Genomic DNA, 576,716 nt, shown 5'->3' with positions numbered 1-576,716 from the left:
CCACAAACCGTGAGATCATGGCCTGAGCTGAAACCAAGAGTTGGTGGCTTAACCAGCTGAGCCACCTGGGGGTCTCTGACTGATATTATCAATGAACAGGTTTGCTCACTGTGATTTGTACCCTTCTGTTATGCATTTGTCCTGTCTTGAGGATAATGCTATTCGGAATATGGCAGGCTTAGAAATTTGTCTCCATTCTCATGTTGACTGTGTTTCTGCTTTTCATGCCCTCAGCCAACCTTCTGGAGCCATTACTTTTGTATCTCTCTCAAAGTTCTCTTTCCTTGTCTTTGTAATAAGCCTCCCAGCAGACTGCTCTTGGCTTCTCAGACCGAGAAGGAGACGGACAGACAAGGCTGATGCTGGAGGAGCAGCTGCTGATTCTCCTTGGTGCCAAGGCTTGGCAGCAGGTTCCTGGGGAAGCGGTAGGCACCTGGTTCGCACAGGACCGGCACAGCTGGTCCAGCCTTTGACTGGCAGAGCGTGGCTTCCTTCGTCACCAAAGTGACTGGCCTGTGATCTCGCCACAGCCTGCTGAAGCCGAGAGGGACGCAGTGAAAGCGGTACACCTCAGCGGAGCAGGTGCAAGTCACATCTCACTAATGAACAGTGGGCACTTTGCACACAGGGAGGCTTTGATCTGAGAGCTAAAAGGCCCTTCTGTTGGACAGGATGTTGGCCGAGGCAGGAAGCCGTGAGAGGCCCCGGTAAGGATCCTTTATGCAAAGAAGTCCTGCAGCGGCCGTCATCAGCTCATGCTTGCAGACTTAAACACTCCCAATCTCAGAGACCTCTTCGGGAGAAAGCAGTGAGTTTGTGGAGGCTTTTAGTTGATTCTATATTAGGACCATCCCCAAGATGAATAAAACATTTCTTCTACATTAAGCTTAAGGCTGTCTTCCACCCATGGGTTTCTGTTCCCCCTCATGGGTTTATACGGAACAGTTTGACTTGAGGAGGAGGGTGGCCATGTGAGAATATTCCATATATTTGGAGATCAGTCTCCTGTCTTCCGGGAAACATTAATAGGGCATCTTTTAATACATTAAAAATAAAGTTATAAGTAATAAGATGAATGGCTATCTTCGTGTACGTGTGCATTCCTCCTGCAGAGCGACCTCAAAGGCTCTATGCAAATCTCTCTTCCCCTACAAAATCAGAATTGCAGTGTGGTTTTTGTTTTTTTTTTGTTTGTTTGTTTTTATGTTGCAAAAGACCTTCGAGATCATCCTTTCTAAGCCTTCATTTCACATCTTGGGCAATGGAGGCTGACAGAAGTAAAGTCACACAGTAGTTCAGAGCTGAGATGTGGCACCCCGAGCCGGTCGGGGGCTTGTCCCTCTGTGTCACATTGCCTGATGATGTCTGCGGTAGCGTGTGGGGGAGATGAGTCTGTGCTTGGTGAGGTGTCAACTGTCCATCCCCCCGTAAGTCCATAGGACTTGTACCTTCTTACCTTCCTTTCCCCACAGCCTGCCCTCAGAGGGTGACCTGATGGGAGAATTTTGTGAGTTTCAGCCAAGGTATTTCCACTCTTGTATCTGCATTCTTTCTTCTCAGTTTTCACTGGGGGAGTACAGAGAGCTGTGCGAAGGTTGGAGGCTTCTTAAAGCACAGGAGGGAGGGGCAGTTAGGAAGCGGGTAAGGAGGGAATGCTCGTATGAAGTCTCCTTGGGGCTAGGACTGGGGTATCTCCGAGTCTGTAAGGATGTGTTTGGTACAGCCAGTGTCAGGAGCATATTCTCTCCATGTGAACACTATGGAACTACTGATGTTAGGAGAGAGGAACCTTCAAGAAAGAAAAAAGCACAAGCAAATTATTGCTTAAAAGCTTAGATATGCCAGGAATCAGGTGGGGTTCACAGCAATAAAAATATGAGATGGTCACTGTCCCTAGACTAATGTAACAGGACAGTGTGGGTAGAGAGTAGAGACTGCCCCTGAACTCACTGCATATCAGGCCCCAGGAGGAGACTACCTACCTGGGCATGTGCATTTGAGAGAAGGGACAGAAGCATGAGAAGAGGGGTGGGAGCACTTCGTAGGAAGGGGTGTTGGAAAATCCATGAAGGGACAGTAAGGAGACATGAGTTCAAAGCCTAATGTGGAAGCGCATTGGGCCATGCCAGCAAGGCTCATGGGTTCCTGGCAAGGTTTTCTTTTATAGTCATTTTTGGTTAGGCTCAGACCAAGTGGGAATATCATGTTTCAAAGAGACAAACATCACTGTTTTCAAACTCTTGTTTTCACTCTTGGACCAGAAGCTCGTTTGGAGGTAGACACTGGACAGCAGGTTAACGGACTCTAGTGGTTACCGTGTTGTGGGGAGATGCCCCTAATAGGCTTCTTCGCCTTTGAGGACTGGCTCAGGAGGGCTCAGAAAGGGTCAAAGCTGGGGCAGTCAGACCTCTGAGAATTCAACTGAACAAGGCTAGGAAAAGCAGAGACGGATACCGCAGATCTTGGCAATGCTGTATTTCCCTTGTCATCCTCCTCTAAGCTTACCAACGTTTACCTGTCCCGTGTACCATACTATCCAGACCTGGCTGTTCCGGAGCTAATCAATTAACTTTGTGGGAATGTGTGGCTAACGAATCCACGTCACCATCAGAAAGTGGATTGGCGTGGACGCGAGAACAGGCAAGACAGGTCAATTTACTCAAATGGATAGGGAAGTTGAATATCAGGTGTGTGTTGTGTGGGGGGCAGGGAAGGGAGAGAGAATTAACCAACTTGAAACACTGTCCTATAGGAAATGGAGTTCTAAGGTTGAGGATCTCTTACACACCCTTTGTTCTGTGTCTGTCCCTTGAAGCTCCTACCGTTCTCTCCACCACTGTCAGAAAATCCTTGTCCTCCCAGTGGCCTGCTGTCTACATGGTCTCCCCCATTGCCAAGGATTTTCAATAGTATTCTTTAAAAAAAAAAATTTTTTTTAATGTTTGTTTATTTTTGAGAGGGAGGGAGAAAGGGAGCTCCAGCAGGAAAGGGGCAGAGAAACAGGGAGACACAGAATCCTAAGCAGACTCTAGGCTCTGAGCTGTCAGCCCAGGGCCCAAAGTGGGGCTTGAACCCACAGACTGCAAGATCATGACCTGAGCTGAAATCGGACACTTCGTTGACTGAGCCACCCAGGTACCCCAAGGGTATTCTACTCCTCAACCTTATGTTCCCTAATCAATCACATTTGAATCAGCAGATGATGTATATTTTTTCCTTCTCTCTCTCTCTCTCTCTTTTGGTTGGAACTTGTCTTTTTGAATTCAGTTGGCGTTTGCTTCCATGTTTTGAAAAAGTTTTGGAGACTGTAATCCTTCCCTTTGCTATTTTTAACGCTTTAAAGTGTATACAGTTGAGTCAACAGTGACTGTTCAGTTCTGCTGCTTGCTATTTTTGGTTTGAACTTTGCACTTCATACTAAACCTTCGCCGTGGATTTGGGCCTTGTAAGTATGAAATGTCGGTGCTTTACCTATTGGTGGACCCCACGCATTGTTTTCCTAGAGTCTAAGGTGATGAACGTGGATTCTTTTTCTTCGGGCTTTTCTCAGGGGGGTTTAGAGGGATGTGAGCTGGTGTTTAGATTTACTCACACATTTCACTGTGCTTCCTCTTAAAATTTCCATTTCAGATTTCTCCTACCATTTAACATTTACTTTCCCCACTATTTTTTTGGTCTCTTTCATAATTCTTGTATTTATTCTTGCTTTGGTATGGTTGGAAAGTATGCACTGGGATTTCAACTTTTATCCTTGTTTTGCTATTTGTATTTTTACTTTGTTGCAATCCCAAATTGCATAAATGCCTATTGCTACCCTTAGGATATACATTTAGAAAGCATTTAGATTTACTTATTTGCTCATTTCTTCTTTTACTTTTTTTTTTTTTTTTTCATCAGAGAACCCACGGGTTCAAATGAACAAGCAGATGGAGGTCCCCAAAAGGCTTTGTCATCCATTTGTGACTCTCTGGTTAGTGTCTCACTTGTTTTTCTTTTGGCGTGGGTCTCCCTGATAGAGAGTTTGGGGGCAATTGGCGAAGAACCTCAGAATCCATCACATGGTGCAAGTAAAATCCCAGGAAGAACATGTCTCCATTTTGCGGTGAGGCGTAGACTGGTGGAGACAGGCAAGGAGGGAAGGGTCCCTTTTGCCTCCCCACTAGCTCTGGCCTCACGTACTACATACAATTGTCCTCAGCTTTGTGGATCCTGGAACTTCCTCGGAAGCCAGGAAGCATTTATTGTCTGTCCCTCTCCTGTTAATTGGAATGTGGTCTGTATTCGAGTCTCCACTCAGCTTCAAGTCCTTGTAAAGGTAAAGTTGGTCTCCATACTCCCCAGCATCTAGCACGGCACAGAGTCCGGAATGTAACTTCGCTGACCAAATAGGGAAATGCATATTTTTCCCCAGTGCTCTATATGGTAAGCATTCAGTACCTGTTTACTAACAGCTAGTAATAACATATTTAAAAATCGCTGGCCACCAATAGCTCCACACTGTTTTGATCCATGTGAAACCTATCCATTTGTCTCTTGCTTATATCTAATTTGTGATTTTGTCTTTTGGAAGCGAATATTTAAAAAATTTGGAGTCATTGAGGTTTAATTTTGTTGTTTTTTAAACCGAGCTTATGAGAACTGGGTGGTAAGGATAGTTAATGCATTGAGTATGTGTTTACTAACAAACCTGGCTGGGATGAATATTAGCTCTGAGATGGTGAAGGAGAAGGATGGGGAATTGTGTTTATTTGATCTGTGCAGACAATCAGCTTCCCTTGAAATTTTCTCCTATGTGGTCCTTTACATTGATCAGAAAACAAAGTGGCTCATGGCTACATTTCTATTTTACTTTGTTCTGTGTAGAGGCAGGAAAGGTACTGCTTTCCCGTCTCAATGGCAGATCATTCAGACTAGCCTGGTGTTACCCTTGGTAATACAATGATTACTTGAATATAAAATCATAATAGGATGAATTCTTGAGCTGAAGCCCCTAAGAACTAATTATTTGCTCAAAGCTAGAAGGGGTAAAATTCAGTGCTTCGAGCATTTCTGTTAGATAATATTCCTGCATATAAAATGCTGGTGTAGCTATTCTTTAAAAAAATTTTTTTTAATGTTTGTTTATTTTTGAGAGACAGACAGAGGGGGACACAGAATCTGAAGCAGGCTCCAGGCTCTGAGCTGTCAGCACAGAGCCCGATGTGGGGCTTGAACCCACCAACCGTGAGATCGTGACCAAAGTTGGATGTTTAACTGATTGAGCCACCCAGGTGCCCCTGTTCTTATCTTTTAGTATATGTGCCTCTCCTTCCTTTCTCTGTAACCCTTCCCCAATTAAGTACTATTTTGAGCAAAGCGTGAAACATGTCATCTTGGGTCACTTGAAAATTAAATTTCAAATTACATTAGTAGGAATATCTGCAGAAATTTGGTTTTGGGAATGACAGGGAATGAACAAGTACAATGAGTGTCTGGCACATGGTAGCTGCCTAATAGCCATCAGCTTAATAAATGGGATACCAAACACACAGAAACAAAGACAATGATGCAGAAGCGTACATGTGGATGGAGTTTGTGTCCCCCTATGGCACTAAGGAATAAAGGTGACAAAATGCCACGTGTTGAAAGGCCTGGCAAGTCGAGGCAGTCTGTCCTCCTGAAACTCAGAGCCCGGAACTTTTGAGAACGTAACCGAGCTAACTGGAAGCGATATGAAGTCTAAGAGGTGGCCGTGTGCAAATGACGCGCTGGTTGCAAGATCTTATTCGTGTCTTTTGGTCAAGCTTTTATTTTTCTTTATGTTAAATGCTTTATACTCTTTTTTTTTAAAATTTTTTTTCAACATTTATTTATTTTGGGGACAGAGACAGAGCATGAACGGGGGAGGGGCAGAGAGAGAGGGAGACACAGAATCGGAAACAGGCTCCAGGCTCCGAGCCATCAGCCCAGAGCCCGACGCGGGGCTCGAACTCACGGACCGCGAGATCGTGACCCGGCTGAAGTCGGATGCTTAACCGACTGCGCCACCCAGGCGCCCCAAAATGCTTTATACTCTTGAGTTTTGGGAAAGTAATATTTTTCAGGACAAAGAGCACTGGAACTAAAACTTAACCGAAGAGCCTCTTAATTTTCCAATTTTTTCCTTGTGCTCACACATTGCACGGAGGCTTTCCAACCCCCCCCCCCCACCTTTTTCATGGTTTAGTCATTTAGAAGTCAAGTGAAAAACAAACTTTTTTTTCTTCCCCTGGGGAAGGAGTGAACCCCTCATTCCAATGTTGTGTTTCTTTGTTTGACTTAGTGGAAGACGCTCTCACTTTCCTGCCATCCACCGGGTGTGCTCGTTCAGAATTAATCCACGACGTTACTAAATAACAAGCATCCTCATTATAATTGTAGAGGACTAGAGAGAAAAACTGGGTCTTGACCTTGTGCCCCAAGGACCAATAAAGTCGCAGTCACTTAGAGATCTGGAGTCAAAGGCTCCCCATTTAAAATGCCCGCATCTAATTCTTTAGAGTTCCGCTTGGTATCATTAGTGGAGTCTTCCTGCCCTGTCTCGAGAGACAGAGACCAGCTCTTAAGCAGCATTTGTTCTAATTGCCTTGTTTGTATTAACATCCCCAGAACTTTAATTTAACTTGTTTGGGAAGGTTTCTTTTTCTTTGTTCTGCCTCTGGCTCCCCCAAATGATTTGACCTTCTGTTGCCCATCCCTCCTTTCTGGACTTGGCCTTTCTCTGTGACTTGGCTCTGAGGAGTTTTCAGCTCTGGCTGCAGAACACCATAAAAAATGGATGGAAATATTTAGAATGGGTTTTCCATTCACCCATCTCGCTTCCCTCTTTCAAGCATGACTATTTTTCCTGTCTATGCCCTGAGCCTTCTCTCTGTGCCTTTGCTCAGGAGGCTAACTACCTCCAAGGTCTCCCAGCCCTCCCAGCCCCGACCGTTTACATTTCTAAGCATTCTTCAGTAGTTCACCTTCCATGAAATCCTTCTGAATTCTCGCAGCTGGAGACACCATCCCTCCTCGGAAATCGAATGGCTATCTACGCCATGCCGCCTCAGGGTGGTCACTGTGCACTTTGGCGTGTTACCCTCATTGAGTTTTGGGATTTAGATCCCAGTATTCCTGGGCTTTAAGCTTTTTTGGAGGCTGTGCTTGGCTTCCTTCATGGTTTCCAGCCAAGAGCCCTCTTTAGAGAAGTTTCTCAAAGAGGTTTATTAAAGGAAGACATCATTACACCTTGGAGTAAAGTGATCTCTTTGGTAGACTAAATTTTTTTTCTAATTTTTCAGTTGGATCTTGAAGTTACATTGGCACAGCCAACTTCTAATGCAGGATAATCTCCAGGTCTTCCCAAGATAGGATCTGTAAACTACCCAGATCCCAAGTAGAAAGACACACAGGTGTATTTGTAGGTGCATGTTTGTGCTCGGGGAGAAATCGGAGTTGACGTTTTGGTAAAACTGGTTCAAAAGTAACAAGCTCCTAGCGTGTGTGGCCTATTATTTTATGCAAAGTATTTTGTATCTTGGAAGGATTGTCTTGGTGTTCTCTGAAACTTGAGACCTAGATCACCCCTCTATGTTTGGCTTCAGTTCAAATTTCCTAGAGTTACAGCTCAGTCCCTCAGGTGCTGACTCAACCACCACTGTTCACTCAAGTTAAATTTTCTGGCACCTGCATATATATTGTAGCTTTTTTTCTCTTTGGTCTCTGAAGAACACATTTTCACATCAGAGAAGGACTTTGTCCAATTGCTTTGCCCTCAGTGCTTACTAATTCCAAAGTAATTTTATAGTTGACGGAAATAGTTCTACAGCCTTGGAGTTAAATTTAATTGTAGTTTCACAAATTTCCAATGAAATTTTGCTTTCCTCTTTGGGAAAGAAGGGATCTTTATGTCACAATCCCGTCTAACATATTACTAAAGCGGCAGTAGTAAATTTAGATGTGAAGAAATTCTATTCAGAAAAGCTGCCCACTGCACATAACAAAGTTATTTGTGAAGAGAAAATCCAGAGACCGAAGGCACAGACCCTGCCCTCAAGGCATCAAGAGATATTTAAGAAAATTGATGCTGTACCGTGTCTTAAAGGAATATAATGCTGGTATTCTAAAGAAAATACAAAACAGAGTATTTAGTAGTCTCACAAGAATATTGTCACAGTTAGTGAGACAATGTGCTTAAAAAACAGATACCCTGATAAAAGTGCAGATTTCTGTTGAATGGAGATATCAGTGGTGTTGCAGTATAGGGCTGTGTGCAATACAGGAGTTTTTGGAGACGGGGCATTTGGAGCACTGGCTGGCACATGTTAACTAGTCTTACGTGCCAGTTATTTTCATTGACTACTTTTCATCTCTAGGAGCTATTGCAAAGCTCTTTACAAATGGTTGCTGCATTGCCACCATTTCTCCAGTAAGAAGACGACCCTGGTGATAGTCATTCCAAGTACATAAAATATGTGACCGTGAAGAATTATGCCCCCAGAGCCAAAGTGTCATCACAGATTCTTAACACTTCATTATATGTTCACTATGGCTCAACCAAAGGAAGAAAACTGTAGTATCACACATGAATTCTTCACACTATGAATGTTTGATGAGCTTTCAAGGACACACGTGAATTCAGCGGCTCTTGGATGCCACACAGTGCTGAACCAGGCCAGTTGACCCCCAGATCCCTGTATACGTTGCCATATAACTTTGAATATTTGAATAACAGGAGCCTAGTATTCTGGATGACCAAGATCGGACCCTAAGGAGTGAAAAAACAAACTGAGCATGTTATTTATTGCGATGTCAACAAAGTAAAACAAATTGGTTGCTTAACCGTTCGTTGTTGCTATTGTCATATGGGTGATCATGTAGCTGCAGCCACTCTCCCTTTTTAATCACATGACGTGGCCAGAGTGTTACAGCGGGGCTAGTCTAGCTGTGTGACTTTGAACCAGTGATTACTAACACTGGGCATCAGTTCCACCCTCTGGAATTACAGGCAGGGGCTCTAGGGGTAGAATTACATTAGGGAGAGCATAGGAAAATGGTTTGCCACCCATTTGAAAGTGTCTTTTAAAAGGAATAGTTGAACATGTGTGTCTAACAAAGCCACAGAGCATTGCTCAATGTTGATTTGTCAAAAGATTACAATTTAGCCCTTGAAATAAACCTTTCCCAAAATAACAGCGTTTGGGAAACTTTGAGCTCTGTTTTAGCCTTTTTCATAGGAACTAAGAGGTCTTTCACATTCTGAAGGCGGAATACTGAGTAATAGGAGAAACAAGAAGTCCTCAGTCTCCATCTCTCTGCCTGGAGACCCACTGGACTATTATTAGCATGGGATACAAAATAGATTTGGTAAACATTGGAAAAGTCTTGCCAAGCAGCGTCTCAAAGACATATGGTCTTTTGTAAGTGCCGTGATCATTATAAACAAGCAAGATGTTCTAATTAAGAAGTCTTTGTAAGGCAACTTGCTCTGTAACTTAGCACTGAGGTTCTGAAAAAGTCAAAACTATGGGGGTTGGGTAACCCCTATTCCTTCCTCCATCCCTGACTCTTAACACTGAAATAGAGAGCTGCCATCTCGACTTTGACCACCAGAGGGAGGGCAACTACGTGGAATTACTCAGCCAAGGTGCTGGATTCTCCAATCCACACTTACCTTGGCTTTCATCACAAATCAATCTATCATAGAAACTGATTTTCTTTGACCTCTTGAGGGAGGGGAAATGTAGAGGAATGTGTTTCATCAGGCGTATCAGCTTCATCTTTTATGTTCATTGGGGTTGTGGTGTGGATATTATTTTCTTGTTTTTTACAAATCTCATTAAGCACAACAGGGAGACGGTTGAATGATGGAATGAAGAAATAGGTGGGCATATTTTGAATCTTACCCGCCTTGTGCGGTATGCTGGGCTCTTCTGGAAGATTATCTCTTTGGAGTTAAAGAATTGAAATCTTTACAACAGTTTCATGAGATAGAGGTTGGACTGGAAAAACTTTGGTAACTCTCCCGACCCTAAAATTCTATGATTCTGTGGCTCGTCAGCTAGAGTATTAACGTCTCAAGGGTAAAGAAGTAGGACTTGGATACAACACCTACTGCTATGACTGATCCCTTAACAAAAGCTCTCTGAAGAGTCCCTGATTGGAATGAAGGATAAGACTGGCTTGTGTATATGATTATTTACCATCAGAGAGCACCATAGAGAATGACTTTTTAAATTTTGATTCTCAAGGCATATAACTGGATCTCCTCAATAATATTTTTAGTCTGTTGAAATTCGGGGCTGGGGTGCTTAAACAAAATGCTCTGAAATAGCACTCATTTTCTCCTCACTGTAATCACCTTTCCCAACATACATACAAATATGTACCCATCCTAGGTGGGTGTGCATACACCTGCACACACACACATCCTGAGGCAAAAACTTTACCGAAAGACATTACCCTATATGCCAAGCAATTGTGGAAAAAAGTCTTTCTCATCCCCGTAAAGCAATAACAAGGAATACAATCAATTAAAAAGAAGTATTTATGATTCACCAGTGTGAGAGGTGTTTAGAGGTCTTTTATAACCTCGTGTAATTAGAATCATAAGTGGAAGCAGAAAATGCTTAGAGAGGACAGTGAAATTAAAAACCATCCTTTTTTGTTGTAGCCTTTTTTTTCCTAATGCGGGGTGTGGGGGGGGGGGGGTGGGGAGGACTGATGCTAGGCAATCACACAGGTGGTGGTTGGTAAGCCAGGACCAGAACTTTGGTCTCTTGGCTCGGAGTCCATTCTGTTATGACTTGTAGGAGAAATGTCAGGGCAAGCTGTCCCTAGCATTTATAAATTGATCTCTACCTGATCCTGAAGCCAAACTGTGTAAAAACTTAGAGTCTGGAAAGGAAGCTCAGTTGGAAAATGTTCCTAAATAAAAAGTGGACTGGGACACAAAAAGCAGTCCTTTTATAAAGAGTATAATTCTTTTTTTTATATTAAATATGATTTATTGTCAAATTGGTTTCCATAGAACACTCAGTGCTCATCCCAACAGGTGCCCTCCTCGATGCCCATCACCCACTTTCCCCTCTCCGCCCCACCCCAATCAACCCTCAGTTCTCAGTATTTAAGAGTCTTAAAGAGCATAATTCTAATAGGAAACAAAAATGCCTAAAAATAAACTATGGAATGAGACTTTGTTATTACTGATTTAGACCCATTAGTAAGTTCTGGATATTAAGTAAAAGTTATGGATAGTTATGGATATTAAATAAAGTTATGGATATTAAATAAAAACAGGGTTTATATCCTGCTTTTGATGGAGTCACAGAACTATGACTTGAGGACATAAAGGTAGGGTTGAGGCTGCTTTGTGTTGAATTTGGTACCGTCCCTTTAACATAAAAAAATGTGAAAATATCCAAACCTACCATAATTATCTTAATACTAATAATAGAGTTGCTGTTTCTGTTTGGTGAGACTACAAATTCAATTAATTCCAATGCTGGTTCCAATAAGCTCTTTATGAGTCTAAAGGGATTATTAACACGGTGAAGTTTGAAAGATTGAATCACAATAACCATTTCTTGCAAGATTTTTGAAGCTTTGAGCAGGTTTGCTTTCATGAAAATAATCATCTATTAACCTAGTGCTGTAGAAGGAGCAAGCTAGAAAGAGAAGGAACAAAGGAGGGAGGGATAAAAGGTAGGGAAGGGAATAGCACATGCCTCGTTCTTACCTATTCTCCGCGTGAAAAGTCAATGCCAATGTCAGTTTCTTTGTTGTTGTTTCAGGCTGACTCCAAAGAGACTGGTTCTGTTTAGGATCCATTTTGTAAGACCAGGATATGTGACAACTGAAAAAGCCAGTGGCCTTTTTGGGGTGCCCGTGTGCAACTGTAGCTCCACGGACTCAGCCAGTCTGTGTACCTACGCGTTAAGATTAGGCAAATGTGGTGCATTGGGGCATGTGGTCACGGTGGTGCGGGTGGTGGCAGTGAAGGGTTATTTCATAATCGGGCACGAAAGAAAATCGTGATGCTAATTATTTAAGAAGGTCCTCAAAAAAGTAGTAGCAAAGTCTCTTGGGTTTATGAATTAATTTCAGTAGAATTATTAGAGGTGTCCTGGGCAGAATACTCCCACTTAGGAATCAATACAGTTTTCAAGCCATGGATGCTGTGAGATGAATCTTAGTTGTAACCTGAGTCTTTACACTGTGTGTGTGTGTGTGTGTGTGTGTGTGTGTTTATGCCTGAGTTATTTACTGCTTCTATTTTACAGAAAGCTATAGGGATCCGCATTTGTCCAATGTCCTATTACTTGTGTAAGGGCTGTGCTATCCTTGCTATAAAAATGCCTTCTGCAACTCCTATTCCATTCCCTCTCTTAGCCATGCGGATGTATATAGGACATCGCTGTAGACTGGGACAGAGTTTCTCTTGTATGAGTCTGAGCTGTTTCTTCAGCCTCTTGGATCCAAGGACAGGTCACATGCATGCCTTCACTCTGGCTGATTGATCATGTAGTGACATAGTAACTGGCCACCTCTCTCTTGTCTGGATGTGGTAACTTCCCAGGCTTTACCATGAATACTGCAGGTTAGCCACATGCCAATTAGCTTAGTCTCAGAGCCAGGTGCTGCCCATGACCTCTTCTGGCTGGGCGACCCTTTGTCTGCTCTGCTGGCATCCCAGGACTAGTCTGTTCTGATTTGTGGGTGCCTGTGGGCTGCTCACTCAGCACATTGGAGACGACTGGTCATTCCCCCCCCCCCCCCCCCCCCAACCGGGACAGGAAGACAGAGCCTGCAGGCAGAGAGCTATTAGAATGGCCGTTTCTTGAATACAATCAAGCCCTTTATGGTCTCTTCCTGTTTCTGCTTCTTCAAGACTCCTTTGCATCTATCAGGGATTAAAGTGGTGCCTTAGGCATTTCAAAATCTGGAGGAAAGGCTGGGGGCCTTTGCAAATCCCTTGCTCCACCCGCCACTCTGCCCAGTACTGGTGGGTCACACAGACCTCACTGGCATTGCTGTCCATCCTCTATCAAGTCTGACTTCCTTCCTGGAGTCCAGTAGCCACTGGGTTGGGTGGGTTGGCTCCGGGAGCAGCGAAGCAGTTTTTCACATTGTACTTATTTTGAGTCATAGGGAGGGGAATGGGGTTTAAAAATACCCATTGTCCTTAGTAACAGAGAAACATTACATTCTGATAAGTGTGACTACAGAAGAAAGGAGAAAATGGAAGTTGGGCAGGGGGAGGGGAAGAGGGGGTTGGAAAACTGATTTCTGGGGTCTTGAGCAGTGCAGTTAGATCAGCAAGGGCTTCCAGGCGGAGGGGTTTCTCCTGGTTTCTCTTAGATTTTATCACTGCATTTGTTTTTGGGCTCTTGGAATCAGAATACCAAGAGGGGTGATGTCCCACAGTGCCAGGTGAGTGCCCCTCTTTTCATCAAGAGACCGATATGGGAGCATTTTCATCGTCTCAGTCTATTGTGAGTTCAAGGTCCTAGCAGGAGAAGAGCGGGGAATTGGAAATCAGAGGAAAAGCAACTATAAGCACCCCCAGAGGGTGCTATCCCACAGAAGGCTACCCATGGAGAGTGCCATCAAGAGGTGATCTTTCCCAGATCCTGAACTTCAGAGGTCCTGGAGTTGAAAAGACTCCAGGATCACTGTTGGGAGAAATGTGGGCATTGAAGATGTCTGGTGGCCCAGAAGAGCCTATGATGCTGTGCAACCAATAAAACAAGAGGTGGAGAATTAGAGCAAACACTGCAGAGATGATCCCTGAAACCCCCTCTCAACGGCAGGGATGCTGACAATGACCAACCACACAGCACCTTTCCACCTGGTCTTGAGCTGGGGCTGCTCCCAGTGAGCCAGGAAAATAAATAACCTTGACTTTAGGATAGAAGAGAAGTTGTCCACTTGGTCTCAGCCTGGCTTTAGTGATTCCTGTGGCCAGGGGCATGGGATAGGATCTGGGAGGCAGAAGAGTGCCGAGGAGGAATGCTGAGATGATGTTTCTGGTGATGGAGAAGCTGGTATCCTGCTCTCATTGAGACTGGCTGGCCCAGGAGGATCCTAATTATTGCACAAATGCTGCCTCCATAATCACAGTGACAGGAGCAGCGTGGGCCGGAAGGAGAGGGAGATAGAACTGGTTGATGCTGGAGATGATATTGGAATCGTTTTGTTTTGGCCGGGCTGCAAACAGGAGGCTGTTGCCAGCTGCCTGCTAAGGTGAAACCGGCTGCAACCAAGACAAGGGGCCAGCCCCTTTCTGCCTCATCTCTAGAAGATGCACCAGCCCTGGCCTGCAGGCCCTGCTTTGGACCCTTTGGCTGCCTACTATGCCTTTAGGAACCTTCTCTTTACAGGAGTCCCAAGGAGGAATTCAGAATATGGTAGAATGTTCACAGAGAGTCAGGCTGAGAAATGAACCTAGATTAAAAAACAATGAAGCAAGAGCCTTCTGTGGAGTTATCCCCAAATCAAAGAAAAGGACTATGATATTTATTATTTAGGGATATTTGTTAGATTATCTCTTTGATTTGAGTAATCAAAGAAAAATAAAGCTATTTACCACTTGCTGTGCCATTATGCTCCATGTGAGAGATTCCCAACTTTGGATAAATTCCCAGGTGTAGGGGTGAATCGTCTCTTGGTTGGTTACAAACAGTGTACCATTGAGGCTGACTTTCCACTAATGCATGAGAATCAGATGGGGATTTCAGTTTGCTTGCAGGGAAATCCAGAAATAAACTAGCGGTATGAGAACCAGGAGACATGGGCATGAGGGAGGCACTTATAGAGAAGGATGTATGTCCTACTTTGATTTGCCCATTTGTTGCCTGGATCTTAGAAAAATACCAAGACTGGTCATTTACAGGGACTTCTGATGAGGTGCTGGTATCCTCTGCAAGTCTCTTGTAGTGTTTTCTGGATTCTTGATACCAAGGAAACTTCTGGAAGAAGAAAAGGCATAAGGGATTTGTTGGCTGATTTTATTCCCCTTGGGAGACAGGTGACTGGTTACAAGATGGTACTAACTCCTGGAAAGCCAACTTGACATGTTGGCACTTGGAGTGGCTTACTGGAGGGGAAACCTTGGGGAGTCCCAGAATTTAATAGCATTTTATCTACTTTGTTACTCCCTTTTATTCAGCACAGCATTAGTTTCATTGGCCTATGGCTCCAGAGCGTTATACAATTATAGCATTCCCTGTTATGTTGTACCTTTGGGTTGCTTTGTATAAGATTGGTCACTCTTCCCTTAGTCTTTTCAGGATTCCTCTGTAGTGAATGGCTCCTTTTCAGTTGCTTCATAAGATGTCAGGACAATGTTCAGAATGGTGAAGTGGGAAGGCTGAGGTCCTCACATCCTCGTTCTTTATATAAAGAGCCACTGCAAAAGAAACCTGGCTGTTGGGACACAAACTTTTGTTTCCTGGGCTCTTCTCTTGATTTTCTCCAAATCACACTTGGTTTATGAGACTGAATGTGATTCTAATAACCATTTTCCCTGAAAAGTGTTTCTTATGTGTTGTCATGAGAGATCATGATTTCTCCACAAACTCTTAGCTGATCCTTTGAGAGAAAATGGGACTTGAGTCTTGTATCCCCCATTCCAAGAGAGTTGTAGTGGGTCCTGGTCTTTGACCTCCCAGTATCCTCAAGAGAAAATTAAGGATTTTGACAAGGAGGTGGAATTGGGATTTGGAAAAGGGTAGAACTACCATTTTGAGCTACTCTAACATTCCCTCTGTGTCCCAACTTTCAAGGTCCCAGAGTCATCAGAATGGTGCTATGATAGACCCACTGGAACACGTGAAGCTGTGAGGTAGTTGGTTTTCCCTTAGATGATAATCCAAACAGAAAATCTCAGACAAGAATACAATAGGTGTTGGTATTCTAATTAATATAGTTTTGGGAACATAATGAGAATCATGTGTTTGGAGGCAAAGATTAATTAGTGGAGTAAATGACATCATATATGGCTAGCAAAATGAATCAGTTACTATATATTCACACATGGGATAATTTCTGGCACTTGAGGAGGTTGGGCAGACACTATACTGCCTGGACAATCTGCTATTGCCACAAACCCCTGGAAAGTATGCTATCTTTCTTCCTCTGGGTCTTAGAATCTCCCAGTCTCACCTTTGCACTGTATGGTTTCAGTATGGGGTAGTGGGGATGGGGTTGAGGGTAGAGGTGGATATCTCCCTGTTTTCCAGTTTCATTTCCTGGCTGGCTCAGTTCTCTGTAACTTCAAAACTGTTTCCCATCTAGGCTTAATAAATTACATGAAGAGTTATGTGATTCATGGTAAAGAATGAAATTAGACCCTTAACACCAATATAAAAAAAATTAACTCAAAATGAATCAAAGACCAAAATGTAATATCTAAAACTATACAACTCTTAGAAGAAAAGACAGAACAAATGCTGATAATACTGCATTTGGCAGTGATTTCTTGGAGATGACACTGAAGGCTTAGGGAACAAAAAACAGATAAATTGGTCCTTTTGGGAATTAAGACAAATTTATGCATCAAAATAGTGTCAACAATAAAGAAGGCAATCCATAGAATGGGAGAAAATATTTGCAAATCCTATAACTAATTAAGGGATTAATGTCCAGAATATATAGAGAATTCCTAAAACTTAACAAAAACAAACAACCCAATCCAAAAATGGGCAGAGAACTTGAACAGACATTTCTCCAAGAAATTATACAAATGGTCAATAAGCACATGAAAAGATTCTCCTCTTCACTAATCATTAGGGAAATGCAAACTAAAACTACAATGAGATGATGAGATACTTCCCCTCAGCCATTAGGTTGGCTACTAACAACGACAACAAAACAGAAAATAAGCAGTGGCTGGGATGTAGAGAAATTGGAACCGTTGAGCAGTGTTGGTGGGAATGTACAATGGTGCAGCTGCTGTGGAAAATAGGATGATGGCTTCTCAAAAAATTAAAAATAGGATTATCATATAATCCAGCAATTCCATTTCTGGGTATATACCCCCCACCAAAATTGAAAGGGCATTGAAGAGATATTTGTACACCCGTGTTAATAGCAGTAGTCTTCATAATAACGAAAACATGGAAGCAGCCCAGAGGCCATCAGCAGACAGAAGGATTGATAAGCAAGATGTAGTATATACAGTGGGGTGTTGTTCAGCCTTAAAAACGAAGGGAATTCTGACATATACTACACCATAGGTAAACCTTGAGGATATTATGTTAAGTGAAATAAGCCAGTCACTAGAAGACAAATGTATGATTCCACTCATATAAGGTATTTAGAGTAGTCAAAATTAGAAAATTAGTTGCCAGGGGAGGAGGTGGGAGGGATAAAAGGGAAGTTATTTAACGGGTATAGAGTTTCAGTTTTACAAGATGAAAAGAGTTATAGAGATGGATGGTGGTGACAGTTGCACAACATTGAGTGTATTTAATACCACCAGAATGTACACTTAAAAAAGGTTAAGATGGTAAACTTTATGCCTATTTAATAAAAAAAATTGGAAAGAAATTCAGTGATTATCTTCTGTACTCTGGTTTTGTACACACATTTTGTGTGCATAGATTTTAATCAGAGTTGATCGAATAGTTGATTTAATATGGTGTTATTTTGCTATTTATAAAATCTAAGTGCTGAATAATAGGTGAAGTTATGTAAATTAGTGTGCGTATATAAGTGGATTAATACATAGGCAGTAATTATTTTTATGAAAGGGAAAACTCTCAATACGTAGTAAGTGCAAGATGAGAACACAAAACTGCCGTGGTAACTCATATCTGTAAAAACATGAGAAAATAAGAAACAAAACGTAATCAGTGGTTATCTGTTGGTGGTGAGTTTGCATGTAATTTTTCTACAAAGAAAAGATGGTCATAAAATGATAATTTATGTTTAGATAATACTGGGTATGTGTCTCCTTTACACCTGATTAAAAGGTTGACTGATTATAGCTGGACAGAATTTGGGAATCCTTACCAGAAGTATACCACTATTATGGAATAGTTCATTAAAAACAATTTTTTTTTTAGAGAGCACGTGCACAAGTGAGGGAGGGGCAGAGAGAGAGAGGGAGGGACAGAATCCCAAGCAGGTTCCATGCTCAGCACAGAGCCCGATGTGGGGCTCCATCTCATGACTGTGAGATCATGACCTGAGCCGAAATCAAGAGTCAAGATGTTTAACTGACTGAGCCACCCAGGCATTGCTGGAATAGTTTCTAAAGATAAAAAATATCTGTCTTAAAATATTTTGACTTCCAGTGCCTTTTGCAGGCACATAATCCACCGTGAATTGGAGTCCTGCCGACTGGGGACATACAGCTGAACTAATGAAGTTTATGAGCCTTCCTTCAGTTCCTCTTGTTAATATTTTCTTACTGAGATGTAAACACCACAGCTGATGAGGTGGCAACATTAATTAGCATTGGGGACTACGCTGGGGGGTAAGGAAGAGTCACCGGAATTATCACAGGCTGTGACTGCGTGTGGAAAGTAGGTGGAAAGGAAGGTAATACTCATTCTTAGAAGATAGATAATATGGCCCAGGTTATATGTGTAGAGGAGAAGAAAAAAAATCTTAAAGAGCTGACCACAGAATTTATTTTATGGGAAGGTTCCATTGCTTGGCTTTGTATCTGGGTTGACCATTTTAGTTGGGCAAAGCATACCGTCATGGCCGAGATGGTGTGAGTGTGAGAAGTCTTCACTGAATGATTGAATGAAAACTGAATAGGGCATTTGGAGTATAGGGGCAAGGGGGGGAGAGAGGAAGAGGCAGTTAAGTGTGTGTGTGTGTGTGTGGTGGGTGGGGGGAGGTTAGCAATGGAAAGAGTCTTAATAGAAGGCAGGGAAAATTCTGTGCTGCTGGTAGAGTGATGGTGGAGATAGCTATAGAACTTTTACAAAGAACAGAAGTCTCTCTCCTGTTATCTGGGCTGCATTGTAAATAACCATCCCACCTCCTCAGCCAACATCACCTTGAATTTTCAGTAGAGTTGGCTATATCCTCTGGCCATGTATCAGTAGTCTTTTTGGAAAATCAAGATGGGTCTGTTCTCCATGAATGAGTTGCCATAAAGAAGAGAGAAGGGGATGATCACAAGAAGAGAAAAAAGGTACATTATTGGAATTTCAGTAGAGAACTGGGACTAAAGTTGTCAAGGTAAAATATAAATATACGTCTCCCAAGAATCCCCCTAAATATAGAGGCACTCCAGGCTGCACAGAGCTGAATCAGAGGCAGGGGCACCCCAGTTGATGCCTGTGTGATGTGTACGTGTTTTCGGAGGCAGATATTTAATAGTTAACACTTGCAGACTGATGGATTGAATTTTTGGCTAACCAAATGCCCAGCCCAGGGAAAGCTCAGTCCAAAGTTTGAATTTTTATCAGCTTACAGGTTTAGTCTTTCCCTGCTTGTTTAGAGTAATACAATTTGTACTTGAAATTTGCAGCTGTCAATGATCTGTTCTCCTGCCAACATTAAAAAAAAAAAAAAGGGCACGGGAAGAAAATAACCATAAAGACATTTAATCAGTTACAAGAATGGGGCTTATCTTTCCCTACTCGGTCACGTTTTCCAAAAAGTCTTCCGAGGGTTTAAATGGATTAATATTTGTCATGTCAAAAGCCCATAATTGCAAAGTCAGCCTGTTAGGATGCCCATGGTCTAACAGCCCAGGATAGAGCAATCAATCTATCACTAAAATCTTGTTTATTGACCAAATAAAAGAGCAGGATTGGAAATTATGTCCATGCTGTTAGTGATGATTTGGGGTGGGGGGACTCTTAGTTTCCCTTAGTAATTAAAGCATTGGATCCGGGATATTTCTACTTGGGTGAGCCAAATCCATGAGTATTATAATGGAGCACAGGCCATCAGTTAATCAGGGTATTGAAAAGGGAGGGTGGGAGAGCTCATTTTGGACAGTTGAGTTGCTTGTGAGTTCAGAGGGCTTTCTTTTTTTTTAGATACCTTTTTCCTTTTCCACTCTGCTTTTTGTTAGATGATCTCATTTTATGGGGACCAACAAGGAAAAATGAGTACAAAGAGATCATCTGTGCTTAAAAATTCACATATGGAAGGATAATTTCAGGTGAAAGTATTAGACTAAATATGGCAACTAAAGATGCAGTAGAATGTAGCAAACTTGACTTTTTATACTTCATTTCTTGCAAGCTCTGGGATGTTTGGCAAGTCACTTAACTTTTCAACTCATTATCCGATGTACTGGGTGGGGATAATAATGCACGTCCTACGTGAAGACAAAGGATTGAAAGAAGTGATCACCTGCCCTCCCTTAGATATCTAGCACTTTATAGCCCCTTGCTCTACTGTATTTTTCTTCACAGCATTTGTCACTACCTGATCTTTACTATATGTATGCTTGTCTTTTTATCTTCTCTTTATCCAAATAGAAAGTAATCTTCATGAAAGCAGAGTTCTCTCTGTGTTATTGCCAGTGCTAAGGCAGTGACTGGCACATAACGTATGATCAATAAATATTTGTTGGAAAGATGAATCTGAGTTCAAAGACCTAAGATTATCAAAAGGAGTCTGATGAAGCATGCTGGTTAAGCTCTCTTGTCAAGATGCTATGGTTCAGATATCTACTCTACCACTCTCTGGCTGTGTGGGTACCAGTCTCAGAGAAACAAACTGTTCGTGCAGACATCATGGGGACAGATAGAATTGTTCCAGAGTTGTCCAATACCAGTGTAAAAATGAAATCCTAGTGACACAACAGGAAGAAGGGAACTCAGTACCGAAGTTCTCAAAATGAACGCTGCCTCCTTAAAGATGTCCATGTTGCCACCTCTTTTAACTTGGGTAAGTGAATTAGCTGCCTAGGGCTTCCCTTTTATCTTTTGATGATAGTTCCTGACTCTGAGTTGTTATGTGATGGAAAAAATAATTCATGTAAAGTAATCACAGGGTCTGAGCTCATGGTCCGTTGTTGCTGGGAATTTCTGGATTCATAGAGTGTGGGCTCAGCTTTTCCAAGCCAGAGTGAAAAAATGAGATGATGTCACAATAAAGGCTTATGATGACAGAGGTCTGTTATTGCTGTCTCCTAAGCATGCTACCTCCTGGTAATCCTAGTTTTGAACCATAGTTATGTTTGCTGTGCTTGTCCTTTTGAGGAGGGAAGAGTTCGGGCTATATGGAGATTCTTTTACAGGATGATCTCTTGCCACTCTATCTTATCTCATGGTTCAAGTGACAGGACAGTGGTGAGCCATACTGAAGTGGTTGATGAATTACTTTGGTACCCATGGGCTATGAGGAGCCTGGACCAGATCACCAACTGGATAACAATGAAGGTGATGGTGGTGGTGCTGGGGCCATGGGCTAGCAAGGCAAGTCAGTGGTTCTGAACTTGTGTGGGACTTAGCAGGGTGGAGCTCTGCCTCTGCTCAAACCCAAACCTGTCCTCCTGCCTAGATCCACGAAACTGTGATAGCAGGAGATCAGGGATGAGGAATATAAAAGGAAAGGAGCTAATATTTACTTAGAACCCCCTTATTTGTTAGGCACGTTAACAGTTTTAAAAGTTAACTGATCTGGTCTGTAATAGCCCTTGGAATAAGCATTTGTTTATTTAATAGTTAAAGACTTGAGGCTGAGGGAGATTAAATAACTCATTCGACGTCAACAGCAAGGAAGAGATGGCCCAGAAGTTTGAATTTAGACCTTTCTGGCTCTACAGACTGTCTTCCAATACCATAGTCCAGCCTCCAGAGGAAGTCCTCTAGGGCCCAGGTGGGCTCAGCACTTGGACCTGGGAAACCCATGCAGAGGACTAGCATCAATTGGGGAACACGGAGCCCACTGCCTTCTTACCTGTTTCCAACTAGCTGAGCATCCAGACTGGATATAGCCCAAGGTGGAAATACATAGACTGATGGAGAAGCAGACTTTGGGCACCAGACTGGCCTTCCCTGCCCTATCCCGGCTGCTTGCTCTCCAAGACTATCCTGACGTTGGAGTTCTTCCTGTATACGCCCATAACCCATTTGTGGATATACCTGTTTTGTGCCGGACACATTGCTTTCTGCTTATCTTCTCAGTTCTTCAGAAGTCTATCATAGGCAGTGTGCAGGCCTTTTGTCCTTGTAACCCTGAAGATTGTTGGAGTACACTAATGATAGATTTTTTTCTTCATGTAAGTCAGCTTTGTTTTTAAAATTTTTGTTAATGATAGATATTTGAGGTGTTTCCACTGGAAGACTTCCCAAGAACAGGGCTGGTTTCTGATCTGCACAGGGAGTACTCAGAAGCCAACCACCTTTTCTAGTTGCTATGTGTTCTGTCTATAGATGTTTTCTTTGGTTTTTAAGTAGGCTCCGTGCCCAGTGAGGAGCCCAATGTGGGGCTCGAACTCACAACCCTGAGATCAAGACTGAGCTGAGAACAGCTTAACTCATGGAGTCACCCAGGAGCCCCTGTAAATGTTTTGACCAGATATTTCTCATCAGAAGCTGACCACCCTGAGAAGTCTGGATTTGAGACCAGGTGTCCTTTATTTTTAAAGTGTAGAATTCAAGCCTATTCATATAAATCTATTTCAGAGAAGTGCTGATATGGACATCTTTAAGAGAATCATGCCCGTTTTGGGGGCTTTGGTGCCAAGTTCCCCTCTCCCCCAGTGTTGCTGGGATTTCATTTTTACTCTAGTATTAGACAACTCTGGAGCACCCATTTCTGTTTCTGTAATGTTTGCATTGACACTTTGTGTTTATCTGAGACTGGTAGGCAGCACCTGAGAAATTAAGGACTATAGAACGGGAGAAAGGCACTATTTTGACAAGGTCAGGAAAGAAGAATTTTGAACATCCAGACTTCTGTCCTTGCTGGATCTTATTTTAATCACTTGGAAATTTTCTTCCAGTGTCTAAAGAGCTACATATGTGAAAAATCAACTGAATCTGCTTACTCTCAACAGGATAAAGCACTAATTTCAGTTCTCTACTGGCCTGGAGAGAAATGTTTTGTGCATACAGTTCCACGTGCATCAAGAACCAAATGCCCCAGCACAAAGTCTTGACATCTCCTTGTGAGAGCAGAGAGGGGAGGGACTTTGTTGCTGAGATCAAAAGTGTTCTTTTATTTTTCTAATTTTTTTTAACATTAATTTATTATCGAGAGACAGACACAGAGTGTGAGCAGGGGAGGGGTAGAGAGAGGGGGAGACATAGAAACTGAAGGAGGCTCCAGGCTCTGAGCTGTCAGCACAGAGCCCGATGCAGGTCTCGAACTCACAAACTGCGAGATCATGACCTGAGCCGAAGTCGGTTGCTTAACCAACTGAGCCATCCAGGTGCCCCCAAAATGTTCTTTTTTTGTTTTGAAGTTCCAACCATAACTTCATTGACTGCAAAGAAAATCCTCATGCTTGTGTTATTTATACCATCTATGGCTCCACATTTTCTTTGAAAAGTCTGTGAAAACTGACTTTCTCTGTACTAACCTGGAAAAGCAAAGAACCCTTTCTCTGGGCCGGTGCTGCTGGAGGAGTTTGGGGCTTTCCTGAAAGTTATTGTTTATGCCTCTCATGCAATTTAAAAAAAAATGCGAAAGTCTCTTTTGCTTTGTGGTTCTTTGAGATAGGAGGTAAAACTGTGTCCAAAAAATGATAGCCAGAGAAGTAGAAAGTCAACCAGAATTGGGAGGGGTGGGTATGACCAAGTAAGGCGAGTGGGTCTTCTAATTCTCCCGGCTTTGTGAACGATTCCCTTCTCTCCACCACGTGTTAGTGTTCTTGTATGTCCCTGTCATTAAGTCTGTCAAAACTTTGCTTAGGAAAAGCCAAGAAACCTCTTTGGGAACCTGATCTACTTACTAGCTCAAAGTGACAAGTGACAGGTTAGTCCTAAAGTCCTCCTCATTTGGATAGCAGCCCACTCTGCTATTCTGAAATCACTCTGCAGGGACAGGTAACAGGGACAGCTAGCAGGTTTTGTTTTTTTTTTTTTTTTTTTTTTTTTAGTTTTTAAATGTTTATTTTTGAGAGAGAGAGCACGTGCGCAAGTAGGGGGAGGGGCAGAGAGAGAGGGAGACAGAGAATCCAAAGCAGGCTCCAGGCTCTGAGCTGTCCACACTTAGCCCAACGCAGGGCTTGAACCCATGGACTGCGAGATCATGACCTGAGCCAAAGTCGGACGCTTAACCGACTGAGCCACCCAGGCGCCCCACGTTTTCTAAGCACTGACTGTGTGTTGGGGGTTGTGCCAGACACACCGTGAACTTCCCTGTTTCCTCCCCCAGTGCCCTCAGGCATCTGGTATCACTATCGTTCCCATGCTACAGATGGGGCATTTGAGACTGAGGCCGGTCAGATGAGTCCCGTGGCCCTCGTGCAATCATTTTGCGCAGGAGCTGGATTTTGACTCCACAGACTGTGCCTCCATCCAGCTTACTATCAACAGTATTTGAACTGTTTTCTGTGGATAACATTTGATGACTTTAATGAGTGTTCTTTGATGACACTGTCAGTGAAATATCGGAAGTGAGCAGAGGGTTGGAGGTGGTTTTTTGGTTCAGCCTGGAAATGACTTGTAACCTGTTTGCTTGGGCCTCTGCCTCCTGTTCCATTTCATTGTGTTTCTGTCTTGAAGCCAATGGGTTCTTCTCGCAAATGTGATAAGAAATCTGGGAAGGAAGCAGCCTTGGAGAGGAAAGGGAGCCACGATAGGCTGACAGTACGGAAATAAACAAAACAAAACAAAAACAGAGGCATCCCTAAGGACTGATCCTGGGTGTTTTGTTCCCGAGGGAAACTTTGATGCTAAGCATCAAGAACTCAACCCTCCTCATCATTTCACATATCGGGCATATAATTTGTGTGGGGATTACAACTTGAATCTCCTTAGGTACCTCTGGTTTCTGACACAGCAGCAGCTTTTGAATCACGGTATTTTTTTTCCCCCTGCCGCTTAATCTCCAGAGCAGCCAATTTACAGACGGGAGGAGTTTGTACTTTATCTGTTCCAACCACACTCCCACTTTATGCCTTTGTATCAGGAAGCAGTTTCGACTCTATTGCTCGGTGCATGTTTGCCGATGTGTGTGCACTTTTGTGTGTGTGTGCATCTGGATGTTCCTGGAGATGCTGGAAGCCACAGTGAACAAGTGTAGGAAGGTGAGGACCTGTATTGTATAACAAACTGAAGACACCAAGGAGGCTGCATTTGTTGTGAGTTAAAAGGTTTATACAAAGATTTTCTTAGTAATGTCTAAGATTTTAATAGGGTAATTAATCTTTCTAAGTGTTAGTGCCAGATTATGGGATCAGCTATTATCCCTGGCTGCAGAGTAATCCTGTGTGGGTTGCAATGAACAGGCCTAAGTGAGGAGAATACTCAGGTTGCCAAACAAAGATATGGCTGCAGCGAGCCTGTTTAGATTTTTAAATGCATTTTCTGGTATGGTTAAAAGAACCCCTGTTTCCATGGGACTATCATTGCCTTTTCGTAGCCATTGAGTTGAGGGGAAAGGCAGAGAAATAAATATACGTGCCTTGTGCTTTTTATTCCTTAATGACCAACTATTATTATTTTTAAATAATGACGGGCATATTCATGGGAGACCTTGTTTTAAGCTGGAAAGTACAATTAACAGGAAGACCTGTAGGAATAAGGGCAAAGGTTCTCATCTAATTCCAGCAGTTCTACCTCTTTCTCTTTCTCTTTTTTTTTAATTTTTAATATTTTTTAATATTTGTTTATTTTGGAGAGAGACAGAGTATCAGCTGGGGAGGGGCAGAGAGAGCAGGAGACACAGAATCCTAAGCAGGCTCCAGGCTCTGAGCTGTCAGTAAAGAGCCTGATGCGAGGCTTGAACTCACAGATGGTGAGATCATGACCTGAGCCAAAGTTGGATGCTTAACCAACTGAACCACCCAAGCACCCCACCTCTTTTTCTTAGTTTTGTGAGCACAGTCAAGCCAGAAAGCCAGCAAAAATCAAAGGAGAAACATAGCATCTAATGAGACTTGGCTATTGTCTGTATGCATGACTGATTACTTAATATAGCCTATGAAAATACTGATTGAAAATAGATGGCTTATTTCATTGTAGTTTCCTATGGAAACTACATATATAAGGGGGGAAAAAGTTCAGGACATACTGTAACATGTAAAAACCCTGCCGGCACAATCCTGTTGCAGTCTAGCCAATGGCCTCTGCCCTGGACTTGTTTATACTTCCCCTTGGCTTTGACCAGGTTTCTGCTCTGGCTGTCTAGATGGAACAGTTTTTCAGAACTGTGTGTCTGTTGGTTTGGCAACTGATGGTAGCTGCTGATTGTTTTCCCCAAACTGCTATATTTTGTTGACGTGAATTCTTGCAGTTCTCAACTGCTAGTATCACCTCTCTGATAGAAAGTATTTGTCTCTTGAGCTGTAACTCCTTCCCCGTCCATGTGAGTCACGCCTCTTGCACCGGTTCCACTGTTGCGGCTGCTTACCCTAGGAAGGGCCACTAGGTTCTTTCTTCCTTGAACAGTGCCCGTACTTTGTGGTTCAATTCTACTTGCTTCTGAGCTCCAACCAGGGCATGTTGGTGGGTGGTAGGGGGGAGACGTTCTGTAACATGTTAGCTTTTTATACAGAAGTGATATGAGAATGTTGACTTCAATAAGATGCCCTCAGTATTTTTCCTGTGGGGCAGAGCAGTGGGTTTTCTGGAGCATTTTAAGGGGTGAGGAAGAACTTGGGCTGGGTGTTCTGGAGATCTTAAAGTCATATCAGTGCTTTAGTTCTGTCTCAGATGGCTGTATAGTTGTGCGTCTCTCCATTGACGGGCCAGATATCCAGTACCTGAGCTGATGGGAGGAAGGCTAGTAGAGAGGGGAGGAGTGCTCAGAAAATAAGATGGCAATCAGGGCACCTGTGAATATCAGAATGCATGCCCCCCTTAAAATGGTTCATGCAGCAGCCTGGGCTGGGGCACATGCCAGTGTGCCCCCATATATTAGGTGATGCTCGAAAGTAACATCCCCAGACCACTGCTACTGTTGAGGGGGATGTTATCCAAGGATGGCCAAGATATTCTTCAGTGAAGATCAAATAAGAAATTGTGTTTCCCAGCCACAGGGGCGTAAAATGCTCCTCTGGTTGACATCCCAGAATACAGATCACAGTGCAGGAGGGGTGCATCAGGGTAGCAGGTGCAAACAAGTGAGTGAGAGCTGCAGCATCAAGCAGTCAGTCCCGCTAACAAGTAGGCAACAGTCAACATTTTGCACACCTTGCGCAGCATGTTGATGGGACAAAAACATCCTGAAGAAATCAACTGATGAAGAGTGAGGATTTAAAATGACTGCAGGGGCGCCTGGGTGGCTTAGTTGGTTGAGTGTCCAACTCTCGATTTCGGTTCTGGTCGTAATCTCAGGGTTGTGGGATTGAACTCTGCATTGGGCTCTATGCCAACAGTGCAGAGTCTGCTTGGGATTCTCTGTCTCCCTCTTTCTCTGTGCCCCTTCCCTGCTCATGCATATGCACTCTCTCTCTCTCTCTCTCTCTCTCTCTCTCTCATATAAAATCTAAAATAAAATAAAAAGTAAAATTCTGCTTAGCTTTGGTGGCTAGAAAGCCTGAGCTTTTGGGACACTCTCAGGGACAAGCAAGCTTGAAGGTGTTCCAGAGCTAGGTGGAGACCAGTGGGAGAGGATTAGCAACATCTGGAAGAATTCAGATTGGAGAAAAGCAGGGACTATTTGCTAGATGAGAAGGAACCGGACATTGAATTTACAATTCCCATGATCGCTTTACGTTAGTGTGTGCGTGTGGGCCTTATTTCAGAGTGTGGATTTCAACAGTGTTTTGTTGTCTTACTAAAACTCTTAGTGCTGTTGAGTCCCTGGTCTGACTACTCCAGGGAAGATTCTGGGTTCCGTGTTGGCCCAAATGGAGAAGTATAAGCTCAGGCAGAAAACTGCCCTGACAAACATAACTTCTGAGCAGTGAGTGTGCTCAATTCTCTCCTGAGTGGGCATTTTGATAAAGTAAGTCCTCATCTATCCTGCACTTGAAGTTTTGTCCAAGACATGCTGTTGATGTGGGTGGGTAACTGTCTTTCCATTCCACCCTTTCCCATTGTCTAGATGAAGATAATAGGAGCAGAAGAAAGAAGGTGAGATTGTGACCCAGTCATTTCTCTTCTTGCTAATGATATGGTCAAGTATCCATATGTTGGAATTAAAAAAAAAAAAAATTTTTTTTCAGTTCTTTAGTGGGTTCTTGGAAATTGACACAAGTCACTAAAAATAGGGAAAAGTCAACAGAGAATCAGCCCCAAAACGGGAAGAATGACTACAATCTCACATTATTTATCATAATTTTTCATGTTTCAAAGCATTTCCAGTTACAGAATCACTTTATAGATGTGAATATATGTATCAACTCAGTTTATGAGGGTTCTGGGGAATTTCTTCACATCAGTTATAATAATACAATTTTTCATGGAAGTTTTTTCCTCCTAAGATTTTAAATTTATTATTTGTTATTATTTTTAATGTTATTTTTAAGAGAGAGTGTGAGCAAGGGAGAGGGTCAGAGGGAGAAAGATAATCTTAAGCATGCTCCACACTCAGTGCAGAGTCCAACATGGGGCTCGATCCCACAGATCACGACCTTGGGATCACGACCTGAGCTGAAATCAAGAGTCAATGCTCAACTGACTGAGCCACCCTGGTGCCCCTTAAATTTATTTTTTAAAGCTAATCCTATTTCCATGGTAAAAAAAAAAAATCAGAATGTGCAGCAATAAAGCATATTGCCTTAAAAAAATCAGAAAATACAAGAGTGCATAGTAAAAAGTAAGATTGATTTTTAAACTTTAACTTTTTTGAGCATAGAATTGTGCTGCTCTCACCTTCTTACATAGAAATCCCAAATCTAGGCTTTTAATTTGGAAGCTTCTTCTTGTTTTTAAGATAGAGTATTGGTCAAATGGGTCTACTCCTTTAGAGCCTTAAAAACTTTTTTAAATCTCGGAAAATGGTACATCAGGAAAAGTTTGGGGAGAGTTGTACATATAATTTTTTTTTTAATTTTTTTTTTCAACTTTTATTTTATTTTTGGGACAGAGAGAGACAGAGCATGAACGGGGGAGGGGCAGAGAGAGAGGGAGACACAGAATCGGAAACAGGCTCCAGGCTCTGAGCCATCAGCCCAGAGCCTGACGCGGGACTCGAACTCACGGACCGCGAGATCGTGACCTGGCTGAAGTCGGACGCTTAACCGACTGCGCCACCCAGGCGCCCATGTACATATAATTTTTAACAGCTGATCTACTTTCTTTCTCAGGACTATTCATTCTTGCTTCCATTTGCTACTCTGGTTCCTAGTGGATGCCACAGAGCTTCACACGTATGCATAGGATATGTACGCTCAAGTGTTGATGAAGTGGCTGAGGTCCCATTTGCAACAGTTAGAAATAATCCCCTGGGGGTTTTGTGTCACTAAGTAGGCACCTCAATTTCCATTTTCCAGTCCAGCTCTGGTATTGAAGTGCGTGCTTCCTTCAGGGTGTAAGTCTTCCTTCCCGTCTCCCTAACTTCCTCTTGCTTTCCCCTTCTCTTCTTCCCCATTTCTCCATCCTTCCTTCCCTCCTCTTAGATTTTCTCCATTTTTCCTTTCTTGCATCCTTTTTCTTGCTTGCTATTTTGTGTTGATTTTTTTTTTTTTTAAAGTAAACAAGAGGTCTGATTCTTGGAACAAGAAACACCATTTTAGAGCCAAGCAGGCTAATATCATTAAACACACACAATTAGCCAAGGTGCTGAGGAGGAATAATTTATAAATTGTGAAATTACCAGGGAGTAATTTTATGAAGAGAGATTTTATTTATAGCAATTTTATTATGCTATTGGCATATGTCAACATACATTTACATGCATAGACGTGACTATTTTTATTCTCAAATGCTTACTCATATCGCAGGGAAGGGCCTTTGGAGATCATTCAGTTCATCTCACTTTACAGATGAGGAAGCTAAAGCCCCGCGAGCTGAGCCTACTTGCTCAGGGTCAGAGCCATGTGTCCTGGCCATGTGCAAAACCCAATCTTCAGACTTCTAAGCTTTTCCTGTTACGTCCCAGAGTTATGTATTTGTTTTGCCTGTCATTGTCCCAACCTTATTTTGGAAAAAATTCTATAGGAAAACTTAATGGTAAATACTATCATGACTCTGATGATATTCTTATCAATGTCCCAGGATTCTCTTCATCACTTGTTAACATTTTGCCACACTGGTTTCTCTCCCTGGGTCTTTCTGTCTCCATCTTCCTTTACATGCGTATGTATATATATCTTTTTTGCACTTTCTTTTTCCCCTTATCTAAGTTATTCAAAAGGAAGTTGCAGACATCACTCCTTTTTTTTTTTCTTTATTTTTGAGACAGAGAGAGACAGAGCATGAACAGGGGAGGAGCAGGGAGAGAGGGAGACCCAGAATCCGAAGCAGGCTCCAGGCCCCGAGTGGTCAGCACAGAGCCCGATGCGGGGCTTGAACTCACGGACCGTGAGATCACGACCTGAGCCGAAGTCAGACGCTTAACCGACCAAGCCACCCAGGCGCCCCCAGACATCACTCTTAAATAGCTCAGGATGTGTCTTCTAAGAACCAAGGCATTCTCTTACATAAGCACAATGAATTATTCCAGCGTAACGTTGATACAGTATTATTAGATAAGATTGTTGAAATTCAGATTTATTGTTGATATTCAGATATTCTCCCTGCAATATTTGGTTTTTATTATTTTATTATTTTTTAAGTTTATTTATTTTGAAAGAGGCAGAGACAGAGCGTGAGCAGGGGAGGGGCAGTGAGAGAGGGAAAGAGAGAATCCTAAGGAGGCTCCACCCAGTCAGGGCACAGCCCAACATGGGGCTCGAACTCACAAAACTGAGATAATGATCTCAAGGTTGGATGCTTAACCAACTGAGCCACCCAAACACCCCCCATTTTTTTTTAAGTTTATTTACTTTGAGAGTGAGAGAGCATGTGTGTGCAACTGGGGGAGGGGGAGAGAGAGAGAGAGAGAGAGAGAGAGAGAGAGAGAGTCCCAAGCAGGCACCATGCTGCAAACACAGAGCCTGATGCAGAGCTAGAACTCATGAACTGAGTCACCCAGTTTTTCTTTTCTAATCTATGACCAGAGTAAGAAGTGCACTTTGTCTTTAGTTGTCATGTCCTTTTGGTTTCTTTCCATCTGGAATGGTTCCTCCATCGGGTGTTTTAGGTTCTTTTATAATACTGACAGTTTTGAAGAATCAAGTTCAATTGGTTGGTTGAATTTTGATTTGTCTGATTGTTTTCCCATGCTTAACTTCAAGGTAAGCAGTTTTAAGGCAAAAAGACTTCATAGGTAATATTATGACTTCCCATTACATTGCATCAACAGGCACATGTTACATTGCCCTATTATTGTGGAGGCTAACATTGACATTTCTTTTTAATACACTAACATGGACAAAGACATTTAAAGGCCATGAAAAACACCATGAGAAGAAAATCCTCACACCCTGAGAATCCTATATGTTTGTGATAGAAAAAGTCACACAGTCAAAATAGACTTAGAAGCCAAGTTTGGATCATTCACAGCAGTACGTGTTGGTTCTGGGGCCTTTTGATCTGGTGATTGTGTTCATACAACTTTCTCTGCATTAGGAGCAGTTTTATAATAGTGAAATTCTATTTCAGCAGATTAACTCTGGCATTAGCAAAATAGTTGGTTAGAAGTTACTGTTATCCAGAGTGGGAAGCAGAAGGGAACCTGGGGGCTGGGTTCTATAGGAGAGGGATCATGGAGCATCAGGCAGCATTGGAAGAGAGAAGGCACCAGAAGTACTGACATTGGCTCAAATGATTCACAGGCTTAATGCCCATCTTTTATTTTATTCCTCTTATCAAAAAACATGTCAATATGTTGAGTCACTTCTCATTCCATTATTGAGAGGTGAAATCGTTTTTCTTGAACATGTGAATGATAGATTTTGGTTACTTCTCCCATGCCCAGTTTGGAGCCTTTAAGGAATAACAGGGAATTTCCCTGTTTTCCTTTCCTGGACTCCTTCACCTTATCTTCTCTATGTTTTGCTCCTTCATTTATTCTCCTGACCTCACTGCTCGTCAATTCTTTTGTCTCTAGCCCATTGGTCAGTTCAGTGCAAATCTAGTCTCTTCTGTCCTTGAACCTCATATTACTGTGATGAGTTTTCCCTCTGGCAATTCTTAGGAGATACCTTCTTCATTAACTTGATCTTCTCTTCTCATATACATCTGCCTTATATGCTCCTTATCCTAACTCTACATATAGGAACTGGAAAATTGCCTTTGTTTCTAAAAGTGTAGCATCTGGCCTTAAGCTTTTCTCATTGTCAATTTTGGGTTTATCAAAAAACATCAGATGGATGTTTAATCTGTTTATGATCATGTTTAAGGTCAGTTTAATTTTAGTTTCTCTCCTCTTTCTGTATAAGTTTTTCTCTTCACTTCATACTATGCATTTCAAAATATTGAACAACTCCTGTCATTTTATAACTGGGGGTACGGTAAGGCTCAAATCAGAATGGCTTTGCTTAACCCTGCTAAATGTAGGATGTTATTAGTTCTGAGAGCATGGTTTCATAAAAGAAATGCAAAGTGTTAAGTGTGTGTTGAGGGCATTCATGTGGATTCTGTGTTCAGGACTTACAGGGTACATTCGGAAGTGAAGAGGTCGACTGCTTTATATCCGGCAACTTATCTTCCCCTTCTATGCTCCAACCTCAACTACATTGATCAGATTTTCATGCCAAAGTCTCTTCTGTTAGCTGTGATTTATCCATTAATTCATAACTGAAAATCTTGAGGGTTAACCTTTTGCGGATTAGTTACAATGCTTTTAAGTATGGCTAGAAACAACCAATAGCAGAGCATGATTGGGAAGGTGTTTTTTTGGGGGGTGGTGGTGAACCAAAGGAGGGCTTTTCTTGGATCTGACAGATCATGCTTGATTTCACTGATGCTCTTTTTCCCCTCTATGATTCTGAAAATGTAATCATTTTCATTATTTTTCTGGATTACTTGAATGGCTATTACAAAAATATGCTCAGGTTCTGTTGGTTTTGAAGAAAACAGAATGTCTCAGTTTCAAAAATAAAACCTATTGATATTTTTTCCCTTGTAAAAATTATTCAATCTATAATTTCACATGTAGTGTGTCATGACCATATTAGTTTTAATGTATTTTCTTAGACTTTATTTTTTTTAGTGAAGAGTTTTGCTGACTTGTATTATGTAGTTGTTATGTAGAATATACACACTTTCTCTTTTTAAGCCAAAAACTATAAGAATTTCTGTTACAACAAATTCATAGTGATCATTTTAATGGCTACACGGTATCCTATTATGATGAGCCATAATTTATTTCATTTCCTTGTTGCTGCTTATATAGTATATATCCTTAAGTGTGAATAGATACACAATAAGATCTTTGTAGCTAAAGATTTTCTTGCATTTCAACATATTTCCTTGGGATGTTGTGAATATTGATACATATCTTTGCAAAAGAGTAGTGTGTTATATTTCCATTATCAATATATGTAATCACATAATATATGTAGATGTGAAGATCTAGGTGATACTTTCACTACCAATGTTGTATTTTTTAAAAAGACTGGTGGGGTACCTGGGTAGCTTATTCAGTTAAGCGTCCAACTCTTGATTTCAGCTCAGGTCATGATCTCACAGTTCATGGGATCGAGCCCCACACTGGGCTCTGCACTGACAATATGGACCCTCCTTGCGATTCTCTCTCTCCCACTCTCTCTGCCCCTCCTCTGTTGCACATGCGCGCGCGCACACACACATACACTCTCAAAATAAATAAACTTAAAAAATTTTTAAAAGACTTAATTTTATAGGCCAAGCTTAAAAATATTTTCTTGTATTTACTGCCATACTAGGAAGGTACAACCTTTTCCACGTTTTGTGATCCAGATGTATTTCCTCTTTCATGAATCATCTGTTTATGTCCTTTGCTCATTTATCTTTTGGAGTTTTGATGGCTCAAATATCAGATTTTATGTGCTTTTTAATAGAACAAAGATAAAAGTCTCTTGGCTCTTTAATCTGTTACAGTATTTTTTTTTTCTTGGTTATTTGCCTTTCACTTAACCCAGTTTTATCTCTGTCTTCTCTATCAAGGAGAAACACATTTAAACTGTAAAGAGTGAAAGTAACATGAGTAACAGGGAACTGAAGCTCAAGACAGTGAGAAGCCATTTGCTTCTTCAAATGAGTGAAGTTATTCATTCTTTTGATGAATTACTTCTTAAGGTAATGAAAGAATTTTGGAGATGCAATCATGGACACAGTATTACTCCTTGTTGAGGAAGATGGTATTTCTAAAATTGAGCAAAAATTCAGATCTAAGTTCACTATGCTAGTATTTCGATGACACCCTAGCAAAATTCTAAATGAACTGTCTTGAGAATTCTTCACAAAAGAAAATGGTGACCAGTTAGAATGAGTCCATAAACAATAATTCATGTCAAAGTAACTATTTTTGCATGGGTTGTTAGATGGAAAGATAGAATTCTGTGAACATTGACTATTCTATTTCTGCAGGGCATTCTGTGGAAATTTTTATAATGTTCTCGAGGGCGAGATAGAGAAGTGTGGTCTGGATGATAATCCTGGATTAACAACTGGTTAATTAGGTGGATTAACAACTGGTTAACGAGCTCACGCAATAGGATACTGATTGATGGGAGCTTCAAGTTGTGTTCAACAGGGCTCCAGTATAAGCTGTAGCTTAACAAACATTTTTCTAATTACTAGGGTGGAGAGATCAAAGCCTTCTTACCAAAGGTGCATAGATCCCAAACTGAGAACCTTAATGAATACGCTAGAGGAAGGAATCTTTCTGAAAAATCTCCGTTGATGGAAATCATGGTAGTAGACATACATGTGAAGTATAATGAGCTCAGTTTAAAACAATGAATGGAGCAAATATGAGATGAGGAGTCTTCCTGAAAGAGAACGAATTGAGCATCTCCACTGTCTGAAACTTCCGAATGAGAAAAAAGCATGATATCCTTATTTGCCCTCTCCAGAGAAAACAGAACCAATGGGACACAGCACACAAACATGTACACACATGCATTAATGCAGGGTGGGGGGTGCTGGCAAGTCTGAAACCAGGCTGGCTAGGAATTCTGGCAGGAGTCAGTGTTGCGGTCTTGAGTCTGAGGGCGGTCTGAAGTCAGAATTACTGTCTTTTAAGGCAGTCAGCTGTGATTGGATGAGACTCATTCACATTATGGGGGGTAATCTGCTTTACTCAGAGTCTACCCTTCACAGCAGTGTCTAGATTGGTGTTTGACCAAACAACTGGGTACCATAGCCTAGACAAATTGACAGAAAATTACCCATCACAAAGCTACTCATGGAATACCGAGCTGAAGTGATAGACTTGTCATATCCAGATCAGTAATGGTCAACATTTACTCTGCACGGCTTGGAGCATGTTTAATAATTTGGGTTTAGTTCTGGGTAACAGTTTTATGAAGCTTATTTCCACTGGAACAAATCACGTGGAGAGTTCGTTGAGATGGTAAAAAGCTATAAAGACCATTTTAAGAATATCTGGGGGAGCTCTGATGTTCTTTAGGAAAAATAAGACCCAGAAATCACTGTTGGTCAGCACTCTTGCTTGGAAATGACTCACACCAACCTACACAGCAGGGAAAATGGACTGACTTATGTAACTGAAAAGCCAGGAGGTGTCCTGGCCTAAAGTTCAACTGACGTCCAGATTGCAGACCACATCATCAGATCTCTTTCCTCCCTCTTGGCTCTGGTTTATTTGGCTTCATTCTGAGGCAAAAATCTCTCCATGAGGTGGAGCCTGAAACTTTGAGTGTGCATCGTTCTAAGAGTAACAATCCATAGCAAAAAAAAGAGCTTCCCTTTCTCAAATGTTCTGTAAAAATTGTGCAGTTATGTCTCATTGATATAGCCTTTGTCAAACGTCTGCTCAGAAACTAAGCAGGAATGGGGGCAAGAATTTGTATGTGTTTATTGGCAGGTCTGGGTCACATACGCATTCCAGGAGTGTGTACCTCCAATCCCTACAAACAACCACATGAATTAAGAGCGTGAGGAAGGTATGGCACAAAAAGAAAATTAGATGCTGTTACCAGAAGAAGGGGGAGATGGGTACTGGCTAGCAAAAAAGGGATGTTCTTCATTAGAAAGGTCTTGATGACTATTTTTCAAACATTCATAGGCTGTGATGTCTGAGAAGGGAAAAGCTGCCGTCAGTAGGCAGAAATGAAGAGGAAACAGATTTTTATCTGTACATAAGGTGTCCTGTCCTTCTAGAGTGCCAGTACTGTGTCTATTGTAAAGTAACCTGTGCCCTGTCCCTAGAAGAATTTATGGAGAAATTTATATATCTTCTAGAGACAATTCCTGTTTTGTTTAAAATAGTTTCTTAGCTATACCAGACAGTTCCTTCTGTCCTATGATTCTATTATTCTGTTCTCTGCATACATATGTGTGCCAGTGTATGCACATGATCTTGTCATTATTGGATCCACCAAGAGGGAAATTTAACCCAATTGCCCGATAAGGGCATTATTTCATGTCAGTTGTTTTTGAGTTGTTACTTCTGTGCCTGTGAATGGATTCCACGTTTCTATTTCTTGTTAAGATAGCATCACCCAAGACATAAGTGGCTACCCATGTAGCATAGAGGATATGACGCTGATTAGGAGCAAGGGAATCGAAAGACATAGGAACGGGGGTCCCTTTATCCTTGTATACAGGTCACTTCTGCAAACAGAATATCCAATTTCCACTTTATATTTCAGTTCTAGCACCAAACGCTGAGAGAATGTAGCCTGTAAGAAAGAAATAACACTAAAGGGAAGCCCTCAAAGATAATTCCATCATCCATAACACCAGGCGCTTCCTGGCATTATGACTAATAAAACTCAGCTAAAAACATGTTCTAAATATTTTTATGTGCAAAAAATAGAAAATTGTAATAAAATAATGGCTGTTATTTCAAACCATGACTATAAAATGCCCCTGGGACAGAAATGCCTAATTACGAAATAAAACAACTTTTGTATCCCTCAGGCAATGTTTCCAAACTAGTGCTCTCTCTAAAGTAGTCTCTATAATTAGTGCAATTCCCCCAGAAGAAATGAAAAGTGTAGGGGAATTCTTTTAGGGCTGTAGCTCAGGGCCATGTCTTGGATCCGGACCAAAAGGACTATTAAAATGTTACTGTGAAGTAAGATTATCAGCATCGTGGGTCCGAGGAGCGCTTATATGCAGAATTACTTGATGCTGTCTTTGAGTCAATACATTCGTATATCTGCTTTTCAGCAGGTTGTTGAGAGTGATGAATTCTAGGAGGATTTGGATGACCCTTAATGAAAGTTGATTCCCAGCAATGGCTAAGCTGTGCCATTTCTTTAAGCCTTAGCTTTCCCACCTCTGACACAGGGGTAAAATGACATCACCTACCTAGAAACCTGAAGGCTTGAAACAAACCTGATGGGTAAAGAGTAGAGGAAAAACATGGAGATTTCTCTTAGGCTTCCCCTTAAAGTGCTACAGTACTTGATGGGGAAACTATTCCAGAATTTTAAAGATCAGTATTAAGTGCTTTGCATTTTGCTACCTAGAATTTATTCCTACCATTTCTAAAGACATTTATTTAGAATTGTGCATGATTTGTTAGGAAATGCACCATTCTTTCTATTTTAAAGGCAAGCAGTGCAGTATAGCATTTTAAAAATGAGTTGGATGCCCTCTAGCTTTCAGAGATCATCGCTATTTTCTCAAGTTTGTGTGGGTTTCATTTTGTTAATGTTGGGTCTGTAGCTGTGGCCTCCTCATCTTGATTTGTTCACAGAGAGGGGAATTGAATGCAATCTACGTCAGTCAATGTCCTCGCCAGACATTGGTACCTTGGAAAAAATTTAATAAGGGGACTATTTACAATAGTGTGTTCACATTGTAGGGAAACCACCAGGTACGATCCCGAATGACTGAGGAAAGGAAGTGTTCTCAGAAGTCTGAAAGAGGAAGGTATATGGAGAAGGCTGCTTGATAGGAACTGTGGCCCTTAGTCTGGGGAGAGTCCTCCTGTGATGACAGTACAGAGAAGATTCTGGGTGACTGACCACCTGATTCTACCTTTTCCTCTTACTTCCTGTCTGTTGGGTTCTCTTCACTGGAGAATCCAATAAGCTTCCTGATGGAGTCTACACTGATTTTGGTCTATCTCCACTTTCCGGTCTACTCTAATGGGTTCTCCCCCGAGAACCTAGCTGGCAGACAGCTTGCTGCTGATGGAGGGGTGCACACAGGTTGGCCTCCAGGATACAGAGTGGAGGAGTGCACGGTCCATGTGGTTGGGCTAATGGAAGAGTCCCAACGCAGTCTACAGGAGCATCCGTTTTCAAGAGCTGAAATGAGTTCATAGGCTGCTACCATATTTAACTAGCTTTGAAACAGAATCTCAGAGGCGGATGTGGGAAGGTTTCATTGTCGTCTTGCAGAATAAGATACATCCAGGCCTCTGATCAAGGGTCTGTAGCCTGAGAGCTGGTGGAGCCAAGACTTGCTGCACAAGCCCTCTGCGTGACCCAGCCTTGAGTGTCCTGCTTGTGTGTGTCTGGTGGTTCGTCTCATCTTTGGCAACACGAAAGCAATTTGTCTGGATTTAGAAATATTACATATTGGAAGGCTTTGAAAAACACTTGTCTTAGGACCATTAGACAGGTTTTAAAAGGCTGGAAATGATAAGGGAACATTGGAAGACTGAGGCCACTGAAGGTGACAGTTCAGACGAAGAGAAGATTTTAAAGATCATCTGTGGCAAAAAGCAGGGTCCAGGGAGGTTTTCCTTGTCTTTTTGTTTTTTCTCAGTAAATGCAATGAAAACAAAAAACTTTTAAGTAGTTAACACTGAGTCCAGAAAACTAAACACCTTATTGTTTTCTCTCTCTCAGATTAGGCAATTAGTTTCTGTTTTGTTTGTTTTTTTTCTGCTAGGGTTTTCTCTACTTCCTGAATATTGGCTTCACTTAGAAAGGCTAAATGGTTTCTTAATCATTTTATAATTATTATTTGATTATACTATCTTAAAAATTAATATATCAATATATTATCAAACATAGTTTTGTAAGAAACCTGATCTTACAGGTTTCTTCAAATAAAATAATGTATTTTAAATGATCTCCTTTAAACACAAAGATATGCCCATTTTTATTTCTTCTCAAGTTTCCATCCCTTCTCTTTCATTTACCCTAAAGCTCAAAGCTAGGAAAAATGGTTTCGATTGACTCCATGGTTTCCAAGTTGTCATAATTTATGCTTGGACCACAGATCTATTTTGAAAATAAAGTATTCTGAGTCTTGAGTGGAGACTGGATTCTTAGTAGCCAAAGGAACCACTAGTCTCTCAACACAGCTATGGGTAGGGCATGGGGAGAGCCCCTCGGGGAGATGGTCATCTTTCGAAATCAGCATCTTGCACGGTGAACAAAGTAAATGGGTACTGTTTGGATGGCAGACCAGATCTGCAGGCAGACACTAGACACGTGTTTGTGTGATGCACTGTTTGAGGCAGGAGCACCGTAGAACTGCTCCTGGTTCTAGGATGCTTTCCAGTAAGACAAAATAGGATTTGGTCTACCCCGGTGGGCGTTCAGTCAGGCTGTGATGGTGATGGAAACTTTGTGGCTGCCCTGTTGTTCGTTCGCAGAGATCAGTACCGGGATTACTGTCCAGCTTTTGAGCTGTGGAACTGCTTCTGATTTTGTCATGGCCAAGAAGTTACAAGAATCAGAAAGAAATCTAATTGGAAGTTAGTGGTAGCCGAATAAAGACTGACAAACCCTTAAGGAGAATTGAGATAAATCTTTCTCCTCATCTGTTTATTTCTAAGAGCCTCAGAGGAAAAAAGTTTATCGATAGAGTGTAATTGGTCTTACAAAAGCTATCAGTACAGTAAAAACCAAATGGTAGAAGAGAAGTGAATTCATTTCACTAAGTAAGCGTCTCCTCTTGCTTAACTACCCCAAAACACACACACACACACACACACACACACACACACACACACACCACTAAGAAAATGTGAAGTCAAATTTGTGTGGAATTTACATTTCTAATGAGACAAGTTGAGTTTTTTAAAAAGCTCTTTCTGTGTAATGCAGTGATGTAGGAATCATTGGAAAGCAATTTTTTCCTGGTCTCTTCTACTTTTTTGATGGGGGTTGAGGAGTAGAAGGAAAAAAATCAGGACGACTTTGTGGATTTTTGTGGGCTTTCACTGGATTAAACCCATCTTTAATGTTATTTATTTTGAGAGAGTGAGAGGGAGAGAGAGCGCGTAAGCATGAGCAGAGGAGGGACAGAGAGAAAGAGTCTGTCGCAAGCTCTAGGCTCTCAGCACAGAGTCTGATGCGGGGCTCGAACCCACAAACCTTGAGATCATGATCTGAGCTGATTTTGGATACTCAACCGACTGAGCTACCCAGGATCCCTTCATTAGATTAAAAAAAAAAAATAATTCACACCTGAAGGCAAACTCTAGCTCTATGAAATTGATGCATTTTTAAAGTTAAAAACAAGAGTTATTAAGTGTGCCCCTATCTAATTTTGAGACAGTGAGGATCTGAGTGAGCAGGGAATGAACAGGTGGGATGGATGCAAGAGACAGAAGACTGGCTGCATATTCTGATGGAGACCAGTCACCAATGGGTCCAGGATTTTTGTATTTGTGGTTTCCCTGCAAGAATCATATTAGCATTAATGGAGTAAGGATGTTTGAGGGGAAACTGACTTTTAAAGGGTAGAGGTGAAGTGTGTGGGGGGGTGAGGATATATAGTAGAATTACATTTGTGGATACAACTTTTCCAACATCTAGCTTTCCATAGTGACAATGCAGTCGTCATTTGAAATGGAGAAGGTGACTCCCTCCTTGCGCCATTAGGAAGGTTAAGCAAGACAACATGTGTAAAAAGCTTAGGGATGACTATTATCATTATTGTCATCACGAAAACGTTAAGCAGGTCTTTGAACAATTCCTATATGCCACGTACTGTAGTAAGATTTTTTTCCCCCATATATTAACTAATTCCATTCTCTGGTGGCTCTATGAGGCAGCTAGTGATATTATCTCATTTTCCAGAGGAGGACACTGAAGTGTAGCAAGAGGGAAAGCAACTTGCTTGGGGTTTCTGTAAGTGACAGATCGCAGACTCTGCGTGCATCGCTAGGGCTGCAGGATTCAGCTGCTCATCACTCTCTTCTGTAGACTCCGGGGGCAGAACTTGAACCGATCACTCTACAAGACTGGAGAACAGTGGCAGATTTGCAGTCACTGAGTAGCCCTAGTCAACAGCCCACATTCATGCCTCAGTCTGTCAGTCTCCAGAAATTGAGGAAGCTCAAAGGCCTGAGAAGGTCCATGGGAGTAAAGGAAAAGACTTTAACGTTTTGTTATGTAAATTATAAAGCCACACGGTCAGTTTAAAAAAAATCCATGAACAAAGGGATTCATAGGTAACCATGATTTTACCTTTCTTGATCCTAGTTTATTTCACAAATATATTTTGAGCAGTCCCTTTGCCTAGCATCATGGGGCATTCAATGGGGAAGAACATTCCTCCTCTTAGCAAGCTTACTGTGCCGTGGGAGACACAGGTAAGCCCAAGGAACATATAAGCAGTGTCAACCAACTTAGTCATAGGGCCACATGTCATGCTTTTTGGGAGAAGCAACACAAATACATAATGGAAAACAAAATGAGGTTAGTGCTGGTGAAAAGGAGCAGGAGGATTGGAAATGTGGGAGAAAACAGGCTGTGCCTGTGGACTGCAAGTAGTTCAGTGACGGAAGGACACGGTCTGCTGGGGGTGAGCATTATGGTGAGATAAAGCTGGAGAGAGACGAGCCATCGTCAGCTATCCCGGGGTCTTCTAGGTCAGGGTGTGGTGGAAATTAAGGGCAGTGGAAATTATCAGTGTGATTTAAGCTGAGATGTGCAATGGTTCAGCAGCATGCTTCCAACAGATCTGGAGCCTGAGATCTGCTAGGCTAGTACTCATCTTTATTTATTTTGAGAGAGTGAGTGTGGGTGAGTGAGCATGAGCAGGGAAGGGGCAGAGAGAAAAGAATCACAAGCAGGCTCCACGCTGTCAGCATAAAGCCCGATGTGAGGCTTGATCTCATGAAGCGTGGGATCAGACACTTAACTAAGTCACCCAGGCACCCCTGTGGGCTGGTATTGATCTTGAAGGGCCTTTGAGGAGTCTATTTGTATTTATGCCAAATTTATATTGAGAACCCACTGCATCTATGAAGAGCCTGTAAATTGTATGAAGGAAAGATAAACTTGCCCCTGAACTTTAGCATGCAGCATGGCCGTCTTTTATTTTGGTGTAGACTTGTGGGCAGTTATGTACAGTCAGATTGTTTCCTTGCAAGACCCCCAGTTATTTGGGGAGGAAGCTGAGCTAGATTTCTGGTCTCACCTGTGCTCCATGAACCTGGGACAAATCAGTTAACCACCTGAGGTCTTTTTAAATTTTATCTGTAACATGAGAAAATTGAGGACATCGTCATCAAAGTTTTCTCTAAGCATTACAATTCCCGTTGTGATTTGAAACTTCAGACGTTCCAGAGGTGTGAAAAGTGAAACATTTTTACAATGTACTATTCTTTTTGTTATGAATTTCTCTCCCTGGGAGCATAAGATATGCTGGGCTAGTGCCAATCTTTCGAAGGGCCTTTGTGGAGTATATTTTTATTTATACCAAATTGATATTCAGCTGTCCCGGGTGAATTCAGGGGTGGTCCTTATTGAAGAAAGGGGCTGAAATGACCATGGGATTTGATTCAACATCCCTCAAGCTAAAGGGATTTGGAGACCACCTTATCCATTCCCGGTAGGTACAGATGAGGACACTGAGGCACTCTCATTATGCGATGTGTCCAAATTCCAGAAGTGCGTCAGTAGCAGAGTGAAGTCCAGGGTCCCAGGGACTTCAGACCCCAACCCAGTCCTCTTTCTTCTCTATTGGGGGGTCACTTCCCTCACCTCTGCCTGGGTGACATTGGGTGACATCTTAGGCAATAAACTGGAAAGAATGTTGGATTTTTGGCAGATTTCGGATGTTCTGAAGGAGAAGTGGCTGTCACTGCCACTTAGGACTGGTGTATGTTTTCCTGGCTTCAAATAGCCTATATATAAAATATATAATTTTATATAATTTGCTCCATTATTCAGTTATGATCCCCCGCCTTTTTTTTTTTGCTAATGGTTTCCTCTCTAGTTTCTTTAACAGGAAGATTCTTTTTTTCCTCCTTTCTCCACCCCTGTTCTCTTACATCAGCAAGTAAATGATCTTCCTCTTAGTTCAGGAAGCTGGCAGCTTCCAATCTGCAGCCCTTAGATAGCCAGCTAATTAAGGGGAAAGCAGGTGTGGACGGGTCTATTCAGCCTGTAAATAAGTGCCAAAAATTAAAGTTATTGGTCTGTGAGTGCTAGCAGGTGGAAGCTGTTTTATACCTTTAATAGAGGAGGGGAGAAGGGGGTGTTGGAAGGCCTTAAGGGCAGGAAAGAAAAAAAATGACTTTTTTTATGACTAAAAGCTCTTCAAAAGAGAATGTGTCTATTTCTGAATCATTGTCTTGTTTGGGATTAATCCTAAAAACATATAATTGCCTGCCCTAAGGGTCTAATGTTCCCTGAGCAGGGCTTCATGAACTGTATGGCCTGGGCAGAAATAATTCATGGTCTCAAGCTGATACTTAGCGGCGTAACTCATGACTGACTGCAGACATGCGTGCCTGTGCTCTTTTGTGATTTCTCCTCTCTCTTACATATGCTCAAACGCCCAGAGCTCCCCCTCTGCAAAACCCCTCTCTCCAATGCTGAGGAAAAAAATATCTATTGTTGCACAATTTAATGCATTACTTAACGAAGCAATTTGGAAATAAAATTTGTGAAGAAATGAGTGCCTGGGAGCATATAGCTTCCTTTGTCATTTTCTTTCTCTCTCTCTCTCCTTCCTTCCTTCCTTCTTTCCTTCCTTCCTTCCTTCCTTCCTTCCTTTCCTGATTTTTACCCCCTTTCTTCTTCCCTCATTTGTGTTTAATAATTTATTTTAGCATTTATTAACTGGAGGACATTTTTCAGTAGGGTGTTTTGGCAGAAGACCACAAAAGCATCAGATACTATGTATTCAAAATACATTAGCACACGGCTGAAATGCTAACCCGTACAAGAGAATAATTACAGTGTATCTTCATTGGAATTGTACACATGGCTTTGTGATCACGCTCATTAATTTAGATCCAAATGAAGCAAAATTATTCTGCATGGCTGCTGAGTTAATTTATGCGATATAAGTAAAGAAAAGTTAAATAAAGTGTGATGGAAAATGAGATTGCAGCCAGGCAATTAGGTCCAGAAGGAGAGGCTCCACAGTCCCCCCAGGCTCGCTGGCCCCTCTTGTCTGCAAAGATGATCCATGTTGTGGCAAAACTTTGTTCATTTAAAGACTGTATCTTGGAATGTCTTGATGGAAGTTGGGAAGCATCTTCTTTACAGTTAATTTTTTTGGTTGGGGGCGGGGAGAATAATTCACCGGTATGAGAGGTGAGTTGCTTGAAACTCTTCAAATATCCAGGTAAAAGAACACAAATATTTCTATTAATGTGGCCTGAGCTCCCGGCAGAGTGGAAACAATGCTGTGCTCTAATGGGTGGTATTTTTTTGTTTTTTTTTGTTTTTTACAGACTTGAACATCTTCCTGTGGATTGTGTATTAAATATCATTTCAAGTAGGCAAGAAATAAGCTTTTACATTTGTTTTACATCAAGGAGGGAAAAAAAAAACAAAACACGTCTTCATGGTTTCTACTCATGCAGCAACGTAAGATAAGTCTTAGAAAAAACTGCCCGTTGCTTTCTACCTCGTTTCAGCTCATTCCAAGTTATTTGAAAGAGGCTAACTAGTTTCATTTTAGTGATCAGGGTTATACTAGTTTGTCTTACAAGGAGGAGGAATGATATATTTCTTCATATAGAAAGGAGATGGATTTTGGATCTAAATATGATTTGAAAGCATCCACAGAAGATTTAAAAATTTGCCTATTAAAAATGTAACAGGGGGGCGCCTGGGTGGCGCAGTCGGTTAAGCGTCCGACTTCAGCCAGGTCACGATCTCGCGGTCCGTGAGTTCGAGCCCCGCGTCAGGCTCTGGGCTGATGGCTCAGAGCCTGGAGCCTGTTTCCGATTCTGTGTCTCCCTCTCTCTCTCTGCCCCTCCCCCATTCATGCTCTGTCTCTCTCTGTCCCAAAAATAAATAAACGTTGAAAAAAAAAAATTAAAAAAAAAATGTAACAGGGTCTCTGTCCTGATTGCTCAAATCTCATAGACCAGAAGAAGGAAGAAAAAAAACAAGACATGTGCAAATAGCTAGTCAAGTCTACCACTAGCCAGGAGGTGCTTCCCTGTATGATGAAGATTCAAAGAAAAAGCTAAGTGAGAGTGGGACAAGGGCAGGTTTCCTGTAGACAGTGGCCTTTAATATTGACCTGGGAGGAAGGTGATAGAGCTTGGAGATTTGGGGCAGAGGAGGAAGGGTAGAGAGATGAGGGAGCCAGGAGCTGGGCAAGGAGGGTAGGGTCCTGTGTGACAGTCATGAAAGAGAATTCTAGAAAGGTAGATTGGGATCACATTGTGGGGATTGAGGTTGGATTGAGGCATTTGTATTTTCATGTGGAGGCAAGAAAGGGGCAGTGACATTTAGTAAGCAGCTGTGCTGTCCGTGGTACAAGGAATAGATGGGAACAGGGACCTGTTGGAGGCTGGCAGGTCATTAGATTGTGGTCACTAGCCAGGCAGGTGACAGTCATCAAACTAGAAAGATGTCAGCGGGAACGATGATAACGAGACTGCCCCAGGGGTTGGGCGTTGGGGAGAGGAAAGGAGAAGGCAGAGATAGACGTTGGCACCTTTGACGGAAATCCAAAGGACTTGGCAGACTGGTGGGAAGGCAAATTCAGTTTTACACCTATGTGTTTTGAGAGGCTTCCGGAACATTTGGTGAAAGAGGTATAGCAGTATAGCAGTCAGTTGGAAATTCAGGTTAGAGCTACTCTGAGAACATGGGCCTGGAGAGACCCTTCAGAAGGTCAAACATACAATGGAAGCTATGCAGGTGGCTGACGTTGCTCAGGGAGAAGAACTGCTTAGAAGAAAAATGAACAAATCTGGGGCAGATTTCCTTGCTTAGGCAAAGGAGCAGGAATGGAGGATAGAGTGGAGTAATTGGAAACAAGGGGACCACAGGCAATGGTGGAATCCAGTGATGTGTGAGGAGGAAGGAGTTTTATGGAGTTCAAGACCAACAGAGTTGAACACAGCAGGGTGGATGAACAGAGAAAGATTAAGGCCATTGAGTCTGTGTTTGGAAGGCTGGTGATTACTTGGGTGCAGTGATGGAGACAGAAAACAGGCTCTAGCTGCAAAGGTCAGGTACACAGTAGGTTCAGGGTGTTCCCCTTTCAAGGTGAACAAAGAATGTTGAGACCAATCTAGAAAAGGGAACCTTTTGGAAAGATTGGATATGGATCCTTGAGCCTTCTCCAATAGACGTTCCCAGCCCATTTTCTCTGAAGCTCCTGCTTTTTTTGAGCATGAACCTTCTTCCACCACTGATTCTCTGTCATTTGCTAGGATTCCCTGGAGCAAGGAGGTCATTTCTCAGCAGGAACCTCTCCTCTCCTATACCAACTATGAACATCTCCATTCTGTGAAAAGACTTCATTTTCACATTGATATCTTGCCTTCTTGTCATGGTCCTTTGTCATAGAAAGTGTCTGCTACCATTGGTAATGTGGGAGGTCATGATTCTGGACTATAGCAACTCCTACATCTGTAGGCTGCAGAGAGGTGGGAGTGAGTTTAGCTGTTGCACAAAGATCATGAGCCAGTTGGCTAAGGAGCGGATTTCAAACCTCCCCCTTCCCTCTTTGGTATCTCTTGTGTGAGTGCCCATCTGTCCACCCCCCTAAGCTACTTTGCACCCCATCGGATCCATTCTCTCATTAGAACCAGGTTGTGAAGACTGTAAGAGTAATATTTTGGTCAGAGGAGTGGGAAGGAAAGGGGACAGAAGATAATTCAGTGGAATAGAGCAGTTGCACTTTCCAAATTCATTTTACTGACTTTTTATTTTCATCACGAAGAGAGCAAATTTCCATTTCCCCATTTGCCTTTCATTTTACCTAGATATTGATGATATTTATTTTTTTAAAAACATTTTTAATGTTTATTTTTGATGCGGGGGAGGGGCAGAGAGAGGCTTGAGAGAGAGGCAGAGAGAGGGGCTTGAATGCACAGGACGGTGAGATCATGACCTGAGCTGAAGTCGGATGCTCGACTGACTGAGCCACCCAGGTGCCCCTATTGATGATATTTCTAATACTGCTTCACTTACAGTAAAGAGTACAGCATCAAGGATTCAGGGACATACATGGTTAAATCTTTGTTCCCAAGATTCCAAAGATAAGTGGCAAGTCTTTCTGGCACTATTTTTTTTTTTTTAATTTTAACCCTTTGAGTATTCCTCATCTCTATTCTGTGCCACATGATTTATGCAAGCGTTGTCTTGGCTTAAGGCACTTGGAAATAAAGTTCTCTTTTGCATATCAAGGAGTGTACAAACTTGCAAACATTCTCTGAGATGTTGTGAGATCACTTGGGGCGGGGGGGGGGGGGTGGTGGCGAGAAATGCTGGCTCAACAGAAATGTGGTAGCTGTCACTGATTTGTGGGGACATCAAAAAGCAATGAAAGGAGACCAAGGACGAAAAACAGCAGTCATTTCAAACTATAAGTAATCCCAAGAACAAAGTTTTGCTCATTTATAGTTTCCACAGTTTTAGAGAGTTAATGCCTGGAGTGTTTCCTTGGCCCTTTCTGTTTGTGTACAATTATCTTGAGACTGATTTGCTAGCAAATAGTATTGTTCAAAAATGAGAGTAATTCACGAGAATATATTTATTCAGTGACTCATTAAAGCCACATTCACATTTTTACTAAGCCATACAGTTTTGATTTTCTATGTGAACGTTTGGCATAACATTATAGATTGTTACATTGGCTCCAGAGTATTTATATTTAATTCTTATGAAGTTTTTACCTCTATTTCCTTAAAATTGTCGGCATAATTTTAACTTTTGTTACCTTAATATAATACCTTCCTCTACCTCTCTCCCCTTCTTTCTATTAGCTCTAGTTCCCAATGCCCTCCTTAGGAAGGCAGAGAACCTGATTAAAAAAAAAATTTTTTTTAATTATATTTGTGAGAGAGAGGGAGAGAGATCGTGTGAGTGGGGAAGGGGCAGAGTGGGGTACAGAGGATCTGAAGGAAGGCTCTGTGTTGACAGCAGAGAGCCTAATGTGGGCTTGAACCCACAGACCGTGACATCATGACCTGGGCTGAAGCCAGACTCTTGAACCGACTGGGCCATCCAGACACCCATCTGGTTTTACCTAATACTCAGGACTCTTGTCCTGGAAAGCATGCTCTGTGTCCACTCATGAGTCTCTGTGCGGACTCATCATTCTCTCCCAAGACCTCTGCACCACCTTCTCTCCGTCTTTTTACTTTACTCTTTTGCCTGGACTTGGATTCGCTTTACTCTGGCTTTAGGTTCCAGCTCTGTATGGTCCGTAGTTTCTCTGTGTTGTGGGTTGAATTGTGCCCTCCCCAAAGATACGGTTCAAGCCCTAATCCCCAGTACTTGTGAATGTGACCTTATTTGAAAATAGGGTCTTTGTTGAGATGAAATCATACTGGATTAAGGTGGGCCCTAGTCCAGTGGCTGATGTCCCTACAAGAAGAGGAAATTGGACACAGAGATTGGATTCTGCACAAAGACAGAGGCACAGACTGGAGTGACACATCTAGAAGGCAAGGAACACCAGAGATGGCCAACGACCACTAGAAGCTGGGGCAGAGACACATATAGATGCTACCTTAGAGCATCCAGGAGGAATCAACCTGGTCAACACCTTGGTCTTGCACTTCCAGCCTCCAGAATGGTTTACCTCTTCTTTATCCTCTTAACCTTTAGCGTCTAGAGAAGAAGGGATAAACTCATCTCCCATGCCGGTTTTCTCCACTTGCACACTTCAGACCAGTTCTGTGTCCTCCCTTTACTCTCCAGGAGGCTGTGCCAGCTGGATCAGCTTTGCATTGGCATTGGTCTTGTGGGAGGAACTGGCAGGAGAATGAAGGGCAGAAGGACAGAGCCTTCTCACCCTCTAATTTGGTGGGGTGGTCCTGGCAGCAGACAGATTCTCCATGCCTAAGGCTCCTTCAGGGCTCCACTTCTCACTGGGGCCCTGTGGTGCCATTTCTTCCTTTTGCCCATTTAATAGGTGTGGAAATGGCTTCTCCCTGGTTCCTGTACTCCTGTCCATAACACTGCAAGTGGTACCTTTATTAAAATATATTTTTTAAAAGTATATTTATGTTGAGAGAGAGTGCAAGCAGGGGAGGGGCGAGAGAGAGGGAGAGTGAGAGTCCCAAGCAGGCTCCGCGCTGTCAGTGCAGAGCCTGATGCAGGGTTCAAGCCCACGAACCATGAGATCATGACCTAAGCTGAAATCAATAGTCGGATGCTTAACCGACTGAGCCATGCGTGTGCCCTAAAATATCTTTTGATGAGCCATCTGACCTGTATCACTTTCCTAAAAACCTACTGGGATCTTGGGCCAACCCTTTCCCCGGTTAGATGCACACTGTCTGCTCAACACTATTCTTTCTACTTTTCAAAATTCTAGTCAAAATTCACCTCTCTAACGCTTTTCTAGATTATACCCTTGCTGTTTCCAGAAAATTGTAAATGGATATGCGTTCTTTTGAGACATTTGTTCACTTACATGTTTTCACTCAGAATATACCCATCCCAGGAATTCGATTGTAAATGGTTCAAGGTTAAGGGCAGTATATACAGTCTAATTTAGATGTTCTTGCTCTATAACCTGGCCAGACTCTGCAAGATCTTGTCAATGCTGCATGGGGTAGGAGAAAGTGACTAAGAAACAGCCAAGTCCAAATGCCTACAAAGCCAGATACTGTTATATGGTAGTTGTGGAATACGTCACATTTAGTATTTATTGTGTGGGATGCTTGAATTCCTAGAGAGAAAAGTATAGACATTTATAGTCTCAAAATTATTTTAAAGTTTAAAAAAGAAAGGAAAAAGTTTCTTTACTCTTGCATCAAATATGACACTTTTTTTTGTATTTTCCCCCCAGCTTTATTGAAATAACATTGACATTTAACGTTGTTTAAGATGTACACAGGGATGATTTGATACTTGAATATGGTGGGAAATGTTGACCTCAGTAAGCTTAGTTAATATATTCTTTACTGTAACGTAGTTTCAACTTTGTTCTAGTTGAAGCTTCACTCTCAGCAGCTTTCAAGTATACACTACTGTATTATTAACTATAATCACCATGCTGTAAATTAGATCCCTAGAACTTATTCATCTTATTTAACTGAAAGTTTGTACCCTTGACCAACATTCCCCATTTCCCCCATTCCTGAATCTCTGGCAACCACCGTTCTAATTTCTGTTTCTGTGAGTTTAATGTTTTTAGATTTCACATATAATGAGATCAAGTAGCATTTGGCTTTCTTGGAATTATTTCATGCCGCGTAATGCCCTCAAAGTCCATCCAAGCTATTGCAAATGGTTCTTTTTTTTTTTATGGCTGAGTAGTATCCCATTGTATATAGAAGCACACCTTCTTTACCCATTCATCCATTGAAGGGCACTTAGGTTGTTCCATGTTTCAGCCATTGTGAATAATGCTGCAGTGAACATGGGGGTGCAGGTAGCTCTTTGTGATTTTGGTTTTTATCTTCTTTGATTGCAGGGTCACATGGTAGTTCTGTTTTTAATTTTTTGAGGAAACTCCATTCTGTTTTCCATAGTGTCTATACCATTTTACATTCCCACCAACACTGCACAAGGGTTCCCCTTTCTCTACATCCTTGCTGACGTTTCTGATCACTTGTCTCTGATAATTAGCCCTTCTAACAGGTATAAGCTATATCTCCTTATGATTTTGGTTTATGCTTCCCCAATGATTAGTGACAACAGGTACGTTTTTATGTACTTATTGGCCATTTGTATGTCTTCTTTGGAGCAATGTCTATTCAACTTCTCTGCCCATTTTTATTTTTATTTTTTTATTTTTGAGAGAGAGAGACAAAGAGAGAAATAGTGCAAGCAGGGGAGGGGCAGGGAGAGAGGGAGACACAGAATCTGAAGCAGGCTTCAGGCTCTGAGCTGTCAGCACGGAGCCCAACACAGGGCTCGAACTTATGAACCGTGAGATCACGACCTGAGCTGAAGCTAGACGCTTAATCTACTGAGCCACCCAGCTGCCCCTCTCTGCCGATTTTTAAATCAGATTGTTTATTTTCTGCTATTGAGTTGTAGGGGTTTCTTTTATATTCAATATTAACCCCTTATCAGATATATGCCTTGCAAATATTTTCTGCCATTTCCAAGATTACTTTTTCATTTTGTTGATTTGTTTGATGTGGAAAAAGCTTTTGAGTGTGAGGTAGTCCTAGTTATTGATTTTTTTGTTGTTGATATCATATACAAAAAGTCATTGTCAAAAAACTGTCAGAGTGTTTATGTTTTCTTCTAGGACTTTTATGGCTTCAGGTAGTTCATTCAAGTCCTTAATCCATTTCAAATTAATTTTTGTAAGTGGTGTGCACCATTGACTGAAGAGTCTGTCCTTTCCCCATTGAGTGTTCTTGGAAAGCCTGTCAAACAAATGGTCAACATATTCGTTGTCTGTGTATGCATGGATTTATTTCTGAGATCTCAATTCTGTAACCATTGGTCTATGAGTCTGTTTTTAGGACAGTACCATATTGTTTTACCATTGCTTTGGAGTGTAGTTGAAATCAGGAAGTGTGATGCTAGCAGTTTTGTTGTTAAGATTGCTTTGGCTATTTTCAGTCTTTTGTGGTTCCACATGAATTTTAGCATTTCTTTTTCTATTCCTGTGAAACGTGCATTGGAATTTTGACAGATTGCATTGAATCTGTAGATAACTTTGAGTAGTATGGATATTTAAACAATACTAACTTTTTTCATGTGTAAATATGGGATATCTTTCCATGTGTTTTTGTCGTTTTCAATTTCTTTTTTCAATATCTTAGAGTTTCTGGCATATAGATCTTAAACTTCATTGGTTAAATCTATTGCTAAGTATTTTATTGTTTTTGATGCTACTGTAAATGGAATTGTTTCTTTTCTATTTTTTTTTTCAGATCATCATTAGTGTGTGATTTTTTAAAACGTTTTATATCCTGCAACTTTACTGAATTTATTTATTAGTTCTAATAGCTATTTGGTGGAATCTTTACGATTTTTTACATATGAGATGTCACTAGCAAACAGGGATCATTTTCATTCTTCCTTTCTAATTTGAATGCCTTTTACCTCTTGCCTGATTTCTCTGACTAGGACTTCCAGTACTGTATTGAACAGGAGTGGTTACAGTGGCCATCCTTGTTTTGTTCCTACCGTTCGAGGGAAAGCTTTCAACTTTTCACCACTGAGTGCGATGCTAACTGTGTTTGGGTTATACACAGACTGTATTATGTTGAGGTGCACTATTTGTTGAGTATAACCATGAAAAGATGTTGAATTTTTATCAAATGCCTTTTCTGGGTCTTTTGCAATGATAATTTACGGTTTTGGTCTCTGTTCTATTGATGTGATATATCACATTTACTCATTTTGCATATTTTGAAATATCCTTGCATCCCATGGATAAATGCTATGTAATCATGTATGATCATGATGTGTGCTGTTGAATTTGGTTTGCTAACACTTTGTTGAGAATTTTGCATCTATATTGATGAGAAGTATTGGCCTACAGTTTTCTTTTCTTGTAATATCCTTATCTGGCTTTGGTGTCAGGGTATGCTGACGTTGTAAAACAAGATTGAGAGAGTTACCATCTATTCAATTATTTTTGGAAGAGTTTGAGAAACATTGTCATTAATTTTTCTTTAAATGTTTGATAGAATTTGCCTGTGAAGACTTCTCCTGGGCTTTTGTGTTTTGTAGCTTTTGATTATGGATTTAATTTCCTTACTTGTTATTGGTCTGTTCAGATTTTCCATTTCTTCATGATTCAGGCTTGGTAGGTCTTGTTTCTAGGAATTTATTTCTTCAAAGTTGTCCAATTTGTTGGCATATGATTATAGTCTTTTATGATCCTTTTTATTTCTGTAGTATCATTTGTAATGTCTTCTTTTTCATTTGTAATTTTATTTGAGCCTTCTCTATTTCTTGGCAGTGTAGCTAAAGGTTGTCAATTTTGTTTATCTTTTAAAAAAACAGTCTTAGTTTTGTTGATGTTTTATATTGTTTTTCTGTTCTCTATTTCATTTATTTCTACTCTGGTCTTTGTTATTTCCTTCCTTAATCTAATTTTTGGCTTTGTTCTTATTTTTCTAGTTCCTTGAGGTATAAAGTGAGGCTGTTTACTTGAGATCTTTCTTTTCTTCTTAATGTAGGCATTCATCGCTATCAACTGCTCTTAGCCCCACTTTTGCTGCGTCCCATAAGTTTTGGTATGTTATGTTTCCACTTTTGTTGATTCAAGGTATTGTTTCATTTGAATTTTGGTATCGTCTTTGGCCCATTGCTTGTTCAGGGATATGTTGTTTAATATCCATTTAGTTTTGAATTTTCCAGTTTTACTCCAGCTACTGATTTTTCTTTCACACTACTATAGTCAGAAAAGACACTTGGTATAATTTACATCTTTTAAAATTGCTGATAGTTGTTTTGTGACTTAACATCCTGGAGAATGTTCCATGTGTACTTGAGAAGAATCTGTATTCTGCTATTGGATGGTATGTTCTGTATATGTCTGTTAGGTCCATTTAGTTTAAAGTTTAGTTCATATCCAATATTTCCTTATTGATTTTCTGTCTGGATAATCAGTCCATTGTTGGAGGTGGTGTATTGAAGTCCCCTACTATTATTGTTTTTATTACTCCCTTCAAATCTGTTAGTATTGGCTTGATACATTTCAGTGTGCCAATGTTGGGTACCTATTATTCTCTTGACGAATTGGTCCCTTTATCGTTATATAATGATTGTCTTTGTCTCCTGTAAAAGTTATTGACTTAAAGTCTATTTTGGCTGATATAAGTATAGCTACCCTGATCTCTTTTGATTTCCATTTGTATGGAGTATCTTTTTCCATTTTTTCACTTTGAGCCTGTGTGTGTCCTTGAGCCTTTAGCGAGTCTCTTACAGGCAACGTATAGTTGTGTCTTGTTTTTTAAACCCATTCAACTGTTTTTGATTGGAGCATTTAATCCAGTTACATTTAAAGAAATTTTTCATAGATAAGGACTTGCTGTTGCCATCTTGCCAACTATTTTCAGGCTATTATGTAGCTCCCTTATTCCTTTCTTTCTCTCTTGCTGTCTTTTGTGAATTAATGATTACTATTGTGGTACACTTTGATTCCCCACAGTACTACAATATTCTGAATCTGACTGTATACTTTCCATTACTACTGTGTTTATTTTTTATAGGTTTTCATGTTACTCCTTCATGTCCTTTTGTTCAGCTTGAAGAATTTGTTTCAGCTTTTCTTGTAAGGCAGGTCTAGTGGTGATGAACTTCCTCAGCTTTTATTAGCAAAAGTCTTGATTTAACTTTTATTTCTGAAGGAGAACTTTGCTGAATAAAGTATCCTTGGTTGGCAATATCTTTCTTCTAGCACTTCTAGCATATATCATTCCATTCTCTCCTGACCTGAATGGTCTCTGCTGAGAAATCTGCTGATTGCCTTTTAAATCTGCTTATTGCTTTTAAAATTCCCTCTTTGTCTTTGATTTTAAACTGTTTAATTATAACATGTCTTGGAGAAGATTGTTTTGGGTGGACATTTTGGGCGATCTATTACTTTCATGAACTTGGATGTCCAGATATCTCCCCAGGTTTGAGAAGTTCTCAGCCATTGTTTCTTTAAATAAGTTTTCTACCTCCTTCCCCCTCTCTTTTCCTTCTACGAGTCCAGTGATGTGTAATTGAATCTCACAAGTCACATTGACTTTTAGTTTTTTGGTGTTCATTCCTCTGACCGGATAATTTCCAAAGATATGTCTTCGAGCTCACTGATTACTTTCTTCTGCTTAATCTGTTCTGTTGTTGAAGCTCTCTACTGAATTTTTCAGTTTAGTCCTTGTACTCTTCAACTGCAATATTTGTGTTTGGTTCTTTTTTATGCTTCCTAAGTCTTTGCTGAACTTCTCATTTTGTTCTCGTAGTGTTTTCACGATATCGTTAAATTGTTTGTGTCCCCTTGTTCTCTGGGCATCTGTAGGACAATTATTTTGAATTCTTTGTCAGACAACTCCATATCTCCTTTTCCTTGGGTCCAGTTGCTGGAGGTTTACTGTATTCCAATGGTGGAATTCTGTTTCCCTGATTCTTTATGACCCCTGTAGCTTTGCATGGGTGTCTGCATTTGAAGATGCAGTACCTCTTCCAGACTTTATGGACTGACTTCAGTAAGGGTAGGAGCATACTGGAGTATGCTGTGACCTCATGTCTAATGATGCAGGGCACCAAGTGGTGGCAGTAGGGCCAGGAGGCATAGTGGCTCACTGGCTCGGGCCATCTAAGCATTGACAGCTGCGTGGTCAGTTCTGTAAGGGATTCCATAGAGTCTGCAAGGGCTGTTGGGATTCTCAGAATTACATCGAGGCCCGGTAGTTAGAGACCAGAACAAGCAGTGGTAGTGACTGGAACTGGTGGTATACATATGTTTGGGTGTGTGAGCTAGCTGCAGGCTTCTGTGTAGTGGTCAGGCCTATTGCAAACACATATGTAGTGGTGTGGGGGGCTAAGGCAGGCAGCGAGGACCAGGGCCAACTGTAGGTGTGCTGGCAGCTGCATGGGTTTTGGCTGTCTGATATGCTGTGGCTCCTGGGTCTTGTCTCAGGTGCACAGAAGTGCAGGCCAGTGATGGGGGTTGGGCCAGAGGCATACAGGTGCACAGATGGGGTTGCTGGCTGCAGATGAATGCAGTGGTTCAGGCCAGTGACAGAAGACAGAGTACAATCTGGGTCCACAAGCAGCCAGTGGGAGCTCCATATCAGCATGCTCTCCTGTGGCTGCACAATCTCCCCCTGTGCTTGTTTGTGGCAGTGGAGACTGGTGATAAGTGTGTAAATGCACAGCTGGAGGGGTTAGCCTGGAGTGTGTGCATGGCAGTAGGGATCAGCCATGGGTGTCTAGGCTGGTGTCTTATACTGGAGCAGCTGCAGAGGCCCAGGCTGGCTGCTGTTGTGGTTCCTGGGCCTTGTGGGGGCATGTAGGGGGAAGAGGGGTGCATGGAGAGACTCGGAGCTAGCTTCAGTGAGTGCAGATACCTGCAGGGGGAAAGCCAGTGAAATCTGCAACACATCTGTCAAACTGCTGGTTATTGGTTTTGTTCATGGCTAACGTGGCTAGGTTTATCTGTAAAACAGGGCACTGGGAATTGAAATTTCTCCCACCAAATTGGTGCCATTGGTAACCCTGCTCATCTCCCTGTTTCTAGATATCTCTATACATCTCAGCTTTGGCAGTCTCTGGGTTGGGTGAAATGGAAGGAGGTCTTCTTGACTTGGGGGAAATGGATTTCTCATCCCACTCTTCCTTCCACTGTGAGGGGCACTCTTTCTAGCTAGGGAGTTCACTCTTGACACTGAGTAAGGCCAACTTGGGAGATGGAATGATGCAGGGAAAATGAAACTTCCATTCTTCCTTTTTGTGCTCCCATTATCAAGTTTTATTTGTTTATTTTTTCAACATGTTGCTGAAGTTTCTTTAAGTGGGCTCCAGACCTCTCCAAGAGATGTTTTCATTTGTGGATAGCTGTGTAATGTTGACTTTTGTGGTGGGGTGGAGGCTGGGGATTCCTATTTTGCCATCCTGGTGACATCGCTCACCATAACCCTTTTAACTAATTGTTGGGAGTCAGAATCATGAAAGCCTACAATTCAAGTAAAGAGAGCTAATGGATCATATAACTAGAGTTTTCTGGCAGGCAAGTGATTTGCCAGTAGTCACTGTTAATAGTAAAGAGGAGACCATCTGGAATGGTAGAATGGGTTGCAATTCATCTCTATAGCTTATTATTGAGAACATTTCTTTCAGTCTCTGGCCTTCATTTTCCTCACTGGTAAAGGGAGGAAAACCACCTACTTTTCAGGAGTGTCATAAGGGAAAGGAATTGTCTTTGTTAGCTCAGGCTGCTATAACAAAATAGTATAGATTGAAAGGCTTAAATAACAAACTTTTTTTTTTTTTTTCACAGTTCTAGAAGTTGGGAACTCCAAGATCAGGGTGCAGCATGGTTAGGTTCTGGTAAGGGTCCTCTTTCTGGCTTGCAGATGATTGCCTTCTTGCCGTGTCTTCACAAGAGGGATGGAGACACACACACACACACACAGATATCTCTGATCTCTACTTATGAGGGCACTAAGCCCATCATGAGGGCTCCACCCTCATGAACTCATCTAAACCTAATTACTTCCCAAAGACCCTATTACCTAATACCATCACATTTGAGGTTAGGGTTTGAACATTTTTGGGGGGCACACATATTTGGTCTATAACAGGAACGATAATGTCCCTAAGGGAACTGGTGGATGAAAGAGGTGAAAAGTAGATATTTCCTCCTCATTTCATCTTTCTGCCTGTGCAATTGGCCAGTGAAATTTCCCAGCTGTGTTGGGGCAGTACATTAGATCAGATTCTCTGTGAGGTGGTTGCTGGTATCTGATAAGTGACTGCATGTTTATGATACCCGGTCTACAGTCTGGTATATGCCAAGTGTCCCCTTTCACTATGGCAGGAGAAAGCTCAAAAAATGGCAGTGATTGTATGGCAGAGCTTTTATGAATGTTTAGAGAGGCACTTTTCATGTTGCTTGTTGTACCTCTTGCCTGCTGAGTCACTGTTGAGCAATGGGAAATCAGCTTGGTGTAATGGAGAGAGGGCTACTTCATGTCACTGCTTAAATCTGACAAATCTGAACCCGTATTTAGGCTTCATCATATGTGGTTTGTAGTGTTTAGAAAATTACCTTTATGAAGTTCAGTTTCCCTATATCTCAAATGGGACTGAAAGTTTACTTTTAAGATCAAATGAGATACACACAAACACACAACAATGTAAGGAATTGTGGAGGCACATAGCTGACTATGCCAGAAAGGCAGTGTTCCTGGCATATGACACCTGGCGATACAACCCTAAGCTACTAACAGTGTGACTGTGGACAAGTGACTCATCTCCTATGGGGCACTAAAGAAGCATCTTGATTCATTTGAATTCAGTGTGTGTTCACAGAATATCTGGCTTGTTTAAGGCAACATAGCTGAAATCAAAGCTCTACCTTATGTCAAGGCTTTATCCTACCAGGTGGTCTTCTGAGTTAATTAGCTATTTTAAATACTGTGCAAATGCTTTTACTGAACTCTTAAAAAAAAGAAGAAAAACCCAAATATCCCACTTAGATTGGGACTGGGCAAGAATAGTTTACTTAAGCATATCCAGATATTTCCTAACTTATCTCTTTATCTTTCTTAGCAAAGGGAGAACAGAGCTCTAACTCTGCTCTCTAGTTAGACCTCCTTAGTTACCGAAAAGTCTTAGAAATGTTTCTAGTCTCAGGAAACCATGGCCCAAGAAGCTTCACTCATAATCATTGTCTCAGATAGCTGGAATGGGAAAGCTTAATCTTCACTTCTACGACCACAGATCATGCTGTAGCCAAAGAAGTGTGGCAGGCAGACTCTAGGGTGACCCCCTAATGACCTTTGCCTGCTAATGTTCGCATCCTTGTGTAATCAACTCCCCCTGAGGGTGGGTAGAAGCCATGACTTGCTTATAACCAGTAGAATATGGAAAAGGTAATAGATGCCACTCCTGGTCTTGCTCGTAATCTTGCTCTAGAGACTCTCTCTCTCTCTCTAGCTAGATTTGAAGAAGTAGTCGACCATATTGGGAGGGCCATGTAACAGGAAGCTTCTAGGAACTTCTAGAAGGGTGGCTTTCAGTTGATAACCAGTGTGAAAACAGGACACTAGGTCCTATTTTAAGAAAATGAATTCCACCAACAGCTTGAGTGAGGTTAGGAGTAGGTTATTCCCCAGTCCAGCTTCTAGATGATACCACAAACACACTCGACACCTTGGTTACAACCTTCTGGAACCCAGAGCAGAGGACTCCATTAAATTGTGCTTGGACTACTAACCCACAGAAACTATGAGATAATAAATATGTATTGTTTTAAGCCTCTAAGTTTGCAGTAATTTGTTACCCAGGAATAGATAACTTATACAAGAAAGTAGATATTCTGATTTATGCAATTTGCTATATAGCCATTTATAATTGGGAAAATACATTTGTGTTCTAATTTTTTTCAGCATTTTCAAGTTACTTTTTAAGCAAAGGCAGTAGTAATATCTTCTTAGCAAATTTTACACAGCACGCCTAAAGTACTGTGCTCTTAAACCTTCTCTAAACCTTGAAGTGTGCAAAAATAGTTGTGAGGTTTGAAAAACAAATTTTCTTCCCCATGGGGTGTAGTCTTCCATGAGTATTACACTCCTTGCATAGGATGTCTTCCGTTCAGCATCATATCGTACATTCAGCCATTTTGAGCTTAGTTTAATATTTTTTCCCCCAGATATCATTATTGATGCTTTTTAGTTTTCTAACTGACAGATTGGCAAAAAATAGATGATTTGGCGATAGTCTGGGCTCAGGAGTCCTCGTGAGTTAGGCGTTGCCCTTGTACAGCCTCAAAGAGCTTCCACAGGCAGAAACTTGCCTTTCTTTTCTGTGAGTCTCCATTTTCTCCCAGGCCAAGCCCCGGAGGTAGGAAGCTGGGTCCCAAGCACTAAAGTTTAATGAGCCAGTCATGCAACAACAAGGAGAATTAGGTCCTCAGAGGCTGAGATGATTTCTACTTCATAGCACACAGCCACTTAATAAAAACACATAAAACTTGGCTTTCTTTTTCTTCAAGAGAATGTGAAGAATTTATCAGAAAAGGGAATGTGAGCTCAAACTCATGGAGTTTGTCTTTTTTTTTTTCAGATAGTGTAACAGTGAGTGTAACCATTGGTCCATAGCCGTGGTATATATGATCATTAAGCTATGCTGGTGATTAATCTTTAAAAAATTTTTCTTAATGTTTATTTTTTGAGACCGAGAGAGGCAGAGCACGAGTGGGGAAGGGGCAGAGAAAGAGAGGGAGACACGGAATCCAAAGCAGCCTCTAGGCTCTGAGCTGTCAGTACAGAACCTGACATGGGATTCGAACTCATGAGCTGTGAGATCATGACCTGAGCTGAAGTCGGATGCTTAAGCAACTGAGCCATGCAGTCACTCCTCAAATATTATTAATCTTAAAATACAGGATATTGTTCTTGAGATTGCCACAGGAAATCTCCCCTGCCTGTAGGAAATCTTCAAGAAATAGGTGTAAAGCAATGATTCTCAGCCTGGGCTGTACGTTGGGATCTTCTGGGAGCTTAAAAAATCCCATTGCCCAGGTCACACTACAGAATCACACTAGAATCTCCGAGACTGGGTTGGAGTCATCAGTATTTAAAAAAAAAAATTAAAAAAATTTTTAAATGTTATTTTTGAGAGAGAGACAGCGTGAGCCAGGGAGGGGCAGAGAGAGAGACACACACACACATACAAAGGATCCAAAAGGCTCCAGGCTCTGAGCTGTCAGCACAGAACCCGATGTGGGGCTCAAACCCATGAACTGTGAGATCATGACCTGAGCTGAAGTCAGATGCTCATCTGATTGAGCCATCCAGGCGCCCCTTAAAAATTTTTTTTTAAAGTTTATTTGTTTTGGGAGAGAGAGAGCAAGCAAGTAAGCAGGGGGCAGAGAGAGGGAGAGAGAATCCTAGGCGGGCTCTGCTCTGCCCTCTGATGTGGGGCTCAATCTCACAAATGGTGAGATTATGACCTGAGATGAACCCAGGAGTTGGACACTTACCTGACTGAGCCACCCAGGCACTCCAAGTCATCAGTAGTTTTTAATCATCCTCAGGAAGTTTCCAAGGTGAAGCCGGTGTTGAGAACTACAGGGACTTAATTTCTATTTTATGGTAACACTTTCCCTGTAGTCACATGTTTGATAACTTGAACTAAAATGTAATTCAGGTAAAAATCAGGAAATAAGCAAAAACAAACTAAAAAAACCAAAGAACAACAACATTTTTTTTTCTTTCCAAAGGTGTATTTACTTTTTCATCAGACACCTGCTCTGCACTTATTTTAATTTTCACACCCTGCTAAGGGCTAGTACTCAGAAACAATGACCTGGCCCTGAACCTACAACACTTTTCATCTGGTGCCTGATATAAATAAATCAGTGATTACAACTTCATTGTAGAAATACTATTAAGTAATGTATAGAGTGTTAGATAAGCGTGGAGGAGTGGAACATAATTCAGATGGGGCTAGGATATAGAAAAGTTTATTGAATGAGTTGATACTTGACTCTCAAATGAGATTGACTCAGTTGGAGACGCAGGGGAAGAACATTCTAGGTTGAGGTAACAGCATGTAGGAAAACACAGGAGCAAGGAAAAACATGGCCCTCGTTGTAGGGAGAATACTGTCATCCCCCGAACCCCAAAGATGCCCACATCCTAATCCCTGAAGCCTGTGGTTACGTCATGTCACATGGCAAGGGGAAATTAAAGTTGCATGTGGTATTAAGTTTAATCAGCCGACTTTAAGAGAAGGAGATTACTTGGACTATACAAATGGATCCAATGTAATCACAAGGGTCCTTTAAAGTAGAGGAGGAAATCTGAAGGGAGGTCAGAGCCAGAGAGTGAGATGACTATGCCACATGGCTGTCTTTGAAGATTGAGAGAGGGGCCAGGAGCCAAGGAATGCAGGTGGCCTCTGCAAGCTCAAAAAGGCAAAGGAACTGGTGTTCCCCTAGAGCCACCAGAAGGAATACAGCTGTGCCAATACCTTGATTTCAGACTTCTGACTTCTAGAACTGTGGGATAATAAATTTGTGTTTTTTCCAAGCTACTAAGCTTATGGTAATTTGTTTTAGCAGCAATAGGAAGCTAATACAGTCTCTCGCAGGGAACTGTGAGTGGAGATTTGCTTTGGATAAAGTGTTAGCCATTGCTTAACTTTTGTCAGGGGGTGAAATGAAGCAGGATCATACTGTAGAAAAGTCACACTTGTAGCGGTATTGATAATGGTTTGAAATAGGGTCAACTGCAGAAGGGAGCAGCAGGGTGTGAATCGAGAGATTAGAGCACGAAGTAAAACAGTAATTTGAGCCAGCCAGACCAGTATGAACAATAGTAATTGTTGCTTTTTATTGAGTGTATGCTTATGTATAACCCTGAACTTTTAGCTTAAATTCTAATTTTTTAAGTCTTAAAAAAATCTCTCAAAGTAAGTGTTAATACCCACATTTTATTAGAGACAAGACAGAGTCCCAAGAATTAAAACAGTTGCTTAGGATTATGTAGCTAATCAGTGATGAGTTAAGTTTAGAACCAGGTCTGTTGACCGGGAAGCCCATGGATGTTCCATGGTGTTACTGTGTCTGAAAAGAAAGACCTATAACCGTTAACCTGGGGATGAGGGAGAAGATTTTCAAAAGGGCAAGAACTCAGAGCTGTTGGAAACAATATTCAGTACCAGAAAAGCATTTGAGGGTTTTGGAATAATAACTGGAGCTCAAGAAATGCACCTCATTTATGAAGAAAAAAAAAGATGAAACATTGACTTTGTTTCTTTTGTCTAAAGTACTCTAATGCTAGGAGCACCTGGGTGGCTCAGTCAGTTAAGCATCTGACTCTTGATCTCAGCTCAGGTCTTGATCTTGGGGTCATGAGTTCAAGCCCCATGTTGGGCTTCATGCTGAGTGTGAAGCCTACTTAAAATACTCAAACACTTTACAACTGTGCCAACAACTTTTAACCAGGGTGTAAAATATTTGCCGCCGTTGAGAATCCCCAGTGTTCAGCTCTGTCTGATGGGTGAGGATTGAGCTACTATAAATCGGTGCAGAATAGGTACATCTGGACCATTAATAGGTAGAGGACAACACCAAGCCAAAATCAAGAGAGATGGCTTGTTTTTGGGGAACATGTAAGGATTTTCCTGCAGAATGATAAAAGAAGTCACTATCAGGGAAGTTCATAGTTCTACTCAAACACCTACGTAAGTGTGAAGGATGGCCAAGTCTCTAGTGGATGCATCTTCTCCTTTAGTGCCATCGAACAATGATAGCTCCAGTACATTTGTTAATGACATCCAAGGAAAATCCAAATTCTTAGGTTGTGTTACTAATTCATCAGACATGTTGCCTGAAATAGTGACTTTGATGGGGCTAAAATACTTATCTTTATACTCTAAAGATCTTATCATTAAATTATATTTGTCTCAATGGAATTTTTATGTATGCTATTACTATGCTTTTGACTTGAGGGTGACTTAGCTCACAAGGCTATAATGGTGTGTTTTCCATGGACTCATGCAAAAAATTAAAAAAAAAGAACACGTGAAAGGAAAGAAAAGAGCAGATAGAACTTCTCCACTGTGGTCTCAAAAATGAACACACACTAATGTTAACATGGGATGAGAGACCCGAGATCCCCAGAAAGATAGAGAGGGAAATCGATGGGCAGACTCAGGAAATGTGCAGCAAACAAAATGGTGAAGACTGGAAAGCAGAGGAGCCGTCAATAGGTCAGGGGTGCGGAGATGCTGAGTTAAGGCGATACAACAGACCACTGAGATGGAGAAATTCTGCTGCTCGATTACGTGTATTGATAAGAGGGAGGCCACTCAAATACCTCCTCCTGGGTGGTCGTAAAATACATCTGTCCAACGTGGGGCTCCCGTCAGTTCCCAAACTGTTCATCTTTCAGACACAAGTCTTACAGTCAAGCTTAGCTTCTGCCAAGTCCTCGGCATACATGCTTCCGATTGTGGGGTGTGCATTAAGAGTTCATTAAGCGCTGAGGTTAATTGAATACTCCAGTTGCGGACATTCAGGGCCATTGCATACGTTTGTGCCAGTTTCTGGAGGTCTTTTAGTCCGGGGTCCCCAAATGCTGACTCAGATACTATCTATGTCAGAATCATTTTGAAAGAATATATAATAAAACAGAGCTTTGGAGTTCCTTCCCCTGGAGATTCTGATTCAACGTGTCTATATTTTTATGAGTGCCTTACAGGGATGTAATACAAAGGTCTGGGAAACTTTTCTGTAAAGGGGGAGATAGTAAGTATTTTAATTTTGCAGGCTATGTGGTTTCTGTTATAACCATTCAACTTTGCCATTGTAGCCTAAAATCAACCACAGGCCACATGTAGACAAATGAGCATGGTTATATGCCAATAAAGCTTTATTTACAAAAACAAGCATCAGGTTCCTCAAAAAATTAACCATAGAATTACCATATGATATAGAAATTCCTGGATATGTATCCAAAAGAATAAAAAAACAGGGACTCAGATGCTTATATATACACCCACGTTCATAATAACGTCATTCACAATAGCCAAAAGTGGAAGCAACACAAATGTCAGTAAATAAAAAAGCAAAATGTAGTGCATATATATACATATATATATATATATGTATAAAACGGAACATTATTCAGCTTTAAAAATAAATGAAATTCTGACACATGCTACAATTTGGATGAACTTTGAGGACATTTTGGAAGTAAAATGAGCCAGACACAAAAGGACAGACACAGCATCATTCCACTTCTATGAGGTACCTAGAGTAGTCAAATTCATAGAGACAGACAGTGGAACCATGATTACCAGGGGCTGGGAGGGAGGGAGAGGCAATGGGAAATTAGTGTTTAATGGGTACAGAGTTTCAGTTTGGGAAGATGAAAAAGTTCTGGAGATGGACAGTGGTGATGGTTGTCCAACAGTGTGAATGCCCATAATGCCGCTGGATTGTGCACCGATGAAGGTTAAATGGTGAGTTTTATGTGTATTTTACTGCAATAAAAATAAATTTAAACAAGGAGCAGAAAAACAAAAAACAAAAAATAGAACAGATGGCACAAGGCATGAATTTGACTCAGGGTTATAGTTGAGCAACCGTTGGTCTAGTGCACCGCTAGGGTCCAGAATTACCAGCCATGGTTCATTTCCTCCTGGTGTTAGTATGCAACGAAACCCACCTTCACTTTTCTTTGAGATTATTTTCAGAAATGGGAAGTCTCAGGCATTCAACAATATACAGTCTTTGCCAACTTCTGTGGAAAACCAGGGTCTCCAAGTGTCCTATTCAGATCAAATTAGGTGTTGTATTATAGTGAACTACTATAGTCCTCCCAAATTCACCTGCCTAGGTAGGGTTTTCCATGAGGAAATACTCCAAATGCATTGCTTACGTTCACATGCTTACTGCTCTTTATGTCTATGTCTCTCTCCTGCTTGATTCTTGTGTCTGTTAAGTTGCTTTCTTCTCATAAGAAAGAGGAAGTGAGGGCAGAGAGACCAGAAGTGTTCTTTCCCAACTATTTCTTGTTGGGCAGTGGAATGGAAGTCCTTGATCATTTATGGAGACACGAGGTGTTTGGTGATAAGTGTTCTCCTTCCAGATGCTATTGATTTACTTATCTCCTCCCAATGGCAGTTTAAAGATCAAGCTTTAGCAAAAACACCTATTCAATTACAAACTTGGGAACTAGTGGATTTATACAAATTAACAAGTCTTTATTACTTATAAAGAAATCACCTATTATTTTTACATATAAAACTGGAATATTTAACATGAGGCAGTCATGGGTGTTTTATCCGTAAAAGTGTCTTCAGTCACACAAAATTTTGTACTTGAAAGACTGAAATAACAGGGTTTACAAAAGTAGTTCCCTTTTTTGGAATGGTCCTTTGTCCTCTCAGTTTTCTGGCCAGACCTCTCAGAGAAGTCACAAGATTGCATGTTTTAATGAGCTTCAAAAATAATGCCTGTATTATATAGGGCGTAGATTAATACTTAAGGGTGAATATTGATCAGTTCTTATTTTTATGTCTTTGCACTGATAGAGTGTAGCCCCTTCTTTTTTGTATTTGTCACTGTTGCTTACTTACCTTGGAAAAATGTAGAACAATGATGGAAGTGAAGGACTGATGGATGAGGGAGTGTGCCTGTGCGTGCGGGTGTGCACGCACATGCCCTGAATATGCAGTTGCAAAGCAGCTTAGCTTGAGAACAGTCAAAATGTACATATCTTTCCATGTATTGCACAAAATAAGTGTATATATCTAGACGTACCATGTTGCTAAGTTCTACTTCGGTTTTACTGAGGGATCCTGGAAAGGGACACTTTCAGTCTTCCCAGAGCTTGTTTTAGAACTCGTTTTGCTGGGGAGCGTGTCTGTCGTGGTGTTGAGGCTATTTGAGTGAGTCTTGGTCGACACGGATTCGTGTGCTTAAGGACGGGTGCTGCTGTGCTTTCATTCGTTCGCACATTTACACAATAGCAAAAACCAGTACTTCCCTTGTGTGTGTAGACGGTATGTTAGAGATGCCAGGGACAAGGGGGTGGAGAAGGTGTTATTGCAGGAGTAAGGGATTGACTTGGATTAGTGGTAGTGGAAAGAAAAAGGAGTGACTGGAGTAAGAGGTGGGTGGATGAGACAGCCAAGGTTAGAATAGCAGTGGTAACATTGCAGTGGTAAGGAGCTTGTCCTGTGCCCTGTCCGTGCTAATTGTTTAACAGGCTTAAACTCACTCAGTCCTTAACACCACCATGCAGGCTCTATTATAATGCCCATTTGACAGGAAGGATGAATAACCATGATTACAGAGCTACCAACTCTCAGCACTGGAATTCAAACCCAGTTTAATCTCAGGGTCTATGTTCTTAACCACATGCACCTTAGCAACGTGCTACCACTGACCTTAGCATCCTTTGGAATGGACAGAACAATGCCACTACTGGTGTTTGGGGAGTTAATGGCTTAAGAAAGTGACACCAGAAGGGGATCTACCGTGGAAGTAGAGTGTCAATTGAGTCCTAACTCATGGAAGCTCGTACTGATAGATGTATCTGTGGGAATATTACATATCTTTGAGCCTCATTTTTCTCAAGTGTGAATGGGTGATAATTAGAGAGTTTATAGCAGTACGTTGAAAAAATGAATGAGATAATGCATGAAAAGTGCCTTGCTCAGTAACTGGTGAAGAATAGGATCTCAATAAAAATTACTTTATTTTGCTAATGATTAAGATGAAATGTGCTAGGCTTGCTCCATATTCCAGAGTTTAATTTATTTGATTCTGGATGAGAAAATGATTGGTAATTATTGTCCATATTTTTCTACAGAATACTTATTTGTTTGAATAAAGGCCATGGAAGTGGTGAACTAAAATCAAAACAAACAAATGTGAAAGGAAAGAAAGAAAAATGAAATATTTATTGGGTAATCAAACTACCGTACATTTTTTTTTTTTGGTGATAGCGATAGGACATAAACAGCATAGTTTAAATTGCATTTCAAATTATAGTAATAATTTTCAGTGTTGTAGAGAACAGATTCCCTTCCTGAAGATGTTTGAGTGCTTTGCTGAAATAACTTAATTCCCAGGGCTGAGTTCAGATTATGGACCTCCCATTTCCCAGCTATTGGCTGTGGAGCCCTGGCAAGTCCTTAGCCTCCTGCGCCCCTTTTGCTTCATCAAACAAAACAATATTCAGCTCAAATGAATGAAGAACATAAAGTGTGTAGCATAGTGCCAGCTTTTAGTTCACATTCAATAGCAACTACCCACTACCCTCTTCTTGCCCATTGGTTCAAAAATAATCCAAAACCCACTAGCAAAAAGTTCTGTATTCTTGCCACAAAGCAAAAGAATGTCCTAGAAGACTCAATGTCTGGGTCTCTTGTTGGTCATATTGGTCTTAGAAAAAAACCCTCAAAATATAGCTCAATTGCTTCTTTTCAAGACTGAGGTTTCTAACACCTTGGTTAGGAATTGTGTTTGCAGGTGCTTTTTTTTTTTTTTTTTTAAGGAACCTGTTTCACAAATGAGAAATGTGCCTTGTAGCTGGTTGCTCTGCTGTACCAGGTGATGTGGGAAAGCATTGCTCTCTTGCCCAAAGCGCACTTCTAGGGCCATCTTGGTGACTCAGAGATCTGACAGGCTGCCAGGGAAGCTGAGGCTGGAGAAGCTACACTCGGCTTCTCCCAACCCCGGAAACTGGTCGACCCAGCCCAAGCATATTGTTGGTGTCTTATTAAAAGGGTTGATTTGGGGAATGTTGTGTTTGCCACGCAGTGTCATGCCTTGAAGCCTTGGTTTCCAGCCTTTATTTATAAGCCTAATTGTTGCTATGGAAATTCAATATTTAAAGAGGTAATTATTGCTGATCTTGTTGCATGTGTCCATTTCTGATGTCCAGCTGTTAGCTCTTTAGCTCCAGTCTAGCAGATTAATTACTGCTATTGATTACTTTGAGCTTCTCTCTTCACACCTGCAGTCTGTGTAATTAGCTGGTGGCCTCCTCTGAAAATTAGGAGCAGTTTCATCCTGGCACCTTGCCATTTCCCAGCCATGTGCACTGCACTGATGAACAAAAGCAAATCTATTTTAAATAGAGATATCTGGGTAATGAACTCTTTGTGTTTTTGAACTATCCGTGGATAATTCAAATTACCCTCTGTTAGCAAATATTGTACCTCATTTGATGACTATCTGAAAAGAAAAAATTCCTAAACACTGGTTTTTATTCCCATTTCCACCTTGCAGAAATTTGCTCCCGTGTGTGCGTGTGCGTGTGTGTATGTGTATATGTTTAAATCAAAACAACTTTCTAATTCTGCTGAGGGTATTGGGGTACTAGAATAGGCTTCCTAATGGAGCCCAGTGGAAACCGTTGGGTTTGCACTGTTTCAGGCATCCACGTATTAATGTTCATCCCTTTTGGTAGATTCAGACTCCGTGTCTGAGAGACACATCACCATCCATGAGAGCCGTTGATAGACCTTGGGAATAAAAACAAGTGTCCCATTTGAAAAATGAGTGAGGAAGTGCTATGAGAGAGGAATACAGGAATCTTCAAAATTTTCTTCCCAACTTTATTTCAGTTAGTAGGTTCCTGCCCGCCCCCCCCAACCCCCGCCACCCTGTGTATTGGAACCAAAATCCAGAATTGCCAAACACTGAAATCTAGAGTTCTGCCTCCAATGTCCTGTTATGATACTTTCTCATCTGTTGCGTATTACTGCCTAAACACTCAGGAAACACAAGTTGGTAGTGACATTGGGAGTGGACTTCCCAAGTAATGATAGGCAATGATTACTAACATGGCCAGCTGTTCCCTTCCATGCCGACAGGGCCCCACTAATGTTCCCTTTCGCTGTTTAACTTGTGTTGAGTTATTATACTAAGGGTTATTGCTTATTGTAGGAAAAAATAGAGCACTTTCCTCCTGCCCATGGCATGTATCTGCCAGCTTTCATTTCAAGCTTAAAGTGGATAAGTATGTCCCAAAGCCCGCCCGGCACATGGAAGGAAAAAAGTTCAGAAAGTTATCACTCGTCGGAACAATGAGAGCACCGTCTCATTTATGTCGAGCACAGACGTGTTTGGTTGGATCACAGCGACATGGGGACGCTTCATCAGCTCTGAGATAGCCTCTACGGAAGCAAAGCAACACAAATTCCTGCCATCCAGGGAATCAGGTGGGAGATGGGCACGGAGTGGGAATGAGTGAAAAGAGTAGGGGCATTCACTCATCAACTCAACGAAGCTTTGGGGCATCTAATGGGGAGGCTGAACGCCGGCCCTCAGACCAGAAGGTCCCCAGCTGGAATCTCATCATTTCCACTGTTACCAGATTAAAATTTAAATTGTGCGCTGCCATTTGGAGGCCTTCTGGGCAAGGTCTTGCAGAGTCACCAGTTATTAGGAAAGCCTCCCATTATCACAACCCTAAAAGCTATTTGAACAGCAGCCTAATGTGGTTGTGATTTCCAAGGATCATTTGCTGTTATTGCGGCTCTGCTCAGATGTGAGTGGGAGAAACTAACCAAAGTTTCCTTCTCATAGTACCAGAGAGGAACATCAGAGGCACCAGAGAAATATTTTGCTGGCCATAAATATAAATTCACCCCAAGTAAACAATCTTTTGTTTCCCTCATCTGGGCAAGGTCATCTCTAATTCTGGCAAAGAGCAACACTCTCTCCATTACGGAGTATAAACTTCACAAACGTACACTGGTAATAATTTCAACTCAACTAGAAATGTGAAAACATAGTTTTAAGAGGGTGCTACAGTAAAATGCAAAGTGTGGTTGTGTACAACATTCCATACTTACGGATTACAGAATGACTTTAGAGTGACAGGAATTTATGAATATGTACATATACACGTGTATGCATATATATTTTAATTTTTTGCATTGCAAAATTCAACATGCTTAACCTCATAAATATCTGAGGCTGTGCACAGAATATGTATCGTGAAACTAGACACGTCACAGGTCTTTCCGGAGTATGAAGCTGCTTTAGCCATTGGTTTTTCAGCACCAGCAGAAGAGAAATGAAAATCTATCTTGTTAAGTTCTTAACCCTGATTTACAAAACCAGTTACATTTTTTAAACCGTGATGAAGACTAGGTATTTGCTACTGTTGTTGTCTTCAAAGTTGCTGGGAGTATTTAACATCTACTCTGTTATACCGTCTGAGGGTATGCTGACAAGCTAAGTGAAACGAAAGATGAGAATTTGTCTAATGAATAATAAAAATAGTGTAGCTGACATGTATCAAGTGCTTATTATGTGCTGGGTATCATGCTAAGTGATTTGAATTTATCATCTGTTTTAATGCTCACAGCAAACCTATATTGTGGATCTGAATTTTATAGATGAGAGCATTAAAGCTGAGAGGTTGTATATAACTTATTTGACCACAACCATGGTCAAATCTAGTAAGTGACTTCATCTGTCTACCAAACTAGACTTTTAACTATTTCTGGTTATTTTATCCCAGCTATGCAGTCTTGGTGATATTTTTTTTTTGCTCCAATTATGTGGATTCTTTAGTATTAGATTAACTAAATATAATATCCACTCGTAAACCTTGTGTTTTGGGGCCTACTTAATATTACTTACTCCTTAGTCTAACCTTTTGTTTTTCTTAATTTATAGTAACTATTGCAAAAATTTGTGCGAGGAATTCCAAGATCTTGTCCATGAGGAAAGAACCCGCCTTAAGGAAATGTAAGAATAGAACAGAACCGGGCATGTGTGCAACTGTGGCCTGACCCGGGTAAGGACTCTCAGTTACTGTCCTGAGTTCTCCTGTGGAGAAGCCTTTTTGCTGGAAGAGTCACAGATTATTATTGATTCTGTTACCGGAAATGCAGGGAAAATCTCCCTCCCCCACAATTTAGCAGTTTCTTTCTTGCTGTGTACAATTATTCTTGTTTCACTTAGATGCCTGAGACATTTATTTTCTGAGGAAACAATCAGAATAATATCTCTCTGTCTCTATTTATGTATAACACACATGCATGGAATATATTCTGATTTTCCATAATTGTATTTGGTTATATGTGTGTGTGTATTGCTGTTACATGCACACAGGTGTGCACACACAATTGGTGTTCCATGCCACATTTCCAAGATATTTTCTGGAAAGGACCTTTAAGAGAATGAAGGGCAGAGCCTTCTCCATATCAGTGGGTGTGTAAATATCTTCAGATTCTATAAAAGCATCTTTATTTTCTCAATCATAGATGATCATTTGAAGGGGAGTTGTTTATGCTCTGTAGCACACATCAGGTAACCTTGAAGAAGTTCTCCTGAAAAAACAGAGTCCAGTTTTCCTGATTCTGTATTTTCCCTTCTCAATCTGATAACATCCCAGTCCTAGTGTCAGTTCTCGCCCTAATGAGCTGAAACTACATTAGTGAAATCTTAGATAAATTGACTCAAACCTTGGTTTGATGATCCTACTTAAGACATTCAATTAATTCTGTTTTGGTACAAGCTAATTTATGACTTTGTATTTATTCAAAAAATGTTGAAGATACAAAGCAGTGGGAGACAAAATAATGAATTATTCTTCCTTCCTTCATGTGCTGACTATAGTAAGGGAGGAAGAGAAGAAAGAAATGCTTTTGATGTTTGGTAGGTGGGTATTTTCTTGTCATATCAGATAGTCTTTAGCTGATATAAACACATTTGTATTCCTCTAGGAGATACTAATTAGTGCAGTAAATGTTGGTTTATTAATTATTGTTAAAATTTTCCTTACCCAGTAAATAGTTTTTATTTTTTCTTTTTGCCCTCCCTTCCTGTTTCTCCCATTCCCCCCGCCTCCAGCCCCTGCCACGCTTCCTCTATTCTCTCCTTCCTTTCCGAGATAATACTTGGTTTATTGTGGTCATAAAACTTTCTTTCTGGTGAATAGTGAGTGGCAGCTTGATAAAGCTGTGATATAGAAACATATTATAATCCACCTTTCTGTTGCAAAGCTTAATAATTGATCTGTACAATTTGAGAGAAAAGAGAAAAATCTGAGACTTTTAAAGTAATTTACAGCCCCCATGTCACACTCGGTGTGTTTTTAATGAGCTTCTCTAGATCTACAGGTAGTGCAGGTTTTCTCTGCTGATGTTCAGGGCAACTCATCAAGACATCCTGCAGGGCAGTGTCTTCAGGGAAGGTCAGCCAGAGAACAGAATTGCGTTAGGTGATGCTGGGTACGTAATTGACTTCCTCTGTCTCTGGAAAGTGATAGAAGGCAGGGCTGAGAAGAAGCTGCCTCTTTTCAATTCCCTCTCCCTCCCTTGATTAAAATTGCTTTTCTTACACCTCCTTCTATTTCACTTTCCTTTTTACATTCTCACAGGCTAAAACTTTAATTGCCACCCATGTTGGTTTTGTTGCTGAATTAAAAAATGAAATATTTCTTATAATCAGACTCAGATTTCCAGACTGCTCTGTCTTATATAAGCCTTTATTTTTCATGTAGTCTTCTAAAGGCAGGCAACAATGGTGTTCCCCTCCCCAGCGTGACAGCCAGTGTTATTGTGTGAGACAGGTTAATCGTGTTATGCTACGAAAGAAAGTCATATTCCTTGGTATTCTTTGCTGTGATTTTTTTTTTTTCTGTCTGAACTCCTATACGTTGGAGGACTAGATATAGCCACCAATCTTGATAGACATTCAACCCTCCTGGTCATCGATGACTATAGACAAAATATGTAATTGCCAAAGTCACAGATTTTCCAATATTTCTTCTTATGCCAATTAGGAAAATAGGTACTTAAAACAGGCATACATCAGCCAATTAAAAATAAAGTCTATCAAAAAAAAATAAAAATAAACTCTATCTTCATGGTCTGAAGTAAAGTAATTGTACAGAGTACATTTCTTCTGCTATATTTTAAAATGTAATTCTAGGTACCTACTGTATTAGACAGTATTTTGTGATACACTTCATTCTATCCAGAGAAATTCAGAAAGTAGACTTGTATAGAATCAGTCATAAAATGGGGCATCTGGGTGGCTCAGTCAGTTAAGCATCCAACTCTTGATCTCAGCTCAGGTCATGATCTCATGGTTTGTGAGTTCGAGCCCCACATCAGGCTCCATGCTGACAGTGTGGAGCCTGTTTGGGATTCTCTGTCTCCCCCTCTCTCTCTGCCCCTACCCCCCCCCCATAAATAAGTTAAAAAAGAGTCAGTCATAAACTCAATTGCCAATAGGTGGCATACGTATTTTGACAATGTTGGTGAGAAGTAGAGGCTAACAAAGACGGTAAATACATAAAGATACTCAAGGAATTGTGTGTGTGTGTGTGTGTGTGTGTGTGTGTGTGTGTGTGAGAGAGAGAGAGAGAGAGAGAGAGAGAGATAGGGAGGGACGGAGGGAGGGAGGGAGAGGGGGGTTTAGAAGGCTTCCAAGGCTGTTTTGTGGGGCTGAATTTATAGACAGGCTGTGCAGTGTTCTTGCTGGGCTGGATTTATCTTGCATTTTCTTATTAGGATTTCTGGAAAGAGAGCTGCTCTCAGCTGTTCAGAGGACAGAACCAGAACATTCTCTCAAAGCTGTCAGTTCTGTCTGCCGTGAAAAGGGGACGCGGGAGAATAGGAGCCTCAGGGCTCAGGGTGAATTTGTCCTGTGTCACGCTGGAGCCTGCCATGGAAATGTCTTGTAGTATATCCTGGTTTTAGAGTCTGAAGAAATGGCTAGTGAATGAGAGGTGCCTCTGACAAGCCCTTGGAAGTCAACCGTATGTCCGAGGTTGTGGCGGAACTCCCTGGTTATCTGAACATTTAACCGGTTTGATCTTGGAAAGATCACTTTATGAAGAAAATGGTGACAGAGGAAAAGAGGATAATGTGTTTTTTGCAGCGGTCTCCCGAGCGATGTGCACATTCCTCTGTTTCCCCAGGCTGAATTGCTCTCTTGTTGTTGGAGGTGGCTGGGGGATGGGTTGAGAGACATCAGGCATCCAGGCGCCGTATCCTTGCGAACGTGGGGCATCTTGATCATTTCTCTCTGCAGTGACTCTTCCAAATTTTACTCTTTCATAATCACACTGAATTAGGTACTAACATTTAAGTGCCTTCTTGGGGCTTGGCAAAATTAAAAAATGAATTAGCCACCGAGGAACCAAGAAATTAAATATCTATTACTAGACATGGCACACTTTCATGGACTTCTGTGTGGGATAAGTCCTTATATCTTTGACTAGCATGAGTCAGCACAGTTACATTTAATGGGGGCCAGGCTGTGCTAGCCTTGTGCTGCTCGCCTGGGGCTTAAAACTGCTCCCTTCAGTGTGACTGTCTCAGCCCCGTCCCTCCTACTCTGTGCCTTCCAGACAATGTCTTGCATGTTGCGATGATGATCAAGGCTGACTTTTTCTACTTTCTAGATTCGCCCTATATGTTGTTTAATTCTCTTTATCACTTGCAGTAGGGAACCAGTATTCATTTTGTCATTTACAATATAGACATAGAAATACATCATTTAAATCCTGATGCTAAGTTAAACTTCTCTTACAGGTAGCATCTTTTGGCCATGGCAACTTCTGCAAATTTTCATGGTTATGTTTTTATGCAGAGTTAAAAGAAAAAGACAAAACTTTGAGCTAATGGCTATTCCAGTGATTTCTAGGAAGGAAATAATGAGTGTAGTTATCCAAATGATAGGTTTAAGAAAAGGTTTAAAGTAAAACCACCAGCTATTAACTGAGTTCTGAAGTGACATATTTGAAGGCTGAGACTTCAAAATAACCTGTCTCCAAATTTAATAATATATTGACTATCCTAAGACATGGTTAAAGTATGAATTTTTGGGTTAAACAAACTTGGCTCTGAAAAGTCATGTAGCATGCATAGTATCGTTTTGTGTAGGAGGAAATAATACATGCTTCTAAATCACTTGGAATAGAACTTTTTCTTTGGAAAGCTTTTTGGAATTTTTCGATGCTTTGCAGTTATTAGGCAAAATACTTCTTGTATTGACTTCTATGGAATGTATAATGAATGTATTATGTAGTATATATTAAAAATTCAGGCATTTTTTCTATCTAAATAGTTGGGTATTTGCAAAAGACAGTGATTTTTCTTTTCCATGAGGGTATACTCAGGGGAGTTCTCCTTATCTCCCACCCTCTATCCCTCCTCTCCTCTCTTTTATTTCTCTCCCCTTCACCCCTCTCTCTTCCCTTCACAAATGTTGACTGAGTGCCTTTTCTTAGCCAGGCAGGGTACTATACTATGGAGATACAGAACTGAGTAAGATGTATATACATCAAGCACTATCTGCTTAGTCTCTTAAACCTAGAACCTAAAAATTCATTCTTTTTTTTTTTTTTTTAATTTTTTCAACATTTATTTATTTTTGGGACAGAGAGAGACAGAGCATGAACGGGGGAGGGGCAGAGAGAGAGGGAGACACAGAATCGGAAACAGGCTCCAGGCTCTGAGCCATCAGCCCAGAGCCTGACGCAGGGCTCGAACTCCCGGACCGCGAGATCGTGACCTGGCTGAAGTCGGACGCTTAACCGACTGCGCCACCCAGGCGCCCCTAAAAATTCATTCTTAATTCCTTTTCTTCTTTAGCCCTATGGCCATCAGAAGGCTGTAATTCTAACTGCAGGATGTGCAACCTGGATCCGTTCTATCGAATCAACTGCCATAACCATCTGCTCTAACCTAAGTCACCCTTACCTTTCCCCTCACCTATTACAAGTGCCACCCTACTGGTCTTCCAGTATCACCTGTTGCCTTCCTTGTCGCTCATCTTCCAGTAACTAAGGTGGTCTTCGAGAATATAAATCAGATCATATAGTTTCCCATTTTCTTCCATCCTCCAGTCGCTTCCATTGCTTTGTACTGTGCTGTGAGTTCCTAGTTCCTTCCTTTAGCCTTACAGAATGGTGGCACTGCACACCCTCTTACATACCATTTCCCAGGGACACTCCTGCTCTTTCCAGTCCTCTGGCAAATCAAGTGTGTGTCCACCTGAAAGTCTTTGCCCTTGATATTCCTTCTACCCAGAATGATCTTTCCTCTCATCTTTATGGCTGGCTTCAGCACTTCCATCTTGTCTTTAGCTCAGATGCCACCTTCCTAGAAATTCCATCGCCTCCCGCATCCTTCCTTCCCTCCCCTTCTCACATTGTATTGGTTTGTTTTTCCCGTGGAACCATTAATCAAAATATTTTCTTTTTTTTTTTAAACTTAAAGTTTATTTATTGCGAGAGAGAGTGCAAGCCAGTGGGGGAGGGGCAGAGAGCGAGAGAGACAGAGACAGGGAGAGAGAGAGAATCTCAAGCAGGCTCCACACTGTGAGTACAGAGCCTGATGTGGAGCTCGATCCCATGAACTGCATGATTATGACCCGAGCTGAAATCAAGAGTCAGACGCTTAACTGACTGAACCACCCAGACGACCCTTAATTTCTTTGTTTATACATTTACTATCTGTCTCTCTCACCAGAATGCAATCTCTGTGAAAGTAGGTAGTTGCTCTGTTCTGTGCCTTATTACATTGTCAATGCTGAGAACCATGTATAGCATATTCAAAGCACCTGATACATTTTAATTTTTGTATTAATAAGGTCTGTGCCCATGTAGACCTTTCACTTTAGCAGCTAGTTTCCAGTTTCTTTCGTAAATCTGATAAAGGTGGGTGGCTTCTATTTAAGGGACTTGTTTCAGCAATTTTACACATTTCAAGTCTAATAAAACAAGCACATATTAATCTGCTAGGGCTGCCATAACAAAATACCACAGATTGGGTGGCTCACACAGCAGAAAATTTTTCTCAAAGATCTGGAGGCTGGAGGCCAAGCTCAGGATGCTTTCAGGATTGGCCTCAGCAATGATTTCTTGGATAGGACACCAAAAGCATGGGCAAAAAAAGAAAAAAAATAGACGAATGGGACTACATCAAACTAAAAAGCTTCTATACAGCAAAGGAAACAGTCAACCAAATGAAGAGGCAATTTATGGGATTGAAGAAAATATCTCCAAACCATATATCTGATAATGGGTTGATATCCAAGATATATAAAGAACTCCTTATAACCCAATAGCAAACAAAACAACAAAAACTACCAAAAACAACCCAATTAAACATGGGCAAAGGAACTGAATAGGCATTTTTCCAAATATGACCTACAAAAACTAACACATATTTCATATCTATACCAAGAGATGCTTGATTATCAGGGAAATGCAAATCAAAACTACAGTGAAATATCACTTCACACCTGTTAGGATGGCTTTTATCAAAAAAGTGTCAAAAGGTGATGAATGTTGGTGAGGATGTGGAGAAGAGGGAATCTTTGTACAGTATTGGTGGGAATGTTAATTGTTGTAGCCACAATGAAAAACAGTACGGAGGTTCCTCAAAAAATTAAAACTAGAATGACCACATATGGTCCAGCAATTTCACTTCTGGGTGTATATCCCAAAAAATTGAAATCAAGATCTCAAAGAGATATCTTTGCTCTCATGTTCCTTGCAACATTATTCCCAATAGCCAAGATATGGACACAACCTAAATGTCCATGAATGGATGAAGACGATGTTGTATGTATACAATGGAATATTACCCAGCCACGAGAAAAAAAGAAATCCTGCTGTCTGCCACAACTTGCATGAATCTTGAGGGCATTATATGAAGTGAAATATGCCAGATGCAGAAGGATAAATAATACATGATACAACTTATATGGTGAATCTAAAATAATCAAGTTTATGGGGCGCCTGCCTGGGTGGCTCAGTCGTTAAGCGTCCGACTTCGGCTCAGGTCATGATCTCACGGTTCGTGGGTTCGAGCCCCGCGTCGGGCTCTGTGCTGACAGCTCAGAGCCTGGAGCCTGTTTCAGATTCTGTGTCTTCCTCTCTCTCTGCCCCTTCCCCACTTGCACTCTGTCTCTCTCTGTCTCAAAAATAAATAAACATTAAAAAAAATTTAAAATCAAGTTTACAAAAGTAGAGAGTAGAATGGTGGTTGCCAGGGCTGTGGTGGGAAGAGGAAATGGGGCGGTATTAGTAGTGAAAGAGTAGAAGGTTTCAGTATTTAAGATAAATAATCCCTAGAGATCTCCTGTGCAGCATAATACTTACAGTTAACGTTATTGTGTTGCATACTTAAATAGTTGCTAAGAAGGTAGATCTTCTGTTAAATGTACTTATCACACACCCAGGGTAAGAGGGTGGGAGGAAACTTGGAGGTGATGGATGGGTGTATGGCATAGATTGTGGTGATGGTTTCATGGGTATATACTTACGTCCCAACTCATCAGGTTGTATGCCTTAATTATGTACAGCTTTTTGTATGTCAAAAAAAAAAAAAGGTGCCATCAAGATCAGTTTCTGGTGAAGCCTGTCTTCCTGGCTGGTGGATGGCCACCTTCTCACTGTGTCCTCACATAGCCCCTTCTCTGTGCATACTGAGAGAGATCTCTGATCTCCTTATTTTATCGGGACACCAGTTCCTACTGGATTAGGTCTCCTCCCTTAAGACCTTATTTAACCTTAATTACCACCATATCTCCAAATACAGTCACACTGGGGATGAAGACTTCAACATAGTGAGTTTGGGGGACACACAATTGAATCCATAGCAAAGTGCGAGGAGAAAAGCACTTTTATTTGTTTAAACTATAACAGATCTGTGCAATCTTACATAGGAACAATCTGACATTTGACATCTGTTATTTAGCCAAGGTATTGCTTGACTTGCAATGGATATTCAATGCATGTTATGACACAAATTATCTATTTTAATGAGGTATTTTATGAAGCTGCTTTTGTTGATTTGCACAATGGGGCACAGACATGCTGATAATTTAAATGGGGATTAGACTCTTTGTTTTTAGAATAATAACTTGGCTCAGTAATACACAATGCTAACCACCTGTAGCTCTTTTCCTCAGGAGGCTGCTTCTTTAACATTTCTAGAAGCTTTGTGCTTTCCCTGAGCCTGATGCTATGATGCTCACAAACTTAGCAGGAGACCAGGTTAACTCCAAGATGCCCAGGTAGAAAAATTAAAGAAGATGAAAAATGTGAAAAATTTCCTTTTTTTTCCCTTTCTCACCATGTTTTCCTCTTTCTACTCTCCTCATCCTTTCTTCTTAGGAGAGAATCTTCAGTGAGAGATGTTCCCCTTAATTCATGTTGTGTCCTATTTCTGTAGCATGAATATTTAGGAGGTACTTAAGCATGGTTTCTAAGCAGTGACAGAAATGGAAATTATTTACCCCAGGAACCCGGCATGTATTCTTGTTAACTAATTTGCATGCTGTTAAATAAATAACATATTGGTGGGACCAGAAGATTTGGAACCTCTCCACTACCCACACTCCATTTTTATTCTCTATTTTTAGGACGAGTATTGTGTTTGTTTACCTAAGTTATGAAGCTTCCTTTATGTTATATAAATAGGAAAATTAGCTGGGCAGAATCATGTATAAATTTATTGCCTTGGTTTGTGTCTTTTCAGGAATCTGAGGAGAAATAAATGGGCCTATGTGGGTAGCAAGTCTTCAGTCGCTGAACAATTTGATGGAAAAATTATATAAATATGGCTATGATTATATGTACACTGGATAAAACCCAATAAAGATTTGGGATAAGCCTCATTGATCTAAAGTTAGAGTGCTTAAACATTGAGAAACTACTTGAGCAATTGATTGTAGATTGGGATTTTTGAAAACCTTCACATGGACTGTGATAAACTGGCTGCTTTCCTGTAAATATGACAATGTGGGACAAACACAAAAACATGGTGACATGTTGATTGTCAAATCTAGCTTAAGAGCCCATATAAATATGATGGAGACCAAGGACATTATCAGATGTGTATTCAAATGGAATATATCTAAATCTGGTTTTGAAAGTGGTTTGGCTGGGGTGGGTGTGTTGTTCCCTAGGTTTGAGATTTTTTAGAAACTTGAGGATGGGAAAACTGCATGTCCTATGAGATTAAATCCTTTTATTCTGCTGAATAAATGAACTCCCCCCCCCCACCCCAAAACTGGGCAATATTGTGTATTCCAGCTGCAGGCTAAATGATTGCTTCATTTCAAGCCTCCTGACTGCCATGGAACCATCTGGTATGTGCTTGTGTGTAGGAGTAGGGGAGATTCCAGCTAAGACTAAGGTCTTCGGCTGGTCCAAGTTGTTTCTTATTTACCACTTCTTGTCACACCTGGGTACAGAGGCAGAATTAAAACTAAGTCTGACTTTCTTCCCATCTCCTTTAAACTTTTTTCTACTTTTTGGCTTACATAAAGGTAAAACTGTTAGAAAGAAAAATTGTTAAAACCGGTGGGGGGGGGGGGGAGAAATGCAGTGATAGATGAGAAACTATAAATCCTAAAGTTGGAAAGATTTTATTTTTCATACTTAGAGATCCCCCCGCCCCCATTATTGTTTTGGGTCAACGGGAGAAAGGTTTGTATATGTTTTTCCCTCATGTGCTACTTTAAGCAGTGTTCGTATGTTCTGTGAAATGGTTATGCTAAATGTCTGTGAGATCTTGAGTCTGGGTGTGGACATATAGTGAGTCTATAGGACCCAAAAGAGAACAACAGTGGGAGGATAGGAAAGGCAATGGATTTTAAAAAAATGAAGAGCTAGTATGAGATGGGCAAGTAGGGGATTAAATGAGAAATTGGGTGGTTGGAACAGATTGTGTGTATATTTTCCTCTCTGAGACCCCTAAGATTTCTTCTTATACACTGCATGGGGGAAAAATAATCTTTTTAGCTTCTTAACTATGTACTTTCATCACTGCTGTACTTTCTTTTAAGTTTGGCTCAGAAGGGAAGGGGTAATATAGTACCGAGGCTCAACATGGTGACCAAAACAACTGGCTTTGGATATGGTACTGGCCAAGAAAGACAAGGACTAGATCATTATTAATGCGTACTTTTAGTCCTAAACTACACATAGTACTGCAGTTAAAAAGATTAGTATGATGCCTGGCGCATCATCTTTCCTCTTTTCATAAATCATGCTACAGACAGAAGCAGCGTCTTTGAGAACTGAAGGCTGTCTGGGCATGTGCCTGTGGGGCATATACAGACCAGCATGGTCCAGAGGCTTCCTCAGTCTGGCTGGTCTTTGCTGGAGTGCTGGTAGTGTCTGATTCAATTAGTAATCAGAGATGTAGTCATTGCTCTTTTGTGACTTTGAGAGCCTTGATTGTGAATTATATTTACAGATTGCAGTTTCTTCTAAATAGCGTCCTTTGTATTCAAGGACCTAAAGAGTCTTGCAGTCTGTGATAAAATTGAGTTTTCTCCATATAATAACACATGAGACATCATTGTATTTGTCAAGATTTTGGTCAATAGAGCCAAGCAAATCCATGTATATGAGTAATGAATTTAGCCATGTTTTGTTTGTGAGAATAATTTTGTTAGGCACCCTCCTCCTCCCCTGCCCCGATCGAAATACTTAACAGCTAACATAAATATGGAAATGACCTGGCTTTTTTTTAATTTTTTTTTTTTTTTAACGTTTATTTATTTTTGAGACAGAGAGAGGCAGACCATGAACGGGGGAGGGTCAGAGAGAGGGAGACACAGAATCCGAAACAGGCTCCAGGCTCTGAGCTGTCAGCACAGAGCCCGACGCGGGGCTCGAACTCACGGACCGCGAGATCATGACCTGAGCCGAAGTCGGCCGCTTAACCGACTGAGCCACCCAGGGGCCCCGACCTGACTTTTAAAGTCTGAAGCTGTTAGTCTCTAAACGTTGAGCCTTTCTTACTGATGGCAATGTGTTCCTTCTGATGGGGCAAGGCCTCGGGCCTAAAGGAACCTACAGTCTTTGGGAAGTCAAGCTCTATATGAATTTGAGAAATAACTAATTTTTAAGGTATTTTGTGACAAAATACCAAGTGTATGCTTTGCTGTAAAGGCATATGTCCTGACCACAGAGATTAGAATGAACTTAATCTGAGGTGGAGCTAAGTGTTTTTTCAGGTTTGAGGGCCAAGTTCTGCCTACCAACTGGCTTATGCATCATTGTTTATGAACTAGACCAGTATGAAAGGTCATTAGAAGCAAATGGATGGAAACTGTACTGAAAGTTAAGAATTAGTAAAGGCATCATGAGCAGGGTGGACATGTGAGGCTTCCTCTGGAGGACCAGGTAACAAATACTTCAATAACTCCACCCTTGTGGCATCATTGGTATGTGGTCTCACTGGGTGATTGATTTACTAACAGGTCAGCAGTTGGAGAAAAGCTGAGAAGTTAACCCTTTGTGACCTTCATTGATTTTGTTCTACCCTGTAAGAAAACTCTGCCCATCAGAAAACCAGTTAAGGCAGGTTTTGCCCAATGCTCTGCCCTCGGAAAATATAGTATATAATTCCCATGCAAAAAAATGCATCCAAAAGAGAAACACCAGCTTGCTGACACCCTCATAATGGAGTTTGGCCAAGGCAATTGTTGATCTCTTACAGCTTTTTGAAGAGTTAGCTCAGCAGTTAAGCTCTGAATAGGTCCACCCTTCTGTTATTTAGCCAGCAATCTGCTCCCTTCCAATGAATGGAATAAAAGCTGAGAGGCAGAATTTCATCTCTGTTCAAATTAGAAACCTGTCTCCTTATAAACTGGGTCCCTTCCTTCTCCATTACAGTCTTCTACCAAGGAGAGAAAAAAGATCTTGGATATGTAGCATAACGATAATTCCATCAACAATAAACCCCACTTGGTGATTTTTTTCCCCCTTTGAGTACTAAGAGAGCCTAAATGTGAGTGCTAGATGCAAATCCATTATTCTTAGTGCTGGTACCTATAATTAACACTGCCCAATGGAATTTAAAAAATATTTATAAAAGAGGCAACATGGTTAACAATTACCATTATCCGTAGCTACACTCCTCCTCCTCCATGTTTTCATGAAGAGAGCGGTGTTGTTACTTCAACAGGCACAGTGTTGTGGTGACTTTTGTGATACAAATGAAGCAAGACTAAAATTCTAATTGTGAAATTTAAAAGGAAAGTAATTGCTTGGTGTTGGTTAATTCCATCTTTGTGTGATGACAGCAGCTGCGTTTCCCTGCCTTGTGTGTTTTAACAGATGGCATTATTTCTTATGGAGTGTTACAGTAGCGACCGAGGTGACACTGAAGGAAAATTCTGTGACAGTATGTTAAGTAAGATATTACTGACAGCCCTGCTGAGCAGCGATGCAGAACTCCACATCGTTGTAGATCTCTTCTCACCCCTAGAGCCCCCACCAAATGGTTTCCATTTGTGGCATGTGGAACTAGAACAGAAAGATGAATGGAAAATTATGTTCTTTTTCAAATTTGCTTGTTTGCATACCATTAATAGGCCTGGGATGAAGACTCAAATCTGGCACAAAGGTGCATTTATCAACCCAGTATCACACTGTTCTACCTTTCTACCAAAGGAAAGCAAATGGAGGGGCACTGGTAGGCCTGAATTCTAGACCAGGATTTGCCCCAAGTCACTTTTCTTTGGGTTGGTTTCCTTTGTGTAAACGGCTGGAGGTGAACTATGACAAATAGTCTCTTGGGCCCTTTCGACTCCAACTCTCTGACTCTGAAAGTCCTCAGCTTTCTGCTTTAATGGCACAGAAGACTAAGTGAGTAGAGTGCATAATGGAAAGCAGATGGCTCTGTATGCTACAGATACGGATGCTCAGTAGAGAGAGAAGACCAGTGGGTCATAAGTTAGGAGACCTGGCCATGGTTCATCCATGGAGCAAGTTCACATAGTGAGGTGTCAGCTTTTTCACCTCCTTCATAAGGCCATAGTCAAGGTCCAATGGGGATTATGCCACTGAAAAATAATTAATCCAGCAAACATTGCACAACTGCCCTGTGGTGGACACTATGCCAAGTGCTGGGGATTTAATGGTGGGCAAATCCAGGTCTCTTTTGGAGGAAGACATCTACTGGGTGGACAAGTACATAAATGGATAATTGTAGGAGAATGTAATAGGGGCTTTGAAAGGCATAAATACAAAGCGATGCACTCACCAGCTGAATGCAGACCATGATCTCAGCTACACTATATGGGGAAGAACCACCTAGCTGAGCCTAGTTTAAAATATTAACCTGTAGGAACTGTGAACAAATAATGTGGTTTTTGTTTAAGTTACAAGCTTTGTGGTAGTTTTAATGCAACAATAGACAGCTGAAATGATAACATATGGAGGCAATAGAACTAGAACATGTGGTTCCAGAAGAAATGTTCTTAACAGTTCTCCTGAGGTTTGACCATCCAAAGTATGTAACAGTGGAAATAATAATGGAACGCTAATGTCATTTCTATGGTTTATCCAGCACATTCTCATTTGATTCTTATGACAGATCTCTGAGGCAGACCTTACCTTGGTTTCAGAGATGGAGAAACTGAGTCTCAAAGGTCACATTGAAGTAAATTGTAATCAAATTCAGGTTTGCCTCTATATTGTTCCTCCCCTGGAATCAATCGAATAGGATTTCAAATAGCTTCCCATTTGTAATTTAACAGTTGTTGAACATGCAGGGACAGAGGACAAATTTTCTTCTAATACTTCACTAAAGCATATCCATTGGTCTGTGCTACTGTTGCAATCGGACTAGTTGCTTGAACATGACTAAGTGACAAGGGTAAAATTGAGTCCTTGAACCAAGCCAAGTACATGCAAAACTACTTCCGAATCTAGATTGATTGGAAATTTGTGTTCCAAATAATTGGCTCAATGATTTTCAGCAGCGGTTATCATAGAATTAGTTCTTTAAAAAAGAAACCTATCATAATCAATAGTATCATCTTCTGACTTTGTAAAGTAATTATAAGTTCCTCACTAAGGCTTCTTAGTTACTTTTCATGATAGAGAAAAATATATCTTTCTTGGATCCCAACCAATAATGTGGCATGTGTAAATCTTTTTTTTTTTTTTTTAAGTATTATCAATTTCAGATCAAAATATCTTCTATATCCAAAACCTTGGAGTGAACAATTTCTAAGTACAGGGCTTGTGGTGTGACCTAGATAATGTGATGACAGCCCTTTGGAACAACGTCAAGACCACTCCACACGTGTGCCCTTCATGAGCAGACATCTCAATGTGACAGCTTGAATTACAGCTTGAATTTCTGTATTAATACATACACCCAAACATTTCCCAGCCCACTTGAAAATGAGGATCAATATAAGGTCCTTTATGGTCTGTTATACAATTTGACTAATCTGGAAAGATGGCCTAGGGAAGTAAACTCAGATCAAACCTCAACTTGAAGAGGGTACACAGCAATAGTACTTGTGAGGTAAAGACAACTCGAGGCATCACGTGTGGTTGAGTTGAGGGATAGCACTGATGACAGTTACCAATGCCAGCCACACAATCGAGCCTTCCCTATGTGTAACATGCAATGGTGTCAGCTTGTGATTATCAACCTTCTGAAAGGCATAGCCATAAAGGAAGCTGTGTTAATTCTTTACCTTAGTAAAGGTACCTATTGCTATAGAGGTTGGTTTTGAAAATTGACATTTTAAAGAAAGATAATTGAGTGGATTTTAATGACCGCTTAGAATGTCTGTACCTAAATGTATTTATCTGGTTTCTTGTTTGGACATTTAGCATGTTTCATAGTTTTTGTTTTCCCCTGTTAAAAGAATCTCGTGCTTGAATTTGTAAATAGGTCTTTATACACCTTCACGATGATTTCCTTAGTGGAAATTTCTAGAATTAGAATGGTTTGATAAAAGTGTTAGGCATGTGAAATTAATGATCATGCAGAATATCTGTTTTTGAAGTGTCTGATCATCCAGGACAGTTTTACCTATTACGCTGGTTCAATTTACCTTAAAATGAAAATAATCTAGATTAACCTCAGTATTTAAAGGAGTATGGTATAGCCAGGCACTGATACAAGAGACAGCCAGCATCCCAGAACTGATGCTAGAAATGAAAATAAGATCTCTTGGATGGCTTTTCTTGATTTTAGGGAGATCAGAATTAAGCATCCATCATACAGCACTTCCTAATGGAAACAAACCTGAATCATAGTTGGAACAAGGCTCTGATAGTATTAAAGCAATAAATATTTAGTTGTAGTGTTCATTTCAGTGCCAAATATTGCACCTAGTGGTAGTATCTGATTGGATCTGAACCAAAAGGATGGATGAATGAACAGTGGCCACAAACACTGATTTATAAATGTTTTAGTTTCTTTAAACTAGCCTTTTGGACTTCTCCAAAGCTTTCCTTGACGGTAGTTCTTGATTTTGAATGTTCAGTAGTTTTCTGGTTTTTATCTCTACGCTTAGAGTCTCTCATGGTCTTCTCTTCCATCTACTCATGATAAATGTTTGTTGTAGACTTTTTGCCTCTTTTCTTTGTCTGCAGTAACTAATGCTTTCCTTTGTTTTGCTTGGGCCCGGTGGATACTTGCAACATGTTGATGACATACCAATGTTACTTTTTGTTTTTCTCTTTCTAAATATCAGAAATGAACCTAAGATGAAATTCAGTTGCTAAAACAACTAAGTAGAAAATTTAATAAAGGGTTTATATTTGGGAGTATTATCATATGCTTCCTAATTTTGTTTCTCCTCTGTCTTCTCTGAAGTGAAGAGGAGGAGGATTGAAGAAAGTGAATATAATAGGGGGATTGCTCAAAGAAGACATGTTTTTAAGTAACTCCAAATATGTGATCTTAAGTTGAATCAATTACCACATTACTCTTAAGCAATTTCTCTCATCTTATTGGATGGGTTGCATCTAAAGAAATAACTTTCTTACTTTAAAACTGACATATGCTTATTATTTTAAAAACTCAAGCTATTAGAAAATATAAACACAATATAAAAAACACATGGAATTCCTTCACCAAAGTATAGCTACTGTTCATTTAGTGGTGAAAACTCTTTTAGATATCTACGAATGCATACATACACAATGTGACTGCCTACCCATTTAATGTGATCGGGATCACTCTATACTGTACTTTATGTATGTATGGATACACACACACACACACACACACTTATGTATAACACTTATTCTGATTTTGAACATTTATTCATGGCAGGAAGGATTTTATATTTTTAATGGCTGCAGAGTATTGCCTTATCTATCTCATAATTTGCTTAAATAACATTTTAAAGAAAAAGAACTCTTATTTTTTCTTGTTTCTTTCTCCATTTCTTTCCTCCCACCCTCACCTCATCCCTCACTCGCTTCTTCCTTTTACCTTCCTGCCTTGGTGTCTGGCAAAAATGATCTCTAGAAAGGGCTTATGTATTGAAATTCTCATCAACAAATCATAAGTGCTTGATTTTTCCATTCCCTGATTTTCAATACAGATTTTGGGATTTTTCAACTTTACCAGCCTAGTAGCCTGATATATTTGCTTTGATTTGTGTCCCTTTGATTATAAATAAGAAAGAACATCTTTTCATGATTGCTGGCCATTTTTAAGTTTTTCCTTTTGGCAACTGCCAGAATATTCTTGTGTATTAGATTTTTTAATCCTAAAAAATTTCTTTGAGGTCTTTGCATATTGAGGATAATAATCTTTTGTCATATGATTTATGAATGTTACTTCCCAGTTTATTTAAAAAATATAGGTTCAATATACTTTATTTTCCTTTTATAATTGTATTTTTAGTTTTATGTGGTCATTTTATCACTGTTTTTGTTTTGTACTTCTGACTTTTTATGATACGCTAAAAGATTTCCCCTATGATATGACCATTTCAAACCAAAAGAAAAAAAAACAAACAACAACAAAAAAATAAACCCCTCCTTCTAAATTGCAGTTAGTGTGATTAAGGTGGTCACATGGTTTCCTGATGTTCTCATTTTTTTTTCATCTTTTTCTCCCTTTTCTCCCTTTGTTTTGTTTTAGACAGTTTCTATTACTCTGTCTTCATGTTCCCTCATGTTTTCTTTTGTGGTTGTCCATTTGCTCTGTATTCCATCCAATGTATTTTTTATGTCAGACATTGTATTGTTTCATCTGCATAAATTTGTTTCATTTGTATGTTTTCCACATCTCTCAAACACTAATGCTGTTTTCTACCTTTTTGAACACATGGAGTGTATCTATAATTGCAGCTTTATTATATTTTCTACTTGTCTGTACCATTTCTGGATCTTTGTTTTATTGATTTCCTTTTTTTCTCATCATTATGTGTTGCATTTTCCTGCTTCTTTGCATGCCTTATGTGGCTACCTGCACTTTTCCATTTGACTCTAAATTTGGGGGTTCCCACAACCTGACCCTTCATTTGATAATTCCCTAGAACAAGTCTCAGAACCTAGGAAAGTGGTATTGTTGCTATTATAAAGGCTACAACTCAAACTGGTAAATGGAAGAGACACATAGGGCAAGATGGGGAGAGTGGGGGGTACAGAGCTTCCATGCTCTCTCTTCATGGAATCGGGGTATGTAACCCTCCACAGCATATCAACGTGTTAAGAAGAAAGCTCCCTTGAGCCTTGGTGCCCAAGAATCTTTGACTGTTTCATTACCTAGGAATGATTGAAATCAATCACATAGCCAATGATTTAATCAACCTTCAGTTCCTCTCCCCTTCTGAGAGATCTGACAACTTGAAATTTCAACCCTCTTATCATGTGGTTGGGTTTTTCTGATGACCAGCCCCCATTTTGAAGCCATCTAGCGCCCCCCCCCACCCCAAACCATAAGTTACCTCATTAGCATAACACCATCACTCAGGCAATTCCAAGGGTTCTTGAAGCTCGGTGTCAAGAGTCCAGGGCAAAGACCAGATATATACGTTTTATTGTACCATAGGACCAAATCAAACATTTGTCAAGGGCATTAGTCTTTCTGCTGAGGCAGTACAGTCTGAGCACTCAACTTGATGTTCCATGCATTACAAAGTTTTTCTACACTGGCCTTTGGGACCATAAATATCCCTGGCCTTGTGGGAGCAATGAGAATTGTTTCCTCTGATTTTTTTTCTCGTGGTTTCTCCCTCAGGCTTAGATAATTTCCTCTTGTATACCTTGATGAATACTCATGTGAAAACTCAGCCCTTATAGATCTGTAGGGCTTGCCCTCTGTGTGTCTTCTCTTCTCTGGTATTTTGTCTTGCAAATTCTAACTTCCTTGATGCCCCTGTATTGTTAACTCTGCCTCCTTCACTTTGACTGTCAAAATCTTTTTGGGTCCTCCCTCTCAGTGTTGTCTCCTGGGAACTCTTTTTGGCAGTAAGTTGGGACAATGATGGGTCAAACTGTGTTTCCCTTCTCTTTGGAATCATTGTCCTTCACTGTCTATTCTCCAATGTCTGAAAACTGTTTCATGTATGTTGCCTGGTTTTTAGTTGTTTAAGATGAGAGAGTAAATGTGGTTCCTATTACTACATCAAGGCTTGAAGTGGAAGTCTATGGGCCTTTACAATCTGAATTCTTTCCAAGAAATTTATCTTTCTTAATACTGCAACATGGGTGCTTACCATTTTTGTCTTCATCTCTTTTCACTTTGATGATCTCAGTACTACCATTTCTGCCTTTATCCTCCATAGGTCTTTCTTGTTCTTTTATAATTTCCTATCTCTGATCTTTTTTGGGGGACCTTGTCTGAATTCACTCTTTTATGCCTCAGTTATTTCCATTTTGATATTTATCTTTATCAATTGTGTTCTCTGTTTTAACCATATCTTACTACATGACTAAGATTTATGTGTAGTTCTTTTTTATGTTTTGTTCTTGTTTAATATTTTTAATATTTTTGCATCTGATAAAATTTGTTATCCAGTATACCTTGTTTCTTTGGAAATAATATCCTCAAATGCCTTGTTACTTTTGCCTATGAGCTCATTTTGCTTTTAGGGTATTTGCTACTCTGTCAAAGGAAACATATGAAGGGAGACCAGAACACAATCTGTATCATCCCCAGTAAACTCAAGGGTAGGATATAGATGAGCCCAAGAGCAGAGAACCCCAGGTACCTGGAAACTATGGGCAGTAACTCTTCACACCATGAAATACGTCCTCAGAATTTTACCTTTTGCACCCCACCCCACCCCCCACAGAAGCAGCAGTACTAAGAGGACTGCTTAAACTTTAGTATTCATGAGAAACATGGGGAGGACATTTTAAAAACTTAGATTACTGGCCCTTACTCCCAGAATTTCTGAGTTAATAGTCCAGGGCTTGGGCACAAGTATGCTGATGCAGGTGGTCCTGGTGTAGCACTGTCAGAACTCCTGGCATAGGAGAATGAAGAGCAGGATATCAAGGTTCCCTATCTATCTCCTGACAAAACTAGCAGCTTCCTGCCTCAAGTTCAGTCTACTTGCTTCCCCACCCCACCCTGGCCAATGCAACACCATTTCGAAATTCCTTCCACCTGGACTTTCATTTCTCTCCATTCTCTCTCTCCTCTCTCGACCCTCCCTCTCCCTATACTTCAGGGTTGACTTAGGGGGAAGGAAGTCTGCAGCCAATGTAGTTAAGCTTATTGGAAGAATTAGGACAACATATTAAATTTCTATCTGACCATTTTATTGAAATCCTAATTTTCTATTTTTTTTCAGTTTAATCTTTGGATTCTTTCAGGTATACAAATATATCATTTAAAAACAGGGTTAGTTTTGCCCTCCTTCTTTCCTATAATTATGTCTTCAAAAATGTTTAGTTGTATATGTATATAAGAATGCTAAATAATGGAGTTAATAGCATAAATTACTAATTATTCTTGACTTTTATATGAATGATTCTAAAGATTCACTATTAATCCTGAATTAGGTATTTACTTGAGTTTAAATTTTTATCATTATGGGAGTATCTTTCTATTAAGTACTTTCTTGGCATCTGCTGAAATAATGATATTGTATTTCTCCACCGACCTTATAATGTGAGTTTCCCTGATACATTTTCTAACAATGAGCCATTGTTGTATTCCTGACATGATCACCACTTAGTAATGATTCATTAGTTATTCTTTTAGTATACTGCTAGAGTCAACTTGCTAATATTTTTTTTAGATTTATTTTGCTCTTCGAGGTGGGACTTTGTCCAGTGCTTGATCTATACCTACATATAATTTGAGTACATAATAGTTTGTTGCTGGATAACATGAACATTCTTCCTCCCCAACCACTTTGTGTCAGGCATTTTGTTAAGCAAATATGCTCTAGTTTCTGGCTTGGAGGAACACACTGTTTAGTGGGGGAGAGACCCAAGGAATCAGACATTTACCAAATGGTGTGCAAGTGTAGTAGCAGAGGCATATTCCAGATAGTCTGGGAGTACAATGGAGAATGTTTGTGGCGTTCATATGACCATAACATTTGGTTGGTCAAAAAATATTTGAATTGAACTCACCTTGTTTAGGGAAGGGTTTTTAGTAGAAGCTTCACAGGGCCATTGACTTTTTCTGTTACTGATAAATAAAGGGACAGAAGCCAAGTTCTTTCCTCTGAGAAGAGTGACCTACTTAGAGAACTAGAAGGTAGACTCGATTTTATTGTATCTTTCTTTTTCATGGTCAACACTTGCAATTTCAAATGGAATCTTCTTTTTGCCTTCATGCCTTTGTTATGAGTCATGGTTTCCGAATTTTTTCCAAACCCTTTATCCAGATCAACTAAACATGGGTATACCATGAGTTCAAGAAAACATTTTAGAAAATCATTTAATTGGTAAGTAGTTTGAATCCCAGAAAAAATGAGCATTGATACTTACCCTTTAGTTATTGGAAATTATCTAGGTTTAAAGGAAAAGATTCACATGTTCTTAATATCTTATGTTTATTTTTATATTTTCAGCCATACTTTACACTTTACCTATTCCTATTATTCTTTTTCCACTGGTCACATTACATAGAAGAAGAAAGGGGAGAAAGGAACAGACATGTATCAATTATCTATACTGTGCTCTACATTGCTGGATAGTTCACAGCAACTCTTGAGGGACATATTCTTATCCTCATTTTCTCAGCTGCACGGAGGCTTTAGGTAACTTATGGGGCCATATCTTAGTTATGGTGGAGCTAGAGTTCTAATGCAGATATGTAGGAGTCCAAAGACTACCACCTTTCTACCATTCTACAGAAAATGATTTGGCTTCAGAATGAAATGTTTCTATGTATCTATGACATACTCATGACTTTATGCAGATCTAACAATTATCAACAAGTCACACATGAAAGAATCCCTTGGGTAGTTTGATAAAAATGCACAACAGGGCTTTACTTCTGAAGACTCTTGATTCAGTTAGTCATTTGTGGTGTCTTGGAATCTTCTAAGAAGTTTCTCAGATGTTTCTGATGTCCAGCCACCTTTGGAAGTGAGAAATTTATGCCATTGTCTGTCTTCCAGTGGGAGAAATTATGTTGAGGATCCGAACTCATTAGTGCCTCTCAGCAGGATTGTGGTCTTGGGCATTATCTATGGAGTTCATCCATGTCAAAAGCACTGAAATAAAGAAGGTGAATGTCCCTTAGGAAAGAAGGTACTGACTTCCCACAGCATCTGAAGGTCTTTATGGATTAACTCTAATATAAAGATGTTATTTCTTAACTGACACTTACCATCTCTTTCTAGAACAGCTCTTTTCAACCCTGGCTAGAAATATTTTTGCTTGTTTCAAGTTTTTACTTAAATTCTAGTTAGTTAACATATAGTGTAATATTGTTTTCGGGAGAATTTAGTGATTCATCACTTACTTATAACACCTGGTCCTCATCACAAGTGCCCGCCTTTTTTTTTTTTTTTTTTTAAATTTTTTTCAACGTTTTTTATTTATTTTTGGGACAGAGAGAGACAGAGCATGAACGGGGGAGGGGCAGAGAGAGAGGGAGACACAGAATCGGAAACAGGCTCCAGGCTCCGAGCCATCAGCCCAGAGCCCGACGCGGGGCTCGAACTCACGGACCGCGAGATCGTGACCTGGCTGAAGTCGGACGCTTAACCGACTGCGCCACCCAGGCGCCCCACAAGTGCCCCCCTTAATACCCATCACCTATTTAGAGCCCTGGCTGGATATTAGAATGGCAATGCATCAGCTGCAGACCAGACCAATTAAATTGGAATCTCTGGGGGTGGGGTCTGAACAGCAATATTTTTAAAGTACTGCAAATGATCCTAATGTACAGTCAGGGTTGAGAATACTCTTTTCTCAAGTAAGGTGAAGTGAGGTCAAGTATTAGACATTTTTTTCTTCTGGAAACTGTGAAAAATCCTAATTATAATGTTGAATATTTGCTTTTTCAAAAATTGTGCGTAATTTAGGTGTATAACATGAGAACTAATCAGCATGTTCGTTCATATATATATATATATATATATATATATATATATATATATATGATGAAATGATTACTACAATCAAGTTAACATATCTTTTTACATATCTTTTTTTTTTGATGACAGCACCAGAAATCTACTGTCTTAGAAAATTTCTACCATTCAACACAGTATTAACTCTAGTCATCATGATATGTATTCGTTCTCCAGACTTTGTCATCCTACATAACCGCCACTTTGTATCCTTTGACCAACATGTATCTGCCCATTTCCCCCACCTCTCCATCCCTTGTAACTAATATTCTAGGTTCTTCTATATATTTGATGTTTTTTTGTTTTGTTTTGTTTTTTAGATTCCCCATAGAAATGAGATAATGCAATTGTTTCTTTTTGTGTCTGGCTTATTTCACTTAACAAAATATTCTCCTGGTTCTTCCATGTTATTGCAAAAGCAGTATGTCCTTTTTTGAGGTTGAATAACACACACACTGTATTTTCTTTATTCATCTTTCAGTGGATAATTACCTTGTTTCCATATCTATTGTGAATAATGCTTCATTAAACATGGAAGCACATATATTTTATTTGTTTGCATTACTGACATTTTAAATATGAAAGGGAGGCAAGGATAAAAAGTAGCCAGTAAAGTAAGCTGTCTGACACGGGCTCGTGATCTTCCCATCAAATTTAGTCATCTGAACTTAACACAAGAACACTCCCATAATTTTATACATTCTAAGATGTGTCTTAGGGTTTTAGGTAACCTGGAAGTAATTGTGAATGGCTTTATAAGGAAAATAAAGTTTATGGCTGCTGAGGTTTAAATTAGTCAACTCAGGTTTCTCCTACTTGTGTGTTCTATAAATTGTTCATGCCAGCAGTAGGTCACACACTCTTCTGGGTTCTTATGGTACAACTGTAAACACAGCACAGCTCTTCATGGTTTTGCAGTGGGGCAGGGAGAGTGACAAGGGAGATAAATGATCCGATCCAATAAGATAACTAGAGGATGCCATGAGAACACATAAACATTTCAGAAATCTCCAAAAGTATATTATCTTGTATCACCTGGACAAAGGCAAAAGAAGACAAGGGACAAATGGGTGAGTGTTTAACTCTCGGTGTGTGTGTATGTGTGTAAATTTTTGAATGATGTCTTAGAAATTAATTTTTCTTCGGTGTGGGAATCTTTGTAGTGAATTTTATATACTATTTTTAATTACCTATAATATGGTTTCGTGTTGTATTGTTGTGTACAGAGGTAAGGCAAACAATTTGGTAAAATTTGCACTTCCTGCCTCTACCCCTCAGTCACCCATGATCATTCTGAGGGGTTGACAGGTTGGAAGACTGGGACGAGAATTCTTATTCCCTGAGTTTCAGATTTGGGGCAAAGGTCATTGTATTACACTGACTCTTACCATGAAATGTTTGAAATACCCTTTGTTATGTCAATAGAATTTATTATTTTTGAGATGTTTTATTTCACACCTGTTAACTGCACATCAAAGCGAAATTGGATGGCTTGTATTTTCAATGATATTTGAAGATAGCTATGCTAATTGTGGTATTTTCCAGGCGTTGCAAATATTCTTCCTTTCATTTCCAAGTATTGCAAGCACCCTTTTGTCACACAAAACTCCCATTAATAACCAGTGAAATGCCATTTTTTTAACCTTTTTTTTTCTTGAAAGTTTGAGTTCTGCCATTGACTTAATTTTTTTTTTAATGCCCTGAGGATTTCCCTTCATTAAAAATAAAAAGGCCACTGAACAAGTATGCCATTGTTTCTATGAATAGAAGTGGCAAAAGAACAAAGTCAATGTTAAGATGATCATTCTTGTCAATATCCTTTCAGTTATATTTTGTAGACTAAATTGAGGGTGAAGGACAAGGAAAGGCTGGAAGGCATAATAAGCACAGACATACTCTTTTTTGGCTTAAGATAATTCAAGCCCAACTAGGCCAAAATTTTCACCTTAAAAAGAAATTTTTCTGAGAACAACCTCCTTAGGCAAAGATAACCCACCAATTGGTACCAAAAAGCTTTTTACATTACATGAGAGTGGAGGTATAGCTGAAGAAAAATGAAAGAAAGTCTTTTCTCTGAAATGGTCTTGGAATATTTACTCCTTGGAAGCCTGTTTGAGTGCCGGCTTTTTTTTATCTTTTTATTGATAGCAATATCATTAAAAATTAAACTCAGAACTTCTATGGAGGATATTTTTGTTGAGTTATGAGAGATAAAACCTCTCCTATTCTTCTGACAGTCCTAGATAGATGCTTATAAAATAAAGTATTTTGAATACATGCAAAATGTTTAATTGGTTTTATGTTAGCGCTGATTTTATGATAAAAGAATACTGCTTCTCAATTCCTATTTAAAGAGGAAACAACTATTTGAAGTTTTTTCCCTTCTATCTATTGAAAATGAATTTCAAAAAATTATTCCTATTCTACAGGAAGTAATTATCGATTGTAGCGAGTTATACAAGGAACGCTAAGGTATGACACTTCTAGTATTACCTGAGACCTCCTTCTATCCATCCTCATTTAAGGGCATGACACTTTCTCAGCATGGACCGCTCAGAGCAAGGTAGCTATGGTTTCAACCTCTCTTCCACATTCAGTCCATGTGAAGGGGAAAGGAAATGCTGTATAAATGAGTCAAACCTCAGGGTTTGCTCTGAGAGAGTGAAAGTTTACATTTGTCAGAGCAAAATGAAGAAGCACAGTAGAAGGCGAACACTGGGTGCTGAGAGTTAAGCGCCATGGCCCCCAGTCTAATGGGTAATAGAGTCATTAATTCTGCTGATTAACTTGGCCTTGGGGTTCATGGAAATGACATCCACCTCCTTTTTTTCTAAGCTCAAACTGTGGAACGAGGGAACATAAAAAAACAAGCTAATTAGAGAGAAATCAGTAGAAAAGCAGAGAGAAAAGAAAGACAGTTTGAGCATTAATGAGACTTGTTTGGGGAGAGAATGTGACAGGCTCTTCAAAAGCATTATTGTCAAATGTGTCACCATTTCATAGATGGCGAGAGCTACCTTTGAGCTTCATGCTGATAGTTAATGATTTGAAACTATAAAAAGATTGAAGAGGTAAAAGGGAAAATGTCAGACCCAACTGGATTTTAATGAGCTAGCTTTCTTTCTTTCTTTTCTTTTTTTTTTTCCCAAGGAAAACAGCCTGAAAAGTAGAAAAAGTTTGTGTTCTTTCTATCCCTCAGTCTTCTGGATTCCCATTTCTTTCTTGGATACAGTTGGCAAAAGAACAGTGGGAGAGGGATATCAAAGGTCTACACTCAAAGATCTGGGATGTGTTACTTTTCTGAGATGGTTGGCAGGGAGGGCAGTGCAGGGGTTTGAATGACAACAATAAGGAGAGATTGATGGAGGAGATGGCAATAGTGCCTGTTTGTTTTTTGGGGACGTGCTGAGCAGAAGCCATCTTCACACTGTGAAATGTAACAAAGAAATCCGAAGTGATTACGCGGGTTCATTTGTCAGTATCACTGCTCCAGCTATTGCTGTGTGCAACAATGAGATGAAAAGCCATTTATTGCTGATGGTTGGTTATTAGTCGCATTATAGGAAACATTAGAGCAGAGTAGGATACATAGACCAGGGAGACAATAGCTTTCTGGGCTCTGAACTCAGCAGGGTAGCCTTGTCATTAAATTTGGTAGTGCCAATTTAATTTTTTAAAAAAAAAATAAACTGGAAAGAAACTTTGAAAATGAATTCCGTAACCCCATTTTTACCTTAACAGTAACTGTCAGGATTTCACTCCCTGGGCTCTCAGTTATGTATTAGTAGGCTGAGCACATAGAAAAAGCTCACATATTTTCAAAGGAATTGAATGCTAGTGGGAAAATCAGAACCAAATTTCAATTCTTTTTAGGTGATTTTCTTGGGGTCCTTTACACATTAAATTTTGATTATGGTATAGTCCTAGGAACAAATTACTAATCAGGTACCGGGGTCAAACCAGTTGCCTTACTAATGAGTTGCTGATGAATTCCTTTCTGAAATAAGACCTCTAGATTGCTGATTTGAAAGTGGTAGCCCAGCTCATTGCAAAGCAAAGAGGCTGCATGTAGACTAGGGAACTGAAGTCTTTTTTGTTCTTTCAGAGTTCGTCATCCAGCACCCACTGATGCAAATATCTCTGAATTCACTCTGTACATGTATCTGTACTTGATATGTCCACATATGTATTTTTTGATCTACTTACCTTTAGAAAGATTGTAAACGGAACAGAGATGGAAGCAAACAGCTGAAGATCTTGAGGACATAGGGTATTAAAAATGGATTCTACTTTAACAAAAAGTGCTTTCTATTCTAGAGTTTCACAACTCATTAAAGTATAGACTTCTGCGGAAGATGGCAGAGTAGGAGGACCTCTTAGGAGGAGGAATGAGCTTACCTCATTCCATGGATATGGCTAGATAATAGCCACATCCATGTAAATAACCCAAGAAATGACCCAAAGACTAGCAGAACAGACTCCCCATAGCTAAGTGCAGAGAAGAGGCCTTATTGAAGAGGGTAGGAAAGGCAGAGATTTGGTCAAGAGCCAAACTTGGACTGTATGTAGGAGGGAGGGATGCCATAGTCACAGAGAGGGGAGAGAAACAGACCTTTGCACCAGGCACCCCAGCACAGGGGACCCACAAGGGGAAGATAAATCCCTGTAACATTTGGATTTGAAAAGCAGAGGGACCTAATAATCAGGGCTTAACACCTAAACTTAAAAAAAAAATCAGTGGGTTCAGCTCTGGGAGAGACGAGGGCAAGGGAGTCCCCATCCCTAAAGAGAGCACAACAAACAGCCCACAGAGATCGACCATAGAAGAAGTTTGAAAAACGCCTGGGGTATGCAGGAGGGTGAGTTATTTACTGATCTCAGAGTGTGTGCTAGAGGGGAGGGATCTTTGGGAGACTTCTCCAAGAACAAAAGAGCTGGAAGCTGCCATTTGCCTCCCCTGCTCTCCAGCCTCCATGCATGGAATCCTTTGGGAGCTAGCACGGTGACAACACTCTCCACTTAGCTTGCTGAGAGTATGCTCTGCTCCTGCACTCTGCTGCAGATATGTCCCTGCCTCCTGGCCTAGGCAGGAGTTTCCCTGGGTGGCTGCCTGTCCCCTCCTGTATCGGACCTGCGTGGCCCTTGCTGGCACCATGTGGCCCACCCCCACATCCTTCTGCAGACGTGCTCCTCCAATATGTGCATGGCCAGAGTCCAGAGCAGTGTCACAAGCCCGGCAGTGTGTCAGCTGCCCTAAGCAGAGCCAGTATCACTCCAAAGTGACTCCTGCCCCGGGGAGAGTGGAAGATAACCACACACACGAGTCTGACTGAAGTCTCCTAAGTGGGCTGGGGGCGGACATTGGGTCTGACTGCAGGCCATGCCCACCAACAAAAATTTCTCAAGGGACAATACAGGGAAAACACTTGCAGTTCAGTGTTCCTGCATTTCTGGAAAACTTGTGATGCAGCTCAAACCCAAGGCAGCCCCAGATTGGTCCACTAACAATGCAGGGACCACACCCTGCTCACAACAGGCGGAGAGAGCCATCGCATATGATTGGACTAAAAGGCAGATGCAGCTTAGCTACAATAGGGCATATGCAACATACAAAGGAGACATCTGTGAGGGGCCAGATCCTGGTCAACAGGGGACATTGCACTGCAGGGCACTGTAGGACGTCTTCTTTATAAAGCCACTACTTGTAAGAGCAGGAGTAGTTGAATTTCTTAACACATAGAAACAGACTCTGTGAGCTTGACAAAATGAGGAGACAGAGGAATATGCCCCAAAAGAATAGGACAAAATCACAGCAACAGAGCTCAAGAGGTGGAGGTAAGTAGTATGCTTGATAGAGAATTTAAAGTAACAGCCATAAAGATATTAACTGGACTTTAGAAAAGAATGGAGACCCTCAGTGAGACCTTCAACAAAGAGATAAGCATAAGCAATCAGAGATGAAGACCTCAATAACTGAAATTAAAAATACAGTAGATGGAATAAACAGACTAGAGGCAGGAGAAGAATGGATCAATGACCTGGAGGACAGAGTAATGGAGAGCAATCGAGCTGAACAGGAGAGAAAAAAAAAAATAGACAAAGGGATCTCAGAGACACCATCAAGCACAATATTTACACTATAGGCATCCAAGAATGAAAAGAGAAAAGGAGGCAGAAAAGTTATTTGAAGAAATAATAGCTGAAAACTTCCCTAATCTGGGGATGCAAACAAATCCAGATCCAGGAGGCACAGAGAGCAACCAACGAAATCAACCCAAGGAGGTCCACACCAAGCTACCTAGTTATTACAATGGCAAAAAAGTAATGAGAAAGAATTTAAAAAGAAGCAAGGGAAAATAAAATTGTTATATTTAAGGGAAACACCATAAGGCTATCGGCTGATTTTTCACCAACACCTTTGCAGGTGGAAGGGAGTGGCATGATATATTCAAAAGGCTGAAAGGAAAAAACCTGCAAACAAGAATACTTTATTCACTAAGACTATCACTTAGAATAGAAAGGGAGAGTGTCCCAGGCAAACGAAAACACCACTATCCCAGCCTTACGAGAAATGTTAAAGGGGACTCTTTGAGTGGAAAGGAAAGACCATAAGTAGGAAGCACAAAAGCAGAGAAACTAGATATATGTATAAAAATCAGTCAAGGGATTCACAAAATAATGTAAAGTATGGCATCGTATACTTAAAACATGGCAGGAGGGGAGAGGAGTAAAGAATGGATTCAAACTTCAGTGACCTTCAACTTAATATAGACTGCTATATGCATAAGATATTATATATAAAACTAATGGTAACCACAAGTTAAAAATCTGGTGATAGATATGCAAAAAATAGAAAGGAATCCAAGAACATCACTAAAGAAAGCCAGGAAACAGAAGAGTGTAAAAGAATAAAGGAACAGAGAAGAACTACACAACTATAAAACAAGTAACAAAATGGCAATAAATACATACCTATCAATAATTACTTTGAATGTAAATGGATTAAGCATGCATCAAAAGATTTAGGATGACAGAATGGATAAAGCAAGACCCATCTATATGTTGTCTGCAAGAGTATCATTTTAGACCTAAAGACACATGTAGGCTGAAAGTGAGGGGATAGAGAAGTACTTACCATGCAAATGATGTCAAAGGAAAGCTGGGGTAGCAATACTTATATAGGACAAAATAGACTTTAAAACGAAGACTGTAACAAGAGACAAAGAAGGATACTATATGATAATGAAGGGGGCAATTCAATAAGAAGATACAGCGTTGTGAATACTTATACACCCAACATATACCCAAATACATAAAATAGTTAATAACCAACCTAAAAAAAAAAAACCAGGATCGATAGTAATACAATAATAGTAAGAGATTTTAACACCTTATTTACATCAATGGATAGAGTATCCAAAGAGAAAATCAAAAAGGAAACATTGGCTTTGAATGACACATTGGACCAGATGAATCTAACATATATTGAACATTCCATCCTAAAACAGAGTACACATTATTTTTGAGTGCACATGGAACATTTCTCCAGAATAGATCACATTTTAGGCTAAAAGACAAGTCTCAACAAATTCAAAATGATTGAAATCACACCATGTATCTTTTCCAAACACAAGAAAATATCTGGAAAGAGCACATATAACATCCTATAAACAAGAGTAGGTCAACCAAGAAATCAAAGAGGAAGTAAAAAAATACACGGAGAGGGATGAAAATGAAAATGCAATGGTCCAAAATCTTTGGGATGCAGCAAAATCTGTTCTAAGAGGGAAGTTTTTAAAAGTACTTTAAAAAGTGAGAAAAATCTCGAACAACCTAACCTTACACCTAAAAGAGTCAGGAAAAGAAGACAAAACCCCAAGTGAGTAGAAGAAAGGATATAATAAAGATTAGAGCAGAAATAAATGAAATAGAAAAAAAAGATCAATGAAACCAACAGTTGACTTTTGAAAAGGTCAACAAAATTGATAAATCTTTAGCCAGATTCATAAAAACAAAACAAGACTCACAATCAGGAATTAAAGAGGAGAAATAACAACTGAGACCACAGAAATACAAAGGATTATAACAATATAATGAAAAATTATATAGTGATGCTGGGTGGCTCAGTCGTTTGAGCATCTGAGTTGGGCTCAGGTCATGACCTCACAGTTTGTGAGTTCGAGCCCAGCATCAGGCTCTGTGCTGACAGCTCAGAGCCTGGAGCCTGCTTCAGATTCCATGTCTCCTCTCTCCTGTTCCTCCCCTGCTCACACTCTGTCTGTCTCTCAAAAATAAAGATTAAAATTTTTTTTTAATTTTTAAAAGAAATATTATATACCAAGAAATTAGACAACCTCGAAAAATGGATAAATTCCTAAAAACCTATAACCTTACAATACAAACAGGAAGAAATAGAAAATTTGAACCAACTGCATACCAGCAATGATGTTGAATTAGTGATAAAAATCTCCTGACAAGAAAAATTCCAGCACAAGATGGCTTCATAGATGAATTCTACCAAACACTTAAAGAAGAGTTAATACCTATTCTTCTCAATGTATTCCAAAAAAATGGAAGAGGGAGAAAAACTTTCAAATTCATTCTATGAAGCTGGTATTACCCTGATACCAAAACCAGGTAAAGACACTACTAATAAAGAGAATTATAGGCCAATATCTCTTATGAAAATAGTTGTAAAAATCCTTAAAATATTACCAAACTTAATCCACCAGGACATTAAAAAATTATTCACCCAGATCAAGTGGCATCTATTCCTGGGATACAAGGTGGTTCAATATTCACAAATCAGTGTAATACATCACATCAATAAGGAAAAGGACAAAGACACAGTCCTCTCAAGAGATGAAGAAAAAGCATTCAGCAAAGTACACACCAATTCATGATAAAAAGCATCAACAAAATAGACTTAGAGGGAGCATACTCAATGCAATAAAGGCCATATATGAAACACCCACAGCTAGCATCGTACTCAATGGGGAAGAACTGAGAGCTTTTCTCCTAAGATCAGGAATAAAGACAAGGATGTCCACTCTCACCACTTTTATTCAGAATAGTATTGCAAGTCCAAATCAGTAAAGAAACAGAAAACTTTCACTACTTGCAGATGACATAATGTTATATATAGAAAACGCTGAAGACTCCACCAAAAACCTACTAGAACTGATAAATGAATTCAGTACGTTCACAGGATACAAAATCAATATACAGGAAACTATTGTATTTCTATACATTTTTACAATAATGAAGTAGCAGAAAGAGAAATTAAGAAAACAATCCCATGTACAATTGTACCAAAAAATAATAAAATATCTAGGAACAAACTTAGCCGAAGATGTGAAAGACCTATACTCTGAAAAGTATAAAACCTTAATGAAAGAAATTAAAGATAACGCAAACATATAGAAAGATATTCAATGTTCATGGATTGGAAGAACCGATATTGTTAAAATGTCTATACTATTCAAAGCAATATACAGATTTAGTGCAATTCCTATCAAAGTACCAATAGCATCTTTCACAGAACTAGAACAAATAATCCTAAAATTTGCATGGAACCATGGAAGAGCCTGAATAGCCAGAACGATCTTGAAGAAGAAGAAAACTGGAGGTATCACAATCCCAGATATCAAGATATATTACAAAGTTGTAGTAATCAAAACACTATGATACTGGTACAAAAATAGACACATAGATCAATGGAACAGAATAGAGAGCCCCCAAATTAACCCACAGTTATATGTTCAATTAATCTTTGACAAAGGAGGCAAGAGTATACAATGTGAAAAAGATAGTGTCTTCAACAAATGGTGTTGGAAAAACTGGACCGTTACATGCATAAGAATGAAACCGGACCACTTTTTCACACCATTTACAAAAAAAAAAAAAAAAAAAAAAAAAAAAACTCAAAATGGATGAAAGACTTAAATGTGAGACCTGAAACCATAAAAATCCTAGAAGAGAGCACAGGCAGTAATCTCTCTGGCATCGATCTGAGCAACATTTTTCTAGACATGTCTCTTGAGCAAGGGAATCAAAAGCAAAAATACACTATTGGGAATACATCAAAATAAAAACTTCTGAGGTGCTTGGTTGGCTTATTCAGGAGAACATGTGACTGTTGATCTCAGTTGTGAGTTCAGGCCCCACATCGGGGGCTTAAAAAAGAACTTCTGCACAGCAAAGGAAACCATCAACAAAAATAAGAGACAACCTGCTGAATGGGGGAAGATAATTGCAAATGACATATCTCATAAAGGGCTAGTATCCAAGATCTATGAAGAACTTCTACAACTCAACAGCAAAAAAAAAAAAAAAAACCCAAATAGTTCAACTAAGAAACGGGCAGATGACGTGAACAGACATTTCTCCAAAGAAGACGTACAGATGGCCAACAGACACATGAAAAGATGTTCAACATTACTCATGATCAGGAAAATGCAAATCAAAACCACAATGAGGGATTACCTCACACGTGTCAGAATGGCTAAAATCAAAAACACAGGAAGCAAGTGTTGGCAAGGATGTGGAGAAAAGGGAACCCTTGTACACTGTTGGTGGGATTGCAAACTGGTGCAGCCCCTATGGAAAACAGAATAGAGGCTCCTCAAAAAATTTAGAAATAGAAGTACGCTACGATCCAGTAATTGTAGTGTACTGGGTAGTTTACCCAAGAATACAAAAACGTTAATTCAAAGGATATATGCACCCCTATGTTTATCACAGCATTATTTACAGTAGCCAAATTGTGAAAGCAGCCCATATGGCCGTTGATAGATGAATGGATAAAGATGTGGTATATAAAAAACAATGGAATATTACCCAGCCATAAAGAAGAATGAAATCTTACCATTTGCAAGAACACGAATGGATCCTAGAGGATTGTAATGCTAAGTGAAATCAGTAAGAGAAAGACAAATACCTCATCACTTCACTCTAGTATGGAATTTAGGAAGCAAAACAAATGAAAAAAGAGAAAAAAGACCAAAAACCACACTCCTCTTATATAGAACAAACCGATGGTTCCCAGAGGGAGGTGGGTTAAGGAATGGGTGAAACAGATGAAGGGGGGGAGTAAGAGTGAGTTTATCATGAGTACTGAGTAATATATAGAATTAGTGACTCACTATATTATACACCTAAATACAATACAGCAACATATAGTAACTATACAGGAATTAAAATTAAAAAAATTCCGAGACCAATCCCATATATAGAGATTACTAAGAGAATTCTGCTCTTGAGTAAATGGAAGCCTGGAGGTTTAAATACACCTAAGCACGGTTGTAGTCATTATCTGACTTAAGACTAGAAGCCAAACTGTGTATTTCAGAACCTCTCTGATTTCTGTTCAAGGCACAAGGTATGCACTCATTAGTTTTAAGTGGTTTTCTTCCATACTATTGTGGATCGTTTAAATAAATTCTCTGCAATGGCAAGCAAGATGGAGACCCCTTAGGCCTCTCCTTTGGTGCTGGGCATGGACAAAGTTCTACATGAAGCATGGACGATATCGTTATAAAGTTTATTGGAGAAAGTAGATGTTAGTTCCAGCTGGAAAGCGTGTTGTTTCTTCAGGATTGCCACTTCCCTGAGGGCCCGGTTAGGAATTTCCTTTATAAGAAGCCTTTCCTGATCCCTAAGAGGTGTGTTACGTATCTCTCCTCTGGGCCTTTCTGTCTTTGCACTTACCGCATTTTATTAAAATTAGTCATTCACATGGCTGCTCTTTTCTATTTGAGGATTAAATGTTAAGAAAAGAGATATGTACAAAACTCTGAAATGGTTCATCTTATTTGTCGGTAGAGCTTTAAAAAAAGAATGTCTTAGAGAAATCTAAATAAAATAGAAAATAGAAATAAGTTTCTCTATCTTATTTATTTATTTATTTATTTATTTATTTATTTATTTATTTTTGGTTAGTCTTTTAAGCTGCTTCTTCTCTCTTCTGGTCTTATCCGGAGAATCTTAGAGACCCTGTACATGTTTTCTGCATCCTTTCCCCTGCCAGCCATTGATGTTTAGAAGACATCTAAGTGACTAAACGGAATGTATTTGTAAGGACAAAATTTAATCCTTTGTTAGTATCTTGTCTTTCACCACCATGTTATCAGGTATCTTGAGAATATTTGTTGGGAAGAGAAAATGCTTGATCTCCGAAGCAGTCAGGATTGGTTCCTACATCGAAGGAAAGATGGAGGCCAACACATTGCTTTTTTTTTTTTTTTTTTTTTTTGAGTTCTATCATGGCATTTTAAATATCTTTAAACAATTTTTTTAATGTTTATTATTGAGAGAGAGACACACACAGAGTGTGAGCGGGGGAGGGGCAGAGAGAGGGGGAGACACAGAATCTGAAGCAGGTTCCAGGCTCTGAGCAGTCAGCACAGAGCCTGACGCCCCTAAATAAACATCTTTTTAAATGTTTATTTATTTTTGAGAAGAGAGAGTGCACACATGAGTGTGCGAGCAGGGGAGGGGCAGAGAGAGAGGGAGACACAGAATCCGAAGCAGGCTCCAGGCTCTGAGCTGTCAGCACAGAGCCCAGTGTGGGGCCCCAACTCAGGAACCCGGAGATCATGACCTGAGCCAAAGTTGGCCGCTTAACCGACTGAGCCACCCAAGCGCCCCAATCATGGGGTTTTAAATAAGTTCCCGTTTTTGTTGGTAACTGGGGCGGCGTAAACTACAACTCTCTTCTTGTATAGTTCCATTAAGTCTTCTACGGCAAACCTGATGAACTAGGCAGGACAGGGTCTTTAATTCCTGTTGTACAGATGAGGAAACTGAGGTCCAGAGAGTGTCTTGTCCGAGGGCAGGTGAGCAGGTCAGTTAGCTGCTGAGCAGTGAGACGTACTCAACGCTTCCTCTTCCTGCTCCAGGACTGGTTGTTATTCCGATCTGGACACAGAAATGAGCCTCCCAATTTGCCACAAGCTCCCTAAATGTTATGGTACTGTTATTATTGCTACATTTTACACCAGGAACTCCTCATAAAAGGGTACTACTTAAAAGAATTGTGAATCTTTTTTTAATGGCTATTCCTAAAGGTAGATAAACTCACTCTTCTAGAGCTGAATGGATGTTACATGGAAGAAATAAAGGCTCCCGCATAATAGCAATGACACTTGATCTAGGAGGAGCTCAATATGGCTGGATATAAAGCTGTGTATGACCTCAATTCAAAGAATAAAAGAAAAAACTTTTCTAAAAGTAGGAATAAAAGGAGAATCCCATCGTGACCATCCTAAACAGAGTGTCTTAATGACACAAGGGCTAAGCAAACTGCCAGTTGTATGAGTGAGTAGGAGTATGTACGTGTTTTTCGGTGGGCATATAAGGTTTGCCAAATTTTTGCCAGTGGTACTAACTACAGGAGTTCCTGAGCAATCACAGTGAGGGGTCCGGGGTTCTACAGCTGGAATCAGTGCACGTGTGACTTTCTGGTTGCTGGCCAGCATTATTTTGCGAAACTGTTGGCAGTAACCACTTTCAAATAGAAACATGATTGCGCTTTATTTTAATATTTCTCCTTTCTATTTTTTCCCCCTACTGTAAATCAACCCAGCTCTGAGCATAAAGCCTTGCCAAGGTTTCAGGTAACAGATTAAGCCCACCGGGCTGAGCCTGTTTTCAGTGCTTGGAAACACACTGAGTAAGTTTACTGCAGTTGGTATAGCATGTGTGACCGAGTTAGAAAATATTAGCTGCAGGGGCGCCTGGGTGGCGCAGTCGGTTAAGCGTCCGACTTCAGCTCAGGTCACGATCTCACAGTCCGTGAGTTCGAGCCCCGCATCGGGCTCTGGGCTGATGGCTCAGAGCCTGGAGCCTGCTTCCGATTCTGTGTCTCCCTCTCTCTCTGCCCCTCCCCCGTTCATGCTCTGTCTCTCTCTTTGTCTCAAAAATAAATAAACGTTAAAAAAAAAAAATTAAAAAAAAAAAAAGAAAATATTAGCTGCAGAAGACAGGTTTCTTAGGCTTTCATGACATTTGGAGATGAACTGTTTTGCTATCCTCAAGACCATGGGAGATAGCGGGCATGTATGTCTACCATGTGACCAAATTAAGAACAACCCCTTCTTCGGGTTTTCTCTTTTACCCTGTAGGTTCTGGGAGGATTCTGTGATAAATGAAGTCCTTGGGAATCAAACAGTTAACTCTTCAGAATAATAATTCAAGTAGCTTCCACGTAGGTAAAGCTTCCTCTGTGACATTCTTCTAAAGACTTTACATATCTTGATTCATTTAATCTTCAACTCTATAAGGAAGGTAGTACTTTTCTCACAGGATTTTACAAATGGGGAAACTGAGGTACAAAGAAGTTAAGTAATTTGTCCGGGGACACATAGATAGTAAGCGGAGCAGGCAGGATTGGAGCACTGAATTTAACATCCGAGTCCATATTCTAAACCACTTTGCTGTAGGTGTTGTATTTTAGAAGCCTGAGGCTACCTCATTTCCTACCAAGCCAAGGTCAGCTACCCACCCCCTCTCTCAGTGCTTTATTTGTATACACATCTGTCTCCCCACCTGAACCTTGAGCTGATTAAGGGTAAGGAAGTGGTTTTGTTGTTGTTGTTTTTAATCTCTATATCTCTCCTTGCCATTCAAAACCGGGCTTTTCTATAGTAAGTGCTTCACAAGATACACAAAGCAGACATTTCAAGGATTTGAAAAGAACACCAAAATATTTGATAATGCTGCAGAAGACCAAAATAATTAAGAGATTTCTTTCAAAGACTTAAAATGCAGTAAATTCAGCATAAAGAGAATTACCCAGTGTGTCAATTTCTAACGCATTTTCCCACAGGAAATGTCTCATGTCAAGTTTCTTGCCTGGTCCTAGACCTAATTGAAATCTCTCTTCTCTGTAACACAAATACAAGTGCATTGTTTATATGCAGAAGAAGTATCCTTAGCAGTTTTCCTTGGTGTTCCACAATGCGATCCTTGTTTGAAATAATACCTGTCTCTAGCCAGTTCCTTAGGTGCTTGGCTTTGCCCTATGAGTACATCTTCACTCAGTTATTTGGAACACTTAGTATACGTCCAAACGACTTGTGACGACAGACAGTATATTTTACACGACAGCTAGTTCTTGCTCCTAGTTCTGGTGCTTTAAGCATCAATCGACACTATTTTCCTGCTGATTGTAGCTGGATGGTCCTATAGAGAGGTCATCAGGCTGGCCTTTTGCTCTTAAGCCATTCGAGATGCCAAACTTTTGTTAAAGCCTGTTTCTCTCCTCTTTGTCTAAAGTTTTATGGTTGTGAAATACTCATCCAAAAGCAAAGGTTAAACGTGGAAAGTTTCCCTAAAGTCTGTAGAAGCGAAGCAAAGAATGGGGAGATAAGAGTCAGTGATTTTATCCCACTTTTTCCAGTGATTACCTGTGGACTAGCCGGGTGACCCTGAAGAGGTCAACATGAGAGAAGTTTCCCTAATAAGAGAGTGAAATTAGTCTCATTTCGATTGTCTTTTAATCTAGGCTCCAGGTGATAAGAAGTCCTTCCTCCAGGCATCTGTATCCCCACCATTTCCACCAAAGAGCTAGAAAGGGGTGAAACTAGATCAGAAAATGTTAAGCTTTGATCTCCTTTTATTAGTGAAGAATGACAGCCTAACCGTTGAATGTGTTGCTGAAACTTTCAGGAAGGAGTTTCACATGTGCAAATTTACATTTTGGATTTTGGATTCTAGAACACTTGTAGTTGACCTAAGAATCAGAAGTTATTAGAAGTTTCCTTCCTCCACAGGCTACTTTTAATCTTTTTTTTTTTTTTCTTTTTAAGTTTCTTTTTTAGAGAGAGAGAGAGAGAGAGAGAGAGAGAGAGAGAAGCAGCAGAGGGGCCAAGAGAGAGGGGAACAGAATCCCAAGCAGACTCTGTGCTGTCAGCACAGAGCCCAGTGTGGGGCTTGATCTCACGTAACTTCGAAATCATGACCTGAGCCAGAATCAAGAGTAGGATGCTTAACCAACTGGGCCACCCAGGTGCCCCCACAGGTGGGCTTTTTGAATGATTTCAGGAATCCCTGCTTATGGTTACTAGGGATCCTTCTGTTTGTTTGGAGCTGTATGAAAGCCAGCCGTACTCCATCTGCAGACTGACATTATCTTTACACGTTGTTCTTCACTTGCTACTCAGAGTGTGACTGCCTCATCAGCATCACTGCGGAGCACGTTAGAAAGACCTACCAAATCAGGAGCTGAAGTTTAACAAGACCCTCAGATGACTTGGGTGCATATTAATGTTTGAGATGGTGCAGCTCAAAATCCCTGAGGTTGTTGTAAGAAGTTCCTTTCAAAGTCTATGTTCTGTTTGATGTAGTGCTCCCTGCATTAAAATTTATTGGTATGACCACCGCCCCCCCACACACAGTCAAAAAACTGTGTGCTACTTTTGAGTCCCCAAAGTGAATGACAGCCTATTTTGACCAGAAGCCATTGAGTACCATGAACAGTCAATTCACACACTTTTTTTTTTTTTTTGGCCTATTATATACTATATTCTTACAATAAGCCACAGAAAAAGAGAAAAAGTGCTATTAAGATCATAAAGAAGAGGGGTGCTGGGTAGCTCAGTCAGTTAAGTGTCTGACTTTGGCTTAGGTCACGATCTCTCAGATTGTGGGTTTGAGCCCCACATCGGGTTGAGAACAAAGAGTCTGCTTCAGATCTTCTGTCTCCCTCTCTCTCTGCCCCTTTGTTGCTCATGACTTCTCTCTCTCTCTCTCGAAAATAAACATTAAAAAAAGACCATAAGGAAGAGAAAATACATTTACGGTATTGTAGTGTATAGGAAAAAAAATCTACACATAAGCGGACCAACAGAGTTCAAACCCGCACTGCTCAAGGGCCAAATGTACTAGAAACTCAGATCCTTGAATTTAATTCCACCGCTAAAACATGGGATGCATGATAGAGGGTATAGCATTATTTTCAACACATATTAGGTTGCTAATTTCTCAATTTGGCACAGGCTCACAGCAAACTTTGGGCTCTGATATGTTAGGAATTAATTGACTCAGGTTGCACGCAGAGACATATCCAGGCAGGTGGAGTTTGGAGGCCAGCTATGTGCATGAAGCCAATGACGTGATCTAGTGTTTTGCAGTGAAGGTTAAAGCTGAAGAACCATTTAAAATTTATGTGGCAATTAAGAGCCATTATCACTCCTCCCCCCACCCCATGTCATAAACCATTGGATTGTTTATCAACTAACCTTGTGGGACATTATTACATCCCCCCCTCTCCTGAACTGTGGGGTGTGTTCTGAGTCCTTTGCTAAATGAAAGAACAGAAGACCTACTCTTTAGCAGATGGGGTCTTTTCTTTCGTGTCCTCCTGTCTCTAGTTCCAGATTTATCTTTCTTTTGCCTTTTTATCTTCACGATGTCAGATACTCAGTCTCTGTTGGTGCTCCTGAGCCCTGAACCTAGCTGTCCAGTGTCTGGTGGTGTTTTTTCTCTCCCGCCCCTCATCTTCCTCCACTCCCAAAACCTGCCCCCCCCCCCATTTTTTCTCTCAAATTGTGTCATGTTAAATGATTCATAAGGCTTGAGGATCTCTTCTCTGGAGTATCTACATTTTAGCAACAGTAGCAACAAAATTCTATCTTTCTCCAAGTAATGGTCTCTGCTGGGATCCTTCAGGCATCAGTGGGGGCAAGTGGGGCAATGGACTTGTGTCCTTGGACCACACTTAGAACACTAAGGGCATTAAGCAGAGTCAGGAGGTGACCTTGATGGGGAAGTCCGCTTCCCAGGAAGCTGGTGAATGAGGCTGAGAAGCAGTTCAGAGCCCCATGGGAATGGACTCGGCCACTCCTCTGACCACAGCTGACCTTGGCTTAAGGGTCTGGCATTAGGCGAATGTTCATTATTTCCATTAATGACCTAGAAATGGTTGGGGTATGCTTGTCTCTGTTTTTTCCTCTTCATCCACAGCAGGAAAGGGGCTCTTGGATCTGGCAAAGCCCTTTCTCATGTGGACAGTACACTGACATATGCCACTCCCTTACGGGGACCTTAGGGTTCAGGGAGACAGGCTGCACCTGCCTCTGTTCTGTGTGGCCATGTTGCCTCCAATAAGTTCTTAACCTTGGGTAGGTTGATTGGGATCTTAATCTAGTCATACAATGGAGCTGTGTTTGTGGCTTCTGTCTGCCGTCCTGTGGTCCATCTGATGTGCTGAAACCTTCAGTCTCGGAAGACTGAACTCTTTAGCCGTGTGTGTGACAAGTTTCCCAAATGCCCCCATAGTTAAAAGACGGCCGATGTTTATGGAACGAAGTTGAGTAATATCCAAATTACTTGACATGGGCACCATATGGTGAGTACTACCTTCCCCTTTTGACAACGAAAGAAACAGATTGAAAACCTTCCCTGGAACGAACGGGCGTGGTCAGGTTGTTTTCCTTGGCTAGGCTGTTTCACCCCTAAGTCCATGCCCTAAACCTCAATGCCACTTAAAGAAGAGCATGATCTAATACACACTCTCTCTGTTGGTGTAGAACATTTCCTCCCAATTATACTAGTTACAATAACACATGACAACAAAAATTCTGAGTGCATATTATTTCAGCTCTCTCCAGAAGCTCACTTCCTTCGGGTCTTCCTCTGCCAATTTCTGGACACTTGTACAGGTCTGAAAGGGATCAAAAATGTGGCCTATGCCAAACCCTCTCCTTGCTCGTTTTTATTTTCACTTTTATAAACAGTTACACCCTTCATCCAAAGGCTAATAAAGTGAATGTAGTTTATTTTAAACGGTTCATTTGGCTTGAGAACTACTAGAATATTTTCACTGGATACATTTCTTAATTAACAAATTTGGAGAAAATAAAAACTACATTCTCCAGTCAACAAATATTTGAGTTTCTTTCTTTTTTTTTTTTTTTTTGTAAGACCCTGTGTTGGAAGCTGTGAGGCATGTGATATCTGGTCCAAAGTTCTGTGACCAGGTGTGATGGTTAATTTTATGTGTCAACTTGACTGGGCCACAGGTGTGTCTGAGGGGTGTTTCTGCATGAGATTAACACTTGAACTGGGAGGTGGAAGGAAGTCAGTTGCACTCCCTAATGTGCTTGGACATTACCCAGTCAGTTGAAGGTCTGCTGCCTGCTTTGAGCTAGGACATCAGTCCTTTCCCATCTTGGGATTTGAATTGAAAACTGAAACATTGGCTCTTCATGGGTCTCAAGCCTTATGGCTTTTGGACTGGAACCTATGCTATCAGTTTTTGGGGTCTCCAGCTTGCCAACTGTGGATCTTGGTACTTCTCAGCCTCCATAATCACATGAGCCAATTCTGTGCAATAAATTTCTTTATATCTCCCTCTGGAGAACACTTGCTAATACATCAGATGATACCAAACACACCTTTCAAACCTCCTAGTTTTATTGGAAAATAATGGACAAACATCACTGTATAAATTAAGGTGTACAGCGTGATTTGATTTACATATATTGTGCAATAATTACCGAGTAGCTCTAGTTAACGTCAATCATCTTATATAGATACAACAAAAAGAAAAAAATTTTTCTTGTGATGAGAACTCAGGACTTACTCCCTTAACAACTTTGCTATGTACCACGTGGCATTGTTAACTATGGTCAACATGGTGAACATTACCTCCTTCATGCTTGTTTATCTCATAACCGGAAGTTGGTACATGTTGACCACCTTCCTCCAATCCCCCCTCCTCCTGCTCACCTCCTCTGGTAACCACAAGTCTGATCTCTTTTTTGGATGTGTTTTGTTTTGTTTTTCAAATGCATGTCTTTCTATGGGAAACATCTGGCCTTGGATGTTGTTATCCAAGATAGATTAGATGAATTCCAAATAGGTTCTGTTTAAGGAATACTACAGATCTGAGTCATTTAATAAGGCAGTCTGAGGAAAAGTACAATATCAATAATAATTGGACACACTTCAACCAGTACATTGGACAAGAACCTCTTCATAGCGATCTTTTTGTTAGAATTGTGACACGTCTAAAAACAGAAGACAGTATTTCCATTGTTTTCTGGGCCTCAAAGAGAAGGACGATGTGAAATGGCAAGGGCCAGGCCCCAGGGGGACAGTCCCTGTTGACTAACTCGTTACAGGGCCAAAACTTCTCTGGGTTTGGAAGGATGATTTCATGTGCTTCTGAATGTGACCATGGCAGAGTTTCTCCATAAGAAACACAGAGAAGGAAATGGCGTGTTTCCTTATGGGCCGGGAGGTTGATTTTTCTTAATGAACACAGGCCCTTCCCTCTCTGAATCTTCAATCCCATTCTCCTTTTTAAATTGAGTGGAATTCACACAACATAATATTCAACCCTTTTACTGTGGACACTCAGTGGCAGCGCTTTCACAATGTGCAACCACTTCTGTCTGGTTCCACAGATCTTCATCGCCCCGAAGGGAAACCTCGAGCCCCTTTAGGAGATCCCTCCAGTTCTTTCCTCCCTCCCACTGCCTAGGAATTCCATGGATCTACCTATTCTAATATGGGTTTTAAAATAACACTCTTTTTATAAGAAAAGCTAACAGAGTAGAATACAAGTCACATAATTGAAGGAGTAAATTCAGCTTCGGGGTAGTTTAGGTATTTGTTGTGCATACTTGCAGAATTCTTGGATAAAGGACTATACGTGAATCCTGCACTTTTCACACCACGGCAAGATGTGAGTTTGCCAGAATTTCTCAGTAATGCTGAACCGGGCAGGCCTCAGAGCAATTCTGGCGGGTCCTCGCAAGATGCACACCTTGGTCGCCAGTCAAGTCGGCGCACTGCACACAAGGTTCAGCATGGAACCCACTGTTCTAGAGCTATGTGGCTTTTGGTTAGTACAGACCATGAAAGCTCGTAGTCGGTTCTATGTGAGGACTGCTTTCTATTTCTGACAAAGTCTTCTTTTTTCTCCCTAGCTATCAGATACCCTGAGTTTTTATTCCACTATCAGTCTCTCATTTCTCAGGTTTAAACATTATGCTCAAAATAATCAGACATTTGCAGAAAGTCATAGGCCTTTGAATATATGTGGATGCTTGGATATGATGAATTCATTGCTCTATTTCCCAAGCTGAGGTGGTTGGGGTTAGCTGCAGGTGCCTTTTATCTGCCGGAGGAGTTATGGTATATTTGTGGGAAGGAGCAACTTTCAAAGGAGCAAAGCAAATTTCCCAGAAGTTCTTGGGAAATGGGAAGTGCCCCACCCTAGAAAACTATTCCTTGAAGATTAGGGAGGGAAGCAAGAGTTCTTCACAGGCCTGTGGGTTGGCCACTGAAGAGGCGGGCTTTGTAGCTCTTAACTGTTCTCTTCACAGGTTTATATGCGTGAAAACCCATCCAGCTCACTGTGTGGGGGAGGGGACTCCTGCCCTGTCTGAACTGTGCGTGTTTTACACTCTGCATCTCCAGTGTCTGCTTTTCACAAAGAGAATTGTTGTCAGGGGATTCTTCTCCAAATTACCAGCTTCTTTCTTTCTTTTCCCATATCTAGAACTGTAGGCAATTGGATTCGAAAACTACAATATGTATTTGTAGTCAGTTTCTGATCAACTGAACCCTCCCTGTAACTTCTATTTGGCTCTTTTAGTTTCATTCTCGACAAAGACTAAGGCAAATGGTCCTTCTTCGTTGCCAGCCTTTTAGACATAGGAAGATGGAAATCATTTCCTTTAAGACCTCTTACCAGTGTAGCCTAATCCATAAGGATGAAAACAGGATGTCTTTGCTCACTGCTGTTCTATTAAGGCCACTCAGGGGTTGGCTCACTCCTAGTGGGTAGTCAACTGTAACTTTATAAATCTTCTTTCATGTATATTGATGATGATATCCCTGGCTTTTCCATGGTGTTTTACAATTTACAAAGTATTTTCATATATTTCACTGGATATCCACAGTAATCCTGAGGCAAGAAGTGTGGATGTTATTATATCCATCTTACCAAGAGGGAAACAAAGAAACCAGACTTGGTCAGCATCACCAACACATCCAGAGCTAGGACACAGACTTTCTGACCGCCCCCCCCCTTTTTATATTATAAATCTATATTGGGAAACTATAGTCCAAATGAGAATCCCATCCCCCCCCCCTCCAACTTGTGCATTTAATTTTCTAGAACTAACTGAAATCTTATTGGGTTTTAATGACAATCATTTTGCAACGAGATAACATTGAGAAAACCAGGTCTATATTTTCCAGAATCCATCTTAAAATTTACTCGAGGAAGAACAACATTTGTCTATCTCCAGGCTTCTTTCTTATGCTATTTTCCAAGATTCTAAGAATGCAATAAAGTGCCCTACTTCTAGAAGTCCTTTCCTTTCCTTTTTTTTTCTTTTTAAAATTACTGATGTACTCATTTTAATTTCCCTCCTTCTTCTGTGTTTGATTTCTGCCCATCCAGATTTGGTCCACTTTCCTGAGTGTAAAGGTACAATCTGTGCTAAAAGGCACCGCCATGATGCATCTCTTTCCAAATGACTTGTGTATCTTCAGAGCTTCACTCTTCTCCTTTCCCCTTCATTCCCGCCCTCAACACATTTCCATCATCACATCCATGGCTTTTCACACACATATGTAGTTTCTTCCCATTCAGAGTCTAGTTCTAACACCTACCTTCATTCAAATGTGCTGATGTACAAGGTGAGTTATGATAAAAGAATCACATTTTACATAGGAAAAAGACACAGTTTTAAGGGTTTTAGGGTCATTATAGGATCATACGTTTCTGTTATTAGATGAAACACTAGATGTAGTCTCATTTTAAAAATGCTTGATGTAGGGGCACCTGGGTGGCTCAGTCGGTGAGGCACCCATCTATTGATTTCAGCACAGGTCGTGATCCCTGGGTTATGGGATCAAGCCCTGCATTGGGCTCTGAGCTAAGCATGGAGCCTCCTTAAGGTTCTCTCTCTTTTTCCCTCTGCCCCTCTCCCCTGCTCGTGCTCTCTTGTTCACTCTCTCTCTCTCTCTCTTTTTTTTTTTTTGCAATAAAAAAAACTACTTGATGTAATTTGGACAAAAATGAAACATGAAGGTAATCTAACATGTTTGTAAAATTTTTTAGTGTTTATTTTTGAGAGAGAGGGAGAGAGAGTGAGCATGAGCATGCGACATGGGCAGAGAGGGTCCAAAGTGGGCTCTGCACTGTCAGCAGAAAGCCCAATGCGGGGCTTGAACCCATGAACTGTGAGACTGTGACCTGAGTCCAAGTTGGCCGCTTGAGCAACTGAGCCGCCCAGGCGCTCCAGTAATCTAATGTCTTCCAAAGGTCATTTGTGGGAAAAACACTCGCTGGGGTTAGAGGCTGAAGTTGGATCTCGGAGAATAAAAAGATACAGTTTCAGGCATCTGGATTTAAACCCTGGATTCTAGATTTGGGGCAAACTGAAGGCTTTCAGGTTTGTTTTGGCTCTGGAAAGGCTCAGTTTTGCAAAGTCTATGCTATTATTATTACCTTCCCCTCACTACTATACCCATTACAATGACCGGGGAGGAGAATTTTGTTATATTCCTACCTTGGCAGCCAAATATCTTAGGGAAAAATGTAAATTCCTGCAAAAACAATGAATGCATTTGAGTTAGGGTACTTTGCGCACATCCCTACCAAAAATTGAGGCACTAAACTTTACGTGGATAAATGTCTACATACTAACAGTCAAGACTTGTGGTTACGTGAAACACCTCGACTAAGTTCTTATGTGCAATATTGCATTCCTTTCCTGTGTGATTAGCCTGCTAGTTTCTTACTTAATGTTTTGTTTCATGTGGCTGGTAAGTGGTGGAAAGGTCCTAAAACCAAACTGCATACCAGTTGAAAATTATTTTTTTTTTTATTGTAAATATATTCTATGACACATCTACTTTACAAAGTAGGTGTGGTTTGATTGACCAACTTAAATGCTTCACATATTGCCCAGAGTGATCAGAGCAAATGTTGGGACAGGGTTTCCATCTGTGTCCTTTTTTTAGAGTTCAGGCGACTGCATGCTAACACTGTAACAGATTTAATTCTCCAAAGTACTGGTGCCATGCATCTTTACCCAGAGCTTACAACAAAATTGACATCTCTGTGAGGAAAGGAAGTCAAAACGTAACAAACTGAAGACAGATGATAATGATAGAGCAGAAGACTAGTGAAGAAAACAAGGCTATATTTTGACTTCCTCTAAAAAACTGTTCTTCTAAAACAAATTTGGAGAATATGCATTTGATACAATCCTTGAAGGTTTGGTGGCTGTCCCTGCCTCCCATGTCCCAGGTGAAGAGTGCAGGCTCTCGGAAGAGGGGGAGGGAGGATGATGGTGCAGACAGCCTTGATAACAGGGTGCATAGCATGCACTCCGACTTTTGCTTGAAGAACATATGTAACATGTACTTTTTATCTCAGGATTTTTTTTTTCTTGCAGAAAAAAGTCAAAATGCCACAGCGATGTAAAGATAGAAAAAAAAAAATTACAGGCTCAATAAAACCCCTACTTCTGGGGAAGCTGGTGTCCATTTATCTTGGTTCAGACATCTTGACTGCTTCTCCATAATTCCAGGCATGATTCAAGTTTCCTCCAGCCTTCTCTCTCCCTCACCCCTGCTTCTCCTGCTCCTGATGCCCTTCTCTGTGACGCAGCGGAGCAGTGTCCGTCTGGACTAATTCTGTGTGCAATCTGAGCAGGCATGCTTCCCGTCCTCCGCTCCCTGGTCCCTCTGTCCCCCTCTTGCCCCGGATTTGTGCCCAAGGAGTTCACAGGCTGTTTTTTCTGCAAGCTGTCTGCTGCCTCACCCTTTGTCACGGGGACTGCCGCCTGGCTCCTTCCAAACGATGCTTGGAAGTCAGTTCGCCGGAGTGTGCAGTAAGTGGAATTGCCACTGCTTCCTGCTGTTGGCGTGATAGATAGCACCATAAAATGGATGTGATGTGGTTATTAGGCTGCGATTCGGTTCATACTGAGCTGTATTGATTGGTGTTGGTTCAGTGCTTGCTACACATTTTATCAATTGACCTTCCAGATTATATCCTGCCTTTGCTGCTTTTACCTCTAATTCTACTTTATCTCCAGTTTTGTGGCTCCTAATTTTCTTTTGCTTGGTTTCTCCTAGTATTTCTTTAGTTTTCTATTACCCAGAAAGGCTTCTCTAATGAAACCATATTTTCCCCCCAACTCGCCCACACTTTATTTACTTGTTTATTTATTTAGCTGGGTTGGCCTTCGTCATTCTGGCATATGACTTTGTGTCCTTTGAGTGTCCAACTTCTGAACTATTTCTGACTGAACACGGAAGAACTTTTCCAGTACTTTCCAGTCCTGGGCTCTCAGAGCTCAGCAGGGGAGGATTTGCTTGCATGGATCTGTGGCTGAGAACAACAGGGCACACACTGAAGGAAGGAAGGGTCAGGGATGCTAGTTTTAGTCTTTCTCCATAACGGGCACTTGGGTTCTTCTGGAAATAATGTGGTCTTTCCACTTTTGAAGTCCTTTCCTTCCTTCCTTCCTTCCTTCCTTCCTTCCTTCCTTCCTTCCTTCCTTCCTTCCTTCCTTTTGCCTAGTGAATGTTCTGGCATGTTCTTTCCCCCCATATGTTTATATAAAAAACATTGGATAATTAAAGATGGATGTGGAAAGTTGGAACTTTAGCCACAGAGGAGGGGGGAGAGGAGAAGGGGGTAGAGGATGGGACTTGGAAAAGGAAGGAAAATGTCAAGAGGAAAAGGACAAAGCTGTGTGAAGGGGTGAAGAGCAGAGACACAGGTGCTTCCTGGGTAGAAAGCTGATGGGTTTGTTTTATGAATGGTGATGTAGAGACCCAGAGAAGGTAACAGGGTGAAGAGGGGTGAAGAGGGGAAGGGCTGGTAATGTTGGAAAAGTTAGATTGACATATATTTATATAGATTGTAAACCCATCAGGAGGCGTGAGTGTTTCACGTACTGCCAAGCACCTTGTCGAGTACCCTCTCGTTAATAATTATTGTAACAAATCACAGAAAAATCTGTGTACCTTGAGCAGAGATGTTGTGACACTGCATTAGCTTTGATCAGCAATTTCCCAAGGGGCTGATTCTTTTTTTTTTTTTTAATGTTTATTTTGAGAGAGTGCGAGTGAGCACATGCACAAGTGGTAGAGGGGCAGAGAGAGAGGAAGAGAGAGAGTGGATCCCAAGCAGGATCCATGCTGTCAGCACAGAGCCCGGCCTGGGGCTCAGTCTCATGAACTCCTAGATCATGACCTGAGCAGAAATTAGGAGTCGGCTGCTTAACCGACTGAGCCACCAGGCGCACCCCCAGCCACCACCAAGGGTTTGATTCTTATGTGTATTGCTTTTATTTCTAGGAGAAACAGGGGCTAAATAAAATTTATGACCATGTTTCCTCTGACGTGAAGTGGACGTTGTGTGACGTGACCATTTTGTGTGAAAGTACCTGATAGTATTAATGGCTGTTTTTGTTTTACTAAGAGTCACTTTGGTTGTGCGAAGTAATTATCATCTGAATGCTTTTTTACTGGCACAGATATGTCTTTCGAAGTCCCATATCTGCTTCTTTGGAATTAATTGTCAAGTGAAAATTGCCGGGTGCTAACCTCAACCGAATGGGTGAGGAGTGTATGTCATGCTGCTGATGTGTGTTTTCTTCCCAAGGAAGCTCCTCTTTTTCAGACTGAAAGTCATCTAGGAACAAGGCAATGTGTCCTGGGTCTCTGTCACAATCCTATACCTGCACGGAGCTTTATTTTATTTTTCAACGACAAGTTCAAATCCATGTGTAAAACCATATATAACTTCATATTCTTTCATAATTCCCTGTGAAGTGGTTAAAAGAGAATCCCTCCCTATCTTATCAAGAAACTTTTAACTTCCTGTCTCTCTGAGGATCCTATATCAAGAGACCCAAATGGGGAGCTTGGACACCATTGGATGGCACAGGCATTTTCTAGGGTTTTTGGAGATTTAAGGGAATCATTGGGTTCTGCAGGCCCAGAACATCTTCTCAGTGCTCTCCTGCTTGGGACAGTGCAACTTGAGATCTGCTGCAAGGGGCTTTCTTGACCTGTGCCCTTGAGCAGCCACTCATTTGGGACTTTCCTTTCATTCCATGGACATGGAGGTAATGATTCATTCTCTCTACCACCTCCTTCCAGCTAATGCCTCGTGAAAGGAATGGGGTGGCACCAACTTTCTTCCTGTTTTCTTATGACTGTACTCAGTTATTGTCTACTTTTGTCAGTTTGAAGAACTTTTCGTGCTTTTAAAGTCATTCCCCTTTAGCATTGGCCATAATGACAATAATAGCCTCTTTTGCCCTTGAAACTACAGGCAAACGATCCTTCCTAATGTGGGGGTACAGATGCCAGATTGCTTTTTCCCCAGATAGTTGATATAAGAACATATCAGTCCAATGTGTGCAACATGATGATTTGATATATGCATGTATTGCAAATTTCATATTGTTGAACTTGACAGCTTGTCATCAGAAATGGTTTGTAGAGAGCTGAGACTTTAGTAAAAGATAGTTTAGGGCCTCCAGGCTGTGCCCCCTCATACAAAAGCCCCCTGGAAAGGACACAATCATAGAACAGCTGTGCCTTGAGAAGGTACCTGTGGATTTACCAAAACACTCAACAGTGAACTTCAAACTTAAAAGAATGGCTTGTTTTCACTCAGTCTGGGAGGAGAGGGTTTGGGGGGTGTAGGCCCTGGAGGAGGGCTAGAGGATATTCATTAATCAGGACCACTAGGTTTTTCCTTTCTTAAACTACCACTCCATGTTCAACAACACAAGTCAATTCTGGTAAATGGCACATGAGTGGTAACTCAGCAGTTACCTGCTTTGTTCGGATTTATCCAAGGATGTACAGGCAAGCCAAAGGTCCTTCCAAGGGCCACTCTCCACTCATTCTAATGACAAGAAAGTCAATCTTTCTGGGAATTCTGGAAGTAGACCACCACATGGGTTCTTCCTTGCCTTCATAACCCAAGTTCTTAGGTGAATGTGTGAGCAGAAGACTAGGAAATGTTGTAAAGACCGAGGGGTGCTATATTCTCAAATTGTGGCTTATTTCACTGACATTTTCCTCTTGGGCACTGCAGTGATTAAAATTAGATTAGTTCAGAGTTATTTTGTGGTAATGAGGGAATACCAATGGTAGCCTGACTGCTGCTTGCTTTAAAGTTGGTCCCACATCCCAAGATATTAGAATCCTTGGAAGAATAATAGTCAAAAGGCAAATAGATATTGTCTTTTGGTAGTATTACTATAATATTGCTATTATTCTTCTACTTCAAAAGTTTCTTTATTTTTGTTTTACTTTTTGGAATTTTTTTTTCATGTGTGTTTATTTTTGAGAGAGAGAGAGACAGACAGAGTGTGAGTGGGGGAGGGGCACAGAGAGGGAGGCACAGAATCCGAAGCCAGGCTCCAGGCTCCCAGCTGTCGGCACAGAGCCCGACACAGGGCTCAGACTCATGAACTGTGAGATCATGACCTGAACCGAAGTCAGATGCTCAACCGACTGAGCCACCCACAAACCCCGAAAATATCTTTATTTTTAAATAGGTGACAACATGATCACTAGTTAATGCATTTTCATTGCTGAGATAAATATTCCTTATAATGTGACAGGAGGACTGTTCTGTTACTCCAAATATGGTATCACAACGCTGAAATGATGAGCTGGAATCCATACTAAGGAAGCTGATACCCACAATTCCATAAAGAAAGGACACAGCTCACAGGCCTCTGAATTTTGTTCAAACCTACATTCTGAGACTCAGGCAAGAACCATCTTTAGTAGATATGAGGTGGATTCAATAGTTGGAGTCAGCATCTTTCCTCGAAGTCACTGTATTTTGACATTATATGCGATGTCCTGTTGGTACCTGAAAATGCCGTTTACAAGCTAATTTCACTCCAGGCCATGGCTCAAACAGTGATAAAGAGCATCTCAGTTGTTAAAATGCTACAGTATTTTCCAAGGAGTTGTGGTGGAGTTTCTTAGGCTTCTCTGTAAGAAAAATATGACAATGCTTCTCACTGCTTTTGAGTTAAACTTTTCAAGTCATTATAACATGAAGTATTGTGATAGTCAATTTTATGTGTAACTTGGCTGGGCCATAGTGGCCAGATTTTTGGCAAACATTATTCTGGATGTTTTTGTGAAGGTGTTTTTTGGATGAGGTCAACATTTAAGCTGGTGGCCTTTGAGTGAGGCAGATTACCCTCCATAATGTGGGTGGGCCACATGCAATCCGTTGAAGGCGTTAATAGAAGTTAGACTGAGGGGTGTCTGGCTGACTTAGTAGAACCTGCAATTCTTTTTTTTTTTTTTTAATTTTTTTAACGTTTATTTATTTTTGAGACAGAGAGAGACACAGCATGAACGGGGGAGGGGCAGAGACAGAGGGGACACAGAATCAGAAGCAGGCTCCAGGCTCTGAGCCATCAGCCCAGGACCTCGAGATCGTGACCCGAGCCGAAGTTGGACGCTTAACCAACTGAGCCACCCAGGCGCCCCCAGAACCTGCAATTCTTGATGTCAGGGTTGTGAGTGTAAGCCCCATGTTGGGCATGGAGTCTATTTAGGAAAAAGAAAAAAAAAAAAAAGAAAAAACGAAAAAAAAATACAACAGAAGTAAGACTAAACAACTCCAACCCAGGAGAGATTCTGCCAGCAGATTGCCTTTGGATTCAGACTGCAACTCTTCCTTGGGTCCCCCACCTGCCAACTGACTCTGAAGATTTTAGATGTGCACTTCCATGATGGTGTAAGTTAGTTTCTTAAAATCAATCAAAATCTCTTTCTCTCTCATTCTCTCCTTCTCCCCACCCTCTCCCGTTTGTTCTGTTTCTGTGCAGAACCCTAATACAGATATTCTTAGAGCTGAGAAGGAACTTGAAGCTATGTAATCTGATGCTTTTCTTTTTAATCAGAAGGAAAAATGACACCCACAGAAACAAATCGACTTGCCCAAATTACCCAGCTAAGTAATTCCACTTCCCACACATCATATTTATTGCTTATATAAACAAAACAGAAGCAGGTTGTGATGGGATATATGCTTATAGGTGATGAAATTTCTGAATATAAAGACTTCAGTTTTCAGCAGGTAGATCTGAGGGACAACTCAACAGAGCTTACCATCCAGTACTATTTGCGTGTCCCTTATTAAATTTAATCCTAGTGTTCAGTAGCTAATGGGTGAGGGGCATTAAGGAGGGCACTTTTTGGGATGAGCCCTGAGTGTCATATGCAGGAGATGAATCACTGGGTTGTACTCCTGAAGCCAAGACTACACTGTGTGTTAACCAACTTGAATTTAATTAAAAAAAAAAAAAAAAGAATCAATATCCTTGAAGAAGAGTAAAATATTAGAAAATGTTAACCCACACAAAACTCTGAACCTGGTTCAGAAATGCCTTCAATAAAGTTTGAAAAACAATTACTCCAAATACGTATCTAAGGGAACTGGCTCCATTTCAATTTATTCAGGGCTTTGAAGCAACCAAAAAAAAAAGTATGCTTTAAGATTCCATTTCAATTATCTTTAATAAGATCAACTTGTCTGATACAGATGCAATATTGGAGGCAGAGCAAAAAATATTTTCCGTTCCAAATAATTCTTTCTAAAACAATTATGGTGTATTTTCTTGAAACCACTTCAGGGTGGTGAGGATTATTTATCATTTTAACTTCCTTCTGTCTTGGGAAGAACACAGACATCACATCTCTTGGCTCCTAAAAGATTTCTGTAATGAGTATGTGACGGTGGGACCTTCCCAGTAACACCACGACAACAAGACAGTATTTCCGTTTCACTCTCAGGCATGGATTACTGGGAGTAACATGAGTTTGTTTGCACATGGTCAAAGTATCTCTTGTTTCCTTTTCTTTTGAAATGACTTTAGATGTACTAAAACATTGCAAAAACAGTACAAAGAATTCCCTTAAACTCTTCATCCAGATCCTCTCAAGTGTTACGTTGGCTTTATTTTTCTCCCTGTATGGATTTGTGTGCACGCACACACCCCTATATTTGTCTGAAATGATTCGAAGTTGCAGGCATAAAGTTCATTTTACTCCCAAATGTTTCTTTTTTTTTTTTTTTTTTAAATTTTTTTTTTCAACGTTTATTTATTTTTGGGACAGAGAGAGACAGAGCATGAACGGGGGTGGGGCAGAGAGAGAGGGAGACACAGAATCGGAAACAGGCTCCAGGCTCTGAGCCATCAGCCCAGAGCCCGACGCGGGGCTCGAACTCACGGACCGCGAGATCGTGACCTGGCTGAAGTCGGACGCTTAACCGACTGCGCCACCCAGGCACCCCTACTCCCAAATATTTCTTAAAGCAAGAACATTCTCTTAGAGAACAATGGCACAATTGTCAAAATCGAGAAATTAACCTTGAGATAGTACTTTACTCAAATTTCACCACTAATGTCCTTTATAGTGAGAGAAAAAAAAAAAAAACTTACCTGGTTTAGGATCCAAATGATTGAATTTTTAATTTTAACATTTGTAACCAGTCAAAGGTTAAAGTTTTACATGGAAATTAATAATCTCTCTTCCCCCGCTCCGTCTCTACTGCCCCCCCTAATGAATCAGAATCAACACGTATTTACTTTTCAATATTGTCTATACTCTTTTGTTTGCACACATATAGAGTGTCTTTCTTTCTTTCCGATTCTGTGAAAATTAGGAAGTTTACCACATCAGATGCATCTTGGCTTTTTTCACTTAATTGTAGATTAGGAACATCCTTTGAGAGAAACAGATTTGTGTAATTCTTTTGTTTTTAAAGCTCTTTTTAATTAAGGTAATATATGCATATTGTTATACACAAATGGAAAGACTTAAAAGTTTTTTTTTTTTTTTTGTCTATTTATTTATTTTGTGTGTGTGAGAGAGAGAGCCGGCACAAGCAGGGGGGTGCACAGAGAAGGAGAGACAGAATCCAAGCAGGCTCTGTGCCATGAGTGCAGAGCCAGATGCGGGGCTCGAACTAACGAACTGCGACATCATGCCCTGAGCCAAGATCAAGAGTCAGACGCTTAACTGACTGAGCCACGCAGACACCCCCAAATGGAAAGACTTATAATAAAGAGCACCAGTACTGTCTTGAAACTATTTCCTGTCTCATAGAAAAGCACTGCAGTTACTTTCTGTATCTCATGGACTATTCCATTCCACACTGGAAATAACATTTCCCCCCCCCCCCCACTACCATTTCTTGGTTCATCATTTTTAATGGTGCAATATCAAATTCCTTTTATGGCATGTGTGATTTATCTCTCTTACACCTCTGTCCCTCACTGTATTTCCTATCCTTTCTAATATAATTACATTTCAACTTTTTAAAAAAAATGTTTATTTTTGAGAGAGAATGAGAATGTGAGTGGGGGAGGGGCAGAGAGAGAGAGAGAGAGAGAGAGAGAGAGAGAGAGAGAGAGACACGCAGAATCCGAAGCAGCTCCAGGCTCTGAGCTGTCAGCATAGAGCCCAATGCGGGGCTCAAACCCACCGACTGCGAGATCATGACCTGAGCGGAAGTCCAACGCTTAACCGACTGAGCCACTAAAGGGCCCCAGCATTTCAACTTTCTGATTGAAAATATTTTCAGAATGTACATTTTGTGATTATGAAATAGCGTATTTCATGAAATATTCGCTGACAAGTCATATACTATTCTGTGGCTAAGGGTTTTTTCTTCTAGAAGTTTTTGTTTTTGCACCTTAAAATTGTCTCAGACTTTCAGTTTGCTGAACTTCTATGACGCTAATTGTTTCTTCTCATACACCCAACAAACTTTTCTCATATCTCCACCAGCTGTGCAATGCCTTTATCAGGTGAACCATTAGAGAGTGTTTTTCCTCTTTGGGAGCCCTGAATTCACTTTTCTAGCCCAGGCAGAATTCCTTCCAGACTTGCCATACAGTTATTATCTTGGCACTTTGTTTGTTTGTTTTCCTCCGGGAGATTATCTTCTCGTTTTTCCCATATTGAGTTTCTTTCTCGTACCTAGATCCCTTTCTCTCTATGGATTTATTCCTTCATGTGTCCGTGCACCGCTTTAAAAAAGTTTTTCTACTGAAGTATGGTTGACACACAATGTTACATTAGTTTCAGGTGTACAACACAGTGATTCAACAGCTCGTGTTATGCTGTGTTCACCACGAGGGTATCTACCCTGTGTCAGCATGCAAGGCTGTTACAGTGTCCCTGACTACATTCCCTGTGCTGTGCCTTTTATTCCTGTGGCTTATTCATTCCATAACTGGAAGCCTGTGTCTCCTACTCCCCTTTATCCATTTTGCCCATCCCCACCCCCGCCCCTCTGTATTTATGGGTCCCTTTCAGCTTTTTGTCTCTTTTGCTTGCAACGCCACTTTCAATAGCTTCCTTTATAAAGGTACTTTGGATACATCTTTTTTAGACCTTGCCCATCAGTTTCTAATCTGCTCTCACGGTCAGTTGGCTAGGAATCGACTTTTGGTTAAGAATTAAGTTTCCCACATGTGCTGACAGCTCAGAGCCTGGAGCCTGCTTCGGATTCTGTGTCTCCCTCTCTCTCTGCCCCTCCCCTGCTTGCACTCTGTCTCTCTCTCCCTCAAAATAAATAAACATTAAAAAAAAAAAAAAGAATTAGTTTCCCACAAACTTTTGAAGTCATCATTCTCTTGCCTTTGACTTCTGGTGGTGTTTTTGAAAAATCCAATGCTGTTCTTGTTCCCAATTGTTTGCAAATGATCTATATCTATTCTCTCGGGAAACTGTCAGGTTCTTTGTTACATCTCTGGTGTTCTGAAATTTCATGACTATGTTTCTTACTGTGGTTTGTTACCATTTTTCTGAGCTTTCCGTGGGCATGACTATGTATCTTACTGTGGTTTATTATCATTTTTCTGAGCTTTCTGAGCATGTTTTCTTGTCTGGGAAAGTTTACTTTTTTATTTTTATTTTTTATGAATCCCTCCTTTTGTATCTCTGTTTGGTACTCCTATTACTCAGATACTAAACTTCCTGGATTGTTGGTTTTTTTTTTAATCTTTTATACCCATTCAGCCTTTTTTCTCTCTTCCATTTTATAGTTTGAGATTTTTCCTCAATTATATTTTCAATTCTATTGAATTTTGCATTTCAGCAGTTATTTTTATTTTCCAAGAACCATTTTTGTGTCCTTCCCTTCCCACTTCACTGTCTTCCTTCTTCTCTTCTCTCCCTTCTTCTTGTTGTCTTCTAGAATTCTGTTTCCTAGATGTGGTATCTATCTTTCCGAGGATTATAATTTTAATCCATTTGTAGCTTAACTTGCTGCCTGTTTTTTGGTGAATTGCTTCTATTTCCTTAAAGCTCCTTTTATGAATTTGGTTTACTGCCTTCCAGGTTGGAGTTCGCAGCTTCTGGCCATCCTTGGCTGCCTGTTCCCACGGAAGAGTTATTTGGTAGATCTGTATTGCTGTGCAGAAGTTACTGGCTTGTGGACTTTACTGCAGGGTGGTCCGGCTTTTGTTGTCTTTGTTGAGAGCGCAGCAGCTGTCCATTTCCGCAGGTCTTTGATCTTGCTCACTCAAGTGTTTGATCTTTGATGTTAGGGTTAGGATGTTCCAGAATGCCGTTATTAGTTACCCATTTCTGCATACAAATGATCCCCAAATGTAGTGGCTTGAAACAGCATTTATTATCGTACATTTTCTTCATGTAAAGGGTCTGGGCGTGACTTGCTGGTCTCTGTTTCAAGGGGGTGGGGGCGTGGTGGGTGCAGGTAGAACTCTGGTCATTTGGAGACTCGACTGTGGAAGGATCTGATTCCAGGCCCAGTTATAGGGTTGTTGGCAGGATGCAGTCCCTTGCGGCCTGTTGGACGGAGTACCTCCGTTCCTTTCTGTATGTTAGCTGCCTTGTTTTTTGCTACTTGAGTGTCTCCAGCTCCTCTCCAATGATGAGTTACTTCATGAAAGTAGTAACCAGGCCAAGAAGCCAAGAGGGAGAATGTCAGGAGATGAGACAGTCTTCAATTACCTAATCTTTCCGTCACTTTTTCCATATTTTATTTGTTAGAAGTGAGTCACTAGGTCCAGCCCACGTACAGGGGAAGGCTATTACCTACGGGTGTGAATGCCAGCAGACAGGGATTATGTGCAAGCATCTTGGAAGACTGTCAACCACAATGCGCGAGGGGTTAGGATCCAGTCTGTAGGCATTCTGGCAACGGGACGAGGAAGACATGGTAAGGCTTATGTCACCTTTCAGTAAACAGATTTCATCTTTTTTTTTCCCTCCATCTAGCACCTTATCCTTGCTTTCAGCCATGCCTGATGTCTTCAAGGTGGAACATTTCTGTTTCAGTTTCATTAGGAAAGAGACCCTTATTCTCCTATGACAATAGGAAATGGGTAGTTACCTTGAAGGGGAAGGCAGAAGAGAGAAACTGAGACTTTAATGGCTTCTGATGCATATTTTAAGTCCGTTTCCCTTTCCCACCTCCAAACTTGGCCTTCATGTTGTGTAATACCTTATTTTCCAATTCCTGAACCTTTTAAAGGTTCTTCAGGGATGAACCAATATGCTTTTCATTGGTAGTACCCTCTGGGGGCCCACTGGTTTGTGTTTCCTTTGCTCTGATTTGAGTTAACATCACTCATGTATTCTCTTTCCACCCTCACAAAATTAGTTCACATTTCTGGTTTTCTGTTGTCCCCTTCCAGTTCTTCTTATCCAGGTGGGTTTGAAAAATCTTACTTTTGTCATTTCAGTGAAGTTTGGGGGAAAGTGGTGGTAAATGCAGTCCATACACTCAACTAACCATAATTCTCTCCACAAGTCAGTGTTAAGGAGAGCTTGCTTGCTTTCTTTCTTTCTTTCTTTCTTTCTTTCTTTCTTTCTTTCTTTCTTCCTTCCTTCCTTCCTTCCCTCCCTCCCTCCTCTCTCTCTCTCTCTCTCTCTATCCTTTCCTTCCTTTCTCCCTTCCTTCCTTTGTCATAAAATGATATACATATCTTAAGGAAAGTCTCAGGCAACAAGATGCTCCTACCATGCCAATAACTGGTTGCTGTCCAAATGTGGGGTGATTCCTACCCATCTTTGTGCTAATAGTATGATTCAATTCTCCTTATTCCCTCAAGTTTATGGACTTCTCTCATACCCCCAATATTCTCTTCATCTGGTCTGCTCCCTTCCAAAGTTCCCATTCGTAACTTTCTTCTCTATCTCAAATCAATCGTCTGAATCATTTAAGTAGTTATTAGAAAGAGAAAAACTTGTTGGCTCATTAGAAGAATTCATTTTAAGGTGTCAGTGGGAGGAGTGAAGAACTTCGAATTGTAGCCTTGCCGTGTGCTAGTAATCTGATGCTGAAAAAGCCTTTCACCTCTTTATAATCTTTACTTTCCTCATCTTTGAAATGGGAACAAAAAAATAACATCTGCATGGTCAAAGTAGGTAAGCTTCTTAGCATTTTACCTGGAAGATAGGGAGCAAATAAACACTAATGGCAGTTATTACTGTTGCTGTCATTATTATCATTACTATTAAGTATGGATGAGGTACCTTCCTAGGGATATTTTGTGTTAAGATATATGTTAAGACGAATAAAATTTGCTGGAGAGATAAACTCCTACAGTGGGTATTCTGTATCCCCTAACAGAAAATTCAGTGTCAGAATGCTGGCTTCTGAGCATCTGGTCAGCGGTATTTTGAAGTTGTGGTGGTAGGTGCATTCATACCTTGGATTATTATGTCCTCTTGACTTTGACTTTGGATGATATTTCATGTTCTTGAGGTCTCCTTGGCCTGACAGTGATATAGCCACACTTTATGATTATTGATTGCATGCTTATGGCCCTTTCTGTTTTTTAACTGTCAGCCCTTGTGTTTCATATCTGTGATATATTTAATAATGTGGCTTTTGTTGTTTTTTTTTTTAATTTTTTTTTCAACGTTTTTATTTATTTTTGGGACAGAGAGAGACAGAGCATGAACGGGGGAGGGGCAAAGAGAGAGGGAGACACAGAATCGGAAACAGGCTCCAGGCTCCGAGCCATCAGCCCAGAGCCCGACGCGGGGCTCGAACTCACGGACGGCGAGATCGTGACCTGGCTGAAGTCGGACGCTTAACCGACTGCACCACCCAGGTGCCCCTAATAATGTGGCTTTTGTAAAGAGAATGTAGTTGGGTCATTTTTTTATAATTCAATATGGCAATCTCTGTCTTTACTTGGAATGTTTAGTCCATTTATATATAATGCAAATATTGTTGAGTTTAAGTCTATCATTTTGTTATTTCTACCATCTGTTCTTTGGTACTTTGTTTCTCCTTCCTGCCTTCTTTCCGGTTTTGGTGGCAGGAGAAATTTTTTCTTTTGTTTTTAAGATTTATTCATTTCTCAGAGACAGAGTGTGAGCGGGGGAGGGGCAGAGAGAGCGTGGAAGACACAGAATCTGAAGCAGGCTCCAGGCTCTGAGGTGTTAGCATGGAGCCTGATGTGGGGCTTGAACTCATGGACCGCGAGATCATGACCTGAGCTGAAGTCAGATGCTTAACTGACTGAGCCCCCCAGGTGCCCTGCAGGAGAAATTTTTTTATGATGACTTTGTATATAACATAACTAGATTCGTGGTGCTCTTAGTATTTTAATTCTTTACCAAATTTTTTAAATTTTCTCAGTGATATATTTGCCTTTAACATTATTCAATGAAGCCCTTTTTTCCAAGCACTATCATTTCTTAAGAAGAAGAAAGCTATTGTTGGTTTTCTTTTAACCAAATCTTTCACAGTTGTTGACTAGGAAGAAATTTTCCTATTCTTTCTGGTGCCCATTTAAAACCAATTACTTTATTCTGAGATTCCAGCTTCAAACCATTCACTTATTTATGCTGAAGCTTCCTTCCTTCCCTCCTTCCCTCCCTCCCTTCTTTCTGTCTGCCTGTCTCACCTTCCTCCTTTTGTCCTTCCCAACTTTGTCTCTCTCTCCTTCCTTCCTCCCTCACTCCCTTCTCTCCCCTTCCTTCTTTCCTTCTCTCTCTCCCTTCCTCCCTTATTTCCTCCTTAACCTCTATCTTCCTTCCCTCCTCCCTCCCTTCCATCCTCCCACCCTCCTCCTTCCCTCCCTTCTCTCTTTCCCACTCTCCCTCCCTCTCCCTGTCTCTCTCTCATTTCTTCCTTCCTTCCTTTCTCTAGAAGGAAGTAGTGTGGAGAAGTCATGTCTTAGTTAATGAGCATCCATTGAAATCCACCAAATTGAAAAAACCCCACTATGTCAGCAAAGTATTTTTTTTAAATGTGTATTTATTCATTTTTGAGAGACAGACAGACAAACAAGCAGGGGAGGAGCAGAGAGAGAGGGAGACAGAATCCCAAGCCGGCTCTGTGCTGTCAGCGCAGAGCCCTGTGCGGGGCTTGAAATCACAAAGTGTGAGATCCATGACCTGAGCTGAAACCAGGAACTGGGTGCTTAACAGACTGAGCCACCTGGGTGCCCCTCAACAAAGCATTTTAGAATATTTTTGTGGGCCAGATGGAGAAACATGAGATGGAGAGTAATAAAATGAGATGATTTTTACAACTCAGCAACTGAATACATACTTTTGCGTAGAGATTGATGTCTGGAGGGGGGGTCTTTTGTTGAATGCCCCTGGGCTTATATCCAGGCGTGTTCTGTTCACCATATTTTTAAGTCAGGGGATTAAACAAATTTTTCTAACCTATGGGAAACCTATTTGCATTGTAGGAGCAATCCATATGCTGGTTTAAAGAAATAATTTTTTTTTGATAAGTATCTTGGGTAGCCTTAGGCCTTATACTCAAAAAAATGCAAGTACATTTTCCCCTAACCACCCTTATCTCCAGGTAGATAGGTATATCTACACTCCTGGCTTTTAAGATTCAAGATTCAAAATTAACTCAATAGTTGGAAAAAGTAACTGAAATTGACAAAATAAAATATAAGTGGGTAAATATGATATGTAATATTATAGCTAATTAGAAATTGTGTAAAAATTTTTTAGGTATATATGGAATGTCTATATAAAATATGTAGATACACTTACATACATATTTACACACAGAGCAATGCATATCAGAACTACCTAGGAGTTCCAAATACAAACATAGTATTCAAGAATTAAAAAACAATCCTAACTAAACATTAGACTGCAGGTATAAAAGAATACATAAAGTTCAGATCATGTAAGAATATCTGGTGATACCTGGAGTGTTGTAACTGTTCTAGAAATTTTATTTTAGTGCAGATAGAAAGTAAATAGACTGGGATAGTTGAGCTTGTGAAAACTATGTCATATAGAGAAAAATTGAAGAAAATAAGAATGCTGATTCTGAGCAGTAAATTCACAGGGACATGAAAACACTGGAGGCCATATGTACGATCTCTGTACAAGAGAAATGATTTATTTCTGTTACTCTGGATGAGAAGTGCTTCTCATATTTTCCACTAAAGTGTCCTTAATGACACTTGTCAAATTTCTTGGAGAACTCACATTTCATTTAAAAATATTATCCAAATATTACATTCTACTTCATAATACAAGTTGTGTTGACATAATGCAAAATAATGGTTTTTCTTTCTTCCCTTCATATCTTCAGGGAAGAGCATTTATTCTGGGCCATCCTGTGTTCTCTGGAGCACACAAGTATGCTTGGGTATTCATGCTGCAGGTTGAGATGAGAGCAATGGGCAGAAATTCCTAGGACTGTATTTTTCACTCAAGGAAACCTCTAAAGGGACTCCTGAGTGTCTCAGTCAGTTGAGCACCTGACTCTTGATTTCAGCTCAAGTCACGATCCCAGGATCATGGGATCAGTCTCAACATGGAGCCTGCTTGAGATTCTCTCTCTCTCCCTCCCTCCCTCCCTCTCTCTAGAAAAACAAAAACAACTCTAAAACAAAAAGCCAAAATATATAGTTCTCTCTCTCTATTGCATTTGTTGTCTTGAAAATTTGAAAATAAGAAACCAGAGTTTTTATAGCTATCCACCCCCCACCCTTTTCTGAACCAGTTGTAGAAATGATACCTGTAGTAGTTTTAGGCTGGACTAGACAATTAATTTTTAGATGTAAGTTTGGGCATTACATTTTGTATCCAGGGAAAGGAAAAAGAAACCAGAAACTTAAAAGATATTCAGATCAATTAAATGTTAAACATTAAAATTTTGGATCAAAGGAATGAAAACAATGGTGGAGACTTCCAGGCAGCCTAGGAAAACGGCTGTTACTAAATTTGAATGTCTCCGAAAAACTGTACAGATCAACAAGAGAAACAAATACAATGCACATAACCCATAATATCAACCTAACCAGGAGAAAAATAACACTGCCAACTTTAAATTACTTTTAAGTAGAGAAATATACAGACATCCCCCTTGTCTGTGGTTTTGCTTTCTTAGGTTTCAATTGTCTCTGGTCAGTGGCAGTTGGGATGCAGATGATCTTCCCTGTGAGATGTGGTCAGAAGGTCAATATTGATGGTCAGCTATGTCACAACACCTTACATCATTCGCTGCACTGCGTCTCATCACATTGGCATTTCGTCATCTCACATCGTCATAAGAAGGGTGAGTACAGTACAATAAGATGTTCTGAGAGGAAGAGATGGACAATGTTCATATAACTTTGATTACAGAATATGGTTATAATTTTTCTTTTTATTATTGTTAATCTCTGGCTGTGTCTAATTTATAAATTAAACTTTATCATAGGTATGTATATATATTTAAAAAAACAAACAAACCAGTACATACAGAGTTTGGTACTCTTGTTTTCCGGCACATCCACTGAGGTCTTAGAACACATTGCCCACAGATAAGGGGAGGTCCACTGTGCACCAACTGTCAGCAGAATGATCGATTTAAGCCCCTCCCACAAGCCTTTTTGGACAGTGAGCAGTTCCCCAATTCTTCCCCCTCCCACTCCAGCTAGGTACATAAAAGAGAAGAGGAGACAGACGGACCAAGTTTAAACCTGAAAAATGTAAAACCTTCTATAAAACCTCTTGGGTGAAATGAAAAATACAAACAGAAATTATGGAATCTGTAAGAAGTAATGATCATTAGAATATTATATATTAAAATTTATGGGATGCATTTAAAGCAGTTAGGGGAAGCAGTTAGCTTCATAGAGCTAAACACTTTTATCAGTAAAAGTGAAGTAGTGAAAATAAATGAATGAAATTCCCAGCTGAAAAAGTTAGGAAAAAACCAACAAAGTAAATAAAATAAAAAGTAAAAAAAAAAAAGGAACTAACAAAGATAAAAGCCAAAATTAATGACGTGTAGAAAAACAGTAGATCTAAGCTCTAAATAATTTATCAACATTATGTTTTTCAAAAAAAAATTTAACAGTTCACTCAATCAAGGGGAAATGTGAGAAGGACTACATATATATACAGATAAAGTGGTGGTAAGGGGGAAAATAAACATTGAAATAGAAAATTTTAAAAAGTACTGACACTGTTTTTCATACTTTTATAATAAAATAGATGGATAATTAACACAATTTACCAAAATTAGACTCAGAAGACAGTTTAGAAAGACAAATTTCTTACAAGAAATAAAGTTATCAAGAGATGACCTCACATAAAATAACAATACTAAGATAGTTTTGAGTAGAATTTCACCAAACTCACATAGTCTCAATGCTATATTTGTTCCAGTCATAAAAATTGATGAAAAACTTCAAAATTCTTCTTGTAAAGCATTGGTATCTAAATCTAATACAGTACACACACACGTATAAAAACATTTATAAGCCAAAATCACTAATGAATAATGGAAAAACTGAATGTTAGCAAACATAATCTAATACTACATTAAGACGATAATACTATTTAAGAAAATAATGGCATGCCTATGTCACTTAGTATTAGGAAACTCATTAACATCATATACCACATTAATAGATCATTAATAGAAAAAAAATAACTTGTCCTCCATTATGTAATAACTATCTGAAATTTGCTATTTATTTTTCCTTGCTCCAATATAGATTTACTGTATTCATATGTATATATTGTTCACTTTTGCTTTTTAAGAAAGTTTATATGGGGCACCATACTCTGTATGTTTCTCTGCAACTTGCTTTCTAATTCAGTGTTGTTTTTATGATAATCGTCTGTGTTCTATTGTATAGGTCTCTTTCTTTCATTTACGCTGTTGAATAATAATGTTAATGTCTCACAATTTATGCATTTTCTCCTGATTGGTATTTGAATAATTTCTATTTTGTTGCTATTAATATATTTCTACATTTTTTTATATACATGTAAGTAATTTTTATAAGGTATATACAAGGAGTGAATTGTCAGGTGTTAGGGTAAATGCATCTTACTTTGTACTAGATATTGTCCAAATCCTCTCTAAAGTGAGAATAACAATTTTCTTTGCCACCACAAGTGTTTAAAGGAGCAACTTGTTCATATCTTTTCCAGCACTTGGTTTTTGTCAGACTTTTAATATTTTGAATGTAATCTGTGTACAGTGGGCAGGTGCCTGGTCTGGTCTGAAGAATCTCTCATTCAGTGCCCAGGTGGAAATGGCTGGACAACTGGGTTTAGTTGGGACTGTTGATCAGTGTGTCTACATGTGGCTTCTAAAGCCTGGTGGTTTCAGGCCATTTATACTTACGTGGGTCCCTAGAATGAGTGGTCCAAAAGACAGGAAGTAGAAGCTACCATTTTCTTAAGGTTTTGGGAGAGTCGCTTCTGTTGTTTCTGTTAGTCAAAGCACAGAGACTACCCAGATTGAAAGAGAAGGGACATGGGCCTCACTTTTTTATGGGAAGAGAATTAAGGAATCTGCTGCCATCTTTAATCTGCCATAATGAGTTTGGGTGCTGGGCAGCCAAAATCCAAATGTCCTCTAAAAGAAGGTCAATTTTCTCTTCCACTCAAAAATAGAAACACCATGTTGTATTTCCTTTCAAATGCTCTGTCTTGTGTAAACCTTATCTTGTAGGGCCAACCTATCAAGAATCAAACCTTTATACAGGGTCTGATACAGGAATGGGTTGAAGGAGTGGCTGCAACAAAGTTTGGAGTAAGAGGAGTTTATTTATTTAAAATCATTAGAAATTGAGCAAATACTCTGGGTCTTACCACATTTGATTACGTGACTCATTCCTGTCCTGGCCTTGCCACTATGTGACAGTAGAAATCTTACGTAAGTTATCTCTGGGTCACAGGCTTCTTTTTTTTTTTTTAATTTTTTTTTTTATTTATATATGAAATTTATTGTCAAATTGGTTTCCATACAACACCCAGTGCTCATCCCAAAAGGTGCCCTCCTCAGTACCCATCACCCACCCTCTCCTCCCTCCCACCCCCCATCAACCCTTAGTTTGTTCTCAGTTCTCAACAGTCTCTTATGCTTTGGCTCTCTCCCACTCTAACCTCTTTTTTTTTTTTTTTCTTCCCCTCCCCCATGGGTTCCTGTTAAGTTTCTCAGGATCCACATAAGAGTGAAACCATATGGTATCTGTCTTTCTCTGTATGGCTTATTTCACTTAGCATCACACTCTCCAGTTCCATCCACGTTGCTACAAAAGGCCATATTTCATTTTTTCTCATTGCCACGTAGTACTCCATTGTGTATATAAACCACAATTTCTTTATCCATTCATCAGTTGATGGACATTTAGGCTCTTTCCATAATTTGGCTATTGTTGAGAGTGCTGCTATGAACATTGGGGTACAAGTGCCCCTATGCATCAGTACTCCTGGGGTCACAGGCTTCTGATCTGAAAATGTGCTTCTTATTATGTATCCTATCTGCCAGCTGATGTCATGCTGTTGTGAAAATCAATGTGATAAAAGATGTAAAAGCACTCTGAAAATTAAAAGGATACTAGTTTAATTCATTAAATCCTATCAGTAATTTTTACACCATGTATGAAGAGTTTAACTCTGCAGAGGTGAACTACAGTTGACCCTTGAACAACACAGGTTCTGAACTGTGCGGTCCACACATGTGCAGATTTTCAGAGTCTGGTACTGTAAATATATTTTCTGTGTGATTTTCTTAATTTTTTTTCCTCTAACTTTATTGTAGGAATACTATATATAATACATATAATGCATGTATATAACATACAAAATATGTGTTCACAGAACTGTGTTATCAGTAAGGTTTCTGGTCAATAGTAGGCTACTAGAAGTTAAGTTCCTGGGGAATCAAAAGTCCTATGTAGATTTCTGACTGCAGGTGGTGGTGGTGGTGGTGGGGAATCAATGCTCCTAAACTTCCATCATTCGGGGGTCAACTGTGCAGTTTCTTAAACTTTTTTGGCAAATCATACTGCAAGTTTTGCTATGAGATTGTTACCTCCTCAAGGGAAGTATTTGGAAATTGAATGAAGCGAATTATTTTCATTATAGTTGCATGTATTCCTGGTGGCATTTCCCATACACAAAAATAAAATGATCTGTGGACTAAAAAAAAATGTTCTTTTAGTAAGATCATGCTAGCAATCAAATTCCTGTCTTCAGTTTTTAGTAGAATTGACCAAAAAAAAAAAAAAAAGTATAAAAGGGGGTAAAAATTTCTACCTCAACATGAAAACTAGAAAGAGTTGAATGCATATTTCAGTAATTTAGAGAATTCTCATTCTTCCTGTGAGATCACTGGGCTTCTGCAGGCATGTCAGATGAGGGACAATGTAATCAAAGTCCTGCAGTGTGAAGGTGTGAAGACAGACCTGTCACAGGCACACAGAAAGCCAACTTGCTAAACCTTTCTCAAAACATGGGTACACCGGTGAATGGTGCCATGGGCACCAGGTCATGAGCTGGCTTTTTCTTTAATGAACCAAGGCAGAAAGCTGCAAAAGAGAAATTGCTGTTAAAAAAAAAAAAAAAAAAAAAAAAAAAAAAAAGGTGGGTGGGGGATGGTCTGCCCTAAAAAAAATAAAAAAATAAATAAATCACAGGAATGCCTCTTGCTGAAATAGATCTACCACAAGAAACTGGAGACTTTAGAACATTTTATGTTTTCAAACAGGAGTGATATCTACTTAAATTTAGAACACAGACATAAAGGAGGGAAAATGTGAGATTAGGATATCATATTTAAAACTGTAAAGCGTGATTGCTATTTCAAAAGTGGAAATGCAAGTGGCAAATAGATTATACACTGCATAACACATTGAATTAAGGAAGTAGGATGAAAAGTCTGAGATATTTACCTGATAGTCAAAGGAGAAGGATAAATATATGAAAATGAGTTGGGCCAACACGAGATGAAGATTTTTAATTTGGGTATAACAGCAATCCCCAAGAGCTGCTGAACTGGAAAATAATAGAAGGTAACTTTGTCAAAGTGAAGAAAGCTTTGTATCTGGCAATTGATGGGCCCATTGATAGATAACTATACACACACACACACACACATACACACACAAAAGGCTAAGACCTCATCTGTCTAATATTTTTTAAACATAAAGGAAAAAAATTCTTACAAATTTTCAGATGATTCCAATGAATGGTGAATGGGCCCAAATGTACATGTCTCTAGGGCCGGGAACAAGAGTATAAATAAAGGCGCTCATACCCCACATCCAAATACTAGTAAAATAATTAGAATTAGGGAATTAGTAAAATAATTATGTCAGAAATATTCTTGAAAGAGAAGATACTTCATATAAATAAGTAATACATCATGAGCAAAAATCCACCGTCTGTGCTATGGAAGTCATTGTTGGCTGGGAGTAAATGTATGCTGAACTTCTTATCTTTCTAGTAGGTTGGCAAAAGACAGTTTCCTTCTTGATCACTCAAGAACAGAGTTTTAGATATGATTTTACCATCCTAAATTAACCACTAGGAAAATTAAGAGAGATTGGGTGATCAGGGGGAAAAAAAGAACACCACAAAATTAAGAAATAATATACCAAGACAGCTGACATCAGAAGAAAAGAAAAACTTTTAAAAATTAAAAATAAGTATAAACCATGATGTCACCAGTAATACTAAATGCCCCAGGAATGGCAGTATGCATTTGTTAAATGAAGATGCTGAGATTTTAAACCAGTAATAGTAAATGCCCCAGGAATGGCAGTATGCATTTGTTAAATGAAGATGCTGGATTTTAAACTGAGCCTGTTTATAAGAAGTACCTAAAACCAAATAATCTGGTATGTTGCAAATAGAAACAAATGGAGAAAGATATATCGGGAAAAAACAAAAATAAATTAGGCATAACTCTACTTATATGCACTAAAATTGATATTAGTTGTATTTATTTATTTATTTTTTTTTAATTTTTTTTTTTCAACGTTTATTTATTTTTGGGACAGAGAGAGACAGAGCATGAACGGGGGAGGGGCAGAGAGAGAGGGAGACACAGAATCGGAAACAGGCTCCAGGCTCTGAGCCATCAGCCCAGAGCCTGACGCGGGGCTCGAACTCACGGACCGCGAGATCGTGACCTGGCTGAAGTCGGACGCTTAACCGACTGCGCCACCCAGGCGCCCCGATATTAGTTGTATTTAAAGGATGTGAGAATGACTTGGCATTTTTAAACTATTAATATATGCAGTTAGTTGATTGAAAAGGGGAAAGAAAAAGCTTAATGAGCATTTCAATAGGTTCTGAAAGGACTAACACCAGTATGCATTCCTTATTTTTATTTTTGAGAGAGAGAGAAGAGGGGGAGGGATGGAGGGTGGGGCAGAATGCGGGGGGGGGGGGGGGAGGGAGGGGCAGAGAGAGAGGGAGACACAGAATCCCAAGCAGGCTCCAGGCTCTGAGCTGTCAGCATGGAGCCCCACGCGGGGCTCAAACTCAGCAGCTGCGAGATCATGACCTGAACCAAAGTTGGGTGCTTGACCGACTGAGCCACCTTGGCGCCCCTTACATTCCTTATTTTAAAAAAAATCTTAGCAAACTAGGTACCTTGCCCATTAAAAGGACATCCATTTTAAACTAGAAGTCCAGGTGATACATAGTAACGATAATCTTCCAGAGTCCAGTAACCGAGGCAGAGATGCCTGCTCTTATCATTATTATTTTACAGTGTCCTGGAAGTTCTCATTAATGCACTGCGGCAGAAAACCATGAGGATCAGAATATTCAGGGGGAAGGAAAATACAGAATTTTCTCACAATTAAAGGCAGTAGAGCTAGGAGTTTCCAGAAAACAAAAAGTACTGGGGCGCCTGGGTGGCGCAGTCGGTTAAGCGTCCGACTTCAGCCAGGTCACGATCGCGCGGTCCGTGAGCTCGAGCCCCGCGTCAGGCTCTGGGCTGATGGCTCAGAGCCTGGAGCCTGTTTCCGATTCTGTGTCTCCCTCTCTCTCTGCCCCTCCCCCGTTCATGCTCTGTCTCTCTCTGTCCCCCAAAAAATAAATAAACGTTGAAAAAAAAATTAAAAAAAAAAAAAAAAGTACTAATCAAGTTAAAAGATAGCTCAGATATGGGGCCTGATTAAAAACACAGGTTAGTAACCTTCTTATAAACTTCCTAAAAATCATATTCCCAAGAATAGCAAACATATAAAAACAGCTACAAAAGGTAGCTACAACCAAAGTTTACCAAATGACAGATAATTTTAATAAATGGAGTAAAATGTGAAGGCTTATAAAGAAGCAGTTTTCCCCACATTCATTTATCAAGTGAATACTATTCCAACAAAAATCTAAGCATGATTTTAAAAAAAGTTTCTAAAGCTTATTTTGAATAATAAATTAACAAGAATATTTTAAAAGCTTCTGGGCAAAGGGATAATAATTTTCCCCTTTCAGATATTAATGTTTATATATAGATCGAAAACACGAGCTTCTATAACATCGTAATGTAATAAGCTTCAAATTTACTGAAAATCAGAAGAATTTTGGGTTCTTTTACCAGACCTCAGAATGAAGATGCTTTTTCCATAGTTATTGCAGCTATAAATATTGAGCATTGAAAGTCACCTTTAGGAATGAGTCTGTGTATAGTAAAGGAAAGCACAAACCAGGTTCTGAGCACCAGGAATGTTCCCTACATTTTGCATATGAAAGCATCAAGAGTAGGATGAAATTTAAATGAAAAAAAGGGAAAGGTACTTGCACAGTATAGCAAATGATTGATATCATTATATATATCATCGTATTATTAATATACAAAGATCATATACAAATCAATAAAAACAACTTCCCTTTATTTACTTTTTCCCTTTTTTTCTCCCTTTTTGTTCCAGGAGTAGAATTTAGTGATTCCTCACTTATGTATAACACCCTGTGATCATCCCAAGTGTCCTCCTTAATGCCCATCACGCATTTAGCCCATCCCCTTCCCACCCCCCCAGCAACCCTCAGTTTGTTAAGAGTCTCCTATGGTTTCTCTCCCTTTTATTTTTTCTTTCCTCTGTGTTCATCTGTTTGGTTTCTTAAATTACGCGTATTGGTAAAATCATATGGTATTGGTCTTTCTCTGACTTACTTCACTTAGCATAATACGCTGCAGCTCTATCCAGGTTGTTGCAAATGGCAAGATTTTCATTCTTTTTGATCACCGAGTAGTATTACAGTGTGTGTGTGTGTGTGTGTGTGTGTGTGTGTGTGTGTATCAGTTTTTCTTTATCCATTCAGTCCGTGGATAAAAAACAACTCCCTTTTATTTATGTTTTACTTTTTAAGGACTTTATTTTTTAAATGTTTATTTATTTATTTTGAGAGAGAGAGAGAGGAAGTGTGCACGTGTGTGGGAAGGGCAGAGAGAGGGAGAAAGAATCCTAAGCAGGCTCTACGTGGACAGCACATGAACTGTGAGATCATGACCTGAGCTGAAATCAAGATTAGGTAGGACACTTAACCAACTGAGCCACCCAGATGACCCAATAACTTTCTTTTAAAAATAAAATAATCATTTCATCATTTTATATTCATAAGAATAACACATGGTTAAAGAGATCAGTTTTACAAACAGGTCAAATCAAAACAAATATAAATGTTTATAATTTCTTTTTAGAATGTTGAAAATATTAATGTCCAGTGTTGGCAAAATTATGAAGAAATAGACACTTTTTTTGTAAATCGCTTGTGGTAACACATAGGACTGTATTATATATAGATATAGATACATAGATTGAATATCTATATGTATCTCCTTACTATATTTATACTTTTTTTATTTACTTAGTAAATACTTTCTAGGAATTTATTGAAAGGAAAAATAAGAAATGAACACAAAATATTTTTCTTTTAAAAAAGTCTTTATTGACTATTTTAAAATTATAAGAATAAATTCTTGTAACACATAAAATGACATAACACAAAAATGTAGAAGCAAATTGTCTTCCCTTGTCTGCCTTCTGCTTAAGCCTGTCATTTCTCTCTGGAAATCAATTTTAGTGGTCTGGTATATATTTTTCCATACATTTTTGTTGTTCAAATGGATATATAGCATAGAAAGGGATTTTGGTTGATTGATCATTTGTGCTTAAATGGTATTTTATTACACATGTAAGTTATTCTGCAGTGTCCTTTCACTTGTCAATATGTTGTAGAGATTTCTAGAAATCAGTAAAAACAGATCCAACTTGCTTTTCCAATTTCCTTATGTAGACAAAAGCCAACAAATGTTATAATGATAACCTAATGATATCATATCTTATATATGATATCATATACATATATAACATATATTCATATGTATAGCCTTTAAATAAAAGAGTTCATATCTTCTTGTTTTCTCTGTTCATTGTGGAATTATTTAAAATACCAAACAAGTATAAAATAGCCATATAATAATAGCAGAATTACTCTATAAATTTCAGGGAATTTCTGTGATGGATTGCTAGGCAGTCATGAAGAAACTGTGCCTTTTGTTCTGTGTTTTCTTAAATTCTGTATTTGTCTATTTGGCATCCATTCATCACTAGACCAAATAACTATATTTTCTTACTTTCGGTATTTTTGATGCTCTGGCATCTTTGGCCTTTCTGATGGGGGAGATTCTGCCTATCCCCAGGGCAATCTAAGAGCCAATGCTTAGAGATGAAATAAAGAGCTCTGTCGGGAACACACCTTCCATGTACTAACCAACCAGCCCCAAGCTCGTGTCCCCCAGTCACATCCTTCTCAAACTCTCACACACTATGCCAAGATCTCCCTCACCCTAAATCAATGCAGGCTTAGGTACCACTAAGCCGCAGGCAGCTACAGACCATTTCTGTGCCGAAGCTCATGGGAGTTATTTGAATAATTTAGTTCTAAGCTGTTTGCCCCACTCTGTGTACTTTTCCTATAGAAACCCCAACAAAGGTTCTGGCCAAGGCTTTCCCTTCACTCCTGTTTTCTGCTGCCTGACCACCCCTTCACTCTGCATGGCACACAGTGGCCCCCTCTCTGGAAATGAGACAAAACCGTATAAAAATCAACACTCCAGTGTCTAACATGTATTTATGTGTTTGCATACTTAGTAAAAGGATGTTAGAAGGAATTTCACCAAAAATATTAACAGGGATTGTTATGAATGTTATGGTACTGAAGAATATCAGTGTTTTCTTTACATTTTTCTATATTATCCAAAGTTTCAGAAAAGTTTTATAATGAATGAAAATCTGGCCATCTGTGTCTCTGTCTCTACCTACCTGCTATTTTATATTCACAAAACTGAATTAAAACTAGCTTTCTGAATTCCAGAACCTAATTCATATGACAAATTTCCAAACATAAGACTTTTAGAATGGCTTATATACCATGCCATTTGCCATTCTCTTCTTCCTTTTAAATCTGGTTTTATTTTATTTTTTGGTACCATGACTCTGATTTCCCCTTGAATAAAAGGGCAAAGAATGACACATCTCTCCTGGCCCCCACGATATAGAAAAGATACCATTGTGAAAATGATTGGTGTCTGATGGAGTCAGCTAGTTTCCAAAAGAAAAACTCAGTAACAGGATACAATGGAAAGCTCTAATCTAAGAGATTATGACTCAGTCCTTGCCCTCCCTGCAAAACGAAGTCTTTGTAAACTATGACCCATGAATGTTCATGTATGCAGGAAACATTTTCATTTGACTTCTGATTTAGTTTTAAATGAAGCTTAGTGATCTTCGGTTTGTGATGGGGCAGAGCACAGGGCTGAATGGATGCCTGCTGTGGTAAGGGGTTTCTCATTTTAATTTGGACCCATTGAAATAGAAACTAATTGGCTCTCAAACTGGCCAATATCCCATACCCAAAGTGAACACAATCAAACATTTAATGCTACATCGATAACTGAAATGAAAAATTAAAAAAAAAAAAATGTAATGGGCTAACAAATTGTGCCAGATGAAAGAATCTGGGGTAGAGTGGACAGGGGATGTCCTTGTGGTCTCCTGAATTCTAGAAACTGATTCCTTTAAAACCAGAGACCAGGACATTTCTTGTAGCGTTTAAAATGTTAACATAATGCTAGACAATGAGTAATAGCATTCAAGAAATATTAAAGACATGTCAATATCAGTCTAGATGTGAGATGATATTTTACTGAGTTTCCAAAAGACATTTATGCTTCTTAATAAATTTGCTTTTCCATACAGGAACACGGGCATGTGTGTGTGTTTATTTCAATATTTGGTAGTAGAACTAAAGAATAGAGGTAGGAGGAAAAGTTTGGTGATGAATAAAACTTTTACAAGAATTTCTTTCATTTTATTTGAAAAAAAATTTATCCTATGGAAAAAATAAAATCTACCTCAAGTAATCTGTAAACTCTGCTTATAGTGGAATATTTTCTTACATGCCTCAAGTTCTGTATTTCCTTAAAAGTATGATCTGTGATAAGTGTTCTGCATTTGTGAAAAAACTGGAAATAATTTGAATTACAGTATTTATAGGAGTACAAGCCAATTACACAGGAGGGTTAAAGAAAAATCTGTTTCAAAGTTTTTATACAAATATGATCTGTATTAGTAGCACCAAAGAAAAGAAAAATGAGCATGTATTGAAAATATTCATGTAATATCCATAACATTATCCTTATTCAAAATCATACCATCTAAATCACTCAAGTTTTCTATCTAGATATTTTTAAGTGCATCCTTCCAGATGTTTATCCCCTAAAGGGAAAAATATGTGTGTATAAATCTTTACAAATAAATGCAGTCAGCTTTTTTCTTTGGATACAAGTTTTATCTTTCCATTCCTTAAATTCTTTCAAAATACTGAATATTGTCAAGAACTATGAAAGGTCTAAGATTTTACTCTCCTCCCAAGCTAATATGTTAGCCTGCCATAATTTTGTGGATGCTGGCAGAAGACACAAGACCTCTGGGTCAGAGATAAATGACTGTTTATTACTCATTGCAGTCAGTCACCAAACTGGTCAGTTTCCTTTTGCTCCCATGTTCCATGGGGATGAAGCGGATGGACCCAGATGGAGGTCCCCTGAACAGTGAGCTGTGTTCCAGGGGAGGAATCTTGACTCGGGGAATCTGAATCTTTTATAATGGGCAGTAGGCATGTATGCCTTTGCTTTGGAAGGCGATATTATCATACAGGCTAGTAAGCAAACATGCCCTTTGCTCTGGAGGGAGATACAGTCTCTAAATTCCAAGGATATTTGTGCTATAACTCTCTTTTTAAAGGATAGCCTAGAACAAAGGACAGTATTTGCCTCTGCTTGTAAGGTGTGCAGAAAAGCAAGACACACAGAGACCTGTCTTATAACAAGTACGTGACGATTTCCCTTAGGAATGGGTTTCCAAATGAAAGAGGCAGGTTATTTGTTCTAGGAATCCTATGCTAGTCAGCACTAGGGATTGTGTGTTACATACCACAGGTGCCTCCTACTCTCTACCTCCATGAATCACCAAAATTAGAGACCTTGCTGTGCTCAACATGTAGGAATTGTGAAGGGATGTGGTAGGCAGAATTCTAAGATGATTGTCAATGACCCTCACCTTTGTATAGTCTTCTCCCATTGAGTGTAGGTAGGACCTTTGGGTATGATGTGATGTTATATTGCAGAGGGGAGATTATTGGGGTGGTCATGAGATAATCAGATGATTCTTTTAAAAGCAAGAGTAAAAGTAAGAGTTTTCTCTGATCACAGAGGAAGAAGCCAGAGAAAAGTGCTTCCACTGGCCTGGAAGAAAGCAAACATCATGTTGTGAACTGCCTTCAGGGTCTATATGACCTGGAACAGTGGCTAGTTGCTGAGAGCAGCTCCTGACCAACAGCCAGCAAGCAACAGACACCTCCATCTCATAGCAGGAAGACATGAATTCTGCACTAGTCACATAAGATTGGAGGAAGATCCTTAGCTCCACGTGAGAATGTAGCTTGGGCAACGCTGTGATTTCAGTCTGGTGAAAACTAATCAGAGGACGCGGTTGAACTCTGCCTGGACTTTTGAGCTCCAAAACCATGGACTTAATGCATGGGAACTCTTTGAAGCCACTATGAGTGTGTTAATTTATTATTCAGCAGTAAACATCTAATACAAGAGGTGCCTGGGTGGCTCAGTCGGCTTAAGCATCTGACTCTTGATGTTGGCTCAAGTCATAATCCCATGGTCATGGGATCATGCCCTGCATTGGGATCCTCACTGAGCTTGGAGCCTACTCAAGATTCTCTCTCCCTCTCTCTCTCGCCCTCTACCTCACTCGTGTGTGCACTCTCTCTCTCTCTCAAAAAACAAAAACAACACCCCAAACCCCGAGAAACAAAACCTAATACAAGAGAGAAACAATGTAGAGAATCCTATTTGCCTGCTGCTTCATTGAATATTTCCTATAAACTAAGATAGCTGCTCTAATCAACTATTATATTACAGTCCTTTTTGTAAATCTGCTCTTAAGTTCTAAATTGCAGATTCTTAACCAATTTAAAATGAAACTACCATTTATTGGGCTTCTACTATGTTCTAAGCTCTTACATTATGCCTTTCATACATGATCTCATTTAAGAAAATGCAATTTTGAGGGTTAAGTCCCTTAATCAGAATAAGACAAACATGAGCTGTGATGTTGGGATTCCAACCTGGTGACGTCTGACTTCAAATCTTACTTTCATGTGCTGCATGCTATTACCTCTCAACACTGAAAAAAACATAGTATGTATTACTCCTAATTACCAATATCCAGTACTGCTCAACTTCAAAGTACAAGGGGAGTTGAATGTCCTGCACTCTTGAAGTTAAGTGTGCTCACGGAACTCGCGTTGGACAGTGAAATGTGAATGTAAGCGACAGACATCACTTCTGGGCCAAAGCGCTTAATTTGCCTGGGCTGGACTCTGCAACTCTCTCTTTTCCTGCCAGAACAGTCCTGGAAGTCAAGAGTTAAGACGGAGGAGTGGCTCACATAAGCAGAGTTTGTCATACTGGACATGTCATGTGAGCAAGAAATAAACATTTGTTGTTTTGAGCCACTGAGAGTTTGAAGCTGTATTGTTACCACAGTATAACCTAGATTTTTTCTCGCTAGTATGATCATCTGAATCAAGGCTATAACCAACAGCGCTTACAATTCTTATTGGTAAATTTAGATTATTTTAGGCACGAATACCCATCTTATGCACTATGCTTTATACTGGTCTGCTTGCTGGTCTTCAAATGTTTGTTGCTTTCCCAGACCGCAGGACCTTTGAACCTGTTGTTCTCTCTGCTTGAAATTGGAAAGAGTTCATGGTGGGTGGTTAAGAATGGGCTGTGGATTCAGGTTAGTCTAGTTTGGCATCTGGAAACCTCTACTTCCTCTCTATCCTGCCATAGGCGAGTGACTTAATGTCTTTTTCTCCCATCTCCTTTTCTATAAAATAAGATGATGATAATGCATCTGTTATGGGGCAGCAGTGAACATTAAATGAAAAATAAAGGTGAAACATTAGGATAGCATTGTTATTATTACTATTATTATTAAAAATTCCATTCACATATTGTCTCTTCCAGGAAGCCTTCCTGATTCTTCCAGGTTTGATTAGGTAGCCCTTTATGGTGCCACTGTAACAGATTGTCGAGACTGTTGCGAAACTATGCCAGATACTTGCCTGTCTCCTTTTCTCTAATGTCAGCACCTGAAAAATACCAATTAAAAATAAAACAATGTGTTCCTAGCACCTAGTAGTCAATAAGTGTTTTCTGAATGACTAAGGGACTTGAGTCAATATCTATGGGCCAAAGCTAGTAATTACTAAGAAAATAATTATAAGCCTCAAGTAAAATTAATCTGATAAGCACATGAATTCAGTGGTTTTTTTTTTTAACTAACTTGACTGATTGAAACTTCATTTTCCTAGGGTTATGTTACACTGGATATAATTTACAAGAATTGATCTCTGTTTTGGGGCGCCTAGGTGGCTCATCTGATTAAGTGTCTGACTCTTGATTTCCTCTCAGGTGTGCTGGGAGTAGAGCCTGTTTGGGATTCTCTGTCTCCCTCTGCCCCTGTCCCTCACTTGCTTGTGAGCTCGCTCTCTCTCTCAAAAAAAAAAAAAAAAAAAAAAAAAAAAACCCAAAACAAATTGAGCTCATTTTTTATTTTCTCAAATTCCTGAAGGAGTGAGGGTTATGTTTTAAATATAAATAGTTTGAAATATAGATGGTCATTCTGGCATTTGCAAACCTGACTTGTGTTTAGGGAGGTACCCCACCCATCACACTTGCTAATAAATGTCAAACAGTTGGCATTACTATTAGTGAAACCCCAAATTACTGTAAAGCAGAAATAAGGCTTAAATGCATCATCTTTATTCTCTAAAATCATATTTTTGCTAATGTCCAATTTGTTCTCACGGATCAATGTAGACATTTAGTAAAACTGACCCCTTTAGCTTAATGAGAAAGAAAATCTCCCATTTTTGGGCTTGATAAGGTTGTAATTTCTCAAAACATCTGAAATTTTTTTGATAGTTGTGTCTGGCTCTAAAGCCTGTGACTTCCCTTCTGGTGTGAGCATATTTTAGTCAACATTGCCTCCCCCGCGAAGCTAACTTTTCCAACAATAATCTTCCAAGCTACAGGTTTTTTAGTATGGAAATGGATTTCACCCTGGATATTAAACCTCTATCATGCTAAATTTGGGAGAATTTTTCATTAATGGTTTTAAGGGTGGAACTGTCTTGCCTACTGTCGGATCCCTGCATATAATACACCCCGCTCTCCAAGAGGAAGAGATTTTTTTTTTTGATCAGGGACTGCTACTGGGCAGAGTATGAGGCTCATTTTTTCATGCTTGAGCAAGATGAAGGTTCTTAGCGAAGATAATTAGGTTTTACTCTTCAGTATGGAAAGACATAGAAGTGAGTAAATAGGAGGACAGACAGGAGGAATAAGAAGAGGTTCATGTCATTATATATATAACTTGTACAGAACAAGAGATGATGATATAGCTCCCTAGAAACTTAAACTTAGGAAACAAAATGGGTGTTCCCTACCAGCACCTTTAGTCCAGTGCCTAATGGGAACTGCCTAATGGTAAACTAGTCAGGGTGCTTTGCGTTTCAAAGTAACATAATGTCTGAGCATTAAAGACAAAGGTGGGGGTGACTTGGTGGCTCAGTTGGTCAAACATCCCACTTCGGCTCAGGTCATAATCTCACAGTCCATGACTTCAAGCCCCGCCTCAGGCTCTGTGCTGACAGCTCAGAGCCTGGAATTGGCTTCAGATTTTGTGTCTCCCTCTCTTTCTAACCCCCCCGACCCGCCCCCCCCAATATAAACAAACATTGAAAAAAAGCCAAAGGTGGACGGAGGGTCAATCTTCATGATTGTCCCCTCGAATCTGAATGCCCTTTGAGTTTCCCTTTAGTCCCAGGAACAGGAGCTCAGCCAAGACTGAGACCAGGAGATGCCACCGTGCCCAGGTGCATTTGTGAGAAGGAGGCACACGTGGTCACATTCTCATTTTACCTGTAGGCAGGAAGGAATCCTCAGTGCTGCCTCTTTGGCTGCCCTTTCTTGGCGGGGGGGGGGGGGGGGGGGGGGGGGGGGAGGAAGAGATCTGGACATGAAAAATACCTCTGGTAGCTGCTTTTCTTTTCCTTCTGTTACATCTTTGCCTGTGATTCCTGGTGCAGAATCAGCTACAACTGGCAGTGCATGAGCTTGGTTCCATGCCTCAAGATGTCATAAAGCTAATGGACCTAATTAATTTTGCCCCTTTTCAAAGTATCCCCTTGGCTAACTGGTTAAGGAGGCTTCTAGTCCTATGGCAGAAAGCGATCCTTTGCTAATTGGACAAGATGGAGGCCAATGAGTGTGTTTCAGGAGGAAGAACTGGAAGGGACTGAGCTCCACGTTGGTACAGCTGGAGAAAAGGGCACTTGAGCTGGGCACTGGAGCTGCTCTCCTGGACCCTCGAATCCCTCGCACAAGGGTGGACAGTGAAGGTTTCATGCCTACCGCGGTGTGGAGAAACGATGGCTCAGGTCGGTGTTCTGTTGGGGAAATGTAGGGTTGAAAACACGAGGATCGACCTTCCGGCTTTCTCTGAATTTCTCTTTTCTCTTACCTGACATTCATGATATGCGTGCCAAAAGTCGACAAAAGAATGCATGAGGGGCATTGGCAGTTGCCAATAAGACTTCAGCTCCTGCTATAGCCTTTATGGCACAATCACATTTAAAAAATCCAATTAAAACAATAAATAAAAAGCTAATCCTAAATTTTATATTTTAGGTTGTATTGTTTTCCTTTCCAAAGCATCTGAATTGCTAGAAAATCTGTGAGCAAATCATTGGATCTGTCGACAAAACAAAACAGTAGTCACTACTCCCCACCCCCTACCCCCTTTTGTGTTAAATATGCAGAGGACCCAGTATGGTATGTCTCTGGTTTGTACGTTCTATCACCATTGATATGCCACTTATCAGTGCAAGGAAAAGCAATTTTCCATTTCTAAGCTTTTTTGTTAAAAAAAAAAGTTAAGAAAGTTAAGTTCCACAAAATGTTCCCTTAATGTTTGTGTCTAAGAGCTGCTGTTAAAACATAGTTTGCATGAACAAAGCAGATATATTGAAAAATATATTAACATGCCATGTCTATTTAGCATTTATAATTTAAAAATTTTTTCTGTAAATAATTCTAGGATTGATCAAATGGTGAGGTGGGACTAGTCATTGTTTGGTCTTTGTTTTTACTCATAAGCCTGTGTCTTCATTTTCTTAACCTAATTACCATTCTTTAATTTCTCTGATTTCCCTTCTGCAGTATTTTTAGTTTACTTTTTTCTTTTGGCTTTCTTGTCTATATTCTTTCCTTTCTCCCCTTTTTTTCTTCTTTTTCATTTTCTAATTTCTTTTTTCCCCTGTTTTTTTTTTTTCTTGCTGCCTCTCTCCTTTGTTAGATCTTAAAAGAATAAAGAAATAAATTATGTCCACCAGAGGGCAGTCTGATCACACACACACCCACACACACCCACACCCACACCCACACCACACACACACACACACACACACACACACACACACACACACACACTTCCTCCTTTTTCTCTGTTTTTTTTTCCAACTCCCTTCCTGGAAGAATATGATGCTTCACACAGTAGGTGGTAAAAAAAAAACAAAACAAAACACCCTTTCATTTATAAACTCCTTTCATTATTGCTTGTTTGTGGGTATGTATGTAGTCTCAGGGATTTGATCTGTGAAAATTGGAACTGTCTACCTTAGGTGTGTATAAGAAGCATATAGACCCATACTCTGACAGCCTGAAGGAAACTACAAAATTACTTCGGCTTGTCTCAGAAGATACCAAAATACTAGGTGAAAATGAAAACTTGGGCTATGAGATTTTGGATGTCAGGGACGTGGAAAGTCAGACTCATTTCTAGAATGAAATATATGTGACTGTAGCATCCAAGATTTGTTACGCTCTATTAAAATTTGCATCAGCTCTATTTTTCTATATCTAAGCTGGAAACATATAGGACTTAATATAATGTTGAACAGCCAATTTGTGATCCTCTTTATACAGAGAGCACAGAGTTGAATCCTGATTAATGCAACAACCTTTGAAAGCATGGATCCCTAAGACACTGCAGACTGGCTTAATATGAAGTGATTTATAGCATTTTCCAGGGCTGGTTCTGTTCTTGCTGCCATCAGTTTACTCAGTTTACTCCTCTATAAATGAAAATACTTTTGACTATAGTCCTAGAAGCTCTCTGTACGTTCCCTATGTAAGTGGAGGAGAGTCATTCTCAGAAAAGAAAGTGCTTGAACTTTTCTTCTTTCCCACCTTCCTTACCTGCACATAGGTTGTTACCTTAGAGTGCCACTCTGGCCCCTTCAAAAGGTTTGGGTGAAGAAAAGGAATTTTCTACATAGAAACTTAGTGATTTTTGATCTGAGGTATCCGAGGTGTGGGAGAAAGTCTGTTTTAATTTTATTGTCTAAGGTAACGAGAGAGAAAATGAGGTACTCCGTGAAGACTCTAAAAACAAGGAGTAATCCACCGAAGTGCTGAAATTCTTGGGACAGAAAGGAGAAGAAAGATTCATGGTTAGGCTTTCCGTTTCCAAAATCTTGAGCCATGCCTTATGTGGACAAGGACACAGACCTACGTGTCTGGGTCAGCAGATTTAAGTATTTATTGTCTCTGTGGTGTTAGAAGCAGCCTGAAACTTTTATGAAAACTTTGAACGGGGACTTCAATTTTTACTAATGTTTCTGCTTCTCATTGTCTGGCTTCATATGGGCTAGTTGGGTCTAAAGGAGAAAAAAATGTGATTGGAGAAAACCTTATTGCCTCCAAACAAACATTTCTAGAAATAGTATCAGACCTAAACCAACTAGTTAGAACCATGTCCTTACATGCACTGTTTTGCCAATACTGGTTCAAGATACCTGCTACAGACACCATGTCACCATGGAGCCAGGCTTTGGCCAACCGTCTGTTATGTAATCAGTATGAACGAGGAAATGGATCGGAAACTCTCAACAAATTTGATGTTGTAGTAGGGATTCAGAATTCATTAGTTGCAGAATACTATTGACTCAGTCGCACTGGACATTCCAATTCAGGTCAAATAAAGTGGATGGAGAAAGTGTGGATTTCAAGGGATTTTTCAGTTGAATTCAAATGTAATGATCTCCCAGCACTCTTTTCGAGGATTTCAGTTTCTGCCATAGAAATAATTTCTTAAAGCCTTGATCTTTCTGTAGTTCAGAATGTGACCTTTTTAACGCGTAACTTATCCTAGGGGTATCAGCGGTATTTTGGAATGTGCAGTGCAGTTCTGTAGTTTTGCTTCCATGAACACTGAAGAGAGGCAAGCAAAAGATCTTTTCACTTTGGTGCTAATCCAGAAGAAGAAACAAAAGTTTCCCAAGAGCATGAACTCAGAATTTAAAAAGTTCATTTCTAACCTGAATACCAGGCAGTAACATGCTGACTCAGCAGAAAATAGAAAATTAGAAAATAGAAGTAGAAATAGAATAGAAACTTAGAAAAGAATACAAGGAATAGAAGAATAGAAAACTCCATGTCATTAAACCTTTTTAAAAAATTATTTATTTATATTTTTTGAGAGAGAGAGAGAGAGAGTGAGCAAGCTAGCAGGGTAGGGACAGAGAAAGAGGGATACACAGAAGCTGAAGTAGACACCAGGCTCTGACCTGTCAGCGCAGAGCCCAATGCAGGGCTCGAACCCATGAACCACAAGATTATAGCCTGAGCTGAAGTTGGATGCTTAACTCACTGAGCCACCCAGGTGCCCATCATGAACTGTTAAAGTAAAAGGGAGCCAGATTTTTTTTTTTTTTTCAACGTTTCTTTATTTTTGGAACAGAGAGAGACAGAGCATGAACGGGGGAGGGGCAGAGAGAGAGGGAGACACAGAATCAGAAACAGGCTCCAGTCTCCGAGCCATCAGCCCAGAGCCTGACGCGGGGCTCGAACTCACGGACCGCAAGATCGTGACCTGGCTGAAGTCGGACGCTTAACCAACTGCGCCACCCAGGCGCCCCAGGGAGCCAGATTTTTAAGTGGCTTTCCATATATTACAGATACGTAACTGAAGTCTGCATATGTTAAAATTAGTTGTTCCATAGTCAAAAGGCTAATGTATAATACTTAGCTTCGTATGGTTTTTTAGATAAAACAAGGGCTAGAATACACAACTAAACTGTAACATACATACTTCACTACTTCAAGGACTTACCAGGTCACTGTTTCATGAAGTGTAGTCTACAGTGGATTGTCCTTTATCACATATAAAGACAAAGTTTCTCAGGTACAGAGGCAGACATCACAGGCATGCTCTAAGCAAAGAGGTGCCCTTTTTACTCTACGATACACTTTTTATAAAAATTCTTGCACGAAAGAATTTCACCAAAACTATTTCAGTTTAGGTGATTCAATAAAATAATGTTAATGCACATAAAATTTCACGCTAACGTTCTAAGAATCAACTTAGGTGATCACGTATAAAACCGTCTTTGTTTGAGAAGGCAAGGGTTGATTATTTCTTTTGGGCTCTACAGCTACTCTGGGGTGGTGTCTACGGGAACGTTGTCCTCCGAATATGGTGCTCTTCCCCCACTAGCAGTGGCAGCATCACCCGGGAACTTGCTAGAAAGACAAATTGTCCAGTCCACCCCGGACCTACCGAGTCAGAAACTTGAAGGAGGGGAGGTGGGAGCCCACAATGCGTGTTTCCCCAGTGCTCCAGGTGATGGTGAAGTTCACTGAAGTTTGCTCACCACTGCTCTGGGGGAACACGGCATTGGTTTATGAGAACAGGGGTCTGCTGCCTTTAATAAATTAAACACTTCTCCTGAACGTATCTGGGTAGAATGATTTTGTGGAGGTTCAGACCCTTCTCTCTTTATAAGAGACGAGTATGAGAAGTATGAAGACGTTTTTCTTTTCAGGTTTAATTCCTTCCTTTCATTCCTTTCTTTGCTCCGATCGCTTGTTTACAGCTTCTTTGTCAGAGCACAGACACGCTGGGCTGTGTAGCTACCAGCACACGTTTGTTAGTGTCTTTCCTGGCCGCATCCCCGTGGCTTGTCTAGCAGAAACCGTGGTTCTCTGACCGGTCCTGCTACACACAGCTCTGAGCAAGTCACGACTGTATTGTTCCGAGAAGCCCCGCAAAGCCTTCGCCCAGAGTCCGGTGTCATCAAACTCCACGACTGGAATGTTCAACATTTCTTCTAATTAATGATGGGAAGTGTACAAAGCCTTCCTTGGGCTTCTGGAAGACGGCAATAATGAAGCACGGAAGAAAGAGTCAAGGGACTGGGGCTAATTAAAATGCAGCAGGTTATAGAAGTAAAGGTAACTGCGTTTCGCTCTGCCGCGTCTCCGGTAATCAGCAGTCCCCAGGTCCCCCGTGCTAATTGACAGGAGATGCGGCGCTCCTGAGTGTGCACACAGCACACGGTAATGGAGTCGGCCCAAGCAGCTCTTCCTGCCTGGCATGTCTCATTATCGACCTTGAACTGGCAAAGGTCAGAGGACGGTGCTGCTTTCATCAACATGACAGGTGTCTGAGGAGCTTCTCTCTGTAGCCTCATAATTTGGCAGTTGTCTTATCCTGTACATGAATTAGTGTCCTGATGCTCGAGGTAGGCTGGATGAAAAGAAGGTCGGCTCTGGGTAGGATTGTGGCTCCCGGCGTCTGTGTTAGCCCCATCGCTAACCGAGTCTGGGAGGAGTGTGGCACAGGGGTGGTGCTTTTTCTTCCCCAGAGGAAGAATGAGTCTGTACACAGTCATTACATCCAAACAGCATTTTCCTAGAAAACTGTTCTGTCTGGAAAAATATTTCACCGAGGTATTAACATTCACGAGTCAACTTCTTTCTACCAAGTAGACATTGACATCTGACACTTTTCTGGTGTGGGCTTAATGATAATGATAATGGATGTTCTTGGAGAAAACTTAAAATCAATTAGTAGTATCTCCTGAGTATCCCTCACATGCTGAAAATGATTACAGACACGATGGGGACAGGGTGCAAAAGAGACAGAAGGTGGTACCCCGCAGCACCTATGTGACACCCACCAAGATATGCCCAGTGTAAATACTTTTAAAAAACCCATATTCAAAGGCACATGGCTTTACGTAAGCATCTGTTCATGTAAAGGGAACGGTGAAACCAGCATTCTCAATTTTCAGAGCTCTGAGAACACTTAGAAGCAACACAAAAATGGAATACCGTATTGTGGGTGAGCCGTAGGCCAGAGTGAATCGGAAGGGTACGTGAATGAGAAAAGATCCCTTAATTAGAGAAAGAACTGTGCACTGCCAAAGTTTTTCTTTTGACCCCAAAACAATAAATTTTATTTATTTTTTATTATTTAACTTAAAAATTTATTATTGAAATATAACTGACGTAGTGTTATACTAGCTTAATGTATATAGAATAGGGACTCAACAATTATGCGTATTACACAATGCTCACCGTAAGTGTAGTTTGTCACCACAAAGTTATTACAATGTTATTGACTGTATTCCCTATGCTGTACGTTTCATCCCTGTGACTTACTTATTGCCCAACTGGAAGTTTTACCTGTTCATCCCCTTCATCTATTTTGCCCATTTCCCTGCCCCCTCCCCTCTGGTAATCACCAACTTGTTCCCTGTATTGGAGTCTGTGTCTGTTTTGTTTGTTTTGGTTTTAGATTCCACAGATAAGTGAAATCATATGGTAGTTGTCTTTCTGTCTTATCTCACTTAGCACAATGGCTTCTAGGTCTGTCCATGTTGTTGCAAATGGCAGGATCTCATTCTTTCTTATGGCTGGGTAATATTCCACTGTACTTACATACGACATCTTCTTTTAATTTATCCATATTTATCCATGGACACTTGGGTTGCTCCCATATCTTGGCTGTTGTAAATAATGCTGCAATAAGCAAAGGGGTGCAACATCTCTTTTTGAGTTAGTGTTTTCACTGCACTGCTGGGTTGTGATCCAGTTTTTCCAGAAGAGGAAAAAGAGAGATGGGGGAAGAATAAGGAGGATAATTTCTATCAGAGACAAAATCCTGATACTGAAGAAAAAATAAAATATTTTTAATTTTCCATTGTCATCAAATATTCTTTCTTCCCTTGTCACTTGCAAAATTCCCACGCAATCTAAAATCCCACTATGTAATTAACCACTTTGTGGTAGTACTTTTTAGCCTAACCCAAGGAGCTAAGTTGAGTGTTCCTTTTCTGCCAGTTCTCTACCTTGTATTTTAAATCTCACCTATATTGTAGTGAGTTGTAATTATTTGTTCCAATGTTTATACCATGTGATCAAGCTTGGTGTAACGTAACATATCATGGTAAAGTTGGAGATAGAGTGTAGATTTTGGAAAAAGGTGATGTGACACAGAAATTAGATCTCTATTTTGCACTGTTATCCTTGAGTAATTTATTTAGTGTCCCTCAGCTTCAGTTTCCTCACCTGAAAAATGGGAATAATATCTAACTCATAGTGAGATTGTGAGGATTACCGAAAACAGTGTATCCAGATTGTGAGTAGATGCCAGTTCTGCTCTTATCTTCTATCTTCTCCCACCTAGAATATTTAAAACCCAGGAGGACAGAAATGAGGTCATACTCCTCTCTATAGCCTGATTATTCAATACTGCATTTGGCATAAATAGCATTCAATGAAAGTTCATTGAATTAATCAGGTTGCCTAAAACCTTCATGTGGATTGATTGCATTATTCAAATTGACTCCGATATATAATTTATGGACTTGGAAGAACTTATTCTCGGCATTATCTGTTGTTTCTCTTAATGTTTCTCTTTACCTTATGTATGCTTGAGGGAGTTTTATGACATTTCAGCTGTGGTTAGCTGAAATTATCCTGAAAATACGTTTTTATTTTTTATTTTTTTTTAATTTTTAACATTTGTTTATTTTTGAGAGAGAGAGAGAGAGAGAGAGAGAGAGAGTGAGTAGGGGCAGAAAGAGAGAGGGACACCCGGAATCCGAACCAGGCTCCAGGCTCCGAGCTTTCAGCACAGAGCCTGATGCGAGGCTCAAACTCACAAACTGGGAGATCATGACCTGAGCCGAAGTTGGTTGCTCAATCAACTGAATCACCCAGGTGACCCTGAAAATACATGTTTTTAAAAAAATATGGATAAATCAAATTCATACTAATGTATCTAAGACCAAAGCAGAATACTTGCTCCAAGGTTTTCTATTCTTAAGTTTAAAGATAGCTATTATGATTACTAAAATATATACGTGTTTCTGTGAGATATTATGGAAATATGGGTATTCTATCAGGATACCCATTATGCAGGAACCATATACTTGCTCTATTGCTGTTTGCATGCTTGGGACATTTCTTTTTTTTTTCTTTTTTTAATAGTTTTTTTGTTGTTTTTAAGTTTCTTTTTATTCATTTTGAGAGAAAGATAGAAAGCAAGGAGGGGAGGAACAGAGAGAGAGGGAGACAGAATCCCAAGCAGGTTCCACAACGTCAGCACAGAGCCCGATGTGGGGCTCAAACTCGTGAACCATGAATCATGACTGGAGTCGAAGCCAAGAGTTGGACACTTAACTGACCGAGCCACCCAGGCACCCCATGGGACATTTCTAAAACATTTTTTCTGAAATAATATTCAAAGCTTATGTAATATTTATAATTTTTTATTGTAAAATATACATGCCATAGCCTGAATGTTTGTGCCCCACCCCCAACCTCCAATTCATATGTTCAAACCTAATCCTCAGGGTGATGGAATTTGGAGATGGGGGTCTTTGAGAGGTGACTAGGTCATGAAAGTGGAGTTCTCATGAATGGGATTACTGCCCTTAGAAACCTCACAGAGCTCCCTCGCCCCTCCCTCCATGTGAGAACACAGCCAGGAGACCTGTTGTGCCTTGATTTTGGACTTCCCAATCTCCAGAATTGTGAACATAAATTTCTGTTGTTTATAAGCCATTTAGTCCATGGCATTCTACTATAGCAGCCAGAACTGAGAAAATAAATAACCATCTTAGCCATTTTTAAGCGTACAGTTAAGTGGCATTAACTATATTCACATTGCTTTGCAACCATCATGCCTATCCATCGCCAGAAATTTTTCCATCTTGCACAACTGAAATTCTGTACCATGAAACAATAATCTCCATCCTCCTTCCCCTCAGCATCTGATAACCTTTAATCTGCTTTCTGTCTCTATGAATTTTATTACTCTAGATATTTCATAGAGGTAGAATCATGCAGTCTTTTTTGTGACTGGCTTATTTCACTTAGCATAATGTCCTCAAGTTTCCTCCATATTAAAATACATGTCCGAACTTCTTCCCTTTCTAAGGCTGAATATTGCTCTATTGTGTGTATATATCACATTTTGTTTATCCATTTATTCATTGATGGACACTTGGGATACATGGACCTTTTGGCTATTTTGGTTAATGCTGCTATGAGATGAATTTACAAATATTCTGGAGTCTGTGCTGTCACATTTTTGAGGTATATATCTAGAAGTGGAATTGCTAGATCATAGAGTAGTTCTATTTTGACTTTGTCGAGGCACCTGCATACTATTTTCCTTGAAGGTTAGCCATTTTACATTTCTACCAGCAGTGCACAAGCGTTCCAAGCAATGTTTCTACATCCTTGCCAGTACTTGTTATTTTCTGTTTTTTTTTTTTTTTATAGTAGTCATCCTCAGGAATATGGCGGAGATTGCATTAATATTCCTGTGATTATCTTTAGTGATCTTTATCCTTTGAAGGGAGATTTGATGATTGCAACAAGTGGTCGATCACTTGTAGCCAACTCTCTGGATAATATCATGCCAGGATATGACTATGAAGTAATGAGACCTTAAAAAGTACAACTCATAGCTTCTTTAGCAAGAGTCCAAAGTCCTTCAGATCATGCTTCCTTCTTGCCCACCTACTTGTCTCCATTGCTGCTCTTATTCCTGATGAATTCCTGCTCAAAGCCATTAGGAAGGGCTGAAAGAGAGGCAGACATCCATGTCTGGGGGCATTGGGGTGTGGCGCCCTGGCATGAGTGTCAGAGCCTGAGTGTGGTGAGGAGTGCACCATGTAAGGAGTGTGACTGAAGTGGCAGCCCAGTGTAGGACAGTGTCATCTAAGCAGAGTGGGGAAGGTGTCTGCTTGGTGGCAGCCAAGAACAGCTAAGGAGGGTCCTTGTCTGTGTGAGCTGGTGGTGGTGGTAGTGATGGGAGATTGGCCACATTTAAAGGGAACTGATCCAATAATTGAATACGTTGAAAATAATGGGAGTCCACTGCTCACTGTCACAGAAAGGAGTTACCAATTTGGAAAGAGAGAAAATGAAAAAGAACCCATAAGGTGGGATATTAATGGGTGGTATGAGTGTGAACTCACAGTCTTCAATGTATACAACTAATGATGAAAATAAATACAGATGTGAATGTGTGTGTGAGGCTCCATCCACTGAGAGGGCCTGGGGATAGTGACACCCTAGCAAGGAACACACCCAGCATCCAGATCACGACTTGTAAATTCCTTTCTCCACTCTGAGGAACCAGAACTCTCTAAAGAAATGACCGATTTCAGGATTCAGGCAGGGAAAGTTTAAGATGAGACTGGAATATTTTGTTGTACCATAAAGTAGTGTTTAAAGAATGGTAGAGACATATCAGGAATTAATGGAAACCAGCTTGAAAGGACACAGCTGCTAGTCAAAGCTAGGATAGTTGGAGCAACAAAATTAAAAAAGATTGCGATAGATTATAACCAGTTGAATAAAATGAAAATCTCAAAGTGTCTACCTATTCTTATAAATAAATTAGACAATAATAAATGGGAAGAAGAAAAAGTCTTTATTTTTGCAGTAGAATGCCAATTAATAAGTGGAAAAAAAGAGGAGGGTATTACAAAATCGCCACTTGGCAACAATCATAGCGATAATCGAATCAACCAAGAATGTCAATGGCTGCTAAAACTAATGGCTGGAAACCTGACGAAAAACCACTCAAAGTATTCACAGATTCAAAGTACCTCCCCACACATACTTTATACTTACAGGGGAGAAATAGAAATTTTGCCACGGAGAAGCCTGGCAGATAAAATCTGAATCAAGTGATCAAAATTAACATCACCAGCAATAAAACGTAGCAGCATGATGTACCACATGTGAGGGTGCAACCAGAAGAATCCAGCATCACTTCCTTGCTGTTCTTGCCCTGAATCTAATTATGAAGAAACTTCTGATAAACTTAAAGACATTCCACAAATTAACTGGCCTATACTTTACAAATGTCAAGGATTTAAAAGTCAAGGAAAAACGGAGAGATTATTCTGAACTGAAGGTGTTTAAAGAGACACGGCAGCTAAATGCATTTGGTTAATCTGGGTGGATCCTTTTTCTAGAAAGGGCTTTATTGGGACTCTAGGCTGCTTGGTTGGAGTCTGTGGATTAGGTGTTAGTTACATGACAATGTTGACTTCTATTTGACGGTTGTATTGTGGTTGCATAGGAGAATATCCTTATTTGGATTAGGGGTGATGGAGCATTCTGTCATCAACTTACTTTTAAATAGTTCTGGAAAAGAAGTTTTTTGTAATATTTTTGCAAAAAATCTTTAAAAAAATTAAAAAATAAATATATACAAGTGGAAAAATACATGGTGGTAGCTTCATTGGAAATTGACTTCTTATGGTAACTAGTTTGAAGGAAATTATATTTAGGATGCAACTATTCAGATGTCCCTAAAAATTATTTGAATTCAAATGTCACTCTTCTTTGTTTTATGATTGTTGAGAAAAATGGAGTTAAATCATGGATCCAATAAACCAAGGGCCCACTAAATGAAAATACAACCAAGGCCATCGGTAGTGGGTTATGTTGATTTCGGGCACCCTCTGATTATAACGCATTGAGAACGGCATTCACCTCTGTCATATTCCCCCAACCCCATAACCCCAAGTGTAATCACGAGAAAACATTAGAAAACATAAATTGAGGGCCCTTCTGCAAAGTGCCTGACCAGCATGCTCTTTGGAAGTGTCAAGGTCATGAAAGATGAGGAAGAACTGGGAAACTGTTACAGACTGCAGAGGACCCCGGAGACAACACTGCACGTGATGTGGAATTCTGGAACATAAAATGGACATGAGGGTTAAGAACAGGTGAAATCCAAATTGAGTCTGTAGTCCAGTTAACAGTATTGTATGGATGTTAAATACTTAGTTTAGAAAAATTTGCCACAGTTATGTGAAGCGTGAGCATCAGGGAAGCTGGGTCAAGTGTGTATGGGTATTCTCAGAATTCCTTCTGTAACTCTTCTTTAAGTTTAAAATTATTCCCAGAGAAAAAGGAAAAGTATGTATACACAAACTAGAAACAAAGTTATGGAAAATATTTAACCTTTGTCCTCTTAGAAATGCAAATGAGACACCAATGGAATATGTTTGTATTATTAGCCCAAAATACAAGTGGTCCTACTATTTTGACCCACAATGACAAGAAAGGTATACAGACCCAGTATATAACCAGAAACAACACAAACTTGGGCTTTTCTTATCTCTTAAAACCTAGAAATATTATAAATGTTTCTTTTGAGTTGACCTCAGCTGGTCTTTCTTTTAGGGTTGACACCATCTACTTTGAATGTACAGAATTGTCTCTCTTCCGTTGTTTTCTCTCCTTCATCCTTTGGATGCTGGCTTCATTCTGCTGCTACGTTTTGCATTCAGATGGGCAGTCCCAGTTACCCTGGGTTCTCACATTGTTTACACTCCTAAGGCAAATAAACCATTTAAATATATCTCTTGCTGATTAATTTTTTGTCCCTCACAACATAACTGTGAGGCATGTGTAGAAGACCTTCTTCCAAGAGTGAAAACAGGAGAGAGAACTGAATTGGAGATGATAGGAATATCCCACCCTGCTCTGAATCTGCATTGTCTCGTTAGGTAGAGGTTGGCCCAACAAGTGAGGACAACTTACGTGAGTAGCAGTGCGGAATTATAGCTGGAATTATTTTCTAACATAAAAACAACAACAACAACAAGGAAAGCAAGCAAAACCAAAGAAACCAAATTAACAAAACCAAACAGAATAACAAAAATCCAGCTCTGGAAATCTAATACCCAAGAATTCTGGAAGGAAGGCAGGAAGGATGTGGCCAGCAGGGCCAACCAAGGTGTGCTCAGTGAAGCTGGCTTGTACATATTGCTAGAGGCAGGGTAAAATCACTCTGCATTTTTGGAAAGCAACTTCAAAATGTGTACCAAAAGCCATTACCACGTTTGAACCTTTTACTTCAATCATTCCACACCTGTGAGAATAGTCTAATTAAATACTAATTCAAAATGTGGAAAAATAAATCTATTGCTCTGTGATTTATAACCACAAATAAAAGGGAGCTAACGTAAAGGTTCAATAAAATGAGAATGATCACATCAACCCAAAGGCATATCATGAAGGTATAAGTCTGATGACAAAAAGATGATAATTCTGACGACAAAAACTAAGAAACCTGGACAAGTGACCTTTTAGACTGTAACTGCCATGTCCCAGCATGGTGGCTACTGGCTCTATGTGGCCTTTGAACGCTGGAAATTGGGTTTGTCCAAATTGAGATGTGCTTCAAACTAGACTTTGAAGTTTTGGTGTGGAAAAAAAAAAACGTGGAATACTTCATTAACAATTTTCTCTTCTTTTTTTAAGTTTATTTATTTCAGTAATCTCTACATCCAACATGGGACTTGAACTCAAGACCCTGAGATCAGGAGTCACATGCTCTTCCAACTGAGCCATCCAGGCACCCCAACAATTTTATACTGATTACATGTTAAATGATAATATTTTAGGTACACTGGGTTCAATAAAATATGTCCATAAAGGGAATTTTACTCATTTCTTTGAAAATTTGGGCTTGTGTGTATGGTTTGCATTATATTGCTGTTGGGTAGTGCTAGTCTAGAGCCCCCCTTTAGGATAGGGTTTAATTCTTGGTTATCTAAGCTGTACATCTAGAGCACATGGTTCACAATGTGTGCCCAAATAAATTTTTGTTAACCATTTGATAATGATTATATTTGTTTTCACAAAGACATGCAATTGTGTGTATATTAAGCCTACAATTTGTTGGAGGTGGTCATTGGGAAGAGGTGACCACCAGTTAATCTGCAAGCCGGACCTGTGTGGTCTCCCTATCCCTGTCCTTGGGATGTATGTCCTGTCAACCCTTCCCACACAGAAGCCCTTTAAAAATACAGCCTTGAGATAGTATGGTGGTGTGGAGACCTTCTAGATGATGCGTGTGACTGAACCTAGTTAAGGCCTCTATGTTAATTTCCAAGGTTCTGGTGGGCAGGCGGGTATCTTGTCTGTAGCTGCCCAAGACGAGCCTTGTAAATAAGTTCCCTTGCTTATGAAAACCACCACCTACAGGTCTGGAGGGGTCTGCCTCTTTCTGCAGTCTCCTTGCCCTCCGTGCAGGGGCCAGTTTGTGAACCAACACAACTGTAAAATGTTCATATGAAAAAAGACAGATGATACACAAAATTGAAGAAGTTGGTTGCCTCGGGATGTTGTGATTATGGGCAGCTTGTTCTGTTTTTGAAACTACGTAGAATATTCTTCCCGTAATTTAAAGGACTTTTTGACCTTTTTTTTTTTTTTTTAAAAGGCAAGAATTGTATTTTTGTTTGCTTGCTTATTATTTGTTGTTTGCCTCTTATTTGTTGTAGGGAGAGAAAGACACACATGTGAATAAAACCTTCAAAGATACCTGGTTGTGGCAGGCTCCATGGTCTTTCCAATGGGCGGGAGGGTGTATCTCTCGTGAGCCTTGGGGGTGATTCTTGAGAATTGTTGCCACGCTCTACGGCTAACAACAGCCTGTTCTTGGTGCTGGGCAGAAATCTCCTTGGCCCAGAGCAAGTAAGGAAGATTTTATTATCCCCAGCTTCTGCAAGGAGCTGCAGTCATTTCTCAAGGTCAGGTCAGGGAGCATCGTGAGGGTGAGTCGTAACAGTGCTCTGAGGGGTTTCCATCCTGGCAACGGTTTATAACCATGTAAAGCTGATAATGAAAGAATTCCAAAATAAATAAACAGTGGGTACCTAAGTGCCCTTAGAGATCAGTAAATCTGAGCATGTGAGCTGCTGGTGTGATGAGGAGATAAAACTTTTTCCTTCTAATGTCCTAATGCATTAGCATGGATAGCAGCACCATTTTGGGGTTTTAGGAGGGGAGGGGGAAAGAAAAGTGGCTCTCACAGGAAGGCTGAGCGATGGTCCTAACCATTAAAAAATCCTAGCCTATGACAAACTTCATTGATTCAACAGGTGTTTGTTGAGCCCCTACTATGTGTTGGGTATGGTTTTGGAGGCTGAAGATAGCACAAACAGTGGTTATAAAGTCCCATGCCTTTAAGGCATTCACATTCTTGTGGGATAAATCAAGGCAATTTACAAATGCAGAATACATAGCATGTTCAATGGCTGTTAGTACCAAGGAGAAAATGAAGTTGGGAAGGAGGCAGAGATGTTGGTGGGCGAGGCAATGGTGATTTAGATGGGGTGGAGGCAGGGCTTCTGGGGAGGTGACAATTGAGGAAAGAAAGAAAGGCCTGAAAGGGGTGAGGGAATGAAACATGCAGATTTTTGGTAGAAAAGCATTTCAAGAAAGGGAACAATTGCAGGGGCCCCGAAGCAGAGGCTGCTTGACATATTTGAGGAATGACATAGAAGTCAGAGTAGCCTCTCAGCAGAGAGGAGTAGAGGGGAAATGGTAGAAGGCAAAGTCAGACTTGCATTGTGGGTCAGTCTTCCAGGTCACTATGAAGATTTTGGCTTTTGCTCTGAGAGAGATGGGAAGGCATGTAGGGTTTTGAGCACAGCAACGAGATTTTGACTTACACTTTAATAGGGCCTGACTTCAGAAAGTTGAGCAGGGAGAGCAGCTTAGAGGCTTAAGCTAGAAACTATAGTGGCTTCTGTGAGGTTGTCATTCTGGCAAATATAAGTGGTCATCTTCTAGCTGGACCTTGAAGACAGATCTGATGGGTTCTGTTGATTTACTGGATGTGGGTTATGAAGGAAATAGAAGAATTGAGAATGATGCAAACATATTTGGCCCAAGAGGCTAGGAGTATTGATTTTGCCAGGTGTTGAGATGGGGAACACTATTGGACAGCAGTGTTATGGGGGGGGGATGAGGTGCTCAGTTTGGGATATGTTCCTTTAGAAATGCCTTTGAGAAATCCCAAGTAATGGAAATATCAAGGAGGAAGTTATATACATGTTAATCTGGAGATCAGGGGAGAATTCTAGAATATAAATGTGTAGATGTAAACCTGGGGCCATCCATGTGTGGATGATATAGAAAGCCCTAAGACTGATGACATCAAAGGAATGAATGTAGGTAGAGGAATGAAGCCCCAGGAATGGTTCCTGGGACACTAGAACCTTTACAGATGGGAAGGTCATGAAGCTCCTTAGCTAAGAGAACTGTGGAGGGGTAGCCACTGAGGGAGGAGATGAGCCCAGAGAGAGTGTGATATCCTGGAGGCAAAGAAGAAACTATCTCAAGGGGACAGAAGAGATTGGCTGTGTCTAGAATTGTGGATACGTCAAGTATGACAAAGCCTAAATATCAACAAAGCCTAAATATCAATATCAAGTATGACAACTCTAAATATCAACTCTATTTGCAACATGTAAGTCATTGCTAATCTTACAGTTTACAAATTTTCATATGCGGTAGGGCCAAAAACGTAAACGTGGGAGAGAGAAATTGAAGACAACGAGAATACACAATTCCTTTGTGGGATTTTGCTATAAAAAGGAGAGAAAGTCAGTGATAACTGAAAGGGAAGGGGGGAGCTTCTGGCTTCCATTTAGGAGGGAAAAAGCTGGAAAGAGACCATTCCCACCCTTGCCACAAAAAGAACAAAAAGTCAGGAAATCAGCAAATTTGCAACTTTTCTGGAACCATCAGAAAGCTGGGGTCTCAGCTTTCAAATAATATATTTGAACAGCAAACAAATAATATACAATAAGGAAAGACTGGTGCCTTCAAAGAGAGATGGAACACAGCAGTTGCTTATATGGGGCAGGTGCTGGACTTCATACAATTGTGTAAAAGGGCTTCAGCTACAATGCTTATTAAATACTAAAGGCCAGCGTTGGCTAGCATGAGAATATGGAAAACTCCAAGAGCCATAGACAAAAGGGTTCATCCTCTTCTCCAGGTGAACCTACCAGGTACTGATGAGGAAGACTGGAGGGCAAGCCTTTCTCAGTGCAGGTCCTGGGGAGCTGAATGGCAGCATCACAGAAAGGTGTAATCCCCTTCCTTGGTCCTTCTTTCCTATCTCCTCTACACAGCAAAAGTCTCAAGCTTCTAGGAGAAGGGTACCGAACCCTGTCACCTTCAGGCTACAAGTAAAAACCCATTGTAATTGGGAGAAGGAAACAACAATACAAAGTATTTTATCCCTTAGTGGGTGTAGGAAAATGCCCTGGGTCTCAACCATTAGAAATGTCCTGCTGGGGGAGAGGCAGGAACGCTAAGGCGTCTCCACCTCCAAGGCCCAGTGACACAGCATCTGCCAAAGACTGAAACTGAACCAGAACGATGGAGACTGTTCCCTCTGCCCCCACTACCTGGCCAGCAAGAACTGAGTCACAAGGAATTGTGGTCTACTGCTGGAAAGGAACATAAGCATGTGGAGAGATCCTTTGTGAGGGCAAAGTGCAAAGGAAAGATCTAAAGTCTAGATAAAACAAACACTGAGGAAAAGTCTCTGATGAATGAGCCCTGATCCTAAGCATGAAGTAACAGCAAAGTGGAAATCTTTCATGCACTAAAGGTAGTAACTACAGCAACAACAAATTCCCACACCGGCTCAATTCTTGACCAGATTGACTCACAAACCAGGTTAAAGACCTAGCAAAGGAAAGCATGGGCCCATTTCCAGGCTTAAATATTATTTACCTTAGTCTACCTGTTTGGCTTGATCTACCCACAATGTTTAACCTTCAAACAAAACAATACAACACACAAAAAACAAAGTGCACACACACACACACACAAAATCAAGAGTTGAAGAAATCAACAAAGCCAGACTCAATTATGCCCAGTTATTGAAACTATCCAACAGATGGTGGGAATGCAAATTGGTGCAGCCACTCTGGAAAACAGTGTGGAGGTTCCTCAGAAAATTAAAAATAGACCTACCCTATGACCCAGCAATAGCACTGCTAGAAATTTACCCAAGGGATACAGGAGTACTGATGCATAGGGGCACTTGTACCCCAATGTTTATAGCAGCACCCTCAATAATAGCCAAATTATGGAAAGAGCCTAAATGTCCATCAGCTGATGCATGGATAAAGAAATTGTGGTTTATATACACAATGGAGTACTACGTGGCAATGAGAAAGAATGAAATATGGCCCTCTGTAGCAACATGGATGGAACTGGACAGTGTTATGCTAAGTGAAATAAGCCATACAGAGAAAGACAGATACCATATGTTTTCACTCTTAGGTGGATCCTGAGAAACTTAACAGAAACCCATGGGGGAGGGGAAGGAAAAAAGAAGAGGTTAGAGTGGGAGGGAGCCAAAGCATAAGAGACTCTTAAAAGCTGAGAACAAACTGAGGGCTGATGGGGGGTGGGAGGGAGGGGAGGGTGGGTGATGGGTATTGAGGAGGGCACCTTTTGGGACGAGCACTGGGTGTTGTATGGAAACCAATTTGACAATAAACTTCATATATTGAAAAAAAAAACTATCCAGCAGAGAATTTAAAATACTTATGATAAATATTGTAAAGACAAAAGTGGAAAAGGCGAACAACATATACAAACACATGGAGGATTGTAACAGAGAGAAGCCATAAAAAAATCAAATGGACAGCCTAGCAAATTTTCTAAAAATATGATAACAGAGATGAAGAATGTCTTTGATGGTGGATTTGACAGAACTAAAGCAAAGAATCAGCAAACTTGAAGGTAGATCAATAGAAATTACCCAACTGAAACACAAAAGGAAAACAGCAAAACCAAAAAGAGGCTTTAAGGGCTTTGGGACAATGTCAGAAGATTGAATATGCACTGAGTCAGAGTCCAGGAGAGAAACAAGAAAGTACACAGGGCAGGAGAAACATTTAAAGATATAATGGCCCAGAGTTTCCAAGATTAATGAGGGACATAAAAACTACAGATCCAGGGGCCTCCGAAAACATCGAACTAAATAAATACTCTCTCCTCAAAACATTCCTAAATAAATGCCGTCCACACTGCTGAAAATCAAGGATATTGAGAAAGCACTCCAAGGGGAAAGGTGCATTTTATATGGAAGAGGGGAGGTAAGAATTACTGTAATTCTTTAAAAAACTATGGAGTCTAAATGGCAAGTGAGTCACATCTTTAACATGCTCAAAGAAAAACACAACCCAGAATATTAAATCCTGGGAAACTATATTTCAAAAATTAAGAAAAACAAACCTTTATTTTTCAGACGAACAGAAAACAAGAATATTCATTGCAGCCAACTGCAGGAAATGTTCGGGGAAGGGCTTCAGCCAGATGAATCTATCATACAGAAACCTGGCTTTACACAAGGAACTGAACAGCACAGGAAATGGCACATCTGAAGGCAAATGTACATTTCTTTTATTTTCTTATTTTTAATTGCTGTCCAGGCACAAAAAGGAGTATCGGTGTGTTGTCTGTCTACATCACACACGAAACTAAAATGTATGCCGAGGGTAGCAGAAAAGACGAGGGGAAGAATTTGCGAGGATGATGTTCTAAGTTCCTTATGCTGCGTGCGGAACAGTGTAATAGTCAAAGTTTTAAATTAAAGATATGTATTGTAAACCCCAGGGCAACCAACAAAAAAAGTATGAATCATAAGCAATAGTGGAGATAAACAGAATAATAAAAATGCCTAATCTAAAAGAGGATGGAAACAAACCATTTCCCCATCGTTCCTTCATGCCTTTTTTCGTGTGTGTGATCTCGTCCGAACAGCAGAGAGGGTGTATTTTTTTTTAATTTTCTTTTCTACATTTATTTATTTTTAAGAGAGAGAGCACAAGTTGGGGAGGGGCAGAAAGAGAGGGAGACACAGAATCCGAAGCAGGCTCCAGGTTCTGAGCTGTCAGCACGAACCGTGAGATCATGACCTGAGCCGAAGATGGACGCTTAACTGACCGAGCCACCCAGGTGCCCCAAGAGAGTGTATTTTAATAAGCATGCCATTTTTGTGCATTCTCTACTTGTAAACTTGACTCACTGCATCCCACGTTTACCCTTCGTGACTGTCCAACCCCATCTCAAGCTATTGTATTCTCATTGCCTATGTGTCAGCTGTGTTGTCCTTCTGTTGTTTCTAGTTAGTGCCCAGCTCCTTCCTGAATCAGAGACTTCATAGTTGATGTTCCCTCTACCAAGAATACTCTCTACTAACCTTTTAATCTGCCACCTTCTCCTCACCCTTCAAGTTTAAATTAACATGTTAATTGCCTCAGCGAAATTTTCCTTGACCCTAGAGACTTAAACTGTGAAATAGTTTCTCAGGACCCACAGTTATCCTTCCACATATTCATTAAAATTGTAATTGTTTATTTTTTTAGGGTCTCTTGACAATGGCAGCTACCTTTATATTTATGTCCATTTCAATTATTCCTTTTTGTTCTGTAATCTTAAAAAAAGGAAGGACCTTGTCTCCCTTGTTCATCACTTACATCCCAGTGCCTTGCACAGTGCCTGACACAGAGGAGACGAGTTAATTGAATAAATGAATTAAATACAAAGACATGAAGTGAAGAAGCTTTCTGTTTAAGATGTGGGGGGAAAACAGTATACCAGTTGAAAAGCATTAGTATCAGTATGGAGTGAAAGAAACATAGAGTAGGCTCTTAAATATTTGCTGGACAGGAATTTAGAATACAGTCCATCATGTTCAAAGGAGGAAACTGAGCCAGGATTGCTTGTGACTGAATTCTGCCGTGACACAGAACTGGGGAGGGTCAGCCCAAAACAGACCCCATGTCAATGCAGCCTGGTTTTCTAGAAGCTCAAGCAGTTTCTGACGTCCATTTCAAAGGTAAGTGCTATGAGAATCCTTTTCCACTAACGGCTCCCTGACTCAGAAATCTGTCCATCACTTTTGCATCATTTTGTATTTGCTACCAGGCTGGATTTTTAATTACGTTATTATCTACTTAGTGAATGTGTGCTTCCTTTCATTACTTCTAATTTGCACTGCTCAGGGAGCAGAGGTTTAAAGAAGTGGTCTACAAGTGTGGAAGGAGCACAGGTCTTGGATCTTGGGTTTGAATGCTGACTCTCAAAACTTCATTCTCCTGTCTGAAATGTAGGGGTGGGAATACCCACCTCCTAACATAATTGCTGTAAGGTAAAATGAATGAATGTATGTTAAAGTCCTGACACGTAGAGAAGTGATCAGTTCCTATTAATTTCATTCCCAGCCTAGTCTTTCAAGATTTGGGGGAACTGATCACTTTGCTAACGTGTCTCTTATGATTCTAGATTTTGATCATGAATTTTTCAACTCAATCTTTCCGAATGGCAAACAGCAGAGGCCCAATCTCTTCCATCTGTGTCTCCATAGTGGCATCTTCCTTCATATTTCTAACCATCCTAATTGTTCCTTTTGGGATCTTGTCTACTTCAGATATACCCTTTATAGTATCTTACTCACTATAGCAGCCACAGACCACCAAAGTTTAATGGAAGATAGGTTAGAATTTCTCAAAGTCTCTGTTGATGATTGATTGTTATAAATTCTAAGAGGGAAAATTTCATAAAGTTGATACACTATGGATTTACATGTTCATTTTCTAGGTATTGATTGATCACCTGCTTTGCACATAAATTAGAGTTGTCTAATTTAGTAAATAAAAATACAGGATGCCCAGGTAACTGGGCGTCTTTTATTTGGACACCCTGACATACATTAGCAAAGATCTCTGTATAAGAAAAGAAATTAAGGCATGGTTTCTGCTCCAAGAGAAGTTTTGTTCTTGTTTTTATTTTTACGAGTTCAGACTATAGTAATGAACTTGGCAATGGGTAGCCAGGCAGCCTATTGAAAGGAAGGGTAACAAGGGGCACCTGGGTGGCTGAGATGGTTAAGCGTCCGACTTTGGCTCAGGTCATGATTTCCTGGTCTGTTCTGTGAGTTTGAGCCCCACATCAGGTTCTGTCTGACAGCTCAGAGCCTAGAGCCTGCTTCAGATTCTGTGTCTCCCTCTTTCTCTGCCCTTCCCTTATTCATGCTCTGTGTCTCTCTTTCCCTCAAAAATAAACAGACATTAAAAAAAATTTTTTTTAAAGAAAGGGTAATGAAAGAATGGTATATACATTTCTACAGCTGCCATAACAGGGTACTACAAAATAGGTGGCTTGTTGTAACAGGATTCTGTTCTCTCATAGTTCTGGAGGCTGGAAATCTGAGATCGGGGTGTCTGTCAAGTGTTTATTCTCTCTGGAAGACACTCTGGTACAATCTGTTCCATGCTTTTCTTTCATAGCTTCCGGTGATGGCCAAGATTGCTCAGCATTCCTTGGCTTGTAAATGCATGACTCCAATTTCTACCTTTATCTTCTATGGCGTATTCCTCTATGTCTCTTCTCCCCTTATACGGATACCAGTTGGATTAAAGCTCCCTCTCATGAACTCATCTTAACTTGAGTACATCTGCAAAGACCCTATTTTGATATAAGGTCACATTCAAAGCTACGGGCTTAGGATTTCAATGTACTTTTTGGAGGACACTCTTCAACCCATTAGCAGTGGTAGGGGTATTGCCGGCCATAGAGTTCAGAGAAAGGGCAGGTTTTTTTTGTGGGATGGAATAGTGGAAAAGGTCCCTATCAGTGTCAGGAATTAACACAGCTTGACTCTGAATAGTGGGTAGACCTCGTTGGAAGGGAGGAAAAGGGCTGGAAGAAGATGATGAACGAGAGAATAGTGAAGAAATCGGCCTTCCAGGAATGGAAGGTACTTGCTGTAGTTTACCAAGGACGGCCACAGCAGGCTGTGAACTCTGAGAAGGCCAACAACAGTTACATTTGTTCAGCTTGGGAAAGCAGCAGCGTCATGATGAGGCAGGTTTCACTGGTGTTCAAGTTTCCTTTTATCTCTAAAATTCAGATCGTTTAGTGTGAATTTGGTTTTGGCACCAACCCCAGGGATACTAGAGGACAAAGCCTGGGGAGCTACTACAGGCAAAAGCTCCATATCCCTGAAGAAGGCGCTAAGCTGATATTGGAACCTGACTTGGGGTTATGTTTAAAACCAAACATCTGTGTAAAACAAGGTGGAAATGAGAAGCAGTTGGTACAGTTGGAATGTTTATTTACTCAACAGGGAAGATTACCTTCCAACTCTTTAGGATGTGGAAGCATCCCCACAACAAAGTTTGTCAGAAAGAAGTTACTAGCTTTGTTTACCACGTGAGAAGCCCGTATAGAATGCGTGCTAAACCGGGTCTATGATTTTGTGAGTGTGTACCATGTACCATGACACGCCACATTACGTACCGTATTTGTGTACCGACTAAAGGTTTTAGACCTGGTTTCCAGATTCTTCAAGTAAACAAATGAGGCTCAACTTAAATAGCAATGCAGAGAAGACATCAAGGATGAAAGGAAAAGCCACAGGAAATACAGGCAGTGAGCTCTTCTGCCTGCTTTTGTCCCTTTGATGGGGCCTCCTCTGGATAGGTGTATATATCCTCACATTTCTTCCTCTGTAATTAGTCAATTAAATCTTAAGTTTATGTGAAGCTTATTTTATGTCAGTTTACCTTAGAATTTAGTAAATTATCAGACTGCTACAAGACTAGGGTTTTCTTTAGGTTGATGTTCGAAAAAAAAAAATCATTTGAAAAGAAAAGGAAAATCTAACAAGTGGGATGAACGCTTGCCTGTTTGTTTTCAAGCTACCTCTTGCCCCTGGTGGTTGCCAGAGAAGAGAGTGCAAATACAAGGAAGGACAGTGGAGGGAACCTCTCACCTTGTTATGTAACTGACAGTTCTGTGACATTTGCTGCCGTCAGGGATTTGGATTGATAAAGCTAATATCCACAGACCTATTTATTTCCTCCTCATTACCTTGTCAGTTGTTCAGATAAACTACCGCAAGGTTGGGGTCTTCAAGACTCGCAAGGTCCGCTTCAGTCAAAGAGAAAATAAGGACTTGCCCACTTTCCATTCAATGTATCATTATTTAGAAGGTGATTGTTTATGAGGCAGTGAAGATAAATATTTTAATCAATTATTATATCCTTGACAACTATGTATAGCTTAGGTCAAGAATTAAACGTGATTGGCCAGGAACCTAGTTCTAGTTGCATCCCTCATCTTTAATAGGCAACTAGTATCGGAAAAGATTCAGCTTCCTTGGTTCTTTCCAGGCATTGAAAAGTCCGGTTCAATGGAACCCTCTGGAACGCTATGATTCCCGCTGCGCTTTGACCATTGGCAGAGTCCAGTCAGACATTCCTTCTGTCAGATACCTTTCCTTAAACCACCCTCACTTTGCAAAGAATGTCTTTCCTGCTTACTACTTATCAAGTAAAAGGTGGCATTTGTTTTTCTAACTTTCCAGGAGTTCTCCAGATTCCTTTCTTAATTCTAACTTTACTAGCTTGTGTTAAAATTCTACACCCCCAGGTTATTTATGATAGATATGCGCATAGCTGGGATCCTTATCTGCACAAAAAGGAATAGCAGATCAGGATTAAAAAAAAATCCTCCTCTCCCCCGAGGGAGTAAAAAACTCTTTTTTTTTTTATTCTAGAACATCTTAAAAACATAGAAAGGAAAAGAGAAACAATCCAGAGTATCACCACTTAAAGGCAAATGTTATCGGTAATTTAGTTTATAGCCTTCCAATCTTGCTGTTTCCTGCATATTTTATTTTGTAAACTAGTTGCATTTCTTCTATTCTCTTTAAAATTGTATTCATGTGAGTGTGTGTGTGTGTGTACGTGTGTGTGTGTATCCTTTACTTAATGGTATAATCAGAAGTGGTATAAACAGCATAGTTATGAATGCAGGAATATGAAGGCAGACTGTATTGGTTCAAATCCTGACTTCCCTATTTTTTGTAAACTTGGAGAAGTGATTCAGCTCCTTTAAGTCTTAGTTCCTTTATTCATAAAGTGGATATAATAATCGTATGTACTTTAGGGACCTAGTGGGAGAATAAAATAACATGTATATTAAGCATTCATATACTATATGTACCTGGTATCCAGCAAGTGCTCAAAATATATTAACTATTTCTACCATCATTATGATGTAATCAGGAACATAATTTTACTTGAATGAATAAAATGTTATCCTTGGTATATACTATACCAAATATAGTTGGTTGTTCTCCTATGTTTAGACATTTAGGTTGCTTATAGATTTTACCTTTATAAGTAATCTTGGGATAAACATCTTTGTGTGAAAATATTTTTCTGTGGCTCAGCATATTTTCTGAATTATCTCAATTCCAAAATTAGAACGACTGGGTCAAGGGAGATGAAATATCAATTTCTTTCAAAAGGGGTTTGGCTTTTATGTTTCCATCAGCATGGTATGAATATGGCCGTTCCACCATACTTTGGCCAGCAGATGGTATGTTTCTGTGTGTGTTTGCGTGTGTGTGTGTGTGTGTGTGTGTGTGTGTGTGTGTGTACATACATAATATTATTTGATAGACAAATTGGTATCTCTTTCTTTGTCGCTAAAGAATTGTAACAGTTGGTATGACTATTTTTTAAGGAACTTGGACTCCTCTGTAATTTATTTGAGCGCTGTGGAGTGAGTGAGTGTCTTCATTGATTTGTTCCAACATCAGTGGGGCTGGATGATCTTTAGGCTTATACAAAGTGGAAGCTATTTAGACACAATAAACATTTTTATAACTCTCCTGGCAACCTCAGGGATATTTTCACTCTCTTACTCTCTGCTTTATCATATTCTCTAGATTGTATATCCTGTATTGGCATATATTCGATGAGTCAGGCAGTATGTTTGGTAAGTACGGATCATCCATTTATTCAAATATGATCCGCCAAGGAACCACATCTCCCAGTATTTATACCCTGTCGTAGTCTCTCCGTGTGTAACTTACAGAATATGGCTAAAGTAGTGCTACATTGCATGCCTTCTGAGGCTCAGTCATAAGGAGAGTGGCAGCTTATACCTTGGTCTTTTGGAAGATATGTACACTGTGGCAAGAAGCCACCTATCACTCTGAAACTGCCATGTTGTGAGGAACTAAGCTAGCAGTGTAGGTAGGCGATATGGGCAGAGACATCCCTTTCCTATTTCTTCCAACTCTAGCCGGGGCACCAGAAATATGAGTGTGGAAGCCATGCTGGACGTTAAAGCACAGCCATATTTTCAGGTGACTTCAGCCCCAGCCACTCACTGACCGTGAAGTCCAGACCATGATCATATGGAAAACTAGAAGTGCTAATGACCCCGGTGAACCCAGTCAACTCAGAGAACCATGACAGGTAATAATAAATCATCACTTTTAGGCCACTTTTAGGCCACTAAGCTTTAGGATGGTCGGTTGTGTAGTAATAGAAAACCAGCACAATGAAGTAACACAGAGGAGACACAGGCTCTTTGGTTTGAAATATCCCTTCTCTGTAAATGAGCGGCAAGTAAACATTGGAGCTGTCACTGATAGCTTTTGTCAAAATGGAAATACGGTCATAGAAGTTAGCATTCCAAATTAGTTGATAATGAGAGTGGAGAAGGGAGAGGCAGTTAAGAAATGAGGTGCGGGTAAGGTTTCACAGGGGTGTTGGTGGTAAGGAGAACTGAAAGATGCCCAGCAGAATGGTCATTGAGAATCAGTGGAGTTCAGTAGGCAAGAGCTGAGGTGTCCTGGGAATTTGTGGAGTCTAAGAGATAAGATGTTTTGAATGCACAAATTGGGGGCACCTGGGTGGCTCAGTCGGTTAAGTGTCCAAGTCTTGACTTCGGCTCAGGTCATGATCTCACGGTTCGGGAGATAGAACCCCATGCTGAGAATGTGGAGCCTGTTTGGGATTCTCTCTCTCCCTCTCTGTCTCTGCTCCTCCTCCACTCATGCATGTGCATGAGTTCTCGCTCTCAAAATAAATAAATAAAATTACACATTTTTTAAAAAGAGCAAATTTATGACTTTTTTGCCTTAAATGTCTGTCCTGCTATAGATTGATAGATCTTCGTTTCTGTCTCATACAGTGTCAGAAGCATCAGTCTCAAAGAGTAGTGTCAACATATTTCACGTATATTGATTTTCTATCAGATAATTTAGTATCCCAATGTCTATATATTTCAATGCCAATGGTGCGTTTAAAAAGTATTATCTTTGTGAGTTTTATGATGGGTACTAACTCCAACTTTATTTTTTAATTTGCTTTATTTTGACTTTGTAAATGCATATATGTAATTGGTAGTTAAGATTATATGCTAGGGCTGCATAGAATGTGGCAGAATCTTTGGAGGTGTAGATGAAATACAATATCGTATTAGTTTCAAGTGTACAACATAGTGATTCAACATTTATATATATTGCAAAATGATCACCAGGATAAATCTAGCTACCATCTGTCACCATACAAAGTTGTTACATATTATTAACTATATTTCCAATGCTGTACATTGTATGTCCAACTCTTATTTGTTTTATAACTGGAAATTTGTACCTTTTAATACCCTTCCTCTATTTACTCATCCCCCCTGCACCTCCCCTCTGGTAACTACTAGATCATCCTTTGTATCTGTGGGTCTATTTTTTGTTTGTTTGTTTTTTAGATTCCACATATAAGTGAAATCATATGGTATTTGTCTTTCTCTGACTTAATTCCACATGCTTTGAGGTCCATCCATGTTGTCAAAAATGGCAAGATTTTATTCTTTTATGGGTGAGCACTATTTCATGGTGTGTGTATATACACACACCCGTGTGTATATATATTTATGTATACATATGCCACATCTCTATCCATTCATCTATTGATAGACACTTTGGTTGCTTCTGCGTCTTGGTTATTGTAAGTAATGCTGTAATGAACATATTTTTTTTCAAGTTATTGTTTTTATTTTTTTGGATAAATACCCAGAAGTATAATTTCTGAATTGTATGGTGGTTCTATTTTTAATTTTTTGAGGAACCTCCATGTGGTTTTCCATAGTGGCCACACCATTTTGCATTCCCACCAACAATGACAGAGGTCTTCATTTTCTCCACATCCTCACCAACACTTGTGATTTCTTGTGTCTGGTGGCCATCTGTATGCCTTCTTTGGAGATATATCTATTTAGGTCCTCTGTGCATTTTTTAATTGGATTGTTTGGGGTTTTATTTTATTTTTTTTTTTTTGATATGGAGTTGAATGAATTATTTATATATTTTATAAAGAATATATTTTATATAATGGATATTAATCCCTTATCAGGTATATCTTTGCAAATATCTTCTCCCATTTAATAGATTGCTTTTTAATCTTATTGATGATTTCCTTTGCTGTGCAAAATCTTTTAAGTTTAATATTGCCCCATTTGTTCATTTTTCCTTTTGTTGTCTTTGAGGAGATGACTCCGCTCCCATCCAAATGTTGCTCAGATTGATGTCCAACAGCTTACTGCCTGTGTTTTTTTTTTTCCCTAGAAGTGTCATGGTTCCTGATATTACATATAAGTCTTTAATACATTTTGAGTTTACTTTTGCATATGATGTAAGAAAGTGGTCCAGTTTCATTCTTTCACATGCATCTGTACAGTTTTCCTGGCACCTTTTCTGGAACAGACTATTTTTTTCCCATTATATATTCTTACCTCCTTTGTCAAATATCGATTGACCATATAAGTGTGGGTTTATTTCAGAACTCTCTATTATGGGGGCACCTGGGTGGCGCAGTCGGTTAAGCGTCCGACTTCAGCCAGGTCACGATCTCGCGGTCCGTGAGTTCGAGCCCCGCGTCGGGCTCTGGGCTGATGGCTCAGAGCCTGGAGCCTGCTTCTGATTCTGTGTCTCCCTCTCTCTCTGCCCCTCCCCCGTTCATGCTCTGTCTCTCTCTGTCCCAAAAATAAATAAACGTTGAATAAAAAAAAGAAATCTCTATTATGTTCCACTGATCTGTTTCTGTTTTCGTGAAAGTACCATACTGTTTGGATTATTATAGCTCTGTAGTTTAGTTTGAAATCTGTGACACCTCCAGCTTTGTTCTTTCTCAAGATTGCCTTGGCATGGAAGAATTTAATTGACTTAAAAATACACAAAATGAAAATATGAAGAGCTTTTATTTAAGTTAGTATTTCAGTCACCCTTTATCTTTCTTGGTGACCCCCAAACTACACTGAGTTTATGAATATCTTTGAGAAAGGTTGATCGGCAAGTTATGAAGAGTAGATTCTCTTGGAGTGCTGTGAATAACACCACCAGGCAGGTTCTGAATGATTGAGAGGCTAGGTCCACCTCTCTTGAGTTTTCCTTTGAGGGGTGAAATCCCAATATAAAAACAAGTGTTGAGAATCTTTTGCTTTTATTGGATACATCACCACTTTCTTTTTACTTCCAATTTGTAATCAAAGTCATCTGTTGCCCCAGTGCAGTCTGCTTATTTTTTTTTAAAGAGTTTTGTTAAGATTTTTACTGCATGGACTTAATTATGTAATTATATAACAGATCTGGTAACTGCTTCAAAGGAACCATTCTAATCTATGAGGTACCTAAGACAGTCTTTAAGGAACATCTAATTACATAATTATAATGCCTAATAGACCAGAATAACAGGTAGCAGAAATATCTTTGGAGCCATAAGAAAAACCTTTATTGCCTTTATGGCATATATTATTAGTTATGAAAATAGCCCCACTATTATTATGTAACAGCACATAATGGCAAAGGAGATATTAATGCCAGATATAATAAATATTCTATGCATTTTTTTACAAGAAATGACTTTCTTTAATTTTCAAAAAAATATGTAGGAAGCAATTGGAAATATCTTTATCCTGTGAGGCAGAAAAAACTATGATATTTTAGACACAGAATGCCTATGACATTTGAAAGAAAAATTTAAAAAAGAGATTGTAACCATATAGAGTTAATCATAAAAGCATGCACATTAATTTTGAAACTACAAACACACTTTTAAGATTTCAGAGGTAGACAATTCAAAGTGTTATATTCATGTATTCAAATCTGGCATTTTATATTTCCTAAGGAGTAATAAAAAAAACTCAGGAATAAAACTAAACCATGCCAGTGCCTTGAAATACCATGATTGCTTTAGCTATATGTTGGAGGGGTCAAGGTTCTGCTGAAATCCGGGCAATGCTTCAGAAGAGAAAGTGAATTTTAATCAAGGTCTGTGTTTTCCAACATTTTGCTGTTGGCAACATTATTCTTTAATATCTATTGAAGAACATATAAGCAAACACTAACATCTGACTGTATTTCATAGAACTCATAAAAACCCGATTTGGTTGTTTTATGAGCAAAGGCCATTTTTGGTGTGTTTTAAAGGATGCATTTTACAAAAGAAGCCCAGAATCTGTAAAGTATTGCATAGTTGGATAGTAACTACCCACTAAAAATTTTCATGCCAAAGTTTGTATCTGGTGACAAAACAAACAAAAAGAGGATATGATTGGCCATGGGCCTTGATACATATTAAATTTACTTTCCCTGTGCTTTCTATTGCTTTTGTTCGGTTTCTGTGAAAACTTATATATGTATGCAAAATTCTAAAAGTATCTGCCATAGGCACAAGCTTACATTCTCGGAGACCGCTGGTATGTAGAGAAATAGTTGGCTCCTGTAAATGAACCTTTCAAATGTGTCATAGGGTTCACACTTTTGCAAAAAGGTTTCTCGAAGCAATTTTATGATAAAATTATGCAAGTTTTCGTCATGACAAATATTTAAACAACGCATTTTTTAAATGCACTTAGGGACAGTCATAAAAGTATGGTCAAAGTGTTTACATGCCTTTGTATTTTATTTTATTTTGAAAAGTCAAGTTTTGCTTGATATGTATAAACTCCTCTCCTTACATATCTTTTCCTTCCCAGAAAAATTTGAGTAGCATTCAAAACCCACAGTGCTGGATTGAGTTTTGCACGTGGGAATATTCATGTTAACATCTCAACCAAATGTGGTTTCTTGTTATTGGAGGCCTGAAACTATTTCCTCGACTAATAATATAACTCATTATTCAAGATAAACAACATATATGCATTGTATTTCATATGTGCTGCACACCATGGGGTAATAATACTCCTCCCTGTCATCGGTGTCCTCAAGTAAAACATAAACACCACCACAACCTCAATAACATATTATGTATACTGTTCAGAATCACTCCTTTATTAAATGAAAGGTAAGAGAATTCTGGATACAACCATGATGGAATAACAGGGACCATATTTACTCTCTAAACTTAACCAACTAGGAAATCAAACAAAATATATAAAGCCACTGTTCTCAGATATTACATAATAGCAGATGATTGCAATCCCCAATTATAAGGTGAGCTATATGATTGTCCCAGTTTACCACACAGAAGTTGGGTCCCCTTCGCTGTGCAGGGCTAGAGGAAATCAATTAAAACCGAGGAAGTCCACTGAGTTTTAGAGACATTGATTCGAGTTTAGAGAGGCCAAAATATTGGAGTAAAGGGAACTTCACAAAGACAGAGCTTTGAAGATCTGCAGAGATGTCCACTTGAGTCCTTGGCAGAATAGTAGTCTCTTCATGCATGAGAATAAACTATCTAAAACTGGAAAAAGAACTGCTGGAAATAAGTAGGCTGAACAATTCCTGAAGCTATCTATGGGCTGAGAATAGTTTCTGTTTGTGTTAGAGTGAAGATATTTAATAATAAATGAGGCCTTGGGTAAAATACTTAAAAAGAAATTATCTTAGTAGTGAAGGTAAATTATCACTAGAATAAAGGATGCTCTTCTCTGACCTAAGAGAGCTTAAAAGAAATCCTATACAGAAGCAAAATGAGCCCAGGTAACTTAAGTATGTCCCAGATGAAAAGGTTGACACTGTAAGGAATACAACACAATGCTCCATCCAAGAACACAAAATTCACAATTCCCTGCATCCAAAAGAAAACTGGAAGACATATAGAAATTAGGAAAATATCCATAACCCAGAAAAACTCAGTTAATATACTCACACCCAGAAGTAATAGAAATGATCAAATTAGCATATAAGCATTTTAAAAATGGCTATTAGAAATATATTCCATATTCAAGAGGTTGAGGAAGGCATGAACATAAGATATAGAAGATATAAAATGGCTCGAATAAAACTTCTAAAAGTTAAAAATAAAACCCTTGAAAGGAAAAATTCACTGGTTTGGATTAACACCAGCTTATATCTTGTAGGAGAAAAGTCAGGGACCTGGAAAATGGCAATAAAATTTTTCCAAAAAAGTAGAGAGTGGAGTGGGAGGAAAACAAAATTGAAAAAGAAAAATAACAAAAAAACACCACTAACCTTTGGGAAACTCTCAGGCAGTCTCATATATGTGTAATTGGTGTCTAAAGGTTAAAAAAATAAGAAAGGGGGGACAGAAAAATATTTGAAGAAATAATGGCCAAATTTTTTCCATATTTGATAAAAATTAGAAACCCACAGACGGAAGAAATTCATTTCATTCAAAGTAGAGGAAACAAAGAAAACACACTAAGAAGCATCATAATGAAATTGTTAAAAACTAATGCTAAAAAGGAAAATCTTAAAAGTAGCCAGAAAAAAGCCCAAAGAGGAACAAAAATAAGAAAGACAGATGACTTATCACAGGAGGCTACAAAAGGCCAAAGACAATGGAATGACATTTTTAAAGTGCTAAGATGAAAAAAAAAAAAAAATGAAAGGATCTGACAATCTAACAGTGCTGAACTCAGTATCTGGTGATTGGGTGGATAGACTGTGGTAGATTTTATGACAAATGATCCTTCCCTCTACCTGCTGAAATTAGAGCTGGCCATGTGAATGAATGTCTTGGCAAAAGAAATGTGGTCAACATGACATGTGTCACTTTAGAACAGAAACTATAAGAATAGCATCCCTTCTTTTTTTCTTGAGCCAGGCAATATTCTAGACAGAAGTGGATCCATTGGCTTGGGATCTGGAATAATGACAACATGAAGCAGAGCCACACCTGACCCACAAATAACATGAGATACAGCTGTTGTTGTAAGACATTGTGATTTTGGAATTGTTAACACAGACTAACCTTGACCATGCTAACTGATACGGGCAGCAAGATTAACTTGGGAAACAAGTATATTCACAACATGAGACTCTAAAATAGAATACTCAGCTATCTTACAAAGCCTTCGAATAACACAGAACCAACTATGCAAATATTTCTAATGTAGGAGAAAGGCGATTGAAACCTAAAGAAACTGAAGCAGACAATAAGGAGCTCTCTTCTAGCGTAAATTTAAAAAATGAATGATTGAATGAGTGAATGAATGAATGAGAGAAAGAAAGAAAGATCCAAGACAAGTATAAGAGGATGGAACCATCATGTGAAGCTTCAGAGAAATTGAAACATCATATGAAACTTGAAAATAGCTGAGGACAACAAAATTTTGTTAGCAAGAAAAGCAAGGAAATGATAGGTTTTTTGTTTTATTTTTTTTGCTTGAAGTTGATGGTGTGATAGTTAAGGCATGCATAGGAGAAAGCAGTTCTTCAAAGAACAGACTGAAAAGGCCACCAAAGGCTTATGTGGAGGAGAAAGGAAGCCTGGGTTAGGTAAAGAGGGTACAAGAATACATACGTAAGCTGTGCCAAGTGGGTACAAGTCCATGGCTTAGAAACACTCCCTGCCAGGGCTCTCAAAGACTACGTTACTGGGATGGGATTGCTGAACCTGTCTTCTGTTCCTTGCTGGTATATAGAAATGTGATCATTTTTTTTGTGGATTGATCCCACGATATTGCTAAATTCTTATTAATTCACATATGTTAAGATGCTTTTGAGTTTTGGATCTAAGCCACACATTGTTAAAAAACGTGACATTTTGCTGCTTTTTGCAATTCATGTATATAGAAAATATATGCATTATATGTATATATTTACACATGTATATGTTTCTATATCATTTGTGTCTTTAACATTTTATTAAGAATATTATCTACTGTATTTTTTTGTTTTGGTAGATACAATTTATAAGATTCTGGATGTTTCTTCTGTTTTCAGTCTGCTAAAACTTTGTTTTTGATCACAAACAGGACTTGGAGTATTAGGTTTGCTTTTCTTATATCTCTTGTGATGTCATTTTTTTTTTCTTTTTCAACTGGTAAAAATGAATAGATATTAAAATTTTAATAAATCTTAACATTCTTTGTATAAATCCCGTTGAGCCATGATGTTGTGGTGGCTGTTGGTAACACATTATTAAGTTCAGTGTATTTAGGATTTATCATCTATATTCAAAAGTGAAATTAGCTTGTAATTTTCCTTTACTCTGATTCATTTTTTTTTGGCATCAGGGTAAGCTTAACTTCATAAAATGAATTAAGATGGGTTTATTTTTAAATTTCTTATTCCTTGGAACAGTTTACATAAAATTAGATTTTTAGGTTTCTTTGATTGATTGAAGCAACATAATAATTATCCATACCTTCAGTATTTATTTTTTATTTTTTGGTATAGGTGGGTTTTTACCTTTTAAATCAATGTATTTAATGATTATGGATTTATTTAATTTACTTTTTAAAAATAGACTTTATTAACTAGAGCAATTTCTTGTCCACAGAAAAACTGAGCAGAAGGCACAGAGATTTCCCCTTATGCTCCCTGACCCCACATACCTGCAGCCTCCTTCACCATCAAAATTCTGGATCAAAGTGGTATTTTTGTTGCAATCGGGGAACCTACATTGACACATCATTATCATCCCAAGTCCATAGCTTATGTTAAGGTTCATTCTTGGTATTGTATATTCTATGGCTTTCAACAAATGTACGCTGATAGGTATCTGCCATTATAGTATCATATAAACTAGTTTTATTGCCTTAGGGTTTTAGGAATCATAGTGTATATTTTGGCCCAAAACTCGCATGGTTCAAATTGCCAGAGGCTATTTTATCTTACTTGGATTCCATGATGCGACAGAACAGTTTCTTTTCAACTGCTTTTCTTACTTATTTAAATTTTCATTAACCTGCAGTGCAATATTGGCTTCAGGAGTAGAATTCAGTGATTCATCACTTATATTCAACACTCAGTGCTCATCCCAGCAAGTGCCCTCCTTCATACCCATCACCCATCTAGGCCATCCCCTACCCACCTCCCTCATTCAGCAAATGGTGTTGGGAACACTGGATGGTGACATGTGGAAGAATGAAACTGAACCACTTTCTTATGTCATCTGTTTTTGTTAGCAGGAGAATTTTTCTCCAGGCAAATTTTGGAGTAATGGTAGAGCCTTCTGAAGATTTAACATTATTCAAGTTGGAATCAAGGGTTATTTCAGGTCACCAATTTGTGTGAGCCCAAATTTATGATGAACATAGTTTTAAGATTGAAGTCTCCTGATTACTGAGATGAACAAACACCCCATTGAAGAAGTCAAAGTTTTACATCCTGCTAAACAGTCTCAATTATAGCATCACAGTTCCCAAGTTCAGCTTTGCATTTATAAGGATATTTGTATTTATCCCTCAAGAGATTCTAGTTTTGTTGTCTGTTTGTCATGGGGAAATATTTAGTCTGTCATAATCCTGGAAACAGAATGCTTCTGGACCTTTAAAAACATTAAAGATCAAAAGAAATATTTAATATTAGGATTGCTTGATTTATAAAAATAATAAGAGAAAAGTGCTGTGGTTTGTCATAGATTAGCCTGTGATTGATCTACAGAGTATTACAAAGCAGCTATTAAAAGATTGGTAGGAAATATGTAAGCAAAAATCACTAGGGTTTGGAACTGAATTATCAAGTATTAAAAGATGAATATCATTTTTGGTCAAGGCCACTCATGTAATAGGGCACCAGACAATAAGCATTGTGTCTGCAATAGGCAATGAAGGCTATTCAACAGATTTAGGTGAATGAAGGAGTAATGGTGATAGGATGGATATTCCATTTCTTGATTGGAGGGAGACTTTTGAAGTCTGATGCCGTTCTGCTGGAAGAGCTGAGCCACAGCGCAGCAGATGCTGTTGCTCTCTGCCCCCTCAGCAATCAGCATTGTGATTCAGCTTTCTGCCTGAGGACTTCTCTGTCCCCAGAAGTGTGATTGGCCCACTGACAGTACAGGAAGTTAGCGCTCAGTCACTGAGAGACCAAAGTCATTGGTGACTCCATGCCTCAGTTTACTCATCCCTCCGCCAAGCCCCTTTTATTGGCTCCCTTCCTTCCCTGTCTCATTCACTACTCTCCTCCATCAGCACTTTCTGAAGAGAACCTTCCGGAATAAACTATATTTCCTGAAACCCTAGTCTTAGGGTCTGCTTCTTGCAGAAACCCAAGCTAAACCATGGAGGATTAATGGACTACATTCTAAGATGGGTAAATCATTTCGTAAGCTAATTAGCAATAAGGGATGTATCTAATGATACCTTGGGAAGGTATTTTTGCTCTATCTTTCTCAGTTTCTATCACTACTTGAATAAAGATGTAGAAAAATTGTTAATGAATTTGCAGACGTCATAATGTTGGTGTAGGGTGAGCTGTAGGGAGTACATTAGATGACAGAATCAGGGTCCACACAATTTTTTAACAGGCTGGGAAATGGATAAAATCTAACAAACTTTTACATTAATGGATTAAGATGTTGTAATGGTGTCTTCTCAAATGTATGCTATTATTATGTGATGAGGCCTTGGGGCAATTGGTTAACTCTAAAGTTAAAGTTAGTTAATGTTGTACATGGCTGCTGAAAAAGCAGATGTGATTTAGGGTTAGATTAATGAAGTAATGCCTAGGCCAAAGGAGGTGATAATGATGTTGAACTTTGTAATAAACAGTACTGTTCTTAACATCTTGGTTTTGGTAGGATAGAAATAATTTCTTGAATGCTAGAGAAGGGAGTCTAAAGGACATGGAACTATCTTGTGGAAAAAGATACAGTGAATATGGTTAATGCCAAGAAAAGGAGAATGACAGAACGTGATTACTGTCTTCCACTGTTTAAAAATCTGGCCTCTGGGAGAGGAATTAGGCATGCCTGAATGACCTTTAGAGTCATTCATGTCTGTATACCCAGTGTGTAATCCAATGCCTTGCATATAGAAGGAGCTCAATAAATGTTTGTTGAATGAATGAGAAATTAATGATGCTGCATATTCACCTCATTTAACTGTGCAGTGGAGAGAGGACACACACTCTTTTTCCTGTGTCTGTCCATTTCTTTGTGTCTCATATTGGAAGCCATTCTTTGGACAGTGAAGTCAGGATGGATGAGCAAATTTTTTTGTGCTATGCAGCATCTCCTGTAGAATTGTGATTCTGTAGATCTATAAAAGGAGGTTGGTTGATGCCTCTCGGCAAAGATAGTCTCCATTTTCCTAATCTCTTTCATATAAACTGTCCTTGATTTTGTTATCTGTAGCAGGTGGCATATGTTTGCTTCAGTCTTCTGTCCTGGACATAGTATTTTCCCCTCTGCATTCTGTTTGACTTATATCAGGATTTAGTGCATTTAAATCTTAATATATCGATCAAATTTATGATGTAAGGGCACATAAGCCCATTGACTTCTGTTATTCCTCATCCCAAGATTTCCCCTATGTCCCAATCATTTTTTTTAAATTTTTCATTTATTATTTATGAGAGAGAGAGAGAGAGAGAGAGAGAGAGGAGAGAGAGAGAGAGAGAGAGAGAGAGAGAGAGAGAGAGGAGAGAGAGAGAAAACAAGCAGGGGAAGGGCATAGAGAGAGGGAGACCCAGAATACAAAGCAGGCTCCAGGCTCTGAGCTGTCAGCACAGAGCCCGATGTGGGGCTTGAACCCATGAACCATGAGATCATGACCTTAACAGAAGTGGGACACTCAACGGACTGAGGCACCCAGGCACCCCTCATCATGTTCATTTTTAACAGTGTATTTCAGGTTGTGAATCATATTAAACTGGACAGTATGCATTTCCTCGTTTATGCACTTTGGAGCCCTTCTCTTATCTAGCTCAGCGGGACAAATGGTTCTTTTAGTTCTCTTTTTACAGAGGCGACTGCCTAAAATGCACAGGCTCTTATTCACCATGGAGTTGGGAGGAGGCTGGCCCCGTGCTGAGCATTCTTCGCATCCTGGTTCGGTAGCCCTTCTTCTCAAGTGTTCCTGGTGACACCCCACGTTCATCATAGTGGCATGGCTGCTGGCCTCCGCAGCTCCCAATGCTGTGTGCCAGGGTCTGTGCCCACGGTCTTGTAAAGTCTGTGTACTTGTCTGTCCATCCTGCCCGACAGCCAAAGCCTCGGCCTCAGCACTTAATACGGTGCCTCGTCCATAGTAAGCACTCACGATTATGTGATAAATGTTTGCTCAGAATAATACTTTTCCATGGAAGGGGCCGTTATTCTGTTTCTAATCCTCTTTCCCAGTTTTGTTTCGGTCTCAGCAAAGTTGAACTGAAAGTTGAATTGACAGTCGTAACTGTCAATAATCATGCCAGTTTTGCACATGATTTTGCACGTCTCCGTGTCTGATCCACTCCTAATATTACCCAGGCAGATTTTTGGAAAAGCTGCGTGGGAATATGTCCTCATTTTGGTGTGATTTGTTTTCAGAGGCGTAAGGCTGCCCAAGTCAGCTGGCTTCTATGGGCCCTGGTCTCCTCACCTTTACAAAGAAAAAAAAAAAAAAAAAAAAAGGAGGGAGACCTGGATAATCCCTAAGGTGTGTTCGAGAGAAAACACTCATGGATTCTCTGATTGGGAAAGTTTTCCGTAGAAGCTTTGTGTTTCTCTGCCCTCCCCTCCCCAACCCCTTGCAAAGGCACCCTGATCATTTTTCCTTTTCTTTGGCCCTGATTGTCTCTTCTTGTTTATAGCTGCCACTAATTTGCTCGTTTGCTTGCTGGAAAATAGCTAATTAAAACCCACTTCAGCTAACAAGCTGACTGGGACCATGCAAATGTCACTCTCTGCTGTCTGCTATTTCCGTTTATACTTTACATTATTAGTGTTGTTTTTCCTCCCTCTGTTATAATGAATGCGAGGATAGATTTAGCGCCCCCTTCACAGGTGTGCGCTGGTAGAAACACCACCAGCTCGGGAAAGCTGTTTTACGGCACTTCAGCACTTTGAGTGTTATTACCCCTGACAGTTAATGGTTTCAGACTGCATTGCTTGTTAGCGCTAGATTTTTTGAACAGCTTCATCTATCTTTTTGTTTTTACAGTGACTGGCCACATTAAGTATATGTGTCTGAGCTATTAGTCCCGTCTGTTCATTGCATGCGTTTCATTTGGTGTAGGGTTCTTTTTTTTCCCTCTAAAATTAGTATGTATTGTCATCCATATACTTCAACACATCGACTTTTGTTATAATTATGCTGTCATCATGGTGCTTCCACAATTTGCTAATTTATTGTAGCTAAATTAGACCTAATATTAGCAATTTTGCAGCTGTTCCTTTAGAATATATATGGCCATATATTCGTACGTTATTTAGTAATTATATTCTGCAGCAAAAAGTGGACCATGTTTTCAGAGACGGAGAAGAAAGAGGGGAAAAAAGAAAGGGGATTGAATGAAAACAAACTCACCTGAGAGTGGAAGACAGAGCAAGAAAATGAACCGAAAACTGTATTGCCGGACAGATTTCAGGGGTAGATCCAGAGTAAACAAACAGCAGTGAATGCTTATGCGGCATTGTGCAATTCCAAGAGGCTGTGTGTGTTAGGTCTGAGGCTTGCAAAGAAGCTCGCATCCTCCAGGAAGGGGTTTTCTCAGCTACATTCTTCTGTTGCTGTGAATGTGCTCCCTTCAGGAAGAGCTGAGCAAAGACAACCGTGAGGAAATGATGGTAGGGGTTTTTGTGTGAATTGTAAAGAGCAGGAGAAGTGCATGGACCATGTGGGAGCTTCCATGAGAACATGGTATCCAGCATACTTAGGGGGCAAGGCTTATGTGATTGGTTTAAAAACACGCCTGAATGGGAGACTCTGAGGATGAGGGAATGAGAGGGGTTTGGATCTTTATATTGTTTGGAATAATAAACAGCCTGCAATGCAGGATCCTGCTTTCTTTATATCTGGAGGTAGTATTGGAAAGGATATGAAAAATGGATCACGTGTGTGTGTATTTGTGTGTGTGTGTGTGTGTGTGTGTGTGTGTGTGTGTGTATGTGGTTTGTATTTTAATAAGGCTTTGAGGATGTAACTTGATACAGGCATCTAAAATTATACAATACCAGTTTGGGTATAATATATGACACAAAATAAATGATCAACAAGACAGATTCTCCTAGGACACAAACTGCCTGATGTGAATAGTTAAGTATTTTGTAAATCCACCTGGGTACTCTTTGATATATTGAGTTAGTAATCCATTTAATGGGACCCTTGTGGTCTAGAAGAATTCATGAATTGTCCTAGGGTACACAGATCTGTTTTTAGGAGGTAACTTACTAGCAGAATCAGTACTCGTTGTTATGAATACTAGGCTCTGTGTTTTAATGGCTTCAAAACGTTGTGTTCAATGATTTAAAACAAAATCAAACAAAACTTACAATGGCATTGAGGTCTTGATCTTGAGAATATATCATGTAGGCAAGTCTTTTCCCCTGGGAATAATATGCTACCTCATATATTAGAGAGATTTGGGCAGAATATCACTCTTAGATATCCATATTTTCATTCCAATCAGGTCATAAGAGATAGATTTTCCTTGCTGACTGTGACCCACTCTGATTGCCCTTCTTCTTCTTCTTCCTCAGTAGAGTCGAATATCTCATTTCTCTTCTCTTTTACAATTGATCAAAACCTGCTCTTCAGCTATTAGAAAGCAAAGCAAATTGAAATGGCTAAAACATTTTGCTGTGTTACTCCTTACTGGGGTTTTATATTTTTCCAAGGAGCACTCCATTAAACTTAAAAACATGATGTTCCAGGAGTGGAATTTGAGAGAGACTCTCTAGGTAGGGAAGCAAGACATGTGAGGGTTTTGGAACTCATGAAACCAAAGCATGTACAGTTACAGATGCATGAACCTGGCCTTTTTCCTTCGAAAGGATAATGATCTTACTGGAACTTGCAAGGCCATCAGTAAACCTAATCCCAGCCTCAATGATGGTGGGACAATCTCAATTGGGATTTAAGGCAATGTTGATTTAATAAGTAAGTGTTGAAATTCAAAGAGAAAGCAAACATTCAAAAACACCAATAGCAAATAAAACAACAACAACACAACAAAACAACTCATGAGATTCTCTCTATGCCTTTGTGTTGTCCTCCTCAGCTCATATTGAATTGAAGCCACTGTGATGTGTCCTTTGCATGAATCATTTTTTAGTATAGAGCTCAAGTGGAATTGAAATGATGGAGGAGATGGCCAGTCATTCTTCTGATAAACCTTAATGGACTCCAAGCCCTTAGCCTAGCAGGAATTTACTGTCTTAACCCAGCCTTGCCTACTGGCATAGCTGATGTCAAGCACTGACACTCCCACCTGAATCAAGAATGTAAAATGGATTATACTCAAGTCTCCCCATTCCCCTAATACAGTCCACCTCTTTTAGGTTCATAGAAACAGGAGAGTGTTCCCACTTGACCTTCTTTGACCTAATCTTTGTGGCTCCAGGGCAAGCTACTCACCCAGATAACAGGGCAAGAGAAAGTGGCTGATAAAAGCAGACAGTAGACTTTGAGATTTGCTAAATCTTCTGAAAAATTTGGACTCTACTTTCTGGGACAGAGCCTGCTCTCTTGATCAATCAGACAATAGGGGGAAAAAAAAAGTCATCCATGAATTTCATTTAAACCCAGTTCTGGGGAGAGAGGGAAGATGGCGGCGTAGGAGGACGCTGGGCTCACCGCGCGTCCTGCTGATCACTTAGATTCCACCTACACCTGCCTAAATAACCCAGAAAACCACCAGAGGATTAGCAGAACAGAGTCGCCGGAGCCAAGCACAGACGAGAGGCCCACGGAAGAGGGTAGGAAGGGCGGCGAGGCGGTGCGCGCCCCACGGACTGGCGGGAGGGAGCCGGGGTGGAGGGGCGGCTCGCCGGCCAAGCAGAGCCCCCGAGTCTGGCTTGCAAAAAGCGGAGGGGCCTGACGGACTGTGTTCCGACAGCAAGCGCGACTTAGCGTCTGGGAGGTCATAAGTTAACAGCTCTGCTCAGAAAGCGGGAAGGCTGGAGGACAAAGGGAAGGAGAGCTGCTGAGCCCCCGGACGACAGAGCTCAGTTTGGTGGGGAACAAAGGCGCTCGCCAGCGCCATCTCCCCCGCCCATCCCCCAGCCAAAATCCCAAAGAGAACCAGTTCCTGCCAGGGAACTTGCTCGCTCCGAGCAAACACCCAACTCTGCGCTTCTGCGGAGCCAAACCTCCGGCAGCGGATCTGACTCCCTCCTGCTGCCACAGGGCCCCTCCTGAAGTGGATCACCTAAGGAGAAGCAAGCTAAGCCTGCCCCTCCTGCCCCTGTGCACATTGCCTACCCACCCCAGCTAAGATGCCAGATCCCCAGCATCACAAGCCTGGCAGTGTGCAAGTAGCCCAGACAGGCCACCCCACCCCACAGTGAATCCCGCCCCTAGGAGAGGGGAACAGAAGGCACGCACCAGTCTGACTGTGGCCCCAGCGGTGGGCTCGGGGCAGACATCAGGTCTGACTGCAGCTCCGCCCACCAACTCCAGTTATACACCACAGCACAGGGGAAGTGCCCTGCAGGTCCTCACCACGCCAGGGACTATCCAAAATGACCAAGCGGAAGAATTCCCCTCAGAAGAATCTCCAGGAAATAACAACAGCTAATGAGCTGATCAAAAAGGATTTAAATAATATAACAGAAAGTGAATTTAGAATAATAGTCATAAAATTAATCGCTGGGCTTGAAAACAGTATAGCTGACAGCAGAGAATCTCTTGCTACAGAGATCAAGGGACTAAGGAACAGTCACGAGGAGCTGAAAAACGCTTTAAACAAAATGCATAACAAAATGGAAACCACCACGGCTCGGATTGAAGAGGCAGAGGAGAGAATAGGTGAACTAGAAGATAAAGTTATGGAAAAAGAGGAAGCTGAGAAAAAGAGAGATAAAAAAATCCAGGAGTATGAGGGGAAAATTAGAGAACTAAGTGATACACTAAAAAGAAATAATCTACACATAATTGGTATCCCAGAGGAGGAAGAGAGAGGGAAAGGTGCTGAAGGGGTACTTGAAGAAATAATAGCTGAGAACTTCCCTGAACTGGTGAAGGAAAAAGGCATTGAAATCCAAGAGGCACAGAGAACTCCCTTCAGACGTAACTTGAATCGATCTTCTGCACGACATATCATAGTGAAACTGGCAAAATACAAGGATAAAGAGAAAATTCTGAAAGCAGCAAGGGGTAAACGTGCCCTCACATATAAAGGGAGACCTATAAGACTCGTGACTGATCTCTCTTTTGAAACTTGGCAGGCCAGAAAGAATTGGCACGAGATTTTCAGTGTGCTAGACAGAAAAAATATGCAGCCGAGAATCCTTTATCCAGCAAGTCTGTCATTTAGAATCGAAGGAGAGATAAAGGTCTTCCCAAACAAACAAAAACTGAAGGAATTTGTCACCACTAAACCAGCCCTCCAAGAGATCCTAAGGGGGACCCTGTGAGACAAAGTACCAGAGACATCACTACAAGCATAAAACATACAGACATCACAATGACTCTAAACCCATATCTTTCTATAATAACACTGAATGTAAATGGATTAAATGCGCCAACCAAAAGACATAGGGTATCAGAATGGATAAAAAAACAAGACCCATCTATTTGCTGTCTACAAGAGACTCATTTTAGACCTGAGGACACCTTTAGATTGAGAGTGAGGGGATGGAGATCTATTTATCATGCTACTGGAAGCCAAAAGAAAGCTGGAGTAGCCATCCTTATATCAGACAAACTAGACTTTAAATTAAAGGCTGTAACAAGAGATGAAGAAGGACATTATATAATAGTGACAGGGTCTATCCATCAGGAAGAGCTAACAATTATAAATGTCTATGCGCCGAATACCGGAGCGCCCAAATATATAAAACAATTACTCATAAACATAAGCAACCTTATTGAGAAGAATGTGGTAATTGCAGGGGACTTTAACACCCCACTTACAGAAATGGATAGATCATCTAGACACACGGTCAATAAAGAAACAAGGGCCCTGAATGAGACATTGGATCAGATGGACTTGACAGATATATTTAGAACTCTGCATCCCAAAGCAACAGAATATACTTTCTTCTCGAGTGCACATGGAACATTCTCCAAGATAGATCATATACTGGGTCACAAAACAGCCCTTCATAAGTTTACAAGAATTGAAATCATACCATGCATACTTTCAGACCACAATGCTATGAAGCTTGAAATCAACCACAGAAAAAAGTCTGGAAAACCTCCAAAAGCATGGAGGTTCAAGAACACCCTACTAACGAATGAGTGGGTCAACCAGGCAATTAGAGAAGAAATTAAAAAATATATGGAAACAAACGAAAATGAAAATACAACAATCCAAACGCTTTGGGACGCAGCAAAGGCAGTCCTGAGAGGAAAATACATTGCAATCCAGGCCTATCTCAAGAAACAAGAAAAATCCCAAATACAAAATCTAACAGCACACCTAAAGGAAATAGAAGCAGAACAGCAAAGGCAGCCTAAACCCAGCAGAAGAAGAGAAATAATAAAGATCAGAGCAGAAATAAACAATATAGAATCTAAAAAAACTGTAGAGCAGATCAACGAAACCAAGAGTTGGTTTTTTGAAAAAATAAACAAAATTGACAAACCTCTAGCCAGGCTTCTCAAAAAGAAAAGGGAGATGACCCAAATAGATAAAATCATGAATGAAAATGGAATTATTACAACCAATCCCTCAGAGATACAAACAATTATCAGGGAATACTATGAAAAATTATATGCCAACAAATTGGACAACCTGGAAGAAATGGACAAATTCCTGAACACCCACACTCTTCCAAAACTCAATCAGGAGGAAATAGAAAGCTTGAACAGACCCATAACCAGCGAAGAAATTGAATCGGTTATCAAAAATCTCCCAACAAATAAGAGTCCAGGACCAGATGGCTTCCCAGGGGAGTTCTACCAGACGTTTAAAGCAGAGATAATACCTATCCTTCTCAAGCTATTCCAAGAAATAGAAAGGGAAGGAAAACTTCCAGACTCATTCTATGAAGCCAGTATTACTTTGATTCCTAAACCAGACAGAGACCCAGTAAAAAAAGAGAACTACAGGCCAATATCCCTGATGAATATGGATGCAAAAATTCTCAATAAGATACTAGCAAATCGAATTCAACGGCATATAAAAAGAATTATTCACCATGATCAAGTGGGATTCATTCCTGGGATGCAGGGCTGGTTCAACATTCGCAAATCAATCAACGTGATACATCACATTAACAAAAAAAAAGAGAAAAACCATATGATCCTGTCAATCGATGCAGAAAAGGCCTTTGACAAAATCCAGCACCCTTTCTTAATAAAAACCCTTGAGAAAGTCGGGATAGAAGGAACATACTTAAAGATCATAAAAGCCATTTATGAAAAGCCCACAGCTAACATCATCCTCAACGGGGAAAAACTGAGAGCTTTTTCCCTGAGATCAGGAACACGACAGGGATGCCCACTCTCACCGCTGTTGTTTAACATAGTGCTGGAAGTTCTAGCATCAGCAATCAGACAACAAAAGGAAATCAAAGGCGTCAAAATTGGCAAAGATGAAGTCAAGCTTTCGCTTTTTGCAGATGACATGATATTATACATGGAAAATCCGATAGACTCCACCAAAAGTCTGCTAGAACTGATACATGAATTCAGCAAAGTTGCAGGATACAAAATCAATGTACAGAAATCAGTTGCATTCTTATACACTAACAATGAAGCAACAGAAAGACAAATAAAGAAACTGATCCCATTCACAATTGCACCAAGAAGCATAAAATACCTAGGAATAAATCTAACCAAAGATGCAAAGGATCTGTATGCTGAAAACTATAGAAAGCTTATGAAGGTAATTGAAGAAGATTTAAAGAAATGGAAAGACATTCCCTGCTCATGGATTGGAGGAATAAATATTATCAAAATGTCAATACTACCCAAAGCTATCTACACATTCAATGCAATCCCAATCAAAATTGCACCAGCATTCTTCTCGAAACTAGAACAAGCAATCCTAAAATTCATATGGAACCACAAAAGGCCCCGAATAGCCAAAGTAATTTTGAAGAAGAAGACCAAAGCAGGAGGCATCACAATCCCAGACTTTAGCCTCTACTACAAAGCTGTCATCATCAAGACAGCATGGTATTGGCACAAAAACAGACACATAGACCAATGGAATAGAATAGAAACCCCAGAACTAGACCCACAAACGTATGGCCAACTCATCTTTGACAAAGCAGGAAAGAACATCCAATGGAAAAAAGACAGTCTCTTTAACAAATGGTGCTGGGAGAACTGGACAGCAACATGCAGAAGGTTGAAACTGGACCACTTTCTCACACCATTCACAAAAATAAACTCAAAATGGATAAAGGACCTGAATGTGAGACAGGAAACCATCAAAACCTTAGAGGAGAAAGCAGGAAAAGACCTCTCTGACCTCAGCCGTAGCAATCTCTTACTCGACACATCCCCAAAGGCAAGAGAATTAAAAGCAAAAGTGAATTCCTGGGACCTTATGAAGATAAAAAGCTTCTGCACAGCAAAGGAAACAACCAACAAAACTAAAAGGCAACCAACGGAATGGGAAAAGATATTTGCAAATGACATATCGGACAAAGGGCTAGTATCCAAAGTCTATAAAGAGCTCACCAAACTCCACACCCGAAAAGCAAATAACCCAGTGACGAAATGGGCAGAAAACATGAATAGACACTTCTCTAAAGAAGACATCCGGATGGCCAACAGGCACATGAAAAGATGTTCAGCGTCGCTCCTTATCAGGGAAATACAAATCAAAACCACACTCAGATATCACCTCACGCCAGTCAGAGTGGCCAAAATGAACAAATCAGGAGACTATAGATGCTGGAGAGGATGTGGAGAAACGGGAACCCTCTTGCACTGTTGGTGGGAATGCAAATTGGTGCAGCCGCTCTGGAAAGCAGTGTGGAGGTTCCTCAGAAAATTAAAAATAGACCTACCCTATGACCCAGCAATAGCACTGCTAGGAATTTATCCAAGGGACACAGGAGTACTGATGCATAGGGGCACTTGTACCCCAATGTTCATAGCAGCACTCTCAACAATAGCCAAATTATGGAAAGAGCCTAAATGTCCATCAACTGATGAATGGATAAAGAAATTGTGGTTTATATACACAATGGAGTACTACGTGGCAATGAGAAAAAATGAAATATGGCCTTTTGTAGCAACGTGGATGGAACTGGAGAGTGTGATGCTAAGTGAAATAAGCCATATAGAGAAAGACAGATACCATATGGTTTCACTCTTATGTGGATCCTGAGAAACTTAAGAGAAACCCATGGGGGAGGGGAACAAAAAAAAAAAAAAAAGAGGTTAGAGTGGGAGAGAGCCAAAGCATAAGAGACTGTTGAGAACTGAGAACAAACTAAGGGTTGATGGGGGGTGGGAGGGAGGAGAGGGTGGGTGACGGGTACTGAGGAGGGCACCTTTTGGGATGAGCACTGGGTGTTGTATGGAAACCAATTTGACAATAAATTTCATATATAAATAAAAAAAAATAAAGTAAGTTTTATTATACCCTAAAAAAAAAAAAAATAAACCCAGTTCTGTTTAAACTCTTCTTCTTCCTTGTCTCATGTTGTGTGACATGTTGTATTGTGTGGTGGCCAGAAAGATTTTCAACCATTCTTTCAGAAGAGATGGCTTTAGTTTTTGGCTTAGTTTCTTACTCCGTCACCTTTGCCAGTTTTATACACTGGGCATTGCCATTTTTCCCTTTATGTTTACTGGTAATTGTTGCATTTAAATTCTATGAAACTATGGATAGGATTAATCCACCTCAGATTTATTAAGCAACTATGAAGTGCCTGGCATTTGTATCTTACAGGCAATTATGAGATATCAAAAGGCTCATTTGACAGAAAATCAGTGTTTGAAATACTCAGTATTTTATGAGCTTCATTCACAACCTTTAATTTTCTGCCTTCACATCATTACACTCATCAGTAACTTTAATCATTACAACCTCTGTTTCTCAGTAGGGAGTGGAAGTGGAGAATGGGCCAGCCTACTCCACCCCACGGTGATTCAAGATCTCTTTGCCCCAGCAGAATGTGGGCATAGCTTAAAATTTTTGTCATTCCTACTCTGACTTTTCAACCTCATGCCAGAGATTTTGATTTGTCTCCCTGTGGCATGTGGCAGGTATGTCCTTTTCTTTCATTTTGAAAGTTATGGCACTCTAAAACAGATATGAATTAATATCAGCCGGGATTAGTAAGTTTGAGATTTTAAAAACAAGCAAATAAATAAAACAAAAGCATGTAACATCTTACCATGTGTGGTTTCCAGAATGGAGAAAGCAGTGTCTTGCTTGAATGGGTCACCCAATGGACGAATGTTAAACTAGGGGGAAGAGTAAGAAATAAAACCTATTGGAGTTCTGGTGAGCTGCTACATTAGGGCCTCCGTGAAGCCAGGAAGAGCGTGGTTGCTTAGTGGCTGGGGAGAAGCATCAAAATGTTGGGAAAACATTTTCCGAAAGCTTGTAGGGCCTAGTGGTAGAGGCCTCATGTTTTCACTATAAGTCACCACTCTCTTTAGCGAGGTATTTTGGGAGGACCTAGCTCTTGAATTTCCACATTTACTCGGTTGGTCCTATTGTCTCAAGAATTCTCTCTTTGTGTGTGTGTGTGTTACATGTTTAAAACTGTGCATATACACATGTAGAGTAGCTCAAAATTAACTAAGAATTTCTTCCTGGAGATCAAAGTGCAGAAGTTGGAAATACAAGCCCACTAACACTCAGGAACTTGGGACCAGTCAAAGGCTTAAAGATAAACCACTCAGGAACCTCTGGGGCCTTCAGAGTTTTAGATGTTTTCCAAATGTCTCAGGTTACAAGGTGAAATTACCTATACCCTCATTTACCTGAAGATGTTACTAGAAACGGTGCTTCTTAAACTTTTCTCCCGAAGTAATCTGAAGGTATTCTCAGTGGCAGAGAAAAGCGAGCACAGTGTGGGAGGTGGCATTGGTAGTGGTTGTCAAATACCAGCTGCTGTAGAAGAGAAAAAATATTTTTAGAGTCCAATATTTTAACAATTAATGTGAATTTTCCAGTCTATTTAACAACGCATTCATAGTTCTGATTTTAAGTGTTTTCACCAAAAAATATTTGGAGACGGGGAAGCCCCATATTTGGATGACTTTAATGATTAAGAAATGGGCTCTGTGAAAAAAAGCAGCTGCGTAGCCATCCTTCTATCCAATTTTGGGAAGAACCACCTTAATTTATCGTTGGCTTCTGGAAGAAAGTCATGGAGAAAAATAAGGAAGGAACAAAGGAATTTTCTTAAAGATCACTGTTGTGATCATCATGGGAAGAGAGAAAAAGAGAGCTTTGACTTTGGCTTCAGAACGTACTCTAATAGAGACAGTTTTTGACTGGTCTGTAAGATTTGATTACAAGAGTGTTTTCTGTTTCAAAATTTTCTATTGCCTGGCAAAATACATCAGTTAGACTCCCTCTTCTAATAGGAGCTCTTAGAAGGAAAGAAGCTATGGAGAGCTTAAGTCTACTCCTTTGACTTAGCAACTTTGAGAAGATGAACCAGTGAGGGGTGGACCCTATTTTTGATAGAAAAGAGCAAGAGGAGGGAGACTGTGAAATCTGAACACAGCTGTGAGGTGTGCACAGCACCTCCTTCATGCCCTTACAATGAACTTGTACCCTTTAGCAATTCTTGGACGGAGCTTTGATAGGTTATCATCTGCAGAGGCCACCTGGACTGTGAAATCCCGTTGTCTTAGAGCCTTGGCATGGGGTTGGGAGGACAAAGATGGTTGGTGTCATGTTCTTCTTTGCCACTCAACAATTTTGCCTCATTTCCCTTTATAGAAATGTCTATTGCTAAGAAGGCTCAGTTTCATTGGTTCATGGGCAAGGGTTGGGATGGTTACCTATTTTGAATTCTAAATAGCCTGCAACCAACTGAAACAAGCAAATAAGATCTAACATTTATTGGGTCTCCTGTGTTTAAAGCTATGTGCTATCCGCTTTCAGAGCCCCCCACAAAATAATACTATACAGGTATTTTTTGAGGTATGACCTTCTACAGGACGTACGATGAACTGAAGCCAATTTACTAATCAGACTGACCATGTTCATTTACTCAAGAACATCAGGAACTTGGAGATTTTTTTTTCTTTTTTTTTTTAATTTTTTTTTCAACGTTTATTTATTTTTGGGACAGAGAGAGACAGAGCATGAACGGGGGAGGGTCAGAGAGAGGGAGACACAAAATCCGAAACAGGCTCCAGGCTCTGAGCCATCAGCCCAGAGCCTGACGCGGGGCTCGAACTCACGGACCGCGAGATCGTGACCTGGCTGAAGTCGGACGCTTAACCGACTGCGCCACCCAGGCGCCCCAGGAACTTGGAGATTTTTGATAAAGACACTCTTCATCTAAATTCAATGTTACAATCGAGTCATAGTTGACTGCCTACTTTTAATATCATTTTGGTGGTTGAAAGGCATTGTGAATATATTTTCTCACCATGCGTGGAGATAATGCAAATTTCCTTCGAGTGCGGGTTGTAAAGACTAGTTCTACAGAATAAGTACTTTGGAAGCAAAGGTGACATCATAGTCAAAATATCTCTTTCAAAAGGAAAGAGTGAAAGCATTTTTTCACAATTGATAGCAGGTGATGACCTTATGTGCACATGAGTTCACCTGCAGGTTTTTAGCTTTCTGTGAGCTTGCTACTTCAAGATTTCTTTCTTCTTTGTCTGAGGGCCCCGTGCAGAACCTAAGAAGCCTGTTTTAAGCCTGTGGGGATACAAGTTGTTAGATAAAGCTTCCAGATCCTTCACCTTTACCTGGGATGATCCTAATGTATATTTCACACAGTTCTTAGAGGATCAGTAATTCCATCATGATGCTCACTTTATTGGCTTTTCTTTTTTCTCTGTCTTACTTTGTCCACTTCGTCACTTGTGATAACTCCCATCAGTTATAAAATAAACTACAGCATCAGAGTTTTTGTCTATGCATTTATGCTTCATGTAAGCCCAGGCTAATATGCTATTTATTTTTCAGGATTAAAAAAAACCTTTATAAGTAAAACTGTTTCTATTATGGTTTATGATTTTTTTTTCTCCTGCTGACTACATCAGATTTTGTTATCAGGATAATGCTGGTTTCATATAGTGATTTGGTTGGCTAGTACAGAAGTTACATGTTCTTTTAGGTGATATAAAACTGGCCAGGGGCACCTCAGCTGAGCATCTGACTCTTGATTGCAGCTCAGGTCGTGGGATTGAGCCCTGCATTGGGCTCCACACTGAGCCTGATTAAGATTCCCTCTCTCTCTCTCTCTCCTTTTGCCTCTCTCTCCGCTCACTCACTGTCTCAATACAAATAAACAAAAAACAAAACAAAAAACTGGCTTACCAAATCATTTTTCCCTGCTATTGTTTTCATGGGGAGGAAACTGGGTAGAGATTTTGATCACTGATGCAATTCATTTAAAGGACATGTTTTATTTATTTTCCATTTCTTCTTGAATCACATTTTATAACCTATATATTTACTAGGAGATTATCTACTTCATCTAAATTCTCACACTAGCTCTATGAATTTATTTATTTATTTATTGTAATGTTTATTTGATGTTTATTTTAGAGAAAGAGAGAGAGAGAGAGACAGAGTGTGACTGGGGGAGGGACAGAGGGAGAGAGAGGGAGATACAGAATCCGAAACAGGCTCCAGGCTCTGAGCTATCAGCACAGAGCCTGATGTGGGGCTCAAACCCACGAACCACAAGATCGTGACCTGGGCCGAAGTCAGACGCTTAACTGACTGAGCCACCCAGGCACCACTCTATGAATTTATTTACAACATTTTCTAAAATATCTATGGTTTGAACAATTATATTTTTAATATCTTCACTTGTGCTTTTTTGTTTCTTTTCTCTTTTTCTGGTCGGTCTAGACAAATCTTGGAAGGAGATTAGATGCTAATGAGAAGAGAGGAATGGGCAATTATTGAAAAGAACTGGTGGGGCAGTTAGAGCTAAGAATAGTTTTTTGTACCAGTTTAGGTGAAGGAAACAGCAGTAATTTTTATATGCTAGCGGGAATTATCCAGTAGTGAACAAAAACAATGTAACACGAATGTGGGAAAACTGCTGGAGTTCTGGCATCGTTGAGTAGGTGAGACGGCACCAGGGACTGGATTGGTTTTAGAGAGGAAAACACCGATAAGCAGGAAAGGGGGGTGTGGACTGCAGATCTAGTAGGTTGAAAGGTGAGGTGGTTTCCTGTGATTGTTTTAATTACCTGAGGATGGTTTGGTCGTCTGCTGAGAGCAAAGATAAGGGAAGAGGTGTGGGAGGTGTAACAAAGAGAAGGAAGGGAAGAGTTAGTTAGGAAAACAGGAGACAGTGCTCTTGGGAAATGTGTGAATTCTGCCTGAAGGACCCACTTAAGGTTTGTAAGACCCGACAGCATGGCAGTTTGGTTAGCTTCAGCCAAGTTAGGCACATAATAAGAGAACAGTTGGATTTCATCAGCATTGTGGTTTGCCAAGCTAATAGTTTAAAATGAGAGAGCCGTTATGGTGTTGAGGGTGTGTGCAAAAAAGTTGCTTTGTAATGGCAGGCTATGGAATTTCGTCTAGTAAGCAGGGAAGAGAGGACACTGGTAGAGTCAATGGATTGAATGTCCCAATGCGGGTTTTTTTTTTTTTTTTTAAATTTTTTTTTTCAACATTTATTTATTTTTGGGACAGAGAGAGACAGAGCATGAACGGGGGAGGGGCAGAGAGAGAGGGAGACACAGAATGGGAAACAGGCTCCAGGCTCTGAGCCATCAGCCCAGAGCCTGACGCAGGGCTCGAACTCACGGACCGCGAGATCGTGACCTGGCTGAAGTCGGACGCTTAACCGACTGCGCCACCCAGGCGCCCCCCCAATGCGGTTTTAAAATTGTTGGAATGGGGTACGTTACAGATAAGTTAGGAGTTTATGGTTCGATAGTGTTATGCTAGAATAAAGACTTAAGGGTATTTGCGTTTACTGCTAAGGCCAAGATGAGGGTACAGTGATAGTGTGTGGCTTGGATAGGGTGGAGGACAGGGTCACTGGTGTGGAGGAAGACAAGGAATGGAGAGGCCAGACTCCAAAAGGGTGATGACTAGAAGTGGACTTACAGAGTTGGAATGAGCTGGGAGCCACAGCAATGATGGGGAGTCAGCTTGGAGTCAACAAGGAGTAGGAATGGGTGGTGTAGTCCTGATGAATGTAAGACTCAAAACTGGAATTTAGGAAACAGAGGAATCCTGTGAGTGGTGATGAAGAAAGGCTAAGCCAAATGGTTCAGCAGATCTGAGAGACAATATGGCACCCTTGAGAGGCTCACAAGCGATGAAGTATCTCGAAGATTCCTTCTGATATGATGTGAATTGATTAAAAGACAGAGTCTCTATTTCCTTTTGTGCAAGGATGTATGTACACCATCTGTTAGTTCATGCATGTTTGTTTGGCTGTGAAAATTTCAGGTTGGTGACTAAGAGTATGGATTCTGCAGTGTGTCTGCTGCCCAGCTGTACTGCTGACTAGTTGTGTAAACTTGGGTAATTTACTTACACTCACTGTGCCTTAGTTTCTTCATCTGAAAGTGGGTTCAATAATGGGATATGTCCTTTATGGGGTGGCCATAGGGACTAAAATGAGTTAATATGTGCAAAGCTTTCAGATCGGCACCTGACACATAGCAACCGCTGTATTAACAGGGGCAGGGAAAATGCAAGGTGAGCCTGGAATATTCTGTGGTCCCAGAGAGTGTGGGAGCATGGAGAAGATTTGGAGGGCATGTTGAAAAGACATAGGGGCTGACTTGTAGCAGTCCCAGTGGGGAAATCCAGAACCAGTTTGACCAATAATATAAGTAAGATAGTAATGGCTTATAACCCAAGGAACTAACTATCCATTAATCCATACTGATATAAATAAATGATTAATTAATAAGCAGACAAATGGCATACAGGGTAGTATTTTCCTTCCAGTAAAATTCTAATTAATAACTATATAAGAGGGGGGTGTCTGGGTGGCTCAGTTGTTTAAGCATCCTAGTCTTGGTTTTGTCTCAGGTCATGATCTCACCTTCGTAAGCCCTGAACTGGGCTCCATGCCCAGTTGCCCATCTTGCTTAAGATTCAAGCTTTCCCTCTCCCTTTCCCTTTCACTCTGTCCCTCCCTCTATCATGCTCTCTCTGTCAAGAAAAATGTATAAGAAATGACAAAAATAGAAAGTTAATGTTGGGTAAATACCACCATAATTAAAGCAATTGTTGCAGATAAGAATCATTGATGGACACTAAAACTAGTGGGGAAAGTACAGTGAGGAAAAAAAAGAGATTTGAACAGTTTCTCAGTATCTACTTATATATATTAACTACAAAGAGAAAAATGGTCATTTTCCAGTTGGCCAATGGCAAAGGCCACCAAGTGATTAAAGTTAACATCACCAATAATGCCATGCTGACATGTACCTTCTGATAGAGTACACTAAAAAGGGCACAGAATCACAGCTGTGGCATCCTTGACAAAACCACATAATGTCAATATAATAATCATGGGGAAACAGACAAACACCAATTGAGAGCTCTACAAAATATCTGGTCAGTATTCTTCAAAAGCATTAAGGTCACAAGAAAAAAACAGAGTCTTCAAAAGCTGATGAACTATCACAGACTGGAGAAGAAGGAGGCATGACAGTTAAAGGCAACATGGTATCTTGGGTTGGATTTTGCACTGGGAAAGGATCTTTTGGGAAAAAATGGAGAATTCTAATGAGGTCTATAGATTACTTAAATATTGTGTCAATATCAATTTCCTGGTTTTAATAATTGTGCTGTGGTTATGTCAGACGTTAACATTAGGGGGAACTGAATGAAAGGTACACAGATGGACTATTTTCGCTACCTTTAAAAAGTCCAATATTTTTTCAGCATTAAAAGTTAAATGAATTAAAAAAAGAGATCTTCTGTCTCTGCCATCGAAAGGTCTAGAAATAATGAACAACCCAGTTACCACGAACTCATCTAATGTCAAGACTGTGGCTTTTCCAGATTATTTACGATGAAAAGTTGCTGATTCTTCTTGATGAAATCACTGATTTCATGTCTCTGTCAGAAAATATGTAAGATGACGGGGCACATGGGTGGCTCAGTCACTTCAGCGTCTGGCTCTTGATTTCTGCTAAGGTCATAATGTCACAGTTCATGGGATTGAGCCCTGCGTCAGACTCTGTGCTGATAGCACAGAGCCTGCTTGGAATCCTCTCTCTCTCTCCCTCTCTCTCTGCCCCTTCCCTGCTCATGTGCTCACTCTTTCTCAAAAATAAATAAACTTATAAAAAAAAAAAAGATGTAAGATGAACCTGAGACATCACGGCAGGAAGGAAGGATATCAAAGACTAGCTGGGTTTAGTCAAACAGACTTTGGAGTCGACTTGAAAAGTCTCCCACTGCCCACTCCCAAAGATGGGACCATTTGAACTTGAGTAAGGATAACTGCAAAGGGTTTAATATAGGTCATGTTTAAATCCATAAGTGTATAATGATACCAAGAGGGAACCTAATTGGTCACCTTTGGAGGAGCCAGGGAGCTTACTCAAACTTTGAAAACCAAAACAAGTATTTTCCTGCCTTTCCTATACAATTGAGTGTCCGAGTGATTGATAGCTGATAAAGGGAAAGTTTCTTTTTCTTTGAATTTTATTATGTTTTATTTATTTTTGAGAGAGAGAGAGTAGAAAGGAGAGAGGAGAGAGAGAGAGAGTACGCTCAAGGTGGGGGAGGGGCAGAGAGAGAGGGAGACACAGAATCTGAAGCCGGCTCCAGGCTCTGAGCTGTCAGCACCGAACCCCATGTGGGGCTTGAACCCATGAACCATGAGATCATGACCTGAGCTGAAGCTGGACGCTTAACTGACTGAGCCACCCAGGCACCCCAAATTTCTTTTTATAGAAGTATTTTAGTTAGTAAGTGAAGTGATAGAATTAGAATATTGTGATATTGTGATTTTTTTTCTTTCTCTTTTTTTTTAGAGAGAGAGAGTGCAGGTTGGGGAGAGGGGTAGAGGGAGAGAGAGAGAATCTTAATCAGGCTCCATGCCAAGTGTGGAGCCTGACATGGGCTTGATCCTACAACCCTGGGATCATGACCTGAGCTGAAATCGAGTCAGATGCTCAACCTGCTGAGCCACCAGATGCCCCAATATTGTGATTTCTAACAAGAAATATGTATTTGGTTTTCTCCCCATTTCTGGCACAGAGCTAAAACCCCTGGAATTTCCTAAGTGTTGAGAGTGAGAGTGATAAAGGTGTCTTTTGTTATGTTAAAGAGGTTACTTTTGGAAACCACCTAAGGATGGGGGCTGGATGCCAGAGGCACCAATCATAGAGGGTTGAAACTTTCAGTCCCATCCCTCTAACTTCCCAGAACAGGAGGGGAGAGAGGGGTTGGAGGTTGGGTTAAGTGCCAATGGTCAATGATTTGATCAATTATGCCTATGTAATGAGGCCTCCATGAAACCCCAAAAGGATGGGGTTCAAGGGCTTCCAGGCTGGTGAACATGCATAGGTGCAGGGAAAGCAGAGGCCCTGGGTAGAGCATGGAAACTCTCTGCTCCGATCACATGGCCTGCCCTATGCATCTCTTCCATCTGTGTCCTTTATCATATTATCACATCCTTTTATACATATTATATCCTATCCTTTTATACTTTATAGACTGGTAACTCTAAGTAAACTGTTTTCCTGAGTTCCATGGCCACTCTAGCAAGATGATCAAACACGAAGAGGGGCTCATGGGAACCTCTAACTTACAGCTAGATGGTCAGAAGTACAGGTGACAACCTGGACTTTGAGATTGGCATCCCGAGGTAGAGGGGTCTGTTGGAACCCCCAACTTATAGCCGGTAGGGCAGAGCACAGTTAATTACCTGGTCTTGTGACTGAGGGCTAAAGTGGGTGGGGGGAGGGGCAGTCCCTGTGGGATTGAGCCCTTGACCTGAGGAATCTGCTGCTATTTTCAGGTAGGTAGTGTCAGAGTTGAGTTGAATTGTAGGACACCCAGCTGGTATGCTGAGAATTGCTTGTTGGTGGGGATCCTCCTACACACACACACACACACACACACACACAAGAATTGGTGATCAGAACTTAAATATCATAAGAGAGGCAGCCAATCATTATGTTTCTCTGGATGGCGGTACACAGCACCACCTATGAAATAGTCTTGTTACAGTTTTTTTTTTTTTTTTTAATTTTTTTTTTTTCAACGTTTATTTATTTTTGGGACAGAGAGAGACAGAGCATGAACGGGGGAGGGGCAGAGAGAGAGGGAGACACAGAATCGGAAACAGGCTCCAGGCTCCGAGCCATCAGCCCAGAGCCTGACGCGGGGCTCGAACTCACGGACTGCGAGATCGTGACCTGGCTGAAGTCGGACGCTTAACCGACTGCGCCACCCAGGTGCCCCTTGTTACAGTTTTTGATCCTGAATCGGATTAAACCACCTCTAGATCCAATTATCATTTAATTTATTTTATGTTAACTTGTTTTATTTTTTATTTTTTGAAATCCACACCCAAATTAGTTACCATATAATGCAACAATGATTTCAAGAGTAGATTCCTTAGTGCCCCTTACCCATTTAGCCCATCCCCCCCACAACCCCTCCAGTAACCCTAAGTTCTCCATATTTATGAATCTCTTTTGTCCCTCTCCCTGTTTTTACATTATTTTTGTTTCCCTCCCCTTATGTTCATCTATTTTGTCTCTTAAAGTCCTCATATGAGTGAAGTCATACGATTTTTGTCTTTCTCTGACTGGCTAATTTCACTTAGCATAATACCCTCCAGTTCCATCCATGTAGTTGCAAATGGCAAGATTTCATTCTTTTTGATTGCCGAGTGATACTCCATTGTACATATACACCACATCTTCTTTATCCATTCATCCATCAATGGACATTTGGGCTCTTTCCATACTTTGGCTATTGTTGATAGTGCTGCTACAAACATGGGGGTGCATGTGTCCCTTTGAAACAGCACACCTGTATCCTAGTAGTGCAATTGCTGGGTGGCAGGGTAGTTCGATTTTAAGTTTTTTGAGGAACCTCTATACTGTTTTCCAGAGTGGCTGCACCAGCTTGCATTCCCACCAACAATGCAAAAGAGACCCTCTTTCTCCGCATCCTCACCAACATCTGTTGTTGCCTGAGTTGTTAATGTTCTCCATTCTGACAGGTGTGAGGTGGTATCTCATTGTGGTTTTGATTTGTATTTCCCTGATGATGAGTGATGTTGGGCATTTTTTCATGTGTCGGCCATCTGGATGTCTTCTTTGGAGAAGTGTTTATTCATGTCTTTTGCCCATTTCTTCACTGGATTATTTGTTTTTTGGGTGTTGAGTTTGATAAGTTCTTTATAGATTTTGGATACTAACCCTTTATCTGATATATCTTTTGCAAATATCTTTTCCCATTCCATCGGTGGCTTTTAGTTTTGCTGTTTCCTTCGCTGCACAGAAGCTTTTTATTTTGATGAGATTCCAGTAGTTCATTTTTGCTTTTGTTTACCTTGCCTCTGGAGATGTGTCGAGTAAGAAGTTGCTGAGGCCGAGGTCAAAGAGGTTTTGCCTGCTTTCTCCTCAAGGATTTTGATGGCTTCCTATCTTACATTTAGGTCTTTCATCCATTTTGAGTTTATTTTTGTGTATGATGTAAGAAAGTGGTCCAGGTTCATTTTTCTGCATGTCACTGTCCAGTTTTCCCAGCACCACTTGCTGAAGAGACTGTCTTTATTCCATTGGATATTCTTTCCTGCTTTGTCAAAGATTAGTTGGCCATATGTTTATGGGTCTATTTCTGGGTTCTTGATTCTGTTCCATTGATCTGAGTGTCTCTTCTTGTTCCAGTACCATACTGCCTTGATGATGGCAGCTTTGGAGTAAAGCTTGAAGCCTGGGATTGTGATGCCTCCTGCTTTGGTTTTCTTTTTCAAGATCACTTTGGCTATTAAGGGTCTTTTCTGGTTCCATACCAATTTTAGGATTATTTGTTCTAGCTCTGTGAGGAATGCTGGTGTTATTTTGATAGGGATTGCATTGAATATGTAGATTGCTTTGGGTAGTATCGACATTTTGACAATATTTGTTCTTCCTATCCAGCAGCATGGAGTCTTTTTCCATTTTTTTTTTGTGTCTTCTTCAATTTCTTTCATAAGCTTTCTGTAGTTTTCAGTGTATAGATATTTCACCTCTTTGGTTAGATTTATTCCTAGGTATTTTATGTTTTTTTTGTGCAACTGTAAATGGGATCAATTCCTTGATTTCTCTTTCTGTCACTTCATTGTTGGTGTATGGGAATGCAACTGATTTCTGTGCGTTGATTTTATATCCTGCAGTTTTACTGAATTCATCAATTCTAGCAGTTTTTTGGTGGAATCTTTTGGGTTTTCCATATAGAGTATCATGTCATCTGTGAAGAGTGAAAGTTTAACCTCCTTCTGGCTGATTTGGATGCCTTTTATTTCTCTGTGTTGTCTGATTGCAGAGGCTATGACTTCCAACACTATGTTGAATAACAGTGGCGAGAGTGGACATCCCTGTCTTGTTCCTGACCTTAGGGGGAAAGCTCTCAGTTTTTCCTCATTGAGGATGATGTTAGTGTTGGGTTGTTCAAATATGGCTTTTATGATCTCGAGGTATGCTCCTTCTATCCCTACTATATTGAGGGTTTTTATCAAGAAAGGATGCTCTATTTTGTCAAATGCTTTCTCTGCATCTACTGAGAGGATCATGTTTTTTGTCCTTTCTTTTACTGATGTGATGAATCATGTTAATTGTTTTGTGGATATTGAACCAGCCTTGCATCCCAGGTATAAATCCCACTTGGTCATGGTGAATAATTTTTTTACTGTATTGTTGGATCCAGTTGGCTAATATCTTGTTGAGGATTTTTGCATCCATGTTCATCAGGGACATTGGTATATAGTTCTCCTTTTTAGTGGGGTCTCTGTCTGGTTTTGGAATCATTCCAACTATCATTTTATTTATTTATTTATTTATTTATTTATTTATTTATTTAAAAAAATTTTTTTTTTCAACGTTTATTTATTTTTTTTGGGACAGAGAGAGACAGAGCATGAACGGGGGAGGGGCAGAGAGAGAGGGAGACACAGAATCGGAAACAGGCTCCAGGCTCTGAGCCATCAGCCCAGAGCCTGACGCGGGGCTCAAACTCCCGGACCGCGAGATCGTGACCTGGCCGAAGTCGGACGCTTAACCGACTGCGCCACCCAGGCACCCCAATCCAACTATCATTTTAAAAGAAAGACACATGTTGAAATGATACCAGTGGGATGTGAAATCAAAACTGTGAGACATGCCACCACCAAAGCTACTGAATTTCTTCAACAAAAAATTGTAAGGGGAAAAACATTTAGAGGGAAACTCTACATGAAAAAAGGCATAGGAGGCATATCAACTTACTATAATATAGGGACTTCATTTGGATCCCAATTCAGACATGCTGTTGAAAAGAAAAACCATGGGGTACCTTGGTGGCTCAGTCAGTTGAACGTCTGACTTTGGCTCAGGTCATGATCTCCTGGTTCGTGGGTTTGAGCCCCACATCAGGCTCTGTGCTGACAGCTCAGAGCCTGGAGCCTGCTTCGTATTCTGTGTCTCCCTCTCTCTGCCCCTCCCCTGCACTCTCTCTCTCTCTCTCAAAAATGAATAAACATTAAAAAAAATTTAAGAAAAAATAAAAAGAAAAACTGAAAAAACGGAAAAGAAAAAAAAGAATAACTATGAGGGTTGGGAAAACATGAATACTAACTGGTTGTTTGATGACATTAAGGAATTCTTATTAATTTTTACATGTGATAATATGTGATTAAGAAAAACAATCCCATTCCTCGTGCTTAGGGATGCACACTGAAATATTTCAAGGTGGAATAATATATCATTTGAGGTTTACTTTAAAGAAAAGGTTTGAGGTTTATGTGGGAGTAAATCCATCAGTTGATAATTGCTGAAGCCTGGTGATGTGTACAAGGGATTCATCATATTTTTCTCTCTAGTTTTGTACATGTGTGAAACTTTTAAAGTAAAAAATTTAAATAATATCAATCAGATTTTTCTTGAGAGAGATTTGGTGAACCTGTGACATGACAACAGCCATATACTCCATATGCCAATAATTCTCGTGTTCTTCCCCAAATTCTGGCATATAGAACACAAGCCAGAAGCTGGAGGTGGAGAGTCTATTTGCTCTGCACATTCAACAAAGTCACAAATTCGTTTTCAAATATTTTGCAATAAGAGAAAGCAAGATGTGTTTTTCTAGCACTTTACCCCCGCAAACCACATTTTTTTTCCAAACTATATTGGTTTGTTTTCCACTGAACTCATCAAAATGTTTATGAGAAAATCTGTTAAAAAAAATTTCTTAGTTTTTTTTTTTTTAACAAAACCTTTTCCTCTCCCTTATGAGTTAGAAGTGAAATTAGAAACTGAATATGAAGACTCTTTGACTTTGGATTTCTTAATAATACTAGAGAAATAAGGTTATGGGTCCAGCCTATCTTCTCTTAGTTGCAAGATAAAACAGCAATTTTTCAAACATCTAAAAACATATGTGCTATTTTCTATATACTTACAGCAAAGTTCAGTGGAGTCATTAGATCTGTTAATATATGAGTGTGAATTTTTAGGTCTATGTTTTGTTTTGTTTTGTTTTGTTTTTTTAAATCAGGGTCATGTCTTCACCTGGCTAAAATTCAAATAGCACGGGTGAACTTTTCATCAAAAGCAGCATACTCTTGTATATTATTATTTGCGTTCTTCAGGACAAACACTGGTTTTAGTTTAGTCCTCTCAGACATAGGAGAGGATCCTCTTAGGCATGATCTTGTAGTGTTTATCCTGAAATATGCTGATACATATTCATTTTTATTTTATTAAGTTTTGATATTATCTGTTATAAATAGATGGAGACTTAATCTCCTTATTCCACCCTGATTTGTTTCCTCTTTCCTCCAGAGTTCACTACTCGGCATTTCTAGGCTGGTCACCACTCCAATTTCAAAGGACATACTTATGTTTCTATGTATTCTTCCATCAACTATAGGCAGTGCCCCTTGACTCTTTGTTTTGTATCCTGATGTCTATTAGTATATTTGGCTGCCTTTCCACCTTCTATCCTTCCTACCACCTCTAAGATTTATCTAGCTGTCACTTTGCTGGAACATAATCAAGCTTTTTGCCATTCACATTTTGTTCTGTGGGTCGACTATAGAGGAATGTCGATTCCATGGAGTGCTCTGATTTCTACTTCCCTATTCAGACCTACAGAGTTTTGGACTTCAGTATCTTTTTACCTCCATTTACCCCTCATGGCCACAATCCCTTACATAGCTAGTTTAGATCCCCAAGCCGAACATTCTAGCAACTCCCCTTCGTCATTTTCTCCTCTCTTACCATTATCCTCCCCACACGGCAAAGCCTCATTTCTGGTTATATCTCCCTCTTCGCCTGCTCTGTATCTGAGGGAAAATGTGCAACTAAGTTGACCGGTCTTACTTTATTTCCATGACCACTGAACTCCAAGATCTCTTTTCTGTTGCCCATGATTTGTATTATATTCCTATGGTTTATTCATATGTTTATCCCCTTAGCCACTATTTTCTTTCTTGCCCTTACTCCAATATCTCCTCCCCCATGCTCACTCTCAGGAGATGACCTTGTTTTCAATCTCACTGAGAAATTATAAGCAGTGGTAAGACACCTATCAAAGGCTCTGACCCCCACATCTACCATCTTACCTCTGTCTGTCCTGTGACTAGGAAGGAACTACCTGTGCTCATATCCAAAGCCAGCCTCTCCGGGGCACTTGGGTGGCTTCGTCGGTGAAGCATCTGACTTCGGCTCAGGTCATGACCTCACGGTTTGTGAGTTCGAACCCCGTGTCGGGCTCTGTGCTGACAGCTCACAGCCTGGAGCCTGCTTGGGATTCTGTGTCTCCCTCTCTCTCTGTCCCTCCCCTGTCCGTGCTCTGTCTCTCAATAATAAATAAATGTTTAAAAAAATAAAAAAAAAAATAAAGCCAGCCTCTCCACTTGTGTCCTGCTCACAACCAGTCTTTTCCTATTTTAGGACATCCTGCCAATAATTCATTGTCACCTCTGTGTCCTGCATCATAGGTCTTTTCTTCTGGATCCTTTCATCAGTGTACATATATACTGTCATCTCCTACAGAGATCACACCTAACACACTCCCTTTTTCAATTTACCTTTCAACTAACTCTCTATTTATCTCAGGACAGAACTTGTGGAAATAGTTACACGTGAAGATATAATAAAAACCATTGAGTTTTGCACTTCACATATTTTATTTGAGTGTTATTTATTTTGAGAGAGACAGAGACAGTGTGAGTGGGGAAGGGGCAGAGAGAGAGAAGGAGAGAGAGAGAATCTCAAGCAGGCTCCATGCTGCCAGCACAGAGCCTGGCGTGGGGCTCGATTTCATGAAACTGTGAGACCAAACTCATGAAACCTGAGCCAAAACTAAGAGTCAGATGCTTAACCCAGCCACCCAGGCGCCCTGGTTTTTATAGTTTGAAGGGGTGAACTATATGGCATTTGAACTATATGTCAATAAAGATGTTACAAGAAAGTTATGTATTCTACTTGTCTACTTTCTTTCCTCCCATTTTCTCCATGTTCTCTTGAGCCTTCCCCGCCTTTCAGTCCTACTGCACTGCAGAATAGCTCTTGTGAAGATCACAACTGACCTCTGTTTGCTAAATGCAGTGGTCTTTTGTTAGTTCTTCTAACTTCACTCATTTAGTTTTAAACACAGTTGACCATTTCTTCTTGGAAGCATTTTATTTTTCCACCTGTCTTCCTAATCTAGCTCATCTCTGTAATGTGGAATGTTCCAAGGCTCAATGTTTTCCAGCTACACAGGTTTCCCAAATGATCTCCTTCAGCTCATGATTTTAAATTGCAGCTATAGGTTGTTGGGATCCAAATTCATATGTGTAACCTGATTTCTTCCCCGAGGTTTAAATTCATATATCCAACTATTAAATCCATTTAGGTATCTAACAGGTAGCTCACCGTGTCCGTACTTGGGCGTTTAATAACCATCTCAAATTTACATGTTCAGAATGAAATATTTTCCCTTGCCCCTACCTGCTCTTCCTTTTTTTTTTTTGGTCAAAGGAAACAGCAACTTCCATTGTCTCAGGTTGAAAATCTTGAAGCGATAACTCACTTTTCTCTCTCTCACACTTCACAGTTAATCAACAAACAAATCCTGTCCCACAAGCTGACCGTGTGTCAACAGCTTGCCAGACTCAGCTGGTCTCTCATTCTTTTCCATTCTGTCTGTTTTTGATACAATGGCTCAAGTAATCCCTCTTCAAAACATTAAGTCAGATCATTTCCCTTCTATTACAAATAGTGTTGTAGGGTTATCTTTTCTTTGTTATAGGCTCAGCGTTGATTCGATGAGAATTTCTCAATTCCTAACATAAAAAAATGACTCTCCATTTTGTTAAACAGTTTGTCCAATTAATTTTTCTCAGATTCTTCTGAACTCTTATTCTGTCTTTAATTTATTTTAAATCTAGAAATCCCTCCATTCCTGTCTCAATTGACTGCTTTTTAAGATCTGAACGGGCATTATCTGGAACTGTATTGGCTACCCTCTTGGTAGTACACTGTGTGATCCCATCATTGCCTACCTTGTTTTTCTCACAAATTTTTAGAAATATATCCAAAGCAACTTTTCAAGAGGAAGTGAAAAACATCTTTATTCCATTTAACTGGTGAGTGTTTTTCTGGATATAGACTCCTAGGTTGAAAATAATTTTCCCTCTTTGTAAGACTTACTGTACTGACTTCTAGTACCCACTTTTGCTGATGGAGATATGATGATGCCATATGATTCTGAATTTTAAAAAATTAAGTTTATTTATTTATTTTGAGAGAGAGAGAGAGAGATGGCATGTGTGTGAGCAGGAAGAGGAGCAGAGAGAGAGAGAAGAGAGAGAGAATCCCAAGCAGGCTCTGTGTGCTGTCAGTACAAAGCCCAGTTTGGGGCTCGAACTCGTGAACCGTGAGATCATGACCTAAGCTGAAATCAAGAGTCAGACGCTTAACTGATTGAGCCACCCAGGTGCCGATTCTGAATTTTTATGTACCTAATTATCCCTGTCTCCTTGGAATTTTTAAGAATCTCTTCTTTGGTGCTGTGAGATTTCATAACGACATGTCCCATTTCCAAAGTTCATTTATTGTGTAGACCAAACCTTCTGATTTATACCGTATTCCTTTGTGAGGAACTTCCTTTAATATTTCTTCTATAACAGATCTGCTGGTGATTTGTCTGTCTGAGAAAGTCTTTGTTCCTCTTTTATGATTGAAATGTACGTTTTCTGAGTACAGAACATGTTTTTCTTTTACATCTTAAAGATGTCACTCCATTCTTTCTTGCATGCATGGTTTATGATGAGAAATTGGCTATGATTCTGATCCTTGTTCCTCTATAGATAATGTGGTTTTTTTCTATGACCATCCTTCATCATTTTCTCTTTTTCTTTGGTTTTCAGCATTTTCAATATGATATGTCTAAGTGTGTTTTATTTTTGGTATTTATTCAGCTTGTTTTTCTCTGAGCTGATTTGTAGTTTGGGGGTTGTCATTAAATTTGCAATATTCTCAGCCATTATTTCTTAAAATATTTCTTCAGCTGTTCTCTCTCTCTCATCTCCTTTTGGGATTCCAACTATGCATGTGTTAGATTATTTGATACTGTCCCACAGCTCTTGGATGCTCTGTTCTGCTTTTTGTTTTTGTTTTATTTTTTTATGTATTTTCAACTTTTTTGAACTCCTCTATGTGTTTCTCTGCATTTTTCAAATTCATGGGTTCTTTCCTAGTTGTGTTGCTTCCACTAATGGGACTTGTGAAGATATTCTTCACCATTGGTATTGTGTTTTTGATTTCTAGAATTTCTACTGTATTCTTTCTCTTCAGTTTCCATCTCTTCAGTGCAGTCACAATCTAGTCTCACACATTGTCTGCCTTTTTTCATTAGGCCCTTTCCATATTAACTTACATGTTCTTTTATGTTTCCTATGAGATATTTTTAACATCTGTGTCATATCTATGTCTGACACTGATGACTGTTTTTCTTGCTTTTTGTGCCTTTGTGATATTTTGTTAAAAGCTGGCTTTATACGTTGTATTGAGTCAAATGGTTTTTTCTATTCTTATTGAAGAGTACGAGTATGGGCCCACCTTTACTTCTGCTGGGACTTTGGTTTGGGAGTTTGTGTTGATCTAGTAAGGAGGTGAGCGGGGATTGAGGTTTGTTGTTGTTCTGGTTACCCTCAGTGAACAGCAGACTTTAAATTCCTCAGCCATACCTTGTTTAGCATGTAGGCTAGTTTGCTACATGGTTTACTTCATGTTTATTCTTTGCTTAGCTTTGTGTTTTACCTTTGTTCTGCTCCCCAGAGAGAATTTGTCCTACGCAGTTCTAAAGATGTATTCCACGATTATTTTCACTCAGAGCCTGTCAGTGTGTTGATGGGGGCTGGTTAGGGGTGAGTTCTGTAAGGTTCTGATGAAATCTCAGTCTTACACAGGCACCATGGCCCTGCACACCACAGGTATTCTTGCCGCTCTTGTAGACATAACATTGAGCCTAGCGTTTATCCTTGCCCCTTCCCCAGGAGTAGAGTACGGCCTTCTCCCTTTCTTTTTCCCTCCCATACTTTCAGTGGATGTGATCATTGCCCCGAGGCTGTGATTTTGGTACTGTTCTTTCTGTGGATTAAGGCTTAAAAGGTTATTCAGTTTATTTAAACTGAAACAAAACAGAGTTTACCTATTTCTCTTAAACCCTACCTTCTGCCTCTTAATCACCAGTCTGTTCTCTGTGTTTATGAACTTGGCTTTTCATTTATATGTTTAGATTCCACATGAAAGCGATCATATTTGTCTGTCTCTGGCTTATATCATGTGCTATCTCTCCCTCTCGCTCTCCCTCTCTCTCTCTTCCTCTCGAGAGGTCAATCCATGTTGTCACAAATGGCAAGATTTCATTTTTTATGGCTGAATAATATTCCGTACCTGGCTATTGTAAATAATGCTGTAGTGAACATGAGGGTGTGTGTATCTTTTTGAATTAGTGTTTTCATTTCTTTGGATAAATAACCAGAAGTGGAATTGCTGGATCATACAGTAGTCCTACTTTTTTTATTTTCTGAGGAAACTTTATACTGTTTTCCATAGTGCTTGCCTCAATTTACATTCCCACCAACAGTGCACAAGGGTTCCTTTTTCTTCACATGCTTGCCAACTCTTGTCATTTCTTGTCTTTTTGAGCTTGGTCATTCTGACAGGTGTGAGTGATACCTCATTGTGGTTTTGATTTGCTGGTCTCGGATGATTAGTGATGTTGAACATCTTTTCATGTTCGCCATCTACATGTCTTCTTTGGAAAAATGTCTGCTCAGATCTGCCCATTTCTCTAATCATATATATATATTTTTTTTGCCATTGTGTTGTATAATTTCTTTCTAGATTTTATATATTAGCTTCTTATCAGACTTACAACACGCAATTATTTTCTCCCATTCAGTAGGTTGCTTTTCATTTTGTTGTCAGTTTCCTTTGCTGTCTGGAGCTTCTTAGTTTGATGTAGTACCACTTGTTTATTTTTGCTTTTAGTGTCAAGATTCCAAAAATCTTTACCAATTCCTATGTCAAGGAACTTACCACCTGTTTTCTTCTAGCAATTTTACAATTTCAGGTCTTACATTTAAGCCTTTGATCCATTCTGAGTTAGTTTCTTTGTCCGGCGTAAGATAGTTGTCCAACTTCATTCTTTTGCATGTGGCTGTCCAGTTTTCCCAGCTCCATTTATTGAAGAGACTGTCCTTTCCCAGTTGTATACTCTTGGCTTCACTGTTATAAATATAAGAATAGATTTATTTTTGGACTGCCTATTCTGCTCCATTGACCTATGTGTCTGTTTTTATGCCAATACTATGCTGTTTTAATTACTATAGCCTCTGTAATGTAGTTTAAAATTAGGAAGTGTGATTCCTCCAGCTGTGTTCTTTCTTAAGATTGCTTTGGCCATTGGGGTCATTTGTGATTGTATACAAATCTTTCAATTGTTTGTTCTATTTCTCTAAAAAATGCCACTGGGATTTTGAGAGGGATTACAGTGAATCTGTATAGTGCTTTGGGTTGTACAGACATTTTAACAATGTTTGTTTTTCTAATCCATCAACACAAACTAGGCTTTCCATTTATTTGTGTCTTCAATTTCTTTCATTAATGCCTTGTAGTTTTTCCTATGCAATTCCTTCACCTCCTTGGTTAAATTTATTCCTAGGCATTTTATTCTGTTCATTGAGCTATATACGGGATTGCTTTCTTAATTTCCCTTTCTGATAGTATAGTTCCCCTTTATTAGTGTAAAGAAAGACAACATATTTTAGTATATTGATTTTGTATCCTGCAATTTTACTAAATTCATTCATCAGTTAAGTTTTTGATGGAGTCATTAAAGTGTTCTATATATGTGATTTACCTTTTCTTTATGTTATATGCTTTTACTTCCTCTTTCCCCATTTCCCTTCTCATTTTGGATTAACTGAGTACTTTCAGTTTCATTTGTTTTTACTACCAGCTTATTACTTCTGTCCATTTTGGGGAGGGATCACTCTATCATTTATGATGTACATCTTTAACTTACATAGTGTTCCTTGAAATAATACTGCTTCAGAGCATAAGACTGTTCTAATTGCATACCTCCCCTCCATTGATTGTGTTATTTTTGTCATACATTTTACTTCTCTCTATATTATTAACTTCACAATGCATTGTTACTCTTTATACTTTTGGTGAGCAAGTATCTATTAAAAACATTAACAGTAAGAAAGAAGTCTCCTATTTACTTTCCATTTTTACCACATATGGCTTGGCTCTCTTTGGTTATTTGGGTAGGTCTACATTTCCATCTGGTATTGAATTCCTACTTCTTGAACAAGGTCCCTGAATGTTTCTTTTTTTTTTTTTAATTTGTTTGTTTATTTATATATTTAGGGCGGAGAGTGAAGGGGAGGGGCAGAGAGAGAGGAGAGAGAGAATCCCAAGCAGACTCCAAACTGTCAGTACAGAGCCTGATGTGGGGCTCGATCTCATGAACTATGAGGTCATGACCTGAGCTGAAATCAAGAGTTGGATGCTTAACTGACTGAGCCACCCAGGTGCCCTGACATCTCTGAATGTTTCATTGTACATATCAGCTATAAATAAATTCACTCTATTTTAGTTGTCTCAAAAGTCTCTGTCTCTGTTTTAAGAGCTTGAAGGATACTCTCAGTCATTATAGATCTACATCTAGATCAGTATTATCTATCTCTATATACAGTGCATGTGTGGATTCTGAATTTAAAAAATTTTCTTCCTAATTTAATTCTGGAAAATTCTTGGCCACCACCGTGTCAAATATTTCTTTTGCCTGCTCTCTGTTTTTGCCTTCTGAAGATCCAATTACACGAATAGTAGCTCTTGGATGCCCTGTTTTATTTTTTTCACACCTCTGTGCCTCAATTTGGGTAATTTCTATTGACCTTTCTCCAAGTTCACTCATTTTTGTTGCCTCAATTACATCCAGCCTGTTGATTAGCCTATCCAAAAGATTCTTCATCTTCTAACTACTTTTTTTATGTCTAGTATTTTTATGTTGATTTTAAATTTCACATCTGTTTATGAACATTTCCCACTCCCTCCATATCTTTTAATGTATTAATCAGAATTATTTAAAAAAATTTAATTTTTGAGAGCGAGAGAGACAGAGCGTGAGCGGGGCAGGGGCCAAGATAAAGGGAGACACAGAACCTGAAGCAGGCTCCAGGCCCTGAGCTGTCAGCACAGAGCCCGATGTGGGGCTCGGACCCACGACCCATGATGATATGACCTGAGCTGAGGTCGGATGCCCAACTGACAGAGCCACCCAGGCACCCCCAGAATTATTTTAAAATCCCTGTCCAATACTGGTAACATTGTTAGAATGAATAATCTATTGCCTGGAACTCAACATCAGAGAAAGCCATTTCATTGTTGGCTAGGTCTGTGCATGAGTCTCTACCTCAGAACACCAGTGAGTTGAACTGGAACATATGGCTTATGCTAGACAAGGCCTAAGGGCCTCTTCTATTCCCCTAACTAAAAGCTGAATAATACCACCAGTTATAATTCTCATCCAAAAATAAAGAGAGGAGAGTAGTTCAATTTTGGTTCTAGCAACACAGATGGAGGATGAAAACGAGTACAAAAGTGCGGTGTGGTCCATGCCTTTTGAACCATAGTAGCACTCTTCATGGGAAGTACGCGTACCTTGGTATTCCTAGAGCAGGAAGGGAAGAACCCAGAGAGGTTCCCCTTGGTAGGCACCTACACTTCAGATAAAAGTAACCCATTTTTGTATGTAATTTAAAAATTCGTGCTATGTTACCTTCTCAAATATCTGGATGAGGCTTACTCCATTCAGACTGGAACTAACAGTTCTTAAGTTCTGTTTAGTATAGGGGCTTTTCACCTACAAAAAGAAACAAAGTGAAAAATCACCTTCTAGAAGTATTTAGGTAATATAACAAAATAATGGTGAACTAAAGGCAAAATCGTAAGAAAGAGGGAAAGTCCAAAGGTATCTGCATAGGTAAACGATAATATTTGAAACATTTCACACGGACCACTCCTTTCAAATAAAGGTCAGTATTCAGAATTTGTTCTCAGAGTGTGAGTGACAACACTCATCGAGGTTGAGCTTGGCCACCTCTTTCTACTTAGAGACTTTAAGCTCTGTTTGTTTCTAAGTATGATACCAGGAAGTATGCACTGACAAAAAGCGATACTTTGCACAGTTTAGAAAAATCATGCACGATTATGGATAGACTGCGTCCCTGGGGAAAGAAAGGAGTGAGACCTGAGACAGAGCCTGGTAGCCAGGAGCTCAAGTGGAATCTTAACAATAAACTGCTGTGAATGCAAAGTACCCATAATGAAAGTGAGATTAGCTGTTTTTTGACCCAACTTTGAGCATCTCCTATCACATATCACGTATGTACACTGTGATTTAATTTTATCTTAAAGTACTAATAAACACATAAAACTAGCCATTAAGTATAAAACAGTGAAGTAATTTGCAAATTTTCCTACGGCATAATAAATTAAGCATGGAGAACACTAGGCATGCAATTTGCAGTCATTTATAATGCAGTGTTTTATGTTAATAATTCAAAATCACATACTATTTGGAGACACTTCTAATTAATGTATTTATGAAATTGTCAACTGTGACTGTTTTGGTTCCATTTAGCTAAACATTTCAACAGAATTTGCTTGTTGTTATTTAGTGTTTGTCTGATGGCACCAGCAACATCAAATGTAGGAGTAAATGGAAGGTATTTGTGCAGGGCGTTTTGTTTTTCTTCACATCGTTAAAACTCCTTCCTGATCACACCTCCAAAAAACTCAAGTCAATGAATGCCTTCTCCTCTAGTGCCCAATCCAAATGCTTGAGACACTTTGTTCGAAAGTTTTAAATGAAAGGGAGAGGAGTGCCTGAATCAATAATTAATTGAAGAGGAAAGTTCATACCTTGTTAAAGAGTCTTTTAAATATTAAATACATTTCATATCTCAAATTCATAGACACTGACATTTCTTTAGAGTTGATAACCATGCCTGTTAGGGGCCATTTCTTTATATTATCATCTTTATTTGGATGTTTTTGAACATGAGGAGAAGACTAAATATTCATAAGTTGGCTTTGTTCAAGTTTTATGATAATTGGAATTCATCCAAGCAAAGTTTAATCCTCCTGAGGGTATTTCGGTAAAACTAAGGAACAAAACAATCTCAAGACCAAGAGTAGTTAAAGTAGGAATTCAAAACTGACTGTAGTAGTATCTCATACATTAATAATAAAGGAAACATTACTGGCCTTCTTTCTTGTTCTACATTCAGATGAGTCAAATAAATTCTCTGGTCTTAGGGCATCTTGAAATGTTGTCCAAGTAGAGGTAGACATACACTTTTTTCCTCACCAGGACATTTTCCATCCTTCACTTGGATCACTGATGTGGCCTGAATCGGTCAGAATAATTCATACCCTCTGTGAGCCACATTCACACTGCAATTATTGTCACTCACTTGGCAGCAATGGAGTCAGTGGTTGGGCAACACCAAGCTTAATCCCTATAACCTAAAATTGTCCCATTTCGGAAAGGAGATAGAGAGAAAACTGCAGAATGGCCCGGTAGGCTTGGAAACATTGCCAGTTGGCTCTTGTGGTATGTTCATTTTTGAAATCCTATCAAAGTTATCATTTTCATCCCCCAAAACCTACTTACAATGATTATACAATGGAAATAGAACAGTGAGTAATGTGACACTGAGGGGAGAAAAGACTATAATATACTGACGGTTGTGAAAATATTCAAAATATTTGATAACCTTTACAAGTATGTTGTGGTTTTTGAAGGGAAAACAAATTATGTTATAAATACACATGGGCCGGATTTTTAACCACAAAATGTTCTTTTAAAATTGTGAATTTAAGAAGTTCATTCTGTTTTCAAGGAAGGGCATCATGAAATAAATATCAAAATATAACAGGAACAATGAAATAATTTTACATCTGCAAAAATTTAACAATAAAGCACTCATCTGGAAAAACATGAGAGATAGTAGATATGTTTTTGTGCCTTAAAATTAGACACCACCGAAGTTATTGTGCAATGTTTTAGAAATCTGAGACAAACACAAAAATACCTTTAAGATCAAGCTATTTTTAAGTTATTTTATAAAAGGGAAAAAGAAAGAAAAATGTAAAGGCTAAGGATTTTCAGATTTGTATATATTTTAGCAGTTAAAACATTGCCTGGTAACTTTGGTAGGGCCTGAAACAAGAATGAATTACTAGGGACAACAAATTCATTTAGTGACGGAAACTTGTCTCCATCATTGGCAACTGGAGCAGGTGCTCTAGGATCTTTTGTGTAACAGTGGGCAGACCTCATTACAGATTCTGATTCCCCTCTGTTTTCTGTTTTGTATAGTTAAGCCTGTCTGCCTGGGGATGTCAAACCACTCTTTTTCAAAACCCTTAACTTGCATGAAGGAAGCCAGGCACCAAATGGTATGGACTGTGTGGTTCCCATTTCTGTGAAGTTCAGTATCAGGCAAAAGTAACTTATGGTGACAGAAGTCAAAAGAATAACTACCTTGAGAGGGGGCTGAGTTGTGACAGGGACCTTTGTGCTGACTGGCTTATTAAGGAATGTGTACAATGTGTTATACGTTTCTTTCCAAACATGTAAATCCAAATATCGTTACAGAGAATAGTTAAGACCAAAGAATGAAGATGGGCCAATTTTTCAAATTTTTAAAGACAGTTCTGGAATAGCAAGGGCTGCTGCTGACTTAATAGAAGCTCAGGATGAAATTTACCCAATTGTGGAAAGCTGAGACGCAAGTATTCTGGGTGAATAGCAGAAGCAAGACAAGGGAATCAAGTATATATTCCGACTTTTTTCTTAGGTTTTTGTGAAAACTTTACTGACTCTGAAAAGCTTAGATTTGATGCTAGCGGACCACTGGTAATTTTTTGAAAAATGCTGAACATTCGGGGCACCTGGGTGGCTCCGTCGGTTAAGCGTCCGACTTCGGCTCAGGTCGTGATCATGCGGTTTGTGAGTTCGAGGCCAACGTCGGGTTCTGTGCTGACAGCTCAGAGCCTAGAGCGTGCTTCAGATTCTGTCTCCCTTACTCGCTGCCCCTCCCCCACTTGTGCTCTGTCTCTGTCTATCAAAAATAAATAAAATGTAAAAAATAAAAACAAAATTTAAAAAAATGCTGAATATTCAGTAAAGTATGCAGATCTCCACAACTTTTCACTTAGGCATGCATCCATTTGACTATTACCCAGATTAAGGGGTTAGATGTTTCTCTCTTGCAAGAGTTTCCTTATGCCTTTTGCCTAGGAATGATTCTGCTGTCCCTGAGTATTCTAAGTGTTCTTCTAGATTGGTATTGCCTGTTCTTAAAGTTAATATAAGTGGAATCATACAGAGTTCACTCTTTTGTGTGTCTGACTTTGTTTTCAGGCTCATGTCTCATTCACAGATTTTTCTGTGCTGATGTTGCAGAAACCAGGGTTCTCTGCCTCATGTTCTTCAGATCGTAGCTCTCCGGCAGTGTGGGGTAGAATCTTTTGCCTCCTGTATTGAGCGAGAACAATCTCCAGTTGTCCTTCACAGACTTTCATACAATTCCCTGTCTTAAGTTCTTTCTCTGCCGGGGCAACAGATGGCTCCAACTTCTTAGCCTTTCTGGAGCTCCGCTGATTGAATTGGTCTGCTTCTTATAACTAATGAGTGATCTATTTTGGTCCAGCCATTATCTCCATGCAAAGAACTTTATATTAACTTTATATTAAGCATGAGAGAGAAGAAAGATTTCTGGACTAAGAATTAGACAATCAAGGTACTAGTTTTGGCTCTGTTGTTAACTACAAAGTAACCTAGGGAAAATTATGTAGCTACTCTGGTTTGTAATTTGTAGTTCATAAAATAAAGGAATTGATGTGTGGACAAAGTATGAAAACATATAAAAAGAGTTGATATTATAGGATAGTGCTAAGAGTAAGAGTAACTGGTATCTTATTCAAGGTCACATTGCTACTAAATGGCAAAGAACCCAAGTTTGTCTGAGTGTCTATAAGATGGTAGCGGAGAGGCATTTGGGTGGCTCAGTGGGTTAGGCATCCGACTTCAGCTCAGGTCATGATCTCACAGCTCATGGGTTTGAGCCCTGCATCGGGCTTTGTGCTGACAGCTCGGAGCCTGGAGCCTGCTCTGGATTCTCGGTCTCCCTCTCTCTCTGCCCCTCCCTCCCTCACGCTCTGTTTCTCACTCTAAAAAAAACAAACAAACATTAAAACAATTTAAAAGATGATAGTGGAATTCAGGATATTTAATTTTTTTCTCTTCTTAATAATTAGAATTTATTTTTTGCGTTTATATGACACTTTTTAAATTTTTTTTTTGTTGTGGTAACATACACATCCACCTAAAACTATATTAGCCATTTTAAGGGCACAGTTCGATGATACTAAGTACATTCACATTGATATGCAGTCATCACTACCATGCATCTCCACAACGCCTTTCATCTTGTAAAACTGAGACTCTGTTCCCAGTGAACAATAGTCTCGCGACTCAGCCTCTGGCAACTAGCCTTTCACTTTTCCTTGAAAAAGTTTTTCAGTCGCCCCTTTTTCCCCACACCCCACCCCAGCCTGTGATAACAACTATTCTCTCCATTACTAATGTGTTTGGCTTTTTTTTTTCCTTTTCTGATTCCACGTATCAGTGAGATCATGCAATATTTGTCTTGTGTTTCTGGCTTATTGCACTTAACACAATGTCCTCCGGCTTCATCCATGTTGTCACAAACAATTTTCTTCCTTTTTAAGGCTGAATATCATATCTTCATTATCCATTCACACATCAGTGGACATTTAGGTTGTTTCCATATCTTGGTTATTTTGAATAATGCTGCAGTGAACATGGGGGTGCAGATATCTCTTCAAGGTGGTGATTTTATTTCCTTTGGATGTATACCTGAAGTGGGATGGCTGGATCACATGGTAATTCTATTTTCAAGTTTTTGAGGATCTTCCATATTTTTTTCTGTAGTGGCTACACCTATTCCCACCAACACTGCACAAGGAAGTGCTCCCTTTTCTCCACATCCTTATCAATATTTGATACCTTCTGACTTTTTAATAATGGCTTTCCTCACAGGTGGGAGGTGATATCTCATTGAGATTTTGATTTGTATTTGCCTGATGCTTACTGATGTTGAGCGTATTTTTATATACCTGGTGCCCATTTGTATGTCTCCTTTGGAGAAATGTCTGTTCAGTTCCTTTTCCTATTTTTAACTGGGTTTTCATTTATTTTTTTCTATTGAGTTGCAAGAGTTCTTTATATGTGTTGGATATTAACTCCTTATCAAATACATGATTTGCAGGTGTTTCCTCCCACTTCATAGACGGCCTTTTCATTTGGTTGATTGTTTCCTTTACTTTGCAGAAATTTTTTGATTTGATGTATTCCCACTTGTTCACTTTTGTTTTTATTGCCTGTGCCTTTGGTGTTGGATTAAAAGAAATTATTGCCAAAACCAATGGAGAGGGATTCTTTCCTTATGTTTTCTTCTGAGATTTTAATGGTTTAAAGGCTTCCATGTAAGGCTTTACTGAATTTTGAGCTGATTTTTGTGGAAAAAGATAGCGACCCAGCTTCAGTCTTTTCCATGTGGATATCCAGTTTCCCGACATTATTTGTTGCTGAAAATGAAAGAGACTGTCCTTTACCCAGTGTATTCTTGGTACTTTTGCTGAAAATTAGTTGACCATATATGTGTGGTTTTATTTCCGGTTTCTCTATTCTGATCTATTGATCTATCTATCTATCTATCTATCTATCTATCTATCTATCTATCTATAGTTTGATCTATCTATCTATTGATCTATGTGTCTGTTTTTATGCCAACCCCATACTATTTTCATTACTATATCTTAGCAGTATAGTTTCAAATCAGGAAGTATCGTGCCTCCAGCTATGTACTTTTTGCTCAAAATTGCTTTAACTATTTGTGGTCTTTGTAGTTCATACAAATTTAGGATTCTTTTATTCTATTTCTGTGAAAAATTTCACTGGAATTTTCATAGAGATTACATGGAATTTGTAGATTACTTGCGTAGCATGGACATTTTAATATTAACTCTTCTGATTTATGAACACAAGATATCTTTCCATTCACAGGTATACCTCAGATCAGTTCAGTTCAGTGTCAGACTACTTTGATAAAGCAAATATCACAATCAAGGAAGTCAAAGGGATTGTTTTGTTTTCCAAGTGCATCTAAAAGTTATGTTCCTACTATACTGTAGTATACAGTATTTACTATAGTATATACTATTAAGTATATGATAGCATTGTCTAAAAAACAATGTATGTACCTTAATTAAATAACATTAAATGCTAACCATCACCTGAGTTTACAGTGAGTCATAATCTTTTTGCTGGTGGAGGGCCTTGTCTTAATGCTGATGGGTGCTGACTGATCAGGATGGGGTTGCTGGAGGTGGGGGTGGCTGTGGCAATTTCTTAAGAGAACAATGAAGTTTGTGCACTGATTGACTCTTTCACTAATTGATTTTTCTGTAGTATGTGATGCTGTTTGATGGCATTTTACCCACAGTAGAATTTCTTTCAAAAATTGGAGTCAATCTTCTCAATCCCTACCACATTATCAACTGAGTTTATGTAATATTCTAAATCCTTTGTTGTCATTTCAAAAGTCTTCACTGCATCGTCACCAGGAGTAGGTTCCATCTCAAGAAACCATTTTCTTTGCTCGTCCAGAAGAAGCGACTCCTCATCTGTTCAAGTTTGATCATGAGATGGTAGCCATTCAGACCTATCTTCAGGCTCCACTTCTAACTCTAGTTCTGTTGCTGTTTCCACCACATCTTCAGTTACTTTCTCCCCAGAAATCCTGAACCCCTCAAAGTCATCCAAGAGAGCTGGAATCCACTTCTTCCAAACTCTTGTGAATGTTGGTATTTTGACCTCTTCCCATGAAGCACTAATATTCTTAATGGCATCTAGAAGGATCAATCCTTTCTAGAAGGATTTCATTCGGCTTTGCCCAGATTCATCAGAGGAATCACCCAGGCTTTGATGTTCTATATATAGAGCATAGGCAGAGTAGATTTAACATCATTCCTAAGGGCTCTAGGATTTTCAGAATGGTAAATGAACATCAGCTTCAACGGAAAGCCACCAGCTGCATTAGCCCCTAACAAGTAAGCCAACCTGTGCTTTGAAGCTTTAAAGCCAGGCCTTGATTTCTCCTTTGTAGCTTTGAAAGTCCTAGATGACATCTTCCAACACGAGGATGTTACACCTACATTGACAATCTATCGTTTAGTGTAGCCACCTTCATCAACTGCCTTAGCTAGATCTTCTGGGTAATTTGCGACAGCTTCCACATCAGCTCTGGCTGCTTCACCTTGCACTTTGATGTCATGGAGATGGCTTCTTTCTTAAACCTCATGAACCAACCTCTGCTGGCTTCAAATGTTCCTTCTGCAGCTTCCTTACCTCTCTCAGCTTTCATAGATGTGAAGAGAGTCAGGGCCTTGTTCTGAATTAGGCTTTGGCTTAAGGGAATATTGGGCTGATGTGATCTTCTATACAGACCACTCAGATTTTCTCCATATCTATAATGAGGCTGTTTCCCTTTCTTATCATTCGTGTGTTCACTAGAGCAGCACTTTTCATTTCCTTTAAGAACTTTTGCTCTGCAATCATAACTTGGCTGTTTGGTGCAAGAAGCCCAGCTTTCAGTCTGTCTTGGCTTTCACCATGCCTTCCTCATTGAGCTTAATCATTTCTGGCTTTTGATGTACAGTGACAGATGTGCAACTATTCCTACCACTTGAACATTAGAGGCCATTGTAGAGTTACTCATTGGCTTCATTTCAATATTTTTGTGTTTCAGGGAATAGGGAGGCTCCAAGGGAGAGGGAGAGATGGGGGAATGGTCAGTTGGTGGGACACTTAGAACATACACATTTATTAAGTTACCAGTTTCAGCACAGTTTGTGCTGCCCTAAAGCAATTACCATGGTAACATCAAAATCACAGATCACCATGATAAATGTAATAATAATGAAAAAGTTTGAAATTCTGTGAGAATTATCAAAATGTGATGCAGAGACATGAAGCGAGGAAACCCTGTTAGAAAAATGGTGCTAATAGACCTGCTCGATGCACGGTTGCGACAAACCTTTAACTTATGAAAAATGAAGTAGCTGCAAAGCACAATAACATGAAGTGCAAAAGAATGAGGCATGCCTCTATCTGCATCTTTTTTCATTGCCTTCATCAATCTTTATTAGTTTTCAGTGTATACGTCTTCTACTTCCTTGGTTAAGTTTATATCTAAGTATTTTATTGTCTTTAATGCTATTCTAAATGGGATTGGCTTTTTATTTCTTTCTCAGACATTTCATTGGTAGTGTACAGAAACATAACTGAATTTTATATATTGATTTTGTACTTGGCAATAGTTTTGAATTTGTTTGCCAGTTCTAGCAGTTTTTTTAGGGTATTCTCTGCATAAGATCATTTCATATGCAAACGAAGCAGTTTTACCTCTTCCTTTCCCATGTGGATGCCTTTTGTTTTTTCTTGCCTGATTACTCTGGCTAGCACTTCTAGGACTGTGTTGAAAAGAAGTGGTAAGAATGGGCATCCTTGTCTTGTTCCCAATCTTAGAGGAGAATCTTTCATGCTTTCATGACTGAGTATGACTTTAGCTATGGGCTGGTCAAATATAGCCTTTATTATGTTGAGGCACATTCTTCTATACCCTGAGAGTGGAAGTTCTCCACTGATTCTTTATTTTGCTTCTGTGCCAGTTTTATTATTTCTATTATAAAAACGTTATCTTACAGTCTCTGTTTTTCTGGGTTGGATGTGGAAATGTCTCATAACAATATGACGTATCAGTTCTTCCCTTCTGTGTTCTCAAGGAATTGCTCAAATGGTAAATTTAAATGCAAGTATGTGTGTGCCTTCCTAATATACAATTATTGCTTCTTCTTCTTCCTTTCAGATTTTTGACACTCGTACTTATCCTTTTAATTTCAGACATAAGTCCCAGGCCATCAAATATTAACAACAAATCCCAAATTTCAGTGCTGTGAAGAGCCATTTAAATCCCTCATTTTGTAAGATTAGGAAGCTAAGGTCCAGGAAGATAACATCTTTTTGCTTATATGTGACATTATTGAGGTTCTTTTGATAGTACTTAAAATTTAAGTTCACTTTGTTACCCTTACAATTTCATCAGTCGGTAGATACCTAAGACCAAGCTTTTGTCTTTCATTTGCATAAGTGAGACTTTTATCTGAAAATACCTGGGCCCCACCTGCATTTTGCTAGTTCTTACTTTGCACATAATAATCATTTGAATAATGGAAAAACACATGTCACATCTATTCACTTCCATAATATTCAGTTTTACATGGACTATTGATCTGTCTTACAGCTCTTGAAAGTCTTCTTAAAAATTTTTTTAATGTTTATTTTTGAGAGAGATAGAGAGAGTGAGTGAGTCAGAGCATGATTGGGGGAGGAGCAGAGAGAGAGGGAGATATAGAATCTGAAGCAGGCTCCAGGCTCTTAGCTGTCAGCACAGAGCCCAACGCGGGGCTTGAACTCATGAGCCATGAGCTCATGACTTGAGCCAAAGTCAGATGCCCAACTAACTGAGCCACCCAGATGTCCCTAAAGTCTTCTTGATTATATCAGAGTAAAAGTGGCCTAATCGTGGCCCAAAAAGTTCTATGCTAGCCCCATTCTCTGATTTTACCTACTGCTATCTAGTCCTCCTTGCTATTCCCCAGACATACCAAACCTCAGGAAATTTGCACTTTGGAATTGCTTTTGCCTAGAATATTCTTGCAGATACCCCAGTAGCTACTTGGCTTGCTTATCACATCCTCACTTCAGGCCTCAAATTCACCCTATATAACCTGGAAAACATATACAAAGCTCCCCTTGCCCCCTCTTGAAGATATTCCTTTCCTCCATAATTCTGCTTATGTCGGGAACTATATCAAATCCTTCAAGAATTGTTCTGGCCCATGCCACTGTAACCACTGGCGAACGTATCCCAACTAAGAAGTTTCCATGTCAGTGCCTCCCTGTCCCCATCTTCCTACCACTGAATTCATCCTTCCAAAATGCTATCTATTCTTCCCCCACAGGGTATTTTAATTTTCTCACTGCATCATCATACCACGAGATCGTGACCTGGGCCAAAGTCAAGAGTTGGATGCTTAATGGATGGAGTCTCCCAGGCTCCCTCTTTTACTTTATTTTTAAATGAAGAATCCTTGTTTTCATTTTTTGGGGGGCCTTCTGGGCCTTTCTTAAGCTGAGCAGGAAATGAGTGGTGATGCAGACCTGGAGAAAGCCGAAGAGCCTCAGTTGGTCTCTGTGAGAAAAGGTGAGAGACAGATGATAGGAGGTAGAAAGCCAATGACATCCAGATGGCTAAGGAATGAGGAGTACTGAAGGTTTGCTAGATAGAAGACAGCCACGAGAAGGACTGGAGCTTTAGGGAAAGGGACGGATGTCTAAATAAGAGGTTCGGGTTTCTTTGAAAATGTATGTGATGTAAAGCCTTACTTTGCCTCCTTGGAAGAAACCTTTGGTAAACATCTGTGATCTATTGAGAAATCCTCTTAGCCCAGACAAGCTGGATGGATAACTGGTTAATTAATTGAAGAAAATATATATGGTCATTGTGGGGATAGAAAACATGTTTCATGTAAGGGCTTTATTTTAAATTGAAAGGAAGTACTTGCTTTGAGGTAGGGCCAAGGGTTTTTAATGAGTTCAAGTCAACTGATGAGATAACCTAAATTATCTTACTTGTGTAAACTCTGCCTATTATTAGTCAATTTTGATTTTAATTTTCTGTAAAGTAGAGTGAGTTCTTAGAAGTGGCTGTGAAGCAATTTAAATGCAGCGTAATTGTATGTTTTTACATAAATGCTAATCTTTAATAATTACCTCTTTTCTAACTCAACAGCACTATTTTAAACAATATCCATGTATTACAAAGCATTCCACCTTGTTTTCTTCTTCAGCACAACCAACAGCTCTTTTACTTTTCATACGTCTCATTTCACTGGCTTGTGTCATAAAAAATTAAACATGTAACCACTGTAACATGTAAAAGTGATATGAGCAGGTTTGGGAACAGACACTCGTGACTCTGAGCAAGCAGAGACCTTGACTGGTGGCAGTGGAAACATGTCAGTGCACGGGACAGTGGCAGTGCACGCCGTTTGCACACATCTAACATGCCATAGTTGCCATATGGTTTGATGCAGAAAATGATGAACGTGTGGGCCAGTTCAATGTTTCTTGGAGTCTGACTTGTGTTTCCTTTAGAAAGAATTGATTTCAAGTCCATCCGGCGTAACTGGAGCTACACACATCTCCACCTCTTATAGCACAGAGGATTGAATAAGGCTTCGGAGACCTGTCATCTCTATGCTTTTATCCTCGTCACCCAGGCTTCAAACGTCTCACAACTAGGTTTTGCAAAAGCAGAAATTAACATTATATTCCCTATTGCCACCTGTAGTCTCCATCAGGAGGGATATGATGGTGATAGAAGAAATGTTTCCCCTCAGGCTTCTAACTTCTGGCATAATTGTCTATTCCATGTTGCACTTTGATCTTTGTACAAGTTTTTGTCTGTTTTTTTTATAAATGATTTTTGAAATGGCTACTTAGGCAGACTTCAGTTTGGATTTATGCAACTTTCGCCCTTTGATTTGGGGCAGCTTGATTGAACTTTGTTATGCCCACCTTCCAAATGGACAGTAATATAACCTAGATGGCAGAATTACAAAAATTAAATGGCATAATATATGTAAAAGTTCTAGCACAGTGCCTGACATGTGATAGACCTTCGATCAATGCCAGCTATTTAAAATTTTTTTAATTTTTTTATTTATTTTTAATTATCTTTTTAAAAATGGCAGCTATTATTGGGAATCGTCGTCCTCAGTCTTCAGTCCAACCCACTGATGACGTGAACAGTTTTCTATGTATGTTACGTATTAATGTCTGCTTGGCAGCTCAGTATTTGAAAATTACATTGGCAATGTGCCTAGCTGTCACATGGGGCAAGACAAGATCAAAGATGCGAGAATCCCCTTCCCACCTCTGACTTACTCAGGGGTTTGAGAAATCACCAATGACCTGCTTTAAAGATACCAATGAAATGATGCCTTACATTTATGTCCTTGTATGATTTATATTTTTGTTTTGGTTTTTTACTTTTTATAGTTTAAGTGCCTCCTCCTTTCAATGGATTCTGTTTGAAAAGATGGTTGATTTTAAAGGAAAGCACTTGGGTTATTTCAAGGGTCTGCCGTACATCAAACACATCTCCAAGGCCAGTGTAGAGTGTGCTTCCTCATCCGCATTAAATAAAGCTTCAAACAGGCTGTGTTACTGGGCTCACTCAGCTCGCTCTCCACAGCCAGTTTCAATTTCACTAAAAGGAAAGAATTGGTAATTAATTATCTAGGCCGTGTAATGAGTTTCCATTACTTGGAATTCAATAAAGCTCTTTCATTGTGACCAGGCTGATCAATAGCACAGAAGGGCTAATAGAAACCATAGATACAGCTGGGATAATAGAATGGCTATAGGAAATTAGGCCTGGTCCCTGGAGCGCTCTTTCTTCTCTCTGGGGAATGGAAGCCGCTCAGGAGATCCTTTTTTTAGAACACTCTGTGAGGCATTGTGAAACGAGGAGGCTATTGTGTTACTGCACAAGCTAATGGAAATTACCTTTACAGAATCCATACGCACTTGGAGCTGGAATGACTTTGGAAATTACTTAGTTGTGTTACTCATGGATCACCATGCCTTCTAGATGGCCATTTGTGTGTGTGTGTGTGTGTGTGTGTGTGTGTGTGTGCATGCGTGCACACACGCGTACACACCAGGTAATATCATCTTTATATTCAGTACCAACCTCCCCATCCCCTAATGACCACTGCTGATTAGACAAAGGATATAACTTAGAAAAAGGCAGCCAATCCTTGGAGTAGCAAGAGGCTTATGCGGTTGCCTCCAGTAAAAAGATGTGAAGGACTAGAAGGCATGGGGGGGGGGGGCCCAGTAATTGATTTTCTGTGGAATTTAATATGGAACTAGGAAAGAAGGTAATAGTTTAACTGGGGGGTTAAAACTGGTAGACTGTATGGGGTGTGGACCTTGAGGGAGGGTTAGGATGATGAGTAAATTGGTTTCTAAGAACACCATGTGCCTGAGAGAAGAAAACCACACAGTCCAGCATTCCAAGAGAGGCCAGGGGGCGGAGCTGGTGTCCGAGAGGTTGCCTGTTTTAGTGGCAATCTGCTGTGTTGTTCTACGAGAATTCTATTCTTAAGATAACTTGAATAAACCTCTGTTCTTTGTAGCTAAAGGACCCTAAGTAGAACCCAAGCCTAGTTCCTGTATTTTCTGAAAGACTAACTGCAGGTAGTTGGAGTGCCTTGGGTGCATTAATAAAATGTTGATGGCGATTCTGCCAGGGTGAGAAGCTGGACATAACAGATTGTATTTTTCAAAGACAACTGCAAAAAATCTCTCCTCTCCTCTATGCTGTTCTGCAATGTGACCTTGCCTGTCGTCCACCAAGAGATAGAGCCTGCTTTCCTTCTCTACCAAATCTGGGCAGGCTGTATGGCTGCTTTGACCAACAGGGTATATAGCACAAGTGATGGTGTGCCAGTTCTGGGTATAGATCTTGACTGGCAGCTTCTACTTCTCCCTCTTGGAAGCCAGCATCATGCAGAAGTGTGAATTCCTTGAGCCTCTCGTGCTGTGAGAAGCCCAAGGCACATGGAGAGTCCCTGGATGATGAGATGCTTCAGAGAGAGAGAGAGAGAGAGAGAGAGAGAGAGAGAGGAAAGAAGAGAAGAGAAAAGAGAAGAGAAGAGAAGAGAGAAGACAAATGCACAGCCAAGGAGCACTGAGATGTTAGTCACATTAGTAATAAGCCACCCCCACCCAGAAGCGAACCTTCTGATTTTGGTCACCCCAGCTGATGACACATGGATTAGAGACCAAAACTCTCAGCCAAGCCCTTTCCAAACCCCTGACCTCCAAAATCATGAGCAAAATGGAATAGTTATTTTAAACCACTAAACTTTAGGTTAGCTTGCTATGTAGCAGTGGAAAATCGAAACACGGGGTCACTTGGCTTTCAAATGAGCTTTCTGTCCATGGTGCCACAATTTTATTGGAATGGACCAATATTTTTAGCAACATAGCCAAACACGTTTTTAAGTTAATATTTTATTTGGTAAATAAAAAAGCATATGAGTGTCACCTTAAAGTCACAGGAAACACTTCAGGCAAAGACTCAAATTGTGGGACAGGTACAATTTCATTAATCTTCATGACAACAACAGGAGGGAAGGTATCATTAGTTCATATGAGATTGAAGAAGATTGGCAGTTTTGAAACACAGTCTCCAGATTTCACCATGTGTCACTGATGCCAAATTTAAGATTTTCTCATTGATTCCTTATCTAGCTTCAATGCTGTGAGAGTGCTCTTAGCTGCCCATTCTATAAAACTGGTAATTCATCAGATTCCAATTGTGTCACCATCTTGTAGTAAATATCGTGTTGGTCATAAGGAACCAGCTTCCCATTTTTCGATATCCACACCAACACTTGTTATTGTCCATCCATTGGGTCATGCCCATCTCAGTGGATGCAAAGTCATACCTCTTTGTGGTTTTGATTTTGCTATTCCCTACTACCTAATGATGTTGGTCACCTTGACATGTGTTTACTGCATATTTGGGTATCTCCCATAGAGAAATGTCTATTCAAATCTTTTCCCCATTTTCAATTGGCTCATTTATCTTTTTATAGTTGCCTTGCAAGAAGTTCTTTATATAACGCACATACTAGACTCTTACTATTTGCAAAACTTTCCTCTGTGAGACATTGATTCTTACACTTTTTGGTATCACATGCAGAATTAAGAGTCTGATGAAGCCATGGAATCTCATCCAGCAAAGTGGACCCTCATGGAATTTTACATACATTTTCAGGGATTTCAGAAAGCATCCTAAGGCCACTGCATGAAAACCCTAGGGATCTGTGTCTCTCCTCCTCTTCCCAGGTTTCACTCTTCTCTAGGTTCATGCAGTTAATAGGACATGCATTGCAGTGAAATGAAAACAAAGACCTTTTTTGGCAAAAGGGGTGAGGATCATTCCATTTGGTGACAGAGTATCCTTGCTGGGAAATTGCTTTGATAAATCCTCTTTAGGGTGGGTGATTTTCTGTAGGGCAAGTATGGTGGTCTTCAGACAAGAGACAGAAACTGTTTATGAGGCAAGGAGAGATTTTTTTTTTCTCTTTCTGGATAGAGGAGGGAGATGGGAGAGAGAGAACTTCAGCCGACTGAGAAGCTGAGGGAGTGAGGGAGGGAGAGAGAGAGAGAGAGAAGAGAACAGAACAGAACTCCTAGGGCATATCCTGATGAATTAGAAGCAAATGGATGTTTTCCTAGGGCTAATCAACAGCTCTTGCTTAACTACCTTTGTCATGTCTGCTTCTCAACTAGAGAGAAAACGATGAAGTAGAACAGTGACAGTTATTTTAACAGACAACTGGAAGCCAGAGGCTGGGGAACATTTAGACCTTTCTATTTTTTTTTAAGTCTGTTGCTGGAGAGAAAAAAAAATATCATGAATCTCAATACTAATTATTTGGACTTGTAAAGTTACTATTTACGTCAAACTCAGTGTCTCATGACAAATTTCCTCTCCTCTAACATCATTATCTTTGCTTTTCAAAATTAATCAGAAAAATTGTGTTGATTAATTCAGAATCTGTCAGGAACTTGGAGGCATTGTAGAGGCAGCATTTAAAGGGGTCTAGATGTAAACCTCATACTAATTCCCTATTCATCGTGCCTGATAAAAGGGCATTTAGGTTTTGCTTGAAGGCTCCTGATGATGGGGAAGTCACCACCTCATAATAAGCAATTCAGTTGATCTGATCTTTGGGCAATGGTACTTCTTAAAAATTTCCTTCTTCACTTAACTGGAATGAGCCACTATCCACTATCTGTTGCTAGTTATGCCATTTGGAACCCAAAATACGAAAACTATAGATTCTCTTTATCCAGCATCATCCCTAAGCTACGCACTTCTGTGGTAGGTGCTTTATATTATGATCCATTCCCAATTAATCATTGCAACTCAGGAAGGCAGGTGCACCTTTTCCATTTAACAGGTGGGAATTAAGAATTGAATTCATGGCTACAGAAAAATAACCAAGAGGCTGGGATTTTAATCTTGGTCTATATCATCCCCGAACCTAAGTGATTTCCGCCATGTAACACAAAGAATGACTAGTTCTTTGTTACCTGAAAGGTTTAAATAATAGAGGACAATGTGGTTTTCCATTGTGTCTATTCCTCCTTCAGCAAGAAAACAGCCTCGGTCTTCTAACCAAAAACGTATATGGAATATTGTCTTCTTGCAACAGAGCTCTGTGTCAGATACTCTAAACAGCGTTATTTTGAGTGGGAGCCTAATTTCTTGATAAAATAACTCACAACCCAGTAGCCACGACTGAAGGTCATCCTGTAAAGGTCCGTACTAGAAGAAAGAAGCACAATGGAAGATTGAGGATAAATAACCAAGTCCTTTAAATGCTTTGCCTTTGCAATTATTTTGTTCGGTTATACTTGTTTCCCCCCTTTCTTTATCTGAAATCAAGTTCAGTCTTCACTTTCTTGATGTTTCTCCGCTAGGGGAAAAAATGTTACACATCCAGTTGTTAGTGTGACAGATGGTCACATCTTTTTTATTTGTTCTGGTGGTCAACTAGATTTAAGTTCAGACAGGCAAGCTGGGGAATTTCCATCTGTAATTGGGTTAGACTTGTATCAAGACAGATGCTCCTAAAGGAGAAGAACTGAAGTACTCTCCATTCCTGGTGACTTGAATCTGTGGAAACAATATAACCAAGAGGTCTCACTTTTAACCACGGATTTTTAAGCCTTAAAAATTAGTCTTTTCATCTTGATAGTTACAGAGCAGGCTGTCCAGGAAATAGTAAGTGCTGCATAACTGTAAATGGATGCCTTGAAGATTTCTACAATGACCAGGTGTAGGATTTTTAAATGGAACTTTCTCTGGATTCCACATCCTGTGATGTATAAGATGTATAATGGGGCCTTCAAACTAGGAGAGGGGCGTTGCAGAACATGATGGGACCCCTATGGAAACAAGAAAGTACCCTGAAAAAAACATATGCTTTTGAACCCATTATGGGCATATTCTTAGACTTTTGACTACAGATTAATTCCTCACTATTTAAATAGTATTTTCCCAAATCCTTTAAGGATCTAGCATCATTCTGTTTATTTTTCTACCTTGTTATTTTATGGGTGCAGGAAGGGTTTCAAACCAGTGGGTTTTTTCCTAGGTTTGTTTATTTATTTTGAGAGAGATGAGAGGAGAGGAGGGGAGGGAAGGGGAGGAGATAAGAGGAGAGGAGAAGGGCAGAAAGAGGGCAAGAGAGAGAGAATTTCAAGCAGACTATGCACTGGAGCCCAGTGGAGGGCTTGAACCCACAAACCATATCATGATCTGAGCTGAAATCAAGAGTTGGATGTTTAACTGACTGAGCCACCCAGGCACCTCCAAACCGGTGTTTTTAATATATAGGTCTTGTACTGGTGAGCAAGGAATTAAGGACTGGGAACTCTCTAAGCACATGGCCCAGACGATGGAGGCAGGTTGCCTCTGACTTTGCCAGGGCTCCCAGGCTCGCTGTGCAGGTGCTGTGAAAGGGACCCGCAGACTGTGTTGGGAAGGTACGGGGACACAGGATCCTTCACTGGGCAGGTAAGAGGGAAAGGGAAAAAGGAAAGGAAGAGTGAGGCATGTGACAAAATCAGCTAAAATATTCATTTAGATATATATTTACAATTATTTAAAAATATTTGGGCCTTCTGGAAGAGAACATTGTAATGCCTCCTTGGGTTGGACCAAGCTGCCTTTGGGATGTTGTTGATGAATGACAGTTTTTTCATTAGTTGTCATTAATTCATTTATTCTGCCAATGTTTTCTGAGTGCCAGACGCTGCCCTAAGTCTAAGGTTCTAGCGATGAAAAAGATTGACACATTTCCTTGCGGAATTCTAGCAAATAACAAAACAGTGTGATCTTGTATTTCACAAGGTAACAAGTAACCAAATTTCAGATGAGAGAGATATTTTTTGTTTAAGAAACCTTGCCTTTGAAAGGCTACCTCACGCAATGCCATAATATCATGGAATTTTAGTGTTGGAAGGGTCATTCATTTATGTAACAAATATTTATGAATTGCTGTTATTTCTAAGCAATGCTAGTATCTCAGCTAATATTGTTACAGTGGTCAAGAATTACTAGTCTGGTGTTTGCTGTTTCTCCTCAAGAAGGAGACTCTCTGTACCTGTGTTGTGCTTCTGTGTGTGTTGATTCTGGAAGTTTTATCTCTGACGGATGCATCTGTCCTGTAATTTCTACATTCTGGAGAAAGCTTTAATGTCAGCTACAGGTCTTTACACTAGTTTGTTGGGTCTGGCAAGCTGGGGGTGGGGTGGAAGCATTGCTAATGAGACGGAGGAAAACGGAGGAAGTCTTAAAGGTTATTTATCCCTTGCTCTCACTTGGCAAACAAGTTACCTGAGCTCCAGGGAGCAGAAGATACACAGATGGACAGAGCCAGGTTGTCTAGTTCCTAGTTAAGTCTCCTTTGTAGCTCGCCCTCCTTGCATATGGGCCATTACAATATTTCTTTGGAATGGAAAGTGTCTACCATGATGAAGAGAAGGCCTTTGTCTCCTTCATTCAGCACTGCATCCCTGATGCACTGATCCCTGCGTTACTGAAAACCCTAATACCCCTAATAGTGCCTGGTATGTAGTAAATACGTAGTAAATACTCGAGACAGGAGGGCTGAATGAAACAAAGGCTATTTATCACAATGAAGAGTTTGAATTGTTCATTGTCTTTACTTACCTTTACCATTAGTGCCTTATAGATCCTCTGAACCTCTGAACCAGTAGGTCCTTCATTGATCCCAGGGAAGCTCCATAAAATCAGAAATCATTCATTCATTCATTCATTCATTCATTCACTCATTCATTCATTCATTCATTCAACCAACAGGCAGTTTGGTCATGCAAAGGAGATCCAAGGGAATTCCCCACAAATAGATTCATTTTTTTAAAAAAAATTTTAAATGTTTTATTTATCTTTGAGAGAGAGAGGGAGAGCAAGTGGGGGAGGGTCAGAGAGAGAGAGACACAGAATATGAAGCAAGCTCCAGGATCTGAGCTGTCAGCATAGAGCCCAATGTGGGGCTCGAACCCATGAACTGTGAGATCATGACTTGAGCCAAAGTTGGCCACCCAACCCACTGAGCCACCCAGGCGCCCCACAAATAGACTCTTATTAAAAAACAACCATGTGAGTTAGGAGAGGCCAAGGGATGGTTTAATTAATGCCTTGTACCCACCCTGGCCCACAGCATCTTTCCACAGCTGGACCAACACTGCGGTATAAGAATGTCACTCGACATGGAGCAGGATGCCTGTGAAAAGGAGCCTGTTGTCTAGCTGGGGGACACAGTTGACAAGTAGGACGGAGGGTTGAGAAGCGGGCAGTGGCTCGGTTTCCTTGGGACACCCACGCTGGCACTTGAGGAATCTCTGTTTTAATTTTGTTCCTTTTATCCCATGACCCCAAATGAAGTATTTCTTGGCATACGCCCTTAAGAGAACAGTTCTGGCATGTCCCATGTACCACAGAATTTTCCAGGTGTATTCCAGTACTGTTCACAGCAGCCAAAGAATGTTCGGGGTTATGGATTGAGGCAGTCAAAGAATGGCCTATTATTTCTGTACCTAAGTTAGCTGAAAGCAGACACTATGAAATGTATTTCAGAAAGGAAACTACTTTCCCCATCAAAGTTATCTAATGAGGTACAATTACACCCTAAGGTGATTGGATTTGATTTTTATAAGTAATAAGCTAGCACATACCCAAGCATCCTTCAAGAGACTCAGGCAATTTGGACGTGCAGAAGACAGCTGTCTAGATGAATGAGTCAGGTAAGTCCTGATTCCAGGAAAATTATGACTGAAAACCCTAATACCCCTTTGCTAGCACAAGCCTGGTTTAACTGTTTAAAGATGGGGTCTGGTGTCTATTCTGCTATATTCCATGTGACCTCCGAGAAGCCACTTGGGTTCTCCATGCCTTAATTTCCTTAGCTACAAAACCGAAATAAAAACCGTACCAAGAAAATGTATTATGGGTTATATTGTAACCCCCAAAAAGATATGTTGAAGCCTTAATCTATGGAACTGTGAATGTGATGTTATTTGGAAGTAGGGTCTTTGGAGATGTAATCAAGGTACGATGAGGCCATTAGGGTGGGTGCTAATTCAGTTTGACTGAATTCTGTTTAACAGTGACATTTGGACATACAGACACAGAGAAGGCCACGTGAATGTGACCACAAAGGCAGAGATCGAAGTGATCTGTTTATGAGCCCAGAAACAGCAAGGTTTGAAGGCCACCCTTGAGACTATGAACACACAGGGAGGGGTTCTGCCCAGAGTCTCAGAGAGAGCACAGCCCTGCCGACATCTTGATTTTGGTTTTCTAGCCTCCAGAACTAGGAGAGTATAAACTTTCGTTGTTTCAAGCCACCTACTTTGTGGTAATTTGTTACAGGAGGAAACTAATATACTATTTAATGCACATGATATTATGAGGTTAAAAAATGGTAATATTCATGAAAATGTTCTGACACCTGTTGTACCAGTACAAGTGGCTATAGAAATAAAAAGTGGCTTAACCCTTTTATTTTTTTTTAATTTTTAAAAATGTTTATTTGTTTTGAGGAGAGAGAGAGATAAATGTTTATTTATTTCAGAGAAAGACCATCCCATACATGCTCCCTGCTGTCAGTGCAGAGCCCAACGTGGGGCTTGAACCTACGAACTGTGAGATCATGACCTGAAATGAGATCAAGAGCTGGATGCTTAACCGACTGAGCCACTCAGGCACCCCCCCCAAAAATGACTTTACCTTTTTAAATCTCAAGATACATCCCGAAACAAACTTCTGTGAAGCAGGCAGTGTTAAAAGAAAAAAAAAAAAAAAAAAGCTAAATTGAAAACTCTGTTAGGGATGCTTTGTATCACTAAAAAATATTTCACACCAAGATTTTAGCCTTAACAAATTATCTCTAGTGGAAATATGAAAACTCAGCACTTCGTAAACATTCTGGAACAGTCCACTTTCTGCCTTCTTTCATTTTTACGTGTTTAAATAATTTCTTTCTCTGAGTATGTGAGTTTTTTTTTTATTCAAGGAAATGTGAATGCTTTATTCATTACTCTTAAAGTGTGGGCTTTCCCACAGCCTACACAATAACTGGAAAATAAAAACCTAGCAAGACTTAAAAAAATAATCTTATGAAATGTAGCCACTGAAATCCTATAATAGATCTGGTCCTCCATTCACCACCCCCAACCAGTCACAGAGGTGAAATACTACCAAATTGTAGTCATTTTGCAATTTTCTGTTAATCCAAAAGACTGGTTCACCCAAAATGACACATTCATTGTGTCAAAAATTAAACAGGTATTATGCTTTAGGGAATAGCGTGGTGTATTGCCCCTTCTGTATATGTCTAGGAGAGGAGTGTCTTTCTACTTGTTTGATTATTATTATTATTAGTTGTTCATAGTTCCTCTCTGTGTTTCAGGACTCTCTTGAACGCGAGCAGATCTGAGCAGGAGACAAGAGAGAGTTAAACTTATCAGACTGAAACTCAGAAACTTTAGAGGTCATCTCGTTTAAATCCTCTTATTTTACAGATAAGGGAAGCGAAGCATAGCTGTTCAGTGACCTGTGGAAGGTTGCACAGGGATTTGGTGACAGAATAGAATTCCAGTTGCCTAACTTCCAGTCTGGCGTTCTTTCTTCTCGAAAACCATGGTGGACATACAGACTTGGTATTAGTTCTTGGATCTCTCCTTTACTGGCTCTGTGACCTTGGGAAAGCCTCTCAAATTCTCCAAACATACCTTTTCTACTTGGTAGAATGGGAATTAAAAAGCCAGGCTGGTAAAAGCTGGAGTGCAGCCAAGAGAGAAATACCAGGACCACAGGGTATTACCCAGGCTGAGAGCATTTCAGCTTCCCACTCCTCCTTCCTCATGCCATGTTCATTACTATACTACTTGTCGTAGTCATCTCCTCCCCCTCCTCCTCCTCTTCCTCTTCTTCCTCTCCTTCCTCCTCCTCCTCCTCCTCCCCCTCCTCCTCCCCCTCCTCCTCCCCTTCCTCCTCCTCCCCTTCCTCCTCCTCCCCTTCCTCCTCCTCCTCCCCTTCCTCCTCCTCCTCCTCCTCCTCTCCTCCTTCTCCTCCTCCTCCTCCTTCTTCTCCTTCTTCTTCATCATTATTTTTGAGAGAGAGACAGAGCATGAGCCAAGGAGGGGCAGAAAGAGAGAGGGAGACACAGAATCCAAAGCAGGCTCCAGGATCTGAACTGTCAGCACAGAGCCCAATGCGAGGCTTGAGCTCACGAACTGTGAGATCATGATCTGAGCTGAAATTGGATGCTTAACCTACTAAGCCACCCAAGTGCCCCACTACTTGTCTTTTCTGTCTCAGATGTGACTTGCTGGGCCAGTTCTTCCTTGACCTCCAAAGGCTTATATAGGATCCTTCTGTCTGTGCCCGTGGTCCCTGGGCTTGTCCCTAGTATGAAAGCTCTTCCCTTACTCTACCCCAAGTTCCTGATTATTAGACTATAGATCTTTGACTGCAGGAACGATGTCACATTCACTATTATACCTTAGCACTTAGTACAAAAAAACAAATTTCTCAGTGTGTGATCAATGGCTGAATTGTTCTGTGCCCAAATACTGGGCGGAGGTGAGGGGAGAGGTTGGAGGTATATATTCTTGTGGAAGGAATCTCATCTCTTCTACACAGGCTGCCAATATAAATGTTGGATGAGCTCTCAGGTACTGTATGGTTGTGTGTTTTTTTTTTTTTTTCTCAAGTCTTTACCTTTTGGTTATGTTTTGCCTAGGATACTGCTATAATGAATTTGCTTCTATCCCCTGAGCACGTACTAAGGGTGGGGGTGGGGGGAGCTAGGAAGCCCAGGGCAGCCACGTTTCACCAGAGAAAATGCAGTTTAAAATCACATCTTTACTAAGCATAAGCCATGGTATACTAAGTTACCTGTAGATAAATTAAAGATTTCTGAAGTGTGAGAGGCAGTCGCAGCAGAGCTGAAAGAGCTCTGAGGCTGTTGTCAAATTTCCTGGGTCTGAGCCTGCGCTTTGGTGTCCTTATTCATAATGCAGAGATACCAATATCTGCTCCATATATTTGTGAATTTTTGTGAAGAACCAGCAATAAAATGTTCATGGACACACTTTTTAGATGGTGACATATTGCATGAATGCAGGGATGTATAATTATGACATTGATTGCTAAATAGGCAATCACCTCTGATTCCTCTGCTTCTTTTAGGATCTAGGACCAAAAAATGGAGGAAACTGGTTGTTTATCATTATCAAGACCTGGGAATCTGTTGACAGTGTGCAAGGGTTTGCCCAGCCATTGGTGCTCAGTGACTGCTGGAATGCCCAGTTTGAGCTCAGGATGCCGAAGGGTCTAAGAGGCCAGGAAGACCAGGGCATGGATAAGCATTAGTGGCTGGAACCTCTCATGCTAATGGTAGAGATATGAAGAGACAACAGGGTCCTCCCTCTAATCCTAGAACTCTGTTCTAACAGGCTTCTTGGAGGATACAAGTCTGAAATTCCCAAATTATTTCTTTTAATTTAATCTCCCATCTGGATTGTTCCTAACTGGGAGTCTAGGTTCATCCTAGGACACATACAGTTTAGGGTGATAACACCAATCACACTTGCCTGGGAAACTGACTCTAGTGTTGTGAACAGAACTCTCAGCAGGGCACCATGAATTGAGCCAAGGCCCCTGTACTTTCTGGAGGCAGCAAATATTTTTCTTTATTTTTTTTTAATGTTTGTTTATTTTTGAGAGAGAGAGACCGAGCACAAGTAGTGGAAGGGTAGAGAGAGAGAGGGAGACATAGAATCCGAAGCAGTCTCCAGGCTCTGAGTGAGCTGTCAGCAGAGAGCTCAATGTGGGACTCGAACCCACGAGCCGTGAGATCATGACCTGAGCTGAAGTCGGATGCTTAACCGACTGAGCCACCCAGACGCCCCTGAAAAACTCTACTTGATTATTGTTAAGACTCTTGCTCCGTCCCTCAGCGAGTATTTTTTGAGCTCAGATAGAAGGTACCCTGAGAACGATCTCATTTAGTCAACTTTACAATCTCACACAATGACAGATTCCCTCCTATCTTTCCCGCCCCTCTTTCAAGGATGCATGAGGACTCTGGATCAGTTTTCCCTTCTAGTGTTCTTAATTTTAACCCACTGCTGCAAGGCAGATGGTTTATGGATTGAAGAGAGAGCCATCATCACAAACATATACATTTAGCCTAAAAGTCTAAGGATACTTGGCTTGTTTTGTCAAGGATACGGGGCTTCCCATGAGCGAGGAGGCGATACCATGTAGGATACAGTGGGTAATAGTCTGTGGCCTGGGTTTTTCTCTTGACTGCACTACAGCTATAGTGAGCTATAGCTTGTCCTCTGACAAAGGCTTTTCTCTGTCTCCACATTCCTTGGTTACTGACACATCCTATGGAGGTAAAAACATTCTTTTAGGATTGAGAAAGTAGATGAATTCTTGCTAGCTTTTGCCCTTTTATATCCAGGCTTATATCTTTAGTATCTCCATTTTTGATGAACTTAATATTAATTCTTTGACTTCCATTCAAAAGAGTATTTTTTTTTTTCAATGTTTATTTATTTTTGGGACAGAGAGACAGAGCATGAACGGGGGAGGGGCAGAGAGAGAGGGAGACACAGAATCGGAAACAGGCTCCAGGCTCCGAGCCATCAGCCCAGAGCCCGACGCGGGGCTCGAACTCACGGACCGCGAGATCGTGACCTGGCTGAAGTCGGACGCTTAACCGACTGCGCCACCCAGGCGCCCCTCAAAAGAGTATTTTAAAACATCACATTCTTCTGACCCTTGAACCAGATGCATTATCGGGACACCCATGGTCTCATGTAAGTAGCAAGTGCAGAGTTAGTGTTAAAAGTACCCTTGAGCAAACCTGTCCACCTTCAGCTTCCCAGTGTCTTAGAAATCTTGTGTCCTTTGCACCTGTTGAGAAATACTTATTGGTTTGAAGCTCTAAGGATGACATATGAAGCACAGTGAACAGTTTTCCCACAAGTAGGATTATAGGGGTGACTATGGTTGTTTTGCTGTCTGTAGAGTGACACCTTGGAGAAGGTACCGTCCCTCAGCCAGGATTATAGCTCCCAGCCCCGGGCATGGGGAGTGGATGTGCCATGGCATGTGAGGAGGTCAGTCTACTGTGTGGATAGACTCCATAGCTTAGAAGGTCACGAGGGAGGATTCTCTTTTCTATCTCACTAAAGCTCCCTTTCATTCTTTTAGAGAAGGTGAAAGTTCAGGGAAGGTTTCCAATATATTAAAACTAATGTGTGTATTTTTCATTCATCTTACACAAGGCTCACAGAATACTTTAGAACCCAGAGAGAACCTATAGATTATATCATTTCTTTGTTTTATCATTTACTAATAAAGTCAGGTAGGTTTCAATATAAAGACTTTTTTTATTAAAATTTTTTCTTAATATTTATTTATTTTTGAGAGAGAGAGAGAGAGAGAGAGAGAGAGAGAGAGAGAGACAGACAGAGCATGAGCAGGGGAGGGGCAGAGAGAGAGGGAGACACAGAATTCCAAGCAGGCTCCAGGCTCTGAGCTGTCAACACAGAGCCCAACGCGGGGCTCGAACTTGCCGACTGCAAGATCATGACCTGAGCCGAAGTCGGACGCTTAACCGACTGAGCCACCCACGTGCCCCCAATATAAAGGCTAATTGTCAAATTTCTCTCCCTGTATATTTGGCCAAGTGTTATATAAAGACATTTTTCTTTTAAAGTTACAAGTGAGTTATAGATTTCAGCAAAATTTTTTGAATGTTGCCTGCGATTTAATGGTTTTTGTTATGACTTAATATTTGAACAATGTCATTGCTCTCCAAATTTTCCATAATTACAATTCAATTTGTCAAAATTTACTTAATAGCCATGTGCCTAAGCATAAGGGGAACACTTGGTCTGTTTAGCAAACCTTCTGTCGGAGCAGAAATACGGGACATTATAGCTGTTGATTACTGTTTTAGTGTGGGTAGGATCTGCCGTATGATGCAAGATGGCTCCTGCCAGCTAAGTCAGCAAAGGACTTTGTTTAGCTGAATTCTGTTTAATAAGAAAGAGTTTTGATAAATAGCCTTGTCTCAGATGGATTAAACTATTGATTTACCAATACCGTTCCTATCTCGACCCAGGGGGACTCTGTTGATGCCACTTAGAATATTACAAACTCTCTGCCATATGCATGTTGTCTAGCCCATGCTTCAACCCTATCACCTTTCAGCAGATTGCTTTAGACAAGAGATCTCATGGGCAAGGAATCTGCAATGCATATAAGCTTACTTGCTGATTTAATACAAGAGAGTCCTAGACATTGACCTTGTCTTGAGTTATTCTAACTTGGCAGGGCTGTAACACTGCAAAGACCTGAAAATCCCTTTTTAACAAGGCTACCTGAACCAAATGGCCCCAGTCCAAACACATGAAAATTTAAAGATGTCCAAGAGATCAGTGGCTTACAGTATTAAAGAGTAGGGAGACTGACATTGCACTTAACTCGGGTCTACTTATTTATCCAGTCAAGGATTCTGTCTCCAAGCATAATAGCTGCTCTGTTATCACTTTATAAATTGCTGTGCGTATTATTTTAGTAATGAACGGGGAGAAGGCATTCTGTTTGAAGATGTTAAAGGTACGAAATGCCCTGCTAAAATCCCCAGATGTTCAATTATTTGAAAGAAATTATTTCTCTTCTAAGCAGGTTGTATTTTTAATTTTTCCAAAAACAGCAGGTAGGATGGATATTATAATGTCCATAGAGCCCATGGTCCTTGAAGCACCCAGAGGTATTGCAGGCCAGCCAAAGCCGTTCTCAAGGCAAGAGGCAGGCCAAGAACTGGATGCAGGTGCTTATGATTCTGCTTACGAGAGTGCTTTCTTTCATCGGGGAAAAAAAAAATCTTATCATTTTCCAGGGTGAGAGAGAAATTGGCAATACCTATCATCTTGGCACCAAGTAAGTCTAATTTGGCAAGATTTATAGTGTACCCAGTGCAGAAATGATCATATGTGCGCCTCATGTACCGTGTCTTAAATGGCAGCCTAATGTACTCTGTGCTACCGTAATGACAGTGTATTGAACACAAGGGCTCTGTGGGTTTTGCATGGAGAGTTCTCCCTTGGCAAACACATCTCCATTATGATGCGTCGAAAATATTAGTTGTCAGAATCGCAGGTAAGGAAGCACACGAGTGTGTGTGTGTGTGTGTGTGTGTGTGTGTGTGTGTGTGTGTCTATCTATCTATACATCTCTGTTTCTGCATCAGGGCACTCTATAGTTCTGTCTTCCGGAGTTTTCTTATAGCATGGTCTCGGCCAAAAGCACCTAGCAAGAAGCAAAAAGAAGAGGAAAATTAAATGGTGCAAATAAAGGACCAGGGGCAGTAGAAGCAAGGTTATTAGGATAGGAAACCAGAGGCCTGGGTCCTAGTGGGAAGCCCTCACTGTCATGCTCTGGCAAGCTTCTTTCTTTAGCTGAGTCTGTTTCCTCACTGCACCACGGTCCAGTTGAGAAGGTGATCTCTTAGTGTTTGTTTAGCCTAATTTCTTTTTCTTAAAATATTTTTATTTATTTTTGAGACAGAGAGAGAGCATGAGCAGGGGAGGGGCAGAGAGAGAAGGAGACACAGAATCTGAAGCCGGCTCCAGGCTCTGAGCTGTCGGCACAGAGCCCGATGCAGGGCTTGAACTCACAGACTGTGAGATCACGACCTGAGCTGAAGTCGGATGCTAAACCGACTGAGCTACCCAGGCTCCCCTAGTCTAATTTAAATAGTAAATACAGTTACTCCAGAACAACATATAGACAGCCTTTAATGTCACAATTGTGTGCTTACACAGTGTCCATGCACTCAGTCCGTTGGCGTTCTTAGCTTGAAACGGGCCCTTATTATCATAAAGGCAGATCATTGTGGGTTCCTAAAGGAGTTGTTCTGTGCAAAGGGGTTTGGGGAGATACCGAAGGTTGGAGTACAAATGAAGACGGGATGTGTTTGCGTTTTGGGTTGGCAGGTACTCCACCCAAAAATGAAATAAAAGTGTAGCTGCGTTGGTGAATAGTCAGGGCTCTCCAGAGTACAGGCACAAAACAGCATAGTTTTCCCTTCAAGCCGCCTTTTAGTCCCTGCAGGCCCTCTCTGTGGATTAGTTCTTTTCCTGCCCCTGGATGAACCCTTGGGCAGGTCTTGCATCTGAGAGGATAAACACACGGTCCCTTGTTTGGAGATTAAATCTTCAGTCTGATCTAATAATCACACAACTCCAGTCCTGTCTGGAATATTAATCAACACTTCAAATGTGTATCCAGGTAAACCCTCCCTACTTTGGGCCTGACCAGGGCCGCCATTCTAGAGTACAGAAAAAGGTTGGGGGGGGGGGGAGGCAGGGGGGAGGGGGGCATCTCTTCCTACTTTGTAGCTGTGGTTTCGGACGCCTCTGGCTTTGAAGGGGATAATGAGGGAATTATAGGGAAGAGTCTTATCTGCCTGGTGCCCCCATGATCTGCCATTGGTGCCACCTAGCCATGGCAGATGTCCAAAAGAGAGTCTTATCTTTCGGTCAGTTTTGTACATTTGTGGAGGGTCCACTGCCTCTCTTTTGCTGGGGACACAATGATCCCCTTAGTGCCTGTGCTTTTCTCATCCCAGCCGCTGGATTGCAGCCCTGGAGGGATGGAAACAAGACTTAGTGAATCAAAGAGTAGAGTAAGGTCTACAAGTAGGGGTAGCGGTTAGGTAGGAAAGAAACTATACATGTCCCTGACTTCATCATGTCTCTTCTCAGCCTGAAGGAAGCCTGAGCTAAGGGAGGGAGAATAAATAAATATATGTATAAATATAATTATTTATATATATATATATATATATATATATTTAATTATAGTAAGAACATTTAACATGAAGTTGGCCCTCCTAACAAAATTGTAAGTGTGCAACATGGTATTGTTTACCACAAGCATTATGTACAGCAGATCTCTAGAATTTATTCATTTTTTTTAAAGTCCCCGAACTAAGAAACAAGATGTTTATTATCTAGAGTGAAAGTGTACTTTTCCTTGATAAATAATGTGCCCTATTTTGCATTTGCCTTGTGTCAAAAGGAAGCGTTGCGTTTTCCGTTCTATTTGAACTGTAAGAATCGCTTGACTACCTAGTTGAGGTTAAGGTTCCTAAAATACATCTAAAGTTTGAATACCTTCTCTCTCATAGCCTTAATTAAACATCACTATTGACGATGCTTTCACTATTTCTGTAGCGTAAGCAGCTTTCCACTGGACAGAGACCACTTTTCTGTGTGCCCAGTGGTCACTGAGGAAGGAGGTAAGAAATCGCAGGAGATAGGAATTGGTGGAAAGTATTTTGAAAAGAGGAACAGAGCCATCAGGGGCCTGGTACTTAGTTCCTTCACGCCCTGTCATCTGCTGTGAAGAATTGGAAGTGAGTTGCAGCAGTGAGACGACACATTGTTTGAATGCCTTGGAAGGGGAGCATTTCTAATAATAGCGCCAGAACTGATGAGTTTCACATTAATTAATGAAAGTGACAGTAGTTGAATCTTATTCAAATAACATGAATACAAATAAAAACATGCCCGGGCTTGCTTGTCACACTGTTGCACTGAATGCTATAGGCTGTTAAATAGCTGGGCGTCGGCCAAGAAAATACCTGCAGTGCTTCATGGAATAATACCCAATAGTTCTCCAGTCGGTTTCTGAATAAATGTGAATGCTCCTTTTATGGCTTTAGGTACGAGAAACGAAGTACAGGCTAGATGTCTATATTTGTGAAAGAAAGCTTCTTCTGTAGTTTCCGTATAATTCTGAAGCTCCATTATTGGGCATTTTTCCTAACACTGCTTTACGAAGGGTGGTGTCCTGAGATTTTTCTCAGAAGGCCAGTGAGCTTCTTCCAGACTAATCTTGGAGAGCAAGGTAGGTCTCCAAATAGACAACTTTTGTCAAACTCTGAGAATATGACTTCTGTAATCCTTTGTGGACTATCTGGGGTTTGATAACACATGGTGTGCTAGTATATCAACATATGCAAACAGCCTGTGGTTGCCATGTTACATGTGCCGACTCTTGCAAGTTTTCTTTCAACAATTGGGTGGGACTCAGTAGGTAGAATTATAGCCAACTAATTATACTTTGTTCCTTTCCGGTATATATTCCCTCAACGAGTAGCATTTTGATTCTGCGTTGCCAGAGAGTCTTATGGATCCCTCCAACCTAAGTTTCCTTAGAGCGGAGTTTCTCAACTTTGATGAGAAAAAACTCTCTAAAGGCCTGAGATATAAGGGAAGTCATTTTGAATTTCTTTCTAAAGCATGACTGTATAAAAACTTTGTTTCAACTAAAAACCTGATGTATGGCCCACCAAGTATACACTGCGTACCTGCTTTGTAAGTGAGTGTACCCTGAAGAAAAACCATCTAGCCCTTGAAATAGGGATCAATGCTCCTCCTATACCCTGCATTCCTTGATGTTAAAACTTGTGGTTCCTACCTATACACTAATCTATAATTTTTTAAGCCTTTACAAGGTATAAAAAGTATATAATACTATAAAAACTGTTCATTCTCCAGAACACTTTCTTCCCTGTGAAGGGCATGTTTCCCTGGGAAGCTGTCCTAACCTGGGCTTGAATACAGCTTTCTTTTTCGCTTTTAGAGATTCTAAAGGGTTTGTTCATTTTGCATGAACAACCTCGCCCCTACTGACATTTTGGGCGGGATGATTCTTGCTGTGGGGGGCTGTCCCGTGCGTTGAAGCTGTTTTGCAGCACCCGTGGCCTCTGTCCACTAGATGCCAGTAGCACCCTCCCCCAGTTGCGATGAGCAAAAGTGTTCACAGACACGACCAAATGTCGCCTGAGGGGCAAAATCACTTTCTAGCCCCCTCCCAACTTAGAACCATTGCCTTAGACAAAGGGTCCTGTCTCCCATTTAAGGCCCGTGCAAAGAACATGAATAGAGCACCAATGACTCACATATGGTAGCAAACCTGGAAATACCCTGGTGTATCCTTGCGAGTGTCAAATTTTAAACTGTGAAATGTACATGATGCCAGTTTTCAGGAAGAATGTGCTGGAACAGATTCATTGAGATGAATGAACCATTGAAATATGGTTTCAACCTTTGAATAGGCAATGCTGTTTTTTAGAGAGCGGTTGTTTTCTAGTAACGCGCTCCTGTTTTCCATTGATAACAACTGCTGATAATACTATTAATCCTAATATTTTAGTTATTCAGATACTACCCCTACTAAAATCCCTGAGTTAGATGCATTAGTGTAAATCAGTCTTTTTTTTTTTTTTTTTTCCAACGTTTATTTTTGAGACAGAGAGAGACAGAGCATGAACGGGGGAGGGGCAGAGAGAGAGGGAGACACAGAATCGGAAACAGGCTCCAGGCTCTGAGCCATCAGCCCAGAGCCTGACGCGGGGCTCGAACTCACGGACCGCGAGATCATGACCTGGCTGAAGTCGGACGCTTAACCGACTGCGCCAGCCAGGCGCCCCTAGTCTTTTTCTTATAACAAATGCAAAGGAAACAGAATAAAATGGTACTACTTGGGATTTTGTTCAAGGGTGAAAAACACGTATAACAGTTATAGGAACAGAGCTAGGTGATAGGCAGAGATAGGAAAAATGTAATTATTCCAGGCCTAGCATGAGATGATAGGCAGACAAAGAGAATAAAAAAGCAGAGTGTTCTAAAATCATTTCAAGAGAAAATGATCTAAAATGTCCTTTTTCTTGGAGTTCAGGTGAGAATCATTGCACACAGTTTAGTCTTGGGGAATTCACAGTTGAGAATGTATTTTCAAACCTCCCTCTCTTTGAAGAAAGAGCATTTAATGAGTGATTTTCGTTTTCATTATTATTTTTTCAAACAAAAGGCCTCACATATTTATTACTGCACCCAAACTACTGGTGCAGAAGCAGAGTAAAGGAAAAATCATTTTCCCACTGAAACAAATCTCTTGTCCAGATAGGAGTGATGTTTATAGAGTGAAATGAGCATGCGACCTTCACGCAGCATAAAGACATGTACCATGTTTTGTGCGATCCCTTAGAGACGCAGCTTGGTGCTCCAAAGCCTCCTCTTGGAACTGTTCGTGATTTTGTTACCAGTTTTCATCCAAACCCACCGGGGAATGGGACAGTCCTGCTTTTGTTTCTTGACCAGGAATGGCTTGATCCTCAAAGTCTTGCGAGAAAACATGGTGGGGAATAGTCAACCACACACACCATGATGGTGAGGAAAGGGAGACTTAATGAGTATTTAAAATGCATTGCCATTGCCATCTGATTTATTAATGCTTCCCACAAGCCTAGAAAGTTCAGAGCTGCTTTCTTTTCTCAACAAATGGTCAGTGAAGAAACTGGCATGCTATGAGCAGAAATCCTGTGTCTAACATGAAAGCGAATGAAAGTAGAAATACAACAAAATGGCATAAGTGTTCCGACTCCTTCCCAAACCAACCTATAAAGGCAGTGCCGATCTACTTGGGCTGTCAGTCACCATCTAACCACTATGAAGTTTTTAATCATGATTGTTTGTAGGATATATCGTGATATTTTTAGAAACAAGGAACATGTTTAACTCAAAAAACCCAATTTTGCTTTCTTTGCCGAAAGAAGCTGCTTCACTTTGATATAGGAAACTAAATTTCTATGCCAAAATCATATTTATAGGCTATTCATTTATTTTCTCGTGAAGCATTTCTGAAATGACTTTCCTTTCTAAAAATAGTTGGTGAACTTGAATGCATACTTATCAGGGCTCTGCCTTGGTCCCTGCATAAATTCTTAGAGGGCTATCTGCTGTGTATCACTGGAACTTATCAGATACCCACAAAGTTATTAGGGCTGAGAAGATGTCTTATATAATATGAATACAAATACACTATGAGCTGAGATTATCAATCTTTGTTCCCTAATTCACCCTTTAAAAATGATTTAAGAAGTTGGTATTTTATTTTCGTATGAAAATTTCATTCAGATACATCCAAATGCTATAGGATTAGGAACCTGAAAATCTTGAAACTCAATTTCAAGCAAGGAGTATGGTTTAATGGGAAAAGGCATTAAATTTATCGTGGGTCAAGGAACACGAATATAGGTGCCATTTCTCCCACTTTGTTGAGTGTGGTAGAAAGGGTCCTGCCATGTTGCACAACTGTAGGCTCAGTTTCCTCATTGTGTTCTTTATGAAAGACCTTCCCAGTGAGATATTTAAGTTAACAGTGCTCATTCTTTGAGACTCCGTATTAGGCTAGTTCCTCCAAGCCTCCCTAGGGATTCTTGATACAGAATATAGCCTTGGCGCAACCTATATTATTTTATCTTTGTAGCTTTTTTAAAAAACAATTTTATTTTATTTTAACTCTGGTATAGTTAACACACAGTGTAATATGTACAGTTAGGGATTCAACAATGCCATACATCACCAGGTGCTCATCAAGAGAAGTGGCCTCTTAATCCCTTCACCCATTTCACCCATCCCCCCAAACCCCCTCCCCTCTGGTAACTCTCTAGAGTTCAGAGTCTGTTTCTTGGTTTCTCTTTCTCAACCTCTCTTTCTCGTTCTTTCTCCCCCCCCTTAGTCATTTGTTTTGTTTCTTAAATCCCACGCATGAATGAAATCACATCGTATTTGTCTTTCTTTGACTTATTTTGCTCAGCATTATACTCTCTAGTTCCATCCACATCATTGCAAATGGCAAGATTTCATTTCTTTTTATGGCTGAGTAATATGCCGTTATATATCTCTATATATCTATACAGATATCTATCTATCTATCTATCTATCTATCTATGTCACCTCTTTTTTATCCATTTATCCATCGATGGACACTTGGGCTGCTTCCATAATTTCACTATTGTAAATAATGCTGCTAGAAACTTAGGGGTGCATGTATGCCTTTGAATGAGTGTTTTTGTATTTTTTGAGTAGTGCAATTACTGGAAGATAGGCTGGTTCTATTTTTAACTTTTTGAGGAATTTCCACACTGTTTTCTACAGTGGCTGTACCAGTTTGCATTCCCATCAACAGTGCATGAGGTTTCCTTTCTCTCCACATCCTTGCCAATACCTGTGGTTTCTTGTGTTGTTGATTTTAGCCACTGTGACAGATATGAGGTGATATCTCATTGTAGTTTTAATTTGCATTTCTGTGATGATGAGTGATGTTGAGCATCTTTTCACGTATCTGTTGGCCATCTTCACGTATCTGTATGTCTTCTTTGGAGACAGGTCTGTTCATGTCTTCCGTTCATTATTAAATTAGCCTATATGTTTTTTGAATATTGAGTTTTATAAGTTCTTTATATATTTTGGATACTAACCCTTTATCAGATATATCATTTGCAAATATCTTCTCCCATTCCTCAGGCTGCCTTTTAGTTTTGTTGACTGTTTCTTTCACTGTGCAGAAGCTTTTTCTTTTGATGAAGTCCCAATAGTTTATTTTTGCTTTTATTTCCTTTGCCTCGGGGATATATCTAGAAAAATGTTGCTACAGCCCATGTCAGAGACATTATTTCCTGTGCTCTTTCTAGGGTTTTTATGGTTTCAGGTCTCACATTTAGGTCTTTAATCCATTTTGAGTTATTTTTATGTTATGTTTCTAAGTTTTCATTTTAAAATAATTTCAAAGTTATAGACCAGTTGCAAACATAGTAAAAACACTCCCATATTTCCCTCACTAAGATATCCCAATTGTTGACACTGTATCAGATCTCCTTTATTGTCTTCTCTCTTTTCCCCTTGTTCCTCCGATTCTTATGTATGTGTATGGAGACATAAACACAAACATATGTAGTATTTTTGAAACGTTTGAGAGTAAATTGCAGACATGATGCCCTTTACCACTAAACATCTTAGCATATATTAGCTAAGAATCATGTTTTCTTACAAAGCCATAGCACAAGTGTGAAAATCATAACATTAATATAATATTAATACTGATAATATACTAATAACTAACTTATAGACTTTATACAAATTTTAGCCATTATCTCATTTATGCCTTTTATGGAAAAATATTGTGGCCAGGATTCAATAACGAGTTGCATTACCTAGTCTGTCTTGTCTGCTTTACTCTGGAACAATTCCTTGATTTTTCTTTGCTTTTCGTAACCTTGATATATTTTGAGAGCACAGACCAGTAATTTTGTAGAATATCCTTCAGTTTGTGTTTGTCTAGTGTTTCTTCATTATTAGATTTAGATTATGTATTTTTGCAAGATTGTCACAAAAGTGAAACTGTGTTCTCAGCAAACCATATCAGGAGGCCCATGAGGTCATTTTGGACATGACTGGATGACGGCAGCTTTTATTGCTTCATTAAGATGATGTTTGGTTGATGGAGGGTGGGGAGGAGGGGTGGGGTGGGTGATGGGCACTGAGGAGGGCACCTGTTGGAATGAGCACTGGGTATTGTATGGAAACCAATTTGACCATACATTTCGTATTAAAAAATATGTATATGTATAAAGATGATATCTAATATGTTTCTCCTGTTACTTTTGGTGTTACTTTAAGGTTACTATTTTTTCTCTGTCATTAATAAGCATTTTGTGGGGAGATACTTTGAAGCTATGTAAATATTCTGTCCCTCATCAGACTTTCACACAGTCATTTCCGCATCCACTGATGATTCTTGTCTCAGGCAGTTTTACTCCAGTGGTTGCCAAATTATGATTTTCTAACTCCATAATCCCATCTTTATTAATTAGCTCTGAATACTAGTTTCTAATCCGAGGAGACTATATTCTTGAAGAATGGCTGATTCCAGGGCTGGGGATGGGAAACTGCAAGAGAACCTTGGACTGTCTCATGGAACAAGAAAGCATGGAGTTTCTTGAGAAAGATGGGGACCTGTCAAAATGACACTGGGAATGGCTTGAAGGAGTTCCCCTGGCTAAGCCTTGCACAGTTTGAGCACCAAAACAAGTCATGTAATGGATTGTAACCCACTGAATAAAATAGAAATAATATAAGAATGTATGAGTCTATACTGAATGAATGAATGAATGAATGAATGAATGAAATGATTGTAGATAGAAAGCTCTTAGAGCAGACTGCCATTTTTTTCTTTTAAAGAGACATGGCTTGAAGGGGGTGTGTTGTCAGTAAAACTCTAGTCAGTAAGCCAGAACTTTATTACCTCCTCAAAAGAGATATCCAACACATTTTCCCTGATAAATATAGGGCACTTCTGCTAGAGAGACATGAGTTCTCCAGAAGTTTCTCCAGAAACAGACAATGCTGACCCCGCTGCCATTGGTTCCTAGGAGAATGACATAGCAAAATACTTCCCTCTTTTGATGACCAGAGAAAGACTCCTAATTTTATTCTTCCAATGAGAAACTACTGCTAAATATGTTTTATAAAACTCCAATCTGAAATTTAGAAAGGGCCCATGGGTGGCTTTCTCACTTGTGGACAAAGAGGCTCCCCGCTAGTCAGAACCCTCAATATGACTTAGTGCTTCCTGCTGACAGTTCTGTCTCAAATATTTGGAGCTTGGAGTAGAAAACCCACCCATTCTATGTCTAAATGTTTTTAAAGTTATATACCTAGCTAACAAGTTTGCCAAATAAAATATGTTCTATTCTCCCACCTTGAAAAATGTACCATCACAATGACAAATAAAGGTATCAATGGGCTGTAGTATGATTAAAAATAAGCAACAGAGGGGCGCTTGGGTGGCGCAGTCGGTTAAGCGTCCGACTTCAGCCAGGTCACGATCTCGCGGTCCGTGAGTTCGAGCCCCGCGTCAGGCTCTGGGCTGATGGCTAGGAGCCTGGAGCCTGTTTCCGATTCTGTGTCTCCCTCTCTCTCTGCCCCTCCCCCGTTCATGCTCTGTCTCTCTCTGTCCCAAAAATAAATAAACGTTGAAAAAAAAAATTAAAAAAAAAAAAAAGCAACAGAGCAGAGTTGGCTGAATTTTATTATCGCACATATCTGAGTGTCCTCTTGCTTGTACAGTGACATTTTTCCACAAAAACAAGCCTTGAGGAAAGGACTTGGTATCAGTAACTTGTTTAGGATGTTATCCCAGGAAGCACAAGAGAACAAGGAATTGAGACAAGAAAGGGGAAAAAGCCAAAAAGTAGATGATTGGGAACAGCTCACCAATATGGACAACTGGGACTCACTCCCCTCTTGAAAGCATATCTTTAACTGAAAAACAAAACGAAACAAGAAACAAAAAGCTAAACCCACTTTTGCCTTTGTACATGTTCATGATAAAGTTATTTCTCTTTAATATGTAGTTCAATTACAGGAAATTAATTTTCTATGCCAAAGGCACATTTGGAAGTTGATTAGTTTATTTTCCTCTGAAGCATTTCTGAAATTATTTCTCCTTTCTAATAAGAGCTGATTAACCTGAATGCATTTTCATTAGTGCCCCTCATTAGTGCAGTCCACATGTAAGAATTGTGCACAGTGAGACAGGAAGGCTGAGGGAATTTATTCACTGACGCTGACCCTCTTTAGTAGACGATTGTCTCTGAGAATATTAAATTCTCCATGCTTTGGGCTGTTCTGTGCACTGTTTGAGCAAGATCCCATGTCACTAGAGAAAGATCTCAGGCAGAGAAACAGGAAGTTGTGTAAGCCCTTGCATTGACCAGCTCCCCCTTACCCCCTACCCGCACCAAAATGTTTCATTTGCCTTTATAATCAAGAATTTCACATAATATCTTCTATCCAGAGTAATACGCTAAATGTATTTTAAGTCCCACAAATTTGTATTTTCAACAACTATAAAATTCAGAGTAAATATAAAATTAAAAGTATCATTTTCTGTTTTTAAATTTAAAAAGTTTACACAAGACAAATCACAAATTATACTCCATTAACGTCAAAACACTAAAAACAATTTTTAGAGTTGAATTTTTTAGTTTCCTATTTTTTAACTGCATCTGAGATATTTTAAAATAGCCTTTTTATTTTGTAATAATTTTGGATTTACAGTAAAGTTGCAAAGATAATCAGAATTCCCAACCCCGTCGCCCAGTTTCCTAGTGTCAATATTCTACATTACTATGATATGCTTGTCCTAATCAAGAAAACAACATTGGTATATTATAATGAACTGAACTTCATAATTTATTCATATTTTAGCAGTATTTCTGTTCCTGTCCTTTTCTGTTCCAGGCTCCCATGCATGTTGCTGTCTTCATGTGTCCTTAGCCTCTTCTGCTCTGTGACAGTGTCACAGTCTTTTCTGCTTTTCATCACCTTGGAAGTTTTAAGGGGAACTGGTCAGGTATTTTGTAGAATACTCTCAGTTGAGTTTGCCTGACATTTTTGTCATGACTGGACAGCAGTTATAGGTTTGGGAGAAGAATACCACAAGGCGAGGTGCCCTTCTCATCTTATCACGTCAGGGGGACACACATGTTACCCATGCGACAAGCTGGTATGTGTTGGTTTCTCCGCTGTAACCTTTTTGGAAGTTCTCTCTCCTTTGGAAGCAAACCACTAATCCCAGCCCACGTTCAGGAGGAGGGGAAAAATTAAGTTTCACTTCATATATTATTTGAAATCCTTTTATAGGGAAAATTTGGGTCTTTACCTCCATTAGGTATTTTTTGTAATCAGTTATTTACATCAGTATGGATTTACCTGTATTTATTTTATCTTTTGAATTATAATACCATATTGCACACTTTATTTGCTCAAATTCTTTCAGCTTTGGCCACCGGGGGCACTTTCAGGTTGGCTTCTGTGTCCCTTGACATGCCCCCCCGCCCTGGCTTTTTTGAGCATTTCCTTACTTTCTGGCCCTAAAAGATCTCTGGGCTCAGTCTATAATATTCCTGTTACAATCCTAGAATAAACTATTCATCGAAGAAGCTCTGGTTTCTGTCATTGTAGACTAGTACGTAGAATCCAAGATTTGGGTTCTGGGTGTGCTCACTGTTACCGTGGTGTCACTCCTTCTAGGCCTTTTAAGCAGAATTATGGAATATATGGATGTAAATACTCTGTATATTATATCCCTAATTTTTTCTGTGTCTGTCATCTTTATATATAATAAACTATCATGAATGTATGTCTCTGACTCTAATTCATTATGACACGGATCATTCTAGTTCCCTCCTACCCTTGATTATCTGTAACTTCTGTCTTTGACAGTGAGAAACCCGGATATCACTACCCACCATCCATTTACTAATCTGTCTGACTCCACTACGCATTTAAGGCAGTTTCCGTATTGTTACCTCATTCCATCACGAGAAAATTCATCATTTAGATTACAGTCTTTATGCACAGTTCCTTCTGTCTGGACTTAACCTCACAGTTTCTAGTCAAACACTGTTTTCAAACTTACTTCAAAAGGTCAGCCTTTTTGTTCCCCATGACCCTCCAGTGAGGTTATTTATACATTTGTAACACAGATCCATTTGTCACACTCTGCATTCCACCCTGGGATTCCCCCTGACATCCTGTTTGATTTTGTATTTCATATGTGTGTATTAATGTCCACCCATTCTGAATGTATGTTTCCACAGGTTTTGGTGAGTGGGTTTTGGTCCACTACTCCAGAATCCTAGAGAACATTTCCATTACCATAAAAACTTCCCTCTGTCTCCCTTTTAAACCATCCTTTCCTGTTTCCGTAAGCTCTGAGCTTTTAATTATTATATAGTCTTCTGTTATATTGATGTAACAGCTTGTTTACATATTCACCAGTTGAAGGACATCTCAGTTGCTTCCAGTTCTGGGTAATTATGAATAAAGCTGCTGTGAACATCATGTACAGCTGGTGAACACAAGCTTCTATTTCATTTGGACAAAGACCTAGGTACATAGTTACTGGATCAAATGGTAAATCTATGGTTCACTTTATAATAACCCACTAAACTCTCTTCCAAATGGCTATACTATTTTGCCTTCTCACCAGCAATGATGAGAGTCCTTGTTGCTCTGTATCCTCACCAGCATTTGATATTGTTAGGTTTTTAAAAGGTATTTTAGTTATTCTAATGAATATAGATTGGTATCTCACTGTGAGTTTAACTTTCAATTTCCTAGTGACAAGTGATGGTGAGAATCTCTCACATGCTCATTCACCCATTATTTGCCAAATTTTGGTGAAGTGTCTGTTTAAATCTTTTGCCTGTTTTTATTCTTTTTGTTTTCTTATTGTTGAGTTTAGAAGCTATTTATATATTCTGGATAAAAGTTATTTACCAAATATGTAATTGGCAAATATTTCTCCCATTCTGTGGTTTACCTTTCCATTCTCTGAACAGTGTCTCTTAAAGAGCAGAAGTTTTAAATATTAATAAAGTCTATCATTTTTTTTTTTAATTTTAAGGATTGGGCCTATGAAGTTGTCTTAAAAACTCCTCTCCAAATCATAAGTCATGCAGACTCTCTCCTATACTTTTTTTTTCAGAATTTTTATAGTTTTATATTTTACATTGAAGTCTATGATTTATATTGACTTAATTTTGGTATAAGGTATATGTTGAGGTTAATGTTTTTCTCTATGGGCATCTAATTGTTCTAGTACTATTTGTTGAAGAGACTATACTTTTTCCACTGAATTGCCTTTGCTTCTTTGTCAAAGCCACTTGACTGTATTTGTGTTTGTCTATTTCTGAACTCTATGCTCTATTCCATTGATCCGTTTGCCTCGCTTTTAACAATACCATGGCATCTTGGCTACGGTGGTTTTGTAAGTTTTTAGTAAGTGTTGAGATGCGGTAAAGTGAGTCTTTTGACTTTCTGCTTTTTTTGCAATTGTTTTGTCTTTTCTGGTTTCTGTGCCATTCCTTCTAGTTACAATTATAATCCTGCTACGCCAGATCTTACTTATGACCTAGGTGCTAGAACCAACACAAGTACTATACCATGTTATAATGATATTGTTCCTGTGTTTACAAATTGCCTAAGAGCAACTGGTATTATGAAGACACATGCTGTAGTAGAAGGACACTGTACTCAACGAATGTTAGTTGTAATTATTATTGTCAAATATATCTCATAGGTAATTGTCAAAAAACAATTCAATCACGTATGGAGCTGCTTTGTAGACTCAAGTGCTATATGAATACACATTACTTTTGAGTTTAAACTATATGATACTGTACTTTGTGGTCTCCATCTTCTGTGCATAAATGGACTATTGATCTGGATAAGGTTCATGTTCTTTTAGATGGTATAGGTGGATACCAGGGCTGTTTGGAGAAGTAAATAAACAAAATCTAGTAATGGTATGGCTAGGCACACCACTTCCTATTATTTCCTTCATACTGGGAGTCAGGCAATTCCTAGAAAGTCATTTTGAAAATCTTCTCATGGTATTATATATCTTTCAAGAGATGGGAGATCAGTGAGCACCAAAAGGATGATGCTTTGATTACAGCAAAGGATTCAGGCTTAATGTAGGAGCATTTTCTTTTTTCATTTCTTTGTTTTTATTAAAACCACCATGGACTAGCTTTATTTTCAATTTGTATAGTGAAACTTAACCAAGACAGTAAACATTTATTAGTACTAGTGATGATAAAAATAGAATGTGTACTTCCTTGCTGTCAGATTCAGTAAAAAATGTACAGCGGTCCTTACAATCTACTTTATGTTCATGGGGTTTTTTGTTTTGTTCCACTGATCTATGTGTCTGTTTTTGTGCCAGTACCATACTGTGTTGATGACTACAGCTTTGTAATATAGCTTGAGGTCCAAAATTGTGATCCTCCAGCTTTGCTTTTCTTTTTCAAGATTGCTTTGGCTATTTGAGACCTTTTGTGGCTCCATACAAATTGTATGATTGTTTGTTCTAGCTCTGTGAAGAATGCTAGTGTTATTGTGTTATTTTTCTAGAGATTGCACTGAGAATGTGTAGATTGCTTTGGGTAGTATAGACATTTTAACAATATTTGTTCTTCCAATCCATGAGCATGGAATGTTGTTCCATTTCTTTGTGTCCTCTTCAATTTCTCTCATAAATGTTCCATAGGTTTTAGAGTACAGATTTTTTACCTCTTGGTTAGGTTTATTCCTATGGTTTTTGGTATAATTAGAAATGGGATTGATTCTTTGATTTCTCTTTCTGCATCTTCATTATTGGTGTATGCCTTATAATTTCAATTAAAAATTATCTCCAGCCTGTGTTTAAAATGTCCAGGAAGGCAAAATGAAGCATGATTTCTTGAGGAGTAAAGCAGTGTCAAAAGAACTTATTAACTTTCTTGCTTCCAGTAATGGTAGCATAGATTATATCTGGCCAAATTTCTTCCTAAGAACAGCTAGGTAAGCTGGTTAAGGAGGAAAATGATCTGTATGGGGATGCCTCAGTCACTCAGTCAGTTAAGCAGCTGACTCTTGATTTCTGCTCAGGTCATGGTCCCAGGGTTGTGGGATCAAGCCCCGCATTGAGCTCTGTGCTGAGCATGGAGCCTGCTTGGGATTCTCTCTCTCTCTCTCTCTCTCTCTCTTTCTCTCCCTATGCCCTTCTCCCCCACTTGCATGTGTGTGCTCTCTCTCAAATAAAATTAAAAAAAAAAAAAAGAAAAATTCTCTGTATGAAGGCACTAGAAAGTTATCAAGATATCTAAGATTTGAGGTTTCAGTATCCTAGAGAGAGTGGGACATGCTTTGAGCTGCATGAAATTTTATCTTTTGTGCAGGTTTTCCATTCAAGAAAACTAGTCTGGAATTAGAAACAAGGATAGCTGATACCACAACTTCTATTCAACATCATAACATTTTACTGTAAGTCTCAGTACAATAAGAAAACTATTAAGCCCTATTTCTATGTTATTCATAGAAAACATAATTAAAATGTAGAAAATCACCTGAAAAAATACACAAATAACCCATTCGAATGAAAAGGGAAATTCAGCAAGGTAAAACTAATGTATTTTTATATTCTAAAAGAAATTAAAGAATAAAATAATACATTTACAATAACAAAGATATGTCAATTCCAAGAAATAAACATATTGAAAGATGTTAAAAATTCTACACAAAGAAACCTATAACACATTATGGATATGTATTTTTAAATCCCTAAATAAATTGAAGAACGTGCCATACATACAGATTAAGAGATTCAATATTGAAGTATGTCAAATATCCACACATTGATCTATGGAATTAATGCAACAATAAGCAAAATAGAAGCAAGCTCTTACAGAAGTTTATAGGCTGATTCAAAAATTTATTCAGAATGTCAAAAACCCAGAATAACCAAAACAATTTTAAATAAAAACAACATATTTGAAATAATTATACTGCTACTTGTCAATTTTATTATAAAGCTAGTAGCATGGCAGTTTGATATTTGTGTAAAGATAGAAAAAAATAACAGAAATCAATAAAGTCTGAGGATAAATCCTAGAAAAGGTAGGGACAATTGGATATTTATATGGAAAAAATAATCTTTAGTCCTTCCTCATACCATATAAAATAATCAATTCTAGGTAGATTGTAAATGTATATGGGAAAGGAAGACATAAATGTTCTAGATGATATAGAGAATATCTTCAAGATTTTATTCAAAATGTTATTCAACAGTGCATGAAAAAATCTGACGATAAAAGAAAAATTGATAAATGAATTACACTAGAATTAAGAACCCCTGTTCATTAAATCCGTTATTAAAAATGAAAAAGCAACAATAGAATGGGAGACTATGTAAGTATTCATATATTCCATAAAGAATTTTTATCGATAATATATGAAAACTTCTGTAAATCATTAAGGAAAATATAGATCACACTATACAAAAATGGGCAAAATCTGAACCCACACTTTACAAAAGAAAATATACAAATGGTCCCAAAATATATCAAAAGTTGCTTGATATTATTAGTCATTGGGAGACCTACAAATAAAGCCACAAAGTGATACTATCATATACCTACCAGAATGACAAAAATGAAAAAGACTGATGATACCAAATTGAAATGATATAGACCAATTGGAGTTCCCATATAGTGCTGGAGGGAGTATACTTTGGTACATGTTGGGAATCCATTAGCGTCTACTAAAGCCAAATATATAAATATGTAATGACCAAGGAATTCTATTCTTATTTACATGTCCTCCAAAGTTCATTTATTTATTTATCAAAAAGAATTGTGTAAGAATTTCATAGTAGCCTTGTCAGCAATAGCTCAAAAGTTGAAACAACTAAAATGAACAAATTCGATAAATAGTTAGAGGGTGTAAATTACAGGATTTCCTGTGATTTTATGTGGAAAATAGGAAAGAATGAGGAGTCAGTGATGAATGTCAGGTTGCTGTCTTGGAAACTGAGGGAAATTTGTTGCAGAAGAACGCAGAAAGGAGAGCTGATCTGAGATCTGTTTTAAAGCTATTGACTTTGAGGTGAGTGGGACATCAGCCAAATGCAGATATTTTAGTAGACATAAGGGTCTAAATCCCAGAAGAGAAATCTAAACTGTAGGTACATGTTTTAGAGGTATGAACTTGTTGTTAGTAATTAAAATGAATGAGATCTCCCATAGAGATCATACAGATTGAGATGTTAAGAGGACAAATGACAGAATTGAATTGACATTTAGGGAAAGCACGGGAAAAAGTACCCAAAATGTATTAAAGCATCCAAAATTCAGAAACTGCTGGAACAATCAATACGTACAAGACACTGTTTCAGGCAATGGAGATACACCAGTATACCAAACATAGGAAAATCCCTGCCTTCATGTGCTTTACATTCTAGTGGGGAGAGACAGACCATAAACAAAATATGTAAGTAAAATACATAGTAGTTGGTAGTAAATGCTATGGAGAAAAATAGGACAGGAAAGGGAAATGTGTAATTTTTAAACTTTTGGTAACTGCAAAATATGCATAACATAAAACTTACCATCTTGCCCATATTTGAAAATATTTTTTTAATGTTTATTTATTTCTGAGAGAGACAGAGAGACAGAGAACAAGCAGGGATGAGCAGAGAGAGGGAGACACAGAGCCTGAAGCAGTCTCCAGGCTCTGAGCGATCGGCATAGAGCGTGACTCGGGGCTCAAACTCACGAACCGTGAGATCATGACCAGAGCTGAAGTCAGGTGCTTAACTGATTGAGCCACCCAGGTGCCCCCCTCTTGAACATTTTTAAGTGTATGGTTTAATATTGTTAAGTACATTCACACTGCTATGCAACCAATCTATAGAACTCATTTCATCTTGAAAAATGGAAACTCTGTATCCATTAAGCAACAACTCCTCATTCCTCTTACCCCCCAACCCCTGGTAATCCATTCTCCTTTCTGTTTCTATAAATTTGACAAGAGTGGAATCATACAGTATTTATCACTGGCTTGTTTTAGCATAATATCCTCCAGGTTTATCCATGTTGTAGCATATGTCAAAATTTCCTTACTTTTAAGAATGAATAATATCTCATTGTATATTTATGCCATATTTTGTTCATTCATCCATCGGTGGACATTTGGTGTGCTTCCCACCTTTTGGCTATTGTGAACAATGCTTTGAATGTGGGTGTGCACATATCTGTACTAGTCAGTGTACCCAGAGTGTTGCTGTATTATATGGTAAATCTATATATATATATATTTAAGAAACCTCCATACTTGTTTCCATAGTGGCTATACCATTTTACTTTCCCACAAATAGTGTACTTTCTTCTCATCCTTATCAACACTTGTTATCTTCTCTTGGAAATTTGCCGTTTTAGATAAGGTGATGAAAGAAAGCTTTATTGGGTAGGTAGAATTTGAATAATAGCCTTAAGAAAGTGAGGGAATGTGCCATGTGGACATCTGGGGAAGAATAGGCAAATGACAGGAGGAAACAGACAAGAAGGAGAAACAAAAATAAAGAGTCCGGTATTTATCCAACATACAAAAATGCTGATTCAAAGGGGCACACGCACCCCAATGTTTATAGCTGTGCTGTCAACCATGGCCTGATTATGGAAAGAGCCCAACTGTCCATTGACTGATGAACGGATAAAGAAGATGTGGTATATATATATATATATATATATATATATATATATATACACACATATATATACATATATATGTATATATATATATATATATATATATATATATATATATATACACAATGGAGTATTACTCGGCAATCAAAAAGAATGAAATCTTTTGAAATGATTTATAGAATGAAATGATTTATGAAATCAATCCATATCATTGCAGTTGTTGCCATTTGCAACAATATGAATGGAACTAGAGTGTATCCTAGGCAAAATAAGTCAGTCAGAGAAAGATAAATATCGTACGATTTCACTCATTTGTGGGATTTAAGAAACACAACAGAGGAACATAGGGGAAGGAAAGGAAAAATAAGATAAAAACAGAGAGGGAGGCAAGCCATAAGAGACTCTTAAATACAGAGAACAAACTGAGGGTTTCTGGAGGGGAGGTGAGTGGGGGAATGGGCTAGATGGGTGATGGGCACTAAGGAGGGCACTTGTTGGGATGAGCACTGGATGTTGTATGTCAGTGATGAATCACTGGGTTCTACTCCTAAAACCAATACTACGCTGTATGTTAACGAACTCGAATTTAAATAAATAAATAGAGTCACATAAGCTAGGATAAGAGGAGAAAAAGGTAATGATGAACACTGAGAGACAAAATCAGTATTTTAACGACTGTCTTGATTTATCAACATGGAGATCAACTGGTGACCTCAACAAGATCCATTTTGGTGGAGCCGCAGAGGCGCAAACTCCATTAGAGTGGATGGAGCCATGAGTGGGTGGGCCCAGGGAGGAAGTTTGGTTGCAACAAAGGAAGAGTGATGGTGAGATTGCTGGAGAAGAATGTCAGTTGAACAGTTCCTTTTGAAGACGGCAATGTCTTGAGCTTACATAGAGGTTAATGAAAAGGCTGATAAGGAGAGGTAGTGGCAAAAGATGGAGGAATGAGAAGATAATCAATGGAGTGAAGAGGCGTCTGGGAGGATAAGAGAGATTAAGATTTGGGTAACGAATTAGTCTTTGATGAAAGGTGCAAGGAAGAGACCCTGGGTGTTGTTGAAGTAGCACAGCAGACACTCCATGGCCTTTTGATGATGATATCTGTTTCACTATGAGGTTGGATGAGTACCCCCCCCCCCCCCCCCCGCCCTGCTCAGACTGCCAGTAGAGATGGTGGGATTCGATATTTAAGGTGCGGGGAGAAAAAGCTTGTGAGTTTCTGTGTGGCTCTAACTGGAAAAAAATGTAAGGATTTGTGGCCAGCATTGAGGGTCCATTTGAAATCTGGAGCCATAGCTAAATGTTTATGCTAGCTATTTAATACAGAATTGTTTTTATAGGAAAATTATGCTTTGAGGAATAATTTACACTTAATCACACCCAAAGAAGGCCTGAATCCTTGGTTCATGCATCCCTATCTCGAGGTAGAGACCTTTATTTATCTGATGACAAATACCTGAATCGGAGGAACAATGCTTGGAAAGAACCTGGTTCACGAGGCTCGATTTTTAAAAATCCTTTGAGGAAAGTGATGGGAAGAGCACAATGTGAGCTTCTAAGAAGAAGGAGTACTTTGATTCATCATAGACATTTAGAATTTAAGTGAATATTTACCAGTTTAGAAACTGCACTCTGGAAACACTTTAGTTATCTTTGCTGCCATAGGAATTTCTTGGTGGAAGACTGAACCAGCAATGACAAACCTTACGGATGAGGAATGCACATGTCCCCTGCCTGGTATCTGTTGCAATTGCCCTTTAGTCAATCACCCACAGCTGGAGTAATTGGATCTTTAGGTACAGGTTAATGGGATAATTAGGCAAACACGATCAAACTTGTATACTATAAGGAAACGGATGGCTGCTGTCTCCCAGCCAGGGTGCTTTTGCAACTGTTCTTCATTTCTATGGGCAATAAAGTAGGAGATGGATTAGCTGGAAGTGATTTCGTCTGTCTGTAAAGGGAAGTGTGGTTTGATTTAAATGATTTTTTAAGAGGCAGCTACTGGAATAACTAGCTAGAGATGAAATGGATGAGGTATGCCTGCTTCACAAAAGCCAATGCAATTTGGCCCTGGTATTTCATAGAGTCTTTTGAATACCATCTCTCCCTAGTATATTAATACGATGCTCATCCGGGAGGCTGTTTTTGTCACAGGCCTTATAGAGGAAATAGAAAATGACATGATTTCATAGAAGAACTTAATAGAAAGCATACACCCAGCCGTGATCTCCCAGGTAGATGAAAGCCAATAGAATAGGAAAGGTCTATGACACTGCTTTCTGAAGATTAACGTAATTTGATCTTTTTCATGGCTATTTCTATGAGTTCTTACTGGCTGGTCGTCTGTATTGTGGGAAATCTGGTGACTGACTTCCCACTGCCTTTCCAGAAAGGTAAGACCTACTTTAGGTGCCCAGCTATACATAAGGGAAGAGAGACAGAGCATCACCTATCTTAATACGTGTGGCTGCTGAACCCCATCCCTCCCTATTGTTTGACAGCCCCCCTATGCGAGTCTTTAAGGCATGAGAGCATCCTGCCTCCAAATGACCTGATGTGTCACTATGTTAACTATTCTTTTCCCGTTTTCTGTTACCATAGCTATTCTTATCAGATTAACTTGCTGAGTGCTGGTGTGTGGGATAGTAATATGGGATGGAGAGAGGATTCTGTTAACTGGTAACAACAAGTCCTGTTAGAGAAGGGGTGCTGAGATATGGACACCAAGCTTAGACTGATTGTGTCCTGGAGTAGGAATTTAGGTGGTCAATTTGGCATCTCTTACAACTTTCATTATCTTTGTCTCTGACTCGGGTCAACCTCACTTTTGCAAGCATCTAGCAAATTCTTTTATTATTTTTATAGCAAATACATTGTGTTATTTTTTTAGAATAGCTTTTCACCTTAGGACAGTTTTAGAATTATACAATTCTTTTGAAGATTCTATGGGGAGTTCCCATGCACCCCATAGTAGGTTTCCCCTATTAATACCTTACATAAGCATATTACATTTGTTACAATTCATGAACCAATATTAATATATTAATATTAACTAAAGTCCAGAAGTTATTAAGATTTCCTCAGGTTTTCCCTAGTGTTCTTTTTCCATACCAGGATCTCATCCAGGTACCACATTGCATTTAACTGTCATGTCTCCCTAGGCCCCTCTTGGTTGTGACAGTTTCTCAGATTTTTCTTGTTTTTAATTGGCAGTTTTGAGGAGCGCTGGTCAGGGACTTGGTTAGATGTCCCTCAGTTGGGAGTTCTCTGATATTTTTCCCATGATTAGACTGGGTTGTGGGTTTAGGAGAGAAAATCCACAGAGGTCAGATGCCCTCCTTATCGCATCAGATCAGGGGTAAATGCATCAATATATCTTGTCACTATTGATATTGACCATGATCACCTGATGTGAGGTAGTATTTTTCAAATTTTCCACTAAGTTACTCTTTTTTCTCCTCCCTTTCCATACTCCGCTCTTGGGAAGAAAGTCACTGTGTGCAGCTCACACTTAAAGAATGAGGGGTTATCTTCTCTCTCCGTAAGTGTGAAAGAGCTACGTCAATTATTTGGAATTCTTCCACCTGAGAATATTGATCTGTTCTCCCTGTTTACTTATCTATTCAATAACTTGTTTATATCAGTATGGACTTACAGATATTTATTTCAGTCTATGGGTTAAAGTCCAATATTACCAGTATTTATTTTGTTACTCAGATTGTCCCAGCGCCGGCCACCGGGAGCTCTTTCACCCAGTTGATCGCTGTGTTCCTTTGACACATTTGTGTTATTGTGGAGTTTTTATCTTGTTTGTTTTTAGCACATTCTAAGTTTCTCACACTATGAGATAGTCCAGGAATATCATGTGTAGTTCCTTCTCTAGTCTTAGAATCAGTCATTTCTCCAGATAGCCCTTTATTGGAGAATGGTACTAGAAACCCGTGTTGGACACCAGATGGGCTGGTTGCTACTGGGATATCAGTATTGATTATCGGAGTAATAGATACTGTAGCAAAGAGATAGTTCTAAGCTTATTATCTAAAACTTTCAGTAGTTGCCCTTTTTGGATTAGACACCCCATTGTGATCACTCTGTGCCCTTCTGAGACATCCTTCATCTTTGCTTTCTGGCTATTCAGTTGCCAGTAAGACTTAGTGTAGCCAGATAGGGAATTTATTTTTTCTTTCCCAATTTAGGTTAGTCCCATGATCACACTGAAATTGTACCATCCTAAAAGGTCAAATTTCAAGTCAGAAGGAAAGAAAACATTTCAAAATGAGCAAAAACTACTGCTACTTCGTCTAGAGTCTTTCCTGAGCTTTAAGGTTTCTTTCCTTTATTTTCTAGACTTTTCATGAATTCACTAATATCAAGTTTTTGACAACCCAGGAATACAAATAAGCGTGAACATTTGAGAGAACTATGGATTGAATAAAAAAGTGCAATTCCAAAGTTCATGTTACCTTCTCAGAAGTCTCGTACCTACATTGATGTGAGAGACCAAAAAGCAAGCCATGGAAACAACTCAGATAAGACTTATAGGTCAGTCGCTGAAAACTGTAAGGAGAGATGTAGTCAAGATGACTTGATGAAGACAATGTTGAATGAACACAGGCAGGGATACTTCACATAAGATCTAGAAACTTCACTCTACTTCAATTCCTATTTTACCCAAACAAGAACAATAACACACTTACTTATGATCCATCAGATGCCGTATAGAAATCTAGCTGTTATTAATTGTTTCCAGAAGTCATACTGGAGCATTGAAATGCATAAATTGGACTCAGAATTCATGGCTGTCTTCCAAATAAACTCTCTTCTTCCCAATTCTTTGCTAGAGAAGGCGATTTTGTTTTTTTAGGAGTGGGGTTCTTGTCGTTAATGTCTTTCTAACTGCAGGGGGAGGCAGTGTTCTGTTACAGAAGATTGCTATTTTATTCTGCAGTTTGGGAAATCTGGAGAAAGCTAAGAACTGCGTGGAATACTGACTTTATAATAGTTCATCCAAGAAAGTTATCTTCCAATCCTGAGGACTTTTATGTATAAAAATGAAGTAAACAGCATCTTGACATAGAATATTCTGTTCCACTTTCAAGTCCATTATTGCTGCTGTCACCCCAACAAAAAGTAAAATCAATACTAGGTTAGCCCAAAAGGGTACCAAGGGTATTTTGATTGGACAGGAGAGAAGATGGAGTATGGATTAATTGTTCAGAATGAGCTGTCTAGATTTAAATTTGTAACCAACCTCCCATTTCCTATTCTTATGCTTTTCAGGGCTATGAATTTTATCAGCTTTCTTAATGGTTAGTCCACAAAGAGAAGGTGTGATGGAGACCACTGACAGAAGGCTGATGGTCAAATCACAATGAGGAGTGGGGCACAGCCAAGTGCGAAAAGAGCCAGACAGCCTCTCCTAGCTGCATACCCAAACCCCAGTATTCATACAGGGAAGGGAGATGTGGAGAGGTGGATATTTAGCCATCATGGGAGAAATGCTAAATACACTGTGGGAGAAGTGCTAAATATGCCACACCATCTATGGGAGAAAGGACTACAGCAGGAACATTCTGGAAGGAGTTGTAGGAGGGCTGCTGCCTGGAACAGGGAAGGCAGAGGTAGACCCCGCCTTCCTTTCTCTTTCTCCTTTGTGCTGTGTCCATACCATCATGCAAAGTAGGATGGGATCTGAGCAGAAAAAGTGAGTAGGGAATCATCCTAGTGGGGATGAGGAGTTTGGATTCTGGGTCCAGTGTAGGATTTCTCAACCTTGGTGGCACTATGGACATTTTGAGCTGGTTAATTCTCTGCTTTAGTAGACAGGCCTGTGTCATGTGAGATGTTCAGCAGCATTCCTGGCCTCTACCCACTAGATGCCAGTAGTATCCCACCAATTGTGATAACCAGAAAGTATCTCCAGAGGTTGCCAGATGTCCCCTGGGGGGACAAAACTGTCCCCAAGTGAGAACCGCTGGTCTAAAGGCTTCTGAGCAAAACTTTATTTTGGACCATAAGCTGTTAAGTCCATAGTTGGTTCTTAGTACATAAGACAACTAAAATTAGGATAATGGGAATTCCTACCTCAAATTGCCTGCTTATCAAGTGTTTAGCAGATAGCACATGCTCGATTAGTCTTAGCCAAATACAATTTAATGCAGGGATTAAATGTTACAATGTATGTAAGAGATCTGCTATATAGTAGGCCTTCAATAAGTGGTATTAATTGTGTGCAACTCTAATTTTATTTTATTTTTTATTTTTTTAACTATTCTAAATGTTTATTTATTTTGAGAGAGAGAGAGTGAGCAGGAGAGGGGCCGAGAGACAGAGAGAGAGAGAGAGAGAGAGAGAGAGAGAGAGAGAGAGAAAATGCTAAGCAGACTCCCTGCTCAGCACAGAGCCTAACACAGGGCTCGATCCACCAAGACCAGAGATCATGACCTGAGCCGATATCAAGAGTTAGTTTGAATGCTTAATTGAGTGAAACACCCAGGGGCCCTACAGCTTTCATTTTATTTAACAAATTACTATTTAAAAACTTAATATAAGTGCAGTCTGATATAATTATGTCACCTCAAACAGCATTTTAAGTGCTAAGAGGAAAATTAGCAAAATAATATGTACGGATATATAAAGATGCATATTTGTTTTAAATCTAAGTATTTAGTAGTTTTAACAACACACACAGTATATAAATTTTAACTGTATGGTCTTTGTGTGGCCAAACACATATTTGTACCATGTACATGATGCCAACTGAGCCACCCAGGAGCCCCCACCATTTTTATTGGGTTGTTTGTATCCTTGTTATGAGTTCGAAGAGATTTTTTACATTGTGGTAAAATACACATCACATAAAATTTATCATCTTAAACATTTTTAAAAATGTTTATTTTGAGAGAGAGAGAGAGAGAGAGAGAGCGAGAGCGAGCAAGCAGGGGAAGAGCAGAGACAAAGGGAGAGAGAGAGAATCCCAAGGAGACTCCTCACTGTCAGCACAGACATGGGCTTGATCCCACAAACTGTGAGATCATGACCTGAACCGAAATCAAGAGTCAGACGTTTAACCGACTGAGCCATCCAGGAACCCCCGTTTTAACCATTTTTAAATGTACAGTTCAATAGTCAGTCCATTCAGATTGTTGTGCAGCTGATCTCCAGAACCCTTTCTATCTTACAAAACGTGTGAAGCAGCCATTTCTCATTCCCCAGCCCTCCTCAACCCCCCCTCCCCCACTATTTCCTATCTCTGTGAATTTGACTATTTCAAGTACTTCACATAGGTGCAGTCATGCAATAGTCATCTTTTTATGATTGGCCTATTTCACTTTGTATAGTGTTGTCTGAATTCATCCATGTTGTGGCATCTATTGGAATTTCCTTCCTTTTAAGACTGATAAAATGGCTTTATTGTATATACCACAGTTTGGTTACCTGTGTATCCTTCTATGGACACTTGTGTTGCTTCCACATTTTTGGTGATTGTGAAGAATGTTGCTGTGAATACAAGTGTACAAATATCTAGTTGAGTCCCTATTTTCAGTGTTTTTGGGGGGTATGTACTCAGAGGTGGAATCATTCTATTTTTAATTTTCTGAAATTTTCCTGATGGGTAGCAATTAATTCCTTCTGTTGCAGTCTACTATTTTGATGTTTTGTTTTCTGTTTTTCTCCTCTGGTTTTCTTCTCTTCATTTCCCACTGTTCTTCTCTCTTTTAGATTATTTGAATATTTCGAAATGTTTTAATTTACCTCTTGGCTTTTGGGGTTCTATTTCTTTGTGTTATTTTCTATTGATTGATCTAGGGAATACAATGTATGTATCTAATCTTTCACAGTCTACTTAGGATTAAAATTGTACCATGTCATATACACGTAGAAACGTAGCGAAAGGTCCCGTAGCAAAATGTTGATGACGTCATCAAGTAGCTGTTCGAACTGGAAATCTCAGATTTATTTGTTCTTCTCATAAGCATCATTCACCTTTCATCAACTTCTATTGAACATTCTTCAGAATTGACTGTTGTATGTCCCATGTGTCTCCTTGACACCTTCTCTACCAAGTTGAGGTCCTCACTATCGTTTGGGTAGCTTCTTGTAACTGCCGTGAATACAATCTACCTACCTCCCAAACTTAAACCAGAGTGCTTCTGCACAGTATAGTGGAGTTGTTTAAAACCCTAATCTAGAGTTGCCTCGGTGGCTCAGTCGGTTAAGTATCTGACTTCGGTTCAAGTCAGGATCTCGTTGTCTGTGAGTTGGAGCCCCGCATCAGGCTCTGTCTGACAGCTCAGAGCCTGGAGCCTGCTTTGCATTCTGTGTCTCCCTCTCTTTCTGCCCCTCCTCTGCTTGCACTCTCTCTCTCTCTCTCTCTCTCTCTCTCCCTCTCTCTCTCTCTCTCTCTCTCAAAAATAAATAAACATTAAAAAACCCCAAACCCCCTAATCTAATCAGGATTTCCCTCTTTTGACATAAATTGATCAGAGCGTCTTTCCTGACTTCTTTTTACCTTAACATTTTTATGACTTTTTGTACCTTAAAATTGGTTCCAAAACATTTTTTTACCCTACACTGTGTTGCCTTTCTTTGTCTTGTTTTGTCTTCCCCTCTCCTTGACTATTATTGTAGTGGATCATTTTGAGTTCCCCGAATGCATCCTGGACAATCATATTCCTATACCTTTGTTCTTCATGAGTTTTAGAATATCGGCGCTGGGTTTATTTTCCTTGGTCAATTGTAGATTAAGTAGGGTGTTTGTGATGATTTCAGTAAAATATATTGGACATGACGCTGCTGGTAGGGAACATAATTGCGTATTATAACACCTTATTGCTACATGACAATAAAATTTAACTTATATCTTTTGACCGCCTGTTCTTTCCTAAAATAAAATGTTCTTAAGACTGACAACTGTATATTTCACCAAAATCAAACTAGTAAATTATTCCTGCTTAACAGATTGTGGTCCTCAACAAAGAGCATAAAATGTGTTTAGCTTAATCAACTATTATTGGAAATGAGAATAATTTTCGAATCGCTCCAAAGGAAAACAAACCAAACAAACTTGTAAATACGCACTTGGCACAGAAATTCAGCTTAATTGAACTAAATTTTTAAAGAGGGAGAGTGAAAGGGAGCTGGAGTGAGAAGCATGCTTGATGAAGGCTAGAAAATCTACATGTCAGCAATAATAAACTTGTTATTTAATAAGGTTAATAATAGATAAAGTCCCCTAAAGATGAATTGTTATCACAGTTGACGACCGTTTTATTAAAATGTTAATGGCCTGAGGCAAAAGCAAACTGTTCTCTTAATCTGCCAGAAGAACTGTTTTTTCAGGAATTATCATACCCCACAGCCCATGGGATTTGAGCAAGCCAGAAGAAGCATATTTGAAATTTGGGCGAGACACAGCTCCTGAGATCTTAACTCAACTCGACTCAACTATGGATGAGTTTCCTGTGCTCATGCAGGGTCAGACTTCTTCCTCTTAGTCGCCAAATATATGGCACTGAATTTTACACAGGGAAATCCATTGAAAGAAGTTCCTGTAGATTAATTTTGTTTTTCTTTTCAAGGTTGAGGGAAATAACTAGTGAGATTTTTTTTTTTTTTTCTCCTTCCCTCACCTCTGTGCACATGATAAGCGAGCAAGCCAAGGGCATTTTCCAGTAAATGCAATTGCCTGCATCATACAATGCACCTTTTCCATAATGGCTGGAATAAAAATAAAAGTATGCAACAGCACCTTCAAGGACAATCAAGTGAGTCAACCCAAAGCTGACTGTGTGTGAATGTGATGGATTGCATTGTGATTTGTTTGGACCCATAATCAGAACCCCAAAAGACCTCTGCCAGATAATGCTGTATTTCTACCAAGGTAATATTAGCTAGATCACAAAAGAAACAGAGTTCAAATCCAATTCTTTCTTATCGACATTTTTCACAGATTTTTTTTCTTATGTAACTACACATATATGCAGTGTATATCAGTGAAAATAAAATTGGAAATCATAAATACACCTCACTGTTGACTACAGTATTGTGTCTCTGAAAGAGGAGCGATAAGAAGTATTAGGTGTCTTTTAAGTGACTTTAGGGGGCTGGTGACTTTAGGAGGTGGCATTGAGAGGTGTGGAAAATGGTCCTAATAGGGCAAGGGCAGCATAGATTGAGGACAGAGAGGGCCTGGGATCTGCCTGATCTAGGGAGGTCTAGTGAGTGCCAACCATGTACCCATGCTAGAGTTTAAACACAGAAATCCAATAAAAAAGAGAAGCAAAAACTGTCATTAAGGCCAAATGTGAAGAAAATATGGAAAATCTCCCCCTGCCCCCGGCCAAATGCAAAACTCAGGGAGGAGTAAGTACTCTATAATTAGTATTAGCAAATTGGACTGTGGTGTCTGATCCCATTCTATGCTTTGTATGGACTGAAGTAAGGGCTGGGCAGGAAACGGTTGGAAGCCGTATGTGTTTTCAATGACCATGACAATGATCTATATTTTCTTTCTGTTTTTTTAAAAATGTTAATGTTTATTTATTTTTGAGAGACAGAGGGAGACAGAGCGTGAGTGGGGGAGGAGCAGAAAGAGAGGGGGACACAGAATCCAAAGCAGGCTCCAGGCTCTGAGCTGTCAGCACAGAGCCCGACCCTGGGCTCGAACCCATGAACTGTGAGATCATGATCTGAGCTGAAGTCAGATGCTTAACCAATGAGCCACCCAAGTGCCCCTATATTTTCAATGACAATATCTTTATTCTTGATTTTCTGGCTGTAAAACTAGTGCCTTGTTTTAAAAAAATATTCAGAGTCTGGTTACGTGCTTTTCTCATAGAACAGTATTTCATGAATACTATACATAAATGAATAGTATTTCATGAATGTGTTTCCATGTTAATAAAATATATCATTACATACTGGGTTAAAAAGAAAAATCCAACCATGGTGTTTTTCAGCATCTACCAGCAAAAGGCAAAATTTCCACCCTTCCTTCCTCTCTCCTTTTTTCCCTTCCTCTCTCCCTTTTTTTTTCCTGTTGGAATTATGATGTTTTAATTTCAACACCCATATTGTTGTTTGTTTAGTTTGTATTTTGCTTGCTCTTTTGGAAGCTATAAATATATATTTTATTTGGATATTTTGGTAAGACTTATGAAAAAAATTATTTGAAGTTGTAAATACAAAATTGTTTAAAGGAAAACACCACAAATGTTCACATACCCATTAACCAAAAATAAACCAAGTAATAAAATCTACTGATAGAGTTAAAGCCTCTTTATTGCTAGAACCCTCTTTGTATACAGTTGCTTAGTATGCCACAATTCATTTATCCATCCTTTCTACCGTCTGTTTGGTATTTGGGTTATATCTTCCACTGTTTAGTGTTTGCTTATAGAGCTGCTAGAAATTTTCTTTTTTGTGTATTCCGTCAGTCTTTTAAATTGTACTCTTTCTGATTGATTTGTGTGTATTTTCTTGAGGTTGTGTTTCCCTCACACATAATGACATTGAGATCATATTCTCGAATTTTTGACCATTTGAATATTTTGCTTGTGTAATTTGCTAATTAAAAAGCATTGGGTTGCTTAATTTTAGAAATTTAAACCTACCCCCCCTCCTACCCTCCCGGGGTGCCTGGGTGGCTCAGTCGGTTAAGTGTCAGACTGCTGCTCAGGTCCCAGTCTCATGGTTTGTGAGTTTGAGCCCCATGTGGGACTCACTGCTGTTGTCACAGAGCCCACTTTGGATCCTCTGCCCCCTCTCTCTCTGCCCCACCCCCAACTCTCACATGCTCTTTCTCTCTCTCTCTCTGTCTCTCAAAAATAAACATTTTTTACTTTTTTTTCTTTTTTAAGATATATTTTATTTATTTTTTTAATTTTAATTTTAATTTTTAAAAATTTACATCCAAATTAGTTAGCATCTAGTGCAACAATGATTTCAGGAGTAGATTCCTTAGTGGCCCTTACCCATTTAGCCCATCCCCCCTCCCACAACCCCTCCGGTAACCCTCAGTTTGTTCTCCATATTTATGAGTCTCCTCTGTTTTGTCCCCATCCCTGTTTTTATATTATTTTTGTTTCTCTTCCCTTATGTTCATCTGCTTTGTCTCTTAAAGTCCTCATATGAGTGAAGTCATATGATTTTTGTCTTTCTCTGAGTGGCTAATTTCACTTAGCATAATACCCTCCAGTTCCATCCACGTAGTTGCAAATGGCAAGATTTCATTCTTTTTGATTGCCGAGTAATACTCCATTGTATGTATGTATATATATATATATATACCACATCTTCTTTATCTATTCATCCATCGGTGGACATTTGGGCTCTTTCCATACCTTGGCTATTGTTTTTTTGTTTGTTTGTTTGTTTTTTGTTTTTAAAAAAATTTTTTTAACTTCATTTTTTATTTTTTAAAATTTACATCCAAATTAGTTAGCATATAGTGAAGCAATGATTTCAGGAGTAGATTCCTTAATGCCCCTTACCCATTTAGCTCATTCCCCCTCCCACAACCCCTCCAGCAACCCTCAGTTTGTTCTCCATATTGATGAGTCTCTTCTGTTTTGTCCCCCTCCCTGTTTTCATATTATTTTTTCCCCTTCCCTTATGTTCATCTGTTTTGTCTCTTAAAGTCCTCATATGAGTGAAGTCATACGATTTTTGTCTTTCTCTGACTGGCTAATTTCACTTAGCATAATACCCTCCAGTTCCATCCATGTGGTTGCAAATGGCAAGACTTCATTCTTTTTGATTGCCAAGTAATACTCCATTGTATATATATACCACTTCTTTATCCATTCATCCATCGATGGACATTTGGGCTCTTTCCATACTTTGGCTATTGTTGATAGTGCTGCTATAAACATGGGGGTGCATGTGTCCCTTCGAAACAGCACACCTGTATCCCGTGGATAAATGCCTAGTAGTGCAATGGCTGGGTCATAGGGTAGTTCCATTTTAAGTTTTTTGAGAACCTCCATACTGTTTTCCAGACTGGCTGCACCAGCTTGCATTGCCACCAATAATGCAAAAGAGATCCTCTTTCTCTGCATCCTCGCCAACATCTGTTGTTGCCTGAGTTGTTAATGTTTGCCATTCTGACAGGTGTGAGGTGGTATCTCATTGTGGTTTTGATTTGTATTTCCCTGATGATGACTGATGTTGAGCATTTTTTCATGTGTCAGTTGACTATCTGAATGTCTTCTTTGGAGAAGTGCTTATTCATGTCTTTTGCCCATTTCTTCACTGGATTATTTGTTTTTTGGGTGTTGAGTTTGATAAGTTCTTTATAGATTTTGGATACTAACCCTTTATCTGACATCTCATTTGAAAATATCTTCTCCCACTCTGTCAGTTGCCTTTTAGTTTTGCTGATTGTTCCCTTCGCTGCACAAAAGTTTTTATTTTGACGAGGTCCCAGTAGTTCATTTTTGCTTTTGTTTCCTTTGCCTCCAGAGACTTGTTGAGTAAGAAGTTGCTGTGGCCAAGATCAAAGAGGTTTTTGCTTGCTTTCTCCTTGAGGATTTTTATGGCTTCCTGTCTTACATTTAGGACTTTCATCTATTTTTAGTTTAAGAAATAAACATTTTTTTAAAAAAAGAAATTGATTTGAAGCCTTATTTATATATTGAAAAGCAAAAATTTACATTCTATCTAGTAAACTTTCTAAATTTTCAAATTAATGCCAATAGTTTTTCTATAGAGTTCTGTGTATTTTATCTAAGTTTTATTTTTTCTTCTCTTTCTTTTTCCTACACCCCCCCCTTTTTAAACTAGCTATTATTTCTAATCAAATTCCAAATAGATGTAATGATCTAGATCTGAGAGGGAAATTTTTCTGTATTTCACCATTAAACATGGTGCTCATTGTTTATATCATTTAGCTATCCCTATTCAAGTTAAGGGAGTTTCCTCCCATCTCCACACCCCCAGTTTACTAAGAGTTTTATATGAATGGGCAATTATTTGAAGTAACTTTTTATTAAAATGTAATGAATATACACAAAAGTGAAACAATTATAAGGATACAACTTAAATGTACCAATAAACCCACATATCACTAAGACTTGGAATCATCTGTTATTTTTATTTTGGTATTATAGTGGTTGTGAAGAAGTTATGTAGTTTAGTTTGCATCTTCTTATTGAATGATGAAGTTAAACACAGGTTTTCTATGCTTATTGACCATTTGCATATCCTTGGTATGTAAAGAGAGATTTTTGCCCATTTTTCTGTTTGGTTTCATGAGTTTCCCTTATTGGTTTGTAGGTATTCTTTATTTATTCTCATTATTAGTCCTTTTCAGATATAGGTATCAAAAATTTCTACCTCCACCCTGTGGCTTGCCTTTATGTTTTTGTTATGGTTTCTTTTGATAAATAGCCATATTTTATTTTATAGTTATCTAATTTTTTAAATTTATGGTTATTAATTTTGAGTTCTGTTTTAGTTGACACCAGCATTGTGAGATTTTCTCCTAAGTTCCCTTTTAAACCCCTACCCCTTCTTAAAACTTATCACATTTAGACCTACAATCTATCTGGAATTTAATTTTTTGTGTGCAATGAGATAATAGTCAAAACATTTCCCCCATATTGATATCCAGTTAATCTAGCACCATTTATTAAGAAGACAATCCACAGCCTATTGGTCTGTATGGTCACCTTTTTCATAATATCAGGTGACCATATATGTGTAGGTTTGTGGCTGGATTCTTTATTCTGTCTCATTGGTCTATTGTACTTGCTACTTACTATGCCAATATCAAGTGTTCTTAATTATAACTTAAGAATAAATGTTGTTATAAAGTCCTCCTGCTTTGTCTTTCCTTTTCAATACTGCCTAAGTACTTTGTTTTCTTTTTTTAATTTCAGAATATAACTATCAATTTAGCAAAAAACCCTATTGAAATTTTGAATGATTACATTTAATCTGTGAACAGTGTGGATAGAATTGATGACTTTGCAATACCAGGAAATCAAATATTTATAAAGCAAGAGAAAATATAGACAGTAGAAATGGGTATATGGGAGTTGAAGTCATGAGAATGTTCACCACGGATTTATATCTATTAAGATTCTTATGTTCAAGAAAATAAAACATAAGGTGGAAAATTTGAGTAGAAAACCGGAAGCTTTAAAAAGTATTAAAACAAGGGGCACCTGGGTGGCTCAGTCGGTTAAGCATATGACTTTGGCTCAGGTCATGATCTCATGACTCATGAGTTTGAGCCCCACATCAGGCTCTGTGCTGACAGCTCAGAGCCTGGAGCCTGCTTTGGATTCTGTGTCTCCCTCTCTCTCTACCCCTACCCTGCTCGCTCTCTGTCTCTCACTCTCAAAAATGAATAAACATTGAAAATATTATTAAGTATTAAATCAAAAGGAAATACCAGAAATTTAAAACTACAATAACTAAAATTAAAATGTAATGTCCACACAGAAGGTCTCCTGGGGAAAAAAAAAAGCTCAAACTGAAGCTCTGAAGAAAAGGATAGAAAATCCTGAAGCCTGCTTTGGATTCTGGGTCTCCCTTTCTTTCTGCCCCTGCCCCATTCGCACTCTTGTCTCTCTCTCTCTCTCTCTCTCTCTCTCTCAAAAATAAACATTAGGGGCGCCTGGGTGGCGCAGTCGGTTAAGCGTCCGACTTCAGCCAGGTCACGATCTCGCGGTCCGTGAGTTGGAGCCCCGCGTCAGGCTCTGGGCTGATGGCTCGGAGCCTGGAGCCTGTTTCCGATTCTGTGTCTCCCTCTCTCTCTGCCCCTCCCCCGTTCATGCTCTGTCTCTCTCTGTCCCAAAAATAAAATAAACGTTGAAAAAAAAAAAACATTAAAATAATTATAGTTTTCTCCCCTCCTTGGCATACAAGAACATCTTATTTCTTCTTCCTTTGAAATTAGCCATGAACATGTGACTTGCTTTGGCCAGTGAAATATGAATGGAAGTGACATATGTCCTGGTTAGAACCAATTAAGAACTGCTATAATATTTTCTGTGATCTCTTTTCCCCTGCTTTCGTGTTTGTGGAATCGTGCTGATACACAGTAATCTAAAGATCAAAGCAGCCAGAATACTGAGAAACGGAGAAGTAACTTGGATTGTTGCTCAGACCCAGAAAAATAAATTCTGTTGGGTTAAACCACTGAAAATTTGAAATTGTTTATCACTATCACTGTAGCATAATATAGCCTCTAATAAAGGATATGGACAAAGGAGTTCTTGCACTCATCTATGTCGTTTGCTAATGTAGATATTTTACACACTATTTCTTTTACTAAAAATGTTGAAAATAATGAATCTTAAAAATATGGATACATTGCCTTGGATATACATTTAGCTCCTTAGAGCTTAAAAAAAGAGTAGGGAGAATAAAATTAATTGTCCAGGCTTTTGGGATGAAATTTAGCATTTTTAGGGAGCATATGTATACTTTATGAGCCAGTCTTTGTCTTTACCAATTTGCTGAGTTACCCAAATGCAAATGAAATGAAATTAAATTAGATGTAATAGTAAAACAGTTACATATGCAGTTTGTTTTAAACCTTAGGTATCATGTTATGTCTCTATATGAATGCTTCCTTCAACCCCGTGTCCATGAATATTCACACTCTGGGTCATCTTCCAAAAGTAACTCCTATCTCATTGCCATCAATGAAATCTTTTTTCTCTTTACCCAGGGATCTTCATTTTCTGATCTTTAACAGCACTGTGAGTTCTATGAAATTTATCAACTAAGAATGTTTATTATTAAAATGTTCTCTAATTACTTCCTTAAAATTTTTTTTGTTTTATTTATTTTAGAGAGAGAGAGCGAGCGAGCATGTGTTCCTACGCATGAGTTGGGGAGGGACACAGGGAGAGAGACAGAATCTCAAGTAGGTTCAGTGCTCAGCATGCAGCCCAACACGGGGCTCAATCCCACAACCCTGGGATCATGACCTGAGCTGAAATCAAGAGTTGGACACTCAACCAACCCAGGTGCCCCAGTTCTCTAAGTACTTTCTATGTGACAATCTAAAGACTTGGATTATACCTGGCCAGCCTCTGGGATGAGGTGACACTTGCCTGTGACTCTGAATGGGGAGGTGGCAGGGAGTGAAACATGGGTGAGGACTGGGGTTTTGCAGTCCCCTGAGGATGAGGCCGGCATAAGGGACCACCAGCTCTTGGGGCAACCAGGTTTTTCATCCCAGCCTCCCCTCCCTGGTCCCCAGAGAATGCCAGCGCTCCAAGCCTCAGGCCTGATTCCATTCTCTGAGCTGCCCTTAACTTGAGGGATCCTGGCCATCCTCTCTATGCCCCTCCACTAAGACCTGCACATAGTATACGCTGAAGCCATGTCATGCACTCTGTGGGCTCCAACTACACCCCTGCTTAGGAAAAGAATAAGGAAGGTGCGTATTAAAAAAGTTTACAGTTTTCAAATATCCAGGAGAGCGCAGAATATAGTCAGTTAATAAATGTGTTATAAATGAACGAATGAATACATGGTGAGCAATTCATAGTTACTTAATCTATAGCACTTTGTACAAAAATTGGCTAGCGCACCCCTTTTCTCTACTTCTTTTAAAAAATTTGTTAATGGTTTTATTTATTTTTGAGAGAGAGAGAGAGAGAGAGAGAGAGAGAGAGAGAGAGCATGAGCAGAGGAGGGGCAGAGAGAGAGAGGGAGACACAGAATCTGAAGCAGGCTCCAGGCTCTGAGCTGTCAGCACAGAGCCTGATGTGGGACTCGAACTCAAGGATCGTGAGATCATGACCTGAGCCAAAGTTGGACATTTAACCGACTGAGGCATCCCAAGCACCCCTCTATTTCTTATAAACAATTTTCCATTATCTAAAAGTTGGATTTCCTGTATTAATCTAGTTCTCTTTCATCAGGATTGAGGTGGTCTGTGTAGAAAATTAGAGTGTCCACTAAAATGTCACAGTAATAATTCTGAATAGAAGCATACGGGGAAGAGCTCTGTAGATCATATGTGCAGGGCAAGGCCCTTACCCTGTGTTATTCTATTTTGGGGAGCCCATAGCCTTTCGAAAGGTGACAAGGAACATTCACTGAAACCTTCTGGACTCTAAATCTTGTGCTAATGAACTCCTTTACATGAATTAACTAACTTCAACTTCTTAACAGCCCTGTAATATGTATATATTACTGTACTCCTTCTGTAAGAGAAGGATATGGTGTTTAAAGTAATTTGAAAACTTGTCTAAATTCAAAAGTCATGAAACTTAAATCTGAGATCTTGTCTAAAAACCCAGATTTATTTTCACATACATCTGAATCATCTAGGGTTCTTGTTACAAATTCAGATTCTCACAGGGCACCTGGGTGGCTCAGTCGGTTAAGTGTCCGACTTCAGCTCAGGTCATGATCTCATGGTTTGTGAGTTTGAGCCCCGCATCAGGCTCTGTGCTGACTGCTCAGAGCCTGGAGCCTGCTTCAGATTCTGTGCCTCCCTCTCTCTCTGCCCCTCCCCTGCTCACACTCCGTCTCTCTCTCTCAAAAATAAATGAACATTAAAAAAATTTGTTTTTAATTTCAGATTCTGAATCGGGGCGGAGTGCAAAATACTGCATTGTCAAAAACCTCTGGAGGTGACCCCAAAGCTTTAGGTCCAAGGACCCCATTAGGAGCAGAAAGCAGTTTACAGAATTAATAAAATGTTTGGAATGCTAAGTAGCATTTCTGTTAGAGTCCTAAACAAAAATTATAAAATATATAAAGTAAATGTGTTGAGTACATTCAATTGTTATATTTAAAAACTCAGGTGTTTTCCCATAATTTTTGAATTGTCTTTACGATTCTAGGTGTTAACTTCTCTAACAAGTCAATGTTTGCTTAATCACTGCAGTCATGGATTTTTTTTTTCTTTTTCTGGTGCATCAATGGAGATTCACCTCTTAATTTTCCATCATTGACCTAATTAGGAACGATCATTTGCCAAAATAAAAGTAAGAAGGAATTTTTAAAAAGGACCGAGTTTAGTAACTCAGCAATTATTATAGCACGAACTATAGGGGGAAGGAACGTATCCCTTAAAAGAAATATTTTACCTTGAACTTCTTACAAGTTGCTGTTACATATTGCCTAGGGATCACTTTTGAGTTGAGAAAGTAGTATTTTTATATATAGTAACCCGAGCATCACCCTGACCCCTATTCCTCACAGCTAAATAAATGGCAAAGCATGTGGTCTTTGGTGTTCTGTCGGCAGGAGCATTAGGATAAGAATTCCTACCATGAACAGCGTGTTATCCTTTTTGCCACTATCTACTGATTAAACCTCCAAGGCCCTTTCAAACTGACAGGAAAAGCACACACAAGGCGTTCTATGTGGATGTGCATGGCAGGGAAGGACAGGGAGTTCTTGAATTCTACATTTTGTGAATGCCTTTCATCCTTAAAGCACGTGGGTCTCTTCTTTTGGATGTAGCACAGGACTGTGCTGCTAGGAAAGCTTCTAGCAATAAAGGAAACACCAGGTGCATGCTGTAACTAGAACTCAGGGGAAATTATTAGACTCTAGCATCTGAGGCAGTTGAGGGTCGGGACCAGGGCTAAATGGAAGGGGGCTTGGAGTCGATTAGCAAACAAACAGCCTAAACCTATTGGGTCACAGGTGGCAGGAAGCATCTATTATCAGCAAAGGGAAGCTATGTATCACAGGGGGAACACTCACAAGTGGAATCTGTGATACTCTTTCTCAGGTCGGGAAGTGTCTTGTGGAGGTTAGAGAGAACAGAAGATACGCATTGTTCGCATGCAAATGATGAAATGTTAACCACAAATCTTGATCAGACTCCCCAGAGCGCCAGTGGATTCGAACACAAGAAATATGCTTTAGAAACCTCCATCATTTAATGTCATGAACCAGGTTGGGTGTGCTGGTGGAGATCTGGGTATGAGGATTCCTGATTCCTGGAGAGAATAACCATTTTTTAAGGGTATCTGCCTGGTGGAAAAACATTTCCTGAGAGCTCGCTTATCTAGAGATTATTCATGACTTTTGAGGTTTCTCTGCTCAAAAGTCCTGATCAGCCAGGTGTGATTTCTAGAAGGGGTTACTTTACTGGGAGTTAAGGAGAAAGACAATGTATTACTGGATAACACCTTGATGTTCTCTCACTAACAAGGCCCTGGTGGCCCTGCCGTGGTTATACCACGCCCTAAAGCAGAGTCATAGATGATGGGTCCTTCCTTCCCCAGGGGCTTTGAAACAGACATGAAATTGTATTTATTGCATGGCTTTTCTTCTTCTGGATTTCCTAACAAATACTCCGCAGGCATTGCTCATATTGCTTCATGCCGCCTGATGAGGCGACATCAGGGAAGAAGAGGTCTACTCTTTTTCTCTCCCAGAGGTCAAGCTACATACTTGCAGAGAGGCAAAAAACAAAAACAAAAACAAAAACAAAAACAAAAAACAAAAACCACTGGTTGTGGAAAATGGCTATGAAAATGACTGTATCTAGGGCGCCTGGGTGGCTCAGTGAAGCATCTGACTCTTGATTTTGGCTCAGGTCATGACCTCATGGTTTGTGAGTTCGAGCCCTGCGTTGGGCTCTGTGCTGACAGTGAGGGGCTTGCTTGGGATTCTCTCTCTCTCCCTCTCTCTCTGCTCCTCCCCCGCTCTCTCTCTCTTTCTCTTTCTCTTTTAAAAAACATGAGTATATCCAACACAAGACAGTTTTCCTCAAACTGTTAAGTTCTGGTTTAGGGTTTTTTCACCTAATTGCTACTGTCTTGGTCCCTACTGACAGCAGTCTTAAAGGTGGAAAGGCTGTAGATACGATCTATGTCAACAGCGGTAAAGAGGGGTCAGACTGCACGCCAACTCCGATCAGTTGGTTGCAGCTTTCAAGAGCTGTGGACTGACAAGCCTTTGTTCCTTTGCAACTCAGTTGAGAACAAAAATGTCATCAGTTAACATAGTTTTTTTTTTTTATAGACAGAAATGGGAGAAATGGTGGTGTACATCCTTGATCTTGACCAACCCTATCATTTTGCAGTTGAGAAAACCTCAGATTAAATAGTATAAAGGACTTGCCAGAAAGTAAAAGAGATAAAATTAGAATGTGGGGAGGCTTACTCCAATTTCTGTGTTCTTTTCATTGCACTCTCTAACCAATAACTGTTATTTTTTTTTTAAGTTTATTTATTTATTGAGAGAGAGAGAGAGATAATGAGCATTGGAGGGCAGAGAGAGAGGGAGAGAGAGAATCCCAAATAGGCTCCACAATGTCAGCACAGAGCCTGACGTGGGACTCATACTCATGAACGATGAGACCATGACCTGAGCCAAGATCAAAAGCTGGACACTTAACTGACTGAGCCACCCAGGTGCCCCAATACCTTTTTGATGATGGTGTAGAAAATGAGGTGATGAATAAGTAGCCATTATACACTAATGGGAAGAATGGGGTCAACTCATACATACATATTTCCCCTTCATTCATCCATGCACTTTCTCAGTGAAGGCAAATTATATTACCTGGAGAGAATTATAAGTGCCAAACATGATCTGGAGACAACAGTTTGATATTGGAATGAAATAGTCATTTTTGGGTAACATTTTAGAAGGTGGGTGGAAACTCTAGTTTTTTTGACCCACTGATTAATGGTTCACTTTATGACCACAGGTAGGTATAAGTAAGAAAGCAGAATAGTGGAAAACACATTGGACCAAACAGATGTAGGTCCAAACCTCATCTGTCATGTGGTTATCTCCAGAGCTTTAGGAAAGTTATGAAATTTCTCTGAACCTTGGATTCCTTATCTGGAAAATTTTGCAGTAATAAATTCATGCCTTTATAAAGGTTGGAATAATGTATCTTAAGCCCATGATGATGTGACTATTAAAACATAGCTAGTCAATAAATATAACTTATGCTATAAACATTTTACATAAAGTCGAATAAAAAATAAAATTCCTATTACATGAATTTGTAGAGCTATAGTTTTTTTTTAAGTTTATCCATTTACCCAGAAAGAGAGTGTGAGCAGGAGAACAGCAGAGAGAGAAAGAGAGAGAGAGTCCCAAGAAGGCTCTGTACGGCAGGGCAGAGCCCTACATGGGCTCAACCCCCGAATCGTGACCTCATGACCTGAGCTGAAACCAAGAGTCAGACGGGCTTAGCCGACTGAGACACCCAGGCGCCCTGCAGAAGCTATACTTTCGTCAACTGTCCTGATGCTGGGATATGACAGCCACTCCTAAGTACATTTAAATGTTTTTTTATGTTCATTTATTTTTGAGAGAGAGCACGAGGAGGGGAGGCTCAGAGAGAGAGGGAGACACACAATCTGAAGTTGGCTCCAGGCTCTGAGCTGTTAGCACAGAGCCCTACATGGGGCTCGAACCCATGCCCTGAGCCAAAGTCAGATGCTCAACTGACTGCACCACCCAGGTGCCTCATCCTAAACACATTTAAGACGCTGTTTCCAGGGTCATCATGGAAGCCTACTGCATTCCTACTTGGGAATCTCATCAAAAATGAAGACTTCCAAAAGTTGTTGTACCCTAGACCCACTAAATCAAAATATTTGGGAATGAAATGTAATTACCTGTGTTGTTTAACCAACTTTATTCTCCTTGGGAGCCTCAATGACCCTCTTCATCTTCTGACTTCTAAATCAATTGAGAAATAAGAAAAAAGAACTCACCATACTGCACTGACTCCTTTTAAGATTTAAGCTGGAGGAGAAAATTTATATCTGTGAGTAAGCCTGCTTTCCAACACTGAGCCCCAGAATTAGAAAAGCATCCCCTCGGTCACAGGCAATGCTGGGCAAGGTGAGCCTCACCCCAGGTCTGCTGACTTTGGGAATGGAGGAGGGGGGTAAGTTCTCCAAGGCCATTTCGATTCCTGGAGGAAGTGGCATAATCATTTGAGTTAATGCGCCGTGTTCCTCCTCCTCCTCCTTTCCAAATCACTAGTAAGTGACTTCATTTTCTGCTGAAAAGCAAAGGGTGGGGGTGCCTGACGGGAATACCTCTTCACGCTATAGAACTCCGTACGAAAGGGGACCTCATTGTGAGAAAAAAGCTCTACTACACCACCTCACGCACATCCTGAGTGCTTCCTATGCATATATTTTTTAAGACTCACTGGTCTGGAGTCTACGTTTCTGTTCAGGAACCCTTCATAAAGTATACAGCGTAACCCTAACCCTAACATAGGCTACATGACATCGTATGCTGGAAATGGTTGTGTGTGTGTGTGGGGGGGGGGGGGGGGGGCGGGGAGTAGATCCAGTGCAATACAGCCGCTGGGGGCCTAAACTAGGAGAGTGTGGAGTTATGTTCCTCGTCGCAGGAACACCTGTTCTAATCTTCTCTGAGAATTATGAGAGGCCGTGGTGAATGAGGGCTAGGCATGCCCTTGTCACCTGACCAGCTTTCAAAACACCAAGAGCTTAAAAGAGTAAGGACAGTGAGAATTGAGAAAAAAAAAAAAATCGACAAATACATAAAATAATAGGTATGAGAAAAAAAAAATTAGTATTTCACAACACAAATGACATGGGAAAACCCAGATAATCTTTGGTTTTCCATCACCTAAAAATCCATAATATGCCAAGCATGTACCTATTATAATTTCCCATTTGTGGGATTTTTCTTATGCAGAATGGTTGTAATAAAAGGCCGTGTTATGCCTACTATTGCCATTACCGCTAATGCTATGAGTTATAACATAAGACAGTAAAAAAGATTATTTTCTGTTTGAAAAAAAAAATCTAGAAATATAAGAATAGAGTGTTTCAGAGGTCCTAGGAAGGCAAGGAAATGAGAGAGCCACATGTCTGTTACTTTCAACAATGTGTCTTTAACTAACTAGAATCTCTCCCATAGTAGACAAGTATGAATGATTTAAAATAGAGTTTGGCTGGGTGCTCGGTTGCAAGGAGCTATTCGCAGCATCTCTGATAGAGGATTCACCGAAATATGTAAGAAATAATTACAAAATATGAGAAACAAGAAAATCCTATAAGTGGGCAAATAATCAGTTTACAAAAGAGGGACCTGAATGGCTGAGGAGTATGTGAAGAAGTGTTTGGCTTCACAGATAAAGAGATAAAATAAAGACAAAGTGCCAGCTGGCATCTATGCGATTGTCAAAAGAGAAATCGGGACAATACCGAGTGCTGGTGAGTTTGTAGAGAAGCTCATATCCTCGACAGCTGCTAATTGTCATGAGGTCTTGGTGTAGCCCTTTTGGAGAGGAATATAGTAAAAATAAGGCAAAAATGCCCTGTGCTTCAACAATTCTCTTCTACATTTTTCTACGGGGAAGATTTTTACAGCAGTTTTCTTTTCTTTTTTTTTTTCTAGTTTCCATATATTTCTTTTTTTTTAAATATAAAATTTATTGTTGAATTGATTTCCATACAATACCCAGTGCTCATCCCAACAGGTGCCCTCCTCAATACCCATCACCCACCCTCCCCTCCCTCTGACCCCCCCCCCCCCCATCAACCCTCAGTTTGTTCTCAGTTTTTAAGAGTCTCTTATGTTTTGGCTCCCTCCCTCTCTAACCTCTTTTTTTTTTTCCCTTCCCCTCCCCCATAGTATTCTGTTAACTTTCTCAGGATCCACATAAGAGTGAAAACATATGGTATCTGTCTTTCTCTGTAGGACTTATTTCACTTAGCATAATACCCTCCAGTTCCATCCACGTTGCTACAAAAGGCCGTATTTCATTCTTTCTCATTACCATGTAGTATTCCATTGTGTATATAAACCACAATTTCTTTATCCATTCATCCATTGATGGACATTTAGGCTTGGTTTTCTGCAAGAAAACTTTAACTTTCCGTTAAAGTGCTATTGATAGAAAGTATCAAAGAGTTGAAGACATGTAGGCAGCCAGCCGCCTTGTGAGGAACAGAATAGTGAAATATGAAGTGTGCACAAAAAGGAATAATATAAAGGCAGAATGAACTAAATCTAGGTATGGAAACACAGATTTCAGAAGCATGCTGCCATCAGAACAGATAAGAAATATGAGATGAGCAGCAAAATAAAATTTATTTACATTAAAAGTACACAGACTGTAATGTTATATATTTTCATAGCTACTTATATAAGAAATAAGGGCCTGAAATTTACATTGAATAAACATATGCTAAATACTTGAGAATGGGTGTCTTAGGGGAAGGGGATGGGATATGATAAACGAACATGCAGCAAAGGAGGTGGAGGGAGAAGAAGAAGAGGAGGAAGGAGAGGAAGGAGGAGGAGGAGAGGGAGGAGGAAGAAGAGGAGGAAAAGAGAGGAGGAGTTACATCAACTGATAGTAGCTAGCCAGGGGCGAGAGGTATGGTCGATGTGATTCTGTGTGTCTATGGATCGCAAACATATGATTACACTTTATGAATTACACAGAGAATATAAATCAGAGATCAACTGACATTTCTTGACACAGCAACTCCCAATTTTCCACTAAAATACTAATTGGGCAAAGAAAGACAAAAACAAAACAGAAAACCTGTTGCCAGGGCCTGGGATGCATTTCGACTAACTCTCAGGCCAGAGAAGGTGGAACATGCCTGGATTATGGTCTGGTCATGGTTGGCTCCATGGGGCAGGGCATCCCTGTTCACCTGACGGCAGTTAGGAAGCTGTTTGACCTGTCTCTGCAGCCCTGCCCCCCATCTTTGGCTTCTCATTGAATGACTGGCATGTGTATTACACAGAAAACTGGCCCAATGTCCTCTGGTCACAAGGGTCCTGACAGTAGAGATGACCAGATGACCAGTAATCTCAGTTCGCACTCTCTATGTAAGATGCAATCAAGAAACAGACCAAAAAAAAATCAGTTCTCTTTGCTGCAGACTGATTTGTAATACTAGCAGACTGAATGTTATCTTCAGGCTCCGTGGTCAGACAAATCATAGCACAGCCACACACTAGTGTATAATATACCCAGTATAATCAGGGTTTGGAAGAATAAGGGAATAAGAAACATTCATAATACTGAGTGAAAAGAGTAGCAAGAGAAATTATATAGTATGGTGCCATTTTTATTGAAAGAGTTCACTCTCTGTTTATATACCACATATCGGTACATTGCTAACTATTCCAAAATATTTGGACATTGGGAGTACATATGGTTTCCACCGCCGTCTTTTCTCTATTTCTCCAGATTTTTATAATGATCAGCGATTCTTTTACACAAGACAAAACAACCAACCAACCAGACAAGAAAACAATAGTAGTGAGTGTTTACTAATTGCTGACTCTATGCTAGACACCATTCTCGGTGCTCCGTGTGTACAAACTCTTTGTATCCTCACAACAGCTTTGCGAAGTGGGTACCATAATTGCATCTGTCTGTCTTGCACTCGGAGGTCCCGGCGACAGAAGCTGAGATGGTTACTCAACAGCACTTTGGCTCTGGATTTGGAGAATAACCCCGATGCATGCTGTCTCCCCAGCTTCCTTATTCCACACCTGGAAATAAGGCTTAATGCCACTTCAGAATGTAATATGGTGGTATCTGGATAACAGCTTTGGGACCAGTGAAGATCCAGTAGAGTACCAGGTGAGGCAACTAATGGAGGAAATGGGAAGCAAGAGTCTGAAAGAGAGAAAAAGTCTTTTCAAAGCAATCTCTTCAGTTCCACAGGCAAGTCATATGCCCAGTTGCTTGATGGAGGAAAAATAATTATTCTACGGTTTTGTGTTGCCTGCTTCCTCTGAGAAGAGACCATGTGGACCAAAAGAGACTTATGTTAGCTCCATGGCTAACCCTCATACCTCTGGGGGTCAGATGCTTTGTTAGACACTGATAATGGTTCTTGAAGGGCATACTTGGTGGGGGTCTTACTTAGGAGAGATCACTGAATGAGAAGCTCCTCACCACTGGGGTGACAGGTGGGCAACAGGCCTTCATCTTCAGTGAGATACTGGCATCAAGATGGACCAGTGAGACTAGGCCTCCCATCCTTCTAGCTTCCTGCCATTTGTAAAAATCTGTGGTGAAGCTATGGCTCTCGTGGCTTTGCTTCCTTTCTTTGCAATGTTGTGATGGGAAGCCTTAGACTGTTAGCGTTCTCCAGAGAAACAGAACCAATAGGATGTATGTAAGAAGAGATTGACTACAGGGGTTGGCTCACACTGTTATAGAGACCAAGAAGTCCTGTGCTCTGTCATCTGCAAGTTGGAAAAACCGTATGTATTCTCAGTCCCAGTCTAAAGGCCTGAGAATTGAAGGGGCTGCTGGTGTAAGTTTGGATCTGAGTCCAAGCTGGAGAACCAGGAGGTTCTGAGGGCAGAAGAGATGCTCAGACAGAGAGAGAGGGCAAACCTGCCCTTCGTCCACCGTTTTGTCCATGCAGGCCCTCAATGGACTGGATGATGCTCATGTACGTTGGTGAGGGCGGTCCTCTTTCCTCAATCTCCTGATTCAAATCCAATCTCTCCCAGAGACACTCTCTAAGACACACCCAGAATTAATGTCTTACCAGCTCTCCGGGCAGCTCTTAGCCCAGGCAAGTTGAAGCTGGTGCACACCCAGTAAACGTCAGGATCATACCAACAAAGTGACACAAGATGCACTAACCAATCTGATCAGAGCTTGTCTTTCACACCCGAGTGATGATCCACTGTCAGGGTTCAGACCCATTCACTGCTCCTTCAGCAGTTAGGTATCATTGAAAGGGTTTCTGTGATCCTCACATATTTGGTGACCTCACTCTGTCAGTGTGAGAGCTGTCACGCTGTCTTTCTCCCTCACCACCCAGGCCAATTCTATTTGCATCAAGCTCAGATCCTGCGCTCTTTTACTGCCCCAAGAACCTGATTAAACTTTTAGACCTTTCACTGGGGCTGTAGGCTCTTGTCAACACTAACCTGTTACGGTGTCCTTCGAATTACTTTCTCTCCAGTGTTGTGGTGAACTGGGAAATCTTATTTAGCATTTATTAAATAGTAAATAGCTAATTACTCAAAGTAGCTATTTACATATTGAATTTATTTTTCTTGGCATCTTTAATATCTGATTAACATTTTCTTCCTACAGCTGGAAGATACTTACACAGAATAAAACATTCCCTTATTTAATCTCAAGTGGAATATACGATAAGTGTGATCATTTTAATTTGTGTCATTTATTAGCAGGAGAGAGGTATCGTACAGGTGGGATGCTCCATCACATGCCAGTTAGCAGGTGGCTTACAGGGCAAGAGGGAAAACTCCTTCACCAAGGGGATTATAGAAGTTACAGATGTAGAAGTTCAGCTATAGGAAAAACAGAGGAAATGACATTGGGGTGCCTGATTTTGGAGGCTGGGGACAGAGGTTGCAACAGTAGTGGTAACGCTGTACAGATATCCTAAGAGAATACTCAAAATAGAAAGTCTGGCACCTCCCCTGTAAAAATCACAATTCCTTTTTCTAATCATATGAGAACCACAGAAAGAGCTAAAGGAAAACTTACCAATTTAAGGTACTTTATTCAGATGAGGAAACTGAGGCACAGAGAAGTGTTGCCTCAGTGTAGTTTAAGTTAGTACGGTGAACACCTGTAACATCCAAATTTGCAGTCTGCTATTCCACTGAATTTTTCAGAAATCAATATGGTAGCGTTTCTTGCCTCCAACATGCTTTTCCCAGTGGGTTCCCTGATGGGCTACATCAGGGTGTTTTATGACCCTGCACTCCCATCAGGGAGAAGTCCAAAGTATGTTTTAAAAAGAGGATTATGGGAGGCTCACAAATGGAAAGAGAGAGTAAAATAGAATAAGGTCACAAAGCAGCCCATGGCTTCAGAATTTGGAAATATCTTTGTGGGAAAATGCAGTTAAGCGCAGAAGGGAAAAGGAGGTTTTGCTAGGGGGCAGCACGGTAATTCTCTGTTAATCTAGTTGCCCTGCTGATCCTCCTTCATTCTTTCGTTCCTGGTAGCAAATAGTTTCATGTTGAAAGGGTTTGCATTAGATGACATGATACTCTATGTGGAAAACCCAAGACTCCACCAAAAATCTGCTAGAACGGTATGTGAACTCAGCAAAGTCACAGGATATAAAACCAATGTACAGAAATCGGTTGCATTTCTCTATGCCAATAATGAAGCAGCAGAAAGAGAAATCAAGGAATCAATCCCATCTGATACAATTGTATGAAAAACCATTAAGATATCTAGGAATAAACCTAACTAAGGGGGTAAAAGATTTGTACGCTGAAAACTATAGAAAGCTTATGAAAGGAATTGAAGAAGACACAAAGAAGTGGAAAAACATTCCACATTCATGGATTGGATGAACAAATATTATTAAAATGTTGATACCACCCAAAGCAATCTACATATTCAAATAAATCCCTATCAAAATAATACTAGCGTTCTTCACAGAGCTCAAGCAAATAATTCTAAAATATGTATGGAACTAGAAAAGACCCTGGATAGCCAAAGCAATCCTGAAAAAGAAAACCAAAGCTGGAGGCATCCCAATTCCAGACTTCAAGCGGTATTACAAAGCTGTAATCATCAAGACATTATGGTACTGGCACAAAACAGACACATAGATAAATGAAACAGAATAGAGAATGCAGAAATGGACCCAACTAATCTTTGACAAAGAAGGAAGGAGTATGCAATGGAAAAAGTCTCTTTAGCAAATGGTGCTGGGAAAACTGGACAGTGACAGGCAGAAGAAATAACCTGGATCACTTTCTTACACCGTGTACAAAAATAAACTCAAAATGGATGAAAGATCTAAATGTCAGGCAGGAAACTGTGAAAATCCTACAAGGGAAAACAGACAACAACCTCTTTGACCTCAGCCACAGCAACTTCTTACTGGACATGTCTCAGGAGGCAAGAGAAATAAAAGCAAAAATAACCCAAGGTAAAAAGCTTCTGCACAGTAAAGGAAACAATCAACAAAACTAGAAGGCAACCAATGGAATGGGAGAAGATATTTGCAAATGACATATTGGATAAAGAGTTAGTATCCAAAATTTATAAAGAACTTATCAAACAACACCCAAAAAACAAATAATCCAGTGAAGAAGTGGGCAGAAAGACATGGATAGACAATTTTCTAAAGAAGACATCAAGATGGCTAAAGACACATGAAAAGATGCTCAACATCACTCATCATCAGGAAAATACAAATCAAAACCACAGTGAGATATCACCTCACACCTGACAGAATGGCTAAAATTAACAACTCAGGCAACAACAGATGTTGGCGAGGATGCGGAGAAAAGGGAACCCTTTTACAATGTTGGTGGGATTGCAAACTGATGCAGCCACTCTGGAAAACAGTATGGAGGTTCTCCCCAAAAATTAAAAACAGAATTACCCTATGACTCAGTAATTGTACTACTAGGTATTTATCCAAAGGATAGAAAAATGCTGATTCAAAGGGGCACATGCTTCCCGATGTTTATAGCAGAGCTATCAACAATAGCCAAACTATGGGAAGACCCCAAACGTCCATCAACCAATGAATGGTTAAAGAAGATGTGGTGTGTGTGTATGTATACACACACACACACACACACACACACACACACACACATACATACATACAATGGAAAACTACTTGGCGATCAAAAAGAATGAAATCTTTCCATTTGCAACAATGTGGATGGAACTAGAGAGTATTATGCTAAGTGAAATAAGTCAGAGAAAGACAAATATCATATGACTTCACTCATATGTGGAATTTAAGAAACAAAACAGATGAACATAAGGGAAGGGAAGGAAAAATAAGATAAAAACAGAGGATACAAACCATAATACTCATAAAGACCAAGAACAAACTGGGGGTTGCTGGAGAGGAGGTGGGTGGGGGGATGGGCTAAATGGGGGATGGGCATTAAGGAGGGCACTTGTTGGGATGAGCACCAAGTATTATCTGTAAGTGATGAATCACTGGGTTCCACTCCAGAAACCACTACTACACTGTATGTAAACCAACTTGAATTTAAATAAATTAAACAGTTTGCATTAGGATTAGCTCAGAGTTTAGTTTATGGCTTACCCAAACCATAGCCATTTATTGCCACTACTCGCATATATGGAAAACTAAAATATTACAAAGTAATTTTTCATCTTGGTATACGGTAAGTACTTAATAAAATTTCTTGAGTGAATGAATGAATGAATGAATGAATGAATGAATGCAGAGCTGCCTTTTATGATTATGCACGTTGTATCCTACCCGAGAGGCCCACCTGATGGGCACAAATGGGAGCTGAAGTTCATCTTGCCTGTGGTTGCCTAACCCAGTACTCTGGCAGATGGCTGCTTGCACTCTGGAAGAGGTATAGCCTCCTAACTGGTCTAGCCATTTTTCCTAATTTGCTCAAAGGCGCTCTATGCACTAACTACAGCGTTGAAGGAATGTCTGAAGCCTAGATGAAAGGGGCAGGGACTATGAGGTCCAAACCCTGCTATGCAGCCTTTCTAAAGTTGCTGTGGCGATACACAGTGACAGATAGGGTTTCAGGTATGGTGCCTGGGAATGGTTGACGTCTCCTTCCTGTGCAGTATCCCTCCACTCCTCCTCTTCTACGAACTCATAAAGTTCCTAGAGTTCGTACTCCATCTCTCCTCTTCTACGGACTCATAAAGTTCTTAGAGTTCGTACTACAACATCTAATAAAAACTTTTTTTTTCTCTCGAAGATTTTCAAGTGAATCTCTTACTATTATGTAATACCTTTAAGAGCGCAGATGTAATATATCTCCTATCTTAACATATATAAGACATTCAACAAATATTTGTTTAATCATTTGGACAAACTAGATTGTAAGAGTCTTGGAAACAGGAAGGATGCCAGTCTCTTCAGTTTCTAGCACTGAGTGAGCACAGAATAAATGTTGTTAACTCTTTGAGGATGTATGTTGGACTGACCAAATCCAACATTGTTCCTGGACACTCTTGGGGACTGCAGCCTTCTTCCCTGGGCCGATGTATTGTGGAATGATTTTACTTAGTATGCTGTAGGTTTTCAAATAGGGTTCTGACACTTAATAGCTTCTGTTGGATTCTCTGCCTTCTCTCTCCTCCCTTCTCCACCCTGTGCAATGGGAGGCTGATTCATGTGAACTGCACAAGGGAGTCTCCATGCCCTCTGGCGTCTGGTCAGGTTCAGTCAATGGGAGTCCTGGCGGGAGATTAGGAGGAGATTGAGGTCTGGTTATTTATTCCTCTAGCTTCCTCCTCGACAGCTACTTCAAGGTTGTCTGTGACCCTCAACATAAGGTCTCAGGTTCTCAAGGTGGCATTCTAACCACTATTCACTGCTTCTAAGTACCCGTGACTGCTCCCTCCCCTCACTCCAGGGAGCCCTGGAGTCTTGGTGGCTGGGCTATTGCCTCTGGCGGGGTATTGTGCTATTTCATGTAGTTTTCTTACATCCTACTCACATCTTTACAAATAGTTCCTTTATTATGCCTTTTTCAGATTAGCCTAGTGGGTCGGCTGCCTCATCTTGACCCCAGTGCTTGACTAAGTAGCACCACAGTAAAGCATAAGTAAAAACTCTCAAGCATCTGGAGTCTCTGCCCTGCATCTTTGCCCCACTCTGCTGCTCTCTCTCCCAGCCCTCTGACTCGCCCTTCTGGCTCTTCTCCTTCTCAACCCTCAACCATCTTTAGCCTTTACATCTTGGTTTACCGGCTTTTTTTCATGTTACCCTCAGCTCTGAGGCCTGGTGCAAAATTAGCTGCTTCCCCTGAGTTCAGTCATGCTGGGAATAATTTCACTTTGCTTCCATGTGTTTCTGGAGGACATTTCCCAGAGTTTCCTGAGCCTGCCTCCTTCATGGGACCAGTCCCAGAAGATAGCTTTCCAACAAGTTCCAACTGCATTAAGAGTGACGAACTCACATGCCCCTTTTCTTATTTACAATAGGGACATTGTTGCAAGTGAGTTCTCCCTCTTCCGTTTATGAGAAAACCATTTTCTCCTCTATTGTATCAGCTGAAACTTTGATCTGCTCTCTGCCACTCAAGGTTGGTGTCTTGGCATACATATTTCATGAAGTTACTGGCCCTTAGACTAACATAGTAATAACTTTAACAGATGAATTCCTTAAGTTTGGGACCTTGGGTTATATAAAATTAAATGAGTTCCCTGATGTTGTCAGTTCTATAAATCCAAAGTTTTGTTGTATTTACATAAAATGAAGGTTCATTAAATTTTATCCTTTTTGTACTCTATCCCCAAAATGGTATTATAAATTTTCTTCTCCTGGAGTTCTTAATGATCCAAAATATATTCTTTAAAGAGATCTTCTAACAGTTTCCTGAAACAGAAATGCTGCCCCTACTGTAGATTGTCTTCAACTCTGTGCACGTAAAATAATAAACAGTAAATGTTGGGACATGGTGCATAAAAGTATGTATGTCTGTCCGTCTTCATGCCTGGGGAGAGGCCTTGCTCACGAAATATTCATGAGAAAGTAAAAGGCTGTTGAAACAGGGTTCATAGGCTCCTTAAATGTCAATTCAGAAACAATAATAGCACTGAGACTTTATCTTAGTAGGGACAGAGAATAAAAATTGGACATTCTCCAGTGTAGCCTTCTGAAGGGAATGAATGGGGGAGTAATTGATAAGGACCTATCAATAAAGCATACCATTTGTTTTGAGTTTGAGTATCAAACTCAAATTGTTTGACATTGAAGAGTGAATCTCTAAGAGACATGAAGACAAAGAATCTGATGGAGATATCACTGAGGACTGTCATGAGTCACAGCTGCCCTCCAAGAGGTTGTGTGATTCAGAAAGTGTCCCCAGGTTCACTGGCCTGTGAGAGGAATATCCTTTCAAGAATAGGTCGCATAGGGGTGTGTGGGAGGCTCAGTTGGTTAAGCATCCAATTTGATCTCAGGTCCTGATCCCACAGTTTGTGAGTTTGAGCCCCACATCAGGCTCACTGCTGTCAATACAGAGCCTGTTTCAGATCCTCTGTCTTCCTCTCTCTGCCCCTCCTTTGCTTACACATTCTCTCTCTCTCTCTCTCTCTCTCTCTCTCTCTCTCTCTCTCACACACACACACACACACACACACACACACACAAATAAAAAAACCATTAAAAAATGTAAAAAAAAGAAAAAGGTCGAGTAAATTTCAGGCTACTGGTAAACTACCCCATCATCTAAAACACTCCAAGGCATAAAGAACGTCCCTAAAATGGCTCCTTGAAAGTTATCAGAGCTTGAAACTGTAGGAAAACATTTTAACCTCAGAGGCTTCTGAGCACTGTTTGGGAGAGGAAGGAAAACACCCAACTATCTGCCTCTCAATCTAAGAAAATGCATTACGATTTTATAAGGAGTAGATGGGATTTATAAGGGTGAGTATTAGTTTGCTGGGTCTCATCATGACAGTTGGTTAGAGAGTTGAAAAACATGACAGCCCAGGGAACAGGCTGATAGTGACATTGCCAATGGCATGCTTGGATCAGGACTCAACCATATGGCTGACTTTGGAATCTTTTTATTTTTTACTAAAACGAAGTAAGAGACAACATCTTACTAGCAGCTTTGTCCAGGTCTGTGAGACGGCCATTGCTAAACCCTATGACTTCCCATCTCTGCAGACCTGTGTCCAGTCCCTCCACTTCCACGGAACTTGTCCTGACAAACCTCCTGCACACTCCCTGCTCCCATCGTGGGGACTCTCCTTCAGCACTTATCTTCCTACCTTGTACATTTAGATAATTTACAATTAGATTATAATCTCATGGAATGAGGGGCAGCATTCCTTAGTCTTTTTTAATTCTCCAACATCAAGCTCTGAATCTTCCTTAAAATAATAGATCCTCAATAAAATACCCTGATTGGCAGGCTGCTACAATAATGCTTAAAATAACACACTGGTTGTTAGGTTGATTCTGATATTACTATCATATTCTAGAATATTCCCAGCTAGTGAAGTCAGGGTATTTTGGCTATAAACATTGGTTTGTTCTCTATTTTTCTCTTACTAATATTGTATCAGGTATTTGACCTTAGGGAGTCACCTGAAACGAATTGTACTTGTATTTAGTTTTTCAGGTGTTTTCCAAAATCTGCTATTTCACTTACATACATATTGAATTATTGAGGAAAGATGGATGCTTTTCTAGAATGACTTCCTGTACGAATGAGTATTGGATGAATAAATGCAGAAAGGAAAAAATGAATCATTGAACTGAGGGCCCCTTATCCCTCCAATCCCTCTAATCTTTGGAACTGAGTCTCTCACACTCTAGGTGGAGGCTCATGCTGGACTTTCTTTCTTTCTTTCTTTCTTTCTTTCTTTCTTTCTTTCTTTCTTTCTTTCTTTCTTTCATCATCTAGGACAGGGAGTAAAAGAAATCATGTCAGGAGATCTAGCTCAGCATCAAGCTGATCCTTTGGTTAGTCATGATCTGGACTGGTGGCCCTATTTTCCAGTAACTCATACTTCTGTAATGAAGTCTTTGCTCAATGCTGTGCCCCAAACTGGATTTCCTTTCTTTGAACTTTAGTTATCTTTTGATGGGTGTCTGATTCCTGATGCTACGCTTCCTACTGCTGTGTTCGCTCATTTAAGGGGATTAGGTTTAATCCTAAAGCCGCTGAAAAGTTTTTAATTTAATTGTGTCAGCAATCCTTTAGTGAAAGCCCAATGCTGGGTAAATTCCAAGCTCCTCAGTGTGGCACAGAAGGATACCTAGAACCCAGCTAATGCCAGTCTTTTCTGCTTCTTTCCTTGATGCTCCTCACAAAGGGTCTACGTCACTCCTAGAATTACCCATGATCCTTCACCTCTGGTTCCTTCTCTTTGGAACAGATTTCCCTCCCCTCTTCTCTTGCTTGACTCCTATTCAGTCTTTGGGTTTCACCTCAGATATCACTTCCTCTGCTCAACTCCCGGTAGTAAACCCTCCAGTATGGTCCCAAGGCACAACATACCTGCCGTATAAAACCTAATATCAGACTGGATGCCTTACTAGATTTCTGTTTTCCTCATTTGATGCCAAGTTTCGTGAGAGCTGAGACCACAACAGTCTTCTCTACCATTTTATCCCCAATGAACAATATTCTTTTAAATGAGAATGAATATATGAAGGGATGGATGGATATCAGTCTCTCTTACTTAGATCTCCTCTGATTGTATTTTGGATTCCTGAGATAGTATAGAATCCAGCCGTGATCCAAAATGAGGGAACCTATGTAGCTTTCTTTGTAGGCTTTTGGAAGGAATGGTCTCTCTCTCTCTCTCTGTCTCTCTCTCTCTCTCTCTCTCTCTCTCTCACACACACACACACACACACACACACACACACACACACACACGAGAGAAAGAGAGGGACCATTGCTTCCAAAAGGTCTGTGTTTCACACACACAGAATGAGGGAGAGAGAGGGACGGAGGGAGGGAGGGAGGGAGGGAGAGAGAGAGAGAGAGGGAGGGAGAGAGAGAAAGAGAGAGAGAAGTTGGTAGGGGTGGGTGTCAAGAACTTAAGGAAAAGTTTGTCTTAATAGAAAATACCTTTTCTACAAATATTCTTGGTAAAATGAATTGTTACTAAACTAAATGCAGTTATTTAAAATCAAAGGTCACTTGACAGATTCATGTAGTGTGGTGATTCCCTCCTAAGCCCAGGTGCCATCTTATTTGCCCGTTTTCTCAACGTGTGAAAAGCATTTAGAACACTCGCAGCTTGCCAAATGACAGGATCCACTTGGTTTGGGAAAAATGTTCGGATCCCTAAGTTGCAGAGCCGTGTTTCTTTAATGAAACAAACAAACAAAAAATCTACTCCTTTCATTTGCAAATTGGGAACTTTGCAAAACGGATTTTCATGAGGGGCTTATCCATGACTTAAAAAAAGCTTGTTGATGGAGGCGGGAAGGTTGAAGATGAAGAGGATGTGAGGAGCAAGCAGGGATGCACTAGCCTCTTTGGGTCTCCTGACAACGTCACAGAGCAGAAGCTCGGATGGGCCAAACCAGGCATTCTCCCCAAATCCTTACTTCCCTCTGGAACACAAAGTTCTTGAAAACAGTGTGCTGTCACATATGGGGTATTCACAGTGTGTCGGGCCTGGTCTTTATAGAAAAGGGAGTGGGTTCTAAAAGGAAAGGGAATTGGGAGTTTGCCTTCTTGGCTGGCTGGACAGCATGCTTCCATTTCAGAGGACTGCCCTGTAACCCGTGCAGAGCAACACTGTTGGCAATCGTATAGCCTTCAACAGATGCGACTCTGAATATGGCTGTCTTCTCAGCTTTCAAGAGAACAGGTTTCTAAAACCCACCTACCTGTCCTTCCTCAGCTGGTGTATACAGTACACATAAGCTGTTGAGAGAAAAACAGAATATCCTGAAGGGAAAATAAATTGATGTTTTGTTCTTTGGGATATTATACGACTCTCACATCCAGGATGTTAGAAACATCATGTTTCCCAAACACTTCTCACTGTGAAATATATCCCTTGGCCACGCCGAGGCCCTTCAAGCGCTGGTTTTCCTTTTTTGACTTGTCATTCTCATCTGCCATTATACGAGGTGTGAACTTGGGGACTTGGCTGAGACATGGGGGTACAGGCAGCTCTTAAGTCATCAGATTGGCTGAAAGCCAGTTCCTTTCCCTTCCTCCACTGCGGCTCCGAACTTAACTGCAGGCTGCCATCCCCTAGGGCTAAAAGGGGGAGCTGTCTCAATCCAGCACCTTGACTCTGGGACCCTTTTGCTTTACCATCTGGAACCCTTCCCTACTCAGGCCACACTGTTTGCTCCTGCAAGTGATTCTAGTTCAAAAATGTGAGGGAAAGTCAGCATTCTGTGTACATACAATTGAGGTGAGTTGAATATAGTGTCTCATGTCACCTAACACTTGTAGTTTGGGCTTAAGGTATCACACTTGTCCCTTTCGTTTTCAGTCCTTTTGATCTTTAGACGCTTCTCTCAGTTTCTAGCCCTGCAGGGGAAGATCAGGGCAGTTAGTCTACTTTCTCTCTCTCTCTATTCTGAAGCTGCCTTTAATCGCATTTTAGCTTCTGGAGGAGTAACGTCATTTTGTATTGGGTACTACAAATTGTGGGAGTCCCTGAGACACCCTGTCTTCTGACACCAGGTGCGAGTTCAGGGATAAGCAAGACCACCCTTAGGTTCAGTAGTTTGCAAGAAGGACCTGCAGATATGCTGATATGCTCACAGTTATGGCTTGTCACGGTAAAAGGATGCAGATTAAAGCCAGCCAAGGGGAGAGGGCCATAGAGCACGGCCTAGGAGAGTCACAGGTAAGGATCTTCCAGTTACGCTCGCTCAATGAAGTTGTGTGGGCAGCATTAACTTGTCACCGCAACTATGTGTGTTGCCATACACAGAGTATTGACAACGAGCAAAGCTTACCCCGGCCTCTGTGTCCAAGGTTTTAGTGCAGCTCAGTCATGTAGACATGGTCGACCACCAGACTCCAGCCCCTTCCAAGGTTGAGCGGCTACTGCGTGGCCTGAGACCACCTCACCATAAATCACAGTTTTAGTATAGGCTGTCTGGCATGGTCCAAGGTTGTAAACAGATGCTATCATCAGGCTCGATGATCCAAAAGCTTAGACATTACCTTTCAAAAGCCAAGGGCGAGAGTCAAACTTACCTTTGGGCAAGATTAATCCTTTGCTGCATAGGTTCATTATGCTTCCAGTTGAAAACGTTGTCTGGTTGTCTGTTTCACTAATTCAACTGTTACCTGCCGCTTTGTTCCTTTCTTTTTAGAATTTGTTTTTACTTTAGGGAGAGAGAGAGCATGAGCACAGGAATATGGGCAGAGGGAGAGACAGAGACAATCTTAAGCAGGCAGCACGCTCAGCAAGGAGCCTGACTCGGGACTCACTCCCACGACCCGGGGATCATGACCTGAGCGGAAATCAAGAGTCGGCACCTGAGTCGCCCAGATGCCCCTCTTTCTTTTTTCACTCTTTTATCTTAGCCTTTGTTGGGAGATGATTTTGGTCTTTTCCCCAAATTTTAATAGTTTTTTTTTTTTTTTTTGTAACAAACATTTTTTTTTTTTTTGAGGTAAATGAGGATTTGGGAGCCTTGCTACTGGATGGTGTGTGTCCAAAGCCAAGTCTCAGACTGAATTCTGTCACTACATACAAAGCCTTATTAGCGAGGAGGCAAGAAATAAAGTTTTAAACATGCAATTTTTTAAAAACTTGGCAGACATTTATTTACTCTTCCCATATCACCAGCCATGAATATGAGTGGCTAAGTCTTCTATTTCCTCGGAAAAAGATAACACTATTGAGTGACTACTATTACATCCTATGGAGAACCTCAGGGTTAAGAGCTCTTGGTTTTGGTCCCACAAGCCCTCTTTGAAGTGACCTAGCAAAATGTTTAAAAAAATTTTTGGGGGGGGCGCCTGGGTGGCTCAGTCGGTTGAGCGTCCAACTTCGGCTCAGGTCATGATCTCACAGCTTGTGAGTTCGAGCCCTGCATCGGGCTCTGTGCTGACAGCTCAGAGCCTGGATGGAGCCTGCTTCGGATTCTTCCTCTCTCTCTGCTCCTAACCCACTCACATTCTGTCTCTGTCTCTCTCAAAAATAAATTTAAAAAAAATTTTAAAAAATTTTAATAAAAAAAAATTTTAATGTTTATTTTTTGAGAGAGAGAGAGAGAAAACGCCAGCGAGCATGGATGGGGGAGGGGAAAAAAGAGAAGAAGACAGAATCAGAAGTAGGCTCCAGGTTCTGTGCTATCAGCACAGAGCCTGACACAGGGCTCCAACTCCTGAAGCTCCAGATCATGACTTGAGCCAAAGGTGGAAGCTTAACCGACTGAGCCACCCAGGCATCCCAATTTTTTAAATTCAACAAAGTCTTGGCTCTATCCTTCTGAGGTGTATTGCCAAACTCAAGCAAAAAGTCCACTTGAGACAGATGTGAACAGATCCTGGCTTCGTGATTCAGATATGTAGCTAGTGACACTGTCATTATGAGTCAGAACACAGGGCCTGGAGTCCCCCTTCTAAAGTTTGTAGGTTGCCTTTGTCCTCAGATCCTTACACTCTGTCCTGCAAAGGCAGAGATGCCTATATGATATTCTGCCAACCACAAACTCATCTCACCAGTAGAAAGCCATTTGTCGTGCTAATTATGAAACCCTTCAGTGATGGCAAAGCCTTCAAGAGAGTTGAGACTGGTTAACTCCCCAGGAGTGTAGACTCTTGATTATTCTTTCAGATGCTAACTAAACACTCTGTAGTGAGTATCCTAATGGAAATATATCAAACGTTGATTAATCGCCCCTGGGATATACATGAAAACTAACCCATGACTGTAATATTACTGTCTATGCTGAAATATTTTAAGGTACTCTTTAGACCATATAAAAGGCCCTTCTAGAAAAGGTGTTGATTCAACACTGATTTCAAAGGTTCACCTGGATTCGTTGATTTTCTTTTTTAAAAAACCTGCTGCTTTTGTCAAAAGACCCTTTGGCTCCTCATATCTGCTTTCTGTCACCACGGCTTTGCTGGTCCAATCTAGGCCTCTCTTACACAGGACCTGGGAGGTATGTACAGGTGGGAAAGCAATACTGATTCTGGCAAATTTGACTGGTGGGTAATCCTTAATGCGCTTAAAGCATCACACACGTATAGCTTCTCTATTCACTCAGCAAATATTTATAAGAGCCTACTCCTTGTCATTCTGTGTGTGTGTGTGTGTGTGTGTGTGTGTGTGTGTGTGTGTGTGTGTGTGTGTTTTAAGGACAGTGGTTCTCAAAGAGTGGTCCATCCATCCCTGGTGGTCTTTGAGACATGTTTAGAGGATCTGCAATATCAAAATTATTTTTATTTATTAATTTTAATGTTTTTAATGTTTACTTAGTTTTGAGAGACAGAGTACAAGCTGGGGAGGGGCAGAGAGAGAGGGAGACGCAGAATCCCAGGCAGGCTCTATCAGCACAGAGCCTGATGCGGGGTTCAAACCCATAAACTATGAGGTCATGACCTGAGCTAAAGTCTGATGCTCAACTGAGTGAGCCACCCAGGTGCCTACAAATTACTTTTATAATAAGTCTAAGATACTATTTGCCTCTTGCAAAGTATTGACATTTGCCATGGTGGTAAGGAAGGAATGGTATATAAAAGGTCTAGCACCTTAACAATAACCAAGGCAGTGGCCCCAAATTGAGAAGGTCTTGTAGCCTTCAGAGTTAAAAAGGAAACTACAAGCCAGTTTCTTTTAAAAATGTCTTTAATGAAGGAATATGATTTATTAATTTTACTAAATCTTGACCCTTCAGTAAACATCTTTTTAAACTTTTTTTAATGTTTATTTTTGAGAGAGACAGAGAGAGTGAGGGAGCATGAGCAGGGGAGGGGCAGAGAGAGAGAGAGGGAGACACAGAGTCCGAAGCAGGCTCCAGGCTCTGAGCGGTCAGCACAGAGCCCGGCCCAGGGCTCAAACCCATGAACCACGAGATCGTGACCTGAGCTGAAGTCGGATGCTTAACAGACTGAGCCACCCAGGAGCCCCAAACATCTTTTTTTTAAAGTTTATTTATTTTGAGAGAGAGAGAGAGGGAGGGAGAATGCCCATGTGAGTGGGGGAGGGACTGAGAGAGAGAGGGAGAGAGAGAGAGAATCCCAAGTAGGCTCTGCACTGTCAGTGCAGAGCCTGACGCGGGGCTCCAACTCACAAACCGTGAGATCATGACCTGAGCCGAAACCAAGAGTCAGACGCTTAACCGACCGAGCCACCCAGGCAACCCAGTATACATCTTTTTAATGTTTTGTCTAACAAAATGGGAAATATTCATAACGCTTCTCTGCCTTCTACCGAGGCTATCTTGAGTTAAGTTCTGAGCTGAACTATTGGCCTTTTGCCTGCAGTCCCGTGTTTCCCTGAAAGAACCACTGACACACCAACTGTCCTTCAGATTTGTGTCTTTCACAGATATTTCCTCCAAAATGCCAATTAAAAACAAAAACAGAAACAAACTGCAGTATTTGTTTCCAAGGAGAAAATTTAAAATCTCAGGTGAAAATTTAAATTTTTGAAAACTTGTATCTACCCTTCATGAGCTTGAGACCTTCCCAGTTCTTAGACATTTTTTCTGATGAGCCCAATGGTGATATTAACAAATGTAACTTTTTGATGCTGTATCGTGAAATGTGTGAATATTTGGAAGATCATCATTACTCAGTAAATCAATATGTTCTAAACTATCAATGAACGATGTCATAAAACCTTATGTGGTAAAGGCACTATTCACTGTGTGAGGTAAACCAATGTATTTTTTTAATGTTTATTTATTTTTGAGAGAGAGAGAGAGAGAGAGATAGCATGTGTCCTGTGTGTGAGTGAGTGGGCGAGGCACAGAGAGAGAGAGAGAGGGAGAGAGAGAGAGACAGAGACAGAGGATCCAAGGATCTGAAGTGGCTGACATCAGAGAGCCCGATGTGGGGCTCGAACCATGAGATCATGACCTGAGCTGAAGTTGGACTCTTAACCAACTGAGCCACCTTAGAACCCCTAAACCAACATATTTTAATATAATAGAGTAAAAATGTTTACTTAGATGATTTAAGATTCCACATTGTAACTAAACTGAAAAAAATCCTTCATTTTACTGAGTTTTTGTGTAGTTAAAAAAAAAATCATATCCACAATTATCTGAAGGGCTATTAAAAATACTATTCATTTCCCCAAGTATATATCTGTGTGAAATCAAAGGTTTTTCATATACTTCATCCAGAACAACATAGCTCAACAGATTGAATATGGGCACATAGATGAGGATCCACCTGTTTCGATTAAGCAGATATTAAAGACATTTATAAAAAGGTAAAGAACATGGCATGGCCACTATTCTCACAAATTATCATTTCTTTAGGGCACAGAATTATTTTTCATAAAAATGTCATTGAAAAATAATGGGTTTATCATAATTCATTTTAAATAAATAAATATATTTAAAATTTTTAAGTTTTAGCTACTAATATAGTAAATAGTAACAATTGTAACCCATATAAACAAAACTCTCTGGGGCCCAGATAAGTTTTAGGCATGTACAGGTGTCCAGAGACCAAAATTTTGACAACGCGGTTTTCAGAAACTGCGTTTAGCGGTGCATTGCCACCCAGCTCTTAAGAGGAGAGAATGGCTCGGTTTCTTACAGGTTGACTGTGATTTCCTAGCTGGAGCCTCAGTGTGTTCTGAAGAGAAATAGCAGACAAGAGTGACTAGAATATGGGGTTCCTGGCTGGCTCAGTTGGTAGAATGTGTGAGTCTTGATCGCAGGGTCATGCATTCAAGCTCCGTATTGGGCGTGGAAACTGCTTAAAAAATAAGTGACTGGAATCTCACACAGAAGAGATTTTGAAGATTTTTTTTCCTTATTGTTTTTTTACCCTTACATAGCAATCTTTTTTGGAAGAATTTCATTGTTTACTTACAAAATGATTTCTTCCAAACTATATACACATTTTGACCCCAGTGAGAGTCACCTTTAACCAGTATGGATGTTTCTGTACTTTTTTCTACTCCTGAACACAAGACCCATCAAGCTTTGCCTCTCTCGTGACTATTTCTCCCAACGCATTTATTTCACCTTTTTATTCTGCTTTTTATTTTAATTCATAATATTAACATTACTGATGTATTTGATAAATTTCTGTGTTGACCATTCCTCATTGTCTCTTAGGGTTCCAGTTTCTTCTTGATGGATGAGTTAAATCCTTTCCTAACTTTTTCAGACAGGTTTGACTATGGATAATAAACTCTCTTAGTCTTTGTATGCTTCCCAAGTAAAGGATAATTTAGTATGTATTTTATTTTCACAGTTAGTTATTACTTCATATCTCTATTTTTGCTGATAAGAGATGTAATTAGTATTTCCTTTAGACACTCTGCTTTCTTTTGCATCTGAACGTAGGCAATCCAGGCACAATAGCAGGGTTTAGAGAAAAAACATATTTGGGGCAAGTGATCCTTCCAAATTTCACTGTATAAGCAAATGTCAACTTTGCTTCTAATTCAGGCTTATGTCCCTGAGCCTCTCACCATTCCCCACCCATAAGAGATAGTCAATACAATTGTTGTTATTGTTGTTGTTTTACTTTGTTTTTTAGTTAAGTGTGAGTAAGTGAATGACAAGTGTGTTGGCAATTAGTATAAAATTCAAACCTATTGATAGTGGAGATATTGCTGAAGAATGTTAATCTGGGAGAATTCTAGACTCCAAAGTTTCGTGGATCACAGAAATAAATTGGGAAGTCAGCTTGGTGGTTAGCATTGGTAGAAACCTCATATCCTCATGTTTCCTCTTACAAGGGCTCAGACATTCATGCTAAATTTTGCAGGCTGGGCTGAAGCAGACTTCTGACCCAGGGTGGTCAGAAATGGTGTGGTTTTAGGTGCCACTATATATCATGCCGACGAGTCAAGTTGTCAGGAATATTTCAGGACTTAGGGTCAAGGCTTGAGTTAAAGGCCACAAGTCAGGAAGAGCAGATTAGAATCCCATCACTCAGTGAAACACAAGTTGATGTGAGAGAAACAGGTCTAGGTCTTTTAGAGAAAAGGGTCTTAACCAAAACCAGGGTGCACGATGTGGGTACTAGTCGCTTGGTCCAATGACAATGTCAGATCAGATATGTTGGCGAATTTACTGTGGTATCCTGACAATATACTCTGCAAACTGCATTTACAGTTAGAAAAAAAGTGTTCTTAATATCACTTTTCTAAAAATCAACATGTGTGGGGCGCCTGGGTGGCGCAGTCGGTTAAGCGTCCGACTTCAGCCAGGTCACGATCTCGCGGTCTGTGAGTTCGAGCCCCGCATCAGGCTCTGGGCTGATGGCTCAGAGCCTGGAGCCTGTTTCCGATTCTGTGTCTCCCTCTCTCTCTACCCCTCCCCCGTTCATGCTCTGTCTCTCTCTGTCCCAAAAATAAATAAAACGTTGAAAAAAAATTAAAAAAAAAATCAACATGTGTGTAGGTGGTCAACACCAGATGTTAGCAAAATCCTATTATCTGATTCTGCTTGTTAGAATCACACCCTAATTCTGGTATCTTGCTCTGGGTACTTTGTAGGGAATATTGTATGTATTGCCATGCTTTTTAAAATATCTTTTAACCACTGGGGATATGTAGGCTTTTGTATTCACTGCTTAAATCACACACACACACACACACACACACACACACACACACACACACACTCACATAAGTACTTAAAGAGGGGTCTAGGGAGATGTCACAAGTGGAGACTCAAAGCAAATTCTTTGAGGTCAATGAACTAAGATGTCTGCAAGAAAGGAAAAAAAAAAGTTTATAAAATTTAAACCATTTAAAAGAACACCCCTTTCCTTTCCTCAGTCCATGCAACTGCCTAAAAGCCAAGTCATCTTGAATTCCATCTTCTCGGGTGGGTTGCTGTGGATGATGGAATCCTACTACACTCCTCATCAGAATTCTTCATCTCTAAGCTTTTCCTTATAGTCAAGACACTTGTCCTCACCCCACTGATGTGGACAGGGGGTGTCATTCTTTTGTAGCATTTGTGTTTGTGATTGTCTTTGACCCTACTCTTCTCTGAGTCGTAAAGTCAAACACGGTTTCCTGGCTTTGGTGCAGTCTGGAGGTGGCAGTCTACATTTGCTTTCAGATTCCTCACCGGGCAAACCTCGGTTTTTCTTCGAAGCTGGCCAAACCCGCCCCCATCTTACACCTGCTTCCAGCTGCCACCTTTCATGAGCCTGCTGTGTTAAAACACATTACAATAGCAGGCGCTGACAATTTTACATAGTCCTGAAAGCCAGGGAAGCTGGCTCGGAAGAAGGTTTACCTGTGAAAATCTTGCTGAAGGAAAGGGGAAAGAATTCAGCTCTTTATTAGCAGTTTTGAGTTCTCTTGCCTTGAGGAGCTGAGAAAGCCTGCCTCCCTGAGTCTGAAACAGAGAATCAGGTGCTGTGTTCGAAGTGGTTGGTAGTGGGATTGAAATTTATAGGCAAAACTCAAATGTGCAGAAAGGTGGCCATATTTCTCCAAACCTGGAAACCGTTTTCTCCAAAACTTCTAAGTCAGTTTAAAATCCCAATCAGGGAATTTTCCTCTCTCACGTATTTTCCTCTCCTCTTCTTCCGGGATAGCGTGTGGATAGGGCATTGGAAGTCCCATGGCAACAAGGAGGAAGTATCTCCTTTGCAGATTGTGTCCTCGTGTGCTTATTGGCCTCTGCCTAGACACCTCCTCTCTCTGAGGCTGTGCTTCACAGGCTCTGGCTCCTACGGGTCCCCGGCTGATGGAGTGCATTGTTGTTCCCACCCAATGCACCATGACTGCTCCAGGCTCGTGGGCCACCTGCTAACCAGGTGGGTGCCCTTCTCAGTTCTCATGTACTCTTTGAAGCTCAATGACATTATCCATCTGGCTTCTGGATTTGAATTGAACATCCTGCAGCCTCTGTTATGAGCTACTTCTGCCCCTTGGTGCAGCAAATGTCTGGTGAGAATCATCTTCAAATTCTTAGCTAATTCTCTACCCATCTTGGGCAGCTGGGTGGAGAGGGCAGTAGGATTTTCTCCAAATCTTGTTCTTGCCTTGCTGGTATCATAGGAGACCTAGGAAAAGTATGTAGGTGGCTTTTTCAGGCCTGCTTTGCCCATACCTGCCTTCCAATCAACATCTAGGCTGCTTGCTCAAGGCTGGGTGAGGCCGCTGGTAGAGGTGAGGGCTAACTGTGCTCTGCCCACTTACCAGCAAGATCTCTTTGACCTACTTTGTTTGGCTCGATGGGAATTGGGAGGGGCAGACTTTGAGCACAAGAGGAGTAAGAGTTCCTGGAACTTTCTCAAACAGAAAGTTCCATATCCATGCATACATCATAACTATTGTATTTTCTGAATCCTCTAGACCAACATCCACCTTAAATTCAAGAATTTTACATTCCTAATATCCCTTAGTGGTTTGCTTTAACTTTAAATACTTAATTTTCCATTCTAATGCATTTCAGTTATCAATGATTTGGTCATGTACCATTTTTTAAAGACAATGAAAATATTTTAAGGCCCTGTATGTGTGATCTAGAAGGAAAATTAATTTCTGATAAACTTGGTCACTTGTATTAAGCCATTTTTCACATGATTGGTTATATAAAATAATTCATCTCAGTGGTAATGTAACAAGAAAGATGTGGTGCAAATAACTAAAGTAGAGAGATGAGGAGATGCAGAATTTTTAGAAGCTGAACATCTGCTTGGTGTCCCCCAAACCTGCAAAACATAGAGTTTCATATTTGGACTCTTGTCCCTCTTGCTGGGTACCCCAGCAAGCCGTAAAGACAATGGTCTCTTTCGACTTGATAAGGTTGGCCTCAGATCCTGACCGTGTTCAGGAAGGATGTACAGTGAATGGGGGAGAAATGAAGCATATACCAAGAGAGCTGTCTTCAGTAACCATAAATTACTTTATATATGTGCATGCATATGGTAACTTTTATTTGGTAATAAGGTACTATTATTTCTTTCCTTGCCAGATGATAGAAAATACAGGAAATGCATTTGAAGGTGTGAATATTTGTAATTGTGAATCTAAGGGTGCATTTCTTCTTCTGCATTAAGGACCGCCGTGTTCATTGCAGTTAGGAAAGTGACCACCAGGTGAGAACCAAGTCAGAACTAGACTTGGGATTTGTATAAGTTGTGATTATAAGGAGCAGCATATAGTTTATAAAACATTATTGCTTCGTGATTCTCAAAGGAAGAGTTATATTCCTCCTAATGTCTAGTGGACCCAGCTGTTAAGGTACTTTCACAAAGTAAATCAACGAGGAAATAAAGCTGGGATTTACATAATAGTTTTTTCTCTTTCTTTCTTTTTCTTTCTTCTTCTTCTTTTTCTTTCTTCTTCTTTTTCTTTCTTCTTCTTCTTCTTCTTCTTCTTCTTCTTCTTCTTCTTCTTCTTCTTCTTCTTCTTCTTCTTCTTCTTTTAGTTAATCCACTCCCTAATGATAGGTCTTCAAGTACATTTATAAACATCCTTTTATTTTATTTATTTATTTATTTATTTATTTATTTATTTATTTATTTATTTATTTTTAGAGAGAGAGACAGAGATCATGAGTGGGGGAGAGGGGCAGAGAGGAAGAAAGAGAGAATCCCAAGCAGGCTCCATGCTGTCAGCATGGAGCCAGACATGGGGCTGGATCTCACAACCCTGGGATCATGACCTGAGCCAGAATCAAGAGTTGGACGCTCAACCAACTGAGCCACCCATGTGTCCCTATTTAATATTTTTAAAAGGCTGAAATAGTGTCACCTGTGTAAGACTCTGTTAGTTGTCAATGTAGATTCATTTGCTTTAATTTTTTCACTAGTACGTTTTCAAACCTGTAAGGAAGTAAAGAGAATAGTAATGGGCAACTCATGAGCTAAATTTAATAATTAACTGCATCCCTTTTTTACTATATTTGCTTTATACATTTTTTGCTGAAATATCTAAAATAAATTATAGGCTTTATGGTATTTAACCCCGAGAATGCCCTAGAAGGCATTCTCCAAAAATGAAGACATCTTCCTAATTAACCACCCACTTAACCATTACACAATCACGCCAACATCCTTAATATTAACTAATATCCTATTCCTACTCAGATTTCCTCCACTAGCCTTTAGATACCTTTTAATGTTGGTGTGTTCAAAGTAGGATCCGGTAAGGTTCACTCATCACACTTGGTTGTTATCTCTTAGTAGCTTTTCACAAGGAGTCGGTGCACCTTTCCTTTGCCCTTTCCTCGTGTACCATGTACCTGTTGAGTAGAGCTGGCTGGTTTTCCCGCAGAAAGTTCCACCAGCTGGATTTCTCAGAGTGCTTCCTTGTTCAACTTGTTCCTCTCACAGCTGTTCGTGTTCAGAGAAAATTAGATCTACAATTTCAATTAGGCTCACATCACTCATTTTTAGACTCTTTCAGGGGTGAGACACAGGAAGTATGTCCAGTTGACCCACCCTTAGTGATACTGATGTCGGTTACTATGTGTTGGGTACTATGTTGGTTACGAGTCTCACTTCTAAACTAAAAGACTATGTATGGGGGCGCCTGGGTGGCGCAGTCGGTTAAGCATCCGACTTCAGCCAGGTCACGATCTCACGGTCCGTGAGTTCGAGCCCCGCATCAGGCTCTGGGCTGATGGCTCAGAGCCTGGAGCCTGTTTCCGATTCTGTGTCTCCCTCTCTCTCTGCCCCTCCCCCGTTCATGCTCTGTCTCTGTCTGTCCCATAAATAAATAAAAACGTTGAAAAAAAATTAAAAAAAAAAAAGACTATGTTATTGTGAAATAGCTTTTATGCTTCATAATTAATTTGAATTAATTCTGGACTCTAACTTGGACATGGGTACTCATCGAGTTTCTTGGATTCCAGAGAATACTGAATGTAGGTATTTAACCAATACGAAAAGATATGAGATGCTTGGGGGAGTGCAGTCAGTATATCTTGAAATTAAACTGAATTTGCTATCATTTGCTAATGAGACGTTGTTGATTAAAGAAGAAACAGCCACATCAAGACTGCTCCCTTTTGATTCATTCTTTTCCCCTCAGTGACCTTCTATTTCTTTCTGTCTCACTGTATTCCCTAGGAACCTGTGTGTGCCCAGCACACCTTACCAACACTTTGGAGATCGTAGGAGCAAATTCAAAGATTAAAGGTTTTCCTCCTCTTCCTTACTTTCCAACACACATAAACACACACATATACACGTAGAGACAAAGAGAATGGAGAAATAAATGTCACTCCTTTACTCATTTTATGACACATTTTTCACATAACACTATTAGGCTGAATATCTCTATTCATGAGTATATCATTGTGCACGTGTGTGTGTGTTTGTGTGTGTGTGTGTATGTGTGTGTTTTCAAAAGCAAATTTGAATATAAGGTGAGCCTTGCAACTGACTGCATTTTAAATTTTTTTTTTTCAACGTTTATTTATTTTTGGGACAGAGAGCGACAGAGCATGAACGGGCGAGGGGCAGAGAGAGAGGGAGACACAGAATCAGAAACAGGCTCCAGGTTCTGAGCCATCAGCCCAGAGCCCGATGCGGGGCTCGAACTCACGGACCGCGAGATCGTGACCTGGCTGAAGTCGGACGCTTAACCGACTGCGCCACCCAGGCACCCGGCAACTGACTGTATTTTAGAATCGCAGGCATTTGTGAGTAAGCCTGCACGAAGCTGATCGAGATGTTATAAAGAAAAGCCTCTTCTATATTGTGTATGCTCACATTCTCCTCTACACAGTGGTCTAGATCTGTTAATAATTTTTAAAGTAGCTTTGTTTTCACTGAGAGTAGCACTTTTAAAGCTCTTTGGTTGAGGGACATGTGGCCTGGCTTCACTGATCTGCAAACAACACCCCCTCTGAGGACTATTATCATCCAGACGGTTTTCTTACTGAGCAGTTATGAAGGTTTATGACCAAGTTATAAACAGGAGAAGGGAGCTTATGTTAATGAGGTCAACACTGTTTCTGTTATGTCTTTGACTTATTAAACAGCCCCCCAAAGGGAATACCTTTTCCAAATGGGCTAAAGAGAGAAACTTTTGCCAGCTGAAGGCTTGCACCGCGAGTATGCTTAATGATGTACAGCTGGACCTAAATCCACGTGGAGCCATTCAGTGCTGCCCTATCCCCCGGCAGCTGTAACGTTCCTATTTACCTATGTATTTGTCTACATGGTCACTTCTACAATTATTTCTTTGTCTCAGTCCACTCGAGCCGCCGTAACAAAATACCATGGGCTGGGGGACTTAAACCACAGGAATTTATTTTCTCACAGTTGTGGGGGCTGGGAAGTCCAACATCAAGGTGCAGGCAGCTTGATTTCCAGTGAGAGCTCTCTTCCTGGTTTGCAGGTGACTGCCCTTCTCACTGGGTACCTCCATGGCCTAGAGAGAGAGAGAGAGAGCAAGCAAGCTCTCTGGTGTGTCCACTTCTAGAAGAGCGCCAATCCCATCATGAGGGCCCCACTCTCATGACCTCCTCTAACCCTAATTAGGTCCCAAAGACCCCACCTCCAAATGCCCTCCTGCTGGAGGTGAGGGCTTCCACATATGAATTTGCGGGGAGGGGAACACTCAGCCTGGTAACAGTCTCCACATGGAGAGTGAGTGCATGAAGGAAAAAATTATATCTATTTTGTTAGGTCATTTGGTTTACAAATCAGCCTCTGAAGATTTAGGTTGTTTGTGCTTTATTCCCCAGCTGCTGGGTTTGGTGTCAGAGGAATTGTTTCTGTTATGGTCTGGTGATAATACTTGCTCGGATGAGAGCGTACATATCACCACTGAGTCCAAATAAAGGCAGGCATCACAGAAAAGTTCACATACCATGTGAAAGGCGGGTGGTCGATATAGCTCATTCTAGCAAAATAGGTAAGGGTGTACCGGTTACAGTTTCATAGTCAATGTTTCAATGTTTTATCAATTTGCAATTATAGTTTTAGCCCCAGATTTGTATAGCCTTTGATAAGGAAGTCACCAGCTTGTGGTGGGGTGGGGTGGGTAACCAGACAGCTGCTCATGCATACCAATGAGGGTTTTGTCGATGCAAATTTGGAGAGCCCTTTTAAAAATTTAGCCCTAAGTGTCTACTTTGAGCTTCGGTGTGATATGTGATACGAGACCACTTAACCAGCAAGTTTACCTCTAATTTTAGCTTCACCTGAATTAAAGCTGGCGTGATATTGCATACTGCTACAGACATTAGCAACTTGAAAGTGCAGAAAGAGAGAGCCTGAAATTAGCTGCAGTCCAAGGGAAGAATCACCGCAAAGTCACTGATGGTTTTGTGTTGTTTTCGAAATTTCAGGAAATCTCTGATGAATATTAGGGTAAAAGAGATAATTTGCTTCTTCATAGGAACACATTTTTAATGCCATTGATTTCCTGCTTTGGCAGTTTAAGACAATCAGCCCACACACAAAGGAAGCCAAACAAAACAAAACAAGCTGTTTGGGGAATGGATTCTCTAACAAATCCCTCTCAAATGAGCCCAGGTCCCCAGTGAAAAAGGATGCTTTCCAGCTCCTGCTTACTCCTCCAGTGTCCCACCACTGGGCCACTGACATGTTCTATCGAGCGAGACGGCTGAACAATCACGGTACCGTTTTGTTCTGGACATGGGGTCAGCCCATGCGTGTAAGTTTGTTCTCTGTGTGAGAGGAGAGAGAATGGCAGCTACCCATATCCTCTCTTAGATAATCCAAGTGGCCGCTCTACGTATCAGCTTAGCATTACTGCATCTCTGACTTTATCTGCAGTGACAAGAATGTTCACACCCAAGTGCCAATCACATGAATTGAGACTACCTCAATGGGAAGTCAATGAGACTTCCCATTGACTGTCGCTGATGCAGGAGGATAGTAGATCGAAAAGGGGATGGTTACACTTAGGATAATAGTCGCAAAGCAACAACATAAAAAAGTAGCCAATGAGTGAGGGCTACCTATGCAGGAATTTATGGTATCAGTCAATTACTCCAACAAATATTTATTTTGTGCTGGGAGGTATTATAAGATTTAAAGTATTATAAGATTTAAAGTTAAGATGTTGTCTTGACGTTAGAGGGATTGGCAGAGAGGAAGATCGATACGCAGATGAGTAAAAGTATTATGCACACTGTCTCATTACGAGTTTGTCTCATTAACCACAGGGGATTCTTAGGAGTGAGCCACGTCTTTTACTGGGGAGGTCAGGAAAGGCTTAAAAAAAGGCAGAGGAAAAATGTTGGGGGGGAAAATCACAAAAAATAGTGCAAGGCAGTATAGAGCAAATAAAATGAGGGAACCAAACATCTACCTAATAGGAGCTTAGAGAAGGGAAAATTAACTTGTTTAGAGTGGAAAGGAAAGATAAGGTAAGAAAGGGAGTTGAATAATATTTGTGTGTCCTTTGAAGGTGGTGGGGTTGTAATACCTGAACTCTGCTAACATTGCCTTACCCCCTCCCCCTGCTTGTGCATGGAATCTTTGGGGGCCAGGCCTGGGGGCCCTATGGTGCTTGGGGCAACAGAAAGGCATAATTTTCTTAGTGTATCTGGAGATGGGAAGATAGGGCTAAATCAGCCCAAACGGGCTTGCAATTGCCATTTTGTTTCCATTTTACACAGTATTTTGTTGCTGTTTTTTTTTTTTTTTTTTAACTATAACCTACTGGAATAGAAATACATAGAGAGCTAGCTGCTTCTCCACAACAAAAGAGCTCCCTATGAAACAGCAAGAGGTAAAAAGATATGACAGGCAACACTATGGTACTAGAGAAGAAGAAACTTCCTAGAGAAGAAGTTTATTCCCTTTAAACGTAAATTCAGGGAGGAAATCTCAATTTACACAGGAAATAGATTCTATAGCTCTTAGACTATCCCCAAGAAATGTTTGAGTAAATATCTTGGTATTCCTGAAAGAATGACTTCCCTTCTGAGTGGCTGGTGGCATATTCTTACCACTGTGTAAAGAACAGATTCCTGGGGTCACCTGAGTGGCTCAGTTGGTTAAGCGTCCGACTTCGGCTCAGGTCATAATCTCATGGTTCATGGGTTCGGGCCCCGCGTTGGGTTCTGTGCTGACAGCTCGGAGCCTGAAGCCTACCTCGGATTCTGTGTCACCCTTGCTCTCTGCTCCTCCCCCACTCATGTTCTGTCTCTCAAAAATAAATAAAAAACATTTACAAAAATTTTTTAAAAGACTGGATTATTGGTTGGGCAGAGTGTGATCTTAGTGATTACTGATGCACTAGTTTTTAGTTTGACATGAGAGAAGGGGTAGGCTGGTCATATTTCTTTAAAGATGTCTATTTCCAATCGAGGACATTCTTCGTGCTTTGGCAACCAGCCACCCACATGTGCAAGCCCCAAATAGTAATGTCTGAATGTGGGTGTGTGTCTCTTCTGGATGTGTGTGGCTTTCTGTGGACACAAAAAAACAAAAAACAAAGAGCTATAAATGGTTTGATGGAGTAAAAAGATGCCTAAATTGGCGTATGGCTTAGTTACATTTTTATCAATTCTTCCTTTTCAATCTTAGCGTAATTCTTTCATAAGGCAACAATGCGAGCTTTGTGGGAAATTTTGTTGTGTGATGGAAAGACCCCAGAGTTATAAAGATTGGAACCCTGGTTCCTTAGCTGTGCCTTGAGACCCCAGATGAGTCCCTACATTTTGAGGAACATTGTTTTCTTCCTTTTTAAATGGAGTGACTTAAATTAGTGATCTATACAAATCCTTCACATTCAATATTCTAGGATTCTAGATTCTATGAATAAACCAGAGTGATCTTCGTTTCAGAAATCTATTGATAGGAACATTCGTGTCACTTGCTTCCTACAGTGCCTAATTCAAGTCAACCACCAGAACACAGATCTCTGTCATATCGCTGGGAGACTGACACTCGGTGTGGCAGCATTGCCTGGATTTTGAACTTGAGTCAGATAGAACACAGATGAGAGGAGAGGGTTTATGTAAGGTCGTCTCGGTCACATGTAACAAAACCTGTTCCAGGAGAAAGCCAGCTTTTTCTGGAAGCTTCTAGCTACCTAGGAGGAGTTTCGGCACCACTAACATTTCTACTGTCTGAATCTGCCTTCTGATGGCAGAAACATTAACAGGCAGTTATAACTCCCTGATAAGTTGGGGTCGCTTTGTTGTGTGTTGGTAGGGAGCTAAGGCTGTCAGGTTGAATTAGGACCTTTTTATTTGGAGTCCTGTGGGGAGCTAGTTTATAAGATTCTTCCGTTCATACTCTGCTTAATTTCATATGTATTTGACTAGGTACATCCACAATTGTTTTCACTCTAAAGCATTGATTCCTTGCTGTTGTTCCTTGCGAGGTCTTGTTTTAGGCTTTAGGGGAAACACAAAGATGGTCCTTGGTCCTTTTCCTAAAAAAAAAAAAAAAGAAGAAATCAAATGAGGGAGAGTCAGTATATGTCAGTAAGCATTTATTATTATTGAATAACATAACTGTCATTTTGGTTTTGCAAAATAAATGCTAATTACATTGTTTATATGGTGAAATAATACCTGCCAGACCTCCAACACACCATGACACTGTTTGGGTTTTTACTCATAAGTGATATTAAACTTTGTGATGGTAAATGACTAGTTATGCTCAGAAACTTAATCTAGTTCATGCCTAATGGATAGAATCCCAGGTGACTCACAAAAAATATTTGCATGTTAGAACTACTTTTTCATTTGATAGGGAAATGGCTAATTTAATTTTGCCAAGTTGAAATATGTAGGACAAATTATAATAGACTATTTTACTTCTTAAGAAATTTTAATTATTTGGCTTATGTGATACCCTATCATGTAAAATGTCTTCACCCTACAGCTCTTCAGTTGTCCTAATTCAATTTAAAGTCAGAGCATGAGGATGTTGGTACTTTTGATATTGATATTTCAATTAAGGCTGAGGATGTGGACAATGATGAGAAACTAGAGGTATAATTTCTTTACTTGTAAATGTAGATTAATATTTGAACCTGACTCCGCAGTTCAAAGAATCTTGCGGGAGAGTAAAACTCTATGCCCTATAAGCATGAAGGACGTCATGTTTCCCAGGTAGCTTGGAAGAGATAATGACTATGGTTACAAGGCCTTTTAATCCTTTGATTCTCTTTACATTCTCCATTTAAATACTATGGAGGGAATACCTAGCCTTCCATTCTTAATTTAAATACATCTGAAAATATGTAAATGAGGTGGTGGATAATTCACCTAAACCGTTGGAATGATTTATGCTTTAAAGTTACGGTATATAAAAATCTGGTCACCTTCATTCACCGGGTTCCAAGAAGTACTTCTTTATAGATAATGAGGTTCTGAAGCCATGCTAACTTCTGTGGCCTCCCAACTGGGTTTGGCAGGTTCGTTTTTCTACCGGAGAAGTAAGAGAAACTGAAATTTATGCACAATTTTTTCATTGCTTATTTTTTTCTCCTTCCTTCCTTCCTTCCTTCCTTCCTTCCTTCCTTCCTTCCTTCCTTCCTTCCTTCCTTCCTTCCTTCCTTCCTTTCTTCTCTTTCTTTCTTCCTTTCTTCCTTTCTTTTCCTTTCTTCCTCTCTTTTTAACTTCCTTTCTTCCTTCCTTCTTTCCTCTGTCTTACAAAATACCACCCCATTAAACTAATAGGAATTCATTGAAATCTTTTCTATTTTCTTTGCTTATGTAACAATAGAACAGGTATAGAGTAATACTGATGAGGTATAAGTGAAATTGATGAGGGAGCCTCAGGCAAGCTGACAGGTCACACCCCCCCCCTACAAGTGGGATGTGTGTGATATTCCTCAGACATTCCTGGCTGCCCAAGAACAAAGGAAAGGGTAAACAAATGGTGAACTGATAGAGATCCTAGTCCTTCAGGACCTAAGTCTCCATGGTGATGGGAAACAAAAGCAGAAGGAAATGGCAGGTAGAACTAAATGTCCTTATAACCTGCAGCCCATTGACAGATACTTGAGGCTGGCAGAGTAAAAGGTTTCTCCAAGAACTCCTTACTGTCTTAATGCTAATGATTTGCTAGAGGGCAAACCACCTTAGCTTGGAAATAGCCAGGCCTCCAGTATCCTCTGAGTCTTTTTTAGCATATGAAAATCTCACTGGAACCTTCTCCTGGACATTACCTCCCCCAACCCCATAGTATACAACCAGTCTCTCCTCATGGTCCTGGGGCAGCTCTTCCTGCCCACGGGTCCTGTCCCCATGCTTCAATAGAATCCCCTTTTTGCACCAAAGGTGTCTTCAAGAATTCTTTCTTGGTCGTCGGCTCCAGACCCCACGAACCCCAATGTCTCCCCAAAAAACCTCATGAAAACAAGTACCCTCTTAGATAGTGATTCAGAAAACTTTTCCGTCAACTTTGTCTCATTTATGAAGGTGCGCTGTGCCTTCTGCTGGCTCCTGGGGTGATGTTGCTCCCCTCCGACAACAAGAATTTGTAGTCTTTGACAAGCTCCATGTGGAGGCCTGGCTGTCAAAGGGGCCTCTCTTCCAATCAGCCCCGGGAGCAACCATGGGAGGAAGGAATATTCTACCACCTTTCCATTACACAACATGTCCACTGAGCAAACTCTGTTCTGGGGAAGATTAAATGAAAAAAAAAAGAGATAATCTATCGCTAAAAATATTTGAAGAATACCAGATTAAATAAAGTTGATAGGTATACCCATGCTAGGACTTCTCTGAGTCGTTAATATGCTAATTCTCATTATGAATATCCTGGTAGGGGGGAGATATTGTGGGAAGAGTCTTCTACATGTAGTGGACCAGGGAGCCCTCTTTCTGTTAAACAGCTATTACATGTTGTAAAAGAGGCAAATTTTGAGGACAAGAGTTTGGACAAAGCTGTCTCAGCAACCACCAATGTTCCTGCCTTTGTGAGGAGACAGGTGTGGGGGGAAGGATGCAGAGAGTTCTATAGGCTCCCTAGTGGATGCACGTCCCCTCTGTGGAGGCTTCCCGAAGCTGGGCTTCTGTGTCTGCGGCTGCCTCAACATCGTCTGCTGCCTTTCTCTGGTCTCCATCAGCTCAGAAAGTTGAAACTCCTCCATGACTCAGCTTTTCTCTGAATTCTACCTCCTGTCTTGAGACTCACATGGACGCTCATGAAAATGGAGGCATCATGTATTTTGCCTCTCTTGTCCCTTCCCTGTCACACCCTTCCTTCCTTCCATCTCCCATTTTCGTCCGGGACCCTGAGAATCTTCTTGCCAGAGACATTTTTAATGAGTTAAAATAAAAAAAAAAAGAAAGAAAGGCATTTAAAACGCTTATCTGAATTCAGAAAAACCGTTGTTGGCGGTGTTCTGTTCCCAATAAGCATGTTTTTGAAAGCGTTCCCTTTTTTCTTTTGATGCCAGGTCATGAAATCCAGAGCCACAAATGTGAGTGGGTTCACACCAGGTTTCCAGTGACCAGGAATGTACAGCGAGGTAAGAGCAAGAACGGTTTCCGCTTGTGTCTGCCCTCCCTCGCAAACAAGGCATCAAAGGCATCAGGGTGTCAAAAGACAAGTCCCCTTTGACTCCAGGATTCTGCCCGTAGGGAGGCCTGTAGCCTGGCGGAAGGTAACCTCTCCGCACTCAGCTTCCCCCCATGAGAAAGAAGGGTTAGACACCTGGAAAGCAGAGAGGAGTGGGTGTGGCACACCACAGGCGTGTCACTGTTTTGCCCACTGCGGCCACCTTGCAAAAGAAGCCTTGGGTTCTTAGGAAAAGGATTTTGTAAGTTTCAAAGTCAGCTCAGAGCCTCCGGAGTCTGGGGACACAGCCGATCTCTAGCCGGGTGCCCCGAGGTTTCTTTGTGGGCAAGGGCTTCTGTAGATGTGTAACGTGGCCAGGCCACAGCATGGCTCGCAGGACACAGAATCGAGGCACGGATTCATCAAGGCACCTGTGAGGGAGGCGCGGAGCTCTCAGACTGAGGACTGAAAGAGTTGTGGCCATTTCATTCCACTGCTGCTGTGGGGTCTCCGCATATTAAGCTGTCCTTTCAGTGCAAAGACGTAAAGGTACACACAGGTCTGACATGTCTGAGACCAGCCAGAGGGTCTGGGCTTCCTCCTCCAATGGGCATAAAGGTGTATTATTTGTCACTTCTTAAGTAGGACAGCTCAAACTCTCTGAGGTTTCATGGAAGGTGATAGCCAGGATTCTTCAGTCTAACACAAGCAAAATATATATACCAGCTTTTCCTGTAAGAGATTTTAGTTGCTCACCCTCTCTCCCTCCCCTCCCCTTCCCTTCCCTTCCCTTCCCTTCCCTTCCCTTCCCTTCCCTTCCCTTCCCTTCCCTTCCCTCCCTCCCTCCCTCCCTCCCTTCCTTTTCCTCCCCTTCCCTTCCCTTCCCTTCCCTTCCCTTCCCTTCCCTTCCCTTCCCTTCCCTTCCCTTCCCTTCCCTTCCCTTCCTCCTCTTCCCTCCCTCCCCCTCCTTCCCTTCGCTTCCTCCTCCTACCCCTCCCTCCCTCCCTCCCTCCCTCCCTTTTCCTTCCTTTTCCTTCCTTTTCCTTCCTTTTCCTTCCTTTTCCTTCCTTTTCCTCCCCTTCCCTTCCCTTCCCTTCCCTTCCCTTCCCTTCCCTTCCCTTCCCTTCCCTTCCCTTCCCTTCCCTTCCCTTCCCTTCCCTTCCCTTCCCTTCCCTTCCCTTCCCTTCCCTTCCCTTCCCTTCCCTTCCCTTCCCTTCCCTTCCCTTCCCTTCCCTTCCCTTCCCTTCCCTTCCCTTCCCTTCCCTTCCCTTCCCTTCCCTTCCCTCCCTCCCTCCCTCCCTCCCTCCCTCCCTTCCTTTTCCTACCCTTCCCTTCCCTTCCCTTCCCTTCCCTTCCCTTCCCTTCCCTCCCCTCCCTCCCTCCCTCCCTCCCTTCCCTTCCCTCACTCCCCTTCCTTCCTTCCTCCTACCCCTCCCTTCCTCCCTCCCTCCTTCCCTTCCTTCCTTTCTTCATCCCTCCCTTCCTTCCGTCCTCTGTGCCCATCTGTTCTGTTTCTGTCTTTCCTCATCTCCCTCCCTCTTACACGTTTCTCTTCCTCCCTCTGTCTTAGGACATGAAGGCACAATTTAAAAATCTTCTGTCTGGCAACATTTGAAAAGGAATATTCTTTTCCCTGTAGTTGTTACTTACCAAGCATCACAAGGCACGCAACACTTTTCCTGTGCCCAAGAGAAAATAGGTAATCTTTTTGGAAACAGCCAACTTTTTGAAAATAATAATTTTCATTTCTATGGTGCTCCTGTACCGTTTACAAAGAATTCTCACATGTCTAATCTCATTTAATCCTCTCAAATACTGTTATCATCCCCACATTATAGATGAGAAAAATTTAGGGATTTAGGGAGGGCTAAATGAAGAAATTCAAGTGAAATGTCTTAGCAATAGGTTGGAACGTGGTAGGTGGCCCTGAATTCCCTTTGTCTTTCCTTAGCTAGCAGGAATAGTCTCCATCAACAGTCTTTTTACTCCTAAAACAGACTCTTTCCACTTTAAACCACAACCCCTAGGACAGAACAGTTGGTGGAGCCGTACATTTCTGGAATAGAAGGGAAAAGAGGCTGGCTCTATGATTATTTCTCTATTTCCCTGTGCCTGCTGTCAGAGAACATTTCTTTGTATAGAAAGGGTGAGAAGCCCTATAAAATGGCAATTTGGTAGGACAGAGAAAACGTACTCTTCTGCTTTTGACTTGTTCGTAAACCTTATTTTATTTATTATTTATTTATTTTTTTAACGTTTATTCATTTTTAAGAGACAGAGCATGAGCCAGGGAGGGGCAGAGAGAGGGAGACAGAGAATCTGAGCAGGCCGCAGGCTCCGAGCTGTCAGCACAGAGCCCGATGTGGGGCTCGAACCCACGAACCAGGAGACCATGACCTGATCTGAAGTCAGATGCTCAACCGACTGAGCCACCCAGGCGCCCCTTGATTTGTTTATAAACTTTAAATTCCAGTACATACATCTGTAGAAAAGGCTGGTTCGTGTTTGTTTTTGTTTGCTTCTTTCCCCTCTACTCACTTATCTTAGAAGAACCACAATGCAGACAACACAATAAACTGTGCTGGCCTGCAGGGCCCTGATTCGGAGGCACATGTGGCCATATGAGAGCCCCAAACACCAATACAGTGCAGGCAGCGGCACAGAAGAGTGAGTGACAAGTGGTCATTTTGTTGGACTGCTTCACAGAACAGATGGGCTTTTAGGAGTTTTCTGAAGTTTGTGAGTATAAATCTAAACCGTTCTGAGGATTCTTTTCTTCTATATACATTTTAATATCTCTATTCGTATTTGGTGCTTATGAAATGCAAGAGACCAGGCAGAGAATCCTCCTAGAATGGGGCCTGTCAGGGCAGTGTAAAGTTCCCTCTTTAGGCGCGCCAGAAATCCTTGCCCTACCCATTTATCTGTGTGGCTGTGGGAACAGATTTAATAGGAGAGTGCGTGACCCAATCTGAGGCATTGTTCCGGGAAGGTCATGCTACCAAATCAAGTGAACTGCCAGATCTCATAATACGTCCAACGTTTCTTTCTTTCTTTCTTTCTTTCTTTCTTTCTTTCTTTCTTTCTTTCTTTCTTTCTTTCTTTCTTTCTTTCTTTCTTTCTTTCTTCTTCTTATTTTTTTTAATGTTTATTTATTTTTGACAGAGAGGGACAGAGTATGAGCTGGGGAGGGGCAGACAGAGGGAGACACAGAATCCGAAACAGGCTCCAGGCTCTGAGTTGTCAGCACAGAGCCTGACATGGGGCTCGAAATCTTGAGCTGTGAGATCATGACCTGAGCCGAAGTCGGACGCTTAACCGGCTGAGCCACCTGGGCGCCCCATTTTCTTATTTTTTAATGTTTATTTACTTTTGAGAGAGAGGAGGGAGAGACTGAACATGAGTTGGGGGAGGGGCAGAGAGAGAGGGAGACACAGAATCCGAAGCAGGCTCCGGGCTCTGAGACGTCAGCACAGAGCCTGACGTGGAGCCCAAACTCACGAACTATGAGATCGTGACCTGAGCAGAGGTCAGACGCCTAACCCACTGAGCCACCCGTGTGCCCCGCAGTGTTTATTTCTTGCTCACACATGCTAATGCAGACTGTGGGGGTCCAGGAATGGGGGGCAGTGCTGTCCTCCTCCACATGGTCACTCAGGACCCAGGCCGACACAGGTACCGCCTTGCCACATGAGGTGTGCTGGGGCAAGAAAAGGAAGAACCTGGAGAATGACAAAGGGGATTTTCATTAACATAGCTCAGAAGTGACACCTATCGGGGCACCTGGGTGGCTCAGGTAGTTCAGTGTCCGACTCTTGATATCGGCTCAGGTCATGATCCCAGGGTCCCGGGATGGAGCCCCACAAGGGACTCTCTGCTGGCAGTGTGGAACCTGCCTGTGACTCCCTCTCTCTCTGACCCTCCCCCATTTACTCTTGCCCTCTCTCTCTCTTTCTCAAAATAAATTAAACTTCAAAAAATATATACAAAAAAAAAAAAAAAACAAAGAAAGAAAGAAAGAAGGAAGGAAGGAAAGAATGAAAGGAAGGAAGGAAGGACACATATTTCTTCCCAAATTTCATTGATCAGAACTGGTCATGTGGCCTTGCCTACCTGCAAAGGGATTGGGAAGGACAGTTTTCCAGAAACCAGGAAGGAGGAATGGAAATGGAATTTGAGGAACCCAGAGTTTTTCTCAGCCTTATTAGATATTTGTAGAAATAGCCAAGTTCACCATTATTGGAGATATTATCATGGGCATATGATGTACAGCCTCCTCCTTTATTCAAGAAAAAGAACAGAAATACATGAGATGAACAATTAGATAATAAAAATATTTATCTTTGCCTTTAATTAAAATACGAATTATTTTATATAGATGACTAGAATCTCTACATGACAGTCACCTTCTGGTGACCGTTTTCTTAAAGAAAACAACCTTATGTTGTCTAAGCACACATTAATATTGAGCCAGAAAAGACCCTAAAATTTACCGGGTGGGTCAGACAGGTCAGTGTGGCATGAATTAGACATGTCTTTGGTATCAGGACTCTAGACTTTTAAAATTTTAATGTGATGGAATTTGAAATAGCAGTTTTTGGGATTTGCTTTGCTCCTTCTGGCTGACAAGGGCACTTGTTAATAGTTTTTAATGCATATTTCACCTACTTTTAAATATAAAAAAATTAAAGGCAAAGTCCAAACATTTGAAGGTGAAAAGAAATCACTCATCTTGTGCATTTCTGGCAGCGTTATAAATTAGCACAGTCCTTTGGGAAAATAATCCAGCAAAATGTATCAAAGGCTTTCCAAGTACAGTATTGCTACCAGTATGTCAAGAGTCATAAAAATGCTTATAACCTCACTAATCCCACCTCTGGGAACCTAACTCAAAGAAACATAGGTATCCCCTATCACTCATCTCAGGTAACATTCATGAAAGGCAATGGGGTTGGCTGCTACCCCAAGAAACTTCTTTGATAAGGTCATGATTTGATCAAAATGAAGGGAGTAGGAATAGAGTTCATATAGCATTCAGTATATAGATTATTCTCAAAATTAAATAAGTAAACATTCTAGAAAGCACCTGCTAACATAAATAAACTAAATTATTTGTCATAAAGTCCAGGTTCTTCCATTTTTCCGCAAGATCACTGTTGACTTTGTGAGCTCCTCCGGCAGAGCGTCCCAGAAGTTTTCTATTCTAATGACTGTGTTTCTCTAGTTTCCAAATAAACACTTACAGCATGGAAATCTAATATCTTTATCACTTACATTCTTTTCTTTTTAATTTTTTAAATGTTTATTTTTGATAGAGACAGAGCGTGAGCAGGGGAGAGGCAGACAGAGAGGGAGACCCAGAATCCGAAGCAGGCTCCAGGCTCCGAGCTGTCAGCACAGAGCCCGAGGCGGGGCTCAAACTCACAAACTGTGATGGCGAAGTCGGGCACTCAGCCGACTGAACCACCCAGGCACCCCTTTGTCACTTACATTCTTGTGTGTTTTACATCTTAGGTGTTGGCAAAATACTTGAGTAACCAGGTGGTTTTAAAGAGTATTTCTGCTTCGAGGAACCTGGGTGGCTCAGTCGGTGAAGTGTCCCACTTGATTTCGGTTGATGTCACGATCTCACACGGTTCATGAGAACCAGCCCCGCTCGGGACTCTGTGCTGACAGCTGACAGCGCAGAGCCTGCTTGGGATTCTCTCTCTCTGCCCCTTCCCAGCTCTCAAAATAAATAAACTTAAAAAAGAATTTATTCATGCTTCGTATTGGCAAATTTTTCTAGGTTTGGTCTCCCAACCATGTATTTAAATTTTGTTTGATTCAAACCAAGACTAATTAAAATACCCTTACCCCTAGTTACAATTGGAAGCCATGAAAGCAGTTCTCTGCAAATTCCAAAAATAGAGTTTTATCTCTTAAAAATTAACAGTGGTGTCCACAGATTAGGGAGAATATAATGTACCACAGACTCTTTGAACAGACCATCTACGTTTTCTAACTAATACATATTATGTACAAAAATACACTTGATGTGGGGACCAAGTAGTGTCGAGGAGGAAAGCGTATGATATATGGACTTTTTGTCTTCATGTTATGTCCATAATCAATTACATAAAGACAAGAAATCATCTTGTTTTTTTTTCAGTCTGTTTGATTTTTGTTTTGTTTTGTTCTAGGAGATTGGTTTGAATGGGCTATTTGCAGAAAGAATGCCAGGCTTACATTTTTGTTCATGCCTACACTGCAGTTTGTAAGAAACCACTATTTCATAATTTGGGCAAAAAAGGCAATTTGTGTAAAGAGCCTCTCAGACTTATTTCAGCATTATTTACTTCAAAAAAAGTGAAAGTGTCACCCAAATAGATAAAACACAAAAAGAAAACAAAATAATACATTATCCACTACATGGAATATTATGCAATTGAAGGTAATTGTTGTGAACTCTATGAATCACCCCATTGCAATGTAATTTTTAGAGAATAAAAATAAGCCACTTTCTATTGCCATCCACTCGGTGGCAAGTGTGCTGCCTCCTCCCCTACTCCCACGCTAATGTCAGACATTGATCCTACAAGAAATTCCCCACCAGGCTGACAGGTCAGAGGTGAACGTACCTAGGTTTGGGGCAGTGTCCCTCCCTCCTGAGCTTTCCAGAGCCACTCCCCATTTACGTCTTCCTGGATTCTAAATAGTTCAGGTACATTGTGAATGCAGCGTAGGAGAGAACCAGTTCTGCATGTACCCTTTCCCTGGCTCCCCACCCAACTGTAACCCTGAGGCCACATCCCTGAGAGAGCTTAATGAATGACTAGCTGAGCAACTGGGCATCGGTTGGCCACGCTGGCCCCAGGAGGAGGTATAGGACTCAGTGTGCGTGTTTGTGTCTGAGGGAAGACTAGGCTTGGACAGGAGCTACATCAGTGCAAGACGGCTGTAGTAGGACTCTTTGGAAGCTAACCCAAGCTGTTTTGTTTTGGTTTAGTTTTGGGTTGTTTTTTTTTGTGAAGTTAATGATTTTTTTTTCAGTTTTATTGAAGAATGTTTAACAAATGAAAATTGTATGTATTTGGGTTGCACAACATGATTTTCTAAGGTGTACGATGTGATGATTTAATACATCAATACATTGTGAAATTAACACAATCAAGATAATTCACACATCCATCACCTCACATAGTTATCGTGTGTGTGTATGTGTGTGTGTGTGTGTGTGTGTGTGCTGAGAACACTGAAAATCTCTTTCAATTTCAAGTGCACAGTGTAGTATTATGAACTATAATCACCATGCTGTACATTAGCTTCCCAGAACTAATATTCATAATCATCTTATGCCTGTAAGTTTCTACACTTTGACCACCATCTCCCTATGTTCCCCACACCCCCAGCTCCTGGAAATAACTGTTCTACTCTGGTTCAATGAGTTTGACTTTTTTTAGATTCTGCATATAAGTGAGATCATACAGTATTTGTCTTTCTGCACCTTAACCCAACCTTTTTGAATAATTCATGATGTTAACACACACACCAAATTGAATTGTTTAAAAGTGTTTATTTATTTATTTTGAGAGGGAGAGAGAGAGCACGACTGGGGAGGGGCAGAAAGAGAGGGAGAGTGAGAATCCCAAGCACGCTGTGCCCTGTCAGTGCAGAGACTGACACCAGGCTTGATCTCATGAACCGTGAGATCATGACCTGAGCTGAAATCAGGAGTCAAATGCTTAAGCAACTGAGAAACCCAGGTGCCCCCAAAATGGAATTTTTCAACACAAAAATGGACTACTGTAAGCTAATTAATTGCAACCATACACATACACACAATAAGTCTGAATAGCTTTCCTTCTGTAAGTATCCATGGGTCTCTTTAGTTTCTCTGGATATGGCTTTGAAGAGATCTCATGAAGTTCCTGTGAAAACCTTTGTGTATATGGGCTTCTTCCAGCAGATTTTCAAAAACGTCTGTGATAAAACCTTTTCACCAATGTTTAAGAATTATGTGTGATTATGTCCTAACTCTTAAGTTTCATTTCATTCGTGAAGAACAATGCAAACACCAATGTCTGATTGTGATCTAATTTTTATTAAAACAGTTTTTTTAATCTTGATTTATTTTTGAGAAAGAGAGAGAGAGAGAGAGAGAGAGAGAGAGAATGAATGAGCAGGGGAGGAACAGAGAAAGAGTGAGACACAGAATCCGAAGTAGGCTCCAGGCTCTGAGCTGTCAGCACAGAGCCTGACATGGGGCTTGAACTCACAAACTGCAAGATCATGACCTGAGCCAAAGTCAGGTGCTCAACTGACTGAGGCACCCAGGTGCCCCATGATCTCATTTTAATTTTTTTAATTTTTTTTATTTTCCCATGATCTCATTTTTAATGCAGATTTAACCACCTGAGTCACAGACCCTCCTTCACGACAGCTAAGGGTTTCTAACTTGGGGATTAAAATAAGAAGTTCAGACTTGATGTTTCTGCTAAGGCTGGTCATCCTGATGGTTTCCTTTTACAATGAGGAAGACATTGAACCTTAACACACATCACAGATTTATATAGTTCTTCCTAAACCATATACCGAAATAATTTAATTCAGATTTATTTATCATGGGATATATAAAAATGTTGACATTTCTTTCGATGGTTTCCCCAGGAAAGAAAATATCTTTGTCTCCTTCACATTCTCCTCTGACTCCAGAACTACCACAAACTGCATCAAGAATGTCTCATTTAGATAATTTACTTGGAATTTGGTGCCCTCCTATGCAGCAAGCCCCTTCTCCCCATCTGCCTATAATTTATGTTTCCATGAAAACTCTGGTCTGTAAAGATGCATGGTATTACAGAGCCTTGGCTCTCATAGTAAGCTGAAGGGAGAAAATATGTCCAATTAACTGCTTTCCTATTAGAAAACAGAGAGGGATGAGCATTTCTTTCAATTGAGAAGACACAGAACCATCAGTACAATTAGAATGGAGGGAAAGTGGTGAGTTGTGTGTATAAATCACAAGATACAGATTCTCAAGGAAGGAATCATATTTTAGTTCTTTTGAAACTTTTTGAAACCCAGTGCCTAGATAAGAGCCAGACACCTGGAAAGCATTCAATACTTGTTGAACAAGTTCAACATTCAATGAATGTTTGATCCAAAGATTCATAAGCATGGCATTGATGACGGGGGGTGTGAGCCTACCAGATACACCAAGGTAGTTATAATCACTGTAGATGTGTGTTTGCATTATTTGTTTTGTTTTGTTTGTTTGTTTGTTTGTTTGTTTATTTATTTATTTATTTATTTATTTATTTATTTATTTATTTATATTTTAGAGTGAGAGAGTGCAAGAAAAGGAGAAAGTTAGGGGGAGAGGGAGAGAGAGAATCTTAAGCAGGTTCCACACTCAGTGCAGAGCCTGATATGGGGCTTGATCCCTTGATCCTGGGATCATGACCTGAGCCAAAACCAAGAGTTAGACACTGAACTGACTGAGCCACCCAGGCATCCCTTTTTGCATTACTCTATTTTATTTTTTTAAATATAATTTATTGCCAAATTCGTTTCCATACAACACCCAGTGCTCATCCCAACAAGTGCCCTCCTCTATGTCTATCACCCACTTTACCCTCTCCCCCACACCCATCAACCCTCAGTTTGTTCTCAGTATTTAAGGGTCTCTTACTGTTTGCTTCCCTCCCTCTCTGTAATTTTTTCCCCTTCCCCTCCCCCATGGTCTTCTGTTAAGTTTCTCAAGATCCACATATGAGTAAAAACATATGGTATCTGGGGCGCCTGGGTGGCGCAGTCGGTTAAGCGTCCGACTTCAGCCAGGTCGCGATCTCGCGGTCCGGGAGTTCGAGCCCCGCGTCGGGCTCTGGGCTGATGGCTCAGAGCCTGGAGCCTGTTTCCGATTCTGTGTCTCCCTCTCTCTCTGCCCCTCCCCCGTTCATGCTCTGTCTCTCTCTGTCTCAAAAATAAATAAACGTTGAAAAAACATATGGTATCTCTCTTTCTCTGACTGGCTTATTTACTTAGCATAATACCCTTCAGTTCCATCCACATTGCTGCAAATGGCCAGATTTCATTCTTTCTCACTGCCAAGTAGTATTCCATTATATATATAAACCACATCTTCCCTATCCATTCATCAGTTGATGGAAATTTAGGCTCTTTCCATAATTTGGCTACTGTTGAAAGTGCTGCTATAAACATTGGGGAACATGTGCCCCTATGCATCAGCACTCCTGTATCCCCTGGGTAAATTCCGAGCAGTGCTATTGCTGGGTCATAGGGTAGATCTATTTTTAATTTTTTGAGAAACCTCCACACTGTTTTCCAGAGTGGCTGCACCAGTTTGCATTCCCACCAACAGTGCAAGAGGGTTCCCATTTCTCCACATCCTTGCCAGCATCTATAGTCTCCTGATTTGTTCATTTTAGCCACTCTGACCGGCCTGAGGTGGTATCTCAATGTGGTTTTGATTTGTATTTCCCTGATGATTAGTGATGTTGAGCATCTTTTCATGTGTCTGTTGGCCATCTGGATGTCTTCTTTGGAAAAGTGTCTATTCATGTTTTCTTCCCATTTCTTCACTGGATTATTTGTTTTCTTGGGTGTGGAGTTTGGTGAGTTCTTTATAGATTTTGGATACTAGCCCTTTATCCCATATGTCATTTGCAAATATCTTTTCCCATTCCGTTGGTTGTCTTTTAGTTTTGTTGATTGTTTCCTTTGCAGTGCTGAAGCTTTTTATCTTGATGAGGTCCCAGTAGTTCATTTTTGCTTTTAATTCCCTTGCCTTGGAGATGTGTCAAGTAAGAAATTGCTGCAGCTGAGGTCAAAGAGGTTTTATCCTGCTTTCTCTTCTAGGGTTTTGATGGTTTCCTGTCTCACATTCAGGTCCTTCACCCATTTTGAATTTATTTTTGTGTGTGATGTAAGAAAGTAGTCTAGTTTCATTCTTCTGCATATTGCTTTCCAGTTGTCCCAGCACCATTTCTTAAAGAGACTGTCTTTTTTTCCATTGGATACTCTTTCCTGCTTTGTCAAGGATTAATTGGCCATACATTTGTGGGTCCAATTCTGGGGTCTCTATTCTATTCCATTGGTCTAATGTGTCTGTTTTTCTGCCAATACCATGTTGTCTTGATGATTACAGCTTTGTAGTACAGGCTAAAGTCTGGGATTGTGATGCTTCCCACTTTGGTTTTCTTCTTCAATATTACTTTGGCTATTTGGATCTTTTGTGGTTCCATACAAATTTTAGGATTGTTTGTTCTAGCTTCAAGAAGAATGCTGGTGCACTTTTGATTGGGATTGCATTGCATGTGTAGATTGCTTTGGGTAGTATTGACATTTTAACAATATTTATTCTTCTAATCCATGAGCATGGAATGTTGTTTTCATTTCTTTGTGTCTTCTTCATTTTCCTTCATAAGCTTTCTATAGTTCTCAGCAACAGATCTTTTACATCTTTGGTTAGGCTTATTCCTACGCATTTTATGGTTCTTGGTGCAATTGTGAATGGGATCAGTTTATTTCTCTTTCTGTTGCTTCATTTTTGGTGTGTAAAAATGGAACTGATTTCTGTACATTAATTTTGTGCCCTGTGACTTTGCTGAATTCATGTATCAGTTCTAGCAGACTTTTGGTAGTGTCTGTCGGGTTTTCCACGTGGAGTATCATGTCATCTGCGAAAAGTGAAAGTTTGACTTTATCTTTGCAAATTTTGATGCCTTTTATTTCATCTTGTTGTTTAATTGCTGATGCTAGGACTTCCAACACTATGTTAAACAACAGTGGTGAGAGTGGCCATCCCTGTTTTGTTTCTGATCTCAGGGGGAAAGCTCTCAGTTCTTCCCCATTGAGGATGATATTAGCTATAGGCTTTTCATAAATGACTTTTATGATGTTTAAGTATTTTCCTTCTATCCCGACTTTCTTGAGGGTTTTGATTAAGAAAGCATACTGTATTTTGTCAAATGCTTTTTTCCGCATCTATTGGCAGGATCATATGGTTCTTTTCTTTTATTAATGTGATGTATCACATTGATTGATTTGTGAATATTGAACCAGCCCTGCAACCCAGGAATGAATCTCACTTGATCATGGTGAATAATTCTTTTCATATGCTGTCGAATTTTGATGTGCTAGTATCTTGTTGGGAATTTTTGCATCCATATTCATCAGGGATATTGGCCTGTAGTACTCTTTTTTTTGCTGGATCTCTGTCTTGTTTGAGAATCAAAGTAATGTTGGCTTCATAGAATGAGTCTGGAAGTTTTCCTTCCCTTTCTATTTTTTGGAACAGCTTGAGAAGGATAGGTATTATCTCTGCTTTAAATGTCTGGTAGAATTTCCCAGGGAAGCCATGTGGTCCAGGACTCTTATTTGTTGGGAGATTTTTGATAACTGATTCAATTTCTTCACTAGTTATGGGTCTGATCAAATTTTCTATTTCTTCCTGTTGGAGTTTTGGTAGTGTATGGCTGTTTAGGAATTTGTCCATTTCTTCCAGGTTGTCCAGTTTGTTGGCATGTAATTTTTCATAGTGTTCTCTGATAGTTGCTTGTATTTCTAAGGGACTGGTTGTAATAAATCCATTTTCATTCATGATTTTATCTATTTGGGTCCTTTCTCTTTTCTTTTTGAGAAGCCTGGCTAGAGGGTCATCAATTTTGTTTATTTTTTCAAAAAACCAACTCTTGGTTTCATTGATCTGTTCTACTGTTTTTTTTTTTTTTTTGATTCTATATTGTTTATTTCTGCTCTGATCTTTATTATTTCTCTTCTTCTTTTGGGTTTGGCGTGCCTTTGCTGTTCTGCTTCTAGTTCCTTTAAGTGTGCTGTTAGATTTTGTATTTGGGATTTTTCTTGTTTCTTGAGATAGGCCTGGACTGCAATGTATTTTCCTCTTAGGACTGCCTTTACTGCATCCCAAAGGGTTTGGATTGTTGTGTTTTCATTTTCATTTGTTTCCATATATTTTTAATTTTTTTTCTAATTGCCTGGTTGACCCATTTGTTCTTTAGTCAGATGTTCTTTAACTTCCATGCTTTTGGAGTTTTCTGGACTTTTTCCTGTGGTTCATTTCAAGTTTCATAGCATTATGATCTTTTTTTTTTTTCAATATATGAAATTTATTGTCAAATTGGTTTCCATACAACACCCAGTGCTCATCCCAAAAGGTGCCCTCCTCAATACCCATCACCCACCCTCCCCTCCCTCCCACCCCCCATCAACCCTCAGTTTGTTCTCAGTTTTTAAGAGTCTCTTATGCTTTGGCTCTCTCCCACTCTAACCTCTTTTTTTTTTTTCCTTCCCCTCCTCCATGGGTTTCTGTTAAGTTTCTCATGATCCACCTAAGAGTGAAAACATATGGTATCTGTCTTTCTCTGTATGGCTTATTTCACTTAGCATCACACTCTCCAGTTCCATCCACGTTGCTACAAAGGGCCATATTTCATTCATTCTCATTGCCACGTAGTACTCCATTGTGTATATAAACCACAATTTCTTTATCCATTCATCAGTTGATGGACATTTAGGCTCTTTCCATAATGTGGCTATTGTTGAGAGTGCTGAGCATTATGATCTGAAAGTGTGTGTGGTGTGATCTCAATTATTTTATATTTATTGAGGGCTGTTTTGTGACACAGTATGTGACCTATCTTGGAGAATGTCCCATGTGCACTTGAGAAGAAAGTATATTCTGTTGCTTTGGGATATAGAGTTCTAAATATATTTGTCAAGTCCATTTGGGCCAATGTATCATTCAGGGCCCTTGTTTCTTTATTTATTCTCTGTCTAGATGATCTGTCCATTGTTGTAAGTGGAGTATTAAAGTCCCCTGCAATGACCACATTCTTATCAATAAGATTGCTTATGTTTGTGATTGTTTTATATATTTGGGTGGTTCCAAATTCTGTGCATAGACATTTATAATTGTTAGCTCTTCCTGATGGATAGACCCTGTGATTATTATATAATGCCCTTCTTCATCTCTTGTTACAGTCTTTAACTTAAAGTCTAGTTTGTTTGATATAAGTATGGCTACTCCAACTTTCTTTTGACTTCCAGTAGCATGATAGATAGTTCTCCATCCCCTCACTTTCAATCTGAAGGTGTCCTCAGGTCTAAAAGGAGTCTCTTGTAGACAGCAAATAGATGGGTCTTGTTTTTTTTTTATCCATTCTGATACCCTATGTCTTTTGATTGGAGCATTTAGTCCAATTACATTCAGTGTTTTATTGAAAGATATGGGTTTAGAGTCATTGTGTTATCTGTAGGCTTCATGCTTGTAGTGATGTCTCTGGTACATTGTGGTCCTTGCAACATATCACTCACAGAATCCCCCTTAGGATCTCTTGTAGGGCTGGTTTAGTGGTGATGAATTCCTTCAGTTTTTGTTTGTCTGGGAAAACCTTTATCTCTCCTTCCATTCTGAATGATAGGCTTGCTGGATAAAGGATTCTTGGCTGCATACGTTTCCTGTTCATCACAGCGAAGATTTCCTCCCATTCCTTTTTGGCCTGCAAAATTTCACTAGATATGTCTGCTATTACCCTTATGTGTCTACCTTTGTATGTTAAGACCGTTTATCCCTAGCTGCTTTCATAATTCTCTCTTTATTCTTTTATTTTGCCAGTTTCACAATGATATGTCATGCAGAAGATTGATTCAAGTTACGTCTGAAGGGAGTTCTCTGTGCCTCTTGGATTTCAGTGTCTGTTTCCTTCCCCACATTGGGAAAGTTCTCAGGTATGATTTGTTCAAGTACACCTTCAGCCTCTTTCTCCCTTCCTCGGGAATTCCTATGATATGGATATTGCTCCATTTGATTAAATCACTTAGTTCTCTAATTCTCCCCTCGTGATCCTGGATTTCTTTATCTCTCTTTTTCTCACCCTCCTCTTTTTCTATAATTTTGTTTTCTAATCCACCTATTCTCTCCTCTGCGTCTTCAATCTGTGGTGTGGCCAACTCCACTTTATTTTAAACCTCATTCATAGCATTTTTTAATTCATCATGTCTATTTTTTAGTTCCTTGATCTCTGCAGCAATAGATTTTATGCTTTTTTCAAGCCCAGCGATTAATTTCATGACTATTATTCTGAATTCTTGTTCAGTAATGTTGGTTATATCTGTTTTTGATCAATTCTTTAGCTGTCACTTCTCCCTGGAATTTCTTTTGAGGAGAATTCTTCCGTTTCGTCATTTTGGCTAGTTTTCTGTCCCTTATGAGTTTTAAAAGCTTGTTATGTGCTCTGCACCTGTGAGCACAGCTATATAAAAGGGGGGTTCATACACTGTCCAGGGCCTGGCCCTTCAGGAGGTGGTTTTTGGAGAGCATTACTTGCTCTCTGTTGTTAGGACTTTGGTTTTTTCCCTACTCGTAGTGATATTTTGGACCCTTCACTAGGTTGGCTTTGATTTGTTCCTTAAAGTAGCCCTGGAAAGGAAAACAGACAGACAGACAAACAGGAACAAAAACACGCAAGCACACAAGCAAGTAAAACAAACATACAAACAAAACAACAACAACAACAACAACAAAAAAAAAACAACAAAAAAAATTAAAAACAATCCAAAAGCAAAAAACCAAAAACACCAGGTTCAAGTAAAGAACAGGGTGGAGGCAGTGCTGATGCAAGAACACATACAAAGAGAAATGACAGAGGTGGGGAAAAATTAAAAATAAACATTGACCAGGCAGAGAGACTAAAAGGCTTAATCCAGAGAGAGAGAGAGAAAAGAAAAGAAGGAAGGAGGTGGGGAAAAAGAAATGAAGATAAAGGTACCCAGGCAGAGAAACTCCACGGTTTCATTATTCCAGAGAGAGAGAAAGGAAAGGAGGTGTAGAACATGTATCAAGAGAATGGATTAAACATGTCTGTTTAAACAAACCAATAGCCAGAGGAACCGGCCTAGAGGAGGGAAGAGATAAGAAGGAGAAATGGAAAGGAGAATATATCTATATAGCAAGAATTGTCCTAGAATTAATCCAGGCAATGCAGCAGTGCTGGTCTGGAGGAGGGGTCTCTCTGCTTCCACAGTGTCTATCCCGCTCGAGTAGATAGGCAGTTACCCGGCGCAGAGGGGCATGGTTTGGTGTGGGCTGGTCCCGCCTCCACTGTGGGGACTGCGTACCAATCCCTCAGGCCCCACCTTGGTGGTGGTGGGGAGAAATGGCGACGCCCCAGTCTCTTCTCCATGACCCGGTGTCCCAAATCACTCCTTTGGAGCCGTCCTCACTGTGTCGGAGGCGCAGGTGAGAGGGATTTAAACTCCTGCTCTGTGCGCCCGGTACTGGGAAAGCGCCTCTCCATGCGCCCCCCGCCCCCGACGTGGTCCTGGCTGGTTTTGTCCTGCCCCCCAGCACTTCAGGGAGGGGACCGCTTTCTTCTACCGTGGACTGCGCTCCTGACCTATCACCAGACCCGGAGGTGGCTCCGCTCCTCCCCAGGTGCAGGAACAGGGCAGCCGGCCCCAGTCCAAACAAAGCCCTGCAGTTAGAGATGGGATCCCTCTCCGTCCCGGTCCAAGGTTTTTCTGTTGTCCAGATACAGTCCTATGCTTCCTCAGCCGCTCTTTCTCTTTCGCTTGTCTCTCTGCAGAAGGGGATCCCTCCCCTCCGTGCCTATGCAGCCCATTCTATCTCCCCCAGTTCAGTCACCCACCTATGACCCATCAGGTTGTCCTGGTTTCTCCCTGGGAGACTCAGTCTCTTTTCCTCCCAGAGTCTCGGGGTTCAAAGTCCTTTGGCTGCAGCCCTTCTTTGTTTGAGAGACTCAGGAAGTAGGGATCCCCCTACTTCTCCACCATGTTGGCCGCTCCCTTCAATACTTTTAGTTGTTTGCATTATTTTAGAGTCTTACCCCTTCATTGTTCTTTCTAAACATAAAATATCACCATTCACATTATTCATGTCATTTTCAATGCCATAGAAATTGATGATTTGCACATAACTCTGAACAAATAGTGTAGAGTAATTTTTTGTGGATCCAAATCAACATAAGATAGTGGAAAGTCCTCATTTCTTTCCAAAAAGCCAAGCGAAAAAGAAGAAATAAAACAAATTGTGTACTTTTGGTGTGTTTGTGCACGTGTGCACTCTCTTTCAAATACTGTGTTGAGCGTTTAACAAATGTAACTCATTTAATGTCCTCCACAACACTGTGAGGCAGTTACTATCTGTATTTCCATTTTATGGTTTTTTTACAGAAACCCAAGGCTAGGATCGTTTAAATAACTTACACAAAATTGTATAACCAGTTAGTGGCAGAGCTGAGTTTTTAAACCAAACAGTCTGATTCTAGGACCCGACCTTTCAGCTACTCTACTATACTCTCTTTGTATTAGGAAAATAACACTTTCATGGGCTCTTTGGCTAGAAGGTTAACAATTTGCATAGTCTATGGAAAGGACGAGAATGAGAAAAAAAAAAGAGAAAACAAAAGTAATAAAAATGAATTTCACCGTGGATATCACTGAGCCTACAAATAGTTTCTTACAAACATGGCTGCTGGAATGGATCTTCTAGAAATAAGTAATGATTTTTTTTTTCATTTTTAATCCTTAAGAACTCTGAATGTTCTAGTATTTCTGTGCTTTAATTAGCAGCTGTTTCCAAGTGTGATAGGTGATTCATGCTAGTCTTAATATTGTATATAATTGGATCTCTAAGGCAAATTTATCTGTCAGAGTAAAATTGATCTACAAGTAGTTCCCTCTAGCTAATACCTAAATTAGTTTCACCTGGACTCTGCCCTCTGATTTCTTCTGAATTATACTCAACGAAGGGAAACTAACAGCTGGTGTTGGAAAGCAGTGATTTCATCCAAAAGATCCTAAGGTGAGTCCAAGCTGAGTATGAAAGGAACATGAACACTAAACATATTTATAGGCCAACTTTGGGAAAATCAAGCTTACACCCCATCATACTTAAAAATATGTAGAACCTACTGTTCACAACGGATATTTCAACACTACTGGTCAAGACTCTTAAATCATTGAGCAATAGAAAGCTGTGATGTGTCGGGGGTCTGGGATTCCATCGCAAATTTCTTACTGTGCGAACGTAGGCTCTGTATATAATTCTGTTCACCTCTGTTTTCCCTCTTAATTTAATTAAAGTTTTTAAAAATGTTTATTTTTTTTTTTTGAGAGAGAAAGAGCAGGGGAGGGGCAGAGAGAGAGGGGGAAAGACAGAATTCCAAGCAGGTTCCACACTTTCAGTGCAAAATGTGTGGGATGGGGCTCCATCCCACAAACCTTGAGATCATAACCTGAGCTAAAGGCAGGAGGCAGACGCTCAACTGACTGCGCCCCTTCCCTCTTAATTTTAAACAGCCCCAAGGAGCCTCCAAATCTACTTCTCAATCTCTCCAGGCTGAGCATGTAATGGTTTCACATTAAATAGGTAATGAGGCACCGTTACTCAGAGGCAGTCTTTTTGGTGTGGGCTGAGGGAGTTTTCCTGTCCCCAGGTTTTGGGACTTGGGAATCTTTCACTTCGGTAGGGCAGTGCTTCCAGGGCTGTGCACAAGGGACATCTGTGCTCTATGACTTATCGCCTCCCATCAGGACTTTAACACAATTGTCATCTCTCTTTATGTATTATAACACTTATCATCACTTATGTCTTGTCCATTAGGCCATGAATTCTCCTCAATTCTCCTTTTTTTTTTCTTTTTTGAACATCTACTCCCAGGAACAAATTGCCACTGAAAGAGCTGAGAATTTTACCATCTTTAAAAAAAATGTTTTTTAATGTTTATTTTTGAGAGAGAGAGAGAGAGAGAGAGAGAGAGAGAGAGAGAGAGAGACAAAGTGTGAGTGGAGAAGGGGCAGAGAGAGAGGGAGACACAGACTCTGAAGCAGGCTCCAGGCTCTGAGCTGTCAGCACAGAGCCTGATGCAGGGCTTGAACTCATGAACCATGAGATCATGACCTGAGCTGAAGTCAGACGCTTAAGCAACTGAGCCAGCCAGGTGCCCCTCTACCATCATATTTTAATGGAATGAATCCTAGACAAGATATTGGAAGACCCAGTTCTAACGTCAATAACACACAGGGTTTTTCCTTGGGTCTCTATGATCATCAGTTTCTTCCTCTGTCAAATGGAAGAAATTGGCCTCACCGGTTTTGTCCAAAGTGTGTTGTGAGGAATTCTAGTTCTGTGGAATGCTTTGCAAATAAAGTGATTCTAACTTCAAACAAATTTAAGAAATACTCAGATATCATCCCTCTTAGATATCAAGGTTATTTGGGAAAGTCAGAAATCCTGAAGTTAAAAATAATACGAATATGAATTAGCTTTTTCTATATTCGTTCTCCACATTTGAAAGTCTCTTTAAAGAAAATGTTAGTACCTGTGGCACTAGGATTCCAATGGAGTAAGTCAGGGGCAATCAATCTGCAAAATCCCTCCCAAGGCACAACCTTCCAGGATTATTATTACTGTATAATATGCACCAATATAGCACTGTTAAAATCAAAATATACCTGCAGGGGTAACATGTTAACCTGATGCCAACTATTAGCCTTACGTTTATTGCCCCTTAAACACACACACACACACACACACACACACACACACTTATCCAGTATATAATACATTAGAGCCTCTAGATACAGAGGTGAAATTAGTAAATTTTACCTAAAGGAGTTTATAGAAGAGGAGGAGACCAAAGCCTAAATTGTAGGAACAGCAAAGTATTGATGGAATTATATATGGAACACAGTAGAAACAGAAGGGATGTTTGGCCAAGTCTAGGAGGAAGTTGGGGGCATAAGCTGTGACTGGCATCATTATATGAAGGTGCCCCCTATAATGACTATTGAGGTGAGCCAGGGTTTATCAAGGAAGGGCATTTTAGGTGGAGAGAACAGAATGAGCAAAGGCTTAGAAGCCTGGCAGCCAGGCTCCTCCAGAGGTCACCGGCAACATTTGCCAGAACAGTTTTAATGGAGTTGAGGGGATGGAGGCCTGATTCAGGCAAAATGACACAGCAGTGGGGAGGCCAGAAAGTGTAGACGCATTTCAAGAAGACTGTCCACGCAGGGAGTGCAAGGGATGGATTGGCAACTCAAAGGGGAGACCTCCCTGCAAATGAGTTTCCTAGAATGCCATCCCCTCGACAGCAAGACGGAGCATGAAGCAGTGGTAAAGCATCAGAAAACTGTTGGGGGAAAACGTTTGGGGTGTCGCTGGAAAGAGATATGTGGGATGAGGAACTCATATCCCTTTAAGTCAGGCAGCTTCCCAGAGGGTCGAGAAAGTGCTGAAGACACAGACACAGTTCTCCCTACAGCTTGACTGTGATAAAAAACAAAGCCTAGGTAACAAATTCTGATTTCTCGCTTTAAATATCCAGAAGGCTTGCTTTATATGATTTAGTATAAAAGGATGACATTTCATTGAGCTACTTCATAAAAATAGGAAATTACCTTTCCTATTTGTCTATGCTTATATATACCTTGAGGGTATCCAAAGTGTTTCCGTGCAGGCTGTATAATTTGTTGCTCTGAGCTATATAAATCCAAAGATGAAGCAAAATATAACCAGCACAGAGGTCTGGCTTGAGTTTAAGAACTATTTTCTAGGGAAAGAAAATGTAATTCATAATATGCATTTCCAAGGAGGTAGCATTCCCAGTAAAGAGACCTATATTATTGTAAATATCAAGCAATCCCAGTCCTCTGCCTTCTCTTTACAATTTATCCGCCTCAAGTTGATAATAATAATAATATGTTCACTTCTACAGCATCTCAAATCCAAGGATTTCCAAGTGCTTTGTAAATGTGAATCAAATCTTAAGACACCCCTGTGGGGCACGTAGAAAATTGTTACTAATATGTTATAAAGAAAGTAGTAGATGAGGGATTTACCAAGTTCATAGTCATTTGTTTGTTGGTGCCTGAGATTCTGTGATGAAAATGAGCATGTGTGTGAAAACATCCCCACCGCCACACACATACACATACACGGTGGGGTCTGACTTCTGTGAAGCCACCAGATGGAAAGAAGCAAGTGTGCAAAGAAATCGTTGCGATAAAACAGAAGATATGTACAGGAGGAAGCCCTGATTCAAGGAAGAAAATGTCACCCCTGCTGGAGGAAGTCAGTAGAAACTTCAAAGTGGACAGGAAATTTGGCCACAGTTAGGAAGGATGATGAGGATTATTCTCAAGGCACAGAAGTTGACTGAGACGAAAGTCACGTATAAAGCCACAAAGATAAGAAATTGCAGGATGTGTATAAACTCAACTGAGGCCTCAATGACTAGAACAGGGGTCACCAGATCAGATACTCCCAGGCCAGCGTGTAGTATAAATGCAGTGAGTGGTCCTCAGGGAGATCCTGGTGACCTGTGAGCTGTGTTATCCATAGAGGGCAGGGCTCACTATTCATTTCTACCTGGGTCGTTGCCGTACCTCGTGGTATGCCATATATCCTGCTTCAAGATAAGCCAGAGATCAGGATTTGGAATGAGCTCTATCTATTTTTGAATGTAAGTGACTTTTTTGTTTTTTAAAATTGGCTGTGCAGACCAAAAATATCCCCACCGCATCTTTGAGGTAAATTCAGCCTACTGGCATCTAGGTTGCCACTTCTACAAATGTCCGAAGAAAGGATATTTGTCCCAGTTTTCACCCTCCTCTTTTGGTTACAACAGAAATCAAATTGGACTGAGTTGGTCTTAGGAGCTGTGTCTGGAAATTTGGAGAATCTATGGGCAGCCTGGAGAATAAGGCATGGGAAATTAGCAAAACCCAGGGGCGATTAGATACATGGAATGTGGCCATTGTCACAGCACAGAGTCATGTCACAACACAGACAGAGTCACCTCTGCTGGCCTCCTGATGGTGCTGCTGCTGTCTGTGAACTGCTAATGCCGGGATCCTGACCTCCCTCTGTGGTGCATTGTTTCCTCAATAGTTTTAGTCTCAACAGAGAACCCAGTTGGCAGAGTCATGGTAAAATGCCCATGCGCAAGCTGCTAAGCTGGGAACAAGGAGGATGATCTGGCCCATCCGATTCCAGACTGGGAGGCAAGGCTCACAATAAGGACAGATGTTTCATGCTAGACAGCTCAAAAATGGCAAATATTTAACCCAACATGTATTGAGATGGTGGTAAAGTCATCACTTTCATCTTGGCTCAGAAATATTACTTCCTGCGTGCTCCTGGGTAAGTCACTTAACCTCTCTGGTCTTACTTTCTGTATCTATAAAACTAAGAGGCCGAGCAAAAGCAGCTCTAATGTTCCCTTACAGCTCTGTAATTTATTACCATGTATATGCAAAATGTCCAGAAAATGGACATGACTTCTGTGGAATTTCCATAGTTCACAATCATCTAGAAAGTTGCATAGTTGGAAAGACTCAGCACATTGGTGGTCTGAAAGCTTATAGCCTACTAATGCTTTTATACCACAGAGCATTTCAAGAGACAAACCATTCATCATAATTCAGCTTTCCTTTTTTTTTTTTTTTGGCTCCACTGTAATCAGCAAATACACAATAAAGTGTGAAGGATTAGGTGAGAACACATCCTTTAAAGATAGAAGTTCTTGTAGTGGATGAAAAATAAAACCCAACTTTATACTATTTATAAACATGCACATTAAATATAAATATACAGATATATCCAAAGTGGGATGATGGGAAAATATAACATGCAATCTCTAAACTTTAGAATATGCTGGAGACTGGGGTGGCTATTAAAATGCCATGTAAAGTAGACTTTTGCAAAGGAATATCACCAGGAATAGAGAGGAGAACTTTAAAATGACAAAGGGGTCACCTCATCAAGAAGGCACAATGTTCCTAAATGTTAATATGCCTAATAAATGAAATTCAAAGAATATGAAACAAACCAATAGCACAGAAAGGAGAAATAGACAAAATGTATTGAGATATTGTGACATTTCTGTCACAGAAACAGTTGTTTTCTAACAACTCTGAAGAAATAGACACATTTCTTGAGACTCAGAAATAACCAAAAATGACACATGAAGAAAGGGAAAAAATCTTAATATCCAAATCTATATCAAATATACCAAATCTATTAAGGTAATTGAAGTCATATTTTTAATGCTTCTCAGGGGCGCCTGGGTGGCTTGGTCGGTTAAGCGTCCAACTTCGGCTCAGGTCATGATCTCACGGTCCATGGGTTTGAGCCCCGCGTCGGGCTCTGTGCTGACAGCTCAGAGCCTGGAGCCTGTTTCAGATTCTGTGTCCCCCTCTCTCTCTGCCCCTCCCCTGTTCATGCTCTGTCTCTCTCTGTCTCAAAAATAAATGTTAAAAAAAAAAATAAAGCTTCTCACAAAGCTCCAGAACCATTTGGCTGCACTTGCAAATTCTATTAAACATTTCAGTAAGAAATAATATCAATCCTAAGCAAATTCTTTTGGGTAACGGAGAAAGAGGGAATAATTGCAAACTCATAAACCTGGCATTACCCTGAGAGTAAAGTCAGAAAAAGACATTTCAAGGCAAAACTATGGATTAATAATCTTTTTTCACTGTAGAAGTAAAACTCTTAACAAAATATTAGCCAAGTGAATCCAACACTGTATAAAACAGTGACCAGGTGGAGTTAATCTCAGGAATGCAATATTGATTTAATATTTTAAAATCAATCACATATTAAAAGAATAACCATATTAACAGAATTAAAGGATAAAGCCAGTAAGTATCTCAATATATGCAGAAATATTGGACATTGGCAGAAATAAACACTGAGTCACAATAAATTCTTAGCAAACTAGGAATAGAAAGGAACTCTCTCAACCTGATAAAGGGCATGAAGGAAAAACTGTAGGTGACTGCCTACTTAATAGTAAAAAACTGAGTATGTTTTCCTTAATATAGAAGCAAGGTAAGGGTATCTTCTCTCACCACTTTCATTAACTTTCAGTGAAAGGTTCTAACTCAAAAGTCAATATGGGGGAGATAAATAAAAGGTATATAGACTGTAAGAGAAGGATTAAAGTTCTCCTTATTCATGGATGATGTAATCATGTGCTCAGAAAATCCTAAAATATCTGTTAAAAACTACTGGACTAAGTGAATTTAGCAAGATTGCAGGACACATGGTGAATATGCAAAAATTGATTGTGGCAGTTCCATTTTTACAACCAGACTGGCCCTTCCACCGATGACTATATATGTGGGGCAACATACAGAAAAGCCATGTACCTGGAGGTGCTGGGAAGTAGACGGAGTGGGCAGGCTTTGGACAAAAGTCAACACTCAGAAGAAGAAAACACGAGTGAGCTCCCCATTTTTATGGCATACGGCCTGATGATAGGTTGCAATCACCAGCATGCAAACAAGCTAAAACGCCAAGGAAAACTAGCTGTCTCTCTGATCTGAAGAACAAGGGGACAGTGTTCAAGGCAAACACAACCACTTCAAACTGACAGGGGGCGTTCTGAAAAGGAGACAGAGTCACAGGAAGGAAGACCGATATCTGTGTGTGAAGTTTGTCCAGAAAGCTGACTAACCCTTGAAACATGCATGCGTAGGACAGGCTCAAAGGAGCGAAGGATGAAAGAATTGAATGGAATGTTAAGCTTTGGCCCAACGACTAAGTTAGTCATCTGCTAAAACAAAACAAAATGAAACAAAAACTATGAAAAAGAATGGAATACAAATGCTAGAACTGAAAAATATAGTATCTAAAATTAAAAAAAAAAAAATGATGGGCTTAATAGAATAGCAGTAGATGCCAGAAGAAAGAGTCCATGAAAATGAAGATAAACAGACACTTATTTGTGAAGAGCACAGAAAAGGATTGAAAATAAACACGAACCCAGCTTCAACAGCTTGTAGGATAGCCTAAAAACATCTAGCTTACAGTTTATGTTCATACAGTGAAGTGCCCCCCAAAAAGGAAAAAAATGCTATTACATGAAACAACTTGATCTCAAAATCACTATGCTAAGTAAAAGAAGTCTTACAAAATTGAGTCAAACTATTTGATTACATTTGTATGAAATGGTAGAACATCCAAAACTAAAGTGTGAAGAAGAGAGAAGAGAAAACAAGAGAAGAAAAGAAAAGAGAAGGAAATTTCAGAAAGCAAAGGAAAGGAAAGGAAAGGAAAGGAAAGGAAAGGAAAGGAAAGGAAAGGAAAGGAAAGGAAAGGAAAAAGAAAAGAAAGGAGAAAAGTGGTTGCTTCTCAGGGGCAGGGGAGGAATATATTACAAAAGAGTCTGAGGGTGTGTTTTGGATTAATGATAATGTTCTATATCTTGACAGGTGTTTCAGTAATACAGGTATATATATTTGTCATAACTCAGTGCATGTACACTTACGATTTTTGCATTTCTTTGAATGTATATTATATCAAAATAAGAAACATGAAATATATTGAAATTAGTTAATGATATGCATGTTGAAGTTTTAAGGGCCAAGTGAAATAAAATCCGCAATATTTTTGAGATGCATACAAAAGTAGGTAGATTGAATTGATATAGGAATAAATATGGGTAGCTATGTGATAAGTCAACTGTATAAAGAAGTTAGTGGCAAAATTGGTAATGATAGGGGTTCACTATAAAATGTATGCTTGAATGTTTCTTTAATGAGGCCTAAAAATCAATTGTATTTTACCCACTAGCAAGAAACAAACAAAAAATAAAATTTGAGGGGCATCTGACTCTTGATTTCCACTCAGGCCCAGATCCCAGGGTCTTGGGATTGAGCCCCATGTCAGGCTCCATGCTGAGCATGGAACTTACTTGGGATTCTTTCTCTCTCTCCCTCTGCCCCTCTCCCCAGATCATGCACTCTCTCTCAAATAAACATAAAAATAAAAATGAATAGAATAAAAGAAAATGATTGAAAATCATTCAATATTCTACCATTAAAATCGCATTAAAAATAAAATAGGAATAAGTTTAGAATATTTATGTGCCAGACCACATAATGAAAAGTACAAAAAAAATGCCAAGTGATGGTTAGTCCTAAACAAATGGAGAAATGTATGGGAGTCACCAGGGAAATGAAAATTTAGACCACAATGTGATATCACTGCACATACAGTAGAAAGGCTAAAATTGGAAAGACAAGTACTACCAAGTACTGGGGAGTATGAAGAACAAATGGAATTTTCATATTTTAGTTGTAGAAATGAAAAACTTCACAACTGCTTTTTTTTTTTTTTTAATTTTTTTTAACGTTTATTTATTTTTGGGACAGAGAAAGACAGAGCATGAACGGGGGAGGGGCAGAGAGAGAGGGAGACACAGAATCGGAAACAGGCTCCAGGCTCTGAGCCATCAGCCCAGAGCCCGACGCGGGGCTCGAACTCACGGACCGCGAGATCGTGACCTGAGCTGAAGTCGGACGCTTAACCGACTGAGCCACCCAGGCGCCCCTCACAACTGCTTTTGAAAATTTTGGCAATTTCTTTCAAATTTAAGGATATACCATATCACCTGGTAATTCTACTCTTACGTATTAACTCAAAAGAAATTAACGTGTGTCTACTAAGACTTTTACATGAATGTTCAGAGCAGTTTTATTCATAATAACCTAAATGTAGATCTAACTCAATATCCATCAACAGGTAAATGCAACACACATTTTATCTTGTTTATCGTACATAATATTTTTTAATAAAATTCATGTGTGATAAAACCCTATTGACAAACATTAATAAAATTAATTTAATAAAAATTAATAAAAGCATCCACAGTAACATGGATATTTCTAAAAACAGAGCAAAAAGAATACCAACCATGAATGCAAAGTGAAATAATTCAGACACAGATGCTGTTCATAGAAAATTCTAGAATAGAACAAACTTACCATGCAGATTTGCTTAATGTCAGGGTAATTGACTGGGAAGGGGCACAAAGGAAGTTTTGGGGGTGATAGAAATGTCCTATATTTTGATCAGTTTTGGTTACTTAGACGTTATGTATTTGTTGAAACAGATGTATGCACTTCAAATGGGGGCATCTTATTATCTGTACATTTTGCTGCAATAAACCTGAGTTAATAACGCATGCAGTTTATTGTGGAGTCAGCGGGTGGCCTGTGGCTTCATAGAGAATTGACAGAGAGATACCCACCTTCTGTGTCTGTTGATGGTTTGCCTTAACTTGAATTTAAGTAAATTAATTTTTAAAAAGAATCAAATATGGAATTTCCTCAATAATGACTTTGTCATAATTTCTATGCCCCTTATAAGGAGGAGTTTAAAAATATGTTCAAATCTGTGGTTTCTATATACCATAAAATCACTAACTACCCATAAAATAAATCACTAGATATAGCAAAAAAAAAAAAAAAAAAAGTAATGGGAAAAGAAGGAAAAGAAGTTGGTGATTTTCTCTATTCTCTTACTCAGTGTCACTATGCTGGCTTTCAGAAATAATTGAGTGAAACTATGAGGCTAAAGATGAAACTCTTCTTACGAGGACTGATTCCAATTGGGTCTGTAATCTTGGAAACATTTTGAAATGCTTCTAAATGCTTGAAAAGTTACCCCATTTTTAGAATATGCTATTAATAGAAAGAAACATTCAAAGGAAGCTCTGTCAGAATACAGTGGGTGAGTCCACATTTTCCCACTGGGGTCCCACCACTTATTGTTGGTCATATATTTTCAAGTTGAGGCAGAACCGTACTTCTGGCTTTTGGAACCAGCTCTACGAAAACATGAAACTTAACGATTGCCCTTGGGAACAATTTTCTGTATTCCCAAAGGAATATGTTCGTGTTCTTTTAAATATCTTAAACATTAATAGTCAGCAGCAAAAGCGACATTGGCACTCATCTCTTTCTCAGTTGCGAATGTGTTTATTTAGAGACAAACAGACTGAACCTGATTTTAGCTCATTAGCCCTCCAAGGAGAACGATGCGGACAAAGGTTATGAAGGACAGCGAACAGGTGGAATGTCAGTTGGTCTTCTCCGACTTTGGATCCACTCTCTCTTATTTACCATTTAACCCATTCCAGAAAGGTATCCGCCTCCCCTTGCTCCAGGGAAAGTTGTGAAGGCCACAAATGGTCTCCCTGTTTTTAATGCCGTGGGCACTTCTCAGTCTCCATCTTTCTTGAAAACGAATTATTCTGTGCAGCTAACAATTTGCTCCTTTCTGAAACATTCTTATCTTGACTCCCACCACATTCTCCTAGTTTTCTCTCATCTCTGTGCCTTCTCTTCTTTATTCTCCTTTGTGGCTTTTCTTCCTCTACTCAATTTCTGAATATGAGAGTGCTTAAGGCTTCTCCTTAGCAGAGAATATAATTTAATCCCGGGCTTCTAGGTATAACAAATATGCTAACGACCAGCATGTTTATGTCTCTATTCCAAAAGAACCCCAGATTTATATACCCGACTGTTTGCTATTTAAATCCATGTGCATGCAGAGTAGACAATTCCTGCTTAATGTGCCTAAAATGTCATTCTTTCTTCCAGTCACCTTTCCATGGCCTAGTCTCCTCCTAAAAAGAGATTTTCCCATGTCAGGAAATTATATCACCATAAACTTGATTGATTAAGCCTACATCCCATGTGTGATTTATAACTACTTTTTTCTTACATCTTATGTAGAAAATTGTATACGGTCCATTTTTCCAAACGACACGAGAAAAATAAAATTCCCAAATATGGGCACCTCCACGGGTACTTTAGATTCACATTTTTAGGGTTAGTTTCAAAAAGGAGCCTCATTCTGTGCCTGTAGGGAAACCTATCAAAATCCATCCAAAAAAGATGATTTTAATGCCATTTTAAATTCCTGGTGAGAGTTTTCAGTCTCTCTTGACAGTCAATTAATACAGTAAATGTCCTGAACTCTCCATCCCTGATGTTTAAGTCTTCTGTGCTTACATTCCAGACCTTTCAGAGAAGGAATTAAACTAACTTTACATGAGCCCGTGATGTCTCACCTCAGTCGGTAATTGTCTCCCCTGGTTGAATGTCCACCATTTACAGGAGCCAGCATGTAGGGCACTTCGTGTCTGCTATTTAGTTCCATGAAATTAATGCATTTCATGTAATTTTCACAACAATTTAGAAAGATAGGCATTATCTTCCCTGTTTTCGAGAAGAGGAAATGGAGTCTTGTAAAGGTTACATGAATAATCCAAGGTCATTTCACTAATAAGAATTGGTATCCAATGGTGTAAAAATCAGTGCTTTCTCCAGGATCCTGTGCTGTATGTGTGTGTGTGTGTGTGTGTGTGTGTGTATATATACACACACACACACACACACATATATATATATATTTATTTAAATACTCTATCTCACAAGTGTGTGTGTGTGTGTGCGTATAAAATCTCAAAACTCAAGCAACTATTAGCCACTAGAAAATTCCTTTCAGTTGACCAGAGTGTTTGGTGGTGGTGTAACAGTGATAGTGACACAACATCTTAGTAATAGTGAGATTAGTAGAAGATTCTAGAGCTTCCCAGTCCAAAACTGCAACCAATAGCCACAAGTGACTATTTAAATTTTAACTTAACTACAACAGATTAAGTTAACTAAAATTTAAATTTCACTTCTTCAGTCACACTTACATTTAAGTATTTGTTTATTTTTAAATGTTTATTTACTTTTTAAGAGAGAGAAAGAAAGCCAGTGGGGAGGAGCAGAGAGAGAGGGAAACAGAGGATCTGAAGCGGGCTCTGCACTGACAACAGAGAGCCTGACGTGGGGCTTGAACTGATGAGCCATGAGATCATGACCTGAGCTGAAGTCAGACACTTAACCAACTGAACCACCCAGGCTTCCCTAAGTATTTAAGTGCTCAATAGCCATATGTGACTAGTGGCTACTCTACTGAATGGTCCCATCACCACGGAATGATCTATTGATCAGTGCTGTTATAGAGGATTCATGGCTTGTGCATTTCCACAAATTATTTGAAAAGCAAGGACAAATTAGTACAGATGTTGGACAGCAGGGGCATCATTAATGGCAAAGGAGACAGAGGCAGGACACGAGCTTAAGAAAGTTGGAAGTAAAAGGTTGATTTAGACACATAAATTATTCCAAAGTCCCCAAAAGACAGGCCTGAACTAAAGAAGAAATTGTGGAAGAAAGCAAAATAGTATCCAGTTGCAAACTGAGTCAGTGATACCTTTTCACAATACCTTTAGTCATCTTTATAACGGGTTAAGTAATTTTAGATGAGCTTGAAAAATTGACAGATAATAGGCATAATACTATAGACAGAGTTTAAAAGTAAAAGTATAAACAACAGGGACATTTATTTTTAAATTTTTTTTAATTTTTTTTTTAAATTTTTTTAACGTTTATTTATTTTTAAGACAGAGAGAGAGCATGAATGGGGGAGGGTCAGAGAGAGGGAGACACAGAATCTGAAACAGGCTCCGGGCTCTGAGCTCTCAGCACAGAGCCCGACGCGGGGCTTGAACTCACAGACCGCGAGATCATGACCTGAGCCAAAGTCGGCCGCTTAACCGACTGAGCCACCCAGGCGCCCCTCAACAGGGACATTTAATATCAATTCTAAATTAATTCAGACAAAGACAAAGTTCTAAGATTCTATTAGAAATAACTAAGATTAATTTCAAGACACACTCTCTTACATCATAAATGTGGGGTTCAGGACAGAATGTTCATTTGTCATGGAAGGTCTGGTGTGGGGTTCAGAACAGAATGCTCATTTGTCACGGGGGTCTGGTTAACTGCCCAAATCAGAGCCACATACTCAGCAGTAAGTGTCTCTTCAGTAGAGGCATCTGCATCAGCTGCTTTGAGCTGGGGCCCAGTGAGATCTCCATGAAGGCTGTCTGGGCATTGATAGTAAAGGAGAGAATCAGGAAAAGTATCCTAGAGGAGTAGCTAGCGAATGTAAGAGTTGGTCTCTGAGGCATGGAAGTGCCCCTAGCTTTGGCCACAGGTATCGTGTGTCTCTCAGCAAATGGGCTCTTCTGTGGAGCTGAAGTGGTTGGAAATGAAACAATCGCTAACTCTCAGACTTATTTATAAAGAGGCTCCACTTTATTGGAACCATTGTTAATGGATTCCTATATGGAGAGGTAGCTAGTGTTGTGAGCTTCGATCCCTTAAATCAAAAGAACCCCTATTTCTTGCTCCAACTCTGGTATCTTCCCCCTTTCTGAGTCAAAATTAGAGCTAGAAGATTCCATGTCTAGACAATTCTGACCCCAATTAATGTCAGTCACGGACTGGGAAACTCAACCATAACTCAACGTCTGTGGACCAATAAGTCTCAGACTTTTTTCCACTACATTTTGCTGGCCCTGCATTTACCATGTTAGTAATAAAAACAAACAAAAAATTAATAAATAGGTCTAGCCAATCTCAAGTATAAAGTTGGGGCTAAAGAGAATGGATCCTCTTCCAATGGATTTTCATACAAATCTCACATCCCTCTTAGGGGTTGTGATGCCTATTGGAGAAATACTTTTCTAGACTGGCAGTTTAATAGTTTTATTCTTAATTAGTCTAAAATGTGGATAAATAAAATTATCTTCAATAGGTAGAAACATGGATTTCAAATGAAACCTAAGAATTTAGCATGATTTCTTCCATATACTGAAACATAATGAGAAAGTTCTCATTCACTGAGAAATTTCCTCTATTATACTGTGCTGTTTAGAGTGAGGACCAAGTGTTGTCAAGAAAAGATCAGATGTTTAGGAAAGATAGAAAGTGTGAGATGTTTTTCACAAATTTTTATCTAAAACTATATATATTTAGCCTTTTAACTATATGAAGTTTTGAACATACAATGAAGTAGAAAAATGAGATACCATACGTACCTCCCACTCAGCTTCAACAGGGATCGATGTGCCCAATCTTGTTTCATCAATAGCCCTTCCTTCTATACCCCTACCCTTTGATCTACTCATTTGATGCAAATCTCAGAAATTATATTTCATCAGAATGCATCTCCAAGAATAAGGACAATTTTTTAAAACATCATGAGCTTTTAGTTGTGACTACAGAAAATACAGGATAGCATATTAGAGGATGCCACACGGATATCATTGGCAAATTTCCGAATATTGAAAACACTACTGGATAAACACTCAGGTTTTTTTTTTTTTTTTTTTGACAAATAAATTGCAAAGGATAAAAGAGAGTTAGGGATAACCTATAAATTAAGAGAGGCTAAGACACACATTGATTCTAACTAACAATTATGAGACAGTTGGGGAAATTTAAACACTAAGTGGATATTTGATGATGTTAAGTGATATTAAAGAATTATTGTTTTCTATTTTGTTCTTTCCTTTCTCTTTGTGTTTTTAAGTAGCTAAGATAATGGTTTTATGATTATGGGAAGAATTTTTTTTAATAGTTTGCTATAAAAAAAAAAGAGTAAATCTTATCTATCTGGAAACTTTGGTGACCCGGAATGACTCATAACTCCGGAGTTCTGAGTAACTCCGTTCTTCCTGGGACAATTTTTATTTTTTGAATAACAAAAAAGAGAAAATGTCACAAAAGTGAAATAAAATAGGCAAATCTTGACCTCAAAGGTAAACCCACTGACTCTAGGTTCCTTCTGTTTTGAGAGGGAAAGAGCTGTTATCTTTTTCAGAGGTAAATAATAGAGCAAGGAAGCCATTATTCTCTAGCGCCTTCTTTCTTTTCTTTTCTCTCCTTTTACAAATATATCTACAAAAAAACCCCTGAGTTTGGCAGAACTTCTCAGCTTTTGTCATTTTTGCCTCGTTAAAAGTACAGGGACCCATTATTTTACGAAACCAGTTCATACCCTCTCCTCTGTCCTGCGTGGGTGACGTAGGCCATTGGAAAAGGCACAGAGAAGATTCTTTAGACTTTTTTCCCCCAGCTTTTCACACCATGCCATATATTTAAATAACAGGCTGAGATTGGGAGTGATGAGTCTCTCAAGGAAATAAATACGGCGTACTCATTAGAAGGCTCATTAAGAATAAAGTGCAGGAAGGGGGCTCTGAGAACAGACTCTTATTCTGGTATTTATTAGGACAAAGCACTCTTTTTAATGGGGCACCTGAAATGCTCTCTGCTGCAATCATTATTAGGCATTAGTGCTTTTACTAACTTCTTGGGATCAGCTTTGCCCTTCTCTCTGCCTTGGTAAACAGTTGACAACAACGCCCTTGTGTTCCAGGCTCCTGTGGAGAATTTGTTCTCGCTTTTCCTGTCTTTGCTCAGGAGTCCTGTGCTTCCACTCTGCGAGGGCGTTGGAAATTGGACCTCCCTTCTGAGCAGTGCAAATTGAAGGATATAAGCACAGTTTACTGCTTGCCTCCTGTCCTGAATCCCCATTCCCTTCCTCTATTTCATGCACAACTCTCCTACTCTCTTTTGCTCCTTTCCCTTCAGGCAAAGGTTGCCAAACTTTTTCTTTAAAGGGTCAGATAGTTTAGATAGTAAATATTTTAGGCTTCGTGGTCCATAAGATCTCCCTTGCGACTCTGTGTCATAGTGCAAAAGCAGGTGTATACTATACATGAATGAACGGGTGTGGCTGTGTCACAATAAAACTTTATTTATAAAAACAAATCTGGTGGGCCAGATTTGGTCCACAGGCTGCAGTTTGCTGACCCCTGTACTAGTGATTTAAGAACGAAGTTCTCATGGGGCGCCCGGGTGGCTTAGTCGGTTAAGTGTCCGACTTCAGCTCAAGTCGTGATCTCACTCTTCAGGGGTTTGAGCCCCTTGTTGGGCTCAGAGCTGACAGCTCAGAGCCTGGAGTCTGCTTCGGATTCTGTGTCTCCCTCTTTCTCTGCCCCTCTCCTGCTCATGCTCTGTTGCTCTCTCTCTCTCAATTTATTTAATGTTTAAATAAACATTTAAAAATTAAAAATAAATAAATGAAAAGGAAGTTCCCATTGCATTTACAAGAAAAAAGTAGGCATATTATATTTCCAAACAGTTTTAACTTCATTTATTCAACAACTCACCGTATTTCAATACCTACTAATTTTTTTAATACCCACTATGTGCCAGACTCTGTCTTGGGTACCGGGAATGTGGAAGCATAAAAAAAAAATCCAGGAGCTCACAGTTTTGTAAGTAGTTGGACAGAAGGGCAAACACCTACAATGTGATATGTGTGGGGCTAAGATAGACATCTGGGCACTTAAGACCGTAGGGTAAGGGGATGCAAGAGTGCCCCTTGAGCATCTGAGTGTCATTGTAGGAATAGTATGTACAGGTCTTCTGGAAAGAAGGCCACAGGGAGGGGAGGAAAGAATGATTAGAAGAAAAGGAGGCTGGGCAGGTGGGAAAGTCTGGTGCTCCATGCTTGTGTTAAGATTTTATTTTGTAAGACATGGGAGCCACTGAATGATCTATAGCACAGGAATGGTCAGATTACCTGCTAACTGACAGGGGGCAATGGGGGAGCTGCACCTTCCATTAGTCCTTGAAGGCTTTGACTTTCCTCTTGAGAAGCTGTCAAAAATAAGCAAAAGTTCCCCAAACTAGATTCTAGTTTTAGAATCTAGAAAACCAGGAGGGCAATTTACAACAGCCTGAATATTCTTCCTGTTAACTTTCCATCTGTGCTCCCTGGGCCAACCGTGTTGGTAGTGGATGTTAAGTATTTGCTGCAGAAAGAAATGAAGTTCTCTCAGTTCAGGGGCAAGAGGAGGAGAATCACTGGGGCTAATAATTCCGAGGTCTGTAATGAAGATCTTCTTCTGATTATGGTTTGAGGGCTTCTGAGGAATCCCTTTGCCCTGAAAGACCATACTCAGCCATCTTCTGTAGGATCTAAAATTATACAACTGGAGATTTTATTTCTTTACGTTGAATATTGCTCTTTCTAGGCACGGTATTTTAAAATGTAAATACTCCCAGGAAGAGTGATACACTATGTCAGTCATAACCTAGTTCGGATGAGGATATGATCTGAGAGGGACTCAGGAGAACAGAGACCTCTGAGACAGACAGCAGGAGGGGGCTTTTAGAATAAGGGAAGGACTATAGAACTGGGATGTCGAGGGCAAAGGACAAAGATGAACTTTGCCTCCTTCTCAGTATCGCCCAGGGCAGCGTGAAACATAATCAGGTGGATGAGGACAGGGCATAAAATAGCAACTGATTAATAAACATGGGGAGGAGAAGTGTGTCTTTTTCAGACTCAGTGGAATTTTTACTGCCTAACATTTCCAGAGCCAATTTGTAAAGCTGTCTGAGAGTGTTCAGTGTGTGCAAGGCAGACACAGAAAGGGGAGGGAGACAATTAGGAGGCTAAAGATGCTTCAGACTTGGGATGGGCTGCAAGTGACAACAGAATGAACCCCTTCCCCCCCTCCCTTCTGGCAGCTCTTATTCTGCTCCCAACAAGCTCCTGCTTGCTGCTTTGTCTTCTGAATGGAAAAGGAAAGGGCCTGGGTGAATAAACAAGAGCTCTCTTTCTCAAGGAGAGACAGTGCCCAGTGTTTTGGGGCTTGCTGTATGTTCCCATGTGATGCCCATTGATTTGAAGCTGGTGAGAGACGGGAGGGCACAGTGCGTAGGTGATGACAAAGCGGCCACTCTGGAACCATGGGATGGAACTCCTCAGGAGTTGTCCTACTTTTGGTGTGGTCATATGAACCGAAGAAAGGCTTCTGAAACTGATTCCTGCCTGGATATGGCAAAAAAAAAAAAAAAAAAAAAAAAAAAAAAGAAAGAAAGAAAAGAAAAAAACAACCACAAAACAAAACAAAACAAAACAGCCAAAAAAAACAAAAAACCCCACAAAACACACACCACACACACACACACACACACACACACACACACACACACAACCTTTCAGGCTTTCTTGATGGGCTCATGAATTAAATATTTAACTACATTTATTGCAAGCCTACATTGTGTGAAGTTTCTGATCAGGTGCCCAGGAGATTCAAAGGCCCAGGTGCCCAGGAGATTCACACGGGTGAATGATTACAACATGACATAGGTGCATGGGGGTGACAGAAAAGTTATCATGTGAATATAAAGGAAAGAAATAGAATGGCCTCAATTTCTCAGCTATGGAAGCAACCCAAGAGACTGTAAAAGTTTGAAAGAGTTTATAAGGTAGCCCAATGGGTCTGTCGGGTGATTTGGGGATAATCTGAGCAAGCCCTGGTTGGAATGTGAAGGTGATAAAGGACTATGAAGACTAGAGAAACAGCTACATAACTTGTCTGGCCCAGTGCAAAATGAAAATGCAGAACCCCTGTTCAAAAATCAGGAGAGAATGTGCCCTTACTTTGTACTAGCTACTAAAATGTGGAACATGTTTCTTTCTTCCATGTTCTCTCCGTTGACCTGTCTTTGTTGCAATGTCATGTTCCTGGGGCCCAGGGATACCGGCTGGGTGAGTGCACACCTCACAGACACCCAGGGTCCTGCCCTGTGACTCAGCCTGTGAGTACATGGCCCCCTGGCTGCCAGGTGCCTGGTCCAACCAGCCATCAGACTGATGCATGCTGTGCCAGCTCGGTCCCATGGGCCAGCCACCCCAACTGTGCGGGCAGGTGACCCTCAGCAGATTGATTGCAACTGCAACGCCGTGACATACTCAGTACCTGGGTGGGGTTGAGTGAGAGGTTGGGTGAGGGCCAGGAGGGGAAAGCTGGGTGGGACCCAGGGTGTCGGGAAATGGGGGTGGCAGTGGTCACTGGGCAGAGACCAAAGAGGGGAGGACAGGTGGTTCCTGGCACCAAGAGGCAGGAGGATAGGTGGGTGGTAGGGAATCTGTTTCCTGGAGGCAGCATGCGGAAGGACTGTCCGTGCGTCGAGGCTTCAAGTCCTTGGCAGAGAAGCTAGACTGTCCTCTACAGAAGAAAGCACAAAAATGGGACAGAAATTGAAAAGAAAAGAACCCACCATGCGGTCAAATTCCAGAGGGCCATCACTGGTGCATCTCTGGCTGATATAATGGCCAAGAGGAATCAGAAACCTGAAGTTAGGAAGGCTCAAAGAGAAGAAGCCATCAGGGCTACCAAGGGGGAAAAAAAAAAAAAAGCTAAGCAAGCATCTAAAAAGCTAGCCATGGCTATCGCTAAGGCTCCCAGGAAGACAGCACCTAAGCCAAAGATTGTGAAGCCTCGGAAGTTTTCAGCACCCCGAATTGGTGGAAAATGCCAAGTTGGCAGATAATATTTTTAAATAAACATCTGACTGTAACTAAAAAACAACAACAAAAACACGGCCAGTGGGGCATGTTCCAGTGTCCCTCTGGGCTTTGGTTAAAAAACACAAATTCAAGGGACGCCTGGGTGGCTTAGTCAGTTGGGCGTCCAACTTTGGCTCAGGTCATGATCTCACAGTTTGTATGTTTGAGCCCTGCATTGAGCTTTGTGCTGATAGCTCAGAGCCTGGAGCCTGCTTCGGATTCTGTCTCTCTCTCTCTGCCTCTCCCCTGCTCATGTGCTCTCTCTCTCTCTCTTTCAAAAATAAATATTAAACAAAACCCACAAATTGAAAATTAACATTATTAAGAATTTCAAGATGATGACTGCAGAACGTTACAGACCACATGTGGACCCTTCTGAGTGGGGGGTCTAGGTGACGGCCCCTAGTGTCCCCTCTGAAGCTGACTCTAGTTGAGACCTATTCCATTGTACTGTGCCCAGTCTGGCAAAGAGATTAGTTGAAGAGGGTGGTATTTGCAAGGAACCTATAAAGAAAGGCATTAAGAAAATAAACATGGGCAGTGTTTCCCAGCACTGTTCAGGGCACAGTGAGATGGATGTTTAGGGCAGTAAACGGATGGGATCCATCATGGGCAGGGAGGTTTCATTCTCCTTCACCAAGACCGGGGTGGGGAGGTCCTCACTTCCTTGCAGGGCTCTGCTCTGCTTCCACACACATTCTAGAAGAAACTGCCAAATGTCCCTAAATATCCATTCTCTTCTTCCCGTACAGTAATAGTATTTTTTTGCTGTGCACATGATCGTCTGGAATGAAGGTGACATTTTCTTAGCTGGTGTCCATGCAGCCCATGGGATCGTGTGCCTAAGTGGTGGTCATCAGGATATGAGAGAGAATTTTCATGTGGCAGCTTCCGGACACGTTCCTGAAAGTAAAGCTGTGCATGCTGTTTGTGTCGCCTCTCTCCTCCCCTTCCTCTATCATGCTGCCTTGGTCATGGAGACAAACGACCTCTTAGACCAGGAAATGCAGGCCACGCACAGGCATAGTGAGGTGATGTGTTAAAACAGTTGGGATCCCAGGACTTCACGGGGCAGAGCTTCTAGTCCAACTTGAACTATGTATCTTGTGACAATATACCTTTTATGTGGGAGAGAAAATAAATCATCTTGCGTAGGCTTCATATTAGGTTATTCATAGTCGAATCTAATCCTAATTTACCAAGCAAATTCACTTGGCCTCGGACATACTCTGGATGAGAGATATGATTACCACATTGCTGAGAAAGTATACCTATTGTAAGCTAACAAGTTAGCATTGGGGTTCACATATGGTATACCTTATATGAATTTTTCTAGTCTGAATTAGCACCTCTGAGCCAATCAACTTGGACAAAATGTCATTTCTAGGTCTGAAAAGCAGAAGCCTATGTCATAATTCTCCGTGAGCTCACAGCAGTGTCTTAATCCTGTGAAATTGAGCTATGTTGTTGGCTAGCACCTCGGTCTCCTGACAGATGTGGGTGCATGTGGGTACAATGGACACAGTGTGGCCCAAATGGTCTGAAAATGTAGGACAGGCAGACACCATTGCAACTGTTCTTTTTTTAATGTTTATTTATTTATTTATTTATTTATTTATTTATTTATTTATTTATGTGTGTGTGTGTGTGAGAGAGAGAGAGAGAGAGAGAGAGAGAGAGAGACGCGAGAGCGAGAATGAGCAGGGGAGGGGCAGTGAGTGAGGGAGATACAGAATCCGAAGTAGGCTCTAGGCTCTGAGCTGTCAGCACAGAGCCCGGTGCGGGGCTTGAACTCAAGAACCATGAGATCATGACCTGAGCCGAATTTGGATGCTTAATGGACTGAGCCACCCAGGTGCCCCACAAATGGGTACTTTGAGATAGGCAGAATTCAGAGAACCAGAATTTGGTGAAAAGTTTAAAGCTGCTATGCAGTAAGATCCCAATGTGCAAAGGTAGATTTTATCAGACAAATATTTACTCAATACCTACTATGTACCATGCTCTGTTCTAGAGGCCTGGGGGACCTCAATGAGCAAAACAAGTATCTTTGACCCCAGGGAGGTTATAAGCTAGTGGAAAGAGACAGGCGATGGAGATAAAATGTGACGTATAATTAACAAACGTAATATGTAAAGGTGATAAGGACTATGTGAATCAGAAAAAGAAGAAGAGTAGGAGGAAGTAGGGTAGGTGAGGACCCAGAGTCTCTCTACTGGGCCAGTACATACACACCCCCAGCTGCTCTGAGCACTGGCTACACCCTTCTCAAGAGCACTGTCCGTGGCCAGTGAAGCTTCCTCGCCCAAATACAGCTGGTAGGTTACACACCCTGAGATGTCTGGGTCTAGTGCACAGCGGAGGGAGCTTAGGTGGGAGAAGGGCAAGTCCATCCATCACAAGTGGCAGGAAGGGACAGTATGGAGGCACCACGCTGGTGGGAGCAGTGGTTCCGACTGCTTCAGTGCCTTCTACTGAAGTGGGGGCAGCATCAGCAGCTGAGAGGGAATAGAGAGGCTGGAGAAAGAGGAAATAGTCTGGAAGAATCCAGTTCGAGATTGGCCGAGTGAATGGACCAGGGCGTATCCTGTGCTAGTGTGGCCACATTGATGCTCACCTGAAGTTCACGATCATGAATTTACATCGGGACTGATCGATGTGGTCAGCCACGGGGACGTCAGCGTGGCCGGGCAGAGAGTGTCATTTTGCCACTTGAGTAGGATGCAGGGAGTGTGGATAAGAGAATCAAGGGTGTGCACAAGGAAGTGATGATGATATTTGGCTAAGGAACTTAAATGGAATAAGGAAGAAAAAGAAGATAGCAAGGGGGAGTGGATAAAGGGAATGGGAAAATCAAGTAATAAGGGGGGACTAGCAAGACTATGGATGAGATGGTGAAAAGATCAGTGGTTGCCAAGGATCTGGGGTGAGGGAAGAGGGATTAATGGGGCAGTAAAACTATTCTGTATTATTTGGTAATGGTGGATGCATAACATTATATAATTGTCAAAACCCATAGAATGTACATCCCCAAAAGCGAACCTTAATTCAAACTATTGATTTTAGTGAGTAATAATACATTACTATTGGCTCATCAGTTATAACAAATGCGCCACAATAATGCATGATGTTAATAATAACGAAAACTGGTTGGGGTGTGAGGTGGGGTATGTGAGGGGCTATACAGGAACTCTCTAATTTTCACTCAAGTTTATCTCTAAACGTAATACTGCCAAAAATAAAGCTATGAATCTTTTTAAGTGCAGGACTTAACATAATTCTTCGTGAGACTAGATTTTTTTTTTAAAACAACTTTCTTCACCTCCTGAAGAAATAAGACAGTGAACAGACTAAGCTTACATTAGATGATCAATAGTTAGTTAAATGCAGTTATATTAAATCTAAAGTCACTTCCTCTAGATCAGAAAATGAATACAGCCCTAAGGTAGAAAATAGATAAGTAAATAAAACATTTTTAAAATTTATTTTTGGGTTACAGAGGCTACACACTTTATTGGTACTCAAGTTTAAAAAGTAATAGGGGCGCCTGGGTGGCTTGGTCGGTTAAGTGTCTGACTTCGGCTCAGGTCATGATCTCACAGCCCGTGAGTTCGAGCCCTGCGTCGGGCTCTGTGCTGACTGCTCAGAGCCTGTAGCCTGTTTCAGATTCTGTGTCTCCCTCTCTCTCTGCCCCTCCCCTGTTCATGCTCTGTCTCTCTCTGTCTCAAAAATAAATAAACATTGAAAAAAAAATTTAAAAAAAAAGTAATATAATTTGGGGTGCCTGGGTGGCTCAGTTGGTTAGTGTCTGACTTTGGTTCAGGTCATGATCTCATGGTTCGTGGGTTCAAGCCCCGCGTCAGGCTCTGTGCTGACAGCTCAGAGCCCAGAGCCTGCTTCAGATTCTGGATCTCCCTCTCTCTCTGCCCCTGCCCTGTTCGTGCTCTGTCTCTGTCTCTGTCTCTCTTTCAAATAAATAAACACTAAAAAGAAAAATAATATCTAATTTTAGTCTTCTAAGTTAGGAATAGCAAGGGAGGCAGTGACTCTGGAAGAGGAAACAATGTCTAAGGCTTGGTGTCCTGGCCAAGAAGAGAAGCACCTTGACACCTTTCCCACAGTCTCTCTTGTGATGCATAAGATAGAGACACGGGTCATAATAATTTTCTTAGGTTTAAGAATAAAAGGCCTGGGTGGCTCAGTCAGTTAAGCTTCCGACTCTTGATTTTGGCTCAGGTCATGGTCTCATGGCATGTGGGATCCAGCCCCACACCGGGCTCTGTGCTGACAGTGCAGAGCCTGCTTGGAATTCTGTGTCTCCCTCTCTCTGCCCCACCTCTGCTCTCTTCCTCTTTCAAAATAAATAAACTTAAAAAAAAAAAAAGAATAAAAGGCCTATCAGGGTCATGTGATCATCAACCTCCACCGTTCCTTGGTGAGGGGCCTTCATGGCAGTCTTGGCCAACCCTATATGTGCCTTTTCCTTTTTTTTTTTCCTTTTTCCTTTTTTTTTTTTTTTTTTAGAATTTAGAGGTGAGATAGTTTTATATGCATGGTGAGGCTGGTTTAAACATCTTGCTTAACAAGGGCTTTCAATGCTAAATTCTGTGAAATTCTCACCTTGCTTAAAATTAAGAAGACAAGATATGGTCGTAGTGGTAAATGGACTAACATAAATAGACCATAAATGTACTTTATAGAAGGAAATGATCGCAAATGTGGTCCTTAAGTGATCAAAGTGTATTAAAAGGCTTATAGTATATTGAATGAAGTTGCTCTAACTGGTTAAATAATTTTAGGTATAATTAACTTGTTCTTTCACAAAATTGTTGGAAAATATTTTCTCGAGCATTTGGCCATTGATTAAGAAATCATTGTATTTTAAAAATTAAATGGAGGAGATGATAAATAAATTAATAGTGACATTAGATGCATATTAAGTTATCTCTGCTGTCCACACATGCAGGCACATTAGAACAGACTTCAATTAATTGCCTTTTGCTGCAGTGAATCTCTAATCTCAGAAATGCAACGATCATACACACAGAAAACCAGATAAGCTATTTGGGCCACATTTTAGAAATAAGAAATCAGGTTTTCACTGCTGTTGCATATGGGATCTCTCTCTGAGTGACCAGTAGATTGTTTTTGTATTAAATGCTTTCAACTCTTGCCATATATTCTGAAGTGACAGCAGTGACACACACACACACACACACACACACACACACATCTACATTTACCAGAGAGAATTTTATTCCTTGTTTGACAAGAGGTCACCGATTCAGTCTTGCTAAGATTGGTCTGGTTTCTTCTGTGCTTTAGAAAGAGAATGTGCCCAATTTCTGTTATGATGGAGAATTTCAGGAGATACCCCAAAGTCTGATAATCCTTATTTATGTCTCTTTTTAAATCCTTATTTATGTATAATCTAATTTCCTCATTCTGTTACTTGGCCCATCTATTCTTTTCTGATTATTGGAGGTGGAGAGGCTTGCATTGATCTCTAAATGCAACTCTTGATATATTCGAAGATTTGTTATTAACTCCCTATTCACTTTTCTTCTTGTAGCCTAAGAACACTTATCTTTTATTGTTTGGGTTTTAAAAAATGTAATCACTTTCATAGCTTGCTTTATGTTGGGCCTCTGGTTTCTGTGGCTTTGTTGTGGCATTCAGAATTGGACTTGAGTTTAGCGGAGTGCTAAAAACCTAGTTTCAATGTACTGTTAGATATTTTTCAATGACAGAACAACACTGTTTAGAGTAGGTATCATTCTAAAGGCTTCCAACCCCCCTCTCTGCTGTGTTGATATTTTTCATTCATTGATAACTCCCCATCTTTTATTTTTTGTCTTCTGTTTTTATGTGTATTTATTCCATAAATTACTAAAAGCACCATTGCGTTAGGAAAATCACATATAATGTAAACAATTCACATCTCTAATTGTGGATTAAATTTAGTGTATTAGCTCCTTATTGCAGTGTTAGATATTTCCAGAAAATATGAAAATGAGTCCCAGAACTTTTGTTTGTGATGGCATTTGTGATGGCATCTTTACATGCGAGTTGGAAGCAATTGTAGAATTTCAGATTATACCTTTTTGTCATATTCATCCAGTCAGCAAATAATTACTGATGCGTCTTATGTATCAGGCAGAGATCAAGACAGACATTGTCTTTGCCTTTATCAGATGGCTTCCTAAGAAGTATACTGGAAAATATATCTATAATTCTGGTCGTATTGCAGATTGAAAAGTTCGTAATGTAAAGAGAAGCTTGATGATTCTTTTTGATAAAGGGAAGACTCCCTTTTTAAAGTGATAAGTATGAACTAGTTTTTATAAATTAGTCTTGTTTCTAGCTAGAGAATAAGCACAGAGTGTCAGGACACCGTATCTTAGATTTTCTTTTGCAGGTTCTAGTGGTTTTCCAGGCACAGAATTGGTGTTGATCACACACATGCACTGTAACCTGCAGGACAGTAGAGTTTAATGTTGTGTGTATAAATCTGGTGGGAGCAATGGGTTCTCACTACAGAAAAAAAAAATGCACTTAAGATTTCAGCAGCACCTGTACTCCCTGAAACCCCTTTATGGACTCCAGGGTAAGAATTACTGACAATTCGAGGTCTTTACACTTACCCATGTTCCTATGATGCCAATGGAAGGTGGAGGATCTCTGATATGGGTCACAGTCCAAAGTGAGGCTTCAATGACTGGTATGGGATCTCTGTGATATGGGGGATGTATAATCTCATAGAAAAAGAGAAATCCATCTTATCCTCCTTGACCCATCACATGGTAAGAGGGAAAAACCAGTGGGGGCCAGAATGGGCCCAGGAGAAATATGTGGTCTTTGGGATTCATATATTAGTTCTAACCGACCATCAAGTCTCTCATTCATTGATCAAATGTTCATCGAGTGGTGGGGGCACCTGGGTGGCTTAGGCGCTGGGTGGTTGGTTAAGTGTCTGACTCTCGATTTCGGCTCAGGTCATGATCTCATGGTTTATAGATTGAGCCCCGTGGTGGGATCTGTGCTGACAGCACGGAGCCTGCTTGGGATTCTCTCTCTCTCCCTCTTTTTCTGTCCCTGCCCTGCTCGCGTGCTCTCTCTCTCTCTCAAAATGAATAAATCAACTTAAAAAACAACATTCATTGAGTGGCTACGATGTGCCGATCCTTGGGAAGACCCAGCATCTGGTGTCTAGAACTCATTTGTCATTGCATGTACCTCACTGGGGCAGTGGTGGAAGAAAACTGGGTGGAGGCACCATTGTGCCTGATCTTGGGCAGCTCTGACATGACCAGCAGAAGTGCTCAATAAATATTGGCTGGCTGATTAGTCTGTTACTTCCCCTGATGAGTTAGTTTTGTTGCAGAATTGGAGAACAGCTGGGGTTAATAAAAGAAAAGTTTAGTTTTGAGAGGGGCACAAAGCTACATATACTAATTATAATAAAATATTAAAAATCTACTTAGGGTAACATAGCTATGAACGTGAAGTGCATACTAATGTGAGATTCGTTTTGAAGTAAAGCATTTTCAAAGTCAGCTATCTATCCTCAGAGTGGCCAAAATAGCGGTCCAGAGACGGACAAGGAGCATTTCAAATTCAGCAGTATGTTCTCTTATTGGCCCAGGGATGGCAATAACACGAGGAGCAGCTGGTAAGAATCTGGGTCTATTCTGACTAGATCATGCTGCCTGAGAGTCTAATTTTGCTTCAAAAATGGTCTAATTTTGCTCACAGTGGAAAAAGTGGTATATTCCTTTAGTGTCAACAGACCAGATTACATCTCCAGTTTGTTTGATGGGGGAACTTGGTTCTGTTCCCAGATATGGCTCTCCTTCATGGATCATTGAATTACGCTAAGTGGTTTGAACAAAGTCAATTTCAATACATGCTGCTTTCCTCCCAAACCTTGGAATTTCTCTTCATACCAAAGTTCCAAGATCTCGTGTTTGTAGGAAGAGAATATCTTGCCAGTGGAAGTCACTTCAGCTCTAGCCATAAGCTTCTTCAGCCCTGAATAGGTAAACCCTAAGGACCCTTCAGGAATTAACAGTTGAGCATTTTTGTGGTGAGTCGTAGATGCTCCAATATTCTGAAATTTATGCAAAGATATGTGTGCGATAGATCTACAAACTGGTGCAAAAAAGAGTAGCTCTTTCTGTCCAAAAATATCCCTGATTTGGGTATTTTGTGCCTTGGCTTTCAGTGGAGGGACTTCTGATATTTTCTTGTGTATGTTCCCTCACATTTCTTCAGGAAATAGCAATAGGCGAAAGCCCTTATTACTCCATCAGTATTTTTTTTCTTTGAGAGTATTTCCAGCTGAGGGCCCATTACCTATTTCTGATTCAGTTAGTTTCCAACTCTCTGGTCCTAAGTAACGAGCCATGAGGGAGACCAGGTTGGAGAGTGACCTGGGGAAGGCCTTGCATCCTCACGGGGGGCGCTGGGTCCCTCTCTGAGCAAGGAGCCCTTTCCTCCCAGCGCGTGCTCCTTTGTGCAGCCGCCTGTGGCCAAGACAAACCCAGGAACCTTGCTTCAGGCAAGACTCTGTTCCACTGAAAATGCAGCTTTCTTCAAAATGAACCTGGAAAACTTTGCAGATGATATATCTCTTCTTGTAATACATCCCCTGGGAGTGAGAGGCTGCAGGAGGAGGGTGGGGAGGATTGACGAGCAGCTCTATTTATGTTCTGCTGATGGGCTAATCTCTCACACACACCTGGATGTGATCTGAGCTCCTGCCCACACAAAGGGATCCTGGCATTGGCTCTGGTACTAACAAGTCCAAACTGAGCTCAGATTTCAGTCTGGCTGGAATGTGCAGGTGTACTACGTGGATTCTCATGCAGAACCTGCTGGGATCTCCCCAAGTTGGCAGCTAATCTTGTGTGGGTGGGGCGGGGAGGATGGTAGGAAAGAGATGATAATTCTGAGAGAAAGCCCTGTGGGGGAATTTTAAGGAGAAGAGCATTCCTCTTTCCTTTTCCTACATTTTTTTCTTCCATTCCATCTGGTTGCCACGTTTCTGGTCCTTTTGCTTTTTTCTTTAATTTTTAAGAGTCCATGGAATTGTGGCACTTAGCTTTATTGTATAATGAATGCAGCTTAACCAAATGAGCTGTTTGCTTCCTTTGGTGTCGTCCAAAATAGGTGGTTTCTTCTGTGTAATACCTGGAGCTAGGGTTTTACTCAATCCTGTTTCTGAAAGCCACTGCCTATTTTTAGCTTCTTTTTGGAATCTCTGGTTGGCCAGGACACACACGTGGGGAGGAAGGCCTGCAAGGCAGCCTTGAGGCTGGTGGGAAGGCTCTGGCACGTGACAGAAAGCCTACCTCATCATGCTTACTTTGCTGTGTTGGCTGCTCCCTGATGACTTCTTTGGATTGAATAAAGCCAGCTACAGAAGTGGGTGAAGCTATCCCTCACACTGACATTTCATTTACCTAGGAGTACAACAATCTGAGAAAGAATCAAATACTTGAACATTTTGCTTCAGTGAGCAAAAGCTAAGTGTCTGTGCCATATTGAAACGTGCTGCTTTTCTTCGGGATGTAAAGTAAAAAAAGGGTGACGGGTTCAGGGACCACAGGCAAAAAGAAAGAACAGAACTCTTCCTCGGCATATTTACAGTTCCGCCATTGGAGACAACTCTGGAATCTTGCACATCATGATGTTATTTTATCAGCTACGGTTTGGTAGAACAAGGTCATTGGGGCCTAGGAAGAGGATGTGGTTGTAAAGCCTGAAAAAGGACGGGTATTTTTAAGTGTGTTACAGAGAAGGAGGCAGCTGGACTTAATAACTAACAGTATGTGGGAGGCGAAAGTATGTTGAATCTTGTACAGAAGTTTGATGATTAGAGAAAGGGCGGGCAACATTGCTGTCCAAATCAAAATAACCCTCTATAATTAGCTCCACCTGTGCTAAAAAATTATGCTCACATACTGTTCCCAATTTATTGAAATTTATGACCATGCAATATGTTATGTGAGTAATAGTCACTACTGAACCAAAAATCAATATGCAGTCCTCTGTTGACGAAACTTGGGTTTAAATTTTATTCACGTGTGTGCTCTCAGCACCTAACATGATGTCTGACATCTAGATGATGTTCAAGATGCTGAACAAATGGATAAAATGCCAACTCTGTGGCCTAGTGAAGCTCCCTGAATTTTCCTTTAAAACATATCTGGCTAGCTTCAATTATTTGCTTGCTTTAGTGAGTTGAGTGATTAATTTTGTTTGAGATCCGGCACTGCGTGTCATATGTCTTTGCGATGCATCAACAGCCAGGCATTTAGAAATCAACATCTACCTCAGACCAGCTTATAACGTAGTCATCGTGATGAAAAATGGAATGTTTTGGTGAAATGGCCAGATAATTCGGTATGCCGAAGCAGGGATCACAGCCAATACGGCCTCCCCGTACCTTTCATTTCGTGACCACGTGACAATTTAGGATCCTGTTCCCAGATGATGCGAGCAGGCATTCCAGCACCGCTCCACTGCATACATCTTCCCCTCGGGTTGAAAGCCTTGCCGTGTATCCTGGATCTCTGGAGGTGGTTTGTGGTTGCATGCTGGCCCCTCTCGTATGCCGTGTACTTCCATTCCCATCTCTCCCGAATGTAAGGAGCTAGACTTCTGAAGACGGCCAGGGATGTTTCTGAGATAGCCGAAATCCATGTAAGTTACAAATGGCCCAGATGCATAACTGTCCTCCAAGTTGGGAATGTTAGCATCCTTCTGCGGGAGATGTGCAACTCAGTAGCCATGACTTCTTATCTCTTAGCTATCTCGATTTCTGGCTAAAAAAATTAATCTTCCTAAGGTGTGAGGTACCTAATGCAGAAAGACCTGAAACAGGGCTGGACACGTGGTTCCAAGGGATTCTTAGCCCTAATCTACTAACACAATATCACAAAGAGGTTACGAGAAGGGACTTTAGAACCAGAAAAACCAGGATTGATCTTCAACTCTCTCACTGAATAGCTGTGTGATCTTGGACAACTTATTCAACCTCTTTACATTTTAGATTGCTCATGTGTAAAGTGAGAATAATAGGAACTTAATAACATCGTTGCAAGGCTTAAATGAGGCAATGCTTACAAAACACTTAGCAGAGCGTCTGGAAAATAGTCATCAATAAAAATTATACATCATCATCATCACCACTATCACTGTTTCACTGTGACATTAACCTAGGAGAATTCCTCATAGCCCACCCTGGTAGCCTGAGTCTGAGTTTGCAAAGTTAAAGAGTTCCCTGGAGATGGACAGGTCATCATGGGTCTCCTAGAGTTGCCATCACAAACACCAAAAGAAGTTCTGGGCAGAACCTTCCATGGGGGCAAGAACACTTAATGGCCCCTCTTCTATGGTTATTTTCCTGGGACTTGGGTGTCTGCAATTTACAGAATGGTGCACATGAACCCCTCCAACAGCAACAAACAAACAAACAGACAAATGAAAAAAAAAAAAAAAAAAAAAACACACCAAAACCCAAAAAGAGTAACAACAGCAAAAAAAACCTATGTGGGCATCATCTATAAACTGTACCATAGAAGGAACCGTGTAATCAGTTTGTGAAATGGCCAACCCATTTCAGTAACTAAAATAAAATTTATTCATAAGCATAACTCAAGCCCATCAACTGTTTACTGTGTCTAGATCAATTTTCAGCTACACAAATCTGTGAGCAATAATTTCTGGAAGACCAGAGAGAAGGAAAAAACAAAACAAAACAAAACCTCAAGAAGGCCTTATAAATAAGAAAACCTTAAAAATGAGAACGTTCTGAACGTGTTTTTAGTCAATGTCTTTATGCAAACTGCACTAATTAATCTCATACAAACATGGATATTTTTGTAAAGCATAAGCCCAAGTGCCATTTTATGACCATGTAATTTACAAGTCCTCAAATTACATTAAAATCACCACACACAGTGTTTACAGTTTAATTACATGGTTATTTACCATTCCCAATCAAGTGTTATTCATTCAGTACCTCTTTGCCTGATCTTACCTAAAAAAGAAAACACTTTTATGCTGAATTTGAGTGGTAAACATTCAAACATGCCAATACTTAAAGGCAACAAAGATGTGATTTGGAGTAAACAAACTCCATTGACAGATTTCAGAGAACTTCCAGGGGAAAAGAGAATGGAAAGAGATCAACATTTTACTAAAATAGTATTTCTTTGCTTGTTTCCATCATATTGAAAAAGAAAAGAAACCTATCACTATTCACTTCCCATTCTTTATGTAAAGCCAACTGGGTCTGTTACCCATATTTTGTATTATAATGATATAGTACTTCAGTCAAGAAATGTTTATTGAATACCATATGTGTTCTGGATCCTGTGATAAGAATAAGTGTGAAAAATAAGGCATGGCCCCTTGATGAAGTCAGACTAGATATCTACTAGTACATTATAGACATTTCAACATGTAGAATATATTTACTTCTGGTTTTCTCTTTGCCATTTACCAATACCATTTTGAAATTAGAAAAATCTCAGTCCCAGCATGGAGTATCTATCTTCAGGCAATAGCTTAAGCCTTATGAGCCTTAATCTTTTCATCTATAGAATATGGCAGTGGGGAATATAATATTAATAACGCCAGTTTTCTCTCCATGATGGTGAGATTATGAAGACAAAGTAAGTCTGAAAACACTTGCAGATTACTTTTTCAGGATCTGCCTCTGCAGCCAACTCCCCAAACCCAGTCTAACTGGTTCCTCTTTTGCTTCCCTGAGTTGGCTAACAGATTATGATGCCTCATACCCCTGTTATGGTACTAGACATTTATATCAGGAAGAAGTCATTTGACGAATGAACTGGGATGACCCTTAAATTTCTAATTTTGAATTCTGTCCTGTGGGAACTCAAATGTTTTAAAAAAGTGCCCTCATTGTGACATCCTTAGGCCACCTGCCTCAGCATGACCAGAATGGCTTCTGAAATATCCCTATTTCTTGGGCCCACTCCAGACTTACTGAATGAGGATCTTTAGCTGTGGAATCCAACCACGTAGCTGCCTTTTAAATAAGTTTCTCTGCTCCCAGAATCACTGTATCTAATTGGATTGTTTGCAGATATTTCAGTTCTGGTATTTCAGGTACTTGGTAGAATAATTATTCTGTGTCCACTTGGAATTAGGTGTGCATATATCACTTGTTTGGGCCAATGGAATGTGAATGTACATGACAAGTCAGGTGACAGACACTGAACTGAAGTAACTTATTTGCGGCAACTTTATATTATTAAAACACTTTACTTCCCTTTTCCCATGATTAGAACACCATTTATGACTAGTTTTCCCAAACATGATTTCAGGGTGGTGGAAAAAAGCGTGAACAAATATCAGATTGTAAATTAATCCACACCAATCATTACGACATTATTTTTGATGCAGCAAACATCAAAATGGCAGGGTTGTTAACAGCCTTTTTTTTTTAAGTTCTGATCTCGAATATAGAAGACATAATAACATTAACACAGGGAGATTTTATGTGATGTTTGTACTCATGCTCATTTATCTAAGGCTGCATTTACATGGGCAAGTGGAAAGTAGACATAATTATATGGGGCAAAACGAACTCATTTCCTATACTGAACACCTACCATATATTACTCACTTTGCTGAATCCATTTACATTTAATCACAGCAAACAGTTGTCTTAGAGACATTGTATTTTTGCACTTTGCATATGAACAGTTAAACTGGTTAAATCATTTTCCAAAAATTTACCAAATTAGAAATTGAGATTCAAGCTGACATCTCTCTGCCCACCCACCCATACTTTTCTGCTACATCATGTCACCTATGGAACAGTCAGACAGTCTTTCAATGTGCTGATAATCGTACTAATTTTCCAACTAATTGCTCAATTTTCATGAGGCCCAGCATCTTCATGGATGTTAGTAAAATGTAGCTTTTAGGGATACCTGGCTGGCTCAGTCATGAGCATGCAACTCGATCTTGAGCTCTTGAGTTCAAGCTTCACATTAGGCATGGAGCCTACTTAAAAATAAATAAATAAATAAATAAATAAATAAATAAATAAATAAATAAATAAATAAAATGTAGCTTTTTTCCATATTGACCATGTGCAGCATGCATGTAATATGTATCTATACATCCACATGCATTTTCAGTAGAAAATTAGGAATAGCACATGTAAAATGGTGCTTATGCTCTTCATTACCAATTTTGCAAACCAGTTTTTCCTTCTGTCTGCAATAGATTCAAGTAAAATGTCACAAATTAAACTAGGGTGACCACCTTTGGAAATTGTTGGCCCTAAGATATAGATATTTAAATGACTTTCAATCTGGAAAACACACTAAGCATATGACACGTCATTACCATCCAACAATTATCCAAATGGAATGTGGGATATAAAATAATTTCAGATATTAAGGCCTTTGGAGAAGCTTGGGAACGATAGGTATGGAGGAATATGAGCCCATTTTGTGAAGTGGATTTTGATAATTGAGGCAAGAATGTAGTTACAAATTCCCCTCTATCTCCGCTTCTTTCTGGTTGGTTCTAAATTAGACAAGGCATCAAGCAGGAGGACAGATTTTAGAGTCTGGCCAGAAAGAAAGAAAGAAAGAAAGGGAAAAATTTAAATACGTGCATTCCCCACAGTTTTTGTGGAATATCTATCACTGAGGAGTTTCTCTGAGCTCTGGCTGTGGAAATTACAAGTCCATTGGGCAGTTATCCAGTTGACAGCCCTTGAAATGAGACATATACCGCATACATGATAGCCTGGGTAGAAAATAATAAATATTAGTATTATCCAATCCCAAGTCAGTAACAATGAAAGATTCTTCACAGTGTAATTAGAGTAAGGAATTGTTATGAAATCGACAAGCTGTACGTAGTATAGCTCGATTTGGACACCTTATGGTTAGGAACAATTAGTATTTTATCCCAGTAAAGAAAAGTTACAATTAGAGTTTTCAGAGCAGGAACACCGTGGAGATGATCTTTTCTGACTCTGATCTCACGAGTGAGGAAGCAATATTCAGGACATTACATGGTTTGTGTAACATCACTTGGCTGAGAGATGAAAGAGACAGGGCTTGCACAATCTTCCTTGAAGAGCACTCTTTCAAGTCCATGTTTGCCATTAAAAGAGTAAGAAAAAGTAACCAGATGGATTTCGCCAAAATTAAATTAAAAGTCACAATTACTTACATAGGATCTTTTTTTAAAGCCACCCATATACTACATGCTGTACAAATACACATATACTGAAAGAACCTACTGGATGTTAAATGGTCATATTTACACCTATTATATTAATTACTTTCGTGTATATGTTGAGTATTACACCAGGATTATGGTATGGCTACAGCTGAGAAAACAGATATTCACATAAGGGATATCTTTCCCAAGATTGTATAGTAAGTAAAAGACCCAGAGTTTGTACTTAGGTTTTTTGGATTCTAGAACACACATCCTTTCTACCTGGCTTCCCTACCTCTCACCAAGACATTTCAAGAGGACAAGAATCTTATAACACAGATCTGGTTAGCAAATAGATAGTACAAGAAATACATTCAAAGCAAAAACCACAGAAAACTAAAGAAAGACAAAGTGAAAAGAGGTGAAGTTAACATTGGCAATGGGAGGAGATTGGGGTGGACCATGGACAGACATCCAAATGAACTACAACGGGCTTTGTCTTTAGTATCAAGACTTTCATCCACCTATAATTCATTTCCAGAATCTCAGTATTGTGCAAAATGTATAATTTTACAATCAACTTAGGAGTTATCATAATAAAGCCCCTAGGAGAAATTACAATTAACTTGAGTCAATTAGATTTCTCAAGGAGCACTGACTTCAGCTCTGGCTAACAGGAATCTTAATGAGACAATTAATATTAGCTAATATCAGCTTGATTGATTTAAAGGGTATGTATAATTATATAGATGTGTGTAGGCAGAAGCGTTTCTCTGTGTGTGTATGCTTTACCTATCTGTGGCATTCAAAAGTAAGACTCAAAATATTTTGAAAGGAAAAAAAATCTCACTCCATAGATTAAAAAAATGAGTTTAAAAAATTCTTTATTCTGAGGATCAGAGACAAAGTAAACAACCTCAGAAAATCAGGCTTAGGCATGAGCTAGATACAGTTAAATGAAGGAAAAAAGTTTGATGAATATTTGTTGTATGCCAACCAAGTATCATTTTCAGGAAATTATCCCCTTACGCCTCACAGTCTTGAAGGGAACTATTTATTACCCCTCTTTTACAGATTAGGAAACTAAAGCTCAATAGGTTTAAGTAATGACCAAAGAGATTTCTCAGGGCTTCCAGGTATGATTGTACAGTTTGTGTACCATACACAGCATCTGGTAGAAGGAAGGAGCAAATTGAGACTGATACACATTTTATGTTCTGCTGCCCAGTGATGCATCATAATTAAGGGTTATGTAATCCCAGAGAAAAGGGTGTCTTTAATTTTTTCAGAGGTTACCTGCCTCACTGAATTATGGGATTAAGATTTGAATCCATGAATGTTGGGGGCAAAAACCAGGTTCTTTCCAGGATCTTTTTTTTTTTTTTAATGTTTTAGTTATTTTTGAGAGAGAGAGAGAGAGAGAGAGAGAGAGAGAGAGAGAGCAAGCAGGCAGGGTAGGGGCAGAGAAAGGGAGACACAGAATTTGAAGCAAGGTCCAGGCTCTGAGCTGTCAGCACAGAGCCTGACGTGGGGATTGAACCCATGAACCATGAGATCATGACCTGAGCAAAGTCAGGTGCTTAACCAACTGAGCCACCCAGGTGCCCCTAGGATGTCTTGAAGCCTCCCCCACTATGAAGATACAATCAGAATAAATTAAGAGTAGCTGGTGTCCATCTCATAATAAAAGGGCTAGATGATCTGAATATCAAGAGTTAAGACAAGAAAGGGAAAAATGGAAATTTCTTCATAACTTCTCCTTTTAAGATAAAACATTATATGACTTTGAGGTTTGGATATGGATAGAGAAGAAAAAAAATAGCTTTGATGGGTTGTTTTATTCATATGATCTTCTAAACTCTTAGAGTCAGTTAGTAGTAAATCACTCTTTTGGTTTAACAAATGAATCTATCACAAGGCATTAGCACCATGCCTGGCACATAACAGGCATCAAGTCACATCATCACCAAATTATGCCAAATGAGTTCTGAAGTTGTCATCAGCAAGTGTCTGAGGATGGTAACATTACCACTGATGTTACAAATTTCAGTGGGGCACCTGGGTGGCTCAGTCAGTTGAACATCCAACTTCAGCTCAGGTCATGATCTCACGGCTCGTGAGTTCGAGCCCTGTGTGGAGCTCTGTGCTGACGGCTGGGAGCCTGGAGCCTGCTTTGGATTCTGTGTCTCCCCCTCTCTCTCTGCCGCTCCCAGACTTGCACTATGTCTCTGTCTCTGTTTTTGTCTGTCTCTCTCAGAAACAAACATTAAGAAAAAATTTTAAAAAAAGAAGAAATTTCAGTGACTAAAATCCAATGCAGGTGAAGGCTACAGTGGCTGCACAAGGAAGCAAAGCCCATAGAAAGGGCTGGGGGTCTACCTTTCCCAGCCCTTGCACCCTGGCTTCTGCCTCCTTAACTGGTCAGGGAGTTCCTTGGGGGGTAAGGCCCATGGGTAGCCTACTCTGTCTACAGCATTTTGCACATAATAGATGTTCCATTCATTGAAGGTGCTTAGTGAATGATGTTGAAGAAATAACTGTTTCTTTCCCCTCCCCCTCACAATACTCATGGCCATTGCCCTATAGACACTCAGGCCTATTGCTCTATGTTAGGGAGAAAAAAGTAGAAAGGAACTACAAAGAAAGCCTACTTGGGAACGAAATTTTAAAGAGCAATAGAAACAAATTGTGGTTATATTCTCCAATTCGTGATACAGAAATAGCAGAAATTATCAAGAGCTGAGGGGTCAGGAAACGGTCAAGCTAAACCTTAGGGGTAGAAATGATGGGAATAGATTGGATAGGAAGGAAGAACATCATGTGCGTAGATGGGGGCATTCAGAAGAATGACTGTTTGTGGAGGGACAGAGAGACGCTGTTGACCTGGAGTAGAAAAATCCTCATCAGAGGTGTTACAGATGAAAGTTAGAATCTGAAAGCCACAGGAGCCTTGAATCTGACCTTCAGCTGCAGTGAGTGGAGTCAGGTTAGGGGCGGGCCGCAGGAGGAGCTGAAGCCACTTTTAATTTTTCACGTTTAAAAGAAAGTTTTAGAAAGATGACAGCACGTCGCTTTGTTTTACTCCACCCAGGTTAAATATCTGTGTTTTAACAATGGCTTCTTAGGACACAGTGTGTCGTCCCAAAACCAGGATCATAATATGGGGGCGGGGGGGATAGTCTTCAATGTTTGGGCTTTTTGGTACCCTTAACGTCCTATCTTGGAAGGGAAGTTCTATCTGTAAGTAGGTACGACGTACTATAAATTTTCTTAAATGGAATCCTAGAGTGGTGGCCCACTACACCAGAGGTAGGATGTGTGACGATGTGGAGTGACATGTTGGGATCGCTGCCATGGGTAGTGGAAGCAGTGAACACGTCACAAGAAGAGCTGTCTGTTCAAAGCTGTTGCTCCAGAGCTCCTATTCTTTGCCTTTCTGCTCTGCAGTTCCCCCAAGGCTGAAATCGCTCTCATTCTTATAAACTGGCTTAAAGATAATATGAAGACGAACAAGTCTGGTCTCTGATCAGCAATCAGTACCAAATAATGCCGCTCTGTTGGCCCACTAGAAGAATGTGCCAATTTACAGCCAGATGTTGTAAAATAAGTAGCAGCTTCAAGGGGGGGTAATCTAGGCTCTCACCCTGCCTCTGTCAGGGACCCATCACGGGGTCTCTGTGGCATTGGTAGTGGCGTTCAGAGCTGCCCGAGTTTAATTGACCTAAAGCATTAGATCTATTAGTGCTGCCATTTTGGAGAAGCGAATTCAAGTCTACTCTTGGGTTTATATAGCAACATTCTGTGCTATCATGCGTTTGCATTATAGGTTGGTAACAGATTTGAAATCCCAGTACTTTTGCAGACCTATAGATACAAAGAATTGCCATTAGACATCAGTTCTCCATAAATTTTCTCTAGGGTCCCAGAAAGCATGCAGCAGCATGCTGTTGTACAAATATGGTGATGGCTGACTTGGGAGAAGCTGACTCTTTCTTTCATAGTTAGGCGGATGACCTCCCTTTCACAGAAGGAGGGAAACACAAGCCGTTAGTTATAGTAGGCAAAATAACACCAACCATCCTGAGCTGTGTAGCCCTTAGTGGATGTACAGAAAATATGAAACTTTGGAATCGTTAATTTTAGGAACTGAAAGTCTTCCGAGAAAAGACCCATTACTTGTGTGTGTGGGGAAGACTAGGTTCATTGAAGACCGGAACCAGAGGGAATCTCTGAATAAGCATGGGGCTTAACGGCAGAAAACTAGGTTCTTACTCAGACTCTGCCATGGTCTTTGACACCCTGGACCAGTCTTTTTGGCCTTCATTGTTCCATTTTAAAATGGGGGGCAGGGGTGAACACTGGGCTAGGTGATCTAGTTTTGACACTTTGTACTTTAGAGTCAGTTCCATGTTTGGATGGGCAAAGAAATAGATCCCAAAAAGAACCTTTAATAGAATTATGGTTGCTCTTAAAAGGGGACCCCCCCCATTATCAACGGACCCATTACATGTCTTTACATGCTCTTAAAATGGACCCATTACATGTCATTGGTTGACCCTGGACCTCCAAAATTTCTCCATATGAATACCACTAGTGCTCTTATTATATACTATAAAATAGATCATAAGTATCAGTAAATGTCTTTGAATGTCATGGTCTAAGTACTCCGAACAGCTCAGAGGTAATGAGTGTTATAAAATTGGATCTTATTTGGCCTCTGCCATCCAACCCACTTGCAAAGGTTTTCCAATCAGACGGTGCCATATACCTTCCTTTCTTCGCTTCAGGTCTTCTATGAAACCCCTCGCGTCCTTTACGGTCACTCACCTGCGCTGTTCTTTCCTCAGCCATTGAGCACAGGAAAGGAATCCCTGTTATACAGTGGTTTGTCCAGGTCACACTGTTTCTTTCTCTGGGCTTGATTGTGTCTTTTTACCGCACATTCCAGTATGTCTGGCTCTGCTGACAGCAAGGAAAATAGCCAGTTGGAGTTCTATTCTTCCTACAGGAGAGACAGATGACTGTGTTCTTTGTCTAGGTGGTTTGGCTGTTATTGTTCTTTTTCTTCACCTGTTATTTTATGAACCTCTTTACTGCAGTTAGCTTGTCTATAGGCTTTCCTTTCCAGCAGAACTGATTTAACATGCACCCCCCCCCCCATCTTTTGTGAGTACATTGTCTACCTCTAGAGAAGTACTTAACCTTATTAATGATGACTTCGATTCCACGACTGTTTAAGATAAGAGGAAAATGGAGATAGTATTCCCTGGAAACACAACCCCAGACCCCGGAGCTTTTAAGGCTGGTTTTTCTATTTTTCTTCTCCGCTTTTAGGGAGCAAATGTGGAACTTAACCAGACAAGAATGATTTCAAAAGTGTCTGCTCAGAAAGTCCAGTGTGAGGCAGAGGCCTGCAAATGACTGAACAGATGTAGCAGGTGTAAACATGTTTCCTTATCTTGGTTCCTGGGTTTTACATCCTCCTCGAAGACTCTCTGTACTGCAGAAAAGGGTTATCGGTACAGATGGTAAACTGCTAAAATGCCCAGAAGGTTCAAACTCATCTGTGCTTTTAAAGAAGGGGAGGAGTGTGTGTTATCTGACTCACAGGTGTTTGGAGGGCTCCAAATTACCTTCAGGTTTTTCAGTCTTAACTTTGCTCGAACAGATGTCTTGGGTTATATGTGGAAGTATCCAGTCCTTATGGTGTCCAAGTGTTTAAAATTGGAAAGAGGGTCCCCGGGAGCAAGGAGGTGGAGTTGAGCTCTTGGCACACGAGCCCCTGCCGTCCTTGCAAATTACGGCTCTGGCCTCTCTCGTCTCTGTGCTGCTGTCACTGATTATTTTCTCTGGCCACTGGATCCTCATTTTCCTGCTTTGCCGAGTTCTTATTGTACGAGGTTTCTGGCACAGACACTCCATTATTCCGGAACCTGAATGTCCCTTGTTCCTGTTTCTGTCTCTCCCAGCCTGTGGTAGCAACGAGTGCAAACAGGCAATGACCACATGCTCCAGGTGTTCAGCTAGAGCAGCTTCTGCGGATCGAGCACCAGAAGCATCCTCTGTTACCACCGAAGTATAGCACAGACGTTTTTTAGCTTCCTCTCCCAGAGCAGGAGACTTTAATCCTCTCTGAAAAAAAAGAGCAAAGCAAAATTAAATTAGCCTAATGTCAGTGCCTGTGACATCACTGCACCTGCTATGTTTGCTCTCCTCCTCTTTCTTCCTTCCGACTTTCAACAAAAAGAAACGTGGCCTCAGAACTGCATTTCCTACAAGGTATCCCATGCGAGTTTTTCATAAGGAATATTTGGGAAAATCCTGTGTAGACAAGGAGTGTGAGAAGTCCTGTGTTATATAAAAATCAACATATTTTTTTAAACTCTGGGATTTGGGTCGGGGCATTTAAACATGCTAATTTGTGACTCAAAGTCCTTATAAATATATTATGCAGGACTTCCCACTATTTATTTAACCAAGAGATACTTTTTTTTTTTCTTTGTGGAGCATGTCATGAGACAAGTATTCCTTGGACTACACTTTTGGAAATATTTGCTTAGACAAAACAATAAGGCCCAAGAGACCCACATCTAGCTGTAGCCTGCCCTAGGGAGGCTCAACACTCCGTGAGCGGTGTTTTGTTTTGTTTGGTTTTGAAATCATGGGCAAATTGACGTTAGAGAGTTTTCCAGATTGTAATGGATATTTTGGCTAATGTGCCAACATCTCTTTCTCCCCCTCCCTCCACGACTGTCATCATACTCTTTGAGAGGGACTGTCCCCACGTTTAGCACCTGTGTTGAGCTACCTTGTGTCTGTCTTCAAATTCATATTGATACCCTAACCCTTAATAGGATTGTATTGAGAAATAGGGCCTTCACTAAGGTAATTAAGGTTGAATGAGATCATATGGGGGAGGCCCTAATACAATTGGTGTCCTTATAAGAAGAGGAAATTTGAACATTCAAAGTGATGCCAAGAACACACATGCACACAGAGGAAAAGCCAAGTGAAGGACACAGTGAGAAGATGGACATCTGCCAGAGAGAGAGGTCTTAGGAGACCTGAGTCTTGGACCTCCAGCCTCCAAAACTGTAAGAAAATCAGTTTCAGGAGCTCAAGCCACCCAGTCTCTCGTATTTTGTTAATGCAGCCATAGCAAACTCATGCAGCATCCACTGGTCCCTGTACTAGAGTGTCAGGGCAGGCCACCCCATGACCACAGCACAACAAAATTTCAGATAACGCTTACCTCAGCAGTCGGTCTCATGATGTTTTCCCGGACACAAGGACTAGTTCACGAGTGCTCACATAAGCATAATGCTTAGAAATTTGTCTGATGGTGTTGAAACGGGACCTTTCGTTCCTGCTGCACGGGACGGAGCGAAACACGCAGCTTTAGTAGCTGTGGACAGCCATCTTGGGAAGGCAGTCAGAGGACCAAAGACAGAGGAGGCGAACAAGAAACCAGGAAACGTGCATTTGGAGCTGCGGTCAACCCATGCCTTAAAGCTGAGCTTTTCAGTTATGTGCACTAATAAACCTTCTAGACTGCTTAAGCCACATTGTGTTCTTTGCTTCTATTTTCAGTGGGACCCATTCCATTTCATACACGGGTTACACAAGTGAATCAAGGTTCAGTCCCAACCAAAAGGTTCTAGGGTAGGGTCTTAGTGTCCAGATTATTGTGTATCTGACTTATAGTCTCTGAGTTCCTGAACAATAAATTCAGTTTGCATTTCACTATTCTGCTCCATTGCCTCCAGTATCAGGATGTGTGTCCCAAATCATGGCTCTTTTCGGTCTTTTAATTGGCTAGATTTTTAAATGCTCTGTAAATGATTAAATAGGAAGCTTCAAAGCATGACCCTTTCCACCAGTAAGGAGACTCTTGAAAGCAGATCTGCCTGCAGGATCCTAGGGAATTTCTAATGCTACCAGATATAAGGCTATCAGATAATCTCCTAGTGGACATATTTGGGGTAGGACTCATGTCTATTAAGGGTCAGCCAGCTGTCAATAAAATCCAGCTCTGGAAATATAGAAGATGAGAAAGTATGTCCCATGTAGGCTGTAGGAGCTGAGGCCTTTTCAAGACATTTAATAAAATGAGTTCCCAAGACCTTGCTTGACACCTGGTGCTAAAAACACATATTCCTACAGCTTAATTCCTGAGTTTCCATGGGTAAAAATATGACAAACTAGGTCCCTCCACATTAGCCCCTCTTTTGTTAATACCCTGAACCACCTGTAAGCTTCCCTGAGCTTACAGGCAGAAATAGGTCACTGTTGACGGTAGACTGAGTCAGCTTCTTAAAGGACAATGACATGCTAGCTGGACGTCTTAGACGTGGGCCAACAGTGAGGTCTCCAATGATGATTCGGTGACTTGTTTCATTTCTTGGAAGTGATCACTTAATGATCCTGACTCAGGCTCTGACCTCAGGTGTAGATCAACGGCTAGATATAAAAAATTCAACCAATATTCACTGAATATTTACTATAGGCCAGGCATTATTCTAGACGAAGGTGTTTAAATCCCATAAAAATAGGATTGTGCATGTGTGTGCGTGCATGCGTATACACATAAAAGAGAAATACAGGTCTTTAACTAAAGTATAAAATATGTAAGAGGAAGTAGAAGACTGTGATAGTTTTGTACCTTGTCCAGTTGGTTACGGTGGAACCATGTTTCTCAGAATCCTTTTCCTTGTATGGTTCTCAGTTAAAGTTGGCCGGAAATGAAATTTATAGAAGGTTGGGAAGCCCAAAGTGAAGCCGCAGCCGTACTACCTGAAGATCATCAGGGTTAGATGCTGTGAGACGTGCCGGGGATTCTGCCTGGCTCTTCCCTCCCTCTGCTCTGTGTCCATCCGCTCTAGTTGACCATCTGCTCCACTGACTCCAGCAGCCTCAGGTGGACCAACAGAGCAGAGGCAAGAGCCTTCTGTTGGCTTCTGCACCAGCTCTTGTGCGCTGCTCTGCTCTACTCCGGTTGGACATGTTCTCTGCTCAGCTCCCACTTGTTCATGGGCAGCTGTGTTTTCAGAAGGGTTGGGTTAGGACTCTTCTCTGATCTCCCAGTTCTGTTTGCACCCCATTCCTTTTCCGCTTGTCTCACAGTCGTGTGAGGTCTTAGTTCTCTGATACATTCATGTCCATCCTACTCTCAGTGGCACTGCTTCCCTGCCTGAACCACGAGGGATGGAAACACCTTGGCAAAATGCAGCACGGTAGGGGCAGAGAGAGTGTGGGTGGGTAAGGCGTGAACTACAATTTCAAATAATATAATCGGGGGAGTGCTCACCAAGAAGGGGACACGGGAGCAAAGACCTGAGGCGATAAAGAAAATAATTGTCAAATCCTGTCTAAAGTGCATGAACACCATTCAGAGGATAATCAGAATAATAAAAGATCTGGCCCCGAAACACCGCCAACTAAATATCTTATAATACTGCATAAATATAGTAATCTCAAAAAATGGTCTGTGATTTTCTTTCGAGCCGTCTTTTGAGGTTGTATTTTCTTAAACCTTATGGCATCTTGCTGAGGCAAAATCAAGGCCAGAATTGTTCTTTGAGCTTTCAGAAGGCAAAGAGCTCTGTAGGTATGAAGCCATAAGAATAAAATACCCTCGTTTAGGGACATTGCTTTGCCGACTACTGGAGCTCAGCCATTCAGCCGCGTCTTTTTCCAAAAGCACTCCTCCAGCTTTGTCTTGTGTTTACAAGGGCAACAGTCACAAACAAATACGCGGAGTGTAAGGAAAGCACGGGACCTGCTCCCCACAAGGAGGAAGTGATACTGTGAAGTTTCTCCACTGAGATTTGTGGAGATAAACCTCTCGGCTTCGGAGCGTTAAAGAAAGATCTACACTCACCTGGTGTGTGTATGAGAGAGATGAAACTGCCTACCAAACCCTGTGCAGGAAGGAGACCCTCGCTCCTGTGTTTGGCTGTCGGCAGCCACAGGGGACTTGGTTTCCTGGCAACCTGCCAGCAGGCTTTCCCTCTGGAAGGTTCGGCTGCCCCTAGGGGGAGCCCATCTTCTATCAGCCTCCAAGGACGCCAGTGTTCAAACTGCTTGTCTTGGGGATGGCAGGCTGGCTCCCTCATAGCACAATCAGAGCATCTGCTGGGAAAAGATTGTTTTGAGGCAGGTATGCATTTAATAAATCGGTATTGCAGGCCTCCTGCGCCAAGGCCGAGCTGACCGCTCACGGGTGATTGGGGACTTGCTTTAGGCTCCAAACCCTGAAGCTAACGGAGAGTCGTTGTCTGTAAACTCATCTCTTTAGATCATGTCAAGTTGCGAACTCCTATCTGATCATCATAATCGGTCTGCAAAAATGTGGTTTTGCAATGAAAAAATGCTTGTTCACTTTTAGTTGGATTCTTTTTTAATTTTTTTTTTTTTAACGTTTATTTATTTTTGAGGCAGAGAGAGACAGAGCATGAACGGGGGAGGGTCAGAGAGAGGGAGACACAGAATCTGAAACAGGCTCCAGGCTCTGAGCTGTCAGCACAGAGCCCGACGCGGGGCTCGAACTCACGGACCGTGAGATCATGACCTGAGCCGAAGTCGGCCACTTAACCGACTGAGTCACCCAGGCGCCCCAGTTGGATTTTTGAAAAAAAACAAAAAAAAAAACAAAACAAAAAAAAAAACGAGCTATTCGTTAGTTGAAATGGATGTGTAATCATTTTATACATTGTGAGACTCTAAGGCATATGACATTCTGCATGCACACGTGCCTACCTTCAAAGTTGTCTCGTGGAAGCAACGTGCACATTCCAGAAAGGAGGCAGACAAGAACCAAGAGTTTCCATTTTGAGAAGTAAAAGCTAAACATGACCTTCTGTGTACATGGGAGGTAACTTAGTAAAGGAAAATGTGTCTCCCTTCAAGTGGTAGGATCTGGCCCCACATTTCCCTGGCTCTACCGTTACACGTTTAGACCTACTTACATCAGTTCGGGAGCAAGCTCTCCCCACACCTGTGGGGATGCAGCTTAAATTAAGTCAGAAGGGAAGGCCCGAGGGTTGGAATAGGAAAGTACCTACCCTTCCTACACGTGAACTCCTCTGCTGACTTGCCAACTGTTTACAATGGTCCCCATTGACTAAAAAGCTTGGAAAGGAAGAAACCAAGAAATGTACCTGGTACCAAGCCAAGTTCATGGCAAAGTTTCATGATGGGAAGAATCTTACTACTCTGGTCTCCTCCTACCTTTCTGGTTTTATTTTTCAGACATTACTTTATTCTTCTTAAGTACCAAAGAAATTTCCGGTATAGGCCAGGACAATAGTCAGTGATTTCAGAGATATCACTCCCTGCATAGAATTAAGGTAAACAAACTTGAAAACACAAGCCAAGAGTCTGGTATTCATCTTTGCAAACATTCAGTTTCACAAAAGCCAGTAAGAAGGCCCAGGTATAATATGAACATCACATAAATGTGTGGGTTTTTTTTAAAGCTGACAACACCACTCAGATATAATTTTTCCCAACATCTCACATCAGTTTGTTCTAGGAAAATATCCCATATTATTCTTTGGTTTCAGAAGTTTCACTGTGCATGTCAATGTCCTATTTTAACAGACTGAAGGTCTGGCCCTTGAACCTACGATAAATACACATAACCTGATTTTGTAATTAGATACATTTCAAATAGCAGTGAGTGGGCATTATTTGCTCTTTTTAAAAAAATCTCTCTTAAGCGCTAGCTTCTCCCCTTCCTTCAGTAATTACTTGACAGAGGACATGAAACCATTCATTTGCCTCCATTGCATTGTCTTTGGAATCCCATCGGACTACCTCTTTACCAAATTACCAAGGACTACGTAAATAAAGTGAGGGCGAATTCTGTAGACAGCAGGAGAGAGGACAGGAAGATGATGTTTGCCCATCCTTTGTAATAAATAAATAAATAAATAAATAAATAAATAAATAAATAAATAAAATAAAGATCTTAAGTTCACAGCTGACTTGAATTTGGAGTTTGTGAGTCTTGCCTTCTGAAAAAACTGAATAGCTTGAATTTCACTTGACATATTAGGAAATCTTCCCTCTCTCCTTCTTCTCATTGAGAATTAGCTTTAACGAAGGGGGAAAAAAACCCACATCTTCCTGATGTTTAATTAGCAAAGGACTGCTCCTGCTAGCCATATTTTATTTTTGAGTTAGTTTATGTCAAAAATACATGTAAAGATGCCTTGCCAGTATTAACTTTTAGAAATACAATCATTTCTTACCATTCAGAAGTGTGGCGGCATTAGAAAATACATTCTGAAGGGAACACAAATTAGCTTTACGTTGTTTTTTTTTTCCTACCTTTCCCTAGCTCTTATTTTAATGCCTGCAGTGTTTACAAGGCTGGAATACTAGACGCTTTTTTTTTTCTTTCTCATAATTATTCATGAAATTCAATTAACCTGTCATCAGATGAACAATTATGTTATCCTGGTCTTTCTGCCCCCAACAACTAGACTTCCTATGAGTTATCTGGGTCGAAGTTTCCTCTGATTTTCTTCTAAATTATGTTTTTTATGAAAAAAAATTACGAAGATATCGAAGCATCATTTTAAACTCTTTATAAAGTCGAAACAATTTTCATGAATACTTAAAAAATACATAAACTGATATTCTCAGCACCCTAAATTAACCCTTATTTTCCACGGTGGTTTTTGCAGAAATCATCCTTAATCTTTGTGCGTCTGATGAAAACGTCCTGGGCTGGTTTGTCACTCCGGTAACATTTTCAGGCACTTTGAAGCCAGAATCAGAAACCCTCACACACGGTGTCTCTTCAGCCCTGTTGGTTCTCTGGCAGGAGAGGCACGTCTGTCTTCTGCTCAGAATGTAGAAAGATATGCTCACCCTACTGTATTACCTAGATATTCCCCTTGCTCTCCTCGGCAAAACAAAAACAAAACAAAAGCCTCAGAAGGAATAAATAAAACTATGGGCAACAGTAAAGGATGAGGGGGAGGAGAGAAGCTCCAAACAAAAAGAATGAAAAGAAATGATGCAGTAGTATAATGGTAGGGGTGTGCATGGAAAAACCGTATGATGGCCTTTTTCCAATCACCGGGGAGTAATTTTCCCTTCTCCAGTGAGAGACCTTCTTTGCCCTTTGAAACCAGAGTTGATGTTTACTAATTAATTTATATAGAATGGTCCCTTAGCAACCATTTCAAAGAGGATCTGTTACCTCTACTGTCTGGGTTTAAAGCTACATGTCCTTTTCTAAGACACGGTGTTCATAGAAGCAAGTGGAATGAAGCCTTGTGCTACAGACAGGTGTCAGGTGGGGCTTATACAACCTCGAGTGACTGAGAAAACGTCGTAGAGGTTCTGACGTTGCGGTTTGGTGTTGAAATAGGCTTTTTCATATCGTTTAATGTGCAGTTATTGTTACACCAGATGGGAAGAGCTTTAAATCACCAAAGAATTATCGTCTGCCGCACTGTCTGTGGTTCCTTATTTGCCTGTTGTCGTGTCTCACTCACCTGAATTGTGAAGTCTGCAAGTGCTCTGAGGAAACCACGTTCTGTCTGTTGTGTCCACGGCCTCCTCGGCGTCTGGGCCCTGGCACAGAGTAAGCACTCGTTAAACATTTGTAGACTGGGGGGCGCCTGGGGGGCTCAGTCAGTTAAGCATCTGACTCCAGCTCGGGACATGATCTTGTGGTTTGTGAGTTCGAGCTGCACATTGGCCTTGGGGTGCGTGGGTGGCTCAGTCAGTTAAGAGTCTGCCTTCGGCTCAGGTCATGATCTCGCCCTCTGTGAGCTCGAGCCCTGTGTCGGGCTCTGTGCTGACAGCTTGAAGCCTGGACCCTGCTTTGGATTCTGTGTCTCCCTCTCTCTCTCTCCCTCCCCCACTCTCTCTCTGTCTCTCCCCCTCTCTCAAAAATAAATAAGCATTAAAAAAAATAAACATTTGTGGACTGAAGAAATGAATCCATGAATAAAGATGTCTTTCAAAATTTGATAAGGGACAAAAGAAAAAGAGGAATGATATTTAGTAATTTCTCAAATTCCCACTTAAGGGGACTTTTAATGAATGACTACAAGTGCTTTCTGGGGCTTTGTAAGTTATCATGGAAATTTGGATCTTATTTTCACCACAGTATGTTAAAATGGGATTCTCTTCCAGTGGTCTTATCCATACTTCTTAGTCCTTATGTGTAATATTGTTTTTTTGTTTTTGTTTTTGTTTTTTTTTAATGTTATCGTAACCCACTTTGGAGGCCCTGGTTGCAAGTCAGTCAGTTCTCTCTCTGGACCAGCCGATTAAGCCCACACTCTCGACCACCTCTTCTGTCGGGCTCTCACGCTCTGTGCCACTATCCGCCTGCCTTCATCACGTCAGGGGAGCAGACAGCTAGAGACAGCCAGTCCTGAACTCCTTACCCTGCCTCGTCCATTGCCTCCCTTGGAAACGACAATAAAGGTGGCTGTCCACTCGCTCCTTCTGCCTCGGAAGCTGCCTGGCTGCTTCCCCTGAGTGGCTCCGAATGGCTCGCTGTGTTCTCTCCAGGGAGGTGTGAGCGTAATAAAAATGTCAGGATGCTTTCTCATTTTCCATTCTTGATCTGTGCCTCGTCTCGCCGGACCTCACCCAGGATAGTCTAGTTAGGATCTGAACACAGCAGCCAGATTCCAGCTTGATAGCATCAGCGCTTCAGTCAATGGCTGACCGGAGTAGACGTGCAATGACCCTACCCCCTTCTCCCCAGATCCACGAGCCCTGAGGCTTGTGTTTCATGTGGACTCTCGGGCTTTCCTGACAATATTAAGCTCCATTTGTAGACACTGCTACCTAAATAGCCACTGGGGGCGGGGAGGGGGTGACTTGGTTGCTCAGTCGGTTAAGTGCCGGACTCTTGATTTCGGCTCAGGTCATGATCTCACAGTTTGTGTGTTTGAGCCCTACGTCGGACTCCATGCTGGTGGTGTGGAGCCTGCTTGGGATTCTCTCTCTCTCCCTCTCTCTGTGCCCCTCTCCTGCTCATGCTCTTGTGTTCTCTCTCTCAAAAATAAATAAACAAGCTTTAAAAAAAATACCCTTTTTTTTTTTTTTTTTTTTTTTTTTTTTGCTAACTTCTCTCTTTTCTGTCTCCGTTTCCTATCCATATTTTCTTCTGCCTCCCAAGTAAACTACTTGGACCTCACCCTAGTTTTCTGCAGCTGCCATAAAGATGACCACAAGAGAAATTTATTCTCCCATAGTTCTGGAGGCCAGAAATCTGAAATGAAGTTGTTGATAGGGCCACGCTGCCTCTGATGGTTTTACGGGGGCTTCAGTTCAGGGGAGCCTTGCTTACCTCTTCAGTGTCTGGGGCCTCTGGGTATTTTTTTTAAGTTTGTTTATTTAGAGAGAGATTGAGAGAGAGAGAGAGAGAGAGAGAGAGAGAGAAGATGGGGAGGAGGAGGAAAAGGGGGAGGAGGAGGAGGGGGAGGAGGAGGAGGAGGAAGGGGAGGAGGAGGAGGGGAGGAGGAGGAAGAGGGGGAGGAGAGAGAATCCCAAGCAGGCTCTGTTTTGTCAGCATGGAGCCTGACGCAGGGCTCAATCTTACGAACCATGAGACCATGACCTGAGCCAAAACAAGAGTTGGGCGCTTAACCCACTAAGCCACCCAGATGTCCCGGGGCCTCCAGGTATTATGTGGTTCATGGCAGAACACTTCTGATCTCTGCCTCCATCATCACATTACCTTCTCTTCCGGAGGAAATGTTCTGTCTCCCCCATCTTCCCCTTTTAGGGATGCTTGTTGGATTTTGGGCCCACCCTCATCCAGGATGATCTCATTTCAAGAGCCTTAACTTGCAACCCACAACCCACTAAGGCCCCGAGCCATTGTCTTAGGGTCTGCTTTTGGGGAAACCCAGCTGACAACTTCTCTGTATGCAAAAGATTGTTTTAGAGTAAGTAGGAATCCAAAATCGAGATGCTGGCATCCAAGCCCATCCTTTCTTTTCTCTCAGGAGGCTGCTCTCTGTACATGGAAATATTTTGTTTCTCAATTCAAACTTGGCTTCTATCCAATCAAAATGACTAAGAACACAAAATTTTATTCTTATCTTTGGATTTTTACATTCCTTGGAACATTTCTACAGTGATGGGAGAAGCAAACCTCGTAATTCCCCAGAGAACTTGTTCATTGCTTCTCTTTTTCTTCCTCTTCCATATGATGCCCATTTCTTCTGCTGGAGGTGATGGCCATTATCTTTATCAAAGCAATTCACATCTCCACACTGTGCTCACTGATCCAATTTTCACAAAACATATGTATTGAAGCTCACTTATATTTGTAGGTTTCTTTTTCGGGGAGGGGGATGATACAGATATCTAGGGTTTTGAATTGCAGACACCCTTAAATATCATCTGTCAGTTCCTTCATTTCTTAGATTAAAAATAAGTAAATAAAAACGATAGCACGAAGAAAAAACTAGGACCTCTCAATTGATAATTCTGCACAGTGCTATAGATGATGTAGACAATATTAAGTTTTGATTTGCTGCATCCATTTAAATGAATCTAAATTTAGAAAACACACGTGATTTCCCCAATGGAGACTGAGTGTGGTACTGAAAGTAAGTCCCCTTTCTTCACCAAAACCTGAAACCTTTGCTTTGAAGGAGTGACTTTTCCTAACCTGCATCGTAGAATTAACAAGTTCAGTCTAACCATTTTTTATGCATGGGGTCTTCTGCATTGCTTCCTGAATAGTGGGTACTTTTCTCTCTGCCAATAACCCAAAGTAGTCCTATGTAAAAATCTAGCCAAAGCAGCCAACAACTTTCTGTCCACTTCTCTCCAGAAGCTCTGAAGTTTGAACGTCTGGCTAATATGAATTTTCTGGGTCTGAGAGAGAAAAGCTCTTACCAATTAAAGCCTTTATAGACAGGATTTTCTTCATAGATGCTTTGTCTGCTGATATGTCTCCTCTCTTTCTTCTGATATTCCACTGTCCACAGGCAAATCTCTGCCAGATCTTTCAGTCTGATAACCTTAGCACTCTCCCTGAGAACCCCTACCTCTCCTGTTCTAGAAGAGGTCTAATCCCTGTAGCTTTTTTTTTTTTGTGGCTCTGGAAGAGTCTAGCAAAGCTCAGGTCTGGGATGACTTTTTATCAGTGTTTCCTTCTATTTGGTCATCTCAGACCCCCACAAGCTCAATGTGTGCAGATCAGGTGAGCCCGTACATTTCAACTCAGTATTTAGTCTCTCCAAGTGGCAGACTCTACTTCTACAATGTAGTTACTTATAAAAACAGCTCACAGAGATCAACAGTTTTTCTCAGGGACAGGACAATCTAATTACATATCGGAATGAGGTTTCTACGATTGGTAACCTTCTTTTTCCCCTGCCTTGAATTCTAGAGTTGAAAATCATTTGCCTTTCCCTTGTTCCTCTTAAGGTATGGCCAACATCTCTGATATACCAGTTTTGATTAAATTGTCTTGATTTGAGGTTTCATTTAAAAAATTTGGTTTAGACCCTCATACAAGGCAGGCAGCATCTAGTCTTATAAGTATACCTGGTCTACCATATGCAAGCAATGTTATGGGGTGAATCTCATGTTTTTATGGTGAGTTATCACTACATCTTCCACCAGAAAAGCACACACACACACACACACACACACACACCTTCTTCCCCCAAATATCCCTCCTGATCTGAGAAATCTAAGAGGTGTTCTGCAGGCTCCAGCAAGGTTGTCATACACTCAGAGATAAGGAAAGATACGATTAATTCGGGTGCTATGACACCATCTAATCAAATGCCTACTTCATGCCCAGCTCCCTTCTCCCAAAAGTTTCAGTAGTGTCCCCTGGACCCTGTTTGCTTTGCTGTTCGCTGCCTTTCCTGGCCAGTCTCAGATATGAAACTAGCCAGTTTCTCCTGGCCAGACTCATACGGGCTGGAGTCTCCCTCACCAGGTCCATTGTGGATAGTAGTTATTCTACTCATCACCTTGGAGTCTGGAGCTGATCTTGTGTGCACACTATATGCAATTCAACACTGTCTTGGGGCATCTCTCCACCTACTTGCTATTTTGAGCTTCGCAGGAATCCCCCACACTCCTCAACCAGATGGGAATACCTATAATGAGAAGCAAGTGTAAGTGTCTCACTGTGACATCACTTAGAAAGTTCAGGTCAGTTGGGGTGCATGGTGCCACGGAGGAAGGGTGTGGACACAGGTGAAGGATGGGGCTGAAGTGGAGGTGCCAGACCAAGTGCTTGGGTACCAAGAAGGAAATAGGGACTTAACCCTCAGGGCATCGTGGCACCGGTGGAAATGCTTTCAGTAAGGTACAGCACGATATCTTTGCCCAATATACCGAAGCATGTCTGAGCTTGGAAATCCTAACCCACTCCTTTTAGGTAGGTCACTTCTCCTTGGAAACAATGTCAATGAAGGTCTTACACAAACGTCTCTAATCAGTATCAGACAAATACCAATCAGGTTCTTTGTGCGAGGGCTCTGTAGGGTGCTATTAAGATGATTGAAAACTGGACTGTGCATCGGGCCAACACTAATCTTGCCTTGGCCAATCACATCATGGCGGTCTTCACTGCTTCTCTCAGCTGATAGCTCAGCAGAGCTGATCACCTGAAGCAAAAGAAGTATTGCAACCCAAACTGTGAAATCCCAGATTGGAATCACACCGTGTTTTATCTACGTCAAAAGCTGCTGGTAGTGATTAATGCTCATTTAGTTTTAGTCGTGCCTGAAGAACAGACACGGCCAGACATTTTGCCTATAATGTATGTGAAAATACACCTCGTAATTTAAAAGCTATTTTGGCATGCTGCACTAAACAGAGTGGAGGAGACACCTGAGAGACAACACAGTGATCATTTCTATTCTAAGAAACAGAAGGAGGGTAACTAATTTTAAAATTGTTTTAAAATAATTGTATTTACATATTATTGCATATTATACACAGGTATTATATATATAATATGCATATATATATAATATACATATATATATGCATATATACATGCATACCTTTTTTGAATCTCAAGTCCTCATCTATAAAATGAGGATCATGATGCTCAAATCAAATATTGGTTCTAAAGATGAATTAATTATATAAGTATTATGCTTACCACAAGGCCAGGCAGATAGGAGGAATGAAATTACAGTGAGTTTCCTGTTCAGAACACTTAAGCATCAAAGCCAAACACACAGAGATTTACACATGTGAAAAATTGAGAATACGTATTTTTCAATGATCGGTAGAGAAAAACCAAGAATCATGTGTGTTTTTCTAAGTGGAAGGGTCCAAATTTGTTAACAGTACATCACGGCATAAAAAATAATTCAGTTAATTTCTAGTCTTTCTCTGCTCTTACCATAGCATATTTTATACCATCTGTAAGTATCTAGAAACTTCTATTTCATTTTTGTTCTCAAAATTTTAATTCCAGTTATGATTAGGTCCAGGTCAAGAAACAATCATCTATCTTTTTTAAAAAAATTTGATAAATACATTTCATGATTTTTAACTATTTTCAAGTTTGCTTTTATTTTATTTTTGGAGTCTAAGTTGATATATGCAAATATTTAATATTCAAGGTTATAAATGATTTATTATTATTATCACATGGGCTATTACAGGGATTAAGGAGAACTTCAGATTGTTTTAAGCTCTTCCCCTCAAGAGATAGAAGTTCTTGTCCCCTCTCCTTGAACCTGAGTAGCCTCTGTGACTGCTTGACAAAGTGATGATAGCAGAAGGAATCTCGCTCCCTTTTTCAGGTGCAGGGCTTAAAAATCTAGCCCTGTCCACTTCCTCTACCCTAGAACACTGTCTCCAGGGACCCTGAACCACTGATCTAATAACTACCATAGATCTGCCATGTTAGAGAGGTCACTTACAGGTACTCCAGATGACAGTCACAGTTGAGCCTAGCCTTCCAGCCATCCCTATCAAGACACCAAACATGTGAGTGAAGTCTCCCCTTCAATCTTCTACCCACCCCATCCACCAGCTGAATACCATCAATCACTTCCATCAATGGAGAAGAGTTGTCAGTTCAGCACCACCAGCATTCCTGACCCCCCAAAACTGTGGGATCTAATAAAGGGGGATTGTTTTAAGCCACTAATTTTTGCAGGTAATTTGTCACATACCAACAGGTCACCAGAACACTGAATTCACAGACAGGGAAACAAAGTGTGTTTCTTGCCCTAGTGGGTATGGTTAGTGTGGATTCAGAGGATAGTTGCGAGCTCCAGTAAACTGTAATGGATGAAGAGACTTCAGAAGAAAACTATAATACTTTAAACAACTAAGATAATTTTATAAGTATTTGTTGATCTTACCCAAACCTGGGAATATTTCATGTTCCACATTGATTTAAAAATCCAGTTCTTCTCTGGGCACCTGGGTGGCTCAGTCAATTAAGCATCCAACTTTGGCTTAGGTCATGGTCTTGTGGTTCGTGAGTTTGAGCCCTGCATTGGGCTCTGTGCTGACAGCTCGGAGCCTGGAGCCCGTTTCTGATTCTGTGTTTCCCTCTCTCTCTGCCCCTCCTCTGTTCACAGTCTGTCTCTCTCTCCTTCAAAAATAAACATTAAAAAAATTAAAAATGCGGTTCTTCTCAAAAGTCATTTTAGGGGCGCCTGGGTGGCACAGTCGGTTAAGCGTCCGACTTCAGCCAGGTCACGATCTCGCGGTCCATGAGTTCGAGCCCCGTGTCAGGCTCTGGGCTGATGGCTCAGAGCCTGGAGCCTGTTTCCGATTCTGTGTCTCCCTCTCTCTCTGCCCCTCCCCCATTCATGCTCTGTCTCTCTCTGTCCCAAAAATAAATAAATGTTGAAAAAAAAAATTTAAAAAAAAAAAGTCATTTTATAGGAGGTTTTTATGGATATGTGATTCAAATGTCTGAAATTCACTTGTGAGGCTATAGATGTGATATGTCAACATCACTTTTATTTAAGTTGTAAGGTATTTTTGAAATAAGTATCGTTATAACAGATCCAATCTAATACTGTTTTCTGGTATTACTGTGCTTCAGACATGAGTAACCAATGCTTCGTGGAACAGCAGCTACTATTTGTGATGCAGCTAAAATACTTCTTACACTTAGAAAATGAATATTAAAGGAGAATAAACAATATAGGAATTACAAATGGGGGCACCTGGCTGGTTAGTCAGTTAAGTGTCCAAATCACTGTCAGTCTGAATCACTGTCAGTGTGGGCTCAAGCTCCACATTGAGCTCCGCATGGGGTGTGGACCCTGCTTAAGTTTCTCTCTCTCTCCCTCTCTCTCTCTGCCCTTCCCTCCATCAAAAGAAAAAAAAGAATTACGAGTGAAGAATACAAGAATTACTTAGGTCTGGGGTACCTGGGTGGCTCAGTCAGTTAAGTGTCTGACTTTGGCTCCGGTCATGATCTCACAGTTTGTGAATTCGAGCCCCGTGTCAGGCTCTGTGCTGACAACTCAGAGCCTGGATCCTGCTTCGGATTCTGTGTCTCCCTCTCTCTCTGCCCTTCCCTGCTTACACTCTGTCTCTGTCTCTCAAAAAGTAAATAAATGTTAAAAAAATTAATAAAAGAATTACTTAGGTCTGCTGCTGCTGACTTAGGTCAGATACTTAGGGACACTTAAAAGCAGTTAAAATAAATGGCAAATGGAAGAGCCTGGGTGGTTCAGTCGGTTAAGCATCTGACTCTTGATTTCAGCTCAGGTCATGATCTCACGGGTTCATGAGATCAAGCCCTGCACGTCTGTGCTGACGGCTCAAAGCCTGCGTGGGGTTCTCTCTTTCTCTCTCCCTCTCTCTCTGCCACTCGCCTGCTCACGCTCTCTCTCAAAATAAATAAATAAACTTAAAAAATGGCAAATGGGCTCCTTGCTTGAAACCTCCTTGTTAATCACGTTCCCAGCTTCTGTTGATCATCCATCCTTCTCTTCTCTACATCTGCCAAGGGTTGGAGCATTGCATCTATTCTCAGGGCTATCTCCATAAAACAGAAATTTGAACCATAAAATATGCATTGGAAGAAACCCATTACATTTCCAATCCTGACCTTTCTGCTAAGTTTCAGACCTGTATTTTCAATTGCATAAAACTATGTCCATCTAGATAATCCTCTAATACCTCCAACCAAACATATCCAAATGAAAACAAAAGGGCTCATTATGTTCAACTGCATAATCATTCAAATATATCAAGGTAGAAACTCTAGAGTCACTTTTATCTCCCTTTTCCCTCATCCTATAGATAATTGAACTTCGTCCTGTGATTTCTATCTGTGAAACATTGCTTCTATTCTGCCTCACACCTATATTTCCACACAGTTTAGATTCCCATCATGTATTCCCTACATTTACACAATAATCTCTCATTTCTCTTTTAAGGAAAATTGCTTTGATATTTGTTGTTGAAAACACTGTCCAAGAGGAAGCAAAGTCGAGCGAGAAAAATGTTTTTTTTCAATGTAATGCCAGAAAAAGCTATGTCCCATCTGAGAAAATAGCACGCATCCTCCATTTTGAGAAATTTCCTGTGAAAATGTTTAAAGTAAAAATTTGTATTAAATTATAGCATAAGTACAGAAGTGTGCAACATTTTAAGTGTGAAATTCAGTAAATTTTCAAAAAGCGAACTCATTTGAGTAACCACCACACACACACAAAACATTCTAGAATTCTCCAAGACCCTGTCATGCTCCCTACCCTAAGGTAACTACTTATAAGACTTCTATACTATCAATTAATTTCACACAGTGTATGAACCCGTGACACTGAGATCAAGACCTAAGCTGAGATCAAGAGTTGGACACTTAACTGACTGAGCCACCCAGGCACCCCTAAAGGCTATTTCTTAACTCCTTGATCTTACTTATGAATTTTCCTACTTCTCAAAATGTTATTTTCTTCCATGCCTTGCAATTTTCTAGCAATAGTTTGAAACAAAACTCAGCTTCTATTATCTCTGTTAAATTTCCCCTGGCAAAGTAAATTGTGTTGCCTGAAGTGCATTGATGACACTTTTTCACGTCATCTATTAAATTCATTCATGTCACTGTTTCCTCTGCTAAACTGAACTCATCAAAGGCAAGGACTGCATTTCATTTGTCTTTGTACCAGTACCTAGTGCAATTCTCACAGCTAAGCAAGAGTTTAAGTATTACTTACTGACTGAATGATGTGCCCCAATAGCTAATCCTAGTCAGTTCCTGTGCCAAGACACACAAAAATAAAGAACTCCAGATGCCCTTCAGGTTTTAGAGAGTCTCAGGGTTCTCTGGTATCCAAAATAAACTAAGAGTGCTGACAACAAATACGCTTTAAATCCCACCTTTGAAAAAACATCTAAAAAAATTATTGCTGTGTTTCTAAGCCTCTTGTAGTTAGGTTAGCAACACTTGGTGTGTTTTCTATAGACCAATGATGTCAGAGTCATGTACAGTGATAGATCAGGCTCCCTCACCAGGGCCTGAACCCAGTCCTTCTGAATTAGACAAAAGGGGACTGAGAGTTTGAATTTCTGACAAGTGTCCAAGATGAGACTTATGGGCATTAATGTTTGAGATTTATGGACCCAGAAATGGCCTTTTGGTCATCCTTTTCTTTCTTTCTTTCTTTCTTTCTTTCTTTCTTTCTTTCTTTCTTTCTTTCTTCCTTCCTTCCTTCCTTCCTTCCTTCCTTCCTCCCTCCCTCCCTCCCTCCCTCCCTCCCTCCCTCCCTCCCTCTCTTTCTTTCTTTCTTTCTTTCTTTCTTTCTTTCTTAGCTGAAATATGGTCCCTGCCCTTAAGGAGCTTATATTCTGTTTTTTTTTTTTTTTATGTTTATTTATCTATTTTGAGAGAGAGAGAGTGAGTGAGCATGTACATATGCATGAGTGGGGCAGGGGCAGAGAGAGAGGGTGAGAGAGAATCCCAAGCAGGCTCTGCACAGTCATCACAGAGCCTGACTTGGGGCTCGATCTCACGAACCATGAGATCATGACCTGAGCCAAAATTAAGAGTTGGACACTTAACCAACTGAGCCACTCAGGTGCACCTTTGGTCATTCTTTCAAATGGAAGTCCTCATCTTTGGGCAGAGATGTTATCTAGTGGGGATTATGGCTTTAGAATCTCTTCCTGACTTCCATTCCCTCTGAGAGGATCTCAAGTCATCTGAAGGTAAGATTCCAGAATTAGAACAGTCTGAAAGCTTTAGCAGCAGGCAGTTTCCATTGAAAACAGAGCATATATAAGACTGTATAAGAGATCAGGATAAGGGGAGACATGAAGGAAAGTATGTTTCTATTATTGTTGTGAAAATTCTCCATATTGGATATCAACCTAGGGCCAAAGGGTGGACGGCTCTTTCCTTCGTGTTCATCCTACTTTAAGCATTATGTTTCCACCTGTGGTGTCATGGAAATGTTCCAGAAATTGACATTGATGGCTATATTTCTATTGCAAGCGAAGCTGAAGACCAGTCTCTGAGGGTCATGGCTGGCCATTTGCAGTGGCCCATATGAAAGAGGAAGCAGTTAAGTGTAGTTCTTCCCATTCAGGGAACAGTGGCCATCTGAATTCTGTGACATACTGAGGTATAGAAACCTTAGTCTCATATATTTTTTTCCAAACCTAGAGTGGGAAAACCCATTTCTTGCCCTCATTCTGCCTCAACAATGTGAGCCACTCTATTATGCCCCAGAGCTTTGTGATTAGAAAGGCCCCTTGTTGTTTGGCATGCCCAATGAGTTAATGGCAGAGGTCAGTCTGTGATGCTGAAATGCTGATCTGTAGGAAAATGGTGAGCACTCAGCTGACTTACACACAAACAAAGTCAGAAAAAAGTAAAACCCCTCCATAACCCTGAGTAGAATGCAAAACAGAAGAATATTTCAGCCTCACTTACTTTTGATGAGATGCTGTTTTATTTCTTCATTGTAAATATCTCTCTATGTCCTTTTTAGCTTCCTGAAGTTTAGTTGCTCATAGATGGATATATAGCAGCAAAGAAGGAGAAAATTGCTGAATTTGGAAACACAGAGTTGCTCAAATTATTGGGAGAATGTAGTCCCTGGGACATATGCTGAGACAGTAAGGGCTGATCCATTTCCAGATGGAGCTCTCACACCAAAACCACAGAAGGACTGTGAATTTGATTTCACAACTAACAAAGCCTCATTTCAAATCCAGATGCCTAAGGATTCTGTTCCAAAACAGATTTACAAGAGGGCCAACAAAGACCATGCAATAAAATGTTTTCTAGGCAAAGACCATGTAGGAAGATGCATAAGAATTCCTGCTACTAAAGACTACTCATTATTCTCAAGTCAAATTACTCCATGACACGAGAGCAATGCTTCCATTGCTAGTTGAAGAAATACACTGAGAAAAACAATGACAGTTCTTTACAGACAGGTGATATCAAGGCGCCAAGAAAAGATGCAGCTTTCCTGAAAGTCCTCTCATGTTCTGGGTATGATTGAGCTTGGTGATAGCCTAGCAATGTAGCCTGCATACTTCCCTATATATTAAAAAGATCCCCCTGGGACTGGCAGACGTTAAAGAGTGGTGAGCATGAAGGCTAGAAGTCTACCTAAAGCAACTGTATAGCTTAAAATTCCTAGAACATAATATGTCTGTAAGGGTGAGAGACCCTAATGCTCATGAAATCATGAATTGCCTAAGGCCAATTCCGGACAAAATTTGCTCACGTGGAATGATATTAATATTTGCTCACAGTAGACTCTTAGTTCTCAAAATATTGTGAAAGCAAATATGTCAGAGGCACTGGAGGCAATTCTCTGATCACTGACACAGTATTCATCTTAGCAAAGGTAGGATAGAATTTGAAATTAATTTGTTAATTCCATATGTGAAACAAAGATGAGGAGTCTAATATGAGTCCCAGCTGCAGTCAGTTGGAATATAAAGCTGCATAATGGATCATTTGATGCCTAATGTACATCATAATCATTACTCACTGGCATGGTGTATGCAGTGGTTCTCAACCCCGGTGGCACATGCTGGGAAGCTTTAAAAATTACAGACCCCTCCTCCACCCCATATTCTTATTTGAAGGTCTGGAGTGTGCCTTGTCCCTCAGCATTGCTTTAAAGCTTCCCCAGCGTATTCTAATGGACTGCAGGGGTTTCAGACCACTAAACCCTTGGCCTAGGTCATTATTTCTCAACTTTAGCTACTCATTAAAATTACCTGAGAAACTTTTTAAAAATCCAAATGTAGCCTGGGACCCATTCCAGACCCACGAAATCAGAAGGCGGGGGCACTTCGGGTATAGATATCTTTTAAAGTTTGCCTACATCATTCTATTTTGCAACCAGGATTGAGGGCGAGCTCCCTCACAAGACAGGTTAAACACATTTTAGAAGCTTTCTAATTTCAAAGCTATATGGTAAGCTCTATCTTGTAAAAAGAGCCTTTCTTGCTTTTCAGGAATCTAATAATTAATCAATATCACATACATGTATACACATATGTATGAAGATATATGTATAAAATACATCTTTATCATGGATTGGAATATGGAGGATATAAAAGAAAAAGGCATGTCTTGCCTTCAAGAAGTAGTGAAAGGATTACATTGAACTTGCATGTTTCAATCAGAATTCCAATATCACAAAAATATTGGCAGAAAAGCCACTGGAGCTTTTTTTTTTTTTTTTTTTTTTTTTGTAATTCATAAAACTGGGACAGATGATTCTTGTCTCAGGTTCTGTGAGTAGAAAATGTCTCCTCCAGGAGATACTGTCATTCAGCTGTTCAAATCCTAACGTGCTTAAAAAACGCTGATGTGCTAGATGTTCTTTCCTTTCCAAAGGAGTTGGTTATGAAACATCTAAAAATGAAGCTTGAAACAAAAGAGAGAGTTAACTTATAATTGCTCTGTTGAAGCATTTTGTGCAAATCTTGGCAGTTTGGTGACTCCATTTGAAAATCTCAAAATTTGAAAGTCAGCAATTCTTAGGTGCGGGGAATTATTATGTTCAAGGACTGTCACTGTATTTGCAAATGCCAGGTAGGTTTTGAACCAATGAAAGAATGAATAAAAGACCTTTCATTTATATTGTTTGTACCAAACATGTCACTAGGTGCTTTAAAAAAATTATATGTATATATATACATATACATATATATATATATATATATATATATATATATATATATATATATAATTTGAGAGAGAGAGAGTGAGCAAGGGAGAGAGGCAGAGAGAGAGAAACAGAGAGAGAGAATCTCAAGAAGGCTACACACTCAGTGCAGAGCCCGATGTGGGGCTCAATCCCATGACCCTGGGATCGTGACCTGAGCCGAAATCAAGAGTCAGACTCTCAACCAGCAGAGCCACACAGGCGCACCACTAGGTGATTTTACAATCTTTTCTCCTATGGTAAAATACTGATGGCATTTCTATGATTCCATAATGTATCATACATGTCTAAAATATGATAAAACAGATGCTCCTAGAAGTTAAGGAACTTTCTCAAAGCAGAGCTACAAGGTATCACAAAGTACTGGTCTTAGGTCACTTGCTGCTTGAAGGGCCAATTTTCATCAATACCTCCAAAAAAATTTTTTTTCAGTGAGAAATAAAATTCTTATTTCCTCCCTCTCTACATAGGCAACAATTGGAAATGGCCTTGTATACTTTGGTTCAATTGGTTGTTAATACACAACATGGTGTTCGTTAGCCAGGACTCAAGGGACTGTGAACTTCTGCTAGGACTAATTATTTTACTGTTCTAGTTTCTGTTGAATCTTCCTAATCTCTGCCTTAGTAGGTACAGGATGGGAAATAAGACAGATTTCTGCTTTGGTGAGTTAATGCCTTCTGAGACTTATCATCATTGGGAAAATCAGGTGCCATTGTAAAATACTATAGAATAGAAAAAAGTCAATGTTTAGGGGTCATTTACTAGTTCTTTCTAAAAGCAGTGCTCAGAAATAAAAAGTTGATCTAGGCATCAAATAAGTGGGTGGTGTTGCATCGAGGACAGAAGCCAAGGTTAATTTGTTTGTTTAATTTTCTATGTCCTTAGTGCACAGTAACATGCCTTCCACGGAGCAGGCATATGGCAAAGGTATGTGGCAATGAACGATGAAGATTTGAATGTTTATAACATTGCCTGCCTACATCACCTGTTTCTCTATTCTATTTTTTATTTTAATCTCAGATATAGATATAGATAGATGCATATGTACAGAAATGCAACATTATGGAGGGGAAGAAAAAGTTCTTGTTCTTGTTGAAGTCTGTTACCATGGAGAAAACTATCTTTGTTCTGATGGGGCTTATATCAGAGATTTTAAAGGAAGTCTTTCTAAGTTTGAGCAAAGGATAAAGGCGATCACCTGAGAATAGCTATGCAATTCTGGCAAAGCCTCTTCTGCTGATCCTTGTCCATCCATACCATATTAGTTTCCTATTGCTGCTGTAACAAACTATCAACAAACTGTGGTGTCCATAACACAAATTTATTATCCTACAGTCTGTGGGTCAGAAGTCCAAGATGGGGCTTACTGGGCTAAAATCAAGGTGTTTCCAGGGCTTTATTCTTTTTTGGAGGCTTCAGTGTAAAAATCTGTTTCCTTGCTTTTTCCAGCTTCTAGAGAATGTCATTCTTTGGCTGCTGTTCTTTCCTCCATCTTCACAGACAGCAGCATTACATCTCCCTGCCCCACTTTCCATGGCTACATTTCTCTCTGACCACAGTCAGGAGGGGTAGAGGTTACATGGGTCTGTCTGAATAATTCAGAATAATCTCCGCATCTCAGGGTCCTTAACTTAATCACATCCACAAAGGGGTAACATATCCTTAGGTTCCAGGAATTAGGATGTGGTTGTATGTGTGTGTGTGTGTTGGGGGGGTGGTGTGAGGGGCAATATTTTGCCTAACACACCCACTCCCTATCCTGTGCCCTCTCTCCTCTCTTTTCAAATCTTTTAAAATTTGCTGTGATGCCATGAGGAAGACTAGATGTTTGCTGCAGCCAAGAGTGGGATTATTGGTAAAATGAATTCCTAAGTATCTTCTTAGTGATCTACACTTTGGAAACTGTGGGAAAGTTTGAAGAGTGAAAAGTCCCAGAGTCCCAAAGACTCTGTTGTCACTACCAAGTAGTTGTAATTGTAGTTGTAACTACCAAGTGGAGAGGAGAAAAGTGGAAGGGATGATCAAAGAGCTTCTGAGCAATAGACATGGGTCACGTGGCTCCCAGAAAGGAAGGAGCAAGAGAAAAACCTTCCCTGATCTATCCTCTGAAGACAGGGGATAGATCTGCCCCCTAATTTTGAGGCTGCATGGAGAGAGTAGCCCACTCTTCTTTGCAATGGTGGGATATCATCCCAGGGTGGTCCTCAATGCTTCAGATACTTGACAAGACTTATCCCTCCAAAATTAGAGTGAAGTCTAAGGAGATTCAGAGTAAACAGAAACCACACCTCTCTTTTCTCCCCCAGGTTAATCTTCTTCCCAAACCGCATTTGTAAAATTACAAGGACCTACTTACGGCTCTGCAGTGATGGCCAATAAAGCAGACCTGCATTCAGAGAGAGAGAGACAGAGACAGAGACAGAGAGAGACGGAGACAGAGAGAGAGAGAGAGAGAGAGAGAGAGAGAGAGAGAGAAGGAGGAGGAATTGAATTAAATGAACATGCAGTAAGCCCCTACTATGTCTTAGACTCTCCATATATTTTATTTCTTCTAAGTTCTTGTATTTTTTATGAGTCAAATATTGAAAAATCTCTGCTTTATAGGGTAGAAGCCTCAGGTTGGCCAACATATTTGAGCAGCAGCAGTGAGAGATTTGAATCTAATTTCTGTGTCTTGAAAGCCCTGTTCTCTCCTCTGCCAGACACTAGGCAGCAAAGTATGCATTTGCTGAACATTTATAATATAGACTGACATTCAGGTAGGCAACAATGAATAGTTACTCACTCTTCTTAACACTGCTTTTGTTAGCATTTTAGAACAGTATTTGGACATAGAACATACTCAGTAAATGGTAGCTGTTGTTATTTATAGTATTGATCAAAATTACAATGAAAACCATCCTTACTGCTCATTAGAAAAGCAGCTGCAGTATATTTACTTTAACCTCCTTTTTATTCAGCTTATTCAGTGGTGCAACTATTAAGGTCTGGGGATTAGTCTTGAAGGGAGCACAAATTTCAAAGGATATGATTTTGGACCTCAAGACCTAGATGGTATATCTGAGGATTACACAATGTAAAAAGTAGCTAGAAGAAAGGTAAAATATGATAAATGTCATAAGGGTCATGGTACAAGGAGATATCGTAATATCTCACCAAGGCATTCAGAATAGATGTTCATTTAATAGTATTTGCTTGATTATAGGCTATGACATATTTGCATGATTTGGTAAAAATACCAATAAAGATATGGAAATAGTCACAGGCAGAAGCTAGAGTAGACAGAAACAGACAGCTGATTAATGAGATTTCCTGGTGTTCTCATTGCCCATATGTTGGAATGAGTCATCATAATTAGTGACAATCAGGAGAGAAAATTTCAGATCACTGTAATCTTTCTGAGCCTAGTCAGTTTCCTAAACTAAGATCACTTTGCAAAGGTAAATTTTATATAGTAGATGGATTGTAAAAATGGCTCTAAACGTCCACTTCTCTTTATATCCCTTTGCTATATATGTGACTTGCATCTCTTCCTATCAAGATAAGGGCTCTATTTCTCCAATCCTTGGTATAGGCTGATGCTGTGGCTTGTTTTGACCAAAAGAATGCGGCAGAAGTCTGTTCATGTCCAAGAAGCCTTAAAGAACTCCATTTGCTTTCTTGGAAAACTGCCACCCCATGACATCAAACACAGACCACATGGAAAAAGTTGAATCAGTCCAGGTGTTTCAGATGAAGGCCAAGATATGTGAGAGCATCCAACCAAGAGCAAGAAAGAGGACTCTCAGATCAGCAGATGAACACAGGCCACTGATAGAACCACAGCAAGCTCAGTCAGACCAGTAGCACTGATTAATCGACCCACAGACTCATGAAAAAAAAATGGTTGTTATTTTAAGCCACTAAAATACTGGGATGGATTGTTACACAGCAATAACTAACTGAGGCAACATATATAATATTCAACTTTTTTTTTTCATGAGCAAACGGTATGGGTGATAGAGGGTAACCTCTGCTTCTCTAAACACAAAAGTAATGGTGTGGGCCTGAAAAAATGTACAGTCTATTGAATATCTTCCATTAGACAAAAATGTAGTAAACTCGGGGGTAAGCAGTACTTTCTGGTATGTAAAGGTAATCTTTCTCTCTTATGAACAAAGAAATTTTTGGAGAAATAATCACACACTATGTCTCTGAAAAGGGAAGTCAGAATTCTGCCTTCAGCCATGATGTATGAACAGATTTATCCTTATACCATAAAAATCTATAAAAGCTGAACAAAGCTAGAAAAAAAATGGGCAAAAATATATAAAGCAACTATTTCAGACATTAGACAAAAAATAAAGCAGGCAGCAAAGGCAGGGTGGTGATCCTGAGAGAAGGAAGCAAACAAGGCAAGCACTATGATCATCCCAGGTTTCTGCCTGAAGTTGCTTTCTAGACCATAAGACAGAGGGCATCCTAACATAAAGAGGGTTATCTTGAGGTCATTCTGAACCTGTTGTAACTGCATTTAAAAACAAGTTTTGAAAGTATCGAGCTGACCTGCAAGTTACCTAACTTCCTGCCACAACAAAGTCCAAAGCTCTTTATGGGAAAACAACAAAATCTAGCATTAAATCTTGTGAAATGCCATATCCAGCATCTAATGGAAACTATTACACACGTGAGAAAGCAGGAAAATAAGACTTGTAACAAAGAGAAAAACCAATAAATAGAGACACACATATCACACAGATTATGGAATTAGTAGACAGAGAATTTAAAACAGCCTCTATGAATCTGCTCAACTATTTCAAGAACGACATGAGCAAAATAGGAGGTGATGAAAAAGTCTAAAAACTGTAGACTTGAAAAATAAATATATACATTTGGTACATCACTCAACTGTATTAAAAGTAGATAAGACACTGAAGAAGAAAAATTATTGAACTTGAAAATGTAGCACCAGAAACTATCTAAACTGCCATGAAGAATAAAGAAGACTAAAATAATAAAAAATAAAAAAGTCTCAAATGCTCTGTAATTGAGTATAATTAGAAACAGGAAGGAGAGGGAGGAAATACAAGTATACTGTTTTATGACTCTTACTTTATTCCTGAAGGGGTCTATTACTTGAAGGTAGGCTTTTGTAAGTTAAAAATGCAAATTGTTTTTAAAAATGTCATGGGAAAAATAAACTGCCATTAGTGTAGATAAAGTGTTATATTAAAAATATCCAATTAATCCAAAACAAAACAGGAAAAGTAAAAAGGAACAGAGACAAAATGAAAGAAATAGACAAAAGCTATCAAGATGGTTGATATAATCCTCAAATTGTAGACAACTACACTGAATGTAAGCAATTTAAACATTCTACTTGAAAAGCATGGTCTGTCAGGCTAGATTATAAAGTAAGACAGCTGTATGCTGCCTATAAGAAAAAGACTTTAAAAATAAAGACATAAATACCTTAAAAGTGAAAGGATGGGAAACAATATAATGTGCCACTACGGATCAAGAGAAAACTATAATGGCTATATTAACACTAATCCAAGTACACATCTGACAAAGAAATATTAGCAAAAATAGAAGGGAACATTTTACCAAGGAGTCGGTTTATCAGGATGATATAACAAACCTTAAATGTTCATGTACCTAATACCAGAGCTTCAAAAATACATGAAGAAAAATCTGACCCAACTGAAATCAGCAATAGACAAACTGTTATGGCTGGATATTTCAGCCATCCTTTTTCAGTAGTTAATAAAATGAGTCATCATAAAATCAGTAGAATACAGAAATCTTATAAAATACAATCACCAGCTTCACTGAATTAGCATTGTTGATGGGAATATTAAATGTTCCAACCACTTTGGAAAACAACTTGGGATTTTCTTATCAAGTTAAACATACCCTTGATATATAACCCTACAGTTCCACTGGTAGGCATTTTCCCGAGAGACTGAGAGACACATATCCACCCAAAGACGAGTACATGAATGTTCTTAGAAGTTTTATTAACTATAGCCCCAAACTGGCAAATGAATGAACAATCTGTGGTGAATTCATATGATAAAAAGCTACTCAGAATAAAAAGTAAGATCTATACAACACACTGGTTTAATTTTAAAAGCTTCATGCTGCACAAAAGAAACCAGACCTAAAAGAGTTCATATGGTTTGCTTCTGTTCAGATGAAATCCCAGAAAATGAAAATTACAGAATGCAGGTAAATATTTTCCTTGAGATTAAGGAAGGATGAGGGGCCCTAATGCAAAGGGACATAAGGAAATTTGGGGGTTTTATGGGAATGTTCTGTACCTTGATTGTGGAGGTAGTTACACAGGTGTATACACTTGTCAAATTCCATTGAACTATGTATTTAAAATAGGTGTGGTTTGCTGCATGGGAATCACACCGTAACAAAATTGATTTCAAAAATGATGTCAGTTTCTCATCCCATTCCTAATGCCCATTTAGATGAATATTACATATACCCAGTATATTCGTTAGGAAAGAAGTCTTTAAGGAAGAGCATTCTATGGAATTAATGTCTAAGTGAATTTATGTCTTCAAATTTTTAATTACAGTTGATGCAGCCTTCCTCTTTTCTGAAACAGGAACGTGAACACAAATGAGTTTCAACCAGAAGGAAAATCCACAGCCATTACAGGTTCCCTCTCTCGATGGGACATGTATGAAACACCCACGTACAAATGGACTACTTACACTTTTGTTATTCCTGAATGTCAGATGCGTGGAGCTTTGTGGTTAGCTAGATATCTCAGCTACATGGAGAAGCAAGCACTAACCCAGTGCTTTATAATTCTTTTTGTCCACAGTGAACACAAAGAATAAAGAAAGACAACTAAGGATAATTAATTAAGTGATGCTTTTAGCTGGGTTTGGAAATAGGGGAGAAGGAAAACATTTGAGTAAAGAGGAGAGAATGCAACTAGATTTAGACACATTGAGTTTGAGGTGCCTATAAAAATCTCCAGTTTGAGATGTCCAGTAGGCAGATGGTAATGCAAGCTTGGGGCTTTAAGGAAAGTCATAGGTGCTAGGGATACAGATGTGGAAGGGAGACTGGGGGAAGAAAAGAGGCGAGGAGGGGAGGGGAGGGGTGGGAAAAGAAGAGAGATGAGGAAAGAGAAAAGAAACAGTTAATATCTATTACGGAGTTGTCTTTCAAGAAGTTGCATGATTAAAGGGAAGACAAGGAAAGAAAAGAAAAGGAGAGGAGAAGAGAGGAAAGGAGAAGAGAGGGGAGGGGAGGGGAGGAAAGGGACAAGAGACTTAAGGGACCTAGCTAGGAATTAAATATAGCAGAATATATTTCTCTGATTCTCTACATCAACTGGATGCCCAAAATTTGATTTTATTTTGACACAACCTGGAGTTGGCATCAGACTCCACACGTTTAAAGGCTCAGTCCCACAAGACTGCCTCCAGCTACCTACACTTCCGCCCAAGTTGGCTATGAATTCCAGAGTTCCCATGACCTCTTCATCCCTTCAGGCTTGATAATTTACTAGAATGCCTCACAAAACTCAGGAAAACACTACTTACACTTGCCAAATTATTCCCAAGAATTCAACTCAGGAATAGTCAAATGCAAGAGATGCATAGGGCAAGTTATGGGGGTGGGGTGGGGGAGGGTAGAGCTCCCATGCCCTCTTTGGGCATGCCACCCTCCCAGCATGTCCACATCCACATGTTCACCAATCCAGAAGCTCTTCAAATCTCACCGTTCAAGAGATTTTATAACCCAGTCTCTAGTCCCGCTCTTCTCCCCAAAGGTTGGGATGGGGTGAATTTGAGAATTCCCACCCTCTAATGACCATTTGGTCTTACCGGGGATCAGCCCCCATCCTGAGGCTATTTAGGGGGCCCCATCCTGAGTCACCTCAACAGCAAAGGCTCTGGTGTGTCCCAGAGGGTCTTGGTTTGAATAACAAAAGACACTCCTATCAGGAAATTCCAAGGATTCTGGGAGTTCTGTGCCAGAAAAACAAGTCAAAGGCCAACTTTTTTATTTTATTTTATTTTATTTTATTTTATTTTATTTTATTTTATTTTATTTTATTTTATTTTATTTTATTTTATTTATTAAGTATACAACAATGTCTATCAGCCCAAGGCATAGACACCAGCAAAGAGAATGAGGTATATGATAGGACAGGAAAAATTGGATTTGTGTCATCTCCATGGAGATAGAAATGTGTTAAAGAGCACAACCCAAGAGATTTTGAAAAGAATGTAGAGACACATAGCTTTGGGGAACACAGAAGAGAAAGAGATCTGACTGGATTCATATCTATCTATCATCTATCTATATCTATCTATCTATCTATCTATCTATCTATCTATCTATCTATCTATGTATAAGCCAACTATCTACACACACACACACACACACACACACACACACACACACACACACACACTTGAAGTTTGATAACAAAAAAGTTAAGGAAGGGCCTGAGAAAACCGGAAAGCCAAGAGAACAGGCAAACTGAGCCAAGTCAAGTCAAGGTTTACTATACAACTTCAGGTGTTCTACAAAGTTGAAAGTCATAGATTGATAGGGTCCCCACTCTATAACATTATACATATACCACAGAAATATTGATAATTCAGAAATAAGAGCAGAGAAAATCAATGTTTGACTAATGGTTTGTTCAGCATTTTATTCTGGATGCACTCTAATGCCAATGGAAGAGGAAATTTTCATGTGGCATTTTTGTGTTTGAAACTTTTCAAATATTTACTGATAGGGATTCTGAAAAATCATAAAGCAAGGCTTCAAATTTAGAAGACTTGGCGAAAACCTCTAGGTCAAAAGCAAGGAATGTATTAGTTCCCTTTATCTGCAGGGAATATGTTTCAAAACCCACAGTGGATGCCTGAAAACCTCAGGTAGTTGCAAACCCTATATACGCTATGTTTTTCCTCTATGTATATACATATGATAGTGTTTGATTTATAAATTAGACTCGGTAAGAGATTAACAATAATAACAGAACAATTATAACCACGTACTGTAACAAAAGTTATGTGAATATGGCATCTCTCTCAAAATACCTTATTGTACTGTACTCACCCTTCTACGTGTGATGATGTGAGATGATAAACTGCCTACGTATTGGGGCACCTGAGTGGCTCAGTTGGTTAAGTGTCCACCTTCGACTCAGGTCATGATCTTGCACTTTGTGAGTTCGAGCCCCCATGTCGGGCTCTGTGCAGACAGCTCAGAGCCTGGAGCCTGCTTTGGATTCTGTATCTCCCTCTCTGCTGCTTCTCCACTGACGTTCTGTCTCTCTGTCTCTCAGAAATGAATAAGTGTTAAAAAAAATTAAAAATAAAATGCCTAGGTATGAGATGCAGTGAGGTGAATGACGCAGACACTGTGACGCAGCATAGCCTGCCTTTCTGATGATTCGTTAGAAGCAGATGAGTCTGCTTCCGACCTGTGGCCAACTGAACCTACGAGAAGCAAAACTGTGGATAAAGGGGACTACAGAATTAGCTAGGAAGGCCACCAGGCTGCAAGTATGGATGGGCAGCCTTCAAGATGGGTGCCCTGGCCAGAGAGAAGGAAATTTAGCTGGAGAAAAGGGCTGTAAATATGCTAAAGGACTGTAGGGCTTTGAGGACTTGGCTCGAACTCAGTTTTATGAAAGGAAGGAATTGTGGCCAATCATGGACCATCAGGTGCTTCCAATGGCTTCCTCCCTTATCTCTAGTTTTCTATCTGATCCACACCTTAAGGGCCACCTTCTTTTTTCGCTTTTTAGCACACTAGGAGGGTGGGCAGGCAGAGATGGGAGTGTGTGTGTGGGGGGAATAGTAGTTGTCGTACCTTCTTTTTGACTTTAGAGCTGAAAACGGACAAGTGGGGCCAGTGGAGAGGAGAGAAAAGGGGATAGGGGTGGAAGTAGAGAGCATGGGCAGAGTGAGAGCCGGAGATGAAGCCTCAGTTCTAAAAGTGATTCAGTGTTCATGGCCATGGGAGCAATTTCCGGTCTAGGTATTCCTAAGTCAGAAGTGGCCTTCTGTTGGATATGTATGTATATATCCCAAACTGATTCTTAATTCTTTTATTTGCTCCCATCATCAATATTTTATAAAAACTATTACAATTTTAGTCTCACTGTTTTCAAGACAAACTGGTTAAGTGGTTCTGGGCTCTGGTCACCCCTGGGCTGGACTCTGGTCCCCAGTGAGGTCACTGTCAAGCTGGGGCTCTGGTCACCCCTGAACTGGGGCTCTGGTCACCAGTGAGGTCACTGTTAAGCTGGGGCTCCGGTCACCACTGAGCTGGGGCTCTGGTCACACCTGAGCAAGGTGCTGGTCATCTCTGAATTGGGACTCTGGTCACCAATGAGGTCCCTGTCAAGCTGGGGCTCTGGTCACCCCTCAGCTAAAACATTTTGCATGATGTCTTCCACAGTCACTTTCAATTTTCTGTATTTTCAACCAGTCTTTTAATATCACTTGAAGAAAAAAGCCGTGTGCACGCGTGCATGGGTGTGTGTTAGCTGAGTGAAGTCAGTTTTGCAAGACTGTGATATGAGTTCGGTTTTGTTGTCATTTAAATTGTGTTTTGTATTGAAACATCCTTCTGAAAAGGACAGGGCCCTAGGGGTCGTACTGGCTTAGAACAAAATGTACATTCTCATATGTGCTTCTGTGTCTTAAAAGAGCCTACAAGTTGTGTGTATGAGAAGGAAGAATACTTACAGTGAAATGTATCTTATTCCTGAAAGACTTTTCACAGTCATGAACTACTCATTTTATAGAACTCAAGTTGATTTTTTTTACATCTATAAAATAGTAATAGAGTTTTATGTCTTTCTATAACCATAATATAATGATGGCCTGAAATAGAACAAAATTCCCATAAAATGTTAAATGGCTCAAAGCCACTTTATGAATTGAGATCCTTATTACAACTTTTAGGAAGTAAATATGGATGTGTAAATGAGCATGAGGCAGATCCTTAGGAATATCCTTACTGATCCTGCTGCCTTTAGGATTGTAACCCCTAGCAGCTGATTAATATGCAGGGAGACATGTAAATTGAAAAAGTTGCCTTTAACATATTATACTAATGTCTCTCTACCTAGTCATTTGGTAAAATAATTTAGCGAAATGCATCCACGGTAAATAGGTTTATCTTCAAGCCTAATGCTCTTTTCCATCTTAACTGAGCATAAAATTATATCTTTAGAGATCTGCGGGTAAGAAAGGCTTGGTGCCTCTTGAACAGTTCAGTGTGACATATGGTTTTAAACGCAACAATTTTATCTGCAACACACAGTATCTGCAAATTTGAGCTAATGTTCCTGTGCAAACAAGAAGGGATTTATGCCCAAAAACTAAAGAAGAAGAAGAAAAATCTTTTTAGCTACCATATGTAGAACACTGAAAACTGTGTATAAATAGAAAACAATATTGACATTTGTGCATCTATAAATTTTTAGAAACATGTTTTTACAAGTGGCTCTTCTCGTCAAACATTAATGGTAACAGCGTTCTTAAATGCAGATCCTATAGGGGTCAAGCAGGCAATATGCATGAGGAAAGCCCGCCCGGGGAGGATTGAGGGGAACCTAAGAGGGTTTCCCTGTCTAAAGCAGACAAGAACTTTACAAAATCACAATATCCAGGAGGCTGTTGCCATAGAGTGCTCCTGTCCTAGGGTGGCCGCATCTGCCAAATTTTCAAAAGATGTCCCATAATTGGATTTTGTGTAAAGTCTCACAGTCGTGTTGGCAACAGGATTTTTTTTAACACAATTTCTTTTAAAACAGTTCTGTAGGTCCAATTTTGTACGTGGGTTGCTGATTTGTTACCTTGCTATCTGATGCATGCGGTCAACCCAAAAGAAAGGGCAGATGTTGGGAGAGCAGAAAGTAAAGGAGGAAGAGAGGGAAGAAGGGGAGAAGAGCAGAGGGAAAAAGGGAGAGAGGAGAATAAATGTTCCAAAATACACATAGAGATTTCATCTTAATCTCCGTAAAGAAGTGTATCTGAAGTACTAATCTCCATACAAATGAAAATTAAATTTCTTGAAAGACATGTACATTTGATTAGATTTGAAATAGGACCTTGTTTCTTTCTGAGAAATGGATTTTGTCTATTGTGTGAGATAGGGATGAACATTTATTTCTTTCACTATGGATATAATATTGACAGGGCACCACGTGCTGAGAAGACCACCGTCTCCACAATGTTCAACCTCACCACCTTAGTTCCAAATCAGGTAGACACAGATATAGGTACTGATACGTATCCCTATCATCTGTTTCTGGACTCCATATTCTATCCCATCATTTATTTGACTATGATAACAGTATCACACTGTCATTATACTATAGTTTTATAACAAATCAAACTTGATACTATAAGTCTTTCCACATTGGTGAGGATTCTTTCCTCTAGAATGTCTTGGCTATATTTGGCTCTGTGTTTTTACATATAAATTTTAAATAATCTTGTTCGTTCCCAGCCCCAGGGAAGACATTTTGGCATAGCTGGACACATTGGACCCAGGGGCTCCCCTTTAAGTACACTCCCCCAAAGAAATGGAAACACGGTGCACCAAAAGACATATACGGATGTTCATTGCAGCAATTTTTGTCATCGACAAAAATCTGGAAATAATCCCAGTTTTCAACCACAGTAGAATGAATACATTAATTGTTTTATATTGATTCAAGTGAGTGCAGTGAAAATATACAGCGATGAAAATGAACCACTACTGTAGATAATGACATGGATAAATCTGGCGATAGGGAATGAATGAAACCAGACACATTTCAGTACAAATTGTGACCCAATTTGTGTAAACTTGAGAAGCCAGCACAATAAAAGTGACAGTATTAGAGGTTAGTATACTGGTTCTCTCTGAGGTGGATTGAAAGCCCAGAAGTGACATAAGGGAGACTGTTTGGATGCTTGTAATCTTGTATTCCTTTGGCCTGGATGCTGGTCACATAGGAGCATTTACTTTGTGAAAGTTCCTCAGGCTGTACATTTATGATTTGTGTACCTTTTTAAATGGATATTGTACTTCAGTAGAAAATTATGTGAAAATATAAATGTAGTGCCTGAGGCATAAGTCCTAGGTTTGGTTTTGTTTGGTTTGATTTGGTTCTGTTTTGTGTGTTTCCCTACAAAGCAAACGGGAGCCAGTGGAGAAGTCTGTGAGTCCAGCAACACGGTGTTATAGTTTATGGTATAACAAATGTGGCTTTTATTTTTATATTGAACTTCTATATGTCAGAAGAGCCTGTGGAAGAATCTATGGAGATGCCTAGTATTGTAGAGTAATGCAAGTACCCAGACAGCTGACTACCAGGTAATCAGAAAGAGAAACTGTGGAGGAAAAGACAGAGTGAGAGTAAATTGAATGGGTACCTGTATCATGGGGAGGTCATACAACTCATCTGATCATACTTCTTTCTTATTGAGAAATTCTTTGCCTTTCTTCTTTCTTTTCCTTTCCCCTGTGATTATAGGGACTCATATTGATTCAGCATCAACTAATGAAGTCGGGTTTTGCAATGACATCCTAAGATTTCCATCACCTCTAGAGTGTTTGGGATTTATGTCCCACCGCCCATCACTGTGAGCAAACTCGTGTGGTCAAAGTGGCTAATGATGACTATAAGGATAGAGCGACTGAGTCTGGCCACGAGGCTCATTGCTATCAATTTTACGTTATATTAACATCTAATAATAATCATGTGCTAGTCTCTCAACAACTCTGTGATGCAGACAAAAAATTCCAATTGTGGAACATTATATAGTTCTTTGCAGGTCATAACAGTAGTGAAATTCAGGCCCTTGGCTTCAAGTGTTGAGGTTTTTCTATTAGGTTGGTTATTTTCAATTTTTTTTTCTCCAGAGCTTTATTCTTAAAGGAAATAAGATGAGGAAGTTTAATAAGCAAACAGGTCGAAGAGTAGCCACTTGAATGAAGCGGCATTGGGAGAATATACCCAGGGCTGTACTGTTTCACCTTCATCTTCTCCAGTCCCAGCCCCAATCCCTCAGGCTTTTAGAACCTTCTAGAACCCTTCTTCAGTTTGGGTTTTCCCCAGAAAGCAGTCTGCAGCAAGAGTTGACATGCAGGTAGTTCACTTTTGCATAAGATCCAAAGGAACAGGATTAGGAGACTGGGAAGGACAGAAGAGAAGAAGAACAAAGCCCAAACAAGGGTGCGTGATAGAGCTGGCCATCCCTGGGGGCACCTGGGGTTCGTTCCCGCCAGGACCATCTGGGGAATCACACAAAATGAACTTCAGAAAATGGCCCACCCAAGGGATGGGAGAATGGGAACCTTTACTTACTACCTCCTGCCTCCAGTGGTCAAGGACTCGCCTTCAGAGTATGAACCTTTCTCGCATTTCCAGTTTCATGCCTATGCGAGTAGAGAAGTCCCTGTAAGTGTTCAGAGTGTCAGCATTGGAAGAGACGGGGCCTAGAAAGCTCGATCTGGGCAGTGTCGCTAAGGACAGGGGCTCTCAGGGTTTACCCGAGCAATGCTGGTTTCTGTGGCGATGCTGTAGTAAAAGGTTTCTTGCGAAGATGTGAGATGGGGCCCCACGGCGTGAGACACAAACCCTAGGTCTGGCTTCCTGAACTGGCTTCACTGCTCTGGCCCCTGCATGCGTCCAGCTCACCTGGAGTGCTCGGAAATGCAGACTCCTGGGCTAGGACACAAAACTGCCCAGGCCGCATGGCTTCAGCTGGGGACCCGAAACCTGCATTTCTCAACATCCTTAGATGACTACTCACAGTGAAGTTTCAGGACCATGACTGCGCATTCGGATTTGATTCCACTGTGACCTGTTGGCCGAAGCATCCAGACTCAGGAATACCCCTTTGATGAAGGGCTGATACTTTCTTTAGGCAAAGCAGTTACTATTATCAAGTATGGTGAGACAGGAAGCTGGTAGAACCATATTTGTTTTCTCTTCAAGAATCTTCCCTTTCCATCTTCTCTCCCTCCCTCCTTCTCTCTCACTCTATCTCTCTCTTTTAAAAATTTTTAATGTTTATTTACTTTTCAGAGAGAAAGAGAGAGAGAGAGAGACAGACAGAGACAGAGCATGAGTGGGGGAGGGGTAGAGAGCTTGGGAGACACAGAATCCAAAGCAGGCTCCAGGCTCTGAGCTGTCAGCACAAAGCCTGACATGGGGCTTGAACCCACAAACTGTGAGATCATGACCTGAGCTGAAGTTGGATGCTTAACTGAGTCACCCAGACTTGCTCTTTCTTTCCTTCTTTCTTCCTTCTTCCTTCCTTCTTCCTTCCCTTCTTCCTTCCTTCCTTCTTTCTTTCTTTCTTTCTTTCTTTCTTTCTTTCTTTCTTTCTTTCTTTCTTTCTTTCTTTCTTTCTTTCTTTCTTTCTTTCTTTCTTCCTTTCTTTCTTTCACAGGCTTCAACTTCAAACCTTTTGGGCTTTGTTGAAATACTCTTGACATTTATGCTTGGACACGTGAAAAGTTCCTCCTCTTTACGCTATTATGCCTTTTCTTGGTGGAGTTTGGCCTTTGTCCTTTCTCCAAATCTATTTTTTCCCCTTAACTTTCTCACTCTTCAGGGCATTTCAGGTCTAAATGTTGACCAAATAATTCTCTACACTGTAATTTATAAAATATTTCCTCCCGGGTCAGGAAAGTAAGAGGTTTTCTTGCAGCTCAGTTCCAAAAGTAGTAGACAGAGCCTGGATGTTTAAACAGAGCCCGAAGCAAGGTTTTGCCAACCTTTCAGAGGCTGCATCACAAATATTATTTATTTGCTTCTTCAGATATTGGAGTTAGTATAGCTTCCTGAAGGTCATCTCTTACCCTGCCTTCCCTGCTCCCCACGCCAACCTTTCCGAGTCCTCTATGAAAATAAAAGCCACCCCAGGAGGAATCATAGTAAGCTGTAATAGTTAATACCTTACTTTTCAATTAATACTCTAGCAGGGATTATTTGGAAGTCAACTGAGAATAGGAATAAGGGAGCTGTTTGTCACCTGGAAAACCTGGTTAGAATAAAACAAAATAAAAATAAAGAGAAAGGGAAGGGAAGGGAAGGAGATCTTTACAATTTTGCTTAAAACTGACAGGTGGGGGCACCTGGTGGCTCAGTTGGTTAAACGTCCAATTTCGGCTCAGGTCATGATCATGAGTTCGAGCCCCGCGTCGGGCTCTGTGCTGACAGCTCAGAGCCTGGAGCCTGCGTCAGATTCTGTGTCTCCATCTCTCTCGGCCCCTCCCCTGCTCACAATCTCTCTCTCTCTCTCTCTTTCTCAAAAATAAATAAACATTAAAAAAATTAAAAACAAAACAAAACAAAACAACAAAACCTGGCAGGTGGTCATAGAACTTCAGGTGATTTGGACTACCTTAATTTGCCAACCTAGGGTTTAAAGGCACACTATTTTGAAATTTTGATTTTTAAAAAAATGTTTGTTTATTTTCGGGTGAGAGAGTGAGGGAGGGGCAGAGAGACGGGGAGCAAAGGATCTGAAGCGGGCTTTGCACTGGCAGCAGCGAGCCCGATACAGGGCATGAACTCAAGGGACTGTGAGATCATGACCTGAGCTGACGTAGGATGCTTAACCAACTCAGCCACCCAGGCGCCCCTGAAATTTTGACTTTTAAAAGGAATCAAGGCTTATCCCACAGGGACAAAGAAAGCCATAGGTCGTCCACTTTCTTGCTGTTGTTACAAAATGACATTTACCCCTACCAGCGTGTGACTAGAAGTATCTAGAAGAAAAAAAAGAGGGGAGCTCCTGGGTGGCTCAGTTGGTTAAGCCTTGGACTTCGGCTCAAGATCTTAGGGTTCTTGAGTTGGAACCCCGCGTGGGGCTCTGTGCTGACAGCTTAGAGCCTGGAGCCTGCTTCGGATTCTTTGTCTCCTCTTTCTGTGCCCCTTCCCTGCTCATGCTCTGTCTCTGTCTCTCTCTCCCTCTCAAAAATAAATAAACATTAAAAACATTTTTTTTTTAAGTTTAAAAAAATGACCTTACAAATTCCAAGTTTTATTTGCCCTTGTGTATTGCCAACAGAGCTCAAAGGTAAGGGGTGCTTAGGTCAATGGCATTCGCATAGGGTTGCCATCCTCGTGGACTGCCCGGAAGGAATACGATGGACAAATTACACTTCATTTTGAGCCTGCCTCTACCACAGAAGTAGCAGCAGCTCCTTTCAGAAAGGGTGAAAGTGAGTTGTCCTAACTTTGAGAAGTTACTTGTGTGGTCGTATCATACAACCCACTTCACGACTTCTGCCCTGATTTTGTATTCAACTTATTTATATTTTTTTTTTTAATTTTTTTTTTTCAACGTTTATTTATTTTTGGGACAGAGAGAGACAGAGCATGAACGGGGGAGGGGCAGAGAGAGAGGGAGACACAGAATCGGAAACAGGCTCCAGGCTCTGAGCCATCAGCCCAGAGCCCGACGCGGGGCTCGAACTCACGGACCGCGAGATCGTGACCTGGCTGAAGTCGGACGCTCAACCGACTGCGCCACCCAGGCGCCCTAACTTATTTATATTTTAATATAGTACTCAATGCAAGAGAATATATGTGACATATATGTATGGATGTGTTATGTATCTTTCTGCATGTGTAAGTTATAAAGGGTGATAATGTAACGGACAACTGTGAACCCAACTGTCCAATCCAAGTGATCAAACATGTCACAAAACTTCCCTCTGTGTATCTTTCCCCCGTTCCCCTCAATCTTCCCCTTACCTTACACAAAAGCTAATCAGTACCTTGAATTTTGTCTTCTCGCTGCCTAACCTATTTTTATTGTTTAATCGTATGTTTATATCTATGCCTAAATAACACATTTTCCAGTGTTTCTTGTTTTTGACCGTTACATTAAGTATAGCACATGGCGTGTCTTCTTCTGTGACTCTTCCGTTTCACCAAAATTCATTCATGTTGTCTGTCACTGCCATTCAATCATGTATTTTTCCCTCAATGACAGTGTCGCGTTGATTAACATCTTCCCTTGTCAAAGGGGAAGTATTACCTCCACTTTGCTGATGCTGTTTTGAATATATTCTTCTGTATCTCCTCGTGTACATATGAGCAACAATTTCTCCTGGGTATGTACCTAGGGCAGGGTTTCTTGATTGGCACATTTGGGGCCAGGTAATTCTTTGTTGTGTAGGTCTGTCCTGTGCATTGTAGGATGTCTAAGAGCATCCCTGGCCTCTGCCCACTAGATGCCAGTCGTGTGACAACCAAAAATGTCTAAAGACAGCTGCCACATATTCTCTAGAGGTCAAAATCACTGACCCAGGAATACAGCTGTTGGGTGGAGATCAGGTGTGTGAATATTCATCTTTACAAGAGAATGCCAAATAGTGTTCTAAAGTAATAATAACAACTTAATGTCCTCTGCCTTTCCTGTTGATTCACTTCCTCTCCAGTACTTGGTATTTATTATCAAATATTTAGATTTGAGACAACTAAATATGTGTAAAATGGAATCTCATTCCCCAAATTATCCCATTTTGGCAGTAATTTGTATTTCCTTGATTATTAACTGGATTGAGAACCTTTTGACATGTGTTTGGGACAAACTTGTTTCTTCTTCTGTGTTTATGCCTGTGTTTGGATCTATGCCTAGTTTTCTGCTGGGTTTTCTGTTTTATTTATTTATAGAAATTATTATGTGTTCAGGGTACTAATCCTTAGTCTATTAAGTGACTTTTAAATCTCTCTCCTAGTTTGCCATTTGTTTTTTTAATTCTCTCTATGATGCCTTTTGATGAATAAATTGTTTTCCTTTCTTCTTGTTTTTGTTCAAATATATTTGACCTAACATTATATTAGTTTCAGGTGTACAATGTAGTGAATTGATACTTGCATATGTTGCAAAATTATCACCATGGTAAATTCAGTTAACATCAATCATCACACAGCTACAAATTGTTTTTTGCCATGATGAGAATTTTCAAGATCCACTTTCCTAACTACTTTCAAGTATGCAATACAGTATTCTTCTATAGTCCCCATGCTGTACATTATATCCCATGATTTATTCATTGTATAACTGGAAATTTGTATCCTTTGACCCCCTTTACTGATTTCCCCCATCCGTCAGCCCCTACCTTTCTCTTCAGGCAACCACTAATCTGTTCTTCATATGCATCCACTCCATTTTTTTTTAGATTCTACTTCTGAGAGAGACTATATGGCATTTCCATATTTCCATTTGACTTATTTCACTTAGTATAATACCCTTGAGGTCTATTCATGTGGTCACAAATGGCAAGATATCATCCTTTTTATGGCTGAATAATATTCCATTGTACATGTATACTGAGTCTTTGTATCCATTTAATTATCAATGGACAGTTAGGTTGTCCAATAATTGTCCAGTAATGCTGCAGTGTATGTCGGGGTTCATCTATCCTTTCCAATTAGTATTTTTGTATTAGTTGGGTAAATACCCGGTAGTACAATTACTGGATCATATGGTAGTTCTATTTGTAATTTTTTGAGGAACTCCCATGCTGTTTTCCATAGTGGCTGTTCCAATTTCCATTTCTACCAGCAGCACATAAGGGTTCCTTTTTCTCCACATCCTTGCCAACACTTGTTTTTTCTTGTACAGGAGAAGAAAAATGCAAGAAAAATTCTATTAATGTTTATATTATGCAACTAATACATCCTATATATCTCTATCTCTATCTCTATATCTGTATCTATATATAGACAGATCATTCTGACAGGAGTGAGGTATAATCTCATTGTGGTTTTGATTTGCATTTCCCTAATGGTTAGTGATTTTGAACATCTTTTTATGTGTCTATGGCCAAGAGTATGCCTTCTTTGGAAAAACGTCTATTAAGATCCTCTGCCCATTTTTTAATTGGATTTTTTTTTTAGCTATTGAGTTGTATGTGTTCTCTATATGTTTTGGGCATTAACCCCTGATCAGATATATGGTTTGCAAATATTTTCTTCCATTCAGTAGGTTGCTTTTTCATTTTGTTGACAGGTTATTTTGTTGTCAGAAACTTTTTAGTTTGATATAGTTTCACTTGTTTATTTTTGCTTCTGTTGCCTTTGCTTTTGATTCAAAAAATTATCACCAAGACTTATGTCAAGAAGCTTACTGCCTATGTGTTCTTCTAGGAGTTTTATGATTTCAGGTCTTATATTCAAGTCTTTAATCCATTTTGAGTTGATGGTCCAGTGTTCTCAGCATCATTTATTAAAGAGGCTGTTTTTTCCTCCATTGTATATTCTCGGCTCCTTTGTCATAAACTGATTGACCATGTAAGTGTAGGTTTATTTATGAGCTTTCTATTCTGTTCTGTGGACCTATGTGTCTATATTTACACCATTGCCATACTATTTTGATTGCTATAGCTTTGCGATGTAGTTTGAAATCAGGGACCATGATGCCTCCAGCTTTGTTTGAATGAGTTTGGAAGTATTTCTCCTCTTTTTTTTTTTCCTGGAAGAGCTTGAGAAGGATTGGTATTACTTCTTTGTTTTGTAGAATTAACCAGTGAAGCTCTCTGGCCCTGGACTTTGTTGGGAGGTTTTGATTACAGTTTTAATTTACTGACTAGTAATCAGTCTGTTCAGGCTTTCTAGTTATTTATAATTTTGATACTATTGAATTTATTATTACTTTTCTTTCATGGCTAACCTTTTTTGCCCCAGGGTTACGAAGAAATTTTCCCATGTTTTCATCTGAGTTTACCACATAAATAGAATAGCTTCTACCTGACTTGCTCCCTCTTGAATTGTTCATGCTGGGGAAAACCAGATGCTGTGTCATGAGGACACTTGGCTGGCCTCAGGGGAGGTTCACAGGGAAATGATCTGAAGCTTCCAACCAACAAGGAACACCAACATGCCAATCAAGTGTCTGAGTGCTTTGGAAGTGGATATTCCAGCCACAGTCAAGCCTTCAGATGGCTGCAACTTTATGAGAGACCCTGAGCCAGTGCTCAAATTTCAAGTCCTTAAATCCCTGACTCTCAGAAACTGGGAGAAATAATGTATGTTTATTGTCATTTTGAGCTACTAAATTTTTGGGTAATTTGTTATATAGCCGTAGGTACCTAAAACAGCTAACCTTCTTGTTTGCCAATGATCTTTTATTATGTTCACATTACTTGATTCATCTATTAAGAATCCTTCAGGTCAAAAATTGAGAAGCGTTTCTTTGAGCATGCGTGTGCTTTGTGCCAGTGGCTTTGGGTGCCATAGATGATGCTTCTGTTTACCTGGAGAACCTTGGGTCAGCTCAAGAATCCTAGGCTTAGCTTCCCTACTTTGATGTTTGCCCAAGACTCAGCCCCCAACAGTAATGCTGCCATCCTGTTACATCCTTAGGTCACCCCTGTTCCTCCTGACCCCTGATAACTGTCTCAAGTTCTCTACTGTAAAAATTTACATGGCAGGAGCTAGGAGAGAAGATCTGAAAATATCCACTGATTCAAATGCAAACAACAATGTTTTGAAGACTGTGTCCTATGTAAGCTGCACTGCTAGCAGAAATTCTTCAGAGTATCTGGTCAGCCATAAGGCTAGAAGCAGATAGCCAGATGATTTTATCAAGATTTTCTCATGTAGAGGGTTAGAACAGATAGCTTCTTTCCTCTACATGGGTGTTCAATATCATTTTATCTGGGGCTTTGTGGCTGCATAAGATTAAGTTAAAAGACTTCTTTCTTTTAAGCAACAATTGACCTATTGATAGACAAAAATCAGCTGAATATAGATGTTCCATCAAATGCAGGGGTGCATAAGCTAGACATATTCCTTCAGTTTTCCCAAACGACATATGTTATGTTATGTAACTTGCCAAGTGCCATAAGTTCAGAGCCTCTAAGGCGTGCTAGTTTTCCCAAGGCAGAATTTCAGGAAACTACTGTCCTGGGAATCTGATGGGGGTGGGAATTATCTGCAGCAATAACCTATCTTGACTTTCTGGGCCTCCGTTTCCGAATCTATAAAATGTGAAGATAGTTTGAGATGACGGTTAGAATCTTTTCCAGCTCCTATATTTTTAAAAATACCTACGGATAATGTCTTTTGGTAGAAGAAAATGGTGTGTAAAATAGATCCCTCTTGGCCACCATGCTGAGAGAGCCAAGGGTTAATGAGATTATTTTCATATTCCCAATGACCAAGTCCACATTTCATGTTGAATTGCTCTCAGCCTTTGAGAACCCTCTCACTACTCCTGAAAAGGCCTCAGACATGGCAGCACTTTGAAAATATTTACTCCTGATAAGAGTTGAAATCTATCAGGGACAACAGAAATGAGACACTTTGGGTTGGGACAGGAAGAAGAAAGGAACATTAATAAAAGGGAGAGGACAGCAGATGAAACTTTGTTAAATCATGATCTTGATCAAGAAGGAACTCTGGCTTCAGAAAGGTCTTTTCACTAATTAAAAAATTGCCTTTGTGTGCATGTATGTATATTAGCAGCAAGCCTTAATTGGCAGCCTTGGAATGCCTGGGTGGCTCAGTCAGTTAAGCCTCTGACTCTTGATTTCAGCTCAGGTCATGATCTCACGGTCTGTGGGTTCAAGCCCTTCATTGGGCTCTGCGCTGACAGTGTAGAGCCTGCTTGGGATTCTCTCTCTCTCTCTCTGACCCTCCCCTGCTCATGCTCTGTCTCTCTCTCCCAAAATAAATAGATAATCATGAAAAAAAATGAACAAAAAAGAATTAATTGGCAGTCTTGAGGTTGTTTTGTCAGAGACCTTCAATAAAATTGGGATTTCTCTCATCCTTTCTAAGCAAAGAGTGTTTCTTTCCTGCAAAACAAAGATGAGGAAGCAACTGGAATTTGGGTCTCCCAAAAGCAGCTTTGTTTTTCACTTGCTCTGGTGAGTCATTCTTTAGCTGGTAGCCCCTGAGCAACGTCCTAGCCATTGCCTGCACCATGAGACCTGCTTTGAGCACATTCCTCCTGGCACCTCGCAGGGCTGCAGTGAGTCGGTGACAGGCTGGAAGAACCACACATCTCTCACGCATGCGGTTCCCTTTGGCATGCCTGTAATATAGCGAATGCATGCACCATGACTTGCTCAGTTAAACGTGCCTTCATTTATCTGGTGGCATTTTCTAATACACCTCACAAATTCCCTTAATTTTGCCACTTCCCACATCAAAAACAAAGTTGAAGAAGGAAGATTATAAGGAAGGTTTCACATTAAGGATTCTGGTGACAACAACCTGGTGATTTTTCAGTCAATCAGGATTTTTTTTTTCCCTTGGGAAGAAATAGAAAGTAGGTGGATAATTATTTAGTTGAGCTTAAAATGTTTCTTCTGCATGAGTTCCAGAGAAAATGAAGATGCTTTTGTTATTAGCAAGGTAATGAAAGGCGGGCCAAGGTTCCAGGTAGGTAGGGGAATTTGAGAGGGGGTGGAGTTGAGGGGGAGTTTTTCAATTGTGGTGTTAAGGGAAGGAGAAAATGAAGGAAAGAGACAGGGGATAAGTGTCTTCTTAAAACAAAACTTACAGCACTATGTGGCAAGAAGGCTAAAATTTACTGAACCAAGTTTAAAGTTGTCATTAGAAATAATGAATTTAAAATTTACCATAATTATGGCAAATTTGATTTGTTCTTCATGTGGAATTCTGCATATCCTAATGCCACGGAAAATGGTCTTTGATTAAATGAAAGCTTTTCAAGTAGCAGAGGGGAAAAAATCCAATATACTATTAGATATGCATACATCTCATTAGGTATTTCCTTGACTGCCAAAAAGTGGATTCAGATGTCTCTAGGCAAACTCTGGATTCACTGGGGATAGATGCTAGAATTCATATATTTGAGTGTAAAAATTTTTAAGTGACTTATTTCTTAAGATACATTAGACATCTCTAGCATAAGACAGAGACATTCGTCATTTCATGATGACCTATATTTCCCCTGGGTCTCTTTCTTAATATTAGTGCACAAAAATTGGGACATATTAACACTGGAATAAACCAGCCCATCTGGTCTTTCAGGTTGACTGATGTGCTCAACTGCAGTGTAGCTGTGTCAACTAAACTCTTTGGGTTCTTGGTTAATTTATAAATTGATGAGGTTAGAGTGGATAAAGTCTTGGGTTCTTCCTCAGTGAATAATTCTGAATTTTCTCTAACACATTTAAGTGAGCTTAAGACATACACCTTTTTCACATTTTAATATCTTTGATATTGAAGTTATCTTAAGTAGATATTCCTTAATCATTGTGTCACAGCATAATCAGCATGTTTTACTTCTCTCTTTTGAAGGTACATAAAATAATGGTACATGTTGCAATTAATGTCATCTTAGATTTGATAGAATATTCTGTGCAATTGAGACATGAACCCCAAACATACCAAACTCGTCCGATATCATCATCCATCAGCCAATCATTCCAAAACCGACTTAGTTTCCATTATTGGGCATCTTTGGGAGGCAGAATTTTGATTCCAGAAAAGAATTTAGTGATGGGTGTTCCATAAAGAAACTGTTCCTTTCGTTTTCTGTGGACAGCTATTCGGGGATAATCCATTCCTTTTCTGATGAAGCTATCTTCTTCCTTAGTTTTGTTCAAGAGTCAACCCGTTTAATTCCTGATTATGCTGGTGTAAAATGTAAAATGGGCAATGAGACAGACAATTCTTTCCTATGCCTCAGTATACTTATTTAAAAGCTAATTGTTGAATTCCCGTATATTATGTCACACAGTAGTGATACAGCAGTAAACCCCAAGTAATATCTGTCCTCATAGAACAGGCCATTATACCGTGACACGCAGCAAGGACTGTACTGGAGAAAATGAGAGGAATTGCACAGAACATCCCAAGTTATTCACAACAGTTTTCCATAGATGGTGATTTCTAAGCTGAGATCTGAAGGACAGGTAGGATTAGCCAAGTGAATGATAAGGGAAGATGAAGAAGAAGAAGGGTATTTCAAAGAAAGGAAGCAGAATGTTCAAAGACCTAGGATTCAAAAGGAAAAAATAAAACAAAGCAAGAAAACAAAAACCGTGGTGTATTCAGGGAAGTACAAGTCCAGAATGACTGGACATGCATGATAGTGTCAAGTTTTCTCAGTCAATCCATCAGTCCATAGTAGTCCTCTGTTATTAGAGGGAAATGTGTTTCAAGACCCCAGGGGATGCCTAAAATCACAGATTTTAAAACCTATATATACCATGTTTTTCCCCTGCAAACATATCTACGATAATGTTTAATTTATGAATTAGGCACAGTAAGAGATTAATAACAATAGCTAATAATAAAATGGACCAATTATAAAAATATACTGTAATAAAAGCTATGTGTACGTGGTCCTTCTCTCCCCCCCCAAAATAACCTTATTGTATTGTACTCTCTTTTCTTCTTGTGATGATTTGAGATGACAAAATGCCTACCTGATAAAATAAAGTGAGGTGAATGAATAGGCATTGTGACTTAGTGTTAGGCTACTGTTGACCTTCTGACGTATCATCTGAAAATCATCTGTTTCCAGACCTTGGTTGACTGGGGGTAACTGAAATCACAGAAAGCAAAACCATGGATAAAGTGTGTGTGTGGGGGGGGGCGTTACTTTATAAGTATTTCATCTAATCTGAGCTAACCTATGTGATAGGCGTGATGGGATTGCAAACAGATTTCAAAATGGAGTCGTATACCAAATAATTTTATTTTAATTCTAAAGTAGCCACCAAAGATGTCTTGATTCTCTCCTCATCTTTAAACTCAGAATATTCCAAATGAAACTCATTCTCTTCAAATCCCACATCTGTCGTTTCTTCCCTTTTCCTAGCCTTGACGAATAACCCTACTCTGCCAACCATACTCCAAATCTTGAAATTGTACCAATATGTTTCATTAACATTCCCCAAATCTAATACATCACTGGGTTCTGTAGTTTGGACTTCAGATATACTAACATTAGACAAAACAGACTTTAAAATGAAAAACGTTACTAGAGACAACAAAGGATATTTTTTAATAGAAACAAAGAAGGACTTTTAAATAATAAAAGAGTCAACATATGCACCTAATAAGAGATTCCCCCAAATATATAAAAAACTAATAGAACTGAAAGGAAAAATAGACAGTGATACCTTGGAAGGGGCTGTAAATGAGGATGCTGTAATGGACCCCTGTTATCCTTATTGGTTTGAAATCCCCACTTCTTAATAAAGTCTCTTTTTTGTGGTAACTCACTTCACATGTTCACGTGATGCTAATGTACTTTTCCCAAACACATGGATGGACATATGAGTTATATCTCACCAAATATCTCACCAAGTAGGGTACCATAGGCTCTGGAGTTAACATATAATCCAGGATAGGCCAGTTAGAGAACTCAATGGAAATTTAGTGCTGTGCTGCTCCATGTTTTCTTTTTTTGGAAGATTAATTAAGCTAGAATGGTATGATCTCTTATGCCTACAACTGAGAAAGAACAGGAATACAGAGTTAAGCCAAGCAGAGACAAATGGATTTCATTTGTCTGAGAAAGCTGGTGCCTTGATAACATTATCTTGAGGTCCTGGATTATTCCTGAATCCAAAATAACTCTAGACATTTTCATTACATGAACCATTCTATTCCTCTTTTTCTTAGTCTATTTGGGTCAGGACTCTTGTCACTTGCAACTGTAAAAGTCTTGAACAAAATAGAGGTTGATAATTACAATTCAGACCACCAATTCCAAGGCAGGGGGTCCCCACACACCAAGCAATTTTCAGACGCCAGCAGAGTGTCCTACAATTCAACTCTCTTCTGATAATGTCTACCTGGAGGTAGCATCAGACCCCACAGGCTAAGGGCTCAGTCCCATAAGATTTCTCCCCTGCCTCACTTCAGAGGGCAGCTGAAAGTCCAGGTTGGCAATTGTGTTTTAGACTGACTGGCTGCAGATCAGAAGTTCCAACAACCTCTTCCTTCCTAATTTGCTAGAGTATCTCAAAGAACTCAGAAGAGAGAGAGAGAGAGAGAGAGAGAGAGAGAGAGAGAGAGAGAGAACATTTTACTTATTAAATTACCAGTTTATTAGAAAAGGATGTAACTCAGGAAGAGCCAAATGGAAGAGACACATAGAGAAAGGAGCTTGGAGCTCCATGCTTTCTGAGAGCGCCACTTTCCCCAAATCTTCCCGTGTTCACCAACCTGGAAGCTGTCTGAAACCTGTCCTTTTGGGTTTTTACAGAGGCTTCATTAGATAGCCACAACTGATTAAATCATGGGTCATTGGTGATTGATTCAACCTCCAGCCCCTCCCCCTACCCCCCTCCCCAGTGGTCAGGGAGATGGGAATGAAAGTTCCAACTTTCTAATCACATGATTGGTTCTCCTGGCACCCAGGTGCTATCCTTAGATAGGGTCCAAAAGTCATCTCCTTAACATAACAGGAGACAACTTTTATGGCTCTTCTCACTTGGAAAATTACAAGGGTTTGAGAAGCTATATGCCAGGAATAGTGAACAAAGACCAAATACCCATTTCTTACTATAAAACACAACATCACAATGATAAAAATGTGTCAGGGATATGAATGGTATAAAACATGGATAACTAGATACTGAGCAGGTGTTCACAGAGAGAATATCTGAATTTTTCTCTGAACCGTGTCTTCTAACATGGCTCGTCATATCTCCATTCCTTCCTGTGATGTTTTCAGATGATTCCACAGTTTCCTTGTGATTTTACACCATAAGAATATTCGGGTACATGTTACTCACTTTAAGGAAATAAAAAAAAATTAGGCAAGGTTAAATCAAAATTGTAGTCTTACATCTAATTTGATTTGAGTTTCTTTCTTTTCACAGCTCAAGGCAGATCCAAGCCTCTGGCCTGTAGTAGGGAGCAGACCATGGTCTCAGCTTTCAGATTTCCTCAGATTTCCTCCTTCCTTTTTCAAGCCTTTATTTTGCTGTTCTTTTGTGTAGTTCTTTCTTGACTAATAGTAAATGGCCAGTGGGATTTCCATTATAGCAAGCTTTTAAATGCAGCTTTCTCATATACAACTTTCGTTTCTGAGTTCTTTGGCCAATATCCCCAAACATTTTTCACTGAGATTGTTCCAGATCATTGCTTTATGACATGGGAGGTGTACTTGCCAGCTGACCTAGAATGACATCCTTTCAGCCTTTCTCCCTGGGGATGCATCCTGTTGGGATTCCCTCACCCCCAGCAGGCATGTTTTTTAAAAGTATGATCCCATCAAGACAACTCAAATGCACTGGTTCTAAAGAAAATTCATGCCTTGCTTTTGTGCCAAACTGTGCATAGCCTGTTCCCCATGTCACTCGCTCTTCCTTGTCTTACCCTGGAAGGCGGCTGCAGCCAGCCATTTATCTTCTGATTTTTCCAGTTTGGCAGCAGGCTCCGAGTATCTATTTTTATGTACACTGTCAAACTTCAGGGGACGTGCATAAATTCCTCCTAAATGTCAAGTGCTCCCAAGGCCTTCCTCATCAAACTTTAATGCATGGAGTAAGACTAAAACTTTCTGCATCTTGCAAGTGTCCGATTAGAGGATGATCTGCTTTCTCTCATTTTGCAAACACTCAAAGTCTCCAGGAAGGGCTCTCTTGGAGTCTTTCTGACTTGGTTAGGTAGAGAGAACCCTCCTTCCCTTTCTTCATATATATTCCTCCTGGTAACCACACTTGTTACTAGGCAGATAATTCTCTCCTTCTACAACTTAATCTTTCTCTCCAGGAACCCCTGCTTTTTGCTTGTATAGGATGGATGGGAAGATAAGTGGGAGAAAGAAGCTCCAGTCTGATCACTTAGCACACACTCCAGGGTATCTGTTTGGCTGTTCTTTTGAACAAAGAGGCACTTGTAGACAGAAGCGATATTCGGTGTGTTTGATAGCCATCATGGTAGACCACGGGAGTGGACTGAGACCATAATGTTGAACCAGTATTCTGGAAAGGCCTTGATGATCCAGGACTTAATCTTTTATTTCCAGATTATTAGGAAATCCAAGGGGTTCCATAGGAGAGGCCAGGGTGGTGGAGTGGCAGAGCTGAGCGAAATGTCTATTTATCAACTTTTTGGAAGTAATTTCTATAACTCAGCAACCAGGTGGTTATCAGCTTTTCCTGTGGCCTCTTATTCTTGAGATTGCAGCTTGAGCTATCATCCCTAAACAATAAAAAAAGTTTTGTTTTCTATCCCATTACATTTGAGCTCTAATGGAGGCGATGTCCCCAAAACTGTTGGATAAAATTAGCATAACTGAGTTGAAGAATAAGCTTAGGGGAGAGGAACCAGTAACAGAGCGGAAATCCCCAAAAGACAGGGAAATCAATGTGATAACCAGAAAACAAGAGTTTTATCTTGAAAGTGGGCCATTTGTAGCAGAGAAGACAGGGAGGCTGAAGGTGAGGGAAACATCCTTGTGTTTATTCATGACCTTTATAAGTGGAAAGCAAGAGACAAGGGGTAAGAGAGCAAGGGAGCAGAGATACAGAAGTGACAGTGGTGGATGCAGGCCGTTCAGGTGTGGAGTCACAAGGACGGAAAGAAATTGTATAGGGTAAGAAGGTCTTGTGGAACAGGAAAGCTTGTTTAGAAGTTTTCATTGTTGTTTTTACTAAGGTAAGCATATCTGAAGACGGAAGGGTGGGAGCTGGCCCAGAGTACAAAGCTGTGACCATGAGGGGAACACAGAACACAGTCTCTGCATCTGGAAGGACTCTGTCAAGGGTTCACACAGATGGAGGGGTTGGCCTTGGGCAGGAGCGCATTCACTTCCCTGGCAAGACTGGATGGTGGCATCAGAGTGTTTACCAGTGTGTGGGAAAGAGTGGGTGTGAGCAAAAGTAGTAGCTTGAACCAGGAAACTATCGTCGGAGTCCAGTAGATCCCTGAGCAAAAAGAGACCCGAGAGGGGCAGTGTGAAAAGAAAGGGCTGGAAGATTCAGCAAAGGGCAGGGGGGAAATTGTAGAACCAGGTTACCTGGCTGCAAGGTACATTCCAGCAGCAATTGGACACCCGGGTTGTGGGTGGGGCTGGTGGTTCTGAACAGACATGTGCGTTGTGAGGCTGAGGAAAAGGAACGTCCAGGGAAGGGGTATGTGTGATCCAGGGAAAGGAACGGACATAGCTCGGGTTAGGGATGGCCAGGGCGAGTGGGGGAGCGGGGAACAGAACTGGGTGTCTGTGGGCCCGACGAGGTGGTCGACAGGCTGAAGCATTTGGCTCTGAATAGATGGTAGGCTCTGTTTGCATGGGAAGCGGGTTGTCTGATTGTAAAATGAGAGTAGGGGTTGACATAGCGGTTATTCTCTTGACAGGGAAACAGGTCCCGTGGACGTTTGCACCCTGAAAGACCTCACCGAATTGTAACCGGTAAGGGAAATCAGGAGGGAATAAAGCCCTTCATTGATCTGGCTTTCAAACCGAAGTAAGTTTCAACGGGGTGATAAGCTGAAGGAGAGGGGAGTGGGCCTGGAGTGGACAAGAGGGAAGCCGCACGGACGTATGCAAATACATGTGTGTTCACTTGCTTTTGAAAGCAAACATTTTGTTTTCAGCAAACAGCTTGCATCTTGTGCTTCCTTAATTTTTCTTTTCTTTTTTTTTTTTTTTAAAGGAAAGTACACACACAAAACAGCCTGTCACTGCTGGCTTCACAGAGCGGGAAGACAGGCCCTTGAGTGTTTTCCAGTAACCAGCTCCCTAAGCTGGTTCTCACACGAGAAAGAAACTCAGAGTAACAAAAGGTGCCTCTGAAAGGTTCTTTTAGGCTAAAATTTGGTGGACATTAAAAGAGGGCAAAAGTTCAAATGAGAAGGAGCCCCTGCCAAGTATGCAGGCATCTTAGCCAAGGGGAAGGAAAAAGAGACACTGGTTTAAAATGCAAGTAACCATGGCGAGCCAACCGTTCAATGCTAGAATCTGGTTAAGAAGTAATATCACACAGAGCTGTGATTGTTCATTCAAGGCAGGCCATGAGAGAACAGTTGTCTCCAATGGGTACTCGCACAGCTTGGCTTCAATATTATAAGTGCATTTTTCAAAGCGTCCAGCGCTTCTCCCTGACCCATTTGGTATTGAGCAGAAAGAAAAGAAAGCACAAAGTTTATTCTCAGTGTCTCTTGTGGGTTTAAGACGGCTTTACATATGGAAAAGCATTTGGGTGTCAGCTGTTGAGCTGGTTTCCTGCAATTCTGCTTTCAGTTGCCATTGGAAACTCTGCCTGGCTCTGCGGTAACATCACCCACTTCCCAAGGTTCCGAAACCAAAGCCCCTCTGACGAGAGGCCGCGCATTTCTTTCCTTACAAGTACACGTTGTGCTTTGCCCAGATTCTTAGCGAGGAGGGCTTGCAAACAGCAAGGATGTGGGGCTAAAGATGAGGTGTGGGATTATGACATAAAGATAAGCTGGGTGTAATATAACAAGAAGTTCTGCAATGACCGGAAATGCAACCTCGTGTTCATGCGCGTCCTTCCGATCTAGATTATCCGTTTGCCGTGGTCACCTTCATACAGAGAGGGGTTGGAGCGGTTCTGTCCTTCCTGTGTCAGTGGGATGACTGTCAATATGCGAAAGGCTCCTCCCAAATTCATGCAAATGTATCTGTGTCATTTCGCATGTGACTTTTTCTGGAGAAATTTATCTGTAACTTTCCTTAGATTAATCAGAATGGTCCATGACCCCAAGTGAGAAGCTCGGAAAGAAGATGTCATGTCTCTTTTCTTCTCTTTTCCAAGTTTTGAGCCATTAAGGAGTCTGACAGATGCAACATAGTCAGGAAGGGAAGAGCCACATTTCAGAGCTCAGTCTGCTGATGCCACAGCCCGGTTGAGTAGACAGGCAAAGGCAGCCTGATCATGCGTTCTCATTAGAGGAGGTAATCCAGTATCATGTTCCAGCGCTTAAAGCAAATAACCTAGAGTCAGACTGGTTGGGTTTGAAACCTGGTCCGTTGAGTCATAGATAGAACATTCATGTTGTAGCATCTTCGTGCCTGAGGTTCTTCAGCCTTATAGCAGAGTTTTAACAGTTGGCTCTCATTGTTTTAGTCTACTCTGGTGGCCATAACAAAATATAGACCGTGTGGCTTACATAGCAGAAATTTAACTTATTTTCTCATGGTTCCAGAGGGCTGAAGTCCAAGATCAAGGCTCTAGTTGATTCCGTTTCTGGTAAGAGCCCTCCTCCTGGCTTGTGGATGGCTGCCTTCTCACCCTGTCCCCTTGGCTTTTCCTCAATGTGCGTGAGCTGGGCTGGCAAAGTCTCTAGTGTCTCTACTTAAAAGGGCACTAATCCCATCAGATCAAGGTCCTACCCCTGTGACCTCATTTAACCTTCATTTACTTCCTTAGAGGCCCCGCCCCGCAAACACAGCCATGCTGTGGGGGATAGAGCTTCGATGTATGAATGTGGGGGAAACAGATGCTCAGTCCATACACTCATTGTTCAAAGATTACATATTTGTGAATGTGCCTGTTCTACCATTTATTTACAACTCCAGAATCCATACTCCTGGCACTCTTGTGGTTAATTGCTGACATGGAAAGAAAGGTAAAACATTTGGGTTGCCTAGCAGGCATGTTCCCAGCTGAGACTGAACAGGGCAATGCTCAGCCTTCTTGTTTCAGCTCTCCTACTATAAACAAAATATCCTTCTCACAGTCTATTTAGTGACATGTGTTTAACATTTTGTGCTCTCGTTGGTGATTGCACTGTTTAAAATTGCCCCTAAGCATAGTGCGAGATGCTATCTAGTGTTTTCTGGTGCAAGAAGGCTGTGAGGTGCCTTACAGAGAAAATATATGCATTAGATAAACTTCTTGCAGGCATGAGTTGGTCTATGTGCTGGCCATAAGTTCAGTATAAATGAATCAAAATTACATATTAAATAAAATGTCTTTTAACAGAAACACACAGAAAACAAGATTATGTATTGATCAGTTGATGAAAACACTGCAACCAAAGTCTTCTAGGAACCTCATCCTTTATTTCTCCTAGGGGTGGCCCTTCAGTGTTCTAGAATACAACTACCATGAATAATGAGAATTGACTGCATGTGACTCATTAAGCCATGATGAGGATCAAATAAGTTATTACGGATAAAGGTCTTGTAAGACTGTGGTCTTAGTTCAGATTGCTGTAACAAATATCAGAGACTGGGTGGCTTAACCAACAAACATTGATTGCTCACAGTTCTGAAGGCTGGGAAGTCCAAGATCAAGGTGCTGCCTGATTTGGTTCCTGCTGAGGGCCCTCTTCCTGCTTTGCAGGTGAATGCCTGCCTGCTGTGTCCTCACATATTGGAGAGAGAGATCATCTCTCTTGTGTTCCTTGTTTAAGGGCTAAGGGCACTAATCTTGTTAGAAAGGTCTTCACTCTAGTGACCTAATTACCTTCCAAATTCCGAACTCCCATCACTTTGGGGATCAGGACTTTTACATATGAATTTGGGGTGAGGTGGACACGATACAAACGTTTAGCCCATAGCCACTGCTTAGCTCCTAGTCAGTGCTCAGTAAATGTCCTTATTTTACTATTATTTTCTCAGAACTAGAACAGCAAGAGATCACTCCACAGGTGGAAACAATAAGATGAAGTCTTGACCCTTGCCGCAGTGTTCTAGAATCAAAATTTATAACAAGGCAGAAATAATTTATTACCTGCTGGATTTTCTACCCACCATTTCACCAGAAATCCTTAAAGATGCTAAAATCTTAGCTATAGCTATGGTTTAGGTTATATTAATTAGTTTACTTATTCTTTCATTTATATCATCTGTCAGACATTTACCCCGCATATTTATGTCATGAGTTAAGTGCTACAGGTATATCAAACGGAATAAAGCTTGAGCATGGCTAAGTAAAGAAAGATGTGATATGAGCAGTTGGCTTCAAAAGAACGTAAAGAAAATATTTAGGGAATGTGAGATGGAGCCACTTCCCTGTTAGTTCTCTTAGCATTTTCCTGAGAACTTCCTGGTCTTAAACCCCAGGTGGTATTTGTGATAAATTAGAAGAAAGGAAGTACTAGCTTCGGTAAGGTCCATGAAGTACCAAGTTGGCCCTTCTGGTCTGTTGGGACTCCATTTTCTGATTTAATTAAACTGCAACACTGTCATCAATACAACCTGGTGATTGAAAGCCCAGGTTCTGGAGCCGGACTGCCTGGATTCAAGGCTCATTTTTCATACTACCAGCTCTGTGATCTTGGGCAAGTTACTTCATCTCTCTGTGTTCCAGTTTCTTTAATATGCAAAATGAGGATAATAACGGTGCTTTCTAGCACTGCTGTGAGGGTTAGGTAAGTAAAGGTTTGACAAGCACCAGAACAGTGCCTGGCACATAATATGCTTCATTTTTATATTTAATGAATGACGAAGCCATCATCTCGGAATGTCCCACACCAGCACATACTGGTAGATAAATGAGATGATTAACAATCAGCTGTTGAATGAATGCATGAAAGTAAATGACCTTGGAAAATGCTGATAGGAGAGAAACCATGAGGAAATGATTTCAAAAGAGCTAATTTGGTAGGTAAGATGTTTCCAACTGTTGTTCTCTGTTAAAAGCTTTTATTGTTCCAATGCCATTAATATAAAGTCCAAATCCTATGGTTTGGTGTATTACGAAGTCAAGGATAGGGTTTGCAGCAGTAACATGTAAACTTCTAAACCTCAGTGGCTTAGAAATACCCAAGTATATTTCTTTCTCTAGAAAAGTATGATGAAAAAAGTAGTTCTCATCCATTTGATGACTCAGAGATTTAGGATATGTTTATCCTTGATGTTGCCATCTTGTGTCACCATGATGGGAGAAAAGAATGAAGAAGATTCTCATTGAAATGGATTCTCAATTGCCATGGCCCAGATGGCACATGTCATTTATGTTCACAGTGCATCCCTCAAGTCTAGACCAGTGTTCCAAGTGCAGTTGATGGGCGGGGGCTGGGGGGTGGAGGGAAGGCTAGGAAAGGTGGGGACTCATGTGGATATCCAGTGACTGTCTCTGCCACATATGGCATACGAGGCCCTTAAGAATCTGATCACAACTATTTCCACTTTGTTTTTCAGGTGAAATGGGGATTTGAGGTCTCTTATAATGGTGAAATAATCACCAGATGTGTACAACAGATATTCATCACAGGGAAATCTGGTTGTGAAATAAAGAATGCTCTCTAGACTCCCATTTGACTTTGTGGGGAGACAAAGAAATACAGAAGGGGGCTTCGGCTCTCAATGAGCTTACAGTGTAGCTAAGCAAGTGTGAAAAGGGAGTTAAGGGGATAAGACAGTGTAGAATCAATTGCAACTAAGCGCTAGAGATAAGGTAGTTTGGTTTTATATAAAGAGTTTGAGATTTGGAATCAAACAGTCCTGGGCCCCAAAGTTTGCTACTTGTATGATCTCAACGAAGTCACTTAACTTCTAACTGTGTATATACACATACATACTGTTGTATATGTGTGGATACACACACACACACACACACACACACACACACACACACTCAATAGCTCAGTAAGTAGTAGCTGGTAGCTGTTATTATTGTTTTTCTTTTTCTCTAACAAAACATGTTTGATGTGAAATATATATCTTTTTTCAGGCAAATGATAAAATAGTGTATTTCCCCCATTATTCTTATTTTTAAGCCCCCCTTGAACAGCAGACCCAAAGCACAGGTAAGTATGTTACTCATCTCACCTGAAAGACTTTCTATATTGGGTCAAGTTCTAAGCCTAAGCTCAGAAGACTACTCCTGCTATGTTTCAGGGGGAAAGTATGATTATAAGACCCACTCCAGCAAGAGGGCATAGGTAGTTGACTAGGGAATCCTTGTATTGGCAAGCTGCCCACAAGATTATGCCTCACCCCAGCTGTCCACTGGCATCCCTCTGGGAGCCATGTGGCTGGGATTAAAGGTGTGGGATGGCACATAAAGTGTGGAAGTCACCAATGAATTTCCCATTTCAGCAAATGCCTCCCTACTTTCTAGCCTCCACATCCTGGAATATGGGGCACTTCCTTTTCTTAAAGTCCATTGTTGAAGCTTTCCCAATCATAGTTTACTGATTTATTTCAAAACTTATGAAATGGGGTGGGGGTGGTTGTTATTATCCACTAGTTCTCTAGGTGATTCTGATTTCCAGTGTCAATTTAGAATAGCAGATGTCCCATCTGTTTCTCGAGTCCTGTCCATTGCAGATCGGAGGCCCTGGGAACTTATAGAGGGTGTTGACAGATGTCTTGTATATATCTTGATCCATGATAAAGGGAGCCTGGCTGAACGGAGCTCCCACTCACTGGGATCACACTATTGATCACCGCCAAACGCCAGTGGATCCCTTTTTATTCTGCAAACATTCTCTACTATCACGAATAAGAATATCATCTTACCATTTCTCCCAGAGCATTGAAACAAACACAAAGGAAGAGTCCCATAATTTTAACTGCATCAAGCTGTCCTGGGCTCTGTTCATCAGAGAATTCAATTCTGCTGAATAATTCTCCATAGGCACGAATGATAAAAGAGGAGATTATTACCCATCTGTTTGCCCTCTCGGCTTTTGTCCAGCCTTTATTGTCTTTTCAAGCTGGATCCATCTGATTAATTTAGTGACGCAGGAAGGCATCACCAAATATGAGCACGTTCCCAGGCCCTGGGAGCCTCTCGCCACACCAAGGCAGAGTGATACAGGGTGTTTTGTCTTGGAGCATTTCAGCAAACGGGCTGGAATAAGATATTTAAGGTCAAGGCCATGACATCTGTGGCTGGGAAAGGGCCAACAGAGATCATTTTTATCTCTTGCTGCACACATGCAATCTATTCATCACCAGGCATCAAGATCTTGACTGAGCGGCCAGAAAAAGCACAAGAGCTCTCATCTCTGCTGTTTATGTTATTTGGCCTTGTTTTTCCCTACAAGTTAGTATAAAGTTTTTTTTTTTTTTTCAGGTTTGGGCAAGACTTTGCCAGGGCTCTTGTTTTAAGAAGACAGATTTTAATGGGAGTTGGGCAAGAAGGAAGGGAGACTGTGATGCATTATAGTTCCCGCTCCCCAGGTTGTAGAAGTCAGGGGCCATTCTTTTAGAGAAATGGATATGGTTGCCAGATGGTAGAAACCTAATCAGAAAATAAAATAATTTGTTTGCATCAAAACACTTCCACTTACACCTCAAGTGCAAAACCGATCTGTCTCTTTCTCTATTCTCTGCAATGAGCAGAATTATAGATTATAAAAGTTTAAATTCGAAAAAAGGCATTTTCATTGGTAAAAATTGCCTTTTATTTATTTTTTGTGACTCTTTATGGATCCTGTTATAGAGTGGAAATTGTAGCTATAGTTAAATGTTTCCAGCTTACACTCTTAGATCCAATGGGATGCATGACGTCAAGAGAACCGCTATGTTGTCATAGGTCCTAAGTTCAAGTCCAGGCTTTGAAAGTAGCCACCATGTCTGCTTTACATCTCTGGGCTTCCTTCTCCTTAGCTGTAAAATGATACGGTTAGACAACATTGTTTCTGAAGTCCGGAACATTCTTGTTCTGAAAGTCTCTTTTCCTGGAGGGTATTTGCTTCAAGTGGCATTTACACTACGTATTAACAATTTCTCTGTATTGATTTTGTGGCTGCTCTATTAAATAGAAACATGCTTATCTTTGTCTTCATGAGTGTAATAGAAGTGAAAAGGGAGAAGGTGACATGACCTTCACCCTTTAAAGGCACATTATCCTGAGCAACTTCTGGGCTGTGCTCTTAATCTACTTTTGATTATGTCTCTTCTTTCACTAAAGACATAGCAATAAGAAATTCAGAAAGAAGATGCCTATTATGTTTGCACACTCCCCCACTTTCATTTAAAAATGCACTGCTATCATGTACTTATTTTATAATTTACCATTAATCTCCGTGACACCGCCGTGATCAGGATTTCAGAACATTTTTGAAAGGTGCATTGTCTCATACTGCTTTTGCACAGTGAATTGCACTTTGCTGCTATCCACTCTCAAGGCTGCTGAAGCACACCTTTAATAGGTTATCATGATCCCAGATAAAAGCAATCCAGCGACACCAGATTACACACCCAGGCTTTCCTTACTGGGGTCTTACTTTACTTTTCAGACTCAAAGAAATGGCTTCTCCCTGTACTTTTTCAGGGTCTAAGAGAATAACATAATGGACTATTAAGATCTAGCCTCAGAATTCAGCTACTCTGAAGTCCTGGGTGGCGATATGACTTTTTCATTTATATTTCTAAGGACTGAGGGGAAAGGGGTGGAATTAACATTTATTATATCCCTTCTCTCATATATTCCAGATGTCACGTTAGGTACATCTAACCCTCCCTTGTGCATCTAGGCCCTCCCAGCAAACTGTGAAGTAGGTAATACTATGGCCACGCTACATATGAGAACCTAAGGTTTGGAGATATTTTACAAATTGCTGACATATTGTGCAACAAGGAAATATAGAACCTAGACTCGAACCCAGGTCTGTTTGGTTACCAAATCCATATGGCAGGTTTGTGATTCCTTCATCCTTTATTAAACATTTTTTAATGTCTGCTGTACATATATAATACATTTCTTGCATTTATTCTTTCATTTTATTCATTTATGCTTATTTATTGTAATAGTTTGATTTCATTTTCTAGCATGCAATCATCCACCAATATATTTATATCTCTTGGAGTTTGCTATTCCTCTGTCTACCATTTCACAAGGACCAAGTTTCTGCAAATATTTTTAGATCTGGCACAGGGTCTTTGTGAAACCAACCATAATGGGGCCTGTAATTCATAAGTCTGAAAGTCTTTCTTTGATACAGACATGTCTGGTTGCCCTGCCTTTTTCAACAAATAAGGGGATATAGTTTTTAGAGAAGAAGGACAGGGGCAAGGGTATAAAAGAGCTACTGGTGGAGAATGACCACTGGACACTTGGGAACATGTTGAATCAACTGCAGAACTTAATGTTTTAAATCATTAAAGGAGGTGAGATTTCAGGATTTTTCCCTATCGTGGGTACATTGTCTATGTGAATAAAAATTGAAAATACAGATTGTGCAAAACTCCACCAAGTGACCTAAGAATGGTGGAAATTTCTTGCAAACACTAGACAGAGGAAAGTCAACACCAAAGGCAGTCTACAAGCTGCGTGCAGGTGGAAAATACTGAAGGTCAAACGTATGTCATTTTATCAGGTGTGTACATCCACGGAAATACACATCCTCAGCCATCCCTACGGCAAGGTGCCTGGTGGAGAGAGACATAGGCAATATCTAAGGAAACATCCTGGCTTGTGCCACCAAATACTGACATTTAATGTTCCTTTTACGCTTGTTCAATTAACAGATACTATAATTCTAAGACAGAGAATCCTGGGAAATATCTCCCTTCCGAAAACTAAGAATTTTTAATTTTTAACAAGATCTCACGTTTCTGGCAGCAAGAAATCCTTTGCAGGTTTTTGTCTGTTTGTTTGTTTGTTGTTGTGTTAAAGTCTACCGCTGGAGCACTTTTCAGGATCCCGTGGCCTCTGTTGTTGTTAAGTCACACCTCAGATATCACGGTGATCTTCTACAAAATGGACTTATTTTAAAGGTTCGATATTTCAAAGCCATTCTTGGGAATTTGATGTATTTTATTTCTCTGTTCAGCAGATTCTCGTTGTGTATCTGGATTGGGTAGAATAGAGCTATTACTGTTTACATTCAAGTGATTTACCTGAAGGAGATCCTCTTGTCTTGCTTTCTCTTGGAGAAAATAATAATGAATTCACACACACACACACACACACACACACACACACACACACACACACAAGATATAAAGGAAAAATGCCAGATCTGTTTAAATCCAAATTCCTGCTGGTACTCTGATACTGGCATATGCTGTTCTTTGTGCTAAGAACAGGAAGTCCCAATCTTCAAAACATTTTGTAGGTAGTTTTATTGACTACAAATTCTCTCACAGCAAAGGTCCTATCTCACATGTAAGAATCAGAAAGCTGCTTCAGAATTTGATAAATAACACCCAACCTTTTGTTTTATTTCATGAGTGGTTCAGAGAGAAAGACACTCTATCTCAGTATTTCCGAAGCCTGGCTGCATGTGAGAATCCCCTGGAGACTGTTTGAAGCCTACCGGGTTCTCCTTGCCCCAGAGGTATTGGTTCCATTTTTCTAGGATGGAGCTGAGGCTTTTTGTTTCTAAAAGCTGCTCGGATGAGTCGAAAGGGGCAGCTAGGCTTGAGCAACACTGCAGCCTTGGGGAGACACTCGTCACTAGAATAGAGGACAGACATGGATGCTGGAAACATGTATAAGCAGCTGAACGAAGGGGAGAAGGGGAGCCAAAAGAAGGCAGATACTCGTTGGGTCTGAGCTCACCAGCCATTACTGGAAATAGCTATTATTTAATCTTCCTACTCTATGGCATTTACGTGGCATAAAGGAAAGATCCTGACCTTGGCATTGAGCAAGTGACTTGGTTTCTGATGACAGGACCATCCCAATAGTTCAGATTCAAAGACTGAGAGGCAAGCTTAGTAGAGTTGCTGCTTTAATGATGCTATTTCCCATGAATGTGAGGTCAATCTCAAGTTGGCTGGAGCTAGGATTCAGAGGTTAAAAATAAAAAATTGAAGGGGCACCTGGGTGGCTCAGTCGGTTAAGGGTTCGACGTCAGCTAATGTCATGATCTCATGGTTCATAGGTTCAAACCCCATGTCAAGCTCTGTGCTGACAGCTCAGAGCCTGGAGCCTGCTTCAGATTCTGTGTCTCCCTCTCTCTCTGCCCCTCCCCTGCTTATGCCCTGCCTCTCTCTCTCTCAAAAATAAGTAAACATTAAAAAAATTAATAAGTAAAAAATAGAAAATGATTTTTCCCATTAATAATGAATATTAATCCACCATGAAAAAGAATGAAATCTTGCCATTTATGACAACGTAGGTGAAACTAGAGGGTATTATGTTAAGTGACGTTAGTCACACAGAAAAAGATAAATACTGCATAAATGCGTATATGTGGAATCTAAAAAAAAAAAAAGAAACAAACAAACAAAACAACACAGAAACAGACACAGAAAATGGAGCAAGTTGGTGGTTTTCAGAGGAAGTGGGGGTGGAGGGATGACCAAAGAAGTAGAAACTAGTTCTTTGTTTAGAAAACAATTTATTTAGTCTGAGAGAGTGAGAGCATGAGCAGGGGAGGGGCAGAGAGAGAGAGAGAAAGAGAGAGAGAGAGAGAGAGAGAGAGAGAATCCCAAGCAGGTTCCATGCTGTCAGTGCAGCCCCTACCCCTGACGTGGGACTCAGTTTCACAAAGAGATCAAGACCTGAGCTGGGATCAAGAGTCAGACCCTTGACTGACTGAGCCACCCGGGCGCCCCAGAAACTTCCAGTTCTAAAATAAGTCATGGGGATGTAATGTACAACACAGAGAGTATAGTCAATAATATTGTAATAACTTTTTACGGTGACAGATGGTAACTAGATCTATTGTGGTGATCGCTTCATAATATATAACAAACACTGAATGACTATCTTGAACACTTCAAGTCAATAAAGAATTGTATGTCAAATCCCTTGCAGCCTCCAACTTACTGCCTCCCACTCTCTGCCATTGGTCTGCTGTTGGTGGGTGCCTCCACTTCTGGTCCATCTTTACCTTCATATATATATATTTTAATATCTGTAGCCACATCCCTTTCTTATCCTCCTCCTACCTTCCCTTCCAGGGTAAGAAAAATGGCTGTATTTCTTACCCTAGCTTGGATCTGTAATGCTGCCCTCCTTCCTAAGGATTCTTCTTCAAGTCCAGTTCTGTCTGCTCTATACTAGTTCCTACTGGTTCATAGGGCCATTTCTCCATTGTTCTAGTGTTTTCTCCTTTTCAAGGCCTCTGGCCCAGTTGCTAAATTTTCTCATAATTCTGAGCAAATAATTTCTGGGAAAACTGGTGCTCTTTTCTCCAACTGGGGGATTTGGGTACCTGGAGAATTAGGTAGTCTAAAAAAAAAATATTTTTAAGGCTAAGTCCTGACCCTGACTCGCAATTATTAAAAAAAATGGGGAAAACACTACGGGTTTAAAAGTTGTTATAGAGATTACAATGATATAATACATTCCAAGTAGCTGGCCTACATTGGCACATCCCAACTTTGGGCATCTGTCTCCCCTGTATTCCCTAAGGGGAAGGAACTGTGATATGGATCCCATCCAGATTGTTAGTAGTATTTAGTGTCTCAGGTTTGAAACATATGGGATATGTTCATCAAGTTTCAAAGGAAGAAGGGTGACAAGCTTTTTCATTTTCTCTAAATTAAGAACAGTTTATAATTTCTTTTTATGATATAATCATATAGCTTATTATTGACAAAATATTGGGGTTCATGAATTTAGAAATAAAAATATGCGCAGGTGGACCGTAGGGTAGCATTTATGTTGATGATCTCTGGATTGCACTGAAGATATTAACATTTGTTTCAGGAAGTTCTGGGCCTCCCCACCCCTTTTAAGTAGTCTTTATTTTTAAGTAGTTTTAGATTTACAACAAAATTGAGCAGAAAGTACAGACAGTTACTATTTGCCCCCCACCATGCATGTGTAACCTCCCCCACCATCAATATCCTGCACCCAAATAATCCAATTTTCTTTACAACTGGTGAACCTATTATTGACTATGACATATATTGACATATAATTTGACATAATAATATTGACATTTTGACACATTGACATATTATTATCACTCAAATTCCACAGTTTACATTAAGGTTCACTGGTTATACATTCTATGGATTTTGACACTTGTATAATGACATGTATCTGCCATTATAGTTCCATGCAGAAGAGTTTTACCATACTAAAAATCCTCTGTGTGCCACATATTCATTCCTCCCTCCCTATAACTCCTGGAAACTACTGAACTATATCCATAGTTTTGCCTTTTCCAGAATGTCATGTAGTTGGAATAATACAGTGTGTGGCTTCTTTTGCTTCTTAATATGCATTTAAGATTCCTCTATGTCTTTCCATGTCTCAGGAGCTCATTTCTTTTTAATGGTGAGTAATATTCCATTGTTCGGATATACCACAGTTTATGTATCCATTCATCTGCTAAAGGACATCTTGGTTGCTTCCAAGTTTTAGAGATTATGAATAAAGCAACTATAAATATCCGTGTATAGGTTTTTGTTTGGACATGTTTTCAACTCATTTGGGTAAATACCAATGAACACAGTTGCTGGATCATAAAAGCTCTATTTTTTGTTGTTTCAAAATTCATTGTCACTGACATTTACATGGTAGACTAAATCCACTTTAGAATGGGTAAGAGAACTTTCAATCAGATCCACTGTTCAAGTGGGATCCTGCACCCCAATAGATTACTTTTCTGAAGAATACAAATGTTGCAATTTCAGATACTTTTAGTATATTGAATAATATGCCTTATGCTATGGGGGGTTCCCAGTGAAGAAATTCATTGTTCCGTCTCATGTGTCATGATTTTCAAAGTGTTACCTCAACATATATACTGTATCAAAGCTATGCCTACTTAAACCCCACTGTAAATGAGTAATTGAGCATATCTGCTGAACTGGTAAGGCAGGTCTACCGGAACGGTCTTTAGAAAGGGAAATGAAAATAAAAGTTCCTGTGTGAAGGAAGATTGGCCCTTTATAATAATAAAGGGTTTTTATAATAAAGCATTGGTTATAAGAGGGAAGTGATCCTGAAAACAGCATGATTGTGGTCTCCTAGATGCATCCTACAACCTAGCTCCCCCTGGATGTACATCTAGGGCAATGGAGAGCAGAGATTGTATCTTAAAGCTGAAATGAGTTTGTTTGTTTTTTTTCCTAAAAGATTTACCGAAATTTTATTTTAGGAACTTTAGACCAGAGTGTAACCAGAGGGGAAACAAAGCATTCCTCCTTCCACCTAGCCACAGATAACTCTGCAGATTTAGCAAAACAAGCCACCAGTGGGTTGTGAAGAACATGGGAATCTGTGAACGGCAGTATTAAAACCCGCTAGATTTGTGGCAGGCACAACAAGGATGTTGTAGTTACCAGGTAGAGCATCCGTGGAGATGCTCAGTAGAGCGGACTTGTATGAAAGTGTATGTGTATTAACACTTAGGAACTCCTAGCAATTAAAGTGAGACTTTGAGGGATGGAAACACCCCAGGCCTGGGGAGCAACAAGATGGAAGGGGCCTGGGTCTCTAGCTGGCCTCATGAAGCCACCCCACAGTACTGGCCCCCTGGCCAACTCCCTTTTACCATTCAAAGCAAAAGAAATCATCATCTCTACCTAGCCAGTATTACATTTGGTCTCTGCTAACTGCGGTGGGTCTTGTATTCTGGTGATACCCCTGTTTCTCAGTGAGCCTGCCCCCCACAGCGTATGCTCATGCTACCTCCTGGCCTGCTCTGTGGATTCTCCTCCACAAAACCTACACCCATTTCCTAAACCCCTCTTTTCTGGAGAACATATATGTGATTTGACAATGTCACCCAGGTCTCTGTTAGGACTTTCCTTAAGAAACTGAAATTTTATAAGTGGCTAATATTATCTGTATTTTATTTTATTTTTTTTTTCAACGTTTATTTATTTTTCAGACAGAGAGAGACAGAGCATGAACGGGGGAGGGGCAGAGAGAGAGGGAGACACAGAATCGGAAACAGGCTCCAGGCTCCGAGCCATCAGCCCAGAGCCTGACGCGGGGCTCGAGCTCACGGACCGCGAGATCGCGAAATCCCGCGAGATCGCGAGATCGCGAGATCCCGCGAGATCGCGAGATCGTGACCTGGCTGAAGTCGGACGCTTAACCGACTGCGCCACCCAGGCGCCCCTATTATCTGTATTTTAACAAAGGATTTTATTATGTTAGAAAAATAAGTGACCAATGGTAGGGATGTCAGCCCTGGTGACAGACCTATTGAGGTGACATTTTCGTTCACTAAGATCTATAGGTATCCCTCAGTGATACTCAGATTACCCCTCCCATGAACATGGCTGACCATGAACATGAAGAAATCCACAGCACTATCCCACATGTGCCTTTCGAGCAATCTCAGTATATTTCCTACAGTAAGACTAAACTGAGTTGCTTCCACTATGGAAACTAAATACTTCCAAGATGTAAGACTAAAAATATTAAAATAATAAAGAAAGTAAAAGGCATTCACATAGTTAAAACTCAAGGATGTTCACGTAAATACAGTTACAAATACAAAGCCATTTAATTCAAACCCAAACATGCCTAGTGATTGCATCTTTGTTTCAACTTGTACCTTGTGAGCGTTTGCTTTGCATGACATAAGATGCCTTGAACAGTGTCTATCACATTGTTAGTGACTAACGAATACTTTTCAATGAATGATGGATGACTCTGCTATGTCAGCAATATAGGTAAGTAAGTAAATCTCTATTTGTGAAGCTTCTTATGCATTTCTAATCCCTGAGAAACTGTATTAAGACTGGTATGGAAAACATGCCAGCTAGAAAAAAAAATTTAAAAAGGAAGTTAAGGGGAAAAGTTGGGGGAAGCATCCAGAAAGTTACAAGAAAGACAAAATTGAGAACTCTCTTTTCTCACTCAGCACCATATTCCTGGAACACACTTTTTATTCAGGAGTAGAGTTTATTTGAGCCCTCTAAGCCCAATATGAAGCATCAGAAGGTGGGAAAACATACGGGCATGGATTGTATTTATTTCCTCCACGAATGGGAAAACACAGACACAATTGCTGGAAATGTCTAGCAGTAGCTTAGGATGCAGTGGGAAGAAATCCTGGATTCCTAAAGAAACACAGGTGACTATGGCAGATTCAGGCGGGAGGTACACAATTCTACTCCTAGCAGTGGGCACAAACAGGAAGAAGGCACCAGCTTTGACCTGTAAGGCTCACTGAAGCTAAATCAACCACTGTTCAGGTCAACGGAATGGGTTAATCTTCGATTCACTGAATTCCGCATGCCTTGTGAATTGTTGATGATTTATCTTTATTTGCTCAGCTTCTTCTAGGTTGTATCATCTCAAATTCTCTCAGGCTGATCAATAGACAGTTCTGACCAATGAGCAGCCGTTCACTTCAGTCCTTCAGGGGAAAGCACACCTGTACCTGCTCAGTGCACACTCACCCGTGGTGGGCAGCCCCTCCCCCTCTCGTAAAAATGTCCAAACAGGACACCATCTTCATTGCTTAACGCAACGGTGAATTCCCCAATGGAGTCTTTGAAGTAGATTAGTATTATTCTGGTAAATGGTTAACAATGGGCTCTATGGTGTAGGCGGGACCCTCCTCTGAGATCCACCACCTAAATTTCTTTTAAAAGTGTAGACCTAATAAGGTTTCTCGCTTGGTTTTCCTATCCATAGAACACTCACAGGATTAATGTGTGTTTGCCAAACCTTCCAACAAGCTGCCTCTCTCATCCTGCTGTTGCAAATCACCACCCTAGGCTCACAATGCCATCCTCTGCCATCCTGCCTGTCTCCTTCCTGTTTAGCTCGGACCCACCTCTCTCCACTTCACCACTTCCTTCCTTTCTGCTAATCCCACAAAGATTTCCTAGGCGCTCCAAGGTGTATTGTGAACTGCCCTTCATTTTTTCTTCACTAATTTCCCCAAGATTATTTAAACCTGAAAGTAACCTGTCCCTCCTGATCCCAGAATGTCTCTAAAGACAGTGGGTACCCTTGTCCAAAGAAATATGTGGCATCCTTGCTATTCGCCTTAAGTGAAAAGAAGGAACCAGAGAACCCTCTCTTCATACTGCCTCTTCTTGGCTGCTGTTACATTAAATATTTCCAAAACTAACTTACCTTTTGTAGTACATCTTTTTTTCAAATGCCATTTCTCACTATCCTTGTGGCTGTCATCTGCTGGTTTCCAGGAAAGGCACCAAGCTTTCTTGATGGGTTAGGCACCAGGTCCACAAGACCATCCCCCCTTCTTCCTTGTAACTATTCTTATGAATTTCAACAACCCCTTACTTTTATCAAGCACACTTCTGGCTTGTCATTCTCAAATAGCAGTTACTCCAGTCAAAATGAATCATTTTTTTTTCAAATTGTATTCACACTTTATTCTCTCCCAATTCAGTAGCTGTGGTGGTTATCTTTCATTTGGCTGCCGCCCCAATCCATTTTCTACCTTGAGCTGTGCTCCAGGAATTTGTCCCTGGAGGTGTCACCCAGCGCCCTTGCTCCCTTGCCTCTTGTTGGGACCAGCTGATGGGTGTACGGGTGGGAGGGAGCAGGTTGGGGGGCTTTTCCTCCTGTGTCCTCCTCCTTGAACGCCATGGCTCTTGCCATGGTTGCGTTCTTCCAGGACTACAGCTCTGTCAGGTGATCCTTCCTCCATGGCTCATCTTCTGTGACTCCTAGAATACTCTTTTTTCCCTCTTATTTCTGAGTGTAGTTGACACACAGTGTCACATTAGTTTCGGCTTTGCAACATCAGTTTATCAGTTTATACATTATGCTGTGCTCACCATAAGCATAGCTACCATCTGCCCCACTTCATGGCTATTACAATATGATTGACTGCATTCCTTATGCTGTGCCTTTTATTCCCATGACTTATTCATTCCTTAGCTGGGAGGCTGTAAGGTGTGATCTCTCACTATTGTGTGTCCCTGGGCCCCTCAACATCTCTGTTCATCCCTTAAGCCTGCTAGCTCTTCTATAAATAGTCCCTATAAATAGTCACTAAAAGCCTTTCCAGAGCCCCATCAGATCATGCCTTAGAGTCCCCACTAATATAGGACCACAGCTAATATTAATTATTCCATCTGCCAAAGTGCCATGACAGCATTCTCTCCATTGGAAAATGTTACCTACCTTTATGGTCCAAATGCTACTTGCTATATACAGTAATATTCTCATGTGTCCCCCAGTAGAAAGCAGTATCTTCTCTCTCAGAGTTCTCAAGGTATTTATCTGAAGCTCTCTTAATAGATGTACATAATTAACCAAAATCATAATAATAATAAAAAAAAAAACCACTTGTCCTATCTCTGTCACATTTGAAGGTAGAATTTAGGTTTGCCTCCTAAAGTACTAGCTCAGTGTTTTTCGGTAAGTGCCTGCAAATATTTGTTGAATGCATGAAGAAGTTATTTCTCTGCTGCTTATATTTTGCGTGGTTCATCTTAGCTCCTAATAAATACTCCTGTGAGAGTTGACTTAGTGCTGCATTTTCTATTTTCCCCTCTAAACACACACACACACACACACACACACACACACACACACACACGCGCACACACACACACACACACACACACACACAAAGTGTGTGCCACTTGTAGAGTTCCACAATCACTTTTATAAACTTGAGTCTTATTTCTTACATTTTTTTTGTAAGTGTCAGATTTGCATTTCTAACTGCCAATTTATCATCACTGTATGTAGACATCACTACCTTAACCTCCCATATCCCATGTTGATATAATGATCTCGTTTTTAAAAATAGCTCCTGAGCCTGATTTCCATACTTCTGAAAGTCATCTACCTCCTTCTCTCATACAAAATCAGAAACTTGGAATCATCTTGAAATGCAATTTCTCCTACTTTTTGATTCCCACCTCTGCAAATTCCTTTGAATTAAAAACATATTTTCTATCAGTTCTCCAATCACCCTAATGCATTCTTCATTAATTTGTGCAAAAATTATTACTCCATACTAAGGAGTCTTCAATTTTCCCATGTTTTCTTCATCACAATGTACAGAGCCATGCTATTGAGTGCAAGTTCCTCACCTTTATTTTACGGAGAGAGCAATGGGGCCAACAGGGGTGGGGTCAAATGACTCACTTGACCTCACACATCTGGGTGGTGTGGAGAAGCTAGAATAAGAGCTCATCTCATGACACCTGCTGTGGCATTTTCCCACTATCTCAGGATTCAACCTCTAATCTGCTGCCAGATTAATACTCATCCTCACTGACCTATTCATATGATACAAGAATACTTAATGCTCTCTTGTAGAATGACCAGAAGGGTATTTGCTTCTCTTTCCATACCCCTGTCCCTATTTATTTACATTTGTTTCTTACCCACCAAGTCCAGTACCTTACATAAAGTGAACATTAAGGGCTGATATGTTTTAATATTTAGGATAACCCAGGCTGTTGAGCTCACATACCTACTTATTTTAATACGTTAGTATTTTGGCTCAGGTTTCTTAAGATGCATCTCTCACAAATACAGTTGAATATAACTGATTATGAGTAATGGTGGCACCATAAAATTGTGGTACAGAATCTCCCTCCTACAATAAACAAAAGCAAAAGCAGATCAACACTGCAAGAAGTTTTCCAGCATGAGAAAGAAATACAGAATAATTGTAGACTTCAACAAGTTATGACCAGTGAAAGGACAGAAGATTCTGGTCTAATGGCCAGGTTGACAGGATTCCCAATCTTTTTTCTTTTTTTCCTAAATGTTCATTTATTTAGTTTAAGGGGGTGGGGAGGGCGTGAGAGAGAATGATCAAGGGAGGGGTGGAGAGAGAGGGAGAGAATCCCAAGCAGGCTCCTCACTGTCAACTCAGAGTCCGATGTGAGGCTCGAACTCATGAACATGAGATCATGACCTGAGCTAAAATCAAGAGTCAGATGCTCACCTGACTGAGCCGCCAGGTGCCCTGACAGACTTCCATCTTGCTCCCATGTCAGCAGCACAGAGGGTATAGGAAACTTCAGAAATCTTGAAACCTCTTCATACTCTCTAACTTAAAAAGGAGTGGGCTAAAGGGATGGGTAGATATCCCTGGGAAAAGCAAGATAAAAGCTTGTGTGAGTGCTCTGAAAACCACATCTGGACAGAAGCAGGAAGGGTTCCGGATTGTCTTGTTCCAGCATGGAGTGCTAAGTCGGGGGAGTGAGCCAAAGCCCAGAAGAGTTGAATGCCTGCCAAGCTGGGTGGAATGGAGTCTAATAAAGGACATCTGCTGGTATCTCAGCAATAAGAACAAACCAGGGACCTCAGCTCAGCCTGCAGCTGGGCTCAGCCATGCTCCCCCGTTCTCCACATCATGCTCTCCATGCCACTCGCTCAGATGATTCCAGAGAAGGTAGGGATGATATCAAGGAGAACTCACACAAACTATTTCAGAGAAAAAAGAAAACCTGAACAAAGGTGGAGGAAGAAAATAAATGGCTTCAGAACCATGAAAATACATAACAGCGAAAAGAATAAAAAATAAAAATATGTAGGTGGACAAAGGCATTGATTTTAAAAGATAACACAGATGATCCAGTTGAAAGAATATTTAAGAAACCAAGGCAGATTTGTGGCTGGTGTTTTCATCTCTTGAGTAATCCCGTAAGGACACAGATTCAGTAATCCAAGAAAAGCACAATGATGTAATAAAAGATCAGAAGGAGAAGAAAGGAGGTATTATAGGAAAAAAGAAAAAAAAAAAAGAGAACCAGTACAGATAAAATAGACAAACGAAAAGGGGCAAAAAGCAAAAAAAAAAAAAAAAATCATGTAAATAAGGCTTTATTTATACAGACTAAAACTAAAGAGACAGCAAGCTTAAAATACATACTTAGGAAGGCAATACATACAGAAACTGTAGTCCATGTACCACAGGGTGATTAATATTGCTGAAGTAAAGACTCTAGCAAAGAGGACAGAAAATAATCAGAGATATAATATAGGAAAGTTTACCTAAAGTAAATAAATGACTGAATCTTCCAGTTCATAGAGCACATCATGTACTAAGAAAAACTGATACAAAGCTAGTGATATAAAACCACATTTAGTTAAGTTACTAAATAAAGCATCCTTTAAGTTTCTGGGAAGAAAAAGCAAGTAACACACATATGTAGGGAAGAGTCTGGTCCCACAATAGAAACTCAGTTTCTAAAACAATGTACCAAAATCTCCATTGCATCCAATTTATTCTTCACATATAGACACAACAAAAAGGCATTTCCATAGGCGAAATAATAGATTCAATGAAACTCAGGAGCAACAGAACTTTTTTGTAAAAAACCTATTTGAGGAAAATGCAACCAATGAAGAGGTGACTTAAAATTAAAAACTACAGGGGCGCCTGGGTGGCGCAGTCGGTTAAGCGTCCGACTTCAGCCAGGTCACGATCTCGCGGTCCGGGAGTTCGAGCCCCGCGTCGGGCTCTGGGCTGATGGCTCAGAGCCTGGAGCCTGTTTCCGATTCTGTGTCTCCCTCTCTCTGTCCCTCCCCCGTTCATGCTCTGTCTCTCTCTGTCCCAAAAATAAATAAACGTTGAAAAAAAAAATTAAAAAATTAAAAACTACAGAAATTAAGCCACAATGACAGGACAGGGGTTCAAATCTTAATTCACTTAAATACGACTGTAAGATAACACAGCTGGGTAAATATTATTATACCAGATATATTATAAGCCATTAAAAATTAAATATTATAAAAGCAATAAACTGAAGAAAGGAGGCATAGAGGTTACTAATTACCTCATCTTTCACAGAAGGAGTTAATTGATGATGATGACTAAAATTAAAATATGTAAATTAAATAAGTCCATGCTGACTGCAATTTATTGATGGTTTTAATATTTTTTTCTGAAACTTAGAGGGGTCTTTTAGTATGCATTACCTCTTACAATGAAAAAACTCAGGGGGACACCTGAGTGGCTCAGTCGGTTAAGTGTCCGGCTTAAGTGTCAGCTTAGGTCACGATCTCACGGTTTGTGAGTTTGAGCCCCATGTCAGGCTGTGTGCTGACAGCTCGGAGCCTGGAGCCTGCTTCAGATTCTGTGTCTCCCTCTCTCTCTGCCCCTCCCCAGCTCGTGCTCTGTCTTTCTCCCTCTCTCAAAAATAAATAAACATTAAAAAAATTAAAAAGAAAAAAAGAAAAAAAAAAAAACCTCTGCAGTTCTACAATTATTTTCATTTACCCCAGTTGCTTTTTTTGTCACTTAATTCACATCAACATTACTAGCTGCTATTTTTAAATAACATTTATCCAAGGAGGAAGAAACATTTATTCAAATTAGTTTCACCTTTTCCTCTTTCACCTACATACTTTTGCCTTCATTTCTTTGTATTTTCCTTTCCGTGTGTGTAGAGAGGCTGTTTAAATACTTACGACTAATGATTTCCATTTTAAATCATTTATTGCTTTCATCTCTGTTTGTTCCCATGTGGCCGGATTTCGTTTTTAGTGGAATATACATCATCACTGAAAATGGTCAAACTTATTTTGATAAATTAATCACTGAAAGAATTTTTTTAAAGTCCATAGGAAATCATTGGAAAAACCAAGTTACAAAAGACCGGTCTTTTACTATACAGTGAAGCACGGAGGGGATCAGCTTTGGTGAGACTCTTGAGCTACCTCAGGTATTACTTCCAGATGAAACTCTGTCTCCTTCTTCCCTCATATGTTTTAACTCTCACATCTGTCAGTCACCAGATGTGGGACTTGCTACCTAGCTATTGGCTATAGGACTAGCATATCCTCTAGGAAAAGATGAAAGAAGAAAGCAAAATAGATGAGGGCTGGTAAGAATGGGGAGCAAGTGGACACTCCTCTGTGTTAGTCAGAATACAGTCAGGGCTGATCTGGTCACAGATTGACTCAGAATCTCAGTGATACTGCCGCGAAGTCTGAGGAAGTCGGGAGCGCCTCTTCCAGCGGTTGTTCCCTAGTCGTTGACTCAGAGAGCTAGAATGGCACCATCTTGTAACTCTGCCATTGTGACAGACGATCTCAACAGTCACTGCAATAATGGAAGAGAAAATGGAGAGGACTTTTTCCCCACTGGCCTAAAAGTAAAAAACCTCTGTTTTATTTATAGCCTATTGGCCAGGACTAGTCACATGGCCCTGATCTAAGTGCAAGAGAGACTGGGAATACAGTATTCCTGTTCCTGTGTGTTCAGGAAGAGGAACAATAAGACAGAATTCAGGGAATGCTTAATATTACCTCTTCTGCATGACCCGAAACTGAGACAATTACGCAGTTAAACGTTAAAAGAGGAGAAATTAAAGAGAAAACTAAAAAAGAGAGGACCTGAAATAATTATTACTGTGTATGCATGATAAGAGAGACATGTTATATTCATGAATTGGAAGAATTAATATTGTTAAGACAGAAATACTTATCAAGTTGATCTACACATTCAACATGGTCCCTTTCAAGATCCCGGATGATTTATTTGCAGAAATTGAAAATCTGATTCTAAAATTATCTTATACCATAGACAAATATCAAATCAAAATGGATCAAAACATAAATATGGTAGCTGAAGCTATAAATTCTTAGAAGAAAATATAGGCACAAAGCTTTGTGACCTTGGATTAGGCAATGGTTTCTTAGCTATACCATCAAAAGTACAAGTAAAATAAGAACAATAGTATAGGTAACAACAAGAAAAGGTAGATGTCAAACCTAATTAAAACTTAAAATAATTTGTACATCAAAGGACATTATCAAGAAAGTGAAAATGCAGCCTATATAACCTGAGAAAATATTTGCAAATAATGTATCTCATAAGGGTCTGGCATTCAGAAACGTATAAAGAACACTTACAACTCAACAACAACAACAAAAATAATCCAATTTTTTAAACAGGCAAATGATTTTAATGGGCTTTTGTCCAAAGAAGGTATACAGGTGACCAAAACACATGAAAGGGTGCTCAGCATCATTAGTAATTAGGAAAACGCAAACCAACACCATAATGAAATACCACTTCACTCCCACTGGGATGGCCACAATCAGAAACACAGATAATAATAAGGAGGCAGAGTTACTGGAATCCTCATACACTGTTGATGGGATTATAAAATGGTACAGCCACATTGCAAACCAGTTTGGTAGTTTCTCAAGATCTTCTTACCATGCTTCAAACTGGATGTTACTTCATGACCTTCATGAATTCCAAGATTCATCCACATAAATGAAAATATATAAGCATACATCTACAGAAAACTTTGCACATGAAAGACACTCCTAGAAAGACACAAACTACCAAAACTGATGCAGCATTATTCCTAATAGCTAAAAGGTGGAAATAGCCAAATGTTAATTGACAAGTGGATGAATACACACACACACACACACACACACACACACACACACATATACATACACACACCATACAATGGAATATTCGGTCACACAGAGAAATAAAGTACAGATGCCTGACGCAACGTGGATGAACCTTGAAAACATTATGCCACATGAGAAAAGGCAACCACATAAGGCTACAAATTCTATTCAATATACAATATCAAGAATAGGCAAATATGTAGAAGCACAAAGTAGACTAGTGTTTTCCAGGGGTTTGGGGAAGGGGAGAATGGAAAATATCTGCAAATAAGTAGGGGGTTTTCTGTTGGGTTATGAAGTATTCTGGAATTAATATCATTGATAGTTGCACAACTTTGTGAATATGCTAAAAACTACTGAAGTGGACATTGTAAAGAATGATTTAATGGTACATGAATCATATCTCACAAAACAATGCATGAGAAAAAAAATTGACCAGGCAAATTGTCAGTAGAGAAAGAAAGGTATAGAATGGAGTAGAGTATAATCCCATCTATTAAAAATGTATGCTGATCCATTTGAATGTTTTTATATAAAAATATTTTATATATACAGAAGGACTGGAGTAACATAAAAAGAACTATATTGGAGAGATTTCAACCTGGGGGATTCTTTATTGTCTCTGCATTTTGTATCCTTTGAATATTATAAGAAAAATATATTCATATATTAAAACTAGGCGAAAGGAAGTGAATGACTTAGAAGGCATGAGAGACAAACACTGTTATACCCCATCGTCAATGGCCAGTTCAATGTCCTCTATTTTATGAAGTCTTCCTCAACCATCACATCTTTTATCGATTTGTCTTATTTTGTGCTCTCACAACCCACACATTATGTGCTACATAATTTAGTGCCTAATCACATATTTAAACAAACCACCTACATGCGAACACTGGCTATGCTATAAAACACAGGCAAATATCATGGCAGCATGTTGGGCAATCTTTTGTCACCCTCAGTGTGAAATTAAGGATAGCAAAGCCAAAATTGGAGGTAAAGTTCAGATGCTGGGAAAGCATGGACCGGATGCTAAAATAAGTCCTCAAAATAGTAGTGATGTCATAGGTCAAATTGAGACTACACATTCTGGGTTAACATAAAGAAACATCTTATATCTAGCAATTTCTGGGCAAATCGATTTCAAGCAAGCAGTGTTTGGTAAGCAAGCAATTGTAGTAGATCCAGAATCCATATAAAAAGCATCCTCCCGGTCTTTGAAGCAAAAATTCAGTAGATCAAAACCACAAGACTCAAGTGGATAGGCAAACCTCACAATGGTCCTAAAGACAAAGTTCTTATATACAGTATTGCTTTTATCTCTGCATTCATACTATTTCATACATGTTGGCCTCAATTCCCCAATTAGATTCTAAGATTGCAATCTACCACGATTTTTGGATTTAGAAAAGGTGCTCATACTTATTTGCATAGCCTGTAACATTTATGAGATTGAACACCTGACTGATTTTGTTGATTTAATTGATAGAATGGCCAGTTACCCTGCGCTGGACAAGTGAAAATTCATTTTTCCCAAATATTAAGGATCTGGTTTGACTGAACCCAAAGTAACACACTGAATGGTCACAATCACCAAATAAAACACATACGACCTGGTTCACAGGGATCAGGAATAAAATAGAAAACAGAGTTTATTTGTTCCAAACAGCCAGAGTCTCAGACTGGACTCTTAAAACGAATCCCTCTTTCTAGCCTTTTCTACTATGATTGTGATAGCACACAATCATATATTACATATATTATATTTATATATATATATATATATATAATCACATGCCATATATGTTATATGATATATATTATATATTACATGTCATATTATATATGATATATATTCTATATATAATATAGAATATATGTCATATGTTGTATTATACGTAATATATATAATATATACATTATATATTATATGTATATACCACGTACATATATACATATATAATATGTATAGATATACATATATATATCATATATATTATATTATTATAGCAGATAACATGTATTGAGGATGTGTATGGTAAATACTGAGCTAAACAGTTTTATGTATATTATCTCATTTGATAATTATAACAATCCTATGCAGTAGGGGCTATAGTCACATTTATTGTTCAAATGAGAACTGGAGTTGAGTGAGTATAAGAAACTTGTCCATGCCCACACAGCTAGTTGGTGGTGAAGATGTAATTTCACTTCAAGCCTGCCTAACTCCTCAATTCAGGTTCTTTAGCAACATATCACTCTAGCTATACAATAGTTTGCACTTGAATATTACCAAGAATTCAGGATTCCTATGTTATCCTGTCATGGCAATCTGTTCCTCAAAGGAAATACTTGCCTTGAAGGAAATATATGTCCAGAGGATGAAGCCAGTTAGACGTTTAGTCTGCAATCCCAATAAAATATCTGGGGAGCTAGACTTGACCTTGTGATGACTCTTCTTGTAGAGGCTAATTTGGCCAAAGTGGCTACCTTTTTCCCTTCTTCCTGATTCCATCCACTCGCTGTACCAATGCTGAAGAACTGTAAGACTAGAGGAAGTGACCAACTGAGAGCAAGCCCATCAGAAACTCATGTTTTCTCTCCTTGTTCTCCCTCATTTCCCTCCTTTTGCTCTGCTTAATCAGTGACTATATTTAAATATGTCTCATGAGGGGCTCCTGGGTGGCTCAGTCGGTTAAGCATCCGACTTCAGCTCAGGTCATGATCTCGCCCTTTGTAAGTTCGAGACCCACATCGGGCTCTGTGCTGACAGCTCAGAGTCTGGAGCCTGCTTCAGATTCTGTGTCTCCCTCTTTCTCTGTCCCTCCCCTGCTCACACTCTGTCTGTCTCAAAATTAAGTAAACATTAAAAAAAATTAAACGTGTCATGATTAAAGATATATTGTAACACATAAGAAATGAGCAGGACAGAGTTTGACCTTAAGACAGAGGTTTTCAATTTGGCATAATGACCAGGAAGCTTGTTAAGTTCAAAAATGCCAACATCAGCCTATCAAAGGTTACTCTACAAGCTATTTCAGGGATCAGAAGAACCAATTTTATTAGATGATAAGGAAGGAGAACATCCCAGGATTAAGAGAAATGGAAGCAATGTTATCCAAAAGGTGAGGGTTCTAGACTGTTACTCATCATTTCATGCAGCTCACGGATCCTGGAAGGCAGGAATAGACTCTTTTAATTTGTCTGGAACTGATGGCACCAGGAACATATTGAACATATAATTAGTATACTACTTTGCAATGAGAAAACCATAGGTTTCTGTCCCTACATGGCTTGTGAGGGAGATCCAGAAAGGCAAGACATTCATCTGTGTGGAACATTCATATGAGAGAAAAACTACCTTACCTTCATGATTAATAAGGAAAAGAGTTTCAGAACACTGCTTTTTTTAAGTGACACAACAGAGAAAGAAATAACAGAGGAAGAAAAACAAGGCAAAAGAGACAAATGAAGCTACTTCCAAGAAATCAAAGTTTATGGGACTAGAAATCAGAAATGATGCTAAATTAAAAATCTGAGTCCACATCAATCAGAAAGAAAACATCTCGGTGCATAGAGAGAAGCACACAGACAGAAACCTGCAGTGCACAAAGCAATGACTCCCTCGTTATCCCATATTTCAAGCACACAAGAGAGTGAGGGGCAGAACATGACAGGAACATTTGCAGCTGAAATCACTCCTGAAAAGATCTGTTTTGCTCTTTCTCTGTGTTATGTTTTCTCAGGATATTCCTCTTGGAATTCAGTGGCTCTTTTAAAAGAAGATACTTGCAAACACTGGCCTGACCTTTCGCTGAGTTTCGTTGGTCTCTCTCCACAGCTCTGCTGGGGTATCATGGAACATTGCACAGATGTCCTCCTTTACCTTCCCCCCGCCCCATCACTGGAGTACCCCCACCTCAGAGTTTCCGGAAACCCACACCTTACCTCCATCAGCACAGGTCGGCAAACATTTTTCAGTGAGTGAGTGGATGATTTATGGTAAGATGATGTCACGTGTTCATGGCCCACACCACTTTGCCAAGGGTTTTTGAAAATAGAACTACATATTCATAATCTGATCAGCAGCAGTAGAAGCTGCAACAGCGAACATCCTATGTATTCCCCCACCCCTACTCCACTCCTGTGACATGTTTCTACTGCTGGAATTATGACCCATTTGTATATTAGCCTGAAATCAGAGATGATGAGTTTCTTTTCTTCTTCTCCTTTTTTTTCCTTTGTCCCCCCCAAATCCTTTTCTCTTTTTTTTTTTTCCAGTGGGGCTAAAACCAGCAGGGAATCTTCATTAAAATTCACCATAAGGCCCAATTGTTTGCCATTTCCCTCCCCCCGCACTCCCATATCCCTCCTACCCTGCTGTGAACTCTTTGCAGAGCAGAGGAATGACCCGTGGAAATCTCACTGCCATGTCGAGGCGCACCATCCAGGGAAACATTCCAAGCTGCTCCTGTCTGTCAAATAAAGATGACACAGGTTTACTGTCGGTGGACACCCCTCCAGGTAGTTTTCTGTTCATGATTTTATTTTATCCTGGATTTTAGGAAACAAGATGTCTTTCCCCATAAATGGGGGCAAATACTGCTGACGTTTAGAACACCCCTCAAAGACAAGGAGGAAGAGAGGATTTAGACCTTGCACGATGTTAGTTCTTATGGGAGACCAATATCAGAGAGGATGTTTTTCGAGGTGGTTGTTATTGTTGGTTTCATGCCCTTCCTCTTCATTCCAATGAGACAGAACTATGCCAGAGTCATACTTCATATCCATCTATAGGAACATCTGGCCCATGTCTAACATTTAATTTCCACACCATTAGAGTCAAACAATACACGTACATCAGTAGATAATGTAATGCATTATCACGCAAGGCGGAGAGTAGCAATTTATTAGCCTAATTTAAAATAGCCTTCAGCAAAAAAATAGTGCATCTTAATTCAGAGTTCTGAATGGAATGACATGTTTTCCAGTAAAATTCAAAAGTGTATACGCAGACATGCCTTGGAAAAACTTTCCTGCATATATTACCTTCTGCATTATTCAAGTATGAAATATCAATTCTGTTTTTTTTTTATGTTTCAACCAATTTCTTCCATAATAACACAAAAAGAGATAACAACCATAGGAGAATAGGAAAAAAAGGAATTCCCTAGAATGTAAGTAGACCCCCACATCTTTAATTCTTAGAAATCACTACTTGAGTGTGTAGGTTGCTCAAAATTTCTTTGCATATACTTAAAATTACAGAAAATGGCTTGCTTTGAATGTAGCATGAATTTTGCCTCTATTTCTTCCCTTTCAGACATTTCATTACTATTTTAGGTTTATAGAGAATGGATATATAGAGCCTTAGTTTGCCTTTCAAGATGATTAGAATGTTTTTAAGGATGCAAATTATATAATCTTAGCAGTAGCTTAAACCATGCAGCCTGCACGCATCATTGTGATTATTAAAAACAGATATATTCAAATATTTTCCCAGTTCTTATTAATGAAAAATCAATGTCTAGTTTCTTGATGCAAATATCTGATGTAAAAGGATGTGCAGTACTTGTTAACATTGATAGAAAACATTTTCACTCCCCTAAATGTTACTAATGGAAATAATAGTATACTTATAGGATGATGTGCAATACACATTCTGAATTTTGCGACTCTCACCAAAGCACACTGATGAGGCACACTGCATATGACAATTAATGAGATGGGCAAAATTTGTCATCTATGGGTCCTCAGATAGTACTTAATTTGCTTTTGAACCTTCTTTCACCAGTGATGTGCAAGGTCCATGGCCAGTCCCTACGGCGAATGCATATACCCAAATGTTCATGACCTCATAGATTAATGAGGAAAGTAAGAAATGCACATAACATAACCAGAGTGCATAATATAAAGGGATAAATGCCATAAGAAAATTAGAGAAAGGGGGGCTCCTGGGTGGCTCAGTCAGTTAAGTGTCCCACTCTTGGTATCAGCTCAGGTAGTGAACTCATGGTTTCGTGAGTTCTAGCCCCACATCGGGCTCTACACTGGCAGTGTGGAGCCTGTTTGGGATTCTCTCTGTCTTCCTCTCTGTCTGCCCCTCCCCCACTTGCTCTGTCTCTGTCTCTCTCTCTCTCAATATCAATAAATAAACTTAAAAAAATTCATATGGATTGCCCTGCCCCCAAGTCCCCATACCCAACTAGCAATTTCTCTCCTGAAAACCCTAATCCTTAGCTCAGATTCGCCAGTTTAGTTTAAAATATTTGCTCTTGTTTCACCTTTGAGATCTTCTATATGAAACCTATAATATGACTAATATCTTGTTCCCTGTCTTCCACTCTTGCATTGTGATACGTGGCCAATGTGGTTTGGTAATGCTATCACCTGTCTTGTGCCCAGACCGGAGCAAATGCGAGAACCATCCAGGACAGTGATGCTTTACCCTAACCCCTGATTGCCTGAACCAACTCCAGGAAAACAAGGACATTTTACTATATGAAATTTCAAAACCCATTGTTATCCTTGATGGTCTTCAAATCAGCTTGTAGTTTCATTAGTTCACTTTATCGAAGGCTTGAACTTATCACAGACCTAAGAAATGTATCAACAATCTCGAATACCCAATCGTATGTGCCTCACTCTGCAGCCAACCCCTTGACACAGGGGGAGATATGCAAATTAGCTTCCCGGTGTTCCAAAGTTTTCCAAAGGTATGGATATTTCCAAAGGTATGGGTACGGAGAGTAACCTTGGTTTTCATCTTTCTGTAAAAAAGGATAAAAAATTTCAAATAAAAATCTATTCCCTCAACTCTGTTCCCCAGCCCTAGCTTTGTGTTACAGAGATAATTACATTTAAGTGCTAATAATTTTAGTTCTTCTGTTGAATAGTACTGTAAGTACTAGGCCTTTGACTCCATTCTAGAAGGCAGAGAAATTTAGATCACTTACTAGAGTCTTCTCCCATCTCCATTTCAGTTTATATCGTATTATTATTATCTGTTCCTCAAGTGATTGCCTTCATAATTTTAAATGATACCGGTTGTTCAATTTCAAAGTTATCTTTACCATGTAGGTTTCTTTCTGTGGCTTGATAAGTATTTATTGAGTGCCTACACTGGCCAAATGCTATGCTAGATTCTGGCAATAAAATGATGAGTAAAAATGGACCTTAACTCTGTCATCATGGAAACTGCCATCCAATGAAAAAGGCAAAGGTCAATTAATAATAACACAAACACATTGTAATAAGTGCTGCCCAGAAGTCCATAGATAAGAGAATTTATATTAAGGGTATCAGGGGTGGTTCCTCAGAAGAGATTACCTTTGGTAAGAGATCTGAAGGATGAAGAGGATTTAACTATGTGGAAAATGGTAATAGGAGCATTCCAGGAAAAAGAATAGCTCTTGCAAAGGCCCTGGGGCAGAGAACTCACAGCAAGAATGATGTAGAAGAAGCCAGTGGGACTCAAGTGGAAAAAGTGGAGAAGGGCAAAGTGGTAAGACGGAAAAGATACAAGTAGAGGCCAGACATGCACAGCTTTGCATTAAGGTAAACCCCTTAATAAAGCCAGGTGAAGGTACTTCATGGTTTTGAAGCAGAGGCAGATCATGATCAGAATAGAATTTTGAGGAGCTTACCCTGACTATAGTTGGTGAATATGAGTAAATGAGCTGGAATATTATTTTTCTCCATCTATTTCTTCTGTCAGTCTTAACCTTACTTTTAAATTACCCAGACTTTTGTTATTTTTTTTTTAATTTATTACTATACATGAGCCTTCAATGTTTTCCCTAGAGCTGGAATGAAATGTTAAAAAACAGTAAAAATCTCTACTGTCCTATGACCCAGCAATCCATGCCTGGGTATTTGGCCATTCGCAAATGAGTGCACACAACCAAAATACTGTAAAAGGGTATTCACAGCAGCTTTATTCGTGATAGTGAAAAACCAGAAACCACTGAGACATCCAATGGGACAGGGACTCAGTTGTGGCATATAAATGAAGTGATTGATTAAAAATTATGCAACAATGGAAAGGGAATGAATTACTGGCAAACACAATGATAAGTGGGGATGGTGGTGGCCATTTTGGGGGGTAAAAGCACCTTCTGAGGGGCTAGAAATGTTCTATATTCTGATCTGGGTAGTCATTACCTGGGTGTATCCATCTTTAAAATTCATCAAACCTTGGGCACCTGGGTGGCTTAGCTGGTTAAACATCTGACTTCAGCTCAGGTCACGATCTCACAGTCTATGAATTCAAGTCCCACATCGGGCTCTGTGCTGACAGCTCAGAGCCTGGAACCTGCTTCAGGTTCTGTCTCTCCCTCTCTCTCTGCCTGTCCCCTGCTCACACTCTGTCTCTTTCTCTCAAAAATAAACATTAAAAAAATTTTAAAAAAATAAAATTCACCAAACCTTATAAAGATTTATGAGCTTGATGTTTATTAATCTGTATACATTTTACCTCAACAAAAATGTAAAAAGAAAACGATAAGCACCATCTATAATCCTAGGATATTGCATATGCTTCAGATCCAAGGGAAACATCTGGCACATATTCACATGTACCTTTCTAAGGAGACTATTCTAAGAGTAAAGGTCAAATTGATTCTTTTTGTCTTATACTCTATGATTTTCTCAAAATCATGACATATGGACAAGTGCACTTTCAATGTCCTTGCATGTCAGAAAATGTCTTTATTTCACTCTCTCATGTTATTCATTGTTTAGCTCCAAATCACTTTTCCTCAGAACATTGAAGGAATTGTTCCATTGTTTTCTAGAACACCATGTTGTTAATGAAAAGCCTAAGGTTATTCTGATTTTTGTAACTTTCACATTTTCCTTTGAAAGCTTTAAGGAGTTTTCCTGTACACTTGGAGTCCTGAAATTTCACCCTAATGTATGTAGATTTTGTATTAGATTTCTATTGCTGTTTAACTGAGAACCACACATTTAGCAGTTTAAAGCCACACCTGTTAATTATATCATAGTTTCTATACGTCAGAAGTCCAAGAAAGACAACTAAATCCTCCACTCGGGTGCTCACACAACTAAAATCAAGGTGTTTACTGGGCTGCATTCTTATCTGGAAGCTTGACTTAAGGAAGGATTTACTTCCATGGTCCCCCAGGTTGTTGGCAGAATTTATTACGTTGAAGCTATAGAATTCATGGCAGTTTGCTTTTTCAATGGCAGCAACATAAAGAATTCCTCCTAGTCTCTAAGCTCAGAGAAGTCCTAAAACCACTTTTAAAGGGCTCACTTAATGAGGTCAGGCATACCTAGACAATTAACCTAGGTATGGATCAGTCAACTCAAAGGAAAACTGATTAGGGACTTTAATTACATCTGCAAAATCTCTTTGCCTTTACCATATAGTGTAACTTAGCATGGGTACAACATCCATTACAATTTTTAGGTCCCTCACATATGCAACGGGAGACGATACAGGACATGGGAAACTTGGGGGTCGTTTCAAAGCATTGCCTACCACAGAGTTGTTGTAAAAGTCTTTGTTATTCTTTTTAATACTCATTTACATATTCACAACATTCTGAACAAACTGAGCTCATTAAGTATTTGTTGAATAAATGATGAATTAATACACAGTTACTTTGTAGCCCACTTCAAATCTGAAGATGTGACTATTTCTTCCACTCAGAGAAATGTTCCTGTCTCATCTTCAACAATTTGTTTTACTTTTTTTCTGAGCATTTCATTTAACATATTTCTAATAAATATGACACATGTTTTAGTATTTTCTCACATGTTTTTCGTCTTTTTGTTGTTTTGCTTTACGTTCCTAGACATAAGTGCATGGGTGGGTAAATGTCTAGGAATCTTTCAGATCACAAAGTTTATTAACTTGTCTCCAAGTTACTATTCAGTTTTCCTGTTCAATGTTTTGTTTTGATGGCCATATTTTTCATTTTCAAGAACTGTTTCTAGGTTTTTTTGGTCCTGTTTAATTCTGGATTAGATCGTTTCTCAAATCTCTCTGAAACTACTGAAATCATAATTTTTATGAGGGAAAGAGAATGCTCTTTTCAGAATCAGTTATTCTTTTTTATAAGCCCTGTCTTGTTGGTTTTATAGATCCCCTTGTAAGTTTTACTCAAATGTCTGGTGACCCTTGGTTATCCATTCATATTTATGAATGAACCACCAAGTTTTGGTGTAGTGGATGGTCCATAACTTTGATTCTATCTCTAATGTGCCATGGTCTCTTCCATCTTCCTGCCTTAGCTCAGACTTTATCGGCATCTGTAAGGCCTTCCTGGTCCCAGCATTCACAAACAGCTACCGTCTCTTAAGTAAAAAACACGCAGTTTAGGATGTAGTATCAGTCGAGCATCCATTAAAAGGTTGCTGGTATGCTTTTCCTCTGTAAGTATGTGGTTTGTTTCCCCTCTAGTCTCCCTTGAAATGGTGGAATGGCTTCAGGCTTTGTGTGCCTAAGTAAAGTGTGTGTTGTGTCATGATTGACTTTACTTGTATATCCAAAGAATACAGGCAGTTAGTTGAGGAACGAGCCAATATGAATTACTCTGAGGACACATTATCATTTTCCCTCTTGATCGGATCTGTCTTTCTTTTACAATATCATTTGTTAGAAGGTTTATAGTAGTGTTTGCTCCACTTCTTTTTTTATGTATGAGCACCTACATCATGGTCCCAAGTTCTCCCCTGGAAGACTATTCTATTTCCTTATATGGCAGCTCTCTGGATGTATGATAGGATGGACATGACTGTGAGTCGTGCTCTATGGATGGGTGGAAGTAGGGATATTAGGACAGAGACATTACTGGCCCAGCTGTTTGATAGAGAAGATGCTAATTAATTCCTTGATATCCACCCCATAGCCCACTTTTGCTCTTCCTGCTTGACAATTCTGAGCATAGAGCCTTTCCCGTTTCTGCCAGAAAGAATGGTTTCCACTTACAATGCAGCTTTTGGCATATCTTTTGGCTCTACCTTGGTAGTTTATCCATTAGTATGATCCCTTTTCCTTTCCATATTTCAGGAGGATGATGGGTCAAGAAAATGCCTTATTTATTGGGATAGGAATTGAAGGATAAGCAGGATTTCTCATATCATTATTGTATTCCTTTAATCCATGTTTTAATTTTTTTAAACAATTTATTCATTTTTGAGAGAGAAATAGAGTGTGAGTGGGGAAGGGGCAGAGAGAGAGGGAGACACAGAATCTGAAACAAGCTCCAGGCTCTGAGCTGCCAGCACAGAGCCAGACGTGGGGCCTGAACTCACAAACTGTGAAATAATAACCTGAGCCAAAGTTGGACGCCTAACTGATGGGGCCACCCAGGCGCCCCAGCTTTAATCAATATTTTAATATTTAGTTTGCAAAAACCAATAGGTACTGAAGGGGATTATAAAAAAAAGAGTCTTAATTCCAGGACCATAGAATGTAGTAGGATTTAAGTAATAATAGTGTACTGCAAGAATATTTAAATTCAGGAAGAAATAAATGAGCATGTCATGAATGATACAGAATCAAAGTTATGAACTAACTCCTTCAGAACAGCCTGACATGGGCCATGCCAATGAAAGACCTCCAGGACCTTATTCCTAAGCTATGGGGGGAGTGATGGTGCTAAACCTAAGGGACTGGTAGCTTAAGAAGATAATGTCTAACAGCAATTTGAGCTAATGCTTGAATAGATGGGATGGTGCTTCTGGCTGTTTCTAGGTGTTGCCTTGTGTATCTCTATAAGCTATGATATTTTGCCCAACATGTATTATTTTTCTATTGTTATAGAAATAGAAATTTTTAAAATAGATTGGTACAAAACCAGCATCTTAAAACCAAAACAAATTATTATATCACAGTTTCTACAGGTCAAGAATCTGGACATAGAATGGCTGGTTTCTCTACTTAAGTTGTCATAAGTCTGAAATGAAGATGTCAGTCATACCCTGAGATGTCATTTGGGGGGCCTAGGGACAAAATCACTTCCAAGCTCCTTCTTTTTGTTGGCAGAATTCAGTTTCTTGCAAATGTAGGACTGAGGTCCCTCTTATTTTCCAGGCTCCCAGCCAGGGGCCCGCTCTCAGCTTCTGAAGTCCACCCACATTCCTGGCCATGTGGCCCCCTCCATATTCCAGCCAGCGGTGGCAAATAAAAACCTCTCATGCTTCAGTTCTTTGACCTTGTTTGTCGTCATCCCCTAGATACAGGTTTAAAGAGTTCGTGTGATGAAATCAGGCTCGCCGGAGTAATCTCCTTTCCTGTGAACTCAAAGTCAACCCACTAGTGACCAAAATTGCATGTGCAAAACCCCTTTTGTTATGTAACTTAATGGAAGAGATGTCTTATCATAGTCAAGGGATCCTCTCACAGTGAAGGGAAGGGAGTTGTACATGGATATGGATCCTTGGGGATTATCTTAGAAGAATTCTGCCTACTGCACAGTCTCAGAAACTACACCCACCATGGCACCACTACCAATAACAAGGAAAAATATCAAATACTCACATCTTCTTTCCCTTCCTCTTTCTTCATTCATACCTATCCTCAGCAACTTCACCCACACACAGCCAAATTCCTCTGAAAACAGATAAGCAAGACACAATTGTAGGTATAGGGTTTTGCCTTTAGGCTTTGTTTTGAGGTCTGTTTCTATAGCCCAAATGAATATAATATAGACCTTTGGGGAAATAAATTCTTTCTTTTTTTCTGTTATTAACTTGAGGGTGAATTTGAAACCCTGACTCTCCTACTAAACTTAGGGAAACGAGTCAAATCTACATTTGCAAAGTATCTGCTACAGGCTAGGCACAACCTCTGAATATTATTATCTCCAGAACCTCTGAACATTATTCTCTCCATTACACAGATGAGAAAACAAGAAGGCCACACAGTGCTCAAGGCCACACAGTGAAGTGAGGAAGCTAGCACTTTACTCTAGGCAAAGGAATTTTACAGATGTTAGCACAAGCCCTGAGATGCAAGCAAATAAGAAAAGACAACTATTTCCATTAGCAGATGTGAGAGACAGGTGTGAAGATGCTTGGGTTGCTTTGCTTGGCCTCACAAGCAAAGCCGTGTTGACCGACAGGGCAAGTGTCTAGATACCTAAATTTAGTTCCAGGGTTTGACCTACTAAACCATACATCAACCTGGGCAAATTCTCATTCTCAGTCATCCACAGGTCATAGGTCAGTGTCACAGTTGGGGACGTGAACGAAGGGTCTGCAGTGATGGTGCTGGGTCAATGTCATTGCTCCTTTCCCAGTCACGGGGATCCGAGTGACGACAGGATGAGAAAATACCCAAGACTTTAAACCTTGATGGAGAAGCAATGTTGTCGTGGCAACTGCCTTAGTCCAGTCAGGGTGCTGTAACAAAACATCCCAGAGTGAGTGGCTTACACACAACAGAAATTTAATTCTCACAGTTCTGGGGGCTGGAATTTCAAGGTCAGAATGCAAGCACAGTTGGGTGACAGTCTTCTTCTGGGTCACAAACTTCTCATCGTATTTTTACATAACAGAGGGGGCTCAGGAGCTCTGTGGAGTCTCTTTCATAAGAGCACTAATTCTAAGCCTGAAGGTTCCACCCTCATGATTTAAGCATGTCCCAAAGCCCCACCTCCTAGTACCATCACACTGGCATTAGGATTTCACATATGAGTTTGGGGAGAGGGGGCACAGACATTCAAATCACAGCAGCAGTGTTCTAGGTAAATTTTTATTCATCTCCTTATTTGAAAAAATTTATAGTAGTTTACACAGATACAAAAAAAATGGCAAGATAACATAAATCATTAATGCCATTGAGTAAGGATAATTGAATGCTTATTACTTGTTAGGTGCCATGTACTTTCCTCAAAACAATCTTATTTTAGGTACCAGTATTGACCTCATCTTATAAATGAGAACAAGGGAAGTAAAGGAGGCAAAAGAATTCACCTGAAGTTAACAAGCTAATGAGTGATAGATGCAGGTCTCAAACCAGGTCTGATGACCCCAAAATTCATGCTAAGTAAGAAAGGGAAAATAACAAAAACGTACGTTGGTATCAGGAGTCAAATATAATCTATGATCTACTATGGACTTGATATGGGAACTAACAGAATGTGGACTTTAAACTTTTTGTCAGGTGGTGAAAAGAAGGAAATCTGATCAATCACTCTCAGTATCTATTTCTAGGATAAAATCACTCAATTTGTCTTGATGGTGTGACCAGTGAGAACATTCCTAGCCTCTTTGCAAGCCTCTATGTATATAAGAGCTAATATTCGGAACACTTTACTCTGGGTCCAGTACCTTACATGCATTTTATCCTTCTTCTTCTTCTTTTTTTTTTTTTTAAATGTTATTTATTTTGAGAGGTGGGGAAAAGAGTGAATCCCAAGCAGGCTCTGCACTGTCAGCATGGAGCCCGATGCAGAGCTTGATCTCACAAACCATGAGATCATGACCTGAGCAGAAATCAAGAGTCGGTGGCTCAACTGACTGAGCCACCCAGCAGCCCTTATCCTTAGTTTTTATAATAAGCTTGTGGTTTGAGTACTGTTGTCATCCTCATTTAACACATGAGCAAACTGAGACTCAGGGATAAGTCTAAGCCAACATGCCAAAGAGTACAGAGCTAGTAAGTGTAATGTCAAGATTTAAATTCAGGTAGCTAGATGCAACTTGTAATCGCTGTGTTATGGTGCCCCCAATGACCAATTTATTAGTAGCCTTAAGTAGTTTCTTGTGCTATTTTTTATAGCATCACTAAATATAAGCATCACTCCAAAGTAAAAAGCAGTTTAAAAAAAGACTATTGAGAGACCATATAATAGTGCAGACAGAAGTATACGGCTGAGTCCAGGGATAGATTTTGGAGTGTTTAGCCCATGAGTTCTCAATGTGGGCAATATCACGCACAGGGGGCTAATGATTGGTTCTTGGGAGGCAAAAAAAAAAAAATCCTATATATTTCAATGGTTGTGGCCTTCCAAGGGCTATAGCACACAAACTTATATACAGTATATCTGTGGTATTCAGGTTTCCTTTCGAGCTTGGTAAGGAGGCAATTGAAGGGGGTGGGGAATGCCTAAAAAAGCTCTGTGAGGGGGCAATTAAAAAAATAAAAATGTAAGAAATAATGGTTTAGAGAAATAAATGGACATGATGCCCTTTGGATTACCTTCATTAGGTATTATTTATCCCACTTGTGGATTTGAGAGCTATAGAACATGAGACCATTCCATATTGTCTGCTCTGATCACTTGTACAGTTAGTTTGTTACCAATATAATAGAAATACTTTTGACCAAACAGATATGTGTGGAGACATTTCATTGAACACTAAGTTGCCTAACAAAGCTAGTAAGGACCCCAATGCCACTTCTGCTAGAAGGTGACAAAGTCTATAAACCATGCTGTGATTCTGCTTATGACAGATTAAAATTATTTAGTAACTTATAAACACATACATGGTCAAAAGTCTAAAATTCTGTTCTAAATAGTACGGCCAAATAATATTAGTCTAAAAGTTTCCTACCTCAGGGGAAAAAGAAATCCTCATCTTGTTAAAGAACTAACACATACCTTTGAGCCATGCTATTCTTGCCCTGTTTTGTATCTGCTTGAAAATATTTTACTTGCTTTTAGAACATCTACCAAGGTAAAGTCTTCAAAGTTAAAAGAATTCTATTATAAGTCTCTTTTTCTGGCAACAATCAGATTACAGTGTTGGTGGTCCATTAATGCCACTACCAAAAGGATGCAGGGGTGAATTTAGCAACTTCCTCCTATCTGGTTTGGGATTTTACCCTACTTACAAGCTAATAAATAAGCCTGCTACTCTTTCATGGATGCTGACAAAAGACACGAGACTCCTGGGTCAGAGACAAAGGACTTTGTTACACCAAATCAAGGAGCATAAGTACCAGTATGTTTGCATCCTTTCACCCCTTGTCCCCCATATCCCACAGGGGCGATGTAGACAGCCCAGATTAATGCTACATCTACAATGGCTTTACCTTATAGCCAAAGAATACTGATATTGGGAACCTGCTGTTTTATGGCAGACAGTAAGCAAGCCTGCCTTTTCTCTCAGAAGGAGACATTATTGCATTCCTCAATGGTGCTCACTGCAAGCACAATATTGAAAAATGGCAGGTAAAGAGTGAGTAGGGCCTTGAATTCTTTGCAAACTCAGCATCACACTAGAAGCAAAAGAGACCCAGGGAATAGTGTCTCCAATATCTCTCACCTGAAGATCTCCATACCCTCAATTCGATGGGATGTGCTTCCTCCAGAGATGCTGTAGGTACATTTCATTCTTATACTTAATTCCTTGTTCCAGTTCCCTTATTTCCTCTGGGGTTTCTCTGAGTTACGCAGAGGAACATTCTGAAAAGAGTAAGCTGTTATAATTACCCACTCTGCTATGGCATTTATTCATTGCCTAAATATAAACTAAATTATTCATCTTGTAAAAGAAACTAGCAAAGTTGAGAAAGCAATCATCAACTATATTTGAGTTGCATCACAATTTAGGAGTACTGAGAGATTAGATAGAAACATGTTTTCAAATTAACTTTTTAATATTTTAAAGAGAACCTCTAATCGCTTGGGAAGTTAGACAAGGTAAATCCTAAGCTCTAGACTTCGTGTTTCTCTGATATTATGAAGGGTCAGTACCCAATGTAAACTTAAAGACGGATATCTCTAATTGTTCTTACCCATTCAGTTTTTTGAAAAATCATGATGTTACTCAGTAGGAAATATTTTCTGATTAATATCACTGGATTAACATTGATAGATTAATATTACCGAAGTGATCTTTTTATCATATCTTAACACCCTCTTCTGCAAGTAAAACAAGTTATAATAGCCCTATTTTCCTATAAAGCACTAGCAATGCTCATATATTCAATTTTATTTTATTTTATTTTATTTTATTTTATTTTATTTTATTTTATTTTATTTTATTTTATTTTATTTTTGAGACAGGGAGAGGCAGAGCATGAACGGGGGAGGGTCAGAGAGAGGGAGACACAGAATCTGAAACAGGCTCCAGGCTCTGAGCTGTCAGCACAGAGCCTGACACGGGGCTCGAACTCACGGACCGCGATATCATGACCTGAGCCGAAGTCGGCCGCTTAACCGACTGAGCCACCCAGGCGCCCCTTCAATTTTATTTTAAAAGAGATTTACTAACAGTTTAAACATAAATAAGTGGCAAAATAACCAGCAAGAATTATTATCTCTAGGAAGGAAACGGAGTGGGGAGGGACTTACAATAGATTTTATTTGACCTCAAACAGCATCTCCACACTAAAGCATAGATATTTTATGAGGTGTGTGTTTGAGCCAGAAAGGAAAATAGGACTCTTGGATCCTTGGAGAATTTCTTTTTAATCTAAAATATGTGAGCCTATCGCCCAAGACTTATTTTAACATATCTTTGTGGCTCTTGTGTTACCAGAATGATTTCTTTGTACTGTGCCAGGTATAGATAAGTTCTGGTGAAAACAGATGATCAAATACTTGGGCCTTATTCAGTCTGAGTATTACAGACACAGCCTTAAGTGGAAGTTTGCCTTTGTTCCTGCAATGGAAATGTTTTACTCTTTTCTTGATTTTATAACCACATTGAGCTCTCATTTAGAAATTTTCTGTGGTCAACAACCGAAGGATTTTAGTACGAAGGCACATCAGACTCATAAAGCAGGTAGAGCCAAACACCTGAATCCCTTAGACTGAAAAAATAAAGACAAAGAAAAGGTGGTTAAGTTAAAGCTGCCTTGAGGCACCAGAAAGTTATGGGTTGGTGGGTTTTATAAGACTACTTACTATGCTATTCAATTAAAAAAGAGAGAGCAGTTACCATAGCAACACCACATCTAATGGGGCTTATGCTACCTCTGAGATACAAAACACCTCTTCCAGGGACACATTGACCAATACAGGCTGTTATGGGAAATTTTATGCCTAATGTTAAGCTTGTAGGAAGAAAAAATATATCTCAATAACATGAGGAACACACACACACACACACACACACACACACACACACACATCTAGAGACACATCCACAAATATACACATTCACACACATAATCTTAATTTGCAATATTCATTTATTACAATACAGGTTTAACTCATTTTCTTTCTTCTTTAGTATTCTTAAAAATTCTATTGCTTTGCTTAACTTCAGGAAAAAAATGAGATCCATTTAAGAATAACAGGTATAAATAGAGTTCAGCTGACATCTAGATATGGAGTTATTTTCAATTCTTCTCTGATAGCCACGAAACCTATATAATGTTTTATTGAAATAACATTTTGACTTTGTGGCTATTAATATAGAACTTCGGATGGCCCCTTGCTTGAGTAAGTTATATTGTAATTTTTGGCCAGAAAATAGGTAAATTCCTTTTCATTTAAAACAAAACAAAACAAAACTTGGGGTGCCTGGGTGGCTCTGTCAGTTAAGCGCCCGATTTCAGCTCAGGTCATGATCTCACGGTTTGTGAGTTTGAGCCCCGCGTCAGGCTAAGAGCCTGGAGCCTGCTTCCGATTCTGTGTCTCCCTGTCTCTCTGCCCCTTCCCTACTTGTTCTCTGTCTCTCCCTGTCTCTCAAAAATAAACAGACGTTAGAAAAATTAAAAAAAAACAACGTACAGCTTTTGTATAAGATAAGATTGTTGTGCAAAATAGTAGAGAAGATAGCCCTCTATTAATCTTATAAAGTATTTAAATGCATATCAAAGAAAAATATGAATACACACACAAACATTATTTTAGTGTAGAAGAGAATACCCGCCTCCACATCTTCTCTCAAATGAATTTTAAGAAACTAAATGGGACTCAACCTTAAACTTGTTTTAACAATCACCAAAAACACTCCAATAAATATATTCTTTTAAAAGGGTTTTAGATAGTTTTTAGCAAAGAAATCCATGTAAGGGCTATCTTTCTGATTGTCCAGACACTTGGAGTATTGCTCTCAAATCCACTGCCAAGAGCAGAATGTACTTTAACACAAGGCTCACATTATATACTGTATACCTTTCTTGTTCCATATGAAGGACTATATTTATGTGTTTACCATTTACATCTTCCCTACTTCTGGAAACAGGGCTTTAAGTGGTTGCTCCATGGATCCTAGGATGCTATTAATGAAACTTGGTTTCTGACCCAATGATTTAATGATCGCTCGGAACTCTATATAGACTATCATCAATGTAAAAATCACTTGCAAACTCAAAGTTTGTTGGAGAGTAAATTTTTTGTTACTTGGACTACAGACCACATTTTCATACAGAAACAAGGTAATAAATACAGTTTAGACTCCCTGGAAGGCTCATAAAGCCCATTTGATCTAGGATATAACAGAACTGCTTTAGACTTGTAATAAAATATAATTGGCTATACTATATATAAAATCAAAACATAAAGCTGAAGTAAATCATTTTTATTACAAATGCTAATACTTGAGAAATGAGATTTTATTTCAGGAAAATATTAGATTCATTAGAACTTTTCAGAACTTTGCAGGAAATCTTAGAGCCCCTTCAAAAATTTATTCCATAATCATTCAGAAAACACCCGCTCTGAGTCAGGTATTGCTCGAACAGCTACAGGAGTAAACAAGGTAAGGTTCCCACAACTTCATGATGGTGGCAGAAATAAACAACACTCAAGTGGACAATAACAAAAACAAAAAAAATAGTTTTGCGTCATCAATAAGCAATATGGCACGACAGAGAATAACTGGGGGTCATTTAAGACAGAGATCACACCACAGAAAGAGCAGAGAGATGATTATTGACCTGGTGCTTAAAAGAAAAAGTGTGAGAGATGAGCTATGAGAATTGTAAAGAGGAAATAATAATGTAAAAAGCCTTGCGTGAAAGGGAGCCGGCGTGGCTCAGGCTGGGTGAGGAGAGGCTGGGGACAGTGCGCAGATCAAGCAGGGCTCTAGAGGTCATGGTAAGTAGTTTATGCTGAGAGCAGTAAACCTCCTGAAGCTACACTACAAAGCCTTTCAGGGCAGCAACGCCATCAGACTGCAAGACGACTTCTTATCACAGACTGTTTACTGACTCATGAAAAAATGTAACGCTTGGGTTACTTTTTATTTATCTTTCTCAAGCTATACTCGCTTTCTCTGCTCCTATGCACAACCTTGACGTTTTAAGAATGTTCATGTTGGAGCCGTGTAGAGAAAGGACGGAGTCATTGGTCTTCCTGCAAACCAAGGATGATGCACCTGTGTGGTACTGGGGGTGGAGGGAAGTGAAAAGATTCAACATACATTTCTCAGTAAGCAGGTAGGGTAGAAACTAAAGATGACTCCCAAATTCTTTTCTTTAGCAACAGTAGGTGGATGCTCATGTCATTGATAGTAAGTAAGGGTTTGGAAATGGGACCAATTGAAGGAGATGGGGTGGGGAGGGCAAACATCCTGTTTGGGGAATATTAATTATGAGATGGCTGTTTGACTTTTTAAGGCAGGGGTCAGCTAGTCAGTTGGTTAAATTAATCTGTAGCTCAGTAGAGAATTTATATAATTTCGTTCAGACAAAATTGATATCTTGTAAAATGTGTATGACTAATGAATAACAATATAATATTACCCCAAACTGGAATAACTTTGAGGGTAAACAGGTGCTACTAATAATTACTCAGGGGCAATGACAAAAACTAGGACCACGGTCAACCCATTGATGGATAAAAAGCAAAGTTGTTGAACATATTTGAAAGGAAATGCTTCTACTGATGAAAGAAATCTAAAGAAGGACATGAATCAAAGGATCATGACACAACGTTTAAAAGTGGTGGAAATATGGGGCGCCTGGGTGGCTCAGTTGGTCAAGCGTCTGACTTCTGTTCAGGTCATGATCTCGCGGTTCATGATTTCGATCCCCGCATCGGGCTCTGTGCTGACGGCTCAGAGCCTGGAGCCTGCTTCAGATTCTGTATCTCCCTCTCTCTCTGCCCCTCATGTTCTGTCTCTCTCTCAAAAATAAATAAACATTTAAAACTTTTTTTTAAACAAGTGGTGGAAATACTACTTTTGGATGATGGATTTGATGTCGGGAGTAGTTCAAAAAGTATTGTTTGGATACAGAGGGTATGTGGAAAAGAATAAATAATGATAAGATAGGACTGATGGCTTTCTTTCTAAATTTATTCAACATTTACGACTATCCTTTTTTTAATACATATATATGCATACATATATATATTTATATATACATACACATGCATACATATATATGTATATATATACATACATATACATAAAATTAACACCAATCCTATGCTTATCTCTATGATTAGATCATTTTATTTACTAACAGAATGAAGGACATAAAGAAAATGAGGGAACGTGGTAGAAAGACTTAGTGAAGAGAAAATAAAAATAAAATACAAATATTTTAAAAAGGATTTTCTGGATAAAAAGAAGTTTGTTTCGGGGGAAAAAAAAACTCCTAGAGGACAGCAGGTAAAAATGGGATTAAAATAATATATATTGAGATATTTGAAGATGGTGGAGATCAGCTAAAATCAATGGATTCCATGAGCTAAGAGCTCAGAGAAAAGGAAAAAATGGCTGACCTGAGTTCTGTACTCAACAACATATTTTCCACTTGGTTTGTGTAGAGAGGCCTGGAGCCTAAGGGGAAAGTTAGTGCTTGTGGCAGACTTGCTAACCTTGAGAAACAAAATTAGACACCCTATGTTCAGGAAATCGAATCCCAGAGAAGGGAAAACCATAGTGGAATTAGCACTATGCTCTATACTCAACTTGGTCGCAAGAAATTTGCTAGCTCTGGAGCTCCTCAGGCCAAGGCAAGAGGTCAAGAGATTGAGCAAAAACAGCAGATAAGAGGCTAACAAGCAGATTAAAGATTTACCTGAAGAGACAAGACTTGGAACTGAACTCTGTTCATGAAGGGGAGACCACAGTAAAACCTCAGGCTTTCTGTTGAGACCTCCTGAGGGCTATACTACAGGAGTCAAGGCAAATTAGAAACAGCAGAACATCGCAAAGCTAAAGCATAGCCTTGAATGATTTCAATGCCTGGTTGTGTTAAAATGGTTTTCTCATATCTCTTTGCTGCCAGAAGGTGATTAACTTCTCTCTGGAGAAAGACAACTTTAACCAGAGCACCTATAATTTTTCATATACAATGTTTGGCAGACAATCTGAAATTACTAGGCTTGCCAGTAAACGAGACCAAATGACAGAAAGCCAAGAGAAGATTTACACAATAAAACAGATCTGTGATGATACAGACATTGCAGTTATCCAAACCAGATTTTCCAATAAGGATGATTAATACATTCAATGATAGAGTTTTTTGAAGTATGGTAACTATCACAAGAGAATTGGAATATATAAAAAAGAATCAGATGGAAATTCCCAGAACTAAAAACATCATAACCTAATAGTGATGATTCAAAATGTTAGTTTTGCAGTAGGGAAAGCAAGAGAACATTAGTGAATTAGAAGATAGAACATAGGAAATATCCAGGTCGCAGTATTAAGAAGAACAACAACAAAAAAATTTAAACACAGAAAATGACATGAAACATATGGAGGTTAGTAAATAAGACTAACATAATGTATATTTGGAATCTCATATGGAGAAGACAGAGAAAATGTGGAAAAATATTATTTTAAAAGATATATATATATAAATTTTTTAAATTTAAGTTTAAAAAAAAATTTTTTTTAATGTTTATTTTTGAGGGAAAGACACAGAGCGTGATCAGAGGAGGGGCAGAGAGAGGGAGACACAGAATCCGAAGCAGGCTCCAGGCTCTGAGCTGCCAGCATAGAGCCTGACGCGGGGCTCAAACCCACAAACAGTGAGATCATGACCTGAGCCAAAGTTGGATGCTCAACTGACTGAGCCACCCAGGCGCCCCTTTAAAAGATATTTAAAGCATATTTCCTAACTTATGAAACACATCAGGTCACAGGGCAAAGAAACATGGGATTGGAATATGATGTACATGAAGAAAATGACAAAGGTACATTAGAGTCAAACTCTAATTTGGGCTGAAAACCAAGGTCAAAAGGAAAATCTTAAAATGAGAAAAATGATACAATACCTCAAAGTACTAACAGACTTTTCAAGGGGAATGAGAGGAGTCAGGGGACAGTTGTATTAATTTGCTGGGGTTATTGCAACAAAGTACACAAAATGGCTGACTGACAGAAACAGGAATTAATTGTCTCACAGTTCTGGAGGTTTCTGGAGACAGAAACCTGAAACGGAGGTGTCAGCAGCCTTATTCCCTCTGAAAGTTGTGGAGGAGCCCTTCTTGGACTCTGCCTGGCTTCTGGTGGCTCTCTGGAAATCTTTGGCATTCTGCAGACTGCACATGGATCACTCCATTCTCTTACCTTCATATAGTGCTCTCCCTGTGTTTCTTCACATCATCTTTGCTATGTGTGTCTTTCTCTATGTCCAAATTTCCCCCTTTTTAATAAACACTAACAGTCATATTGCATTGGAGTTAACCCTAATGATCTTACTCTAATTTGATTAGCTCTATAAATACCCAATTTTCAAAATAAGATCACATTCTGAGGTACTAGCAGTTAAGTCTTCCACATATCTTTCGGGGGGGGGCGGGGTGCAGGGAGACACAAACAACCCATAGCGACAATAAAATACCAGCTTCAAAGAGCTGTGGGGGAAAAGTCCACCTGAAATTTATACACAGTGAAAATATGTGGAAAACTAAGACCAGAGTAAAAATATTCAGAAAAATAAAAACTGAGTAACTTTATTGACAGCACATCTGAAGTAAAAGAAATCCTTAAAAGACTTTTTTAGGCAGTGGAAAATGACCCCAGATGGAAAACATCTCTATGCAAAGACAGAAGAGAAACAAAAGGGTGAAAATGTATGTTCATACAAATGAATATTCATTGTATAAAACAATAATAAAAATAATATGTCCTGATATTATCTCCTTAGGGGCGCCTAGGTGGCTCAGTCGGTTAAGTGTCCAACTTTGGCTAAGGTCATGATCTCATGGTTCGTGAGTTCAAGCCCTGCATTGGGCTCTCTGCTGTCAGCACAGGGCCCGCTTCAGGTCCTCTGTCCCCCTCTCTCTTTGCCCCTCCTCTGCTCATTCTCTCTCTCTCTCTCTCTCTCTCTCAAAAATAAACATTTTTTTTTTAAAAAGAAGGAAAATAATATCTTCTGAGGTTTAAAGTGCACGTGGAGAGGCACCTGGGTGTCTCAATCAGTTAAGCTTCTGACTCTTGATTTCAGCTCCAGTCATGATCTCAAGGTTCATGAATTCAAGCCCCACCTACATCAGGCTCTGTGCTGACAGTGGGGAGATGTCTTGGGATTCTCTCTCTCTCTCTCTCTCTCTCTGCCCCTCCCCTGCTCATTCTCTCTCTTTCAAAATAAGTAAACTTAAAAAAAATAAGGTGCACATGGAATTAAGAGACAAAAAAAACAGTAGCAGAGAAGTTAAAAGATAGATAAGAGAAAATGAACTGTTCTAAAATTCTTATCTTGTCAGTATGAGGTAAAGAGAAAACAAAGTTGTTTTTTTTTTTTTTTTTCCGATAAGACATGGATAGGGCTTGTAATTTACAGAATAACCACTAAAAATAATAATTTAACCTCCCCCCCCCCAGCAAGTTAATGTTGGGAAAAAATGAAATAAAAATACATAATTAATTTGAAAGAAAGCAAAAAAGAAAAGGAATAAATAAAAGGTTGGGATAAGAGAAAACAAATGGTAAAATGATAGATATAAATTCAAATACATATCAATAATTACATTAAAAGTAAATAGAAAACAATCACATTAAAAGACAAGGAGAGAATAGCTAAATAAAAAGAGTGTATGTTGCTTATGAGATGCAAAGTAATAGGGGTGCCTGGGTGGCTCGATCGGTTAAGCATCTAACTTTGGCTCAGGTCATGATCTCGTGGCCTGTGAGTTTGAGCACCTTGTTGGATTCTGTGTGCTGACAGCTCAGAGCCTGGAGCCTGCTTTGGATTCTATGCCTCCCTCTCTCTATGCCCCTCCCCCACTCGTGCTCTGTCTCTCTCTTTCTCAAAAACAAATAAACATTAAAAAATTAAAAAAATATATATACGCACTAACTATAGTGACACATAGATTTAAAGTAAAAGAATAAGAAGAATGTACTCTACAAATATTAAATTTTATAAAGGTATGTTAATATCAGGCAAAGTAGACTTTAAAGCAATAAATATTACTAGAGATAAAGGAAAGCACTTAATTATTTGAATAAATTTAAAATGAGGAAGAATAAAGAATAAAGAATAAATAAAGAATAAAAAATAAATTCATATACACCTAATAATAAAGCCTCAAAACACATAAATAAAAATAAAAACACTAAGATAAATGAAAGGGAATATAGACAAATAGAGGAAGATTTTAATGGAAATTCTTAATAACTGATAAAATAAGCCGGAGGCAAAAACTGGTAGAAACACTGATAATTAGGCAACATAATTAATATACCTGACCTAATCAAAACATATAGAACACTGCACAGTATAACTGCAGAATACATACTCTTTTCAAGTGGATTTGGAACATCAACAAAAATAGACCATATACAGGCCATAAAATAATTATTATCAAATTGTATAATATCGGAGACATACAGAGTATGTTCTCTATACCAAATGCTATTAAGTAGAACTGAACAATAAGAGATAACTCTAATATCTCAAAATTTTTAGAAAGTAAGCAATATACTTCTAAATATTCCATGATTCAAAGAGGAAATCACAATGATAATTTAAAAATATTTTAAAAATCAAAAGCAGCAAAAGAAAAGGGCTTATCACGTACAATACATACTAAATAAAATTAAGAGCAGATTTCTCATCAAAAACCAGAGAGGCCAGAAAGCAATGGAATGACATTTCAAAGGGAAAAAAAAAAAAAAAAAAGAACACTCTGTCAACCAACTATTGTATATCCAGCAAAACATTTTTTTGAAAACTAAGAAAAAAGAAATGAAGACATTCCTAGATAAATGAAAGTTGAATTTGTTGCTAGAAGACTTGCTCTCTAGGAAATACTATAAGAAGTTCAAGCTGAGGAGCACCTGGGTGGCTCAGTTAGTTAAGCATCTAACTCTTGATTTCAACCCAGGTCATGATCTCATAGTCCTGAGATAGAGCCCTGGGTGGAGCATGCTTGGGATTCTCTCTCTCCCTCTCTCTGCCCCTCTCCCTCACTTGCTCTCTCTCTCTCTCTCTCTCTCTCTCTCTCTTTCACTCAAAAAAAAAAAGTTTAGGGAAAAAAAATTCTCCAAGCTGAAATGAGAAGGCACTGGATAGTTGCTAGAGTTCACAAGAAAAAATAAACAGCATCAGTAAAGGTATCAATATATGTAAATATAAAATAATGTATATTTTGCTTATAACTCCTTTTTTTCTTTTACCTGATTTGAAAGATAGTTGCATAAATCCATAATGATACATCTAAGTTGATAAGTACACAGTATCTAAAGAAATGTAATTCATGACAATAACAGTGTAAAAGATAGGGGGAAAGGGAGATTTATAGAAGCAAAGTTTTTGTATACTATTAAAGTTAAATTGGTGTCAATCCAAACTACCTTGTTATCCCCAGGGCACCGCTAAGAAAATAATTTTAAAATTACATATTCTTAAAAATATAAAGAAGAATACAAGGGAATGAAAAAAAAATTAAAACTTTTGTACTTCAGAGGACACTATCAATAAGGCAAAAAGCATGAAACTGGGATAAAATATTTGTAAATCATATATTTGATTAGGGTCTAATATTCAGAATATATAAAGAGGTCCTACAACGCAATACAAAGACAATTTTAAAAGGGACAAAGGATGGAAATAGACAGTTTTATGACTAAGATATACAGATGGCCAATGAAAAATGCTAAATATCATTAGCAATTACAGAAATGCAAATCAGAAACAAAATATAGCACTGCTTCACATGTACTGGGATGGTTATAATTTTAAACAAACAAAGCACAAATGTAGTGATGCTGGGAAGATATTAGAGCCCTCATGCATTGCTGGTGGGGATATAAAATGATGTAGCTACTGTGGAAAGTTATTTGTCAGTTCTTTCAAAAATTAATCACAGAGTGAGCATATGACCCAGAAATTCCAATCATAGGTATGTACCCATGAGAACCGAAAGCAGATGTTCACACAAAAACTTGTATGCTGTGTTCACAGCAGAATTATCCATAATAGCCAAAAAAGAAGTATCCATAGATATGTAGAAATGGATGAATGGAGAAACAAAATGTATGGTCATGTAATGGACTATTACTCAGCCCCGAAAGGAATGAGGTACTGACACATGCTATGACACAGATAGACCTTGAAAACATTAAGCTAAGCGAGAGAAACTCAACCCTCAAGACCACACATAGTATGCCTTCATTTATTTGACATGTCTAGTTTGTGCCTGATGTGCAAAATAATTATTCAATGAGCACCATTTCCTGCTTAAAATCGTCCCCATTTGAATGATAAACCACAAGGTCAGCCCATCCTTGAATACAATGTGGGGCAGAGTATAAAACACTTCTGATTTACCTGAGGGAAAAGAGAACCAAAGTCTATGGGACCAAGAACTGGGCCCAAAACAACTAGAAGAACAACAACACATTAATAATAATAATACTGATAACGACAACAACAACAAAATAATAATAACAAAGTATTATGGGATCTCCCTTTATTTATAGGGGATAATTGTACATGTGGTGATCATGACTTAGGAATTATCAGGGGGTGAAGTTTCCCATACAATACCGATGTATTAGAGAAGTGGAAAGTGCATTTATGTCCATGTTTTAAAATAGTCCCAAATGGTTTTGTTCAGGTCAATTACTACTCTTTCAGAATCATTCTGTCTGGTCTTTCTTGTTATTTTTCATTAGAAACACTAAAGAGTCTTTCTTTGTATGAATATTTCATCTCTAAAACCAGAAAATACATTATTCACAAGCTCATTTGTGGGGATCTTGCACATGTCTCTGTGATTTTCTAGGGATTCTAGAGAAAGAGACATTTCTCACCTTTCCTATGTCAACAGCTTCCCATATCCAGAAATGCACTATTCATTTTAAATAAAATGTGAATAACTTTCTTAATTCTATATTACCAAGACAAAACAATTTGGATGTATACCATGAGTGAAAACTTGGCATGTTTGAAGTGTCCAATTTTATCTGAGGAAATGAACAAAAATGAAAATTTCTTGTGTTGCATATTTAAAAATTTGATGACAATCTAAAATTATCATTTGCATTAATGTATTCCAAAATATGAATTATTAAATAAATCACATTGCTATAACAAAAGGCAATCCTAAGTACCTGCTTCAGCCTCGAGCATTGTGAATCGCCTCTCTTTTTTCAGCCTATGTTGAATACCACTAAACATGGGAAGGAAATTTTTCTAATTGGAACAATGTATACTTTATGCTTCTACACTTTTTTTTATAAAACCACATTTTCACTCTTTCCAATGTGATCAACATTAGAAATATATAATCCAGAAAATCCAGGATCTTCAGTGTGTTTAGAATCTTCTTTGCAGTATTTCCTGACTTTTGTACCCTGTGTTGCAAAAAGCACTTTCCACCAGTTAGTGTTGAAAACTATCTGTTACATTCCCGGTTGTCACAGGAGAGGGTCTGGCCCAAGAAAGAATGGACTCACACTGTTCAGCGATGGCTTGTTTGCCAGACATCTTCCAGGAAAGGTGTCTGGAATCATTTCAGAAGCATCCAGGAGCCCCCTTCCTCCCTCCCAGTCACCTAACTGCATAGAAAGACCAAAGTCTTTCTCTCAGAAGACAGAGAACTAATAAGAAATGCCTCTGATATCAGATTTCCTTAAAGCAAGAGAAAAATAAAAAAAGAACAGAAGACCATTTTGTCAACTATTCCCAAGGTGAGCGCGGTGGGAAAGGTAAAAAGCCAGAAGAGAGCACATGAAAATAGGACTGAGTGCCTTTGCCTGACATTCAGAATGAATTAGTCTAAAAACAAAAGCCTGTAACGAAGGAGAATAGCCAAGTTAGAGAACTGACAATACACAACTTCAAGACATAATAGTCATGGTCTTAGTGAGAGAATAGACCAATGGATCAGTGGAACAGAATAGAGAGCCCAGAACTAAACCCCATAAAAAATAAAATAGAATAGAATAAAATAAAACAAGGAATCTAGACATAGACCTTACACTATACATCAGAATTAACTCAAAATGAACCAAAGACCTAATTATAAAATGTAAAGGGGCACCTGGGTGGCTCAGTCAGTTGAGTGTCTGACTCTTGGTTTCCACTCAGGTCATGATCCCACGGTCGTGGGATTGAGCTGAGGGTCAGGCTCAGTGCTGGGTGTGATGCCTGCTTGAGATTCTCTCTCTCTCTCTCTCTCTCTCTCTCTCTCTCTCTCTCTCTCTCTCTCCTTTTTCCCCTCTCCTGTGTGCTCTCTCTCTCTTTCTCTCTCTCTCTCTCAAATTAAAAAAAGAAATAAAGTGCAAAATCATAAATCTCCTGGAAGGTTACATAGGAGAAAATCCAGATGACTTTTTTGAGTTTGGTAATGACATTTTTAGAGACATCTCCAAAAGCATGATCTGTGAAAGAAATAATTGATAAATTGTACTTTAAAAATATCTGCTCTGGAAAAGACACTGTCAAGAGAATGAGAAGACAAGCTATGAACAAGGAAAAAATATTTGTAAAAGATATTTCTGATAAAAGACTCTTATCCAAATAAACACAGAACTCTTAAAACTCTACTACAAAAAAACCACGCAACCCAATTAAAAAGGAGCAAAAGATCTGAATAGACACACCAAAAAAGATGCACAGATGGCAAATAAGCATATGAAAACATGCGTCACATCATATGTCTTTAGTGAATTGCAAATTAAAACAAATTGCAGCTACATACCAATTACAATGGTGAAAATCCAAAACACTGATAACATCAGATGCTGGCAAGGATGTAGAGCAACAGAAATTCTCATTCATTGCTGGTGAGAAGGCAAAATGGTGTAGCTATTTTGGAAGACAGTTTGTCAGTTTCTTAAAAAAACTGAACAGGGGCACCTGGGTAGCACAGTCGGTTAAGCTCTTCATTTGGGCTCAGGTCATGATCTCACAGTTAGTGAGTTCAAGCCCCGCATCGGACTCTGCCCTGACAGCATGCTTAGGATTCTGTCTCCCTCTCTCTCTGCCCTCCCCCTGCTCGCATGTATGCTAGCACTCTCCCTATCTCTCTCTCAAAATGAATAAATAAACTAAAAAAATTAAAAAACCAAAATGAAACGAAACATTTACCCTGTGATCCAGCAATTATGGCCCTTGGTATTCACCCACATGAGTTGAAAAATGATGCCCACACAAAAACCTGCATCCAGAAGTTTATAGCAGCTTTAGTCACAATTGCCTAAACCTGGAAGCGAGCAAGGTATCTCCTTCCATAGGTGAATGGATACATCAACTGTGGTACATTCAGACAATGGAATGTTATTAAAGCTAAATATTATAGCTATTGTAACAAAGAGAAATGAGCTGCCAAACCATGAAAAGACATGAAGGAAACTTAAGTGTATATTTACACGTAAAAGAAGAGGACCCGAGAAGGCCACAGACCTTATGATTCTAACTATATGCTGTTCTGGAAAGGGCAAAGCTATATAAGACAAAGGTCAGTGGCGGTGGGGAGGTAGGGATGAAGAGGGAGAGCACAGAGCATTCTTAGGGCAGTGACTACTGAGTATGGTACTACAGTGGCAAATGAACGTCATTATGTATTTGTTGAATCCCCAGAATGTACAACAGGACAAATGAACTCTAATTAAAGTAGGGAGCAGTGATGATGTCTCAGCGTAGGTTTACAGAGTTGAATGAATGCACGACTGTGCCGTGGTACATGGGTAGCTGGGGAGGCTGTAGGAGAGGTGGGTCAGGGAGCATCTGGGAACTCTGTGTATTTGGTATACCGTTTTGCTGTGAGCCTCAACTGTTCTACCAAGTAAAGTCTATTAAAAAAAGTTTCTGGGGTGCCTGGGTGGCTCAGTCGACTCAGGTCATGATCTTGTGGTTCGTGGGTTTGAGCCCCGCGTTGGGTTTTGTGCTGACAGCTCAGAGCCTGGAGCCTGCTGCGGATTCTGTGTCTTCCTCTCTCTGCCCTTCCCCCACTCAAGCCCTGGGTCTTTCTCTCTCTCTCTCAAAAATAAATATTAAAAAAAAAAAAAAGTGCCTCTGGTTTGTCTTCTACGTTTAGCTTCATGTTGCAGCAGAAAAGGCCAGGCCTAGAGTGGTTTCTGAAGCCCAGGTACTGACGAAGTGAAAGGACAGGTGAAGTGACATCTCCTACCGCCAGCTTTCAGATAGTCTGTCAAAGTCGGTAACACTGCTCTTCATACTGGGCTTGGTAACACCAAATCTGGAGCTGCACTGACTTCTCTCGTAGCCCTGCTCTGCTGACTCTCCACTTGTGTTTGTGCGTTTCATCTGCACACTTTCCTGAGCCTTGTTCTAGATAACTTCTGGCTTATTCCAGGCTGTAGCTTTGACTCACCTTATAAAGTGGACCTAAGGCAGAAAGCAGTAGGAAGATGTAAACAAATAAGAACACAGAGAAAACATCCTAGAATTCTTTTATCGTACTTAAATTTCAGAAACATGGCATGGTGCCATACTCTAGAGGATGAGGTTGTTCCCCACGGGGTGTGGGTTAACAATCCTGATATTGTGATGCATGCATCCTGGAACTGAACAATGAATAAATGGATGGCAGATGGTGGAAGTCAGGTTTCTCCCTGGGAGTGGGAGTTGATAGATAAGCAAGGGGAGGAGGCTAGAATGATCCATGTGGTAATGGATTAAAGTTGGAGGCATCGGTATGAACTCACGTTTAGCTTAATATAGATAGAGATGGCTACATACAGAAATATTTATAGATATGTGTACAAATAGGGCTTCGTGTGCAGATGTATGCTTCCTTGCGCGGTCGGCTTAGGAGCAACCAGCAACCACGAGCACAGCGTGCACACGGCTCCTGGTGTCTAATACTATCCTCCAGTCTCCTGCAGGAACCAGGGCTCCTGCAGAAAATGGTTATTTCTAGGACTGGGGACAGAAATACACAAGATGAAAAGATGAGCCTGGAGCATCCATCACTCCAGAAAGTAAAGAAGAGCTAAAAGCAAAACAAAGAAACAAAACACTCACAATGATGAAGGTGTGTCAAAGGGACATAGGAGCCAATGGAAAGAGATCTCAGTGACCAAAGCTGGAATGCTTTGAGCAACAAAATAAATAAATAGCATGGAGTTATTAATCAAAATATAAGGTAAATATCTATGAGTCCATGCTGATATAAATAAATGATTCAATGAATAAATGAATGGAGAAGAGGAGACAAATTACCCATGAAAAGAATTCCAAATAAATTGCTTAAATATTCCATCCTAAATCGGGGCTGTGTAGCTCCCCAGTCCTTAAGTGTAGTGGGGAAAGTGTAGTTACTTTCTTCCAAAGAGCAGAGAGGGGGAAAGGAGATAAAACTTTACAGTGGAGAAACCTGACCAACAGTACCTGAGCCCTGTGATCAAGGTCAACACCGACAGTGATAAATCATGTTGATAGTTACGTGCCCTTGGTATGCTGTATTGTGAATAGCTTTTTACCTGTAAGGTCTTCCTCCCCTAAACCCATAACCCCAGGTTAAACATCAGAAAGACATCCACCAATCCCTAGTTGAGGGACATCATGTGATATATCTGAGCAATTTCCTCAAAAACAAGGTTGGTCTAAGAAACTGCCAAAGCCGGGAAGAGCCTGATGACACAATGAATGGTGACGCGATTTCCTGGATGGAATCTTGGAACAGAAAAAGGACACCAGGCAAAAACTAAGGAAATCTGAATGAAGGATGGACTTTAGTTAATAATAATGTACCAATATTGGTTCATTAATGTAACAAATGTACCGTGCTAATGTAAGATGATAACAAGAGAAGAAATTGCATGTGAGATGTACCAAAACTCTCTGTGCTATGTTGACAATTTTTCCGTATGCATAAAACTGTCCTAAAATTAAAAAAGTTATTTAAAAATATGGTATTTTGTTGCACTAGGATAATGGCATATAAAGGAGGTGTGTTAATGTAGCTTTCTAATATACAGGTTCCCCCCCCCCCCCCCCCCGCTATGGGAAAGTAGAACATCCCTGTGAGGTCTTTCATAAGCTAAAATGCCCTAAAGTGAAGAACATGCCCCTGCTTTCTGAAAGTTCATGTTGCACCACTTTGCTTTTTGAAAGACCTACCTTAGTCTGATAAAAGCTTTTTTTAAAAAAAGTTTATTTATTTTGAGAGAGCGAGAGCATGAGCAGGAGAGGGGCAGAGAGAGAGGGAGAGGGAGAATCCCAAGTGAGCTCCCTGCTGTCAGTGCAGAGCCTGATGTGGGGTTCAATCTCATGAACTGTGAGATCGTGACCTGAGCTGAATCCAAGAGTCAGATGCCTAACCCACGGAGCCACCATGTGCCCTGGGAATGGCTTTTTTTCCCCATAAAAGTGAAAATCTTCTTCAGATTTATTTCAGTTCGTGAAAACAGGTACTAAGGTAAATCTTTCGTAAAAGCAAAGTGGTGTAATGTGAACTTTGGGAAAGCGGGTGGATTCCAGTAGTTGCATAAAGATAAGCATATTTTGCGACTTTGAAGTGGTATTTGCAATCGAATGGTCTTAAACAAAACCACAGAGTGGCGCCTGGGTGGCTCAGTCCGTTGGGCGTCCGACTTCAGCTCTGGTCACGATCTCGAGGCCCATGAGTTCGAGCCCCGAGTCGGGCTCTGGGCTGATGGCTCAGAGCCTGGAGCCTGCTTCCGATTCTGTGTCTCCCTCTCTCTCTGCCCCTCGCCCGTTCATGCTCTGTCTCTCTCTGTCTCAAAAATAAATAAACGTTAAAAAAAATTAAAAAAAAAAAACCACAGAGCATGCCCACAATAAAATGGTTGTGGATGTCTACTGAGCAAATAAAGAAACTTTTGTACTTGAGATTATTTAGGACCTGTCACAACGGAAATCTTAGAAATGGAGACAAATTCTCTAAAAACCTGAACATCAACAATTGATAAAGCATTCCAAGCGCAAACCTTGGGCTTTGCCATATTGAAGAAACTTTCTTGGGGAAAGAACTATACTCAAAATGTTTCTATGCAAGGTGCATGAAAATCGTCAACCTATTTTCACCAAACACTAATGAGGACAGTGATATCTCAGAAGAGGGGGCAGGCCAGAGAGTAGTTGAGATCCATGGAAAATATAGATCAATCGATGGCAAAACGGACCCAGGATTAGGTGAGGAGGCAGGTGCAGAGCACAGTTTTGCAGTAAGGAGCATGACTGAAATGTGCTAGAGCACAAGATCTGACATGGGAAGACCAGGATCGGGAGGTCCACGAAGGAGGGAAAGTTGCTGGGGTTTCAGAAATCACGTGATGCTCGGAACTCAGGGTCATGAGTTCCAGACCCACTATCTGTTTCCATCCCTCACTAGCTGTACGACTTTAGGTAAGTTACTGCAGCTCTCCTAAGCCTTCATTTCATCATCTGAAAAATGAGAATCATAAGGGTGCTTATCTTATAAGGTTGTTGTGGGTATTAAATACCATATGGTTTTAAATGCTTAGAATAGTGCTTGGCTCATATTTAATAAAGAGCAGCTGCTATTGTTATAATTATGTGATTACTCATATCCTTTTAAGGGATGCTTGCAGGGGCCAACAGTATAGGAGAGGAGTATCTAAGACCATGGCTGGCACACACTAAGCATAGGGTAAATGTTAGTTCTAGATGCATCTTCCTAAAATGATGATGGCTTGGTCATGTGATCTGGCAGACTGGGCTTTTTAGTCTGTTCACTCTCACGGATGTCTGTTTCTGATGGTCTATGTGTCATTTGCATGCCCATTAGGGTGTTGGCCATTTCCTCTCTCAGTTAATTTTTCCCTTTCTTTCTTCATTCCTATGTAAGCTTAGCACTAATCATCACGGTTAACTATTGATTGGACTTTTAATTTTTAAACCCACAGTCGTGGCAGTCAAAGTCTATACTTAATGCTGTAATCTCATTTGTTTCCATAGAATCACCTCTGCTAAAAAGCATTTGAGGAACCAGGAAAATTCTTTGTTATTGTTTTTCAAATTCTACTTCTAGGTGTGATATGTCTTGAAGAGATAATAAAATGAGAACATGATGATTCACTGCGATCCTCCCACTCTCTGGGGCAGAGGATCAGAGCAATACATTTTAAACTTACAGAGCTAAAGCTCAAAGATCTGGGTCTGGTCCTGACTTAATAGCTGTGTGTGTCTTAGTCTGGATTCACCCGGAAGCAGATCTGAGATCATGTCTTATGTGAGGTAGTTAGAGATAGTTTACTGGAGAATGTGATGGCAAAAAGAAGCGTTCAGGGCAGAGGGAATGAAATACGAAAGAGAAAACGCCAATCCAAGGATGCTTTACCACGCTGACTACCAGACAGCGTGACGAGAATCTCATCACATTAGATCTTCACGGAAGCATTGAGAGATAAGTCTCAAACTGTCCAGCCAAGTACAGAAGAGTGAAGCCTATGGCCACTGGCACCCATATGTGTTTTCTCCCCTGTGCTTCTGGCTTGCACATGTGTGAACACAGAGTGGGTTCCTATGAGGTATTTCATACCCTGGCATCACAGAAATCCCAGGACGGGTATTGTGAAAGATACACTCCAGACCTAAGGTAGTGCTTTGCCTGTTGTCCCTGCATAAACCAGGACAAAGCCAGCATGCAAGTGGTCATGGACGCAATGGGTGGACTGAGTGGTTAAGTGCAAGACTTAATCACCAACGGAGGGAATGTCACTATCTCTCAAATTACAAATCTGTCTGGATAAAAACTTACGGAAGAATTCAGGGAAATATAGATTTGATGGTTTGAGATAAGAGTGTCATAGTCTGTTGATAGAGCTAATTCATTAAGTCATTGCAAGCAATAAATGCTATTAAGTTTTCCTTTCTGTAAGGTGCTATAATAGGTACTTAGTTAAAATTAAAACAAGGGAGGATCCAGTCTTCCCAGAGCTTGCGGAGAGATCAGGGAGCTAATCTTGTGGAGAGACTGGGGCTTGCTATAAAGCCGGTATCAGGTGCTGAAATCACACTTGCATACAAAAGGTAACTATGTGAGGAGACGATATATTCACTGTCTTGACTGTAGTAATCATTTCACCACGGGTATGATATAAAGTCATTATGTTTACACCTTAAATATATATAATTTTTATTTTAAAAACAAAATGTAAAAAAACCCCACATACTCAGTATTATAAAAGATGTACAAAGAAATATTGCAAGAATTTAGAAGTGAAAGAGGTCACTGATATCTGAGGGACTCAAGGAGGTGTCATGGTGGAGGGGGTATTATGATTATGCTTCCGTCAGAGTAGGCTGAATTTAGCTCCGTGGAGACCAATGGGTAGGGCCAGCTAAGCACTGTATCGAGATAGGAAAATGGCTGAACTAGAAACAACGAGCCACTTGGTCTAGAGCCACAGAGCTTTAGAGTGAGTGGATACATTTGTTTAATGTGAGTAGATTCATTTATTTGTTAGTTAGTTCAACAAGCATTTATTAAATTCCTCCCACAAACCAGGACTGGGAATATAGCTGTAAATAAATGTTCTATTCTCTTTGCCCTTGTGGACTTCATACATCTAAGGGAAGATAATAAAGCAAATTAATCTTTAAAATAAAGTGTAATGCAGAACAGGAAGCGGGGATAGTTTCTGTGAAAGCAGGGCTCTGTGGACTCTGAGAAGGAATCCCAGAGGAAATGTCATGTCAAGTAAGACCTGCATAGTGACGTTACGGTCTCATCGATGGATCCTGGGTGGCAGGCTGAGAGATTTGAATTGCATAGAACAAGTTATGTCATTTGCATGGAAATTTGAACAAATTGGTGATAGGATCTGGACTGTTCTTTGAGAAGTTTGAATTTGGGGTGCCTGGCCAGTTCAGTTGGTAGAGTATGCCACTCTTGATCTCAGGGTGTAGAATTTAAGCCCCATGTTGGGTGTTCTAGAGTTTACTTAAAAAAAAAAAAAAGTTTGATCTTGCTGCTACACAAGATGAACGTAAGAGGGGTGCCTGGGTGGCTCAGTCGGTTGGGCGTCCGACTTCAGCTCCGGTCACGATCTCGCGGTCCGTGAGTTCGAGCCCCGCGTCGGGCTCTGGGCTGATGGCTCAGAGCCTGGAGCCTGCTTCCGATTCTGTGTCTCCCTCTCTCTTGGCCCCTTCCCCGTTCATGCTCTGTCTCTCTCTGTCTCAAAAATAAATAAACGTTAAAAAAAAAAAAAAGATGAACGTAAGAGAAGAGGGAAGACTGGGGGAGACCAGTCGGCATAGTTCAGGTGAGAAGTAGTGAGTCCGAACAAGTTTACCTAGGAAAATTTAGAAAAATGGGTGGAACTGAGGTGTATCAAAGCAATGGGCCTGAGAAAATTTGTCAAACGATTCTATTTTAGATGGTATAAAGAAAAGGGATGCAAAGACTGTTCACGTAGGTAACTTGTATCATTTGCAAAGAGGAAATTCAAAGGAGGAGGAACGCTTGGAGAAAAGAAGGCACAGACAGGTGTGTGTGTGTGTGTGTGTGTGTGTGTGTGTGCGCTTCAGACAGAGCTAGTGAGACCAGCTGTAGATGCATTGCAATTGAGATGCATGAAGGGTATATTGATAGGGAAAGAGTTTTAGATAGATAGAACTTTATAGTTTTGGGAGAGCATGCCAGAGCTGGAAATAAAGACTTGGAAGTCTTGCACCACATGGAAATATCTATCACAGCCATGAAGGCAGATGAAATTGGCAAATGACACAATGTATAAAGAAAAACAAGAAAAGGCAAGCCAACAGTGAGACCCAGGGGGCAGAGGTGAGGTTGGGAGGGAACAGGAGAAAAAGTGGAAGAGCCAGAGGATGAGCAGGTCAGGATAGGAAAGAAAGTGCCAGAAAGGTGTTTGAGTGAAGTTTCAGGAGAATGGAGGATGGGTCACTGTGTGAGATGTGGCCCAAGGTTGTGATACGAGAGTCCTGCTCAAAAGATACATAGGGATGAGTGGGTGGCTCGGTCTGTTGAGCATCTGACTTTGGCTTGGGCCATGATCTTGCAGTTCATTGGTTCGAGTCCTGTGCTGACAGCTCAGAGCCTGGAGCCTGCCTCAGATTCTGTGTCTCCCTTTTTCTCTGCCCCTCCCCCACTCATGCTCTGTCTCTCTCTCACTCTCTCAAGAATAAACTTACATTAAAAAAAAAAAAACCTAAGAAAAGAAAAAGATATGCCACTACCGTGTGCATGTTGCTTTGGGACAAGCAATGTGTGAAGAGAGAAGAGCTAGAAGTGAGAGTGCTTTACTCAGTATTTCCCCCAGAGTCAGCTTCCTGTGTACTGGGATATTTAACATTTGAAGCCAAGTGAGCACGTTTCCACTACAGCTGAGACTTTACAAGGCAAGCCAACCCATTTGAAAGTGGTCATTTGTGTGCAAAGAGTTTGTAAATTCTGCCTCAGTTTCTTATATAAATACTTCTTTTTATAACTTTTTATAAGTTTATTTATTTTGAAAGAGAGCGAGAACACGAGAGGGGCGGGGAGAGAGGGAAAGAGAGAATCTCAAGCAGACTCTGTACTGTCAGCTCAGAGCCCAGTGCGGGGCTCACATTCACCGAACGAGAGATCATCACCTGAGCTGAAACCAGGAGTCAGATGCTTAACCGACTGAGCCACACCAAATCCCTAAAACAGTTGAGTCTAATGACAACTTAGGCTTAGGAAGGCAGTAAATACTTTAAAAGCAAAATGTTCTTGATTTAAAAAAAAAAAAAAAAAAAAAAAAGCTATGACAGCACAAAGTGAAACCAAGACTGAGGTGTTGAAAATCAGGCAGAGGCAAACAAAGGTAACTTTTTTTTTTTTTTTTTTTTTTTTTTGAGACAGAGAGAGACAGAGCATGAGCAGGGGAGGGGCAGAGAGAGAGGGAGACACAGAATCCAAGGCAGGCTCCAGGCTCTGAGCTGTCAGCACAGAGCCCGACGCAGGGCTCGAACTCACGGACTGTGAGATCATGACCTGAGCTGAAGTTGGACACTTAATCGACTGAGCCACCCAGGCGCCCCAAACAGAGGTAACTTTTTAAGCAGGTATTCATCTCCAGCAGATGAAAAGTCTTGGTCTCTCTTGTGAAAATTTGGCTACTGAAATCTGGGATGAATTGACATATGCTAATAGCAAGTGGTTCCAGATCGGTCACTTCATCTCTCAGGCAGGTGAATCTGTCAGGTCAGCTCTCTTCTTGCGTAGTATGGCCATACATCCCAGGGTGCCCCATTGTCCCCAGCTAAGTATCAACAGCACCATCTCCTTCCACCTTCAGATACATCCCAGAGCGGATGTTAAATTACACATTCATCCTACTCCCCGGTCCCTCACACACTCAAGCAGAAAATACTAGTGAAATTTGAGTGCTCCGATCTTCAGTTGGACTGAGATTTGAATTCAGATTCCATCATCTTTTGACTTAGTTTTGGCCAGATGTGCTCCAGAGCAAGTTTTAACCTCTCTGGGCCTCAGTTTCCTCAAATGATAAATGAGAATAGCAATAGAACCTTCCGAATAAGGTTATTGTAATAAGGTGAGGTCTAGAAAGAGTTGAGCAATTTGCCTGGAACATACAGACATACTCAATAAATGTTACCAGTTATTGATATCATTATTACTGTCATCCCCCTTAAGAACACTCCCTCAGACTGGGGTTTGTTTGAAGCTATGATTTTTTTTTGACAGTCATGACTCCCTCCAAGTTCCAAGAGGAGTGCCCCTTCCCCGCTGCAGATGACATTTCCCTGGTGTTAGGTGCAGTAAGGAGTTCCCTTAAAAATCGTTCTGCCATGTGGCTTCATTCCAATATCCAGCTTACTCTCTGCTCATTGGTAGTCAGCAGTAACTCCTGGAAATGATCTGAAGCGAGGTCACAGGTGGAAAGTAACAATTATAAACGCACTCCACACACTTCTCAACCGGGATTCTGAGTCCCCACCATATACATTTACAAGTCATTTCCTTATCTTCACATGTGTTGTTACGCATATAACGAAGTGAATCCTGGGAGAATAAAGTTTTTTTCTTGCAGCTCTGAAATTATGTCCTGAAATATGGATCTTCCAAGCCTCTGCCTCCCACCACTCTCGTGGACCAACGTAGCTGCATACATCTAAAATCTGAACCAAATTACTCTGGATTTCTTTTCACTGCCTCAAAAAAAAAAAAATCAGAAAACATGCAAAATATTCTTTTGCCAAATGTAGATTCCACTGTCCATTTAAGCCACGTCTGTGGCTCAAAAATTGTATGACACACATAATGCAATAACACGAACACTACCTTTGCCTTGATAAGCCTTTTCCTGCAGAAGGTCTTAGTGCCAGATCCTGTGTGGTCGTTGAAAGAATTGGATTGCTAGGGTCTCACTTAATGAAAGTATGCATTGTTCAGCCTCACCAGTTGCCAGGGTCTTGTATGATTTTAAGAACCGTAGAATTGTCTTGTATGTTCAGACATCATTGAGGTCAAGTATTTGTAAGTCCTCTACGTTGTGCTTTGAATTTCTCTCGTACCTCATCTGCATGGATGGTGTTGATGTCTGTGCACATTCATGGTCGCCTATGAGAGAGGGAGCGAGCGTGCCTCAGGATGTTCCTTTCTGTTAGTATTAACCCTGTTCCTGTTTGCTTTCAACCCTGGGGTGTGTGGGGGGCACTGCGCGAGCTCCCGGGGTGCTGCTCATACCCGTGGGAGGCTACAAGTCCTCCAGCAGTACAGATTTCCACTGGGCCTCCCCCAAATCTCAGCTCTACACTCTGTCCCTTTCTTCTCGAAAGCAGGGGATCAACCAGACAAGAAGCAGACCACAGCAAAAAGCAAAACTCCCTCTTACATCTTAGATTCTAAATGTATTTGCCAAACACATAAATTATTCACCGTTTAAGAGACTACAGCAATCGCTGCTCCAAATGGTACATCTCATCTGATTGCCTGAGACTCACTCACCTCCAACAAAAAGTGCATTATTTTCCTCAAATCTTCATGAGCAGTGCAGGGAAGTGAATCGTCCTCACTCATTCACCAAGAGGGACTTAAGCATGAAATCTATGAAGTTGGATAACTTCAACTATGTACCTGAACTTCCTGATCTTTAAAATAGTGATCTTGGGGTGCCTGTGTGGCTCTGTCAGTTGAGCATCCATCTGACTTCAGCTCAGGTCATGATCTCACGGTTCGTGGGTTTGAGCCCCGCGTCAGGCTCTGTGCTGACAGCTCAGAGCCTGGAGCCTGCTTCAGACTCTGTGTCTCCCTCTCTCTCTGCCCCTCCCCTGCTCATGCTCCCTCTCTCTCTCAAAAATAAATAAGCATTAACAAAATTTAAAGAATCGTGATCTTAATAGTGGCTGCTACCAGAGCCTGCAATAAAGACCACAGGACGAACACCTTGTCCAGCGTCCGGCCCGTCAGTATTCAGTAAATGCCGGCCTTTACAACGTGCAAACCTAGCATGTCAATGGAGTGCTTCTCCTAACTCTCCTTTGTAGCCTCGACCGAGACTCTACATTGTGGTGGGTGTTTTTCCACGTCACATCAGGCCGGGCTTGGTTGAGAAGGCCGTGCAGGCCTCTTCAGGTCTCTGCCTTGGGAGACATCACTGCCCTGAAGATGGCGAGTAAGTGCGGAAAGAGCTGATGACAAGCTACTGAGCTGGAAAGAAAGGGGTAGAAAGAATGCATTTATGAACACACGAGTTTTCAAAACCCTCTCAGCACATCCACGGGACTTTATTTGGAACCAGTGCCATCTGTTAGCCGGATGTCTCTGACAGAAATGTGTCCATGAATTTGGACCCTTCTTTTTTTTCCCCTCAGCTGTGCTGTGTAGCCAGATGTTCTTGTGTTGCAAAAAGCAACCACATCCATCAACCTCTTTTTTGCGGGACTGGATCATTCATGCTTGTGTGACTTCATTTCTCCAGGAGCAGGGCTAGTAGGCTTATTTATCCACTTTTTTTTTTCCCCCTGATTTTTTTTTTTTTTTTCTCATGTTGCTTCCGATGAAGTTACAAGCCAGCGCTGTCTCTAATTAACCAAGGGTGGCACATTTGTAAACCTGGATTTGCCCGGTTGCCAGTTGAGAGAAATTCCTCTGAGCTCTTTGCCAACACCGTGTTTACCAATCGCCATTGGTGTCTTGGCAATGCTGCTTGGGTTTTGTCAGAACATAACGTAGCTGTGTAAAAGATGTCCTTCGGAGACGTTAGCTGCCTTGCGTTGTTCCCAGACTTAAATATGCTGTGAGCTAATTAACACCGGCGTGAGAGTAAACGCTCAAGTATCGTTACCTTGCGAATAACAGCACACAAATTTCTGTGCATGGGTTTCTGTCTCCTAAAAAGAAAATGATGATGGCTGTTATCACAGGAAGAGGAAATATTGAGGGAGGAAAGCATTGGCATCTGCTAACATACAGTTTCTAACAAGCTTGTAAACTCCAGGGTAGAGCCGTATAATCAGAAATGTGTGTTAAAAACCATTTGGCCACTGAAGAGGTAACTATGGATTTGGGGGCGAGTGGGCCCTCAGGGAGGTTCAGGTGAGCAGGTTGCTTGAATTCATGCTGGAAGGAAATCTTGCCTTCCTCCCCCACCGCTCCCATCTGTATGACGTTCTGCTGTATCCAGTCATTAGAATCCGGGGACTCCTGACCTAAGATGATTTATTGCTTATGGACACTCCGAGGTCGACACCCTCTGGGCTGTGGGGTAAAGAGTGCCTGCTTCCTCTGCTCCTTGATCTGAAGTGACCCTGACAGTGGGAATCTGAGATTCCAAGTGCCCAAAGGAAGTGACGTTGGAGACAACCTAGACCAGCTGCATGGAAATGGTTTGATTTTTATTCATTCCAATGGAAATGCGATTCACTTTTTTGTTTTTTCCTTAAAAACTTGCCTTTAATATAGGAACACAGGCCAAAAATTCACTGTTATACACATACATGCTACCAGTATTGCCCAACAGAACTTTCTGGAATAGTGGGAATGTGTTCTGCCTCATATGGTAGCCTCTGGCCACACTGTGGCTGTTGGGTGATTGAAGTAAGCCTAGAAAGAGTGGGAAACTGAATATTTAATTTATTAATTTATTTTATTAATGAATTATTGATTTAAATGTGAACAGTCACACGTGACCCTGTCCTCCGTATTGGGCAGCATAATAGCTCTGTGGCATGTAAAACGTGGTATTATCTCACATGTTTGCAAAACTCTGTCATATGTAGTCTGATAGCAGATGGCTGATTCTCATACCTGTTTCCATGTTCTATCTACCACAATAGTTTTTGTTGAAGATTATGAAGAAAATCTAGCCATTCCCAGATATATACTCCAAAAGGGAAAAAAATATGCTCAAGAATCAAGATCTAATAAAGTTGACATTTTTTTTACTACCTCCTAGAAGACATTTTTAAATGAAATTAGCTTCAAAAAATGCTTGGTGCCCTTACTGAGACGAAACTCATGCTAACAAGACACGAGCAGTTTTACCTGCCACTGCTCTTGCCCTGATAGCTTAAATGTCAATGCCATGAGTAAAAGTAAGTAAAACCTAAGCGTTATTTTATAAATAGTTTAGACTTTTCAACTCCCCTGAAAGGGTGTCAGGGACCTTTAGAATTCCACAGACCACATTTTTTTTTAATGTTTATTCATCTTTGAAGAGAGAGAGAGAGAGAGAGAGCGAGCAGGGGAGGGGCAGAGAAAGAGGGAGACACAGAATGCAAAGCAGGTTCCAGGCTCCGAGCAGTGAGCACAGAGCCCGACGCGGGCCTCGAACCCACGAACCGTGAGACTGTGACCCGAGCCCAAGTCAGATGCTTAACTGACTGAGGCACCGGGCGCACTGCACACAGCCCACATTTTAAAGAGTGCCCTAGAATTTCCCTGCGTCCCCTACACTGCACACCCCTCCCTTCCACCGAATCACACCCACACCACTTTTTATCTAACAGAACGACCCCGCTTTATTTTTGGAAACCTTAGAGTCAACCAATAACACGGATTCCACCTCCCTCCCCAAGCACCCACGTTGTATTTTCCAACAAGCATCGTTTCCACCTTAAAATGGCTTCTGGTGCCATTTGTAAGGACTGTCACATTCCCGGTTACTCTCTCCCACACAAGTGAACCTGTAAATTCTTAGTTCACCTCTAAGTCCTGCAACTTCAACCCGTCATCACGGAAGTTCCCCCAGGGTGCTTACCTGGAGATCATTATCCATTTCTTGGATTCTTTGGTTATCTTTGTCTGCCATGAGGCGGTGAGTTCCTTGCAAGAAAATCACATTTACTTCATAAATATTAACTGGATGAATGGAAGTGTGGGAAGAGCATCATCTTGGCCCCATCTACCTCTCTTCCCACAACGACCTGCTTTGCTTCTTCTCTTCTGTCTCACAAGATATAGCTGGTTCTTAAATACATGCATGGCTCCAGGCCATTTGGGTAGATGACCACCTGGTAATTATGAGTAAAATCTGTCACATTGGGATTTGTAATTGAAGAAGAGTTGTGGCCTCATTCAGCTTTGTATTTCTTACTGAAATTTAGCTGAAATGCACTCTACCCATATCACATGGCAACGTGAATAACATATTTTAAGAAATCATCAGAAACTTGAAAAGGATTCTCCACAACTGGGATCTATTTAGAATTCAAGAGGGCTTCAGATGCCGCCCTCGATTTCATCATGCTAAAACTTCTAGAGCCAAACATCACAGACTCTCTACTTGGCAGAGGACCCTTAGCCTCCCATTACGTGGGGATTCAGTGTACCATCTTTCGGTTACCAAGTTTCTTTCTGGGCTCATTACTGACTGTCTAAGTTCTTTCAGGCCCCACAGCAAAATGGTCTCCAAGGGATTGTAACACATTCTGAATTTGAGCTGCAAAGGAGTATGGAGACTGTTAACTTTCGGCTGGAGCCCAGAACAACTGCAGTAAAATAGCGGTACTTTCTCATGTGAATGTGTTTTCCTAACAATCACTATGAAGAAATTCCATAATATATGATTAGGATGCGTGAAGCTATTGAGACAAAAATCTAATATTCTCTAAAGGAAACATGGTGTAGTGGTATAAGAAATAGACTGGATATTGAGAGACCTTTTATTCTTGGTTTTGCCCCTGTCTACAGTGGTCCCCTCTTATCCACAGGGGGTATGTTCCAAGACCCCCCAGTGGATGCTTGAAATTGCAGATAGTACCAAGCCCTGCATATACTATGTTTTTCCTATGCATACATCCTTACGATAAAGTTTATACATTAGGCAGAGTAAGAGATTAACAACAACAACGTAATAAAATAGAGTGGTTATAACAACATATTGTAATAAAAGTTCCCATAGAGCTTAGCAACTTCAGAATAATTTTTTTTTTCCTTACTGGGAACATTTACCTTTTCACTTGAAGAAAGCATTATCTGAATTGCTAGCATCACTACTCTTATTCTTTGGAGTCATTATGAAGTAAAACAAGGGTTACTTGAGCATAAACATTGTGATACCATGACAGTTGATCTGATAACCCAGCAGGCTGCTAAGTCACTAAGGGGTGGCAACGGTCACAGCGTGGGGATGCTGGACAAAGGGATGACTCATGTCCTGGTCAGGGTGCAGCCAGACAGTGAAAGGTAGCACACTATTCAGAATGCGCCGTTTGAAATTTATGAATTCTTCATTTCTGGAATTTTCCGCCTAAAGTTTTCAGACCGTGATGGACCATGGGTAACTGAAATCATAGAAATTGAAACCATGACTAAGGGGGACAACGTTAGCGGTGTGAACTTGGACAAGTAATTGAGTTTCGGTCTCTTAATCCCAATGTGGCATAAACCACAGCTCTCTTTTCCACCTTTGGATTCTTTAAATCCATACAATCCTTTGCTTTCCTTCTCTGATGCACCAGCTCATGCTCTTGTGTTGCTTATCCTTTGGCAAACATAGATTAAAAATTAAACTGAATTTCATTTTGCTTGGAAACTACTTACTAAATAGACAGATTATGAGATGCAGATGTGAGTTTTACAGTACATATGATTTCGCTTCCAAATGTACTAAGCCAACTGCTGTGCTAGAAACCTGGGGCCAGAGACTCCTCAATTTCCACCCAAGGGAATAACTTGTTTTGTCTAGCCCCTCAGTAATATCTAGAGACAGTGACACCTCATTTACAAAGATGTAAAGATGAAAGTTACTTCTAAATTCTCTGGTTGGCCAATAGCACTGATTATTTGCAAATATAGATTCATAAAGTCATATACTTGATCAAGGTTTTACAGAGCAGGGGCACCTGTGTGGCACAGCTGGTTGAGCGTCCGACTTCGGCTCAGGTCATGATCTCATGATTCGTGAGTTCAAGCCCCGTGTCGGGCTCTGTGCTGACAGCTCAGAGCCTGGAACCTGCTTCGGATTCTGTGTCTCCCTCTCTCTCTGCCCCTCCCCCGCTCCCACGCTGTCTCTCAAAAGTTTTAAATTTGACATGGCAGACACAAGATGTAACAGTGCATTGTTTTCCAAATTCTTTGTTTAATTGAATGGAGCACAATGATTGCCCAACAATCTTGGTTAAAGTACTCAGGCCAAAGTACTCACACACAGGAGCACATCACAAAGGGACCAGGACTGCCTCCTAATAACTTTATAGTAATTGAGAAAGGTGCACCACACCTCTCCACCTAAACAGAATGTGGTTTGAGTGTTGGTGTAACCATCCCATGGGCAATGAAGATGTGTTTTGTGTCATAGTTTAACGCACCTGTGCCTTTCTTCACGCCTTCATGATTACTGTGCCATGTAGCCAAACACCGTCATAGTGAGGGTGAGGGAGGGGCAGTTAGTCATAGACTGTCCGGTGACATGCCTTGCAACAGGTTCGCATGCTGAGTTTGTGTGATAAGACCGTGAATAGAAAAGACTGTTATGATTCCAAGTATGGGGCAAGTTCCGAGAAGGTAGACTTCTGTCCAGAATGTCAGTAGAGCCGAAGAATCTGCTATTATCTCTTAAGAGGCAGTGGAAACTGGTTTTTCAGTAAGCAAGGCTAGGTTGGTGGAGTGAGTTTTCTACTGAGGCTGTTCACTGAATTAAAAAAATGGAATTATGAACATGAAATTTTTTAGAAATTAAATTTACATTTTCTAATGGACCTCCTGTGAAATGTCTTTCACTGAATATCATTGTTGTCCTTCTGAGACAACTCCAGTTTGTTACCTGCTAAATTAGAGGACTGTAGTTCCGGATTCACCTACAGTGAGCAATTTGACTGATCACAGTAAATTGAACATGGTCTGGTTAACATCTACCCCCAACTCCAGGAAACTGAAGTTTCCACAGGCACACATTGAACTACCGTGGAGCAAACATCCTTAAGTTAAATGAACAGCGGCAACCCTTTTGTTCAACCTCCGCCCTTATCACCTCTTCAAAGAATCCTAGTTACAAGATGTCATCCTTTTGTGTCCTCGGGATTATCCTGAGTATGCTTGGTCTCCTTGTCTCCTACTTTTTCAGATCTACGTTTCCTTGCCTAGAAATCTCAAGATAACACGAAAACGTGCCCCCACGTGATTGGAGGTCTTTTCTTCTTTTTACATTATGGCTTCAAAGCGGCTCTATCTGTATATTCTGATGATCAACAAGACAAGAGGAACCAGAAGGGAACGCAGGAGGAATCAAATTATTATTGCAGGCGATGCCTCTGAATGAATCGAACCTTGCCTGGTATGTAAACTGACCGAGGAGAGTCTCACTTGGAAATGAAGGACACGCACTTTAAATCCGGCAATAACCACAAATTAAAACTTGTATGTAAAAACCCGCACTTTCGCTTGCCAGCAAGAGGATATCTGCATCTTCTCTCTCTCCCTTATCAGTCCTCCCTTGAGACTCCGCTTTGTTTAATTTATGTGGCTAGCTTGCAAGCCCAAGCTAACTGAGAAAGAGCTGTTTGTAAGACTAGTAAATCAAAATAACATCAGAGTCACTTCAAACAATGTTTTGAAATTCAAGTTCAGAACAAGTAGTTCAGACGACAAATACTGTTAGCTTCACACCTGCTTTCCTTCTCAACTGTGTCTTCAGTGACATTGGGAGAGCAACTCAAAGGGCAATTCCATTTCCATAAGTTATACTGACCTTGCAGAAGTGAAGAAATCAAAAAGAAAAAAAAAAACAATGAAAAGGAAGGAAAAACCAAGCCATCTTGGTTTCAGCCTAGGAACTAAATAAGCTCGAGATAAAAATCACAGTGGAAGTGAGTGTCATTGAAATAAAGTGACTTTTTTTTTTTATCACAAGGCTATTTTCAGTTAAGTTCACTCTAATTCTTATCTTTATTCATCCTACAGGTTATAGATAATGCATGACCATATTAAAATTCTCTTCTTGATCTGAATCTCCCTATCTCCGGTAGACAAGCTGGGTCCTTGACAGCTGGATTGTATGTGTGTTGTTTTCTTTAAAAGACAACAACACAAAACCTTTAAAGTTGAAATTTCCTGATTATTTAAGGCAAAGTTCTATATACTGCACAGATCTTGCACAGCAATTTCCTAGAGCAGCACTAATTGGACGAGATGATTTGGACTGAATTAAGGGAATGGGAGATCTAGGTGTTTTTCAAAAAATGTTTTACTGGGGCACCTGGGTGGTTCAGTCAATTTCTTGATTTCTGCCCAGGTCATGATCCCAAGGTCGTGGGGACAAGCCCCCTGTAGGGCACACTGGGCATGGAGCCTGCTCAAAATTCTCTCTCTCTCTCTCTCTCTCTCTCTCTCTCTCTCTCCATCTGTCCCTCTCCCTGGCTTGCGAGCACTCGCTCTCTCTCTCTCTCATAAAAAAAAAAGTAAAAAAAAATGAGATGCCTGGGTGGCTCAGTTGGTTAAGCAGTTGACTCTTGATTGCAGCTCAGGTCATGATCTCATGGTTTGTGAATTTGAGCCCCGCATTAGGCTCTGCATTGACGGCATGGAGCCTGCTTGGCATTCTCTCTCTTCCTCTCTCTTCTGCCCCTCCATCAGTTGCACTTTCTCTCTCAAAATAGGTAAACATTGAAAAGAAAAGAAAAGAAAAAATGTTTACTGAAGTGTAATATACATACAGAAAAGTGAAAAAAGAAAGTTAACAGCTCAGTTTGGGGAATTTGCACCAAATGAACATAGTCCCCTAACCATCAATCAGATCAAGAAATAGAACGTTTGCCAGCACCCGAGAAGCTCCCTGTGCCATCTTCTCCAAAGTTATCACTCTCATGCCTTCTCTTACCATAGTTTTGTTTAGCCAGTGTTTGAAAGTGATAGAATTATACAGCGTTGTCTTCTATGTTGGGCTTCTTTTTACTCTACAGTGTGTTTGCAAAGGTTCATTTCTATATCTACACTATATCAAATGGCCATTAATACCTGGCTCTCGTAAACATTGCCATGACCAACCTTGTTTTCTCACCTGTACATGAGCATTTGTGTTGAGCATGTGCCCTGGGGTCATAAAGTGTGCATGTTGCACACACCGGTACATACTGCCAAACCATTTCTCCAAGCAGCTTTATCGATTCGCATACCTGTCAGAAGTGTGCAAGGCTTCCAGTTGGCCCTTCATCCCCACAATCCCTCGGTACTGTCAGTCTTTGTTATTTTAGCCAATTTGATGGGTGCGTAGGGTGTTCACATTTTAGTTTTAATTAGCATTTCCTTGACAACTAATGAAGGTGGACACTTTTCATATGTCTATAGGCCATTTGGATGTGTTATTTGGAAGTGCTTGTTAAAATCCTGAGCTCATTTTTCTACTGACATGTCTTTTCATTATTAACGTGCTGGAGTACTTTATGTATTTCCGGTGGAAGTCTTCTGCAATCTGTGTGCGTTGTCAATGGATTCCACCTCTCTGGACTTGCCTTGTCACTCTCCTAATGGTGTCTTTGAATGAATATGTGTTTTGATTTTAATTTTTCCATTTTACCAAAATTTTCCTTTTTGAGTCCTATTTAAGAAATCACTTCCTATGTAAATTGCACGGAAATATTCTGTTACCTTCTAGGGGCCCTCAGGTTCTTACTTTTTTCATGTAGGTCTATAAGCCACTTTGAATTATTAATTATATTGATCTTCCTTCTATAAATATACACCTCACCCAACACCATTTATTGAAAATACAGTCCTTTCCCTCACTTCATTGCAGTGACACCTTTGTGATACTTTAGGAGACTGTGTATTTCTGGGTCTATTTCTGGATTCTCTATTTTATTACACTGGTCGATTTGTCTGTCATTAAGCCAACACACACTGTCTTAATTATACAACTTTAGAATAAGTTTTGGTATCTGGTAGTGAGAATCCTCCATTCTTGTATTTTTTTTTCCCAAGACAGCATTTCATTTACATATATGTTTTTGAATAAACTTGACGACCCCACCACAACACAACAGCAACAACAAAACTTTCCGTGAACACGGAATATGCTTTTACCAATTTACATAATCTCTCATTTCCCTCCACAGTGTTGCTAGTTTTTAGTGCAGAGGTCTTGCACATCTGTCCTAGGTATTCGCCAACTTTTGAGCTATTGCAAATGGCTTTTGTTATCTTTAACTTTAATTTTATAAGGATTTGTTTCATTTGACCCATTTTGCCCATATCTTATCACTGAACTATTGAGTCTACTATAAAATACTCTATCTTAATTAAAAGTGGAAAGTGAGACCTACTTAGAGTACACGTAACTATTTTATTAATGGGATTCCCTTCGTACATATGAAAAGAGAAACCGGTGCTGCAGAGACACTAATTATATTTGCCCCATAGTGATCCTGAAGGCGATCATAAGAAAGGGAGCAAGGAGTTTGGAGAATTGCTCTCACCATGACACTGCGTGTGGCAATCTCAGCACAATTCAAAGTAAAGGCGTTACTGGACTGAATCAATAGCTACGATGAAGGTACAGAAAGTGGGCCCCAAACTGCCCCGCCGTGCAAAACTCCTTCAGTGCAAATGAGCCAAACTGCTACTTATTTGTCTATTGTTCTATCATTACCTTGTGTGCGTCTGCCTCCAATAGAGGCTGTCAGATTCATGCACAGTTTGTGTGTTGTGAGGTGCCGTATCTCATCTGAGTGGTTCTTGTCAGTTGTGGAGCTAACTGCTTAGAGGATAAGAACAGGAAAAAAAAAATAGTACCCTGATTGACAGTGATCAGAGTAAGGTGATGGACTCTGGGGAGTGGGGAGACATGGACAGAAGACAACAGAATCATAAGGAATAGAAAGTTGCACACTAGACAGTCGAGTCAATCTGTCTTGTAACCTTGATTGGTAAGCCCCACATTTAAACAATAGAAATCTTATTACTCCTTTCTTCCTTGGCTAATGCATATGGAAAATCTGGATAATGCAACCAGTAAAATAAATTCTAGCCCAGGGAACACTCTTCCTTAAGCCCAGAAAAAGTAAATTTAATATGTAAATAAAATTTCCACCTACTTTTATGGATGCTTCTAACATTAGAAACAAATCCATGAGTTGTACAGAATAGGGTAATTCTCATCTTGCAGGGAAGGTGACACTCAGGGAAATTAATGACCAATGCCTTCCTAAAGAGCTGGATTTCAGGACTTTTGGAGCTCACTCTAGAACTCTTTCATTAAAGCTATTTTGATATTTTAATTTTATTCCTCCTAGGATTGCCTCTTGGCATTCAAAGCATAAAAATAGTGGTCTTCGAACGTTTCTGTAATGTACCCAGTGTCCACCTTTCTTCTTACACTATAAGCATTTGTCTACTTTTGACTATGTCACCATTTTCAAAGGAACCACCTTTGGGTAGTATCTTCCCTAGGCCTTTCATTCTGGCTTTTGCTCTGTCTCAGATCATATAGGATACAGAACAATGAAACAGTAACCCAACCACACGGAGGAAAGAATGTGGCTCTTTTTTGACAACAGAGCATAATTAGTGATACAAGCAAAGTGGCTAATTAGATTCAAAACAACTTCCTGAAAAGAAGAAAAGATCGAAACAGAACCAAAGTGCAAATAAATACAATTCAGACTGATTCGTGCTCCAGGCTCCCGAAGCATTGAAGACGTCACTGAAAAGCTGAAGGCCTGTTCGGACAAATCTCACATTTTATTTTCCTTCCCACTGTGTTTGAGTTTCTTTAGTTTTTTTTTTTTTTTCCTCTTCTGAAATCAAATTAATAATATTTACTGAGTCAGAAGCTAAGTGAAGGTTGGGATGAAAAGCAGTACAACAAACAAAGCTGTGAGTCTGCATGTAATTTCTCAGTCTCCACTCTAGTTGCTAATAGTTATGTGATTTCTATAAAGTTGCATAACTTCTTACACCAGCCACCGACTCACCTCTAGAATAAGAGTGTTTGGCCGGGATGTCATCTAGTTCCCCCGGGGAGCTCAAAGTTCCCACAATCTCTTGAACGAGTAGAGAGAAAAGAAATAGAGGCATAAAGGTAATGGACCCCTAAAATGGTTTGCAGTGGTTTGCCTCATTTGGACTTATTTATCCATTCCCAAAGCCTGGAGATGAAGTTTAAAGGCCATGTGCTGAAGGGATTTGGAGAAAAACTATTTTTAATATTTACATGAACTGTTTGAGAGATTATGTGGAATATAAAAATGTCTATGGCACAATCCTGTCACAGAGGAGCTGTACTCTCCATGGAGAAGACATGCTGTACAAATATGCGATAACGTTGCAAGAATCCAAATAAGCCTTAATGAAGTGCTAACACTCCCAAAGTGTAAACACTGGCCACTGTAGGAATTCAGAGATACATGGTCTACAACTGGAGAAGCATTGAAGATGATCTTGAAGGAGAGGCTCAGAGAATAAACTTCTAGATAGACAGATGTATAAAGAAGGCGGTGCCTACTGTTGACGGGAACAAGATAATCGAGGTGTTGGATGTGTAGACATGAAGGTGACATCTCCCAGGAAGAGTGAGAAGAAAGTCACCTTGGGTCAGAGGGACTGTTCACAGACCTAGTGGGAGGTAATATCAGAGAGGTCAGGGAACCTATTTGATAGATATCCAGGCTGAAGAAGATTGACTTCTGATATTAATGGGGAGCTAGTAATGGGAAAGGATTATGCGAGACACTGTAATCTTTCAGAAAGATCAAACAAGCGCCAGTGGAAGAATTGATGAATTGAAAGAAGAGAGGAACACTAAGGGTCAAGCAGGATATCTGTTGCAGTCATCAGGCAAAAGTGAGGACCTAGAGCAGTAAAATGGAGAAATCCAACATTGAAGGATCTTCCTGGCTCAAGTCTTCCTTTTTCTTTCCTCCTTTCCCTTCCTGATCTGAATAAGCCTCTGGGTAATGAGGTAATATAGATAAAATTGTAGTTTCACTCATCAAGCCTAAGAAATTATCCCAGCCCCTGCTGGTGGTCTTTGGTCAGATGACACAGAATTGATTTTGTAGCTTGTCTCATGGGGGCCTCTGGGAAAATGGCTCCTTCGGGTGACCTTTTGCTTTCACATGATTATGGAGATATGACCCAATCCCCATCCTTAGTTCAAAAAGAAAACAAATCCTCTTAATTACTTTGTTGGCTCCTCTCACTTCTTGATCTTGGCCAATTTTTTTCCAGGGTCTCCTTCTATCTGCTCTCCTCCCACGATAATATTCTTAGATGTTTTGTTCCCTTGGATCCAAAGACACACTCTTTATGCGGTGAAAAAGAGTAGATCTCACCAAAATCACTCTGGACTAGCTGTCCATAGCCCAGTGATAATCATTCCACTATCTAAAAGAAAAATGTGATTTTACCACAAACACTCCCATGATGATTCAGCCTTAACTCTTGCCAGAGGAAGACTGTGCCATTTTTTCCCCTCTCCTCAGCATGCAGGCTGCTGTGAAGAAGCATCTGCTGCCTAATTCTTTTCTATATTAGGATAAAAAGCTTTTTGGCTTGCTGATTTCAGGCCCTTAGGAAAAGAGAGAAAAGATTTTCTCATAACGTCTTTATTGTACAACCAATTGGTCTGTGTCCTGGGAACCCCAGGCACGTTTTCAGGGATGAGCCACAAGACCAATAGCTCAGAGACGATGGGGCTGAGAGCTGGACACGACGTGCTCACTCTGGGGGTACAGATGGTATCTATCAGCTAGAATTCTTCCACTGCGGTTGCTTTGACACCCAGACCACTTAACTGGCCTCTTATCGTATTTGGGAAGGCCAGCTTTTCCTAAAGATTACCCAGACACAGCTTTTGATCCTCACACTTCAAATAAGTGATTGAAGAGCCAGCTGAAAAAGAATGGGGTCTAGGAATAAAAATGCTCAAAGATGGATATGTCCTTGAGAATATGTCTGAAAAGCACCTCAAGGAAAATACGTTGGAGGCGATATTTCCCAATCAGTTCCCTCTGTGCCCCACGGGGCCACTTTTGATGAAAACAGTGGCTTGATGTTCTCATTACGATCCCTGCCCCAGATGTGGGGCTGGAAACCAGGGAAGGCTGTGGGGGAGCATGAACCTGATAAAGGCTGTTGGCCTATCTCTCTCGTGAGACGACCAGGTAGGAAAGCTCAGGGAAAGTGCTTGTATCTTGCTCTCTGCCTGTCATCCTGCACTTTTCTGTGTGCCAGTGACCACGCTGGAAGCACTGGCTGACTGCATCACATCCCTGGACGCCGTTCAGAAGTGAACAGGGAGGCCCAAGATATCTCCTGGGAACCAGTCACATCTGCAGGGCTGTGAGCTGGGTTTTTCTTTTATTCTTGTCATAACGTAGTAATGATAATGATCGTCGTTGTTATTGTTGCTATGATTGTCACATTGGTCCATTTGATGATGTCCTATCACACTTGGAATGGCCTCTTGGACATGGGGATATAGCGGCTGCACATGTTTGAGCCAGCAAATTCCCATATGTCATACAACTTGCAATTATTATTTAAGGACCAGAGAGAAGGCAGCCTCCTGTTTTTGCTCAGTAAACTGGATTTCAAAGCCAAAGTGAGGCATATCACAATCGAACGGACTAATTAAAAAAAAAAAAAAAGTCAAGGTGATGGAGGAGGAAGAGTTTATTAAGTGATAAACATATGCTTCTCCACAAAGCCCCATACTTGATTCCTCCAGTCATAACATACCAGCTCTGAGTTTTAACAACGCAGCTCTCAAAAGACTTCCCTTTGGGTTGTGGGCAATTCATAGATTTCAGCTTCTTGCTCCCTGGTTGGGGTTGATGGGCCAGGGAACAATTTTTATTAGGTTTCAATGCATCTGCGGTGCTTAAATAAGAGACTGAAACAGGCACTCGTTCTGTGCTGTAGGGTGATAAGTTGCATTAATTTTTATTTTAGGCTGTCTCCAAACATGGCTTTTATAGACTAATAAAAAAGCAATTTTTATAAGTTCACAAAAAACAATGAGCACAGTCAGGCATAAATATCTTACAACCAGGGCCAGAGGAAAATTATGAACTAAAAAATCTGCTGAAAATGGCACAAAAAACGTAGTATCTGGATGCTGCCTTCTTGAGGTAAATTACACTCTGACCTAAATGGAAGATTCTATGAGTGTAAATTTCCACTAGCGATTCCTCCCTGTTCTCATCTCTCTGTGGTCAGAACTCTGGCTCTGGACCCTTCACTAATTTATGCACATCCTATCCTTGAGGATCAACCTCAAAAACTCAGCTCTTTGGGGGAAATCCCACCCATTAATATCAGTTCTTACATCTCCATATACTTGTTTGGAACATACTAGGAAACACTAAAACCTTAATAGGAAATCTTTTAGCCAAATTACTCCATTGTCATATCTCTGGAGAGATAGTTTATACATGTCTGAGCAGAATCTCTCTGACAATAAAAAATATAAAGTGTACTTTGGACAACCATCTTATCCAAGCTATTTATGAAGGTGTTGAAATAGTGGCAGGGACTACGTTGTATACAATTATAATGTGTTTGTGAAATAAGTGATCTCAATTAATGTTTAATGTTATGTACCAACAGAGTTTTCCCAAAAGTTAAAAAAAAAAATCAGCGACTTTTCCAAATCTCTTGTTGACGTAGTGCCAAACATGCGATGACTCCAGGTGACTGACAGGGGCTTTGGCTTTTGATTGGCCCGTCTGGGCTTACAGAGTTACCTCGTAAATTTAGGGCATAAATTATTGCTCTTCCTACTTCCATGAATTTCATGTTTCAGCCCCACTTTTAGCCTGACGTGAACATTTTCCATCTTCATGGCATGCAAAAAAGGAAACAAAGCAAGTAGGAAACAAATAAAATATCCAGAAATTTTGTACTTAGACAAAATGTCTTCACTTTCTTAGGCCTTAAGTTGGTTAAACTTTCCTAAGGCTGTGCTCATTGTTGAGGTGTTTTGTTTGTTTATTTAAAAAAAATTTTTTTATTACATTGATTTCGTTTTGAGAGACAGAGCACGAGTGGGGGAGGGGCAGAGAGAGAATGAGACACAGAATCCGAGGCAGGCTCCAGGCTCCGAGCTGTCAGCACAGAGCCCGATGCAGGGCTCGAACTCACAAACTGTGAGATCATGACCTGAGCTGAAGTCGGACGCTTAACCGACTGGGCCACCCAGGTGCCCCTTGTTTGTTTATTTTAGAAAAATAAAGGCAGAACCTAGAATTGAATTGGAGATCCTGCTTACAAGGGAATCCATGTACATGATACCTTTGTGTCTGACATTTTCTTCACTTTGTAGCCCTTAGTGAAAGCATATGGGAGGTGGGGGTGAAGAGTACTTGTTTGAAAACTGGCTTTATCTAGCAAGTGCATCATTTTACGTAAGCTGCATGTTTATTTTGAGAAGTTTTATAGGGATTTCTGGAGATTATAAGTATAATTGTCTATACCATTTAAGGTGATGGTCGCAGCTGAAACTAACAAATTGAAGATCTCGATGGATTCACACAATAAAAGTTCACTTCTTATTCATATAAAAACCTAGCTAGCGTTTAAATTCCTGGTCAAGTGGATTTTCTCCAAGTACTAACTCCTGGCCCAGGCTCCTTCTGTTCTGTGGCTCCGACTTCAACAAATAGCTTCTAAGGACACAAACTTTTTAGCACCAAGTTGTGAAAGGCGAAGAGAAAAGAAGTGCTTCCTTCTCGCTAGATCAGGCCCAGAAGTACTATATCCCCTTGGCTGGAACTCATCTACATGGTCACACCTAACTTCAGCAGAGGCTGGGAAATGTAGTCTAGCTGTGTGTCCAAGAAAAACTAAAAATTGTTTTGGAATCTTCTAGCAACCTCAGCTCTAGACCTCAGCTCCAGACTTCAAGTTTGCCCTGATAATTTCACTGGAAGGAATGCGAGACCTGAACATCAGAGTAAAGCTTCTAGGTGCCCACCTTAGAGGTATCAGTGATGATTCTGAGATTCCCCAAAAGCACAGCAATCATGCAGGGTCCCTCCCTGTGAGTCTTTTGTCAACCACACTCTACTACAGTCCCTGATTCATAGTCCATGCCACTCTAGAGATCGTCAGCTCTACGTTACGGGGATTACATTTAAAAGATGGGATTCGTGTGCGCAGGTTTACATTTCAAGCCTTTGAAACTGAGTCTTTCTCATTTCCTTTTTTTCCTAATTTGGCATTGATTTTCTTCATGCTTGAATAAGCGTTTTAATTCTGCCAAGGTGGAAGTTCAAATTTGCAAGATTTTTCATTTCAAAAACCAAAGCTAAAAACATCTGATTAATTTTCAAGAGCTAGAAAAGGTTAGTTTTTTCCCACCCCCATATAACACAAAAATGGATGTGCTAATTTAGCTGAAATGTTATGAAATATGTACTATTGGGTTGAAACCAAGTATGGAAATTCCATGAACATTTCCCACTGTGATATCTCTTCAGAGACACCTGTTCACATCCTACCAAACAGATTTCTATTCCCATCATTAAAATGTAAATACATCCAATATCAGTAAAAGAAATTCACCTACAGATTTGGGGATGCCTTAGCTCTCTGAGCAAGTTTCATCCTTTGCAACAGCATCATGGATGAGTCTAGTAATGGAACAATACATCCTGCATGTATACATGAAGATGAGCAGTAACTGTTAGGATTCTCTTTTGGTTATCTTCAATTAAGAATTTCAATCTACAATTACAATATCACTAAAAGTTTAAATTTTCTTCCACAAATACTTTCCAACAACCAACTAGCCTCACGAACACTTTGATTCTTAATGAAATGATTAGTACGAGGACAGTTGCATGTCAGATGTTGTCGAACTTTTTGGAAGCCAGTTTCCCACAGCGTTTAAAGTTCTTGGAATTCCATTGATGATATTCTCACACTATGCATGCTCAAAAATTCACTGGCAACACACATCTGTGTTTACCCTTCTAATCATGACAATACCCACAGTACTTTTCATATTCCTAAAGGATTGAGTAATACCTTCAGAATCTTAGAAGACAAACATGACTTATGTTGGACCTGAAATTATCCTACCGCCCATAATAGGAAGAATCTAAAATTGGAAATCACTTACAAGCCGGCAGTAGAAGATTGTCAGAACTTCCTATTTCTGGCTCAAGGGTAAATTCATATGATAGAAGGATCTGCAAAGTAATGAAAGAAAAGACGTAGCCCTGGATATATTGGCCTTTGGAATATATATATATATATTTTTTTTTAGCTCTTCATCAGCCTTCCAAATCAATTCCGTTTGAATTAGGGAATTTTTTCAATATATGGAATACACATTCTTCTGCACCTTACTACATTTTTGACCACAACAAAAACACATGGAGGCAATCACAGGATGGGGGGAGGATCACCAATCTTCCCAAGTTGTGTAGAGGGGAAAAAATTCTCCACTCTTGATTAGCTTTCCTACTAGGGACTTAGAAAAGGAATATAGATACCAAACAGTTAATTCCCTACACCTCTGGAGTATAATCAGAATCAAAGGATCAGAAAGCACTTGAAACCAGACATAGTAAATACCTTTGTCACTATTCTTCCTACTCTCTTGGCTAATATCATCAATTAATCACATCACTCTTTCCTATTGGGCCCAGATATAAGTGAAGAATTGTTCTCAATGTAAAGTTTTAGGTATCTATTACCAGTAGACAGTTGATCCAAGTTGTAACTTAATATAAAAAAAAAAAAAAACTATTTGTCATTCCTAACATAGAAGATCCCTGGGCAGGAATGAGAGGTAAAGAAAAGTTACAGACAGCCGTGACTTTGAATCTCTCTATAGATTCAAATGGCCATATCTACAAGAGAAGTTATTTACATTATTTCTGAGGTTATTTCTTCTGGTCTGACTTTGCCTCAAGAAGCTTTTTTAATTTTTTTAAACATTTTTTAATTAAAAAAACTGTTTTTGAAAGACAGAGAGAGACAGAGTGTGAGTAGGGGTGGGGAGCGGACAGAGAGGGAGACACAGAACCCAAAATAGGCTCCAGGCTCTGAGCTGTCTGCCAGCACCCGATATGGTGCTGGAACCCATGATGTGAGATCATGACCTGAGCCAAAGTCAGATGCTCAACCAGCTGAGCTACCCAGGAGACCCCTTCTTTGCCTCCAGAAGCTTTTGAGGATTTTCTGGCAGGCACATCTGTGATGACCAAATGAAGGTCTGACAGAGACAGAAGTTGAACTTCCATTATCTACAGAGTACCTTTTCCCTCTCCAGAAGTCCCACCAGTCATCATGCTGTGGGACACACAGGCTGTCAAATGTAGTAACCTCAAAAAACAAAACAAAACAAAACAAAACAACCAGACCAGGATAGCAACCATTATAACAGGGTAGGGGGACAAGATGAGGTTTTTAGTGGCTGATTTCTCTCCTCTGGGTCTTCAAAAACTAAAGTCTCTGCTGGCCCTTAGATTTTTAGTCATCTGGTTACCCACCGGGAATTCCTTCTGAATCACAGACAAAAACAACACATATACAAAAATGCATGGCTAGAAGCTCTTGTACTAATCTTAAATCTATCTTAGCTTTCTTACTCGCACTTATGCTGAATATCCTAAGGTTTAGTTTTTTAAAATCATGTTATGTTGCTTTCAAAAATCTTAAATCCTTTAGGGAACAAGGCAAGACATAAATACATAAAAATGAATTAACGTATAAATACAGCAAAATCTCCACCGCTAGTGTTCTTATATTTCACAGTCCACAAATCTTCCATAGAAGGTTAATATCTTCCAGAAATTGTATAATTGCTTTGCTGTTGTGTCTATTGCCAAAGAGGTCTGCTTTTCAAGTTATCCAAGAGGCATATGTTGAAGTCATGCTAATATACCTAAGAATACCATCACTGATATTATCGATCTTACGGTTACATTTATCCGCTGGTGCCACGTCCTTCATTTGCACGTTTAAGATATTGTTAGACCTCTTGTTCCATGTGGACAAGCTAAAGATATCAAAAGTACTCCATATTTAACCAAAGTCTCAGAAAACACCAGAGGTACAAGAAGGTATAAGAAGTTGGCTCATGTCTCCAGGGATAAATAGTCCCTTGAGAGAAGACATTATTCTTTCTTTTTATTTATATCTGTGAAATCTTGCTTTTAACTTGACCATGCTGAAGAAAACAATGTTTCTCAGGCAGCTGATAGACTGTGAAATTAAGTTCAAGAAATCAGATCACTTGAAGGAGCAATCCTTATCCTTGAAAGTGTTCTGTCATCACAGACTCAAAGAAATCTGGCTTTGGACCCATCCATCAGTTTTGTTTCCTCTCTTCATGTTTGCAAGTTAGTGGAAGAAACTGGTGGTTTTGCAATTGGCAGGAGAAAGATCAAGTGAAAACAAAGCTTTCTTGCAGGCATTTTTGCTGGCTGTAGTGTCCTTTTCTCCTTTGAGTTTTCAATGCATTTCTAAGTTTTGAAAATATTTTCCTTTTGAAGCCTTCTCACCAAAGCTGTCAGCAGGATTTATGACAAATGTGACTCGTAGCAGACAAGAGCTGTTTCTTTATTTTACACCTGCCAGATGCATTGCCTTTTACTTGGGCGTTTGTAACCATTGGTGGTTTCAACTATAATGTTGAAATGAACTAAGTTCCATGCTAAGAAGGAGCCTATTGTCTTGTTGACAAGAGGTGGCTTCTTATCATCCTACACAATAAAATTAAACCTGCTATCTGCTCTGTGCCCTATTTATGTGTCAGGTGCATGGCATACATTATTTCTAAGTCAAACAAAAACAACATGGAGCTATTATTATTATTGTCCTTATTGAATAGTTTCAAAAACCATGTCGGAGTAATTAAATAGCAATTAAATGGGTGACTGAAAACCAGACGGGAAATTAGAATTTAAACCCAGGAAAATATGAATTCAAAACTTGGATTCCATACCATAAAGCTTCGCCATAAATGTTCTCTGAATACATTTCACCCAGGCTTCAAGTGTTCAAAATACAATGTTTATACTAATTACATGTTATAGATCCCTTGAGGAGAGTCACCTTATAGTGCTCACATCTACTCATCTTTCAAGGAGAATAAAAAACGCCTAACTTCATGGAACAGTACACAGTGTTATATTTGGTTTGATCAGTTTTGTAATGAGCTGCTTCTGAGATCTTTGGTCATTTGAAGTGTTCAAAATGAACGCTATAATTCAGGAACCAGTGAAAATAAATCCACAAGTCTTACAGCAGGACATGTATGTGGCATTTTTCAAAACACAAATAAAAATGATTGCCAAATGTGATTGGCATATTAATAAAATCAGGCACCTTATTTGGACTTAAGTTATTTTCATTTTAATATTTTGTGAAATTTTTAAAGACATTTGAAGGAATTCTGCCTTTCATGCTTTGTTGAAATTTCAACAACTTTTTGGCACATGTACCTCAACTTTTATACTCTGTTATCTTTTGCTCCAATTTTGTCTTTTGTTTTGCATTTGTGAAATATGGTTTCATCCAATAACAATGATATGGAGCTTATATAAATATGTGTCTGTCAGGACACCTGTGTGGCTCAGTTGGTTAAGTGTCCAACTCTTGATTTCAGCTCCGGTCATGATCTCACGGTTTGTGAGATCAAGCTCCTTGTGGGGCTCTGTGCTGACAGCAGGGAGCCTACTTGGGATTCTCTCTCTCCCTCTCTCTCTATTCCTCCTCCACTCGCTTGCATGTTCCCTCTCTTTCCCAAAAATAAATAAACTTTATTTATTTATTATTTTTTTACGTTGATTTATTTTGAGAGGGAGGCCAGAGAGAGAGGGAGACACAGAATTTGAAGCAGGCTCCAGGCTCTAAGCTGTCAGCACAGAGCCCGACACGGGGCTTGAACTCACCAACCGTGAGATCGTGACCTGAGGCGAAGTTGGACACTTCACTGACCGAGCCACCCAGGCTCCCCCCAAATTAATAAACTTTGAAAAAAGAAAAAAAGAAAAAGAATGTGTCTGTCAACTAGAAGCAACACTTTCCCAATGTAGTTTTCTTTTTACTTTTCATAGAACATTCTGGATCTTGAAAACTCTCACAAGGCAATAAAGAGATCTATATGCCAACTTAGAAATATGTTATTTCTGCTCATTTTTCTTACCCGGTGCCCAGGCATATAAGAGCAAATAAACAAGTCTGATTTTCTGGATTCTGAGAATTGTCGCCTTTCAGTCCGTGTTGTAATTGTTCATTTATTTAGGTAAGAGCTATTTTTGAGTGCCTTGTGTATGTGCCAAGTACCCTATAGGCATGGGGGCTATGGCAGTGAAATTTAGAGCTACCTGAAATCAATGTGGTGAGGTTTGCAAAAGGGGAAAGATGGTGTGTGTTTTGAACCAATCTACTCGGGAGGACTGGAAGATCACAAACATCTTCCCTGAAGAAGTGATGATTGTGCAGAGAAATACAGGAATCGGCCAGATGGGAAGTGGCCAGGGAGGGATAGTCGGGCTCATGGTGCCATGAGCCACTTTTATGAGCGCCATTAGATGAAATAAGAAGCCAGTGTCTTCCCGTGTCTACAGCCCATTGCCAGTATTCGGGACATACTTCAGAAGACCATTTTGCCAATGTCTAAAATCAAACTTTTAGGGAAAACTTTTTGGTGCTGTATTCCTTTCTTCCCATGCGATGCTTGTGTTTCAACTCTTGGCTAAGAGGAGAAAGCGAAGAGGATTAAAAGCCAGATGAGGTTTCTGCAGTGTGAGCGAGGAGGTATTTCAAGAACGTTTCAAAGGAACAAGAATCATTTATTATTTCTTACCATGGGCATCGTGATACTCAATTTGATACTTAGTATATATCTATGAGATCGATATTTTTCCCATTGTTTCCTCCCAGGGAGAGAAAGAGGGCATGGAGTGGGTAAGTTTCTCATTCTGTATGAAGGAGAGCCAGAATCTGACACCAGCTGTCTCTTACTTAAAGGTTCATGTTTTGTGGCTCTCCAGAGTAGCAAAGGCAGAGGTGGCTTATATGTTTGGGAACAGCGACAGTCCAATTTAACTAAAGGCAGCAAAGCTCACAGAAGATGAGGCTGGAAGGTAGAACATGGTCCGAGAAGTCTTGAAACAGATGGAATGGGTATCATCGCGTATCCACTCAAAGCCCACTTTCTTTCTAAGCAGGTAGCATCTCACCATCACTACCACATGAAGGGGTATCAGATCATTCCCAGCCAAAAGGGCTTCCTTATGTCTAAGAATCATTTCAATTCCCTTATCAGGAAATTGTTCAGTAACATAGACCAGAGCCAATCAGCACTCATCACGCCTCAGCACACTGGGAAGTTTTTAGGAATGGCGTATGACTGAACGGGCATGACTGAGGTGGACCAGTGAGATGGCGGGAGGGACTTTAAGAGGTCATTGGAGAAAAAGATTTATTGATTAAAAAACGTAACTACTTCAAGAAGTGTGAGGTCCAGAAGTGCCATAGTCATCTTAACCCCAGCCTGAAGGAGAACCCCACTGATGTCTGATCTAGTAAATGGGGATATTAATAAAACCACCTCATAGGGTTTGGGGAAGAATATATATCTTAGCATCTGACACTCAATAAATGGTAGTTTTATAATTATAAGTTAAGCCACAGTGAAAGCTTTATGGTTCTGATGAAGGGTGAAAATTTAGTAGTCATATTTGACTTTAAGGATTTTAATCCTTACATTTAATACTTAATATAATAAGTCATGTTTCATGGTAGATTTGCTATGTTTGCTTCTTGTTTTATAAGAATCAGTCCGTAAATTGATCATTTCTCCAGATTTGGGGCAAGGCAAACAAATCGGGTGTGAAACTGATCACGATATAAAAACTTACTAACCTGCATCAACTGGAATTGATATCCAGCTCAGGTTTCGTACTTCACGGCACTTGTGAACCAAAAAGAAAAGCAGACTTAACGTGAAATCAGACTAAATAAGAATTTAGGCCCGTTTCTGATTGCGAAGTTTCTACTTTCAGTTCCATAAATCGCCTAGATCTGAAGCAATCAGAGTAACTAAGGCTAATATATGGAACTTCTCTCAATTGTCAATGGCATCCAAGAACAAGGTATTCGATGGCAGAATTCACTCCAGGGCAGAAATTGAAAGAGCGGGAGGAACACATTTCGTGAACTTCAGCAAAGGAAACGTGCATATTCATGCCATGATTCGGCAATTGAGTTTGTTTCCTGTCACAAAAAGACAGATATTGGAGGAGAAGGAGCAAAGTGCTAATGTACCCTGCTTTAAACTCTGGCATGAGTTTACTTACAGTTCATTATCTCGGCCCTGAAGAATGCTGTTCCAACATTGAACTTCTGTATTTTTCAAGTTTGTAATGGGAATAACAAGATAAGAAGAAGAACAATACTCTCTTGCATTTAAACAATTGTTTTTCACTTTTTAAGTTTATTATTTTTTTGTTGTTGTTGTTTGGAGACAGAGAGACAGAAAGAGGGGCAGAGAGAGACAGACAGAGAGAGAATCTCAAGCAGGCTCCACATTGTTAGTGCAGAGCCTGATGTAGGGCTTGAACCCACAAACTGTGAGATCATGACTGGTGCCCAAACCAAGGGTCAGATGCGTAACCAACCGAGCCAACCAGGTGCCCCCCAAAATTGTTTTTCATTTTTCTAGCATCATTTTTAAATTACTTTTTATAGCCTTAGTAGTGGCAGGAGTAGGAATAAAGGAAAGGATTGTGATTTTTATTATTAATTGCAAGTACTGTTAGCAATTGCTATAAAATCTGGTGTTAAATGTGTTTTTCATGAAATGTTTTTCATTTAATTTCGTGTCTTTTATTCATTTCATGTGTTGGAGGGGAACGTGCCCATTACTGCCACACGCCAACTCAAGTCATTGACAGATAAGAAGATGGGGTGGTAAGTGTGGAGAGTCCAAAATGTAGAAAAGAAGTCAGATATAGAAAAAGCAAAGAAAGGTCAGGGTCAACCAGCAAGCCAGAAGCACAAGTAACTGCTCTCAGGTGTGTTGGGTGTATAACTGCTGGCCAAGCCCCAACTCTGCCCAGTGCTGCTTGCACTGATGAATACTGATAAATTCAATATACTGTGCAGAGAGTGACTGTCTTTTTTATCTTGTCAAAATGCAACTATAAAAGGGCAATTATAGAGAGAGCGCCCCTCCCCCGCCCAAAGAAGGAAATCCCTGAACTCACCTCCACAGCATCAAGCCCTACGAACCTTCCGGTAACTCTCAGCCTATTCTTGTTTACTTAGCCATGAAATTAGGCAGAAACAAAAAGCTGAGCAAAGCTTGCACCAGTGGTATTGCGTAGAGAGCCGCAGTCTGTCTAGGATGACCCCTAGCCACCCTCAATCCCTCCTGCATGACAACTGCTCATACTGGCTTTAGAGTAATTATCTTCAAAGTGGGATCCTGCACCGGCTTGCTTATTAAATATGCAGATTCCCGGATTCTGACGGGCTGGGCATGGCCCTCACTTGCCGGTACTTTTGACAAGCACTTCAATTAATGTGTGAAATAAAGTTTTCTCTAAGTCCTTCTTCCATTTAACTACCCTTCCCAAATCTGCTCTTAGGTGGCTGTCAATCCATCTTTGCAGAGGTGTTAAAAATAACCACGGCGTTCACAGATATTATTTAAAGGAGTAACTCCTGCCAGGAACTTTGCGTTTTTTTAAAGGGTGTTTTCATTTTTTAAGCGATCTCCAAGAAGGCAAAATGTCTTTTGTTTTTGTTTTTGTCTTGATGAGAAGAAAGGAATTGTAATACTAATTTTTTTCAAGTTTATTTATTTATCTTTATGAGAGACAGAACAGAGACAGGCAGAGAGAGAAGGAGAGAGAGAGAGAGAGAGAGAGAGAGAGAGAGAGGGAGAGAGAGAGAGAATCCCAAGCAGAGAACGTGGGGCTCGAACTCACAAACTGTGAGATCATGACCTGAGCTGAAACCAAGAGTCAGATGTTCAACTGACGGAACCATCCAGGCGCCCAGGAGCTGTCACACTAAAATGAAGATAGCTTTTGAAATGTGATGTGAGATATGCAAATGCTCCAATGATAAGTCTAAGATAATAATTACAACCAAGAATCACGGAAGACACATTTACTACTTGTCATGTTCATTGTAAGTAATATTGCCAATTCTTATTACAAGCCATAGGAGAGGTAATATCCCCTTTTTAATGACGAGAAAACTGAAGGTTGAAGTGGTGAAATGCCTTGTTCCAAGTCCATACAGTTAACAGATGCCTAAATCAGAATTTTAATTTTCTGTGATTTTAGCCAAAGAACTCAGTCTCTTTCTATTAGATCCTACTTCTTTCTGCAAAACAGCGTTTCACAAAGTACACAGCAGACACCATCCTTAGAGAATTCCTGTGGCATCCATTTGGCTAAAGTTGCTGAGAACCCTAATTATTTTTTTGAATGATTAAAGCATTTTACATGTTTTGAGACTTTTTTTAATCAGATTTAGTGCTCCTGGGTTGAAAATGTGTCATTTTCATTAGTGCCCTGAGATTCTTTCTGCATCCAACTCTTTCCTGTTTGCTACTTTGGTCTCATTTCTATCACCTTTCAAAGAGCTGCCTGGCTGAGACTTATTATCATTATTATTTTTTTTAGGTTGCTTTCATTGCTATGAATCAACTCCAAGGAAAGGTTATGGGTTTTCAGAGATGTGCAGGACGTGTGGAGATTTATTTGTATGATTCTTACTTATTGACAGGAGAATGTATTCCCAGGGTTTATCAACGTGTTCTGTTAGTTTGACATTTAGTTGAAAGTATTTGCTACTCTGATTCTCGAGGAGCGCAATCTCTTTCCTACATTCCTCTCTCAGATATAACCGGAGAAGACCACCTACCTGCTACATCTAAACGCATTCATCCAACTAGTTCAGCTTGGGTTTGTTTTATTTTGTTTTTCTCCAGCGAGGATGCAAAGCTAAACATCTCAAACCCATCGGTCATGTTTGGGGATCTTAGACAGCAATTTTTTAAACTGAACATAACTTTTACTCAAAGACACGACCGGAAGGACTTTGTAGTCCTTTGGAAATGGTAAGTGTTCTTTAAGCAGTTACATGGAGAGAGGCACCATTTTGCATTGTGCAAGGTAAGTCAATGCAGATATAAACCGTACATGATACTCGTCTTGGTACGTTCATTCTGTTTGCTGATCCTAGGCCTGCTCATCCTGAGATATATTCCTCTTTTCTCCCCTATCCCCTATGCCCCTTTGGCTATGTGTGGCCTGTAGTAGACCCAGGCAGGACCCTGTGGGAGGTGAGGAGAGGGAAAAGCCATGTATTTCTCCCCCACCTTCTTCTTTGCCTCAGGCATGTCCACGGGCATTGGCTTGAAGCATGTCACCAGCTCCTGCCGGAGATATCTGCCATGACTCCAGCTTCTACCCAGTGGCCTGGTCCCTGGCCTCAGGGACCACCATTTTCTCTGTCTCTCCAGCCTATGAGTGAGAGTGGCTTCCTGCTGTTGAAATCTCTTGGGTTACCTCACTGTCTCTTGTTTGGTTTTTCAAGCTCCTCCATCACCTGTATGACCAGTTCCCTGAGAGTAAATATTTGAACTGGTTTTGCATTTCAGATTAAACCCTACCTATCCACCTCTATGCGTATAACATTCATCATACCGTTAATAACATGTTTAAGGTTCTTTTACTGCCCTGTAATAGTGACACCCTAGAGTACTGGGAACAGTGCAACAAACCCAACTGTTGCCACAATTCATGATTGAATATTTGCTATTCTGTATTTTCGAGTGAATAGAAGGAAATGTATTCTGCTGAAAGGATTTTTTAATTGCCATTTTAACCAGGCCCTGGTTAATAGAAATAAATAGAAAGTAGCCCTTTCTATTTCTACTTAAGGGAACTCTTTTGGAAGAAAATAACACACCAGGTGTCTTTTAGGTTTTTTGTTTGCTTTTTGATAGTGTTCAAAGTTACTAAATCATCTAGTGAAAGAATTCTATTCCAGGTACATGCCAAATAACAATTTTCTATGCAAATCTCTTAAATATCTAAGCCAGTGCAAATATAAACAAGTGTTCTCATAACATCAACTTTATAAGATATGGACTAATTTATAAAACCGCTTCACCTACATTCAAAAAATTAACTAATAGTATATTTTGTGTTTGTACAAAGTGCAAAAGAGGGTCAAAATTACTTTTTCCACATGGCAGTCTGAATATAGGAAAACTAACCTAGAGACCCTCACAGGTTGGCTGAACACTACTTTATTCAGCCAGGGGTGCTGCTGTGGGGGGAGAAACCAGTCCTAGCTCTGGTCCCACAGTGACACAGACGAAGCTGTTTTCCTCTAGACCCTGTTTCCTTTTATTCCTATTTGCACAACTAAACTATATTTATAGCTTCCATTGCAGATCGACGAGGTCATGTATCTGAGTTCTGGCCAACAGAATGTGGAAGAAAGTGGTATCCTCCCCCTTCAGACTGGTTCTTAGAAACTTCCTGGTATGTTTCCATTTGTGTTTGATTTTCTTTCCTTTTGTCAAGGGGAAATAATATAATTGAAGAATCCGGGCTGGGTTCCTGAATGACTGTGTGGAGCAGAGGGCCCCACGTTTCCCAAAGGCTGGTATGCACTGGACTGTGATGTGTGGGCAAATTTGCTTTTGCTCTGATGAGTCACTGAAATGTCAAGGTTAGAGTAGCAAGCGTTTACTTTGATTAGCACACAGATAAATTAAGCCCTGGCAGAACAAAACTTCAGAGATACACTATTAAGCTGAGATCTAAATTTTTTCCTTTTGGATTCTTTTTACTACCTCATCCATTTTTTCCTCTCTTTTTCCTTCTTCTGATTTCCCTATGTTCATTTAATATGGAAAATAGGCTCTGTCGAAATATAAATTAAGCAGGGCATACTGCCAAAGGCTTGTCTTATGGTGTGCCTTGTGGCTTTAACTTGTATTTTATTTTCCATAGCTATAGCAAAAAAAACCCAAAAAACAAAAAAACAAAACAAAAAAAAACCTTTTTGTTGGTCTTTTGAGGGGAGAAAATATCGGGGATTTGCCCCACCTTCTTGCCAAGCTGGACAAAACACTGGCTCTATGTTTATAGCTGTTAGGTTTTTCTACAAGGGCCATCAATCTCCTTTCTTTTGCAAGAAAAAAGGCATGAAGGAACTCTTTTTATTAGGACCTTAAAAAAAAAAAAAAAAAAGATCAAGGGTTGGCAGGACCTGAGGACAGAATAGGAAAAAGAAATAGGCTCAGGATATTTGGAGATATTCTAAGACCACGGGCAGGATGAAGCAAATAGACCAAATGAAGTATGCAGGGATGTCTCCACATAAGTGCTCAGGACCAGTGGATGGACTGCTATCAGGACCTATCTCATACTTTGCCCCATGCTTTCCGAATAGTTGACTAAACCTCATGTGAAATTCCACCTTGGATGTCCCAAGCCACGACATATACTTTGTCCCAAAATTAGCCCCAGAATGACAAGCACTTAATTTTACAAACTTTGGTCCAGGAATGGTCGCTATCATCTTGAATTTCTATACGAACCTCAGGGAAAAGGCAGATGCTCTTGTTTTGTGTTTGTCTCAGCCTATCCACAGTAGATACCCTGACTAGGAAGGCCTGGGGACACTCATTTGGGTCATACTATCTGTGGGAGTATGGTGAGTGCCCCCCCCCCCCCAATCAAGAACTTTGAACAAGCAGTGTTTGTCACTCACAATTCCCAGAGACTACACAGCACACGTGGGCCACTCAGGGAAGTAATGGGGAGAGAGAGAGTGTGTGTGGACTTGGGGTTCTGCCTGTATTAGGATTGAGGGTGAGATGCCTAGGATTTTACAGGTTTACTCTTGATTGGTGAATGTAAAACCTAAGAGTGGGAATTAAGGCACCGGTCACTTACCTAGATTACCTGGGGCTTTCTAAAAGGGGAACTTCCTGGGTAGGCTGCCTGGCTCTTATCTAGGTGCCTGGCTGACAATGTGTTTATCTGAGATGGATGTCCTTGAGGTGGATGGTTCAGCAATCAAAAGCTTAATGTCAGGCACTTGCACAACAATCAAAAATGCTTGTCCTCAGGCACTTAACACTATAGCCCTTCATCTAATAGATGAAGAGTCTGAGAAGCAGCCTAAGGTAAGTTCCCCAACACCACATAGGAAGCCAAAGCTTCATCTGGAATTTACAATCAGGCCATCTTGTATCATATGACTTCTATGTTTTATGTAACTTTCTCATTTTCCAAAACACTTTTCTTCTGTCCCAGCAAAGGAAAACAGAAAGAGAACAACTTTCTCTTTCTGTTTCCCCTTCCTTCCTTCCTTCCTTCCTTCCTTCCTTTCTAAAAGTTCATGAATGACAGTTAAAATTCAGGATAATGGTATTTCATCCACCCCTTTTTTAGTATAAAAATCAAATTTGATCTGCTGCTTGGCTCTGTATTTTTTACAGAAGCACCTAGGGCCCAATTCTTTTGTAAATAGTTGCATAAAACAAAAAGAGTACCATACTCCACTGTATATTAGTTCTTTGAACAACAATAAGACACAGGAAATAAAAGAAACCATAGAATACTTCTACAGCAAAATAAGCATTTGGCTCCATTATTAGAAATCAAAAGAACATGTTTTCAGTAAAATTCACTGAATAATAAAGGAAAACCATGAAAATACAAAAAAAAAAAAAGAACAAAATGCTTAGCCTTGATTCTCTTACATACAAATATTTTAGTTACATATTTCTCTTATAAAAATAAAGTATGCTTATCTGTAGACAGTTTGGAAAAGGGCCAAGAATATAAAGAATAAAATAAAAATCACCTAATATTCTAAGGATCATCGGTATTAACATATTGTTATATTTTCTCCTAATCATTTCTTGGCATATTAAACATATGTATAGTTATATATGTGTATTTAAGACATCCTATATTTAAAATAGTCCACGTTCCCTTTTTAAAAATGTAACGTCGTGTATTATTTGCCCCCATAATACTCAAAGTTCTTTTCAAGCATTATTATTAGTCATAAATGATATTGCCTAGTCACACTATGACTATATGCTTCATTATTTCCTTATTGAAAGGCATAAACTACCAAATTTTAGTACTACTAATGTCATGCTACACCTATTTCCTGTTACTGGATTCTTAGTAAGTTTTTGCACTCTGATGAAGAGGACAGAAAAGTAGCGAGCCACCAATCAGAGTCAGAGCTAAATACGACTTTCACTGATTTTATGGAAGATGCACTTAGTCAAGCACTCATTCATTCAAGTACTTTTTAAAATAACTACTCTTTTTTTGGGGGGGGCATGGTTCTACTTGGGATATGTCAGTAGAAAAAAATTATAAACAACTCTGGCTTCATGGAGCTTGGGTCCCAGTGTTCTCATTTATTAAGGTAGAGGAAAGAAGAATAGAAACGGTGTTTTGTGAGGGTTGTTTTTGTGGGGGGCGGGGGGGTTGGGGGCAGAAAGCTGGCAAAGTTGAGTAAAATTCTGCTTCGAAGATGTTGGGTTTGTGGTGCCAGTGACGTATGCAGGCAGAGATTCACTGAAGGAGAGGAGAAATGAGTCTGGGCTAAAGATGTTGACTTGGGACTCCTCAGCATTCATGCAGGTGGAGTGGACACCAGGGGAGCAAATGTAATCACCCAGGGGAAAATGCTGACTGAGAATTACTGAAAGTGTAGGACTTGACCCCTATGGAACACCAACATTTTAAAAAGAGGCATTTGCCAAAACAATGGAAAGAGAAAAGAAGGAAACTCCTAAAATTGTGTAGCCATGGAGCCAAGGGAAATGTATTGCCAGATAAAGGGAATAGACAACGCTAACCCTTCTGAGAAATCCACCAAAATAAAGAGTGACAAGTACACGTTGCATTTGGAAACATGAAGTTCTTTACCAACACAGATTAGAAATACCACTCGCACAGAGGCTACAAAACGTTTTTAATCTCTTGTCTCTATTGTCCTTTGTTTTAGCTACTCCTTTCTGTGGCCACACCTCACAATTATGTTTTGATTTGTTACTGTGCCGTTCCTGAAATCATAAAGTCAGACATTACATTCTGTGCCCATAAACATCATTTCTCCAATCTCACGCATCAAATGCGTCCAACATACACAGCTACTTGACATTAGGCCTTTCAGCAAATATACTCTTTTTCCTTATATCCATTAACCCTTTCCATTCCACAGTCCACATTCTCCCAAGAACCCGGCACAACTTTGACTTAGGAAAACACGAACATTTTGGAGACATTGATCCTGTGACAATGTGCCCCCACTTGGAAACAACGGAAATGTTAGACTCAACATAAAAACATGATACATTCTATTCTTACAATTTTTTGGGGGGGAGGCGCCTGGGTGGCTCAGTTGGTTGGGCGTCTGACTTCGGCTCAGGTCACGATCTCGCGGTCCGTGAGTTTGAGCCCCGCGTCGGGCTCTGGGCTGATGGCTTGGAGCCTGGAGCTGCTTCCGATTCTGTGTCTCCCTCTCTCTCTGCCCCTCCTCTGTTCATGCTCTGTCTCTCTCTGTCTCAAAAATAAATAAACATTAAAAAAAAATTAAAAAAAAATTTTTTTTAAACAAGTGAGAGACGACATCTAGCAAATCTCCTTAATTATAAAACGCATCAAGAGGTGTATCTGTGGTTCCACAGTTGAAGGTATAACTGAGTTTCCATGAAAATTGCTCAACCCTTTTGAGATATCCATTTTAAAAAGCCCACCTACTTGCCTGAAATTGCTACTTATTCAATTTAAAAATCCACTTAAAAATCTTCTAGAGAGAGATAAGATCTGAATCTATGGAAAGAAGAATGATTAGGCTGGATGGCTGTTGTCTTTGAGTTTCTCCCACATTTTGAGATAGGGATTTAAGTGTGAGTGGTTTATTTGGGTGTGACACTAGGAAACCACAATTGAGGGAAATAGGGTTGGGGGGGGACAGTGAGACAGAGAAATAGAGGCAGCCAATAAGTGGTGTGCTATTATACCAATTAACCTATTGTCTGGAGTTTAGTCCTACTGGGAGCTCAGGGATTCAATGTTGAACATGTGAGTCAGAGTTACCCCCACCTCTCCCTTGCCCCCAGGAAGGAGCTGGAGTATTTATATTTGCTAATAATCCTCAGTTAGCAGAGCCCCATTGGTGGTGATGGAGGGGTGGGTAGGGGAGGAAGGAGAGGAGAGACAGAAAAGGCTTCAAGAACGCAGACATCATACATGACGATGCAAAGGCAGCCTTTGCTCCAGCCTATCCAAAGATGTGCTCTGGTAGCTCTAACATTTTATCTCCAAGGTATAGGACTCTATAAAATTGTATGGGCTCCTATTTTAGGAAAGGGTTTTGTTTAAAAATTGTTATTTGAATTTGAAAAGTTCTAGATGAATGATATTCAAATTGTTCCCAGTTATGTTAATCAGCATACTCCTTTTCTGCTGAATTTGATTCAAATAAACCAACATGGGGACTGTGGGTTCTGTGTAATGATATAACCCAGTAGAAAGAGATGCACCCACATGCAGATGGTTAAATAAGACCTAACACGAGAGTTGGATCTTGTTCTCCTCATTTTGTTCTCTTTACCTCTCCTTTAACAACATAGGGTAGCTTTATTCTAGCATAAAAACCCCTACATTCCAATAACATAACATATCAAAGGGTTATTTTTCAACCACACCATGTCCATTATGGACATGAATCTCTGCTCCATATAGTTATTTGTGGACCCACACTGATAAGGGGTCCATAATCTCATAGCTGCACCCTGTGCAAGAGGCAGCCTTTTTAATCGCAGTAGCAAGGGAAGGGAGTAGGGAGAACCACACATGGGTTTCCTTTGTTTCAACTCAGAGGAGACAAATTATTTTTGCCCGCATTGGCCAGAACTATTCACAATGCAGTGCCTAACTCACGGCACTGAGGAATGTAAGGGGGCAAAGAGAATATGTGATGATCATTATTATTTTTGCCACACCTACCAAATAGAGGACACCTTGACAATCATCCACAGGGGTTTTCTAAATGAGCACTCCAGAATTCTGGTGCTCCCAGCATCCGCTAGGAACTCTTAAGGGTAGAACAGTCATTCTCTCCCCATCCCATGTTAATCAAAACAGCCTTTCTTCAGTATTTTCTCCATACTGATGTTCCTCATAAGAATTTGTTTGAAGAAAGGATTCTGTAGCTTTAAAAAAAAGTTGGAATACAGCAAATATGGCCCTACTTTTTCCTTTTCAAGATAAGAAAAACTGAAACCCACTGATACAGACTTTTTAAGGTCATGCAGCTGGTTAGAAGACCTTGACCCAGAAGCTTGCTAGGACACCGTCCACTTTGACATTATGCCCCAATAGACTCCTCACTGTTGGGAAAAGCTTTTCTCTAAGATGTTTGTCAGGAGTATCGGGAAAAACTTAAGAAGTGATTTGAGAAAAGAAAAGTGAAAGAAGAAAAGAAATCAGGAGAGAGGCAGATGGGGGGAAAAACAGTTTTGGCAAAGTGAAAAAGGGATAAAGTGAGAGACCCAGAGAGAGAGAGAGGTGCATGAGGTGTGAAGAGGCTGGGAGCCCAAATGAGAGAGCCACTCAGTCTAGACTCCAGATGTGAGTACACGGCTTCAGTGACTTCAGTACTGGACTCTGCAAATACTTCTGCCAGATGTCATGGCTGAGCTACAAATCCTTGGATGCGTGACAGAATTGGCTGTTGTTCTGTTCAATGTTTTGCTTCTTTGTGTGTGACTGGTCATTCTGCTGGCTGCTCTAAGGTTGTAACACCAGATAATGGCTTCAATCCTAAAGTTAGCATTTTGGCTGTCTTCAAAGAAGGGAAGCAGAGCCCTGGAGCCCTGTTGAATGTCCCGAGGCAGATTGGTGAACTTGGACCAGCATGTATGGTCACGTTCCCACATGGGGATCCATCTCACCCCAAGAAAGGCAAAAACTGTGGAGAGACACAGAGTAAATAAAATAGAAAGAAGCTACTGCTTGTCGGCAGAGGACCTCGGGTAAATTGCCTTATCTTTCTGGGACTCCGTTTCCTCAGAAGGATTTAATTAAATGGTCTCTAGTTTCCATTGGAACACTGACAATTCATAATCTTATAAAATGGCACCACAAAGAGGGATAAACAAGAAAGTCGTGTCCCTTCCGAGCTGATATGATAGAACATCAAAAAGCGAAACGCTCTGCTTTGTTAAATAAACAAGGTAAAAACTTGCATTTGCTTTCTTCGAGTAAGCAACTTGTAGAATCTGGTGATGAGTTTAACAGTGAGAACTAAGACGGAGCGGCTCTACGGGCAGAGACTAGTTCTGCAGAAAGGAAAGTATTAAAGGGCCGGCCCTATGCAACAATTGAGAAGTCAACGGAATTTGTGTTTCTGATTCTGCCAACACTGTTCCATTCTTTAAACCGGTGTGTGGCTTCTGCTGCACGCCACGGCCTAGGGATTTGATGGCAGGGGAGACAGCTTGGTCTTGACCCCCATAACGCCTGTGATACAATGGTGGTCATAGGCAATTAAGCTGAGCTCCAGTGCAGTGCCATAGGGACAATTACAGGGGGGCAGATATGGAGGATGGGGTGAGATAGGCATGCAGACCAGGCGTGGAAGACCCGGGATCAGTGGAAGAAGTGCATTTAAAGCTGAGCCCTGTCAGAAAGGTAAGGAATAGTCAAAGAGGTGGAGAAGAATGGTTCAAGGCAACCACTGAGACACGTTCAGGAAACTGGAAGTAATGCATTATGACTCTGCCACTGTTGCCTGTGTGCACGTGACCGCGCTGCTGAATCTTCCTGAGCCTCAACTCTCCCATCCGCAAAATGGAACAGTAACAGGATGCACAGATATATAGATACACACACACACACACACACACACACACACTGTCTACATATATACACACTTTCTACACATATGTATACACTTTCTATATATATAAATACACACACACACACACACACACTTTCTACAGAGCTTACCCCACAAGTGGTGCCCAAAAGATGATAGCAAATCACAATACACAGTATGGGATTTGGAAAGGACAACAAAGGAATCAAAATTTTGCCTAAGTTTCTAAGTTTGGGGATTGGTTAAATGGTGTTGCCACTCACTCATTTAAGGAATATCGGAAGAGAAGGCAGATGGGGGCAAGGGTAATGAGATAGTAGATTCAAGGAGAAAGATCTGGGCTGAGATGCACGCTCAACTTAACACACGTCTGATACAAAAATAATGCCCCCGTTCCACTTTTCATTGTCTCATGTTGTCCTTCTGGAAAAACTCCTTTTCTTTAATCTACGTTGCTCTCTCCCATACATGTCAACTCCTAAATTATTAGCTGCTAAAGAACTATATTTTAATAGTGAGAAATTGAAGATGTTAAGAACCCTGACATTCTTTCATGACCCTAAGAAGCCGGGCACCAGGACAGTGTGAAATCTGAGGATCACCTGGGGGTGAGCTCTTTGGCTGAGCTGGACAGGCTGCACAGGCAGCCAACGTCTCCAGCAGTATTTTCTGAAAAGAAAATGGTGGTGGGTTAATAGGAGGCAGCAGACATATTTGCTGAAGTGAATACCTAAGATTTTCCTGACATTTCTTCCTACCCAATAAATCAAATTAGCTACAAAACATCATCAGTGTAGCAAACCCGCCCCACCCCTTCTTTTCTGTTTTTCATTTCAAATTAATATCAGATGAAACAATTAATGCCTTTCAGAGCATTTTCCAGATCAAAAACACACACTACTCACATGACAAAATTGGCATTTAAGGAGGAAAAAAAACAACTTTACTTAATGCAAAACTTAACTGAAAAATTCAAAGGCTGCCAACTGGGCAGGAAATTAAGGTGAGGTCTCTGAAAAGTCTCTCTACTCATCAATAGTAGGGAACAGCAGGAGGCTTGGCTGCAGTTTCCTAGATGTTTCCAACGTGAAGTTCTTGTTTAGTGAGGCTACAAGCTGTCCCAGATAGTACCTCTTTCCCCCCCACCGAGTATAAAATTCTATCAAGCCTCTACTCCAGAATTAAATTCTCCTCATAGTAGGGCTTCTTTTCTGCTGTTTCCTATGACCTCATACTTTCTGGAACCGCAATTTCTGGTTTACAATCCACTTTCATTTAGCCCCTGAGCTCTGCGTTCAGTGCTGAGTAAGCAGAAGCTGGAGAGAGCTCAGATTCAGAGCGAAGGTTTTTTTGTTTGTTTGTTTTTATTTTTTGCTTTTCCCTCAAATAGAGATAGGGATGAAGGGGTGTGAGACCCTTGGAAGAGTATTTAATAAGTGTTTATTCATCCTAACTGTGATATGTAACCAGAACTCTAAGCCAATGCCCACTGCTCACAACCGAACCCTGATATTGAGGACACAACTGCTTTTCTTGCTTTCAAAAACACAAGATTTTGTGTGGACCGTATATCCCAGCTCTATGTTTAATACCCATTTGAAATTGGGCAAATCTTTACCAGTACTTTGAAATTCAATTCTCCCCCCTAAAAGAAAATGGAGAGCCAGATTTTCTCGCTGTGCTCCGCTATCATTCATGCCTCCATTTCAGAAATTCTCTTTTAACTGCAGTGATTAATTTCATGTCACTTAGATCATGGGCTGTACCTTAGTCACCTCTGTATTCCCAGGATTTGGAGCATTGCATGTTGTAGACGGTCTGTGAGATTTTCGAATGAAAAATGTTCCTGCATCGCAATATTGTCGAGTACATTAAGAGCAAGCCTTACAGTTACCTGAGCTGAAATGTGCACCTGCCTTGTCCTTCAGTCCCTCAGAAATATAGGATGTAACAAAATGATGCTCAACATACAAAAGGGAATCCTCATGCTGTTAAAATGAATAAGGAAGTCAAAGCCAGAATTTCTAGCTTGGCTAATACTAAGGAGGCCTAAGGGACACTGGATGAGAATATATATCAAACTGCCTGCTAAAAGGGTTATAATGCCCCTTTGGAGAAAGTAGATGTGGTCTTCTAGGGAGAAAAAAAAAGTATTGGGAGAATTTACCATCCACACCCCTTTGCTGTAAAAACTATAGAAGAATGAGCATCTGCGGGAGAGGAATCGAAACCAAAGGAGGAAACAAAAGTTCAAGGATCAAAAGCGATCAGGAGGCACAGTGAGGAAAGAAACCGATAGTAAAAGTAAGGAAGGCTTAGTTCTAAGCAGCCATAATAATTCAGATAAATGACTTCAGTGGGGTTTGTGAGCAAGGTGCAAATAAAGCACAAAAAGGAAACTAAAAAGAAAATGCAAAGTTTAAAGAACTTAATATCATTAGTTTTGTGGGGCTATAGTAGAGAAATTGTTTAACTCTAGACATTATTGAATTAAGAATGCCATAAAAAAATAGAAATAAAATTAATAGATCTGTAAGTTCTAACCCAGTATAAAAAGAGAAAAAAAGGAAGGAAGGAAGGAAGGAAGGAAGGAAGGAAGGAAAGAAGGAAGGAGAAAGAAAGAAAGAAAGAGAAAAGAAAGGAAGAGGTAAGGACGGAAGTAATGAGGAAGGAAAGAAGGAAGGAGAAAGAGAAAGAAGAAAGAAAGAAAGAAAGAAAGAAAGAAAGAAAGAAAGAAAGAAAGAAAGAAGAAAGAAAGAGAAAAGAAAGGAAGAGGTAAGGAAGGAAGTGAGGAAGGAAAGAAGGAAGGAAGAGGAAAGAAAGAGAAAGAAAGAAAGAAAGAAAGAGGAAGAAAAGGAAGGAAGGAAGAGGTCAGGAAGGAAGGAAAGGAAAAGTTTCTATCAATTCAATTAAATCAGGAAAAGAGAAGCCCATAGCAAAGAAAAAACATAGCTACAGGAAACAAAAGATTACAGGGGCGCTTGGGTGGCTCAGTCAGTTGAGCACCTAACTCTTGATTTCAGCTCAGGTCATGATCTCATGGTTCGTGAGTTCAAGCCACACATAAGGTTCTCTGCTGTCAGCCCTGAGTCCGTTTTGGAGCTTCTGTTCACCTTTCTCTCTGACCCTCCCCCACTTGTGTTCCCTCTCTCTCTCTCTCTCTCTCTCAAAAACAAATAAACATTGTTAAAAAAAAGATTTCAAATGTATTAATAATCTCAATAAAAGTAAATAGATTTAAATTGCTGTTTATTTTCTGTCAGTGACCAAAATACAGAAATGAATCCAGCTACATGCTGTTTATGAGATACTTAAAATGTTAAGTACACAAAAGTTTTGAACGTTAAAGGCTAAAAAATATATCTGAGAAAGTATTGTTAAAAATAAACTTGTTTAGCCATGTTAACAGCAGATAAATGAGAATTCCAGGCAAAACTTATTAAGGACAAAGAAAGTTATTATAATAATAGAGGAAACGTTTGCAAGACTTACACAGCAATGCTAAATCCTTTTGGCAGGTAGCATCTTCACTTTTGTTATATAATTATATTGTATATAACTATATAGACAGAATTACAATAAGGAACTGAAAAATGAAAAGTTAAAAATGTTGACCAAACTCACAAAAACCAGATCGCCAAGCACATAAAACTTTGAAATTCTTAGAAAAACATTTAAAAAATTCAGAACACATAAGATTTGAACAAAAAAATAACAAGCTACATCTAATGGACATATTGAACTCTGTGATCAACAATTAGAGACTATACAATCTTATCCCCCACAAAATGAACATTAAAAACAATTTTAATGTTTATATATTTTTGAGAGAGAGAGAGAGAGCAAGTGGGGGAGAAGCAGACACAGAGAGGGAGACACAGAATCCAAAGCAGCCTCCAGGCTCCAAGCTGTAGGCACAGAGCCCGATGCAGGGCTCGAACTCACAAGATCATGACCTGAACCCAAATCAGACGCTCGAACTCACAAGATCATGACCTGAACCCAAATCAGACTCTTAACCAACTAAGCCACCCAGGCGCCCCGAATTATGTTTTTAATTGGCCATCTGCTAGGTCACAAAAGAAATAACAACAACAACAAAAATTTACATGAGATCATGCTTTCTGATTTTAAAGCAGGAAAGTTGGTATGCAGTTATAAAAGATAGCCATAAATTTACAGATCTGAAAATTTAGAAACTCATTTGTAAATTATCCTTGGGTCAAAGGAGCAGTTATAGAACCTGTAGAGTACAGTAAAACCTTGGTTTGTCAGCATAATTCCTTCTGGAAACATGCTTGTAATCCAAAGCACTTGTATATCAAAGCAAATTTCAAGAACGATTGGCTCAGTTGTGATCATGTGATGTTCGGCATCACGTATGACTCGTATTGCAAAACATTGCTCGTTTATCAAGTTAAAATTTTTTTTTTTTTTAAAGAAACCATCTTTTTTTTTTTTTTTTTTTATGTTTATTTATTTTTGGGACAGAGAGAGACAGAGCATGAACGGGGGAGGGGCAGAGAGAGAGGGAGACAATCGGAAACAGGCTCCAAGCCATCAGCCCAGAGCCTGACGCGGGGCTCGAACTCACGGACCGCGAGATCGTGACCTGGCTGAAGTTGGACGCTTAACCGACTGCGCCACCCAGGCGCCCCTAAAGTTTTTTTAGAGATGTTTACTCGTCTCGCGGAACACTCAGAGAACAAGTTACTTGCAGTCCAAGGTTTTACTGTATTTAGTACTGAAACAATGAAATATCACATAGCAAAGCTTTGTAATGTTGGTAAAATACTTTGGGCATGCAAATTTATGACTGACCTGTATAGATTTATGTAAATGAGTTCCAGTGCCTTCTGGCTTCCTAAGGGATCCACAGCAGGGGATCGGACCGAGTTTGGAAATTGATGTTAGGGGATTCATTCTCCAGCATTTAGCCAAGAGGTAGGCTGGCTGGCCTCGTCCCACAACAGTTTACTGCTCCTCTCGAAGGACCGGACTCTGCTTCACTCTCTGGGCTTCTGGGTTCCAGTAGGCACTCCCTCCCCTCATCTCTCAGGGCCTGCGGGTTAACTACCAGCTGCTATCGGCCTTGGGTTACTTTGCTGTCTCTTGTGGTTCCCTCTACCCACATCTTTGTAAACAGTCCTGTTGTAAATAAACCCTCCTCAAATTATACTGTTTGGAGAGTGCCATCTGTTTCCTGTTGGGACCATGACTGAATCAGTGATACGGATATAATTTAAAAGACCTGCACATTCTCGGAGAAAGAGTGGGGGAGTGGAGGAAGGGAAGAAATGGCACGGCTTTTTTGGTAGAACTATCACGTGGGCATTGGTGTGGCTGGGTCTGGGAGATGCTGCCGTTTCTTTCCCAGGGCACAGTATGGATTCTTCAGGAACTCCTGCCCCTGGGTATCTCACCTGTAGCTTCCGTGGCCTGGCATCTCTCCTGCTGGCCACGCGTTGGCCACCATTGACTTGCCACTCAGATGCTGTACTTCCTGCAGGCGGGTAGCACCCCTTTCCCTCAGGTGAATAGTGGCAATACAGAGAGGAAATGTAATTGGATGGGTGAAAAGCTAGCATTTTAACTGAGGGTGTAAGATTGTATTTCTATATTTAAAAAAAAAGATCTTTGTCAATGTCACTAAATATTAGCATCAATATTAACACGTGATGAAGATGAATGGGGGGGGGTCCAGTGATGTCACATCATTTTCTGTGTGTTTGAAAATATATCCTACTTAGGAAAACAACAATGTTTAAAAAGACTAAGGTGATGAGGAGCCGGCACAGCCATGAGATTGCAGATTGCAGTGCCTTCTGCCCACTGCATCCCAAAGGTCCCACACCAGTTTGCCAAATGAGATGTTTCCTAGTTCCCTGGTATGGGGTCAAGGTTGGGAAGGGAGGAGAGGAAGATGAGAAAGAGTTACGTGATTCCTTAAAGAGTTCAGGCCCCAGATTTGGTCACTCTCCAATCCCATGAGCAGGCCCTTTGCTTGGCTGTTTTCTCTTCTCTGATTTCTTTTCCCTTAATCGGATCTTCACCCCAGCAGCCACTGCTTCTCTTTGGGGAAACTTCAGCCCCTCTTTATTTCCTTATCTCTGCAAAACCACACTCCACTTCTCTGTAATTTAGGAAATCTATGAGCAGCGGGAGGTATACAGTTTGCCTTGCGGTCCTGGTAACAGGGTAACAGGACAGAGAAGGTTCACTGGGAATGTTTGAAGGTTGAAAAAAAGGCCCCTATCAGGATTGAAACAAGAGCTTGGAAGCACTTTATATAATTAGCTCTAAGATTCTTCTGCATTAAAGAGACTGTCATGAACTTGAATCATACTTTTAAACTCGGCCTGTTCCATCAGCAGACTCCAAGATTTTCCCTTAACTGTCAGCCAGGATATGTTTATTTGTATATGTATTTGTATAAGATGATATGGCATCTAGAAAAATAGAATGTCAAAGCACCGTCTTTCAATTTAGAGATAAACAAATTGAAGTTTTACTGGTTGTTAGTGTCAGGCCAGATTTGAAGCCAGGCTTTTCTCCGACTGCAGGTCTGGTGCTTTTTCCAATTGTTGGTTAAGATGTGTGGATACTTGTAAGAGCACAAAAGGATTTTTTCAGTTAATAAGTATAATATAATACTCTTTTAGCTTAAAACCTGCTTAGAATCTGCTTATTCTTACAAAGCTTGGGAGTATTTCAGCATCATATAGTACTTCTGATTTACGTATGTTGGGCTTTACATTGGAAGAGCACAAAAACATGTCAACTAATAAGTATCTTCAGATGCTAAAGCTCTGATAGCAGAAAATACAAAAAGCAACTGATAAATGGATGGGTTAAAATATGTATGCAAATGTCCCCCAATGACAATCGGCATACAAATGAGTAATTGCATTTCTAGATAGCTGGATAGACAGACAAAATTACACGGGGCATGAATGTTGCCTTCACATTGATAGCTAGGTCCATGGAACAGTTGCCCAGGGCTTTAGTAGAGAGGCTGACCTTAGAATTCCCAGGGAATATGGACACTGCCTGGGGAAGAGTGGTTGATTCTGGTTGATTCTGTATAATGAATTCTCAGGCTGAGAAGTATGTGACAAAGACTTTCCCCACTCTGTACAACAAGGCCACCCATGGGCTTTGGCAGACTCTATTTGAAGTTTTTTTTTTTTTGAAAAATAAAGCCCTGATACCACATCTGAAATGTAACAGGGCCAAGCTTTGCATGGATTTTTCCCCTTCCGAATGAAGCCCCTGCCCGGCTGCTTTTATTTCTCCTTCTACATTTATTTTTGTTATATTGTATTGCTTCAAATCATTTCAAATGTTGTTAATGCAATATATCTTAGAAAAAATAGTTCTGAATTCATAAGCAATCCCTATGGCATGTCCTTGGCATCGGCTATAAAATTCCAAAGTACCTAATTTATTTGATTGATTGATTTTTCAGTGTTTTAAAGGGTACCAAGCCCAACAGCATATAATTTTTCTCTTACTAAATGGAATATGAATGAATAAAAGATAATTGCATTTTTTTTGTATTCAGCCTGTTGTCTTGTGCAGTTTTTGTTTTTTTTTTTTTTGTTTCTTCTTTCCTACAGTTCCGAAGGGAATGAGAAAGATCCTTTCTCTATTTATAGCAATAACAGCTCACCCAGCCATTCCTCAACAAGGTTCATTTGCAGGCCCAGCCCAGAGCTCGCCTCCTATGTGCTACCTCACCAAGATGCTGCAAATGACCCATGACGCCAGTGAACACAGATTAGGGAGAGACTAGGGCTTACACGGAGCTTTCCTGTTTGGCGGGAAGAAAAGCCTTCCTCTATTATTTCCTAGTTGAAAGATGCATCTCCATTCTCTTAGAGTTTGTAGACTTAAGCACAAGTCAAAGAGATTAGGTTTTATTTTCCCAAGGAAGCAGGTGGATACAGCCTACAACTTCGATGATGGCCTATATAGCATGACCTTGAAGAGGCAACTCTTTTCTTATCTCCACTTGTCTCACTTCCATCTGGCTTCAACTTGGTTAACATTATGGGGTTGGCCAAAAGAACTGCAATCCTTATCTTACTGACCACAGCACTTGCTGTTTGTAATTCCAGCAAAAGAGCCTCAGGTGATTATGGAGGGGACAGAAGGCTGAAGGACAGGATAGAGTATTGTTATAAACCTGTTTCCCTAACATCTCCACTGTCACCTGCTTACCACGCACAATGCAGTCCCTTCCACAGCTCTGGATATCCATTACCTTAGAAGAAAGTCGGACGGTGGAGTTGAATTTAAGAGCACTTTCTAGAGATGATAATAAACTCGTCTTTCATCTTTGAAACCTGGAAAGAACTTCAACCAGTTATTTGAAATTTTTAGTGAGTTAGTCTGTCTTGGAGGGGAATGGCATGAGTGAAGTAATTCTCTCTCAAAATCCATTTCAGGTTTCCTATATGATTATAAGTACCCTCTTAAATTTAGTTTGTCACACAGGCAAAATCACACCAAAATGTGAATTTTTCTTTCCAAGAATAATAAATTGGTTTGTTTTCATTTCTCTAAACTTAATAGAAAAGCACACTAGGGTGAGGTTAAGGGAAATGGTCCTGTTGTTTTGTTTTTGCCATAGGCCTTTGTAAAGTTCCAGAAGGAAAATTAATCAATGATGAAGTATGGACTGAGCAACGACCCTGTGCAACACTAGACAAGTAGTCTCCAACGTAATCTTCTGGGCTCTCAAGTTTTCTACAAGATTAATCTTCAAGGCCCAGCACCTCCCATGGGATCCTTATACAGATTGACCAGTGACCTCCAGATCTGTGACAAGACTGTATTTTTGTGGCCTTCTCAAAGGACATTGTATCACAGCTGTGCGGGAAATACTGCTGCAAGAGGGCTTAGCAGTATAAGTTTGGGCCCAAACACTGGAAGCCAGGAGCACTTTGTCAGTGGTCATGTTAAAACAGCAAAGGCAGAGAATATCTGAGAAATCACCTGGCTAATGTGTTTATGTAGTGAGCTGGGCATAAGGTGCAGACATGTCCTAGATTAATGACCTCCTTGTAGTGTGCTCATTGTCCCCAGACATTTCATTTATAAGTATCAGCACAATAAAGGATATTTCTGGGAGTGCCATTCTAAATTTCACCAGAAATCATTTTTTAATGGTTTGTTGCACCACCCACACACTTTATGTACTGGAGTGAATGAATAGATTTTTTCAGGTTAATTTCTAGTTTTGGGGTCAAAGACTTGTAGAGGAAAGAGATTTTATAATTAGAGTTCATGGTTTGCACCTGAAATAACTGTGCAACTCTTTCTGTCTTTGTTGTATTTCAAAGAGTCAGGCACTGCAGACTAGAGAGGGGGACCCAATGTTATGATGGTGCCCTGAAAGCAGTAATGTAGGAATCCCTTACATCGACCCATTATGAAGGGATGACCCAGTGTCATCAAGCAAAAACCAAGGAAACAAATGCAGGAACTTGGCATAGAGGCATGATGCAAAAGAGTGTAGAGCCAATAATTACTACTTTCAATGCAAACATCGCACTGATGAGTCAACCCGACCTTGGCATTCTCACCAATACCCCAGAGGACGAGAGATTCATCCTGAGAAGATATTCTTAGCTATGACTTTCTTCCTCTTCCTAGGAAGTAGTAGCAACATCTGCTGGGAGGAAAGGAATGAAGTGGGAAGGGTCCAAAGTGACTGCAAGAAGGATGTCAAGGCTCCAGGGCCCTATATCTGTCTTGGAGAAATACCCAGACTCTGAGAATATCTCTCCCATGGGAAAGGGGCACACCTCCCATTAGATGGAGTGAACTGTGGCATTAGACAAATTACCTCAGAGGATTTATTCACATTATGTAATTCTGTATACATATTTTGTTCTAAAAAAATCTTCCCAAGGACACAAATTTAATATATCCAGAATGAGTAGGGAAGAGACCACAGATCTACACAAACAAATGAAGGACAAAAATCATATCATTAAAGAACTAACAAATAAATTAGAAACAGCAAGAGCCACAGCATACATCATTGATAATTACAAAGAGAAAGGTTTGAGAAGTACAGTGAAGGCTCATGAAAAATGTAGACATTAGGCAACAGAGAAAAGCTAGTAGTGATGGAATACAGAGAAGAATGATCCTATGTATAGCAATTGGACCTCCATGAATTTAAAAACTCGCAAATTGAGAAGAAAAGGTATTTATTTTTTTATTTTTATTTAAAAAAATTTTTTTTTTCAACGGTTTTTATTTATTTTTGGGACAGAGAGAGACAGAGCATGAACGGGGGAGGGGCAGAGAGAGAGGGAGACACAGAATCGGAAACAGGCTCCAGGCTCCGAGCCATCAGCCCAGGGCCTGACGCGGGGCTCGAACTCACAGACCGCGAGATCGTGACCTGGCTGAAGTCGGACGCTTAACCGACTGCGCCACCCAGGCGCCCCATGAGAAGAAAAGGTATTTAAAGGGATTACGAGAAAATTCCTTTCAGACAAAAAGCAAAAACAAAAACAACCTAAATTTGCAAAATTAAGAAAGCACACTTAAATCAAGACACATCTTGCTGCATTGGACTTGGATGCAAAATAGAGAATTTTTCTGTAATCCTGACAGAAAAAGTGAGTAACCTTGAAGAAGAAAGAACAGACTTCTCTTCAACAATGCTCAGTGACGGGAATCCGATATTTGTCCTCAAAGTTCCGGTTGGAGGAAATTGTGACCATGAAGCCCCAGCATGACCTAATTGAAATCTAAAGGCAAAAGGCAGAGTTGAACAATGTGAAAGAAATTCACGGATTATCACTACACACTACATGACCCAGTCCTGATGTGTTCATTGTAACTTAAAAACAGCAAAACAGGAGTGCCTGGGTGACTCAGCAGTTAAGCATCTGACTTCAGCTCAGGTCATGATCTCACAGTTCATGAGTTTAAGCCCCCGCATCCAGCTCTCTACTGTCAGCGCAGCATCTGGAGCCTGCTTCAGATCCTCTGTCTCCCTTCTCTCTCTGCTCCCCCCTCTCAAAAATAAATAAACATTAAAAAAGCTTAAAAACAACAAAACAAAACAAAATAAAACCCACCCATATGATGACAAAAGTTCAACGAATTGTGAAATTACTGAAAATAAAGAATCAAAGAAGCTAGACGGACTTAGAGGGTGTGTGCAAACTAGTTTGCAGTTTATTGTTATAAAGTAGAATGTAAACAAATGAAACCTTGAGAATATGAAACAATAATTAACAAGATCAGGAGGAGAAAGGGGGGCAGACAGAGAAAGTGGCAGGAGCATTAGTGCTCTTATCTTCATAGTGGGGAGTCAATCTACTGTGTCCAGTGAAAATATGGCTAAAAACAATACTGATGCTTGTTTTCTCAGTTTTTCATAGATTATTTTCTTAACCTTAAAATGATTTTTAGACATTGATAAATCTGTTAATAGATAATAAAGCAGAATTTCAGCTTTCCTTTTGTCTTCCTTCAATTTTTCTTCTATAATTAAATTCAAGAAAAATTCAATGTAATACTTACTATATAATATTTTAAACAGCATAATAGCATGTTGACATCTTTCTCTTTGCTTACTCAGGTGGGATTTACATATACTGAAATTCATCTTTTTTTTAGAGAAACATTCCCTGGGTTTTGTCAAATGTCATGTAACAACTACCATAATCAACAAGTACATAAATATCTCTTTCATGACAAAAATTTCCCGTAGGTCTTTCTGTGGTCACTCCTTGCTCGAATCCCCTCCCTCTCCTTCAGCAAATGCCTCTGGCCAACCACTGGTGAATTTCCAGCCCCTATAATTTTTTTCTTTTCCTGGATGCCATAGAAAAGGAGTCATAAAGGGGTACCTGGGTAGACCAGTCGGTTAAGCACCTACTCTTTGTTTCAGCTTAGCTCATAATCTTCCAGTTAGTGAGTTTGAGTCCTGCATTGGCTTCTGTGCTGACAGTGTGGAGGATTCTTGGGATTCTCTCTTTCTCCCTCTATCTCTGCTCATCCCCCACACCTTCTTGCTTGCCCTCTCTCTCTTTTTTTCTCTCTCTCAAAATAAATAAACTTTAAAATAAATAAATAAATAAATAAATAAATAAATAAATAAATAAATAAAATCATATTGTACATTTGAATCTGACTTTTATTTAGCACAATGCTTTTAAGATTTATCCAAGTTATTATGTGTATCTGTTCCTTTTTTATTGCTCATATTATTCTATCGTGGGGCTATACCACCATTTGAGGGACTTTTCTGTGGTTTCCATTTTTCTTTATAACTCTGAACATTAACATATAGGTTTCCTATAACATTTGTTTCTTTTCCTCTTGGATAAATACTTAAAAATATTTTTTCCTGGTCATATAGTAAGTGCATACCGTTTAACTTTATGAGAAATGACCACGCTGTTTCCCAAAGTAGTTGTATCATTTTATATCACAACAAACAACATCTGAGAATTCCAGTTGCTCTGTATTCTTATCAACACTTAGTACTGCTAATTTTTTAAAGACACTTTTATTGGTATTTAAGTGCTGAAAATTGAATTTTACAATGCAGTATGCTAATGAACATTTATCACTTAGAAATTAAGATCCATAGAAAAAATATTGGGAGGAAAGAGCCACGTAGCATTTGTATTTGATGCTTAATTGTTGACAAAGTCTTCCAGAAAAACTCACCTAAAAAGAAGCATTAACTACATTCATCTTTCTATTTATTCCTTATAGGAATTGTCTACATCAGAGCCATATGGAAAAACAGCAAACTCCAATCATCCCATGAATCTCATGCTTTACTAAAAACACAAATCTGCACGTAAGCTATAATGACAAGTAGAATATTCCTTTAATAATGTGAGTTATCTAGGGGCACCTGGGTGGCTCAGTTGGTTAAGCATCCTACTTCAGCTCAGGTCACGATATTGTGGTTTGTGAGTTCGAGCCCCATATTGGGCTCTATGCTGACAGCTAAGAACCTGGAGCCTGCTTCAGATTCTGTGCATCCCTCTCTCTCTTTCTGCCCCTACCCTGCTCATACACTGTCTCTCTCTGTCTCTCAAAAATAAGAATAAACATATAAAAATTAAAAAAAAAAAACAGTATGAGTTATCTAGAAGGATTTTCTAGAGAAACCATTAACATATCCATCAAATGTTGATTAGGAATCTTGGATATGGAAAGCATTATGTAGTCACTGATAGAAATATAAAGATGAATAAGTCAGTCTTTACTTCCAAGGGATATACAATATCTGTTACAGAATGAATGGGTCGTTGTAGTAAAACGGAGACAGTTCTGGGTTTAGCAGAATCCTAGTTGAGCACAAGGTAAAATAAAAATAATCCATTCTGAGGATTCAGGTGCAGTACTAGAACCAGTTCTGCTCAGTGTTATCATATTATATGATTTAAATAAGAGGCAAGCCTCTGTACCTCAGAATATGCAGCTTGTTATGTTCCCACGATAGCCTTTCTACCTGAGGAAATCCTGCCAACAGGGTCCCTGAAAAGTGGAACAGAGGACAGGGTGTTGAGTCAAGAAACCCAAATTATAATTCATTTGGTTGAAAAATGACATTTAAGCTGCTTTCCACTCCAAGATTCCTGATGTCACTGCAGTTAATACTGCTTCGTTTACCCAATCAGTTAGTTCTGCCTCCTGTCTGGGCCATTATTTTTGCCTCAAGCCAAGTAGTGGATTTTTTTTTTTTTTTTTAAGCAGTAGAACTTTAAAAGTGCTGTGCATACAAAAGGGTGTTCCTGGGTTCTGAAAACACTTACTATATATATATATTTTTTTTTTACATTCCGACTGAGACACTGAAACAAAGCTTTTAACAGACTTTCTTACTTGATCTTTATACCTGTAAAGAAGTATGAAATACATATACTATGAGACGTTATTATCCCTATTATAGAGCTGGTGGAATTGAGACCCAGATATACATACGCATATATTTCTAATGGAAGACGTGCCTATGCATATTTCTAACGAGACTTATCTCTTCACTAAGCGTCTCTGTCACAAGGACACAAATCTTTTTCCAGGTTATGAAATTTGCTCTCAACTCCCAGACATATATATTTTCGATCAAAATGGTTTATATCATGACAGATGGTCTATCCTGGTACATTTAATAATCCGAGCCTTGCATTATACAGTAGATTATTTAATTTTATGTTCACTTGAGATAACATTTCATCATGGTGATCTCCCCCCAGACTTGGAACAGATTGAGACTGAAGTAAAGTAGCACCTAATACCCCAGAAGTCCATAATCAGATACTTAGGACCCCAGAGATACGGCTCGGGCAGAATTCCACTCAGTGACACTCCAAGAGTTATCATCATGGACTGCGTGTTTATTCTGAGGCACTGAGCTCACACAGCAGGGAGGCAGTTAAAGAATATCTCTCTGCCTTTTGGCAAATTGTATAAAGCGCTTTTACCAGGAGGTTTGGAGACAGCAACAGCAGCAGTGAGCAAGGCGGTTGCATTTCTGAACATAATCTGAATTATCATTACAGTAAAATAAAATTTACTAAATGGGCATTTAATGGTATTGGGGCAAGGCAAAGAAGCAGAGCTTTCATCAGGAGAAGCTGGGACAGCTGCAGCCCCTCACAAGAAGATCCCCTGTGAATTGTTGGCTTTTGTAACTTGTGACCTTGTGCTATTTATAAAAGAGTATTCCTCTAAGAGCCAAGATGTAAGGCATAAAACACCATTGAAGTATCATAGACTTTGGAGAGAGTGTAATGAACCTCTGAAATTAGAAAATGATACCAATTCTGATGGATGAGACGGAAGTTTTCCCAAAAAATTAACCTCAGCCTTCCCTTCAATGTACATACTGGGCATTAATTCTGGGAATTTGTCTTTGGAATGCGATTTTTTTCCTCCTCGTATTGACTGAGTGCCAGAAGTGTCTGAGATGGATCATGTTGACATATTCAAAGAAAAAAATGATAGCTCCTATATAATTGCACCTGCATTTTTTCCAAAGTTGGTTTTTTTTTTTTTAATGTTTACTTATTTGAGAGAGAGGCCGGAGGGGTAGAGAGAGAGAGGGAGAGAGACAGAATCCTAAGCAGACTCCCCACTCAGCATGGAGCAGGATGTGGGACTCGATCCACAACTGTGAGATCATGGCCTGAGCTGAAATCCAGAGTGGGATGCTTACCCAACTGAGCTACTGAGGCACCCCCAGCCAGCACCTGCTACTTATTTGCCTGGCACTGGGCAAGCATCGTCTCAACACCCATAATGAGCCTGGCACTGAGCTCACAGGGGCAAGGATCTGAAACATGGAGACATAGAGTAATTTGTGGAGCTGGGACATGTTCTCTAGTCATCTGATTCCAAGGTGCATGTTTTCAACCACTGCACTGTCCTAATTTAAAACCAGGAGACAATCTGTCATCTTCAGCTTTACTATTAGTTGTCCTTTGAAAAATTATTATAATGTCAGACGTCTAGCTTGGTAGTTGCTCTCCCAGTAAATTTAAAAAGCAGCAGGCCCTACCCGGCACTTTCGTAGGCACAGTGGCAAGTAGAGAAGAAATGTACAGTAAAGCTTCAAGGTGTCTGTGGGTTCGTTGGGGGAGACATTATTGACTCTTACAAGACTTGCATAATGAAAAGAATAGTAAGGAACCCTTACGGAGCACTTTCTAAGTGGACCACACCCTCCCCTATGCTCTACATGTGCACCCTGAGGTGGGCGAAATTAAGGTCTCTCTCTTCCTGACCCTAATCTTACAGCAATAGAGGAAAGCTTCTCAACAGGGAACCTGGACTCTTACCTAATAGGCTCTCCTCAAGTCTGGGATCTCCACATCTTCCCTATTGCCTTAGAATCACGATTGGACTCAACTTTCTATCCGAGGGATTGATTCTAGCTTTCCTTAAAAAATACTGTTGGTAGGAGGCTGCTTTGAACCGGACTGAGGGGAAGGCAAATAGTTCAGAAAAGAGCCTATTCTCTCAGCACCTCAAAACATCAGAGCAGAGGGTGAGATTACCAATGGCTTGGGGAAAGTTGTTTAGGAGGACATCTGCCACCTCCTGACCAGGACATGCCCTGAGAGCTTCAATATACATTCTTTTAAGTCTGAAAGTTGATGTAACGTGCTTTTTTTCACCAGTCCCATCGCTTGTCCGAATTCCTTGCTTTGGAAAAAGATACTGCTGCACTGTTTTCATGTTGATAGTTTTGCTGTGGTAATTAATTGTTCAAAAATCAACAACAGTTAAGAGACACGTGGGTGGCTCGGTCAGTTAAGTGTCCAACTTCAGCTCAGAACATGATCTCACCACTCATGGGTTCAAGCCCCACTATGGGCTCTGTGCTGACAGCTCAGAGCTTGGAGGCTGCGTCCAATTCTGTGCCTCTGTCTCTCTCTCTCTCTCTGTGCCTCTCCTGCTCATGCTCTGTCTCTTTCTCTCAAAAATAAAATAAATGTATTTTATTTTATCTAAAATATGCATTTTAGATAATATTTATATACTATTTATATTATATTGTATATAAAATATAATTAATGTATAAAATATATAAATATATAAATAAAAATGTTTTAAACAGTTTAAAAATACAGAAATATACACAGTGGAATGTCTTCTAGCTCTGATCCCCATTTACCAGTTCTCAACTCACATGGCCTACTCCAGGAAAGCACTGTCTACTATGTATCCTTCCAGAGTTTCTTAATGTACATGCTGGCAATTATGAATATATATTTTTCTCTCTGTTTTTAGACAAAAGTTAGCGTACTATATACACTGTTTTGCACCTCCTTTTTTGATTAATAATTTACTTGGAGATCTTTCCATATTATCATATAATCTCTCTCTCTGTCTCTCTCTCTCTCTCTCCATTTTTAGTGTCACTGACTAATGACCCATTGCTTGGATGATTGTAATCTATCTAATCCCTAGTAACCTCTTTATAGACATTTGGGTTCTTTCCAATATTTTGCTATTACAGATACTGATACACTGGAAAACTTAAATATATTTCATTGAACATGTCTGCAGGTGTAGCAACAGGATTAATTCCGAAATTTAAATAGATCCAAAGTTACGTAAGTTTATCATTTTGATAGGTCTTATCAAAATGCCCTCTATAATAATTGTACCATTTCAGGGCTTCCTAAGCTTTTCCGCAACATAACAGTCATAGTAAAGGAAACAACTAGCATTGGGATGAACCGGAAGGGATTTGGAGCCCTACAAAAGTGACTTGTGGCTAACGGAACAAGCCTACGAGGTCTCACAAGCCAGAGACCATCCCAGCTGCCAGAGACCCCAGAGGAGGTCAGCACCTTCCAGCACAGTGGCTGGGAACTCTGTGACAACACATTTCCATCAGCAATGTGTGAGAGAGCGTATTTCCCCCCAGCTTCTACCATATGGTTTGGAATTTGAGTTAACCCTATAGATTAAAAAGTATCCAGGGTTCCTGGTGGCTCAGTTGGTTATGAGTCTGACTTAGGCTCAGGTCATGATCACACAGTTTATGAATTCAAGCCCTGCATCAGGCTCTCTGCTGTCAGCTCCAAGCCCTCTTTGGATCCTCTGTCTCTTTCTCTCCCTCCCCTGCTTGGGCTTGTTCCTCTCTTTCTCTCAAAAATAAATGAAAGTTTTTTTTAAAAAAAGCGATATATCCATGCGGTTTTACTTTAGTATGAGTGAAGGTGATCATTTGTCATATGCTTAAGAGTTGCTTTTCAAAAAATATTTATTTAGAGAGAGAGGGAGAGAGAGAAAGCAGGGGAGGGGCAGAGAGAGAGGGTGAGAGACCGTCCCAAGTAGGCTCCGCCCTGTTAGTGCAAGAGCTCCACGTGCGGCTCGATCTCACATATCATGAGATCATGACTTGGATCAAACCAAGACTTGGACGTTTAGCCCACTGAGCCACCCCGGTGCCCTGTTGAAGAGTTTTGATAAGCTTTTTGCCTGTAAACCATTTTAAACCATTTCTCACTTTTTTCTACTCAACTGTTTGTCTTTTACTATTGACTTGAAGAAGCTATTTATATATTAAGAAAAAAAAATGTCAGGGTGCCTGGGTGGCTCAATTGGTTAAGCCTCCGACTCTTAATTTCAGCTCAAGTCATGATCTCATGGTTCGGGAGTTGGATCCCTGCCATGGGCTCCGTGTGCTGGCCGCAGAGCTTGCTTGGGATTATCTGTCTCCCTCTCTCTCTGCCCCTTCCCCTCTCATGCTGCTCACTCTCTCTCTCTCTCTCTCTCTCTCTCTCTCTCACACACACACACACACACAGACAATAAATAAATAAACTTTTTTTTTAAAAAACAAAAGGAACGAAGAAAAAAATCTCTTTACCTGTGATATGGATTGCAATTCTTTCCCCCTGATTTATATCTTTTCTTGATTTTATTCATGGTGCTCATTTTGTTTTGCTTGCATTTGCTTGCAGAAGTTTCTTTTTTGTTCTCTTATATTGTCTTTTACAATGTGGATTTTGAGTTGTTGGTTAAAAGGAATTTCTCACTTCAGGTTTACAAATGAATTCTGCCATTTTTTCCCCCTATGACTTTTTGGACTTCATTTCTTTAATGTGAAAATAAACTCTATTTGAAATTGATCCTGATGTTGGGTATGAAATATGCTTTAAAAATTTTCACCAGGTGGTTTATACTATGCCAATTATTGAAAAGCCCATCTTTGCCTTTACATTTGAGAGTGTTTTAATTTTTCTTCATATGGGTTTGTGTATTTTTTTTTAATATTTTTTTAACATTTATTTGTTTTTGAGAGAGAGAGAGACAGAGACAGAGAGACAGAGTGCAAACGGGGGAAGGGCAGAAAGAGAGAGGGAGACACAGAATCCGAAGCAGGCTCCAGGCTCCACGCTATCAACACAGAGCCCAACACAGGACTCGAACCCACCACAAACCGTGAGATCATGACCTGAGCTGAAGTCGGACGCTTAACTAACTGAGCCACCCAGGCGCCCCTGGGTTTGTGTATTTTTAAGTTTATTTCTAGAAATATTGTTTTGCTTATTTTTGCTGTTTTAAATGTGTTTCCCATTATGTGTCCTAACTGCCTGCTTTTGGTACAGAACACATTTGTTATTCTATTAATTTCCATTTCTTAATGTTTATATCTCTTATTTCCCTGAATTCTGCCACTCTTTACAGTGTTTTAGTTGATTTTCAAATGTACAATAATATTATCTTCACACTGTCATGTGTTATAATGTTTATGCTTCTTATTTTCCTTTATCTTGTCTGGTTTTATTGACTAGTAATGCCCGTACTTTGTAGGATGATAGAGGGGTAGCATTCTTGTCTTGATTTTAGTAGGCGTACTCTTAGTATATCTCTGCTGAACATGATGCTGACTTCTGGATTGAGATGAATATATGTTTACTGAGTTTAAAAGTTGTCCGTCCATTCTTATTTAACTGAATATGTTTGTGAAGAATGGTTATTATATTTTATCAAACGACTTTTCAGCCTGCATGGAAATGATCGTTTTTCCCTGAACATTATAAGTCATACTTTAACATAGTTCTTAATGATGAACCATTCTTGTACTTCTAGGATACATTCCTCTGTCAAAATAATTATTCTTTTTATGATTTTGAATTGCATTGACTACCATTTTCCTTAGAACAGTCCCATCATTATTTATAAGTGAGATTAATCTATAATTTTATTTGTGCAACACCTTTATCAGCTTTCACGATCTACTGTATACCCTCTTCCCAAAATGAATTTCAAGGTTTTCTTTTGTCTGCTATTCTCTAGAACAGTTGAAACAATCTTGGCGTTATTTGCTTTTAAATTCCCTTATGAAATTGTCTAGACCTGTTACTTTGCTGGAAGCAGGCTTTTGCTAACTTTGTCCATTGCTTCTATTGAAATGGCTATGTTTAGATTTTTTATATTTCTTGATGCCATTTTGTAAAAATCATGTTTCTCTGAAACAGAATCTACTTCATGCAAGTTTTAAAATTTAGCCTTCTCATGAATCTTAGATTTCTTCAGTTCCCGTATAGTCAGTTCCCCCTTTACAGCTCAGTTGTGTTTCATTGTTTGTTTTTAATTGTAGTTTTTCTCTTTTTCTTTCTAGACTAAGTCAGCTAATAATTTGGGTTTTTTTAAGGGAAAAAAAAAACACAACAGATTTTGTGTTTACATATTAGATCTATCATTTGTCTAACTTACTACGATTAGAAAATACAGGCCAGAGAGTCTCTGTCATCGTTAATCAGCTGTGCCATTGTAAGACAAGAGTAGCCAGAAAAAATATGCTGATGAATAGGTCTGTACAAATAAAACTCTTTTATGGGTACTGAATTTTGAATTTTTTTACCATTTTCACATATCATGAACTAGTGTCTTCCTTTTGATTTTTAAAACCATTTTAAAAAAGGAAAAACTATCCTTACTTTGTAGGCCATACAAAAACAGGCAATGGACTAGATTTGGCCCATAAGCTGTGGTTTGCTGGTCCCTACTTTATCTTAATATCCCAAATATATAAATAATGTCTACAAGTCAATACCAAAACCACAAGCAATATGGTTAAAAAATGGCCAGGAGAACTGAATAGACATTTTTCCAAAGAAGATATAAGAAATTGTCAACAGACACATGAAAAGATGCTCAACATCACTCATCATCTGGGAAATGCAAATCAAAGCCACAGTGAGATATCACCTTACACCTTTCAGAATGATCTGTCTTTAGATATATATTTACTCAATGTCTAATAGTTACCTAACATGAACAGTAGTTTTTCCCATATTTTTTTCCTGTACCTTCTTGCCTTCACCTTATTTTCTTTAGCAATATTTTCATCTTTGTTGTTTTACTTTGTGTTATTAAAAAAGCCTCTACTTTTCTTTTTTTTTTTTAATTTTTTTTTTAACATTTATTTATTTTTGAGACAGAGAGAGACAGAGCATGAACGGGGGGAGGGCCAGAGAGAGAGGGAGACACAGAATCTGAAGCAGGCTCCAGGCTCTGAGCTGTCAGCACAGAGCCTGATGCGGGGCTCGAACTCACGGACCGCGAGATCGTGACCTGAGCGAAGTCGGACGCTCAACCGACTGAGCCACCCAGGCGCCCCAAGCCTCTACTTTTCTTATGTGAGTTATGAACACTTATTGTCAGGCTTTGGCCCTGAGGTGTCACAGATGAATCACCCCAGAAATGTACCCATCTTCTTTCACTTCTCCAGTGTTGGGGGGGCATATAACATCTACATTGTCATGGACGCCTATCTATATATTGACATTCTACTCACATGTGTTTTATCCTCAATCCCGTGAGTAGATGCATTCAAGACTGACCACCAGTTTTGTTGACACAACTTCCCACTCTTCTCTTAGCTGAATATTATCTACTGGTAGTTTCCTTAAAAGAAGCTTAGGTTTTCTATACTTAAAAACTGTATTCTTGGGACGCCTGGGTGGCTCAGTAGGTTAAGCATCAGACTTCAGCTCGGGTCATGATCTCATAGTTTGGGAGTTCGAGCCCCACATCGGGCTCAGAGCCTGGAGCCTGCTTTGGATTCTGTGATTCACTGTCTCCCTCTCTGTTCCTCCCCTGCTCATGCGCTTGCTCTCCCTCTCTCTCTCAAAAATGAATAAGCAGTAAATTTTTTTTAATTTAAAACTTTATTCTTGATGGTTGGTTTATCTGGATATAAAATACAGTCCTTTCTTTTTATGAATACCTTTTATATGGTGCCCTATTGACTTCTGACTTTGCATATTGCTGTAGAGAAATATGCAGACAACCTGATCGTTGTATCTTTTCTCATTTGTGGATTAATCATTTAGCTTGATCACTTAAATGATCCTTCTGTTTAAATCTGGAAATCTCAATGGCATTATTAGCCTAGTTATGGTGTGGCTTCTCCTGTTTTGGGGTTCAGTGTTTATTATCTTCCTAATGTAAAAATTCAAGACAGATTCATTTTAGAGAAGCTTTCTTTAATTACTTCTTCCTTTTATTTTTAAAGTTTTTATTTTATTTTTGAGTGAGAGAGAGCAAGCAGGGAAGGGACAGAGAGAGAGGGAGACAGAGAATCCCAGGCAGGCTCCACACTGTCAGCACAGAGCCTGATGTGGGGCTTGAACTCACCAACTATGAGATCATGACCTGAGCCAAAACCAAGAGCTGCATGCCTAACCGACTGAGCCACCCACATGCCCCTTATTATTTCTTTAAAAATAATCTATTTTCCATTTTATTGTTTTTTTCTTTCTTCAGGGATTCCAATTATATGTATGTTGTTGTTGTTTTTTAAATTTTTGCTTGCTTTCTGTCTCTATTATTTTATTTCTGACCTTCAAAACTCTTTTATTCCACTAATTCTAACACCTTTTGCTTATATGTTTCATTTCTGTTATCTATTTCCTTTACTATATTTTCCACAGTGTACCCTGGGTAGAGCTCCTTGAAGTTTCATTGCTATCTCTGTGATGATTTTGGTTTTACTTCTAATTTTTTTCCAGAGTCCCACCAGGGCAACTTTTATCTCCTCCAAATGAAATTTCCATATTTCACTGAGTTCTAGTGTTGCTGACTAGTGGTCTAAATTTTTAAAGGATATTGTTTAATTAATTAATTAATTTTAATTAATTAATTAAATTAATTAATTAATTAATTTTTTATTTACTGGAAAATTCTGAGGTCAAATATTCACCATTTTTCTTACAAGTTTTCCTTGTAGGTGAGTTTTTTCTTTATGTTTATTTATTTATTTTGAGAGAGAGAGAGAGAATCATGCACAGCATGGCGCCCTATGTGGGGCCTGAACCCATGAACCATGAGATCATGACCTGAGCTGAAATCAAGAGTCAGACACTTAACCGACTGAGTCACCCAGGCACCCCTGTGGGGTGAGTTTTGATGCTGTTTTTGCCTATGTTTTCATGTAAGAATTTTGTATGGTTGCTGAGCTGGTTCTTATCATATTACCTGTCACTGAATAGGTTGGATATTATTGGATCAGTATCTCTAGACATTTGGTGGGAAAATGGAGGAGCTGCAGCCAGAGTAAACGGTGAATTTTCACTACGCAATGCATCTTTATTCGCTGCCACAAAGATAGATCGCAGTCTACAAATAGGGCTCAATTGCATGATTTTTTTTTTTTTTTTTTTTTTTTGTAGCTCTAAATCCTCTGATTCTTTTGGTCAAACATAGTGAAAGGTGAGGTTGTTATCAATAGCTTGTTGGCTTCAGTGCCAGCTGAATTTGTTTTTCTGCAAAAATGATTATAAATTGTAAATTCAAGGTGAACACCTCGCTTCCAGTCACTATAATTTTATTATTATCCTCTAAGCTCTCCTGCTGTTGGGCTCCTTCTCCCTCTTGGGATTTCATAGATTTACTGCCTCCCGAGAGAGTTCTGACAATTGCTTGTAATTCCAAAATCCCGTGTTTTTTTGTGTGTGTGTTTTTTTTTAATAACTGTCTTCTGTGTTTGATAAAATTAGAGTTTCTAGAGGTTTTTGTTGTTCATTTGTTGCTATTGTATGATTTCCAGCAGGGGAAAAAGGACTATGATGACTTTCTCAGTCATGTTTATGCAACAATTCTGTGCTTTGGAAGAGTTAAGCAAGACAGGGGAACTTATGGCTAGCTTTCCACAGATGGACTGTAAACTCTGAGAAGCAAATACACTGCTATGATAAGACCATGAAAACCTGAGGTCTCCAAGGATGATCCTGGAGTAAATATCTAAAGAGTCAGCATAAATGACGGAAACCAAAAGAACTGTAGGAGTTCAGATGAAGAGAAAATTATGTGTTGACAGGAGCAATGATTGAGGAAGTTATATGGGAACAGAGATCAGAAGGATTCATTGGAGGCTTCAGTAAAGCGAACTTGTGTTCTTCCTTTAATTTTTTGGTCTAAGAACCTCGGAAAATTCTTTCTCACTTGCCATTCTATGTTACTGGTTGCTTTTCACCTACTTCAGGATATGTCAAACTGTGAAGAAAAGGGAAAGAGGTAGAACCAGTTGAGGGGGAGGAAAAAGGTTTTGGAATAAAAATAAATATATATATATATATATATATATATATAGTCACCAGAGCCTATGGCAGTTCCCCAGAACCAAGCCAGGCTCCCAGAGGCATTCAGGACCAAGGGTTCTTGGCACAGACAAGACTCCAGGAGATAGAGGTGCCTTTGAGCCACACCCTGGAACCTGAAGCCAAGCCAAAGCAACTTGGAGAGTGAGAGCAGAGAAGGAGCTTCAGAACATTTTGTGTCACATATTTGTTGCTGGCCTCCTTCCTTTCTAATCTTTTAAAAAATTTTCTCCTCCTGAATATTTTCATCTATTTTTCCTAGTCATTTCAAGGAGAATCATATAAAGACTTCGGGAAGGCTGGACGCTCATTCCTCTCCCCGCCCTCTAGGGCAACACTCTGCCTTTTGTCTTTCCATCATCGTTTACTTATAAGCTTGGTTTTGGCAGCCAGTAAGTTTATTTTACATTTTACTGAAGTGTGAGGGGAAATACTGATAGAAAAACTAAACAAAATCCCTCACAAAATGGTATCACCAAATGAGCAAAGTACCTGAAAGAGGCAAACATCCGAGTGCCCAGAACTCAAAGCCTGATTTTTCTTCCCTATAAGGCACCCTCTGAAAGTCTTCCTTCTCTGGCTGGTGATCAGATCGTCTGAAAATTAATCACTGGTGAAGAGAGGGCTGTATTCGCTGTCAAACTACACTGCACGTCTGAGTCCCTGCCTCCCCAGATTTCTTGTCTGTATCACCATAAGCTTTTCAAAACAGGGTGCATAAACTCCTTTGTCGTTTCTTCAAAGAGATGAAAATGCTAGTTATAGTGTAGTTTTTCTCTGCCACTGCCTCAACTACTGGCAATTATTGGAAAGGAACATAAGATAATTTCTGCCTTGTGTGTAATCATGTATCTCACCACAAAATACATAATTTTAAAAAGAAATTTACAATGGCCATATGGAAAACTAAAGGTATATAAAAGGACTTTGGAAGACCTAAGTTTACATAATTTTTCACAGCGGTTCCGTGAGAGTAGACATCAATCAGATGTGTGTGGGGTGAGGTGGGGCATGTGGATATATGTGTGTATATGTATTCATCTCAAAACAAATTATGTTTTCCATTACGTAGGTCAATGATTGAATGACATACATCCCTATAATCTTTTGGGAGTAATGTGGCAATTTCACACAGAAGAAGAATGTAGCTTTTAAGAGCAAACAAAATAGCTGGAAAAAGTTATTCCCCAAAGGGTGTGAGAAAGGGATGCCTGTTACTTGTTAAATGGAGAAGGAAGAGCAAGAATTTGGAGATATTTGTGAAAATAAAAATACACCCCAATTTAAAAATCCTACATGTAAAGAAATCTAACAACCATTGACAAGGTGTTTGTACCAAGTCGATGCCAGCTTTATCTCCAACTGCCTACACCCTTAATGAAAGTTGAGGACCTCATGAGACTTTCAATGCATCTTTTCCACAATGAAAATATCAAGGGTTGTTGACAACGCAGTAATCTGGCCTGGACCTTGCACGTTCAGGGATGGCCCAGATGTGGACAGAGATGTACGTAACACTGCTGAAATTCATTTCCCTGAGAACTGTAATCGTACTGATCCAAAGAGCTAGATAAAAAGCACACCTAAGATGCCAGTGGCTTATAGCAATGAAAGTTTATTTCTTACGTACACTCCATGTTTATTGTGACTTGACTATGGGATCCATTTCTCAGCTTTCCCCTCTGGACTCCAGCCTGGGAGCCCTGTCACTATCTGGAGTATAAGCAGATCCTCTGGGGGCAGGAAGAGAAAGCATACAGAATTTCAAACTGTGTCCTAACATTTCTACTGAACTTCCATCTGCCAGAATGAGTTAAAGTAACATGCCCAGCTTCGTGGGAGTGGGAAAAATGCAGTCCCACAGCGTGACTACGAAGATTAGATCATCACTGACCAGCCCTAACGTCAGCCAGAAATGTACATATTTGATGATATTTCCATTGTATTTCTGTTCTGTGTTGCTGATGAAAAAAGGGAAATGGAAAGAACTTCTCCTTACATCTTTACTATTTAATTTGACCTCCCAACAAAAAAAGGAAAAACCTCACAGGACATATTTTACATATTTACATGTCCATGGTAACAATGATCATTTACCATTAGATGGTAGGAAAAAATGTTCTAAAAGGGTTTGGAGCAGTGAAAGAACTTTGTCAAGACCCTTCTCCCTTATCTTTCTTTAAAAAAAATTTTTTTAAGTTTATTTATTTTGAGAGAGGGAGAGCACACGAGGTGGGGGGGGAGCAGAGAGAGAGAGAGAGAGAGAGAAAGACAGAAAGAGACAGACAGAGACAGAGAGAATCCCAAGCAGGCTCCACATTGTCAGAGTTCAGTCCAATGAGGGGTTCCATCTCACAAACTGTGAGATCATGACCTGACCTAAAATCTAGAGTTGACTGCTTAACCGATGAAACCACCCAGGTGTTCCTCCCTGATCTTTCTTATAGAACAGAAGCCTTAATGTTCAGAAGAGAAGGGCAAAAACCACTGTTGTCCATTAAAAATAAGGGAAGGAGATGAAAAAAATCACCTCTGCCCCTGGTAGAGGGGCAGGGATACATATTGGACCCAGAATGACATAATGGGAGATAGAAGGTGTGTGGATAGAGCTGCAAACATAAGACCTAGGTCTTAGACTAGCCCTCAGGTAGAAGCTCAGTCAAGACAGTAGATTATATCCCAAGCCACCACACCACAGTAACCAGCTCTTGCTAAGAAGCCACCTGCAAGTCATAGACCCTCTTTGAGGTAGCACATGAAGAGAGAGACCAAAAGCTGAGAGTTTGGGAAGGTGCTGTAAAATAAAAAGTCTTCTGATTAAACAGTCCCACCCACTAGAAAAATATGTAGCACAGAGAGGGAAACCATAGCAACAACAAATCTCAAACCCAGTTCAATTCCTAATTAGATTAATTCTAACCCGACAATAAAGTCCCAGCAGAAAGAAAGGTGTGCCCATTGCTAGACATAAACACTGTCATTCTCGGTCTTTACTGTAGTAACACAAAATATCTTGTCTTCATAAAAATTGCAAAGCATTAGCAAAGAAAAAAAAAAGCACCAAAAAACAAAGCAATCCTTAAAATCACACTCAGATACGGCATAGATGCTAGAACCATCTAGCAAGAAATTTCAAATAACTATGATTAATATGTAAGGGCTCTAATTAAAAATAGAGACAACATGCAATATCAATTGGGTAATTTCATCTGAGAGAAGCAAACTATAAAAAAAGTATCAAATGGAAGTGTTAGAAATGAAGAATAATAATGGAGATAAAGACTGTCTTTGACAGGTTCCTCAGTAGATTTGGGGGCCAAGGTGTATTAGTTTGCTAGGGCTGCCATTACAAAGTATCACAGATTTGGCAGGTTAAATAACACAAGTATGTCTTCCTCAATCTAGTAATCTAGAAGACTAAAATTGAGGAGTTGATAGGCCTCTGACACCTCTCTCCTTGGCTTGCAGATGGTCATGTTCTCCCTGTATCTTCACATGATCTTCCCTCTGTGTATGTCTGTGTCCTAATCACCTCCACCAGGAATAACACCAATAATATTAGATTAGGACTCAGCCTAACGACTTCATTTCAACTTAATGATTTCTTCAAAAAGTTTACCAAAACAGACTCTATTAATTAGTCATAGTCTGAGCTATTGTGGGATAGGACTTCAATGTATACATTTGGGGCATAACTCAGCCCAAAACACACGGAGAAATTCAGTGAACTTGAAGATAGATCCACAGATATTACACAAATTGAAACTTGAAAGAGAAGAACGAGAGGAGGAATATCCAGTAGAAGAGATTATCCCAGAGCTGCGAGGCAATAGTGAATGGTCTATTATATATATAATTAGAATCCCAGAAGGAGAAGAGACTGAGTAGTGAGGAAAAAAATTAAAGAAATAAAGGTGAATAATTTTTTTTAAATAATGACAGACACCATTTATCAGATAGGAGAAGTTCAGGCAACACCAAGCAGGAAAAACACCAAATATACACAAATACACATTCACCGCATACAAACCACATCACACCTGAGAATATCATATTCAAACTGATAAAAATAAAATGTAAAGAAAACCTTGAAGGAGGTCAGAGAAAAAGACACATTACTTACACAAGAATGAAGATAATAATCAAGGCAGACTTTTCATTAGAAGTGATCAAACTAGAAAACAATGGTGTGACGTCTCTAAACTTCTTAAAGAACAAAAAAAATCCCGTCAATCGAAAATTTTCTACTCAGCCAAAAATATGCTTAAAAGTTAAAGAAAACTAAGACATTTTTTTCAGATTAAAAAAGTAATAAACTGGGAGTTTGATGGAAGAAGTTTTCTGGGCCAAAGAAATATGACAACAGAAATTTAGACCTACACAAAAAAAGGAATAGTGCTAGAATAGAAGTAACATGAAATCATTTTCTTATTTTAATTACTCTAAAAAACAGCTGATTATGTAAAGCAAAGGCAGTAGGATTATGTACCGCATGTGTAGCTTATAGAAAAGCACAACATATGACAACAATAGCATGATGGAGGAAAAGGAGGAGTTAAGAATATACTGTTATAAGTTTCCTACATGACACATAATCTTATTTAAATGTAGACATTGATGAACTCAAGACGAATGTTATAAAACACGTATATTATAGACCCTAGAACCACAACTAAATCTTCTTTATCAATAAAGGAGATAAAGCGAAATTATAAAAAGAATACAAGAAGAGGCAGAAAAAGAGAAAAATAAACAAAGCAAAATAGAAAACAGCTGGAAAGTTAGTATATATTAAACCAACAATGTTAATCAGCATCACTTAAAATGAGAACAGTGCAAACATACCAGGGAAGAAAGACAAATTGTCAGGCTAGATAGAACAAGAACCACCTGCATATTGCCCACAGGACAGCCGCAGTAAATGTAGTTATACATGTGTTAAAAGTATAAGGATGGACGCACCGATTTATGTTGCCACCAGCAGTGCATGAGCATTCTGTGGTGGCAGATGGTGACGGCATTTATCACGGTGAGCACTGAGCCCAGTAGAATTGTTCAATCGCTATTTATACACCCGAAAACATTATAACACTTCATGTCGACTCTATCTCAACAATAAAAGTAGAAAACAAAAGTATAAAGATGGAAAAAGATATGCTATACAAACACTAATCAAAACATAGACCGAGCAGTTGCATTAATATCAAAATAGCAGATCAAGGAGTGTTATCAGGGGTAAAGAAGAATATTAAGTAATGAAAAAGGGGTCAGTGTTTTTTCCAGGGAGACATAAAAATGTTAATATTATCCACCTAACAGCAGAGTTTCAAAATACATCAAGAAACAACCTATGGAACTGAAAAGAGAAATTAGCAAATTAATAATTATGATTAGAGACTTAAACATTCCTCTTTCGGTAAAGGAGAGAAGAACCAGACAAAACATCAGTAAGGATACAGAAGACCTGAAAACATTATCAAGTATAATGACCTAACTAGCATTTAACAACAACAACAAGAACAACAATAAAACAAAATACACATGGACCATAACAGGATAGACTTAATCAATTATTTAAAAGCTTAAAAATGGAAATTAATGGAAAGCATACACCATATTCTCAGACCCTGAAAGAATTAAACTAAAAATTAATACAAAAGAAATGAGGAAATTCCAAATATTTGATTTAAAAACACTTCAAAATAACCTATGAGTTAAAGAGGAAGTCTCAGGAGAAATTTTTAAATATTTTGAACTGACCAAAAAAAAAAAAAAAAACACACACTCTAAAAATACAATATATCAAAAGTTATGTAATGCTGCTAATATAGTACATAGGGGGGAAATTATAGCATTAGATGTTTACATTATAAAGAGAAAGATCTCACATCAGTGAGAGAAGTGAGATAATATAAGCTTCCACATTAAAAAATCTAAAGAAAGAAAAGTAAGTTGAACCAAAAATAAACAAAAGGAAGAAATAATAAAAAGTAAGTGTAGATATCAATGAAACTGAAAGCAGAACAACTATGACAATAAATGAAACCTAAAGGTGTTTCCTTTGAGAAAAAAAGTAGTAAAATTTATAAATTTCTATCCAAAATGACCAAGAAAAAAGAAAAGAAATCATAAAGTTTTAATGTTAGAAATGAAAAGTAGGACATCACTACAATCCCACAGACATCAAAAGGATAGAAAGAGAATGTTATGATCAACTCAGTGTTCATGAATTTGACAACGTGAATGAAATTGACCAACTACTTAAAAGGTAAAAAAAATACTAAAATTTACTCACAAACTAGATAACTTGAAGAGTTCTAGATCTAGTGAAGGGATTATCTCCTTAAAGCCTTTCAACAAGAAAGCTCTAAGATCAGATGGCTTCAGGGGAGTATTCTATAAAATATATAAGGGAAAAATACTATAAATTCCATTTAGTCTTTTACAGATAAAAGAATAAAAGGAGGCTCTTGGGATGGCAGCATGAGGAGTTCCAGGGATCTTCTCTATGATAATGAATCATAATTGGTGAAAATTACAAAAAGTTGCTATATAAGTTTCTGGAAATCATCTAAGATACAGCAAATGGAGAAACGTTTATTTAAGAAAAGCTACCAAATGTAAATTTTGGTAAGGAAAGGGAGAGTATGGCACTTGATCCGTGACCTGCCCCCTGCCCATGACCAGTCACTGCCCATGACCAGTAATGCAGTCAAAAGGATGGCACTCCTCCTCCAAGCTCCTACTTTAAGGATACAGTTTCCACCGGGAGAAGCAGGTTACCAGAAGTGTTTATTCACCTCCCCCAATTCTGTGTCGCAGGAGTTGTAGTCCAGGCAGCTAAGATGCCTGGGTTTCAATTCTTCCTCCCAGCCCCAACTTGTATGGAAGAAGCCCTATTCCAGGTGAAGCAAGCTGAGATTTATTGGCCCCAGTTACCCTTTACCCCACATTGTTTTGATGGTGAAAGTTCCACGCCAGGAGAGACAAGCCAAGGCTAGTGGCTACCACCCCCACCCAAACCTAATTTGTAGAGTAGTGATGTCACTCTGAGAGAGATCACTGTCTTCAACCTCAGCTATGGAGCAGTGGCACATTGTAGAGGCAGGCCAAGAAAAGAGAACTTCATAGCTTTCCCCAGCAGAACTGACTTTATTTAGGGGCACCTGGGTGGCTCAGTCAACCGACTGAGCATCAGACTCTTGATTTCTGCTCAGGTCATGATCTCATGGTTCATGAGTTCAAGTCCCACATGAGTTCAAGCTCTGCCAATGTAGAGCCTACTTGAGGTACTCTAGCACTTTCTCTCTCTGCCTCTCCCCTACTTGTGTGCATGGGCTCCCTCTCTCCCCCTCGCATTCTCTCTCAAAGATAAATAAACAAACATTAAAAAAAAGAAATGTTTCTTAAAAACAAAAAGAACTGACTTTATTTAGAACACAGTTTGGGCAACTTAAAGTCTATGGACACTGTCAAAAAGAGTCGACATTTTGGTTATGAGCAATTAAGAGGAAACTTGCAGCTCCATGATACCAATAAGCAAAGTGGTAGACCAGTTAGAAGTTTAAAAGAATAGGGAGAAGCTAAAAGAGCCCTCTTATGGTCAGAACAAGCCTCAGTTATTTGCTTGAAAGGCTAATTCAGCAAAGGGTTCTATTTTAACTGGATCAGACTATGGAACAATTTGTAGCCCCAGGGCACTGTAGAAAACAGAGCAATTAGTGGAGGCTTACCATTGGGCATGCTATCAAGCTAGGCAGGCCAGCTAGAAGGTTAGCAGGGAGAACAGAGAAAGACTTTTGTTAAATGAGATCACTAAAGCCATTGTCATCACCGGGAGTTTCAGGTGGTCTGGTCAGGGTGACGGTGTACATGCTCGAAGCTGAGGCTTCTGAGGTGCAACATCAAAGGATTGCACACTGTGGGGAAAATACATTTCACTGAAATATCTAACCAAGTCAATAAATAAAGAAGCAAACAATAACAAAGATTACAGACCTCAGGATCGGGTAAATGAAATCAGAGTCCAGAGTTGCATCAATATATAATTTTTCTTTTTTTTAATTTTTTTTTTTTAATTTTTTTTTTCTTTTTTTTTTTTTCAACGTTTATTTATTTTTGGGACAGAGAGAGACAGAGCATGAACGGGGGAGGAGCAGAGAGAGAGGGAGACACAGAATCGGAAACAGGCTCCAGGCTCTGAGCCATCAGCCCAGAGCCTGATGCGGGGCTCGAACTCACGGACCGCGAGATCGTGACCTGGCTGAAGTCGGACGCTTAACCGACTGCGCCACCCAGGCGCCCCTATAATTTTTCAACAAAATTTAGAAGGCATACACACATATAGGAAGCAGTAGCTGATAGAGGAAAAAAACAGGCAAAAGAAACTCCTCTGAGATGGCTTACATGTCATATTTAGTACATAAAGACTTAAAAATAGCTAAGTCATCGTACATAAGTCATCATACATTTAAAAACCAAATGAAGACCAAGAATAAAGAAATAAAGGAAACAAAGGAAAGTTTGATAATGTTTCAAAATATCAGTAACGAAATAGAAATTATAAAAAAATGAAATTCTGGGGCTATATAGTATAAGAATGAAGTAAAAATTCATTAAACCTTTCTCACTCCTCCTTTTTAACATTGTAACAGAATTTCTAGCTAATGTAATAAGACAAGACAGGGAAATGAAAGCTGTACAGATTGGGAAAGAAGAACTAAAACTGTCTTGTTCACAGATGACATGATCTTCTATGTCGAAAATCCAAATAAATCAACAGGGAAACTGGAACTAATAAGCCATTATAGAAAGGTTGTAAGAGACAAAATTAATATAATAAAACCAATTGCTTTCCTACATAACAATAATGAACAAATGGAATTTGAAACTGAAAATGCTATAGCATTTACATTAGCACCCTCTAAAATGAAAGCGTAGGTATAAATCTATCAAAATATGTACAAGGTATATAGAGGAAAACAATAAAACCATGATGAAAGAAATCAAAAAATAGATAAATGGGGAGATAATCCATGTTCATGGTTACAGGACTCTAACTGTTAAGATGTCAGTTCTTCCAACTTCGACTATATATTCAATATAATAACAATCAAAATCCCTACAAGTTATCTTGTGGACAACAAAACAAAGAAACAAACAAAACTGATTCTAAAGTTTATATGCAGAGACAAAAGACCGAGAATAGCCACACAATATTGAAGAAAAAGAACAAAGTTGGAGAATTGGCACTATTTGACTTCAAGCCTCACCACGAAGCTACAGTAATCAAGATGGTGTGGTATTGGTGAAAGAATGGAAAAAAAAATATTTGATGAACAGAATGGAGAGCTTAGAAGTAGCACCCACATAAATACAATCAACTGATCTTTGGCAAAATAGCAAAGGCAGCACAACGAAGAAAGTCTTTTCAACAAATGGTGCTGGGACAACAGAACATCCGTATGCGAAAAAAAAAAAAAAAGAATCTAGACACAGAGCTTATATCCCTCACAAAAAGTAACTCAAAGTAGATCACAGACCTGAATCTAAAATGCAAAACTCTAAAACTCCTAGAAGATAATATAGTAGAAATTTTAGGTGCTTTTGGGTTTAGTGATGATGTTTTACATACGATGCTAAAAGCATGATCCATGAAAGTAAAAAATAATAATAAATTCGACTTTATTAAGATTAAAACTTTCTGCTCTATCAAGGCCACTGTTAAGCGAATGAAAAGTCTGGAGACAATTTTTGCAAAATACGTGTCTGATTAGGGACTGTTCCATAAAATATACAAAGAACTCTTAATTAAAATCTATAGTAAGGAAAAAAGAACCCAATTCCAAAATGGGCAAAAGGTTAGAACTATTACCTCACCAAGGAGAATATACAGAGGCCAAAGAAGCATTTGAAAAGATGCTCCACCTCATATGTCATCAGGAAAATGAAGATTAAAACAGCAATGAAATACCACTATATATCTATTAGAATGGCCAAAATCTGGAACACCAACCTCAGATGCTGACAAGCACGTGGAACAATGGAAACTCTCATTCATTGTTGGTGGGCATGCAAAATGGTGCAGACACTTTGAGAGACGGTTTGGCAGTTTCTTATAAAACTAAACATACTCTTACCATGAGATCCAGCAATCACCCTCCTTTGTATTTATCTAAAGGAGTTGAAAACATGTCCACACAAAAATCTGGACATGGATGTTTATAGCAGTTTTGTTCATATTTGACCAAACCTGGAAGCAATTAAGATGTCCTTCAGTAGGTCAATAGATAAATATGGAATATTACTCAGTGCTAAAAGAAATGAGCTATCAAGCCATGAAAAAACATGGAGGAATCCTAAACGCATATTACTAAGTGAAAGAAGCCAATCTGAAAAGGCTACATGTTGTAGGATTCCAACATTATGACATTCTGGAAAATGCAAAACTATGAAGATAGCAAAAATATTAGTGGTTATCAGAAGTTGCAAAGTAGGGAGGGATAAACAGGCAGAACATAGATTTTTAGGTCAGTGAAAATATTCTGTATGATACGAGAATGGTGAATACATGTCATTCTACATTTGTCCAAACCGAAAGAATGTACAAAACCAAAGTGAACCAGAATTTAAACTATGGACTTGAGGCAAATATGATGTGTCAGTGTGGGTTTATCGATTGTAACAAATGTATCACTCTGGTGGGGAATGTTGATAATGGCTTTTCAGGAAAAAATTGATAAGCTGATCCTAAAACTCATATTGAAATGCAGGATATATGTATATTTTAAAAATGAAACAGAAGAAGAAAGTTAAAGTACTCATTCAACCCAACTTCCAAACTTACAACAAACTATATTTATCAAGATATTGTGTGGGGCACCTGGGTGCCTTAGTCGTTTAAGCTACGGACTCTTGATTTTTGGCTCAGGTCATGATCTCAGATGTCACAGTTAATGAATTTGAGCCCCATGTTGGACTCTGTGCTGACAGTGCAGAGCCTACTTGGGATTCTCTCTCTCTCTCTCTCTCTCTCTCTCTCTCTGCCCCCCCCCCCTTGCACACGTGCATGATCTTTTTCTCTTAAAAAATAAGTAAACTAAAAAAAAGGTAAAGCTCTACATATTTTAAAAAAAGGATAGTGTGGTACTTTCATAAAGATAAACATATTGATAAATTGAACAGAATCATACGTGCATGTTCTTTTTCTCTTAAAAAATAAGTAAACTAAAAAAAAAAAGGTAAAGTTCTACATATTTTAAAAAAAGGATAGTGTGGTACTTTCATAAGGATAAACATATTGATAAATTGAACAGAATCACAAGTCCAGAAATAAATCCTTACATTTATGGTGAATTGATTTTTAATAAGCTTGTCAAGACCATTAAACGAGGGAAAGAGCAGTCTCTTTAATAAATGGTGCAGGGACAACGAGATATTTACATGTTGAAGAACGAAGTTGGATGCTTTTCTTTTACTATACACAAACATTAACACAAAGTAAATTGTAGATCTAAATGCAAGAACAAAAACTATAAAACTTAAAATAAAACAGAGAAGTAATACTCGTGACTTTGGATTAGACAAAAACCTTCTTCGGTGCAACACACAAAGCATAAGTGACAATGGAAAGAACAGATAAAAAATGAAATTCATCAAAATTAAAAGCTTCTGTGCAGTAAGCGATGCCATCAATCTAATGAAAAGGCTGTCCACAGAATGGGAGACAATATTTGCAAATCATACACCTGACAAGAGAATCTTAACTCAATGAAGAGACGATTCAATTAAAAATGGGGAAGACTAAAGGCAAACATTGTACAATAGTTGGTAAATTTGTCACACACTTAGCAAAGCTTTGTATATTACAAATGAACAAAGAGGGATGCTTGAATAAACTTTGTGATGCTGGACTGAATCAGAAGTATGGGGATAAATTTATGATTAGGCAAATGATAGATACAAATAAATATAGACGCGTGAATATACATGACGTAACATACACGGTGTATTTCCTACTGCTGACTGATAGGAAGGCATAGAAACACTGCCACTCCAGTAGCAACAAGCACTGCCAGTGCCCAGACCCTGATTTCTAAATACCAGTATCCAATAAAAGAAACCAAGGCTCCTCTGATAAGTGATCAGTTCCAGGGACGGAACAAAGTACAAGTTAAACCTGGAGCATTACGTGGTACCAAGAAGTAAGAAAATGCTTTAAAAAAGAAAAACAAAGAAAAGACAAAATGGCGGCATGGTTGACACAGAAGTAAATCTGAAAGGACTCCCCGTGACCAAATGTGGAACTATTTGACCAGTAACACTACGTTGCCTTGTAAGTTAAAGAATAAAATAAATATCCACGGGCCCATACTGATATAAACTATATACAGAAACATTCCAATTAATAAGTGTACAAGAAATGAAAAAATGGAAAATCACCATTAGAGCACCACAGTGATAGTTGCTGTAGGCATTATCATCTGATGAATGCTAAAAATAGTGAGTGAATATTTAAGGAAAACCAGGCTATTTGTATAGTCTCAAAGTATCTCCACACAAGGTACTTATTAATTATAATAGGGAAGCAACAACTTTATAGTGAAGGCAAACACCACCTCAACAGACTCATCGAGGTCAACATCACCAGTGTAAGACATAGTAACTTCGCGTACTTTCTGACATCATGCACTGAGAAGGCAGATCACCTCTGTGGCATTCTTCCCCAAAATGCATAGCCTCAACTGAAGCATGAGAAAACATCACATCAACTGAAATTGATGTGAAATTGATGACGGACATTCTACAAAATACCCGAGGACGCATCACAGATGTCAACGTCATAAAAGGCAAGGAAAGACTGAGGAACGGTCACAAATTGAAGGAGCCTAAGGAGGCAGGAGGACAAAAGGCAGTGAGAAATTCTGGACTGGATTTTGGAACAGAAAAAAAAGAGCATTAACCAAAAAAACCCTGGTAAAATGTGAATAGAATCTAATTAGCTAAGAGTATAGTACTAACGTTAATGTCATGTTGACAACTGTACTACGGTTAATGTAAGATGTTACCATTACGGGAGACTGGGTGAAAGGCACATGGGGACTCTTTGTAATAAGTCCAAAATAATTTCAAAATTAAAAATTAAAAAAAACTCCCTCTAACCCAAAACCTCATCAGCAGTGGGGAGAGAAGTTATTATGATGGTTTCTGAGATGCCGGCAATATTCTGTTTCTTGTTCTGTATTGTGGTCGCAGTTTTTCACTTTGTGAAAATTCGCTGAGCTGTGATTCCATTGTACTCTTACCTTCCAAACGTAGCAGTGGCTTCTTAATTCAAAGGATTCTATTAACATCAAGATTCAGGTTTACATCTAAAACTAAAGACTTTCGCTGTGTTGGAGAATGGTCTGGTCCTTAGACAAAAGTCTCCTTACAAAAGTAGCATCCGATGAGCGAATGTGTCGACCTCATAAAAGGGCAGCCTCAGGGACACTCACCCGACATCACTAGTCTTCCCCAGAGTTTTCCAAGGATGCAGGAATACCATCTGCAAATAATAATCATGGTTTCCTTCCTTTTCTAAGTTAATTTTTTTTCTGTCAAAATCTCAGTTTTGTTTGTCTGTTTTACCAGTTTTATTGAATTTTTCCTAATTCCAAAACACTATTCATAATTTTGGTAAACATGGTATATCAATGGCTCTAGTTAATAGAAATACCAAATAAAAGCAGCTTAAACAATGCAAGATTAATTATTTCACTTCAAATAACCCTAAAATAGCATTCTTCCAGGGCTGGTTACTATATCTCTGCAACATCATTAAAAAGACCAGATTCTTTGGCTGCCTGGGTGGCTCAATTGGTTAAGCTTCCGACTTTGACTCAGGTCATGATCTCACGGTTCATGAGTTCCAGCCCCACATTGAGCTCTGTGCTGACAGCTCAGAGCCTGGAGCCTGCTTTGGATTCTGTCTCTCTCTCTCTCTGCCCCTCCCTACTTATGCTCTCTCTCTCTCTCTCTCTCTCTCAAAAATAAATAAACATTAAAAAAGAAAAGATTCTTTCCATCTTTCGTCTCTGCCCTCTTCAGGGAGTTGGCTCCCCAAGGTGGCAAGAAGGATGCATCAGTATCAGGTTTCACATTCTGACACTAAAACCAGATACAGTGACTTTCATGCATCAATTTTGCCCATTTCCCCAGAAGCCCCACAAGAGACATCTCACATTTCATTTTCAGAATTTTATCGTTTCCTCTTTTCTAGGGCAGTCTTTACCCAGGGAAACAAAATACTGCCAGGATTTGGCTCAGGTTTGTTAAAGTTCAGCCTCTGGGGCTGGAGAGGGACCCAGCATCCTATTAAGTACATGAGCACTTGGTGACTGAATCATAGGGAGGTTCTATTAGCAGAAGGAAGAAGGAAGTAATTCTTGAGTAGGAATTCACCAGCTGCCAGAGAGGGTATGATTCTATTATTCATTACTGTAATGTATTCTTTACAGGGGATCTAGTGTTCCTCTGAGGGATGATGCAGCTGTTGGTTGAGATACTCATTATAATATTAAGAAAGTACCATTTTCTTTCTAGTGTACTGAGGATTTTTATTGGGAACTGATGTAGTATTGCAACAAATGACTTGTTTTGTTTCTGTGTTGTTGGCTTTTTTTTTTTTTTTTCCATGAGGGCAAGTGTTTGCCTCTATCTAGAAAGTATATTTTAGCCTATTGACATGCTTTATTTTTTTAAGAAATATAATATTAAATCTTAATGAAATTCTCAGAATATATCATCCTTGGACATAGGAATACTTGAATTTGACCTGAAATCTTTCTTCCAAATTTTTCAAATATACATTTGCAAAACAGGTTTTGTGCAGTCTATAATAATAATCATAAAATGATTTTAAGGCTTTCTATTTGTTTTATGCTTCTTTTTTTTTTAAGTTTATTTATTTTGGGAGTGAGAGAGTGCACGAGCTCAAGTGGGGAAGGTGCAGAGAAAGAGGGAAAGAGAGAGAATCCTGAACAGGCTCTATCCTGTAGGCTCAGGACCCGACTCAGGGCTTGAACCCGTGAACCCATGACTCGATTGGAAACCAGAGGTGGATGCTTAACCTACTGAGCCACCCAGGCACCCCATTTGTTTTATGTTTCATTTACTTTATGAACTACCTAGTCCTTCAAATTTTGTAAGATCTTTTCTATAATATCATCAGGTCCTAGAATGTTTAGTAGGTCTTGGGTTTTGGTTTATTTTGTTTTTTCATAGGAAAAATGGATGAATTTTGTGAATTTATTTTTTTTCCTAGAAAGCCATTCATTTCAACAAAATGTGTAAATAAAGTAGCTTAAAGGTATAAAAATATTACCTTATGTTTTTCTCTCTTTAGTTATATCTGGTTTTTTAAATTCCTACTCTTGAGTATTTTCTTTGGAGTTCTCAAAGTGTTTTCCATTTTATCAAATTTTTCAAAGAACCAGAACGTGGGTATATTTGTTAAATCATTAATTGCTAACTTTTGTTTTTAGTAATTTTTTTTCTTCTTCTTTTTCTTAGAGTTGCTTTGTTTGTGCATATTCAATTTCTATTATTGAATATTTTGTTTGCATTTTTCATTCTTTCTAGTATAATTTTGGCATTCAAGGGTCTTAACTGGTGTGTAACTAGATCTTTGGCCACACATCATCATGGTATTTTTAAATCATATTATGATTATTTCCTAAATATTCTAAAATTGAAAATACTATTATTCATTATCTCATTGCTTTTTAATAATTACAAAATTTCAAGTGGTACAGAAATATATAACTAAAAGTAAATAAATTATTTTGTCTTCCTTACCTCAAGCCATCTACTCAAGGTACCAACTCTTAAGACCTCTTTATCCTTTCAAATGTCTTTTATTCACATGAACATACACTACATTAAACAGGCTGTGACAATTCTTGTGCTCAAATCGTTGCCTGCATGAACAAATATTTCTCTATAATAGATTCCAGGGAGTGGGTTTCCTAGGTCAAGGGGTATGTACATGTTTAATTTTGATAAGTACTTTCACACTGCACTCCACGAAAGGCTGTAT

General features: G+C 40.0%; 3 long non-coding RNA genes across 3 annotated transcripts; all 3 read left to right on the top strand.

The window, feature by feature from the left end:
* Positions 1 to 21,170: 21,170 nt before the first annotated feature.
* Positions 21,171 to 80,363, top strand: LOC147580723 (uncharacterized). The gene is made up of 2 exons (XR_015250760.1): positions 21,171 to 22,204; positions 80,225 to 80,363. It is a non-coding gene; the product is annotated as an uncharacterized LOC147580723 (long non-coding RNA).
* A 54,060-nt stretch (positions 80,364 to 134,423) lies between these two features.
* On the top strand, positions 134,424 to 465,248 carry LOC147580722 (uncharacterized). The gene is made up of 4 exons (XR_015251034.1): positions 134,424 to 134,586; positions 326,321 to 326,392; positions 341,060 to 341,172; positions 463,820 to 465,248. It is a non-coding gene; the product is annotated as an uncharacterized LOC147580722 (long non-coding RNA).
* Positions 465,249 to 528,510: 63,262 nt separating this feature from the next.
* Positions 528,511 to 552,962, top strand: LOC147580721 (uncharacterized). Its single transcript, XR_015250759.1, has 3 exons — positions 528,511 to 529,135; positions 549,276 to 549,363; positions 550,769 to 552,962. It is a non-coding gene; the product is annotated as an uncharacterized LOC147580721 (long non-coding RNA).
* The last annotated feature ends 23,754 nt before the right edge of the window (positions 552,963 to 576,716 follow it).

The sequence above is a fragment of the Puma concolor genome, chromosome B2 (genome assembly GCF_028749965.1).
Source record: "Puma concolor isolate L17-30 chromosome B2, mPumCon1.1.hap2, whole genome shotgun sequence".
Lineage (NCBI taxonomy): Eukaryota > Metazoa > Chordata > Mammalia > Carnivora > Felidae > Puma > Puma concolor.
This window is presented reverse-complemented; position numbering and strand designations above follow the sequence as displayed.